This window comes from Geotrypetes seraphini, chromosome 1 (assembly GCF_902459505.1).
Source record: "Geotrypetes seraphini chromosome 1, aGeoSer1.1, whole genome shotgun sequence".
Taxonomy (NCBI): domain Eukaryota; kingdom Metazoa; phylum Chordata; class Amphibia; order Gymnophiona; family Dermophiidae; genus Geotrypetes; species Geotrypetes seraphini.
In genome coordinates this window covers 500,602,797-501,167,776 of record NC_047084.1, presented here as the reverse complement: position 1 = coordinate 501,167,776, position 564,980 = coordinate 500,602,797, and the positions used below count along the sequence as shown (strand labels likewise).

Sequence of the window (564,980 nt, the reverse complement as noted above, 5' to 3'; positions counted from 1 at the left end):
GCCCCAGTTCTGTTCCAGACTCTTCTCTCCTCATCGTCTGACCCCAGACGCATTCCTGCTCGACTGGACGGATCGGTTCCTCTATGCCTTTCCTTCTCTACCTCTGATGTTGCGGACGTTATCCAAACTCCGCAGGGACAGGGCCACCATGATTCTCATCGCCCCTCGGTGGCCTCGCCAACACTGGTTCTCCCTCCTGCTTCAGCTCAGCTCCAGGGAGCCAATTCCTCTTCCTGTGTTTCCTACTCTACTTACGCAGCAGCATCAGTCTCTACTACATCCCAATCTGTCTTCGTTCCACCTGACAGCTTGGTTTCTCTCAGGCTAACCTCTTCAGAGAATCTGTCTCAGCCCGTCCGTCGCATTTTGGATGCATCTAGGAAACCGGCCACCCTCCAATGTTACCATCAGAAGTGGACCAGGTTCTCCTCTTGGTGTCTACTGCGTCATCACGATCCCACCTCATTGGCGGTGGAAACTGTATTGGACTATTTGCTCTCTTTCTCCGACGCTGGCCTCAAGTCTACCTCAGAGTCCATCTCAGTGCCATCACTGCGTTTCATGAGCCTATCCTCGGAAAACCGCTTACGGCTCATCCTTGGTTTCCCGGTTCATGAGAGGCCTCTTCAATGTCAAACCACCTCTGAAGCCTCCTGTCGTCTGGGACCTGAATGTGGTTTTATCAGCTCTCATGAAACCTCCTTTTGAGCCTCTTGCCACAACTTCGCTCAAACTTCTAACATGGAAGGTGCTTTTCCTCATTGCCATCACCTCTGCCAGGAGGGTTAGTGAGATGCATGCACTGGTTGCCGACCCTCCTTTCACTGTTTTTCACCATGACAAGGTGGTTCTGCGTACCCATCCTAAATTCCTTCCCAAGGTGGTCTCGGACTTCCACCTCAACCAGTCCATTGTGTTGCCTGTCTTTTTCCTTAAGCCCCATTCTCATCCTGGGGAACAGGCGTTGCACACGCTGGACTGTAAGCGTGCCCTTGCATACTACCTTGACCGTACCAGGGCTCACCGCTCCTCACCTCAGCTCTTTCTGTCCTTCGACCCTAACCGTCTAGGTCGCCCTGTTTCTAAACGAACACTTTCCAACTGGCTTGCTGCCTGCATTGCGTTCTGTTATGCTCGGGCCGGTCTCTCACTGGAAGGTGTTGTCACGGCCCACAGGGTCAGAGCTATGGCTGCTTCTGTGGCTTTCCTCTGTTCCATGCCCATCGAGGAAATCTGCAAGGCTGCCACTTGGTCCTCAGTTCACACGTTCACTACTCACTACTGTCTGGATGCCTTCTCCAGACGGGATGGACACTTCGGCCAATCTGTGTTACAAAATTTATTTTCCTAATGGCCAACCATCCCTCCTCCCTCTCTGTTAGCTTGGAGGTCATCCATGCGTTAAGAATATGCTGCCTGCTTGTCCTGGGATAAAGCACAGTTACTTACCGTAACAGGTGTTATCCAGGGACAGCAGGCAGATATTCTTAGGACCTGCCCTCCTCCCCGGGTTGGCTTCTTAGCTGGCTTATCTTAACTGGGGACCACGCTCTCCTCCGTTGAGCGGGAAGGCACCAGCGCATGCGCGGTGCGGCCAACTAGAACTTTCTAGTTAAAAGTGTCCGTACCGGGGCTCCGTCGGTGACGTCACCCATGCGTTAAGAATATCTGCCTGCTGTCCCTGGATAACACCTGTTACGGTAAGTAACTGTGCTTTTTCTAGCTTCCTTGCATAAGACTTGCCAGTATACAGTTGGCACCAGTTTTTCAGGAATCCAAAAGGAACTGGGGTTCATGGCTACTGGAACTCGCCGTTGAGCAGTGGCCCAGAGCATGCAAGGTCTGAATGCAGGTATCAAACCAGACACATCCCAAGTTAACTGAGCCACTAGGCAGGTTCTACCATTATTTCCCCATCACCAATCAAAAAATGCCAGAATTTAAGCCAGAATTTCAGGTAAAGGTGCAGTAAGATATAGCTAAGTATTTTGACCAAAAACTGAAACTGGGTGACACAAACTGGTCTTGACAGTTTTTCTTATTGTCACAATTTACATGAGTCTTGGACATTGTCACGGGAGCTAGATGGCAGCTTGTCAGATTACCTACGACAATCTCCTTTCCTTGACCATCACCATATTGCTTGCTGTGGCCTTTCCATCCAACCTGTGAAGGTGAGGAGTTGCAGCTGAGGTTGGAGATGAATCAGCACCTCCACTGATAAGACTATTTCAGGTATGCCATCTGTTCTTGCAAGACCAGCTCTTGACAAACCTTGGGCCTCTGTTGTATGTTTCTTATTTCAACTGAGATAAGGTTAGTGAGGCTTGTTTTATCCCATGCTTATTGATTTGAGTGGTCATCCATAGAGCTTTGCTGCCATTACTTGTACATGTACTAGTTTTCTTAGTGAATTACAGATTTTTAGCCAGCATTTCTTTGGTAATGAGAGGGGATATGATTGAAACCTTCAAGATAATGAAGGGAATAGTAGATAAAAGACAAGTTGTTCACCCTCTCCAAGGTAGGATGAACGAGAGGGCACTTTCTAAAGTTAAAAGGGGATAGATTCCGTACAGACGTAGGGAAGTTCTTCACTCAAGAGTGGTGGAAAACGAACGCTCTTCCGGAGGCTGTTGTGGGGGAGAACACTCTCCAGGGATTCAAGACAAAGTTGGACAAGTTCCTGCAGAACCAGAACGTACACAGATAAGGCTAGTCTCAATTAGGGCACTGGTCTTTGACCTGGGGGATGGGGCTAGCCACACCTGGTGACTCGCCAGCTGCAGGGTGTGGAAGGACAACTAAGGGTACTCTGTAGGAATAGCCCCTTCTGCAGCCCATGATCATGTTCTGGTAGGATGAATCCTCAGGGTTTGTCCTGAGTTAGGCACTGATTTATGTATGAGACCAACCATTTCATGTTGCAATGAAAAGGCAAGTAAAACTTTTTGTGGACATTTTAAAATTTTATCTGTGACAAATTGTTAGAGATTGAAGTGAAGGACAGTAGTAAAAGGGATGGCTGAGAAAAAGCGGCTGATGCAGAAAATGGCAGAGAGGCAGCCGGCAGCAGTCTGTCCCCCAGCTCTGCTGCTCTGTCCACTTGATCCTAGCTCCTGTTTGGCTGACATTGTAGGAGCTGCACCGTCGTACCAGCTCGCTATTCCATCCCTGCCACCACCTGGGCATATGCACAAGAGCTTTGCTAACCACACAGCTCTTGTGCATGTGAACCAGGCAAATTCTGAAAAATAACTTCCCAATGCCCAATACCAATAGTGTATATATTTATTTATTTTGATATCTATCCTATTGTCCCCAAAGAGCTCAGGTTACAGGTTAAACATACATAGTACACAGTATAGTTAACAGGTTACAATTTACACTAGATTTGCCATAATTTTCAGCACAAGTTTCCGATACAAGTTTTTTTCCTAGCTAGACACATTTTGGGTCTAATACTAATACAGTATACATAATATATAGTTTACTGGTTATAATTTACCCTGGTTATTCTTATAGTTGAAGTTTTCCAGCACAAGTTTTATCCTAGTTGACACACAGTTTATAGGTTGGATTTGCCATAGTTATAATACCAGATTTTACCTTATAAGCTTTCCTTATGTGACACACAACGGGTTCTGGTGCCAATCTACATTTCTTTGTAGTCCATCAGTTAAGGGCAGGGGTTAGGTGAAGAGGTGTGTGTTATTGCTTTCCTAAAGTTGGGCCCTTCAAGGGATTGACATGTGGGGGCAATTGATTCCAGTGGCTCAGTATGTAGTGGGAGTAAGAACACCAAACAAATGCATTCAGGTACATGTCAATTTACGAAAAGCCAGCAAGTTGCTCACTGTTACTAATTAACAAGTGGCGAAAAGACCTTAGCGTCACATTGGATTAAACAGACAAATTCTCTGGACTCAGCAGCTTCAAATTAAAAAATTTAAAGGTGCAGACAGCCTCGGTCATAAAAACTCCACTGTTCTAGTCATTAACTGTTTGTGGTAAGGCGGTATATAAAAATAAAGTTATTATTTTGTTTGAGTTAAAAATCTAACATTGATGCAGAGCATATTATGACTCTCCACTCTTATAAATTATCTTCTTAGTCAGAAAAAACTCAAAAACAAAAAAATTGAAAACTTATCTGTTGCAAGGATCTTCAGTAAATGATGTGTTAGCAGAGTCTAAAGACAGTAAAAGGTCCGGATCAATCTCCTACGGACCCCTTTCAGCCAACTCCCGCTGGGGTCTTTTCTCCACTTGTTAATTAATAACAGTGACTAACTTGCTGGCTCTTCGTAAATTGATGTGTACCTGAATCCATGTGTTTGGAATAAGAACGTCATTTGGCAGTTTGCAATTGCGGTGCTCGATCAGGGGTCGTTTTTGAGGCGTGTTTCAGCCTGGGAGTGGAGAGACTAGTTTGGTATATACGGAGGAAGCTTAGCCATCACATAGCCTGGTGCCATGTCGTGCAAGGATTTGAATGCTAGTATTGGGCCCTTGGAGACACGTTTAGCTATGGGTAGCCAGTGCGCAGATGTTAGAGCTTGGAAGACAGGGATGCGAGGTGGGCCGGCCTAGCAAAGGCCCTGAGGCTGCCTGATGAAACCATGGCTAAACTAATGCTAGCGGCAGCTGTGTGGTGAAGTTAAAAGCATACCGAGCTGCAGCTGCTGGTCCGGGATGGGGAGAGAAGACGGGGAAGGCAGGAGGTTGGAAAAGAAAGACGAGGCTTTGTGGGGCTGGGGCAGAATGGGCAGGGCCATGTTTCCGGGTTTATCTGTGGAAAAATCTGGTAACCCTAGGTATACGAACATTCTGAAAGATGTGATTGCAACCCAGGATAGTAATATCTAAGAAAAAGGACCATTTAAACTAAATAATTTATGGAGCATGTATGGTTGGGCAGACTGGATGGACCACTTCGGGTCTTTATCTGCCATCATTTACTATGTTACTATGCCTGATTCCCTGTCTTTTAGCCTTCTAAGTAGTAGGTTCTGATAAACTAGATCAAACAGTAGAGAATGGTGCAGAAGTTCTGAGCATGGGCCTGTAAATCTCTTGGCTACCAGACCTGTTTGCAGTGATCCGGCCCTTTTGACCCTGATTGAATCAATTAGATGAGAACAGCAGGATAAAGATGCATCCCAGTTTCTTCTATGTGATCCTTTCATGTAAGGAATTTAAATTGGTTTCAAACTGAGCTATTTAACACATTTGTTGAAGCATACCAAAGCCTCTTTCAGAGCTGCTGATGAGAGAGAGGCCACATCTGGCAGGATCCAGTTTCAAAGATAACTCACTATGGGGTCCTTCTACTTCTTCCTGGTAGAGTGCAATCCAGTCTCTGCCCCCTGTCTCCCTCAAATTAAGATAATGTTTTGCAACAATGGGCTAGATTCACCAACCTGCCTGATCCAGGAAGGTCCGACAAATTCAGGAAAGAAAAATATGCAGATGGGGGCGATCGGAGGAATGCTCCATCTGCCTGTATGGATTGCTGTTGTGCGATCCGCGCGCATGCACAGACCATCTGTAGATGGTCTGCGCATGCCTGTCGGAGCCGCGATCTATTTTTTTTTTTTACACTTTTTACTGGACCTCTGGGCCAGCTTTTTTATTTTTCTTTTGCCCATGGTTTTAACCCGCTAGAAGCCCGCGGGTTAAAACCATGGACTAGCACTGCGGGGCAGGCAGATCAGGGCAGCGGGAAGCAGATTGGGACAACGGGAGGCAGATCGGGACAGCAGGACACATTTGGGGCAGCAAGAGATCGGGGCTGACAGGGCAGAAAGCAGGGCGGCAGAAGGCAGGGCAGCCGGAAAGGGCTTGAGTGACTGGTCCCCAGCAGTCGCTTCTTTTGTGATCAGCCAGCCCAGTCGGTGAGCCTGAAAAATGTTGGTGAATTGCTGCCTTGCTAGATTTGCATGCCATTTCCCTAATTTGCATGCGTGGATCGGATCAGGGCCGCAAATCGATCGGTACACAATCTAGCCCAATGTCTACCTCTGTGACAGGGGAAACAAGCTCTTTAGGGCTAGATTCACTAACCCTCCAATCCGTGTGCGATCCGTTTCCGTTTGCATGTAGGCTGACGAATTCACTAAAGGCCTGCATGCAAATGGAGACGATCGTTGGCACGCCCCCAGCCAACTGCATAGATCGCTAAAGCCCTGACAGTAATGACAGGCGAAACAGCCTCCTGTCACTGCTGTCAGGGCTTCTGCCAGCTTTTTAAAATTTTTTTTTTAATTGGGCAGATATTTTGCGTGTTTTACACATGCAAAATATCTGCCTGATTAAAAAAAAAAAATTAACCCCTCACTCTCAACAGGTGCCCCAAACCCCACAAAAAATTTGCCCCATAGCCTGCTCTCTGCTGCCCCGAAGTTGTGCCCCAAATCTGCCTGCCCCGACTCTCCCGCTCTCGCCCTGAATCTCTCCTGCCACCCTGCTCTCCTGCTCCCGCTCTCGCCCTGAATCTCTCCTGCCACCCCACTGTCTCCCCGAATCGCTCCTGCCCTTCCCACACTGGGATCCATGGTTTTAACCCGCGGGTTAAAGTAGGTTAAAATCATGGGCTCCCTGGCCTACAAAAAGTGTTTGGTTTTTTAAAAAATTTAATTTATTTCAACAAAATTTACAAGAATGCATCTTGCTATAATAAAAACAGGTAGGAAAACAATAAAAAATAATACAAATTCATACTTATAACAATAATCTTTTATCCCCTTCTTAGACCACTATAATAGGGAGATGGTCAAACAAAATCTATGAGAGAAAATTTAGGAGGAATTAATTAACAAAAAGGCTTAATGTATCTAAGCGCCGGCTTTATTCTATTTTCCTTCAGTCCTTAACGATCTTATTCACATCCAGGAATTCCTTCATGTGGTTTGGAGAAAAAAAGGTGTATTTAACTCCCAAATATCTAACTAAGCATTTGCAGGGGTAAGCTAAAAGAAACGTTGCTCCCAGGTTAATAGTATCTTGACACATTGAAAGAAACTCTTTTCTCCGTTCTTGAGTGGTCTTTGCGACGTCAGGATATATCCATATTTTCTGTTCCCCAAATAGTTTTTGTGAGTTTTTAAAGAATAATTTCATAATCATATTTACATCCTGCTCAAATACGAATGATACTAAGAGCGTAGCTCTATCAGTGTCAACTGTTATTGTTTGTTCAAGAAGAGCAGTCACATTGTCAAATTCTACTTCATTATTTTTCTTCCCTTTCACCTTTGGAATCTCTTTTTCTCCACCTTCACTTCCAGGTATCTTCTTATTAGGTAAATAATAAATTTTATTTATAGGAGGAATAGAATCTGAAGAAATCTTTAGGTTTTCAATCAAGTATCTTTTCAGTAAATCAAGAGGCAATATACCCGGCATTTGAGGAAAATTTAAAATACGGAGATTCAAATGTCGGTTATAATTTTCAAATTGCTCCAATTTCTTATGTATAAGGGAACTATCTTTAATTGAAGCCATCTTAAACTGTTGTAAAAGTACTATGTCTTCCTGCATCTGCTTAGCTTGAACTAGTGAATCCAATTTCATTGTTTCCACAGTTTTAGTTAAAGAGTCTAGGCTTTCCACAATTTTTGTTACCTCTTTAGACGATTTTTCCACTTTTGTTTCCATCCGTTGAAGCAAGAACCAGATGTTGTGTAAGGAAACCTCCGTCGAAGAGGACAAATTCTCCCCTCTCTTGATTACTTCCATCGGCTGGCCGACCACAGGTGCTGCGTCCTCGTCGGGAGACCCCACGGCTCCACTTCCGGGATCATGTGTCTCTCTCCTCAGCATCTCGGCGGTCGCTGGACACAGGGGTGTAAAGGGAACCGGAGGAGATAAGAGACATTTCAATGCCCGAAAGGGCAAGTGACTCCCTCATCTCGCCGCCCCACGCTGGACTCTCAACTCTGGAATGTGCAGGCGCCGGAAGAGCCGAGAAGAAGTGGTCCACAGTTTGCTGCCGCGGAGTAGACGCCAGGGCCATCGAGGAAGAAACCCTGACTGCCTCTTTCCTCTTCGTATGGGACTTTGGAAACAAGGTATAAGTAATTAGCAAGATCAAACTCGGAAAGATCTCAACGCGTCTCTCAGAGCTCCTCACATCGCCGCCATCATGGCCCGCCCCCTGCACAGCTGACAAAAAGTTTTTTTAAAAAGTTGCGATGCCCCACAAAAGGCAGGAGAGATGCCAACCCCCTCCTGGCCGGGCCCAGCCTGGCCCACCTCCCTCCCTATTTCAAAATCTAGTGCTCAACCCCTCCTGCTCCAATGCCTCCCATGACGACTCTGAGGTCTTAGGGCTCGCCCTGTTGCATCATGTGATGCATGGGGAGGAACCTAAAGCCCTGATTGGCTCAGGCTCCCACCTTGGGAGGGGCCTGCGGCGCCTGAGCCAATCAGGGACTTCATTAGGGCTGAGCCTAAGGAAATCACTGATTGGTCAAAGCAATAGCCAATCAGGGATCACATGATGTACCAGGGTGGGGCCTAAGGCCTCAGAGTCGTCGCGGGAGGCATTGGAGCAGGAGGGGTTGAGCATTCCTCCTGCTCCGTTAAAGGTACGGGGGGTGGAAAGGGGGCCTGGAATGGGTAGGGGGTGTGTGGGGGGTGGCAGGAGGGAGTTGGCATCCCTCCTGCAGTTTGTTTTTTGGTGGGTGGGCCGTGCCCGGCCAGCCAGCCGGACTAGATTTTGCAACAGGGAGGGAGGTTGGCCCGGCTAGGCCAGGAGGGGTTTAACATGGCAGGAGGAAGTTGGCATCCCTCCTGCCTTTTGTGGGGCATCACCACAGTGGGGGGGCATCACCCCAGGGGGGGGGCTTTGTGACTTTTTAAAAACTTTTTTGTTGGGCAGGGAGCTTATGGTTTTAACCCGCTTTAACCCATGGGTTAAAACCACGAGCTTGCAGTACGGGGAAGGGCAGGAGAGATTTGGGGCAACAGAGAGCAGGGCTTTTAATGGAGCTGGAGAGTCGAAAAGACGTTTTCAACTGGACCCCAGCAGTCGCTTTTTGGGTTGAACAGTCAGCCCAGTCGGATTGGGAAATTTGTTTAGTGAATTATGTCCCCACCTACTTTGCATTCAGTTCCCCTCATTTGCATGCACGGATTGGAAGCAGATTGCAGGAGAGGTTAGTGAATCGGGCTAACCAATTCACGACGGCTCCATATTCAAATGGGGGCGATCGGAGGAACACCCCCCCACCAATGACAAGAATCGTTGCAGAGTGATCCTGATGCATGCACAGACCATCTGCTTTGCCTGTAGATGGACTGCGCATGCTCTCCGCACTTGAAACTTTTTTTTTAACTCCCCTCTGTCTTCTGTATAAAAATGTGTTGCCGAAGCACGAGCTATACATTTCCTATGCTTGCAGGAAGCGGCTGGCCAAAGTTTAGGCTCCGGTGGGGGTGTTTGCAGTCAGAGGTGAAAGGGCTGTGGACTGCTTTTTAAAAACATAAGAAGTTGCCCCCGCTGAGTCAGACCAGAGGTCCATCCTGCCCAGCGGTCCGCTCCCGCGGCGGCCCATCAGGCCTAGTGCCTGAACAGTGATCCCTGATTAATTTACCTCTAATCCCATCCCTATAATATACCTCTACTCTTATCTGTACCCCTCAATCCCTTTGTCTTCCAAGTACCTATCTAAAGCTTCTTTGAACCCCTGTAGCGTGCTCCTGTTTATCACATCCTCCGGTAGCGCGTTCCATGTATCCACCACCCTCTGTGTGAAAAGGAACTTCCTAGCGTTTGTTCTAAACTTCTCCCCTTTCAATTTCTCTGAGTGCCCCCTTGTACTTGTTGATCCCCTTAATTTGAAAAATCTGTCCCTGTCTATTTTTTCTATGCCCTTCATGATCTTGAAGGTTTCTATCATGTCTCCTCTAAGTCTCCGCTTTTCCAGGGAGAAAAGCCCTAGCCTTTTCAGTCTGTCAGTATATGAGAGGTCCGCTTAGTTGCTCTTCTTTGAACTCTCTCAAGTACCTCCATGTCCTTCTTGAGGTACGGCGACCAGAATTGAACACAGTACTCCAGGTGCGGGCGCACCATAGCACGATACAGTGGCAGGATGACTTCCTTCTTTCTGGTCGTGATACCCTTCTTAATGATACCCAACATTTTGTTTGCTTTCCTTGAGGCTGTTGAACACTGTGCCGACGCCTTCAATGTTGTGTCTACCATCATTCCCAGGTCTCTTTCAAGGTCGCTCACCCCTAGCGCTGATCCCCCCATTTTGTAAGTGAACATCGGGTTTTTTTTCCCTATATGTACGACTTTGCACTTCCCTATGTTGAAACTCATTTGCCATTTTTTGGCCCATTCTTCCAGTGTTGTCAGATCTTTTTGGAGATCTTCGCAGTCCTCCATGTTATTTACCTTGCGATATAGTTTGGTGTCATCCGCAAATTTAATAACCTCACATTTTGTTCCTGCCTCCAGGTCGTTAATGAATATGTTGAAAAGTAACGGTCCCAGCACCGACCCCTGTGGAACTCCGCTCGTGACCCATTGCCAGTCTGAGTAATGGCCCTTTACTCCAACCCTCTGTTTCCTGTCCGCCTCTGTTTCCTGTCCGCCTCTGTTTTCAACCCTCTGTTTCACGAGCCTGTGGTTTTAACCCACGGATTTAAAGCGGATTAAAAACACGGGTTCGCACTGCAGGGAAGGGCGGAGAATCTGGGCAGAGAAGAGAGTCGGGCGGCCAGCAAGAGTCGGGGCAGCAAGCAGGAGAATTGCGGCAGGGAGCAGAGAATTTTTTTGTCAACAGAGCAGGAGAATCGCAGCAGGGAGCAGAGAGGTTTTTTATGTCAGAGCAGGAGAATCGCGGCAGAGAGCAGGAGATGCTTTACTTGAGGCAGAGAGCAGGGCTGGTAGAAGTTGGCTGGGAATTCAGGGCGGCAATGGAGTAGGAAAGTCGGTAGGGACATGTGTGACTGGTTCTCAGCAGTTGCTTGTTTTGGGATCGGCCAGCCTAGTTGATGTTCCTCTTTTTTTTAGTGAATCGCTGCCTGCCTACATTTGCATGCCGTTCCCCCTCATTTGCATGCGCAGATCGGGTGTGGGAAGAAGGTTAGTGAATCAGGTCGGGGTCGCAAAGTGGTCAGGACACAATCGATGTCTTTAGTGAATCTTATTGCTTTCTTTCTTTCTTACTTAATTATATTTAGCTCATTCTGATTGTAGGACATTGTGTAACAGAGGAATTACTGCTATCAATACTGTGCTGAGAACAGCAAGTGTTTCACAAAACATCATGATGTCTGAAAAAATCAAATTTTATCTACTCAGGGAGTTTGGTCATAAGACCTGCCTATTTCAAAATACTCCCTTGCCCTGATTTTTGTATTAGTAATGCAATGTTCAGGATGCAAAAAAAATGTATTCATTCATTCATTTATTAATTTATTTTGCACGGTAGTCACCTGGTCTAAACCATATGATTTTTGAAGCCCTGTTTGTGATGTACATGGATTTTGGATACAGTGAAAAACCTGATTTGAGAAAGCTACAATTCACACGTTTAAATACCATATATGGCAACAGAGCATGGTATAATAAGTAGTACAGGCTGACAGAATTTTGGGTTCAGCCTTCATTACTGTCTTCAAAACTGTCCCAAAATCCTTTTTCTGCCCGGTTTCAGTTTTGGCTGAGAGATTATTTTAATTTTCTGCCATGTTTTTGGTTTTAGCTGAAAATGATCATGCAGTTTTAGTGGAAGCCAAAAATGTATGCTTTGTTCCACCCCTCCCCCAAACAGGAGTTCTCTCCTTCCGGACCTCTCCCCTCTCCTTAAGTGTCTCCTCCCCACCCATAATCTTCCCCTGGATCTATAGTATATTACAATCCTTGGTGGTTTAGGAATGTAGTTGGGGGCAAGAGCAATCCCTAGTTACTCCTGCTAATTCCAGTTCTTCTCTCAAAATAGCTGCCATGATTGGGGGTATTGCTGCTGCAATGCTAGGCCACCAGAGTTGTAAATTAATCTTGGGGGGATAGTGTGTGTGTATGGTTATCATGACTTATTAGAGTGCCTTGTAAAAGTTTTCACATCTTTGCACATTTTTCATATTCTGATCTTTAAAAAACACAGCACTGGTCGCCATACATAAAGAAGGACACGGTACTACTCGAAAGGGTCTAGAGAAGAGCGACTAAGATGGTTAAGGGGTTAGAGAAGCTGCCGTACAGCAAAAGATTAGAGAAACTGGGCCTCGTCTCCCTCGAACAGAGATTGAGAGGGGACATGATCGAAACATTCAAGGTACTGAAGGGGATAGACTTAGTAGATAAGGACAGGTTATTCACCCCCTCCGAGGTAGGGAGAACGAGAGGGCACTCTTTAAAGTTGAAAGGGGATAGATTCCGTTCAAACGTAAGGAAGTTCTTCTTCACCCAGAGAGTGGTGGAAAACTGGAACGCTCTTCCAGAGGCTGTTATAGGGGAAAACACCCTCCAGGGATTCAAGACAAAGTTAGACAAGTTCCTGCTGAACAAGGACATGTGCTGGTAGGGCTAGTCTCAGTTAGGGCGCTGGGCTTTGACCAAAGGGCCGCCACATGAGTGGACTGCTGGGCATGATGGACCACTGGTCTGACCCAGGAGCGGCATTTCTTATGTTCTTAATGTATACTGCATATGCTACGCTTTCAACACGGTGAACCATTAAGAAACCATAAAGTCTTGATAGTATAAGTCTTGTAATGAGGAAGTCCCAGCAGCTCCCTCTGAAGAGCAGGTTCTAAGCTCTGAAGCCTCTAGGTGCAGGCCAGGAAGGCCCCAAACTCCTGGGATAAAGGGAAAATAATCATGGACTGCAGAAAGGAGGATGTTGTCTCCTACCCTTTTGCTGAGACCAGAGCAAGTTCGTGTGTACAGAGAGGACAACAAGGCATTCTTTTTGTATGTAAAAAGTATCTTTATAAGCACCTTTTGAATTTCAATGAGGCTTCCTATTTGCTATTGGCTACACCACACAAAGATAAATATTTGTAATAAGGCTCCTGAGGCAGGCCATATTGGCCAAAACGTGTGCGTGTCGAGTCACTGCACAGATTCACATGCTTGAAGAATAAACTTGCACACCAACATTACTAATTTCTCCACTGTGGTTTGTTTTGCTTTGGCTTGTATTATGGAGTTTTCTCCTGTTTTTCTGACAGTGGTTAGAGCTACAGCCTCCTGTAGTTGTGGGTTCAAATCCCACACTGCTCCTTCTGACCCTGAGCAAGTCACTTAATCCCCAGGTACATTAGATAAGAGTGTGAGCCCACTGGGACAGATAAAAATGCTTGAATACCTAAATGTAAACCACTTAGGTTATAAGTGGTATATAAATACTAAAATATATAAAGTAAAGATAAGGATGTTGACAAAACAGTACATCATGTCACCAAGGAAAGGCAAGGGAGTGGGCTCAAACAGACACTGCTAAGTCTATGGAGGGAGAGTAGAGGAAAGACTGATCTTCCAAGTGAACTTGAGAATATGGAATATCTTGAGGAAGGAAACCCAAGCCAAGAAACAGAAATCAAAATGAACTAATTTAGATTGGCAACTGTGGGAGGCTCATTGTTCTTGTTAGGTGCCAATGCCTTGTATTTGATTCCTAATGACTTAATGATATCAAGTTTTTGTGGCAGAATACAGAAGTAGATTGCTGGGGCCTTTATTCTGTGCAGTATAAATTTGATGTTGTCGCCGTTTGTTGCATCAAACGTGATCTTCTACTTCCAACACTGTCCATCTGCTGCTGACCCTCAGCTTTGCTTTGGACACCAATTACTGCTCTGTTCGCTCCTTACATTGACCTGTGTTGAATGCTCTATTCATGCGATAAGAGTACTAAGCCTTTGAGACTCTTGACAAAGGCTTAGACGCCGAAACACTGTCAGTGTCAAGTCTTCGAGTCCTCCCAGTGCTACAATCAATAAAGTGTATCTTGAATTTTACACCCGTGGCTGAATTATTGGCATCTTATCCTCACGACTCTGTTGTGCTGTGCCCAGATGGATGGTACATCGTTAGTCTGACATCTCTGCTGAAACCTGTCTGCTATGGGAGGCCCTGCTCGTAGTAAAACTTCTGATGGCATAGCTTTCGGCTTCACAGATGAGCCCAAGCCCCAGTGACATGACGAGCCCATGTACCTTGCCTGGAGAGAGAGGCTCATAGTGGTGGAGAAATTGTGAAGTGGGAGGTGAGCTGCAGGCCCCATATAAATGAATGGCGAGTCAGTTGAGATTAAAAAAAACAAACAAACAATGAAGAGAAGAGAAAGGATAAAAGTTGTTCTACTTGTAAACTGTCAATGAACAAAAAGTTTCTGAAGATTTGGGAGCCATTGACAAAATTTTGCAAAGAGTGATTGTTGATTTTGCCCTTTGGTCATGCACGTCCAGGGGAGGGTTGGAAAATATTTTTTAATTCTTTAATTTGAGTGCAATTTTTGAATATAAGTATGGGGGAGGTGATATATCTATTGTCATAGATTACAATTTGATTGATTTTAAGTGCTTTTATAGTGTAATATGATGGTATAATATGTTACACTTATGTATGGTTTAAAAATGAATAAAGATATTAAAAAAAAAATAAAAATGCTTGAACTAAAGTGAAGCCTTCAGATTGTGGTGAAGATGTGGGAGTACAGTTACAAGCTTTATAGACCCACTAAGCCTGCAAACATTTAGAAAATACAGGCCCTAATGCACAATGCTTTGACGCCACAGTAAAAATGACCTTGGCAGGAACTATTTTCCCCCAACGGCTGATGCTCAGTTTAAATAGCAAGCAAATTATATGCATGCTATTCGTCCGGAGAAGCCAGTAAAAGGGAGAGGAACTGCCTTGCGCCTGCTCAGAAGAGCAATTGCTAGGCACAGTTCTTCCATATCCCAAATGTCAAAGAAATTCCTAGTTTCTCCAAGGCAACTGACAAGCACAGTGGTAAGGGAATAACTAGGATTAATTGCAAGTACAGTCTACATACCAACTTTGGGGATTACAAATTTGGGGAGTTTTGAAGTATTTGTTTTTTGGAGCCAAACAAAAGAAAACCCCCAAAACAAAACCGGACAACCTGGCCTACCTCGGTTTAAGCAGTATGTAACATTTAGGCACTGCAGCAGTGCCTAAACTTCACCTATCCCTCTAGCACATGGCCATACAATTGGGACCAGGGCAGGCAGAGTTAATCTCATCACAGCCTTACCCTTCTAAACATGTCAGAGGTTTTCCTCTACCTCCTCTCTTGGCTCCTGCTCGTCTTGCTGCCATTCTCTGACAGCCTCCCGATCAGTGGCTGTGACACAGAGGGGCCAGCGCAGAGCTAATGTAATCACAACCTTGAGCCAGCAGTATCAACCGCCATGGCAGAAAGAGTCCATGATTCTCTGGGAAAAGGGCAGTGGGCGGGGCTGCCTCACTGTGCTCCTCTTGCCGCTGTAGTGTGTGTGCGCATGTGCACTGCAATCCTTCCTGATGTCATCATGAAAAGGTCAGAAGTGGCCAATGGCAGCTTTCTGCCAAGAAGAATGATCAAAATGTACAGTACACTGTCTTACTGTGCACAGTTGTAGGGGGTGGGATTTGATGTATTGCCTTTCTGTAGCTACAATCAAAGCAGTTTACGTATTATGCACAGGTACTAATTTTGTATCTGGGCAATAGTGGGTTAAGTGACTTGCCCAGAGTCACAAGGAGCTGCAGTGGGATTTGAACCCAGGCATTAACCATTAAGCAACTCTTCCATATATCTTAAATTACTTATGGCTGCTATTGCTAAAAAAGAGGCTTCCACCAGGAACTGAGTCAAGGGATGTGAAGACTTACGCCAGGGGTGTCAATCTCAGGCCTGCAGGCCAAATCTTGCCCGCAGTGTAATTAGATTTGTTCCATGAGAAAATACCCTTTCTGTTCCTTCCCACCCTCCAGCCCATTGTCCACCATCTCTTCCCCCCTTCTTGGTAGCGTCCTCCAGCTTCCCAGTCTCATCTTCAAAGATAATTATGGCAGCCTGCAGATGATATCTGATGCTGTAGTGATCCTAGCAGGCTGCCATCGTCCTACGAAGCACGTTCCCTCTGCCGCGGTCCGGTACGTCAGAGGAAGTGCAGGATTGCGGCAGAGGGAACGTGCTTTGTAGGACGATGGCAGCCTGCTAGGATCACTACAGTATCAGATATCATCTGCAGGCTGCCATAATTATCTTTGAAGATGAGACTGGGAAGCCGGAGGATGCTAGAAAGAAGGATTGAAACATGCAGGCCTTCGGGGAGGGCCCTGGTGTAGAAGTACATGGAGGAAGGGAGGTTGGCTCTAAAGAGATGTGCATATGCTGGACTGAGGTTGGGGACAAGGGGAAGAAATAATGGGTCTAAAAACAGAGGAGAGGGAGAGAGATGGTGGACAATGGGATGGAGGGATGGACGGAACAAAAGGAGAGAAGTTGGACACAAGGGATGGTGTGGAGGGGGAGGATAGAGATACTTGATAGGAGGGTAGTTGGGACAAGAAAGGGAGAGATGGTGAATCTGGGGACGGTGGGGTCCATCGCTGCAGCTGCGGAGTTGGAGATGAAAAAAAGGAAAGATACCAGACCTCCGGGGGAGGGAAAGGAAATGGAAAGGCAGGACAGAGATGGAAGATGGATAGTTAGCACTGAGAAAGAAGAAAATGACAAATGGGCAGGAAACCCTGGCAAGCGAGTTATCAGCAGACAAACAGAAACCAGAGCCTGGGACCAACATGATTTGAATAACGACCAGACAAACAAAAGGTAGAAAAAATAATTTTATTTTCTATTTTGTGATTACAATATGTCAGATTTGAAATGTGTACCCTGCCAGAGCTGGTGTTAGATAGCAAGTAGGAACTAGGACCTAAAAGAGAGGAAAAGTCTTTTTATTTATTTTGTTTACACCACAGAGCCAGCGTGGGGTTGGAGACCCTATACTTCTGCTTTAAAAATTTGGCCCATGACTTAGCCTGTGCTTTAGATTTTGGCCCCTTATGTGATTGAGTTTGAGACCCCTGACTTAGGCCATCAAGACTTTCTGATTTCTTAGTCCTAGGTAGCTGTTGAATATTTATGTAACTGTACTTTTTAGACAGCAAGATGTACAAGCGTGTGAAGACTTTTGCAAAACACTGTAGCTAATAATGTCCAGCAAAGCCCAGAATGACAAAACAGCAGCCAGTTCATAAAAATTTCTGTAGCCCTAAAATAACATTCATAGCTGACAAGTCTTTGGTGCTAAGAATATCTTAAAGGTCATAACTGTGCCATCGGTTCATAGAAACTGCAAGCATCGATGTTTCTTCTATGCAGAAAATAACCACAGAGCAAACATTTTCAGTAGCAGAACTGGTTTATTTGGTTTATTTGAGTTAAGCAACCACGTTGAGGAAAATATTTCTACAAGCAAAGAGCTCAGACTTCATCTAACCCACAAATCATTGCATCGTCACATCTATCAATCTCTGGCTGAACCACTTCCTTATCTATACCACAATTTATCTACTGTGTATTATTGTTTTGGATTATTGAACTGCACCTTGTATATGAAGATTTTCTGAATAAAATTTGCGTCAAGATCATCAGTTCCACCGTTGCTCCCTTTTGTACCTGCCTTTCTGCTTTTCCTGTGGAATCCTGTTGGGGTTTTTTTTTTAAAAATATTTGTTTGCTTTTTTAAATATCTTTAAATTTAACACAGAAATATAAACAGAGGTACATAGGAAAAGTCATCCTCAGTGAGGAAGTCAGACACCAACCATAAGTAAGGGATTAGTTTGGTATATTCCTACTTCATGCAAAAAAAAAAAAAAGAATGAATGAATAATTAATTAAATAGACAAATACCTGAATAATAACAGATGAAATCATAGGGGGTCTTTTACTAAGGCACGCTAGCTGATTTAGCGTGCCCATTATACTCTGTGGACGCATTAGCATTTAGCGCGCGCTAAATCGGCTAGTGCACCTTAGTAAAAGACCCCCATAGTTTGTAAATGAAAAATCTAACATTTTTCACAAGATGGATTACTAGAATTGCTGCCTCTAGTATGATTAATCATAAAACACCATAATTTATGTAGGTGATGGCTGCTTTCCCACACAATGAGCTACAAATGGAACTTCAATATATTTCTGTCTTAAACAACTCAGAAGAACAGCCATATTAGGTCAGACCAATGGTCCATCTAGCATAGTTTCTTGTTGCCACCAGTGACCAATCCAGATCACAGTAACTGGCAGCAACCCAAATAGTAGCAACATTTCATGTTATCAATCCAGGGCAAGCAGTGGCTTCCCCCAAGTCTGTCTTATGCTCTGTAAGTGAATGTTGTTTTGCCCCCGGCAGCTTCATGCTAGTTTATGACATAACTCTAAGATGTGTTTGATGTTATTCCCACTTTTCAGGACTGTAATGCTGCAGCCATTTCCTGCTACGATGTGTGAGCAAAGCATTGTGTGAAATGTAGTCTCATACATGCTGCGGCCACTCCTGCTTACCTGTATAAGCTTTGTTTCTAGTGGCCTTTCTCCTAAGGCCTCCTCCCTTTTTCTCTCATCTAAGCTCGAATCCTTTGTTTCATTGCAGCTATTTCCTGGTCACCCCTACAACGTTTGCTCTGATGGGTATGTAAAGGTATCACCTCTCTCTGCTACCTGTTGCCAAGCTCTGACACTATTGGTCTCTTCTCTCTCCTACCCTTATGAGTAATTCCTGAGAATCTTTTGTCTCAAGGTTAGTCCCACTTATGCATCCATCTCAAACACATGTAGCTCTAGCCCCCAAACAAAGACCAGCCTTTTTACCTGAAGCTATCTGACAACACATATCTGACAACACATAATTCAGCATTTCATCTCTGGAACTTGGAATACCTTACTTCTCTCACCTCTGCCACAAAGCTTCTGTTCTTCAAATCTTCATCTCCAGCTATAAAATTCAAAAATCTGCCAACTGTGAGTACATCTACTATATTTATTCAATAAAGTATATTTCATAAAATGATAAGGACTTCATGCAAGTGCATTGGCGTGCTAAGGTTTAGCTTTATGTAGAATATACCACATGTCTGCTGAGAGAGTTCTGGACTGAGGCATCAAGCTATATGTGAACAGAATAAATATATGTCAACCTATTAATTTTTCCCATATACAAAAAGAGAAGGCCTTATCACAATGCACATTACATACTGGTAAGCCAATTCACAAGTAGGAAAGTGTTTCAGTGTGTAAGTCTTAGGTCTCACTGAATGAGAAACAACTTTAATTTACAAATAAATAAAAGAACTGGGCATCTTCCACATTTGTAACACCTCGTAAGTGACTGAAGTTGCTGAGACCCATTAATATTATTTCTGGAAAAGGAAATCCTAATATTCTTGTAGACACTGATAGAGTCACTGCAGATCAGTGTCTTCTAATAATGTTACAGATATCTGAAGCACAAAGATCTGAGAACCCACATACAGGCAATGTTGTGCGATATTGAGTTACTAGTAATTAGTTACTATAGTTAATTACTTATTCACTAGCATAACATAAAAGACAGAAAACAGAGAGAACGGTTAAATCAGACATGGGCAACTCTGGTCCTCGAGGGCCGGAATCCAATCGGGTTTTCAGGATTTCCCCAATGAATATGCATTGAAAGTAGTGCATGCAAATAGACCTCATGCATGTTCATTGGGGAAATCCTGAAAACCCAATTGGATTCCGGCCCTCAAGGACCGGAGTTGCCCATGTCTGGGTTACATGATCAATGTTCTCAATGGAAAAGGATAGTTAATGAGGTTTCCCAGGGGTCTGTGCTGAGACCGCTGCTTTTATATATATATATATAAATGATCTAGAGATGGGAATAACTAGTACAAAGTGATGCATATGGGAAAGAGGAACACGACCTACAGCTACATAATGCAAGGTTCCACATTAGAAGTCACCAGGAAAAGATCTAGGGGTCATCCTTGAAACCTTCTGCTCAGTGCTGCAGTGGCAGCTGAGAAAGCAAATAGAATGTTAGGAATTATCCGGAAAGGAATGGAAAACAAAAATGAGAATATTATAATGCCCTTCTATTGCTCCATGGTGCGATCACACCTCAAATGCTATCTGCAGTTCAGATCACCGCATCCCAAAAAAGATATAGCGGAATTAGAAAAGGTACAGAGAAGGGCAATAAAAATTATAAAGGGGATGGGACAACTTCCTTATGATTACAGCCTAAAGCAGTTAGGGCTCTTCACCTTGGAGAAAAGAGGGAAGGGGTAAAACATGGACTTGATGGACCTCGCGGATCTAAAACCGCTTGTCCTTAAAAATCTGAGGTCATTGCCACTTGTAGTTAATTTCTGGCTCTGATAGACCTGGATGACAATTTAGCGCTGATGGATCCGTCTCAGCTTAGGGAGGGAAAAGTATTAGGATCCGTCAGCGCTAAAATGTCATCGAGGTCTGTCAGAGCCGCAGACCTCAGATTTTTAAATTTACTGGGGCTGCAGGAAACCGGTTTAAAGGATTCGTTTTAGAGCCACTCCAGCACTAGACTCGTGAGGTCCGCATTTTACCCTTCCCGAGAAAAGACTCCTTTAAGAAAATATGATAGGGGTCTATAAAATACTGAGTGGCATGGAATGGGTGAATGTGAATTGCTTGTTTACTCTTTTCAAAAATGCTAAGACTAGGGGACATGCAAAGAAGCTACTAAGTAGTAGATTTCAAACAAACAAGAGAAAATATTTCTTCACTCAACCTGTAATTAAACTCTGGAATTCGTTGCCAGAGAATGTGATGAAAGATATTGCTGCCTGACTCAGGGAAAAATGTTTGACTTGATTTGGCCTATTGAATTGATTTTTTGATTCAATTCACTTATCCTGCCAAATTGGGTAGTTTTTTATCAAACAGCCTAGCAAGATTATTTTGTAGCCTCTTCACCCACCTCACCCCCCTTTGCCCTCTCCAAACCCATACTGATGCTGTAGTGCAAAGAAAACGAAAAAGACTTTTCGTCTCTGTTAGGTCCTAGCTCATGCTCGCTGTCTAATACCAGCTCTGGCAGGATACACATTTCAAATCTGACATATTGTAATCACAAAATAGACAATACAATTATTTTTTCTACCTTTTGCTGTCTGGTCATTTTATTATTCAAATCATGTTGGTCCCAGGCTCTGGTTTCTGTTTGTCTTCTGTTAACTTGCTCACCAGGGTCTCCTGCCCATTTTATATTTTCTTCTTCCTCTATGCTCACCGTTCATCTTCCATCTCTGTACCTTCCCATATCCAACATTTCTGTTTCTTTCCCACGGTCTACCATCTCTCTCTCTCTCCATGCCTTATGATAAGCTTTCACCTGCCTCCTGAAGTAGAAGTAATTTTGAGTGTGGTTTAGCCCCTCTGTAAAGAGAGTTCCAGAGTTTGGGGGCTACTCTTAAGAACACTTACTACTGGGTTTCACATCATGCGTTGGGTTTCCAATGGTTATCTTCTACACCATAATAAAAAGTAAGTCTAGGGAAAGGGATTGGGACTTGTATACCACCTTTTTGTAATTTTATAACCACATCATAGAGAATGACACAGGGAAAGTTTGTCCCCATCCCTACAGGAACTCAATTTCCCCATCCCGTCCCCGTGAGTTTTGTCCCTGCCCCTGCCCCATTCTTGTAAGCTCTGCCTTAACAGCACATGCCTCAAACACTTATGATTTTAAAGTGTTTGAAGCTTCTGCAGATGAGGATGGAGCCAGCAGGAATGGGGCAGGGACAGGAAAATAACTTGCGGGGACGGGACAGGAAAATGAGTTCCCACACAAAGTGGTTTTACACGTGCGCTGGTAGGGCTAGTCTCAGTTAGGATGCTGGTCTTTGACCACAGGTCCGCCACATGAGCGGACTGCTGGGCTTGATGGTCTGACCCAGCAGTGGCAATTCTTATGTTCTTATGTACACACAGGTACTTCAGGCATTTTCCCTTTCTGTCCTGATGGGCTCATAATCTATTTGGGGCAGTGTAAAATCAAGTGACTTGCCCAGGGTCACAAGAAGCAGTGCAGTGTTTGAACCCACAACTTCGGGGTGCTGAGGCTGTAGCGCTAACCACTGCGCCACACTCTCAACCTTAGTTTACCTCCTCCTTTACAAAGCCGCACCAGCGTTTTTAGCACCGGCTGCCGCGGTAACAGCGTCGACGCTCATAGAATTCCTGTGAGCGTCTGAGCTGTTATTGCAGCGGCCGGCGCTAAAAACGCTAGCGCGGCTTTATAAAGGAGGGGGTTAGTGTCATACATTCTAGTGTTATGGTTTAACTTCTAGCATTCAAACATAGAGAGAACGGATCTTTCTAATCAAAATCCAACCCAAAATAAAATTAATTACAATCCCCCGATGAAGGTCAGTTGACTGAAATGCTCGAATAAAAGCGGAGCGTTGGGCAGTTTGAGTTCAGTGAACCAACGTTGGATTAGCCGTTTGCTGTGTAAGATAAGGGTTGCTGATCTGAAAGAACAAAGTCACACATTAAGAAAGTAAAAAAAAAAAAAAAAAAAGTTGATTTATGGGGCTGCTTGATGAAATTGAATACTATCGAAGCACAGACACACATTAATAAAAACATCATCAAAAAGATGAGGGATGGGATGGAGGTAATGGTATAAATTATTATTTGTTGAAAATTGGACAGAATGTGGACTTGGGATAATGTATGTTATGTGAGGTCCTATGCACTGAAAACTGTTCATCCCGTATGATATACCATCCTCTTAGTTTATTAATTGGGTTTGTGATAAAAAAAAGAAAAAAGGACAAGAAACATGATTAAATAAAAAGTTTGAAGGTATATTTATGCCAAAATATCATCTAGCATTGGCATATAGACAACTAAAAATGCCTGAATGCAATATGTACACCACTTTGTATCACAGAAGAGTAATAAAGCATATTTTTCTATTTCTGTTCACAACCTGCTAATTATGGGTTAGATGATTCAGGTGACCTGGAAACATATATTTAAAATCCACGTAAGCTAGCTCAGTCCTTACCACATCCTTTGAGCCATGAACTCCTGAGCAATGTTGACCTTCCTCCATGACCTAGTTTAAAAGCAATCCACATTCTCTTCGCTTTACTGGTACACAGTAAGTCAAGGCCAAAACTGGGGTCCTGAACCAAAAAGGTTTACTTAAAAAAGAGCATTTAAGCAAAAAGGACAAGAGTCGTGACAATAGCAAAAACTACAGACAGAGGCAAATAAAACTAACACCACTCACTTACAGTCCCTTATTTGGGGCTCTTAAATGCCTATAAGGCTCCTCTTTATGTCTTTTACGGAGTGGGTCCTTCCCAGATGGGAGCTCCTCTATCAGACCTAGATTCTCATACTGTTGTGTTAAAAACCGACGGGCCACTGTCGCAGCCATTATAGTAGTGATTTTTTTTAAAAAAGCGAGCCATTCTCCAAAAAACGTTCATGCAAATGAGGTTGGCGGACAGTAGCGAAGATTTGCTAAATTTGCATGTGCCCATCGCTGGTGATAATGATGGGCACATGTGCAGAATAAACACAAAAAAACCCCCAAACAAACCAAAAAACAACAACGAATTGAGAAGTAAAACCTGGATGTCTTAAGCTGCCCTCCTTTTTTTGGAGCCATATGGTAACCCTAGGTATGATGCACACTGTGAGAGACAGAAATATTTACGTAGCATGTATAAAAATGAGAAGAGAACTCAAAGGTTTAGAAATTGTGCTCCAAAATAAATGCATATTGGGCACCTCTAAGATCCAGAACCAGCAACTGCTGACCCAGCAACCCAAGGAAGATATGGGACTATTTGCAGAGACTCATTGTGCTGCCTCATTTGCATAAATATCTGTTTAACCACGGGCCTTGTGCCTGTGGACTAGATTTACTAAGGGCATGGATCGGATCCGATCTGTGAGGGATCCGATCCATGCCGGGGGGCTGATTCACGAATCACCCTAATGCAAATGAAGGCAATTGGAATCACACCCCCAATCGAGCACCCGGATCGCTCTATAGCACAGACCATCTGAGGTTGGGGGTTCAAATCCCATGCTGCTCCTTGTGACCCTGGGCAAGTAACTTAATCCCCCCATTGCCCCAGGTACAGTAGACAGATTGTGAGCCCACCAGGACAGACAGGGAAAAATGCTCAAGTATCTGAATAAATTATTGTAAACCATTCTGAGCTCTCCTGAGTGAACACCACAGAAAATTTAAAAAAAAAAATAAATTCAAGAGTTTGAAAAATTCCAGGTAGCATGGCTTTTCCCTTTGAACAGAGGTTATTTGCTGTAGCTGGCATGAGGGCAGTTCAATGTGGTGTTTACGTACAGGTTCCTTCCTTCCAATTCCCTTCCCCATATAGACATAGAGGCCGATGCAGAAAACTACCACAAGCCTTACCACAGAGTTACCACAGGTGTGCACACACAGTACTGGCTGAGCAGTGTGGGTGTTAAATTAAGTGGAAGACATCACCACACTGCATTAAAATGAAAGATAATGAGGCTATCACATTTTCCACAGCAATGCACAGAAGAAAAAAGTGGCTTTTGACACACGCGCAAGAAAATTTTCACCAGATCAAGGGCAGTGTAGAAGATTTGCGCAGGAGGGTTTCATACCCTTTTTGAAATTTAAATGTCTTAGTTGTCCTTTTTTTTTCCAGCAAAAAGAGCATCTACAACTTTAAATCACTGTTGCGTATGTTGGAATAAAAATGAACATGTCGCACACATCTGTGGATGTCATTCTGTGAAAAAATATCAGCCTTGCAAAAATGTTATCTGCAAGAAAGATTCAGGAGGCTAATTTTTATGTGCACAACTACAGCAGATGAGTGCTGGCACCTTTTGTTTTCTTCAGATGTGCGCACAAAAAGTTGCTCTTCCATTCAGTGCTTGTGTGCATATGTGCCCGGCAAGCTTCCCCCGATTAGCAAGTTCTCTGCGCATAACATATTGCATATAATTACCTTTCTACATGGCGCAGTTTTGAGACTGAGGAAGCAGTCACACGCACGCCGCTCAGCCATCCACATGTAGCTTTTCCATGTGGCTTTATGCATCCAACCTTGCAAAAAAGTGAATCAGGCTAGTAATTTGTGTGGTTTTCTGGAGGCTCCTGACTTCTCTTGCTTCAGGGTTATGTGCTTTGGCTGGGTTATAAAAACAATGGGCCCATTATTCTAAGTGATTTAGCCAGCCATCGACTGATTACATTGCTTGATCGAAGCTAGCCACTAATAATCAGCAGCACTTGAACAGACTCCTTGAATCACTATGTCAAGCTCCGTCCCTGGCTGTATTCAAATCCAGACTCAAGGCCCACTTCTTTGAGGTTGTTTTTAACTGCTAACCCCCACTCGCTGTAAGGCATTCATGCCTGATGAACTCCCCAATCCCTTACTTGTCTTGTTTGTCTGTTGAATAGATTGTAAGATCTTCTGAGTTTCAAGTTTCAATTTATTTGATATACCGCAAATTCAACCACAGTTATTCTAAGCGGTTTACAATAAGAATATATCATTAAAAGAAAATTAAAAGCAAAAATTAAAAAGATATATCAAGGGAGGCTATAAACAAAAACAAAAATTCAACCAACATACAACAAAAATGGGTACAAGTGGGGGGGAATAAAGAAAGAGGAGGTTACAATACAAACAAAAGGTTGAGGAAGGGAAATAGTGGAACAAAAGGGAAGGGAAGTCACAGTGAAATTCTGCCCAAACAATTAACAATATAAGCTATGAAGTCAATAGGAGAGGGCGATCCATTGCATGAGTAAAGTACGAAAAAGGTCATGAGCAGAAAGCCAAAGAAAAATAGTATGCCTTCAATTGCGCCTTAAAAGTCGCAAAAGATTTTTTTGATGGGGCGGTAGTAGGGTAAGGAATTCCAAAGGGTGGGAGCCATAACAGAGAAAGAGGAATTCCTATGAAAACCGAGAAATAATTGCCAAAATGAAGGGACAATCAGCTCCGCCCCTCTCTTCCTGCTTCTTTTCCCCTTCCCCCCTCTACTTCCACTTCCCCCTTTCTTTCCCTCTTTCCCCTACCCCCTTACTTGTATTGCTAACTGTCCCCACAATCCCACTTTGTAACTATCTAGTACTGTTTCCACTATTGTATACTGTCTAAAACCGAAAAGGTTCATTATCCACTTTGTACTTTGCCGCTGTATACCGTCTTGAACTGAAAAGGTATGACGGGATATAAATAAAGCTTTATTATTATTATTGACTGTTGCTGAGAGCAGGGACTGTGTCTTGAATGTTCTAATGCAGTGTTTCTCAACTCGGTCCTGAAGTGCCCCCTTGCCTGTCAGATTTTCAGGATATCCACAATGATTATTCACCCTCTCCAAGGTAGGGAGAACTAGAGGGCACTCTCTAGAGTTGAAAGGGGATAGATTCCGTACAAACGTAAGGAAGTTCTTCTTCACCCAGAGAGTGGTAGAAAACTGGAACGCTCTTCCGGAGGCTGTTATAGGGGAAAACACCCTCCAGGGATTCAAGACAAAGTTGGACAAGTTCCTGCTAAACTGGAACGTATGCAGGTGAGGCTGGACTCATTTAAAGCACTGGTCTTTGACCTGGGGGCCGCCGCGTGAGCGGACTGCTGGGCACTATAGACCACTGGTCTGATCCAGCAGCGGCAATTCTTATGTTCTTAATAAGCATGAAAGAAATTTGCATATAACAGAGACAGTGTATGTAAATCAAGTTCATGCATATTCATTGTGGATATCCTGAAAACTTGACTGGCAAGAGGGTACTCCAGGACCAAACTGAGAAACACTGTTCTAATATACAGCACTGTGTACATCTAGCAGCACTATAGAAATGATAAGTAATAGTAATACTTACCAAATGCATATATGACCCCAGGGTAACTAAGGGGACAATTGTATAAGTGGACACTGCCATTTAGGAGTCCTGATGCTATAATGTTGCCAGAGGATGTAGTAAGAGCGGATAGCGTAGCTGGTTTTAAGAAAGGTTTGGACAAGTTCCTGGAGGAAAAGTCCATAGTCTGTTATTGAGAACGACACGGGGGAAGCCATTGCTTGCCCTGGATCGGTAGCATGGAATATTGCTACTCCTTGGGTTTTGAATAGGTACTAGTGACCTGGATTGGCCACCGTGAGAATGAGCTACTGGGCTTGATGGACCTTTGGTCTGACCCAGTAAGGCTATTCTTATGTTATGTTAATGTCATCCAGGTGCCCAGATTCCTATAGAATACTAGCTTAACCTGGTATCAGAGTGCCCTACATTTTCATGTCTGCAGCTACACCAGGGTAAATGAGAGCTCTGTCCCTGTCCCACCCATACTTTACCTATGTGCATATCCCCCCTTGCATTTACATGCATAGCCACTTCCACGCACATCCTTACAGCACAGTATTCAGGCACCCTGCTGGCATTTACACGCATGTTAGTATTCTGTACATTAACATACACAAGGGGTACATGAATGTGGACACCCAGTTATAGAATGGTCCTACAAGTGTTCTAATGTTCAAGCAGTACTTAGTGAAGTTTCCTTTCTGAAACAGCTTGGGTGTGTTAATTTATTTGGCAGGTGCACCGCTGGCCTCAGTACTTGAATAACTGTATAACTGATTAAATTTTCTTCTGAGATAGAGAAAAATGTGATTATGAATTTGTATTTTGAAAAGAAAACTTTCCTTTTGTGGTCAAAAAGTTGTATGTCCCCTGATGTTGCCAGACAAACACAATCTCGTAGGAAACAGTTCCTATAGCGGGAGCCAGTCAAAGAAGCCACTGAGCGCCGAGCAGGCAGCACCAAAGCATGCTCCTGCTGGTTGCTGCTCAGCAGCAGAAGAAATCAGCTGCCACCGAACGGGAGGAAGTAGGAGGATGGGGCAGGATGCACTGCAGAGCCTGGGAGGGAGGGGTGCAGAGTCTGACAGGGGAGGGAGGGAAGGGGGCTGGGTGCAGAGTCTGACAGGAAAGGGAGGGAAGGAAGTATGGGGGCTGGGTGTAGAGCCTGATAGTCTGATAGCCTGATTGGGAGGGAAGAGGGCTGGGTGCAGCGCCTGACAGGGGAGGGAGGGAAGAGGACTGGGTGCAGAGCCTGGCAGGGAGAGGCTGGGTGCAGGGGATAAGGAGTTGGGAAGGCAGGGAGGACAGATGCTCAGGGGGTTGGGAAAGACAGATACTGCATGTACTGGGAGAGAGTTGGGAATGACAAATGCATGGGCAGAAGGGGGTATTAGGAAAGGAGGAAAAGAGAAATGCTGCACAGGTAGAGTACTGGGAAGGGAGAGAAATAAATGCTGCTGGTGGGGGAGGGAACAGGAACGGAGAATTGAACATAGGTGTATGGCATGAGAGGGAAAGAGAGATGAGGTATATAGGGAAAGGAAGAAAGAGGGAGAATTGTTGGACATGATAGTGGTAGAGAGGAAGGAGGAAGAAATGTTACACTGGGAGGAAGGAGAGATGACCCAAAGAAGGGAGAGATGTCAGACCACTGGATTGGGAAGGAGAGAGAAAGAGATGCCAAACCACAGAATGGAAGGGAAGGAGGGTTGAGAGAGATGCCAGACCGCAGAAAGGAGAGGAGAGAGATGTTAAACCTCGGGAAGAGGGAGGGAAGGAGAGAGAGATGTCAGACCATGGGAGAGGAAAGAGATTTCAGGCTATGGGAAGGAGAGGAGAAAGATGCCAGACCATATAAGGGAGGGGGGGAAGGGGGAAGAAAGAGATGTCTGACCATGGGAGAGGGATGAGGTGGTGCATAGGGATAGAGGGGAAGGGGAGACAGAGGGAGGAGATGGTGCACAGCGATGGGTGTGACAGGGAAGAGATAACAAGAAATGCTTCTTATAGATGGATGAGAGTAGGGGAGAAGAAAGAGGGAAGAGATGGTACACAGAGATAGATGGGAAGGAAAGGCATGGAAAAGTAGATTTTGAGAAGAAAGCAGAAAAATGGAAGAAAGTTGAATGTTAAAACTTAATGCTAAAGACGGATGTATTGCAGAAAGTGAAAGAGAGAAAAACAGCAAATGGATAAGGAGGCCCTGGATACACAGTTAAGAGCACAGACAGGACATGAAACCAAAGATTGGGAAAGATGGTTTGAAAACCAAAATCACCAGACAACAAGGGTAGGGGAAATGATTTTATTTTCAATTTAGTGATTGAATTGTGTCATAAGAACATAAGAACTGCCATCTCCGGATCAGACCCATGGTCCATCGAGTCCGGCGATCCGCACACGCGGAGGCCCAGTCAGGTATACACCTGATGTAGTTTGATGTAGTTTGATGTTGTCAGTTTTGAGAAATTACATCTGCTGTCTATATTTGCACTGTTCAGGAAGAAATGCATTTGTTTCTATTTCTCTGGGGGTTGTACTGCATGCAGAATCTTGCATCTTAGGGTTTTGTTTGTGTATATTAGTACTTTTAGTGTGTGGTCCTATATTTGCATAGGGGTTAGCTGTGTTCTGCATGTGTGACCAAGGCCAGGTGTTCTGGTAGGAATGAATGTTAAGAACATAAGAATAGCCTTATTGGGTCAGACCAATGGTCTATCAAGCCCAGTAGCCCATTCTCACGGTGGCCAATCCAGGTCACTAGTACCTGGCCAAAATCCAATGTGTAGCAATATTCCATGCTACCAATACAGTGTGCTTTGCGTAGTTAAATTTTGTGGTTAACCATTATGCATTGGTAATAAGATTATATTGTGTGTAATATGAAAAATGAATGGAAAAATGGTATTACAATTAGTACTATTATGGGGGCGGGGTCTGGGGTGGAGATTGGGCAGGGCCTGGGGCAGAGCTTGCGGGGCCCCCCCAAACAAAAAAGTGTTCCGCTGCCTATGGACCACGGTGAGGTATTTTGTAAGCACTGTGTACATATTTGTAGCAGTCCTACTTGTTCACGTTTCCTAATAAAGCGTGTTATAAGGACTGGTATAATATTTCCATGCTGCCTTTTCATAAACTTTGTGGTTGGTTGAAGGAGGCATAGCTATTGTGGGGGTGGATCCCTCAGTGGTCACCCCACCCCTTTAGGATGGTCCTGCATATTAGTATTGGCACTGGGTGCATGAAACATATGCATCTGCCTAAGAAGCCATATTCTGAAGGCACCAAATACTTGGGAGCCTGATCCCTTGCTTCAGGATTATGCTATGATCTCAGGTGGGAGGGGGGAAACTCCCTTCCCAACTGCTCTCCAGTTTTACCTATGGACACGGGTATTTTAAATCCAGTGATAGTTTTGCTGTCATTCTTCATCTGAAGCTCAGAATCTTGGAGCCCAGTCATGAGATACTCTGCGTACTAAAGGCAGGCTGTCCCATTATCAGCCAGAGGGGATTTTCATTCCATCTGTCTTGTGAGTGAGAACAATCTTCCAGAATGAAATAAACAACTTAATTTTTTATATCTTTTTCTCTATTTATTTTATTTTTATATACAGTATAGAGAAAGTAAGCAAGGATCTTGTCCTTTACCTAATGTAACTTTCATTTAGTCTAAATTCTACAACTTTTGCCACTAACAGAAGACACCCAGCAATTACAAAATAAAGCACTCTGCGTTGTAAACAGAATTACAAGGCAATCTCAATGGACACTAACCCCCTCTTCTATGAAACCACACTAGCGGTTTTTAGTGCAGAGAGAGCACAGAGAACCATGCTGAATGGCCCGCACTGCTCCCGACGCTCATTGAGTCCCTATGAGCGTTGGGAGCAGCGTGGGCCATTCAGCGCGGCTCCCCGCGCTAGAAACTGCTAGCGCAGTTTTGTAGAAGAGGGGGTAAGATCTGTTATTTGACCCTATTAATCTATGGGTGAATTCTATAAGAGTGCAATGAATCGTGTTTTGTTTGCTGTACTATGAAGTCATCAGTGTCTCTGAGGTGGGTCTTCTCTGGGATCATCCCGCAGCTGAGAAGAATAGATTGTTATTATTCTCTCTGACATCATTGAAGGCATAGTTGTTTCACCAGTATTTGTTAAGAAAGTAGTTATGCACTGGATTTTGTTTATTGTTACTTTTTCTATATTCTTTTCTTCTTGGGATTCTAACCCATTCTCTTTTTACTGTTATCGGCCCTGAGCCTCATCTTGCTTAGGCGGAATATAAATGTTCAGAATAGATAAGCTCATGTTCAACATTCAGCTCAGCAAACTGGAAATATTTTAATCCAAGTGAATGAAGTGTATCTATAAGAAAAGTACATTAAGAAAGTAAGCCAATATCCTTCTAACCGAAGAGGAAATGCACTCGGTTGTAAAGTTACCCCTAAAATACTTCCCCCTGGAGAGATGAGAAGGCAGAGAATCTAATGACCTTGTGCATTCCTATCTGTGAGGTCAAGGACCATGAATAGCAACCGTGTTACCCAGGAGCATCCAAGTGCCCTAATCTTTAATGGCTTGCCTTAGATAAATAGGGCAGCAGGACTTCTAAGAAGAAAACATCTCTCTCATAGGTCACAAGATAAACAGCATTGAATCACCTGGCAGGAACTCCACACCCTGAAGCACAACCTCTAACAAAGCACATGCTTGCACATGGTCTCTGGTATGTGCATGTTTGAGTGCTATCTTCAAAACAATCTCAAAGGAACTGTGGCACAGATGAAAATGGAGAGGAGAGATGCTTTTGGTTACAAAAATAACAGGAAGCTGCTGTTTTTCCATCTCTTCTCATGTATTAAAGATTCCTTTCACCTGTAGGCCACGTATATTGGTTACCAGAACACAAATATTCTTTAAAAATATTTAGAATTCCTTTTTGTAAGCTGCAGTAAGTGTTAGTGTACGTTTATCACAGTTTAAAAGGGGACCCGCTCAGGCATTCTGTAGTGAGTTCCATATTTGCACGTACTACTCACTTACTCAATAAATATATTTTTATTTTTTGGTTGAAGAGGTGTGTCTGAGGTGAAGAGTGGACGTTTCTGCGCTACCCAGTTAGCACATCTACATTCCCGCATACTAACTGATTAAACGCAGATTAACATGTGAGCCCTTAGGCCAGGGGTGTCAAAGTCCCTCCTTGAGGGCCACAATCCAGTTGGATTTTCAGGATTTCCCCAATGAATATGCATGAGATCTATTTACATGCACTGCTTTCATGGTATGCTAATAGATCTCATGCATATTCATTGTGGAAATCCTGAAAATCCGACTGGATTGCGGCCCTCAAGGAGGGACTTTGACACACCTGCCTTAGGCCCAGATTTTTTACACAGTGCCTACCGTTAGGTGCCTAGATCAGTATGCCTATCAATCTAGGCACCTAACTTCAATTTTTAATTAGTTCAGTTGGTGCTGTTAATTGAACAGCAAAATGCAAAACAAAGAAAAATCCAACAGGTCTGAAGTGAAAGAAGAACATCAAAACTGAAAAGAAACTGCAGAGAGGAATGAACAAGGTACGGGAACTTTTATTTTTGGAGTCAATAAAATGTTGTTTTCCGAGAGATGGCTCTCATTTACATGGAGAACGGACCCAACAAGGCCCATGTTTCAGAGAAACATTCCTTCTTCAGGGGTCCGAGTTGTGCTGTACTTCACAAGTGGAGAACCATATGGAATACAACATTGCTGTATAAAGTTCGTAGGTAACAGGCAATGTTGAAGTCGGACTGACGCACAGTGTGAATGCTGAATACGAACAGTCCCATTAAAGAACAAAAAAAATTAATTTTCAATTATGCGCCATGTAGGCATCTACACTGAGGCGCCTAGTGACCTCTACCCAAAAGGTAGGTGGAGTTATGGGTGGAGTTTGGGCATGGATAGAGTTAGGCGCCTACCTTAGGTGCCAGTTTTTTTTTTTAAAGAAAACCCTGGCCTAATATACCTGCACCTAAGTTGTAGATACCCACTAGAGCCAAACTTGACTGAGGCACCACTAGGTACGATTCTACAAACAGTGCTTAACTTTGAATGGCGTGCAGTAAGTGCTGTCCCTAATGGCGTCTACTGAGTTAGGCGGCATTTATAGAATCGGGCCCTTACTGCCTTCAAAATGGGTGGTGGTAATTGTTTTTAATGGCCACGTGTTAATGGCAACGTTAGCGCATGACCTTTAATACAAAAAAATAGAAAATCTGGCATTTTACTGCTGCAATGACAATGGACTTAGTTCATGGGAAAAACCCGCATAAGGCCACTTTCTAACGCAGCTTAGTAAAAGGACCCCTTAGTGTTATTTCTTTAGGGGCTGAAATCAAAGGGATTTTATATATGGCTTGTTAGAACAAGAAGAAAACCACAAAAATGTACTGTAACTCTTTCCTTCTCTTATCATATAGCAAGAAAACAAAAGAAGTGAGTTTATGTAGTATGGATGCATTATCGTGGCATTATTATACTCCTTAGGGGGTTGTGGATATTGTGAGCGATGTACATTTGCTCATACCTCAAAGTTTTGAAATGTCTGTGAGGGGACAGTAATATATGGGCTTACTGGTAGTAGCAGCTCATGAAATGACATAACATTATTATGAGATTTCACACAGGGTTATGGGTTGTCTGTGGCAAAAGAAAACAAGGAACAAGAAAGGAGATTTTCAGTTGGAATACAGTCCAGAACTAGTTATATGCCGGATGCTGAATGACTTAATCTGTGGGTTCCACATCAGAGCTGATCAATCAAGGGAAGTCCTTCCATGAATGCGATGCCTTCATATGTACATGGGCCTTCTTCTAAGTATGCAAAGTACGGATACAAATTAACTGCTCTTCTGATGTTTCTGCACACAGGCAATATATTCCTGCACGTCATCTGGAGAGCCGAGGATGAGAGGAACCCTCTGGTGAATGGACTCAGGTTTCACATCCAACACTCTCTGGGTTCCTGTGGTCGCCATCCCACCAGCCTGCTCAATGATGAAAGCCATTGGGTTGCACTCGTACAAGAGTCGGAGCTGTAGACATGAAATAAATAAATGCATTATAACAATCAGTAAAAGTGAGAAACCATGAAATATTGATCAGAGCCATCGCTGCTGGGCTTCATTCACTTGGGACTGGATTCACTAACCCCCGATTTCATGTCCGATCCATGCCCGATTGCATGCAGGCCGACAAATTCACAAAAGGCCTGCATGCAAATGGGGACGATCATTGACATGCCCCCCACCCACCGCACGGATCGCTGCAACTTTTTTTTTTTTTTTTAACTTTTACTTTTAAACAGCCCAGCGAGCCTGTGGTTTTAACCCGCTTTAAACCCACGGGTTAAAACCACGGGCTAGCAGTGCGAGGAAAGGCAGGAGATCAGGGCTGAGATAGGGCAGAGAGCAGATCGGGGCAGGCAGGAGATCAGAGCAGATCGGGACAGAGAAGCAGGACGGCAGAAGACAGGGCAGTTGGAAAGGACCTCAGCGACTGGTCCTCAGCAGTCGCTTACTTTGGATCGGCCAGCTCAGTCGTGTTGCTTTTTTGTTTTAGTGAATTGCTTCCTTCCTGCTTTGCATGCCAATTCTCCTCATTTGCATGCACGGATCGGGATGGGATCGCTACGCAGGTTAGTGAATCGGGTCGGAGGGAAATCGGGTCGCAAAGGGCTTGCACGATCGGTACACGATTGGTTTGCTTTGTGAATCTAACCCTTGGTCATTTAGAGGGCAAGATTCAAATTAATTTATTGAAATATAAAAACATAGAAAAATGAAGGCAGATGAAGATCCTATGGCCTATCTAGTCTGCCTAATCATGTCATCTCCTATCCCCTCCTCTCTCTTAGAGATCCAACATACTTGTCCCTAACTGTCTTGAATTCAGATACACTTTTTATTTCCACCATCTCCACTGGGAGGTCACTAAGAATTCACCACTCTTTCTGTGAAAAAATATTTTCTGAGGTTACTTCTGAATTTGTCCTCTTTCACCTTCATCCTATGCCCCTCAATCCACAGTTTAGAATGAATGAACTTAAAACCTAAAGGGGCAGATTCTATACGACACTGGTCTCAGCAACTGCCTAAGAAGCTAACAGGCAAATGCCTAACCCTGCTGAACTGCCCTGATTCTCTAGCCAGCGCCCATGTCACAGGCACCGGTTAGAGCAGGGGTAGGGAACTCTGGTCCTCGAGAGCCGTATTCCAGTCGGGTTTTCAGGATTTCCCCAATGAATATGCATTGAAAGCAGTGCATGCAAATAGATCTCATGCATATTCATTGGAGAAATCCTGAAAACCCAACTGGAATACGGCTCTCGAGGACCGGCGTTCCCTACCCCTGGGTTAGAGAATCGCACTTGATCCTTTGTTGGAAAAAGTGGGCAAGACTTGGGCAGCAAAGGCAAAGTGGACACTTTTTCTACCTGTGTTCTCACTGGCCCCCGATACTAAAATGTATAGGGCTGTGGGAAGTTGCCCTTTAAATATGAGGCACTATGTTCACCTTGCCCAAATACTATGATAAAACAACTACAGACCGTTCAGAACACAGCTATCAGACTCATCTACTCGCTCAGCAAATTCGACCACGTCACACCCGCCTATGTAGACTCTCACTGGCTTCCGATAAAAGCAAGAACTCAATTCAAACTCTACTGCTTACTTTTCAAAGTAACCCATGGTATGGCCCCCAATTACCTGAACAACCGTCTTTGCCGCTACCGACTACCCAGATCAAGAAGAACTCAGAATCTTTTCACCTTCCCCCCTCATAATGGTACCCGACGTAAGAAACTTTACGACAGCCTTCTAGCAACTCAGGCAGCAAAAATTGACCCCACCATCACCAAACTGATGATCAAAACAACAGACATCAAAGTGTTTCGGAAAGAAATCAAAACATTTCTTTTCAAAAAACACGTCCTTACTTAATATTCCCCTCCCCAATCACACATGCACTCTCCCCAGCAAATAACACACTAGTCATCCCCTTGAACCTCATTTACCAAAAATATCCAAACTCCTAAATAAGCATCTCCCTTAGGTATCCACTCAACTGATTCCTTCAAAGTTAGGTATCTTTCTTCAGTTGCCTATATTGTTTTCCCCACTAAACCTTGTAACTACTTGAACCCTGTCAAGCTATTCTATCGATAAATCCAGATATCTTATACTTGTATTTCTATACCACAACATGTAATTTACTTAAATCGTTGTAATGTAATTCTCTCGGTAATGTCCTGATCTCTTTTAACTGTAATCCGCTTAGAACCGCAAGGCACAGGCGGAATAGAAATCACAAATGTAATGTAATGTAATGTAATGTAATGTTTAAATACCGCCTCGAATAAGGGCTGCCTAGAAATTCACTCATTTCTCTTTTATTTAGTTATCTATTTATTAGTTTTAAATACTATCCCAGTGTATCGCACACCAGTGTGCCTTCTGAGATTTCAGGCGCGCCGCAACACACTGGCAAGGAGGAGAGTCATCCACGCTGCATCTCTCTTCCTCTCTCCATACCTCCCCTCCTCCCGGATCCCTCCACCGAAGCAGGTCGTAGTCAGATGGGCCTCCGCGCGGACGTCGACGTGATGACACATATGTGCATGATGTCATCGCATTGACAACCGCGCACTTCCAAGTGCTTTCCAGCCGGTGCACTGAGTTTAGGGTGCCACTGGCCGGAAAGTTTGCGAGATACTGTACTATCCCTTTAATAAACAGAACAGTTGGAAGAGCAACAGCCTTCAAAGTCGCTAGTCTTGAATACATTTGAAATATGCTCTTTAAATGACAAGTAACTAATGTTACACCAAAAACTCTAATGGGTTGCAGAGAGGCATAATTTTATAACTGCTGCTTCATGGACTTTGCTGGATTGTCAAAACTAAAGAAGCATGTACTTTCTCTATGCAGGGCTGGCTCAAAGTATTATCGTGCCCTGAGCCAACTTTGATGACAACGCCCAACCTCCAAAGCTTAAGCTTTCTTCCCCCTTCCACCCCCCAGTTCAACATTTCTCCTCTTCTCTCTCCAGCCCCTAGACCAGCATTGCTCACTCTTCTCTCTCCCTCCCTCCTCCGTGGGCCCTTTAAGCATGATCTCGTTTGCTGGTAGCTACAGCATGCACAGCAGGCTGCTTTTGGTCAGGCCTGGGTCTTGGCAGGTCCTACCTCTCTCTTCTCACCTTTGTAGCCTGACATCTCCCCGTTCCTTCCTCTTAGCCCCTCCCAATATCTTCCTGTCCAATTTCTCTTGTCTCCTGCCCCCTCCCTCCATAGTCTAGCACTTCTCCTTCTTTCCCCCTTGGTCCAATATCTCTTCCTTTCTTTTTCAGCTATCCTTCCCTCTCCCCAGCATCTGCCCCTTCCTCCTCACTCCCTCACATTGTCCAGCCACCCCTGGATCTAACAACTCTCTCTCTTTATTCCTTCTTGTCCAGCATCTCTCTATTCCTCCCCTCCACCCCCTGGATCCTACATATGTCCTTCTCTCTTTCCTCTCTCCATCTAGTTGTTCAGCGTGTTTCTTTTTCTCCCCTCCATTCTCAGGCTTGTCATCTCTCCCTCCACTCCACTTCTCCCTCCACCTGCAGTCTGGCATCACCCCCTCTCTTTCAACTTCTCTCCCTATCTGATTACTTTACAACATATCCTTTTCACAGGGGTCACCAGCAGCAGCAGCAGCAATGTGTCTAATATGTTGTCTATGGCCAGCCCTGGAGCTTTTTCTCTGCTGTGTACTACCCCAGTGGAAACAGGAAGCAGTGCCAGAGAGAGAGGGATGCAGGAGAGGAAAGGATCTGAGGCCAACTGTAAGAAGCATATCAAATCACTGTCACTGTCTGTGATCTCTGTAATAAATAAATTAAAAAAAAAGATATATTTTAAGGTACTCCAAGGAAGGGTAGGGAGAGAAATGTTAGACCGGGGAGGAGGGGAACAGTTGCTGGACCACCAGAGATTCCTATAGCTGTGGGGTCAGGACATTTGCCCTGTTTTTCCCTCTACCAACTATGGCCCTGATTGAAGCCCAAGCATGTTCAGGTTCAACAAGTTGTGGCAGAAACACAGAACTAGAGAATGACACAGTGACAAAATTCATCATCGTTCCCGTCCCCGTGGATAACCGCGGGAAATAATCCCATGTTATTTTCTAGTGTCTATTTCAACCTCGGTCCTTCTACACCAGCATTCTTCAAAGCAAAGCTTGCGGGTCAGTGGTTGTGCCCAATTATACTCTGATTCTTCCCTCTCTCCTTAAAGAATGACATGAAGATGGTTTCCCGCGGTTATCCGCGGGGACGGGAACGGTGATGAATTTTGTCACCGTGTCATTCTCTACACAGAACATCTCATTCCTCTTCCCCCACCCCTGGGGCTTTTCAAGAACACACTTTTCTAGACTACATGTAACTGTAAAACAAATGCCAAAAAATAGGGGCCTCTCATACCTTGGGTGGTAAACAAGAGGAAAAGCTGGTTCAGAAAACTCAAAATGTACAGCTGTGCGTACGCCTTTCAGCGCTTTATAAGTGATAAGTCGGAGGAGGAGGAGATAATACTACAAGATTGTCCTCAGCATGCCTTCTGTCTATGTATAAAGTGCTCAAAAGTCACTGCAAGAATCTATAAAAAGAACTTTATGCAAATGATTAACTGTCAAAATAGGGCCATAAAGAGATCTTTCAAACTGAAAAAATATAAAATGCAAGGGCAAACAGAACAGTAAAGTTATGAACAAATAGTTCAGCAGTTTAAAGGCTTTACTGGTTACTTATGACCTAGAATGGCCACTGTTGGAAACAGGATATGGAGACTAATGGGGAAAAAGAAAGGCACTGGGACTTGTATGCTACCTTTCTGTAGTTTTACAACCACACTCAAAGCAGTTTACATACAGGTACTTCTAGCATTTTCCCTATCTGTCCTGGTCACAATCTATTTAATATACCTGGGGCAGTGGAGGATTAAGTGACTTGCACAGGGTCACAAGGAACAGCATGGGATTTGAATCCACAACCTCAGGGTGCTGAGGCTGGAGTTCAGAATAGAGAGTTGCCCATCGCCGCCAGGATCCTCTCCGTCCCCACCCATCCCCGCAAGGAATTACCTCCATCCCCGCCCGTCCCCATAAAAAGCAGCAATTACTTCTGACAGGATCATCAATTCCACAGTTTCTTTTGTGTTTCCGCTGCTGTTTTCCTTGTGGAATCTCTTTGGTGGAACCCTTTTTTTTGTTTTCTGTTCAGGTAATTAACTTATAAACCCCCTCTTTTACTAAGGCTGATGTGTCCATTATATTATATGGATGAACCCTGCTTCCAAAGCCTTCCATCCCCATGGGAGTCCCATTGGCTAGGGGGGTCCCCGTGGGAGTCCTGTGGGCCAGAGGGGGGTCCCTGTGGGAGTCCCATGGGTTAGGGGGGATTCCTGCAGACCCGCGGGATTCCCGCAATCCCCGTTCCCGTGCAGACCTCTAGCTCAGAACCGCTATGATACTCTCTCCTCCATAGGCATTTGGTCTGACCAAATATAGCAGTTCTTATGTTTTAACATCCTAGCAACAACAGAGAAACCCAATGAGGGCAACTTTCTGAGGAATCTGCCTAGGAACCTCTGGATAAATTTCCTAGGCTGAAAATTGCCCTCTAGTCAGTGTCTAAAAACTTGTGCACTAGAAAGCAGCACATGTACTATTTGCTGTTGGAAAAAAGTGGGCAGACTTGGGCAGCAAAGGTAAAGCGGTCACTTTTTCTACCTGTGGTCTCATTGGCCCCAATACTAAAATGTATAGGGCTGTGGGAAGTTGCCCTTTGAAAATGAGGATACATGTCCACCTGGTTTAAATACTGCCTCGAATAAGGGCTGCCTGGAAACTCACTCATTTCTCTTTTGTTTAGTTATCTATTTATTAGTTTTACATACTATCCCTTCAATAAACAGAACAGTTGGAAGAGCAACAACCTTCAAAGTACTGTGAGGCTGCCATTAGAGATCACGGCAGCCATTTTAGAAAAGTAGCCACAATGGACAGTCATGAGTGGACATCACTCCTGTCCATTTCTCCACTGGATCATTAGGAAAGAGGGGCAGGTAAGCTGACGATCATAGGGGGAGAGGAGGTTGTTGTTCTGGGGGAAGAGGGGAATCCAGCAGGAGGATCTTGCTTTGCATCAGATGGGTAGGAGAAGGAATGGGCATTGGAAAAGGACACATCATCTTATGCGGGTCCCAGATATTCAATGCTAACGGGGTTAATTCTGCCTGTGGCAGTCAATGTCTAAAAAAACACTGACCATTGTGGACTGAATATTGATTCATTTATTTCTATATTTGGAAGGTCATTTTATAAAGGGGTCATCTAGGTTAAGAAGGAAAGTACCTACTTAATGCGCTAATTAATAAAGACACATGGGTGCTTATGTGTCTTAAACTACTAGCATAAGCAGCAGAAATGTGTAAACGAGCCTAGATTATTTCAAAATTCATGTAAATTAATATATTTTTATAAACCATGTGCATACCTGCAAACTCTGCCCTCACTCCAGCCAAACTCCAGCCCTGTACATGCTTGGTGGCAAGGCTTGCACCATATCAAGTTGGAATTTTATAAGGCTACACACAAACAGAAATGATTTCGTAAATTACTCTTTAAAGGCTCATTTTGTATAGGATGTTGAAGGAAGAATTGAGATGACCTAGTCAGAAGGTGCAGTTTCTCCAGTATTTTATAAAAGGCTCTGCCAAATGCAGATCATGTCCCACTTCCACCCCAATACATACCCTACTGGGGATTTCCCTAAGGGTCTAGTAGGTAACAGGAACAATCCCCAGTTGCAACTCTCTCCCTAGGGCCTGGATTTGAAATGATGCCTCTTGACTTCCAGTGGTAGTTTCATGGTCCTGCTGCTAGGGGGTCAATCCACCAAGACACACTAGAAGATGAAGGAGGCTGCAGGCAGCTGACACAGATCACTATAAAGAAGCCAGGGCTGAGGCAGATAAAAAGAAGAAAGCTGATAGAGACCCCCTAGTTGGCCTGGATGCTGACGAAAGCATACAAAGTTATGAGTTAGGACCAACTTATCAGCTGAAGTCCCACAGCAAGCAAGCACCAGATAATCCACTCTCACCATTCTTTCCAAAATGAAGGAAGACCACTCCAGGTACATGAACTTTACTCTTCTCAAAGAATCAAAAGAGGCACTCTCTTAAAACAGTGAAACATAAATGTTGCAAAACAAAGTCAAATTCCAAACTATCCCCTTAAGCTTTCAGTTGTGCAGTCCAGATCCTGAATAACACTAGAATGAGAATCCTCCTTGTTGGCTGGATTCTGATCAGATGGAGAGGATTTCCAAAAGGATCCAAACTTCCACATCAGATCTTGAACTGGTCAATTTGTAGGCTCTGGCCAAAAGACAAAACTGCTGCCCTTTTTCAGCCCTTAAATCTCTTCTGGAGGTAGGGCTGCTTCCAACTAGGATTACCAGACATCTGGGAAAAGCCAGACGTGTCCTCTTTTTAGAGGACTGTCCAGGGTCTTAGACAGACCTTCCAAAACCCAGCAGTTTGTCCGGGTTTTGGAAAGCCCCGACAAGCTCCAGCCGCATCTGGAGGGCATCATACACATCCACGCATGCTCCAGGCCCTATAGACGCAGCCAGAGCTTGTTGGGGAAAAAGACAGGAGGTTTGTGGGGGCAGGGCTGGAGGCTGAATTGGGAGGGGCTAGGGTGGAACAGGGCAAAGCCGAAGGAACTGGGCTGGACTGGGGCGGGGCCAGAGGCAGACAGGGTAGGGCTATTTGTCTGGATTTTTGCAGCCTGAAAAATGGTAACCCTACTTCCAACTAGCCCTACCCCTTCAGAGATTCAAGCATTGAGGCTGACTTCTCACTCACATGGCTTCCAGAAGTTGCTGGGACCCAAAGTGCTGGGTTCCAATGGTCTCCTGGAGCCCTCAAATCTAACCCCTTTCTATCAACTCCTGTTGACCTTCCTATCCCCATGGAAACTGCAGATAGGATTAGTTAACAGTCACACCTTCATTCAATAGCAGGCAGCCCTAATGTGTCGGGAGTCCGGGCAGCTTTTTAATTTTACAGATTCGTCTTCTCTTCACTGTGGCCTGCCCTCTTTGACAACTTCCTGTTACTGCAGGGGTGAGCCATAGTGGAGAGAAGATGCAGGGATCGGCAGCAGGGAATTGCTACCACCGCCTGGCAACTTTTACTGAAAACTAAAGGTAGATTCAGGGGAGGGGGGGGGGGGAAATAGGAAAATGCTGATTGGGGGAGAAGGGTGAAAGCATTAGATGTCTGGAAGTGGAATGTTATGCTAGGCCAGCATCAAGATGTCGCTTCTTCAACCAGCAGGTAAGCTGGCCAGCAACAAGATGCCACTCCCTCAACAATGCCACCTGAAGATAGATATTGGACTCGAGGGAGGGAGTGGGAAAAGAGAGAGATGTTGGACTCAAGTGAGGAAAGGGGGGAAAGATAGACTCAGGGATGGGTAAGGGAGGGAGAGATGTCACATTTGGGAGATGGATGGGAAGTTCAGAGGGGCTAGAGGGGGTACAGGAAGAGATGGCAGAGGGGGTAGAAAGGGGTTTGAGAGAGATGGACTTTGGGGAGGAAGGAGGGGGCAAGAGATGGAGAGATAGCAAAAGGGATGAAAGGGGGTCAGGGAGAAATGGTAGAGGGTATGAAAGGGGAAGAGGAAGAGATGGACTTGGTATGAGTGGGAATAGGGAAAGATGGACTTGGTAGAGGAGGGCAAAATGGGGAGAGGAAGAAATGGACTTGGAGGAGGGCAAAATAGGGAGAGATGGACTTGGTGGAGGGGCAAAATGAGGAGAGGGAGAGATGACCAACTCAGAGAGCAGAAGGGGAGAAGAGATAGACAGGGAAAGGTGGAAGGGATATGGACTCGGTGCCATAAGGGGGTGGGAGAGATGTCAGATGGGAGGAGGGATAGAAGGGCATAAAGGAGAGATGTTGGATTTATGGGAGGGAGAGAGAGAAAAAAAAGAGAGGAAGGAAATGCTGGGTTACAAGGGTAGAGTAAAAGACAAGGAAGGTGTTGCTAAAAACGGTGGATCCATATGGGAGAGTCGTGAAGGAAATGAGTGAGAGGAGAATAATGAGTACAGAGGGTAGAAATGTGGTAATGGGGAACAGATAAAAGGGAATAGGAAGATGGGAATGTGAAAGTTAGGGGGTAAGAAAATGGGATAGAAAGTAGATTAGATTAAAAGTGAAAAGGAATAAAGCGAGAGTCACATTTGAGTGGATAGAGGCAGGAAAGAGAAAAATGGAAGAGAGCAGTTTAAGAGAAAGATAAGAACATAAGAACAGCCATACTGAGTCAGACCAATATTTAAGCCACATAGACACTATGGGGCTCATAATCAAAACAAATATACATCCAAAAACTTGCCTAACTTGGTACTTGTACGACCTAAAATACAGGTTATCCAAGTGCCGATAATCAAAATCGGTTTTTGGATGTATTCATAGGCCTCTGAATCCCGCTGTGCCCAGAGCTCAAAGGGGCGGTTTTGGAGGAGTAGTTAGAGCAGGAAGTGGGCAGGATGTGGGCTGACCTAGACTTAGTCGTCCTGCAGCAATAATCGAACATTTTAAAAGGCTGCCTGGATGGAACTTATACGTTGTGGCTTAGACAAAGTCAAAACAGGTATAAGTGCTACATCGGGTTGCTGCTGAGCTAATCGCAACAAAGGATCTCCCTGCTGCGATCAGTTTAGCGGCCCAGACAAAATCCCCCTGCGAAGACTACCGGCAGAAGGGATACCCAATCCCTGCTGTTAGACACTCCCCCCACGAACTCCGAAAATATCACTGGCAGGATGGATACCCAGTCCCTCCTGCTGGATACCTCCTACCCACCCCCAAATGTTCGCCCGCAGGAGGGATGCCCAGTCCCTCCTGTCGGACACCCCTACCCCCCAAAAGGTAGGTGGCCACCAGACCCCCACCCCCCATAGCCCAGCCAGACCCCCCCAGCCCAGCCACATACCCCTATCTTTTTTAGTTGGCTGGCCAGCCGAATGCTTCCTCCGTCCGTCCGGCAGGCCCGCCTTCACTCAAATGGCAGGCCTTCCTCTTCCCAGTGCATCATGGGATGAACTGGGGAGGGCCCTAAGGGCCTGATTGGTCAGATCCCCTAGACTCCTCTTATGTGGGGTGGTCTAAGGGATCTGGCCAATTGGAATCTTAGGCTTATCTCCTAGTGCATTCTGGGACGTGCTGGGAGTGGCCTAAGATTCCGAATGGCCATATCCCTTAGGCTACCCCCCATAGGAGTCAAAAGGAGATGTAGTAAATGTTATAGGTAGCATCTTGGTCTCTTTCTGTGACATCATTCAGCACAAACAGTAAGCACATTAACCTTGGTTAAGTGTACATATTGCATTAATGTTTGGAACACAAGATACAACCTTGGTCGAGAGCCTCAATCTAGTCAGGTTTTCAGGATTTCTCCAATTAATATACATTAGATTATTTGCATGCATTGCCTCCATTGTATGCAAATAGATTTCATGCATATTCATTGTGGAAATCCTGAAAACCTGACGATGAGGGCCGAGGTGGGTCATCCCTGGTTTTGTTCATCTACTGAATACCCCTGCTATAAATGTCACCGAATGCCACTGCTACAGTCCCTCGAGTTAGCCCTGGGTGGCACTTTAAATGTTCTGGGTCATAATAAATTTTTTAAAACAACATAGGGTCCATTAAGGAATTTTGTTTACTCTCATTAGCTGTATAATGCCTTTATTTTCTATTCGATTTGCACACATATCCAGGGAGGGGGGAGGGAGGGGAAAATATATTTTGCATTATTTCTTGATTGGATATAGTGGAAGGGGGGGGAAATATATTTTGTATTTTCATTGATCGAATGTAAGTGCTGTTTATGATAATTCTTGTATGTAAATTCTAATGCACTTTTGTACTTGCCTTGAAAATTAATAAAGAATTACAAAAAATAAAAAGATGTTCTGGGTGGGGGAGGGGGAAGAGATGTATGAATTAAAGGCACTCTCCTTTAAAAACAGCAATCAGAAGAAAGATGGGGTGATAGGGTTTGAGCGCTTGCTGCCACATCTCAAAACGGATAATGCTGAGCTCTGAGAAACAATAACAGAAGCTGATGTGTTATTTAAACTGAGGTCACATATTAATAATACTTATTGATACTTTGGAGTCACTGTGGGCAGGGTGCAGGAACTCAAAGGCTGGATTAACATTCTTGTCATTCTTATAAGTTTCTAAACATGCCAGAAGATACAGGTGACAACATCTTCTGACTAAACTGCAGTATTGTACTCAAGTGACTTTCTTAAGGCAAGGATACATTTCACATTAGCAGGCAGGTCACTTCACATACTTTTTCAACACTCTTTGATTTATGGAAAATGTGGCATGTACAAACCACAGTTTACACCTAAAGTGATAGTGCTTCACCACACATATGTAATTGGGTTTTTATTATTATTAAGATGTATTTCTAGAACACAATCAAGAAAATAAGATTCCTGTACAGCAGGGGTGTCAAAGTCCCTCCTCGAGGGCCACAATCCAGTCGGGTTTTCAGGATTTCCCCAATGAATATGCATGAGATCTATTAGCATACAATGAAAGCAGTGCATGCAAATAGATCTCATGCATATTCATTGGGGAAATCCTGAAAACTCGACTGGATTGTGGCCCTCGAGGAGGGACTTTGACACCCCTGCTGTACAGAAATTAAAAATAAACACCAGCAAGAGTATAGCATCAAGAATATATATCAAATCAGAAAAATTTAAACCGTGTGCCTTTCTTCAATCAGTCTACTACGGTATATAAGCATTATGCCAAGAAATATAACAATAAAAAAACAACCATCCAAAGAGAAAAACAGGAAGAACCTGAGTTGGTATTATCTGAGCATTATCTAAAAAAGCAATTGCCAAACTGAGTTCCATGAACTCTCTTCAGGGGTTCGCAACCGATGATGGGTAGGAGCACTGTGGACCATTCCTGCCATGTTGGCTTCAGTTTAATAATGACTGTGTGAACCTCCAAAGGCAGGCTCACGGGACTGCCATAGGAATTCCCAGAAGCAATTTGTCAGTGGAGCTAATGTGAACAGGAGATTAGGGATTGTTCTAGTTCTCTCTAGACCACCAACAATACAATAGGCTTAGGGGGAGGAGCTACATGTGGTTCAGAGAGAGGGAGGCCCCTTGTGTCAGGGGAAGGAATAGGGTTCCTTGGTGTGTGAAAAATATTTTAGGGGTTCTACCACAGAAACAAATTTGGGAATCACCAATCTAAAAGCTAGGACAGCGAGGAAGGCTTTCTGGTCTAATGACTTATTTTTTGCTCAGAACAGCAGGAAGTTGAGGCAGGTCCTAAAATATTAAACAGATCTATATTTTATAATATTTTTTGCAGGAAATTCAACTAACACAGCCTACCCAAAGACGTAAACATAACTACAGTACATCTGGATATATTCTAATTTTGCAAGAAACAATAGAGCACAAATGTTTTAAGAGCTAACCAAAGCACCCAATATCTCTCTGGCTGCAAAACAAAGTTAGTAGAATAGCCAAGGATAGCTTTTCAAATTGGAAAATTCCATACATTCCAAAGAGGTATGTATTACCTCACCATCCTTTTTCTTAAAAGGACAGGGATAAAATATACTAGAAATTAAAAGAAAAGATGGTCTGGAAGCTTTAATACTTCACGCAAATATTTTTGATATAATTTTAAAAGAGGCGTAGTTCTCAATTTAGGAAAATTAATGAATGTTAAAGTGGGACTATATAAACCAATGCACATAAGTTTCTAATTTCTTTCACACAGTCCAGCTGCCTATAATTTTCTCCAGACTGAATACTGCATGTATCTCTGGTTGATTCATCTTAAAAATAATACAGAAGAACTGGAAAAAGTTCAGAAAAGGGTAACAAAATTTAAAAGGGATGAACATTTCCTTTATGAAGAAGGGCTAAAAAGGTTCCAGATCTTTAGCTTGGAGAAAACAGGCATGAAAGGGGATGTGATAGAAATTTATAAACTCATGGATGGAGTGGAATGGTTAAAAATAAAATAGTTGTTTAATCTTTCAAGCTACAAGCTACAAGAAGACATTCCATGAAACTAAGAACTAGCAGAATGAAAACAAATCATAAAATGCATTTTTTTTCATGTAGTGCATAATTCAACTGTGAAATTTGTTGCTAGAGGATGTAATGTAATGTAATGTAATTTATTTCTTATATACCGCTAAACTCCGTTAGGATTCTAAGCGGTTTACAGAAAATAGACAATAGGGTGCATTAAAATTATAAGTAAAATAGGTACTTAGAAATTCCCTTGCTGTCCCGAAGGCTCACAATCTAACTAAAGTACCTGGAAAAAAATGACAATTAGTAGAGTAATGAAGAAATAAAATAGAGATAGATGAGAAAAAATAAGAAAATAAACATTCTAATAAGACTACAATGGTCTAAAGGGGGGGTCGAGGCAATTAAGATAGTGGGATCCAAAAGAGATTTGGGGAAGTTCTTGGATAAAAAGGTAGACCTGGAAACGAGATATCGGATATAGATCTATCTTTTGTGATCTGTCAAGTACTTATGACTTGGACTGGGCTCAACTGACCTTGGTCTGCCTCAACATGGCTTTTCTTATGCTCTTTTGCATTTCTAAGCTAGCCAGTTTATCTGTAAAAGATTGCAACTGAGTGTTCAAACCACTCAGCTGGGAGGATACCACTTAAGCAAGTGTCACAAAGAGAACCTAAAGTTGCTATTTAAGTTGGTTCACTGACAAAAAAAGAGTCATCACTGATTTTGTCTTGTACTGTCATTCTTCAAAGAAGATGACCCATCAGCCTCCTGGGCTCCTGAGCCGCTAGGAAGACCCTCATTCAGGGCCAAAACAGTAATGCCGAAAGCTCACATACCTCAAAGAGAGAATTTGAAAAGAAGCTTGCCTTAGATGCAAAAACACACGATTTTATTTTAGGTATATAAGAAGCTAGTAAGAGAATCAGCTGGATTATTTGATGATTTAGGGGTACCAGAGGTACTCGGGGATAACAAGGCCAGAGTGGACAGACTAAATGAAGTCTTTGTTTCAGTCTTCACAGATGTAGGAGGAGATACCACACTGCTCCTCGTGACCCTGGGCAAGTCACTTAATCCCCCCATTGCTCCAGGTACATTAGATAGATTGTGAGCCCATTGGGAAAAAAAGGGAAAAATGCTAGAGTACCTGAATAAATTCATGTAAACCGTTCTGAGTTTCCTTGGGAGAACAGTGTAGAAAATTGAATAAATAAATGCCTATAACAAAAATGGTGACGTAAAAGTTTAAATTCAAAGTCACTTGAAGTTAAGTCATTCATCAAAGATTAGGGATCACCACACTGGGGAACCACAGAGCCAGGACCACCTAACCAAAGGCACCCACGGTTCTTATTCAAAGACCCCCCCTCCACACCTGAGCAACCTGAGTCCAAGATCCACGCCTTTCCCATTCACACTGCCGTCAGGGCAGGATTAATTCATCGAGGGCCCCTAGGCACACAAGTACACTGGGCCCCCTGCCCCGCCCCACCATGTGCCCAGGCGGAAACAGGAAGCTGCATCAGAGGGAAGCTTTGGGCAAGCAGCACCGCTTGCAAAATTACAGTTCCCTTTGCCTTTCTTACCCGCATTGCTTGCTTGTCTTACTTTCCATCGATGTAGGGGGGGCACATTGCTGGTCAGGGGGGGGCCCGCATTGTCGATCGGGGGGGGGGGGCACGCATTGCTGATCGATGCTGGAGGAGCCCATCGCCGTTTGGAAAAAACAATGTTGATGCCCTCCTTCATCAGGCCCCCCTGACCAATTTGGGCCCTAGGCACGTGCCTACTGGACCTATTGGTTAATCCTGCCCTGACTGCCATCAATCCCCAAAGATAGATGTGAATTGCTTGTTTACTCTTTCCATAAATACTAGTACTGGCAGGCATGCAATGAAACTACTAAGTAGTAAATTTAAAACAAACTGGAGAAAATGTTTCTTCATTCAACATGTAATTAATCTCTGGAGTTCATTATCAATAACCTAACCTTCATCCAAATACCAGCATACCTAGAGAAGGTAAGTAATGGGTTATTGGATGGATTGAGTTTTGGGTGGTTGGGTGAGTTGAGGTGGGTAGAATTTTGGGTAGATGAGTGGTGTAGTGAGTGGATGGAAATATGGGTGGATGGTTAGCTGGGTTGGTTGAAGGCAGATGAGAGGGTGAGTAGGATAGCTGGATTAGAACATAAGCATAAGAACATACTGCCATACTGAGACAGACCAATGGCCCATCAAGCCAAGTATCCTGTTTCTAGTACCTGGCAAGATCCCAAAAGAGTAAAACAGATATTATGTTGCTTATCCTAGAAATAAGCAATGGATTTCCCAAGTTCATCTTAATAATGGCTTATGGACTTTTCTTTTAGGAAATTATCCAAACCTTTTTTAAACCCTGTTAAATTAATTGCTTTTACCACATTCTCTGACAACTAAACTAAACTAAGCCTTAGGTTTATATATCACATCTTCTCCACTGAAGTGGAGCTCGATACGGTTTACAGAGTTTAAAAAATATGGGAAGAGAGAAGAGAAAGAGTTTACAAAGCATAAAAAGAGGGGATGTAATCAGGAGAAGAGATTATTATATGCTAGAGAAAAGCCAGGTTTTCAGTTGTTTTCGGAATAGTTGGAGGGAGTCCAGGTTCCGCAGCGGGGCAGTGAGGTCGTTCCAGAGGCCGGTGATTTTGGAGAGGAGGGATCTACCCAGTTTACCTGCGTAGAGGATACCGTGTAGAGAGGGGAAGGATAGTTTATGTCTGTGGACAGATCTGGTGGTAGTTGGTGTCGGGGCGAGGAAGGATAGAGGGATTAGGGGCGGAAGGATGCTGTGAATGATCTTGAAAGCCAGGCAGGAGCATTTGAAATGAATTCTGGAAAGTACTGGGAGCCAGTGAAGATTGGTAAGTAGAGGGGAGACGTGGTCATATTTGCGTTTAGCAAAAATCAGCTTAGCCGCAGTGTTCTAGATAAGCTGGAGTCTGCGAAGACTTTTTTTCGTTAGGCCTAAGTAGATGGCGTTACAATAATCGAGTTTGGATAGGATGATGGATTGTACAAGGACGGTGAAATGCTTTTGGTGAAAATAGGATCTAACTTTCCTCAGCATGTGGAGGCTGAAAAAACAAGATTTTGCCAGGGAATTCAGGTGATCATTGAGGGAAAGGGAGGAATCGATAGTGATGCCAAGGACCTTGCTTGAGAACTCAAGGTGTAGAGCAGGGCCTGTGGGTAGGGTGAAGAGGGCGGGCAGGTGGGCTAATTTTGGGCCGAGCCAGAGTAATTTTGTTTTTGATTCATTTAATTTCATCTGTACTGAACTACAGAGATTAATTACATGTTGAATGAAGACACATTTTCTCCGGTTTGTTTAAATAAACGATCTGGACATTGGTACGACAAGTGAGGTGATTAAATTTGCGGACGATATGAAGTTATACAGAGTAGTGAAGACACAGGGGATTGCGAAGATCTGCAATGTGACATAATCAAGCTCGAGAAATGGGCATCGACATGGCAAATGAGGTTCAATGTAGATAAGTGCAAAGTGATGCATGTCGGTAACAAAAATCTCATGCACAAATACAGGATGTCCGGGGCGGTACTAGGAGAGACCTCCCAGGAAAGGGACTTGGGAGTTCTGATCAACAAGTCCATGAAGCCATCTGCATAATGCGTTGTGGTGGCGAAAAGGGCAAACAAAATGCTAGGAATGATCAAGAAGGGGAACACGAACAGATCAGAGAAGGTTATCATGCCGCTGTACCGGACCTCACCTGTCCAGCACTGGCCGCCGTACATGAAGAAGGACACGGTACTACTCGAAAAGGTTCAGAGAAGAGTGACTAAAATGGTTAAGGGGATGGAGAAGTTGCCGTACAGTGAGAGATTGGAGAAACTGGGCCTCTTCTTCCTTGAAAAGAGGAGACTGCGAGGGGACATGATCGAAACATTCAAAATACTGAAGGGAATAGACTTAATAGAGAAAGACAGACTGTTCACCCTCTCCAAGGTAGGGAGAACGAGAGGAAACTCTCTAAAGTTGAAAGGGGATAGATTCCATACAAATGTAAGGAAATTCTTCTTCATCCAGAGAGTGGTAGAAAACTGGAATGCTCTTCCTGAGTCTGTTATAGGGGAAAACACCCTCCAGGATTTCAAGACAAAGTTGGACAAGTTCATGCTAAACTGGTGAGACTGGACTCATTTGGAGCACGGTCTTGACCTAGGGGCCGCCGCGTGAGCGGACTGCTGGGCAGGATGGACCATTGGGATGACCCAGCAGCGGCAATTCTTATGTTCTTATGGGTACCATGTTGGCACGCTGTTGCTAGTAGATCTTTCTCTCCCTGGAACCAACCTACTACTCTAACTAAATCCAAATCAATAAGAAAAACCTTATCCTAAATCTAGAAACCCCATAGATGCCTAAATACTTCCTTAGCTAAGAAAAAAAAACCCAGATAATTGACGTTTCCTATACTATTTCCCTCCCCAAAATTTCCTATATATAATCACAAAAAAATCATACTTTCACTAAACATTTCATGCATATAAATATTTACCCACAATCCCAAAAATCTTTACAGAAAATATTCCCAGAAAAATATTTCCAAGGCAGTTTCACAACTTTGCTTCACTAATAGTCTCTCACAACATTCCACAGAAATTGGTCACAGGACATCTCATTAACTTCTCCAGAAATCAGCACCACAGATTTTTTACTAAGAGAATCTCTCAAACATTTCCCAGAAGATTCTCACAGGATATCATACTGAAACTTTCTCTAGACTCTCAAACATTACTAGCATCAAACAGTTTCACAGATAAAACAATTCTTCACATAAGCCAGAAAGAAATGTTATCACCCTTGGATATATACCAGAATCTATAAATTTCAACCAAAACCTCCAATTCCTATTCAAAATTCAATAAAACCAGCTATAATTACCTTCTCACAAGGCACAGAAATAAAAATACCTCCACACAGATCCAAATTACTCTCCCAACTGTCAAATAGCACAGTTACTTACCATAACAGTTATTATCCAGGGACAGCAGGCAGATATTCTCAACATATGGGGTGACGTCATCCATGGAGCCCTGTAGCGGACAGCCTCGCAAGCAAACTTGCTTGTAGAACTTCAAAAAGTTTGTGAGTGCTGCATCACGCATGTGCGAGTGCCTTCCCGCCCAAGTTAGGGCACATGTCTCCTCAGTTCAGATAGCTAGCTAAGAAGCCAACCAGGGGAGGTGGGTGGGTTGTAAGAATATCTGCCTGCTGTCCCTGGATAATAACTGTTATGGTAAGTAACTGTGTTTTATCCCAGGACAAGCAGGCAGCATATTCTCAACCAGCATGGGATGGTGGGAGAGTTGGCAATTTAGGAGAATAAATGTTGCAAAACTGCCTGGCCAAAATAGCCATCCCATCTGGAGAAAGTATCCAGACAATAATGAGAGGTGAATGTATGAACCAGGGGCCAAGTGGCAGCCTTGCAGATTTCCTCAATAGGAGTTGATCTGAGGAAAGCTACAGACGCCGCCATCACTCTAACTTTATGGCCCGTGACTCGACTTTGCAGAGGAAGACCAGCCTGAGCATAGCAGAAAGAGATGCAAGCAGCCATCCAGTAGGAGATGGTTCGCTTGGAAACAGGATACCCCAACTTATTTGGATCGAAGGAGTTGAAAAATTGAGGAGCAGTTCTGTGAGACTGAGTGCGTTGCAAATAGAAATCCAAAGCACATTTACAGTCCAGAGTATGAAGCGCTATTTCTCCAGGATGAGAATGAGGCTTTGGAAAAAACACTAGAAGAACAATGGATTGATTGAGATGAAATTCTGAAACCACTTTAGGTAAGAATTTAGGATGAGTACAGAGGACCACCTTGTCATGATGGAATACTGTGAAAGGTGGATCTGCCACTAAAGCTTGTAGCTCACTGACATGTCTAGCAGAGGTGAGTGCAATGAGAAAAAACACTTTCCAAGTGAGATATTTCAAATGAGCTGAATCTATTGGTTCAAATGGAGGCTTCATCAATTGAGTAAGAACAAGATTGAGATCCCAAACCACAGGAGGTGGTTTGACATTGAAAAGTCCTTTCATAAATCTGAAAACCACAGGATGAGCCAAGAAGGGTTTCCCTTCAATAGGCTGATGAAAAGCAGCAATGGCACTTAGGTGGACTCTAATAGATGTAGATTTGAGGCCAGAGTGATATAAGTGCAGAAGATAATCTAAAACTGAAGACAAGGAGGTAGATTGCGGCTCCTTTTGATGAGTAGTACACAAAGTAGAAAATCTAGTCCATTTCTGGGTATAACACTGCCTAGTGGACGGCTTCCTGGAAGCCTCTAGAATGTCCTGTACAGATTGAGAGAACTGTAGAGTGGCAGTTAGGTTGAGAGGTACTAAGTTGTTAAGTGTAAAGACTGCAGGTTGGGATGGAGCAGAGACCATTGACTCTGTGTAAGCAGAGAGTGAAATACTGGTAGAAGTAGAGGCTCCCTGGTGCTGAGTTGAAGTAGAAGTGAGTACCAAGGTTGTCTGGGCCACCGAGGAGCTATCAGAATCACGGTGGCATACTCTTTCTTGAGTTTGACAAGAGTCTTGAGAATCAGAGGGAATGGAGGGAACGCATAGAGAAACTGAATTGTCCATTCCAGAAGGAAAGCATCTGTCTCGAGGCGATGAGGAGAGTATATCCTAGAGCAGAACTGAGGCAGTTTGCTGTTGTGGGGAGACGCAAAGAGGTCTATCTGAGGAGTTCCCCATTGAGCAAAAATGTGATGTAGAGGTGAGGAATTGAGTGTCCATTCGTGAGGTTGTAGTAGACAACTCAATTTGCCCGCCAGACAGTTTTGCTCTGAGGAAGATGTGAAGGATTGCCCAATTCCACAGCTTCAGAGCTTCTTGACAAAAAGGGAGAGATCCCGTTCCTCCCTGCTTGTTGACATAATACATGGCGACTTGGTTGTCTTTTCGAATGAGGACTACCCGGACGTGAAGAAGATGTTGAAAAGCTTTGAGAGCATTGAAGATCGCTCTGAGTTCCAACAGATTGATGTGACATTGACGATCCGTGCTGGACAAATGGCCTTGAGTACGGAGACCATCGAGATGAGCCCCACCAAGCGTAGGTTGAAGAATCTGTCATGAGGATCTTCTGATGAGGGGGCGTGTGGAATAGAAAACCTCTGGAAAGATTGGAAGAGAGCATCCAAAGGAGTTACTGTAATGTGTTGAGAGAGTGGATCATAAGCTTGCTGCCACTGAGATGCCAGGATCCACTGAGGATTTCAGAGGTGAAGTCTGGCAAAAGGAGTCACGTGAACTATAGAAGCCATATGACCGAGATTGACGTGAGGGAAGACACTTGTTGGCAAAGGTGTATGAGAGTGTCCTGGCGCGATTGAGGCAGGAATGCTCTGAGTTGAACAGTGTCCAGTATGACTCCAATAAACCGTAGAGTTTGGGAGGGATATAACTGAGACTTTGGAAAATTGATTTAGAACCCCAGACTTTCGAGAAATGTAATAGTCTGTTGGGTCGCTAAAATAACCTCCTGTTGAGACGGTGCTTTGATGAGCCAGTCGTCTAGGTATGGAAAGAGTTGAAGGCCCTGTGTCCGCAGGGCTGCAGCTACCACTACCAGGCACTTCGTGAAGACCCTGGGAGATGAGACAAGTCCGAAAGGAAGAACTCGGTATTGAAGATGGAGATTCCCCACCCGAAATCTCAGGAATCTGCGAGAGACTGGATGAATTGGGATATGAGTATAAGCCTCTTTGAGATCTAGAGAGCATAACCAATCCTCTTGATCCATCAGGGAGTAAAGTGTCAGAAGAGAAAGCATCCGAAACTTTTCTTTGACAAGAAATTTGTTGAGTGCTCTGAGGTCCAGTATAAGCCGCAAATCCCCTGTCTTCTTTGGGACTAGAAAATAAAGGGAATAAAACTCCATGTCCCGCTGGTTCAAGAGAACCTCCTCGACAGCTTGAAGGCAAAAAAGAGCCTGAGCCTCCTGAGGAAGAAGGAGAAGTTGCGACATGCTGGAACGAAACTCTCTTGGAGGGAGATCTGGTGGCACTTGAAAGATTTGAAGTGAGTAACCCTCCCAAATGATGGATAGAACCCAGAGGTCTGATGTAATCTGCTCCCAATGTTGGTAAAAATGATGGAGCCAACCTCCTATGGGTAGGAGAGAAGTCTGATGAATGCAGGTGGATGTTATGTTCAGACTTAGATTATCAAAAAGATGGTGCCGGCTTAGCTGCAGTAGGAGTCTGAGGTTTTTGTTGACATTGTTGCTGCTGTTGTCTTCTAGGCAGAGACTTGGAAAAAGCTGGAGTGGACTTTTGAGGGTAACGACGCGGAGGCGGCTTGTAAGGCTTAGCAGCTGGAGTTTTAGCCTTAGGCTGAGGCAAATGACCACTCATGTTCAGACAGAAGCATGGTAGCAGCCTCAATGGAATCATCAAAAAGCTCATTACCCTGGCAAGGTAAATTAGCTAGATGATCCTGTAAGTTGGGATCCATATCCACAATGCGCAGCCAAGCCAGATGTCGCATTGCCACAGCAAAGGCAATTACCCTAGAGGACATCTCAAAAGCATCATAAGTGGCTTGGAGCATGAAAAGACGAATTTGTGAAAGGGTCTGCTGAAGTTGTTGAAATGCAGGGAGCCGGTGCACAGCTAAGTCAGGAAAAAAGTATGACATGGTTGTAATGCAGTGCTTTAAGTAACAAGTAAAGATGAAGTTGTAATTCAGGATTCTATTCTCCATCATGGAATTTTGATAAAGACGGCATCCAAATTTATCCATGGTATGTCTCTTCCTGCCTGGGATTAGCTTTTTTAAGAGATGATTCCACCACCATGGATTGGTGAAACAATTGCGGCTTCTCAAAATCCTTGCAAGGAACTGTACGGTAACTAGATTTCATTTTAGAGGGAATAGTTGGGATTTAATAAGGAGTCTTGAGATTCCTGAGAAATGTTTGCTTCAACACAGGATTCATGGGAAGTCTCATGGTGTCCTTTGGCAGATGAGGCAATTCCATTTCGGCCAAGTATTCAGGAGTATACTTAGACTCAGACTGAAGATCAATCTGAAGAGCCTTACTCATGTCAAAAATGAATCTTAAAAACGATGTTGATTTTGAGGCAGAAGACTCCTCAGGAGGCAAAGTGGAGCGAGACCTGGGCACCGCTGAGTAAGATGGAGAGGCCTCCCTGGAGTATTGAGAAGGCATGTCTGCATCCAACGTAAGAGTCACAGAAGAAGCTCCACTATGACATAGGCAGAGTGAGAGAGTGCTTACGTTTCAGAAGCCTCGATGGAGAAGTCCCAGGAGTATGAGGAATTGAGAGCCTTGACTCGTGCCTCGTAGAGACAGGTGAAGGAGGATCCCTCGTGGATGGTCTCGAAGGAGGAGTCCAGGGCCTGGATGTGCCTCGAGGTGGAGAAGCATGAGGCGTTAGAAGCTTCGGGGTTCAAGACCTATGCCTGGGCTTGGAAGGTGTCTCGATAGGCCTCGACGATTGAGGCATAGGAGACTCTGAACTCTTCCAAGGAAATTCTTTAGTCTTCTTTGAAGCAAGGTGCCTCGAGGACGAGGAGTGCTTCGAGTGAGGCTCGGACCTGGAAGAACAAGGACCTGGACCTGGAAGAACAAGGCGAGGAGTCACTGGAGGACAATGGTCGAGACCGACGAGGTTTGTCTCGAGATGCCTCGATAGAATGCTCAGGCTGGCTCGCAGTAAGCAGGGACAAGGCAGGATCAAGCTGGGCCAATACCGAGGTAATCTGCATGGTCAATATGGCTTTCAGTATGCCGTCGAAGACAGGCACCGAGACCAATGGATCTGGTCTAGAAGGTGCAGCAGTGCGCTCCTTTGAGGGCAACCTCGAAGATGAGTATTCCCTATGTTTGGAGGCATGCTTAGAAGAAGGTCTCGTAGAGGCCGGCATGAGTGCACTCATTGCATGGATTGTCTGAGACTCAGCTGGAGTACTTGTGGAAGGAAGAGGATACTTGCCTGAGGACGGAACCTTAAGAGGCACATCAGACGAGGCCTTCGTGCTCAAGGGCAACTTGCTTGAGGTCGAGGTCTTGGAAGACAAGACTGCCACTGGGGTTGAGGCCTTCTTCGCAGACTGCTCCATAGGGCCAAAAAGCTCAAGAATTTTGGCACAACGTCTGCGAAGGGCTCTTTTCTGAAGGGTAGCACAGCGTGGGCAGGACTCAGGACAATGTTCAGGTCCCAAGCACTTTATACACCAATGAAGGGGGGGTTGGTTAAGAAAATGACCCGGCCACACTGGCTACACCTTTTAAAACCAGTAAGAGGCCAGGACATAGACGAAAAATACAGCCACAGTCGATTGAGGGCCGGTGGCAGGGCCCAAGTCCCATCGGACAAAGACCAACGGAAAAAAGGTTAAGTTTTTTTTTTTAAGAAGAGACGCGCCGCACAGCAACTTGTAAAGAAAATAAAATAAAAGAGAAAGAAAGCCGCGGTGCGAAAAGGCAACTTGAAAAATGGCAGAGCTGTAGAAACAGGGCTTCATGGCTCCGTGGAAAACTAAAAACTGAGGGGACGCTGAGGAGATGCACACCCTAACTCAGGCGGGAAGGCCCTCGCAAACATTTTGAAGTTCTATAAGCAAATCTGCTTGCAAGGCTGTCCGCTACGGGGCTCCATGGATGACGTCATCCCATATGTTGAGAATATGCTGCCTACTTGTCCTGGGATAACTGACAGTTAGAATGTTCAAGCAGCTGATGCTGATCTTTGCACTAGGACAGCAAACCTGTGCAGGAGATCAGCAACAGAATATCAAAACTGCACCAATATACAAAATACACAAACCAAACTTCTCAAAATAGGGAAAAACCCCACAGGTCTTACATTTCAGATTTCTTTGCTTTAAAAACCCTTAAAAAAAAAAAAATTTTAACCCTGTTTTTCTCACTCAGGTAACTTTTAAATTTTTAACCCTGGTTACACTAGGACTAGGGGACATGCAATGAAGCTACTACGTAGTAGTAGATTTAAAATAAACCAGAGAAAATATTTCTTCACACAACATGTAATTAAACTCTGGAATTCATTGCCGGAGAATGTGGTGAAATCATTTAGCTTAGTGGGGTTTAAAAAAGGCATGGATAATTTACTGAAAGAGAAGTCCATAGGCCATTATTGAGATGGCATGGGCAAAACCACTGCTTATTCCTAAGATAAGCAGCATAAAATCTATTTTACTATTTGGGATCTAGCTAGTTACCTGGGACCTAGGTTGGCCACTGTTGGAAACAGGACTCTGAGCTTGATGGACCTTGGTCTTTTCCAGTATGACAATTCTTATGTTAAAGAGCAAATCAGGGGCAGAAGTCAGGGATTAGCAGCTGCAGCCAGCATGGAACTTCTAGTTTGCTGCTTCAATCACTGTCTTAATGCTAGGAATCTTCCACATGGTAGCCCACACCATTGCCACTGAGCCACAAGGCAGGCCCTAGTTAGAGGTTTTAATCACTTATGATTTGTATGTTTTCAGAGCAAGATTGCCTGAGAACGATATTTTAGATGTCTAGAAAATTTGCTTCTTTAAATACTCATTAGCCTTAGAGAGCTATCATCCCTACTTAACAACTGTGCTGATTTTCTTTTTACTAATTTAATCTTGCAGACGAGTGTACTTTGCTGAAGAACTTATCTTTTGTTTTTAAGACATATGGTGAGACTAATTAATAAGACTGGGGTACAAAAGGCCTGATTGTTTGATGACTAGTCATAGACCCCAAATAAGAGAAATCCTTTAGAAAATCAAGGTCACTGTCCTATATACATTACATTAGAGATTTCTATTCCACCATTGCCTTGCGGTTCAAGGCGGATTACAAAAGAATTACAAAAAACGTATTACAAGAAGATATCTGGTAATTTCTAGAGGTGATAAAGAATAGGTGAGGTTGCTTTAGAGAAGTGGGAAGGAGCTAGTGGTATTAAGTCGTTTGCAGGAATTTCTTGAAAAGTAGAGTCTTTATTTCTTTTCTGAATGTTTTATTTCTTTTCTGAATGTAGTCTGGAGTCATAATTAGTAGATTGGAGATTTGGTTGTCGAGTTTTGCTGCTTGTGTGGCTAGGAGGCCATCATATAGTTTTTTTCCGTTTGACTTCTTTGATTGGAGGGTGCGTGAATGGAGTGTGAGTTTTCCTATGTCTAGTTGATGTAGTTTGGATGAGGCGGTTGTTCAGGTAGTTTTGGCACGACGGTAGTTTTGGCTGTCGCCGTTTATGTAAACATACAACAGTTAGTTAGAGGTAAAGTGGAGACATTAACATTTTACCTTTCCTTTGGGGCTTTTCTGGTTAGCTGGATACATGAAGATCCCACCATACACCATAGTGCGATGAACATCGGCCACCATGGAGCCTACGTATCTAGAACTGTAAGGAGCACTACCATCCTATAAACAGAAAAAAATATAGGCTGTTATGCACCGTTGGAATTACATGATAACGTAGCAAGAAAGAATCAGATAGAAGCAACAATGCAAGCTTATATTTAAAAAATTCCTTAAAGAAAAGAAAGGTTGGGGATCTCAAAAGTCCAATTTACAGATCTGACAGCTAGATATATGTTGGAGTAAGGAGTGAGTGAGTGTACATGTCATACGGTGTGCCTCTTGAGATTTCAGGTGTGCCGCAGCACACTGGGAAGGAGGAGAGGTGCCGGCTGACTGCTTATAGGATGTGCCTCTGTGTTTTTTTCTGAAAACAATTTATTCAAGAAACAAAGCAAAGAGCAATATAAACAGATATATAAGAACATAAGCAATGCCTCTGCTGGGTCAGACCTGAGGTCTATCGTGCCCAGCAGTCCGCTCACGCGGCGGCCCAACAGGTCCAGGACCTGTGCAGTAATCCTCTATCTATACCCCTCTATCCCCTTTTCCAGCAGGAAATTGTTCAATCCTTTCTTGAACCCCAGTACCGTACTCTGCCCTATTACGCTCTCTGGAAGCGCATTCCAGGTGTCCACCACATGTTGGATAAAGAAGAACTTCCTAGCATTCGTTTTGAATCTGTCCCCTTTCAACTTTTCTGAATGCCCTCTTGTTCTTTTATTAGTCAAAAGTTTAAAGAATCTGTCCCTCTCTACTCTCTCTATGCCCTTCATGATTTTGAAAGTATCTATCATATCCCCTCTAAGTATCCTCTTCTCCAGGGAAAAGAGACCCAATTTCTCCAATCTCTCAGCGTATGAAAGGTTTTCCATCCCCTTTATCAGACGCGTCGTTCTCCTCTGAACCCTCTCGAGTAACGCCATGTTCTTCTTAAGGTACGGCGACCAATATTGGACGCAGTACTCCAGATGCAGACGCACCATCGCCCGATACAATAGTAGGATAACTTCTTTCGTTCTGGTTATAATACCCTTCTTGATTATGCCTAGCATTCTGTTTGCCTTCTTAGCGGCCACTGCGCACTATGCCGTCGGCTTCATTGTCATGTCCACCATTACCCCCAAGTCCCTTTCTTGGGTACTCTCATTTAATAACATCCTTCCCATCGTATGTTATTAGAATACAGCAAAACCTAACAGATTCAAAAGAGGTTAAACAATCAGAGTCTTATAACCCTGACTTGGCCATATAAAACTACTCCACTTAAATTCCCACCCCCCTCCAACCTTTCCCAAACCCCTCCCCTAACCTCACAGGATGTGCCTCTTGCGGTAAAGAGGCACATCCTGTAGGCAGTCAGCTGGTGCCAGCGCCTCTCCTCTCTCCACAGATGTCTCAGGGCTCATCTGGAGGGCTTTTGTGCATGCGCGGACATCAATGTGATGATGTCGTGCATGTATGTGACATCATCATGGCGACATCTGCGCACTTCCGGATTCATGAAGCCGCAGCCACTATATTTAGTGTGTCACGGCTTGAGAAAGTTTGCAGGACACTGATGTAGTGAGAAGGAAAGAGAATGGGATATGGAAAAGGTGCATTTGTTAATAAACATCATGGTAATTATTAGATTTCTCTGTAATGTGGAAGAAGTAGATAGAGATTTAACAGTAGACATTTAGAATATCTCTAAAAAAAGGGAAGTCTTGCTAATAGGTGATTTTAACATGCCGGATGTTGATTGGGGTTTCCCTATTGCGGGGTCTTCTAGAAATAGGGAGATTCTGGATTCTCTAGAAGAACTGTTCCAGCAGTTGGTAATGGAACCCACACGGGATGGGGTCATACTGGACTTAGTGCTTACAAACGGGGAAAGTGTTTCTGATGTCACAGTGGGGTGATCATCTGGCATCCAGTGATTACTGCATGGTACGGTTTAATATTAAGATGGGTATAGAGAGGGCTCATTCAAAAGCAAAGGTTCTAGACTTTTAAAAAACTAACTTTGTTCAGATGGGGGTTTACGTCAAGAAATTGTTGTCTGGGTGGGAACGTCTGGAAGGAGTGGCAATGCGGTGGGCAAAACTGAAAGGAGCGATTGTAAGGGCGACAAACCTTTTAGTGAGGCAAGTAAGTAAAAGTAAGAGGAAAAGAAGATTGCTTTGGTTCTCAAAAGTAGTAGCTGAGAAGGTAAGGAATAAGAGGTTAGCTTTCATAAACTATAAAAGATCGCAGAAAGAGGAAGAAAGGCAAAAATATCTGGAAAAGTTAAGAGAGGCTGGTCGTGTAGTCAGGAAAGCAAAGGTGCAAATGGAAGAAAAAATAGCTGACATGGTAAAACGGTGAGACAAGAGATTTTTTTTTTTAAAGATATATTAGTGATAGGAAGAAGTACAAAAGTGGCATTGTGAGACTCAAATGTGTAAGGGAGAAATATGTAGAAGCTGATAAAGAAAAGGCCGAATTGCTTAACAAATTGTTCTGTGTTCATGGCTGAAGTGCCGGGAGCAGGACAGCAGAAGACAAACATGAATAAGGATGGAGGAGTAATAGACCCTGATCAATTTTCAGAGGGTTGTGTTCGTGAGGAGCTTGCTAAAATAAAGGTAGACACAGCGATGGGGCCGGATGGTATACATCCGAGGTTCGTGAAGGAACTTAGGGAAGTTCAGGTAGCTCCGCTGACTGACCTTTTCAACGAGTCTCTAGAGTCGAGAGTGGTACCGGAGGACTGGAGAAGGGCAAATGTGGTCCCTCTCCACATAAGTGGAAGTAAGGAAGAAGTAGGGAATTATAGGCAGGTAAGTCTAACTTCTGTGGTAAGCAAATTAATGGAAATGCTTTTAAAACAGAGAATGGTCAAGTTTCTGGAATCCTGTGGATTACAGGACTGGACGGAACATGGATTCACTAGAGGTAGGTCCCGTCAGACAAATCTGATCAATTTCTTTGACTCCTAACCCCACACTCACTTGTAAAGCAACCATGCCTGAGAAACTGCCTAACCCCCCTACTTGCCTGTTTGATAAGTTTGTACACTCGGGCTGTCTCTTGAATGTTTTAATGTACAGTGCCGTGTACATTAGAAAGTCAATAAAAGCCAATCTCTTTGACAAATTTCTCTGACCCCACTTCAACCTGATGTACTAAACTTAACATGCCAATGTAAATTCAAAAGTCTGTATACAGTCTCTTCCCTTGTAAACTGCTTAGAACTGTTTATGGTATGGTGGTATATAAAAATAAAGTTATTATTATTATTATTATCTAGCAGTGTTATAGAAATGATAAGTAATCTTAATATGAAGCAAACAATGATTACAGCCTAACTCTTCCTAACACATATTCCGAATCCTTCTCTCAACTTATCGTCAGCCTCCCTGCCCCACTCAAGCAACAGCACCTATCGACCAGTGCTGTCATGCCCTTACATGTAATAGTTCAACCTGTAGGACCATGAAGAGCTGCAGCACCCCACTCCCAGCTACTCTCTGATTATTTATTTATTTCATTTTCTGTCCCGTTCTCCCCAAAGAGCCCAGGACGTTTTTTTTACAGGTCAATATACAGTTAACAGGTTACAATTTGCCATAGTTATAGTGCAAGATTTTTCAATACAAGTTTTTATTCTAACGCAACACATACCGAGGATCTTGTATCAATATACATTTCTTTGTAATCTATCGATCGTGGGCAGAGGAGTTAGGTGAGCAGGTATGTTTTCATTGCTTTCCTAAAGTTGAGGAGTCCTTCAAAGGATCTAATCTGTGGGGGCAGTTGATTCCAGTGGCTCGGTATGAAGTAGGAGTAGGAACGTCATTTGATGATTTGGAAGCATGGCTTTTAAATTACAGTCAAGGGGCTATTTGATTATTGGGTTATTGGATTATTGAGTTGGAGAATTGGATAGAAGAAGTGCACTAGATGTGGTGTATTTAGATTTTAGCAAAGCCTTTGACAGTGATCCACACAGACGCCTAATAAATAAACTGAGTGCCCTTGGGATGGGTCCCAAAGTGATGGGCTGGGTCAGGAACTGGTTGAGTGGAAGGCAACAGAGGGTACTGATCAATGGAGATCGCTCTGAGGAAAGGGATTTTACCAGTGGTGTGCCTCAGGGTTCTGTTCTTGAGCCTGTTCTTTTTAACATTTTTATAAACGATATTGCTGCAGGACTGTCAAATAAGATTTGCCTCTTTGCAGATGATACCAAAATCTGCAATAGAGTAGACACCCAGGATGATGTGAATAAGATGAAGAAAGACCTGGCGAAGCTTGAAAAATGGTCTGTAATTTGGCAGTTAAAATTTAATGCTACGAAATGCAAGTTCATGCATTTGGGCTGCAAAAATCAGAGGGAACGATACAGTTTAGGGGTGAAAAACTTATGTGCATGACGGAAGAGCAGCATTTGGGTGTGATTGTATGTGATGATCTTAAGGTGAACTCCTGTCATAGGCTAACACACAACTCAAAAATGACTACAGCTCAATACATAGAGATGAAGACTAAAATTCTCCAGTGCCCAAGATTCACAACCAGAACTAATCTTGGTTGCTGAACCATTAGCTGAGCTATCATCGAGTAAGTCTTATTTTCTCTGAGAGCTTATTAAGTTTATATTGTAGATGAACATTCTCATATACTGCTACATTGTTTATAGACTGATTATGCTGCTGTGAAAGTGTGGTACTTAGCTGGACAAACGCCCGGCGAGAATCCCACGCCTAAACGATGGAAGATCTCCGTTTCGCTCTGTTACTCTAAATCAGAGCTTCTTCAGAACAACAGTGTATTGAAATTCTATGTATTGAGCTGTAGTCATTTTTGAGTTGTGTGTTGGCCTTTGACAGGAGTTTAACTTAGGTTATTATTTTGATTGAGTAATTATGATCTTAAGGTGGCCAATCAGGTTGAAAAGGTGACGGCGATAGCTAGAAGGATGCTAAGTTGCATAGGGAGAGGTATGGCCAGTAGGAAAAAGGATGTATTGATGACTCTGTATAAGACTGGTGAGACCTCATTTAGAATATTGTGTACAATTCTGGAGGCCACTCTTTCAAAAACATATAAAAAGGATGGAGTCAGTCCAGAGGAAGGTTACTAAAATGATGTGTGGTCTTCGTGATAAGGCGTATGGGGACAGACTTAAAGATCTCAATCTGTATACTCTGGAGGAAAGGCGGGAGAGAGGAGATATGATAGAGACGTTTAAATACCTACGTAATGTAAATGTGCATGAATCGAGTCTCTTTCATTTGAAAGAAAACTCTGCAATAAGAGGGCATAGGATGAAGTTAAGAGGTGATAGGTTCCGGAGTAATCTGAGGAAATACTTTTTTATGGAAAGGGTGGTAGATGCGTGGAACAGTCTCCCAGAAGAGGTGGTGGAGGCAGAGACTGTGTTTGAATTCAAGAGGGCCTGGTATAGGTACGTGGGATCACTCAGAGAGAGAGAGAAAGAGATAATGGTTACTGCAGATGGACAGACTAGATGGGCCATTTGGCCTTTATCTGCCATCATGTTTCTATGTTGTTTATTCAATTGGTATTTGAAATGTAGTGGATTTTCTGAATCTTGAGAATAAAAACATGTTTAAAATATATACACTATTACTGATACTATCTGATAACACTGTTTGGATCATCATGAGGTAAAACAACATTTAGCTCTCTCCTAAACCATTTTCAAAGATTTTCCAAGTTCTCCGATATTAATCCTTATTATATCTTACATACATAGTAACATAGTAACATAGTAGATGACGGCAGATAAAGACCCGAATGGTCCATCCAGTCTGCCCAACCTGATTCAATTTAAATTTAAATTTTTTTATTTTATTTTTTTTAATTTTTCTTCTTAGCTATTTCTGGGCAAGAATCCAAAGCTTTACCCGGTACTGTGCTTGGGTTCCAACTGCCAAAATCTCTGTTAAGACTTACTCCAGCCCATCTACACCCTCCCAGCCATTGAAGCCCTCCCCTGCCCATCCTCCTCCAAATGGCCATACACAGACACAGACTGTGCAAGTCTGCCCAATAACTGGCCTAGTTCAATCTTTAATATTATTTTCTGATTCTAAATCTTCTGTGTTCATCCCACGCTTCTTTGAACTCAGTCACAGTTTTACTCTCCACCACCTCTCTCGGGAGCGCATTCCAGGCATCCACTACCCTCTCCGTAAAGTAGAATTTCCTAACATTGCCCCTGAATCTACCACCCCTCAACCTCAAATTATGTCCTCTGGTTTTACCATTTTCCTTTCTCTGGAAAAGATTTTGTTACAACTATAATCCTTATTCTACTCTCTGGTCCAGTCACACAAGATGCAGTAGTTCAAGAAAAACAGAGCTTATTGGATACTTGATGAATGTGAATAAGTTGAAAGACAATTCATGTAACCTGTTAACTGTATATTGACCTGTAAACCGTCCTGGGCTCTTTGGGGAGAACGGGACAGAAAATGAAATAAATAAATAATCAGAGAGTAGCTGGGAGTGGGGTGCTGCAGCTCTTCATGGTCCTACAGGTTGAATTATTACATGTAAGGGCAAGACAGCACTGGTCGATAGGTGCTGTTGCTTGAGTGGGGCAGGGAGGCTGACGATAGTTTGAGAGAAGGATTCAGAATACGTGTTAGGAAGAGTTAGGCTGTAATCATTGTTTGCATCATATTAAGATTACTTATCATTTCTATAACACTGCTAGATGTAATAATAATAATAACTTTATTTTTATATACCACCATACCATAAACAGTTCTAAGCGGTTTACAAGAGACTGTATACAGACTTTTGAATTTACATTGGCATGTTAAGTTTAGTACATCAGGTTGAAGTGGGGTCAGAGAAATTTGTCAAAGAGATTGGCTTTTATTGACTTTCTAATGTACACGGCGCTATACATTAAAACATTCAAGAGACAGCCCGAGTGTACAATCTAATCAAACAGGACAAGTAGGGGGTTAGGCAGTTTCTCAGGCATGTTGCTTTACAAGCGAGTGTGGGGTTAGGAGTTAAATGCAAGCTACAAAAAAAAAAAAAAAAGCGGGCTTTTAGCCTGGATTTGAGTACTACCAGGGACAGAGCTTGAGGTACTGACTGACTCAGGCTTATGGTGCAGCAAGAGCAAGACTGTTGAACTTAGTGGAATATAAATAAACAGTGCGGCACACTAATTAAACCTGATATTACAGTACAGTAATTACTTAATGTGCTGAACTTGCTTTGTGGCAGTGCTATCAGAATAGAGCAGTGCTATTATTAGCTACACTGCCAAGCCGCTGGCAGACTGGCTGTTTTCCAGTGGTGAACGTTCTACTTGGCAGCCAGAGAGCAGCAGCACGTGTGAATAAGGTATTCCTTTTGAATACCAGTAGTTGGTTTCATTTTTTGATTTCTGGTGGCATGCTTTTGGCATCGCATTCTGTAGATTTCACTTTCACAGAGCTGGTGTCACAGAATGGGCAGGGCTGCTGGAAGGGGTTCCCGGGATTCCCTGTCTGACTCACTCAAGCAGCTGCCATTGAAATCTAACATTGCCTAAAACAGAAATGCAAACCAAGTTTTTGAATAAAAAAAAAGCATGCTTAATGTTATGTCACTTTCAACAACCCCCCCCCCAATAAAAAAAGAATGTCTAAAGTTATAACAATGCTATTCTTTCTGAAATTAGCTGAAAAACACCGATCTTCTACATCTACACTACAAAATAATTATACTAAACTCAATGTTCATAAAGTGTGGTGAAGAGAAGGTCCTCAGTAGTCACAACTCATACACAGGACTTTCCTGTTCTAAGAGTTGTGGGTCTATGTTACCCAAATGGGTGATCAATTGTGAAACGTCATTGGACCTCTCAATGTGCAATTAATCAAACATAAACCTGGATTTGTCCACTCCATGCATGTCAAAGAGTTAAAGCACATATCACATCAAATTTCAAGTTTATTTAAAAATTTATTATACTGCCTAATCAGGCTTCTAGGTGGTTTACATTAGCCAATAAAAACAGTCAAATTAACAAACATATTTGGGGGAACAATTAACTAAACAGACAGACTTGTACAAAAGGAAAAAAGGGGTCGAACTACAATCTTATAGGAAAGAAACACTGAAGGAAAGAACAAGAGGTAAGGGAAAGGCTAAAAGAAAGGAAGTCAAATTGTCCTTAGAAGGGCAATTGCTATTAAACAGCATCTTTAAAAGAGTAGATACTACTCGAAGGCGTCTTTAAATAAGAAGGTTTTAAATTTGGATTTAAACTGGTTTAAATTTGTTTCCTCTCTTATATAATTGGGTATGGAGTTCCAGAAGGAGGGTGCAGTGACCAGAAAGATGTTTAAGCGCATGGTATTAATATTTTTCAGAGAGGGGATATTAAGAAGATGTTGTATAGCAGAGCGGAGTGATCTGAGGGGGGCATAGGGTATAAGTCTGTTTATGAATTCCAGTTGGTTACAAGCTCTAGTTTTGATTGTATGTAGAAGAATTTTATAAGAGATTCTATGTTTGATGGGGAGCCAGTTTGCTTTAATTAGTAGAGGTGAAACATGGTCGAATTTCCTTGCCTGGAAGATAATTTTAACAGAAGTATTTTGGATAATCTGCAATCGTCAGATTTCTTTCTGTATGATCCCTTTGTGTCCAAGCTCCACTGGCTTCCGATAATCTCCAGAGTCCACTTCAAATGTGCCTGCCTTACCTTCAAGATCCTACACGGCATCCTCCCCCCCTTATTCCTCTTTCTTGGAATTCCTCTAACCCCAATTCCACCAGATCCACCCAAAAACTGAAACTCTCCTTTCCCTCTCTAAAAGGCGTCTCCCTTGTAGGAAAACTAGGTTCCTCCCTCCCTTTTAGAATCACTGAGCTCTGGAACAACCTTACCTCCCCCCTTAGGAATCTGAGCTCCCTCCAACTCTTCCGTAAACATCTGAAAACCTGGTTATTCTCAAAAATGTAACTCTTCCTCCCTCTCTGTTTACTCTAGTCCTCTAAATTTCCTCTTCATCCTTCCCTCCTCTGGAGTTTCTTTCTACCCTAACTCCTGTTAACAGTGTTGAGCTTTGCGAATGTAGAGATGATGCTGTATACAAACCTAAGGTTTAGTTTAGTTTAGTATAAGGCATTACAATAGTCAATACAGGAAATCATCAGAGAGTGAATTAAAATATTGACAGATGAGGGTTCGAGTACTTTAGATAGAGAGTGGATCAATCGTAGATGGTAGAAACATTTTTTAACTACTGCACTGATTTGGTCATATGTTGGCTATATGTTGACCTCCGTGCCTGGGTTTAGATGTAAATGTTGAATGAACCACTTGATCACGAATATTTCTCGATCTAATACAGTGTTCTTCAACCACCGGTCCATGGACCAGTGCCAGTCTACAGAAATTTCCTGCCGGTCCACAGGGCCAGGATGTGCATCAGGCCCAAAACAGTGTTCTTCAACCGCTGGTCCACGGTGCAATTGATGCGGCGTTATCTTCGAGCCAGCTCCCTCTTCCTCACTGATTCAGTGCACAAAGCCACGGGCAGTGGCTCCTATGGGTATCCTGCGCCTGAACTGGAAGCCTTCTCTCTGACGTTGCAACGTCAGAGGGAAGGCTTCCAGATGAGGCACAGGACATGCAAGGTGCAATTAGTACTATTATGGGGGCGGGGTCTGGGGTGGAGATTGGGTAGAGATGGGCGTGGTCTGACCCATGACTTAGCCCAATGTTCTTCAACCGCCGGTTCACGGACTGATGCATGTCCACAGAATAATTCTTTTATTTCTGCCGGTCCATAGGTGTAAAAAGGTTGAAAAACATGGAAGATCCCAAAAAGCTGGAGACAAATGTAAAATGTGCCAGTGACAATAGCTAATAGCATCAGACGTCACTGGCACATCTTACAATTGTCTCCAGATTTTTGGGACTTTCCATGCATGTTTTTCAGCTAATTTCAGAAAGAATATTATTGTTATAATGTTATGTCAGCCATAGTAAAAATATCCAACACAGAAACCAAATGACAAGTAACCAAACAGGACAAAAGGCATTAGGCCATACTAAAGACCATCATTTTATAATATTATCACACTGCACACAATGAGTGTAGCCTTTTGGCCTGGTGCTCTGCACTGGCAAACAGGAGACATGGGCTTGAACAAGCCTGTACAACACACAAAGAAAGGGACTTCTAAGTATGCAACAAACCAAATATCACCCAATAAAGAGTGTAGATGCGTGAAGAGCTGGGACATATATTTCTTTATTCCAGATGGAAAAAACCCGACACTGGTTCCTGGAGATTGATCCTGGTCCAGTATTCCCATCCTTGGACCTCAGCAGATGCAGCACTGGAGAATGGGTCTGTTTATCCAGAGGGTCTACTGCTTTCCTGCTTTATGCTGGAGTATTCTGCCTTCCACCATATTCAAAGAAGGTCTGAGAGTTTGTGTGCTGCATCTGCTGAGATCCAAGGATGGGAATACTGGACCAGGATCAAACTCCAGGAACAATTTCTCCTTCAGACCCCTGAGGCAGGCTAAGAGCCGAAACACTGACAGTGTTAGATCTTTTTCATCTTGAATAAAGAAATATATGCCCCAGCTCTTCAAGCTTGAACAAGCCTGTGGCAGGGCTTCTGTTCTCCAGCTTAGCTGGAGCTACTAGACATGCTGTGGAAGGAGTACTCAAACCCTCTAGGGTGGAGGGAGTCTCACTCATTGCACACTTGTGGCATCTAGTGGCCAGACTCAGAATTCCCGTTAGATGTGTTGTGGAGGGAGCTGTGGTTTGTGGTCATCTGGTCACAGACTATCCTGCAATAGCTAGTCTGAATTACAAAGGGATATAACAAATGAAGGGAAAGACCTTGGGTAATTGTAGATGAAGATGTAGCATAATCCACTAGAGGCCGATTCTGATTGCGCTTCAGGAAGAAACTGCATCTCAGAAAAAGAAGAAATTGCAGACTTCACAGAACTCTCTCTCAGATCAAACTATTCCCAATCTCAGGGCAGGATTTTCCAAAACCCTCATTAAAAAGCGACGGTCTGCTCACGCAGCCGTTTTGATAGCAAATCTAAAAAAGCGAGACATTTTCACAAAACCCCACATGCAAATAAGGTCGGCGGACAGCAGCGAAGATTTGCTAAATTTGCATATGCCCATCGCTGGTGACAGCAATGGGAACATGCGCAGAAAAATAACCAAACCCAAAACACAACCAACAAATGCATCCCAGCAGCGGGAGAGATGCCCACACTCTCCTGCTGCACTAAAATCCCCGCCGCGCGATCTGACCTAACCTCCCCCCCCTCGGTGGTAGAGATGCCCACTCTCCCCCGCTGGCAAGTAACTCCCGCCACCATCTGCGCCGCCCCCTCCCCCTTACCTCAAAGTTGAAGAGCCGGAGGGACTTGGACCCACTCCTCCCAACTGCCTGCGTCATCTAAATGTGAATTCCCCTCCGTGAGGCTCTGATTTAATCAAACATGCAGCTTATCATACACACATATTTGGCATATTAATGGAAAATATACAGTATTAGGGGTCATTTTATCAAGCCATGCTAGCGGGGTTAGCGCGTCGGACATATCATCACGCGCTAACCCCCGCGGCCGTCTAAAAAACTAACGTCTGCTCAATGCAGGCATTAGCGGCTAGCGCGGCAGGCGGTTTAACGTGCGGTATTAGGCGCATTAAACCCCTACCGCAGCCTGATAAAAGGACCTCATGGTCACTCTTTCTGATAGGGTGCTCCATTGCAAAACTTCCTACACAGCAGCTCAAGACTCATTACAGCCAAGCAAAATATTTTAACACAATATGTACCTGGAGTCTCAAGATAAGGTTGCTAACCTTTGAAAAATAGGCTTAAGGCTGAACCCACAAAGTTATAATAGAAAAAAGACTGTCACCCAGGTGATGACAAAATTCTGTTCTCTCACACTGACTTCCATGCACATTCCTATGCAGACAGTTATATTTTCATCAGACTGACATCTGATGTCAGTGTTATTTCAGAACCTGACTATGGTTAATTACGGGGTAGGATGGTTAAATTGACAGAATGCACTGAGGGAGATAAGTCAGAGAGTTATCTTTTACAGACAGCTTGTGCTTGCATTGCTGACTTCAGGAAGACTCCGTAGAAATTAGAATTAGCAACGCCCTCCCCTTCAAATTTGGAGACAATGAAGCAAAACATTACTTAGGGCTCCTTTTACAAAGGTGCGTTAGAGGTTTTAGCGCGCACGCTAGACGCTACCGCCTCCTTTTAAGCAGACGGTAGTGTTTTGGCTAGTGCGCGCTAATCGTGTGCATGCGCTAAAAACGCTAGCGCACCTTCATAAAAGGAGCCCTTAGTAAATGAATATTAAAGGCAGCTAACACTTATTTTTATTTATTTATTTATTTTATTATTTATATACCGCATATCCTAAGTGGTTTTACATTCAGGGACTTTGTCATATTTCCCTATCTGTCCTGGTGGGCTCAAACTCTATCTAGTGTACCTGTGGCAATGAAGGGATTAAGTGACTTGCCCTGGGTCACAAGGATTTCTATCCTATTGTCCCCAAGGAGCTCAGAATGGGTTACAGATTTAACATACATAATTTCTGTACAAGTTTTTATCCTAACTTACTACATACTAGGGTTTAATATTAATATGCATAATATATAGTTCACTGGTTAAAACTTGCTCTTGTTCTCCTTATGGTGTAAGGTTTTCATTACAAGTTATATCCTAATTTGACAAACAGAAAGTTACAGTGTATAATACAAGTTATCCTTATGTGACACATACTGGTTCTGGTACCAATATACATTTCTTTGTAGTCTATCAGTCAAGGGTAGGGGGTTTAGTTGAAGAGGTATGTTTTTATTGCTTTTCTAAAGTTGAGAAGTCCTTCAAGGGATCTGATCTGCGGGGGGGTGGGGGGGTGGGGGGGAGGGCGGTTGATTCCAGTGGTTCGGTATGAAGTGGGAGTAGGGCCATTGCTTTATGATTTGCAGTTGAAGGGCACGACCGGGGGGCATTTTGAGGTGTATTTCATCCTGGGAGCAGAGGGACCGATTCAGCACATATGGCGGAAACTTAGTCGTCACATAGGCTGGCGCCATGTCGTGCAAAGGTTTAAATGTTAGCATCAGGCCCTTGAAGATACGGGCAGCCAGTGAGCCGACGTTAGAGCCTGGGACACAGAGTCGTGGGCACGGAGGTTTTTCAGAAGCTTGATCGCCATGTTTTGAACATGCTGGAGACAATGTATATTCTTCACTGTGAGACCATTGAATAGTGCATTGCAGTAATCCATGCGGGAGAGTACTAAGGCATAGAGTAGTTAGGCAAAGTCAGACTCTGAAAAGTAGTTCCTTATTTTTTTGGTGTTGTCGCAGGTAGTAAAATGAGGAAGATACCACCTGAGAGATATGGTAAGAAAATGACAGGTTGCAATCAAGGAATATTCCTAAGCTGCGCACTTGGTCTTTCACAGTTATAGTAGTTGAGTCCCAGCACAACGAGGGATGGGCGCTGTCGCAGTGTTCTTTGCGGATTCAAAGGAGTTCCATCTTGGAGGCGTTCAGTTGTAATTTGATGGACATCCAGTATTTGATCTCCGAGAGGCAGGTTAGGAGTTTCGCAATCTGGGCGTCACGGGCTTCTCCTAGTGGTAGGTACAGTTGGATGTCATCCACGAAGGAATGAATCCGTATTTGATATTTGCGGGCTATCTCTAGGACAGGTTTAACATAGAGATTGAATAGTAGAGGGAATAGCCCCCTGTGGAACACTGTATTTGGTCAGTTTCAGTTTCAATAGCATGTCGTTGAGCAGGACGCTTTGGGATCTGTTATTTAGGAATGAGGAGAATCATCGTAGCGCAATGTTTTGGATTCCAATTTCAAAGAGCCGCTCAATGAGGAGAGGATGGTCAATAGTGTCGAAGGCCACGCTGAGATCCAGCAGCACCAGAAAGACATCATTACCCTTGTCCTTGAGTTTCCAGCAGTCATTGACGATGTTGAGGAGGACGGTTTTAGTACTGTGGAAGTTCCTGAATCCCAATTGAAAGGCGGATATGGCGCCTTGTTTGTTGATGAAGGAATGTAAATGGGATAACACAGTTTTTTTCCAGGATCTTAGAGATGTAAGTCTGTTGCATGTGCAACAGCAAATTCGTGCTTGTTAATACCCATTTATCAGCAATTTAATATCAATCAGTTAATTATATTATGCACAGAATTGGCCCTGTTCTATAACTGCATACCCAATTTGGTATCTAACTTTGGGTGCCATTTAAAGAATTTAGAGACTCTTAACAGCCAAGGACATTTGCTTAAAAGGACTGTCCATTCCTATCCCGCTCTTGTGTGTCACGAGATTTACACCGGATCTACAGTGCTGTTCTTTCTTGGGGGAGGAGAGGGACAGCGGTCAGCCCTTCACAGGGCTGCAGAGCAGCCCAGGGCTAAAGTCTGCCACTGCCCATAAACAAGCATAACAAAACAGAACCATTAGCATTTTCATTTGGCTCAATCTCTTTTTCTCTGATGGAGTATTTATTCTCACATTCTTTCACTCTTCCTGCCCTTCCTAAACCTTCAGCTGAGTTATCATTTGGAAGTACAAGTCCCACTCCACAAACCCCAAGATGTTTATTTCATTTTCAGATGCATGTCAGACATTTCCCCCACTCCCACCCCTGTTTTGTTTTTTTAAACTTCTCAAAACGTTTTTTCTATTCGTTCCACTCTTTTGATCTCCTTTGTCTCTAAGATAGATAAGGTTACAATATTTAAAAATTACTTTAGAAAAAAAGATTTCCTTTTTTGTGTGGAGGGAAAGTACAAATATTTCCAGATGTCAATAGCATGGAAAGTTGCTACTATTTGGGTTTTTGCCAGGTACTAGTAACCTGGATTGGCCATTGTGAAGACAGGCTATTGGGTTAGATTGGTCTAACCCAATAAGGCTATTCTTATTCTTATGTCTCTAGGATTATACAGATTCCAGGGAAGCAATTTCTACAGTTAAAAATCTAGAGCACTGACATTAGGAGCTAGGTTGTTTTTTTTTCTTTTCATTTCTCTCTAAATATCTAATTACCTTCTACACTTCTACCTTCAAACACTCTATTACTGAATGTGTGGATAGTCAATCCTTTCTCACAAGAATTATTGTGGGAAGCTTCATTAGCATTCGTGTGCTCTGCCTCCCATCCTTCTGGCCATCCTCCAATTCTCTACAAGCGAGATGTAAGACCTGTTTTTTTCTGCTCGTGTTTCTTTTTTAATTATATTTGGGGGGTTTATGGACCATTTGCAAGGCTTTTTGGTGCTGCAGAGGATCCCACTCTTGGGACAGTTCTCGCTGCGGGAGAGTGCAGACTCTCTGAGGTCGAAGGTCTACTTCCAAGGGGCAGACTGCTTTGCAATGCACCCACTTCAACATCCTGCACTACTGTTCAGTGGCTCAGGGACCATTCCCTTGGGAGCAAGGCTTTGCCCCAGGTTCTTCTGTAGTGGCTTTGTAGTGATTTTTTAGGATAAGGACCAACTGCTTTCCCACCCTCATTTGCGTGCGTGTGATCCAGTGGGGGTTGAGGTCTCTGGATGGTTCGTTGGACTAGAGAGGCAGTCAGAAGACACAAGCAGTCTGGATTCCAGGCTCATTGAGGCAGAGGTTCTCCCTGTAAGCTATTTGCAGCTTCCAAAGTTGCAGCTCCCAGCACAGTGAGTATAAAAGGCTGACAGCCTGTATAAGAAAATCGGAGGGGGGTGTGGGGTCTTTAAAAATTGATTTTTGGGTTCTAGGGTTAGAGTTAGGTTTACCCACCTCTAAAATCCTAAAATCGCTCATTTTTATTTTCTAGTGTAGCTCCCCCAGGCCATTTTTGGCGCTAAAATCGCTGCCACGATGGCCATCTTGGATTACCTGATTTGAAAATAAAAGCCTCTATCTGTCTCAAAACACCTTGATTTTGCTTAAAATCAGGTGTGATAGACTCCTCAGGCCAGGATACCTTGGATTCATGCCAGATTTGCAGTAGATGGCTGTCTGAAGATCATTCATGTTCCATGTGCCGAGCAGCATGTGAGGGGGGGTGGAGACAGAAGTTTCTGGATTAGCCTCTACAGGTCCCTTCAGGGGTATTAGTGCCCAGTTGGTCCGAGGGCCTGGCAAAAAGATTTAAACCAGGGAGCAGTACAAGTGCATCCCCGGCGAAGCGCAGTGGTGATGCAGCTGCAAAATTCCAGAAAGGATCTTGTGAGCATCCGCAGGGGACCATCTAGACGTGCTGGTCAGGGGGTTCCCCATGAATTCATCAATATGATGTTTAAGCTTACATGATTAACAAGGGCCGCATGGAACTCTTGAGGATCATGGACCTGCTGGCACCGGAGGTTCCACCCCCAAGAGTGTAGTTCTCCAACAACAGTGACATGCATAAGATGGGGAAGTTTAGTCTGTGGAATATGGGACGAAATGGGCTCTATATCAATGCCTTTACTCTTTCAGTCAGGGTCCTCTGTAGCAGCAGATGCTGATTCATCTCTGGGGTGGGTACAGATCCAGATCTGGTGGAGGCCCCTGATCTCAGGGAGGACTCGAATGTACACAGGCTATTTAAGCCTTAAGCATTTTTGGTGGTGATATTGGAATCTCTCCAGGAATTAAAGATAGAGACTCCACAGTCTCTGCCACACGGTGTTCACTTATGAGCAGCACTAAGGCACAGACATTTGATGTTTTCCCTTTCATCAAGACATTACCAAAAAGCTCATAGACCATTAGGAATCCCGGAGGGGTCCCTTTGGATAGCCAAAGCTATGGCAAAGCTCTATCCGATGGATGCAGAATTTAACCAGCTCTTTGTTCTTCCGAAAGTGGATTAACCGGTGTCACAGGCTGTGATAGTCCGGAGCATGTTACAGGGCTTCAAAGAAGGTTTGGATAGGTTCCTAGAGGATAAAGGGATTGAGGGGTACCGGTAGGAGTAGAGGTAGGTTATAGGGATAGTCAGGGACCACTGCTCAGGCAATAGGCCTGATGGGCCGCCGCGGGAGCGGACCGCTGGGTGAGATAGAACTCTGGTCTGCCTCAGTGGAGGCAACTTCTTATGTTCTTATGTTACAAAGCATACTTTCCCTTCCCAGTGAAGGCAGCGTGGTATTAAAGATGCCCAGGACCACAGGCTGTATTTTGTTCATAAGAAACTCTTTGGGGCCGTGGTCTCAGGTTTGAAAGCAGCTGTGGTGGCTTCTTGTTGCCTGGGCTTGCCAATCCAAGCTGCACCACAATCCAAAGTCTATTGTCAGGAGGGATTTCCAGTTTTAATGTCTGGAGTGGATTGTGTAGCTGATGCTTTGTATGACGTTTCAAAGTCATGAGCAAAATGTCTGCTTATTCCATTTCTGCCCACAGGATGCTATGTTGACCTTGAGTAAATTACCAATTAAGGGACATTTACTCTTTGGGAAAGGTCTAAATGATCTTATGACCTGCATGTGGGATTGCAAGTCAAAGTCTTTACTGGACAGCAGACCTCTAACCTCTAGAGGATCAGGTCATGGTGATTTTCGGGCCTCCAGATGATATCACAAGTTCTCAGGAGGGCTTTCGGGCCAGAGATCCTTTCAAAACTCCAGACAAAGATTTGGGGAGCCAGGTGCCCCCAGTCTTTAGGATCTCGCTCCACCACAACTCCCAAGAAGCAGTTATGACGCCAAGCCATCAGCCGAGCCTCCACACATTGGAGGGAGGTTATCGGCTAATTGGGAAGCGTTGGCAAAGATCACCCTAGATCGCTGGGTGCTGAATATTGTATAGGAAAAGTACAAGCTAGAGTTCTTTCATTACCTCCTGGACCTTTTTTTTAGGCTCTCTGGCTGGGAGGCTGGGAAAGAGTGGACAAAGTCAGAGCAACAGTGCAAAGGTTGCTGGATCTGGAAGCCATAGAGCCTGTACCAGAGGAAGACTTAGGCTCCAGCAGATACTCGATATATTTCATAGTGTCCGAGAGGCTCAGAAGACTGGAGGCTGATTCTAGACCTCATAGCAGTGCATGTGACCCTCAAGATATCACATTACCAAATAAAGACGGTGAGGTCAGTGATTGCATCAGTGGCGCCGGGTGAATTTCTTGCCTCTCTGGATTTGATGGAGGCCTATCTGCACATTCCCATTTTTCCAGAGCAGAGGAAGTTTTTGAGATTCCATGTGGAGCAATACTTCCAGTTCATGGCTGGCCACAGTGCCATGACCTTCACCAAGGTAACAGTAGTTGTTGCAGCACACCTGTGCAGAGCAGGCATGCAAGTCCATCCGAATAGGGATAATTGGCTAATAAGAGCCCAGTCTGAATCCAAAGGCAGACGAGCAGTTCACAGAGTGATTCAACTGTTGCAGAAGCTGACCTACATTTCAGATAGATGCGGCCGCTGAACTGACTGCAGCAAGGGAATCCTCGATCAATTGAGAAGGCAGGCCTCCCCAAAGCCTACAGTGTAGACAGCCTACCTCAGGTTTTTTTTAAAGTGTATCCTGATTGGCTGCCAGATGGCAATAGGATGCCTACTGCTGCCTAAAATCGGGATGCCCATTTATAGAATCTGCACCTTAGTGTTGAACAAGAAAAGATAAGGTTCTTACATTGATAATCTTCTTTCTGGGTTGTTCTGGGAATGGCCTAAGATTCTGATTGGCCAGAAACCTAAGGCCCCTCCCATGGCCCCTCCCAATTGGAGTCTTAGGCCTCCTATGGGAGGAACTTTAGGCATTTAATCAATCAGGGTCTTAGGCCCCTCCCTGATGCATCCCAGAATGCACCAGGAAGGGGAACGCCTGCCATTTTGGAGTGGAAGGCCTGCCGGCAGGAGAGAATATGCAACAAGACTTTCTTCTAAGAGGTATGGGGGTTGGGGGTGGAGGGGTATCATGGTTGACTTAGGGGTGTGGGGTGGGAGTCTGCAGGTTTGGGAGGTATTGGGGGTTCCAGGGGGGTTGGCAATAGGAGGGAGTGGGCATCCCTCCTGCTGGTCTTCAACGGGGGGGGGGGGGGATTCTGAGGGGTGGCAGCAGGAGGGTGTAGGCATCCCTCTTGCCAGGCTGCTTTGGGGGGGGGGTGAGTTGGTGGCAGAAGGGACTGGGCATCCCTCTTGCCGATTTTGCGGGACATGTTGGCAGAATCCCTTGCCGCAGCCACTCAAATGATCGTGGCAGGGGTATTTTCCCCCCCAATCAGTTGAAATGGCTTCAGGGAGGCTTACCAGCTCAGCTGATTGGGGATTCTCTTGCCGCGATCAGCTGATGGCAAGATTTCCCTCGATCAGGCAGGCGTGATTCTCTAAACGGTGCTGGTGACATGGGCACCAGTTAGAGAATCGGAGGGTTATGCGGGGATTAGGCATCTGTCAGTTAGGTCAGATGTGATTCTGTATAGGATGCCAGTGTGCGATTCTCAGCCGCTTCTTAGGCAGCTGCTAAGACTGGCATCTTATACTGAATCTGCCCCTAAATATGTATTCTTTGAGCCAGACCAGCTAGAAAAACTAATATTAGATAGGGAAGCTAACAAAGAACCATCAGGTATAGAATAATTTGCCATATAATTGTTAAATAGGCTGTGACTAGTTCTTCTGGATGTTTCCTTTTTCTAAAACAAATGTGTTCCTTTTCTCTTCCTTGTTGTAGTCTTTGTAAGAGTACTTATTATATTATACTTGTTCAAAAAGATAAATAAAAAAAGACATTGCCCCTCTTTTTTCTTATTCTTATGGCCTGAGAAATGCCTAATGGTTGATAAGCTCCAGCATAGTCTCATATCTGTGGTCAACGTTTGCCACAGACCCTGCTGACTAAACTCTAGAACGTCAACAAGACAGATTTGCTTCCTTCCAAAACATGCTGACTCATTGCTTCCATGCAGATGATACAGGGAAGGGCAGCCTTTCCTTTTCCTGCTAAACAACATTAGCTTTTGGCACAAGACCAGCTTTTGGTCATGAGACCAACTTAGTGATGAACTGTGTAAGTCGCAGGGCACCACCTACTGCTGGAATCCTATTATGTCATGTTTTGTTACACTTATTCTTATATTCCCTCTAGTCTAGGCCTATTCAGTTCAAGGACAGAAAACATAAGAAGCCAGACCAGTACATTTAGGAATTATAATTTTAAAAAACCAACACATCACAATCTTGTTGATCAATCAGTAGATGAACCAATATACTGAAACAAAAAAAGCTTTTAGATTTTTCCTAAATTTAAGATAGAAAGTACATGGTCTTGAACAAAATGGTAATCATTCCATAATTTAACTAGCTGATATTTCATAGAAAGAGAAAGTTGTCTAGCTGATTTAAGACCCTTAAGCACTGGAAATTTTAACAGTAAAAGACTACGAGTTTCATATAATAGAATCCCAGTTAACTGGTACTCAACCAACCAGCACTCTCAACTAACCGGCTTTTTTTTTTTTTTTTTAAATTGCCCTCCCTCCAGCTCCTGAAGTAGCAGCAGCAACCAGTCCAGACCTGACAACCCCTCCTTACCTCCCTCCTGCCCCTGAAAAAGGAGCGGCAGCAGTCCTGACCCAATAACCCCCCTCCCTCACTCCAGCCCCCGAAGCATTAGCATCTGGTCCTGACCCGACAACAGCAGCGGCAGCCGGTCAGCAGAGGCAGTACTGTAAACAGGCTGCTTGCAGCCAGCCCCAGCAGGACTAGTCCTCTGCTGTGTCACTTCTGATGTGGTAGAGGAAAGGCCCTGCCGGGGCTGGCCACAAGCAACCTGTTTCGTGCTGCCTCTGCTGACCAGCTGCTGCTGCTCCTTTAGGAGAGCCGCAGGTAAGAGATACCGGCTCTACCAAGGAGGGCAGACCCGGGTTGGGGGAGAGGTGGTCCAAAAATGTGTATGGGGAGGAAGGTACATTAATGAGATAGAGTGTGAGCCCACTGGGACAGATAAGGAAAAATGCTTGAGTAACTGAATAATTTGTAATCTGCATAGAATTGTAGGATATACAGAATATAAATAGAAGGGACATGGATGCTGGACCTAGAAGGTGAAGGGCAGAGGAGGGGAGATGGATGGATGCAGGACCCATAAGTAGATGGGGGGGGGGAGAAGGTGGGGAAAGTGACCCAGACCAGAAAGAAAGGTAGGAAGGGAGAAATAGATGCTGAACCTAAGAGTGGGGGTGGGGGAATGATAGAGAGAGTAAGAGAAAATGACTCAGATCAGAAAGGTATGGTTTGGGGTATCGTATTCGTTAGGCCTATTTTTAATAGTAACTCTAAAGTAGCCAGAAACTACATATATCTGGCATCTATTATTCTCCTCCCCTAGAATATTGGCAGTAAGGTTTGTGTCCTCCATTTTAATTCTTGTCTGATAAGCATGTCTTTTTGTTTGTTTTATTGTAACAATTGAATGGAGCTTCTTTACATTTTTATTTATGGTTTATGTGGCTGTATGTGTTTATGGTTTATGTGACTGTATTTATGCTTGTATTTTTATTAGAGGTTGATGCTGGACAAATTTAGGCAATTGATCTTTCATTTATGCTGTGAAGATCTATATATGGTAGGTTTTCCTTATTTTTTTTACTATACTGTGTTTAGGTTAATTTTTAGTGCTACTCTACATAAGCTCACTCCAGCTCAACTAAACCATCCCAGCCCATCTTCAACTGAATGGCCATATACGTGACACAGACCGTGCAATACTGGCCTTAGTTCTTCAATATATACCATTATTTTCTGATTAGAAATCCTCTGTATTCATCCCACACTTTTTTGAACGGTGACAGAGTTTTAAAAAAGCGTGGGATGAACACAGAGGATCTCTAATCAGAAAATAATGGCATATATTGAAGAACAAGTAAACACCAAAAAGTCCAACAGGACAGAGAATCCCATGGGTATAAAACAGTACACCGTGACCCCTGATGCAGGCGTTCCTCAGACGCCGAAACACAGTGCTGTGTCGGGTCCACAACTTCTGCTTGTGTCCTTTTATGAAATTAACAAGTTGGTTTTACATCAGTGTTCTTCAGTGGAATGTTCATTGTCCGTTCCCACTCCCATATTTTGAAGAACTAAGGCCAGGATTGCACGGTCTGTGTCACGTATATGGCCATTCAGTTGAGGATGGGCTGGGATAGTTTACATGAGCTGGAGTGAGCTTCGATAGAGACTCCAATAGATGCACAATACCTGGCAGAGCTCTGGGTTTCTGGCCCAGAAATATCGAAGAAAAAGAACAATTTAAATTAAATCATTAAATTATAGAGAGTGTATGTTTGGGCAGACTGGATGGACCATTCAGATCTTTATCTGCCGTCATTTACTATGTCACATTTTGAATTTTGTTAGTTGTCTTTTACATTATTAATATATTAATGATTTTTTTTTAATTTATACATTTAGTTTTTGCCTATTGGCCTCTTTAATGATTCATTTTGGTAATAATTGTTTTACTTTGTTTTTTATGATTGATTTCTGTAATGATTGTTCTATTTGTGCACTTTGTTTTTTATATCTCCTTTGTCCCGCAACAATGATAAAACAACTACAAACAGTACAAAACACAGCCCTGAGACTAATCTATTCACTAAGAAAACACGACCACATCACCGAGGCATACCTCGACTCACACTGGCTCCCAATTCAAGCAAGAATATTATTTAAATTCTACTGTCTATTATTTAAATCCATAAATGCTGACAGCCCAGCCTACTTGAACAACAAACTACCACAACCAGACACAGGAAAACCCAGACACCATTCATATACCCTCCAATCAGAGACATCAAACGGAAAAAACTGTACGATGGCCTTCTAGCCACACAGGCAGCAAAACTAGACTACCAACTCTCCAATCTACTAATCGCGACCCCAGACTACAAAACTTTCAGAAAAGAAATAAAAACCCTGCTATTCAAGAAATCCATGAAGACTAACTAACACCGTATGAAACATCTCAATCCTCTGAAGCAACCCGCTGTACTCTGTAACACTTCTGAACATGTTCAGAAATCCACTTCTGTAATCCGCCTTGAACCGCAAGGTAATGGCGGAATAAAAAAAATCACTAATGTAATGATGATTATTTTATATTATGTATGTTTTTCACATATATGTTTTTGACCCCTGAAGCAGGCTAATTTGATCCAAAACACGGACCGTGTAGAGTCTAATTGAGGTGCAACATTAAAGATTTGTTTGAAGATTCAAGCTACTTTGTCCAGAGTACAGTGCTGCATTCAGCAATTGGTCTGGGTTGTCTGTCACAGAATGCTTTCCACTATTTTGTTCTTGTGATTCATTCATGGGATTTTGGTTCAGTTTTTTGTTTGTTGAAACCAGGACTGTAACAAAATTTCATCATGCTTAGGACAGATATAGATGACTGTGGGAGGAACAACATTGGAGGCTGCAAATTGCATAGAGCCCATCCTTCAATCTTCTAAGAGCAGAGCCACGTAGAAAGAGATACTCTTTACCACTGTGGACTGGAGTAACTAGGCTGACTGAATTGGCCTACTTGTCTTTATCTGCTGTCATCTAGTATGTTACTATGTTGTCTTGCACACTCTTTCTATGAGGCTTTTTTATTGGGAAATTAATCTACATTAATGCTGCAGCAAAGGATTATGTTATAAAGGGTTCCATATAAAGATGATGGTCTTCTCATGATATCTGTTCCCAAGAAATATCAGATTGTTCTTCTAAATCAGCTGTTCTCTTTGCTAGTGTTCAAGAAAGCAAAGGATATTAGCATACTAGAGAAGCTAAAAGCAGAGCTGGAATATGACATCATACATCCGTTTTCATACCTCAGGAAATTTCTTGTTGTGTAAATATTCTGTGAGGGCAGGATCAAAATACTTGGCATATCCCTCATTGAGACTGTAGATCTTCCCTTTCTTCTTAATTTTCACATCCTTATCTACCAGAATGAACTCACCAAGAGCCTAGAGACAGAAGATCAATCTGAGATGAGGTATATGTAACAGTGATTATTGCATACCTTCAATATCTAGTTTAGAGTTTGACAATTGACAGTTTTACTTTTGCATAGCTGTTACAAAGGTCTCTTAAGTCTTCGGAAATACAAGAACCAAATCTCTCCTAAAAGAAAGATCACTAGTCACCCTGCCAGTCACACTTCCCTCTCTCAATAAGAATATAAGAACATAAGAATTTCCATACTGGGACAAGACCGAAGGTCCATCAAGCGCAATATCTTGTTTCCAACAGTGGCCAACCCAGGTCCCAAGTACAGATTTTATGCTGCATATCCTAGGAATAAGCAGTGGATTTCCCCAAGCCATCTTAATAATAGCCTCTGGACTTATGTTTTAGGAAATTATTCAAGCCTTTTTTAAACCCTGCTAAGCTAACTGATTTCACCACATTCTCCGGCAACAAATTCCAGAGTTTAATACACACTGTGTGAAGAAATATTTTCTCTGGTTTGTTTTATATCTACTACTTAGTAGCCTCATCTCATGTCCCCTAGTACTAGCATTTTTGGAAAGAGTGAACAAGCGATTCAAATCCTCCCTGACTCCCCTCCCCCCCCCCCCTTACCTTCTGTAGTTCAGCTGGCCAGAGGGATGCTTACTCCCTCTGGCTGGCAGGCCTGCCTCTTCACAATGGCAGGCCTTCCCCTTCCCAGTGCATCCTGGGGAGGGGCCTATGGCACTGATTGGCCCAGGCATCTAAGGCACGTTCAAGTAGTTTGGATAAGTAGGGGAGAAGGGAGATGGAGTGATAGCTGGAGGGCTGTCTGCTAGCTACAGAGAAAAAGCATAACCTATAAGAATGCTGTGCAATGACTATTGATATCTTGATTTCCAAAAATGAACGATGAAATTACTTAGTGATGTTTTAAAAAAATATTGTTTGTAATATAGAATGTCTATGAGTTAGCAATGTATAAATAAAAATATTTTGCTACAAAAATATACAAATAAAAATCTGTGAAATGCAAATAATTTTATACATACCGGGTCCAACATAAAGCAGTCCACTCCTTGTCCAGTGGAGAGTGCCACCAGTGTAGCACTACCATATAAAGCATAGCCAGCAGCTACAATATTGTGTCCCTCTACTAAGGCATCTTTTTCTGTGGGCTCATCATCCGTTGTCTGTGGAAAGATTTTGTCATGTTAGAAGCACTGCATAAGAATAATGAGCTTGATAACAGGGATAAGTCTAGTAAAATATACATAAAACATGTAGAAAAAGAACATGCATTAACATAGATGGATAATGGCTATATGCAAATTTATCTCATACATATTCATTGTGACGATTCTGAAAACCTGCCTAGCTAGGTTGTAGCTCCAAGAGAGGCTTAAGAAGCACTCTGATAGGATATAGGCTCACAGAGCCAAACAGTTTCATTCAGTTTCCCTTCTGAAGTAAACATTTGTTCATGTTGCTTTGATAAGTTGACCCTATAATCGCCCCCATCGACCCAACTGACTTCGTAAATCACTGGCGCATCCTAAGTGAAACAACCTTGAACGAGCTAGCCCCTGAAAAAACCAAACACAGAACCTGCAGATCCTCAGACAAGTGGTTCGACTCCGAACTCCTCCTACAAAAAAGGCACTGCAGACAACTTGAAAGATCTTGGAAAAAAAAGAAAAATGATCAAACCAAATCCGCATGGAGAACCCAAATCAAACTATACAACATCAAACTAAAAGAAAAGCGCAAAACATACTACTCTAAACTAATTGGCACAAACACTTCTGACACAAAAACACTCTTCAACTTAGTAAAAAAACTTACGGACACAAACCCATTCCTTGCCACTCAAGGCAATAAACCACCAACAGCTTCTCAACTAGCAGAACACTTCAAACACAAGATCACTACAATCAGAAATACCCTCAACAACTCAACCACCAAACTCTACGAGATAATAACCCCCACAACGGAAGAAACCATATCTGCAGACAGAACATGGACCACATTCCCAACTCTACAATGGTCTGATTTGAACCGACTATACAAAAAATACAGCCACGCCTCATGCGACTTGAACTACTGCCCATCGTATCTGCTAACAAATGCCTCCCTTAAATTCAAAACCAACCTCATGCAATGGATTCAAAGCACTCTCATAGAAGGTCAATTCCCGCAAGCTCTTGGAGAGATCATAATCACACCCCTACTGAAAGATCAAAAAGGCCCTATAGACGCTCCTACCAACTACAGACCTATCGCTTCGATCCCATTATATGTCAAACTGATTGAAGGACTTGTGACTCAATACCTCACCAACTACCTATTCGACCATAATATACTTCACTCCTCTCAATCAGGATTTAGATCTCACCACAGCACGGAAACACTACTAGCAACACTACTAGACATAGCACGACAACACCTCAGTAAAGGACACAGGATCCTAATTATCCAACTGGATCTATCCGCCGCCTTCGATCTAGTCGATCACACCATATTACTCCAGATACTTGATGCAATCGGGATCTCAGGGGTGGTTTACAATTGGTTCCAAGGATTCCTCAAAACAAGAACGTACAGAGTTAAGACAAACAACACGAAATCTAACTCATGGTCAAATCCATGCGGAGTCCCGCAGGGGTCACCACTATCGCCCATTCTATTCAATCTCTTCATCTCCTCCCTCGGCACCACTCTAGACAACCTAAATGTAACATCATTCAGCTACGCAGATGACATAACTATTATCCTCCCCTTTGAAATCCAAGATCACACCTCAACAGGACACCTGGAAATAATTCTGGATGAAGTAGAAAAATGGATGACAAACCACAAACTGAAACTAAACTCGGACAAAACCAAATTCCTAATGCTAGAAACGGACAAAAACCCATCCATAACAGACCTAGAAATTAAAGCAACCAAATACCCAATCCAGACCTCACTCAGAATCTTGGGAGTGCTGATAGACAGATGCTGCACTATGCAGAACCAGATCAACAAAACTACCCAAAAAGCATTCTTCACAATGCGCAACTTAAGAAAAATAAGGAAATTCTTTGACAAAGAACACTACAGGATAATTGTACAATCCCTGGTACTAGGTCTCGTGGACTACTGCAATATCCTTTATCTCCCATGCCCCACAAACATGATCAAAAAACTTCAAACCGTTCAGAACACAGCCCTTAGACTAATTTACTCACTCGGAAAATTTGACCACATCACCAATGCCTACCTAGACTCACACTGGCTACCGATTCGAGCCAGAATTCAATTCAAACTATACTGTCTACTCTTCAAAGTAATTAACGGTACTGCACCCACCTACCTAAATGACCGCCTAAACCGTAACCTTCCAACCAGAACAAGAAGAACACTGACATCATTCACATACCCACCACTCAAGGGTACTCACCGCAAAAAGCTTTATGATAGCCTCCTGGCAACACATGCTGCAAAACTCGAACCTTCCATCACCAAATTGTTAACCACAACATCAGACCTCAAGACATTCCGTAAAGAAATCAAAACACTGCTGTTCAAAAAATATATACAATCTACCTAACCTCCCTCACCCCTTCCCCCAAGAAACCAAAACACTGCCGTCCAAAACATCTTCCGATGTTATTAAGTCTTTACTATCATTCTGTCATTAAGTCTCAATCCTCAAACTGTATTCTCTATTGTCATGTACCATCCTGGAAATGTCCAGTTCTCTTCTTATGTAATCCGCTTTGAACCGCAAGGTACAAGCGGAATAAAAATCACTAATGTAATGATAATCTAATCTAATCTGTTATTTGTGCATCGTGCTATACCTATAGAGGCTTAAGGCGACTTACAGTGAGAAAAGAAGAATACATTTGATCATAAAAGAATCTAAGGAGGGTATTGCGAAGGAACTTTGTGGGGCATTGCAAAAAAACGATACATTAGACATCACATTTTGAAGTTTCTGAATTTTAAGAAGACGTTACAGTGTAGGGATGTGTTAGAAGTCAATTAAAACCAGAAGAAAGAAATTCCACAATAATCCCAAGGAAACACAACAGTGGAGGTGACAAGAAATCACTAGATACTTGAATATCTTTATTATAAGTCACTTGAATATCTTTATTATGGTTTAAAGGTTTCCTACAATCCGGAGCTTACAGGGTTAAAACAAACAAAGGAAAATCAGAACCATGGTCCAACCCCTATGGAGTAACCCAAGGATCACCTCTGTCTCCCACACTCTTCAACTTATACATTGCTTCCCTCAGCTCCTGCCTAGACAAACATGGCCTAACCTCCTACAGCTATGTAGATGACATCACCATTCTCTTCCCCTTCGACCATCCAGCGCCCACCATGATAGGCACAATACACAGAACACTTGAAACAGTAGTAACATGGATGACAGAACACAAACTAAAACTTAACTCTGACAAAACAGACTTCATCTTCCTAGAAAAGAGCAAAACCCATAACTTAACAAACCTAGTAATAAACTCGATTTCATACCCCATTCAACCCATGCTAAAACTTCTTGGAGTACTGATTGACAGAGGCTGTACCATGCAACCACAAATCAACAAAATAATAAAAACATCATTCGCAACTATGAGAAATCTAAGACAAATTCAAAAATTCTTCAACAGGAAACAATTCCAACGTCTGGTACAATCTCTAATCCTTGGTCTAATACAGTGTTCTTCAACCTTTTTACACCTATGGACCGGCAGAAATAAAATAATTATCTGGTGGACCGGCATTGGTCTGCACTCAAAGATAAGCACCCATTACAGAATGCCATTGAGAGCCAATTCAGCACCCCCCACCCTCCCGATTTAGCCTACTGAAAGCAGATGTAATCCCGGCACCCTATTTGGGTGCATATCCCCACTATTCTATAACACTGTGCACAGATTTTAGGAATGCCCCTACAGAATAGCATGTAGCAAGATACTGTCTCTTTAAAAGAGGCACTGTTGGCTCCTTTACAAAATTTGAAGCAAGAGACCTCTAGATACAGCATACATGTGCACCACTTTAAGTAAGACAGGTGTGGTAGCCGATTTCGCACGCGCTAAAAATCAGTGCACGCCATGTCCATAGGATATAATGGATGCATTAGCATGCATTAGTCTTTAGTGTGCACTAAAACGGCTAGTGCGCCTTAGTAAAAGGACCCCTGAGATAACTGGGGTATTAACCGAAAGGAGCACAACTAAACAGCAAGATAAGTCAGATAGAAAAATAAATGGAAACCTTTTATTTTATGAGACCAAATAAGGAAAGACCTTGGAATAACATAAGGACCAATTTCTGAACACAGAGTGGTTGACATGTGGATTAGCTTTCCAGTGCAACATGAAATCTAATCTAATCTAATTCTGAGTCTTATATCCCGAATCATCTCCTAATAATAGGAGCTCGATTCGGTTTACATAATTAGATCACAAAGAAAGATCCATTAACATTCATTGGAGCTATTGCCTAAAAAGCGATGAAACACAGTAGTTTTTAAGGTTTTGCGAAAGATCTGAAGAGATAAACAAAATCTAATTCGAGGAGGTAGTCCATTCCATATCGCGGGTAGTAAGTTTGCATGCGTACATCTGAATCTCAAATAAATTTCCTCTGGCAGCATATCCTTAGATCCCCTGACATGCAATGAAAACTTGATTGGAACAGACACTGATCACTGGATTCTCTATATGGCACCCAAAATTCGGTGCTGATCCAAGAAATGTGTCCAACTACATTGACTAATGAGCCAATTAGAGCCAATGCTTGCCACCAATTTGGATTTCGGCACACATACACCAGCCAATTTTGCCCTCTCCCATTGAGAACAAGAAATATTTGCTCTACTCCCTAGCTGCAGAGTTAAATGAACCTTTCAAAGTTTCAAAGAACTTACCTTTCTATATATGGCAAATATAGTTCCAATTGACGCGAGGCAGTCTATGTTAGATGAGCCATCCAGCGGATCAAAGCAGACCACGTATTTCCCCTAAATGTGAAGAAATCAAACCAGAATAATGTGCATCCTTAAAATTAGGTGACTCCAAGTCAGCCTTTTGCTTGTAAGCTATTGACTCTGAATTTGTGTTTAAAAGATTAATTTCTCCATACTCATATAAAGAAAAGAGTCTTTCTGCACAGAGGATCCAGTGTCATCTCCAAAAGCACTTTGAATGTATGATTATTACTAATATTTATACACCACATACATGCAAGGAATTGGGAGGAAACACAATATGTGTAAGATAAATTATATGTATAAATTAGTAATTAATGAAAGGATAAATGGAACAAAAGGATAAGAAGTATGCTCTTAGAGACTTATAGTCCTATTATGAACAGGACTTTTTTCATTCTGTCACAAAAATACAGAATGACAAAAATGGAAAACCACAGGACTGAGACTGCCTCAGCTTTGTTGATCAGAGTGAGGTCCGGGGACACACCGCAGCAGGGAGTGGCCAAGGGGCTCACAGATCAGCCCCCGCCCAGGGGTTAGTGAAGGCATTAACCTTAGGGCTGTGGGCTGGCGGGAAGGGCCATGACAACTAATGCCTCGGCCTGGCTGAATGGGAGGGCAGAGTAAGGGGCTGGAGTTGGGTGACAATGTTTTTGCATAGCTTCAATGGATTCCCTGTATATTTTTCCCTCCATATTTGTGGGGGTGGGAGGGTGGTGGGGTTAGGGGCAAGGACAGCCCATGAATACCAAAAAATCACGAATAACTTTTCGCTTTCAAATTCACAGGGTTTGGGGATATAGCCCTTGCAAGTACTGTAAATTTGCAAATAAAATCTCCCCTTCATATTTGGGAGCATTGATTGATTTAAAAGAAACAAGTTCTTGAATTGTACTGTACACTTTGCAGTACAATTCAAGTACTGTATTATAGAACTGACCTAGTATATACAAACATATATGTCCAAGACTGAGCTGCTCCTCTTTCCTCCTAAACCCTCTGCTGCTCCTCCTCCTCCTTTCTCCATCTCTGTAAATAATACTATCATTGTTCCCGTCTCCTCTGCTTGCAACCTTGGAGTCATCTTCGATTCTGACCTCTCATTTTCTACGTATATCCAATATACTGCTAAGACCTGTCGCTTCTATCTCTTCAGTATCACCAAAATTCTCCCCTTCCTCTCTGAGCACACTACCTGGACCCTTGTCCAAGCTCACGTAACCTCACGCTTAGATTACTGCAATCTACTCCTAACTGGTATCCCTCAGTGTCGCCTCTCCCCCTTGCAATCTATGCAAAACTCTACTGCGCGACTCATCTTCTACCAACCTTGCTACGCTCATGTCACCCCTCTCCTTAAGTCACTTCACAGTTCAAGATCTTATTGCTGACCTACAAGTGTATTCATTCTGCGGACCCTCAATATCTCTCCTCGCTTCTCTCTCCATATACACCTCCCAGAGAACTCAATTCCTCAGATAAACCGCTCTTAACTTTACCCTTCTCCTCCACTGCCAATTCCAGACTTTGTTCCTTTCATCTAGCTGCCCCCTATGTCTGTCAAGCCTCTTCCCTTCCCTTGTTTAAAAGCAGACTGAAAATCCACCTTTTTGATAAAGCCTTCAATCCTTAACCCTACTCCTCTGCCCTCCAACCCAGCCAGCTGATTAACCGTTCCCTTAACTGTATCCATGACATCATGTTTGTCTGTCTTGCCTGTTTAGATTGTAAGCTCTTTCGAGCAGGGACTGTTTTCTTACTCTTTGACTCTGTACAGTGCTGCGTGCGTCTGGTAGCGCTACAGAAATAATTAATAGTAGTAGTACTGTAATCCCATTACATTATGGTTCATATACAGTGCAGTATTCATATACAGTATTGAAATTCTTAAGACAATTCCTCTTCCCTGTTCTTCAAATTATCAAACAAAGACTGTCTTTCCTCTTATCCACACAGAGTCTACAGGAATTCTCTTCGTATAGCAATCCTGCACCCACATAAATGTTGCCATTTCCATACGAGAGAGATTGGTACCTCACACATGTAATGTCTTTGCAGATAATGCAGGAGGTAAGAACATAAGAACATAAGAAGTTGCCTCCACCGGGATCAGACCAGAGGTCCATCGCACCCAGCGGTCCGCACCCGCGGCGGCCCATCAGGTCCATGACCTGTCAAGTGTTCCCTGCCCTAAAAAAAACCTATCCTTACTTCTATCTGTATCCCTCAATCCCCTTTTCCTTCAAGAATTTATCCAAACCTTCTTTGAATCCCTGTAGTGTCTTCTGCCCCACCACAACCTCCGGGAGTGCGTTCCATGTGTCCACCACTCTCTGGGTGAAGAAGAACTTCCTGGCATTGGTTCTAAACCTATCCCCTTTCAGTTTCTCCGAGTGCCCCCTTGTACTTGTTGTTCCCCACAGTCTGAAGAATCTGTCCCTGTCTACCTTATCTATGCCTTTCAGGTGATGGGGAATGAAACTACATACACACTTTAAAATTTTCAAAATTATGCACTTATTTTTAAATATATCCATGCAAGTTAGCAGGTGTAAACGTGAGTGGGTACTGTTCCTGGGATAATTTCCTTTTGAAAATTTTCAAAACTCAGTGAAAAAAAGTGAATGCATGCTTTTCTCTGAGGTGAGTAGTTATAAACTCGCAGTTATAGACTCGTCCCCTGGCCTAAACATATAAATAGCAAAGAATGCTATATCACTGAAAAGATAACTGTGCCTCAAAAGAGAATGGGATATATATGACTTGACTCAAGAGAAAGGGACAGCAAAGCTGGGCACTGTGACATTTTCCTGTCCATGATCCACATGCATTGTGCATTCCATGTCAGTGAGTAGAGTAAGATGTTTCTCTGTCACACCTTACAGATCTAGAGCAGAAATAATGAACTGCAACATATAGTACGGAAGACTTTAGACTCCTATATCTGTGGGGTTGTAAGCTCAAAATTGAATGAAAAGTGACCCAGTTCAGTGACTCCTGATTCTGCAAGGCCTACCACAGTGTACTGCAAACTGTGCGCCATGGCACACTGGCGAGGAGGAGAGTCGGCCACGCTGGCTGGCTGCCTACAGGACATGCCTCTCACAGTGAGAGGCACATCCTGAAGGAAGTCAGCCGGCATGGACGACTCTCCTCCCGCACCTCCCGGATCCCTGTAACGGCGGGGGTCACAACAAGACGGGACTCCGCGCATGCGCTGTTGTTGGCACGATGACGTCACATCGACCTCTGGGTGCCTTCCAGCCGGGGCACTGCATTTAGTGTGCTGCTGGCCGGAAAATTTTGCGGGACACTGGCCAACCAGAAGACTTGTAGTCACTTCCTGTCACAGGCTCCTTCCCATGCCACTGGCTGGACACAAGAGGGATGCTTAAAGAGAGACATGGAGAACAGGAAAACAAGAACCTGAACATCTTTCAGATATGTCTAACCATTACTTAGAGGCCCTTTAACTAATCAGGTGCTAAAACACACCTAATGCAGCAAAAATGGCCTAATATGGGATGTGCTAAAATATTCTACATTAGTTTTTCCATCTGTGCTTACTAAGCACATGGTATTTATTATATATATTTTTTTTTTTTTGGGGTGGGGGGGAGATGGTGTGTCAGGGACAGAAAATGGATGAGGATATAGAAACATAGAAACATGATGGCAGATAAAGGCCAAATGGTCCATCCAGTCTGCCCATCTGCAGTAACCATTATCTCTTCCTCTCTCTAAGAGATCCCACGTGCCTATCCCAGGCTTTCTTGCAATCAGACACAGTCTCTGTCTCTACCACCTCTACCAGGAAATTGTTCTACCCTTTCTGTAAAAAAGTATTTCCTTAGATTACTCCTGAGCCTATCACCTCTTAACTTCATCCTATGCCCTCTCAGATAGCTCTCTGACATTATCAGCATATTAACTAGTTAGAGGTTTGCATATTATATATAGGTACTTATTTTTGTACCCAGGGCAATGGAGGGTTAAGTGACTTGCCTGGAGCTACAGTGGGAACTGAAATTGGTTCTCAAGTCACTGCACTAACTTTTAGCCAAGTCCTTCACTCCTCCAGTGATTTTCCAATTCCCATTTTACAGGCTGAAAAGTGTCTCTTTAAGATTATTTACAAGGGGAAAGCCACAGACTGGCCTTAGGAGGAGGCTTATTGAAAGGCTGAGGTGATATGACTGAAAGGGGATGGCTCTTGCTCATCTGAACACTGGAGGTCACTGTTTACCTAAACTGTTTAGGCAGAAGAATGTGTTTCATCTAAAATAGGGATGTAATTGGGCTTTGTAATATGAGTATTACTGCCACCTGCTGTTTAAATGTATAACTGCTGCTCTTTCACACTGACAGCCACTGACCCTCAACTCCTTTGGAATGATGATGGCATCTTTATTTTCCTCTGAGACCAAGACGCATGTGCTGTATGAGGACTTCAGCATATTAATCACCAGGTCATTGGACAGCACATCCAGTTTCTTCACCACATCTCCAGTCACGTTGATGTTACCTGCAATGCCATACCTGGAACCACAGAAAGAGAATGGAGCAGCCAGAAAAGATTGATTAATAAGGTGCACCACTATGAGAGTAATTCTATAGCACAGTGCTTATATATAGATCTCCCTGAGGGTGCTTAATTGGCACAGATTCTATAAAAGAATAGAGGCACTTACTTTGGTTTATAGAATAGTAGCATATTCACATGTACAGGTACATATGCTTAGTTCTAAACCCTTGCCTCAGAGAACCTAAGTGTCAGTCACATGCAAAACTATAGTATTCTATGTCAGTGTTTTCCAAGTCGGTATCGAGTACCCTCTTGCCAGCCAGGTTTTCAGGATATTCACAATGGATATGTATGAAAGAAAATTTGAATATAATGGAAGCAGTGTATGCAAAGAAGTTCATGCATATTCATTTTGGATATCCTGAATGCCTAACTATTTATTTATTTATTCAATTTTCTATACTGTTCTCCGAAGGGAGCTCCGAACGGTTTACATTAATTTATTCAGGTACTTAAGCATTTTTCCCTATCTGTCCCGGCAGGCTCACAATCTACCTAATGTACCTAATGGGGCAATGAGGGAATTAAGTGACTTGCCCAGGGTCACAAGAAGCAGTGTGGGTTTGAACCCACAACCCCAGAGTGCTGAGGCTGTAGCTTTAACCACTGCACCACACACTCCCCTGGCAAAGGGATACTCCAGGCCTGATTTGGGAAACACTGTCCTATGTAATGTGCATACGTGCGAGTTCTACCCAGTCTCCGCCCATGTATACGCCCATACCCACCTTTATATATATATATATACACAATAAGGGGTCCTTTTACTAAGGCACGCTAGCTGTTTTTGCATGCAAAATATTAGCACATGCTAAATGCTAAAATGTCCATTATACTCTATGGACGTGTTAGCATTTAGAATGAACTAATATAGAACGCATGCTAAAACGGCTAGCGCGCCTTAGTAAAATGAACCCCTAAGTAATTTATGTGTGTACATACTGTAAATAATAACAATCTATTGCAACAGTGTATACTCTTCCAGTCACCGTATGTTCAGTATAACAATCAAATATAATCGGGGCTGGATAAATTCCTCTTATGTCCGCAATGCTTCTTGATTTTATAGGAAGCCTCAGCCCCACCACTCCACCGCTGTATTATCTTATAACTGCAGGAAGAATTACGTGGTGCCTCATCATTGGCTGTCCCTTCAAGTGTTTATAAAGTGTAGTTGTGCCAATTCTAATCCATTAAGAAATAAATACAGAATAAATATCTTGTCTGTATATATATATAAATATAAAGTGCTTAAATACTTAGCTCCATATCAGCCAAAACCTGGGAGCCTGACCCGACATGTTTCGCTCACAAAGAGCTGTATCAAGGGTCTCCCGAGGTTGCTGCCGTCATCCGACTCCACTTATCTTCAGTTGTAAATAATAGCACTTAGGTGGAATTGTAGCATATACATGCCTATTTGTACACATTAAAAAAATTTACATGCATATATTCTACATACAGCCTCCAAAAATATGGCTGTATTACTGATTTGTTTTACCAGTCCCAAATGATGGCATAAACAGTATAATAACAAGCTGGACTAGTACAAACGATTTTACATATGCTTCATGAGTATGCCTCAGCCCCACCACTCCTCCGCTGTGCTATCTTGTGACTGCGGGGAGAATTATGTGGCACTTCATCACTGGCTGCTCATATTTTTAACTTATATGATAGTTTGTGCATTTTTATAAAAAGATGTTATCTCTAAAGTGAAAGTAGTGTAAATACTTAGCTTTATCAGCGACATGTTTCGCGCCTAGCGGCGCTGTATCAAGGGTCTCCCGAGAACGCGCTTGTCACCCGACTCATACTCTTAACAGTAATATGAGTCGGGTGACAAGCGCGTTCTCGGGAGACCCTTGATACAGCGCCGCTAGGCGCAAAACATGTCGCTGATAAAGCTAAGTATTTACACTACTTTCACTTTAGAGATAACATCTTTTTATAAAAATGCACGAACTATCATATAAGTTAAAAATATGAGCAGCCAGTGATGAAGTGCCACATAATTCACCCAGCAGTCACAAGATAGCACAGCGGAGGAGTGGTGGGGCTGAGGCATACTCATGAAGCATATGTAAAATCGTTTGTACTAGTCCAGCTTCTGTTATTATACTGTATATTCTACATACAGGCACTAAAAAATCAGCACCGATAAGGACAGCGCACAGCGTGATTCTATAAAAGTTATGCGCAGTTTATAGAATCGCGCTTAGCAGCTGTGCATATCATAACATTTAGACACACCCATTTAGACCAAGGAAAAATCAGGCCTAAATGCCTGTGCCTAAATTGTGCGTTGGTTAGGCATATTCTACAATAGTGCACCTAACTTTTAGGAATGCCTATGATCCACCCATGCTCCTCCCCTGATCACATCCACTTTTGATATTCATGCATTAGAAGTGATGTGCAGCACTTTAAAGAATGTGCTTAAAGTTTTACATGTAACTTCTAATTAGTGCCAATTAGGGTCAATTATTAGGTGTTAATTGCCAATTATCAGCACGGATTGGCTTATTAAAAAATTGAGTTGTGCACATAAATCAGCTATGCCCAGTTTAAGGCACCATGTACAGAATTTGGGCCTTGGTGCAAAAATGTTATGCTTCTGTTATAGAATTACCCTCTATTTAATACAGTACGTTGCACTATGGACTATAATGGGAAAAAAATTCTAGTCACAATTAGTGCTGCTCGATTCCCCAATTTGAATCGATTCACTAATTCATTTTGGTGAATCAATTTCGAATCGATTTGTTTTCCCCCCAAATCGGACATAACGATTCAGAGAACAACCCTCCCCCCCTGGTGAGGCCTGACATTCCTCCAGGGCCTCCTAAAGCAGCAGCAGCAGCGGTGGTGGATGACCAGCAGAAGCAGGCTCTGGAAAGGCAGCTCGTAGCCTGACCCACCGGGGTCTTCCCTCTGCCGGGTCACTGATGAGATCACTAATGATGCAGCAGAGGAAAGCCCTGGCAGACAGGCTGCGGACAGCCTGTTCAGAGCCTACCTCTGCTGGTCGTCCACTGCCACTGCTGCTGCTGCTTTAGGAGACCCAACGATATGTCAGATCTCACGGTGGGAGTGGGGGGTGGGGTCGATCGGGACATGCTGCACAGGGGGATAGATAGAAAGCTTCTGCACAGGAGGATGGGAGGGAGGGAAAGCTGTCACACAGGGGGAGGGATGGAAAGCTGATACACAAGGGGGAGAGAGGAAGAATTGTTGGGCATGGGGTGGAGGAGAGGAAGGGACTGCAGCAAAGAGGTATCAAGGCATGAGAGGAAGAAATCATGCATATGGTAGAGAGGAAGACATGCATGGATAAGAAGAGGAAGAAATGTTGGACATAGAATGGAGGGCAGGGAGAGATGGTGCATGGGGAGAAAGAAGGAAATGTTGCACATGATAATAGAGGGGAGAAAGGGAGAGATGCTGCATGGAGGGGAATAGAGAGGTTTGACCTAGGGCACAAGGCAGGGAGAGAGAGAAAAGAAATTGTAGACAGTGGGAAATAAATGTTAAATATGGAAGTGGAAGGGAAGGTAAAAAGATGGAAGATGGATGGAGAGCACAGAGAAAGAAGAAAATGTCAAATGGACAGGAGACCCTGGTGAGCAGGTTAACAGAAGACAAACAGAAACTAGAGTTTGGGACCAACATTGCTACTACTACTATTTATTATTTCTATAACGCTGAAAGGCGTACGCAGCGCTGTACATTTTAACATACAATAGATAGTCCCTGCTCAGAAGAGCTTACACTCTAATTTAGACAGGACATTTCAGGGTTGGGGAGATAATGGTAGAGAATGGTGGGTATAGGTATCTGACAGCAGTGAGTGGGAGTTAAGAGTTGAATAATAAAATGACAAGACAACAAAAGGTAGAAAAATAATTTTATTTTCTATTTTGTGATTCTGATATGTCAGATTTGGAGAGCTCTCCTAAGTAATAAATTAACTAGGAGGTTGAAGTATCATATCAGGGCAAAGCCTCAAAACATAAAACCTCTTATAACATTTATGTTATTTCAGGTCCTTTGATCATTTGCAGCAGGAACGCATTGTGAACTTGGAGTTCGCAACTGGTTATTATCCCCCGAGGAAGGCCTTTTCAGGCTGAAACGCTCTTGGTAAAGCAGAGCGTCGGGTTAAACACATCTAATTAAACACGGACCAACGTTGAATTTGGCAAGATGGCCACTTAGATATGTGTGGCTGTTTCTCTTTCTCTCAGACAGCTTTTTAGCTAATGTTGATTAGTAATTTAGAAAATAAAATTTAGCGACTCAGATTTAAGGGTGGGAAGGAGGTTCAACATATATGATTATATGGCATTTACCATTCAGGATAAGGACCTGAAATAACATAAATGTTATAAGAGGTTTTTTGTTCTGAGACTTTGCCCTGATATGACACTTCAACCTCCTAGTTAATTTATCACTTAGGAGAGCTCTCCAAGAATTGGGTTGCTGTACAAACAGCTTGAGCAGGATGTCATATATTTATGGAAAGACATGTATGTGAGTCATATACATTGTTTTGTTTTGAAGATTTCAAATGTTTGACATTTTGATTATCCAAAAAGATCCCTTTTTGGTTCAGTTATTGTACTGTGGGTTGGATATAGTTAGAAGTGATCCACTTTGGTCTTTTTCTGGTAACTGTGTTACCGCCAGGTCTGCCTGGTTGTTGTTTGTTGTTGGTTTTGCTTTTTTTGCAATGGCACAGATATTTTGCGTGTATTACACAAGCAAAATATCTGCCCAATAAAAAAAAAATTAAGAAAGTCTCCTGACAGCCCCAAAACTGTTAAACTTAGTCTAACAACCCAGCCCATGTGCCTAAGGCCCTGCCCACAGGAGGGGCCTAAGGCTACTGGGCCTATTCCGGTTGGCCCAGGCGCCTCAGGCCCCACCTGTGGGCGGGGTTTGAGCTACCTGGACTAATCAGGCCTTAAGGCCAGCCATTCCGGGGATGGCTGGCCTGTCGGATGGACGGGCTTGGTACCCGTCCATCCGACCAATGATTTTCAGGTACAGGGAGGGGGGGCTGATCAGAGGTTCAGGGGGGGCGGTCGTGGGAGGGTTGCATCAAGGGCAGGAGGGCCTGGGATCCCTCCTGCCCATATTTTAGTGGGGGGTGGGGGGTAGGGGGTTTCGGCAGGGCAGGAGGGCTTGGGCTTCCTTCTGCCCTGATCGTGTCTGGGGAATCGGGGGTGCCACGGGGCAGGAGGGCTTGAGCTCCCTCCTGCCCGGGTCGTTGTAGGGGAGGGGGGGGATTCTGTAACTGGTGTTGTTTTTGACAGACACCAGTTACAGAATCCAGCTTTTAGGCGAAGGACTGGCTCCTCCTTCGCCTAAAAGTTCTTGTTTTGGGCATTTGGGAGTTAGGCTTTTTTTAGGTTGATTATATGGTGTTAGTGTAGACGTAGTGGTGGTCTGGGCGTTTAAACAGCTGAACGTAGAGGCAGGCCATTATTAAAAAAACAACCTCCTTTTGGACATTTTTTTTTATAATGGACATTTTCCCTGCTTCTACTTTCAACGTTTAAGGCCTTAGGCCAAAAGGGGACTTAGACTTTTTTTTTTTATTATGCCCCTCCATCTGTATAGAGGTAACCAATAAATAAATATGTAATCTATCCATCAATTCTTTATAGAACTATATGGATAACACTGCTGAAATATTTTGTAACTGCTCCAGAACTACCTCTATAGTGGAGGAACAGAGCAAAGGCATTTTGCCCACCCATACATATAGAATTCAATAAATGCAGCGTACTCTTTATAGAATAGCGTTCGGTGTGAATCCCACACCTAATTTTTGGGCACTGTACTTAAGCCTGATAAAAGCAGGTAGAAACACTGGGGCCCAACCTAGGTGCTGTTTGGGTGAATTCTGTACAGCCGTGCGGAACATTTTGACACTCCCCCCCAACATGCTCTTCACCACAAGCCCTTTTCAGAAACGCCTGATTGAAGTTAGGAGCTATGCTTTATGGAATAGCTCACAGCGAGATGTATAGGCAAATTTTTAAGACTGCAAATTAACATCAATAATTAGTTTTTAGCACCCTAATATTGATATTTTTGAGGTCATTAGTACATTTTTTTGTGCATGCACAAAGTTGGGTACAGGATTTTGGGCATGATTTATAGAATCAGGGGATTGAGAATAATTTTATAACTGACCAGGGCTGGTCTTAGCAATTGCAGGGCCCTATGCAAAGCAGTCTGGAGGGGCTCCTGCCCCCTCTCCCCTCACACTTCAGCCTAGCTCACCCCCCCCCACACACACACACACACACATTGAAATATTTTTCAATTTTTTATTTATGAAATTTGGTGGGAGTGTGAATGCATGCATGGGGGATATGTATCTAGCAGGAGGTTTGGGGTAGGGGGACATAGATATATAGGAGCTGTGCGGAGAGGGGGGACGATATAAGTTTCTTTTATATGTAAAGCATTCACTGTGTTCCTCTAATCTTTAACATTCAACCTCTCCATTACAAATCCTTTCTTTGCTGCTGCTGATTTCCCACTTTACTCCCCATATTTATGATTTTCCATTAAACAATCCACTTTTTGCTCAACTACCCCCAAATTATGCATCCTTCCCTTCCCTTAATTTGGCACTCTAGCATATGTTGCATGCTTCTCTTACAGCACATTTTTCTCTCTCTCCTTTGTGTGAACATCTTACTTCTGTAAGACATCTGCAGTGATTTCCTCTCTTGGTAATATTGGGAGCCAAGACTGATGCACATATTCACAGCTGTTGCAGAGCTCTGCAGGACAGCTGAAATTTCCTGGTATATGAGTTCGCAGCTGTAGATAGATGCCATAGGACTCTGTAGGATAGAGGCAATTTCCTGATGCATACACTTACTGCTGTGCATGACTTATAGCAGGGGTGCACTTTTTGGGCTTGCGAGCTACTTTTAAAATGACTACGTCAAAATGATCGACCAACAATAAAATTTTAAAAAACACAAAGCATACTGTACGCAGAGAAAATGTTAATTATCATTTATATTCTGCGGGTTTTCAAAGAGGTCAAGAAGGCAGATGACTTTATGCAATGTCATCTCAGGAACAACTATACAAAAATAGACAAATATACCCCCTCCCTTTTTACTAAACCGCAATAGCGGTTTTTAGCACAGGGAGCTGCACTGAATGCCCTGCGCTGCTCTTGATGCTCATAGGCTCCCTGTGCTAAAAACCGCTATTGTGTTTTAGTAAAAATGGGGCCATAGTACAAAATATAGACAGCAGATATATATTCTCAAAATGGACACATTTTGATCACTAAATTGAAAATAAAATCATTTTTCCTACCTTTGTTGTCTGGTGATTTCATGAGTCTCTGGTTGCACTTTCTTCTTTTGACTGTGCATCAAATATTTCTTCCCTTCTTTCAGCCTGCTGTATGCTTTCAGACCTCATTCCCTCCCCCAACTTTTTCTTCCTCTCTCCCTGGCCCCCCTCCCCTTTCTTTCTTTCTTTCTGTCTCCCTGCCCCCCTTTCTTTCTGTCTTTCTCTCTCCATACCCCCTTTCTTTCTGTCTTCCTGTCCCCCTTTCTTTCTTTCTTTTTCCCTTCTTTCTTTCTGTCTCCCTGCTCCCAAGCCACTGCCGCTGCCATCGGGGAACAGGCCTCCAAACCACCACCGCCCCAAGCTCTCCCTGCTTTCCCACACAGAAGCGTTGGACCGACCAGATTTCCTTTCCAAGACATCATTTCTGAAGTCGGAGAGGAAGTTCCGGGCCAGCCAGGCAGCGTTGGCTGGCCCGGAACTTCCTCTCCGATGTCAGAATTGATGTCAGGTGGGGGAAGTTGGTCTGCTCGGCGCATCTGAATCGGGAAGCAAGTAGAACGCGAAGGCAATGCGATCGACTCACGTTGCTTTAGCGATCGACCTTTTGGGCACCCCTGACATATAGGAACTCACACAGCCACCATTTATTCTCCCTCCCTACATGAGAATACCGATTTCATAATGAATGAGATCAGCATCGCAGCCAGGCCTGTTTGCACCTTTTGAGCATGCTTACGTGCAAGCAAAGAGGGAAATAAATGATGGCTGCAGGAGTCCATGCATGCACCATGAAATTACCTCTGACCTGCAGGGCCTGGTGGCACAATACGCCTCTGTGAGATCAAGAGAGGCCAGAAACTCTCTTGGAGGCTACTGCTGTAATGACCAAACGCACAGTCTCCATTCGGAATTGGGGAAGCTTGAGAGTCGCATTCACATGCTGAAGATCCAGGATAGGCCTCCAATCCTCTGAGCCTTTCTTTGGCATGATAAAGTATGTAGAGTATCTGCCTGAGCTTGAGAGCTCGGGAGGCACCGGCTCTATAGCTTGAATATCCAGCAAGTGCTTAATGGTGGCTAGGACCCCTTAGAGCTTTGTCCAGGCGACCTGATGGAGAGGTCACAAACCAATCTGTCAGGGGCCAAGCAAATTCCAGCTTGAACCTGACTGAATGATGTCCAAGACCCACTGGTTGGATGTTATGCGCATCCATGCAGGGAGAAATGTGGAGTCTGCACCCTATGTGCCGCAGAGCATCCATTGGCCCAGCATCATTGTGCTTTTTTGGCTGCTGGCACAGACCGGGAGGAGGAAGACTGTCTGCAGCCAGTGTATCTGCGTTGGGAGCCTTGGGATAATCTCTGTGGCATGGCATTTGCATATGGTCTGGAATGCCGGGAGCTGCGAAAATTAGAACAACCAGAACTCCTGGAGGGTCTGGGTTGACTATGAGGTAGAGTCTTAGGGCAATGGTCCATCACAGAATCTATGAAGTCATCGAGACCTTTGCCAAACAATAATTGCCCCTTAAAAGGCAGTCTAGCCGGAAGTGGAATCACCAGCCCATTGGCGAACCCATAGCATCTGGTGGGTAGAGAGAGAGTACGCTGAAACCTTAGCTAGAACTCTCATGAGATCATACAAAACATCTGCCATATAATTTGTCCCACACAGACAGAAGTCAAAAAATCACTCAATAGGTGTAATAGTGAAATTAATACTTCTAGAACACACACTTAGAATTCAAAAATATGCTCAGAGACATGAAGGCAACAACATGGAGCCGCAGCCCAAGAGAAAATTGCCTCACCATCCAATCATTGCATATTGTAAACTCCAGTGGAAAACAAAATTCTTTGCTGCAAACTAGCATAGAAAAAGTTCTTATACTTTGAACAATCACAAGCAATCACTTAGCTTGATCAAAGGTTCCGACGGGGCCTGTTTCGATCCTGCATCAGGGAACCAAATGGAGCACTCAGCAAAGCTCTCAAAAAAATGGTGGTGTCTCAAAAATTCAAGTTTCATTCATATATACGATGAATGAAACTTGAATTTTTGATTGGCCTGTCAGCTACAAACTAGAGTCTGTGAATATTCAAGCAAGCAGAGCTTCAAAATCGCTCCAAGCACTGAACTACCCGAAAAGGGGCCAAAATTACATCAAATTAAAAATAAGAAAATGGGGAGAGCAGAACAGACACAACTGCAGCCATGTGTGCAAAAGGAAAAACTGTAGAGGGCCTAAACTGCACAGTGAAGTACTACAGAGGCAGAGTGGATAATCCGGAGTAGATTTCTTCTGTACCCTTGCGGCTAAAGGGAAATAACCCTACTGTCTAGAATGTCTCACCTATTGCAGTGGAATATGTGATAGCATAAGCATCACCCCCCCCCTGCCTATGTACCTCTTGAAATCTTGGTCACATTGAGCAGCACCTCCTTCCCAATACTCACGCCTGCCTCGTCTCTCTCTCTCTCTGATGTCACTTCCTGGTCCCGCAAACAGGAAATGACATAACATAAGAAAAGACTTACTGTGGCTGACTAATGGTCCATCTAGCCCAGTAGCCCATCTTCACAGTGGTCAATCCAGGTCACATGTACCTGGAAAAATCCCAAATAGTAGCAACATTTCATGCTACCGATCCAGGGCAAGCATGTCTGTCTCTAACAGACTATGAACTTTTCCTCAGGAACTTGTCCAAATCTTTTTTAAATCCACCTACGTTAACCGATCTTACCATATCCTCTGGCAATGCTTCCTGAGCTTAACTATTCTCTAAGTGAAAAAATATTTCCTCCTATTGGTTTTAAAAGTATTTCCCTATAATTCATCGAGTGTCTCCTAATCTTTGTATCAGGAGGAGCCGAGGCTGGCCGGAGAAGATTTCAAGAGGCAGATGGGTGGGCAGAGAGGATGAAAGGTGCTGGTGCTGGTGCCCCTACCCAAAAAATTATTGCTGGCACTGCTTTGAAATCCTAAAACAACAAGAAAAAAAACTTTCATGGAACTTCATTGAAAATTTTAATATCCAAGGTCCTGTGACCAGGAAGTGACTACAGAAGGAGAGCCGAGGCAGGTGCGAGTTAGGTGCTGCTCACAGCCAGAGAAGATTTCAAAAGGTGGGTGGGTGGGTGGGCGGAGAGGACAAGAGGTCCCAGTGCTAATGCCCCCACCTTCCCTTACTATGCCACTGAGCATGAATAAGCATAGGGAAAGAAGTCTTCACACATACAGCCAGACTACAGTTTAAAAGTGAACAAAACTCTTTAATTCTGTGGTTCAAAAGAAAAAACATGCTAAACCCTGTTCCCTCTCACAAGCTGTTAACTGAAAAAAATATATATAACTTAGCTTAGGGTTCATTAGCAAACAAAATAAGAAGTCTGGTTCCTATACGCCTAAGAAGAATTAGTGTGTGTGCAGAGTTTGTAAGGTTAAAGCTTTTCTTACTTCACAGCTTCCCCCCACCACCTTGATCTTTCAAACACATATTTTGTAGGATTCCTTTGGAGGGCTGCTTCTGGGCCTCTCTGTCTTTCCCCTAGTCCTGGATATCTATTTCCCCTGGTTGAACACACCCTCTTGGGTGAGCTTTCTAGGCCTGGGTTTCTTAATATGGCCCTGTAAAGGAATAGACTTATGGGGCACCAATAACTTCCTATATACTCTATCACAGGCATATAAAAGTAAGTGCTCAGAAAATATAGCACCTGTTTTTATTTGATATAGGCAGAGAATGGATGAAACTGGCATTTATGTATATACGTGTTTTACAAAACATTCCTACAAACACATACATACACAGAGTTACTCCTGCTTCAGAGCAGGTGTAACTTTGGGGAGGCTATTTGTAGAAGTACTTAAGTGCATATGTTACCTTTGTAAAACAGCTGCAGCATTCATGTGTGCCTTTCCTGGGACACTGTTATACAATTACTCCATTTATGGGTTCTGCCAAGTGGGTTTACAATATCTACAAGACACAGATCTAAAGGATACATTTCCACTGGCGCTATTCATACAGAACTGGGCTCATTTATCTAAGTCAGGGGTGTCCAATGTCGGTCCTCGAGGGCCGCAATCCAGTCGGGTTTTCAGGATTTCCCCAATGAATATGCATGAGATCTGTTAGCATACAATGAAAGCAGTGCATGCAAATAGATCTCATGCTTATTCATTGGGGAAATCCTGAAAACCCGACTGGATTGCGGCCCTCGAGGACTGACATTGGACACCCCTGATCTAAGTCATTTCACATCCCACAGATATCTGCTCTAGCCAATTAATTTACTTTCCCCTGCATGAACAGGTTTTAAACAACCCAAAAGTTCAGTGAGCACCCAACCTGCAAGACAGCAAACCAATAAATTAGCATGCACAACATCTCCGAAGACGTTATAAAAATTTTGGAAGCGACCAGAGATAAATGACCCTCATAAATACATTCTAAAGTCTAAACCATCAGATTCAACTATTTTAACTCCTCAATTGCAGAATCCCAATTAGCACCTCAGTACTTTGTGCTGTGTCTACCGAAACAAGGTCAAAGAGAGACTGATGGGACAGAATTTCCTCATTAGGCAGATTTTTCTTTGTTTTGTGCATAAATTCCAAAAAATGTTCAATATAAGTAGCTGTATGCAAGGGAAAAAAAATTTGCTGGCACTGCTTTAAAATCCTAAAACGAAAACAAAATAAAAAAATAAAACTTTCACAGAGTTTCATTTCAAATTTTGATATACAAGTTTTTAACAAATTTAGAAAGAGGATTTTATGCATCCTTTACATTTTTCCAGCAAGTTCCTGCCTGATTTGTATTCATTTATTTTGAGGCAGACTTTTAAATATTTGCTTGCATGCAAAGACTCACATGTGTGCAAGGCCAGCCTTCCTGACTGCAGACGAGATGGCTTTAATGGAAGTTAGTATAGAGTTCAGCAGCTGTGTCATCTCTCCTGTTCCTTTAGCTTTTCTCCCTTTCTCCATAACATAGCGGGTAAGGGTTTGCATATCTGTCTCAAAAGGGCTTCTGTCTGACATTTTTGCGCGCAAAACGTTGTAGTTTTTTTAGTTGGAAAAGTCTTGTTCTCAAAGTGCTCTTGCTTCTTAACAAGCGTTTATTTGAAGGAGATGTTCTAAAGTCCTGTGCCAGACATGATCACTTCAAATGCTACATGGACACACGTGACTAAAATGCCTGACATACCCAGGTCATGTTTCTTTGCAGTGGTTCCTGAAGAAGAGAATGGTTGTAATGTAAAACACAATCTGAAATTTTCTATTACAACCCCTTTAACAGCGCAAGTGGACTAGTGAAGAGACGAGAATTGCAGAATGGGAAAATAAATAACTACAGTAAAAACATGTTGAATGCAATACAAATCTACGCAGATATGGTGTAGCAAAGCCAATTGTCTTTATTTATCCAACGTCATTTTTGTCTCAAAATAGTGCCAGTGTTATTAAGGTGCATTAATAGAATAACGCACATTCGTTCTCTTTTACAAAGTTCTGTGAGTGACTGTCGCATGACAAATGCTCCGACACCCATTCAATCCCTAGTGCTTCCCATGGTGACTCCCATCCAAGCCTGCAGCAGTTCCAGAGTAGAGTAGAACAAGTGGATCAATTTTTTTTTTTTCACTCTGTCAAAAAGTTACAGGGAAATACTTTTAAAACTAATAGGAGGAATTTTTTTTTCACTCAGAATAGTTAAGCTCTGAAATGCATTGCCAGAGGATGTGGTAAGAGCAGATAGCATAGCTAGTTTTAAGAAAGGTTTGGATAAGTTCCTGGAGGAAAAGTCCATGGTCTCTTATTGAGAGAGACATGGGGAAGCCACTGCTTGCCCTATATTGGTAGCATGGAATATTTTTACTCCTTGGGTTTTGGCCAGGTACTAGTGATCTGGATTGGCCACCATGAGAACAGGCTACTGGGCTTGATGGACCATTGGTCTGACCCAGTAAGGCTATTATATTCTTAATAAAACCAGAAGTACACGGTGCCATCACTGGGCTGCCCTTCTGCCAGCCAAAACCTTCCAGAAATAATCTTGTACAGACAGTTCCTTTATCAACTCATAAATGTCATTTTTCAATAGCTTCTCAAAGGTATCGGAATATTTCAACTTATATTGGAATTCACAACAATCTTTATATCAAAAAATGTGTAAAACATTGTGATAATATCATTAAATATATGTAAATGTGCTCAGTCATATAACACCTATCCTACACTGGCAGCGATGTGATTATGTGATGTTAATTAGAACATCATAGCACTCTCCTACCTGCCAGTATCTAGAGCTAAGTGTCGGCTCATAATAACCACAAAAATCAAATCAGTATAAGAGCTGTAGCACTTATCTTTAGGATAATCAGTTGGTATGTTTCCAGGAAGGTGGTCATTTCAATGTGCTGTCCTAATTTTCTGCTGCCGGGAAGTTACCAAATCACATCACCAAATCACATATCCATAACTCAATCAACCAAAAATGTGATGCAAACGGTGAAAAACCAAAATGAAAAGTTTAACCATAAAAATTCATATTCAATCCACGATGTTCTCTTCCTCTAAACCGACCGTGTTTCACTGCTGACGCTTCATCAGGAGGAAGACTTGATATCTGAGGGTTAGAATGAAACCGGTCTTCCTAAATTGCAGGGCTGTAGCGGAAGGAGGAAGGCAGGCAAGTTCACGTTTTGACCTTTAAGCCTTGCAAACACCTTTCTTTACAAAGGTAAGTCTGACAACTGGAAGTCCCAGCTCCCCGACGTCTTCCTCTAAGAATAAGAATCAAGTCACGATTGACCTGAAGTAGAGAATGTCACCACAGTAAATCAACTGGTTTACCGCAGGAATGGGGACAAGACCTTTCACCGCCCCGCGGGAATGGGGACAAGACCTTTTACTGCCCCATGGGAGCGGTGAAGTCTTGCTCTTGTGGTAAAAAAAATTGCACTTGTGTCAGACTCGGCATCTCCTCCCCCAGCTCATCTTGTGCCTATTATCTACCTGAACTCCACGAAGAAAACTACCAGGAGACTAAAAATAATCCAAAACACCGCCGTTCGCCTCATCTATGGCCTAAAGAAATGGGAACACATCACCCCGTTCTACCACCAACTCCACTGGCTGCCATTCAAATCCAGAGTTCTTTTCAAGTTCGCATGCTTATGCTACAAAACGGTAAATGGCTTTTTGCCAAGATACGTCAATCCCCACTTTAACCTTTACTGCACCAACAAGAAATCCCGCAGAATTCAGCTGTTCGCCTTCCCTTCGCTAAAGCTTTGTCATCTCAAAAGATTCCTAGACAGAACCTTCGCCTTCCTAAACCCATGGCTAGCCCAAATGATACTCGAGGCCCCCACTTACCTCGGCTTCAGAAAATCACTCAAAACTTACCTATTCAGCAAACAAGACCCTTAACCGTCCCCCCTTCCGGCAATCGCCTGGCCCTTCGCTCGGCTCATCTCCTCCTTCACGATCGCTTCTTTCTCCCCTTTCTTCTCCCCTCCTCCTTCTTCATCTGCCAAGTTTGGCTAAATTTGTTGTAAATCTGATGAATTGTTGTAAATCTGCATGTCAATGCAGATCCTAATCTAATTTTTGTGAACCGCCTAGAACTCGTTGGGTATGACGGTATATAAGAATAAAATTATTTTTATTATTATTATTATTATTTTACCTTCAGAAGCCAGCCATGCCATGATGAAGATAGAAGGAACCCAACACCAAAGCCTGAGATCAATGTGATTTGAAGAATAAAATTACCAGACAACAAAAGGTAGAAAAAAAATAAATTTATTTTATATTTTGAGATTAGAATATTTGAGATTTGAAATATGTATCCTACTAGAGAATTAGACATAACTGGGGACCTCAAAGCCCAGGCTGTGCTTCTTTAGCTTCCAGCTGGCTTAGGGCTCATTCTCTCTGACCAGGGGGAAGTTGCCCTAGTTGCTCTCCCCTAACACTATTCCTGCCATGTGTGACTGAAGTAATCTGTTAGCTTGATTTTTCTATGTAACATTCTGTAGTAATTTGGTTTGTTCAGTTTTCACAATAGTGGAGGGGATATTTGTGAAAGGGAGGGGACACAGGGGTTTTGTTGATCCTTGCTCTATATTATTTGTGTTTATAAAATGGCAATTGTACAGAATATTGTCTCTTTTTATACTATTCAAGGCTTGTGCGGATGGGATCTGACAGTTTGCAGGGTGGGGACAGGGACCGAGCATGCGGGGTGGGGACTGAGCTTGCGGGGTGGGGCAAGGATGGGGACTGAGCTCGCGGGAACAGGGAAGAGAAGGGGACTGAGCTTGCGGGGACGGGGCGGAAAACGTGATACATTTTTCCCCATGTCATTCTCTAACCTGAAGCTCAGGTATTGTAACACCTTTACTGAAGCTTATGCAAACCGCTCAGAATTGACTCCCCAGTCATTAGTAGAGGTATAGAAGCGTCCAATAAACAATCAAAGCAAGCTAATGTATGTAAAACCTCTCATTATTATGCAAAAGAATAATGCAGCTGGTGTGAAACCTTATAAGCTGGTGTACGGTAGTTTGTTTGAAGCACTATTTGAGCACTTAAAGAGACAATATGATGTATCAGGCGAATTAATTTGGGCTCCAATAGCCTTCACGAATCAGTTAGCCCGGGGGATACTGCTATAGGGCACCTAATTTCATTGCAGTTCCCCGATATTGAAGTCTCTAAAGTTTAGTTCAGAGGTCTTATTTTTATAAGTTTTTTACACACTTTCTCATTAGTCTAACTTTCTTTTTTGTGTTTATACTCATTTTTCCCTCTTTCTTCATTATATGAGTGGAGGTGTCCTCCTCTCCTCATATCATTGCCGATTTTCTTTGAGTTTTGTTCATATGCGGCAGTTTGCTTGGTTTTTTTTTTTTCTTATACCTCATTCATGAGATGACGTTATTTTCCTCCCTAGGAACACTGAGCAACTAACAAGCAGCCTGATTTTCCCAGGAATAACTTATAGGGTCCATTGCTCTAAAAAGGTACCTCTCGACTTTCTCATCTGAAAGAACCCCTTCCCTGCACTCTTTCCCCATTACTCACCAGGGTCTCCTTGGGGAGTAGTAGGGGGACAGAAATGATCCCTGTAATCCTGACTCCTGACATTGCCACTATGAATAAAAATATATCAGGGCAACTGGAATCCATCAATGCTGGCTATTGTTGGACACTGCAACGATATGCACTGGACACAGAGTACAAGCAAAAATCAGTAGGAAAACACTTTTAGCCACGACGAACTATCACAAACTTTGTGCATTAAAACCAAGGCCGGGATTAGGGGAGAGCAAATAGGCAGCTGCCCTGGTCCCCACAGCTACACGGGCCCCCCAACTGCCTGCTGAGGTGATGTAAACTTCCCTCCCTTTGACTCCCTTGCTGCCCTCTCTCCTGTCGCTGTTGCCACAGCCTGTAAGCAAATATAACCCATGCCATGGGGCTATAACACTGTGCATGCCACTGCCAGCTTCCCTTCTCCTCTGAAACAGGAAGTTACGTCATGAGGGGTGGGAGGAGATGGGAAGCCAATGGCGGCACACACAGTGTTAGAGCCCCGCAGCATGGGTTAAATTTGCTTACAGGCTGCTGCGACAGCAAGGGAGTCGAAGGAAGAGAAGCTTACATCACCTCAGCAGGCAGTCGGGGGAAGGAAAGAATTTGTGAGGGGAAGAGAGAAGGGGGTTCCTTACCAGGGGCGGCTCACCGAGCACTCCTCAAGCTCTGGGATTGGCAGGCAGACATATTAGGAGCAGCCCATTCGCTCCCATAGCAACAGCTTCCGGCAGTGGCAACATTCACAATTCGCTGCTCTGCTGGCATTGGGCCTTTCTGTCAGGTCCTGCCTTCGTGGAAACAGGAAGTAGGTGGGAACTGGCAGTGAGGAAGGCCTGAAGCCAGCATGAGCAGCGAGTTGTGAAGGCTGCACTGCTAATTGGTGTGTGTGTGTGTGAGAGAGAGAGAGTCAGAGAGGGGGAGAGAAATGCTGCTGCACCCAATTGGGGAGAGAGAGGGAAGGAGGGAGAAGGAAGACCATGGAAGGGAGAGGATGAGAGATGCCAAGACCATAGGAGGGAGGAAAAGGAATGAAAGTAGATACTAGACTATGGAGGAGGAGAAAGAGATGCCAGGGCATGAGGGAAGGGAAGGAAACATCCTAGAACAGGGGAAAGGAAGGAGAGATGTCAGATAATGGAGGGGGAGGGATAGATGGAAGGGAAGGAGATTAGAAAGTGGGGGTGTGGGGGGAGGGAAGGGAAACTAAGGAGACAGATGCCAGACCAGAGGGTAAGGAAGGAGAGGAGATGCCAGAGCATGGAGAGGGGGGGAGGGAGAGATAGAAGAGAGAGGAGAGAGATGCCAGGGCATGGGGGAAGGGAAGGAAACAGAGATGCCAGACCATGGGATGGGGTAGGAAGGAAGGAAAGAAGAATAGGAGAAGAGAGAGATGTCCGAGTACAGGGGAGGAAGAGGAGACAGAAAAATGAAGAAGGGGTGAAGCTGAAATGAATCATGAACAAAGAAGAGAATGGGAACAGGCTAGATAGTTTATTGAAGGGACATAGAAAGAGGGAAGATGCCATATGGAAGAGAGAGAGGGCAGACACTGGATGAAAGGGGCTGAGAGAGAGGGCAGATGGTGCATGGAAGGGAGAGAGGACAGACTGTATAGAAAGAAGAGAGGGAAGAGAAGATGATTATAACAGAAACGACAAAAAGTAGAAAGATTTTTTCTGTTGCTTTACGTAGAATCAAGTAATATTGTAACTGTATTGAAAAAGTTTATAAATAGGAAATGGAAATAAGGCAATCTTTTTTATGGACTAAGCCCCTTCCATCAGGTAAGAACAGGATCCCATAACAGCAGTATACTGTACTGTCCTGAAGAAAGAAAATTTGGCCTCTGGAAGCTAATTGAAAAATGGATTAGTCCAATAAAATGGTATTTTCTTATTTCTCATTATTTGTTTTATGTCTATTTGTTAATTTGTACAGTGGTGATTGTTAACAGTTTTTTCAAATTTACATCTGCTATCTTTATACTTTGTACAGTATTGTTTCTCTGGTGTTGCATTGTATGCAGAATCTGGTTTCTTGGCAGATCATTTTAACTTTTGTCTACATAATACACCTTCACCCAATACAGATACACCCTCACCCAATTCCATATTGGGTGAGGGTGTATCTGCGTTCTGTGTGTATGAAAAGGACATGGTTTTCTGTTAGCATTGACTGTGCAGGATCTGGCTTGTTTAGTTTTACAATGGGTGTATTGATGTTCTAGTGCTCACTGCAGTATTTAAGATGCCTTTTCCTAGGAACACTCTTGTTGTGTGATTCATGGATTATTACTAAAAATAACTTTTTAATATAGAGGAGGGGGTTGTTAAAAATGATCAGCCCTAGCTGTCATATATACTAGTTGTGCCACTGGATTTAATGAATATGCATGAGATGTGAATCAGTCTCATGTATAAGCATTGAGATTACTCTAAATACCAGCCCATTTGGGTGGGCCCTGCAGGGGATGCCATATGCCAGGGTCATGATTGGGGAAAGGAAAATAGAGTGGAATATGAGTATTGGGAGAGAGACTGCTGATGCTAAATAAGGGGGAGGAGACAGACAGGGTAATGCTGGGGATGAAAGATAAAAGGGAATGGTAGATGGGGAAGAAATAGAGATGGATTGTGGGGGTGTAAGAGAAAGAGAGACTGAAGAGATCCTGGGTGGCTGCAGTGGAGAAAAAGGAGGAGGAGAGAGAGGAGATTCTGGATGGAAGGGGTATAGGGAGACATGGGATGGAAAAGGGACGACACTGAATAAAAAAGAAGAGAGACGGGGAGACACTGGTTGGTTGGGAGAGAGAGGAAGGAGATGATGGATGGAATAGGACAGAGAGGATGGAAGGAGGAGAGGACAGAGTTAGAGAAATTCTGAGAAACATGAGACTGAGGAAGAGGAAGGGGAGGTCCAGGGTGAAGGAAAGAGATGGAGACCTTTAGGTAGATGTAATAAAAAGAGGGAAATTGAAGACTGGGTAGTAGTAATGAAATCTAGACAGGCAGAAAAATAAATGGAAGAAACTGAAAGGAAAAGATCAGTTCTAGAGATGGATGTAATGGAGGAAGTGAAGAAGACAGCAGAAGAGAGAATGACAAAAGGACAGGAAACCCTGGCAAGACAGAGTTAAGAGAAGACAGAGGAAGGCAGAAACTGGAGACTGAAATCAGCATGAACAGAAAAATTAAATGACCAGACCACACAGGTAGAAAAAATAATTTTAATTTTCAGTTTAGGATAAAGTAGTGTTATAGTTGTGTTATTCCGCTCTAAAGGTTACTAGGTAAAAATACAACCTATGTAGACAAAAATTAAAAGGAACCCTTAAGCCAGACACTGCACACAATGCAACACCACAGGAAGAGAAACAGTGACTTGTGTCCTCCTGTACTGTGGAAAATATAAAAATAGGTGTAAATTTTATAAACTGACATATTATAAACAATACATCATGGGTTGCAGGCGAGACATTTTGGGCAAGCAGCATTATACATAGAATAGCACTTAGGCATATGCATGTGCCAATCAACTCCAAATAATGTCAATAACTAATTAGTTTGTGCACGCATCTGGGTCCTGCACCCAAATTTGGGCAACTTATAAAAGGAATGTATATTGTTTGTTTTATTATATATGTAATTAGAGTCGCTGTTCTATATCACTGTTCTATAGAAACTATATATTATAGAAGATTTCTGATTGCAGTTTGGGGTGAAGGCTACTAGCTTGAGCATTAGAATGTTGAAGTTTTCATTTCTATCTTGACATGGGTCCTATGGTTGCAGGTGAGTTAGTTTTCCTGCCTGGGCTTTTGTTTCATTGGCCAAATCAAACTTATCCTCTTCCACTAACATCAGCTGCACATATTGTAGAGACTTGCTTATTTGCTATCATAGCTGAGATTACACCGGTATGCTCCCTTCTAACTTCACCTGCAACTTTCTTTAAATTAGTCCTTATTTTCTAACTCCTGTTCCTCCATCTTATCTATTTATATGTTCCCCCATATTTGCATACAGTCTATGCTGCCTATTAATATGCTTTATTGCAGATTGTGTTGACAATTTAAGTAGTCGAGCTCCATTCTCATGGAGATGATGCGGTATATAAACTTAAGGTTTAGATTAGATTAGATTAGATTAGTAAATAATGCCATACTATATACTGTTATTGGATTATTTTTTATTGCTGCAATTGAATTTTGCCTATGTTCAACTTATTCTTGCTGTACAGTCCTTGGGTGAATTTTTTTCCAAAAAGGCAGTAAATAAATCCTAATAAATAAGGGGTCCTATTACTAAGGTGTGCTAGCTGATTTAGGGCATGCTAAATGCTAATGCGTCCGTTATATTCTATGAGCACGTTAGCGTTTACTGATCGGCTAGCGCGCCTTAGTAAAAGAGGAGGTTAACGGAATAAATAAATATTCAGATGTAAAAAGTAGACGATGAAGCCATTTTTTCCCAGGTGTGACTGTATGCATTTCCAAGTTCAAGTTCAATTTATTTAATATACCGCAAATATAAAACCAAAGGTAAATCTAAGCGGTTTACAATAAAAATTTAAAATAAACAATGTAAAAATTAAACAGGATAGGAAACAAAAAATTAAACAAAAACGTAAAATACAATTGAGAACATGAGGAAAGAGGGAATCAGCAGTTACAATAAAAATAAAAAAGGTTCGGGAAAGGGATGAACAATATGGTAAGTGCTGTGAACATTAAAAAGATTACCTAAGGCACTTTCCATACCACCAGACAGAATGAGATCTGGAGCAGATCAAAAAATATTTAGAGTACTATAAACTTCAACCCCCCCCCCCCCAATCGAGCAGAATTTCTAAGTACATTTGCTACCATATTTTCTAGTTGACATAAAATTTTCAGCAATATGTAGAATATAATTAAGCTTTGCTTTTTAATAGTAGATATTTTCACTGACATCTGATTAATAGTAGCTTTAAAGGCGACATACCGAGCTGAAATGTTAGTAGCATGGGTGACCTACTCTGCCTGTAACTGGAGCCAACAGGATGACCTTTCACCAAATGTCAAAATGTTTTGGAAACTTAGAGGCGAGCAGTTGCTGATATTTCCAGCTACAGTAAAAGATTCTCACTGTGGTAGAAAGCACCAAGTTATACAGTACTTCTATCACTTTTATTTTAATGCAAAGTTGTCCTCTCGTTTTTTTTAAATTTGTATGCAATAAATTCTTTAAAACACAATTGAAAAAACTAGCACATGAAAAATGTCAGAAGTACAATGCATAGTCCATTAGATACTGTAATAAAGGTTTAAGCCAATTACTGTAGATTCCATAATCGCCAAGCGTGTTAAATTCATATCCTTTGATGGGATGCAGGGCTGGAAAGCGAAATGCAACAGTTACTCACACCAGTAGCAAAGAAAGAGAAGCAGCGGCCAGAGACAGAAAGGGTAGGAAGACAAATGATCCTGGGATGGGGAGAACTGAGCTGGGAGTAGATGCAGTGTAGCAGAATTGCTCTTGGCAGATAGCTTTGGTTGTCATCTGTCTTGAGTCAGCACTCCTATTGAACCTATATTCAAATGTCATATAATGGGAATGAAAGCACATTCCGACTGGCTAAAGGTTCCGGCAGCCATTTTGACCATGGAGCAGTTGGGGGCAAGAGCAAGTAGGGTTCAGTTCTTCCCCCCTATCACCCCACTGGACCACCAGAGAGTTCTGGTAGGCTTGGGATTGGGGGGAGGGCTGAATCTAATGGAAGAGGGGAGTCTGGACCTTGCTAGAGGGTTGATTGGGAGGGAGGGGAGGACATTGGAAACATGTTAGCTAGTACTGCAAGTTATATACATGATGGCTGATATTCAGTGCAGGCAAACACATAGCTAACCTGGGCATATTTAGTTAGCTATGTGGATGCTGGCACTGAAAATTGCTGGTACCCACATAATTTTAGCCTCCTTAGCCTCCTTCTCAATTCTGCCCCCGTAATGTTCCTGTGCTCTTTGGCTCCAAAATGGCCAGTTAGTGCTGTAATTCTGCACTACCTAGTAAAAGACAGTTGAATATTGGCAGTTAGTTGGCTCCAAATGATTTAAGTGGACAGAAGCCTCTCCTGCCCGCTTAAATCATTTTGTATATTGGGTGGATACTGCTACCAATGAGAGGTGGTGCTTCAATATTCTGTTTTCAATTTTACAGGTTCCAGTCTCTCACTATTGAACATAGGTTACATAAACAGCACCCCCTACTGGCAAAACTGTAGTTGGAAGACTTCTGCTCAGCTTAGAGCAGGGGTGTCAAAGTCCCTCCTTGAGGGCCACAATCCAGTCGGGTTTTCAGGATTCCCTCAATGAATATGCATGAGGTCTATTAGCATACAATGAAAGCAGTGCAGGCAAATAGATCTCATGCATATTCATTGAGGAAATCCTGAAAACCTGACTGGACTGCTGCCCTCGAGGAGGGACTCTGACACCCCTGGCTTAGAGGGAACGATACCTGAAAGGTAAGAATATGGATTGAAACTGCACCTTTTTAGGTGGAACATATGACAGTTAAGGAGATGCAGGGTCCCAGTATGAGCCCCTAATGACAGGAGGGGTAAGGAAGCTGGGGCAAGTGAACTCATTTTTTATGTTTCTATATGATAACATATAGAAACATAAAAAATAATGGCAATAAAAGATCATTCAGCCACTGGCAGCCAGTCTTTTTTCTTTTTTTACGTACTGACTGCCCCAGCTACTTTAGACATGGATATTCAATGCCGGGCCAGGTCCAGGCACCAGTATTGAATATCTAGCATGTCCTGGCCACTGGCACATCTCTGGATCCTGACTGAATATTGGCTGGGACCCGTATAACAGGATCTGCCGGGTCCCCAGTCAACCAACTGCTCCAATTTCCCCACTTCTCCACAATCCCTTTGTTCTGATATCCCTCCTAAGCCTCAAGCTTTTCGACCCCCCCCAATCCACTAAGAGAAACTCAATCTTCCCCCTCCCTAATTCCTTGGAACCCAGAGACTCCTAACCAGTTCTGGGACATACCAAGGGCAATCCTTGGTAGTCGAGCATCTATTCTGTGTTCCTATCCCTCCCTGTGTCCAGCTTCTCTCCTCTTTTCCCTTGCTCCCACATACCTCCATCTCATGGCCAGCATCTCTCCCATGCTCCCCTCCCCATTCTGGTCTCTCTTGATTCTCTTCCTTCTGCTCCCCTCACTTAGGTCCAGCATCTCTCCCCTTTTCCCCCCCATCAGGTCCAGTCTCTATCACCCCCTCCCTCTCCATTTCCCCCTCCCACCCCAGGCCTGGCATTTCTCCCTCCCTCCCCCTGCTGTCCTTCAAGTTTGTGCTGAGTCACTAGCAGCAGGAGCGATTAAGATGAGCTACATTCAGCTGGCCCTGGGACCTTCCTGTTGCCACATCCCACCCATGCAGAAACAGAAATTTGCATTAGAGGAGATAGGACATAGCAGCAAGAAGGCCCCTGGGCCAGCTGGAGGCAGCATATTTTAATCACTGCCAATATCAGTAATTCAATACAAGGTTGGAGGGACCTCAGAGGAAGAAGTATGGTTGTCAACTGGTGGGTTTATGAATGTATAAGAAGCCAAACAAAAAGAACTATGTCTATATATAGTAAAGCCCCAACCACAAAAAACATATTTAAACGCTGTCTTCCTAAATCTTTTCCACTCTCTGGTGAGTTGATGCTGGGATTCTGACAATATATTTTATTTTTTTTTTTTAATATTCTTTATTCATTTTTAAAATTACATTAAGTGTTACATAGATTCAATCACATTAACAATACATATATCACTTACAGACTAAGAACATAAGAACATAAGCAGTGCCTCCGCCGGGTCAGACCATAGGTCCATCCCGCCCGGCAGTCCGCTCCCGCGGCGGCCCGAACAGGTCACGGCCTGTCTGAGTCACCAGAAGGGGCCCCCTTGCCACCTTGGTTTCCCATTGAGTTCTATCTTCCCATCGAAGTCCCAACCCTCCGGTCTTGCACATGCACGACCAGAGCACATTTGCACATTACTTAAAATCTTATCACTCCCCCTTCCCTCCCTCCCTACCATAAAATCCAGTATTATATAATATGTATTAATAAAATATCCCCTCCCTACCCAATTAATACTAATAAAATTAAGGGAAACAAATCTAACTACTCCGTGCAATATTTTGTTAATGGTTTCCATACATCCTGAAATTTCTTGAAATAACCCTTTTGTAATGCAATGAATCTTTCCATTTTATAGATATGGCATAGAGAGTTCCACCAAAAGTTGTAATTTAATCTTCTCCAATCCTTCCAATTATATGTGATTTGCTGAATGGCAACACCAGTCATTATAAGTAATAATTTATTATTATTCGCAGAAATCTGACTTTTTGCTCTCATTTTTGAAGATATAGCGCCTTGCTCTTGAAGTAGCATGACCACAAAACAGGGCCACTGTTGGACTTGGCTGCTTGGATTATTGTGATGAAAGTGATTATCTGCATATATAGTCTCCAATTTAACTCTTTACATGATCCAAGTCTGCAGCTAAGAAGATAAGTACATTGCTGCTCTGTTTTGTTATTTTTGACATTTGGAAATATGTGGAGTTTTTTTCTGAGACCAATGACTGTTATTAGACTCTGCTACATGTCTTTTCTGGACTTAATATAAGGGTTGCTGTTTTCTGAGGTCTCTTTTTCTCCACATTGTTTATAACTTGAATAAGGGCAGCTGTGCTTCTCAGGCTGTGGAATCTGTCTATATGTTTCTGTGGTTTTTGAATGGCCAGGCTGGCTGATGGCTGACCCTTAAAATCGGTCATACAACAGTTGTTTTTTTCCCCATGGCCCAGCCCAGCAGTCTAGATCAGTGTTTTTCAACCTTTTTGTACCTATGGACTGGCAGAAATGGAGGAATTGTTTTGCGGACCGGCGGTTGAAGAGTGCTGGTGTGGACTTGGGTGCTGCTACTGGACTGCCAAGGGAGATGGGACAGGAGGGGGGGGGAGTGACTTCGCCTATTAGGAGGCTTCTCCTCAGCCTACCTGGGGGCTCGGGAGGTCGCGCTCTGTCTTGCTGCTCCAGTTCTGTGTCACGTGTTGCAGCAGCAGGACCTTCATTCCTTTTGGCCGGGTCTGGGACCTTCCGCTCCTTCCGGGGAGGACCGAGAGGAGAGCGCAGACCGGGAAGGTGGTGGCTTTCTGTGCATGCACAGCAGATGCCTTTGGGCAGCACGGTTAGCGGACTCGCTGCTTGGCGCCCACTTCGCACACCTCCAGCTCTCTAGTGGCCTTTGACCCAGAGTTGCCCATCGGCCACTGCACCAGGTTCGTACAAGCTCCCCGTTGGAGGACAGCTGAACTGGTGTTTTTGCCTGGGTGGTCTACAGTGAGCCACCTTTTTAACTCGGTGCTTGAGGGGGCGCTGGTCCTTTGCAGACCAGCGGGAGATTTTTGTGGACTGGTACCGGTCCATGGAGCGGCAGTTGAAGAACGCTGGTCTAGATGACATCATAGCAGCCTGCCAGCATTGCTTATATGCAAATATAGTCAGACCCTCCCTCCCCCCTAAGTTGCACAGAGGAAGCAGAATACAGCTGAGGAAAGGTCCCGTAGCTGGCCTCAAGCAACCTATCTTAATTGGTGCTGGCCACCGCACTGACTAGACACTGTCATCAAACACAAGCTGTATGGATCTCGGGGTTAGGGAGAGTAAAGAAAATGTAAAATTAATTTTGAATACACTTCTCCCTCCGTATTCACGGTTTCAGCAATTGCAGTTTCGATTATTCACGGGTTTTAGTTTGCTGGCTCCTCCCCCCCCCCCAATTACATCAGCTTGCATAGAGAAATTGCTGATTCCAAGCATTTACAGAGAAAAATTGCCAATTCCCAGCACTTTCTTCACCATGTTTTACCTCTCCTTCAGGAACAGGCCAGGTCTCCCACCATGTTATTTGCGGTTTCACCATATTCTTGATGGTTTTTAATAGAAAACAGCAAATAACATATGAAAAAGTTGTTTGCTGTTTTTCTGTATTAACGGTTCTGTTAATCCCCTATTACAGCAAATACAGAGGGAGAAGTGTATTACATTGCCAGTGGGACTTGGAAGGAGAACTGCAAGTACCATCCCTACTGGGTGTTGAGGGCATGGGGCACAGAAGGAGAGAGGGATAAATGCTGCTGGACCCCACGGTAGGCAGACAAGGAGTGGAAGGGAGAGTGAGAGAAAGACTTTATTAGGGGAGGGGCAGTGCAGAACTGATGGACCCACAAAGAAAGGGAGAAGATGCCAGATCATGGAGAGGGCACGGGGAGCCCCTGGGGTGGGGGAAGAAGAGAAGAATAGGGGGAAGGAAAGATTTGCATAGAAGGGATGCTAGACAGGAAGAGAGTATAGGGATAGGCAATACTGGGAAAAGGAGGAGACAGGGACACAATGAGGCAATGCTGAGAAATGGAGAAATAGGGACATGGAGGAGCAGTGATGGTAATTAGGTAGGATAGGGATACAGAGGGAGGAGACACAGACCACATGCTGACCAAGGAAGGAGGATAGGGACACAGAGGGGAAAATGCTGGATAGAGATCCAGAGGGAAGAAGGATAGTGAATATGGAAAGAGAAGAAGTGTCAAATAGACAGGAGACCCTGCAAAGACAAGAAAAAACAGAGAAGAATAAAAAAAGGCACCGAGACCAGAGTGAATGGAAAAATAAAATGCTCAGTTAGAAAAAAACATTATATTTTGAATCTATTTATGTCAGTTTTTAGAAATGCACATCTCTGATATCTTCCATTATTTCTCTCTCTATAAAATTGCTGTATATGCAGAGTGATTTCTTGAGGTTTCCAGTTCAATGTCTTTAAATCAGGAGACAAAAATCACTCAATTGACAAGTAGTGCAGAGATGCCAAGGAAGGCCCATTCCAAAGCTGGAGATTTAACACCATTATGCTGTAGAATGCTGGAGGTTTTTCTCATGGGTCCCAGCTACATCTAACAACAGCTCTGGCAGAAATACAAGTACATTTCAAAAGCTGACATTCCAATCAATAAATAGAAAATAAAATTCATTTTTTGACGTGTTTTCTAGTCATTTTACTTTTCTAATCATGTTTGTCTCTGTCTCTGGTTTCTGTTTTCTCTTAACTCTCTTGTCAAGGTCTCTTTTTAACCATTTGGCATTTCTTCTATGTCCATGTCTACCATTCATCTTCCATGTGTGATGCTATCTGCCCTGAACAGTATTTCCCCTGTGTCCTGGCCCCTATGCTCTCATTCCCCTTCTCTGTATCCATATTCTTGTCATGTCCACCATCATTACTCTTCTATGCCCCTATCCCCATGTGTTTATCATCATCCTTCTGTGTCCCTATCCCACCCCCATATATCCGGTCTCACCCCTCTGTTTCTATATCCATCCCCCATGTTCAGCATCTCTCCCTCTTTTTTCCCCTCCCCCAGCAGTGGCAAAGCCATTTGGGGGGGGGGGCTCAAAAACTGTATCACCAAATGTGTGGCTGGTGAAGATGCTCAAACCCCACCAGCCTAAGAGATTTACCGCCAAAGCCCCTGCCCTTTCTGTCTCCTCCAGCCGCAGACACCAGCACTTTTGTGCATGCTTAGTTTGCGCAATTTAACTAATCATGCATGGAAGTGCTGGCATCAGAAGCTGCTTCCTTTCTTGCTCCTCAGGAAGCAGGACCACGGGCTCTCACAGAATATATCTTCAGCTGGCAGGGCTTGAGAATCCCCACCAGTGAAGGTATGATGAGGGGAATGGCGGCAGCAGCAGGGGAGACTGAGAGGAAATATCCCCCCCCAAAAAAATATTTGTTCTGGCAACACCTCTTTCCAACCTTCCCTCTCTGGGAATTCAGCAAATCTCTCTCCCCATCTCCTGTCCCCCTCCCATGGCTCCAGTATCTCTCCCTGTTCCTCTTCTCACCTGCAAACAGAAGAGATGTCTTCATTCAACATGTACTTAAACTTTGGAATTTGTAGTCAAAGACTGTGGTGAAAACAACTAGCGTTGCAGGGCTTAAATAAGTCCAGAAGCCATTATTAAGAAGAACTTAGGAAAATTATCTGCTTATTTCTAAGAAAAGCAATATAAAATATGTTTTACTCTTTTGGGATCATGCCAGGTACTTGTGATCTGAATGCCAAATGGACATTGTTGGAAACAGGACACTGGACTTGCTTGATGGTCCTTCGATGTGTCCCAGACAGTATGGCAATTCTTACGTCGATTTGCTCCGGTTTCCTCTCACCCCACCCCGTGGGGCTGGTGTCTCTCCCTCTTCTCCTGTAGGTCCGGGCATCTTAACTCTTCCCCCTCCCCAACCCCAACCCCAACCCCAAAGGGTGAGTGAGGGATGCCGTACTTCCTCGGGGAGATCCAAGGGAAGAGAGAGAGAGAGAGATGCCTTACCGTGAGGTCACGCAACAAGGAGCCAATCCAGTAGGGAAGGGCACTTTGGCGTGTGCGAAGGGGAGGGGGAGGGGCGGGGTTTCGAATCCGTGCGATCTGATACGTCTGAGTAGTGGAGGAGACTGCGTGGCATACGCGTGGGGGCGCTGTGCACGAACCTCCAGCGACGCGCACTGCCGGAAACACAGCCCCCGTCTCTACTCTCCCGCCGAGTCGGAAGGTTTGCGACGCTCCACCGTTGCCAGGTGACGGAGTGAAAACAAAAGAGAAGGCAGCAGCAGCAGCAGTGTCAGTACTAATAAAACCAGGAAAGGCTGTGAGGGTCGTCCCACCTGTATACGGGCGCTAATGCTTTTCTGTGTACATACCTCCAGGATGTATAGTGCCGTGGATCTATGTATGGAAGAGGTGCAGGAGTGAAAGCCGGTGCTGTGTGCACTTCAGGACGGCGCCTCGTGGTGGCTTTCCTCCTGTGAATGTCATTCCAGCGACAGGTGAGTTTTTTTCGCTTGCATACATCGTCTTTAAAAATGTTACGTAGTCGAGTGTTTGATAGTAGATTTGTTTCTAATAATAAAAGTACTTCTTTCCCACATTATGTCACTTTTTGTGGCAAGGTCCTTTCCCCAATTGCACGTAGCAGACTGTGGTGTGCAAAGAGTTTATGCGCCGTTACCAGGCGGCTCGTTTTTCGGTGGTTGTAGGGGGTTCAGGGTAACCTTTATTAAGCATGTTCTCTTCTGTAGCCTCCTTGTGACCCTGGGGCAGGTTGCTTGGAACTTCACTGCCCCAGGTACAAAAAAAAAATTGAAATTGTGAGCCCGCTAGGGACAGAGATAGTACCAGCGTATAATGTGTACAGCACTGCTTACTCCTAGTAGCTGTTATGTTAATCAGGTTTTCTGTTCCGCCTTTACCGATTCAGTTCAAGGTCGGATTCCATTACAAGAAGTTGGATCAGTTACCCAGGAAGTTTCAATGGACAGTTTGGCACAGACATTCAATAGGGTTGTTAGTACAGGTAGATCAGTACAACTATTAATACAGTTAGGTCATAGTTACAAATACATAGTTACAAGTACAGGTCATCATTGGCTGGTTATTATGTCTCAGGGGTTGCATTAGGCAGTTTAGAAATAGGCTTTTACAATTAACCATTTCAGTTACTCCCTGTCTTGGTACAGAAATGCATTTAAAAGCACAGGATCGTGGTGTTAAGTGGTAGTTGGTTCCAGCATTTTGCTAATTAATATTGGATGGATAAGGTGATTTGTCTGGTAGACTTTATATTATTGCATGCTGGGAATTTTAAGTGAAAAGATTTCTGGTGAAATATCTGTTGGAGGCACCATGGAGTAGGATGGCCAACTCTTTAGGTAGTCGGGGAGCATTCTCTCTCAGGATCTTAAAGGCAGTGATGCCTATTTTAAACTTTATCCTTGCGGTCATGGGCAGCCAATCTAGTTTCATAGACTGTGAGCCCAAGGGAACAGAGAGGAAAAAAATGCTTGAGTACCTGAATATAAAAATCACTTAGGCCAGTGTCTCTTAAACTTTTTTTTTAGCTCTGGCCCACTAAATGGGGCAAATGTTTTTTTAAAGCACATTATAACTGAAATTATAAAATTGCAAAACCAGCAAAAAAATTACCCCCCTCCCCCCCTTTTTATGATGCTGTGTTAGGCTTTTTTATCGCCAACCATAGCAGAAAAAGTTCAGATGCTCATAGAATTCATATGAACATTGGAGCTAATATCGCCGCGGCCAGTGATAAAAACCGCCAACTAATGTGGCTTCATAAAAGAGGGCCTAAATTTGCGTTATTTAAAGTTCTTTAAACTATCTTTGGGTAAATTGTAACAACAGTGAAACTAAAGTAGATAGAATAGAATTGCTAATCAATGCAATGGGTGTGCTTGTTTTTGAGTGCAAATTATCTCAAAACATTTCTTGATAGTCGACAGGCAAACATACATTTCGGAATCCACCATCTGCTGTCATTCTCTTCATTTAGATTTAATTTCTGTCGGAGCTGAAAATCCAACAGCCTCTTTTATAAAGCCGTGCTAGTGTCTGCCGCACGGCAACAGCCCCGAAGCCCTTTAAATCTCTATGGGCTTCGGGACCGTTAGCGCGGCTTTGTAAAAGAGGCCGCAAGTTCACAAATATAATAAAATTAAAACGGTAACAAAGCTTTAATTGCTTTGTTGCTCAAGTTAGGATAACTACTGTATAAAAAATTAAAATAATAAAAAATTACTTGCCTTTAATTTTCAAGGATCAATCGCGTCAAAGAATGATGCTTGTCTGGGCTGTCGTATCCTTTGCACACATACGCTCATAACATTGACAGTCTTGCATATGTGATGTACATGTCATCTATTCTAGTGTACACTTACGAAGACAATTTAAAAAAATAAAATTCTGGAATCTCTTGTGGCACACCCAAAATCTCTTTGGGGCACACAGTTTGAGAGATACTGACATGGAGGGGCATAATTGATAGTGTGCCTAAATCTGAGGTTGGACATTTTGTGCAAAATGTCCACTAACCTAGGAGGAAAAATGTTCATTTTCAAAGCTGCCAAACATCTATCTTTTATTTTTGAAAATGAGCTAGGCATAAGTTTTGGTCCTTAGGACGTCTATCATTTTTGCCAATTTTCAAAAATAAAAACGTCCCCAGCAAGTTTTATAGCCGTACCTACCAACTATCTTGTCTTATCGTGGCAGAGAAATCCCCATCAGCTGAGCCGGTTTTGGGAATTCCTGGCAGCTCAGCTGATGGGGATTCCTCCTGCCAGCTGAGCCACAGAGCCCTACACCCCTCCCTCTTGACATCCCGTTGACATCCCTGGACCTCCTCTGACATCCCAGAAATCCCTGACATCTCTGTGCCCCCCCCCACATCCACCAACATTTCTGGGCCCCCCTCCCACATCCACGGACCCCCTCCCCATACTTTTGGATGAGAAAACGGCAGGAGGGAAGCCCTCTCCCTCCTGCTTACAGGGCCACATGCTGCAAATGATGGGGCTTCCCCCTCCCAATGCATCTTGGGATGCAGTGGGAGGGGCCGAAGACCCTGATTGTCTTAAAATGGAATTCTGTTGTGCCTCTCTTCTTTTGCCAATGAGCTTTCCTTCCCTTGAAATTTATCTTCCCTCCATATCAAGAACCAAATAGACCTACACAATATCTTTTCAATAAAGCTTGGATAATGTCACTACACTGCGAGAGTATTTCCTTCATTCTAAGCTCAGTTGCCCCAGTACTCTCATTCCCCAAGATTGAAAAAATGGCTTTTTGATGCAAATGAGAACACTGTTGGAGTTCAGCTGTAGCACCAGTTTGATGACATAATGAGGTAACAGATTAAAGCAGTTTTGTGAAGACTGTTTTGATAGTTCTCATCTTTTGTTATTTTGATCATCTGGCAAAATATGAAATTTGGCCAAAACATGGCCTATGTTGGGTCATTTAATAAAGGAAATTCTACTGTCTCATTCTGCAAGGTCTTTGGTGCTTTCTCTATCTCACTCATTGTCTGTAGAGCTGAACATTGACACAAAGGGAAACCCCTGCTAAGAAAACCACAGATCTCCTTCAATGGTATAAATACAGCATCCACATTTTAGAAGTGAGCAAAAACTTTCTTGTTGTTGTCAATATCCTGGTATTTCTTGATAAGAACATAAGAATTGCCTTTCTGGGACAGACCGAAGGTCCATCAAACCCAGTATCTTGTTTCCAACAGTTTCCAAATACCTAGCAAGATCCCAAGTAGTAAAACAGATTTTATGCTGCTTATCCTAGGAATAAGCAGTGGATTTCCCCAAGCCATCTCAAAAATAGCCTATGGACTTCTCTTTTAGGAAATTTATCCAATCCTTTTTAAAACCCTACTAAGCTAACTGATTTCACCACGTTTTCCGGCAATAAATTCCAGAAATATTTTCTCTGATTTGTTTTAAATCTACTACTTAGTAGCTTCATTGCATGCCCCCTAGTCTTACGGCCTCTTTTACAAAGCCGCACTAGCGGCTCTGAAGCCCAAAGAGATTTAAAGGGCTTCGGGGCTGTTGCCGCACGGCAGCTGCTAGCATGGCTTTGTAAAAGAGGCCGTTAGTGTTTTTGGAAAGAGTAAACAATCAATTCACATCTACCCTTTCCACCCCACTCAGCATTTTATAGATTTTTATCATATCACCCCTGAGCTGTCTCTTCTCTAAGCTGAAAAGCCCTAGCTGCTTTAGCCTTTCCTTTTATCATTTTCATTGCCCTTCTCTGTATCTTTTCTAATTCCACTATTTCTTTTTTGTGATATGGTGACCAGAACTGCACACAGTATTTGAGGTGCAGCCATACTATAGAGTGATATGAAGGCATTATAACATCTTCGTTTTTCATTCCTTTCCTGATAATTCCTAAACTATCTGTCAGCTTTAATAATATGTTACACTCCTCCATGTTTATTACCTTTAGTTTCCCGGGCCTCGCACAGGCCCAGTGGGAGGTAACTAGAAATTGCACATATTTTTTCTCTGGTCCCAAGACTGTGGAATAATTTGCCCCTTGATCTGTGTTCTGAGTCTTACAAAAAGTTCAGAGTCAATCTGAAAACTCATTTATGTCAAATTGCTTTTGGTTGAATTTTTAACATTAGACTTGATTGCTCCACTCTCTCCCTTTTGAGACAACAATAAGTGGCATAAACTTGCTTCAATGTCCCTATATCATATTTCTGATTCCATATTCCAGATGCTTATTTTTATTTATGCTTTACTAAACAGTGGGATCCCTGCATGAGGATCAGCTGAGGGTGAGCACAGCAGCAAAATTCATAAACTTTAAATAGTAATAGTTTATCAGGGAGATGAAGCCAACAAGGAGAATCTTTAAAGATTTGGTTTTACTGCCAACTGAAATATCTAAATCATTTTAAGCAGTTGCTACAGTACTTGTTTAAATGTTGGCATTTCTATTTTAGCCTAGTGAGCATAATTAGTACAAATGTATTAATTCACAATAAGCAAACATCTATGTTTATTTTGGAGGTATTAAGTGAAACAGATTGTTGAAATAAAGCTTTTGAATAATGATTTATTTATTTTTTAGAATGAACATAACAATGAATGTAGAGAGAGAGTTTCTCAATGAAGCCAGTTGATACTATTCAGCAAAGAGGGAAAACTAAAGAAGCAGCTATGGAAGAAACTCCAGTGAAGGTGGCAGTGAGGGTGAGACCTCGGCTATCCAGAGAAATTCTCCATAATCACCAAGTTTGTGTGCGAGTAGTTCCCAACACCCAGCAAGTTGTCATTGGGAAGGATCGTGTCTTCACTTTCGATTTTGTTTTCGGTAATAAGTCCACTCAGGATGATGTTTACACAAACTGCATTAAGCCTCTTGTAGTTTCGCTGATTGAAGGATATAATGCTACCGTTTTTGCCTATGGACAGACTGGGTCAGGCAAAACTTATACCATAGGAGGCGGCCATATGGGTATGCTTTTTGTTTTAATTATATTTTTATTAACACAATAGTATTATTACATGTGTATATTACATGTGTAAATACCTGAAATCATCATAATACAACTATTGAGTAATATTTTATTTTAAAACAATGACCTCTGTACAGTTTCAATATTTGTCTAACTGATGCTTATCAAATAAATGTAACACAGTCTGAGAGCTTTGCCTAGGTAATATGGCACGATAGGAGACTCTATCCCTTAGTGCTATTGGTTTTTTTTAATACAGATACCACATCCCAGTCTACTTACATTCCACATCTAAACTCTGCTACCAAACGTGATGCACAGACATACACATACTCAAAGCTCATAACACAACACTCATACTCCATCCACACTAGTGCTGCCCGATTCAGGGAAAAATATTTTGATTCACCCTGTTGAATCGATGATTCGATTTGATTCACTTTCAATGACACAGCTTTTTGACGATTTGAATCGGAAATCGGGCAGCACTAGTGTCCACAGTGACAACTTCTCACCAGTACCAATTTATGCATTTAATTGGAAAAGAAACTCAGCAATTGTAACTAGCTTACAATATCACTGATAAACACAGGTTTTCTATAGCCAACTCCTCCCTCTCCCCAAAAAATGAATAAATCTAAACAACTGGGACTGAGATGTTCCCTCTCCCCAGCCCCCCCTCTCCAATTCTCAGCTTCCCCAGAGCATCCCCAAAGAAAAGGGCCTCAAATTCCCCCTCCCCGATTCTCAGCTTCCCCCCTTCCCCCCCCCCCCAATTCCTATATGGCCTCAGGAAAAGAAGAGAGCAGCACTGCAGCAGAGATCCTTTACTTACACTGAAAGTTAGATGCAGGGAGTGTAAGGATTAGCAACTGCCCAAAATGTAAGGTTTTGGAGGGGTAATGTTGAAGCAAACAAGTCCCAATGATATAATGTGGCGGCTTTACATGCCGTCTGGTCCTGGGTTAAATACCCTTGTAGAAGATTCCGTGGGAAGTGAAATTACTGACAATGAGAGCCAGAAGTGATTGTATAGAGAATATATTATATAGAAATAGGCTTAATATTACAGAAAGGCAATCTTTAGAAAGATACATAAGCTTCAGGTTTCAGAGAGAAGGGAGGGGGTGATGGTCCAGGCCTCAGGTTCCAGAGAGCGAGGGAGGGGGGTGATGCAGATAGGAGGCTTTTATAGGTTGGAGTCTTATTCTAAAAATAGAAAGTATTGTATGTCCCAGTATCTTTCTGTTTATAATTTGTAAACTGTTTGAAACAATGGTTAGTTTAATTGATAAGGAAGGTGTGACACTTGCAGGAATGGTAGATGAGATTAGTCTCTGGCTTCTTTGTCCCACTGAAGTAGTATATCTTGATAAACAATCCAGTCTGGCTGGATGCTTAATGTTTGTGAATTTTGTTCAGGAGCATTTAGGGTCTTTCTGCATCAACATTCCAGAGTCAGATGGATATAATGTCCCTTAGGCCTCTGCTGACATTGGTTAGGTGCTGCCTGCTAGTAATGTTAGGCTGACATTTCCCATACTTTTTCTTTTATTCTTTGAAATGAAGACAAGCTTGCGGTACCCTTCTATATGGCATGCACTTCTGCAGCTGTATTTATGCCTCTCTTACCTCCAACCTTATATCAGCATGTCCCCTTGTCCTGCCCTGTCTCCAAGCTATGAAGATAAACTGTTCTCATTATGAGTTTAGACCTCTGTCTTAGGTCATCTGGTCGGGGAAACCCAATATGCTACATCTTACCCATCTTTGAGCGAGTGAACAGTGCATAAGGAATGCAGGAAGCTTTCTCAGGAGGTTCAGGCTTAAAGATGCCATGAGTAGGGATATAAGGGTATGGGAAGAGATCATATGTTATGTCTGACCCTAGTATGCAATGCAATAGGCCATGCTAAATCAACCAAATAGAACCAAATTAGCAAGTGTCGGAGAAGATGCTGAAAAATCATGTATAACTGTCTTAAAAGGTAGGGGGAACTTTGTTGGATATGCGTTATAAAGAGATGTACATGTGTTTCATTTTACAGCAAAGGAAAATCATAATAATATATAGCAAAATTTGTACAATAATTAAGATAACAATAGTGTGAATTAAAACATTAAAGACATGATTTTCAGTAGGCGAACACCCAAATAAGAGTTCCCAAACTGAGACATGAGCATCTCGTAGCAAATTTTCAACAGTTTGTGCAATATGTCCATTTTCAAAAGTGATGGTATGATTTACTTCTTTAGAGGTTTTCTTAAATTGTTCAATGTAGGCATGGAGTTCTGTAAAATTCAGCAGCTTGTGAAATGTCGCATTCCCCATACCAAGAGGGAGTGGATGCACAGCATATGAAATAAATGACTACACCAGGGATTGTTCAGTAAATAGCTTGAACTGTACAGCAAAGCATTCTTAGGAAGGTGGCTGTCATGAATCCGGGGATCCAATGAACAGGAAACATTTTGTGGAAAGAACAGGTGAAAACAAAAGTGTCCAGCATGTGTGAGGAAGTAGAGGAGTAGGAGAGCTGTGCAGTCAGGGAGCAGGAAGATGAATTAGTCCAGTAGGAGCTGACAGTCTCTTTAAACTGGTGAGGTGCATACTTGGGATGAAATGATGTCTGCTCAGGAGCTGTCAGTCTACCTAGACAAATTTGATATCCTCCATGACCATCAGCCAGGATTTCCTGCTAGCTATAGCAATGAAACTGTTCTTGCATCATTAATGGATTATTTTCAAAGACAGTTCAGCTTAGATTTAAGCATTTTGATTCTTCAACTAGATCTAAGTAGTGCCTTAGATCTGGTAGATCATGAGCTTTTATTGTCCTGCCTAGATCTATTGGAATCACTGAGAATGTTTGGAAGTGGTTTAAAGGCTATCTGCAAAATAAGTCTTATCAGGTCTATTCAACTGGGAAATATTCATCTGTTTGGAGTAATTCTTCAGAAGTGCCACAGGAATCCCCATTATTGCCTACCCTCTTTAACATCTATTTGATCTCTCTGGCTAATTTATTGCAAGACTTGAAAGTAACATTTTTTATATATGCAGACGATATTACCATACTCTTGCCAATGTCAGCTTTCTCACAGGACATAAAAGACCAGATTGCTGTTCTCCTAGCGCATATAGAACATTAGATGTTCAGATTTAAACTCAAGCTTAATTCAGAAAAAACTAAATTTTTTCTTGCAAGTCCAAACGATAGCATTGCAGATAAAAAACTTCAGATCAACAATCAGAATTTTAATATTGGCACCTCAGTTAAGATCTTATGGGTGACTTTAGATTGCTATTTAACGTTAGAAGATCATACTGATCTTATGATTAAAAAAATGCTTTATGACCCTCTGGAAACTTTGAACTATTAAATATTTTGATTTTGTTTCTTTTAGATTAATAGTTCAATTCCTAATTCTATCGGCTCTTGACTGTTGTAATATTATCTACTTGGCATCTTATAAGAAAATTCTAAATTGTATTCGAGTAATACAAAGCACTGCAGTGCACTTGATTTTTGGGTTAAAAAAATACAACCATGTCAGTCCCTTTTATTGGCAACTACATTGGTTGCCTTTTGAAGCACAAATTCTCTTTTAATTTAGCTGCATTTGCTTTAAAGCTCTTTTTGGCCTAGCTCCAGGATACCTATCCTCCCAGTTTAAATTATACAAGTCGGATAAAAATACTCGCAATGTCTGTATGTTTATGTTTCCATCTTTAAAAGCTTGTTGTTTTAAAAGATTTTTAAATAAGACTTTTGCTTATCAGTTAGGGAAAATGAATTCCTGGTTAAGTTCTTTGATTCCTCAAATTCAATCATATCATGCCTTTAGAAAGTTATTGAAAACCTATCTGTTTGATAAGTTTGTATGATGATTGTTGTCTTAACTTGTTTACATGTAAGTTTCACTGATTGTACAGTTCTTCTTGATTGTTAACCGCCCGGAACTCATGGTTGGGTGATATACAAGAATAAAGTTATTATTATTTAAACTGGTAAAGTTCACCCTTGGGATGAAATGGTGTCTGCACATACAGGGAGGGATACACCGGCTTGAAAGGAATCCAGGTATCATGCAGCGGTTGTACTCCAGTGAGGTGATCCAAAGAAGAGATAGAAAAAGAGAGAGACCATGTTGCTTGTACTGAGTGTGGCAACATGTGATGCTATTAATGCATTTACTTGGTATAGGTATGGCAGAGAAAGACCCTGGGCAAGTCACTTAATCCTCCATAGCCCCAGGTACGTTAGATAGATTGTGAGCCCACCGGGACAGATAGGGAAAATGCTTGAGTACCTGATTGTAAAAACCGCTTAGATAACCTTGATAGGCGGTATATAAAATCCTAATAAAAAAAAAAAAGAATATTCAGGTACTTAATGTTCTTAATAGGACATTCCAAAAAGATGTTTTTGTGTGCTGCACACAACTATTATGGCACTTAAGAGAGACCATAATTATGTACTGATTGTATTGAACAAAAAAAATTATGTCAGAAATTGGTGCTGAATTGACTATATCTAGTGAGCACCATGGAATAAACACTGTATAAAACCTTTTCTTAATAATAGAACCCCTAACTAAGCTGCACTTAGGCTATGAAAACTATAAGTAAAAGGACATTGTGCAATTTTGCTAGTAAAAAGTAGGAAACGAACTCTAGAAATGGCCAATGTTATATTTTCAGGGGTACCCCATAAACTAAAACAAACAAAACAGAGACCACATGGCACAGACAAAACAGAAACACAAAGTTCTAGTAGACTTGAAACTGTTCTTCCATCTGTCAGGTCTGAACTTAAATCTGCAAATAAATACACTGTTATATAAAAAACAACAACCATGCACACAAATAATGCATAGCATTACCATCTCATAAACAGAAAAGGCATAAAACTAATGTCCCTTTGGTGCATCTTTATCTCTGCAGTGATAAAGAGGATCCTTGAAGTACATTAAAAATATCTCTGTGCCAATACTGGTCTGGGATAGCTATGTATGTATTCTAACAGGCTGCTAAGATAAAGAAGAAACATTTTAAATCAACAACATCCTCAGGGTCACTTAGAGCAAAATTTGTCCATGTTCCATTCAAGCTGACAGAGACCACATGAGGAGTAGGCACTGGTGTGGAGAGGTCAGGTGCAGGCTAGATGTGTCTTCTTTGGTCCGACCTTTTGTGTCCTGGAATTCAGAAGCAAGAGGCAGATTCCAAAAACCGTTAGACATGTCTAAGACAGAGAAAAATGCACATTTGGGGTTAAAATTCAGAGTAATTTCAGAGTAAGAAGCTGCCACTGGTACCACAGACTTTGAAACCTTATTTAGGGCCCGAGAGTCTTGAAACCTTAATTAGGGCCCGTGATCCTAACTGAGGCCCCTGAGTCTGACCCAGCTGGAGAGCCACATGCTGAAGAGATAGGTCCACTCAGACCCCTCTCCTCCATTTTAGGCACCAGTTCTGTTGTTAGAGGAAGTACTGGGTGCTGTGTTTGTGGTTGAGGATCCTCACCCTCTAACAAAATTTCAGTGAGTATTTTCCCACAATCTAGCTTTGCTTGTGCCCAAACTGAAACATTTGCAGCCTCTGAGTGAGTTCTACTAAGATTATGCTGCTGCGCTGGCATGCTACACCGCATGGCTTACTGCACAGGAATAACCTCATGAACCAATATTTTAGAAGCATTTGGAATTCCTGTGTCTTGCCACAATGCAAGGCCAGCCACAACCATTATTTCTGTCTCTGCATTCTCACTCGTGTTGGCAGTAGTTTCTACAATGTCTTTCATTTGCTCCTTTTCTACAAGGATAGACACACACTTTGAAGCTGTGTCATTTATACCCTGAATCTCATACATTTTCCACATTTTTCCTGATCTCCAGTAGGAGGTGCTCTATTTGTAAAACTGATTCCAGCCCCTGTATCAATCAAAGCTAATTTATCCTGACCCTCTATGGTATTATTAACATTGGGGCGGCCACAAGTGATCAAAATCAAAGGTGCCACATATCTCAAGCTGAATTCTGAGTCCGACTTCATTCCCTTATCCTGCGACTCTTGAAGTGAGTCCACAGGTAAGTCAAAGGAGTCCAGCAGGGCTGTGAAGGCTTGAGTCACCTTGGTATTTGGACAGGACAGCCCTATGCCTTAGTGCTGTTTTTCCTGGCTGTCAAATCACTCTTTACTTTGTCCAATTCTAACTACATTGTATATCTATCCTGCTCCCATTTAATTTTCTCTTTTTCTAATGCTTCTGTCTATGCTCTGAGCTCATTGAAAGGAATGTAAGTAGAGGAATGAGAAATGCTTCCGGGAACGAGCCAGCCAACAAATATAAAAATCAACGTGCTTGCTGCCGCCGCCGATCTGCACAGGCATACACAGAGGTCCACTCAGTGTTCCCTTTGCCAAAGTCCTTTCTTCTGATGTAACTTCTGGTTTTGCAAAACTGGAAGTTACATTAGATAAAGGACTCCAGAGGCAGAGGGAAAGCCCGAACAGGTCTCTACAAGGGGGCCGATGAATCGGTGAGTTTGGTTTTTTGTACAAACGAATTGATTCACCTGAAGTGAATCGGTGAATCGATTTGAATCAGAAATAACCAATTAGAATCAATTCACCGATTCATTCTCTGAAAAAATCGATTCATCAATTCAGTGACCAACACCTCCCCCTTTCCCCCCTCCCACCCACCCCCCAGGTGAGACCTGACATACCTCTGAGCCTCCTAAAGCAGCAGCAACAGTGGCAGGCTAGCAGAGGCAGCAATGTGAACAGGCTGCTTGTGGCCTTCCCAGTCCTTTTGCTGCATCACTGATGACACGGCAGAGGGAAGCCCTGGCAGGGCAGGCTACAAGCAGCCTGTTCACAGCACTGCCTCTGCTGGCCATCCATCACCACCACTGCTGCTGCTGCTTTGGGAAACCTGAAAGTATGTCAGATCTTATGGTGGGGGAGGAGGGGGGTTAGTCAGGAGGTGCTGCACAGGAGGATAGGAGGTGCTTTAAACAAGGGGCTAAATATAGGGAATATGAACACTACATACTATACAGTCACTAAAATAGAGATAATTTTATTGTTAAAGCACTCTATAAGAGGGTAATCTTACAACTATATAAAAAGAGTATATATTACCAAGATAAAAGCATCTTCCTTGCCATGGAACTGCAGGGAGAGTTCAATAATGTACTAGGACGTGCATCCACTCCTGATGAGATCTCACAAGTGCTACCCCTCCCTCCCCCCCCCCCCCCCCCGCACCAGAATTTCAAGACCTTTGTCCTCGTGGCATTTCTTACTGGCTTTAAGTGTAAGTTTCATGATGATCCAGGAAGCTGGCCAGGCACCCAGGACCAACAGAAAGGACACTTATGCCTGTAAGGTATAATTGTCCTAATGGACTAATGATTACATCAATACCCATGGAATGACATGTCCTCTTAATGGATTGACAATTAAATTATACAGTATATATTCTCTTAATAAATTTACAATTACATCATAGCATCCTGTTAATGGATTATCATACATCCTCTTTATCCCAGGACAAGCAAGCAGCATATTTTCACCAATGGGTGACGACACCGACGGAGCCCCGGTATGGACCACTTTAAAAGTGCATCGCTACTTTAAGCATTCAAAAAGTTTGTGATAGCCCGAACTGCGCATGCGCAAGTGCCTTCCTGCCCGATGAGGGAGCGCAGTTCTTCAATTTCTTAGTTTCCCCGGAGCTATGAAGTCACGTTTTGAAAAATTTTCTTTTCGCTACCTTTCTGCTCTTGCGGTTTTCTCACTTTTTAGTCAGTTTCTTCTTTTCTTTTCAATTTTAGTTTAAAAAAAAACAAATAAAAAATTAAAACATTTATAGTTTCTTTATCTTTTCTTTTAACCGTCGTCGGTTGGGCTTTGTGGGGCCTTAAGGGGTCGCCATACTATTTTCTCCCCACATTATGGCTGTTTTTCCATGCAGGTTTTTTCTGCTCCATTTTCATCAGCACGGTTGCTTTGTTGGGGAAGTTGTCTTCACCGACATCCTTCTGTGGTTCTAGCAATGTCGGGACCTCGGCCTTGCCATTTTCTTCTTCCCCTGTTCTTCTCCTCACCAGCGCATTTTCATGCGGGTTCTTCAGATATAGTTTCCCGTCGGCGCCTTCAGGAATCCAGTACCCGCCAATGTCAGTAGTCAACGCACCAGCACCGCTTTTCCAATCCGCACCGACATTGACATTGCTGCTCGGGCCCAATCCTTCCTAGGTAAGTTGGCTTGCAGGTTTTTCTTTTGGGCTTCAGGTCATTGTAGCAGTGAGTCTAATCCTGCTGACCTTGGTCATTGTAGCAGTGAGTCAAGTCCTGCCGACCTCAATCAGCCCCATCTTTGGCTCTGCTTCGATATCGATGAGTGCCTTGATATGGGCATACTCATTTTGGAAGAGGGAAGTGACACCGATTGGTATCAGTTCATGGGCCAAGGGTACCAGTGTTTTTTCTTTACTGCTGAAAACTTCTTTTCCTCCCCGCTCGTGATGTGTGCCTTGATACTGGCATTTTCATCTCTGGAGCATAGCACTGATGGTACCGGTGAGGCAGCCAGCGGTACCAGTGTTTTTTCTTTTTCAGCAGTTTTTCCCTTCATGTCTACAACTTTGGTCGACACCGACATGTTTAATTGTATGTTCCTGTCAACACTTATGTCGATGTCGATGTTGACACTGATATGTTCAGCTGTATTTTCAGTTGTTCGTGTCGATGACCGTGTCGACACCGCCTTTTCTGGTGCTAATCAAGGCTGAGATCTTGACACCGGTAGCACTTTCACAGAAGTCTCCTTTTGGTTTTTCCCCATATATGTTTTCTTTTCTATATTTAATGTAGTTCTCCCCACTATCCTTTTGTTTTACTACACTTATTTTGTATCTTGTTTGTCTTAGTATATTTCGTCTGTTTAATATTGTTGTTTTTAATTCTGTTTTTATCTCTGTTCTTATCCCTATTTTATTGCTGTAAGATGCTTAGTATTTTGATAAGCGTTTTATCAAATTTATAATAAACTTGGATTCTTACGACTCATATAATGCAGCGCCGGTCTTCTTCAAGTTGCTGGCGTTGGTGTCGATTCGGTATGGGAAGGCTTTGCAGTCATTAAGCTCTTTTCAGCCTTCGACATCGACTCCCTCACTGTGTGGTTTGGGATTGACTTTATGAGAGGGGGTGTGGTTTGCACAACACCCCATATCTCTCTGAAGCAGTGGGTTTTTTCACCACATGCTTCTCTTTCCACTTCAGTAAGGTTGTGAATTAATTTTTTCCAGATTCCTTAGGGGACTGTCTGTACCTTGTGTCATTCCCGTGGAAGTTGACTTTGCAAAGTCATTCCCTTGACAAAGGACTTTTCTATTCCTTGACTTATAGTTATCTACTCAAGGTTTGTTTGATTCACTTTCATGATATCTATAGGAATTTTTGATATGCCTTTAAAAACACTAAGAAGGTTTCAATGAATCCCTGCTGGTTGAGTCACTTCTACAGACTAGTGTGTAGGACTCTACCTTTCTGGACAGAGTGGAAAAGGCTAGGGACTGGTTAGTCAAATAGGCTTACTAGGTTCCTATGTTGCCTACATGGTTCTTTGTCTATTTTACTTGGCATACATTTGTTCACATGTTCTATGTTGCTACGTTTCACTTTCTCTGCTTACACATACAGTGTCTGTGTTTTCAGCACCTTTTTTCTATTCTTACAGATCTGGTCTGAATTCGAGTGTCTGTTCTTACTATCACCCACCAGGACAGGCTAGCACATACGCCTTGTATAGGAGATGATTTCTTTGGCGCTTCAATGGCCATGCTGGGACAAGCTTACTTAGCAGTTGTCTGTTCACGGGACCAGGTGATGCTTCCATGGCCACGCTGGGACATGCTTACTTAGCAGTTGTCTGTTCACAGGACCAGGTGATACTTTCTGGTCATGGCCAAGTAGCAGTCTTTACCTTCATCTCCATCTTCTTCTCAATGAAGATTTGCGGTTAACTTTTTTCCTGTCTTCCGCAATGTTAATGTGCTACATTTGGAGTCTGTTTTCAGTTCTTCAGGCATCGTTAAGAGCCTTAGCTCTCTGGGTTTTCTTCATAGGGCAGGCTTTCTATACTCAATGTTTTCACCCTGCTCTCAGACTTTTTTCCCAAGAGAGTCTGTTTTGCATCTTGCACAGTCCTCCTTTGTTCTTCTGCTGATTACCCTCGAAGGGTCCTCTTCAATTAGTGGAGTCAGGGATTCTAATCCCATTTCCAAGTACACCGGAGGACTGCGATTTTTCTGGATCTCAGAACTCTGGTTGAGAAGTAATTCGGGACTGGGTTCTCCTCATTCAGACCTCATGGCTCTGCTTCCTGGATCTCAAGGAAGCCGCCATATATTCTAATCAATAAGGCTTCCTGTATATACTTTTCACTTCAACTTAGCCGTTGCCATTACCAATATAGGGTCCTTCCTTTCGATCTGGCTTTTTCCTCCCAGAGTCTTCATGAAGTGTCTGATTGTGATGGCAGCATCTATTCATTCACACGGCCTTCAGGTCTTGTTTTTTTCTAAACATCTGGTTCTTCCAGGCTGTTTCTTCTTAGGAAGTGGTCCAAGCAACATCTCAGACCATCTCCTTTCTTCTGGTTCTAGGCTTTGAAATTCAATTCCCCGTATTCACGTCTTTACTCCCTTGGGGTACTCCTAGACATCTATCTCATGAGAGCGTTTCTTCTTCCAGATAGCCTTCAGACTCTCATCCATCTGTGCCCGCAGTTGTTTTCTTTTCAACTCTTCTCTGCCAGACACATGATGGTTCTTCTGAGCAACAGGGCTTCCTCTGTTCCTGTTATGCCACGGGTAGGACTACATTTTTGTACTCCTCAGTGGACTTTTGTTTTCCAGTGGTCTCAGGCAAAGGATCGTCTCTCAAAGCATGTATATCTCTGACATTGTCATATCTGCAGTTGCTTCAATTATGGCTGATCTCTTCTAGTCTATCTGGAGATCTCCTTTTTTTATTTGTTCCCTCCTTGCATGGTCATCATGACTGATGCATCTTTTTCTGCATGGGGGGTTCATATGGATGATCTGCAGCCTCAGGGTCTTTCGACCGCCAAGCAACGGAAATTTCACATTAATTTCCTAGACTTCAGAGTGCTGTTTTAGGCCCTCGTGGTTTTTTCATCATCTATTCTGCCTTCAAGTCCTCCTACTTTGCACAGACAATACAGTAGCTATGCAACTACATAAACAAGCAAGGAGGCTCGGGCTCTCTCCTGTTGTGTCAGGAGGCCCAGCACATTTGGACTTAGGCGATAGTGGGGAACATAATTCCATAGCAGACAACCTCAACAGATTTTTTTCAACGACTGAACTCTCAACTCTACAGCTATCCAGTCCATCCATTGGCACCCTACAAATGGACTTGTTTGCGCCTATTTGCAATCACCAGTTGCTCCAGTTTAGCTCCAGACTTTCCTTTCTTCTTCGTCTGATAGCGGCTGTTTTTTCTCCTGGATTGGAAGGGCATGTTTTCTGTATGCATTTCCTCCACTTCTCCCGTTGAGCATTTTATCCAAGCTCAAGAGAGAAGTAGCCACCATATGTTTCTTTTCTACATGGTGGCCCAGGCTACATGGGTTCTCACTTCTTCTTCAACTCAGCTTCAGGGAGCCTGTACCTCTTCTGATAGTCCATACTCGGTTCAATCTGATTCATTCTAATCTGCACTGATTTCCATTGTCAGTTGATTTTTCTCGGGCTGTGTCCTTCTCAGCCTGTTTATCTTATGGATGTCTACAGGAAACCAGACACTTTACAATATTTCAATTATTAGTGGTTTTGGGATTTCTTCTTGGTGTCTTCTTTATCTTCGTGATCTACATTCCTACATAGTGGAATTGCTCATGGATTTTTTGTTTCTTCTTTTGTCTGTTTTTAGTCTCGAGTTTTATCTCTCAGACTTCTTTCAAGTGCTATTGCATTTTTTCCCTTTGTCAGTCGAGGGTCAACCTCTTCCTGTTTTGTTATCTGGTTTCCAGGTTCATGACAAGGGTTTTTAATGTGTAATCACACCTCATGTTTTCCTCTGTCGTTTGGGTCCTATTGTAGCCTTTTTCACTTGGTTTCCAGGCTTAAAATAGGGTTTTTTCTCCTTTGAAACCACCTCTCTAGTCTCTTCATGTCATTTGGGACCTTACTGTAGTTCTTTTTAGTTCTTGCAGCCATTTTTTGGCGGTTCCTCTTTAGTTCTTGCCTGGCAAGTGTTTTCCTTCTTGCTTTCACCTCTACCCGGAGGGTCGGTGAGTTACATGTATTAGTACCAGATTTACCCTTCGCAGTTTTTCATCATGCCAAGGTGGTTCTGCGTACATGTCCAAAGTTTCTTCTACAAGTTGTCACTTTTCTTTTCTCTCAGTCACTTGTTCTGCCTGTATTTCTTTCTACACCTCATTCTCTTACTGGAAAACTGCTTTGTATACTTTGGACTGTAACTGGGCTTTGGTCTGCTACTTTGACCAATCAAAGTCTCAGCAAATTTTTCTCTAACTTTTCTTATGATCCACACAAGTTAAGGCATCTTGTATTTCAGAGAACAATTTACAATTTAGCTATCTACATCTCGTTCTGCTCTACACTCAGTTTGGCCTGACACGAGAAAGTCATGTCACAGCATTCAGAGTTAGAACTATGGCAGCTTTTGTTGTTTTCCTTAGATCTATACCATTTAGGACCTCTTACTAGCTGTCATCTAGTCCTCAGTTCATACCTTCACTTCTCACTACTGTCTGGATTTTTACTCCAGACAGGAGGGGCACTTCGGCCATTATGTATTTCAAATTATATTTCCTTTGGCCAACTCTTCCACCATCCCATCTCTGTTAGCTTGGAGGTCACCCATCAGTGAGAATATGCAGCCTGCTTGTCCTGGGATAAAGCACAGTTACTTACCATAACAGGTGTTATCCAGGGACAGCAGGAAGATATTCTCACAACATGCCCACCTACCCGGGTTGGCTTCTTAGGTGGCGTATCTTAACTGAAGGACCATGTGCCCTCATAGAGCGGGAAGGCACTCGCGCATTCACGGTTCGGGCTATCGCAAACTTTTTGAAATTTTAAAGTGGCAATGCACTTTTAAAATGGTCCGTACTGGGGCTCCGTCGGTGACATCACCCATCAGTGAGAATATCTGCCTGCTGTCCCTGGATAACAACTGTTACAGTAAGTAACTGTGTTTAATGGAAGAACCAATGGAAAGGATACATATACTGTACTTACGCCCTAGCATCCGTTAACTATGATTTGGATTATTCGTCCCAATGTGCATCATTTTGCATTTGTCCACATTAAATTTCATCTGTCATTTGGACGCCCAGTCTTCCAATTTCCTAAGCTCTTCCTGCAGTTTTTCACAGTCTGCATGCATTTTAACAACTTTGAACAGCTTAGTATCATCTGCAAATCTTACCATCTCACTTGTAGTTCCAATTTCCAGATCATTTATAAATAAGTTAAATAGCACTAGTCCTAGTGCAGATCCCTGCAGCACATCCCTATTTACCCTCCTCCATTGAGAAAAATGGCCATTTAACCCTGGTAATACCGCATAAAAGAATTTACGCTGCCACCCTAGCCTACATAGAATCCAAGCTAACCCTGTACACTCCCACCTGCCCCCTCTGCTCAGAAATGGAGAAACGCCTATGCATCTCCCCAGGAAGGTCTCTCCTGTCAGAAACCGCCCGCAAATGTTCCTACAGCCACTTCATCCCCCAACTCTGGAACCAACTCCCCCCTCAAATCATTTACAGAACTCATTGATGACCTTCTGGAAAGCGATAAAGACCACCCTCTTCAACTAAAATTATAACTGCAATCTACCCTCTCTTCTCCATTCTTAACCTGTACATAAATTGCTGTATAGTCCAGTGTTTTTCAACCTTTTTACACCTATGGACTGGCAGAAATAAAATAATTATTTTGTGGACTGGCATCGGTCCGTGGACTGGCGATTGAAAAACACTGGGCTAAGTCGTGGGCCAGACCCCGCCCATCTCTACCCAATCTCTACCCCAGACCCTGCCCCCATAATAGTACTAATTGTAACACAATTTTTTCCATTCATTTTTCACAGATACACAATATAATCTTATTATCAACACATAATGGTTAACCACAAAATTAAACTACACAAAGCACACTGACAGCAGATGTAAATTCTTAAAATTGGCATAATTCAGTCGCTAAATTCAAAAATAGGGGCGGGAAACTTCACGGTGACACTTGGAAGTTCTTCTTCACCGAAAGGGTGGTTGATCGCTGGAATAGTCTTCCACTTCAGGTTATTGAGGCCAGCAGCGTGCCAGATTTTAAGGCCAGATGGGACAGACATGTGGGATCTATCCGCAAAGATAGATTGGGAGGGTCATTGGAGTGGGCAGACTTGATGGGCCGTGGCCCTTATCTGCTGTCTATTTCTATGTTTCTATTCCCTTTACTTTTGTTGTCTCCCTCCCTCCTTGCTATGCCTTACCTTCTGGCCTGCTCCCGCCTGGCCATTTTATGCCGCCCCCGGTATTATTTTCAGGCCGGCTCCCTCTGCCTCACTGATGCAGTGCACAAAGCTGCGAGCAGCCGCTCCTTGCGCATCCCGTGCTTCATCTGGAAGCCTTCCCTCTGATGTTGCAACGTCAGAAAGAAGGCTTCCGGTTCAAGCGCAGGATGCGTGTAGGAGCCACTGCCCGTGGCTTTGTGCACTGAATCAGTGAGGAAGAGGGAGCTGACTTGAAGATAACGCCGCATCGATCACACCGTGGACCGGCGGTTGAAGAACACTGTTTTGGGCCTGATGCACGTGCTGGCCCTATGGACCGGCAAGAAATTTCTGTGGACCGGCACCAATCCACGGACCGGTGGTTGAAGAACTCTGGTATAGTCCATTCTTAACCGGTACTTAAATTGGTGTATAGTTCATTCTTAACCAGTACTTAAAATTACTGTATAGTCCTTGTACTTAAACTACTGTATTGTCTTTGTATTGTCCAAATGTACTCCACTGTGAATGTTTGCTTGTAGGCCGTTTTGAGCTACTGGATAAAAATTGAAATAAATCAGCCAACCAATTCTTAATCCACAATTGAACTTTGCCTCCTATCCCATAACTCTCTTTAATTTTCTCGGGAACCTCTCATGAGAAACTTTGTCAAAAGCTTTCTATAAATCTAGATACACTACATCAGGAATGCCCACACTTTTTGGGCTTGCTAGCTACTTTTAAAATAACCAAGTCAAAATCAACAATAAAATTTTAAAAAACACAAAGCACACTGTACGTAGAGAAAATGTTAATTATCATTTATATTCCTGGGTTTTTTCAAAAAGGTCAAAGCAGATGATTTTATGCAATGTCACCTCAGTAACAACTCTACAAAAATAGACAAATATACCCCCTCCTTTTTTACTAAACTGCGATAGTGGTTTTAAGCGCAGGGAGCTGTGCTGAATACCCTGCACTGATCTCGACGCTCATAGGCTCCCTGCGCTTAAACCACTATTGTGGTTTAGTAAAAGGGGGCCATAGTGCAAAATATAGACAGCAAATATAAATTCTCAAAAAGGATACATTTTGATTACTAAATTGAAAATAAAATCATTTTTCCTACCTTTGTTGTCTGGTGATTTCATGAGTCTCTGGTTGCACTTTCTTCTTCTGACTGTTCATCCAATATTTCTTCCCTTCTTTCAGCCTCCTGTATGCTTCCTCTCCTCCAGACCTAATTCCCTCCCCCAACTTTTTCTTCCTCTCTCCCTGCCTCCCTCTCCTTTCTTTCTTTCTTTCTTTCTCCCTGTCCCCCTTCTTTCTTTCTTTCTCCCTGACCCCCTTTCTTTCTTTGTCTCCATGCACCCTTTCTTTCTTTGTTTCCCTGCCCCCCCCAAGCCACAGCCGCTGCCTTCGGGGAACAGGCCCTCAAGCCATCACTGCCAAGTTCTGAGCTCTCCCTGCTTTCCAAAGCCGTTAACAGGATAGCAGAAGCGCTGGGCCCAGTAGCCTTCCCCCAATGTCAATTCCGACATCATAGAGGAAGTTCTAGGCTAGCCAGGCAGCGATTGGCTGGCCCGGAGCTTCCTCTCCGAAGCGTGCCCTTGGTAACGGGTTACCACATCCGCAGGAGTGGCCACGTAGGACAGAGTCTGGTAGCTGGGTGGGAGGTGGCGGGGTGGTGTTAGGTGGTTTCTGTACGCTTCGCTTATTTGCTTCGAAGGTGCGCGCAAAGGCACGTGCCTTTGCCGTGCACCTTCACCGGCACGCCAAACGGCAGCACGCCATTGGCTGCAGGATTTAAGGGCTCCCAGCAGGTACTGGGGGGGGGCGGAGCATGCTCATACGCCCAGTCCAGCAGGAAGGAGGCTGCCAGGGGCTTGGCTGGGAGGTGAAACAGTCGCTGGTCGTCGGTTTCGGTGGGAGCAAGGAACTGACCTTGCTCCCGTTGGCTGCAGGATTTAAGGGCTCCCGGCAGGTACTGGAGGGGCGGAGCATGCTCACATGCCTGGCCCAGCAGGAAGGAGGCCGCCAGGGGCTTGGCTGGGAGGTGAAACAGTCACTGGTCGTTGGTTTCGGTGGGAGCAGGGAACTGACCTTGCTCCCGTTGGCTGCAGGATTTAAGGGCTCCCGGCAGGTACTGGGGGAGCAGAGCACGCTCACACGCCCAGCCCAGCAGGTGTGTCCAGATGCACCTCCCTTCTCGAGGGACACAGACATGCAGTCAGGCGCTTTGGATCCTGGGGTACTTGGGTATCTTAATCAACATGGCTGCAGGCTGTGTCTATCTTTGAGAGGCATTCAGACAGAAGCTTTGCTCTCAGATACCATACCTCCTGACCAAGCCAGCTACATCAGCATGAGACTATCTTCAAGTCCTGGAGTCAATGGTGGCCACAATAAATGTGGTTTCTTGGGTGAGGACCCACATCAATCCTCTCCAGCATGCATTACTCATATGTTGGTCTCTGCAGATGGACTCGTTGCAGAAGACTTTGTTTTGGATGCCTGGGTCAGTGACTCATCCCTCAGTCCCTTAACAAGAGCATGCCTCTTTAGATAGCATATTGGGTGACTGATGCCAGCCTCTTTAGCTGGGGAGCTCATTGCAACCATCAACTGATTCAAGGGTGTTGGTCGCCTACCCAGAGAAAGTGGTCGATCAACAGGCTGGACTGCTGTGCTATTCGGCTAGCTCTGATGAAACTACAGAAGACTCTGGAATGCCAGGGGGTTAGGAGCTTCTCAGAGAATGCTACAGCAGTGGCCTATGTCAATCGCCAGGGGGGCACCAAGACTGCCCATCTGTGTCTGGAGGAGGCCCGCTTACTCTTCACTTGGGCAGAACATCATCTGCAGGCACTCTCAGCAGCTCATGTAGCGGAAGTGGACAATGTTCAAGCCGATTCTCTCAGCATACAGACCTTGGATCCAGGTGAGTGGGCACTGTCTGAGACAGCATTCCAAGCCATAGTTCACTGTTGGTTTCGGCCACGATTCAAACTTATGGCTATGGCAAAGAACATAAAGGTGTACAGGTTGTTCACTCGAAAATACTAGCCTGGAAGAGCGGGTCTGTATGCTCTGGTTCAGCCGTGGCCACGGAGCGTACTTTGTCTTTGGATCCTCAGTGCTACAAGCCGGCACAGTCATCCTACACACTGCACTAGAAACAGAGTCAAAATGGATGAGAGACCACAAATTAAAGCTGAATCAAGACAAAACCAATTTCTTACTTCTAGAAAAAAACAAAACCACAACCATAACAAATCTAGAAATAGACCCCATCACATACCCCATGCAATCCAATCTATAACTGCTGGGAATAATGATAGACAAAGGCTGCACCATGCAACTTCAAATCAGCAAAATGATCCAGAAGGCATTTGCAACCATGCGCAACCTAAGGCAAATCCGAAAATACTAAACTAAACTAAACCTTAAGTTTCTATACTGCATCATCTCCAGAGAAGTAGAGCTCGGCACAGTTTACAGTAATTGGTATAGAAAGAAACTACAATGAAAAGTAGAAGGGCTTAGAAAGAGAGGTTTAGAGGGAATTAGTAAATCGATGAGGGAGAGATCATTGCATTTTGGAGAAGAGCCAAGTTTTCAGATGTTTTCAGAAGAGTTGGAGGGAGGACAGGCACTGAAGCGGGGTGGTAAAACTGTTCCAGAGTTCGGTGATCCTGAAGGAGAGGGAAGTCCCTAGTTTTCCTGTATGGGATATGCCTTTTAAAGAGGGGAAGGATAGTTTGAATTTTTGAGTAGTTCTGGTGGTGTTGGGATTAGAGGAGTTCCAAGATAGTGGAAAAAGGGGAGGCAGGATACCGTGTAGAGACTTGAAGGTTAGGCAGGTGCATTTGTAGTGAACCCTAAGGATTACTGGGAGCCAATGAAGCTTAGACAGAAGCGGGGAGACGTGGTCAAATTTGCTTTTTGCGAAGATTAGTTTAGCCGCAGTGTTCTGGATCCACTGGAGTCTGTGAAGGCTTTTCTTTGTCAGGCTTAAGTAGATAGAGTTACAGTAATCCAGTCTGGAAAGAATGATGGATTGTACGAGGACAGCAAAGTGATGATGATGGAAGCAGGATCTCACTTTCCTTAGCATGTGAAGATTGTAAAAGCATTTTTTTACTAAGGAATTAAGGTGGTCATTGAAGGATAGTGTGGAATCGATGATGATGCCTAGTACTTTGCATGAGTGTTCAAGATGCAATGTGGTGCCGGAGGACAGAGGGATGAGGATGGGTAGCTTATCTAATTTTGGGCCGAGCCAAAGTAGTTTTGTTTTGGTCTCATTTAGTTTCATTTGTACGGTGAGGACCCAGGATTGGAGGTTCGATATACATGAGGAGATGTTCTCAGAGAGATTGGTGAGGTTAGAGTTGGTCTCGAGGAGGACAAGGATGTCATCGGCATAAGTGTAAAGTGTTTCCAAGGGGGACAATTGGAGGAGTTTCAGGGAGGACATATAAACATTGAAGAGAATCGGGGATAGAGGTGAACCCTGAGGAACTCCACAGATCAGTTTCCATGGGAGGGATGAGGAGCCATTCATGTTAACGAAGTAGGAGCGGGAACATAAGAATTTTGAGAACCAATCTAAGACTGTTAAGTTTAAGCCAATTTCAGAAAGTTGGAGAATTAGTATATCATGATGGACCATGTCGAATGCTACAGAGAGGTCAAATTGAAGAAGAACAGCGAACTTATTGCAAGAGTGAAGATGTTGGACCTTTGAAATTAATGAGGCCAATAGGTGCTGAAGTTGGGTCTGAAGCCATGTTGGTAGGGTAGGAGAATGGAGAATCTTTCAAGATAGGATGAAAGTTGGGCGGAAATGATGGACTCCAGCAACTTGATCAGGAGAGGGATATTTGTTATTGGGCAATAGTTGGATGGTATGGTAGGGTCTAGGTCAGCTTTTTTCAGTAGTAGGGATAGGGCAATGTGTCCCATTTCTGCAGAGAATAGAAACATAGAAACATAGAAGATGACAGCAGAAAAGGGCTACACAATAGAAAAGATATTAGCAAGGTAAGAACCTAATCTCTTTTTCCAACGCAATAAATGTGTCACTCTGGACAAGCAGTTTACAGAATTATATGGCACAGGACCTGCTTACATTGGAAAGTTGGTCCTCAACCTGGCAGCTAGGCTTCAATGCTAAGAAATGTAAGGTCATGCACCTCGGAAGCGGAAATCCATGCAGGACGTACTTCTTGAACGGAGAAGTACGTCCTGCATGGATTTCCGCTTCCGAGGTGCATGACCTTACATTTCTTAGCATTGAAGCCTAGCTGCCAGGTTGAGGACCAACTTTCCAATGTAAGCAGGTCCTGCGCCATATAATTCTGTAAACTGCATTCACTTACTATATTACGTAGTTTGGCGTCCTTGAGTCAGATCCCCTATGAATATGTTGAAAAGGAGTGGACCCAGGACCGAGCCCTGCGGCACTCCACTGGTCACCTCCGATGTTTTAGAGAGGGTACCATTAACCACCACCCTCTGAAGTCTGCCACTCAGCCAATCATTGACCCATGCAGTTAGTGTCTCTCCTAACCCCATCGATTCCATCTTGCTTAGCAGCCTGTGGTGTGGGACACTGTCAAAAGCTTTACTGAAGTCTAGGTACACGACGTCCAAAGACTCTCCCAAGTCCAACTTTCTTGTTACCCAGTCAAAGAAACTGATGAGATTGGATTGGCAGGACCTACCCTTGGTGAATCCATGCTGACTGGGATCCCAAAGATTCCCTTCATTCAAGATCGTGTCCAATTTGCTTTTAATTAGTGTTTCCATGAGTTTGCACACTATTGATGTGAGACTCATGAGATGGCTTGTGTGGGAATTTTCTCGTATAGGTAGGAGGGGAAAGGGTCCAAGGTACAGTTGCGGGATTTCAACTTGAGGCAGAGTTTAGCGACCTGGGAATCAGAAAAGGGCTACAGCCCATCAAGTCTGCCCACTCTGCTTACCCACCCCCTGTCCATGCCCTAATGACACAATTTTCTTATTTTGACCCTCGTAGGGATCCCACATGGGTATCCCATTTATTCTTAAAGTCTGGCACGCTGTCTGCCTTGATCACCTGCACTGGAAGCTTGTTCCAATGATCAACCACTCTCTCTATGAAGAAATACTTTCTGGTGTCGCCATGAAATTTTCTGCCCCTGAGTTTGAGCGGGTGCCCTCTTGTGGCCGAGGGTCCCTTGAGAAAGAAAATATCATCTTCCACTTCGACACGTCCCGTGAGGTACTTAAATGTTTCGATCATGTCTCCCCTCTCCCTACGTTCCTCGAGAGTGTAGAGCTGCAATTTGTTCAGTCTCTCTTCATACGAGAGACCCTTGAGCCCCGAGATCATCCTGGTGGCCGTCCGCTGAACCGATTCAATTCTGCGCACATCTTTACTGTAATGTGGCCTCCAGAATTGCACACAGTACTCCAGATGAGGTGTCACCATGGCCCTGTACAACGGCATTATGACTTCAGGCTTTCAGCTGACGAAACTTCTATTGATACAACCCAATATCTGCCTTGCCTTAGATGAAGCCTTCTCCACTTGATTGGCAGTTTTCATGTCTGCACTGATGATTACTCCTAAATCTCATTCTGCTGAAGTCCTAGTTAAAGTTTCTCCGTTCAAGAAGTACGTCCTGCATGGATTTCCGCTTCCGAGGTGCATGACCTTACATTTCTTAGCATTGAAGCCTAGCTGCCAGGTTGAGGACCAACTTTCCAATGTAAGCAGGTCCTGTACCATATAATTCTGTAAACTGCTTGTCCAGAGTGACACATTTATTGCGTTGGAAAAAGAGATTAGGTTCTTACCTTGCTAATATCTTTTCTATTGTGTCGTTCTGGACCCCTGCCCTGTCATTTATTTCCTGTGCTTGCTTACTGTTGCATTTCATTTCTAGACTGCAAAATTTCTCAGATTGATGCGGTTTACAAAGCCAAGAGACTGTACAACCCCAGTGACCTACAAGATAACCATTATTGCTCTTAATTTCCTAGAAACCTCCCAAATAAAGTTGATTTTAATAATTTTCTGAAATGTATATACGAACATGACAGCGCAAACTGTCTCATTATGAATGTTCTTCTCCAGGTCTGATACTTGGAGGCCATAAAGAGTAGTCAATTTCTAGTTTATTGTGGGGTACTATTTGAGTTCTTTTAATGTTTCTGCTGGCATGTTTGTTGCTCTGTTTGATTGATTGTTCATAGTTCATATGTTACTTGTTTTGAACAGAACTGACTTATTAGTTGGGACAGTTTTTCCCATTTCCCTACTTCACCTAATTTTGGTAGAGTTCTTGCTTGCTTGGGGATTAACTGTAGATGGCAGTAGAGCTTCCAGTGAAGCAAGAGAGTTACATAAAAAATCCAGAGTAGATTTTTTTCTGCACAGGCTCACAGCCATAGGGAGATAATCTGCTTGTCCAGATTAACACACCTATCTACTGGAAAAGATATTAGCAAGGTAAGAACCTAATCTATTTTAATGTAAAAGGAAATAAAATTGAAAACCATAATCTAAAGTTTTATGTTGCTTGACTTGTTTAATTTGAACAAGAGAAACATTTAGCAGATATTTAAACCTATAGTATATTAATCCATAATATATTGTCGCTTTGTGTATATTTTAGCTTGTGTTGCTGAGGAAGAAAAAGGCATCATTCCACGAGCCATCCAAGAACTGTTTCAGAGTATCTCTGAAAACTCTACTATTGACTTTAGTGTGAAAGTGTCCTACATAGAGGTTTACAAGGAAGAGTTGAAAGACCTACTGGAGCTGGATACATCAGTGAAAGATCTTCACATTAGAGAGGATGATAAAGGGAACACAGGTATATAGTATCCTACTTTCAACTTAGCTTCCAACTTGAGATACAGAATTCTCTTTCAGCTTGAAATCTGATCCCTATTTTCTTATGCAGTGTTGTGGAAATTAAACACAGCAAAGTATTTATACCTGCCCTGCGTAAATTAACCATATTTCTGCCAACTTGATTTTACATTTTTTCAACTGTTGCATGGAATTCCAAGGAATTCCCTTGGAGCAGACATATTTACAAATATCCTTTACTAATCAGATTTATTTGAAGATGTAACAAAGCATAATGATGTGAATAATGATGTGTTCATTGAATTTTATAAGGCATATAACTCTTTCTAGCCCCCCTCTTCTCCCCCCCCCTTATCCCCAGCCAGTACTGAAACATTTTTTGTTTTCTGTTTTGATCCAAGTGATTGTCGGTGCTAAGGAGTGTCAAGTGGAGAGTGCAGATGATTTGATAAGCCTTTTGGAAACTGGGAATGCAGCACGTCACACAAGTATCACACAGATGAATGAACATTCCAGTCGATCTCATGCTATTTTCACTATCAGTATTTGCCAACAACGAACAAAGGAACCTCAGAAGAATTCAGAAACTGATGTAGATAGATTGCTGAGATCCGTTCAAATGATCTCATCTAAGTTTCACTTTGTGGACTTGGCTGGGTCAGAGAGGGTGACCAAAACTGGAAATACTGGAGAACGATTCAAAGAGTCCATACAAATCAATAGTGGCTTGCTGGCTCTTGGGAACGTAATCAGTGCTCTTGGTGACCCAAAACGAAAAAGTGCACATATCCCATATAGAGATGCTAAGATTACTCGTATTCTCAAAGACTCTTTAGGGGGAAATGCCAAAACTGTCATGATTGCTTGTATTAGTCCATCTTCCTCTGATTTTGATGAGTCTTTAAACTCCCTCAAATATGCCAACAGAGCCAGAAATATTAAAAACAAACCAATTGTGAACTACAATCCTGACTGGGACCGGATGGATGAAATGGAACTTGAGATAAAGGCATTGCGTGAAGCTCTGCAGAATCAGCGAGCTAGTGTGATGGCTCAAGCAAGCCAGGTATCGCAAGATTGGACTCTGGATAAAACCAGGATCCGTTCACTTGAAGAACAACTTGCCCAGTTCCAGCTGGAGTGCTTTAACTATCGAACCCTTATTGAAGACGCCTTTACATTCCTGTTTGAACTGAAAGACATGGTTAGCATGAGAAGAAGTCTGCAGCTCAAGCTGCAAGAATGGCTCAACATGGCAGAGGGACTAAGATTGGAAATGGCCCCTTCACCTGGTATTGACAGTGGAATAGCGACTGGCAGGGAAGAACCGTATCATATTACAATACTTCAGCTGAAGAGAGATCTGAAGAAATGCCAGGTATGTGTGTATGTATTGTTGCTTAGCATACTTGTTGCTGTATTGGTAAAATTAGGATACTTTTGGAGTTTGGAGCTTTTAATTGGACAAACTAAAACAGAGAAAATGGAAGATCACAAGGCCCATCTAGTCTGTTCATCCTAATGCACTACTATGCATCTAATCCAATCTTAGGCTTTATACTTAGGATTCTTTGAATCTTTGTACTCTCTTTAAAGTATTTTATTGTTTTTGGTCTCCACCCTCTCTACTGTAAGATTGTTGATGTGTCCATCACACTTTTTTCATTACACTCTTGATAGCTCTCAAGTAGAGAGTTGTTGGAATCAAACCCGTCCCCACTAAGATCCATTCCATTTCTGCCTGTCCCTACAAGTAATCTCTTCCATCCTTGCCCATCCCATAAAGTTCAGAAGTAGTTATTTCATTTAATTATGCTACTGAAGTACATCAGAGGCTCTGGTAAGAGACCCATTTACAAATAAGCAAAGACACTGTATTAATTTGGAAATATTAATTGGGAAGAATACATACTTTGTAAATGGGTCTCTGCCAGAGCCTCTAATGTAAAGATAAAATATAAATACTCTAGCTGATGAGGATCCTCAAGCTCTGTCAGCTGAAGACTTCCTCCAAAGGTGGCCAAAACTCCCTTTTATCAAGCTTGGCAGGCAGCAGCAGTGTTCCTAAACCACAGATGCCGACACCTCAGTGGCTCAAGGATGCTGCCAGTGACTGTCACGCTTGGTAGAAGGGAGTTCTGGCAACTCCCACCAGTTACAGCAGGGGTCATGGCCAATGTTCCCTCTAATTTTTCATAGGCTGTGTGCGCAAAAAATTTCATCTGTGCGCATTTTCAAGAAAAACTAAATTTGTGGTTTGCGCTATAAAAATGATTGCCAGAGGGCCCGGAGTTCAGTTATGGGCATTTATGGGCAGGTCTTTGAGTTTAGTCTGAATTAACGAAAACACAATGTAATTTTAGTTACACTTTATGTTAGTTACACTTTATGTAACATAAACTCTCATTTCTATAAACATAAATTATGTTTCATTGAAATGTTTCATTGAGCGCTGCCTATAAATAAGGTATCATTGTACTTTATACTTAAAATTTAGAAAATAACAGCAATTTAGTTTTCAAAGTTTTTCCCTGTGATCTTTCATATTTATCCAGTCCGAATAAATTCTGTCAAGTTCTATTGAGCCTCCATCTTGAAGGTGACTCTTAACACGCATCAGCATTTCCAAATGCTCTAAATGTAAACGATTCCTTTGTTTAGTCTTCAAATTGTTCATTAGACTAAAACCACGCTCACAATCTGAACTAGATGCTAAGAATGTGGCACCAATGTCCATCAATTTTGCTAAATCTGCAAATTGATCATTCTGAAATGCAAATTTCATCATATCTGGAAAGCTGTTTATCAGATTGCTTTTGATTTTTTCTGCAACAAGGAATTTAAAGTCATTGTATTGCTGAATAATAACACTTTCCTCCGGAAGAAATTGTTTATACTTTAAACAAAGAGATCTGATATGTCCATTTCCAAAGTCAAAGTCGCATTGTGATATTGCTGTACAGTCAAAAGCAGACCATTCCTCAACTTCATTTTCAGGAAATCTTTCACCCAGATGCAAACATAGGATGTTGATGAAGGTTAATATGGAATTAATATCCACTGAAACTTTTTCTCCAGACCTCATCCTGTTGTCAAGAAGACTGTTGACTTTATCACTCCACTTAACCTTGTCGCCTAAGTATTGCATTCGAAGTTTGTTCAATTTACCCTGTGCAAGATGATAAGCTTCCAATGGTGTCAAATCACGTTTTTGAAATGCCATGGTTAAGGAAGCCAATTCTGATAAGACATCATTCAAAACTTCAAGTGTAATATGAAATTGTTCACTGTTCAGCTTCTTATAGCAGTACTTTGCAATAGGATCATTATCTTTGTCTTCTTCAAAATATTTTAACAGGGGATCATAATTTCAAATAATTGCTTTAAGTGCAAAGTGTCTAGATAACCAGCGCACTTCATTCAGAGGTCTAAAAGCAATTGATTCACATTCAGATGCATCTGCTATTTCTTGAAATTTGCATCGTTTAGTAGAAGACCGACAGAACACCATGTACACAGTTCTCATTACAGTTTCTACTTCTTTCATCAATTTTACTTCTTTCCATGAATCAGAAAGTCCCAAATCTTCCCGATGTGCAACACAATGTTGCTGCACTAAATGTGGAATATCTTTTCTCAGCTGTGCTGCAACACCATCTATTTTGCCCAACATAACAGAGGCACCATCAGAGGTGAACATAACCATTTTATTCAGGTCAAGTTCATGTTTCCTATAGCATTCCCTAATTGCTGTTACTATTGATGTAGCATCACATGCTTCCAAATGTAGCATCCCACCAAATGATGTCTTATACTCATTTGAATTGACTGGCTGACTGACTTAAAGTAGAGTATTAAGTACTTGTTGACAGAAATGTTTGTGCTTTCATCAACAGTTAACGTTTGATACGTTGCTAATTTAATGTCTGCCATATGATCATCTTGCACGATGCCATTGATAATTCCAAGAAATTCAAACGCATAGTTTTTGCTTCTCCAGCTATCAGGTCTACTAACATACTTCGCCATGTGCTCATTGATATCTTGAACAGAGAGCATTGAGATATTCATCTTAATGGTCAGCACAACACTGTCGACAAGAACCTTAATTTCATCAGGACTGGAACACTTCCGTTCATTACTAATTTGCCTGTTTTCTTTTTTGGTTGGGCTTTCAAGCAACATGTTAACCAGTCCCCCTCTTAAATTCGGATTTTTACTTCTGAGTTTCCTAATACTGTCGGTATGAGATTTACTTGATAGATGGCGTTTCAGAAAGTCCAGTTTCTAAACATCATCCCATATTTTCCCAGTAGAGAATTTTCCAGTTGATTTGTCATCTTGACAATAACAACACACAACTCCATCGTCTTCGTCATAGGTAAATATTTCGCACAGTCGAACATGCATTGCATTTTGAGATTCCGGTGTCTCCGTTTCAACAATTTCTTCAAGCCATTCAGACCTAAAAGCTGTTGCAGCTCTCTTGCGTTTTACACTTTTCACCATTCACGGTTTAGACATTTTAAGAATTATATCTGGTTGCAATTTAATAAACGAATACAATTATACAATCACAGTACCACGCTGCACACTACGATTCCACGAAATAAACAATATGCCGGAACTTCAGGAAGTCCAAGAATCGGAAGTGTTTCATATCCTATGGGCCATAGGCTATGGCCCTATGGGGCACGTGATCTGTCAAGTTCAACTGCCAAAGATAACGGAATCACGTGAATGACTTAAAATTTATATTATAGCGCTTCAATAAATGTGATAAATGGAAAATCGGAACAGCTGGTCTTCTGCAACATTTAATTTTAGCAGTGAAAATCATTTTAGGCAAAAATTTATTTTTTTGTGTGCGCTATTTTAATTTGTGTGCGCGGGTTCGGCAAGTTGTGTGCGCGTGCACAAGTGCACAGCTTAGAGGGAACATTGGTCATGGCCAGTGTTGGACATGCTGATGCCCAGGACAGAAAATTAAGTAGGAGCCCCCCAACCCCCTTTTCTCCAAGCTCCCCATCTGCCATTACTATCACACAGACAGACCCTTATCAAATACAGAATAAGGGTTCATTACATTTACATTATGTTACTTTACATTTATTGATATACAGTCTGCCAAAGCCCTTCAGTTCTAATCGGATCACAAAACAAGAAAAACTGGCCATTGCCAGGAATTACATTAATATAGATAGCATCATTATATTGAAACCATAATCTATAAGCATACAAACTTGTGAAATAAGTATGTCTTAATACTGCTCCAAATTGAACTCATCAATAATTCTAAAACCTTCATATCCAATCTGGCTGCTTGATAGGCTATTAGACCTTCTAACATTTTCAGTCTCTTTTTCTTTTCATTTTAATGAAAGATAAGAAGAGGGTCCCTTAGCCCTAGTAGGTCTAAAAGTCCTTCCCTATTCAGTTTGGGTGGCTAGATAAGATGCAGAAAATCCAAAACAAAATTTTGTACAAAAGACAAAATTTGAACAGTACTCTTATATGTTATATAAAAAGCTGAAATATAGTCATGCCTTTTTCAGAGAAAAAAAAAAAATCTAATAGCTGTGTTTTGCACAATTTGTAGATTTTTCATTGAGATAGAAGGAGTAGAAAGATATAGAATGTTAACAATAATCCAACATCCCCAATGGTATAATAATGGGCGATTTCAACTACAATATTTATAGGAGAATGGGTAAGTTCTCAATACCAATAACTCTTAACTTCTTACTCAAAACAAAAAATGCAGGAGTCCATTGCCTAGCATCATGAACTGCTATAAACCAAATAATAACCAATAATTCAAAGATTGAGAGAAAAAAAGGCCTCAGATGGGCTTCATAGGCCAAAAAAACCTCCCAAACTTCTGATTTTAATCACAAGCTCTTATACTAGTGACATTTTTTTCACTTCAAAAAAATCTTCAGCTCACATTAATAACCACAGCACAGTGCAGGCAATATATCCAAAAATCAACACAGCAATGAAGAAGGGAAACTGACAGGGTCGACGGTCAGTCTAGAAGAGGTATGCAGACAGATTGATAGTCTGAAAAGCGATAAATCCCCAGGACCAGACGGCATCCACCCGAGGGTAATCAAGGAACTGAAAGGGGTTATAGCTGAACTGCTACAACTAATAGCCCATCTGTCGCTCAAATCAGGAAAGATTCTGGAAGACTGGAAAGTGGCAAATGTTATGCTGATCTTCAAGAAAGATTCAAAGGAAGATCCGGGAAACTACAGACCAGTGAGTCTGACTTCGGTACCAGGAAAGATGGTAGAGGCGCTGATAAAAGACTGCATCATTGATCACCTAAACAAATAAAGTTTGATGAGGACCAGCACTGCTTCAGCAAAGGAAGATCTTGCTTGACAAATTTACTGCACTTCTTTGAGGGAGTAAATAGGCAGATAGACAAGGATGACCCGGTCAACATCGTATATTTAGATTTTCAGAAGGCGTTCGATAAGGATCCCCTTGAACGTCTACTTTGAAAAATTGCAAGCCATGGAATCGAGGGTGAAATCCTTGGATTAAAAACTGGTTGGCGGATAGGAAACAGAGAGTGGGGGTAAATAGACAATATTCGGTCTGGCAAAGCATCATGAGTGGAGTGCCGCAGGGTTCGGTGCTCGGGCCCGTGCTCTTCAACATATTTATAAGCGACCTAGAAATTGTTACGATGATTACATTTGCGGACGATACAAAGCTATTCAGAGTAGTGAGGACACAGAAGGATTGCGAAGACCTTCAACGAGACATAAACATCCTCGAGGAATGGGCTGCGAAATGACAAATGAGGTTCAACGTGAATAAGTACAAGGTGATGCATGTCAGGAACAAAAATCATATGCACAGAATGTCCGGTGCTGTACTCGGAGAGAGCCCCCAGGAAAGAAACTTGGGAGTACTTGTAGACAAGACAATGAAACTCTCTGTGCAATGTGCGGCGGCAGTGAAAAGAGCGATCAGAATGCTAGGAATTATTAAAAAGGGGATCACAAACAGATCAGAGAAAGTTATCATGCCACTGTGCAGGGCCATGGTGTGCCCTCTCCACCTGGAGTACTGCGTCCAACACTGGTTGCCGTACATTAAAAAGGATATAGTACTACTCGAAAGGGTCCAGAGAAGAGCGACAAAAATGGTTAAGGAACTAGAGGAGTTGCCGTACAATAAGAGGCTAAAGAAACTGGGCCTCTTCTCCCTTGAGAAGAGGAGTCTGAGAAGGGACACCCAATCAAAGGCATGCAAAGCAAAAAAAATATATGATGGTCTACTAGCCACCAGAGCAGCAAAAATAGACCACCACTTTTCAAATCTGCTGACCATGACACCCAACTACAAAACATTCAGAAAAGAACTGAAAACCATACTATTCAAGAAATTTGTCAAATGATCTAACCAAACCATATCAACCATTCCCAGATCCTGAGGCATACTATAGCTATCAACCTTGTAATCTCCATGGGGATGCCCAGGCTAATTTCTTGTTGTAAACTGCCTAGAACTGAAAGGTTTTGGCGGGATAGAAGACATCAATGTAATGTAATATTGAAGGGAATTGACTTGTAGAGAAAGAGAGATTGTTCACCCTTTCCAAGGTGGAGAGAATGAGAGGGCACTCTCTAAAGTTAAAAGGGGATAGACTCTGTACAAACGTAAGGAAGTTCTTCTTCACCCAGAGTGGTAGAAATCTGGAATGCTCTTCCAGAGGCTGTTATAGGGGAAAGCACCCTACAGGGATTCAAGAAAAGGTTAGATAAGTTCCTGCTGGACCAGAACATATGCAGATAAAACTAGACTTTAGTAGGGTATTGGTCTTTGACCTAAGGGTCGCAACATGAGTGGACTGCTGGGCACGATGGACCACTGGCCTAACCCAGCAGCAGCAAATCTTATGTTCTTATGAATTACTTAGCTTGCTCCGGTTTTCAGCCATGCTCTGTTGGATACTCATCAGCTGTTTCCAGTGGCGTGTTTTTTCAAAACCGTGAAACCAAATGCAAAGATCCTACAGGGTCATCCCTGTTTCACCAATCTGGCTTCCTCAGGAATCTTCGCTGTGAAGTCCACAATACAGCATGAGCAGCTCATACAGATTTCAACTACTGAATGACGCCTATCCACTGGCATCCCAGAGAAAATACTTCCTGCAATCTCTTTCTCCTCCCCTTCAGTAAAAAAAACAGCCAATCAATTCACTCCCTTGTGCTGACCTATCCAAACACCCCCAGGAGATGTAAAAAAAAAAAAAAATGTCCATTCAAAATCTGTCGGTTGCAATTGCATATATTTTTTTCAGGAACTCCCGATACATCAGACAGATCTGTGGTTTGAGAAAGATTGACTTGGATTCTGCCTGGACCCCTTGATTCTGTCCTCTCTTTAAAATGGCGGTCCTAGAAAAAGTGGAAGAACTGGAGCATTAAGCTGTGAAATATAGGCATAACCTAGATTTGGATGAGTGTGGGGCATTAGAGAGACTGAGGAAGGAGCAGTCAATAGTGATTAAGAGAGCTGATAAAGGATGTGTGGTCTTCCTCTGGGATAAGAACAAATATGACCAGGAAGCATACCATCAGCTGGCGGATGCAGGCACATATTTGTGTTTGATGGAAAACCCAACAGGAGAGATTTATGAGATGGTATGGGCAGTGATGGATCAAGGATTATAAACCAAGGTCCTTACCAACTATCAGTATAAATATATGACCTCTAAGGTCTGTATGAAACCAGTACTATATGTGCTGCCTAAGATACATAAAGGCAACCCACCGGGACGTCCTATTGTGTCTGCGTGAAGGTTCCTGCTAGAGCAGGTATGCAAATATGTGTATATGCATCTGAAACATGCAACTTATTTTTTTGCAGCTACTGCAAGCGTGGGAGGAGGATAGCCTGCAGGTACAGTATGTGATTACTATGGATGTATTTTCCCTGTATACCTCTATACCCCAGGAGGAGGCTTTAGCAGTTTTACAGACATCTCTGGAGCATAGAGTTAGATCCCACGTAGTTCCGATAGACTTTCTGGTGGCTTTGAGTAAGATTGCCATGACATAAAATTATTTCCTGTTTGATGGTACTTATTACAAACAATGTTCAGGTGTAGCGATTGGTGCGTCCTTTGTACAACAGTAGCAAACCTGTTTATCCCAGGACAAGCAGGCAGCATAGTCTCACATATGGGATGTTGTCATCCATGGAGCTCCGGTACGGACAGCTTTAAAAGTGCATTGCCACTTTAAGAACTTAAAGTTTTCAAACTGCCTGCACCGCGCATGTTAGAGTGTCTTCCTGCCTGACGCCGCTCACGGTTCTTTAGTTCTTAGTTTTCCACAGAGCTAAGAAGTCGTGTTTTTTGAACGTTGTTCAAATTTTTGCTTTTGCCTTCCCGCTCATGCTCAGACGGCTAATGTCATTCCACTCCACAAGAAAGGCTCCAAGATGGAGACAGCAAACTACAGACCGGTGAGTCTCACATCAATAGTGTGCAAACTAATGGAAACTCTAATCAAACGCCAGTTGGATACGATCCTGAACGAGGAGAATCTACGGGATCTCCGTCAACATGGATTTACTAAGGGGAGATCCTGCCAATCCAACCTGATCAGCTTCTTTGACTGGGTGACGAGGAAGCTGGATGTTGGGGAGTCCCTGGACATCGTATACCTGGACTTCAGTAAAGCATTCGATAGCGTACCACACACGCAGGTTGCTGAGCAAGATGAATTCTATAGGATTGGGCGACATATTGACGAAATGGGTTGGGAACTGGCTTGGAGGTAGGCTTCAGAGGGTAGTGGTGAACGGCACCCCCTCCGAAATGTCGGAAGTAATCAGTGGAGTGCCGCAGGGCTCGGTCCTGGGCCCGATCCTATTCAACATCTTTATAAGAGACTTGGCAGAAGGGCTGCGAAGTAAAATAACATTATTCGCCGATGACGCCAAACTAAGCAATGTAGTGGGCAAAAGCACAACAGACATAAATTCAATGTCCGACAACATGATGCACGACCTACTCCTACTGGAGTGCTGGTCTAGGTCCTGGCAACTCAGCTTCAATGCTAAAAAATGCAAAGTCATGTACCTGGGCAGCCAAAATCCATGCAAGACTTACACCCTTAATGGCGAGATCCTAACAAGAACTGAAGCAGAACGAGACTTAGGGGTGATCATCAGTGAGAACATGAAGACTGCCAATCAAGTGGAGCAAGCTTCATCCAAGGCAAGGCAAATCATAGGTTGCATACGCAGGAGTTTCGTCAGCCGTAAGCCTGAAGTCATTATGCCATTGTATAGATCCATGGTGAGGCCCCACCTGGAATACTGTGTGCAATTCTGGAGGCCGCATTACCGTAAGGATGTGCTGAGACTGGAGTCGGTCCAGAAAATGGCCACCCGGATGGTCTCGGGACTCAAGGATCTCCCGTACTAGGAACGGCTGGATAAGTTGAAGCTGTACTCGTTCGAGGAACGCAGAGAGAGGGGTGACATGATCGAGACATTCAAGTATCTCATGGGCCGCATCGAGGTGGAAGAAGATATCTTCTTTTTCAAGGGTCCCGCGGCAACAAGGGGGCATCCGTGGAAAATCAGGGGCGGGAAACTGCTTGGGGACACCAGGAAATTCTCACTGAAAAGGTGGTTGATCGCTGGAATAGTCTTCCACTTCAGGTTATTGAGGCCAGCAGCGTGCCTGATTTTAAGGCCAAATGGGATAGACATGTGGGATCTATTCACAGAGAAAGAAAGATAGGGGAGGGTCATTGGGGTGGGCAGACTAAATGGGCCGTGGCCCTTATCTGCCATCTATTTCTATGTTTCTAAGCAGAAAACCTGTGAGGGAATCTGTGGAACCATTGGATGACCAAGGAGCGAAAGGGGTGCTCAGGGAGGATAAGGCCATAGTGGTAAGACTGAATGAATTCTTTGCTTCGGTCTTTACGGAAGAAGATGTAAGACAGGGGTGCCCAAAAGGTCGATCGCGATCTACCGGTAGACCGCAAAGGCAACGTGAGTCGATCGCGTTGCCTTCGCGTTCTACTTGCTTCCGACTCAAGCACCGAGCTGACCAACTTTCCCCACATGATGTCAATTCTGATGTCGGAGAGGAAGTTCCGGGCCAGCCAATTGCTTCCTGGCTGGCCCGGAACTTCCTCTCCGACTTCAGAAATGACGTCGGGGAGAGGTTTGGAGGCATGTTCCCCGATGGCGGCAGCAGTGGCTTGGGAGCAGGCAGGGAGACAGAAAGAAAGAAGGGAAAAAGAAAGAAAGGGGGGACAGGAAGACAGAAAGAAAGGGGGCATGGAGAGAGACAGACAGAAAGAAAGGGGGGCAGGGAGACATAAAGAAAGACAGAAAGAAAGGGGAGGAGGGCAGGGAGAGAGGAAGAAAAAGTTGGGGGAGTGAATGAGGTCTGGAAGCATACAGCAGGCTGAAAGAAGGGAAGAAATATTGTATACACAGTCAGAAGAATAAAGTGCAACCAGAGACTCATGAAATCACTAGACAACAAAGGTAGGAAAAATGATTTTATTTTCAATTCAGTGATCAAAATGTGTCCATTTTGAGAATTTATATCTGCTGTGTATATTTTGCACTATGGCCCCCTTTTACTAAACCGCAATAGCGATTTTTAGTGCAGGGAGCCTATCAGCATCGAGAGCAGCGCAGGGCATTCAGCGCAGCTCCCTGTGCTAAATACTGCTATCTCGGTTTAGTAAAAAGGGAGGGGGTATATTTGTCTATTTTTGTATAGTTGTTACTGAGGTGACATTGCATAAAGTCATCTGCGTTGACCTCTTTGAAAACCCGTGGAATATAAATGATAATTAACATTTTCTCTGCGTACAGTGTGCTTTGTGTTTTTAAAATTGTATTGTTGGTAGATCATTTTGACTTGGTCATTTAAAAAGTAGCTCGCAAGCCCACCTCTGGTGTAGAGCAAAAAAAACCCCAAAAAACCAGCCTGCACAGAATTTTGTTCAGGAAATTCTGTGCAGTTACAGAGGTGGGGAATTCCACACAAATTTTGTGTTTGTACTGTAGCGCAGATTTCCCCCGGAATAAGGCAGAGATAGGGACTGAAAAGGGAAGAGAAGGAGAGGTGAGACTGAAAGAAATGATCAGGAGAGAGACCAGATGGAAAGAAGGAAACTAGGAAATACAAGATAGAAACTCAGCAGCATGAATTTAAAGGGGACAGAAGAGAGAGAGAGCAGGAAGGAAGTCTGCCCATTTGGAGTTCAGGTTGGATTTCAATTTGATCATTCACAATTCTTTGATAATTACAGTTGCAATCATTTGCAGGATCAGGTTATGCTGAGATTGTTATTTTTGTGTTATTGCATGGGCACTTTGTTTTTCCTCTCCGGGATTTTAAGTTTAACAAAAAGTGATACATAAAACCCTATATCATTTGTGAAGAAACTTATGGCTAAATTTTATGAAAGGGTTTGTTTTTGTATTTATTTTATTTTGCTAGTTCTACATTCCTCTTTGCCATTGCCTAGTACTGTCTGACTGCAGCTTCATGTATTGTTTCAAGGATGCTCTAGCTTCAGATGAAGAAGTATTCAGTCAAAAGGAGCTAGACCTGAAGAATTTACAGGAACAGATCCAGGGTCTGACCCAGGAAAACCAAGAGCATTTACTATCACTTAAAGAAGCAGAACAGATGCACACATTACAAGTATGCATTTATTTTTACCTTTGTTTGCCTACAATACAGTTTCAAAAAACTGAATTAAAAATGACAGGTGTTTCATGCATGTTAGAATATGCTTATAAGAGTAACAGAATAATATCTTTTTATTTATGTATTTATCGATATTTACTGTCTTTATGAAAATATTCAGTATACAGCATGACATATAAAAGGAGCCCATTTACCTAGCAGAGTGTTTTGCCCAGAGAATGGAAGATGCAGAAGAGAAAAGGATCTGTCCCCTAATCTATTGTACAACTTAGAATTTTGATGTATTATCTGCAAGACTTTTTTTTTTTAATTTAAAGGGGTTTTTCCCCAGTAATGATTTTATTTTTAGAATACCGTACAGTGTGCATCTGCTTGTGACAGGGTAGACTTGATTTAAATCACGGCTTAAATCACTAGTCTTCTACAAAAAGACTTAGGGGTCCTTTTATCAAGCTGTGGTAGGGGTTTAATGCGCATTAAACCATCTGCCGCGCTAGCCGCTAACGCCTGCATTGAGCAGGCATTAGTTTTTTTGCCGGCCGCAGGGGATAGCGTGTGATGAAATGTCAGATGCGCTAACCCCGCTAGCGCGGCTTGATAAAAGGACCTCTTAATCTTGCTGCTGTAGGTCCTCTTTTACTAAACCATGGTAGAGGTTTCTACCACAACCTGGAGCGCTAAATGCTCTGATGTTCTTGATGTACTGCTCAAAACAGTCCTCTACATAGTTCCATCTAACATCTTGTGGGAGTGATGGCTAAGCTTAACCCATTCTTTTCAGAGCTGCTGCTGAAAAATGATTGTTATAGAAGTATTTAGTAATTTTATCAACATTATTCTTTATTTCTGGGACCCTGAAGACTTTGGCTAGCATTGCAGCTATATGTTAGCTTGGTATTCTCTTCATGCTCTTCTACATTTCTTCTCATCTTGGATACATTTGCAGTATTGTCTGTGACTAAACTGCGTACTAGACATTTGAATTTTTGTTCATATTTTATTATAGCTTTTGCTGTTACTTTCTGTAAGTATTCTGCTGTATGTGCATTTCCTGAGGTATCAATTGTTTCTGCAAGAAAGACATTCCCTACTTCTTTTATTATACAAGCACATGCAATAGGATCATTGTGGACATTACTCCACACCAAACTCAACCAATGCCTAACAAACCCTTGGCAACATCTGTAACAGCACCATCTCTGCAGGAACAGCTTGGCATACTGTTGCAGAAAGAATTAGCTGGGCTACTGCAGATGCACTCTGTGTCAATTCTTGCTTCCACACTCCCAGCTTCAACTCAGACTGAGCAATGCCTAAAGACTCCATCGAGGCATCAAGCTTGGACACCATGATGTCGAGATCTATGTTATGGCCTACATCTTCTGTCGAGAGAGCATAGCTCATCATCACATTCTCAACTCTTCTCTTGATGTTCATCGAGACACTCACATTGATGATTGTCTCAGTGCTTACCTTGACACTCCTCATGACACTCTCCTCAACTCACCCCTCGATGTTCCCCTCGACGATCTCAGTCTCCAGGGCCAAACATTCAGCAGTATGACTGACTTTTCTCTCTATTCTTCTAGTGACTATCCAGAGCTCTTGCCGGATAAATCTTACGGTATACCTTCCAATCCATCTTCTCCACTGCCTTGTCGAAGGTCACCCCCAGAGAGAGTGCCTTTTATAAAGTTCATAAGACAGATGGGGCAAGCAGTCCCAATAAATATGGAGTTTGAAACGGAGTCTAGAGCAGAACTTATAGATGCACTCAACTACAAAGAGTGGCCTAAAGACTGTATAAAGGTGCCGCTCCACAATCATATGTTTTAAAGTTAACTGTAATCTGTTTAAAGCAGAGTTTCACTATAGCTGTTCTAGCTAAACAGTGGTTATTCAAGCTACAGAATTAATGTGTGTGATTTGAGCAATTCTCCTTTAGAACAGAAATGGGTAAATTATTACTTGCCATGGGGCTCTATTTATTATGGCCCCTGGGAGCTCCATATATTTTTCAGTTCATAGGCCCCCTTTTCCCATCTGTGATAAACTGTTCCTCTGAACATATTTGCTGCTTTTAATTGATGTTATTACTATAAACCCAGATAGTCAATCCATTCCCATGAGAATTCCTCATTGGCATTGAGGTAGAAACCCTCATTGGCATTGTTTTTGCTCTACCCCCTATCTTTCTGGGCTGTCTTCCAATTCCCCAGTTGCCTCTCTACAAGTGAGATGGTAGGGGACTGTTGTGTCTCTACTCGTTTTTATTTTTCATTTAAATTTGGTTTTTACTTATCGTTCGCAAGGCTTTTCTATGCGGCATAGGATCATTGTCATGGGACATTTCTGGCTGTTGGAGAGCACAGACTCTTAGGTCAGAGGTCTGCATTCAAGGAGCAGATTGCTTTGCAGAGCACCCACTTGGACAGCCTGCACTAACAGTCTGGGAGCTCATGGACTAGTCCCTCGGGAGCATAGCTTGCCCCAGGTTCTGTCTGCAGTGGGGACTGAGCACAAGCTGAGTGGTTCTGTGGTGGGTTTTCCAGGATCGGAGCTGGCTACTTCCCCTCCTCCTCCCCGATTGCATGTACGAGGTTCTGGTGGGGGTTGAGGTCTCCAAGTGGTCGTTGGGCCCAAGAGGCAGTTTTAAGAGACAAGCAGTCCAGATTCCAGGCTTGTTTCAGGCAGAGGTTATCCCCATAAGCTATCTGCAGCTTCACTACATAGAATAGTGAATAACTTTAATACAGAATTTGGGGGGTGTCTTTAAAAGTGGAATTTTTTGGATTCTGGGATTACAGCCAAGGTCTCCCATCTCTAAAATCCAAAAATGGCAGGTTTTTGGACCCTAGCTTAGCCATTTTTGACGCTAAAATCATTGTTGCAGTGGCCATCTTAGATTTCCTGATTTGAAAATAAAAGCCTCAATCTGCCTCAAAACACCTCAGTTTTACTCAAAAACAGTATAATGGACTCCACAGACCAAGTTGTTCCCTCTTTAAAAATAATAGGCACTCGAAGATTAGATATGTTCTCTGTAGTGGGCCTCCAATGGTGGAATTCATTGCCCCAATACATAAAAATTGAAAAAGACATTTCTTCCTTCAAGAAATCTCTGAAAACATTTCTTTTTAAACAGGCTTTTAATATCTAAAATTTACTTTATTTTATGAATTTCTGTTTTTAAGAACCCCCTTGCTCCTCAATGTTTTTCCCTTAAATGTGTTTCTCAATATAATAGATGTAACTTTAACCCCCTTCCCTTCCAATTGTTGTTGGTCTTGTCTGACTTCTAATGTTTATATATACTGTATGTATTTTAACTTAACTTATTTTATTATTATGTACATCGCTTTGTATAAAGATATAGCGATTCATCAAATATTTAATAAATCTTGAAACCTTGAAGATACCTTGGATTCATGCCAGATGTACGCTGGATGGCCGTCTGAGGATCAACTATGTCCCACGTGCCACGCAGAGCATGAGGGGAGGCAAGAGCCACTGGCTTAGCCTCCTCTAGTCCCTTGGGACGTGTTAGTACCCAGATGGTATGAGGGCTAGGAAAAAAGTCCAGCTTTGAGCCGGGGAGCTGCTCAAGTGCATCCCTGGCAAAGCACAGTCGTGCTGCTACGGCAAAACCCCAGAAAGGAGCTTGCGAGCATCTGCAGGAGCCATCTGGACATCCTGGACAGTGGTTCCCCCTTGAATTCATCAATATGATATGTGAAGTTTACATGATTAACAAGGTCCACTTGAAACCCTCTTGGATTATGGCCATGCTGGCACCGGGGGTTCCCTACACTAAGAGTGCAATTCCCCAGCAACAGTGCTAATGGCCAGGACAGGGAGGTTCAGTCAGTGGAGGACTGGGGCGATGAGGGCTCTATTTCAATGCCTTTACTTTCCCAATCTGGGTCTGCAGTAGCAAAAGATGCTGCTTCATCTCTAGGGGGGACTGGATCCAGATCTGTTGGAGACCCTGGATCTCGGAGAGGACCTGAAAGTGCACAGGCTGTTTAATCCTTCAGCGCTTTTGGAGGTAATCACAGAATCACTCCAGGAATTAAAGATAGAGACTCTGCAGTCCTCAGCCACACAGTGCTCACTTATGAGCAGCACAAAAGTGCATACTACATGTTTTTCCTCTCATCAAGACAATACAAAATGCTAATGGACCACTGGAAGGTCCCGAAGGGGCCCCTACAAGTGGCCAAAGCTATGGCAAAGCTCAATCCAATGGATGCTGCATTTAACCAGCTTTTTATTCCATTGAAAGTAGACTCCTTGGTGATGCAGGTTACCAAGCATTCCTCCCTTCCCAGTGAAGGCGGTGTAATATTAAACGATGCCCAACATCCCAGGCTGGACCTTGATCTTAAAATGCTATTTGAAACCACAGCCTCAGGTTTAAAAGCAGCTGCAGTAGTGTCTTTTGTCACCCATACTTGCCCTTCCAAGTTATGTCATGATCCGAAGGCATGGTCAGGAGGGATCGCTAGATTCTGATGTCTGGAGTGGATTAGGTAGCTAATGCTCTATATGACCTTTTCAGAGTCATGAACAAAATATTGGCTTATTCCATTTTCGCCTGCAGGATGCTATGGATCACACAGTGGGCAGGAGACTCCTTCTCCAAGGCGACCTTGAGTAAATTATCCTTTAAGGGCCAATTTTTGGAAAAGGCCTGGATGTCCTTATGGCCAGTGTGCAAGTTCGTAAGCTAAAGATAGCAGGCCTCGAACCCCTAGGGAATCAGGGCACAGTAATTTTTGGGCCTCAAGACAATATCACCAGTTCTCAGGAGGGCCTTCGGGCCAGAGATTATTTCAAAGCTCAAGACAGATATTTGGAGGGGCCAGGCACCTCCAATCCTCAGGATTCCACTCCATAACTGAAGCAGTTATGACACCAAGCCACCAACTGAGCCCACACACATCGGGGGAAGGTTATCAGCCCATTGGGAAGTGTGGGTGGAAATCACTACAGACCACTGAGTACTGGATATCATATAAGAGGGGTACAAGCTTGAGTTCTTTCATCCCTTCCCGGACTTCTTTGGACTCTCCAACGGGGAAGTCGGTGAAAGCGGTCAGTCTGAGCAACAATGCAAAAGCTGCTAGATCTGGAAGCCATAGAGCCCATACCAAAGGAAGACTCGGACTTCAGCAGATACTCAATATACTTCATAGTGCCCAAAAAAGGCTCGGAAGACTGGAGGCTGATTCTAGACCTCAGGGTACCACGCTTCTGGATGGAGACAATCAGATCGGTAATTGCTTCAGTGCTGCTGGGGTAATTTTTTGCCTCACTGGATTTAATGGAGGCCTATTAGCATATTCCCATTTTTCTGGAGCACAGGAAGTTCTTGCAATTCCATATGCTGGAGCAACACTTTCAGTTTGCAGCCTTACCCTTTGGGCTTGCCATGGCCCCCCATACCTTCACCAAAGTGATGGTGGTAGTTGTAGCACTCCTACACAGAGCAGGTATGCAAGTACATCCATATCTGGACGATTGACTGATAAAGCCCAGTCTGAATCCAAAGGCAAAACGGCTGTGCAAAAAGTGATTCAGCTACTTCAGAGGCTGGGTTGGGTGGCCAACTTTCGGAAAAGCCACCTGTAACTGATGCAGAACTTGGAGTATTTGGGAGTTTGATTTGACACAAGGGAGAACAAGGTATTTCTCCGGAAGCCGACAGAGAGAAGCTTCTGCATCAGATACCATAGTTTCAGAGCCAGAGAACTCAGATGGCTTGGTATTACTTGCGAATGCTGGGATCAATGATGTTGACCATAGATGTGTTCACCTTGGCAAGGGCACACTTGCTTCTGCTCCAGAATGCACTCCTTTCCTGTTGCTGCCAGCAGAGGGATACGTTGTAGCAGTACCTTGGACAGTGGAAGTATGCCGCAGTTTAGCCTGGTGATTGGAGCCAAAGTCTGTAGCCAGATGAGTTCTTCTTTGCATCTCCACATGAGTGATCCTGATGAAGGATGCCAGCATATACAGCTGAGATACACATTTCGAAGGATTCAGGGATGCTGGTCCCCTTTTTAGAGGAAGTGGTCAATCAACCGATTGGAACTTCAGCCATCCACTTGGTACTTCAGGCGTATGGAAGCATGCAGCAGAGCAACGCAGTATAAGTATTCTTGGACAACGCAATGGCAGTAGCCTATGTCAATTGCCAGGGGGGCACCAATAGTGCTCCTCTTCACTTGGAAGCCCAAATGCTATTTTGCTGGACATTCCCATCTTTTGGCATTCTCAGTGGCACATCTGGCAGCAGTGGACAATATGCAAATGGATTTCCTCAGCCAGAAGTCACTGGAGCCAGGGGAGTGGTCACTGTCTCAGGAAGCCTTCACCTGCATTGTGAGTTGATGGGGTGCTCGATTTTCGATTTGATGGCATCGACAAACAAGAAGGCAGTTCAATTCTTCACTAGATTGGCCAAGGCGACTATGGTATGTAGATATGGTCCATCTGCAACAGGACCAAAGTCTCAGACTTCCATGTCATCTGAGACATTGCTCTGGAGGATTTGGAAAGCTTTGGTCTTACAGCATGATTCTTAGGCATGCAGCATTAGCGCACAAAGACTATTTGGATGGAGTGGTGTCCACCAGTCTAAGATGTAGAAAGCAAATGACCCTAGTTACATATGCGAAAGCCTGGAAGTGTTTCCAAGCTTGGTGTGCTCAGAGGATTGAGGACCCGAACTCGGCATCTGATATCTGTAGTGCTCACCTTCCTGTAGGAAGAACTGGGAAAAGGCCTAGTAGTTGGCTCCCTGAAAGTTCAGATTGTGTGGCTCATGTGTTTTGGGCCTAAGGTTAATAAAAGTACCATAGCTGCACATCCAGATGTGACCCGGTATTTGAAAAGCGCTTTGTGCCTCTATCCTCCAATGTGACAGCCTTTTCCAGCGTGGAGTTTTAAGCTGATCCTACGGGCGCTATCAAGAGTGTTCTATGAACCTCTAGAGCAGGGTTGTCCAACATCAGTCCTCAAGGGCCACAATCCAATGGGACTTTCAGGATTTCCCCAATGAATTTGCATGAGATTTATTTATATGCATTGCTTCCATTGTATGCAAATAGATCTTGTGCATATTCATTTTGAAAATCCTGAGAACCCCAACCTGGACCAAGGTTGGACATCCCTGCTCTAGAGCAAGCTTCTCTGATAATTCTTACAGTCAAAATGGTGTTTTTGGTGGCAATTACTTCAGTCCGATGAATGTCAGAACTACAGGCGAGCACAGAATGGATGTGTGATCGCGACGCTCCTCTCCAAATGGGCAACTGACATTAAATAAAAATATCCCAATACTATTTATTTCAATTGAAAATAATCACAATTGAAGCAGAAACTATTGAAAATCTATATTTAACATCCTCTTGAAGAAACGAAGACAAGAACTGAGTAAGAGAAACCAAAGAGAGATTTGCCGGTTTTCTCTCCCTCATCGATGAGACGGCGAGACATTGAATTAAAGACAGAAGAAATTAAAGAGAGAAGAGTTGGCAGATTGGATATTGTCCTCCTCTGAAACTGAAAAAGTTTTTAGCGCTGAAGTGAAGACATCGGGGCACTAGAGCGGAGAGGCACTGGTGGCAGGAAGCTGACGGTTGTTTGAATAAAAACTTGAGCCTGCTGAGGGGGATAAATCCCGAAGTAAGAGAACAAGGGGAGTGATAAAATCGGCGAAAACTGTGACAACAGAAAATCAAATGCTGAAGATAATAACTTAAATATAAAAAACATTTCCTGTCAGAAAAAACGCAGAAAAGATCTGAAGCGAAGGAGAAAAGTAAGGCTACTAATTTTACCGGTCTTTCTGTGTGGTGATACGGCATGAAAGTGAGAAGAGCTGTAAAAAAAATTTTATTAACTGACTAATATTGAAAAAGGGACGGATCCTATTGTGAGACCGTTGTTAGCTAGATTCCTGAACTGTGGCGGTTTGAAGCGCTGAGTCGGAGCCTGAGAGACTAATTGATTGATACTTTTATTGTTTTTCCCTCGGCGCTAAATCGGCGCAGCATCAAGACAGATAACATATAAAAAGGGAAAAGAAATATCAGCGAAAACAATCTGATGATACTGAAGGTCATAAAAGTTAAAGAAAGTGTGATTATATCATTTGCCGATTTGAAGGCTAAGAAAATGAGAGAAGGCTCTTGAAGACTTAAATTGAAGAAGACTTGCAGCTTTCTCAGAACGGTAAATTATTCAAATTTAACTGAGAGGTGTCTGACAAGAAAGAGAGAGGGGATAAGGAAAGATAAATTACTGATTCTAACGGCTTGTCTCTGTACTGATGTGGAGTTGAACTCCTAAGTGTGGCAGTTTGAAGCAGCCATTTCCAGATTAAAGCTGAAACGGAGACCTGAGTGATTAACTGATCTTATAGCCTGAAGCCAATCTTCTTGTTTGCTCACTCTCAGCGTTGGATCGGCATTGAAGCAGATAACAGAAAAAAAAAAAAAAAAAAAAAGGATTTATTCATCAAAGGAGATATTTTGATAGAGAGATTGACATCAATTGAAGACTTGAAAGAAAAGAGACAAGCGGCGAAATATTGAAACTGATACAGAGAGACAGTGAAGGCAGGCTGAAAAAAAAAAAATTAAATTGACCAAAAGAGGAACTTTGACTGAAAGTGACTATTGTGTCTCCTAATAAATATAAAGAAAGAAGAACCAAGAAAAAGAAAACAACAACATGGCAAGTACCAGACAAAACAAAAATGAGGCTGGTACATCTGCAAAAAGACAGAAACAAGATCAAATAACACCAAGCAAGATACCACTTCCTATTGAAGAGTCAGACATATTAAGTAAAGCAGAAGTTATGGAAGAACTAAGACAAATCAAACAAATGCTTAAAGAAACTATAACTAATATGTCTGAAATGAAAGAAGAAATTTTAAACATTCATAGACAAATGGAAGTTAACAACAAAAGAACAACTGAATTAGAATCAAAAATGGAAATTATAGAAAGTGAATCAAAAAGATGTAAAAATGACAGCCTGGAAATAAATAAATTGAAAGATCAACTGGAGGACTATGAGAATAGAGGAAGAAGGAAAAACATTAAACTTTTTGGAATACAGGAAAATTTAGAAGGAAAGAATACTATCCTTTTCCTTGAAAATTTAATTCCAAAAATAATACAACTAGACTTAAAACAACCACTTGAGATAGAAAGAGCACATAGAATCCCAACCAAAAATTTAGAAAACAAAGGCAAGCCAAGACCGATAATTTTCAAAATGCTTAGATACCAACAAGCATTAGAAATATTAAATGCTGCAAAAAAAGATAAAAACCTAAATTATAAAGGATCTAGAATATGGTTTTTACCAGACTTCGCCAAAAATACAGCAAATAAAAGAAAGAGACTATTAGATATGAGACCTCAATTAAGAGAGAAAGGATTTAAATATGGTCTATATTATCCGGCGAAAATGAGAATATCATCAGGAGACAAATCCTTATATTTTGAGGATCCAGAAAAACTAAAAGATTTTCTTTCTAAACCAGAACCTATGATATATTAACATAAAATATTAAAATGGTTTTTGATGACTCTATGAAGAATTATAAAAATATGAAATATTGAAATATCTGAAGAAAATAAATTAAAAATTGTTCAAATGGATAATGATACATTAATGAAATGTTATGGAAAAATGATTAAAGATATTAAAGATTAATATTGATAGATAGAAGGGAAATTTGTTTGAATATTTAATAATGATTAAGGAAAAAATAAATAAGGGATTAGATACTTTAGGGGTAAATATGTGTGTCATGAAAGAAATTTTTTGGATTTTAAATATGAAAGAAGAGGGGAAGAAAAATATAATGAAAAGTATTAAAATATATAATGTCTTTTAAAATATATTCTATTAATGTCAATGGCCTGAACCATGTAATTAAAAGAAAAAAAGTATTAACATTTCTAAAAAAGCAAAATGCGGATATTTACTGTCTGCAAGAGACCCATCTTAATATGAAGGAATCACAGAAACTATCAGGTGGATGGATAAAGGAATGTTTTTATGCTCCAGCAGTGAATAAAAAAGCAGGGGTTGCAATTCTTATAAATAAAAAATGTATGGCCAAGACTAAGGTAAAAAGTTCAGATCCACATGGAAGATGGATACATATTGATATAGGTATGGGAAATGATACCCTGACGTTGTTCAATATATATGCCCCTAATTCGAATCAATCAGAATTTTTTAAAAAGATACAAAATATGTTATTACCACTGGCTGCCTCTAATTTAGTGGTGGCTGGAGATTTTAATGCTGTAATGGATCCATTATTAGATAAAAAACCAGGTAAAAGTATTAAATCTTTAGGTCTAGATAATTTGGTTCAATCATGTGACTTGAAAGATATATGGCATATTCTTCATTTTAATGATCAGGAATATTCATTTTGTTCACAGGTTCATAAATCATTTTCAAGAATAGATTATATTTTTGTTTCAACAAATAAAGTGCAACAGGTGATTAAAGCCTCCATAGATCCTATTATTATTTCGGATCATGCGGGAGTATGGATAGAATTACAATTAGATCAAATAGAAAATGGTAGACCTCTTTGGAGATTCGATAATGCATTGCTTGTGGATGACAAATTTTTGAAAAATTTTAAAACACAAATTAATGAATTCTTTCAAATAAATTTAGTGGAAGATACATCTATAGAAAATGTATGGGATGCATTTAAAGCAAATATGAGGGGAAATATTATATCATATTCAGCTTTTATTAAGAAACAAATTAAAAAACAATATATAGAATTAGAAAAAGAAATAAAAATATTAGAAGCTAAATTGGTAAATAAATGGGAATATGAAGTTTTGCAAGTTCTTTTGAAAACAAAAGGTAAATATAATGAATTAACTTCAAAAATGATAAGAAAAGATCTATTTTCCAAGCAGGCAATGTATTATGGAAGTTCTAATAAGGCGGGGAGATTATTGGCAAACTATCTTAAAGCAAAAAAAAAGGAGAACTAATATTAATGGAATAAAAGATGATAATGGTATAATAACAAATCAAACAAATATAATATTAAAACAATTTTTAAAATTTTATAAGAATCTGTATTCTTCTGAGCCTTGTTTGGTGAAACAAAAAGATGGAAAAAATTTTTTAGATTTAATTAATGGACTTAAAGTTCCTGATCATATAAAACGAAGTTTAGAAGAACCTATATCATTAAAAGAATTAGAAACAGCATTGAAGTCTCTTAGAGTTGGATCCGCTCCAGGTGGTGATGGTTACACAGTAGAATTTTATAAAACATTTCAAAATATCCTTTCCCCACATTTACTAAATTTATATCAGACACAACTTATAAAAGGTAATATTAAAGGTACTATGGCTGAATCAATAATAATTGTTTTGCCTAAGCCAAATAAAGATCCTACTTTGGTTTCGAACTACAGGCCTATATCTTTGATAAATGTTGATAATAAACTTTTGGCGAAAATTATGGCTTTGAGATTAGCCAAAGCTCTCCCATATATTATAGATATGCATCAAACGAGTTTCGTTGCTAAAAGACATTCCTCCAATAACTCTAGACTATTATTTCACATGCTAAACTTATCAAAAAAAATGGATGAACCGGCTTTTACAGTTTCATTAGATGCTGAAAAAGCATTTGATAGAGTAGAATGGAATTTTATGTATCAGGCTTTAGAATGGTTTGGTATAGGTTCTGGATTTATACAAATGGTAAAAACTTTGTATAGCTTCCCAATTGCAAGACTAAATATTAATAATAATATATCTGATGGTTTTCAATTGCAGAGGGGAGTTAGACAAGGATGTCCGTTATCTCCTTTGTTATTTGATGTTGTATTGGAACCCTTATTGTTAGCAATACAGCAAACGAGAGAGATACAAGGTATTCCATATTCAGATATGGAATATAAAATTTCGGCTTATGCTGATGATATTTTGCTTTATTTGAGAAATCCAGAGTCAACCTTATCTTCTTTATTGGAATTAATTGATAAGTTTGGTAAATTTTCAGGTTATAAAATTAATTGGAATAAATCAGAAATTATACCCTTGAATGTTCATTGTGTAAAAGGATTATTTGATAATTTTCCATTCATATGGAAAGAAGAAGGATTTAAATATCTTGGCATTCAAGTTAAAAATACAATTGAAGATACAGTAAAAGAGAATGAAAAATATGTATTAAAAAAAGTTACGGAGTTATGTGAACAATGGAACCCATTACATATTTCTTGGTGGGGAAGAGTTCAAACTATTAAAATGATGATGTTGCCTGTAGTTTGCTACCAAATGAGTATGATACCTATTTATTTTCAGGGGTCCTTTTATAAAAAACTTAATAGAATTTTAACAAAATTTCTTTGGCTTGGTAAAATACCTAGAATAGCTTTAGTAACTTTACAAAAATCAATTAAGGAGGGAGGGGTAAATTTTCCAAATTTCTATAGGTACCATCAAGCCTATATTCTACGTCAGGGTATGTATTGGATCCTCCCAGAACTTATAGATAATGCACCAGATTGGTTATATTTGGAATGGCGCCTTATGTTTCCCCTAAATTTAGTTCATCTGCCAAGTATTAATATACCCAGAAGATACAGAGAAAATAAAATAATAATGGATACTTGGAAAACGTTAAGATTTATAGATAAATTAACACCTATCCCAATATACAAATCAACTAATCAATCTATATGGATAAACTCCAAGATCAAGATAGGCGGAGCTCAAATCCTTTGGAAGAACTGGATTATTGCAGGCATTAGATCTCTAGACGATGTTATCTTAGAAGGTAAACTGCTGGATTTTTCACAATTGCAACATAGATTTGGTCTTAATAAAACACAAAGTTTTAAATGGTTGCAATTGAAGCAGGCCATTCAGGTTGGGTTCCCTGAATGGAAAACATTGAACAATCAATATAGTTTAAAGTTCTTATGCTTTAAAGCAGACTTCCTAGAACATCAAGCCGCATTGTGGTATAAATTAATATCTGGATATTTGAATAAAAAACCAAAAAATGGACTAAGAGACATTTGGAGCATTGAGATTGGACATCAGATTAATGCATCTCAATGGCCACTAATTTGGTCTTGGAGAATGGGATGTACAGTGTCAGCATCTATGAGACAAACATGGTTTTTTTTATTACATAGAGCTTTTTGGACCCCTACACGTTTGCAAAAATTAGACAGTTCTAAATCCAATAAATGCTGGCACTGTAATCTAAAACCAGGGACATTAGATCATTTATTTATTTTTTTTTTTATTTTATTTATTTATACTTTTACAAATTAACATATCAATCAGTGCTTGAAGGAAATATAACAATCCAATAAGAAAAACAATTATTAATTATAAAATAATACCACATAGTAACTATGAGTAAAGTCCACAATCTGAGAGGAGAAGGAATCAATCACTTCCAAGGGTAGTTGGTTTCAAGAAATAAACTAAATTAATACAATACAAATAACAGAGTGCAGTTGGAGTTATTTAACTAATGGCCTACTGGGTAGATTCCATGGAGGTATCTGGAATTCTTGTGGTTACTTTACCTTCAAGAAAAAACTGCAATTGATCGGGTTCATAAAAAATATATCTATTACTCTGATAAGTAATGCAACATTTACAGGGGAAACGTAATTGAAAAGTTGCCCCTAAACTCAAAACAGACTGACGACAAGCCAAAAACTTCTTACGTCTGGCTTGTGTCCACTTAGATACATCAGGAAATATAAAAATTTTGAATCCATGAAATTCCACCTTTTCAGTCCTATAGAATAGACGAAGAATTGATTCTTTATCTTGAAGAAAGACAAAAGTTACCAATAAAGTAGCTCTAGTCATTAAATCTTCTTGCGATGTCTCCAGCATACCAGTGAGATCCAATTCTCCCGGTATAGCGTTCCCTTTATCTTTATCCTCCTTTGGTAAATTTAAGTAATATATCTTTTGTAATGGTGGCATGTTATTTTCAGGAAATTTCAAAACAATATTCAAAAAAGAATGAAATAAATCCCTAGGAGATTGAAACTTGGAAACAGGAAAATTTAAAAGTCTCAAATTTAGGTTCCTATTAGCATTTTCCAAATTTTCAATTTTCCTAGCAAGTAAAGCTTTCTCCTTAAGTTGTAAATTAGTAGTAATCTTCCCATCTGCCACAGATTTCTCCAATTTATCCATTCTAAGAGACTGTTGCTGGAGTTTCTCTTCAAAAGTTTTAAATTTAGTATTAGTATTTTGTGTGGAAAGTACAATTTGGGAGCATACCTTATGTAAAGTCTCCATAGCGCTCCATAATGCCTCCATGTCAATCACCGCTGGTTTAATCAGGGGAGCAGGGGTAGCTATTCCGGGGGACTCCACCATAGGATCCATCTCCACCTTCCCCGCTTCCCGCTGACTTTCAGGTCCTCCGGTTTCCAATGCTGACTGTAAGGAAGTCAGCAAGCTGTGGTTTCCATCCGGGGTCAGGGGTGAGACCTGCAGCGCTGCCGGAGACATCAATTCCGGCGCTTCCTGTGCGTCTGAGGGCGTCCCCGACATCATCCCGGGACGCGGAGGAACTCCGGGCCCAAAGGGGCTAAGCGAAACGTCGCCTTCCAAGACCGAGGTCTGCCCTCCTCGGTCAGCGGATGCACCCTCTCCAACTGGGACGACATAAGTTGTTATTGCCGTTTGCCGAGTCAATGAAGTGGAAGAGGAGACAGGAAGCACACTCCTCTGCTTACCCCTGCGCTTAGGCATAGCAGGTAAATTTCTATAAGAAAGAGTTGAAAAATTGAAAAAAATGCCAAACGGAGCAGGAGCCACTTGGTAGCTCGACTCACTCCGACGCCATCTTGATTCCCTCTCATTAGATCATTTATTATATCATTGTCCCTATATAAAAATTTTTTGGAATTCAATTTGGCCACAAATTAATAAATTGATGGAAAATTATATTGCAATATCATATGATACAATTTTATTTGGAACAATGATGAGAAAAAAAAGTCAAATTTCACCAGAAAATAACAAGCTTTTATTAATTATGACAGGGGTTGCCATTCAACATATAACTAACAACTGGAAGAATTACAAAAACCTAAATTATACATTTTGGTGGAATACAACATGTCACATATTTAAAATGGAAAGAACAATAGCAATACAAAGGGGGACATATACTAAATTCACAAAAATATGGGGGCCATTGGCAAAATACTGTAATGAATAAATAATAGAATACTTCTTCTTCTTTTCTTCTTTTAAGGATTTTTTTTTTTTTATGACACACATAAAGGGGGGGTAAGGAAAATAATTTATACATAATATATTATAATACATTATATAAAATGTAATATATGAATGAAAACTAATAGAAGGGTGGGGGGAGAGAAAAGAGATAAAATTGATGTAGAACATATTGTATTAGATATTTAAAATGTTATTGAATATCCATCAATTATATTCTAATATGTTGTATAATTTTGATAAAATTCTGAAATATTATATTTAAGTAATAAAAGGGTGGGGGGAGGGTGAGGGGGAAAATCAAATTTAGATATATAATGTACTAGATATAAAAGTGATACTATGCAATTATCAATTGTATTTTAAATATTATGTACACTTTATGTAAAATTTGAAAATAAAAAAATAATGGAAAATAAAATCATTTTTCCTATCAAAAAAAAAAAAAAAAAAAAAGAACTACAGGCATTGTCATGCAGTGATCCCTTCCTCAATTTCAGATTCAGGTATGGTCTTGTGCACAATCGCATCTTTCTTACCAAAAGTGGTTTCCTGCTTTCATATCAATCAAGAAGTGTGATTGCCTGTCTTCATGGCCTCAGGACTGAGGAAGAGAGATAAAGCACTGAAATTATTGGATGTGCGCAGAGTGTTACTGCAGTATCTAGAGGTTATGAATGAATTTCGACTGTCAGATCACCTCTGTGTATGGTGGGTGCTGCCCATTAAGTCCAACCAGGATCGAAATCAACCTTTACAAGATGGATCCGTATGGCCATTTCTTCAGCCAGTATCAGAAGTGGAAAGCGACTGCTTATATCTGTAAAGGCATACTCCACTAGAAGTGTGGCTTCTTCATGGGCAGAATCTTCAGTGGTGTCCCCAAAAGAGATTTGTAGAGAGGCCACGTGGTCCTCTCTCCATATATTCATTAATTTTACAGGGTGGACATAGTAGCCAAAATGGGGTAATTTTGGATACAAACTTATCATATCATTCACAAATTTCAAGGGTAGTGAAAAATTCTTTCTTTAAGCTACGTCTGATTAGATCGATTTGCTCTTTGTTATTTTCAGAGACTTTGAATATTCTAGTACACTCTCTTGTTATCCAACAAATTGATTACTATAACTCTTTTTATGCTGGATTACACCAGAAAGACACCCAAAGATTGCATATAATACAGAATTCAACTATCAGAATAATTCACAACCTTCGTAAATTTGATCATATATCACCATTCATGAAAAACTCTCATTGGCTCCATGTAAAATATCATATTGTATACAAATTACCATATTTTTCGCTCCATAAGATGCACTTCTTTCCCCCAAAAAAGTAGGTGGAAATAAGGGTGCATCTTATGGAGCGAATACCCCCCTGGTACCATTTTTTTGCTTCCGTTGGTCCAGCACTATATCAGCAGGAGCTTTCCGCAAACCTGCCCCTCCCTCACTGGACGGCTGTCTCTTCTGGCAGAGCGGCGCACATAAGGCAGGTGCAAGATTTTTGCTCTCCTGCCTGGTCCCGCACCGCTCCCTGAATGACGCTAACGTTATGAGAAGAACAGAGATGTTTTCTCAGGGATTATCCCTGTTCCCCTCCCTATTCTGTTTCCTCTCTAGGGCTGATCACCTGCTTTGGTATGAACTGGGGAACTGGAGGACAGCTCAGAGAGATATGAGGTGGAGCAAAAAAAATGCTAATGAGGCTCTCTACAAGAATTCTCACAGGAATGAATTGACTACTCAAAGATTCAGGAATAATGTGTCTACTAGAAAGATTACCGAGGTATGAACCTAATCTTTCCTTATAGGATATACTGTATAAACAGATTCATAGTTTAACATACTACTTTGTTCTGTTTGCTTTTCAGAATGAGAAAATGATAGAACAGCAGCTTCTTATTGAGGAACTACAAGATAAACTAATGAAGCTGACAGCATCTCAGCAAACATCTGAAGATACACTGGTTCCTCTGTCCTTCCAAAGACCATATAGTGTGCCACTCACTCACAACTCCCAGCTACTCTCCAACAGTTTGATTAAATCCCTTCAGATGCCTGCCATGCCCAAGGCCAGAAAAGTACAAACAAAACTGATACTAATTTAATGCTGAATTTAGTTTTGTATCATGTTTCAAAATGGATTGAATTTCTATCAGGGTTTTTTCTAGTGTTTAGTGAACTAAAAAATTTGGATCATGCTCCAAAAACAAGTGAAGGGGCATTTTGGGTTGAGTAAAAGTTCATTTTCAAACCTGCAAGATGGCTTCTTTTTTTTTTTTTTTTTTAATGGCCCAGCTAGATGTTTTGTCCAGGTAGACATCATATTTGTGTTTTTCCATTATTGAAAAAAAAAGGTCCAAATTAAAATGCCCTAAACAAGTTATTTGCTTGTAGAAGGGGCCAGCATTTTTAATGGACTGGCCACATAGACATGCCAGCAGAGCAGTGGGGCACCTTAGGGAGCACTGCTGTGAACTTCACATTAAGTGTGCCAGGTGCACATCTCACCATAACCCTCGTACATTATATGGTGAGTCCTCCAAAACTCCCCCCAAACCTGCTATACCCATCTGTCTACTACCCCAATAACCCTTATGCCTGTAGGTGTCACTTACATGGCAGTACAGTAGATGTTGGTGGGCTTACACTTTCCACAAGTGTACTAGTTAGGGTGGAATATGGGCCTAGGTCCCCTTCTCTGCAGTCCACTGCACTGCTCATCATTCTACTCCAGAGACCTGCTTACAGCTCTACTAGTGCTGGCCATAGTATCTGCAGTTTTCAAAGACAAATATGTACTGCTTCATGCAGATATTTGGGGGATGGGAGGGAGTTTGTGATCACTGGGAAATTGTGTGGGGGCCATATTTGTATCTCTCTAGTGGTCATTTAGTCAGTTTGGGTACCTTTTTGGCCTTTATTCATTTTTAAAACAAGTCTAGCCTAAAACGTCCAAATTATACCCTAGATGTTTTGTAATATGTTTGATTATTGCTGTAAAATGTCCACATGCTAAGCCCACATATGATTTAGATGTACTGGAGAGAAAACTGTCAGAAAGACATCTAAAAAGTCAGTTTCAAAAATGCTCACTCATTTTGACTAGTAAGATGTCAAAGTGCCTGTTTATGACGTCTTTTGGGTGTCATATCTTTTTTGAAAATGAGCCAAATTATGTGCTTACTTCAGACCATTTGTGCACATAAGCGTACAAATTGTAGTTCATATGGTATATACAATAATAAAATTGTATTCTCTAACAAATATTAAGTGGACAGATTGCCAAATGGTATGTGCAATTGCTCAGATGCTTCAGCATTTACTTCCTTTTGAAAAACATTAGTTTATATAACTTAGGAACCCTGTTAGTAAAGTGTGCTAAACAGACCATGATTCTATATATGTCACCTAAAAATTCAGTGCCTACTAGTGCAGCATTAAGCACAATTCTATAAAAGTTAGGCACACTATAGAATTGCATTTAGCGCTGCTTAAGTGGCTTTAGGCAGCCTAACTTTTAGGTGCACTGTAAGCCAGGGGTTTCTTTGCCTAAATGCCTGCCCCTGTGTCAAAAAACAGGTGCCTAACTCAAAAACATGCCCACAATCCACTTCTAAACCACATCTATTTATAGGTAGATGCTTTGGACTAGGTGCCTACTTTTTATAGATTCATGTTTTTTGAGTTAGGTGCTTAACTTTCAGTTAAATCCAATTAATGGCAATTATGAGAATGAGTGAGAGAAGTTGGGCTGCGAATGGGGAGGCTGGGGAGAATGGAAGAAAGAGGAAGAGATGCCAGGCCCTGGGGAGGTGGAAGACAGAGAGAGTGAGAAAGGCAGAAAGACCTGAAGCAAAGGGGAGGCAGAAGAGAGGGGGTAGATGTTGGACTTGGGGGTGTCTAGAAGGAAGAGAGAGAAAGAGACTGCAGAGAGGTGGAAAGATTCTGGACCAAGGAGGGAGGTAGGGAGGAAGGAAGGAGAGAGAGAGAGAGGCAGTGCCTTTGACCTCTGGGGAGAATCTTCAAGCACCTTCTGCCCCGACTCATGCAAATTTGGCGTCAGGGGTCCTGAGGAATGTGCTCTTGGCATTTCAGTGAAATGCAAGCATAACTCCGATGATAAACCTCATAAATCTTCCAAGCATTCCAAATCTAAGGCACAGAAGTTGGCTCCCGCCACGAAGGATGGTTTTCCCCCGGAATTTGTGAATATTCTTTATCAGGCATACTTAGTTAAGAAGTCTCTGCCTGTTTCTCATCCACTGGCCTCTGTACCAGTCACAGGGACCCCTGCTTCGAGGGACCAGGGTCTTTCTTATTGCCTTCCTGTGGGAGTACTGGGGAGTACATCAGCTGTGCCCGCAGTTGTACAAGACAATCTTTCCATTTCTTTGCTTTCTCAGGATGGCACTGCGGTGGCCATGGATCTGGAAGATCTCCAGAATCTGGACTTTTGTGGAGCCTGTGATTTGGGGGAGGACCCCACTATGTGTAGATTCTTCAAACCCGCACACCTTGTGGATTTAATCTCTGAATCTCTGCAGGAACTGAAGCTTCAGATGGAACAACCAGTCACTGCGGAATGTTCCCTTATGAGTGACTAGAGGCCACAATCTGCCTTTTTTCCTGCTTATCCTGACATTGTGCAGTTTCTTACAGGTATCTGGGAGACTCCAGAGGGTCCCTTGAAATGTGCTCGAGCCATGGTGAAGTTTTATCCCATGGTGGATGGCTTTAACAAGCACTTTATTTCCCCGCAGGTGGATTCTTCGGTGATGCAGGTCACCAGGTGCACATAACTCCTCAGCGATGGGGGAAGGGGGGTTGTCCTGAAGGATGTCCAGGACCGACATGTGGATTTCATCATTAAGCGTCTGTTTGATTTGGTCGCGGTATGCTATTTCAAGATACGCCATGATCCTAACATGGTGGTGCTTTGTGATTTGGATTTGCTCATCTCTGGAGTGGATTACATGGCTGATGCCTTGTATGACATCTTGAAAGTTTGCGCTGAAAATGGGGGATGGAGCTTATCTAAGATGGTGGTTTGAAGCAGACACGGAGACGCTGTTGGCAGGAGAATTGTTTTCTTCAGCTTACTTGATGATAAAAAGGAAATCTAAACCTTGGGTTTTCTCGGAGGAATCACAACTGCCAGCCAGGCTGATGGACGCCTTCGTGGAGCACAGCTCCTGAACACAGTTGCCGGATGAATCCTCAGCAGGAAGAGGCACGTTGACTGAGGCGTGCAGTTACTCCACTGATGATACCACCCTATCTCTGGAGGAGCGGAACCCACCAGCATGTCCTGTGGCGACGGAAGTGGAGTCGAAGATTGGGAAGGCCCGAGACGTTCCCCTGATGCACCACCAAAGCAGGGAATCTGGATCTGAGTGGCGCCAGAAGTTACCAACATTGCCGGTGGGGGAAATGGATCCAACCCACGAGGAGGAGGCTATTAGGATTATGTTGGCAGCCGCAGCTCAAGGAACTGTAATTATGGGGAGCTCAGAATGGAAGTTGCTCCTCTGCAGAGACCCAAAGTCTTTAGTATGGAAACGATATGGGAGGTTATATCAAATCTTCAGTCCTCTTTGGGCAGTCAAATGCAGCAACTTTCTCATCGGTATACTTCAGTGCTATCTGAACACTTGGAATTAAAGAACAAAATCTCTTGCCTGTAAAACAAGTCGTTGGATTGTGATACCAGGCTGAAATCTTTGGAGGCACAAGCCCCTAGTCTGGGTTAAAGATAGCGGGAATTTGCATTTCAAGTATGAAATTTTGGAAAATGCAACTAGAAAGGTGTAACCTTAGGGTTATAAACTTTCCTAAAGTAGCATCTATTACTGCATTGGATATGTTTGAAAGGTATTTAAATGAGATTTTGAAAGTACCTGAGACATCATATCCATATCTCTCTAAAATTTATTACTTGCCTAGGAAGGTCAAATCTCTAGAGTCCTAATCAGCAGAATCTGCTGATAGTTTAGACTTGACTAATTTCCTGGAGAGGTCAGAGATGGATGCCCAGGTCACTGCAACATTATTAGTTTGCCTTACTATTGATTCAGATAGGGAATGGTTGCTCAAGCTGTTTTTTTAGGGATAGAGAGTTTCCTTTATGACATATAAAGTGAGGATGTACCCAGATATATCTAGGCCTACCCAGAAAAAGAGAAAACAGTTTTTGCTTCTGAGACCGCAGGTTTTGCAGTTAGGAGCAACTTTCATTCTGCGCTACCTCTGTAAATGTGTACTGGTAGATCAACAGAATAGATATGTATTTTATGAGTCACAGCAGCTATCTAAATTTATTGCTGCTAAAGGTCAATTAACTTCCTCACCATGAGGATTCAATCCAAATAGTTCTGCTCAATGATAAATGGTTCTGGGGTTATTAAGCCGAGTCTTTATTTTCTTTCTTATTATTGAGTTATCCTTATGATGTTTCTCAGTCTATTCTTTAGTTCCATTCTCTGTAATTGTGGACTAACTATACTTTGATAAGTTGTTTATTATCCTAAAAGTAGGGATCAAGAGTTTTTGATCCTTGATGATGAAAATTATTTCAGTTCATTGTATTTTTGCTTTATGACTGATATTATTGTCAAATTTTTGAAAAATATAAAGAAAGAATTAAAAAAAAAAAAAAAAAGTTTGCGCTAAGCTTGGTGCCTATTCTGTTTTGGCTCACAGAATGCTCTGGATCTGGCAATGGTCTGGTGATTTACCTTCTAAAGCTACATTGAGCTGGCTGCCCTTTAAGGGTGAGCTCCCACCTGGCCAGGAGGGCTTGGGCTCCTTCCTGGCCCGATGTCGACGAGGGTCGCGGTTCGATGGGGCAAGAGGGCTTGGACTCCCCTCTTGCCCCAATGCTTTTGGGGGGGTCGCAGTTTGACAGGGCAGGAGGGCTTGGGCTCCCTCCTGCCCGAATCGTTGTAGGGGGGGGGTGATGCATTGCGGCAGGAGAGATTGGGCATCTCTCCTGCCGCGGGTCGCAGCAGTTCGAGTAGAGGGATGATCACATCGCAGCAGGGGAGATGAGCCATCTCTCCTGCCGCGATGGTTGCGGTGGGGTGTCGGTAGGTTGTCAGCCCGCTGAGCTGATCACACCAGCCGCTATCAGCTCAGCGGGCCCTTTTTCGGCACTTATACCTGTTTTGACTTGGTCTAAGTCAAAATGTATAAGTGCCGACTAGGCAACCTGCCTAAACTTTTGGTTATACCTGCTGTACGTCTGGGTGTAGGTCAGCCCATCTCCTGCCCTTTCCCCTCCTCTAAAAACACCTCTTTTCGCTCTATGCGTTTAGAGGCAGGGGAAAGGCCTAAGCTGGTTTTAGATACGTCTAAAACCAGCTTTGATTATGGGTACTTGGACAATCAGGCTTTTTGATCGTCCAAGTACCCATTTAGGCCACTTTTTAGATGTTTTTTTGTTATGAGCCCCATGGCAAGTTTTTATTGATATTTGATGAATCGCTTATTCAATTTGCTAAGCGATGTACAACTTTCTAAAAAACATAGTTGTAAAAACCAACAAAATAATGTCAGACTTACAAGTAAAACAAGAATCTACTAAGAATTAGAGGACATTTTATTCAACCAAAAAATAGCAGAGTTAAATTTAAAAAAATAATAATTTTGCAGTTTGTAAACATCTGGGTTATGGAATTTGCTACTAGAGAATGGATTAATTCTGATAGCATAACCAAGTTTAAACAAGATCTGGGCAGCTTTCTAGAGGATAGAATCATAAAAAAAAAAAAATTATTAACCAGATAGACTTGGGTATCTTCACTTCATAGTTTTGTGAATGTACTTTCTTGTTAGAATCTGATAGGTTTATATGACTTACCTAAAATCACAAGGAGCCATACTGGAATTTGAACTGGGATTCCCTAGTTCTCAGCTCACTCTTCTAATGTTAGAATATACCTTCACTTCTAGCTCTTTTGATTTTCTTTTAACAACAAATGTTAAGTAGTAGATGGTGGTGAAAAAATTGTACATGCATTTTCTCATTTTTTCTTGTTATTTTGAGGTACATACAAGTCCTCCCATGTATTCCCTGGATCGGGTCGTGGCAGGATTCCGAACTCGCAGCCAGATGGTAATAGATCACCTAGAACAGCAAGATGAAGTTCTTCATTGTCAGTTCTCAGATCAGAGTGATGAAGATGATGATGACAATAATAAAGAAAACAGAAAGAAGTCTTCATTCAGGTAAATTGTATTTCCTTATGCATTCTAGTTTGAATTTGGCTTGCATTGCTCTGCTGCTGTTCTGTCTCAATTCAACCGATTATTTCTTGCTCGTGATTTTTAGAATATTGGAAAATATGTTTTAAAAATAAATTTAAAGGAATTCAAATATGGCCACCCTTCTTTTTTTTTTTATTTTATAATCTTTATTCATTTTCTTTTGTTACAACAAGTGTTTCAAATATACTTATTAGAAACTTAAACATATACACTTGATAAACACACTTATTATTATCAAGTTTAACATTTTTTAGAAAATTAATTTTATACAAAATTTATAATATTATGCAGTAGATCTAAATTTATATAATTTCTTTTGAATGTGTTAATCCCCCCTCCCTCCCTCCCATTCAATCAATAATATTTAAAAACAATTTTATTGTAAATTCATTCAATATTAATATAGTGTGTAAAAACCAAAAATAAAATCCCACCCCATTCCCTTCTAATCAAATTTCTATCTTGGGAAAAGTTAATCATTCATTACAAAAATCTGTTAATGGTCTCCATATCTTTTGAAATTTATTAATATATCCTTTTTGTGTTGCTATGGTAAGCTCCATTTTATATATGTGACAAACAGAATTCCACCAGAAAGTGTAATTTAACCTGTCATGTCTTTTCCAATTAAATGTGATTTGTTGTATTGCTATTCCAGTTAAAATAAACAAAAGTTTGTTATTACTTGATGATATTTGACTTTTTGTTCTCATTGTTGTTCCAAATAATATAGTATCATATGTCAAGGCTACTGGGTTTTCTAACATCCTATTAATTTGAGGCCAAATTGATTTCCAGAATGTTAAGATGAATGGACAGAAGAATAAAAGATGGTCTAATGTCCCAATTTCAACATGACAGTGCCAGCATCTATTAGATTTAGAGCTATCAATTCTATGTAAACGTGTAGGGGTCCATAAAGCTCTATGTAAAAGAAAAAACCAAGTTTGTCTCATAGATGCTGATACCGTACATTTTAACCTCCAAGACCAAAGTCGTGGCCATTGAGATGCACTAATTTGATGCTTTATCTCAATGCTCCAAATGTCTCTAAGACCATTTTTTGGTTTTTTATTTATATATCCGGATATTAATTTATACCACTGTGCAGCTTCATGTCCTATTGAGTTTATCTGGAAACACAAGAATTCCAAGCTGTGATATTTAGTAAGATTTTTCCATTCAGGGAACCCTACCTGAATGGATTGCTTCAATTGCAACCATCTAAAATATTGTGTTTTATTAAGATCAAATTTATGTTGCAATTGTGAAAATTCCAGCATTTTACCATTTTTTATTATGTCGTCTAAAATACGAATACCTGCTGTCATCCAGTTTTTCCAGATTATTTTGAAACCGCCTATTTTGATCTTGGGGTTTAACCAAATTGTTTGAGTTGTTGATTTACTAATTGGAATAGGAGTTAGATTACTTATGTATCTTAAAGTTTTCCATGTATCCATGAATATTTTATGTTCTTTGTATAGCCTTGGCATCGTGATACTAACTACATGACTAAGACGTAATGGAAACATAAGTCTCCATTCTAGCCAAAACCAATCTGGTATATTTATAGTGGGCTCTGGGAGGATCCAATACATACCATGACGTAAGATATAGGCTTGATGATACCTATAAAAGTTGGGAAAATTTACCCCTCCCTCCGCAATTGATCTTTGTAATGACACTAAAGCAATTCTGGGATTTTTCCCAAGCCAAATAAACTTTGTCAATATTTTATTTAATTTTTTATAAAAAGAATTTTGGAAGAAAACTGGTATCATTCCCATTTGGTAACAGACTACAGGTAATATCATCATTTTAACAGTTTGTATTCTTCCCCACCAAGATAAGTGTAAAGGGTTCCATTGCTCACACATCTCTGTTACTTTTTGTAATAAATTTTTTTCATTAATTTTCATTGTGTCATCTAAATTTTTTGTAATCCAAATTCCAAGATATTTAATTGCATCCTCTTTCCAAACAAAAGAGAATGATCTAAATAAACCTTTTGTACAATGTATATTTAATGGAAGTACTTCTGATTTGTTCCAGTTTATCTTATATCCTGAAAATTTTCCAAATTTTTCAATCAGTTCAAGTAAATGTGGAATGGTAGATTTTGGGTTCCTCAAATATAATAATAAATCATCAGCATAAGCTGATATTTTATATTCTTTATCTGAATGAGGTATACCTTGTATCTCCTTTACTTGTTGGATTGCTAATATTAAGGGTTCTAAAACAATATCAAACAATAAAGGAGACAAAGGACATCCTTGTCTAACTCCTCTTTGTAGATTAAATTTTTCTGAAAACGTATTATTAATGTATAATCTAGCAGAAGGGGAGTTATATAGTGTTTGTATCATTTGTGTGAATCCAGGACCTATTCCAAACCAATCCAATGTCTGATACATAAATGTCCATTCTATTCTATCAAAAGCCTTTTCTGCATCTAAAGAAACAGCAAAAGTTGGCTCGTTCATTTTCTTTGTTAAGTATAACATATGAAAAGCTAATCTAGTATTATGAGATGAATGTCTTTGAGCAACAAATCCTGTTTGAGACATACTTATAATATGGGGAAGAGCTTTAGCCAATCTTAACGCAAGTATTTTTGCTAATAATTTTCCATCTACATTTATTAAAGAAATTGGTCTGTAATTTGATACCAAAGTGGGATCTTTATTTGGCTTTGGTAAAACTATTGTTAATGATTCTGCCATAGTGCCTTTAGTACAACCTTGATTTAGTTGATATTGAAAAAGATTTAATAAATAGGGTAATAAAAAATTTTGAAATGTTTTATAAAATTCCACTGTATAACCATCACCACCTGGAGCGGATCCAACTCTAAGGGATTTCAAAGCTGTTCCTAATTCTTTTAGTGATATTTGTTCTTCTAAACTTCGCTTTATATGTTCAGGAATTTTTGGACCCTTTAATAGTTTCAAGAATTCTAAACCTTCTTTTTCTTTATTTAAATAAGTCTCGGAAGAATAAAGAGATTTATAAAATTTTAGGAATTGTTTTAAGATTGGTTCAATTTTTGTTAGTGTATCACCTTTTTCATCTTTTATAGCAATTATTTTTGTTTTCTTTTTTTTCACTTTTAGGTAATTTGCTAGTATTCTTCCCGACTTATTTGAGTTTCCATAATACAGTGCCTGCTGAGAAAATAAATCTTTTCTTATCATTTTTGATGATATTTCATTATATTTACCTTTAAGTTTTAACAGTTCTTGTTGTGTAGAATAATCCCATTTTTCTATAAGTTTTAATTCTAAATTTTTTATTTCTTTTTCTAAGTTAGTATATTGTTTTTTATTTTGTTTATTAAGATATGCCGAATAAGAAATAATTTGTCCTCTTATTGATGCTTTAAATGCATCCCATAATATTTCTCTAGAGATCTCATCTTTATCATTTATTTGAAAAAATTCTTTCATTTTTATTTGAAAATTTTCACAGAATATTGGATCAGCAAGCAATGCATTATCAAACTTCCATATTGGTCTATTTGTATTTTGATCTGTGATCTTAATTTCAATCCATACCCCACCATGATCAGATAAAATGATTGGATCAATGGCAGCTTTTGTTACTTGATGTGCTAGATGTTTTGATATAAATATATAATCTATTCTTGAAAAAGAATTGTGAACATGAGAACAGAATGAAAATTCCCGTCCATCAAAATGAAGTATACGCCAAATATCCATTAAATCACAAGTTTGTATTAAATTATCTAGGCCCATTGATTTCATATATCTACTTGGGTTTTTATCCAATATAGGATCCATAACAGCATTGAAATCCCCCGCTACTATTAGATTTGAAGTAGCCAGTGGTAAAATTAATTGTTGAAGAGTTTTAAAAAATTCATTTTGGTTCGAATTAGGGGCGTATATATTAATCAACGTCATGGTAGTATTTCCCATATTCATTTCCACAATTATCCATCTTCCATTAATATCTGCTGTCTTTAATTTGAATGTAGCAGTACATTTTTTATTTACCAGAATAGCAACACCTGCTTTTTTCTTTGTAGCTGGTGAGAAAAAACAATGTTTGACCCAACCTCCTTGTAGTTTACTAGATTCAATATTTGAGAGGTGGGTCTCTTGTATAAAGCATAAATCCGCATCTTGCCTTTTTAAAAATAATAGTGCTTTTTTCTTTTTTATCATATGATTTAGACCATTAACGTTTAAGGATATTATTTTAAGATCCATTTATGTATTTTTGATATATTTTCCTTAAAATTATATAAATTATTTTCCTTAAATTTTTTTTTTTTTTCCCAGTACTTAAAATATTTTAGAATATCTCCTTTTTCTTCTTTACCCCATTCTCCATTATTTTTCCCCCTTTCTTTCCCTCCCTTCCCTCCCTTCCCTCCCCTTTTTAATATGACCACTTGGATACGCATATTGAGGTTAGGTGTATATAACTCCTACAAGCTGTTACAATATATAACTATATTTACTACCATTATTATTTATTTTATCTTTTTAAATTTATTTCCCCTTTTAGAGATGTTTTAATTTATTTCATTCTATTATAAATTCCCAATGTATAATTTATTTTTTGAGTTTATTATTATGTTTTGGTTTGTATTGTATAATAAAGTAAATGTTTACTAACAGTGAATTCTAAGTGGTATCAAGAAATGTTTTCATTTTTAAATATTATGTATGAAATTATTTTTCTTTCCCTATTCTTTAGGGAGATTATTACATATGACAACATGTGACAAACTTTTTCCCAGTTTCGTTGTTTAGAATGTTCTTGCAGTTCAAATCATAGTTCCATGTTCTTCCCATTCTTTTCAGTTGGTGTTGAAAGTTCTGTTTCTGTATCGAACTCTACATTTGTATTCCATATTTAATCTTTATGTTTTATTAGTTTAAATATAAATATAAATATAAATACAAATATAGTATTCGATATTAAGTTCTTGTTTAAGAGGTCATTGGCTGTTCATATTGATCGAGGAAATCCTGAAGTTTTGTAGGATCTGAAAAGTTTTGAGTTTTGTTGGCTATGGTGATTTTCATTACTGCTGGATAAAGAAGGCCATATCTTGCCCCTAGAGCTCGTAGTTGGGGTCTCATGTCTAGGAATTGTTTTCTTCTTGATGCAGTTTCTTTTGCAAAGTCAGGGACAATGTGGATTCTTGCGTCCTGACATTTGAGGTTTTTGTTTTCTTTTGCGAGTTGGCAGATTTCTACTGCTTGTTGGTGTCTCAAAAGTTTAAATATTAAAGTTCTTGGTCTTGATTGAAGGTTTTTATTCTGTGTTGGTATTCTGTGTGCTCTTTCTATTTCTAATGCAGTTTTGAATTTTAAAGGTAGTATTTTAGGTAGAAATTGTTCCAGGAATGTTATAGGGTCATTTTTTTCTACCCCTTCCGGAATCCCGATGATCCTTAAATTATTTCTTCTTTCTCGATTTCGGCTGTCTTCCAAGTCTCTTTTAATTTCTTCAACTTCTTTCCATATTATTTTAGATTTTCTCATGTCTGTATTCAGTTGTTCTGTATTGTTTTCTAGGTCATTTATTCTATTTTCAACTATATCCACTCTTTTGGTGAGAATTGCAGCATCTTCAATTGCTTTTTTTAGTTTTTTATTGCTGTCTAATACTATTTCTTTAATTTGTCTCAACTCTTCCAAGACGTCGGGGCTTTCATCCGATGGCAATGGAACTTTTGATGGTGTGTTATTTGGCTCTGGTTTTGATCTTTTATTGCTGCTACCAATACCGGAACCACTTGCTTCTGAATCACATTTGTTTTGTTTTTTAGATGTCATCTTCTGTTATTCTTCTCTTCTCTTTATCTCAGCCTATCTTCACTGTCTCTTTGTATCAGTTTCAATATTTTGTCGCTTGTCTCTTTTCTTTTGAGTCTTCAATTTATGTTTTTACTATTTTGCTATTTCAATTTATAAAAAAAATTGATGAGTAATTTTCTTTCAGGATTTGTTTCTATCTTTTTAAAATAGAAAAAAATTTTTTTTTTTTTTTTCAGCCTTTTTTCCTTTTTTCTTCTTTTCTCTTTTCTTAATTATCTGTCCCAATCTTATATTTAGAACAGGCTCAAAACTTTTATTTCAGTATTCTTAGAGCAACTGTCAGTTATTTGTCTCAAGTTCTATTGCTGTGAGTAAAAAAAAAAAAAATGTCGGTAGTCCTTCTCTCTGTTTCTCCTCCTTCAAGCCTTATCTCAGCCTCTATGAAGGCAATAACACTCAAATTAGCAGCCTTTCTTTTCCTTATATTTTTAGATACTGCTGGTCAATCTTTTTACAGATTTATTTTACTAAATCCGTTAGTCACTTTTTTATTGTTGACACTTTGCATCAGCGCTGAAAAAATCGGTAATCCTTTTTTCTGGCTCTCCTCTTATAAGCCCAATCGCAGCCCTTACTGAGGAGAGCAGTATTCCGTCCAGTATATCCTTTTCTTTACTCTAGTTTTCTTGAAGTATATGTCCCATCAGTTTTCAGCGCCTCTCAACTACCTCGATATTACCTTTCTTCAGGTCAAAAAAAAAACCGTTAATCCTTTATTCTGTCATCTTTCTCACAGCCCAAGCGCTGAAGAGAAAGAAAAAACCAACAATCCTCTATATCAGAATCTTTTTCAATTTCAGCAGCAGAGGAGATTGATATTACATTATATCTATGTTTATATTAGTCATTCGCAATTCCTTTTGCGAAATTGGCAGCAAGGAAACAGTTTTAAAAAGAAAACCGTTGCCAAGTAGGTTTTACAGCATACCTCGCTTCATCACCGGCAGAGGAGAGCCATTTCAAAACAGCCTATCTCTATAGTATGACAGGCACCAACCTCCTCATATATTATTTATAAAGAAGAAAATTTTATCTTTGTCTCTAGGTAGCTCACCAGCAGTTTCAAATTCCGTTAATCTCCTGCTTTTCACACCTCCCCTCTCAGGATACAAAAAACGGCACTTTTACTTTTGATTTTCATCTTTCAAACGTCTCTCCGTCTCAGCTAAGGAGGTAGATTTTAATCTATCACACCATCAAGATAATGGGAAATCTTTTTTTGTAGCAAACTCTGCAAAATAAGCTTGTTTGTACGGAGCTTCTCCTTCACCCGACCGTCAGCATTCGCGTCCAAGCCACGCCCCTGGCCACCCTTCTTTGACAGTAAATTCTATTTCTGTTTCTTCTTATTGGTGTCACATCATTTTTTCCCTTGAGCTAAACCAGTGTAAAAAATTTACTCTGTCTAATTGTTCAGCCCTCTTAATTGTTTCTTCTTTCGCTGATTGTACCAATTTTCACTGTTTGTCCTGCCCTTTTTTTATTGTAAACCACCTCGAACTTCTACGGCTTTGGCGGTATATAAGAAATAAATTATTATTATTATTAATATTCAAAGAGAAAGAATTTGCAGGAGAGGTTTCTGTCCCGTTAAATCATTTCTCTCTCCTACTGCTGATAAGTCAGTACCACTTAATTGGTCAGTGCCACTAAATATCAACTCTAACCATCCTTTCACTATCCAGTTAGTGTCAGAGTGATCCATGGGTGGAGCTGGTACTTAACCTTTTAGTGATTTGGTATTTTAACCACCAACTGGTTAAGTAAGCAGATAAACTTTAGGACAGCAAAATGGCTATCTTAATTTTATTTACAGAGCTAATTGGACACCAGTTTGAACCAGTGACTGGTTAACTCCAAGTAAAGGCCTAGGGGATTTTGGGGTCCCCTCCTTCCTCTTCCCCATTGCATTCCCATACACTCCTTCCTCCAAAGCCAATAGCTGGAGATCAGTTTTTAAATTATTGCTTAATTTATTTAACGAACAAAGCGCAGCATTATGTACGATCTTTAGATATGAGACGCCTAGGCCTGGACCTAGGTACCAAATTTCAGACTTTTTGACAGGTTTATAGATGTGTCCTTCCTACATAAAGAATTGTACATTCTTTCTGTCAGGAAGTCTTGGGAGGTGCTCTGTGGCAAATGGGGACCGGAGCTTGGTATTATACCACAGGATTTAGATTTCCATTGTCTTATTGCACATATTCCTACTCTGTCGGCAAGTGCTGAATTGCAGGAATGCCAATTTTACCCGTGAACAATTGTTTAAATCTAGATTGACTGACTCATCTTACTGTTTGACGTGCAGGTTGGGTATGAATTCCTTTTTCCATGCTTTTTGGGGTTGTCTGGTAGGCAAGGCATTCTGGAAGCGTGTAGTTAGATATTTAGAAGTCCTGGTTGGACACAGTATTGTGTTTTCATTGGTGGGCTTTCTTCTGGATAAATGTGAGGCTTTCCGACTCGGTACCTGCTTTAACAAGCTTTTTGTGCGAAAGGCTGAACTATTGGCTAAAAAGGCGATATTGCGCGTTTAGACCACTGCCGACCCTTCATCGTATTGGGCTTGGCGAAATCATCTTCATTCCCTAATTTTACTAGAAAAGGATCAACTATGTACCTCCTTTAAGAAGAAACTTTTTCTGAAAATCTGGGGAGCTTACGTACACTCTTTGCCACATCAAGCTAGAAGCCTTATTCTTAACTCCTTTTGACTTCTCACAATGAGTAGTAGGGGGTCTGGTGGTCGTGTCCCCCTGGGGAGAGTATCCTTGTTGGTTATTCTTGACTATTTATACCGCTGTAAGATGGAAAACTTTTCCCCTTTTTTTTCCTCTTCTCTTTTTTTCTCTGGGAGGGGAAAGGGTGGGTACTCTTACCCCAGCCAGTGCATTCACAAAGGTGAAAGGTTTGTTCTTTGTGTCATGTTTCAGCTCTTCTCCCTTAGATTCACCAGGACTTTTTCTTTTGTTAATGGTTCATGGCTGCTGGGGGAGAGTATTGGTTTACTTCCTGTATAAAGTGATGATGTCATTTTTTATACTGTTTCATTGCTATGTTGTTACCTTGTATTGTCATCAATAAAAATTGTTGAAATATTATGAAATATTATTTAAAGAACAAAGTTTTATCCAAAGCCCATATCATCCATGTGAAAAAGTAACTGATTCCTGAACTTAATAACTAGTTGCAACACCTTTAGCAGCATATGTTTCTTATAATTTAATGTCAGTCTTTTACATTGGTATTGAAGAATCTTCATTCACTCTTCTAGTTCAGGCATATTCGTAGATTTTTATGCATGAACTGCTCCTGCCACAGCCTCTCTATTGGATTCAAGTCAGAACTTTGACTAGGACAGTCCAAAACTTTAATTTTGTTTCTTTTCATCCATTTAGATGTTGACTTTATTGTTTCTGATCATTCTCTTGCTCCATAAGCCAATTAAGTTTCTGTTCATAGACTGATGATCAGACATTCTCTGTGAGAATTTTCTGGTACAGTGCAGCATTCATGGTTTCTTCAATAACAGCAAGTTTTCCAGGTCCTGACAGAGCATCCATCACATCCATCACATTACCTTCATCATGTTTTGAGTGTTGACATGATGTTCTTATTGTGGAATGCTGTAGTTGCTTTTTATCAGACATAATTGGACCTGTGTTATCCAAAAAGTTCCACTTTTGACTCATCAGTCCATAGAACATTTTCCCAAAAGTCTGAAGTTCACAGAGGTGTGTTGTTTGCAAATGAGAGATGTTATTTTAGAATAGCAATGATTTCTGCCTTGCTACTCTCCATTTGGTTTGCTGGTTCAATCTTCCATCATAAGCATGCTTGACTATTGTAATATTATTTATTTTTTTATTTTTTTACGCTTCCGGTATTTCCAAACATTGAATCATTTTTTGTTTGTTTCCCTGACGTCATTCTACCTTTACCACTTCTCCAGCCAAAAAGAAAAATCTTTCAAGTGACTTTTTAATCTTTAAAACAGTCTGTCAGCACGGAGCTCATCCGCTACCCGACCGTTTTCATGTGCGACCAAGCCACGCCCCTCACATTTATAAGATGGAGAGAACAATTGCCATACAAAAAGGGAATTATAAAAAATTTAAAGAGATATGGGGGCCATTGACAAATTATTGTAATGAATAGATACCATTTTTTCCATTATAAGTACAATGTAAGTGAAGGGATGGGAGGGGGGGAATTTTGAATTTTATTAATGGTTTGGATCAGTAAATAAGAATATTTCATCGAATATTTCATATTTAATTGCATATATTATGGGAGGGTTGGGTGGGAAGGAGTTAAATTTTTATGTATTATTGTTAATATGACAGAAATTCAAGTGATGTATTTAATTTTAATTGTCAACTTATTGATACACTTGTTGTAAGATGTAAAAATGAATAAAGAATTTAAAAAAAAAAAAAATTATTTATTTGGGAACATTCAAAAAAACTCTTAAAATACTCAGAGTTATTCAAAATTCAGCAGTTCGTCTAATTTTTGGTTTGAAAAATAGGAACATATTAGTCCCTATTATCAAAAATTACACTGGCTGCCGATGGAAGCAAGAGTTTTGTTTAAATTTTCTTGTCTTTGCTTTAAACTAATATTTGGCTTGGCCCATGCGTATTTGGTCTCTCACTTTCTTTTGGATTGCTCTAACACATAGAATCCATATGTTTACTTACCCAACAATAAAGGCTTGTCATTATAAAAGATTCCTGGACAGAACTCTTGCTTTCTAGGCAGGTAAATTGAATGATTGGTTGGGTAATATTATCATGCACGCTCCATCCTATTTTAGATTTAGAAAATTAGTAAAAACGCAATTGTTTGATCGATTTGTAACCTAAGGATTCATTGTTTTATGTTATTTTTATCCTGTATGTATGTATGTATGTATTTCTGGTGATTTGTATTGTTTCTTCACTGATTGTCCAGCGCTTCTTACTGTAAACTGCCTTGAACTATTATGGCTTTGACGGTATATAAGAATAAAATTATTATTATTATTGTGGAGTCGGGAACACTGACCTTGGCTGAAGCTAGAACGGCCTGAAGTTTTTTGGATGTGCTTGGGAAGTTTTGTGACTTTCTGGATAAGTTGTTGCTGCACTTTTGGGATAATTTTTGGCTGGCCGGCCACTCCTGGGAAGATACACCACTATTTCAAGTCTCCATTAGGAGATAATGCCTCTCACTGTGTTTCTGTGATGTCCCAGAGCTTTAGAAATGGTTTTGTAACCCTTCTCAGACATATATTTCAAAAACTATTTTTTTCATCCCTTCTGGAATTTCCTTTGATTGAAGCATAGCATTTTGTTTTTTGGGTTTTTTTTTTGCATTACAAAATATTTTACAAACATCCCACCATGAGAACGGGCTACTGGGCTTGATGGACCATAGGTCTGACCCAGTAAGGCTATTCTTATGTTCTTATGACAACATATCAAATATAGTCAAAGGAAAAGAAAATAGTGCATTATCAGTCCACAAATATGGGAGAGATCCAAATAAAGGAAAACTACCCTTGAAGTAGTGAAAAGGTGTAATATGTTTGTTTAATGGCTTCTCTCATGCAATGTGGGGTTTGGGATTTTTTTTCTAATTTTCTTTGCAGAAAGAAAATTTCTTAACTGATCTGGGTCATAAAAGATAAATCTATGTGCTTTATAGTTCATATATCAAACAAACAAGGTGGGGAACAAACAAGGCATGCAAATGGGATGCAGTAGAACACGCTCTTTATTAGGCAGAAAGGGGACTCATCACTGGTAGTGTTTCAGCAAAAGCTTTCATCAGGAGTCCAAACACAATTAATAAATCCCTTTATAGGGTTCAAGACTGGAATTAAGAACTATATGTGAAAACTAAGTTCATTCAGAACAGCAGTCACACAAAGCTCTTTTTCCAATTTTGAACCCTGTAAGGTTATTTATTGATTGTGTTCAAATGGGGGATTATGTGAAGGAATTGTCTGGATGGGAACATCTGGAAGAAGTAGGAAAGCAGTGGGCAAAACTGAAGGGATCTATTATTGTAAGGGCAATAAACCATTTTGTAAGAAAAGTAAGTAAAAGTAAGAGGAAAAGGCTACTTTGGTTCTCAAAAGTAGTAGATGAAAAGGTAAGGGAAAAGAGATTACTTTTCATAAACTACAAAAGATCACAGAAAAAAGACAGGCAAAAGTATTTGGAAAAGTTAAGAGAGGCTGGTTGAGTAGTCAGGAAATCAAATATGCAAATGGAAGAAAAAATAGCAGACACAGTAAAATGGGGGAAGAAGACATTTTTCAGATATATTAGTGATAGAAGTATAAAAGTGGAATTGTGAGACTCAAATGTGAAGGGGAGGAATATGTAGAAGCTGATAAAGATAAGGCTGAATTGCTTCACAAATATTTCTGTTCTCTGTTCACAGTTGAAGTGCTGGGCATGAGACTACTGAAAACAAAAGCAAATAGGGCTGGAGGTGTGGTAGAACCTGATCAATTTTCAGAGGATTGTGTTCATGAGGAGCTCGCTAAATTAAAGGTGGATAAAGTGATGGGCCGGATGGTGTACATCCGAAGGTATTGAGGGAACTTAGGGAAGTTCTGTCAACTCATCTGTCTGCCCCTTTCAATGCTTCTCTAGAGTTGGGAATGGTATTGGAGAAATGGAGAAGGGCAGATGTGGTCCCTCTCCATAAAAGTGGAAGTAAGGAAGAGGTAGGGAAACTACAGGCTGGTAAGTCTTTATGTAGTAAGTAAATTTAATGGAAATGCTTTTAAAGCAGAGAATAGTGCAGTTTCTGGATTCCAGTGAATTACAGGACCCGAGGCAATATGGATTCACTAGAGATAGGTCTTGTCAGAGAAATCTGATCAATTTATTTGACTGGGTGATCAAAGAATTGGATAGAGGGAGAACGCTAGAAGTACAGTTGTAAGAGAAAATAGCTGGCACAGTAAAACAGGGAGAAAATACATTTTTTAGATATATTAGTGATAGTGCAAAAGTGGCATTGTGAGACTCAAAGGTGAAGGGGAGGAATATTTTGAAGCTGATCAAAGAAAAGGCTGAATTGCTTAACAAATATTTCTGTTCTGTTGTCACAGCTGAAGTGCAGGGAGTGGGACCACAGAAGTCAAATATGGATAGGGATGGAGAAGTGGTAGACCCTGATCGATTTTCAGAGGATTGTGTTCATGAGGAGCTAGTTAAAACAAAGGTAGACAAAGCGATGGGGCCAGATGGTGTACATCCGAGGGTGTTGAAGGAATGTAGGGAGGTTCTGGTGGCTTTGTTGACTGACCTTTTCAATAAGTCTCTAGAGTCGGGAGTGGTACCAAAGGACTGGAGAAGGTCGAATGTGGTCCCTCTCCACAAAAGTGGAAGTAAGGAAGAAGTAGGGAATTACATGCCGGTAAGTCTGACTTCTATGGTAAGCAAATTAATGGAAATGCTTTTAAAACAGAGAATGGTGAAATTTCTGGAATCCTGTGGATTACAGAACCAGAAGCAACATGGATTCTCTTGTCAGACAAATCTAATCAATTTCTTTGACTGGGTGACCAGAGAATTGGATAGAGGGAGTGCGCTAGATGTGGTGTATTTAGATTTTAGCAAAGCCTTTGACAGTGTTACACTTACAGTCATGTGAAAAAATAAGGACACCCCATGAAATATTCAGTTCTTTCTTAAGAAATATTCACATATCGATGTCAAATCTTTTTTAATTTATCTCTGGAAAAGGAAGTGATGTAATTGCAGGTAAACAATAACATTTTCCTTGATTTACTCATGAAACAAAAGATATCCACAAAAATGTGTATGAGAGTTGGATAACTTTGTTCTTTAAGTAAATGAAATACTAATTTACAAACTGTGTTGTTTTCCTATGTTGTCTTTGTCTAATGTTATATTTTGTTTTAAGTTCAGAAACTATTTAGTGTGGCATAAATGCAATACTAGGAGAAATCAGGAGGGAGGGGGACTTTTTCATATCATTGTTCCTTTTCAACCCTTGGTAAGCAAGAGAATCTAAATTATATACAGCTCTTGTGTGGTCAGATAAGTTAGAAAATTTAAGAGTAAAATACAGGATGATGGGGCAGGTTACACATTTCACATTATTTTAAATTCTGTTTATAATTTATTTTTTTTAAATGTAGGCGTTCTATAAATCGCACATGGACTCGAAAGCAGGCTCCTGTCACTCCTGCACAAGAACTGAGTACCTTGCAATGCCAAATACCTAAGCAGAATGAACCCATATCACCTGCTGAAACCACTAGAGGTATGCAGTGCCATTTTAGAAAAGTTTAGGAAGTCTGAATTAAAACATTTTTGCAAAATCATCAGAGCTAGTGACATATTTTACAAATGTAAAGATGAATGTATAAATATATTAAAATAGACATATTCCATTAAAAATGTATGGCATGTGAATGGCAATGTCTCAAAATGTTGCAATGTGAAACATAAATTGAGAAGTACAGTGGAATCTTGATTTACGAGCATAATTAGTTCCAGAAGCATGCTCATAAACCAAAATACTCATATATCAAAGCGAGTTTCCTCATAGGAAGTAAGGGAAACTCGCTTGATTGGTTCCACCTCCCCTCCCCCCAGCCACCGGCATTGCTCCACCACCCCCGAGGCCACTGGTGTGCTTCCACATCCCCCTCCCTGCCCACAAACACCGCCCCCCTCACGAATGCTCGCCCCCCCCCCACACGAACTGGCATCCCCCGCCCGCCCAAATTGAATGCTTACCCTCAATGTGGCACCGGCACGCAGCACCAACCCACAGGAGGTGCCGGTGCCCAAAGATCGTGCTTCTCCCCTGACTGGGCCTTGAGCATCTGGTTTGGAAGGAGGTTTTGAAGTAAATGATTACATTATATGCATTCAGGATGAAGACTTGAAATAACATCCATGTTATAGGAAGTCTCATTACTGAGAATAGCGCATTGCTTATGATACTTCAAATTCCCATTGTAGTTGTTTTGGGGTGAGTTTGCTATCAAAATGGGGTATCATTTGAATGATAAGAAGTAGTGGGTCAATAGAAGTGTTATATCAAATCATAAAATGGAAGGTGGACACTGATGTGTGCAAAAAATCTCTTCAAAGCAAGCATTATATGAATTATATAAAAACACATCTGTTCCTGAAATACTTAGGAAACCAACCTATACAATCTCAGTCCTCAACAAATGATCGTTAGAACTATCAATAACTAAGTCTGTACTTTGTTTATTCCATTTAATCTGTAACATTCCTAATCTGTAACATTTCTAATCATTGTAAACCGCATAGAACTTCACGGTCCTGCGGTATATAAACTGTTATTATTATTATTATCCTTAATACCCCCTTTGTTCTTGATCAATGATATTGGATTGTGGGTTGGATAACTTATAAGGTGATTCGTCTGTGTTTTCTGAATTTCAATAAATTTTCTTCAGCATCGTACAAATATAGTAGACGATCTCTTGCCCTGTTTACTTTTCTACCAGTACAGGGCTATAAAAGCAAGAAATTTCTTGACCACACTCTAGCATTTCAAGCAGCTTCCCACGCTAGAGAACTTCGATCGCTATTGCTTGGAGCTTGTTCTTATAAACATTTTAGAACTCAATTGAAAACTTATCTTTTTTCAAAATACTTGGTCAAGTAATTTTTTGCCATCATTAAATTGTCTATTGTTTATAATCTTTTGTAAACTTGAACTTATGGTTACGCGGTTGAGTAGGTCAGTACTCCCCTGATATTCGCGGGGATTCCGTTCCAGGAACCCCCGCAAATCTTGAAAAACCGTGAATATGTTTTTTCATCGGGGAGACTGAAGAGGGCAGCGTGAGAGCAGCCGGAGCGCCGCGAGTGTAGGAAATCACTCATGGTATGCTCCGACTGCCTCTTCCTGCATTAAGTCGGGCCTTATCCATTCTGGATATGCATGTCAGAGCAGCTCCTGATTGAATAAGGCCTGAGTTAATGCAGGAAGAGGTGGTTGTAGCATACTGCGAGTGATTTCCTGCACTTGCGACGCTCCAGCTGCTCTATCCTGCCTCTCCCGCTGCCCTCTCCTTGTCAGCAGTTTGCGGTCGGAAAATACCGCAATTGACCGGGACCATGAACCACCGACCGCAAACGACCGGGGGAACACTGTACAATGTTATGTGTTAGGTATGTTATATTTTCTTCCCAGGGCCTGCCTGCCTCCCCTGGGTCCAACATCTCTGCCATTCATTTCCCTTGACAGAGGGGTTGACAGCCCAGCCTCTCCCACCCCCAATTCTTGATTCAGGCTCCCCCAGTCCAAATGCATATACTGTTCAGCATTCCCCCCCCCACTCTACAAACTTTGCAGTCTAGTGTCTTTCTCTCTCTCATTACATTCCCTTCTCCCCCATGGTCCTGGTGTCTCTTTAACTTCCCCTTCCCTACATGCTGCTGCTTCAGTTCTCTAGCATTAGCTCTTTCAAGCCAACCTCATCTCTTAATGACCTAGAAGCTTTCTCTCTGCAGTGTTGTGCAAAATGAAAGGTTTCAGGTTAGCAAGAAGTGAGGTTGCCTTGAAAGAACTGATTCCAGAGAACTGCAGTGGCAGCGTGTGAAGTAAGGAATAGGGGAAAGAGACGTGGGAACAACACAGGGAAGAGGGAAAGGAGAAACACACCAGATCATAGAAAGTGGGTGAGGGAAAACAATGCATGGTCACCTGCAGAGAGGGAGTGAAGGAGAAGAAGAATGTGTTATTCCCCACACACAGTTTACCCCTGCCCCCAAACTGTACGGCTACCTAAGCCCCTGTAAAATCCCTCTTCCATCCCATTGCCCACCAATTCTCTCTTGTTTTTTCTTCCCCCTCATTTCATTATTTTTCTAATCCTGCTCCCCCCCCCCCCCGCCACCTCAGGTCTGCATTTCCTTTCCCTCCCTCCCTCCCCCACCTCACCTCCTGGGCTAACTTAAAATAGTTCCAGAGGGCCTCGTGGTCCGAACAACTCTTCCTCTTCTTGGTCTACCTCCCTCCCTTCCCCTCACTTACGTGGTCTTTTAGAATCAAACTTTTCCTTTCAGAGGGGCCCCGGTGCAGCAGCCATTTTCACAAGCTGCCAGTGGCTGCCCCAAAGCTTTCCCTCAGCCGTGATGCACCCAGGTGGAAACAGGAAGTTGCATCGGAGGGGGGGGGGTTGTGGATTGTGGCCGTTGGCAGCTTGTGAAAATGTCTGCCTTGTCAGGGCCCCTCTGAAAATGAAAAGTTTGATTCTAAAAGACTGCGTAGGTGAGGAGAAGAGAGGGAGGTAGACCGAGAAGGAGAAGAGATGTCCAGACCGTGGGGTCCCCTGGAGCTATGGAGCCCAGGGCAGCTGCTTTGTTTGCCCTCCCCTAACGCCAGCACTGGTCATGTCTAAATTCCTCCAGTGGTCATCTTGTCAGTTTTGACACCTTTTTGGTACTTTTTCAGTTTGATTATGGCAGAAAAACATCTAGGTCATAAGCCCTCCCTAGTCCTGCCCAAACCACGCCTCTGACATGCCCCCTTGAGATTTAGACAAACTGCAGATGAACAGCATTGAAATCCATCTAGAAAATAGGTTTCAAAAATAGCGAAATTGGAACAGTTTGGTGAGAAAAATGTCCATCTGCCTCTTTATGCCACTTTTTGGACATTTTTCTTTTTTGAAAATGAGCCTCTTAGTTACCTAGGTGCTTTGTTAAAATTACTCACAGAAATCATTGCTAAAAGAAGCTGTGGACATTTACATCTGCATGGGAGCAAACAAATATTTGTTGGTAAAGTATACATGTACTATATTTTATTAAATACATATATAAATTCTGATGCTACTTGTGCTCTACCTAAAATGTACCTTTGTACACACCCACACCCAGATTTCTTAATAGTATGCACATTTTTGTCTTTTCATGTACTTTGGGGTTAATTTTATAAGTGACATTTTATGAGTGTGTTATATACTTGTAAAAATGCTTATATACAATTACTTGTTGTGTATAAAACACGCTTTCAGCACATTGTTTCTTATCGCTAACTGTAGATGTGGAAGGACTCCAGCACAGCCAAATAGTAAATATGAAGAACTTGAGGCATTCAGAGCTAAGGCTCAATGAGGCCAAACAAAAAATGCGTGAAATTAGCATCAATATCAAGATGAAGGAGGAACTCATAAAAGAACTGATAAAAACAGGTAATGCATGTTAAAAATAAAATCATGCACCCAACTAAATATGCATGTACACAGCTATATAATCTATAATAAATCTTTAATGATAGAGTCACCATTTTGGAAGTCAGAAAGTAGGCAATGACAAATGATTTAGGATAGTCAAGTGACTATTTTAAATGCTATCTTTAGACTTGTGGCACCAAAAAAAGCATTTAATGAGCATGTAAGGCTCTTGGGTTCACTCAATTCTAAGCCGTTGCATGTATAGTCTCATCAGAATCAGATTGATTTTACAACAAGGTACCAATGTGATAAAGCAGAAGGGTGCCTGCTTTAAGCCTATTTTTTAATAAAAGCTAACACTCAAACATGTGTCTCAACCTGAAAAATTATACGAGGTCTGACAATTAAGTTCACGAACTTGCTTCCATGCACTTATGTTGGCAGCACTGTACAAACAACTCAGTAAAGTTTCATACCCTTGGTATATCAGTGTCCCACAGCTATGTTCATGTTGACGTGTGGCGGTGTCTTGCTGAGTAGTGTTCATTATTGTTGTTGCATGTTTTTGTGTGCCATCACAAGAATGTCGGAGCTTGAATTAGAGCAACAAACAAACATTAAATTTCTTGTTAAACTTGGCAAGAGTGGAAGTGAAATCAGGGATATGTTAGTCCAAGTTTATGGGGATAATGCTATGAAGAAAACGGCAGTGTACAAATGGATTAAACACTTTTCTGAGGGGAGAAAAAGTGTCACTGATGAAGAAAGGTCAGGGCAGCTAGTAACAAGCAGAACTGATGAAAACATTGCAAACATTTGTCGAATTGTGCGTCAAAATCATCAGCTGGTGGCGAGAAGACCAAATGTCCAGCTTGGGCATCACACTGGACGCTGGCCTGACCATCAACACAAATCTCCAAGTTACTATCCTCCTCCTTCTACTACGTATGGCAAATAAAACCCATCCGCCGTTACTTCACCGAAACTGATATCACCCAACTGTTATATGCCTTTGTGCTGTCCCGCCTGGACTATTGCCCTTTATTACGGTCTATCTGCCAAAGAGCAAAACCAACTGCAGAGAGTCGAGAACGCTGCAGTTTGACTCCTAAAGAACCTTGGCTTTTTTGACCACCTCTCCCCCCGCACTGAACCAAGCCCACTGGCTCCCAATACACCAGAGCAACATCTTCAGGCAACTAGTGGTGGTGTTTAAACGCTTCCACGACATGACACCTGACTATGTAACAAGGAAGTTCCCAATCTACCATCCACAGTGGCCCCTCCAATTGCAACTGGAACTCAGGCTGTCCAACCCTCCAGCAAATCGCCTCCACCTGGAGACAGCTTGAAAGTGATTGTATTCCTACAGCATACCCAAACTACGGAAGCAACTCCCTCCTGCCATCAGAGCAATTGACAACCTACTGCCCTTCTGGAAAGCAGTAAAGTCACTACTGTTCATGAACCAGAGCACTCCTGGTCTCAAACTTTAAAGAACCAAGTCTTAGCGCACCATAATTCAGAGCACCTGAGTCGTCAACCAATTCTTGTCCTATCCACTACAGCCATGTAGATAACTATTATAAGACTCTGTTTGTATTCTCTTAGATTCAGCAAAGCATGTGGGTTCTTAGTTTCTCCATAATATGCTTTAGTTCCCCATAGCATGCATGTCATCAAAACTGTCTCAATCCTCTGTAAGTTGTATGTTACTGATCCTGTAGCTTATGTGTCATTGACCCTGAAGATTCTGTGTATGTATTTTAGTAACCTGGGTGTTCTGCAGCATGAAAAAAAGGACACTTTGTGCACATTATTCTGATTAGGACAATTCCACTGTGTTTTTGCATAACTGGTGATGAAACATGGGTGTACCAATATGACCCTGAAACAAAGCTTCAAAGTGCACAATAGAAGTTGGCCAATTCTCCATGACCAAAAATGTTCCGCCAGTACAAATCAAGTCAAAATGATGTTGCTAATCTTTTATAATATTAGAGGGATTGTTCATTATGAAGTTGTACCAACTGGACAAACAGCTAACCAAGTTTACTATTTGGAAGTGCTGAAAAGGCTGTGTGAAATAGTTAGAGGAACACAACCTGAACTTTTTGCCAACAATTCATGGTTTTTGCATGACAACAATGCATCAGCTCACACGGCACTTTCTATAGAAACATGACGGCAGATAAAGGCCAAATGGCCCATCTAGTCTGCCCATTCACAGTGACCAATATCTCTTTCTCTCTCTGAGAGATCCCACATACTTATCCCAGGCCCATTTGAGTTCAGACAGTCTCTGTTTCCACCACCTCTTCCGGGAGACTGTTCCACGCATCTACCACCCTTTCCGTAAAAAAGTATTTCCTCAGATTACTCCAAAGCCTATCACCTCTTAACTTCATCCTATGCCTTCCCATTACAGAGTTTCCTTTCAAATGAAAGAGACTCGACTCAAGCACATTTATATTACGTAGGTATTTAAACGACTTTATCATATCTTCCCCTCTCCCGCCTTTCCTCCAAAGTATACAGATTGAGATCTTTAAGTCTGTCCCCATACGCCCTATCACGAAGACCACACACCATTTTAGTAGCCTTCCTCTGGCATGACTCCATCCTTTTTATATCTTTTTGAAGGTGTGGCCTCCAGAATTGTACACAATATTCTAAATGAGGTCTCACCAGAGTCTTACAGAAGTATCAATACCTCCTTTTTCCTACTGGCCATACCTCTCCCAATGCAACCTAGCATCCTCCTAGCTTTCACCGTCGCCTTTTCAACCTGTTTGGCTACCTTATGATCATCACATACAATCACACCCAAGTCCCGTTCTTCCGTAGTGCACATAAAGCAATGTTACTTACCGTAACAGTTGTTATCCCAGGACAAGCAGGCAGGTATTCTCACTAGTGGGTGATGTCATCCGACAGAGCCCCGATATGGACGTCTCACAAGCATGTCTTGCTTGAAGAAACTCAGAAGTTTCGAGATGCCCGCACCGCGCATACGCCAGTGCCTTCCCGCCCGATGGTCCGGGCGTGTCTCCTCAGTTCTTTTTCTTCCGCGGAGCTGAGAAGTTTACTTCAATTCTGCGCCCATTGAATCTGTTTTTTTGCCTTCTCTATTGCCGCGGGTTGGGTTCTTTTGGCTCTCCCGTGCGTTTATTTCTTTCTTTGATTTCTTTTTAAAAAAAAAAAAAAAAAATTTTTTTTCTTCCGACACCGGGTCGGCCGCGTGGCTGGGGCCCCGCGCCTTCGACCTTGCGGCGGAGCTTTTCCAGCCTATGTCCCGGCCGATCACCGATTTTAAAAAGTGCAGCAAGTGCCAGCGCGCAATTTCGCTTACGGACCCACATCGACGCTGCCTACAGTGTCTGGGTCCGGATCACTTTCCGAAATCGTGCCGGCCTTGCTCCACTCTGACGGCGCGAGCATTTAAGTGCCGCTGCCTGCTGTGGGAGTCCATGTTCAAGATGGAAGCTTCGTTGGATCCTTCAGCTTCGACATCAACTGGTGCTTCGACTCCGTCGGCGAAGCCCTCTGCCTCCCCGGCTGCTTCGAGCCTTCTGAAACCGGCCTCGTTCACACCGGTTTCGGTCTCAACCTCGGCGCCGGTGCCTTCCTCCATCTCCTCGGAACAGGTATCGACCCCTACAGTTCCACTGGTGGTGCTTAAAGTGCCGAAGGCTGGCAAGCAGAAGCACGTGGCACCGAAAGAGCGCGGAGACCGTGCGGAAGGGCCCCCTTTTGGTGCGGATCCCTCCATATCGGCTTCGTTGCGGTCCCTTCTGGAGGCTCAGTTTGTGGAACTCATGTCCACCATGGGACCCTGGCTGATTGCCTCGATCCAGGGTGACCTCCCAGTTCCGGCTCCGAGGGGCGGGCCGCCCCCTCCTCCACCGCCGCGCCGCTTGACCTAGTTGCTCGGCGAGGAGGAGCGACGGGCAGTGTCCGGTCCTCGAGGCGGCCCTCGGATGGCGCAGTGCCTCCCTTGGAACCGATTCCCTCGAGAAAGGCCTCCCTTAGTGATATGCCTCCTTTGGAGCCTATTCCCTCGAGGAAAGCTTCAATTAGCGACTTACCTCTCTTGGAGCCTATTACCCCGCCCCATGACACAGTGTGGCGTCCACCTTCGAGGCCTTCCAGTCCTGGGCATAGCAGGAAGCAGGACGAGTTCTTCCGAACCCCCTATCAAGCTTGGGTGGCTTCTGGGGAGGTGCCGTCTCTTCCGCCTCTCCGATCGACGGCCTCGAGTCCTATCTGCTCCTTGGAGGCTTCTGGGGATCAGTATTCTCACAGAAGGGCTCGATCCCCTTCCAGGCATCGAGAGGGGCATCGATCCAGACACTCTTCGAGGCATTCCTCTCGGCACTCGACCGTCTTGCCTCAGAAAAAATTGCCTCGGATGGGATATTCTGCTTCGGCTGGGTCTCCTCCTCCGGGCCCGGAGTTCGAGGACCCCGAGGTGTTTTACTTGCCCTGTTGCTCACAGGCTTCTGTGGAGCCCGAAGCCTCGACTTCTTCTAGTCCTTCTCGAAGACCGGCGCTGGCAGACCAACTGTCCTTTTCCTCGTTTCTCAGACAGATGGCGGATGATATGGACATTACCCTCGATGCTGGGTCTCGATACTCCAAGGAGTACCTCGATACCATGCACTTGCCTCGTCCTCCGGCCTAGTCCTTACGCCTATCTCTACACAAGCTCCTCGACCAGACCTTCATGAGGTGCTTTGAGTCTCCTTACTCTATCCCTGCGGGCCCTGGAAAATTAGATGCTCGGTACCGCACAGTGCATCATAAGGGCTTCGAGGGACCTCAGCTTTTTCATCAGTCCCTCCTAGTCAAATCCTCGCTCAAGCGGTCTCATCCTGGCCAGGTGTATGCTTCGGTGCCTCCAGGCCATGAGGGCAGGACCATGGATAAGTTTGGACGACGCATCTATCAGAATTCTATGATGGCGTCTTGAGTCCTGAATTATAATTTCCACTTTGCCACCTACTTGGAATTTTTTCTGCCTGTGCTTCGAAAATTCACACCCTACATCGAGTCCCAGGCTCGGTTTGAGTTTGAGGAGGTGGTTGCTTCGCTGTCCCAGCTTCATCTTCAGTTGATGCAATCTGCCTATGATGCTTTCGAGCTCTCGGCCCGAGCAGCAGCCTGCTCTGTGGCGATGCGCCATTTGGCCTGGTTACGGACCATTGACATGGACCCGAATCTTCAGGACTGCCTGGCAAACGTTCCATGTGCTGGGGCGGATCTTTTTGACGAATCCATCGAGACGGTCACGAAGAAATTGTCTGATCTTGAAAAGTCCTTCCAGTCCATTCTTAGGCCGAAGCCTAAGCCTCAGCAGTCTCGACCCTCTCGACCGCCATTGATCTATCAGCGGCGTTATCAGCCAAGGCAAGCCCCTCCTACGAGGCAACCTGCAAAGCGGCAGCCTCCTCAGAAGGCTCAGCAAAAGTCTCAGCCGTCTGCTGTCCCTAAGGCTCCTCAGCCTTTTTGACTGTCTCGTCGAGGGCATAACCAGCCTCGTTCTGCCTCCCCCTGTTTTTCCTATCGGAGGGCGTCTCCATCATTTTTATCATTGCTGGGAGGCCGTAACCACCGACCTCTGGGTCCTTACTATCATCAGGGAAGGATACTCTCTTCAATTCCATCGGGTCCCTCCGGACCACCCTCCAAGAGAGTATCCTTCCAACTTGACACAGACCGCCCTTCTTCTTCAGGAAGCCCAGACTTTGCTCCGGCTCCGGGCCGTCGAGCCGGTCCCTGTGGACCAACACAACCAGGGGTTTTACTCCCGGTACTTCCTTGTTCCGAAGAAATTGGGCGATCTGCGACCCATTTTGGACCTCAGGGTCCTCAACAAATTCCTAGTCAAGGAGAGGTTTCACATGCTGACCCTCGCTTCTCTCTACCCCCTCCTCGAGCAGAATGACTGGTTTTGCTATCTGGATCTCAAGGAGGCCTACACTCACTCTGTCGGATAACATCACCCACTAGTGAGAATAACTGCCTGCTGTCCCTGGATAACAACTGTTACGGTAAGTAACATTGCTTTATCCAGGGACAGCAGGCAGCTATTCTCACTAGTGGGTGATGTTATCCAACAGAGCCCCGATACGGACGTCTCACAAGCATATTTTGCTTGAAGAAACTCAGAAGTTTCGAGATGCCCGCACCGCGCATGCGCCAGTGCCTTCCCGCCCGATGGGCCGGGCGTGTCTCCTCAGTTCAGGTAGCTAGCAGAGAAGCCAACCCAGGGGAGGTGGGTGGGACGTGAGAATAGCTGCCTGCTGTCCCTGGATAACAACTGTTACGGTAAGTAACATTGCTTTATCCCAGGACAAGCAGGCAGGTATTCTCACTAGTGGGTGACCTCCAAGCTAACCTCAATGGGATGGTGGGAGAGTTGGCAACTTAGGAGAATAAATTTTGTAACACTGTTTGGCCAAACTGTCCATCCCTTCTGGAGAAAGTATCCAGACAATAATGAGAGGTGAAATTATGAACCGAGGACCAAGTGGCAGCCTTACAAATCTCCTCAATCGGTGTCGATCTGAGGAAGGCTACAGAGGCTGCCATTGCTCTGACCTTATGGGCTGTGACCTTACAGGGAAGGGGTAATCCAGCCTGGGCATAGCAGAAAGAGATACAAGCCGCCATCCAGTTGGAGATGGTGCGTTTCGATACAGGTCGTCCCAACTTGTTTGGATCATAGGAGACAAAAAGTTGAGGAACAGTTCTGTGTGGTTTGGTGCGATCCAAGTAGAAAGCCAAAGCACGTTTACAGTCCAGAGTGTGAAGAGCTGATTCTCCAGGATGAGAATGAGGCTTTGGAAAAAACACAGGAAGCACAATGGATTGGTTGAGATGAAATTCAGAGACCACTTTAGGCAGGAATTTCAGATGAGTGCGGAGGACAACCTTGTCATGATGGAACACTGTGAAAGGTGGATCCGCCACTAAGGCCTGAAGCTCACTGACCCTGCGAGCAGACGTGAGGGCCACCAGAAAAACCACTTTCCAAGTGAGAAACTTTAGTGGAGCCTTGTTGAGAGGCTCAAAAGGAGGTTTCATAAGTTGAGAAAGGACCACATTAAGATCCCAAACCACTGGAGGAGGTTTGAGAGGAGGATTGACATGGAAAAGTCCTTTCATAAATCTGGAAACCACAGGATGAGCAGAGAGAGGTTTCCCTTGTAGAGGCTGATGGAAAGCCGCAATAGCACTCAGGTGGACTCGTATAGATGTAGACTTGAGGCCAGACTGAGACAGGTGTAGAAGATAGTCCAATATAGAAGAGAGGGAGGCTCGCTGAGGCTCCTTAGAATTAGACACACACCAGGAAGAAAATCTAGTCCATTTTTGGGAGTAGCATTGTCGAGTAGCAGGCTTCCGGGAAGCCTCCAATACATCCCTCACCGCCTGGGAAAACTGGTGAGGAGTTACGTTGAGAGGAACCAAGCTGTCAGGTGGAGAGACTGCAGGTTGGGATGAAGTAGAGATCCTTGATGCTGAGTAAGCAGTGAAGGAAACACTGGAAGAAGGAATGGTTCCCTGCTGCTGAGTTGAAGTAGAAGGGAGTACCAAGGTTATCTGGGCCACCGGGGAGCTATTAGAATCATGGTGGCATGGTCGGACTTCAGCTTGACCAGAGTCTTTTGATTGAGAGGAAATGGAGGAAACGCATACAAAAAGCGAGTTCCCCAATCCAGCAGAAAGGCATCTGCCTCGAGACGATGAGGAGTGTAGATCCTGGAGCAAAACTGAGGCAGTTTGAAGTTGTGGGGAGCAGCAAAGAGGTCTATCTGAGGCGTCCCCCCCACTGTGCAAAGATCTGATGAAGGGGGCTGGAATGGAGTGACCATTCATGAGGCTGGAGGAGACGACTTAAGTTGTCTGCCAAGACATTGTCCTTCCCCTGAATGCTTTGAGGGAAGGCATTGTGGTGAACCGCCCAATCCCAGACTCTGAGAGCTTCCTGGCAGAGGGAGGCCGAGCCCGTGCCCCCCTGCTTGTTGACATAATACATGGCGACCTGATTGTCTGTGCGAATGAGGACCACCATGTCGTGAAGCAGATGTTGAAAAACTTGAAGAACATTGAAGATGGCTCTGAGCTCCAGAAGATTGATTTGATGGAGTCGGTCTGCACTGTTCCAGAATCCCTGAGTGCGAAGACCATCCAGATGAGCTCCCCACGCATAGGTCGATGAATCGGTTGTGAGCACCTTCTGGTGGGGAGGAGTGTGAAAGAGCAAACCTCTGGATAGATTCGAAGAGGTCATCCACCAAAGCAGAGACTGCCGAAGAGCAGGAGTGACGATGATGTGTCGAGTCAACGGATCCGACACCTGAGCCCACTGAGATGCCAGGGTCCACTGAGGAATTCTGAGATGGAGTCTGGCGAACGGCGTCACATGAACTGTAGAGGCCATGTGGCCCAGGAGAACCATCATGTGTCTCGCTGAGATGGACTGGTGAGAAGACACCGACTGGCAGAGATGAAGAAGAGCATCCATGCGTTGAGGAGGAAGGAATGCTCTGAATCGAATGGTATCCAGGACCGCCCCGATGAAGGGGAGAGACTGGGTAGGCTGTAGATGAGATTTGGGAAAGTTGATTTCGAAGCCCAAACTCTGTAGGAAGCAAATAGTGGTCAGGGTCACCGAGATGACCTCTGGAGCCGAGGGGGCCTTGATGAGCCAGTCGTCGAGGTAGGGAAATACCTGAAGACCCCTGATCCGGAGTGCAGCGGCCACTACCACCAGACACTTCGTGAAGACTCTGGGAGACGAGGACAGGCCGAACGGAAGCACTCGGTACTGCAGATGTAGATGTCCCACCCGAAATCTGAGGAACTTGCGAGAGGCCGGATGAATGGGAATGTGAGTATAGGCCTCCTTGAGATCCAGAGAGCATAACCAGTCGTTCTGCTCGTGGAGGGGGTAGAGAGAAGCAAGGGTCAGCATGCGAAATTTCTCCTTGATCAAGAACTTGTTGAGGACCCTGAGATCCAGAATAGGTCGCAGGTCGCCTGTCTTCTTGGGAACGAGGAAGTACCGGGAGTAAAATCCCTGGTTGTGTTGGTCCACCGGGACTGGCTCGACGGCCCGAAGCCGGAGCAAAGCCTGAGCTTCCTGAAGAAGAAGGGCGGTCTGGGTCAAGTTGGAAGGATACTCTCTTGGAGGGTGGTCCGGGGGGACCCGATGGAATTGAAGAGAGTACCCTTCCTTGATGATGGTAAGGACCCAGAGGTCGGAGGTGATAGCCGTCCATCGATGGAAAAAGTGATGGAGGCGATCCCCAATGGGGAAAACAGGGGATGGCAGAACGCGGTTGGTTATGCTCCCTAAGAGAGAGTCAAAAAGGCTGAGGAGCCTTGGAGACAGCAGAAGGCTGAGGCTTTTGTTGAGCCTTCTGTGGAGGCTGTCTCTTTGTTGGTTGTCTCGCAGCCGGAGCCTGCCTAGGTGTATAACACCGTTGATAAATCAAGGGCGGCCAAGAAGGACGAGACTGTTGCGGCTTAGGTTTGGGACGAAGAATGGACTGAAAGGATTTTTTATGGTCAGATAGCTTCTTCGTCACGGTCTCGATGGACTCATCAAATAAATCTGCTCCTGCACAAGGAACATTGGCAAGTCGGTCCTGGAGGTTCGGGTCCATGTCAATGGTTCGAAGCCATGCCAATTGACGCATAGCCATGGAACAGGCGGCAGCCCGTGCCGAAAGCTCGAAGGCATCGTAAGAGGATTGCATCAACTGGAGACGTAGCTGGGACAGCGAGGCAACTACTTCTTCGAATTCGAAGCGAGCCTGAGACTCAATGTAAGGTGTGAACTTCCGAAGCACAGGCAGGAAGAACTCCAAATAAGTTGCAAAATGAAAAGTATAATTGAGAACTCTGGAAGCCATCATCGAGTTCTGGTATATTCTCCTCCCAAACTTATCCATTGTTCTGCCTTCGCGACCCGGAGGCACCGAGGCGTACACCTGGGATGGATGAGACCGCTTGAGGGAGGATTCAACCAGCAGGGATTGGTGAGAGAGTTGAGAGCCCTCGAACCCCTTGTGATGAACCGTGCGGTACCGGGCATCCAACTTGCCAGGGACCGCAGGAATAGAGTATGGCGTTTCAAAACATCTCATGAACGTTTGGTCGAGAAGTTTGTGCAGAGGCAGGCGAAGAGACTCCGCAGGAGGATTAGGCAAATGCATGGTGTCGAGGTATTCCTTGGAGTACCGAGAACCGGAGTCCAAAGTAATGTCCAGGTCATCCGCCATCTGCCTGAGGAAAGAGGAAAAGGACAATTGATCTGCCAGCACAGGCCTACGAGAAGGACTGGACGAAGTCGAGGCCTCGGGATCCACAGAGACCTGGGATCGACAGGGTGAATAAGAGACACACGGCTCCTCGAACTCCGGCCCCTGCGGAGGAGACATGTCCGACGAAGAATACCCCATTCGCGGCAGCTTCTTCTGCGGTTATACTGTAGAGTGCCGCGAGGAGTGCCGTGAGGAATGTCTGGACCGATGCCCCTCTCGGTGTCTGGAGGGGGATCTAGAGTGACGATGCTTAGAATGGTCCCCAGACGCCTCTAACGAGTAGATGGGACTCGAGGCCGTAGAGCGCAGAGGCGGGAGATTCGCCGCCTCTCGAGATGCAGTCCAGGCTTGGTAAGGAGTGTGGAAGAACTCTTCCTGTGATTTGCGATGCCCAGGGCTTCGATTACCCGAAGAGGGATTCCACACCTCTTCGTCCGGAGGCGTTTTGGGCTCTAAAGGGGGCATGTTACTAAAGGAGGCCCGCCTCGAGGGACCGGCCGCCAATCGCCGCTCCTCCTCGCCAAGCAGCGAGAGCGACCGGCGAGGAGGAGGGGGCGGTCCGCCCCCCGGAATCGGAACCGGGAGGTCACCCTGGATCGTTGCAATCAACTTGGGTCCCATGGTTGTCATGAGCTCGACAAACTGAGCCTCCAAAAGGGACCGCAACGAAGCCGACAAGGAGGGATCCGCACCAAAAGGGGGGCCTCCTGCACGGTCTTCGCGCTCCTTCGTGGTCGAGTGCTTTTGCTTGGAAGCCTTCGGCACTTTGAGAACCACGGGTGGAATGGGAGGAGGCGGTACCAGCTCCGAGGAGACGGAGGAAGGCACCGGCGCCGAAGGCGGGGTCGAAACCGGGACAAACGAAGCCGGCTTCAGTAGACCCGGTGTAGCAGGAGTGGTGGAGGGCTTCGTAGATGCAGGCAAAGCGCCAGCCGAAGTCGAAGCTGAAGGTTCCTTCGCAGCTTCCATCTTGAACATCGACTCCCACAAAAAACAGCGACGCTTAAACGCCCGTGCTGTGAGAGTGGAACAAGGCCGGCACTATTTCGGGAAATGTTCCGGACCAAGACACTGCAGGCAGCGTCGATGCGGGTCCGTTAGCAAAATCGCACGCTGGCACTTGCTACACTTTTTAAAACCGGTAATTGGCCGGGACATATGCCGAAAAAGCTCCGCCGCAAGATTGAAGGAGCGAGGCCTGAGCCACGCGGCCGACCCGGTCGAATCGCCGGAAGAAATTTTTTTTTTTTGAAAAAAGAAACCAAAGAAATAAAACACACGATAAAGAGTAAAATAAACTCAAAACCGCGGCAATAGAAGGCAAAAGAACGGGAATTCAGTCAGCGCAGAATTGAATTAAATCTTCTCAGCTCCGCGGAAAGAAAAGAACTGAGGAGACACGCCCGGACCATTGGGCGGGAAGGCACTGGCGTATGCGCGGTGCAGGCATCTCAAAACTTCTGAGTTTCTTCAAGCAAAATATGCTTGTGAGACGTCCGTATCGGGGCTCTGTCGGATGACATCACCCACTAGTGAGAATACCTGCCTGCTTGTCCTGGGATAAGTTCTTCACCTCCTAAACTGTACCGTTCCTTCTGGTTTTTGCAGCCCAAATGCATGACCTTGCATTTCTTAGCATTCAATTTTACTTGCCAAATTTCAGACCATTCTTCAAGCTTCACCAGGTTTTTCTTCATGTTATTCACACCATCCAACATGTCTACTCTATTGCAGATTTTGGTATCATCCGCAAAGAGGCAAATCTTACCCGACAACCCTTCAGCAATATCATTTATAAAAATGTTAAAAAGAACAGGCCCAAGAACAGAACCTTGAGGCACATCACTGTTAACATCCCTTTCCTCAGAGCAATCTCTATTGATCACTACCCTCTGTCGCCATCCACTCAACCAGTTCCTGACCCAGCCTGTCACTTTGGGACCCATCCCAAGGGCACTCAATTTATTTATTAGACGTCTGTGTGGAATACTGTCAAAGGCTTTGCTAAAATCTAAATACACCACTTCAAGCGCATATCCTCTATCCAATTCTTTTGTCACCCAGTCAAAGAAATTGATCAGATTTGTCTGACAAGACCTACCTCTGGTGAATCCATGTTGCCTCCAGTCCTTTAAAGGATTTCAGAAACTTGACCATTCTCTGTTTTAAAAACGTTTCCCTTAATTTGCTTACCACAGAATTCCGACTTACCTGCCTATAATTCCCTACTTCCACTTTTGTGAAGAGGGAGCACATCCGCCCTTCTCCAGTCCTCCAGTACCACTCCCAACTCTAGAGACTAATTGAAAAGGTCAGTCAGTGGAGCTACCAGAGCTTCCCTAAGTTCCTTCACCAATCTCGGATGTACACCATCCGGCCCCATCGCTTTGTCTACCTTTATTTTAGCTAGCACCTCACGAACACAATCCTCTGAAAATCGATCAGGGTCTATTACTCCTCCATCCTTATTCACGTTTGTCTTCAGCAGTCCCGCTCCCGGCCCTTGAGCCGTGAACACAGAACAAAAATATTTGTTAAGCAATTCGGCCTTTTCTTTATCAGCTTCTATATATACCTCCCCTTCACCTTTGTGTCTTACAATGCCACTTTTGCACTTCTTCCTATCACTAACATAATCTAAAAAAATGTCTTGTCTCCCCGTTTTACAGTGTCTGCTATTTTTTCTTCCATTTGCATCTCTTAACTTTCTTCCATTTGCCTCTCTTAACTTTTTCAGATATTTTTGCCTGTCTTACTCTTTCTGCATTCTTTTGTAGTTTATGAAAGCTAACCTCTTATTCCTTACCTTCTCAGCTACTACTTTTGAGAACCAAGGCCTAGATTCACTAACCTCATTTTTTTGGGGCCATCTGAGTGCGATCCGTGGCCGAGTGTGGTTGGGCGACTGATCCTCAACAGTTCCTGCATTCAAATTATGTAGTCGGAAGCACGTCCACAACTACACACATGGATCGCTGTTGAGCAATTGCGACACATGCGCCTTCCTCTTCTAAGAACATAAAAACATAAGCAATGCCTCTGCTGGGTCAGACCTGAGGTCCATCTTGCCCAGCAGTCCGCTCACACAGCGGCCCAACAGGTCCAGGACCTGAGCAGTAATCCTCTATTTATACCCTTCTATTCCCTTTTCCAGCAGGAAAATGTCCAATCCTCTCTTAAATCCCAGTAATGTATTCTGCCCTATAACGTCCTCTAGAAGCGCATTCCAAGTGTCCACCACACGTTGGGTAAAGAAGAACTTCCTGGCATTTGTATTGAATCTGTCCCCTTTCAACTTTTCCGAATGCCCTCTTGTTCTTTTATTTTTTGAAAGTTTGAAGAATCTGTCCCTCTCTACTCTCTCTATGCCCCTCATGATCTTATAAGTCTCTATCATATCCCCTCTAAGTCTCCCCTCTTCTCCAGGGAAAAGAGACCCAGTTTCTCCAATCTCTCAGCGTATGAAAGGTTTTCCATCCCTTTTATCAGACGTGTCGCTCTTCTCTGAACTCTCTCGAGTAACGCCATATCCTTCTTAAGATATGGCGACCAAAACTGGACGCAGTATTCCAGGTGTGGGCGCACCATTGCCCGATACAGCGGCAGGATAACTTCTTTCGTCCTGGTTGTAATACCCTTCTTGATTATACCTAGCATTCTATTTGCTCTCTTAGCAGCCGCTGCGCACTGTGCCGTCGGCTTCATTGACCTGTCCACCATTACCCCCAAGTCCCTCTCTTGGGTACTCTCATTCAATAACATCCCTCCCATCGTATAGTTGTACCTCGAGTTTCTGCTTCCCACATGCAATACTTTACATTTCTCAACGTTGAACTTCATTTGCCATTTTGTCGCCCATTCCCCTAGTTTGTTCAAGTCTCTTTGCAATTCCTCACAGTCCTCTTTAGTCCGAGCTCCCCTAAATAGTTTGGTGTCATCTGCAAATTTTATTATCTCACACTTCGTCCCTGTTTCTAGATCATTTATGTATATATTAAATAACAGCGGCCCGAGCACCGAGCCCTGCGGAACACCACTCGTGACCCTCCTCCAGTCAGAGTAGTGGCCCTTCAACCCTACCCTTTGTTTCCTACCTGCCAACCAGTTTCTGATCCATCTATGTACGTCTCCGTCCACCCCATGGTTCTTCAGTTTCCGGAGTAATCGTTCATGAGGCACCTTGTCAAAGGCTTTTTGGAAATCAAGGTACAGTGGTGCCTCGCATAACGGACGCCTCGCACAGCGAACGCTGCGCACAACGAACTTTATGTCTTGATCCGTACAACGAACTTCGTTTCACACAACGAAGTCGCCCGAGCTGCATCCTTCCGCGCAGGCACTGCGCTTAACTGCCCTCTCTCCGCCTGGTTCCCTCTTGCCCCCCCCCGACTCCCCGACACGATCGGGGCAAGAGGGAGCTCAAGCCCTCTTGCCCCCCCCGACTCCCCGACACGATCGGGGCAAGAGGGAGCTCAAGCCCTCTTGCCCCCCCCGACTCCCCGACACGATCGGGGCAAGAGGGAGCTCAAGCCCTCTTGCCCCCCCGACTCCCCGACACGATCGGGGCAAGAGGGAGCTCAAGCCCTCTTGCCCCCCCGACTCCCCGACACGATCGGGGCAAAAGGGAGCTCAAGCCCTCTTGCCCCCCCGACTCCCCGACACGATCGGGGCAAAAGGGAGCCCAAGCCCTCTTGCCCCGCCGATTCCCCAACTCCCCGACAATATCGGGCCAGGAGGGAGCCCAAGTCCTCCTGGCCACGGCGACCCCCTAACCCCACCCTGCACTACATTACGGGCAGGAGGGATCCCAGGCCCTCCTGCCCTCGACGCAAACCCCCCCTCCCCCCAACGACCGCCCCCCCCCAAGAACCTCCGACCGCCCCCCCAGCCGACCCGCGACCCCCCTGGCCGACCCCCACGACACCCCCAACCCCCTTCCCCGTACCTTTCTGTAGTTGGCCGGACAGACGGGAGCCAAACCCGCCTGTCCGGCAGGCAGCCATCGACGGAATGAGGCCGGATTGGCCCATCCGTCCCAAAGCTCCGCCTACTGGTGGGGCCTAAGGCGCCTGGGCCAATCAGAATAGGCCCGGGAGCCTTAGGTCCCTCCTGGGGGCGGGGCCTGAGGCACATGGGCCCAACCCGACCATGTGCCTCAGGCCCTGCCCCCAGGAGGGACCTAAGGCTCCCGGGCCTATTCTGATTGGCCCAGGCGCCTTAGGCCCCACCAGTAGGCGGAGCTTTGGGACGGATGGGCCAATCCGGCCTCATTCCGTCGATGGCTGCCTGCCGGACAGGCGGGTTTGGCTCCCGTCTGTCCGGCCAACTACAGAAAGGTACGGGGAAGGGGGTTGGGGGTGTCGTGGGGGTCGGCCAGGGGGGTCGCGGGTCGGCTGGGGGGGCGGTCGGAGGTTCTTGGGGGGGGGCGGGCGGGGGGGGGAGGGGGGGTTTGCGTCGAGGGCAGGAGGGCCTGGGATCCCTCCTGCCCGTAATGTAGTGCAGGGTGGGGTTAGGGGGGTCGCCGTGGCCAGGAGGACTTGGGCTCCCTCCTGGCCCGATATTGTCGGGGAGTTGGGGAATCGGCGGGGCAAGAGGGCTTGGGCTCCCTTTTGCCCCGGTTGTGTCGGGGAGTCGGGGGGGCAAGAGGGCTTGAGCTCCCTTTTGCCCCGATCGTGTCGGGGAGTCAGGGGGGCAAGAGGGCTTGAGCTCCCTTTTGCCCCGATCGTGTCGGGGAGTCGGGGGGGCAAGAGGGCTTGAGCTCCCTCTTGCCCCGATCGTGTCGGGGAGTCGGGGGGGGCAAGAGGGCTTGAGCTCCCTCTTGCCCCGATCGTGTCGGGGAGTCGGGGGGGGCAAGAGGGCTTGAGCTCCCTCTTGCCCCGATCGTGTCGGGGAGTCGGGGGGGCAAGAGGGCTTGAGCTCCCTCTTGCCCCGATCGTGTCGGGGGTGCCAGGGACCACACGGAGTCACCCACCGTACCACCCGATTCGGGTAAGCGCAGGTATCGGTGGGTGGCTTATTTGCGGGGGGGGGGTGCCTTATTTTACATTTTTTTCTAAAAAGGGGGGGCTGTCTTATTTGATGGCCCTGCCTTATCATCGGGGAAACACGGTAGAAAAAAAAAAAAAATGAACAGTTAAGTCCCAGTTTTTGCCGCTGAGACTCTGCCCTCTCACTGTAAAATTAGACTCTACTTAGTCTGTCTTTAAATTTAAAAAATGTGTGTTGTTTTAAAAAACAATTATGTTTTTAGATGTATCTAAATAAAAATAATAACCAAAAATTTATCTTTTTTTATGTCATCTTAGCATATTTTATGCTACAGAACGAATTATTTTTTTAAACATGTATTGTTATGGGAAAACGCGTTTCACACAACGAACGTTTCACATAACAAACTTGCTCCTGGAACGGATTAAGTTCGTTGTGTGAGGCACCACTGTATATTTATTTATTTATTTAATTTTCTATACCGTTCTCCCAGGGGAGCTCAGAACGGTTTACATGAATTTATTCAGGTACTCAAGCATTTTTCCCTGTCTGTCCCGTTGGGCTCACAATCTAGCTAATGTACCTGGAGCAATGGGGGGATTAAGTGACTTGCCCAGGGTCACAAGGAGTAGCGTGGGTTTGAACCCACAACCTCAGGGTGCGGAGGCTATAGCTTTAACCACTGCGCCACACTCTATGGGGTCACCTCTGTCCATCTGTTTGTTAATTCCTTCGAAGAAGTGTAGTAAGTTGGTTAGGCATGATCTCCCCCTGCAGAAACCATGTTGGCTGGTTATCAGAAGTTTGTTTCTTTCCAAGTGATCATCGATGTTTTCTTTTATCAGTGCTTCCGCCATTTTTCCCGGAACCGAGGTCAGACTCACCGGTCTGTAGTTTCCCGGGTCACCTCTTGATCCCTTTTTAAAGATGGGCGTGATGTTGGCCGTCTTCCAATCCTCCGGGATCACGCCTGTTTTCAGGGATAGATTGCATATTTGCTGCAGTAGTTCTGCTATCTCCTCCTTTAGTTCCTTCAGAACCCTTGGATGGATTCCGTCCGGACCTGGAGATTTGTCAATTTTTAGTTTATCTATCTGCCTGCGCACATCTTCAAGGCTCACTTCCATGAATGTTAATTTTTCTGCTTGATTTCCATTGAAGAATTGCTCAGGTTCCGGTATGTTGGTTGTGTCTTCATTCGTAAATACAGACGAAAAGAACATGTTCAGTCTTTCCGTGACTTCTTTCTCCTCTTTCACTACTCCCTTCCTGACTCCATCATTCAGCGGTCCCACCTCCTCCCTAGCTGGCTGTTTCCCTTTAACATATCTGAAGAACGGTTTGAAATTTCGAGCTTCCCTGGCTAACCTCTCTTCATACTCTCTTTTGGCTTTTCGAACCACACGGTGACATTCTTTTTGATACTTCCTGTGCTCTATCCAGTTCCCTTCAGTTTTGTCCTTTTTCCATCTCCTGAATGAATTTTTCTTATTACTTATCGCTTCCTTCGCTATTTTAGTCATCCATATCGGGTCCTTTATTCGACTCTTTTTGCTCCCCTTTCTGAATCTGGGGATGTACAGATTTTGCGCCTCGCTCACTGTGTCCTTGAAAAAAGACCAGGCATGTTCTACCATCCTCCATTTTTTGGAAGTGTTCCTAAGTTTCTTCCTTACCATTTTCCTCATTGCTTCATAGTTTCCTTTTCTAAAGTTGAAAGTTGTCGCTATGGTTCTCTTTCCTTTTGGTATTCCTGCTTCAACCTTGAACTTGATCATGTTATGGTCACTGTTTCCCAAAGGTCCCACTACTTCCACTTCCTTTGCAGGTCCCATTAACCCATTTAGGATTAGATCCAAAGTGGCATTTCCTCTCGTCTGTTCTCTAACAAGCTGCTCCTGAAGCAATCTTGTGTAGCCTCCAGGAATTCTGTTTCCCTAGCGCATTTTGAGTTTCCAAGACTCCAGTCTATCCCGGGGTAGTTGAAGTCTCCCATAATAACTGTGCAACCGTTTTTGCATTCTTGTTTCATTTTGGCTTCCATTTCCGTATCGATATCTCCAGTTTGCCCGGGTGGACGATAGTATAGGCCCATTTTTATTTCATGTCCCTTTCTACCTGGTATTTTAACCCATAGCGATTCCAGCTTGTTGGTCGTCTCCGCTGTGTCTATTCTTGTCGATTGTATGGTTTCTTTTATGTATAGGGCTATTCCACCTCCTTTCTGTCCTGACCTGTCCTGGCGATAGAGCTTAAATCCCGGCAGTGCTGTATCCCATTTGCTTTCCTCATTCCACCATGTTTCAGAAATTCCAATGATGTCTATCTAGTCTTCTCCCCTCACCCTGCATGTCAGCCTGTCACTCCCGGAGCAGGGAACCTGCCTAAGCAGCCCTGCCCAGGCCTGGCCTTCTGCATCTTCACCTCTGCCTTCCCTCCCCTTCTTGCCTCTGGTGTTTTAACCCTTGGGAAAGTGGGGGTGCACTGGATGTGTTGAGGCGGCACTTTTGTCTCTCTTTGGTTCAGCTGTTGTAAGCAACAGATACAATGTGGCTGTGAATTTCAAATACTGCCCATTTTCCAAGTTGAGCAGAGTTTCTCCTCTCAGTATGAGAGAGCAGGAGAAAGCCCGAATGGCGTTTAAAAGTGTATTTTTCTCCTCCTCTTCCCTGTGCTGACCTCGGTGCTGCCTTTTTCTTTCTTTAGACATTTTTCAAGCTGCTAGTGGAAAGCTCAGTCCCAGTGAGGTGAAATGGCCAACGATGGCCAGGCTGGGAGCTTGTATTGCCTCGCCACCGCTTTTTTCTCTCTTTTTTTTCCCTCCTAACTGCATTTGCACACAAAAGCAGGAGGAGGAAGGGAGAAGCTGCATGATGGGAGAACGAGGCGAACGGAAAGGCAGGCTTGCCGCTTGAACACACAGGCAGGCAGGGTGGAAGAGAGCAGTTTTTTCAGGGCTGGGATTTCAGTGAGCGACTGGTCCTCAGCAGTCGCTTGGTTTTCGATCGGCCAGCCCAGTCGGTGTGCCTTAAATTGTTTAGTGAATCAAGGTCCTTCCTACTTTGCATGCCGTTTACCCTCATTTGCATGTGATAATCAGATTAGGAGCGGAGCGAATGGGGAGTGAGATTAGTGAATCGGGTCAGAGGGAAATTGGGTGTCAAAGGGCTCGCAAACCGATCGGTACACAATCGGTTTGCTTAGTGAATCTAGCCCTAAAGTGGCCTTCTTTTCCTTTTCCTTTTACTTACTTGCCTCACAAAAAGGTTTGTTGCCCTGACAATCGCTCCTTTCAGTTTCACACCTCATTTCCACTCCTTCCAGATGTTCTTACCCAGACAACAATTCCTTGACGTAAACCCCCTCCGAATAAAGTTAGTTTTTTTAAAGTCTAGAACCTTTGCTTTTGAATGAGCCTTCTCTATACCCATCTTAATATTAAACTGTACCATCACTGGATGCCAAATGATTACCCACTGTAACATAAGAAACACTTCCCCGTTTGTAAGCACTAAGTACAGTATGACCCTATCCTGCGTGGGTTCCTTTACCAACTGCTGGAACAGTTCTCCTTCTAGAGAATCCAGGATCTCCCTACTTATGTTTATGTTTGACTTCTAGAAGACCGCGCAATAGGGATACCCCAATCAACATCTGGCATGTTAAAATCACCTGTTAGCAAGACTTTCCCATTTGATATATTCTGAATGCCTACTGTTAAATCTCTATCTACTTCTTCCATCTGTGAAGGAAGCCTATATATCACACCTATATAAATATATTCACCATTCCCTCTTTCCAAATTGATCCACAGTGTCTCTTCCTTGCCCTTCAGATCCTGCAATTGTGTGGCTTTAATATGATATTTAACATATAACGCTACTCCCCCTCCTTTTCTTCCTAAAGATTCCTGGACAGAACTCTAGCTTTCCAGGCATATAAACTGAATGACTGTCTGGGTAATATTATGAACTCAAACAGTGTGCAATCCTCACTCATTCAAAACAGAACAGACCAACTTGTGACGTTCTTCAATTTTCTTTATTCAAAAACTTTTCTTTTTTCTTATCATTCTTGCTCCAATGCTCAAATTTAATTTATTATATTGTACAGTGCTCCTTGCTGGAACCCTTGATAAAGCCAGTTTGGCGAAACGGGTCCCGTCGGGGCATTGGAGCAAGAATGATAAGAAAAAAGAAAAGTTTTTGAATAAAGAAAATTGAAGAACGTCACAAGTTGGTCTGTTCTGTTTTGAATGGTTTATCCTGCTGAGTGAGGATTGCACACTGTTTGAGTTGTTCATTTTACCTCACTTCCTATCTTCAAGAACCTCTCCTGTAATATTATGAACTCCTCAACCTATTTTAGTTTTAGAAAATTAGTAAAAACGAAACTGTTTAACCGATTTGTTACCTAAGAATTTTTTGTTCATTATCTCTCCTATTCTGTATACATGTATTCGTTGATTTTTACATTGTAACTATGTTGCTGATTGTCCAGCTTTTCTTATTGTAAACCGCCTTGAACTACCATGGCTTTGGCGGTATATAAGAATAAAATTATTATTATTATTATTACCCTTTCTGTCCTGAACAGATTATATCCAGTATAACTATGAAGGAGTTTTTAGCCAGAAAAAAAAATAACTATATTGGAACACCCTCCCCTCTCACCTGATCTGGCTCCCAGTGACTTTTTTCTTTAACTGAATATAAAGGAAATATTGAAAGGAATACATTTTGATGACATTCAGGACATCAAGGGTAATACAACGACAGCTCTGATAAGCATACTAGAAAAAGAGTTCCAAAATTGCTTTGAAGGGTGGATTAGGCACTGGCATCCATGCATAACTTCCCAAGGGGAGTACTTCGAAGGTGACTGTAGTGATATTCAGCAAAGGTATGTAGCACTTTTTCTAGGATGAGTTCACAAACTTAATTGTCAGACCTTGTATATTATGTATTATAAGATAAAATAGAAAGATTGTCAAGTGATATGTTTAATTGTATTGTTTTAATGTTTGTACACTTGATGTAAGATTGAAAATGAATAAATAATTATAAAAAAAGACCTTGTATATAGGATCTATAGGACAATCATACATGGGCTATAAGGAAATCTTTAAATGGTAGCCTCTAAAACAGTGTTTCTCAACCTTTTCAAGCCAAGTACCCCCTAAGCCTAACAAATACCAACCGAGTACCCCTGCCCAAGCTCCACTCCAGACCTGCCCAAACTCTGCCCCAGACCCGCCCAAACTCTGCCCCTGAATCCACCCCATAATAGTATTAATTGTAGTGTAATTTCTTCCATCTATTTTTCATATGCACACACTATAATCTTATTAATACATAATGGTAACCACAAAATATAAAAACACAAAGCACACTGAATGCAGAGAAAATGTTAATTATCATTTATATTCAGGGGGGTTTTCAAAGAGGTCAAGGCAGATGACTTTAAAATATGCAATGTCACTTCAGTAACAGCTATAGAAAAATAGAAAAATATAGTGCAAATATAGACAGCAGATATAAATTCTCAAAACTGACACATTTTGATCACTAAATTGAAAATAAAATCATTTTTCCTACCTTGTTGTCTAGTGATTTCATGAGTCTCTGGTTGCACTTCCTTCTGACTGTGCAGCCAATGTTTCTTCCCTTCTTTCTGCCTCCTGCATGCTTCCTCTCCTCCAGATCTCATTCCATTCCCTAACCAATATATTTCTCTGTCCCTCCATAAATCCAACTTTTTCTTCCTCTCTCCCTGCCTGTTGGGGGTACGCGGGCTGGTCAACTCCTGGGCTCTATCCCTGCCTGTCCCCCTGCTGAAGCCACCGCTGCCGATTTCTCCCTGCCTTCCGCCCCAGCCCCTGCCACACAACACACTCCATTCCCCCCAACTTTTTCTTCCTCTTTCCCTTTCTGTCCCCCACTGAAACAACTGCCGCCACAGCTTTCTCCCTGCCGAAGCCGACCCTGCCACCCAACATGCTCCATTCTCACCCCCTGCTGCCGCCACAACAGGAATGGGCCAGGTGTGTGCAGCAACTGCACGCAGCCAACCCACAAGCCTTCCCCCCAATGTCAATTCTGACATCAGAGAGAAGGTTCTGGCCCAGGGTTGGCTGGGCCGGAACCTTCTCTCAAACGTCAGAATTGATCTCGGGGGAAGGCTTGTCGACTGGCTGCGTTCAGCTGCTGCACGTGCCTGGCCCATCCCTGTTGCAGCGATGGTAGGGGGGTGGGAATTGAGCATGTCGGGTGAGAGGCACATCCTGTAGGAAGTCGGCCAGCACAGATGACTCTTATCCTGGCCAGCATCTCTCCTTCTCTCCATGCAAGTCCCGGATCCCTCCACCAAAGCGGGTTGCGGCCAGATGGGCCTCCGCACACTTTTGGGTGCCTTCCAGCTGCCGGCTGGAAAGTTTGCGAGACACTGATGTAATCTATGATACCTTGTTATCATGAGTCTTATTACACCAACACATGAAATATAATTGGCCTTCACACACACACTCATTCACAACTTAGCAGCAATTACAACCTAGCAGCATTAGCCTACCAATGTTAATCAATAGTCTTGTTTCAGTCCTGAAGAGGGAACTTGTTCAATCACTCTTTGTTGTTCTTATATGTGATAATCGGGAGTGAAAAAGTCCACCTCCAACTCTATTCACTCAGTTTCACTGTTCCCTTCTTCCGTTTCTCAAATCCACAGCATTATGTTGCTCAATGAATACACAGCCCGCCAGCCACAGCTATTACATCGTAATTTAATTATACATGCAATGATCTTTCACAGCTGTGTATTCACTGTCCAATTTCCATTTTTTCTCACCCACTGTTCTGTTCCATTCTTTCTTCAGTCTAATCAGTGGCGTAGCAAGTGTGAGAGGCACCCGGAGCAGTGGCAATCCTCCCTGCCCCACACGCCACTTCCCTTCCCCCATACCTCTGTAATGTTCCTGGCGTAAACAGCAACCCCCAACCTGCTGTCACACCTGCGTGGGCTCTCCCTCTGACATCAGTTCCTAGGCATGGGTCCAATAAATGATGTCAGAAGAAGAGCCGACGCAGGCACTACAGTAGGTTAAGGGTTGCTGTTCACCACTAGGAACTTTACAGAGGTACGGGGAAGGGAAGCGACATGTGTGCATGGTAGTGCAGGGCAGGGAAGAAGCAGGGGGGGGCAGAGAGGAGCAAGGATGACGTGCCCTAATCAAGATGGCACTTGGGGTGGACTGCCGCCCCACCCCCTCCTCACTATGCCAGAGTCTACTCTCCATTACCATATTTCACCCATTATAATCACTATCCTCTGCTCATTCATTTCCTTATTAACCCCCTCCTCTCCCCCTGTAGATGAATTTAACAACTTCCTTACCTCTCTAGGTTTTCCCCCACCTGCCTCTTCTCCAACCCATGAAAAGGGGCACACACTAGACTTCACCAGTTTCCTTGATCTTACTGCTTTCAAAACTTCAACCGACGACACTCGTTGGGAACAAGTCTCTTGGTCTGACCACTTCTTAGGGGCTACCTGTCTCCCCATTTTCATGTCACACCTTGAGCCCCCATCCCGCTCCTCCCACTCCATAACCTTCCGCAAAAAAACTTCGAGCGATCTATTTTGGACCAAATTCCTCAATCAACTCTCCTCCAATCCTAAGCCTACAGATTCAAAATCCATTTGGCGCAACTGGATCTCCCTCTCCGAATCCATCTACCACTCCCTTGCTCCACTATCCACTAAAACCATCTCCTACCCCCAAAAGGCCCCCTGGTATCTCCCACTTCACAGAGAACTGAAACTGAAATGCGCCTTGGAACGCAAATGGAAAAAAATCTAAATCCCCTTCAGATAGACAGACCTGGAGGGTCAATATTAAGCTTTACAATTCAACACTAAAAAAAGCCAGGAAGAACTTCTTTGGTGATAAGATTTCCAGATCCAACAACCAGAACAGTGCGTTGTTTAACATTTGGCGCTCCTTAACTACAAAAAAGGACCCCACCTTGCTCCCCTCGTCTCCGTCAGCCGACGCTCTAGCAAAATTCTTCAATGAAAAGGTTACCACCCTAAGATGCTCCTTCCCGCCTACAGTCTCCTACAACTCCCTGGTTTCCACTGACTTCAACCCTACCCTACCTTTCTCCAATCCCATTCCAGCCGACAGATCCTGGACTATCTTTGAGCTTGTTTCCGAATCGCAAGTCTCCAAACTCTGCCTCAAACTAAAAACTTGCAAGTGTACCTTGGATCCTTTCCCCTCCTACCTATTTGAGAAAATCCCTGTACAGGCCATCGCTTCTCTTACCAAACTTATAAACTCTGCCCTAACATCGGGCCTTTTCTCCTCTGAAATGGGACACATTGCTCTAACCCCTCTACTGAAAAAGACCGACCTTGATCCCTCCATACCATCCAATTACCGTCCAATAGCAAACATCCCTCTCCTAACCAAGATGTTAGAATCTATCATATCCACTCAACTCTCATCCTATTTAGAAAGATTCTCTATTCTCCTATCCCACCAATTCAGCTTCAGACCCAACTTCACACTGAATCCCTATTGGCCTCACTAATCTCTAAGGTTCAACAACTCCATTCTTGCAACAAATTCGCTGTTCTTCTACAATTCGACCTCTCCGCAGCTTTTGACGTCATTCATCATGATATTCTAATTTTCCAACTCTCCGAAATAGGCATAAGCTTCCCTGTCCTAGATTGGTTGTTGAAATTCCTACGCTCCCGCTCTTACACCGTTAATATAAACGGTACCTCATCCTCCCCCTGGAAGCCGATATGTGGAGTCCCGCAAGGCTCACCCCTCTCTCCTATTCTTTTCAACATCTATATGTCCTCTCTGAAACTCCTCCATCTATCCCCCCTAGAAACTCTCTACACCTATGCCGATGACATCCTTATCCTCCTTGAGACCGACTCGAACCTAACTAACCTCGCTGAGAACATATCCGCATGTATAACGAACCTCCAATCCTGTGCCCACTCTGTACCAATGAAACTGAATGAGTCCAAAACAAAATTACTTTGGCTCGGCCCAATATTAGACCATTTACCCACCTCCATCCCATTGCCTTCCAGCCCCATTCTTCAGCTTGAATTTTCAAGCAAAGTCCTGGGCATCATCATAGATTCTTCTCTTTTCTTCAATGACCACCTCAACTCCTTGGTAAAAAAATGCTTTTTTAGCCTTCATATGCTGAGGAAAGTGAGATCCTGCTTTCATCAATCTCACTTTGCCGTCATCTTTCTATGTTTCTATGTTTCTATGTTTGTTCAATCCACCATCCTCTCCAGATTGGATTATTGCAATTCCATCTACTTAAGCCTAACTAAGAAAAACCTCCATAGACTTCAGCAGATTCAGAATGCCGCAACTAAGCTTATTTTTGCAAAAAGCAAATTCGACCATGTCTCACCACTCCTGTCCAAGCTTCACTGGCTTCCAGTACCCTCCAGGGTCATCTTTAAATGTGCCTACTTAGCCTTCAAGATCCTGCACGGCATTCTTCCTCCTGTTATTCCACTCTTTTGGAATTCCTCAAACCCTAATTCCACCAGATCCTCCCCAAAATTAAAACTATCATTCCCTTCTACAAAAGGTATATCCCGTGCAGGAAAACTAGGAACATCCCTCCCCTTTAGAACCACAGAACTCTGGAACAACCTTACATCCCCGCTCAGAAATTCAAGCTCCCTCCAACTTTTCCGCAAACACCTGGCTCTTTTCAAAAATGTAACACCTCCCCCCTCTCTGGTACCCTGGCCCCTCTATACCCTCTTAGTTCCTATCCTATAACCCTTCATTGGAGTTCCTTTCTATCCTAACTCTGTAAACTGTGCCGAGCTCTACGCTTGCGGAGATGGCGCGGTATACAAACCTAAGGTTTAGTTTAGTTTAGTCTACGCACCGCGTTTGAAACTTTTATAAGTCGGGAGGAACATTTTTTTTTTTACTTCATGAATCCGTGGTTTTAACACGCTTTAAACTCGCGGGTTAAAACAACGGGCTTGCACTGCAGGGAAGGGCAGGAGAGTCGGGGCAGACAGAGAAGCAGGAGATCAGGGCTGGCAGAGAAGCAGGATCGGGGCAGAAAGCAGGGCAGTCGGAAAGGACCTGAGCGACTGGTCCTCAGCAGTCGCTTATTTTTGGATCGGTCAGCCCAGTCAGTGTCCCTCATTTTTTTTAGTGAATCGCTACCTGCCTACATTTGAATGCCTTTCCCCCTCATTTGCATGCGTGGATCGGAGGATGATCGGGACAGAGGTTAGTGAATCAGGTCAGAGGGAAATCGGGTTGCAAAGGGGTCGCTAAGTGGTCAGAACTTGATTGGTGGGCTTAGTGAATCTAGCCCATAGTAAGACTGATCCCACAATAGCAGACATTTCCTGCTGCTGCTGTTGGAAGGGGAAGGCACTCAGCGAGAGATCCCAACTCCTGAGTAGGAGTGTGGAAGATGACCTGCAAAAGGGGACGACTTGGCAGGTCTGGGATGGGCTTGTATGTAAAAGAGAAAGCTAAAAGGAGGGTAAACTGGCATGAGTGTTTGTAGTTTGTGTGCAGGGAGGGGCAGAACATGACTATGGTTGAAAGTGGAAAGGAGAGAGAGTTCAGAGTTGAAATGGGAGAGAGTAGGGATAGGGAAAGCAGAAGTGAAGGGAGCAGGGCTAGACCCAGATAATGCACAACACTTTTCTTTGTAGATGTACCTTCCCGCTTCATCCCCACATGTCATTTTCTGATGTTTTTCTGCCTTTAAGGTAAAGATGCTCACTTCATAAACAAACGATATTCTTTGAAAATCTCCAAATTGGGACAAGAAGCAGAGCAAGCGAAAAAGGAACTAGCTGAAACCCAAAAGCAGCTGCAGGAATTAGAGAACTTAGAGCTTAGAGATTTTGCTCAGAGGACAAAGTTACAGAAAGACTTTCGGAAGAAGATGGATGTAGCAAAGCTAAAAGTACAGGTAATTGCCATACAACGGGGGTGCATTAAGAAATTTCAGGATATTTGGGAGCCATTAACAAAATACTGTAATGTTTGAATATCAACTTTTTCTCCTTAAATATGCACATCCAGGAAGGGGGGACGGGGTGGGGATTTCTTGGTTTTCTTTTGAGAGTAACAATGTGGGGAGGTTATTATATGTTTTTCTTGAATTGACGAATGTTATTGAATAGGGAAGGGGAGGGATATGGAATTTGAAACTGAGTTTTGTATAATATTAAGGGATGTATGTAAGACCAAATGGATGTTATATACTGTTTCACTTACTGTAAGTGTTAAAATGAATAAAGAATAAAAATAAAAGTACAGGTAATATATTTTAATGGTTATGGGCTAAATCTCCCAAAAATAACTTATATATCCAATACCCATGGACAGGTCTGTAAATGGATTTAATTTAGAGCCTGATTATTGTTGAAAGCATTGTCATCTTATCAGCCATCTTATTGGTGATCTAGTGTATCATTATGTTCTCAAAAATGTTACTTATGCTATGATTTCAGGATTCTGTTAGTATTTTTTTCACCATCCTTTGCTTGTTCCTCTCCTCAATTTCATATGATTCCAATTATTTCTGATTATTCCTTTTTGAAAATGGTCTGGTTTTTAAATAGTTTCACCACTGTTCCCAATGTTGTATGCAATTTGATTTTAAAATATTATAAGGCATAAATCATCCGCCAACTGTAGACAGTGTAGAATGTAATCTTTCTTGGGTTTCTGATAGCATTTCTAACCAATTATATAGTTTATTTTTGTTTAAATTTTTTTATTCATTTTTTCATATTACAAGTGTATCAGAAAAATACATATAATCTTATAAACACACACTTGATTTTCCTTCATGAATACTTTAAGTACAATATATCATATTTATATTCATATTTTTATAATGTTTTAGATAATTTGTAAATCATTTAATATGTATGACAAATATAAATAAAATTAAAAAGCCCCCCAAAGCCCTCCCTTCCTATTTCAGAAAATCTAACCTAATACTTCAAAATGCATTAATTAATTCATACATATTGTGAGGTAAATAAAATAATACCCACCCACATCCCCATTTAACAAATCTCTTATTATGGGAAAATGTTATTAATCATTACAAAAATCTGCTAATGGTCTCCAAATCTTCAGAAATTTACCAAAATAACCTTTCTGTGTTGCTATTGTGCGCTCCATTTTATATATATGGCATACCGAATTCCACCAAAAGTTATAACTTAATCTGTCATAATTTTTCCAGTTACATGTTATTTGTAGACCACCTCCCTAAGAGGCAGTGTAAAACATTAAGGGCTAGATTTACTAAAGTGAGCTATTGTGTTAGTGTGCACTACCATGTGTTTAACACATTATTTACCACAGATTACAATTTATACATTTGTCACTATTTATTATTTATGCACATTAATAATGATAGCATGCCAACATTGCAGTGCGCTTTAGTAAATCTAGCTCTAAAACATTTATGGGATTTACTAACTGTCTTTATGAACACATTCACCCAAGAGGTATACAGAATGTACTTCTTGATATAAAATTTTCATTTTTTATTAACAACAATAGTGAAAAGATCAATAAGGTGGGCATCTGAGTCTTTTAACAAGATGGTGACGAGAGCGGACGCCTGAGTAGGAGGCTCCCTCTCTGCAGTCGGCAGGCGTTTTGCTGAAGTGACCTAGCAACCCTCTTACCTCGATATGGGGAAGAGGAAAGGAGCCCTTCGCAGCAATCCTCCGGCTGCGATAGCGGCACCGCGTCTGGTGCAAACTACAATCGAGGGAGCGTTAGCCCGCTCGAGTGAATCTTCGGGGGCTACTTCAGGGGTAAGCCCGAATACATCGGGCGAACTCAGCCAGCACATTCGGGCGTTGTTGAGCCCGGAGCAGAGGCAGCCACCACCACAACCCGGAAGTAGTGCAGAGTCGGGAGTTCCTGAGGAAATCATGACCCCGGAAGGTACATTGATCCTCAGAGAAGGAGGACAGCCAGCTCCAATTCTATCGGGAGCTGAAGAAGATAGAGAACAGCAGCAGCTTTCCCACTCTGCAGAGGAGTTGAGAGGAGCTTCGGGAGGAAGTAACATCAACTTTGGGGTGTTGGAGAAGCCTAAGGTAATAAATATGGAGGCTTTATGGCAGGCCATATCAGTTATGGACGCTAACCTCAAACTATCTTTTTCCACTTTAAAAATTGATTATGGGACCATTCACTCTAAAGTGGAGCAACAGGGCTTGGTCCTTAAAGATATAAGTGAGAAATTAGAAAAACAGGAGTCAAGAATATCCGAAATGAAAACTTTGGATTTGGAATTGGTAAAAGAAAGATCATTTACTGCCAGGAAAATGGAAAGTTTTGAGAACCAACTAAGGAAAAATAATCTGAGACTCCTAAATTTTCCTAAATGTCCCTTAATTTCACCAATGGAGATGGTAAGAAAATACTTTAAGGAAATTTTGCTAATTCCCACAGAAAATTTGCCACCAATTGTTAGAGCTAATTATCTGCAACTAAAGAAACCTGTAGAAGTTTCCACTCCTAATGAGATTCAAGGGACAGATAATGACAACATGAATTTAACGACGTTTCTGGAGAACTCTTTAGAGGTTATAACGGAAAGGAAAACCCTGTTAATAACTCTTGCTTTAGAAAGTGATAGAGAATATATACTACGCTTGTTTTTTCGTCATATTAATGATCAATTTTTAGGCTCTAATGTTCGAATATTTCCTGATATGTCATTGAGATCTCAGAGGCGTAGGAAGGAATTCTTGGCATTACGGCCAAGAGTCCTAGCCTTGGGAGCAAATTTTATGTTGAAATTTCCTGTAAAATGTTTTGTTTCATATCAGAATAAGAATTACTTATTTTTTGAGCCTAAACAATTGATAGGATTTATAGAATCTAAAGAGCATGTAGGGCCTGTAACTGAAAATGAGTAACCTGCTATGAATGGCTGTAGCACCGCAGAAAAATGCCGCTTTCTATGTTGGATAAGATTCGTCTTATTTCTTATTTTTATTTTTTCTTAAGTCTCTCTCCAAAAGTTGTGGACTAAATAATTTGAACTATTATTGAGTAACCAAAACACTGTGTTAAGTGGAATTGGGGTTATAGTTTTGGTTTTTTTTTTTTTTTCTCTTATAATATTTTGTGTAATCTGTGTACAAGTATGTTTATTGCTTGTTTGTATTAATTAAATTGAATAAATAAATAATAATAAAAAAAAAAAGATCAATAAGGTAATCTTGAAAATGGCACGATCAACCCACTAGACTAGTCCAATCCAATAGGTTAAATCCTTCCACCAGCAAATGGAGGTAGAGATACTAGGCCTGATATTCAAAGCAATTTAAACAGTCATCACTGGTATAAGGGCTGGTGCAGCTTGGAATTCACCAGTATTTCTCAAAGTGGATCTGGTCTGGTACAGCAGGTCCCCTTGTGTAGGCCTGACTACATATGTTGCAGGATTCTAGGTTGAGTCTTTGGGCAGGTGTTAATCTTGGATATCAGAACACACTCTTTACCCACTTGAGCTTGGAGGACTTTCTCTCATTGCAACCCCACAGGCTTCAGCTTAATGAGGCTTGTTGGCAGCAGACAAAGCAGGGGGGACTGTGGCTTCACCCTTTTTTTTTTTTTTTTTTTAACTTAAGCTCCCCTGCAGTCAAAACTTTATTTATTTTTTTTTAATTCTTTATTCATTTTTAATCATTCAACAAGTGTACAATAAAAAGTGATACATAGGTTCAAAAACAACACTTTATAAATCCATCAAGATAATAACAATTGTATATATATATATAAACCCCTCCCCCACCCTCTCTTTCAATACTCTTTATCTTAATTCATTTACCTTTTTCTTATTACTTTTAAGCTTTTTTTTTTTTTCAATTATACAATCCCTCCCCCTTCCCCTCCCTTAATAACTTATGTTAAACAAATGGTGTTTATTCATTACAAAACAATGCTAATGGCTCCCATATTTTCTTAAACCTATTATAATTTCCATTTTGTATTTTATAATTTCCATTTTCCATTTATAAAGATGACATAGTGAATTCCACCAGAAATTAAAATTAAGTCTGCTGTGATCTTTCCAATTGTTAGTAATATGTTGCATGGCAACTCCTGTCATAATCAATAAACGTTTGTTATTACTTGCCGATATCTGACTCTTTTTTCTCATAGAAATGCCAAATATTACAGTATCATAAGTTAATGCTACAGGATTTTCTAATAAAGAATTTAAACTTTAAAAAAGGATCAACAACTCAGCTTTATTCTCCTGTTTTTGCAATGGGAAATAAACTTGTACCAAAGAAAAAAATATAAGGCTTCTCTAGAGTCAGAGGTGTTACTGGAGGACTGGAGAAGGGCAGATGTGGTCCTTCTCCACAAAAGTGGAAATAAGGAAAAATTAACTACATGCCCATAAGTCTGACTTCTGTGGTAAATAAATTAATGGAAATTCTTTTAAAACAGAGAATAATGAAATTTTTGGAATCCAAAATTTCTGGCCTCCATATTCAACTGTCTGTATAAATGTAGTTGTCTAAAACTAAGTTTAATCCAGAAAGAGGATACAGAGCATCTAATATAGACATCAGACATTTTTAAAAAAAATAGATTTCCCAATGCCTATCAATTCTAGGGACTTCCTGCTGATGTAACCCAAGTTAATTGTTACCATGTAAAGAAAGTACTGAGTAAACAGAGGTTTTATATCATCATATTTGGAAAGACTAACCAGAGTTTAGGATCTGTGTTGCTTTTTGAGCCTGTCTGACCTTGATATTGTGGTCTTCCTAGGGTTGGGGGTTTTTTCTTTTAAGATTGGTAAGATGAAAATACACTTTTATCATAGGTTTTACAGAAGAAGCAGCAAGACACAAAAAAGCTGGCATCCCTGTCTTCCCAAAATGAGAAACGAGTGGCAGAGCTGGAACAGAATGTGGACCACATGCGGCAACAGCAGACACAGTTGCAGAAAAAACTGCGTGAAGAGATGGAAAAAAAGAGAAAGCTGGAAGCTGAGATTCAGAGAGATCAACAACAGATTAAAGTAAGAAAGCTTCTTGTCTGTTTAGTCTGCAGTATGATTCTAATATGCTATCCTAAGAACAGAGTATCAGGATCACACTGCACTTTTTAGTCCTCAATCTTTCCTAGAAATTATGAATCGCATATAACACACACTTATAAAAGTGAAAAACTAGTGACTAGATGCACAAAACACGGTTGTTAAGACTGTGTGAACTGCTGTTGGCTGACTCTGGAACAGCGATTGATACACCAACAAACCTCCATGCAAATTATTTGCACGGAGGTTCATGGTAATCCCCATCAGATCAATTGCTCTGAGAGTGACTGACACATGCGCAGAGATGGTTTGGGGAAGCCTCTCAGTTGGAGCTTTTTTCTTTTTTAATAGCGCAGATGTTGTGCATGTGTTACACATGCACAATATCTGCCCTATTAAAAAAGAAAATGCAATGCCCCCCCTACAAACCAGCACTGGGAGAACCCCTCCATAGCAGCGAAAATTGGCAGGAGGGATGCCCACTCCCTCCTGCCAATGGCATAGGGTGAAGTGAGAGGTGATAGACTCAGGAGTAATCTTAAGAAATACTTCAAAATTGGCAAGAAAAAATTTGTTTTCCCAGCAAACTCTGTATTATGGAAACTCAAATAAGGCGGAAAGATTATTGGCGAATTACCTTAAAGTAAAGAAAAGAAGAACTAAAATTATTGCAATAAAAGATGAGAAAGGGAATACACATACACAAATTGGAAATATTTTAAATCAATTTCTAAAATTTTATAAAAGTTTATATTCTTCTGAGCCTTATGACAATAGGGAAAAAGATGGATTAGATTTTTTGAATTTAATTAATGGACCGAAAATTCCTGAGCATATAAAGAGGAGTTTAGAAGAGCCTATATCACTAAAAGAATTAGAAACAGTGTTGAAGTCTCTTAGAGTTGGATCTGCTCCAGGTGGTGATGGTTTTACGGTAGAATTTTATAAATTATTTCTTTTTTTTTCCCATGTCTTTATTCATTTTTCATCTTCCATCAAGTACACAATATTACATCAATTGAATCAAAATACTCTTTTACCTCATTTATTAAATTTATATCAGAATTTATATCATAATAGGAGTCACAGAAACGTGGTGGACTGACGACAACAAATGGGATGTGGCCATACCAGGGTACAAACTCTACAGGAGGGACAGGACACACAAGAAGGGTGGAGGAATAGCGCTTTATATAAAGGACTCCATACCTTCAACCAGGATAGAAACACCAGTAAGGGCGGACGACTTGGAATCACTATGGATTAAGCTACCTGGAGGAGCTGGAGCAGACATAAAATTGGGCCTGTACTATCGCCCACCTGGACAACCGGAAGCACTCGACCAGGACCTGGAGGCTGAGCTGAGGCAGATATGCAAAAGCGGAAGCGTGATGGTGATGGGAGACTTCAACTACCCTGGGATAGACTGGAGTATTGGACACTCAAACTGCACAAGGGAGACCAAATTCCTGGAAACCACGAGGGACTGTTTCATGGAACAGCTGGTCACGGAACCAACACGGGGTGATGCAACTCTCGACCTAATCCTCAATGGGCTAGGGGGACCTGCAAAGGAGGTGGTGGTGCTAGAACCCCTAGGAAACAGCGATCACAACATGATCCAGTGCAAGCTGGAAATTGGACCATCAAAGGTGAAAAGATCCACAGCGACAGCACTCAACTTCAAAAAAGGGAATTATGATGGCATGAGGAAATTGGTGGGAAAGAAACTCAACGGTAGCGCAAGGAAGATGGAGTCTGTAGAAAAAGCCTGGTCCCTACTCAAGGGCACGGTGCAAGAGGCACAGAACCTGTACATCCCCAGATTCAGGAAGGGGTGCAAAAAAAAACGAACAAAAAACCCAGCGTGGTTAACAACTGCAGTGAAAAAGGCGATAAGTGACAAGAAAGCATCGTTCAAAAAATGGAAAAAGGACCAAACAAAGGACAACCAAAAGGAGCACAAAGAACACCAAAGGGAGTGTCACCGTGTGGTTAGAAAAGCTAAAAGAGAATATGAGGAGAGACTGGCGGGGGAAGCAACAAACTTCAAATCGTTCTTCAGATATGTGAAGGGGAAGCAACCGGCAAGGGAAGAAGTGGGGCCATTGGATGATGGAGACAAAAAAGGAGTGGTAAAAGAGGAAAAAGAGATAGCAGACAGGTTAAATAAGTTTTTCACGTCAGTCTTCACGAGGGAGGATACATCCAATATTCCGGAACCGGAGGACATCGTAAATGGGGATCGGGATGAAAAGCTGGTCCAACTAGAGGTAAGCCAAGAGGATGTCCTCAGGCAGATAGACAGACTAAAGAGCGACAAATCGCCAGGTCCGGACGGCATTCACCCAAAGGTACTCAAGGAACTAAGGAACGTAATAGCAGAGCCACTTCGCCAAATATGTAACCTATCCTTAAAAACTGGAGAGATCCCGGAGGATTGGAAAATTGCAAATGTCACACCCATCTTCAAGAAGGGTTCAAGGGGGGACCCGGGGAACTACAGGCCGGTGAGCTTGACCTCGGTCCCGGGAAAAATGATGGAAGCACTGATTAAGGACAGTATCTGTGAACACATAGAAAACAATGGACAGCTAAAGTCGAGCCAGCACGGCTTCTGCAAGGGTAGGTCATGCCTCACAAACTTATTGTACTTCTTTGAGGGGGTAAACAGACAGGTGGATAAAGGGGAATCCATTGACATCATTTACATTGACTTTCAAAAAGCCTTTGACAAGGTACCGCACGAAAGACTGCTTAAAAAGCTGTGGAGACACGGGGTGCAAGGGGAGGTCCACCGATGGATCAAAAACTGGCTGGCAGACAGGAAACAGAGGGTTGGAGTGAAGGGCCATTACTCAGACTGGCATGGGGTCACGAGCGGAGTTCCGCAGGGGTCGGTGCTGGGACCGCTCCTGTTCAATATATTTATAAATGACCTGGAGGCGGGAACAAATTGCGAAGTTATTAAATTTGCGGATGACACCAAACTCTACCGCAGGGTTGAAACCATGGAAGACTGCGAAGATCTGCAAAGGGACCTAACGACGCTAGAAGAATGGGCCAAAAAATGGCAAATGAACTTTAACGTAGGGAAATGCAAGGTCATGCATATAGGGAAAAAGAACCCGATGTTCAGCTACAAAATGGGAGGATCACTGCTAGGAGTAAGTAACCTTGAAAGAGACCTGGGAGTGATGGTGGACACGTCTTTGAAGGCGTCGGCACAGTGCGCCACAGCCTCAAGAAAAGCAAACAAAATGTTGGGTATCATTAAGAAGGGTATCACGACCAGGACAAAGGAGGTCATCCTGCCACTGTATCGTGCAATGGTGCGACCGCATCTGGAGTACTGTGTCCAGTATTGGTCGCCGTACCTCAAAAAGGACATGGCGGTACTTGAGGGAGTCCAGAGAAGAGCAACTAAACTGATAAGAGGTATGGAAAACCTCTCATATACTGACAGACTGAAAAAGCTGGGGCTGTTCTCCCTGGAAAAGCGGAGACTTAGAGGAGACATGATAGAAACCTTCAAGATCCTGAAGGGTATAGAAAAAATAGACAGGGACAGATTTTTCAGATTATGGGGAACCACAAGTACAAGGGGGCACTCGGAAAAATTAAAAGGAGACAGGTTTAAAACAAATGCCAGAAAGTTCTTTTTCACCCAGAGGGTGGTGGACACATGGAACGCGCTTCCGGAGGCTGTGATAGGCCGGAGCATGTTACAAGGCTTCAAAGAAGGTTTGGATAGGTTCCTAGAGGATAAAGGAATTGAGGGGTACAGATAAGAGTAGCGGTAGGTTATAGGGATAGTCTGGGACCATTGCTCAGGCAATGGGCCTGATGGGCCGCCGCGGGAGCGGACCGCTGGGCGAGATGGACCTCTGGTCTGCCTCAGCGGAGGCAACTTCTTATGTTCTTAATCAACTAACTAACTAACTAACTAAGAGATGTATCATAGGTACTATTGCAGAATCTTCAACTATAGTTTTGCCGAAGCCAAATAAAGATCCTACTTTGGTTTCAAATTACAGGCCTATTTCACTAATTAATGTAGATGGAAAACTTTTAGCTAAACAAAGAAAAATGGGGAGACCCAATGATCCACAGTGAAAACAATCCACCGATGAAAACAAAAACTGTGGATACAGATGTTCTGGGGATAATTTATTAAACACTGACATATAAAACCATGAAAATTCAATTAAAAAAGTACAATGATAAAAAATACTGTGATAAAAATCCAAACGGACCCTACACGGTCCATGTTTTGGCGAACACGCCTTCCCCAGGGGTCCAATGGTTTGCAACCTCACATATAAAGAATTGGACTGAAAATAGTCTATTGTCTTTAAACATGTGAGCAAAGAACACCGCAGACAAGCTGAAGTAGCAAAAAAAAGGTGACTGCGGTGTTCTTTGCTCACATGTTTAAAGACAATAGACTATTTTCAGTCCAATTCTTTATATGTGAGGTTGCAAAACATTGGACCCCTGAGGAAGGTGTGTTCGCCAAAACACGGACCGTGTAGGGTCCGGTTAGATTTTTATCACAGTATTTTTTATCATTGTACTTTTTTTAATTGAATTTTCATGGTTTTATATGTCAGTGTTTAATAAATTATCTCCAGAACATCTGTTTCCAAACTTTTAGCTAAGACATTAGCTTTGCGTTTAGCTAAAGCTCTCCCTTTTATTATTGATATGCACCAAATTGGATTCGTTGCTAAAAGACATTCATCTAATAACACTAGATTGGCTTTTCACATGTTAAATTTAACAAAAGCCTTGAAAGATCAGGCTTTTTCTGTGTCTTTAGATGCAGAGAAAGCCTTTGATTGGGTGGAATGGACTTTCATGTACCAAGCTATGGAATGGTTTGGCATAGGCTCAGGATTTATACAAATGATTCAAACATTGTATAGCTCCCCTGCTGCAAGATTGTATATTAATAATAATTTTTCTGAACGCTTTAGTTTGCATAGGGGGGTTAGACAAGGCTGTTCCCTATCTCCTTTGCTTTTTGATATTGTTTTGGAACCCTTGTTATTAGCTAGTCAGCAAGTACAGGAGATACAGGGTATTCCTTATTCAGATCGGGAATACAAAGTCTTTGCATATGCAGATAACATACTGCTTCATTTGAGAAATCCAGAAACAACCATTCCATGCTTACTTGAATTGATTGAGAAATTTGGTAAATTTTCAGGATATAGAATAAATTGGAGTAAATCTGGAGTTCTTCCACTAAACGTGTTTTGTAAAAAAAGCTTGTTTGAGTCATTTTCTTTTGTATGGAAGGAAAGTGGATTAAAATATTTAGGAATTTGGATAAAAAATACACTAGAAGACACAATGAAAGAGAATGAAAAATCTTTATTACAAAAGGTAACAGAAATGTGTGAGCAATGGAATCCATTGCATCTGTCTTGGTGGGGGAGAGTACAAACTATTAAAATGATGATATTGCCTGTGGTTTGTTATCAAATGGGAATGTTATCAGTTTTTTTAAGGGGTCCTTTTATAAAAAGTTAAACAGTATTCTCACGAAATTTGTTTGGCTAGGTAAAACTCCTAGAATCGCTTTAGTATCTTTACAAAAACCAATTGCGGAGGGTGGGGTAAATTTTCCCAATTTCTATAGGTATCATCAAGCCTATATTTTGTGCCAGGGTATGTATTGGGTCCTCCCAGAGCTCATTGACAATACCCCAGACTGGTTGTGGTTGGAATGGCGACTCATGTTCCCTCTACGTTTATATACAACTCACACTACTAGGTCCCTTATGCAACTGGTAATAGATATATCACGAGGGAAAGACCTCAGAAGCCTGCACCATACACGGAATATTCAATTCTTGTGATGGTTTGACTCAGCAGGTTTAAATTTTCTATCATCGGTCATAATACCCTCCACACACCGATTCCCAAATTTACTTTCTGGTATATTTATCCATTCTTCTTTATAAAGCACTCGGTGTGTACAAAAGTAATGCACTTATCTGATTAAAGAATAAGGCCCTCTACGTTTATGTCATGTTCTTAGCATTAAAATGCCTAGATTATATAAAGAAAATAGAATAATAATGGATACATGGAAAACTCTGCGATATGTCAGTAATTTAACATTATTCCAATCTATAAATCGACAAATCAAACTATATGGTTAAACTCCAAGATTCAAATTGGCGGATTTAAGGTCATCTGGAAGCATTGGATGATAGCAGGCATACGGATTTTAGGTGATGTTATTTCAAATGGTAAACTGCTTGATTTTTCACAGCTGCAACATAAATATGGTCTTAATAACTCACAAAGCTTTAGATGGTTGCAGCTGAAGCAGGCCATTCAGGCAGGGTTCCCTGAGTGGAAAAAACATTTTTTTTTAAATTTCTTTATTTTTAAACTTACATCAAGTGTACAGTAAATATCAACCAAATATAATACAGCACTTGAAAAATTTTCAATATCATGCACCAAGAAGATTTAACCCCCTCCCCCCTCCCACATTCATATACAACTATTATATACCACATGAAAATAATATCTTACGACAATCATCTATATATTATTATTTTTTTTAATAATTCTTTATTCATTTTTAAAACTTTCATCAAGTACAACAATCATAATAAACACAATTAATCAGAGCACTTGCATATCTTATCATTATAATCTAAACATACAAATGTAACCCTCTCCCCACCCTCCCTCAAAGCCCTTCATTCATAATAAGAAACCTATATTTGTATCCCTCCCCCTCCCAATACTATATGGTGTATAACTAATAGAAAAATGGCATTTAATCATGACAAAAAGACGTTAATGGCTCCCAAATTTTAATAAAATTATTATAATTTCCATTTTGTATCGCTATTGATCTTTCCATTCTATATATGTGACATAATGAATTCCACCAAAAATTAAAATTCAGCCTACTATGATCTTTCCAATTATTAGTAATATGTTGGATGGCAACTCCAGTCATGATCATTAAAAGTTTATTATTACACGATGATATCTGACTCTTTTTTCTCATATACATTCCAAATATCACAGTATCATAAGATAACGCTACATGGTTTTCCAATAAACAATTTATTTGATCCCAGATTGAGTTCCAAAAGGCTAAGATATGGGGACAATAGAATAAAAGATGATCCAAAGTCCCTACCTCCAATTTACAATGCCAGCACCTATTGAACAAGGAACTATTTAATTTTGTAATCTAACTGGGGTCCAAAATGCTCTATGTAACAAAAAAAACCAAGTTTGTCTCATAGACGCTGACATTGTACATCTCATTCTCCAAGACCAAATTTGTGGCCATTGAGATGCTGAAATCTGATGCTTAATCAATGCTCCAAATATCCCTCAGACCATTTTTAGTTTTTTTTTTTAACCAAATCACTAATAGATTTATACCACTGTGCGGCCTGGTGACCCAGAAAGTCCGCCTGAAAAAATAAGAATTCCAAACTGGACTGAGTATTAAGATTTTTCCATTCAGGGAACCCCACCTGAATGGCCTGCTTCAATTGCAATCAGCAAAAACATTGTGATTTATGAAGCCCAAATTTATGTTGCAATTGTGTAAAATCCAGCAGTTTACCATTAGAGATGACATCATTTAAATTTCTAATTCCTGCAATTATCCAATGTTTCCAGACGATCTTGAAACCGCCAATTTGAATCTTGGAGTTTAGCCATATGGATTGATTAGTTGATTTACTAATAGGAATAGCTGTTAAGTTACTAACAAATCTTAAGGTTTTCCATGTATCCATTAAAATTCTGTTTTCTTTGTATAATCTATATACAGTGGTACCTTGGATTACGAGCATAATCCGTTCCAAGAGCATGCTCGTAATCCAAATGCTCGTTTATCAAAGCGAGTTTCCCCATAGGAAATAATGGAAACTCGCTTTGATGCGTTCCCCTCCCCCCGAGAACCGGCATTGCTCCCCTCGAAGGCCCCCCCCTGCGATCAGGCACCCCCCCTGCGATCCGGCACACCCCCTACCTCGAACCGGCACCCCCCCCGACATGATCCAAACCCCCCCCGACATGATTGGGCACCCCCCCCGCCACGATCCGACCCCCCGCCACGATGGGGCACCCCCCCGCCATGATCCGACATCCCCCCCGACACAATTGGGCACCCCCCGCCGCTTCTTACCCTCATCTGGGCACTCTTGAAAATCGGCCTCCTCGTCTGCTGGGCCTTGAGCATCTGAGCATGCTCAAGGCCTGCGAGTTCACGTTCTGAACGTGAATGTGAACTCGCAGGCCTTGAGCATGCTCAGATGCTCAAGGCCCAGCAGACGAGGAGGCTGATTTTCAAGAGTGCCCAGATGAGGGTAAGAAGTGGCGGGGGGGAGGGTTGCCCAATTGTGTCGGGGGGGGTGTCGGATCGTGGCAGGGGGGTGCCCAATCGTGTCGGGAGGGTCGGATCGTGGCAGGGGGGTGCCCAATCATGTCAGAGGGGGTCGGATCGTGGCGGGGGGGTGCCGGTTCGAGGCAGGGGGGGTGCCGGATCGCAGGGGGGGTGCCGGATTGCGGGGGGCGGGGGTGCTCGTAAATCGAGCCATGCTCGGTTTCCGACAATGCTACATGGTTCTCTAACAAGCAATTTATTTGATCCCAAATAGACTCCCAAAAAGCCTTAATGAATGGACAATAAAACAATAAATGATCTAAAGTTCCACGTAAGCGGGGCCTTAGGCATCCAGGCCAATCAGAGCCTTAGGACCCTTCACGATGCATCCGGGGAGAGGCCTGAGGCTCTGATTGGCCCAGGGTGTTTAAAGCCCCTCCCATAGGAGGGCCATAGGCGGGGCATTAACATTCTGGGCTAATCTTTCTGCTGCAGGGGGGGTCGCGGCTGGGATTTTAGGCAAGGGGGGTTATAGCAGTCTCTGACACTGACCAGCACCCCTGGACCACTCACTTTTTTTTGTAGCAAAAAGCTGATGCCACTTTTTTTTTTTTAATAATTCTTTATTCATTTTCATATTTTACATGAAGTGTACAAAATATTGAGTTACAACTAATGAATACACAATATCACTTTTATATCTATTACATAATATTCTGAACAAATTTTTTTTATCCCTTCTCCCACCCCCCACCCTTCAAGTACTTTCCAATCACCGTATACATATTGTATACCATATTATAACATGTTATGTAAAATTATTTTCACTACCCCCCCTCCATGTGTGCCATAAAGAAGACAAGAAAAAGAAGAAAAGAAGAAGATAAATCCTATTATTCATTCAGTACAATACTTTGTCAATGGCCCCCATATTTTTATAAATTTTGGATATGTCCCTCTTTGTATTGCTATTACTCTTTCCATTTTGAATTTATGACAAATTGTATTCCACCAAAATGTATAATTAAGGTTACTATGATTCTTCCAGTTATTGGTTATATGCTGAATGGCAACCCCTGTCATGACTAGTAAAAGCTTGTTATTTTCTGGTGAAATTTGACTTTTTTTTCTCATCATCATTCCAAATAACACTGTATCATATGATATTGCTACATGATTTTCCATCAATTTATTAATTTGTGGCCAAATTGCATTCCAAAAACTTTTAATGTAGGGACAGTGATATAGTAAATGATCCAACGTCCCAGGTTCCAGATTACAGTGCCAGCATTTATTGGACTTAGAACTATCTAATTTTTGCAAACGTGTAGGGGTCCAAAAAGCTCTATGTAATAAAAAGAACCAAGTTTGTCTCATAGATGCTGACACTGTACATCTCATTCTCCAAGACCAAATTAGTGGCCATTGAGATGCAGTAATTTGATGCTTAATCTCAATGCTCCAAATGTCTCAGACCATTTTTTGGTTTTTTATTCAAATATCCAGATATTAATTTATACCACAATGCGGCTTGATGCCCTAGGAAGTCTGCTTGGAAGCATAAGAACTCTAAACTATATTGATTATTCAATGTTTTCCATTCAGGGAACCCAACCTGAATGGCCTGCTTCAATTGCAACCATTTAAAACTTTGTGTTTTACTAAGACCAAATCTATGTTGCAATTGTGAAAATTCCAGCAGTTTACCTTCCGAAATAACATCATTCAGAGATCTAATGCCTGCAATAATCCATTCCTTCCAAAGGATTTGAGCTCCGCCAATTTTAATCTTGGAGTTTATCCATAAAGACTGATTAGTTGACTTGTTTATTGGGACAGGTGTTAATTTACTAATAAACCTCAACGTTTTCCAAGTATCCATTAATATCTTATTTTCTCTATATCTTCTAGGCATGTTGATACTTGGAAGATGAACTAAATTTAGGGGAAACATAAGGCGCCATTCCAAATATAACCAATCCGGTGCATTATCTATCAGTTCTGGGAGGATCCAATACATACCCTGACGTAAAATATAGGCTTGATGGTACCTATAAAAATTTGGAAAATTTATCCCTCCCTCCTTAATTGATTTTTGCAAAGATACCAAAGCTATTCTATGCGTTTTACCAAGCCAAAGAAATTTCGTTAAAATGCAATTAAGCTTTTTATAAAAGGACCCCTGAAAATAAATAGGTATCATACTCATTTGGTAGCAAACTACAGGCAAGATCATCATTTTAATAGTTTGAACTCTCCCCCACCAAGAAAGATGTAACGGATTCCATTGCTCACATAACTCTGTAACTCTTTTCAATACAAATTTTTCATTTTCTTTTACTGTATCTTCAATTGTATTTTTAACTTGAATGCCAAGATATTTAAATCCTTCTTCTTTCCATATGAATGGAAAAGCGTCAAATAATCCTTTTACACAATGAACATTTAAAGGTATAAGTTCAGACTTACTCCAATTAATTTTATAACCTGAAAATTTGCCAAACATATCAATTAATTCCAATAGACAAGATAAGGTAGACTCTGGATTCCTCAAATAAAGTAAAATATCATCCGCATAAGCCGAAATTTTATATTCCATATCAGAATATGGAATACCCTGTATCCCCCTTGCTTGCTGTATTTCTAACAATAAGGGTTCTAATACAACATCAAATAACAAAGGAGATAAAGGACAACCTTGTCTAACTCCCCTCTGCAATTGAAAACCATCAGATATCATATTATTAATATTTAATCTTGCAATCGGGAAGCTATACAATGTTTTTACCATTTGTATAAATCCAGAACCTATACCAAACCATTCTAAAGCCTGATACATAAAATTCCATTCTACCCTATCAAACGCTTTTTCTGCATCCAAGGAAACTGTAAAAGCCGGTTCATCCATTTTTTTTGATAAATTTAACATATGAAACAATAATCTAGAGTTATTAGAGGAATGTCTTTTAGCAACGAAACCCATCTGATGCGTGTCTATAATATGTGGGAGAGCTTTGGCTAATCTCAAAGCCAAAATTTTCACCAAAAGTTTATTATCCACATTTATTAAAGATATAGGCCTGTAGTCTGAAACCAAAGTAGGATCTTTATTTGGCTTAGGCAAAACAATTACTATTGATTCAGCCATAGTACCTTTAATATCACCTTTTATAAGTTGTGTCTGATATAAATTTAGTAAATATGGAGAAAGGACATTTTGAAATGTTTTATAAAATTCTACTGTATAACCATCACCACCTGGAGCGGATCCAACTCTAAGAGATCTCAACGCTGTTTCTAATTCTTTTAATGATATAGGTTCATCTAAACTCCGTTTTATATGATCAGGAACCTTATGTCCAATAATTAAATCTAAAAAATTTTTACCATATTTTTGCCTCTCCAAATAAGGCTCGGAAGAATACAGGTCCTTATAAAATTTTAGAAATTGCTTTAAAATTATATCCGTTTGATTGGTTATTATACCATTATCATCTTTTATCCCATTAATGTTAGTTCTTCTTTTTTTTGCTTTAAGATAATTTGCCAATAATCTTCCCGCCTTATTAGAATTTCCATAATACATTGTCTGTTTGGAAAACAAGTCTCTTATCATTTTTGAAGCTAATTTGTTATATTTACCTTTTGCTTACAAAAGAGCTTGTAATACATCATGTTCCCATTTGCTTACCAATTTAGTTTCTAGTATTTTAATTTCTTTTTCTAACTCTATATACTGTTTTTTAATCTGTTTCCTAACAAAAGCCGAATATGATATAATATGACCTCTCATTGTCGCTTTAAAAGTGTCCCATACATTTTCAATAGATGTATCTTCCACTAAATTAATTTGAAAGAAATCACTAATTTGTGTTTTAAAATTTTCCAAAAAGTTTTCATCCACAAGCAATGCATTATCAAATCTCCAAAGAGGTCTTCTATTTTCTAATTGATCTAATTGTAAATCTATCCATACTCCCGCATGATCCGAAATGATAATGGGATCAATGGAAGCCTTAATCACTTGCTGCACCTTATGTGATGAAATAAAAATATAATCTATTCTTGAAAATGATTTATGAACCTGTGAACAAAATGAAAATTCCTGGTCATTAAAATGAAGAATACGCCATATATCCTTCAAATCACATGATTGAACCAAATTATCTAAACCTAAAGATTTTATACTGTTACCTGGTTTTTTATCCATTAATGGATCCATTACAGCATTAAAATCTCCAGCCACCACTAAATTAGAAGCAGCCAGTGGTAACAACATACTCTGCAATTTTTTAAAGAATTCTGATTGATTCGAATTAGGGGCATATATATTGAACAACGTCAGGGCATTATTTCCCATACTTATATCAACATGTAGCCATCTTCCATGTGGGTCCGAATTTACTATCTTAAAATTGGCCATACACTTTTTATTTATAAGAACTGCTACTCCTGCTTTTTTACCCTCTGCTGGAGCAAAAAAACATTCTTTCACCCACCCACCCGTTAGTTTCTGTGATTCCTTTATATTAAGATGTGTCTCCTGCAGACAATAAACATCCGCGTTTTGCTTCTTTAACAATGATAATACCTTTTTCCTTTTGATTACATGATTCAGGCCATTGACATTAATAGAAAATATCTTAAAAGACATAATATATTTTATACTCCTTATCATAATCTTCCTCTTCCCTTCTTCCATAACTAAGATCTAAAAAACTTCTCCCCATGGCACACATTCTTACCTCCAAATTACCCAATCCCTTATTAATCTTTTCCTTAATCATCCTAGTAATATCTTTAATACCCACCTTCTTCCCACCCCTCCCTCCCCAATATAATGACTGCTTAAGGACACACATTGGACAGTAATCCCAACTTCCCCCCTCCCTCCCAGGCAACCAATATTTATTAATAACCCCTTTATCCTTTATTGAGACAAACTCACTACCTCTCCACAATATATCTAATTATATCTCTCTTCTAATCATAAAACCTTTTTTCTTTTTTTTTTTTTTCCATTTTAAAGTAATTAATTTCTCTATCTATTATTTAACCTTTAGTCACATAACCATATTTATTTCCTAACATTCCATTAATGCATTTTTATCATTTCACCAATCTCTAATTCATTCCCCCAACATTTTATTTCATTCAAGAAAATTCTATCATAGTCATATATTTAATAAAAAGTATCATTTTCCTATATCTTATATTATCTAATCCATCTTCTCCTATTCTCCTTTAAATATCCAACAACAAATATCCATCTCTTCATATATTTCTGTTAAAAAAAAACAAACTTGAATTTTATAAGTTTTTATCCTCTATTTGTATTTAAACATTTGTATTTCATTTTCAAAATCATTTTTCCCCCCCTTTTTATATTTCCTCTTCTCCAAATTAAATCCAATCTTTTTAAAACTATATTATCACAACATTAATCTTTACATTCCTTCAGCTACCAATAAATTCTTATGTATCTTTCTTTTATATTATTCATTTTCCTTTCCTTTACTTGCATTTAAATATCATATAACTTGTCCTTTCTATCATTAGTCCATTCTGCAATCTTTTCCTTATTGTCCTTTCATTCTTTACTTTCTCCTTTTCTGACTTATTAAATAAACTGAACTTTCATATTTATTTCTTATCTCCATCCATCCACTCTTAAAGACTTTTGACTGCCAATTGTCATTCATTTTTTTTTTTTAATAATATCCTTTTAGTCTATCAGTCCTGCTTTCTTCTTCTTCACATCTATTTATTTTCCTATTCAGTCTTCACTTTTCCTTTTGTGTTAATTTGTCCAGTCCTTTAATCCTTCTTGTTCATTCTTTACTCCAACCATCCATCTTTCAGTCTCCTAAAAGTTCAGTCTAATAACTTCACTTTAATGTCTTTCCAGTCTATCCTTCTTTCTACTTTCTTCTTTACATTCTTTTATTTTCTTTTTCACTTGTTCATTTTTATTTCCTGTTCTTTGTTGCATATTCTTCTTTTTCCAACAAACAAACGTCCCATAGTTCTTTATATTTAATTTTTTGTTCAATATCCACCAATCCAGTCTTAGTATTTATCCCTTCATTTCAACACCCATTGTGCTAAAATGACATAGGTTCTGATTTTGAAAGAAAGGTCTTTAGTTTTTCCGGATCAACAAAATACAAAGATTTATCCCCACAAGATACCCTCATTTTTGCTGGGTAATATAACCCATACTTATATCCTTTTTCCTTTAATTGAGATCTCAGATCAAGGAATTTCTTCCTAATATTTGCTGTATTTTTAGCAAAGTCTGGTAAAAACCATATTTTGGATCCTTTATAGTTTAAGTTTTTATCTTTTTTGGCAGCATTTAAAATTTCTATTGCTTGCTGGTATCTTAACATCTTGAATATTAATGGTCTTGGTCTCCCTTGATTTTCCAGACTCTTTATTGGAATCCTGTGTGCCCGTTCTATTTCCAAAGGCTGTTTGAAATCCAACTGCAATAATCTAGGAATTAAATTTTCTAAAAATTGCTGAGCCATTTTCCAAATATACATAGACAAATGGAAGTAGCTAATAAAAGAACAACAGAGTTAGAAGTTAAAATGGAGAGCTTAGAATGTGAAGGAAAAAGATGCAAAAATGACAGTTTGGAAATAATTCAATTGAAAAGTCAGCTGGAAGATTACGAAAACTGTGGAAGAAGAATGAATATAAAACTTTTTGGAATACAGGAAAATTTGGAAGGGAAAAATGCAATACAGTTTTTAGAAAATTTAATTCCTAGATTATTGCAGTTGGATTTCAAACAGCCTTTGGAAATAGAACGGGCACACAGGATTCCAATAAAGAGTCTGGAAAATCAAGGGAGACCAAGACCATTAATATTCAAGATGTTAAGATACCAGCAAGCAATAGAAATTTTAAATGCTGCCAAAAAAGATAAAAACTTAAACTATAAAGGATCCAAAATATGGTTTTTACCAGACTTTGCTAAAAATACAGCAAATATTAGGAAGAAATTCCTTGATCTGAGATCTCAATTAAAGGAAAAAGGATATAAGTATGGGTTATATTACCCAGCAAAAATGAGGGTATCTTGTGGGGATAAATCTTTGTATTTTGTTGATCCGGAAAAACTAAAGACCTTTCTTTCAAAATCAGAACCTATATCATTTTAGCACAATGGGTGTTGAAATGAAGGGATAAATACTAAGACTGGATTGGTGGATATTGAACAAAAAATTAAATATAAAGAACTATGGGACGTTTGTTTGTTGGAAAAAGAAGAATATGCAACAAAGAACAGGAAGTAAAAATGAACAAGTGAAAAAGAAAATAAAAGAATGTAAAGAAGAAAGTAGAAAGAAGGATAGACTGGAAAGACATTAAAGTGAAGTTATTAGACTGAACTTTTAGGAGACTGAAAGATGGATGGTTGGAGTAAAGAATGAACAAGAAGGATTAAAGGACTGGACAAATTAACACAAAAGGAAAAGTGAAGACTGAATAGGAAAATAAATAGATGTGAAGAAGAAGAAAGCAGGACTGATAGACTAAAAGGATATTATAAAAAAAAAAAAAAAGAATGACAATTGGCAGTCAAAAGTCTTTAAGAGTGGATGGATGGAGATAAGAAATAAATATGAAAGTTCAGTTTATTTAATAAGTCAGAAAAGGAGAAAGTAAAGAATGAAAGGACAATAAGGAAAAGATTGCAGAATGGACTAATGATAGAAAGGACAAGTTATATGATATTTAAATGCAAGTAAAGGAAAGGAAAATGAATAATATAAAAGAAAGATACATAAGAATTTATTGGTAGCTGAAGGAATGTAAAGATTAATGTTGTGATAATATAGTTTTAAAAAGATTGGATTTAATTTGGAGAAGAGGAAATATAAAAAGGGGGGGGGAAAATGATTTTGAAAATGAAATACAAATGTTTAAATACAAATAGGGGATAAAAACTTATAAAATTGAATTTTTTTTTTAACAGAAATATATGAAGAGATGGATATTTGTTGTTGGATATTTAAAGGAGGATAGGAGAAGATGGATTAGATAATATAAGATATAGGAAAATGATACTTTTTATTAAATATATGACTATGATAGAATTTTCTTGAATGAAATAAAATGTTGGGGGAATGAATTAGAGATTGGTGAAATGATAAAAATGCATTAATGGAATATTAGGAAATAAATATGGTTATGTGACTAAAGGTTAAATAATAGATAGAGAAATTAATTACTTTAAAATGGAAAAAAAAAAAAGAAAAAAGGTTTTATGATTAGAAGAGAGATATAATTAGATATATTGTGGAGAGGTAGTGAGTTTGTCTCAATAAAGGATAAAGGGGTTATTAATAAATATTGGTTGCCTGGGAGGGAGGGGGGAAGTTGGGATTACTGTCTAATGTGTGTCCTTAAGCAGTCATATTGGGGGGGGGAGGGGTGGGAAGATGGTGGGTATTAAAGATATTACTAGGATGATTAAGGAAAAGATTAATAAGGGATTGGGTAATTTGGAGGTAAGAATGTGTGCCATGGGGAGAAGTTTTTTAGATCTTAGTTATGGAAGAAGGGAAGAGGAAGATTATGATAAGGAGTATAAAATATATTATGTCTTTTAAGATATTTTCTATTAATATCAATGGCCTAAATCATGTAATCAAAAGGAAAAAGGTATTATCATTGTTAAAGAAGCAAAACGCGGATGTTTATTGTCTGCAGGAGACACATCTTAATATAAAGGAATCACAGAAACTAACGGGTGGGTGGGTGAAAGAATGTTTTTTTGCTCCAGCAGAGGGTAAAAAAGCAGGAGTAGCAGTTCTTATAAAGAAAAAGTGTATGGCCAATTTTAAGATAGTAAATTCGGACCCACATGGAAGATGGCTACATGTTGATATAAGTATGGGAAATAATGCCCTGACGTTGTTCAATATATATGCCCCTAATTCGAATCAATCAGAATTCTTTAAAAAATTGCAGAGTATGTTGTTACCACTGGCTGCTTCTAATTTAGTGGTGGCTGGAGATTTTAATGCTGTAATGGATCCATTAATGGATAAAAAACCAGGTAAAAGTATAAAATCTTTAGGTTTAGATAATTTGGTTCAATCATGTGATTTGAAGGATATATGGCGTATTCTTCATTTTAATGATCAGGAATTTTTATTTTGTTCACAGGTTCATAAATCATTTTCAAGAATAGATTAGATTTTTATTTCATCACATAAGGTGCAGCAAGTGATTAAGGCTTCCATTGATCCCATTATCATTTCGGATCATTCGGGAGTATGGATAGATTTACAATTAGATCAATTAGAAAATAGAAGACCTCTTTGGAGATTTGATAATGCATTGCTTGTGGATGAAAAATTTTTGGAAAATTTTAAAACACAAATTAGTGATTTCTTTCAAATTAATTTAGTGGAAGATACATCTATTGAAAATGTATGGGACGCTTTTAAAGCGACTATGAGAGGTCATATTATATCATATTCGGCTTTTGTTAGGAAACAGATTAAAAAACAGTATATAGAGTTAGAAAAAGAAATTAAAATACTAGAAACTAAATTGGTAAGCAAATGGGAACATGATGTATTACAAGCTCTTTTGAAAGCAAAAGGTAAATATAACAAATTAGCTTCAAAAATGATAAGAGACTTGTTTTCCAAACAGACAATGTATTATGGAAATTCTAATAAGGCGGGAAGATTATTGGCAAATTATCTTAAAGCAAAAAAAAGAAGAACTAACATTAATGGGATAAAAGATGATAATGGTATAATAACCAATCAAACGGATATAATTTTAAAGCAATTTCTAAAATTTTATAAGGACCTGTATTCTTCCGAGCCTTATTTGGAGAGGCAAAAAGATGGTAAAAATTTTTTAGATTTAATTATTGGACCTAAGGTTCCTGATCATATAAAATGGAGTTTAGATGAACCTATATCATTAAAAGAATTAGGAATAGCGTTGAGATCTCTTAGAGTTGGATCCGCTCCAGGTGGTGATGGTTATACAGTAGAATTTTATAAAACATTTCAAAATGTCCTTTCCCCATATTTACTAAATTTATATCAGACACAACTTATAAAAGGTGATATTAAAGGTACTAAGGCTGAATCAATAGTAATTGTTTTGCCTAAGCCAAATAAAGATCCTACTTTGGTTTCAAACTACAGGCCTATATCTTTAATAAATGTGGATAATAAACTTTTGGTGAAAATTTTGGCTTTGAGATTAGCCAAAGCTCTCCCACATATTATAGACACGCATCAGATGGGTTTCGTTGCTAAAAGACATTCCTCTAATAACTCTAGATTATTGTTTCATATGTTAAATTTATCAAAAAAAAATGGATGAACCGGCTTTTACAGTTTCCTTGGATGCAGAAAAAGCGTTTGATAGGGTAGAATGGAATTTTACGTATCAGGCTTTAGAATGGTTTGGTATAGGTTCTGGATTTATACAAATGGTAAAAACATTGTATAGCTTCCCGATTGCAAGATTAAATATTAATAATATGATATCTGATGGTTTTCAATTGCAGAGGGGAGTTAGACAAGGTTGTCCTTTATCTCCTTTGTTATTTGATGTTGTATTAGAACCCTTATTGTTAGCAATACAGCAAGCAAGGGGGATACAGGGTATTCCATATTCTGATATGGAATATAAAATTTCAGCTTATGCGGATGATATTTTACTTTATTTGAGGAATCCAGAGTCTACCTTATCTTGTCTATTGGAATTAATTGATATGTTTGGCAAATTTTCAGGTTATAAAATTAATTGGAGTAAGTCTGAACTTATACCTTTAAATGTTCATTGTGTAAAAGGATTATTTGACGCTTTTCCGTTCACATGGAAAGAAGAAGGATTTAAATATCTTGGCATTCAAGTTAAAAATACAATTGAAGATACAGTAAAAGAAAATGAAAAATTTGTATTGAAAAGAGTTACAGAGTTATGTGAGCAATGGAATCCGTTACACCTTTCTTGGTGGGGGAGAGTTCAAACTATTAAAATGATGATCTTGCCTGTAGTTTGCTACCAAATGAGTATGATACCTATTTATTTTCAGGTGTCCTTTTATAAAAAGCTTAATAGCATTTTAACGAAATTTCTTTGGCTTGGTAAAACGCATAGAATAGCTTTGGTATCTTTGCAAAAATCAATTAAGGAGGGAGGGGTAAATTTTCCAAATTTTTATAGGTACCATCAAGCCTATATTTTATGTCAGGGTATGTATTGGATCCTCCCAGAACTGATAGATAATGCACCGGATTGGTTATATTTGGAATGGCGCCTTATGTTTCCCCTAAATTTAGTTCATCTTCCAAGTATCAACATGCCTAGAAGATACAGAGAAAATAAGATATTAATGGATACTTGGAAAACGTTGAGGTTTATTAGTAAATTAACACCTGTCCCAATAAACAAGTCAACTAATCAGTCTTTATGGATAAACTCCAAGATTAAAATTGGCAGAGCTCAAATCCTTTGGAAGGAATGGATTATTGCAGGCATTAGATCTCTGAATGATGTTATTTCGGAAGGTAAACTGCTGGAATTTTCACAATTGCAACATAGATTTGGTCTTAGTAAAACACAAAGTTTTAAATGGTTGCAATTAAAGCAGGCCATTCAGGTTGGGTTCCCTGAATGGAAATCATTGAATAATCAATATAGTTTAGAGTTCTTATGCTTCCAAGCAGACTTCCTAGGGCATCAAGCCGCATTGTGGTATAAATTAATATCTGGATATTTGAATAAAAAACCAAAAAATGGTCTAAGAGACATTTGGAGCATTGAGATTAAGCATCAAATTACTGCATCTCAATGGCCACTAATTTGGTCTTGGAGAATGAGATGTACAGTGTCAGCATCTATGAGACAAACTTGGTTCTTTTTATTACATAGAGCTTTTTGGACCCCTACACGTTTGCAAAAATTAGATAGTTCTAAGTCCAATAAATGCTGGCACTGTAATCTGGAACCTGGGACGTTGGATCATTTACTGTATCATTGTCCCTACATTAAAAGTTTTTGGAATGCAATTTGGCCACAAATTAATAAATTGATGGAAATTCATGTAGCAATATCATATGATACAGTGTTATTTGGAATGATGATGAGAAAAAAAAGTCAAATTTCACCAGAAAATAACAAGCTTTTACTAGTCATGACAGGGGTTGCCATTCAGCATATAACCAATAACTGGAAGAATCATAGTAACCTTAATTATACATTTTGGTGGAATACAATTTGTCCTATATTCAAAATGGAAAGAGTAATAGCAATACAAAGAGGGACATATCCTAAATTTATAAAAATATGGGGGCCATTGACAAAGTATTGTACTGAATGAATAGTAGGATTTATCTTCTTCTTTTCTTCTTTTTCTTGTCTTCTTTATGGCACACATGGAGGGGGGGTAGTGAAAATAATTTTACATAACATGTTATAATATAGTATATAATATGTATAAGGTGATTGGAAAGTACTTGAAGGGTGGGGGGTGGGAGAGGGGATTAAAAAAATTTGTTCAGAATATTATGTAATAGATATAAAAGTGATATTGTATATTCATTAGTTGTAACTCAATATTTTGTACACTTCATGTAAAATATGAAAATGAATAAAGAATTATAAAAAAAAAAAACAAAGGTTGATAGATATTCAAGCTATTGAACCAGTTCCACCTGAAGACTCAGGCTCTGGCAGATACTCCATATACTTTGTCTTGCCCAAGAAAGGCTTAGAGGAGGCCCATCCTGGATCTCAAACACATCAACGCAGCCCTGAGAGTTTCTTAGTTCCAGATAGAAACCTTTTGGTCCGTCATCGCAACGATGGAGCCAGGACGGTTTTCTGGCTTCCCTAGATTCAACGGAAGCTTAACTTCACATCCCAATCTTTCTGGAAAACAGAAGGTTCCTGAGATTCCATGTGTTGGAGAATAGCTATCAATTCTGAGCGCTTACTTATGGGCTAGCAATAGCATCCTGATCTTTCACCAAAGTTATGGTGGTGATAGCCGCTTATCTCCGCAGAGCAGGTTGGTAAATACATTGGTACTTGGATGACTGGTTCATCAGAGCCCTGTCCTGAGCGGAAGGAGAAAAAGCGGTAGTGGCAGTTGTGGAGACGTTGCAGAGTCTGGGATGGATTGTGAACCTTCGAAAGCCACTTGGTTCCAACACAGTTCCAGGTATATCTGGGGGGTTTATTCAACACAGAAGAAGGCCGAGTCTTTCTTCCAAAAGTATGCAAACAGAAACTTTATAGTCAGATTACAGACCTGTTAACCAAGCCAGAGCCTACTGCGTGGCATTACCTTCAAATCCTTGGATCAATGGCAGCCACAATAGAGTTGGTGCCCTGGGTGAAGGCACACATGTGCGCCCTCCAGGACACCTTGTCTCATTGGTCACCTCAGAGAGACTCCCTGCAAGTTTCACTCCCCTAGATAGTGGCATCCAGAAGCAGCATGAGCTTTTGGCTCTTCCCACAGTCTCTAGTAAAGGGAATTCTGCTCCAGATCGATTCTTGGGTCATCCTAACAATGGATGCCATCTCGGTGGAAGTGGTCTTATCAACAGGCTGGAATACAAGCCATTCATCTGGCATTGCACTGACTTCAGTCCTTGCTGGAGGCAAAGCAATCGGAGTCTTCTCTGACAATGCCATTGCAAGTGAGGGAGGCACCAAGAGCTCTCCACTGTGGTAGGAGATAAAAGCATTGTTCTATTGGGCAGAAAAACACCAGCAGGTGATCTCTGCAGCGCATGTGGCTGGGGTACGCTATATTCAAGTGGTTTATCTCGGCAGACAGACATTAGACCTAGGAGAGTGGTCATTGTCTCTGAGAGCGTTCCAGGCAATTGTCTAACATTCAACCTCATGGCAATTGCAAAGAACAGAAAGGTGACTCGGTTCTTCAGCCACAGATTCAAACCCAAAAGTACAGGACTATATGCCGTGGTTCAACCATTGCCAGAGACTGGGCTACTGTACATGTTCCCCTCTTGGCCCATGATAGACCGGTGATCTGCTGAATAGCAAATCACCAGAGAACGGCCCAGGCACCTGTGGTATGTAGATCTTGTATGACTGCAAAAGGAGCAAAATCTCATACTCCAAGTACATCTAGACTAGCTCTCACAGAGGCCGATTGCCTAGAAAGATCCAAGATGCTTTGTTCTTATGGTATGGCTCTTGAACATGCAGCACTAGTTCAAAAAGAGTACTACTCGGAAGCAGTTATTGCTACTCTCCTTAGAGCCAAAAAATTAATGATGATTTCAGCATATGCTAAGGCATGGGAGACTTTTCAGTGATGATGCAGCAGAGAAAAGTTAGATCCGAGCAATTCTTCCATTTTGTTGGTACTAGTGTTCCTTCAAGAGGGCCTTGACAAGGGATTAGCAGTGGTGTCCCTTAAAGTTCAAATAGCAGGGCTTTCATGCTTTCAGTGAAGAGAGCTTTACTAGTGGCCCATCCGGACATAGGTTCATGAAGGGAGCTCTGAGACTATGGCTGCCAATTTGAGACCTGTTTCCATCCTGGAATCGTAATGTAGTCTTAGAAGGACTCGGTAGGGCTCCATATAAGCCCTTATAGGAAGCCTCCCTTATGGACCTCTCAGTCAAAGTAGTCATCGTGGTGGCAATTACATCTGCCAGGAGAGTTTCAGAAATGCAGGCACTGCTGTGCAGAGAGCTGTTCCTCAGGATCACGGAAGAGGGTGTGACCTTGCATAGAGTTCTCTCTTTCTTACCGAAAGTCATTTTGGCATTTCATGTCAACCAAGAGGTTAGGTTGCCAGCATTTAATCCCACAGGGTCTAAGAAGAAAGACAAGGCCTTAAAGGTTTTAGATATCAGGAGAGTCCTATTGCGTTACCTGGAGGTGACTAATGAGTTTCATCTCTCAGATCATCTTTTCATGTTAACCAGTCAGGCAAGACGAAGCAGACCTGCTTCCAAGGCCACCATCTCTAGATGGATTCATAGAGCTATATCATCTGCATATATCGGTGGTGGCAAACAGCCGCTTATCTCGTTGAAGGCTCATTCAACAAGAGGAGTAGCCTCTTCTTGAACGAAAGCACGGGCAATTCCTCCTGAAGAGATTTGTAGATCAACAACTTGGTCCTCCCTTAATATCTTCACCAAATTCTACAGGGTGGACATAGAAGCACAGGAGGATGCTTCTTCCGGTTCCTCAGTACTGTGAGCAAGCTCATCTATACCGCCCTAGATTTTGGGGACTGCTTAGGTACATTCCTATGGTTCAGCATACCATCCCTATTGCACTGAAAAAAGAGATTAGGTTCTTACCTTGATAATATATTTTCCAGTAGATAAAGATGGTAGGCTGAACCCTCCCCCCCCCACCCAGCAATTTATCTGATGTGCCTGCTCTCCATCTCAAGCTTGATGATCAGCTCCAAAGCTAAGATTTCACTGTCAGTTAGACTATTGGTTTGGAAAGAGTCTGAATATAGGATTACAAGGGAGGAACGGTTGAGCTCCATAAATGTTCAGGCTGTTTATGTTTCTGGTCTAACTTGCATTTTCTTACATTCTTTGTTCCCTTTTGAAATTTGTTAATATTTTAACTACATTCTTGTTCTTCGGTGATTGTTTTACATTCTTCTGAGCAGTCAGACACCTGCTATTGGAGAATTCCCTTGTTCACCTCCTTCTCCTGTCTTCTTCTGTAAGGCTTTGGTACAAATTAAGGGGGGGGGGCAGCAGAGATCGAGGAAGAGAAGGAGAAGTTGAAAAGCTGTGATTGACATCTTCTGCAATATGCTTGTGAGCATATATGGATAACCCTATGGTTCAGCATTCAATCCCTACCTGTTAGAAAAGATATTATCAAGGTAAGAACCTAATCTCTGTTTTCAATTAAATCTCTTTCTTCTCCTTCTGCTGTATATCACACCAACTCAGATAGATTTTCCAATCCCTTTTTACAGATTAACCCACAATACTACTTCTTTACCCTGTAAATTTTGCAGTTTTATTGCTTGAACATATACGGGAATGGGATCTGTTATACTGTCTATCTGTGATTACAATCAAAGTGGTTTTCATATTATATACAGGTACATATTTGTACCTAGGGCAATAGAAGATTAACTGACTTGCTCAGGGTCACAAGGAACTGCCAGTTTTCTATTTCCTTCTATCCTGTCCTTCCTGAATAGATTATAATCTGTGGGCAAAAGTATGCAAAGCTTGCTAGATATTACCCCTTTTCCCATTTCTATATTACAATTTGATATTTTATTTACCTGAGAGCTTTTAGTTGGGGGGCTTTGTTCACCCATCCCCCAATTATTCTCATTTAAAGCTCTTTTCAGGAGGTTAGCCACTTTGTCTGTTGTAGATGGACACCATCTCTGCTCAGTAACCCTTGGAAAATCATCCCATGGTGCAGGAAGATGAAATACTCTCAATAACATCATCTATACAGCCATGCATTTATCTCTAGGATGGGCTGACAGCATCACCCTTACAGCTATCTGCTTCATCCTCTCTCCCAGAGGCATGAAATCTCTTTTGTTATCTTTGGTGGGTACCTAGCAGTATAATTCATGCCAACAATACCAGTAGACTTGATGAGTTTCACAAAGAAGTACAGAGAGTTCTCCAGTACTCCTCCCAAAAAGATCCACAATTCTTTGATCATTTGGGCAAGATTTGTTCCAGGTGCATCATGCTATCTACTTGCATTGCAGTTAATCAATGTTATCCCCTCATTCTATAAACTGGCATAAAAATTTAAGTGTGTATGAAAGGAAAGCATTTACACAGGAAGAGCATAGAGGGCACCAACATTTACCTACAGAACTTAAAGAATACTGTATGTTGAGCGCACACATTTACACCTACTATTGACATGCCTAAAGGTAAACATATAGATGCTGACTTACAGTAGTATTCTATAGCCATAAACTGTTGCCCACTGTTAGAGCTGGGTTTTTTTTCAGAAGATACAACCTGCCTTATCTAAGGGGTCGGATTCAAACAGAGTTACATTAATTTATGAGCTGTAGCACTAAATGAGGAGCTGAGAAGACTGCAGAATATAGGAAGGACTATACTGTATATGCTCAGAACTTTCCACTAAGTTCTGAGCAATGGGGGAGCTGTTCCATGTGCTTGATCAGTCCTCCTGTCTATGGAAAACATCTGTTACATGTAAGCAACAATGCCTTTTGCAAATATTTTTGTATAAAGTATTTGTTGTAATTTTAAAATTGGTTTAACTGAACTACAAACTTCACAGTCAAAATAGTGAGTTACTTTTGACATATTTGTTAAACTGACAGCTGGAAAGTTCTATTTATTTTTATTTCCTAGGATCTGCAGCTAAAGATGGAGCAACAGCAGAAGATTTTGAAACTGAAAAATGAAGAAATTGCATCAATTAGAAAGCGGAAGACTACTGCTACCACACTGGACCAGCTGCAGGTATAAACAGTGTATACAAAAATTTTAGAGTACAGTATTTGATTGCATATAATACTATCCCTTTATGCTCATTGGTCAGGAACTGGTTGAGTAGAAGGCAACAGAGGGTAGTGGTCAATGAAGATCACTCTGAGGAAAGGATTGTTACCAGTGGTGTGCCTCAAAGTTCAGTTCCTCAGCTTGCTCTTTTTAACATTTTTGTAAGAGATATTGCTTAAGGGCTGCCTGGTAAGGTTTGCCTCTTTGTGGATGATATGAAAAACCTGTAATAGAATAGACACCCCTGATGGTGTGAATAACATGAAAGGACCTAGTAAAACTTGAGGACTGGTCCAAAATTTGGCAGCTAAGGTTTAATGCTAAGAAATGCAATGTCATGCATTTGGGCTGTAAAACCCGCAGGGAGCGATACAGTTTAGGGGGTAAAGAACTTTTGTGCACAAAAGAGGAGCATTACTTGGATGTGATAGTATGTGATGATCTTAAGGAAGCCAAACAGGTTGAAAAGGTGACGGCAAAAGTTAGAAGTATGCTTGGGTGCATAAAGAGAGGAATGGCCAGTAGGAAAAAGGAAGTATTGATGCCCCTGAATAAGACTGGTGAGACCTCATTTAGAATATTGTATACAATTCTGGAGACCACACCTTCAAAAAGATATAGACAGGATACAGTCAGTTCAGAGGAAGGTTGCTAAAATGATCGATGGCCTTCGGCATAAGGCATATGGAGACAGATTTAAAGATCTCAATACTTATACTTTGGAGGAAAGGCAAGAGAGGGGGAGATATGATAGCTGTTTAAATACCTACGTGGCATAAATGCTCATGAGGTGAGACTCTTTCATTTGAGAGGAAACTATGAAATTAGGGGGGCATAGGATGAAGATGAAAGGGGATAAATTCAGAAGTAACCTCAGAAAATACTTTTTCACGGAAAGAGTGGTGAATGCTTGGAATGGCCTCCCAATGGAGGTGGTGGAGACGAAGAGTGTATCTGAATTCAAGACAGCTTAGGACAAGTACGTTGGATCTCTAAGGGAGAGGAGGGGATAGTAGATGGCATGGTTGGCAGACTAGATAGGCCAAATGGTCTTTGCCTTCATTTTTTTCTGTTTTCTATGTTTCAAATATATTTTTTTTGGGAAAAATAACAAATTATAAACAAACTCAATGTATAACAATTTCAAAGAGCAGCAGTATAATGAATCTTTTATATATGAGCCATTCATAAAAGCTAACTCTATCTGCTTTTAAACAATCAAGGTTAATTTTATTTGCTATATTGCTCAAGAGCCTAAGCCATCCAAGTATTGTACAATATATAAGAAACATTAAAAAAGGTATGTTTGGATGTATGGGGGCCGTTGACAAATTTCTGTAAAGAATGAATATTGTTTTTTCCCTTTATTAATACACGTCCAGGGTGGGGAGGGGGGTGGGATATGTTAAGTTATGTTTTCTTAGGTTCAAAATACTACTGAGGGTATATGGGGAGGGGATATTTTATTTGTATTAATTTTTGATGGAATATTAAGTGATGTTTAAGTGTCAAGTGATTGTATTTTATATTGCACTTATTGAAAGATTTAAAAATGAATAAAGAATTTGAAAAAAAAAAAGTAAACCAAAAACAGAAATACAATTAGAAAGGACAGAAAGAGTACACCTATAAGACATGCTGCCCCTTCAGTCACAACACACCACACTCTTACCTCAGCAAGTTCCGGAAACTAATGGATGCTAAGTAGAATTCAACCACAATATGTTTCATGGAAGAGATGAGTCTTCATGTGCTCTCTATGACTCAGTAATAAACAGCCAGTAAATTAGACTGATCAAATTTGTATTTTCAATCTTTTTAAAAACCATAAACCACATCCTTAGCTTAATATGTAAGTCGATAGAAAATAATATTTTGCCACAAAGAAGCAGCGACATCCTTATTTCTGGTTTAATAGGAATGTCAGTCTTGAACCACTGGATTTATGCACCTTCACTTTTTTTTGGGGGGTGTAGAGAGCCTCATTTGCTTTTTTTCTGCTCTGCCTCCCTTCTCCCTGGGCTGCCCTGTATTCCTCAGTTATTTTCTCTACATGCAAAGTGGTAGGAGCCTGTCTGTTCTGTGTGTGTTTATTTCTTTATTTTTCAGGTTTTTTATTATCCAGTTGAGAGGCTTTTCAGTGCTGCAGAGGCTCCCAGTCTTGGGACATCTCTGGTTGCAGGAGAACACAGATTTTCAGGTCTGTAGTCAAAGGGCTATCTGAATTGCAGGATACCCGCTTGGCCAGCCTGTACTAATGGTTCAGTAGCTCTGGGACCGGTCCCTTGGGAATACAACTCATCCCAGGTTCTGTCCACAGTGGGCATGAGCACAGGCTGATCTGCTACTTGACAGATTTTCAGGATTGGGGCCAACTGCATTCTTCTCCCCAGCATGCATGCGAGTTTCAGTAGGGGGTTGAGGTCGCACTCCCGCTGAAGGGTATGAGAGGCAATCAGAAGAAGCAAGCAGTCTGGTTTTCCAACTTGCCTGAGGCAGAGGTTCTCCCCTTCAGCTGGCTGCAGTGCTAGTCTTTGCAACTCCCAGCACAAAGCATGTCATAGTGAGTACAGGGCTAACAGACCATAAAAGAAAATCGGGGGGGGGAAGGGGAGGGGGAAGGGGGGAGCTGTCTCCAAAAAGTGATTTTTGGGGGATTATGGGGTTAGAGCTAGGGTCCCCACCCCTAAAATTGCTGTGTTGTGACCCCACTATATTTCCCACATGCTGTTTTTTGCACCAAAATTGCTGTCGCAGTAGCCATCTGGTCACTCAACAGTCAGTCAGTCCGTCCATGGTGTCTCATTCTTCACTGAGTCCTCTCTAGACCTCATTGGACCTCTGAGTCTTCGGGCTGCTTCTGGTACCTTTGCTAGTCTCTCTGCTGGTCATCACTAGCCCGACTACTTCGGAAAATTGTGAGCCATGGAATCGAGGGTGAAATACTCAGTGGATTAAAAACTGGCTAGAGCATAGGAAACAGAGAGTGGGGGGTAAATGGACAATACTCGGACTGGAAGAGCGTCACCAGTGGGGTGCCATAGGGCTCGGTGCTTGGAACCATGCTCTTCAACATCTTTATAAATGATCTAGACATTGGTACGACGAGTGAGGTGATTAAATTTGCGGACAATACGAAGTTATTCAGAGTAGTGAAGACACAGGGGGATTGCGAAGATCTGTAACGTGACATAATCAGGCTCGAGAAATGGGCATCAACATGGCAGATGAAGTTCAACGTGAATAAGTGTAAAGTGATGCATGTAGGTAACAAAAATCTCATGCACGAATACAGGATGTACGGGGCGGTACTTGGAGAGACCTCCCAGGAAAGAGACTTAGGAGTTATGATCGACAAGTCGATGAAGCTGTCCACGCAATGTGCGGCGGTGGCGAAAAGGGTGAACAGAATGCTAGGAATGATAAAGAAGGGGATCACGAACAGATCGGAGAAGGTTATCATGCCATTGTACCGGGCCATGGTGTGCCTTCACCTGGAATACTGCATCCATCACTGGTCGCCGTACATGAAGAAGGGCACAGTACTACTCGAAAGAGTCCAGATAAGAGCGACTAAGATGGTAAAGGGGCTGGAGGAGTTGCCGTACAGTGAAAGATTAGATAAACTGGGCCTTTTCTCCCTTGAACAGAGGAGATTGAGAGGAGACATGATCAAAACATTCAAGGTACTGAAGGGAATAGACTTAGTAGATAAGGACAGGTTGTTCACCCCCTCCAAGGTAGGGAGAAAGAGAGGGCAGTCTCTAAAATTACGTACAAATGTAAGGAAGTTCTTTTTTACTCAGAGAGTGGTAGAAAACTGGAACGCTCTTCCAAAGTCTGTCGTAGGAGAAAACACCCTCCAGGGATTCAATACAAAGTTAGACAAGTTCCTGCTGAACCAGAACGTACGTAGGTAGGGCTAGTCTCAGTTAGGGTGCTGGTCTTTGACCAAAGGCCGCCGCATGAGTTGACTGCTGGGCATGATGGACCACTGGTCTGACCCAACAGCGGCAATTCTTATGTTCACTAGTCACTCGCCAGTCAACTTCAGCCAATGACTTCTGGTTCTACAGGCTGCTTCTTTCTGGGTCTTCTGACAGCTCCTAGTACCATTACCAGCTTCTTCTGGTCACCACCAGCCCTGCTGGCCCCTTGCCAGTCCCCATCTGCCTAGGATCTCGGTCATCTCTGGCTACTTCCCACCGGGTCTTCTGGCCACTTCCTCCTGTCCCTTTGCCGGTTGCTTACCAGTCCCCTTCAGCCAGGCTTCCACCAGTAAACTGGTCCCCCTTGGATCCTCCTGTCACCGGTCTCTCCCTAAGGACTTTCCTAGCCACTCATTCTCTTCTTCTGGACACCCTTCCTGAGGGCACTCCCCGTCGTTCAGTCTCTCTCTTCGAGGGCTCTCCCCGTTATTCAGTCTCTCTCCCCGAGGGCTCTCCCCTTCATTCAATCTCTCTCCCCAAGGGCTCTCCCCGTCACTCAGTCTCTCTTCCCGAGGGCTCTCCCAGTCACTCAGTCTCTCCCTCTGAGGGCTCTCCCAGTTACTCAATCTCTCTCCACCAGACACTCTGTTGGTCAAGCTTGACCCTCTCTGGTTACCCCAAGCTCTACCGGACAGGCCGGTCTAAGTCAGGCTTACTGAGAATTAGGCTGAAGCCAGCATTCTTCCCCTCGAGGGTTGCTCAAGCTCCCAAAAGAGCTCTTGTGTTCCCCAGCTCTCTGTGCTTGGAATTGTTCTTTTCAGCACCTTTTTCCACTCAGGGTAAGGGGATAGCTCCCAAGTGCCTTTGTAGGAACTTATATGTAAATGAGCTCCATTACCACTGCTGAGGCTTCCCTCTGCTGGCCAGTGACAGGATTTTCACCCTGTCATATTTCGTGTTCACCCTCTTAGAACACACAGACAAGAAAAGAGGAAAAAACTTGCTTGTCCAGCTCTAACTGTGTGCAGTTCCCTCTCTGTCTAAGGTGGAGCTAGTCTCGTTAGCCTTTCAAAAACCTAACCCCCCCCCTCCCCTTGTATTGAGAGTTCGTGTAGACTCCACTTCCCCTACAGCCACCCCCTGCCTCCTCACCTGGGGGCTGTCGGTTGCTCTCCCTGGATTTCTCTTCGGCAGTTTCAGAATCCCACCACTGCCACAAAATGTGATCGAGCCGAGTGGTCATCACCCATCATTCTATCACTTCCAGGCACTTCTGGTCTTCTTTCTCCCTCATACACTTCTAAAACCTGACCAAGCTCTGAGCTCTTCCCTGGTCACCACGGGGTTCTCACCAAACCCTCCCTGGACTGACAGTGATTGGTGAGTGACTGGCAGAGGGAGTTTTTTGGGATGAATTTGTGTTAACATGTTGTGATTTGAGCAGAACAGACTTGTTTCTCGGGTAGTGTCCCTGTACCCTTCTCTGTTATGTTTCCTCTCTAGGGCTGACCATCTGCTTTGATACGAACTGAGGATTTGCAGGACAGTCCAAAGTGAAGGGAGGCGGTGCACAAAAATGTTAACGAAGCTCTCTACACCAGATCTCACAATCGGAGGGTCAATACCCATCAGTTCCAGAATGTGTCTATCTACTAGAAAGAAGACTATCAAGGTAAGGACCTAATCTTCCGTTGTTGGTGACACTTGTCCACAGATACAGAGGAGTGGTGCCTACTTTTTGACACTGTGATAAATTAGAAATCAGTGAGTGAAAACTCCCATCACATTATTAACAAGGTAAGCATAACCACTAATTTCCTAGTTTTTTTATGCACCCAGTAAAGTGAATACTGTTGCTATTGCTGCCACTTCTAACACTCCTATGGCCATTCCTACTTCCCTGGACAAGATTGCACCTTATGTTGAGATACATATGAGGGGTGGTCAAAGGACTATCATTTTAATGATGAATTGCTTGATGAGCATGGACATTTGCAGAAAAAAAGAACATGAGTGGCGAAAGCATAGGCTGACTTGAGTGCGAGAGGAATATATGTGCATAATGTTGATTTACAGAAGTCATGTTGACATTGCAAGAAAAAAGTACTATCGGGAAAAGTTGTCAGGGGCATTAAATTGTCCGCTGACACTTTTTGCGGTGGCTAAACAGTTGACTAAGAACAATGCAGAGTTCCATCCTGAGATCCCTTATTCAGTTGATGAGTTTAATATCTTTTATGACTCAAAAGTGAATGTGAATATTGTGACATTACCTTCACCTAAGATGGCCCTTTGTAGTCAAGAGCTTTCCACTGGAGATTGGGATACTTTTGATGAAGTGCAGAATGAGGAAGTTAAGAAAATCTTATGTGAATGTAGGTCAACAGAGGCATTGGGGGATCCTTGTTCTCCCTGGGTACTCCAAGAGCTGAAGGAACAGATTTGTCCTGTAATGACACAGATGATCAATGTTATGCTGAAGGTATTCTACCAGAAAGGTTAAAAATATTGACAGTTAAACCCTTAGTGAAGGATAGAAGTGTGAGTTTTGGGAAGATTAAGAATTTTTGGCCTGTAGAGGTGTTGCTCGCAAAAATAGTGGAGAAAATGGTGTATGTACAGTTGGAACATCATATTACACAGAATGACATCTTGGATAGTCACCAATACGCATTTCAGAAGAATCATAGCACTGAGATGGTGTTGGTCTCATTGTTAGATGAACTCCGGAGGGGCTTTGACCATGGGAGTTCAAATATAATGGTCTATCTTGATATATCAGCTATGTTTGATACTTTGGATCATGAGATTCTTTTAACTAGGCTGAGTGTGTGTGGTTTGTCTGGAACTGTATTGTGGTGGTTTAGATCGATTTTACAAGACCAGACACAAAAAGTAATTGTTAATGGGACATGGTCATCGTTATGTAAAATAACAATGGGGTCCCACAAGGGTCGACTTTGGTGGCCATGCTATTTAATTTGGATCTTGGACCGCTGTTTACCCTGTTAGATGCTCTTAACGTGTCATATAGAGTTTATGCTGATGACATACAATTCTTTTTTCCTGTTGAAGACTCAATGTCTTCGGCGATCAAGTTTCTGAATGAAACCATGATGAGCATAAAGGGGTGGTTGGATGATAACAGGTTAAGACTGAATATTGATAAGACAACTATGATGTTCCTTTCTAGGAACCCTCAGCAGAACTTTTTATCTCCAGTCATGTTGCTGTATTCTGTGGTCGAAGTGTCATCCAAAATACGCTACTTAGCAGTGATTCTTGATTTGTAGCTATCATTTAGACAGCATGTATCTGCAGTTGTGAGGAAAACATATTTTAAATTGCAGGTGCTGCGTAATCTGTGTGCCTACCTTTCTTGGGGTGATTACAAACATGTCCTTCAGATGGTTGTGATATCTAGTCTCAACTATTGTAACATTGTTTTGCTTGGAGTATCTTCTACTGAACTGCATGGATTGCATGTGGTACAAAATTCCATCATTAGGACATTGTTTAGACTAACAAAAGGTGAACATGTATCTGACTACTACATCAAGCTATATTGGCTCAAGATGGATTTTCCAGTCAGGTATAAGTTGTTGTTGGTAGTCTATCAAAGTCTGCATGGGTTGGCCCCCAAAAACCTAATTGATTGTCTTTCGTATATTGCGCTTCCCAAGTTGTGTTCCTTTGATCAATGGGATTTGAGGATACCATCTATTTTTTTTTTTTTTAATTAATTTTTCATTCTTACAGCAGTTGAGTCGTAATTAATATAATTAATTATTACATAACATTTGTGACTACAATCAATACATCATGTCATAGATGATAAATCCCTCCCCCATTTCTCAATTCTTATTTCCAAAAATTATATATATCCCACCCCATTCCTATATAATTATTACCAATGTGCTAAGAAATCTGATCATTTGAATAGTTAGTCAATGGTTGCCAAATTTTCTTAAAATTGTGAAGATTCCCTTGTTGTAATGCTATTACTTTTTCCATTTTGTATATATGACAGACAGAGTTCCACCAGAATGTATAATTTAATTTGGTATAGTCCTTCCAATTTTGCATAATTTGTTGCATGGCAACCCCTGTCAATATTAATAGCAACTTGTTATTATTTGCTGAGATCGGACTCTGAGTTCTCATTGCAGTGCCAAATAGTATGGTATCATATGAGAGTCCTACATGATTTTCTAGTAATTTGTTAATTTGGGGCCAAATTAAATTCCAAAATGCATTTACACAGGGACAGAAAAAAATTAAATGATCTAACGTCCCTACTTCAATTTTACAATGCCAGCATCTATTGGATCTAGTACTATCTATCTTTTGCAGGCGCGTAGGGGTCCATAACACTCTATGTAACAAAAACATCCATGTTTGATGCATAGATGCTGACCTTGTAGACCTTAATCTCCAGGACCAAAATCGTGGCCATTGAGAAGCAGAAATTGTCTGTCCAATCTCAATACTCCAAATATCCCTAAGTCCAGTTTTCTTTTTTTTATTTAAGAATCCATATAACAGTTTATATCATTTTGTGGCTTGGTGACCCAAAAAATCCGCCTGGAAACATAAAACCTGCAGACTATATTGATTATTAAGATCTTTCCATTCAGAGAACCCTGCTTGAATGGCCTGCTTCAATTGCATCCATTTAAAGTACTGTGTTTTATTTAAGCCAAATTTATTTTGCAATTGTGAAAAACTAAGCAGTGATCCTTCTGAAATGACATCATTCAATGTCCGTATACCTGCAATTATCCATTGTTTCCAGAAGATCTTAAATCCGCCAATTTTGATCCTGGAGTTTACCCATATAGATTGATTTAGTGATTTAGCAATTGGTTCTGGTGATAGATTACTTATATATCTTAATGCTTTCCAATTATCTAATAAAATTTTATTATCTTTATATCTTCTAGGCATTGTTATACTAAGTAAATGTTCTAAGTGTAATGGAAACAGGAGCCGCCATTCTAAATATAACAAATCTGGTACATTCTCCATGAGATCTGGGAGGATCCAATACATACCCTGTCTTAGAATATAGGCTTGATGATACCTATAAAAATTTGGAAAATTTACCCCTCCCTCCACAATTGGTCTTTGTAATGATACTAAAGCAATTCTAGGTCTTTTCCCACACCAAACAAATTTTGTAAGAAGATTGTTTAATTTTTTATAAAATGACCCCTGAAAGAATATTGGTATCATACTCATTTGGTAGCAAACCACAGGCAATATCATCATTTTAATTGTTTGAATTCTTCCCCACCAAGAAAGATGTAAAGGATTCCATTGCTCGCACATTTCTGTTATTTTTCTTAATAAAAGTTTTTCATTTTCTTTAACAGTATCTTCAATTGTATTTTTGATAATAATTCCTAAGTATTTTAAACCATCATCTTTCCAGATGAATGAATATGAGTCAAATAGTCCCTTGGTACAATGAACATTAATTGGAAGAACTTCAGATTTACTCCAATTAATTTTATATCCAGAAAATTTACCGAATTTCTCTAGAAGATTAAGCAAACATGGAATAGTACTCCCCGGTTCTCTCAAATATAATAAAATATCATCTGCATAAGCAGAAAGTTTAAATTCCCAGTAAGAGAATGGGATTCCCTTTATCTCCTTAGTTTGATTAATTGCAATTAATAAGGGTTCCAGAACAACATCAAAAAGTAAGGGGGACAAAGGACATCCTTGTCTAACTCCCCTACGCAAGTTAAATCTATCTGATAAATTGTTATTAATATATAATCTTGCACCAGGAGAGCTATACAATGTTTGAATCATTTTAATAAAACCAGGGCCTATTACAAACCATTCCAGAGCTTGATACATAAAACTCCACTCCACTCTATCAAATGCTTTTTCTGCATCTAAAGATACCATAAAAGCTGGATCATTAATATTTTTTGCTAAATTTAAAGAGTGAAATGCTAGTCTAGTATTATTTGATGAGTGTCTTTTAGCAATAAATCCTGTTTGGTGTACATTAATAATAAAAGGAAGAGCTTTTGCCAATCTTATTACTAATGCTTTAGCAATCAATTTACGATCTACATTTAATAAAGAAATAGGCCTGTAATTTGAAACCAAGGTAGAATCCCTGTTTGGTTTTGGTAAGACAATAATCACTGAATCAGCCATAGTACCTGATATATTCCCATTATTCATCTGATACTGATACAAATTTAATAGATATGGTAAAATAATATTTTGAAATGATTTATAAAATTCAACAGTATAACCATCACCACCCGGAGCGGATCCAACTCTAAGAGACTTCAATGCTAATTCTATTTCTTTTAAAGATATAGGCTCTTCTAAACTTCTTTTTATATGATCCGGAACATTTGGTCCAATAAATGAATTTAAGAAATTTAATCCATCTTGTTCTTTATTTTCATAAGATTCAGAAGAATATAAATCTTTGTAAAAATCAAGAAACTGTGTTAAAATATCTTTAGTGTTAGTGTGTGTATTACCTTGTGTATCTTTAATTGCAATAATCTTAGATTTTCTTTTTTTTGCTTTTAGAAAATTTGCTAATAATCTTCCAGCTTTATTTGAATTACCATAGAATTGAACTTGTCTATAAAATATATCTTTCCTCACAAATTGAGAAGAAATCTCATTATATTTAACTTTTACTTTTAATAACTCTTGTAGTGTATTGTTTTCCCATTTCTCAATTAATTTATTTTCTAATATTTTAATTTGTTTTTCCAAATCAACAAATTGTTTTTTAAGTTGTTTTTTAATAAATGCTGAATATGAAATAATATTTCCTCTCATTGTTGCTTTAAAAGCGTCCCACAAAATCTCAGCATTAATGTTGTCCGAATTATTAATTTGAAAAAATTCTTACATCTTCAATTTAATGTCTTCCAGAAAGTTCGAATCCGTTAGTAAAGCATTATTAAATCTCCAGATTGAATTAAAGTGTTCAGTATCGTAATTCTGAAGGTCAATCCACACACCAGCATGATCTGAAATTACAATAGGATCAATAATTGCTTTTAACACACGCTGCGCTATGTTATTAGACACGAATATATAATCAATTCGTGAAAAAGATTTGTGGACCTGAGAACAAAAAGAAAATTCCTGATCATTAAAATGAAGAATATGCCATATATCAACTAAATCACAAGATTGAATCAAATTATCTAAACTTAATGATTTCATAATTCTACTTGGTCTCTTATCAAAATCGGATCCATTACAGCATTGAAATCCCCTGCAACTATTAAATTAGAAGCAGCCAGTGGTAGCAGTAATTGTTGAACTTGTTTGAAAAACTCCATTTGATTCGAATTAGGAGCATATAAATTGAATAAATCCAGGGTTGTATTTCCCAGAACCATTTTGATATGCACCCATCTTCCTAAAGGATCATAATTTATTAATTTAAAATCTGCATTACACTTCCTATTTATCAGAACAGCCACCCCAGCTTTTTTCCCTATAGCCGGTGCAAATAAACATTTAAAAATCCAACCTCCAGATAACTTTTTAGATTCAATTTCAGAAAGATGCGTCTCTTGAATGAAATAGATGTCCGCATTTTGATTCTTAAGGAACGATAATACTTTCTTCTTCTTAATAGGATGATTTAAACCATTGACATTAATAGAATAAATTTTTATATTCATCTATTTTATAATCCAATTTTAACCAATATTCTATCTAATATAATAAAATGCTAGGCCGCGCATGCGCACTAAAAAAAACGTGTTCCCTGAGCTGTCCCGTTTTTTTTAGTGCGCATGCGCGCGTTTTACGTCATCACCTACTCTCCACCTTGCGCCACCAATCACTGTCATCACCTGCTCTCTACCTCGCGCCACCGATCACTCCTCCTGCACTATGCCACGCCAGGCATGTCCGCAACCGGCCTCGAGCTCCTGGGGGCCGGCGGCGTGAGCCCTACACGGCGCCGCCAGATCCGGCCCTACACTGAGATCCGCGATCGGGTTGCCATGGAAACCCCGCCGCAGCCTCACGGCTAGGTAGGGGGACAACAATCGCGCTTATGTTCAAGCCGCCGCCACGACTCCTCTCTCGAACCGCACCAGGATCGAGAGAGGAGCTGCGGCGGGGGCTTGAGCATAAGCGCCATTGTTGTCCCCCTACCTAGCAGGCGGCCTTCCTCACCCGGCCCCACCGTTCCTTCCCTTCAGTTCAACTCCGCCTATGTTAAAAGGAGCTGCTTTGAAATTGGAGCCCTGCCGCCACCGTAACACGTTCCCTTTGCCGCGGTCCCATATGTCAGAGAAGGAGCGGGACCAAGGCAGAGGGGAATGTGCTACGGCAGTGGCAGGCCTCCGATTTCGACGCGGCTCCTTTTAACATTGGTGGAGCTGCACTGCACTTGATGGAGGGAGGGAAGGAAAGGTAGTTGTGCGCTGTTGAGCCCCTCTTTGCCCTCAGACCCTCTCCTAACTGCTCACTCCTGTCTCAGACCACTGGGGGGAGGTGCCTGTCTTCAGCTGCCGGGATGGAGGGAGGGAAGAAGAAAGAAGGGGCCCTGGCAAGCGAGTTATCAAAAGCCAACCATAGCCTGGGACCCCTACATGATATGAATAATGACCAGACAACAAAAGGTAAGAAAAATAATTTTATTTTCTGTTTTGTGATTACAATATGTCAGATTTGAAATGTGTCTTGAGGGAGGCTTCTGCCACGGCTTTGGACAGAGGGGTACCATTTTCGTGGGAGCCGGTCTTCGGAGAGGCTTGGGACGTGGGGACGGATGCGGGAGGGGCTGCCGCTGCAAAGGGCTTTGGTGGGGGAGCCAGCCAGACCGCAAGTGTGGGGACGTTGTAAGCGCGGATTGGTCAAGGAGCCGCCGCTGCTGAGGCTTTGAAATTGCTCTCCCACCGTCACTCCCTCCCGCCCCGGCTCTGCCTCTGCCCCTGCCCAAGTTCAAAAGCAGGAGACATCTAGCACCCGTTAATTTAACGGGCTTAAACACTAGTGATAATATATTTGACCAGATCTCAGCACATTTATTAGATATATTTCCTTTTCCCATTCCCCCAACCCATCTCCCCCCAAAAAATACAATTATCAAATTTTGATAATTGTATTTTTTGGGGGGAGATGGGTTGAGGATACCATCTAGAAAGGAGCTAAGATTGCAAACATCAAGGAGGGGAGTGTTTTTCTGCATTGGTCCAGAGGAACGGAACAGGCTTCCACAATATATACGGCAGCAGGGGAATCTGATGACATTCAAAAGACTGCTGAAACACCATCTCTGTTGTAAAATGAAATATGGCTGAAGGATGGGTGACTGTGTTGTGGTTGTAGGAAGGATTGCTGTGAATACTGACGATGACTGTTGTAAAATGTCTTATGTTTTTAGGGTGGGTTTTTAGATTGTATTCTATATGGTTTCATGTTTGTAATGATATTTATGTAATGTAATGTAATGTAATTTATTTATTATATACCGCTACATCCGTTAGGTTCTAAGCGGTTTACAGAAAATATACATTAAGATTAGAAATAAGAAAGGTACTTGAAAAATTCCCTTACTGTCCCGAAGGCTCACAATCTAACTAAAGTACCTGGAGGGTAATAGAGAAGTGAAAAGTAGAGTTAGAGGAAAAATAAAAATAAAATAAACATTTTAACAAGACAGCATTGATCTAAATGCTTTGGAAGGTAGAAGAGAGGAGAGAAAGGAATAGAAGCAGAAGGGGGAGTCGTTGAACAGTAGAATTCTGGAGAAATTTAAATGATAGAAATAGAACAAAACAAAGACAAAAGGCAAAACAATAGATAAGATTAAAGATAAATCATAAGCTGGAAAGAAAAATAAAATAAAATTTTGTCTTCAATCCACGGTTTCAGCATCAGTGATGAAGTGGAGCAAGTAAGTTTAGGAGGAGCGATTGACGTTTCCAGAAAGGGCTTCTTCAGGGAAGAGACTTGGCAGACAGTCCCAGGATGCCTATGTCTCCTCCCCTGCGATGTTCTCCCATCCATGCATTCCCTCCCAGACACACTGCCCGTGCCCCAGCCGCTCCAAGGAGGCTGCCCCAGATGAGGCCCACGGTGAATGCAGGATTCTCTCCTCTGCGGGAAAGCCGCCCGGAGCCAACAGTCGATCTTCTTAGCGGATTGCATGGGGGGAAGAGTTCACACTCTTGGTAGGATCGGGTCTGTGTGCTCTCTGTGGTTGTGGCTGGTCTCGTTGCTGCTTAGGTGTAAAAGCAGTTGATCTCCACTGCTGCTGATATTTAAAAGCAGGCAGATTGATCTCTCCAATGGACTGCAGGGGGAGGAGTTCACACTCCTGGCAGAATCGGGTCTGTGGGCTCTTGGTGGTTGTGGTAGGTCTCGCTGCTGCTTGTATGTAAAAGCAGTTGTTTTTCTACTGCTGCTGATATTTAAAGCAGGTAGATTGATCTCTTAAACGGGATATAGGGGGAGGAGCTCACATGCCTGGTTGGATCGGGGCAAGGGCTCCTATTATAGGCAGCTGGTCTTGCTGCTACTTAGGTGTTAAAGCAGTTGATCTTCCTAGCGGACTGCAGGAGGTGTGGAGCTCACACTCCTGTCATGATCTGGTCTATGGGCTCTTGGTAGTTGCGGTTGGTCCCAATGCTGCTTAGGTGTAAAAGCAGTTGTTCTCCCACTGCTGCTGATATTTAAAAGCAGGTAGATTGATCTATCCAATGGAATGCTGGGGGAAGATCTTATATGTCTGGCTGGATCGTGGCAAAGGGTTCCCGGTAGTGGCGGCTGGTCCTATTGCTGCTTAGGTGTAAAAACAGTTGATCTTCTTATCGAATTGTAGGGGGGGCGGATCTCACATTCCTGGCAGGTTCGGGTCTGTGGGTTCTTGGTGGTTGCGGATGGACCCGCTGCTGCTTAGGTGTAAAAGCAGTTGTTTTCCCAATGCTGCTGATATTTAAAAGCAGGCAGATTGATCTTTCCAACAAATTGTATGGTGAAGAGCATACACGTCTGGCTGGATTGGGACAAAAGCTCTCGATAGTGGCGACTGGTCTTGGTGCTGCTTAGGTGTAAAAGCAGTTGATCTCCTACTTCTGATAATATTTAAAAGCAAGCATATTGATTTTTCCAACGGAATGCTGGGGGAAGAGCTTACTTGTCTGGCTGGATCAGGGCAAAGGGCTCTCGGTAGTGGTGGCTGGTCCTGTTGCTGCTTAGGTGTAAAAAACAGTTGATCTTCCTAGTGGACTGCAGGGGGAGGTGGAGCTCACACTCTTGGTTGGATCGGGTCTGTGTGCTCTTGGTAGTTGCGGATAGTTCCGCTGCTGCTGAGGTGTAAAAGCAGTTGATTTCCCACTGTTGCTGATATTTAAAAGCAGGTAGATTGATCTCTCCAATGGACTGCAGAGGGAGGAGCTCACATGCCTGGCTGGATCGGGGCAAAGGGCTCTTGGTAGTGGTGGCTGGTCCTGCTGCTGCTTAGGTGTAAAAGCAGTTGATTTTCCTAGCGAACTGCAGGGAGGGTGGAGCTCATATTTTTGCAGGACCGGGACTGTGGGTTTTTGGTGGGTTGGTCCCGTTGCTGCTTAGGTGTAAAAGCAATTGATCTCCCACTGCTGCTGATATTTAAAAGCAGGCAGATTGTCCAGGGAGAGGAGCTCTGCACTCAAACTGCCATCCTCCTCACCTCCAAGTTCCGGAATTTATGTGTGTTTACTTGTACTTCGCTTTGTATAAAGCAAATAATAAATAAACACAATACAATAAGCCAATAAATGAGATCCAGGAAATGTAGTCAGATACCACAGTGATTCTTAGTAGAAAAAGTTTGGGAACTATGACTTTAAACCAGCTAAGTCCTCTGGGCCATTCTGAGATGATTTCTAACACATGTATTTTGTCTTTTAACTCAGAAGTTGGAAGAACAAAAGAAATGGCTGGATGAAGAAGTAGAAAAAGTTCTCCATCAGCGTCAAGTGTTGAATGAGCTGGAGGGAGAACTAAAGAAAAGAGAAACAGCCATGGCCAAGAGAGAAGCTTTGCTACAGGAAAAAAGTCATCTTGAAATCAAGAAACTTCGGTCAAGCCAGGTACTGCATGCTGTCAATTAGCAGTAACCTTTACTTTTTTGGCCACAGCATGAATATAATAATAAAAAAAAAAAATACAAACTGCTCTTATCTAAGGGGAGTCAGATTTTTGTGATCTGAAACTAATTTGGAAGAGGTACATGGGGTAACCCTGGATCATAAGGATAGATTTGTTGGCTGTGGTTTTGTTGCAATTTGATACAACAAAGCTTTTTTCTTGCACTCCAACCCATCTCCACTACACTTTCCCCTCTCAATTCGTGGTTTTGGACTCGCAATTTTGATTCGTGATTTCCTAAAACCAGAATCACCCCACCTCCCTCCAGCAGGCAACAAAGATAATTTCTTCTTTTCACTTCTTGCAAAAGATGGTTCAGGCTTTGTGACATCATAGAGGCCTAACCCCAGGTGTGAGAAGAAGGAACAACTCCTACAGGACCTCCCTGGACCTTACCTGGTGGTCTAACGGTCTTCCGGAACAGGAGCGATCATCCTACGCTCCTGCCCAATGCAGATCACTCATCCAAAATGGCTGTCATGAGTTCCTGTCATAGTCTCGAGAGTCTATGGGAATTCACGGCAGCCATTTTAGATGAGTGATCTGCACGAGGCAGGAGCGTAGGAAGATTGCTCCTGCCCTGAAAGACCGCTAGACACCAGGTAAGGTCCAGGATGCCGGGGGGGGGGGGGAAGGCGGGAGGGAGGCAGGGGTGGGTCAGAGTCGACCCAAAAGTTATTTTCAGTATTCATGGGCCGGCTCTGCCCCTAACCCCCACGAATATAGAGGGAGGAGTGTACTATTTTAGAATAGCTGTCAGCAGCAGTCTGTGCTGGAAGGGAGTGGAGATAGGAGAGAAAATTAGAAGAAAGAAGGGATACAAATATAACATAACATAAAAATGTATTTATGAATCACAGTATCTTTCCGTTCAAAGCGATGTACAAAAATTAAAAAACTGACCATTATCAGCGAAATTACGTACCGTATTTTTCGCTCCATAAGATGCACTCCCCCCCCCAAAAAAAAAGTGGGTGGAAATAAGGGAACGTCTTATGGAGTGAATACCACAAACCCACCCCTCCCCTTTTTGTACTCCTGGTCTAGCACTGGCAAGGGAGACTTTGCAACCCTGAGGAGCTCACTCAGACTGCAGCCACCAACCAGGATACGCTGCAGTTCCCAAAGGAAAGCGCTTCCATTACGTGAACACCTGTCACAAGAAGCCGCCTCCCCCATCACCAACCTGCCAAGCCTCCAGCCTTACCCTCGCTGGCTCACTCTGCAGCGTCGGCACCTCTAATTGGCTCCGTCTATGTCGCCTCTCCTGTCAGCTAATAGCAGAGCGCTGCGTGCTCGAATCAAAGATGGCTGCCCCAAATCACGAGAGCGGGCGTTCTGAGTGGCTGTGGCAGCAGCTTTCCTGACCCTGGGGTCCGGGGAGGTGCGTTGGGCCCGCCCGGACACTCAATCTCCAATGTGGATCACAGCAAGCAGTTTTATTAGAGGAGTGCCAAGCTTCCAGGGAGGTGAGCGAGGAGCTGGCTCCGAGGGCGAGTGGATGAACTGCTGTCGGGCCTGGGGATGAGGCAGGGATCACCTGCCTCCCAGATCTGCTCAGGTCACCATTGAGCTTTAACGGACATTGTCAGGTATCGTGGGACCTTTTGGGTTCTGTTTTTAGGGTGGGTTGATTTGTGCTTTCTACTGGAGGGGAGGAGGAATAGGAACATATGGGGAGGGTGAGACTCTGACTTCTGTAGAGACTATAATAAAGGACATGGCAGCAGCAGGTCGTCATCAGAGGTCCATGTGAGCAGGGCCAGTGCAAGGCCTTAACTATCTTAGGAGAATCTTCAGCCTTCCTCCTCCCCCTTCCTGTTAACTTCAGAGCCTCTAGGCAGCTCCCTGACATGTTGATAAACTCAGAATCATGATCACTTCAGTGTCTCACCTCCCAGAACAATCTTTGTAAAAATGCATAAATGGACATCATACCATTTAATATTAGACTAAGAGGCAGCTCACTTATCTAGAATTCCACGCACAATGAGGGTTGCCACCTTCCCCCAGGTCAACCGAACAGAGCGATCCACACCAGGTTTTGTCCCGTTGCATGTATGGAGTCATAGTTCTTATATTGCTAATGGACTTTCAGAATGTCAGCTACATATCTCTGCATGTCATGGCGCAAAACCAAATTTGCCTACCTGCCTTGTGCCCTGCCTGCCTGCCTTGTGCCCTGCCTGCCAGCCACTAGGCCTACCTGCCCTTTGCCCTGTCCCAGCCTGTCCTGTCCCAGTCTATCACTAGGCCACCAGAGGGGGGGACAGGGTACACAGCCTGGCAGGGAGAGAGGACAGGGTGCAGAGCTTAGCAAAGAGTGTAGAGTTGGGTGCAGAGCCTGGCAGGGAGAATTTGGTTCAGAATGTTTTTTTTCTTGTTTTCCTCCTCTAAATCTAGGGTGCGTCTTATGGTCAGTTGTGTCTTATGGAGCGAAAAATACGGTAATATTCAAATTATAAAAACAATTCAATCAATAACATATTTAACAAATAGCAAAAAAATAATGAGAGAAAATACAATGGGGTAAAACCAAAGTTTTAGATAAAAGAAAGAAGAGAGGCCAAAGGGGAAGAGATTTATTCTAGATAAATAGCCTCATATTATCACAGTGTGGCTACACTGGGAGTGATCCAATTTCTGTCCCAGACAGACTGACTTTTTATTTTTTCCTGTTGGAAATCATTAGGATCCTTCTGGTATTGTATGTACAGCAGCAGAAGAGAAGACAGCTACAGTAGTAAGTGTGTACTAGTAGTTCCATTTAGCCTACATAGAGTTATGCCAGGCAGTGCCTTACCTAAAAGTTTCCAAGGCCCTGAGAATGACTGAATCCTATTCTTTTTTCTTTTGTGAATATTGTAACCATAAATATAATGTTGGGCACTGTATGTGTAACATCAAAAGACAGCTACTATATTTAGTATATGTTGGCTTATCAAAACACAAAAAACGTGAAGGGAACAATATGCAGAAATCTTTCAGACACCTTTTAAACCCGTGTGGTGCTCAGAATCCAGTAATGGATAGGAAAAAAGCTTAACATGGGGACGAACCCCTAAAGCATTTTCACAGAGTCTATCATTGCACCACCGATTTTTGGTAGAAAGGTGAGTAAAAAATCTCTAAGACTTGGTATAATAATGGTTATATGTCCATAAAGTGAAAAAACTTCAATGTGTGAATACTTTGAAAAGCTACTAAATATTAGTTAGACTTAGCTTAAAGGTCCATGCAGCGAAGATCTTAGCAGGTTCTGACGCGTTTCGCCGGAATAGGCTTAAAAGGCTTCTTCAGAGAACCTGTAACGCTGAGTGAAAGATTCAGTTTGTAAATCCTTCCTAGGCAAAAAACATAAGGTGAAATTTGTAGTGAAATTCAAAGGAACAAAAATAATACAGTGTCTCGACGCGGTAGGCTGGATACCTGGTACAAAGGAAACAACTTTCAGTTCCTATGACGTCAGTGCTCAGCTGAGCACCCTGTATTTATAATGTGCAACACTGTCCATCATCAGTGAAGGAACGCCCACCATTCAACTTCTCGATTCAATCCAGTAGGGATCACTGTCCTCCAATGATAGATCCACCTTTGCTCGTGTTTCCACAGCCAGGCTTTAACGTTACCACCTCTCTTGAGGTGAGCTACTTCCAAAACTAGAAATAGTAAATCATTAAGCTGATGTGAAAATGAGTGCCAATGCTGCACTAAGGGGGCTGCCATGTCGCCCCTCCTGATCTTACTTAAATGCTCAGTGATGCGTACCTTGATACTGCGAGTAGTGTGTCCTATGTATAATAGTTTACATGGGCACATGATCATGTAAACTACACCCCGGGTGTTGCAATCAGTATAGTGCTGAAGAATATGAAATTTCGATGAATGGGGGTGGTCAATGCGCATAGTCTCCAGAGCATACGGGCATATAGTGCAGCTGCCACATTTGTGGTGGCCTTTGGACTGAGCTGAAATGTTGGCTTGAGCACTGACAAATTGAGAGGACGTGATGTAGTCGCGTAAGTTTCTGCCTCGCGAAAACGCGAACAGAGGAAGTTGAGAAAGCTCTGGGTGTATTTGCAATATATGCCAATGTGTTTTAATGATCTTTTTAATGGCAAAGGCTCTATATGAATGAGGTAAGGTGCACACCATACGTGCTTCATCCCTGACAGGGGAGTGCTGTAAAAGATATTGACGATGAGCGTATAAAGCCCTTTTAAAAGCCTTTTTAATGATGCCACTCGGATAGCCCCTGTCGGTGAATCTTTGTCTCATTTCTACAGAACGTGCTTTATATTCCTCTGTGTCACTGCATAAACGTCTGAGCCGCAAAAATTGGCCCATAGGTAGATTGTCCCTCAAGTGACGTGGATGGTAACTGTCATAGTGGAGTAGATTGTTCCTATCTGTCTGCTTCCGGTATATAGTAGTGTCAAAATGTCCCTGTCGAAGTGTAATACAAATATCAAGAAAGAATATTTGAGTCGTGGAAATGGTAGATGTGAACTGCAGATGTAAATTGCAAGCATTCAACCACAACAAAAAACTGTGAAAAGACTCCTCCGTATTGGTCCATATCAAAAAAACATCATCTATGTACCGCTTCCATACATAAATGTCAGTACAGTAAGCAGATGTGTAAATGTAAGACTCCTCAAAATCTGTAACATATAAACATGCCAGGGTAGGGGCCATAGTTGCCCCCATAGCAGTGCCTTGAATCTGCAAAAAATATTCTGTGTCAAACAAAAAATAATTCTTTTGCAAGGCAATGCTGGCAATGGTTACTAGAAATTCCACTCTGTCTGCTGGTAAGCTGAGTGTCTCAAGATGTCTACGAACTACCTCAATGGCACTATTCTGCGGGATGTTCGTATAAAGGGCCGTAATGTCCAAAGTAACTAAGAAGGACCCCTGAGGAACAGAGTGAGTATCTTGAAGCCACGTGAGCATAGATGTGGTGTCTTTGATATAGGACTTAGCTAAAGTGACCTGCTGTTTAAGATGAAAATCAACAAAGTCTGACAAAGGCTCCAAGATGGAACCTATACCGGAGACAATCGGGCGCCCAGGAGGAGATGAAAGACTTTTGTGGATTTTGGGGACAAAGTAAATTACCGGAATGACTGGGTATGGTTGATGTAAAAATCGGTATTCTTTGTCTGTAATGGTCCCCTTTTCCAGAGCCTGCAACAGGACATGTTGGATAAGATCGGCAATCTCTATCGTAGGGTCCATAGGTAACACTTGATAGTACTGCGAGTCACTGAGTTGTCTCCGGGCTTCTTCAATGTAAGCTGTAGTATCTTGAAGTACTATGCCGCCTCCTTTATCGGCGGGGCGTATGACAATACTAGTGTCTTTAGATAAAGTGCATATAGATTGCATCATATCCCTGGAGATATTGCGTCTGGTATGAGATTGCTGACTTTCCAACATGGCTATATCTCTCTCTACTAAGTTATAAAAAACTTGTAAATGGGGGTCCAAATTGCCTGGGGGGTTCCAAGTGGAGGGTCTATGTAGTCCCGAAGGGTCATAATCTGATACCTTGTCTTTGAAAAAAAGTGTGAGGTTACATTTTCTGATCAATTTGTATACACTAATTCTGGTGTCTAAAGGATTATAGTTGGTGAATGGGACAAAAGATAAGCCTTTAGAAAGGACAGATAGTTCATTGGAAGATAAGTGTTTACTGGATAAGTTGAACACGTTGTTATTAATGGTTAGGGCCTGGGGGGCCGTCTGCCTTTGGTGGTCCGAGTGCTCCCAGCCTTGTGGGAGGCCGGCCCTCCCTCAACTTGGAACCCCTCCAACTTGGACCCTCCACTTGGAACCCCCCAGGCAATTTGGACCCCCATTTACAAGTTTTTTATAACTTAGTAGAGAGAGATATAGCCATGTTGGAAAGTCAGCAATCTCATACCAGACGCAATATCTCCAGGGATATGATGCAATCTATATGCACTTTATCTAAAGACACTAGTATTGTCATACGCCCCGCCGATAAAGGAGGCGGCATAGTACTTCAAGATACTACAGCTTACATTGAAGAAGCCCGGAGACAACTCAGTGACTCGCAGTACTATCAAGTGTTACCTATGGACCCTACGATAGAGATTGCCGATCTTATCCAACATGTCCTGTTGCAGGCTCTGGAAAAGGGGACCATTACAGACAAAGAATACCGATTTTTACATCAACCATACCCAGTCATTCCGGTAATTTACTTTGTCCCCAAAATCCACAAAAGTCTTTCATCTCCTCCTGGGCGCCCGATTGTCTCCGGTATAGGTTCCATCTTGGAGCCTTTGTCAGACTTTGTTGATTTTCATCTTAAACAGCAGGTCACTTTAGCTAAGTCCTATATCAAAGACACCACATCTATGCTCACGTGGCTTCAAGATACTCACTCTGTTCCTCAGGGGTCCTTCTTAGTTACTTTGGACATTACGGCCCTTTATACGAACATCCCGCAGAATAGTGCCATTGAGGTAGTTCGTAGACATCTTGAGACACTCAGCTTACCAGCAGACAGAGTGGAATTTCTAGTAACCATTGCCAGCATTGCCTTGCAAAAGAATTATTTTTTGTTTGACACAGAATATTTTTTGCAGATTCAAGGCACTGCTATGGGGGCAACTATGGCCCCTACCCTGGCATGTTTATATGTTACAGATTTTGAGGAGTCTTACATTTACACATCTGCTTACTGTACTGACATTTATGTATGGAAGCGGTACATAGATGATGTTTTTTTGATATGGACCAATACGGAGGAGTCTTTTCACAGTTTTTTGTTGTGGTTGAATGCTTGCAATTTACATCTGCAGTTCACATCTACCATTTCCACGACTCAAATATTCTTTCTTGATATTTGTATTACACTTCGACAGGGACATTTTGACACTACTATATACCGGAAGCAGACAGATAGGAACAATCTACTCCACTATGACAGTTACCATCCACGTCACTTGAGGGACAATCTACCTATGGGCCAATTTTTGCGGCTCAGATGTTTATGCAGTGACACAGAGGAATATAAAGCACGTTCTGTAGAAATGAGACAAAGATTCACCGACAGGGGCTATCCGAGTGGCATCATTAAAAAGGCTTTTAAAAGGGCTTTATACGCTCATCGTCAATATCTTTTACAGCACTCCCCTGTCAGGGATGAAGCACGTATGGTGTGCACCTTACCTCATTCATATAGAGCCTTTGCCATTAAAAAGATCATTAAAACACATTGGCATATATTGCAAATACACCCAGAGCTTTCTCAACTTCCTCTGTTCGCGTTTTCGCGAGGCAGAAACTTACGCGACTACATCACGTCCTCTCAATTTGTCAGTGCTCAAGCCAACATTTCAGCTCAGTCCAAAGGCCACCACAAATGTGGCAGCTGCACTATATGCCCGTATGCTCTGGAGACTATGCGCATTGACCACCCCCATTCATCGAAATTTCATATTCTTCAGCACTATACTGATTGCAACACCCGGGGTGTAGTTTACATGATCATGTGCCCATGTAAACTATTATACATAGGACACACTACTCGCAGTATCAAGGTACGCATCACTGAGCATTTAAGTAAGATCAGGAGGGGCGACATGGCAGCCCCCTTAGTGCAGCATTGGCACTCATTTTCACATCAGCTTAATGATTTACTATTTCTAGTTTTGGAAGTAGCTCACCTCAAGAGAGGTGGTAACGTTAAAGCCTGGCTGTGGAAACACGAGCAAAGGTGGATCTATCATTGGAGGACAGTGATCCCTACTGGATTGAATCGAGAAGTTGAATGGTGGGCGTTCCTTCACTGATGATGGACAGTGTTGCACATTATAAATACAGGGTGCTCAGCTGAGCACTGACGTCATAGGAACTGAAAGTTGTTTCCTTTGTACCAGGTATCCAGCCTACCGCGTCGAGACACTGTATTATTTTTGTTCCTTTGAATTTCACTACAAATTTCACCTTATGTTTTTTGCCTAGGAAGGATTTACAAACTGAATCTTTCACTCAGCGTTACAGGTTCTCTGAAGAAGCCTTTTAAGCCTATTCCGGCGAAACGCGTCAGAACCTGCTAAGATCTTCGCTGCATGGACCTTTAAGCTAAGTCTAACTAATATTTAGTAGCTTTTCAAAGTATTCACACATTGAAGTTTTTTCACTTTATGGACATATAACCATTATTATACCAAGTCTTAGAGATTTTTTACTCACCTTTCTACCAAAAATCGGTGGTGCAATGATAGACTCTGTGAAAATGCTTTAGGGGTTCGTCCCCATGTTAAGCTTTTTTCCTATCCATTACTGGATTCTGAGCACCACACGGGTTTAAAAGGTGTCTGAAAGATTTCTGCATATTGTTCCCTTCACGTTTTTTGTGATTTCTCCCTTTGGAACAATTTTTGTTCACTATATACCCAGTTGTTGTACTTTGGGCTTATCAAAACAGACACATCTAATGCATTTGGAATGAGAGTGATCAGGATCCATAGAAGGCAGTTTTCAGAGCCTTTTCCCAGGATATTGCCCTGTCTGCTAGACTAAAAGTACACCTTCATAGCATACATACTTTTAGTTTGGGTTAAGAAGAGGCAATCCCTGGGTGTATTTAGTTCAAGGGGAGGGGGCAAACAATCCATAAATACAGGTTTTCCAAAAGTACTTGTGATATTTTACCTTCCCTCTATCCCCATTTCCAGGACATTTGCACAAAGTGCACAGGAACGGGTAGTTTCTCTTTGAAAAATAACTGCGAGTGCACACACTAAAAGAACATGAGATACACCATGTTGAATAAGACAAAAGGCCCATTAAGTTCAGTATCCTGATTCTGATGGTCGCCAATTCAGGTACAAATATTGGATAAGATCCCTTTCTGTGATGCCCCAGAAGCATGAGGACGCCAAAATAAGTGCTCCCTGTTGGAACCCTTGAGAAAGCCTGTTTGGGCGAAACGGGTCCCGTCGGGCATTAATTATTGGGGCAAGTAACTTCACTACAATATAGGATGAGTAATTAAAGTTGCACCTGGTCGTTGGTCAGTTTTTGAATTTGATGAAGAATTTCCCAACAGACTGATCAAGAATTACTATGATTGATGACTTAACCCTATGAGTGAGGGTTTTTCTGCTTTGTGGAATTATCCTATTACCTCAGGAACTTTTTAAAACACATTTTGAACCAAACTTTGACAAATAGCTTGACCAGTATGGAAAAAAAGGCTTTCTTTAAATTGCTTTAAGTCTATTACCTGCTAATTTCATGAAGTGTCCACCATTGCATTTATAACATACCTTATGAAGCCAACAGATGGCAGATGAAGTTCAATGTTGAGAAATGTAAAGTATTACATGTGAGAAACAGAAACCCGAAACTATACGATGGGAGGGATGTTATTAAATGAGAGTACCCAAGAAAGGGACTTGGGGGTAATGGTGGACATGATAATGAAGCCGATGGCACAGTGCGCAGTGGCCACTAAGAAGGCAAACAGAATGCTAGGCATAATCAAGAAGGGTATTACAACCAGAATGAAAGAAGTTATCCTGCCATTGTATCGGGCGATGGTGCGTCCGCATCTGGAGTACTGCATCCAATATTGGTCGCCTTACCTTAAGAAGGACATGGCGTTACTCGAGAGGATTCAGAGGAGAGCGACACATCTGATAAAGGGGATGGAAAACCTTTCATACACTGAGAGATTGGAGAAACTGGATCTCTTTTCCCTGGAGAAGAGGAGACTTAGAGGGGATATGATAGAGACTTACAAGATCATGAAGGGCACAGAGAGAGTAGAGAGGGACAGATTCTTCAAACTTTCAAATAATAAAAGAACAAGAGGGCATTCAGAAAAGTTGAAAGGGGACAGATTCAAAACGAATGCTAGGAAGTTCTTCTTTACTCATCGTGTGGTGGACACCTGGAATGCGCTTCCAGAGAGCGTAATAGGGCAGAGTACGGTACTGGGGTTCAAGAAAGGATTGGACAATTTCCTGCTGGAAAAGGGGATAGAGGGGTATAGATAGAGGATTACTTCACAGGTCCTGGACCTGTTGGGCCGCCGTGTGAGCGGACTGCTGGGTACGATGGACCTCAGGTCTGACCCAGCAGAGGCATTGCTTATTATGTTATGTTCTTATGTAGTTTACAACAAAATTTAAAAAATATATTTCATGCAACGCTGTACATAATGAGCAGCACTTTATACATGGGAACATATACATGGGAATTCAAATATCCAAGTCAGGATATGTGGAGATCCCATATTATTTTACAAGATGCTCTGCCAAGGCTCCCCCTTATCCCCCACCCTGTTCAATATCTACCTCGCCTCCCTCAGTAACCTCCTTCACAAACTTAAGCTCAAATTCTTCATCTATGCAGATGACATCACAATTGTCATCCCTCTAACCAGTCTATCCCAGGATCTTCTCAACTACTTAACTAGCATACTCACCCAGATAGAACTCTGGATGCTCTCCTTCAAACTAAAGCTCAACCCAGACAAAACAAAATTCTTTCTAGCCACCCCCAAAGACAAAATCAAAGACACCACAATCCAGGTGAAAGGATTGGTTTTCCCACTCGAACAAACATTAAAAATACTAGGAGTCACGCTTGACAAACATCTATCCCTAGAAAATCACACCGACCTCATTGTCAAGAAAGGCCTTTCAGCACTCTGGAAACTCCGTACCATAAAGAAATACTTCGATGACACTGCATTTCGACTATTAGTTCAATCCTCTATCCTCAGCATACTGGATTATTGCAATATCATTTACCTAAGCTCCACAAAGAAAATCACCAGAAGACTAAAACTGATTCAAAACACAGCTGTCCGCCTCATTTTCGGCCTGAACAAATGGGAACACATCACCCCCTTCTACCACCAACTGCACTGGCTACCCTTCGAATCCCGAGTCCTCTTCAAGTTCGCCTGCATCTGTTACAAGACAGTATTTGGTCTCTCACCAAAATACCTCTCCCCACATTTCAATATGTATTGCACCAACAAGAAATCCCGCAGAATCCAGTTGTTTACCTTCCCCTCCATAAAATCATGCCAGCTCAAAAGATTCATCGACAAAACCTTCGCCTTCCAGGCGGCCAAGCTGAACCCTTGGCTAGCCCAAATGATGCTAGAGGCCCCGACCTACCTAGACTTCAGAAAACTTCTCAAAACACACCTCTTCCGCGAACAAGACCCTTAGTCCTTACTCCCCGCATACACTCCAACCCCCCCCCCCCCCCCCCCCTCCCTCTCCCCCCCCTCTTCTGGTTTCCCACTCCCTCCATTTTATCTTCTAACCCAACTATGATAAACCTGTGCTAAAACTACTTTGCCTCCTTCCGCGCTACCTGCAATTCCGACAAAATTTTTGTAAATCCGGGTTCAGACCGGATCCTAATGTAACGGATGTAAACCGCCTAGAACTCTTTGGGTATGGCGGGATATAAGAACCTAATAATAATAATAAATGTAAAGCCTCTTAAAATTTAGGAACAGGGCTATACATTAAAGCCCTTCCATCTCCAGAGGGAGCAGCAATTATCCCAGGATAAGGAGGCAGCATATTCTCAACATATGGGTGACGTCATCCATGGAGCCCCGATGCAGACAGCTTTACAAACAGACTTGCTTGAAGAACTTTTAGAAAGTTTGCGACTGCTGCACATGCACGAGTGCCTTCCCGCCCAACATAGGGTGCGCGTCGCCTCAGTTCTAAGTTTTCTGCAGAGCTAAGAAACACTCGTTTCAAGGCTCTGCGCAAGAATTAGTTCTACTCGTGCCTTCTCTCACCACGGCTCATGTATTTTCTTTACAGGGTCGCTGTGTTATCTGCACGTTTGATTTTAAAAAAAAAAGAGTTTTGTTTGTTTTTTCGATCGTGTCATGGTGGGGCCTACTCCACAGCCTCAGCCTCTGGGCTTCGATTTCACGGGCATGTTTCATTCCATGTCCCGGCCGGTCACAGGGTTCAAGAAGTGTAGCCAGTGTCAACACGTGATCTCTATCACTGATCCACAAAAGTGGTATGTACAGTGTTTAGGACTTGATCATCATCAGGAGTCGTGCGCCCGCTGTGCCACACTTCAAAATCGAGCCCTTAAACATCATCAAATTCAGATTGAGAAAATCTTCGGGGGAATGGATCTCTCTTCAACTACAATCTCGACCCGATTCTGGCCCCTACCTCAACCTCGACTCCATAAAAGTCTTCTATGGGGCCAAAATCTTCAACCTCGACCTCGCTCAAACCTTCCTCCTTGGGAAAGTCTTCATCTTCGTGAAAATCAGCTAAATCTTCCCCCGAGTCACCGTTATCCTCAGTGTCTCGATCAGGTAAGATAGCTAAACTAACCCCTCTGGACATGCCACCCTTAGAACCAGTGGGTCCGAGGCTACCCAGGAAATGTGTCTCAAAATCGAGGCAACACTCTTCCTCAAGGTCGTCTTCCTACAGTGCCTCATACCTCCACTAAGGTGATAGTGGTCATGTCGGCTCACTTGAGGAAGATGGGGCTGCAGGTATACCTGTATTTGGATGTTTGGCTGATCAGAGCCCCCTTGCTGGCTGAAGGTTGGCGCACAATGGATCAGTTTGTCCAGGAAAAGCACTTTGGCCCCAATGCAGTCCCTGGAATATCTAGGGGTCTTGCTTGACACGGCATGGCCAAGTTTATCTTCCAGAGGCATGCAGACATAGCTAAGTTTATCTTCCAGAGGCATGCAGACAGAAGCTGTGCTCACATATTTTTGCCTTCTGGGCAAAGCAGGTCCATCTGCGTGGGACTATCTCCAGGTCCTGGGGTCCACCGTGGCCTCCATAGATGAAGCCTCTTGGGCAAGGGCGCATAAATTGGTGGCTTCTTCTACAGACCATCTCCAGGGGTATGCTGCTGCGGATTGCATCTTGGGTGTTTGTGACGATAGATGCTATGGTAATCATCATCCCATTCAGAGGCGTTAGACGCTCTCTCAAAGGAAATGGTCAATCAACCACTTAGAACTGCATGCCATTCACTTGGCCCTGGTGAACTTGCAATCGACTCTGGAAGGCCCAGAGGTCCGAATCTTCTACAATAATGTGACAGCGGTGGTACTTGTCACTTACCAGGAATGATGCAAGAGTGCTTTTATGACTCAGGAAACCTGTCTGCTCTTTCTCTGGGTTGATCACCATCTTCAGGCCCTTTCAGCAGCACATGTGGTGGGAGTTGACAACGTTCAAGCAGTCTTCCTCAACAGACAAATCTTGGATCCAGACGAATGGGTGCTGTTCTCGGCAGCATTTCAAGCCATTCTGAAGCACTGGGGTCAGTTTCACTTCAACCTAATAATAGCGGCAAAGCACTTGAAAGTTGTCTCATTCTTCAGTGAAAAATCCGAGACTAGAAGTGAGGACCTAGACGGTCTGGTACAGCTATGGCGTTCTACTGTATGTTTTTCTTCCCTGGCCCATGATAGGTCGGGTGCTTCATTGAATTGTGACTCTTCAGGGAAGAGTCATTCTGGTGGCTTCAGATGTGCCTTACAGATCATGGTACACAGATCTGATTTATCTTTGCATAGGTCGAGGCCTTGAGCTGCAGGCTATACCAGACCTTCTTTCTCAGGGTCTAGTCTGTATGGATGATTCCGATCACTTTGCTCTTATGGCATGACTATTAAACATGAAGTTTTAGAGTGCAAAGGATATTCGGAAGGAGTCATCTCTATTCTTCCGAAATCTAGGAAGTCTACTGCTGTGTCTGCTACGCTAAGGTGTGGAAGACTTTCCAACATTGATGCAACCAGGAAAGTGTGGAACCATATTCCAATCCTGTTTCAGTAGTGCTAGCATTCTCCAAGCAGGGCCTCATCGTGGATTCTCTTTAGGTCCAACTTGCTGGGCTCTTTTGTTTCAAAGCTGGAGACTGTAGTCCCACTCTGACATGACCAGATTTCTGAAAGGTGCTCTTCATATTAGACCACCAATCAAACCGTATTTCCCTTCATGGGACCTTAACTTAGTTTGGTCTGGCCTCCCCACAACTCCATTTGAGCCCCTGTCAGTCACTTCTCTCTTGGACCTGATGCTACAAGCAATTTTTCTGATCGTCCTTACTTCAGCGAGACATGTCTTGGAACTCTAGACTCTGTCTTGTAGAGAGCCTTTCCTGTGGATCTCAGAGACAGAATCTCTCTCCGCACAGTTCCTTCGTTCCTGCCAAAGGTGGTGTCAGCATTTCATGTTATTCAGGAAGTATGTTTGCCTGTTTGCAGCCTCCTGGTTCTAAGAAACAGGGCCACATTTTGTAGCAATTGGATGTCCGCAGAGTTCTTCTGTGCTATCTAGAGGTCACAAATGAGTTTCGCCTCTCTGTCCATCTGTTTGTGCTGACTCGTTCTTCTAAGTGGGACGCCCCCACTTTCAAGACTACCTTTTCCAAATGGATCCATAAGGCCATTTCGTCAACCTACATTTTTTGCGGTAAATAGTTTCCTGTTTCTGTTAAGGCTCATTCTACCTTCTATGAGAAGTATAGCCTCTTTGTGGGCTGAGACTGGGGTGATCTTCCCTGAGGAGATTTGTAGGGCAGCTACTTGGCCCACTCTGCACACATTTGTCAAATTTCACAGAGTGGATATGGTGGCAACCTTGAGACCCAATGACCCGGCTTTGACAGTATAAATGAAAACTGGAAATCAAAATGTACCGCTGTCAATCCTAACGCTTGATTCAAATATTTGGAGACAGTACATTGACCTGACACATGATTGCACCATTATACACTTAGACTGTACTCGTTGAGCATAGTACGTTATGCTGTTAACGTATCAAGATTATGTCACTATATCCCGCACCAAATTCCCTAGTATAATGTGAATATACTCTGTCCTATGCTAATATAATGTAAATGTACCCTTGTTTGTATGCATAATCTGGTGTAAAAATAATGTGTATGTTCCCTAAATTATCTGTCTTGAGAACATTGTGAATGTATCGTTGTAACCCATTCTGGGCTCCAGGGGAGGACGGGCTAGAAATCTAAATAAATAAATAAATAAGACAGGACTCTGCTTTTGGGTCCTGGTCATGACTATCCTATAGACTATTCCATCAAAATCATAGGAGTGACATTAGATCGTCACTTAACTTTGGAGAAACATATCGACTTATTAGTTTAAAAATGTTTTATGGTATTATGGAAACTTCGAACTATGAAGAAATATCTTGATGCAGCATCCTTCCGATTGCTAGTCCAGTCCTCTATACTAAGCATCCTTGATTACTGTAATATAATTTACCTGGGTTCTTACAAGAAAATCTTTAAAAGACTATGGGGCTCATAATCATGTGCCTAAGGCCCCGCCCACAGGAGGGGGCCTAATACAACTGGACCGATCCCAGTTGGCCCAGGCGCCTCAAGCCCCACCTGTGAGTGGGGTTTGAACCACCTGGGCCAATCAGGCCCTAAGGCCAGCCATTCCCGAGATGGCTGGCCTGTTGGACGGACGGACTTGACACCCGTCCGTATGATCAACAATTTTAAGGTATGGGGAAGGGGGGTCGTAGGGTCGGCGGAGGGGTCGCGGGTCGGCGGGGGGGACGATCGGGGTTTTGGGGAGCAGTCGTGGTGGGGGTTGCGTCAAGGGCAGGAGGGCCTTGGATCCCTCCTGCCCGTATTTTAGTGGGGGGGTGGGGGTTAGAGTGTGTCGCCGGGCCAGGAGGACTTGGGCTCCCTCCTGGCCGAATCGTGTGGGGGGGAGGGGGATTGGAGATCGTCGGGCCAGGAGGGCTTGGGCTCCCTCTTGCCCCGATGTCAGCGGGGGGGGGGTCGCGGTTCGCCAGGGCAGGAGGGCTTGGGCTCCCTCTTGCCCTGATCGTGTCGCGGGGTTCGGGGGTGCCACGGGGCAGGAGGGCTTGGGCTCCCTCCTGCTCGGATCATTGTAGGGGGGGGATTCTGTAACCGGTGTTGTTTTTGACAGACACTGGTTACAGAATCCAGCTTTTATGCGAAGGACTGGCTCCTCCGCCTAAAAGCCCTTGTTTTGGACATTTGGGGCTTAGGCTTTTTTTAGGTTGATTATATGGTGTAAGTTTAGACGTAGTGGTGGTCTGGGCGTTTAAACAGCTGAACCTAGAGGCAGGCCATTTTCAAAAAAAACCTCCTTTTGGACGTTTTTTTTGATAATGGACATTTTCCCTGCTTCTACTTTCAACGTTTAAGGCCTTAGGCCAAAAGGGGACTTAGACTTTTTTTTTGATTATGCCCCTCTAAGGGTCATACAGCTGTTTGTTTGATTTTTGGTCTAAGAAAATAGGAGCACATTAGTCCCTACCATCAAAAATTGCATTGGTTGCCGATAGAGGCAAGAGTTTTGTTTAAATTCGCCTGCATCTGTTTTAAATCAATATTCAGTATGTCTCCAGTTTACTTTACCTCTCATTTTCTCCTGGATTGTACCAATAAGTCTACACACAGAATTAATTTATTTGCCTATCCAGCTGTAAAATCTTGTCGATTTAAGAGATTTTTTGATAGAACACTCGCCTTTCAGGCAGACAAAATGAATAATTGGCTCGGCAAAATTATTCCATAAGCCTCATCCTATTATTCCTTTAGAAAACTGTTAAAGACTCAACTTTTTGATAGATTTGTAATTTGAGATTCAGTTGTTTCTATTATTTTCAATTCTGTATTTCTAATATTTTAATGTATATTCACTGATTGTCCAGTTTCTCTTACTGTGAACTGCCTAGAACTGTTATGGTAGGGCGGTATATAAGAATAAAGTTATTATTATTATTATTATTATTATTATTTGTAGCTGGGGAATTGAAGTGTTAAGTGACTTGCCAGAGTCACAAAGAGGTGAGGTGGGAATTGAACTCACAACTTCAGAGTGCTGAGGCAGCTGCTCTAACCAGTAGGCCACTCCTCCACTTCCAAACAACCAGGGGTAATTCCCAAATACACCCATTTTTCATAGGGTTGCCAGAATTTATATGCAAAAAAAAAAAAAGGATGTGTGGCCTCCACCCAGGGCCCCAACCTGTTCCTCTCCCCAATCCTGGCCTCACATAAACCTCACCTCTTTGGGGACGTGTCTGGAGGGTCACTGCGCATGTGCAGAGGTGACACGATGATGTCACATGTATGCGCCATCATCATGTTGCATGTTGTCACCTGCCAGAGCCGCAAGAAGACTGCAGGGGACCGCCGACTGGTGACTCCCAATGAGGGAGACCCTACAAACCCAAGGAGGGAGACCCTACAAAGCCAATACAGAGTTCTTTGAGAAAAAAAGCCAACTCAAAAATGTTTCAGACCATTGCAATTCCTTTTAATCCACAGTTCAGGCATAAACAAACATCAACAGGCTTTCTGCACTGACTGCTACTCAGTTTCTATAGTTCCTCAAGAAAAAAAACCAAAACTATTTCACTGGCTTTTACTCCAATAAGCAACAGTTTATAATAGCCAGTTTGTATTCCCAAAAATTCAAGCACTTCTCCCAGGTAAGTAACACAAAGTTCAGGACATAGCTTTTTACTGTCCCAAACAAGGAAAAGAAAAAAAACAAAAACAGTTCCACCATTTCTTTATAGAGACCTGGGCTTTGGATAACTCAGTCCTTCATCAGGCTCTTGCAGTTTCAATACTATTGCCTCACTAGGCCATGGCAACTCTCCAGTTCCTGGGAACTGAGACAGAATTGTTGGGTTCACTAACAAAAAAGCTTTAAACAAGCACCCACAAAATCCCTACCCAAGATATTCGGTGAACCCTGCCCCACAATTCTGGAACTCACTTTGTTGCCATAATCCACCTCAGTTCCAAGGCAACAAACAAAAAGAACACATCAGCTTTCTCTCTCACTGCACAGTCCCAGCTGGTACACAGCAAATCAATCAGGGCTGTGCACCAAAAAAGAAACTTCTTCAATACAGTTCTTGGTAGCTACTTAATTTAGCAAACTGTCCCAACAAAAATAGCCAAAAAGGGCAAAATAAATCACTGGCAAGAAAATGCCAAACTCATATCCATTGGTTCTGGGACAGTTCCAGGCATTTCAAACACTGCTATTTCCATGCTTTCTTCTAGGGCTTTCAGCTTTGGAGTTCTTTGAAATTCAGGGCCTTCCCACTCCATTGGCTCCTGCTTGGTGCTTTACCCTTGCCTGGCCAGAAGAGTCTTATCTGCAGGTCTTCCTGAGCTGCGTGCTTCACTCTTTGAGAGCTGTTTTAAACTGTTAAAGCCACTCCCTAGTTTATATGGCTGGGGCACAGGTTTGTATGCTCTCTGGCTCCCTCTCAGTTAACTGGGCATATTACAGTTTGGGAACTGACTGCACTTTCTATAGGAACTTGCTCTCCTGACAAGTTCTGGATCAAGGATGGGTTCTGGGTCAGAGTCAAGCTCATTTCCTTCAGGATAGGCAGTCCTGACTTCTGCAGCCTCTGAGGCTCTATATTCAGCTGGTTTCCTGCCTCTGGGAACTGGTTTAGTACCGGACTTAACTATGACAGGTTCATCACTAGGGATGGAAATGTCACAATGTGCAGATGCCCTCCAGACATGGCACCGAGCTCAGTGTTTTTCTTTTTTTAATTCTTTATTCATTTTTAAAAACTTACAATAAGTGTATCAGCATATAAAAACATTTTAAACTCAGATACCACACTTAATATTTTATAAAAATCCAGTTCAGAATTTATCTCCCCCCCCTCCCCTCTAATCAATAACAATCTTTAAACACAGAAAACATATAATAATCCCCATCCCCACATTCCTTACATTTATACAAAGACCAAAATCTACCCCCCCTGCCTTGGACATGCATAGTTAAGGGGAAAAATAATATTCATTCATTACAATAATTTGTTAATGGCTCCCAAATATCCTGAAATTTTCTAAAATTCCCCTGCTGTATGGCTATTACCCTTTCCATTTTATATATGTGACATAAAGAGTTCCACTAGAAACTATAATTCAGTCTACCCCATTTTTTTCAAATTATTCGTAATATGTTGTATGGCAACCCCTGTCATAATAAGTAGAAGCTTATGCTCAATGCGTTTCAAAACCATGACAAACTTATTTTGTAAAGCTGTCCAGACACTTGAACAGTCCACACATGTCTAGGTAAATGCGGACCTCTGGTAACCATATTTTTTTTGCAACCAGAGCAGTTCCAAACTAAAATCTCTTTTAGCCACCAGCCCAAGGTTTTTCCTTCCTAGGCTATAAAATACACGCTTCCCAGGCTTTTTACTTTTGTCCTTTTTCCCTTGCCTGCTCACCCTGGCTTTTACCTACCGCTGGCAGCTGGTAGCTCCTTTTTATATTGCTAGTTTACCTTGCTGGAATGTTTTCAGCCACACCCTTTCCCTGGAGCTGCCAGTGTGATTAGGATTGTAGCATTTCCAATTGGGAAGAAACAGGTTCCTACACTACCTTTCCCATAAGGTTCAGCTTCCTTTCTAGGCTTCCTAATGAGCTTCTCCTCACATCCTGTTTCCTGCTACCCTTCCCCTATCTTGTCTGGCTTCAGAGATTTTTGTAGGAAGTGGATGGAACATCTCTCTAGTAATAAAGTTACCAGGTGTTCCTGAGTTTGGCCAATTTTTAATACTGTGGACAGAGGTGCCATATTCAAGTTAGCTATTCATATGGTCCTTTTTGCCACCATAATCCTCCCCTCAAACCTTCCTTCTCGGCTTCTAGTTCCTTCCCTCCAGTGTCAGGATTGTACAGAACAGCCGCATGATACACAGCCTCTCCGGAAATATACTGCACATCTCTACCACATCACTTCCTTTTGCAATGGTAGCAGACTTGGCAAAGATGCACAGCATGCTTCAGAAGAGGCTGTGTATTGTGCCATTGTGCTTGTAGAACCCTGACATTGGAGGGAAGGAACTACAAGCAATGAGCCATAAGCCACAAACAAGGAAGTTTGAAGGACCAGAGGTAGGGGGAGAGAATTTTATGCTGGACCTGGGGGTAGGGAAAAAAATTAAATACTGGATAGGGGTGAGGGAGAAAGCTAAATGCCAGATGGTGGGAGAGGGAGAGAATTAGATGCTGAACCCAGAGGTGGGGAAGGACTAGATGCTGGATCTGGGGCTGGAGGAGAGAATTAAATGCTGGTCTCAGGGGTTGAGGAGAACTAGATTTTGAATCTGGAGGTAGGGTAAAAATATAGATAGGAAGTGGGGAAAGAGGTAGAATACTAGCTTTACTGAAAGTGTGGTGGAAGGAGAGAGAGAGAGGTGAAGATGGTTGCGATTATTGGAAAGGCAGAGGAGAGAGAGATTGGTACAGAATGACTGAACTAGAAGAGAGAGGAGAAAATGAAGCGTTGATGGCTGATCTGGAAGGGCAGAGGAGAAAGAAGGGTGGCAATATGGGACTGGAGGGGAAGGAGGGAGGAAAAAGATGGTGATGCTGGACCAGAAGGAGAATGGACAGAAAAGAGAGGTGAAGATGCTGGGGCACAGAGAGGGCCATTAGAGGGCAGAAAATGAGAGTGTATCAAGAGGGAGAGAGAGAGTGAAAACTAATGAATACCCATAGAAGGAATGGAGAAAAGTGGGAATAAAATGTTGGAGAAAGAAAATCAAAAGTGGAAGAGAGAGAAAAGGAATGGGAATAAGAGCAGGAAGGATAGAAAAAGGAGAAAGCATCAAAGGAAAAGGATAGAAACACAAAGCGAAGGACAATTATTCAAATATCTACTGGTGAAAAAAAAGGCAGAGATGAAACTGAAAAGGAGATGGAGGAAGACACTAAAAAAACCCAAAAGGACGTATAGATGAGAGAGAGAAATATGCTGAACAATAAAATCAAGCCAAAGAATCAAAGGCCATCTAGTGTCCGATAGATAATCATCATATGATCCTAAGACCCAATTCAAAGAACTCAAACATATGTCCCACATAAAGTTACATGTTAAACAGCTGGGTTTTGTCAGCTGATTTGGCTTTTTTATTGCATACTTATTTCTCTTTGAAGTGGGACATATCACCCAGCATAAGACTTTGGTTATGGACTCTATGGGGCTCATATTAATCAAAACTTTAAAACGTCTATAAACCCGCCCAAGTCAGCACTTTTACATCTTGGTGTCATCAAGAAGGCTTCAGGTACATAGGAGGATGGGGAAATACATGGAAGGACAAGAAGCTATATTGCACTGATGGGCTACATATTACTACAGCAGGAAAAAGAAACCTTGCAGAGAAATTTAGACAATATTATTCGAGGCATTTAAACTAGAAGGTGGGGGTGGTGCATGTACGAAGGACAATTATAGAGACCACCCCCGGCAAAAGAAAAGATGTGATAGTAGTAAAGGCTGCATCATTAGCAATATCAGCAACTCATTTCTTAGTATTGCAACGGAAAGTGAAACGACACAAAAATCCATACGAAAAAGGAGATTATCGCTGAAAAATAGCTGGAAAGCGATGACCACAAATGCTCGCAGTCTAAGCAACAAAGTTCATGATCTGCAAGCCCTGATATTAGAGGCAGATCTAGATATTGTTGCTATCACAGAGACATGGTTCAGTGAATCACATGGATGGGATGCAAACATACCAGGATATAATCTTTTTAGGAAGGACAGAGATGGTCATAAAGGTGGAGGAGTAGCTCTCTATGTAAAGATCAATATCCAAGCGACCGAAATGCAAGGGACCTGGGGAGAGGAAGAAGCAATATGGATTGCTCTGAAAAGAGAAGATGGAACTTCTATCTATGTGGGTGTAGTCTACAGACCTCCGACTCAATCGCAGCAAATTGATAAGGATCTGATAGTGGATATCCAAAAGTTTGGAAGGAAAGAGGAGGTTCTGCTGTTGGGAGATTTCAACCTGCCGGATGCGGACTGGAATGTTCCGTCTGCGGAATCGGAAAGAAGTAGGGAGATTGTGGATGCCTTTCAAGAGGCTCTGCTCAGACAAATGGTGACGGAACCCACAAGGGAAAAAGCGATATTGGATCTGGTCCTCACAAATGGAGAGAGTATCTCTAATGTTCGAGTGGGTGCTCACCTGGGTAGTAGCGATCATCAAACGGTTTGGTTTGATATAACGGCTAAAGTGGAGAGCGGCCGCAAGATACTTAAAGTCCTAGATTTCAAACGTATGGACTTTAATGCAAAGGGAAAGTACCTGAAGAAAGAGCTGTTAGGATGGGAGGACATAAGAGAAGTGGAAAGACAGTGGTCTAAGCTGAAAGGAGCGATAAAAATGGCTACGGACCTTTATGTGAAGAAAATCAATAAAAACAAGAGAAAAAGGAAGCCGATATGGTTCTCCAACCTAGTGGCTAAGAAAATAAAGGCGAAAGAGTTGGTGTTAATGAAATATAAAAAAACCCAAGAAGAGGAGAGCAGAAAGGACTACAGGGTGAAACTGAAAGAAGCCAAGAGAGAGATACGTTTGGCGAAGGCACAGGTGGAAGAACAAATGGCTAAAAATGTAAAAAAGGGAGATAAAAATTTTTTCAGATATATTAGTGAAAGGAGGAAGATAAAAAATGGAATTGCTAGGCTAAAAGATGCTGGGAACAAATATGTGGAGAGTGATGAGGAGAAAGCAAATGTGCTAAACAAATACTTCTGTTCTGTGTTCACAGAAGAAATCCTGGAGAAGGACCGAGATTGTCTGGCAAAGTTACACGAGAAAATGGAGTAGATTCTGCGCCATTCACGGAGGAGGGTGTTTATGAGCAACTTGAAAAACTGAAGGTGGACAAAGCGATGGGACCAGACGGGATCCATCCCAGGATACTAAGGGAGCTCAGAGAAGTTCTGGCGAGTCCTATTAAAGACTTGTTCAACAAATCTCTGGAGACAGGAGTGATTCCTGGGGATTGGAGGAGAGCGGATGTGGTCCCTATTCATAAAAGTGGTCACAGGGATGAAGCAGGAAACTACAGGCTGGTGAGCCTCACTTCAGTTGTTGGAAAAATAATGGAAGTGTTGCTGAAAGAAAGGATAGTGTACTTCCTTGAATATAATGGGTTACAGGATCCGAGGCAACATGGCTTTACAAAAGGTAAATTGTGCCAAACGAACCTGATTGAATTTTTTGATTGGGTGACCAGAGAGCTGGATCGAGGACATATGCTAGATGTAATTTACTTGGATTTCAGCAAAGCCTTTGATACAGTTCCTCATAGAAGGCTGTTGAACAAACTTGAAGGGCTGAAGTTAGGACCCAAAGTGGTGAACTGGGTCAGAAACTGGCTGTCAGACTGGCTGGTTAATGGAAGTCGCTCGAAGGAAGGAAAGGTGACTAGTGGAGTCCCTCAGGGTTCGGTGCTGGGGCCAATCCTGTTCAATATGTATGTGAGTGACATTGCTGAAGGGTTAGAAGGAAAAGTGTGCCTTTTTGCAGATGATACCAAGATTTGTAACAGAGTAGACACCGAAGAGGGAGTGGAAAATATGAAAAAGGATCTGCAAAAGTTAGAGGAATGGTCTAATGCCTGGCAACTAAAATTCAATGCAAAGAAATGCAGAGTAATGCATTTGGGGATTAATAATCGGAAGGAACTGTATATGCTGGGAGGAGAGAAGCTGATATACACGGACGGGGAGAGGGACCTTGGGGTGATAGTGTCCGAAGATCTAAAGGCGAAAAAACAGTGTGACAAGGCAGTGGCGGCTGCCAGAAGGATGCTGGGCTGTATAAAGAGAGGCGTAGTCAGTAGAAGGAAGAAGGTGTTGATGCCCCTGTACAGGTCATTGGTGAAGCCCCACTTGGAGTATTGTGTTCAGTTTTGGAGATTGTATCTGGCGAAAGAAGTAAGAAGACTTGAGGCGGTCCAGAGGAGGGCGACGAAAATGATAGGAGGCTTGCGCCAGAAGACGTATGAGGAGAGACTGGAAGCCCTGAATATGTATACCCTAGAGGAAAGGAGAGACGGGGAGATATGATTCAGACGTTCAAATACTTGAAGGGTATTAACGTAGAACAAAATCCTTTCCAGAGAAAGGAAAATGGTAAAACCAGAGGACATAATTTGAGGTTGAGGGGTGGTAGATTCAGGGGCAATGTTAGGAAATTCTACTTTACGGAGAGGGTAGTGGATGCCTGGAATGCGCTCCCGAGAGAGGTGGTGGAGAGTAAAACTGTGACTGAGTTCAAAGAAGCGTGGTATGAAGACAGAAGATTTAGAATCAGAAAATAATATTAAATATTGAACTAGGCCAGTTACTGGGCAGATTTGCACGGTCTGTGTTTGTGTATGGCCGTTTGGTGGAGGATGGGCAGGAGAGGGCTTCAATGGCTGGGAGGGTGTAGATAGGCTGGAGTAAGTCTTAACAGAGATTTTGGCAGTTGGAACCCAAGCACAGTACCGGGTAAAGCTTTGGATTCTTGCCCAGAAATAGCTAAGAAGAAAAATTACAAAAAAAAAAATAATTAAATTGAATCAGGTTGGGCAGACTGGATGGACCATTCGGGTCTTTATCTGCCGTCATCTACTATGTTACTATGTTGCTATCTTAATAGAAAGGATGTTCAAGTGCCAATAACCAAACTGACTTTCTGACATTTAGCGGGACTTCTTATGGCTCTGAATGCCACTGTGCACCCAGAGCTGAAAGGAGCGTATCTGGAGGAGTGGTCAAGGCAGTATTTGGGTGGGATGTGGGCCAACTTAGACATCTTGCAGAGATCAAATGTTTGACTAGACATCCTGGATAAAACTTAGACGTTGTGAGTTAGATGATGCGAAAACTGATATAAATGTCAAAAAGGTATCCAAAGTGACCAGATAACCATTGCAGAAACAAAGTAAAGACCCACACACATTCCCCAGTGTTCACTGACCCCCTCACACCCCCAAAAGGATCAGAATAAAAAAGTACCTACCTGTCTCCAGAACATCAGCACCTGGTATAGGAAAGCTGCACATGGATGTCTTAAAAAGCCTGGGGGGTGGGCTAGTGGACCATAGAGAGAAGACCCAAGCCACTCTAACCACTACATTTATGGTGGAACATGTGCACTAGAGGTCTGCACGGGAACGGGAATCCTGGGGGTCCTGCGGGAATCCCCCCTTAACCCTTGGGACTCCCACGGGGACCCCACTCTGGCCTACGGGACTCCCAAGGGGACCCCCTCTAGCCAACGGGACTTCCACGGGGATGGAAGGCTGTTATTCGTCCCATTATTAAAGATCGTAAGATCAGTTCGGAAAAAATTTCTAACTATAGGCCAATAGCAAATCTTCCATTCATGGCAAAATTGACAAAAAAGATTGTTTTCAATCAAATCTCTGAATTTATTGAAAAACCAACGTCCTCCATCCGAACCAAACAGGATTCCGACAGCATCATAGTACTGAGCATTCATTGATAGGAATGACTTTTTCAATACATTACTTTTTGGACCATCACCAATCGGTTTTACTAATTTCTATCGACCTTTCTGCTGCCTTTGACATCATAGATCACCATCTTCTATTAGACAGACTTCATTCAATCGGCATTACTGACCAAGTATTATCTTGATTCGAATCTTACTTTACTGATCGTACATCCACTGTTGCATTTAATAATTCAAATTCTAAAAGCTCATTAACATCTCATGGTATTCCTCAAGGATCTATTCTTTCTCCTTTACTTTTCAATATCTTTCTTGCACCCTTGATGATTGTCTGCCAATCTATAGGTTTTCATGTATTCGCATACGCTGATGATATTCAACTTTTGCACCCTTTGGATCCCAACAACTCTTTGGATATCATAGCAATTAACAAAAAACTTGAACAAATCCATCAATGGTTAGATATAAATAGGTTGGCCCTTAATATTGAAAAAACAAAAACGATGCTTTTCCCATGGAAAGAAACTCCTAAACTTATTGCGCCTATCACTATAAAAAATATTCCCTTGCAACTAGTTAATACCATTAAAATCGTAGGAGTTATATTTGACAGTAAATTAACTTTTCATGAACATATTGGTAGTATCGTTAAATCATCATTCTATAGACTCCGTCAAATTCGCTCCCTTTCACAATATCTTTGTTCTAAATCACTAAATATCCTTATCCACTCCTTAGTAATCTCTAAAATCGATTACTGCAATGCCCTTTTTAAAGGAATTGCACAAAATGAAATAAGACGGCTTCAAATCATACAAAATACTTCCATTAAACTTATAACAAAGACAAAAAAATTTGATCATGTAACACCACTTCTCAAGAACGCTCATTGGCTTCCGGTATCGCATAGAATAACATATAAAATATGCCTACTCACCTTTAAAGCAATGCTTTTTAAAACACCTGCATTCATTTTTAGATCACTGATCCCTTACTCCACAAATAGAATATTGCGATCAAATGAACAGCATTTATTGACAATTCCATTTCTTAAGATCATTAATACCAGAAGACAATTTATCTTCACTGTTACTGCTCCACAAATTTGGAACTCCCTGCCAATTTATTTAAGAGAAGAACATAATATTGATAAATTCAAGACCAATTTAAAAACATTCCTTTTCAAAGACGCTTTTGATCAATAAGTCTTACTCTTGAATTCATTAATGCTGTATTTGATTATTCTTTTTAATCCCCAACCTTGTGTTTTTGCCTGACCTCCTTTTCTATAAAATTTTGTATTTCAATTCCCCTTTTCCTCTTCACTCTTGTTTTGTTAAGTTTGTATATAGTCTAGTTTATTTTAATGGTTATGTTTAAATTAATGTTTTATTTTTTAATATTGTAATTTTAATTGTTTCTTTTTATGTATGTTCATCGCTTTGAAGTAAGATTAAGCGATTAATCAAAAATTTTAATAAACTTGAAACTTGAAACTTGAATATAATGGACACGTCAGCCTTAGTAAAAGAGGGGGTTTATAAGTTAATTACCTGAACAGAAAACAAAAAAAGAGATCCACCAAAGAGATTTCACAAGGAAAACAGCAGCACAAACACAAAAGAAACTGTGGAATTGATGATCCTGTCAGAAGTAATTGCTGCTTTTTATGGGGGACGGGCGGGGTTGAAGGTAATTCCTTGCGGGGCGGGTGGGGATGGAGAGGATCCTGACAGGGACGGGTGGGGACAGAGAGGATCCTGGCGGGGATGGGTGGGGACGGAGAGGATCCTGGTGGGGACGGGCGGGGATGGGTGGGATTTCTGTCCCTGTGCAACTCTCTAATGTGCACCCACCAAACCCCCCAAAACTCTCCTCTACTTCCATATATGTACCACATGCAGCCATAAATGCTATTGGGGTTGTAGACAGGTGGGTACAGTGGGTCTCACCATAACCGATAAGGGAGTTCTGGTGAGATATTTATATGGCATGGCACCCTTTATGTAAAGTTCACAACAGTGCCCTGTAAGGTGCCCCACTGCTCTGTTGCTAGGTGGCCAGTACATTACAAGATTGGCCCCTCCCATGTCCAAATGGTCTTGTTCTGGGCATTTGGGACTTGGATGAAATTTTGGTCAAAAGTGTGGTATAAAGATAGAGGTCCTGGTAGTCTGGGTGACCCAATGTCCTGGACGTCCAGATAGACAATTTTTTTAAAAAAAATTTTAGACGTGGGGGGGGGGCGTGGTTTGTTACCAAATGGGTATGATACCAGTTCGAACAAAATTTATTTGGCTGGGTAAAATTGCTAGAATGCTTTAGTTTCTTTACAAAAGCCAATTATGGAGAGAGGGGTAAATTTTCCCAATTTTTATAGGTATCATCAAGCCTATATTATGCGCCAAGGTGTGTATTGGGTCCTCCCAGAGCCCATTAAAAATATCCTGGTTTGGATATGGTTGGAATGGCGACTCATGTTTCCTCTGAGACTTTGCTATGTTCTTAGTATCAAAATGCCTAGGTTATATAAAGAAAACAAAATATTAGTTGATACATGGAAAATTTTAAGATATGTAAATAATCTAACACCTATTCCAATATATAAATCAACAAATCAAACTATTTGGCTAAACTCCAAGATTCAAATTGGCGGTTTTAAAATCATCTGGAAGCATTGGATGATGGCAAATATACATACATTGTAAAATGTATTATCTAATGGTAAGCTGCTTGAGTTTTCACAGTTGCAACATAAATTTGGTCTTAGTAAATCACAAAGTTTTAGATGGTTGCAATTGAAGCAAGCCATTCAGGTGGGGTTCCCTGAATGGAGAAATCTCAATAATCAATATAGTTTGGAATTCTTATGCTTTCAGGTAGATTTCCTGGAACACCAGGCCGCACAGTGGTATAAATTAATATCTGGATTTGTAAATAAAAAAACAAAAACTGGTCTTCGGGACATTTGGAGCATTGAGATCAAGCATCAAATTACTACGTCTCAATGGACACGAATTTGGTCTTGGAGGATGAGATGTATAGTGTCTGCATCTATGAAACAAACTTGTTTTTTTCTTTTTTTTTTTTTCAAATTCTTTATTCGTTTTTCATCTTACAACAAGTACACAATATTACATCATTTAAAACTTTTACACATCACTTGAATTTCCTTCTATTGTCATCGTAAATACATAAATTTATTCCCTCCGCACCCACCCTTCCCTCAAATATTTCAATCAAAAATATCATATAAATATTGTATTCTTATTTATTGATTAACCTTTAAATAGAACTTTATACCATCCCCCCTCCCCTCTATGTATAAATATACTGTCAGTGGAAAATGATGTCTATTCATTACAATAATTTGCCAATGGCCCCCAGATCTTTTTAAAATTATTATAATTCCCTTTCTGCAAAGCAATTATTCTTTCCATTTTGTAAATGTGGCACAACAAATTCCACCATAATGTATAACTAAGATTATTGTAATTTTTCCAATTACTGGTGATATGTTGCATGGCGACTCCTGTCATAATCAATAGAAGTTTGTTATTTCTTGATGAAATTTTGTTCGGTATGTCAATGAGAACAAAAAGTTAAATTTCATCAAGAAATAACAAACTTCTATTGATTATGACAGGAGTCGCCATGCAACATATCACCAGTAATTGGAAAAATTACAATAATCTTAGTTATACATTATGGTGGAATTTGTTGTGCCACATTTTGTAATGAGATGTACAGTGTCCGCATCTATGAGACAAACATGGTTTTTTTTGTTACATAGAGCATTTTGGACCCCAGTTCGATTACAAAAGTTAGATAGCTCTAAGTCTAATAGATGCTGGTATTGCAATCTGGAAGCAGGGACCCTAGATCATTTAATATTTTATTATCCCTATATCATGGCCTTTTGGAAATCAAGTTGGTCTCAAATAAATTGTTTAGTAGAAAACCATTTAGCTTTATCATATTGGACAATTTCCTGCTGGAAAAGGGGATAGAAGGGTATAGATAGAGGATTACTTCACAGGTCCTGGACCTGTTGGGCCGCCGCGTGAGCGGACTGCTGGGCACGATGGACCTCAGGTCTGACCCAGCGGAGGCATTGCTTATGTTCTTATGCTCTGTGAAAAATCAAGCAGTTTACCATTTGAAATAACATAATCTAAAGTCCGTATACCTGCAATAATCCAATGCTTCCATACGATTTTAAATCTGCTAATTTGAATCTTGGAGTTTATCCATAAAGGCTGATTTGTTGATTTATTTATTGGGTTAGGTGTTAAATTACTGACATATCGCAATGTTTTCCATATATCCATCAATATTCTGTTCTCTTTATATTTTCTAGGCATATTGATACTGAGAACATGAGATAAATTTAGAGGAAACAAGAGTCGCCATTCTAAATACAACCAATCCGGGGTATTTTCCATGAGTTCTGGGAGGACCCAATAACTACCCTGGCGTAAAATATAGGCTTGATGATACCTATAAAAGTTTGGAAAATTTACCCCACCCTCCACAATTGGCTTTTGTAAAGATACTAAAGCAATTCTAGGCATTTTACCCAGCCAAACAAATTTTGTAAGAATACCATTTAGCTTTTTATAAAAGGACCCTTGAAAAAAAACTGGTATCATACTCATTTGATAACAAACCACAGGCAATATCATCATTTTAATAGTTTGGACTCTCCCCCATCAAGAAATATGTAAAAGATTCCATTGCTCACACATTTATGTTACTTTTTTTAATAAAAAATTTTTATTCTCTTTCATTGTGTCTTCCAGTGTATTTTTTATCCTAATACCTAAATATTTTAATCCATCTTCCTTCCATACGAATGAGAAAGAATCAAATAATCCTTTAGTACAATGCACATTAAGTGGAAGAATTTCTGACTTACTCCAATTTATTTTATAACCTGAAAATTTTCCAAATGTATCTATCAACTCTAGCAAGCATGGAATGGTAGTTTCTGGATTTCTCAAATAAAGCAGTATATCTTTTTATTCTCGCTTATGTAATCTTGGATCCCTTTTTGTGGACTTGAGTTGGGATAGTTGAGAGAATTTTCTTAAGTTTATGTGATTTAATTTCAGATACAATTGTATTTCACTAACCAACTTTCTGTATTAGAGAAGTGTTTACTTTGTATTTTATATTGAGTGGATGTAGTATTCCAGAGTGGTGTATTTGTGGTGTTTATATTGTTTCTGTTTTCATTATAAACTTCTAATAAAAATTGAATAATCAAAAAAAAAAAATAAAGCAGTATATCATCTGCATACGCTGAAACTTTATATTCCCAATCTGTAAGGGGAATACCCTGTATCCCCTTTGCTTGTTGAATGGCTAATAACAAGGGTTCTAATACAATATCAAAAAGCAAAGGAGATAATGGACAGCCTTGTCTAACCCCCCTCTGCAAATTAAAACGCTTTGATAAATTATTATTAATATACAATCTTGCAGCAGGGGAGCTATACAACGTCTGAATCATTTGTATAAATCCCGAACCTATACCAAACCAATCTAATGCTTGATACATAAAAGTCCACTCAACCCGATCAAAGGCTTTTTCCACGTCCAAAGATACAGAGAAAGCCGGATCTTTCATGTATTTTGTTAAATTTAACATATGAAAAGCCAATCTGGTATTATTAGAGGAATGTCTCTTAGCAACAAATCCTGTTTGGTGCATATCAATAATAAAAGGGAGAGCCTTAGCTAAGCGTAAAGCCAATATCTTAGCCAAAAGTTTTCCATCAACATTTATTAACGAGTTTGAAACAAAAGTGGGATCTTTGTTTGGCTTTGGCAAAACGATTGTTAATGATTCTGCCATAGTACCTGTAATGCAACCCTTAGTTAGTTGGGATTGATATAAATTTAATAAATGAGGTAATAGGGTAATTTGAAATGATTTATAAAACTCTACCGTGAAACCATCACATTCACTGGACTGAAAGATGTCACTGGCTAAATGCACTACAGAAAGTACAAAATAAACCATAAGACCACCCTCCTGATTACAATAGACATGTCAGCAGCATTTGACTTACTGTTAATTATTTTTTTGCCTATCACTATTTTCTAGGCAAATTACAACCCAGCTGTTCACTTGCTGTTATTATCAAACACTGAACCAAGAGTAGATGAAAATTGCTCTTGTATGGCTTAACTTTTTGTGACCATACCTTCTCTTTACTTTGGAGCAGGCTCTGTTCTGTGGCCTTCCACCTCATCCACGCGGCCCCTTTTGGTTGTCAATCCTTTTTGAAGGTATCCTATGGGCTCTTTCTATTTCTAAGGGATACTTCGTTTTAATTGGCAGGATTTTAGGGAGGCAGTTCTCTAAAAAGGAAGTCATATTGTTTTTCTCTGCCCCTTCCGGAAGCCCTAATAATCTCAAGTTACTCCTTCTCTCCCTATTACAGCAATCTTCCAGCATCTGTGTAAGTATCTCAATCTTCTTATGATCAGGCTTCATTTGAATTACTTCTGTTTCAACTGTCTCCATTCTTTTCTCCAGGTTCTCCATTTTGTTTTCAGCTAACTCCATTTTTTTGTTAAGAATAAAAATCTCTTCCTTCACCTCTTGAATTTTCTTTGAATTATCCGATACAATTTCTCTAATTGCATGCAGCTCAAAAAGGATCTCGTTATTATCCAAGTTGTCTTTCGATGTTAGATTTTTCGAGGGGGTCGCTGGCTCGGGTTTCGCTCTTTTAGCACTTCCCGTTGCTGTGAAAGCTGAATCGGCCTTTATTTGCTTTCCGGACGCCATAGGTTAATAAATCCTCCTTTTTGAGCCGGATAAAAACAAATTTTGTAACCTATTTATCTTTTAAAAGATCTATCGGGGCGGAGCTCACCATTTACCCAACCGTGCTCATACACTTCCGAGCCACGCCCCAACTTGTTTTTTTCTTTTACATAGAGCTTTCTGGACCCGTGTTCGTTTACAAAAATTAGATAGCTCTAAGTCTAATAGATGTTGGCATTGTCATCTTGAAGCTGGGACATTAGATCATTTATTATTCTGTTGTCCATGTATTTTGACTTTTTGGAAATCAATTTGGGGCCAAATAAATAGGTTGTTAGAAAATCTGGTAGCTTTGACATATGATGCTATTTTATTTGGCATGTCAATGAGAGCGAAAAGTCAGATTTCTTCAAAAAACAATAAGCTTTTACTTATTATGACTGGAGTTGCCATTCAACAGATTACATTCAATTGGAAAAATCAGAGTAGATTAAATTACAGTTTTTGGTGGAGTTCTGTATGTCATATTTATAAAATGGAAAGAACATTAGCCACACAGAGAGGATATTTTGGTAAATTTTGAGATGTTTGGGGACCATTAACAGACTTTTGTAATGAGTAGTAAACATTTTCCCTTCATAAGATAATTGAAATGAGGGGATAGGGATGGGTGGGAGGGATGATTTTTTGATATATTAATAGATTGTATATTGTATAATATAATATAAAGTAGTATTTTAACCCGTTACATTAACGGGTGCTAGAAGTCTGTCCGGCTCCCTTAGTCCCTTGCCCCCCCCCCCCGTTCCCTCCCCGCGGTCCCAACAAACCTGCCGACTCTAGTAGCGTCTGCAGCACTCTACACACGCTGCTTTGTGGCCTTCTACTGTCCTGATTTACTCTGGCATGTCCCTGATGACATCATCAGAAACGCGGCAGAGCAAATCAGGGCAGTAGAAGGCCCCGAAGCAGCGTGTGTAGAGTGCTGCAGACAGGTTTGGAGTCTGGACCGCGGGAAGGGAAGGGGGGGCCGGTCAGACGTCAGGAAGGAATGGGAGGGTCAGACCGTGAAAAACTTACTGTTTTTTTGCCGCAAGAGAGCAGGGAGTCCAGCGCTGGCGGCCAGTCCTGCCGCGAGTGTAGTTAGGTGCTATAAGACTGGGGACTCGTGCATGCGCATTCCTGCCGCCACAGACTTACATCTCACGGATCAGAGAAAACGGAATACGCAGGTAGGAGTGCGCATGCGCGGCTAGGGTTTTATTATATAGGATGAATATTTTTGATGTGATAGGGATGGGAGGGGAGGTTAACTTTCATGAATGTCAGTTGATGATAATAATAGTAATACAAGTGATGTTTTTTCAATTCAAATGTTATTTCTTGATACACTTGATGTAAGTTGTAAAATGAATAAAAATTATAAACAGAAAAAAAATTCTAGACGTATGGTGATTAGCCTTTCGAAAATGGGCATTTTCCAACTGCCAACTTTGGGCGTCTAGCGCCATACATCCAAATTGGACTTAGACGTATGTTTTGATTATGCCCCTCTATATGTTTTTGTAAAGCAACTTAAAAAGTACTTTTAAAATATAAAAGTGATATATTTTGTAATTTTTAGTAGATTATAATTTTTATAGTGCAAAATTGCCATGGGAAGTCATTGCCCTACCCTACCTGACCCTCCCAGGTGTCTCAGATTTACAAACCAAAAATCTGGTAAACTTATCTGGTAAGGATCTATTTTAGTCTTTTTTTCTGCTTTTCTCTTTGATCTTTGGGTGTTAACTGGGTTCAGCAACTAGTTAATTCTTCATTTCCCCTAGTGTCTTGATCCAGCTAGTGGGTCACAAAGCATAAATCCTTTTGAATGTCAGACCCACAGCATACAATAGAAAATCTATATCCACCTTAGCACAGTTCAGCCAGGTGCCAATCCTGAGCAGGTCATCTATGGCTCTCCCTAAGAATATTATATTACTTGTTGGTGTACTGTGCTTGATTTCTTCTGTGCACATTAACTACATGCACTAAGATGAATTGGTTCACTTGTGACAATTCATTAAGCATGCATATTTTCACACAAAAATGTAGGTTTTGGCAACTGATATGGTAAGTGTTGGAAGAAAAGAATACAAAATATGAATGAAGTGTGCTAGGGTTCATCTGAACATTGCCCATTTCAAGAAGCATGTTTGGGTGCAACAATCAATTACATCTGCCTTTTAGGAGGTGGAGGAGAGGCCTAGTGGTTAGACCTGCTGCCTCAGCATCCAGAGGTTGAAGGTTCAATCCCAGCACTTCTCCTTGTGACCCTGGGCAAGTCACTTAATCCTTCATTGCCCCAGTTACCACAGTTAGATTGTAAGCTTGCCAGGACAGATAGGGAAAAATAGTGACTAACTGGGTTTTTGGCATTTATGTATGTATGTGCCAATATTCTCATCATTTATGCACATATTTGATGCATAAATAATATTAGCATCTTCTTTCAAAAAAATTATCCCCAAAGAGAATGGGCTTTGAAATGGCAGATGAAATTTAATGTGGACGATTACACAAAGTGAAAAATAATCCTAACTTCAAGTATAAATTACTCTATTCTGAGTTAAGAGTAACCCCTAAAAGAAAGATTTTGTAGTTATATTGGGGTAATATATTATTATTTTCAGCCCAGTGTGCCTCAGCTATTGAAAAAGCAATAAGTATGCTAGGAATTATCTGAAAAGGAATGGGGAACAAAACTGAGGCAACATTATGCTTCTGTATAGGTCCGTAGTACATGCACATCTTCTGTAATGCATGCAGTTCTGGCCACCCCAACTAGAAAATTCAGAGAAGGGCAACAAAAATGCTAAAGAAGATGAAACACCTCCCTTAAGAAGAGAATCTAAACAGCTTAGTGCTCTTTAGCTTGGAGAAAAGATTTTATGTATTTATTTAAAAATTTATATACCGCATATATCACAAAGTTTCAAGTTTCAAGTTTATTAGAATTTTATATACCACCTATCAAGATTATCTAAGCGGTTTTTACAATCAGGTACTCAAGCATTTTCCCTATCTGTCCTGGTGGGCTCACAATCTATCTAACGTACCTGGGGCTATGGAGGATTAAGTGACTTGCCCAGGGTCACAAGGAGCAGCGTGGGGTTTGAACCCACAACCCCAGGGTGCTGAGGCTGTAGATCCAACCACTGCGCCACACACTCCGCCAAACACAACACTTATATCCTCCAGTTCAAACGCTGAAGCTAAAGCTCAAGGCTTAACTATTTTATACTTAAAGCATACAGTTGAAGCACATATGCAGGGGAATTTACCTCAGAAGTAGAGAATGACACGGTGGCGGGATACCCGCGGCTAGCCACGGGTAGCCCGCTGAAACGGGGAAGAAATAATAGTGGCCTCTGCGGGACGGGGACAAGGCCATTCACCGCCCCGTGGAGCGGTGAATGGACTTGTCCCCGCAGTGAGGCAATCAAGGATCGCGCGGTCCCCGCCATCTCCCTCCCTCCTCCTTACCACGGGTTGAATTTCTGCCAGTCCGCACGAAAAAAAAAAAAAAAAGCCTCCTTCCTTTTCCCCTGCTCTTATCGCCATGCTCATGCTACAGCTACTAAAGCCGACGGGAAGTCTTTCTGACGTCAATTCTGACGTCGGAGAGGACGTTCTGGGCCAGCCAATTGCTGCCTGGCTGACCCAGAACATCCTCTCTGACTTCTGAATTAAGTCGGAAAGTCTTTCTGTCGGCTTTTGTAGCTGCAGCATGAGCACGGCGGTAAGAGCAGGGGAAAAGGAAGGAGGCTTTATTTGTATTTATTTTTTTTGAGTGGCAGGGAGGCAGCAGGCTGGCTTTAGCTAGGGAGGGAGAAAGGTAGGCAGGCAGGATTTGGGGGTGGGGGTGGGGGTGGGACAAAGTGTAGAAGGCAGTGAGAGGGACATAGGAAGGAGGCACTAGGGGCACTAAAGACATGGGAAGGAGGCACTGGGGGCACTAAAGACAGGAAGGGGCACTAAGGACATGGGAAGGAGGCACTGGGGGCACTAAAGACAGGAAGGGGCACTAAGGACATGGGAAGGAGGCACTGGGGCACTAAAGACATGGGGAGGAGGCACTGGGGGCACTAAAGACAGAAAGGGGCACTAAGGACATGGGAAGGAGGCACTGGGGCACTAAAGACATGGGGAGGAGGCACTGGGGGCACTAAAGACAGGAAGGGGCACTAAGGACATGGGAAGGAGGCACTGGGGCACTAAAGACATGGGGAGGAGGCACTGGGGGCACTAAAGACAGAAAGGGGCACTAAGGACATGGGAAGGAGGCACTGGGGGCACTAAAGACATGGGAAGGAGGCACCGGGGGCACTAAGGACATAGGAAGGAAAGAGGGAGGGAATAGAAAGGGACAATTCTTGGGCCTGAGTGCAGAAAGAAAGAAATGAAAGAAAGGATACACAGACAGAAGGAAACGCAACCAGAGACTCATGAAATCAATCACCAGACAGCAAAGGTAGGAAAAATGATTTTATTTTCAATTTAATGATCAAAATGTGTCAGTTTTGAGAAGTTATATCTGCTGTCTATATTTTGCACTATATTTGTCTATTTTTCTATAGTTACTGAGGTGACCGAGCTTGCGGAGATGGGGCGGAAACAGGGTTTTAAAATTTTAGTCCTAGTAGTTTGCCGGTCCACAAAATAATTCTTTTATTTCTGCCGGTTCACAGGTGTAAAAAGGTTGAAAAACACTGATGTAGAGTATGCCGGCTTTCTTTTTCACCCAGCCGCACGTGTTCAAAAAGCCGCGCTTGCGCGGCTGCTTGAGTTGATCAATCTTCTCCTCTCTTACAACTTCCTGTTTCCGGTTGCATCAGAGGAGAATATTGAACAAATGAGCTGGGCGAAAAAGAAAGCCAGCATACTCTACATCTAAGGTGAGATGGAAGGAGGGAGATGGCGGAACACTGCAATCGGTCGGGTGTCTGCTGTTTTTGTATCACTGCCTGCCTGTGCTCACGTTCCAGATCAACCTGCATTTTTAGTGTGCACAATTGACCTGATTCGAGCTATAGGTGAACATGGGAGACACGTCATTGCAAGGGAGGACAAGTCAATTGATTTATTTTATGTTCTGTTTTTACTACAGGGCAGAGGCACTGAAACAGATTCTCAGTGCAGTAGTAGAAGTAGTAGTGGTGGCAGGATTCTCTTCTGTCTTCATGGTGTTTCGCAGTACTGAGGCTTATATGGATGCTGCGGGGACGGTGACGGGGCGGTGAATGGGATGGCAGTGGAGATGACGGGGCGGTGAAAGGGATGGCGGTGACGGAGACGTGGCGGTGAAGGGAACGGCGGTGACGGGGCGGTGCAGAGGATGGTGGGCCGGGGACGGTGCAGTGACGGGGACAGATTTTTTTCCCCGTGTCATTCTCTACTCAGAAGCTACCAGGCAGTCATTGCTCCAGAGCTAAGAAGGAGAACCCGAATTCCTCCTTGGTTAGCCTTCAATATTCTATCATAGGCAATCCCACTGTGCCAACTATAATGGTAAGGTGATTAAATATTAATCTAACAAAGTGCAAGCCACATTTATCTGTTGCTTCATGGCAGACAGGCTTGATAATGTGGTACAGGCACTAGTGAAAACTTTTTCAATTTCTCCGAGTGACCCCTAGTGCTTGTGGCTCCCCTCAGTTTGAAGAATCTGTCCTTATTTACTCTCTCTATGCCCTTAAGGATTTTGAAGGTTTCTATCATGTCCCCTCTAAGTCTCCTCTTCTCCAGGGAGACAGCCCCAGCATTTTTAACCTGTCAGCGTATGAAAAATTTTCCATACCATTTATTAGTTTAGTCGCCCTCCTCTGCACTCCCTCGAGTACCGCCATGTCCTTCTTGAGGTACGGTGACCAGTATTGAACACAGTACTCCAGGTGCGGGCGCACCATTGCGCGATACAGCGGCATGATGACTTCCTTCGTCCTGGTTGTAATACCTTTTTTGATGATGCCCAGCATTCTGTTTGCTTTCTTTGAGGCTGTCGCACATTGCGCCGATGGTTTCAGTGATGTGTCGACCATCACCCCCAGGTCCCTTTCAAGGTTACTCACCCCTAGCAGTGTTCCCCCCATTTTGTAGCTGAACATCGGCTCTCCAAACAGCCGACGAAGGCCTACGTTTCATGATTGCAAAATCATTTCTTCAGGGCTCTTAAGGAAACACAAAAACAGAATCATAAGAACACAAAATTAAAAAACAATATCCTATTTAGTCATCAGAATTAAAGCTTCCCGAACCTGCAGTTTACTAATGCTGAGAGTCTCATATAGTGAAAAAAATGGTGCTGCAGCGTCATTAAAAAGGCTCAGTTGGTCACATGAAAACTGTCATGTGACCAGCATACCTGGAACAAATTTAAAGGAACAGTGGCAGTGCATCTAAAAGATAAAAATAGCCAGGTATAAGTTAGTAAAAATGAATCCAATCAATTGAAGCATTTAAACCATGAGGTTGTATTGATTTTAGTTGAAAAATTCAACATTGTTCCCGCCTCAGAAGGCCTAGCTTTCTGTTCCCTCCACGTTGATTCGCTGTTATATGATCCAACACAAAACATTTCAGATCTTTGAATTCATGATTGTACTGTATACAATGCTGCACTATTGGGGAATTTAGTGCACCCCTCATAATGGCGCTCCTATGTTCATTCACTCTTAAGTGAAATTGTCTTGATGTTTGTTCAATGTATAGTTTACCACAAGATCGAGCGCAAATTCAGTCAATTCAGAAATACAAGCAAGATTTAAATCATACATTGCTGTCAAAAAAATTCTAAAAGGCGACAAGAGAGATGTGATAGAAGTTTATAAACTTATGTGTGGGTTGGAACAGTTAAATAGGAAACCATTGTTTAACCTGTCAAGCAACAAAAAAACAAGACGATACACCACAAAACTAATTACTAGTAAACTAAAAACAAAATAAAGAGGGTTTTTTTTCACACAACATGTAATTAAGTTGTAGAATCTGTTGCCAGATACTGAGAAGGTGATCAACATACTGAGATTCAAAAGAGGATTGGACAGGTTCTTAGAGGAAATGTCCTTAAAAATTATTAGCCAAGTAGGTTTGGAAAAGACATTGTTCATCCCTTGAAATTAAGTATGGAAAATAGATGTACTTTTACTTGCAACCTGGACTTGACTAGGTCAGAGGCAGGATGCTGGGCTCAGTGGCTTTCTGTCTCAAGTCAACATGGCTTTTCTTATGGTAATTGCAAAACCATAGCACAAATTACAAAATAGGCCCAATTTCTTTTCCACTCCAAGTATATCAGCTTAAGTCTCTGGATCAATCAACATTTTTATCCCAGGACAAGCAGGCAGCCTATTCTCACATGTGGGTGACATCATCCATGGAGCCCAGAAGTGGACAGCCTCGCAAGCAGACTTGTTTGAAGAAAACTGAAAAGTTTCAAGTCTGCCGCACCGCGCATACGCAAGTGCATACCCGCCCAGCATAGGGCACGTCTCCTCAGTTCTCAGTTTTCTGTGGAGCCAAGAAGTCCGTTTTTGACGCACTGTGCTGAACTTAGTTCGCTTCATGCCTTCTCTCACCACGGCTCGTGTTTTATTTCTTTATTACCGTGTCACTGTGCTTCTTTTATTTCATTTTTTGGGGGGGAAAAAAAAGTAGAATTCTTCATTGTTTTTTCGTCGAGTTATGGCAAGCCTTGCCGCACGCTTTCAGCCTGCGGGCTTTACTTTTGCAGCGGCTATTTTTCTTTCTATGTCCTGGCCGATCACGGGCTTTAAGAAGTGTAGCCAGTGCCAGTGTGCAATCTCCCTCACTGACCCACACCGCTGGTGCCTTCAGTGTTTGGGGCCTAACCATTGCCGGAGTCGTGCGTTCGCTGTGCTACCCTTCAACCTCGAGCCTTAAACGTCGTCAAGTGCAAGTGGAGAAGATTTTCATTATGGAAACCCATTACAGCCTCGAACTTGACCTCCAACTCGGTCAAGCCTGCCACGGGGTATCCTCCTGCTTCCATGTCCTCGACCTCAAGTAAATCTGCCAAGTCTTCTCCTGAGCTTCCCTCAGGTCAGATACCTCAGCAGACGCTTCCAGCGGTAGTTCTCAAACTGCCCAAGAAGCATTCCTCCAAGCTAAAGCATTCTTCCTCTTCGTCCTCGGAGCCTTTAGCCTCAGCAAGTGGTCCAGTTTTAGACTCGGATCCACAATTGTAGGCTACCATCTAGACCATTTTGAAACAGGAGTTTGTTCAGTTACTGAGCAAATATAGTTCTGCCTCGACTCTGCTTACTGCAGTCCAGCCTGGGCACTCAGCAGTCTCACAAGTGGTTGAGTCCTTACCTGTGCCTCAAGCTGAATCTACACACTATGCAAGGAGTCCAGTCTTTGCAAGTGTCTGGTCTGGAATCTTCACACTCCATACAAGGAGCCGAGTCTTTGGGAGTGCTTCGGGATACCTTGATCCAAACAACTGAGTCTATGGGGTCTCATCTTCGATCTATAGCTTCCAGCCCTTTAGCCTCACATAAGGCATTGCCTGTTTCGAGGCACAGGGCGATCTCCTCGACCTTGAACATGACCTGCTTCCAAGCAGCACACTCATCGCTGGTTGAGGCACTCAGAGGCGCAGGTCCTCTTCAAAGGAAAAGCCTTCTTCATCCAGGCGTTCCAGCTCTTCGAGACCTCCAACCGCTCAATCGAGGACACCGATAGCAGAACTTGAGAGTTTTGCTTTCCCAGTGACTCGTCCAAGTCTGCTTATTCGCTGGGATATCAATACTCCAGAGAGGCCTCGCCTTTGTTTTCTACTCAAGGTACCTCGAGATTATTGAGTCCCTCTCGAGGCCATCCTCTTTCGGATCAATTGTCCTTTTCCTCCTTCCTCTGTCAAATAGCTGAGGACCTGGAACTTAAATTGGACTCTGGTTCTAAGAACTCTAAGGAGCAACTAAACTAGTGAAGGGTATGGAGAAACTGGAATATGAGGATCGACTTAAAACACTGGGATTGTTCTCCCTTGAGAAAAGGAGACTGCGTGGGGATATGATCGAGACCTTCAAAATACTGAAAGGAATCGACAAAATAGAGCAGAGAAGATTATTTACATTGTCCAATTTGACACAGACAAGAGGATATGAAATGAAGCTAAGGGGGGACAAGTTCAGGACTAATATCAGGAAGTTCTGCTTCACACAGAGAGTGGTTGACATCTGGAATACTCTCCCAGGGGAGATTATTGCGGAATCGACAGTCCTAGGCTTCAAAAGCAAACTAGATGCATATCTCCTTGAGAGAGGCATATAAAGATATGGTTGGCTATAAAATAAGCCAGGTGTATACCTGGCAGGGCCTCCGCGTGTGCGGATCGCCGGACTTGATGGACCAAAGGTCTGATCCGGAGATGGCGCTTCTTATGTTCTTATGTTCTTATGAGTGTTTAGAGGAAATGGGTTTGCCTCGGCCTCCTGCGGGAGTCTCTCAAACTCCCTTTTAACAGGCTTCTTTCCCAGACTTTCAAACAAAACCTGGAGACTCCTTATTCCATTCCTGCTGTTCCAGGCAATTTGGAATCGAGGTATTGAACTGTACATTGCAAGGGCTTTGAGAACTCTCAACTATCTCATCAGTCCTTTCTTGTGTAATCTTCCTTGAAAAGGAATCATCCTTCCAGGGTCTATTCTACCGTACCTCCTGGCAGAGAGGGCAGGACCATGGACAAGTTTGGCTGTCGTCTTTATCAAAATTTGATGATGGCCTCCAGAGTTTTGAATTACAATTTCATCTTTACTACTTATTTCAAATATTTTATTGAAATACTCCCTGGTTTTACTAAAGACCTTTCTCAGCTCAGGCTTTTAGAGTTCCAGCAAGTCATTGCTACACTAGCACAACTTATATTACACCTTCTCCAGTCATCTTATGATGCCTTTGAGCTTTCCTTGAGGGTCACTGCTTTCTCAGCAGCGATGTGCCGCCTTGTCTGGCTTCGCACTATTGATATGGACCCCAATATTCAGGATCATCTGGCCAATATTCCTTGTGAGGGCAATGACCTCTTTGGTGAATCTATAGAGGCTGCCACCAAGAAGTTATCTGAGCATGAGAAATCTTTTGCTTCCTTAGTCGGACCCAAGCCTAAGCCAGCTCCGACCAAATCTTCTCGAACTCTTCCATCCAGTGGCGTACCTAGGGTATGTGGCACCCGGGGCCCATCATTTTTTGACACCCCCCCCTCATGTAAAATTTTTTTTTTTTTTTTGCAATAACCATGAAATGGAATAAATGGTCAGAATAGAAACAGGCAGTGAAAATTTTCTTTTATTGAACCTCATATATGTAACCATTATTCCAAACATAACATAACATAAATTATGTCTGAATTGTCATGACTTCAGAAGTACATATGGAGTAGTTGCAGGTGATGCTTGGGACAGTTCTGATTGTGTTAGTTCGGTTTTATGTGTTTTTTGAATAGAAGGGTTTTTATTTCTTTTTTTAAGGTTTTGTAGTTTGTGGTCGAGGTCAATAGGTTGTAGAGTTGGGGGTCAAGTGTTGCAGCTCGAATGGCTAGGAGGTTGTCGAACAGTTTTTTTCTTTTGACGTTTTTGGTTGGAGGGTGTGTGAATGGTGCGTGAGTTCTCCTATGTCTGTTTGAAGTGGATTGAATTATTTAGCTGAAGAAATTAGTTACCCCCCCATTCCACACACATTAATTCTCTTCCATTTTTGTTCCCATTATAAAAAAAAACACTGATAAGTTCCCAGGAAAAAAATACATTAAAATAAGAAGTGAAAACAAAGGCCCCTACAGATGAGAACATAACATAAGAATAGCCTAACTGGGTCACACCAATGGTCCATCATGCCCAGTAGCCCATTCTCATGGTAGCCAATAGTGCTGCCCGATTCAGAGAAAAATATTTCATTCGATTCGATTCACCCTGTTGAATCGATTTTTCGATTAGATTCACTGTTAATGACACCGCTTTTTAAGTTTAAACAAAGTATAACAATAAATTTCACAACAACAATAAATTTCACAAAGTACTTAAAAAAAAAAAAATCACATTTTTCCATTAAAGCAGTTCTGGAGACATTTGCTTGAACAGTCTTTTTTCCCAGTCCATAAGCAAGCAATATGAAAAAGATTTCCTTAATTATCTACTCAAACATTTTTGCTATTTACTTTCATTGTACCTAGACTATTATTCAGTAGAAAAAATTTAGTTTGTTCAATCAAGCAGAACATTCACTCATAGAAGTCCAATGTCCACACAGGATTTGATTGAACAAACCAAATTTTTTCTACTGAATAATAGTTTAGGTATACTGAATAGCAAAAATGTTAAAGCCACACAGAAAAGCAGTAAAAGTCAATAGGTTCTCCAAGTGGGAACAACCTGATGTCTCAGCACTTGAGGAAAAGACCACGTAATAATGTTTATAAGATAAATCATATAAATGATTATACTGAAGCAGGGTGTCCTCAGCGTGAGAGGTAAGCGAGAGGAGAGAATTCTCCAGTGCTTTACACAATAAGGCTCCTCTGCCTGCAGTGCACACCATCATAGGACACCTCAGGTGTGCTCAAATTAATCAATGTGATAAACAGTGATAAACAATTGGTTAATCACAAGAGTGCAAGATCAAACAGGTTGTTCCCACTCAGAGAACCTATTGACTTTACTGCTTTTCTGTGTGAGTAGATAATTAAGCAAATTTCTGATAGCCTACAGAACTGATTCTCACCTTCCATCCCCAGCCCCCAAGACTTACCAGACCCCCCCTGCCGATGCATTTACTTACTGCCTGAACTGGATATTAAATCGTGGGGAAGAGAGGAGAAATGCGGGGAAAGAGCCAGCCAAAACTAGTATTTGTTGCTGCTGAGTGCACCAATCCAGGGCAAGCAGACGCTTCCCCCATGTCTTAATAACAGACAATGGACTTTTCCTCCAGGAATTTGTCCAAACCTTTCTTAAAACCAGCTACGCTATCTACTTTTAACATAACTTCTGGCCACTTCATTTTTAAGCTTAGATCTTTCCTTCCAAACAGAGACCTTGCTAGATGTCAAATACAGCACAAGGTAACTTCACATGGACTTAACTGTGCAGGAAATGAATCTCCTCATACACCCACCATATAGTGCAAAAATGTGCAAAGGTCTGTTTTTTTCTTTCGATCACTACATAGCCTAATGCCACACAAGCAGCGCTGTTACAAACATATTCTGAAGGTCAATGCTAAGGTTGACAAAGTTTCCTTCCTTGGACCAGAAGGAGATACTGACAAACCACTGGAAGAGATTATAAAACAACTACCCAGAAATAACACCCAAAGACCCACTCAGTGTGTGAACCAGTTGAGTGGAGTGGACTAACTGGGGGTGGAAATGGGCCCAGAGTTTGCTCAGCAGAATTTCCCAGACTACCTCTTCCTCTCAACACACTGACATGCTACCACCACCACCAACACTAGGAACACCTCACCGAGTATGCCAGCAATGCTTATAAACTTTATAAAACACATTATTATATTTTCTTATAAAGCATATATTTTAACTGAACTCAGCCTTGCCATTCACAAAAATAGAAAAGTTCCCATTTCAAGCTGTCTCATGTACACTTTTCAAATCTAACATATTGTAATCACAAAACAGAAAATAAAATTATTTTTTTCTACCTTTTGTTCTCTGATCAATATTCAAATCTTGTTGGTCCCAAGCTCTTGTTGTCTTGCTTGCCAGGGTCTCCTTTCTCCGTGCTAACCATCCGTCTGCCATCTCTGTTCTCCCCTTCCGTTTCCCTTCCCTCTCCCGGAGATCTGGCATCTTTCCTTTTTTTTGTCTCCATCCACAGATTCACCTTTTCTCAACTCCCCACCACCCCAGGATCCACCATCTCTCCCTTTCTGTTCCCAACTATCCTCCTATCCAGTATCTCTATCCCCCCTCCACACCATCTCCTGTTTCCAAGTTCTCTCCCTTTCTGTTCTTTCCCTCCCTAAATCCCATTATGCACCATCTCTCTCCCACTCCTCTGTTTTTAGACCCATTATTTCTAACTCCCAAAGTCTGGCATATGCACGTATCTTTGAACCCCCCCTTCCCTCTCTCCCTCTGTGTACTTTTACACCAGGACCCCCCCTCCCCCGAAGGTCTGTCCCCCCTCCGAAGGGCTACACCCCACCCCTGAAGACCTGCACCCCCCCGAAGGACTTTACCTCCCACCCGAAGGTCTGTCCCCCTCTGAAGGCCTAAACCCCACCCCTGAAGGCCTGCACCCTCCCCGAAGGATTGTACCCCCCACCCGAAGGTCTGTCCCCCCCTGAAGGCCTGCACCCATCCCGAAGGCCTGCACCCACCCCGAATGCCTGCACCCACCCCGAAGGCCTGCACCCACCCCGAAGGCCTGCACCCCCGAAGGCCTGTCCCCCCCCTTGAAGGCCTGACCCCCCCTTGAAGGCCTGCCTGCTTGTCCCCCCTTGAAGGCCTATCCCCCCTTAAAGGTCTGCCTGTCCCACCCCCTTGTAGGCCTGTCCCCCCTTAAAGGTCTGCCTGTCCCACCCCCTTGTAGGCCTGTCCCCCCCTTGAAGGCCTGACCCCCCCTTGAAGGCCTGCCTGCTTGTCCCCTCTTGAAGGCCTGTCCCCCCTTAAAGGTCTGCCTGTCCCACCCCCTTGTAGGCCTGTCCCCCCTTAAAGGTCTGCCTGTCCCACCCCCTTGTAGGCCTGTCCCCCCCTTGAAGGCCTGACCCCCCCTTGAAGGCCTGTCCCCCCCCTTGAAGGTTGGCACCCCCCCAAAGGCCTGCACCCCCTTGAAGGCCTGTCCCACCCCCTTGTAGGCCTGTCCCCCCCTTGAAGGCCTGCCTGCTTGTCCCCCCTTGAAGGCCTGTCCCCCCCCTTGAAGGCCTGCCCCCCCCCTTGAAGGTTGGCCCCCCCCCCAAAGGCCTGCACCCCCTTGAAGGCCTGTCCCACCCCCTTGTAGGCCTGTCCCCCCCCCTTGAAGGCCTGCCTGCCTGTCCCCCCCTTGAAGGCCTGTCCCCTCCCTTGAAGGCCTGCACCCCCTTGAAGGTCTGCACCCCCCCCGAAGGCCTGCACCCCCCCGAAGGCCTGTCCCCCCACTTGAAGGCCTGCCTGCCTGTCCCCCCCTTAAAGGCCTGCACCCCCTTGAAGGTTGGCACCCCCCCTGAAGGCATGCACCCCCCCTGAAGGCCTGTCCCCCCTTGAAGGCCTGTCCCCCCCTTGTAGGCCTGCACCCCCTTGTAGGCCTGTCCCCCCCCCTTGTAGGCCTGTCCCCCCCTTGAAGGCCTGCCTGCCTGTCCCCCCCTTGAAGGCCTGCACCCCCTTGAAGGTCTGCACCCCTCCCCCCGAAGACCTGCACCCCCCCTTGAAGGCCTGCCTGCCTGCCTGTCACCCCCCTCCCCCTTGAAAGTCTGCCTGCCCGCCCGCCCACCCCACCCTGAAGGCCTGATGCCCCGACCCACCCCGAAGGACCATTCGCCCCCCTGGCCTCCCCGCACTACCTATGAAGCAGCCGCAGCCGCAGCAGGATCGCGACGTCAGCTATCTTTGCGCTGCTTAGGAGCTGCTTCCTGCGCCGCGGTCCCGCCCCCTCCTCTGACGTCAGAGGAGGGACGGGACCGCGGCGCAGGAAGCAGCGCCCAAGCAGCTGAGGGATTGCTGACGTCGCGATCCTGCTGCGGGCTGCTTCATAGGTGTGCTGGAAGGTCAGTGGGGCGAGCGGTCCTTCGGGCGTGGGGGGGGACTGAGCGGCAAGGCCGGGAACACCCCCTCAGGGCTGGTACCCGGGGCGGCCCCCCCCCCCCCGCCCCCCCTAGGTACGCCACTGCTTCCATCCTATCAGAGGTGTTATCTTCCCAGAGCAACTCCTTACACTCGAGCACCTCCTAAGAAACCACAACAACAGCAGCAGAAGCAACAGAAACCTCAGCCTTCTGCTGCACCCAAGTTTTCTCAGCCTTGTTGACTGTCTCAAACAGAGCATAACCTCCATCGTTCTGCCTCTGTCCTCTCCTCTTCCCATAGGAGGTTGTCTCCATCATTTTTACCATCGATGGGAGACCATTACATCCGACCTCTGGGTGCTGTCCATCATCAGGGAAGGATACTTTCTTCATTTCACTCAGATTCCACCGGAGCTTCCTCCAAGAGAGTATCCTTCCAATCCTTCCCAGACCGCCCTTCTTCTTCAGGAAGCTCAAGCTCTGCTTCATCTCCGTGCCTTCAAGGAAGTTCCCTTGGAACAGCAGAGCAGAGGGTTTTACTCCCGTTACTTCCTAGTTCCGAAGAAGACGGGCGATCTGTGGCCTATATTAGATCTCAGAGCTCTCAACAAATTTTTAGTCAAAGAAAAATTTTGCATGTTGTCCCTGGCATCCCTATATCACCTTCTAGATCAGAACGATTGGTTATGTTCTCTAGATCTCAAGGAGGCTTACACTCACATTCCCATTTATCCAGCCTCCCATCTGTACCTCAGATTTCGGGTGGGGAATCTGCATTTTCAGTACAGAGTGCTACCCTTTGGCCTGGCATCATCTCCAAGAGTATTCACCAAGTGCCTAGTGGTGGTTGCAGCAGCTCTGCGGAACTATGGTCTTCAGGTGTTCCCGTACCTGGATGACTAGCTCATCAAAGATTCAACATCTCAGAGGGTTATTATAGCAACCCAACGGACTACCTGGTTACTACAAAGTTTGGGGTTCGAAATCAACTTTCCCAAATCCCACCTCCAGCTCTCTCAGAACATACAGTTCATCGGAGCTGTTCTGGACACTGTACAACTCAGAGCATTCCTTCCTCAGCAACGTCTGGATGCTCTCTCCTTCAGCTTTGCCGCAAGGTGTCTTCCCTTCTTTCACTCTCAGCGAGACACATGATGGTACTACTCGGTCACATGGCTTCTACAGTTCATGTGACTCCTTTTGCCAGACTTCACCTCAGAATTCCTCAGTGGACCCTGGCATTTCAGTGGGTGCAGGCTTGCGACCCACTTTCCCACCACATCAGAGTGACTCCTTTGAGGCAGTCTCTCCACTGGTGGATGCTCTCTTCCAATCTCTCCAGAGACTTGCTGTTCCAAACGCCTCCTCATCATAAGGTTCTCACGACAGATTCCTCAACCTACACTTGGAGGGCACATCTAGACGGTCTCTGTACTCAAAGCCCTTAGTCCAACACGGATCATCAATGTCACATCAATCTGTTGGAACTCAGAGCAATCTTCAATGCTCTAAAAGCTTTTCAACATCTTCTTCACGACAAAGTAGTCCTCATTCGAACAGACAATCAAGTCGCTATGTATTATGTCAACAAAAAGGCAGGCACAGGTTCTCTCCCTCTTTGCCAAGAAGCTCTGCAGCTTTGGACTTGGCCTGTCTCTCACATCATCTTCCTGAAAGCTGTCTACATTCAAGGGAAGAACAATTGTCTGGCAGACAAATTGAGTCGCCTTCTACAACCTCAAGAATGGACTCTCAATTCTTCGCCTCTTCATCACATCTTCTCTCTGTGGGGAACCCCTTAGATAGACCTCTTCGCATCTCCCCACAACAACAAATTGCCTCAATTCTGCTCAAGGATATATTCTCCTCACCGCATGGAGGCAGATGCTTTTCTTCTGGAAAGGACGAACAAGTTTCTGTATGCGTTCCCTCTATTCCCTCTGATTCTCAAGACTCTTGTCAAGCTCAAGAACGATCATGCCACCGTGATTCTAATAGCTCCTCGGTGGCCCAGGCAACCCTGGTTCTCCCTTCTTCTTCAACTCAGCAGCAGGAAGCCATACCTTCTACCAGTTTTTCCATCTCTGCTTACACATAGTCAAAGATCTCTACTTCATCCCAACCTGCAGTCTCTACACTTGACAGCTTGGTACCTCTCAACATAACTCCTCTTCAGTTTTCTCAACCTGTTCGGCACATTTTAGAGGCTTCCAGAAAACCTGCCACTAGACAATGCTACCACTAAAAATGGACTAGATTTTCTACGTCGTGCATCTCTCACAACAAAGAGCCTCAAGCTACATCCTTGTTTTCCATCTTGGATTATCTTCTGCACTTATCTACATCTGGCTTCAAGCCTACATCTGTTCGAGTCCATCTTAGTGCAATTGCTGCTTTCCTTCAGCCTATCGAAGGGAAACCCCTTTCTGCTCATCCTGTGGTTTCCAGATTTATGAAAGGTCTTTTCAATGTCAAACCACCTATCAAACCTCCAGTGGTTTGGGATCTCAATGTTGTTCTTGCTCAATTGATGAAGCCTCCTTTTGAACCAATGGCTACGGCTCATCTCAAATACCTCACTTGGAAAGTGTTTCTCATTGCTCTCCCATCTGCTCGAAGAGTCAGTGAGCTACAAACTTTAGTTGCTGATCCACCTTTCTCAGTTTTCCATCATGACAAGGTGGTCCTCCGTAGTGGTTTCAGAATTTCATCTCAATCAATCCTTTGTACTTCCAGTATTTTTTCCAAGACTTCATTCTCATCCTGGAGAATCAGCTCTTCATACCTTGGACTATAAATGTGCTTTGGCCTTCTACTTAGAACGCACCAAACCACATAGATCTACTCAACTTTTTGTCTCCGATCCAAACAAGTTGGGACTTCCGATTTCTAAGCGAACCATCTCCAACTGGATGGCTGCTTGTATCTCTTTCTGCTATGCTCAGGCTGGACTGCATCTACAGAGTTGAATCACAGCCCACAAAGTCAGAGCCATGGAGGCTTCAGTAGCTTTCCTCAGATCTACTTCTATTGAGGAAATATGCAAAGCTTCCACCTGGTCCTTGGTTCATACTTTCACCTCTCATTATTGTCTGGATGCTTTCTCCAGACGGGATGGCCATTTTGGCCAGGCAGTATTACAAAATTTATTCTCCTGAATTGACAACACTCCCACCATCCCATTCTGGTTAGCTTGGAGGTCACCCACATGTGAGAATAGGCTGCCTGCTTGACCTGGGATAAAGCACAGTTACATACCGTAACAGGTGTTATCCAGGGACAGCAGGCAGCTATTCTTACAACTCACCCATCTCCCCTGGTTGGCTTCTCTGCTAGCTATCTGAACTGAGGAGACGTGCCCTGTTCTGGGTGGGAGGGGACTCATGCATACGCGGTGCAGCAGACTCGAAACTTCTGAGTTTCTTCAAGAAAGTCTGCATGCGAGGCTGTCCGCATCCAGGCTCCATGGATGATGTCACCCACATGTGAGAATAGCTGCCTGCTGTCCCTAGATAACATCTAAAAACATAAGAAGTTGCCCCCGCTGAGTCAGACCAGAGGTCCATCCTGCCCAGCAATCCGCTCCCGCGGCAGCCCATCAGGCCTAGTGCCTGAACAGTGGTCCCTGATTAATTTTGTAATTTACCTCTAATCCCATCCCTATAATCTACCTCTACTCTTATCTGTACCCCTCAATCCCTTTGTCTTCCAAGTACCTATCCAAAGCTTCTTTGAACCCCTGTAGCATGCTCCTGTTTATCACATCCTCCGGTAGCACGTTCCATGTATCCACCACCCTCTGTGTGAAAAAGAACTTCCTGGCGTTAGTTCTAAACCTCTCCCCTTTCAATTTCTCTGAGTGCCCCCTTGTACTTATTGATCCCCTTAATTTGAAAAATCTGTCCCTGTCTACTTTTTCTATGCCCTTCATGATCTTGAAGGTTTTTATCATGTCTCCTCTAAGTCTCCGCTTTTCCAGGGAGAAAAGCCCTAGCTTTTTCAGTCTGTCAGTATATGAGAGGTCCTCCATGCCCTTTATTAGCTTAGTTGCTCTTCTTTGGACTCTCTCAAGTACCTCCATGTCCTTCTTGAGGTACGGCGACTAGAACTGAACACAGTACTCCAGGTGCGGGCGCACCATAGCACGATGACTTCCTTTGTCCTGGTCGTGATACCCTTCTTAATGATACCCAACATTTTGTTTGCTTTCCTTGAGGCTGTGGCGCACTGCGCCGACGCCTTCAATGTTGTGTCTACCATCACTCCCAGGTCTCTTTCAAGGTCGCTCATCCCTAGCGCTGATCCCCCCATTTTGTAAGTGAACATCGGGTTTTTTTTCCCTATATGCATGACCTTGCATTTCCCTATGTTGAAACTCATTTGCCACTTTTCGGCCCATTTTTCCAGTGTTGTCAGATCTTTTTGGAGATCTTCGCAGTCCTCCATGTTATTGACCTTGCGATATAGTTCGGTGTCATCTGCAAATTTAATAACTTCACATTTTGTTCCTGCCTCCAGGTCGTTAATGAATATATTGAATAGGAGCGGTCCCAGCACCGACCCCTGTGGAACTCCGCTCGTGACCCATTGCCAGTCTGAGTAATGTCCCTTTACTCCAACCCTCTGTTTCCTGTCCGCCAGCCAGTTTTTGATCCATCGGTGGACCTCCCCTTGCACCCCATGGTTCCATAGCTTCCTTAGTAGTCTTTCGTGTGGCACCTTGTCGAAGGCTTTTTGGAAGTCAAGGTAAATGATATCTATGGATTCCCCTTTATCCACCTGGCTGGCTACCCCCTCAAAGAAGTATAATAAGTTCGTGAGGCATGACCTGCCCTTGCAGAAGCCATGCTGGCTCGACTTTAGCTGCCCATAGTTGTCGATGTGTTCCCAGATGCAGTCTTTAATCAGTGCTTCCATCATCTTTCCCGGGATCGAGGTCAAGCTCACCGGCCTGTAGTTTCCTGGGTCTCCCCTGGAGCCTTTCTTGAAGATGTGCGTGACATTTGCTATTTTCCAGTCTTCCAGAATCTCTCCAGTTTTTAGGGATAGGTTGCATATTTGTCGAAGTGGCTCAGCTATTTCGTTCCTTAGTTCCTTGAGTACCCTTGGGTGAATGCCATCCGGACCTGGCGATTTGTAACTGTGCTTTCTCTACTGTCCAACTACATGATTATAGCCAAACAATTTTTATTCTTCTAAAACTTTTCTGGTTTTGTGACATTATTTTTTTGCTGTAGCCTTGACTTCCTCCATTGGGAAAATGTTTTATAATTTCACCACTTTTCATGTAGATGGTGAAATCTATTTCCCTTTAGCCTCTTGTTTAAATATTACCTTTAAGATCCATATAAGCCCCATCCCTTCTTGTAAACACATCATGCTCCTTTTATTAGAGTTGTGTTCTTCAGTACTTTTTTCTAACATTTGGATGTTCTTTGGGAGGAGGCCTGGATCTCCTATTAGGCATTTTGTTGAAGCGAGGACCGCCTGAACAGAGGTACCCTTTGATCACAGTAGAGATAGAACATGTATCCTCAGAGGGGACCAAGTTTCTACTTCATGCCCCCCACCTTCACCCTTGATCTTTGGAAGTTTTTGGCATGTGCAAAGGCACGGAAGATCCTTTGCCTATGCATGAGATGTAAATCTGGCCCTAGTGCACATATCTGAACCCCATGCTTCAGCTATTTCCTGATAGGTTTTATATAGGGTAAGAATGACATATTTGTCTTTTCTTCCATCATCCCTACTTTTACAGTATGTGAAATGTACACCAACATATTTCCATTTTTACCTGGTGCTGCTTTGTTTTCTGTGTTTATCCCCACCAGTTTATTACCTCCTGATCTTTTTAGTATTAGTTAGTATTGGTAAATATTACCCCAGTTATTGCATTACCCTATATTTGTCTGCAGGATAGGGATAATTTTATAATTGTCCACATTATTCAAAAGTATGGATATACATTTCACTATGCAGATTCTGCTGGATTTTTAAAGCAAAAGAACCACATACACTTTCATTTTGAAAATTGCCCCAGCAAAACTATGTGCATGCATTTATGGCTGCTGTTTGGCGTGCAAAATTGTCCTGAGGTAAAATTGTGTTTATAAATGAAAACCCCTACCTCAAACCTTCCCCCAGGGACACTGTCTCAAACAGCAGAAAAACATATTATACTAGCAATTTTGAAAAAGCCCGTTTTCTTAGGTAACACAATGAAATTGGCTTTAAAACTTACCTTTTTTTTCCAATCTTTATTCATTTTCAAATCAAACAACAAGTGCACAAAAATATATCATACAAGTAATTCCAATATAGCACTATACTATCTAACACATAAGATCTAATAGTGTAAAAAAACCAAAAAAAAGCCCACCCACTCACCCACCCACCCTTCATCACATTTTCAACTAAAATAGAGTGTACTATATTATATAACATATGATAACATATCTTATTAACTTACACTCCATATCCACCCTCCCCCTTAAGTGTGCTAAATAGATCTAAAAAAGAAAAGAATTGTTAGGTTTGTTTGTTTTTTTAAAAATCTTTATTAAAGTTTTCAAAGCTAATTTTAAGTGTAAAACAATAAGGGGCTCATAATCAAAAGAGAAAAATGTCCAAAGACCGGCCTAAGTCAGCACTTGGACGAACATTGTCCAAATACGTCCAAATGCCAATAATAGAAAACGGGTTTTGGACGTATTTCTAAACGACCTAGGCCTTCATAGTGCTGCTGAACGACCAAAGCTAAATGGGGCGTTTCAGGAGGAGTGTCATGGTCTAAGTCACAAAAACCCACCTAAAGTGACCAGATAAGTGCTGCAAACACATAAAACAGACCCCCACACACTACCCCAGTGATCACCGACCCCCCATCCTCATAAAAATCGTAATCACACCTTTAAAATTCAGCCTCCAGACCATCATCACCTGGCAGCCTGGCATAGGAAAGCCTAGTCGTCCAGCACAGAGGCAGCTTAAGCCATCTTGGGGGGTGGGTTAGGGACTCATGGAGAGGAAGACCCATGCCCATAAGCCCATGTAATCACTGCATTGATACTTAAACATGTGCACTCCCCTATATATCCTCCAAACCCTTTTTTACTGGCATATAAGTGGCTCCTGCAGCCATAAGGGCTAATAGGTAGTGCTGCCCGATTCGAATCGATTATCCGATTCACTTTGGGTGAATCGATTCGAATCAGTTTGTTATTGCATAAAATCGGACTTACCGATTCGTTGGCCCCCTTGCTACCACCGCAGACCCGTTCAGGATTTCCTTCTGCCACTGGAGTCCTTGCTTCGATGTAACTTCCGGTTTTGCAAAAACCGGAAGTTACATCGAAGTAAGGACTCCGGCAGAAGGAAATCCCGAATGGGTCTCTGCGTACAGATTGGGGCAGCAAGGCTCTCTCCTCTCCTCCCTGGCCAGGCAAAAGCGGCAGTAGCGAATGTGACTCGCTACCCTGCCGCTACTCCGGGCGTCTTCTCTCCATTCGGTCGCCCAAGTGGAAACAGGAAGTTTTCACTGAGGGCAGGCCGCAGTGGAGAGAAGATTAGCGCTGTAGTTAAAAACTGTTTTTACAAACTACGTCTTATTAGATCCTTAGCCAAAGTCTTAGAACCAAAAGCTCTTAATGTTCTGATTCATTACTTGGTTATTTCCAGGCTGGATTACTGCAAAACATTATACCATGGCATAACTCAGAAAGAAATAAGAAGGTTACAAATTATACAAAATACTGTAATAAAAATTATTACTAATTCCAAAAAATACGATCATGTCACTCCCCTGTTACAAAAAGCACACTGGCTACCAATTTCACACAGAATAATCTATAAAATTGCACTATTAACCTTCAAAATTCAACAAACCAACACACCAATATTTTTACATCGTTATTTGATACCATATTCTCCAGCCAGATCTCTAAGATCAACAGATCAGCATTTGCTGACCATCCGGTCTCTGAAAATTATAGGCACCAGAAGAGCTACAACTTTTTCAATCATAGCACCCCAGCTATGGAACAAGTTACCAATTTATTTGCGCGGTGAAACTTCTTTAGAAAAATTTAAAAGCACATTAAAAAGCCACCTATACAAAGATGCATTCGAGTCATAAATAGGATAACTCTTTTATCAACAATTTCAGGTTCAAATATTTATATCTAACCAGATCTATATATAGTTCACAACTTCTCACTTTCATTTTTAGATCTTGTTTTATTTGTAAAACATTTTTAATTACCCTCCTGATGTTGTTTTTCCTTAAATGTTCTCTTACTTTCTTTAATAATTGTAGTTCAATCCTTTTTCCTTATGTATCACTTATTGATTGTGTACATTGATGGTATGTTTGCCTGTTTAAATTGTTTTATGTTGTCCTCCCTCCAAAAATGTTTTTTATTGTTATACGAATTGAAAATATTTGATATTGTGTTTAGATCAAAATTTTAATAAACTTGAAGACGCGAGGAGTGCTGGCAGGAGTGGATCGCTATCGCCAGGGCAGACCTCTTACCAGATGCGTCCCTCCTGCCGGACTCTCTTTGGGAAAGGTGTGGAGGTGTGGTGGGGGGGGGGGCTTAGGAGTGCCATAAAAAAATTAAAAAGGCAGATAGAGGGATAGGGAACTGGAGGAGAGATGGGTAGAAGATAGATGGGAGAAATGAACTTGGTGGAGGGGGGAGATGGATTTGGGGGAGATCATGGAGAGGGGAGATGAGGGGAAGGATAGAAGAAATAAAGATCTAAAAACAGGAGAGGGAGAGAGATGGTGGACAATGGGATTTAGGGAGGGAAGGAACAGAAAGGAAGAGAAGTTGGACACAAGGGATGGTGTGGAGGGGAGGGATAGATATACTGGATAGGAGGGTAGTTGGGAAGAGAAAGGGAGACATGGTGGGGGGTGGGGGGGTGGGGAAGGAGAGAGAGATGAAGGATGAAAGGGTAATTCAGAAAAGGTGGATGGAGACGAAAAAAAGGAAAGATACCAGACCTCCAGGGGAGGGAAGGGAAATGGAAGGGGAGGACAGAGACAGAAGATAGATGGTTAGCACGGAGAAAGAAGAAAGAAGGAGACCCTGGCAAGCAAGTTATCAGAAGACAACTGGAGCCGGGGACCGATAAGAGCTGAATAATGATCAGACAACAAAAGGTAGAAAAAATAATTTTATTTTCCATTTTGTGGTGTTAGACCATGAATGTGAGCTAGGATTTAAGAGAGAGAGGAAAAATATTTTTTGTTTGTTTATTTTGTTTACACCACAGCGCAAGTGTGGATAGGAGAGGGCAAAGTGGGTGAAGAGGCCATAAAAGGGGTGAATAATAATAATAATTTTATTTTTGTATACCGCAATACCATAGCAGTTCAGAGCGGTTAACAGAGTAAGAGACTGTACATAGACAGCGATGTTACAAACAAGACAATCAGCTTAACTTAGCAAATCGGGAGTAGTCAGGATATCCGGAGGCATATCGGAGATACAAGGCAGGGTTACAAGGCAGGGAGGGAGTCAAGAGAAATTTATCAAAGAGATAGGTTTTGATTGATTTTCTGAAAGTTTGGTAGGAGGGTGAGTTAGAAATGAGAGTGGTTAGACATGTATTCCATTTGCCTGCTTGGAATGCTAGCGATCTATCAAGAAATCTCTTGTAGACACAGCCCTTTAGGGACGGGAAGGCAAACAGGTAGGCATTACGTGTGCGGGTGGGGCCTGAACGTTCGAAGTGATCCGACAGGTAGATTGGAGATGAGCCTGTTAAGGTTTTGAAGCAGAGGCAAGCAAATTTGAAGATTATCCTTGCCTCCATCGGCAGCCAGTGCAGTTTTTTGTAATAAGGGCTTACATGATTTGATTTTTTGAGATCATAAATGAGGCGAACAGCAGCATTCTGAACTATTCTTAGGCATTTGGTTTTTTTAAAGGATCCCAGGTATATAATATTGCAGTAATCTAGGATGCTTAAGATTAGTGAAAATTAGTAAAAATTAGTATATGTGTATACCTTTTTTATTTTATCATGTAAATCGCTTAGTAAATTAAATAAGCAATTCAATAAGTTAAAAATAAACTTGAAACTTGAACTTGAAACTTGATTGGACCAGCAGTCGGAAGGAGAGGAAGTCGAAATAGTGTTTGATTGTATGAAGTTTCCAGAGGGTACCAAAACATTTTTTAACCTGAGCATTAGTATGGACTTCGAAAGTCAGGCATCGGTCCAGGATGACTCCAAGGATTTTGATAGTGGGGTTAATTGGGTAGTCTAACCCGTTTAATTTCAAGGAGGTATTTGTTAGCTTGTTGGTGGGAATAGCCAGGAAAATTTTATTTTTTTCTGGGTTCAGTTTTAATTTGAATAATGTGGTCCATTGTTCTATCTTGGTGAGGACGGAAGAGGTGAATTGTTCAGTCTCTTGTGTAAGAGAGGTTATGGGAATAATAATAGTGATGTCATCTGTGTATATATATGATTTCAGTTTTAGGTCAGATAAGATATGACCCAACAAAGCCGTGTAGACGAATAGAGAGGGGGCTAGAGGGGAGCCCTGAAGAACTCCGTAGGGATTGTGCCATGATTGGGAGAAGGTTCCGTTACAGTGAACCTGGTAAGTGCGTTTTTTTAAGAAGCCTGTGAACCAGCTTAGTACCTGTCCGGTGATGCCTATGGAGTCGAGGCATCTGAGTAAAATGTCATGGTCAACCAGGTCAAAGGCACTGCTCAGGTCGAACTGGAGTATCAGAGCGCTTTTTCCCAGTGAAAATAAGTGGAAGAGGTAATTAGTCAGAGAAGCTAAGACGGTTTCTGTGCTATGATTTGTGCAGAAGCCAGACTGGGAATCATGAAGAATGTTTAACTTCTCTAGGTAATTCATGAGGTCATGATTAACTAGACCTTCCATAATTTTTTGGAAGAGTAGTATATTGGCAATGGGTCTGTAGTTGGTAGCCAAAGAGGTTGGTTCCTTGGGGTTTTTAATAATAGGAGATACAAGGATATGGCCGAGTTCTGTCGGAAAGTGGCCGGTGGCAAGCATAGGGAAACCCAGTTGAAGAGTTCAGCTTTAAATGGGGGGGGTGGCGGATTTCATGATAGAGGGAGGACAGCTGTCTAGTAGGCAGTTGGATTTTGCATATTTAGCGTAGAGCTTGAGGAATAGGTTCCAGTCTGGGCTGTCGAACTTTCTTTTCCTACGGCAGGTTGGTTGATTGTTGGTTCTGTGCTGGAAACTATGAGAGACAATTTCAGATTGTGAATTTTACTGGCAAAATAGTTGGCTAGGATTGTGGTGGAGGGTGGGAGGTCAAAGTTGGAGCGTTTGAGTACATCAATATCAAACAGAGAGTTAACTATTCTGAAAAGTTCTTTACTGTTCAGCGAGGGAGAATTGATTATTTGGGAATTATGTTTACAGCGCTTTTCTTTAATTATTCTTTTATATTCTTTGACTTTTAGTCGCCAGTTGAGTCTGTCGTTGTCTGTCTCTGATTTACGCCTTGTTCTTTCCAATTTACGACTTCTCGTTTTAAAATTAAAAGATCAGCATCAAACCAGGATATTTGAAAAAAAAAACATCCACTTGGGCAGGAAAATCGAATCGAATCGAAAAATCGATTCAATAGGCTGAATCGAATCAAATTTTTTTTTCCTGAATTGGGCAGCACTACTACTAAGGGTGGTAGATAGGTGGGTCTAGGGGATTCTGGAGGTGGTATGGTTGGGCTCACCATGACCTATAAGGGAGCTGTAGTGAAGAGAAGACATGGCACCCTTTTTGTGAAGTTCACAGCAGTGCCCTGTAAGGTACCCCACTATTTAGGTGCCATGTCTGGGTGTTCAGTCCATCACTTTGCAGACCCCTCCCACGTCCAACAGGGCTTGTTCTAGGCGTTTTTGACTTGGACGAAAAGTTGGACGAAAATGTGGTATAAAGATGGACGATTTAGCGACTTGGACGATCAGATCAGCAGGACGTATAGTTAGACGATTTTCGAAACAAAAAAATTTTTGGACCTATTTTTTGAAATGTGTCCTAGACTGTTTTTTTACTTTGGACGACTTGCGACTTAGACGAAAACGGACTTAGACGATCCTTTCGATTATGCCCCTCCACACATACATATATTAATAATCATAATAAACACTTATAATTAATCAGTAACAATACAGAAAGAATAAAAGCCCCTCTCCCTTACAGTGTTTTCAATCAGGGAATAAAACCAAACAAAAGAAATATCCCCCCTCCCACCCTCCCCTGGATGTGTGTGCTAAAACAATAGAAAATAAAGATAAAAGACAACTATAACGAAGCCACAAAACTTACCTACTATATCTTCCTTTTTTCTTAAATGTCCATCTCCCTCTTTAAAGTAAGCATATTGTTTATATTTGCAATGGTGCACAAATTGGCGTCTTGGTGAAAAACAACAGTTATTGCAGTTCTTAATTTCTGATTTTTTGTAAACCTATCTCTAACAATGTATTATTATATTTTAAGGCACTAAGCAAAGACCTCTTGAAATTGTCTTCTCGTCTGAGTGTGCTAGACCAGGAGCTGTCTGATAAGAGTCTTGAGCTGCAGAGCAGTGGCCAAGAGGAGAAAAGGAAAATAGCAGAAGAAGTGCAAGTGCTACAGAAGGAAATGGATTTGCTCCTCAGAAGAAGAGGGAGTCTAGATGAGAAGCTGAAAAATGGAAGAGTGTTATCACCTGAAGTAAGTAAAGACCTAGCACTCATAAACTTAACTCAAAACTCTTTCTAGTACTGGACTCCATGCATTTACTTCACTTAGAGGAGTTAATTTTAAAAGGCATATTTGCATGTGCAACAGCATTTTGGAGGTAATTTTATAAATCTTTTACGCATGTAGAATGCCGATTTATATGAGAAAAAAACAACAACAACCTCTTATAAAACTAGGTCATGCCTAAAGGTACATGTGGTGCAAACAGGCATTTTAGTTGAAGAATAGATGTGCTCAAGGGAGGAGTCAGGGCAGAGTTATGGCTTACAGCCAGGGGTGTCCAATGTCGGTCCTCGAGGGCCGCAATCCAGTCGGGTTTTCAGGATTTCCCCAATGAATATGCATGAGATCTATGTGCATGCACTGCTTCAATGCATATTCATTGGGGAAATCCTGAAAACCCGACTGGACTGCGGCCCTCGAGGACCGACATTGGACACCCCTGGTTACACCTCTATTTGATAAAATATGCATGTGCTAATATTGGTTCATAGACAACAACGCGGAAGACAAAGGCGCGCGCCGACAACTGAGCGCAAGACGGAGGTACGCACCGAAGAAAATTACTGTTTTTAGGGGCTCCGACGGGGGGTTTTGTTGGGGAGTACCCCCAGTTTACTTAATACAAATCGCGCCAGCGTTGTGGGGGGCTTGGGGGGTTGTAACCCCCCACATTTTACTGTAAACTTAACTTTTTCCCTAAAAACAGGGAAAAAGTGAAGTTTTCAGTAAAATGTGGAGGGTTACAACCCCCCACAACACGGCGCGATCTGTATTAAGTAAAGTGGGGGGTTCCCCCCCACGCCCCCCCCATCGGAGCCCTAAAAACAGTCATTTTCTTTGGCGCGCACCTCTGCGCTGCGCTCAATTGCCTGCTCGCGCCTTTGTCCCGGTGCGCTTTTGACCTGACACCGCTAATATTTAGGCCCATTCACAAGCAGGCGCAAATATCAGCAACCACAAACTAGGCAGTATGCTGCAGAATTCGTACTGTTTCTTTGTAAAGACGCATTTGGGCTCATAATCAAAACTTAAACATGTCTAAAACCCCACCCAAGTCACCCTAAAAGACAGGTCATCCAAGTGCCGATAATCAAACAGACTTTCTGGATGTGTCGAGGGACTTTTTATGACTCTGAATGCTGCTGTGTGCCCAGAGTTGAAAGGGGCGTATCTGGAGGAGTGGTTAGGGTGGGATGTGGGCTGACCTAGACTTAGTCATCCTGCAGGGATAATCAAATGTTTTACCAGACAACCTGAACGAAACTTAAATGTTGTGAGTTAGATGATGTAAAAACAGGTTTAAGTGCCAAAAAGTTATCCAAAGTGACCAGATAACCACTTCAGAGACAAAGTAAAGACCCACACACGCTTCCCCAGTGTTCACTGACCCCCTCATACCCTCACAAAGATCAGAATAAAAAAAATGACATACCTGTCTGCAGTGACAGGACGCTGGTGAGATTGAGTAAGCAAGTAATCCAGTGAGTACCGTGGTTTAATTTATTTGTGAAACATTACTTTATTGGAGCAGATACAAAAGGTACTTTTATATACTTGTTTTCACAGAACTGTGTGAGAAAGTGAAAATCGCTAAGCCCTGAAGAAACGGTTTTACACCGTGAAACGTTGGCTATTGTTTAAGACATCACTCGTAATTTTTACAACACAGCAGGCAGCTTTACATCTCAGTCCTACACTAAGATTAATAGTGGCAACAGCACATTCTCCTCGGAAGTTTTTGCCAATGATGTGGGTGGAGGAGGTCTGAGCATTTATGCTCTACCAAAAGAAACCTGAGGCTTTAATTCCCCCAAGATAGTGCTCTCAATTTAAAAAGTGGAGCATCTACATTTATAATTAATTATTTATTTACCCATTTTAGATTAATTAATACCTGTCTCTAATTTTTTTTCCAGGGGTCATTTTACAAAAAGTTAAATGGTATTCTTACTAAATTTGTTTGGTTAGGTAAAAGACCTAGAATTGCTTTAGTATCTCTCCAGAAGACAATTGTGGAAGGAGGGGTAAATTTTCCAAATTTTTATAGGTACCATCAAGCCTATATTTTTTAAGACAGGGTATGTATTGGATCCTCCCAGATCTTATGGAAAATGTCCCAGATTGGTTATATTTAGAATGGCGGCTCCTATTTCCTTTACATTTGTCTCATCTTATTAGTATAAAATTGCCCAGGAAATATAAAGAAAATAGAATTTTGCTTGATACCTGGAACACTTTACGGTATGTTAGTAATTTATCACCAAATCCAATTTCTAAATTATTAAATCATTCCATTTGGCTAAACTCCAAGATTAAAATTGGCGGATTTAAAATCGTTTGGAAGCATTGGATTATTGCAGGTATACGGACGTTAAATGATGTTGTTTTAAATGGATCACTGCTTAGTTTTTCACAATTGCAACATAAATATGGTTTAAACAAATCACAATATTTTAAATGGTTGCAATTGAAGCAGGCTATTCAGGAGGGGTTCCCTGTATAGAAAATTCTTAATTCTCAGCATAGTTTGTAATTTCTATGCTTTCAGGCGGATTTCTTGGGTCACCAAGCCGCACAGTGGTATAAATTGTTGTATGGATATTTGAATAAAAAACACAAAACTGGTCTCGGGGATATTTGGAGCATTGAGGTTGGGCACCAAATTTCTGCCTCTCAATGGCCATGATTTTGGTCTTGGAGAATAAGAACTACAAGGTCAGCATCTATGAGACAGACTTGGTTCTTTTTGTTGCATAGAGCTTTATGGACCCCAGTTCGTTTACAGAAGTTGGATAGCTCTAGGTCTAATAGATGCTGGCATTGTAATTTAGAAGCTGGGACTTTAGATCATTTAATTTTTTTCTGTCCCTATATAAATGCCTTTTGGAAGTTAATTTGGTCCCAAATTAATTCATTGTTAGAAAATCATGTTGCCCTTTCATATGATACTATTTTATTTGGTACATCTATGAGATTTAATAGTCCAATTTCTGCAAATAACAATAAACTTTTACTAATATTGACGGGGGTTGCCATTCAACATATTACTGGAAATTGGAAGGATTATACAAAGCTTAATTATACCTTTTGGTGGAATTCAGTCTGTCATATTTATAAAATGGAGAGAGTGCTTGCTATACAGCAAGGAAATTATAATAATTTTAAAAAGATTTGGGGGCCATTGATTACATATTCTAATGATCAGACACCTTAACCACCCCTTTTTTTTTATTACATATGGTTGTAAGTAGGATGGGATTGAGATATATGATATTTGTTTTAACTGGTTTATTATTAATGGATGGGATTGGTGGGGAGGGATTCTTTTATGCTTTGATGATTATAAGTAAGAATGTCAAGTGATTTGTAAAATTTATTTTTGATTGAATATTACACACTTGTTGTAAGATATGAAAACGAATAAAGATTAAAAAAAAAAATACCTGTCTCTAGAGCATCAGCACCTGGTATAAGAAAGCCTACTAGAGCTGCACACAGGTGTCTTAAATAGCCTGAGGGTTGTGTTAGTGGACCATAGGGAGGAGGACCCTGGCCCATAAGCCACTCTAAACACTATGTTTAGATAGTTGGGTATAGCTCACCATAAACTATAAGGGAGTTCTGGTGAAATGTTTATGTGGCACCCTTTTTGTGAAATTCACAGCAGTGCCCTGTAAGGTGCCCCACTGCTCTGTTGCCATGTCTGGGTGGCCAGTCCATTTCAAGATTCCCCCCCCCCATCCAAATGGTCTTGTTCTGGGCATTTGGGACTTGGATGAACATAAGAATAGTCTTACTGGGTCAGACCAATGGTACATCAAGCCCAGTAGCCCGTTCTCATGGTGACCAATCCAGGTCACTAGTACCTGGCCAAAACCCAAAGAGTAGCAACATTCCATGCTACCGATCCAGGGCAAGCAGAGGCTTCCCCCATATCTTAATAACAGACTATGGACTTTTCCTCCAGGAATTTGTCCAAACCTTTCTTAAAACCAGCTATGCTATCCACTTTTACCACAACCTCTGGCAATGCATTCCAGAGCTTAACTACTGGTTTTAAAAGCATTTCCCTGGAATTTCATTGAGTGTCCCCTAGTCTTTGTAATTTTTGACAGAGTGAAAAATCGATCCACTTGTATCTGTTCTACTCCATTCAGGATTTTGTAGACTTCAATCATATCTCCCCTCAGCCTTCTCTTTTCCAAGCTGACAAACCCTAACCTTTTTAGTCTTTCCTCATACGAGAGGAGTTCCATCCCGTTTATCATCTTATTCACTCTTCTTTGAACCTTTTCTAGTGCTGCTATATCTTTCTTGAGATAAGGAGACCAGAATTGAATGCAATACTCCAGGTGGAGCGATATAGAGGCATTATAATATCTTTAGTCTTGTTAACCATCATTTTTAAAATAATTCCTAGCATCTTGTTTGCTTTTTTGGCCGCCGCCACACATTGGGCGGAAGGTTTCATCGTATTGTCTTCAATGACACCAAGATCCCTTTCATGGGCACTAATCCCCAAGGTGGACCCTAGCATCCGGTAACTGTGATATGGGTTATTCTTCCCAATATGCATCACTTTGCATTTGTCCACATTAAATTTCATCTGCCACTTGGACGCCCGGTCTCCCAATTTCCTAAGGTCTGCCTACAATGTTTCACAATCTGCATGTGGTTTAACAACTTTGAACAGTTTAGTGTCATCTGCAAATGTAATCACCTCACTTGTCATTCCAATTTTGGTCAGAAATGTGGTATAAAGAGAGATGTCCTGGCGGTCTGGATGAACAATAGCCTGGACATCCAGATAGATGATTTTTGAAAAAAAAATTCTAGGCATATTTTTCAAAAATGGGCATTTTCTCACTGTTGGCTTTGGGCATCTAGCACCAATCACCTAAATCGGACTTAGACATATGTTTTGATTATGCCCCTTATTGCCTTTCAAAAATAAGCACCTTCTTGCCCTGTTAACCGAGGTGCCCTATTATAAAATTACCCTCCATGAGTGCACATGGTCAATGCATGTAAATTTGTGTTCATACATCCTGTGTGTAACATAGTAACATAGTAGATGACGGCAGATAACGACCCAAATGGTCCATCCAGTCTGCCCAACCTGTTTCAATTTAAATTTTTTAAATTTTTTCTTCTTAGCTATTTCTGAGCAAGAATCCAAAGCTTTACCCGGTACTGTGCTTGGGTTCCTACTGCCGAAATCTCCATTAAAACCTACTCCAGCCCATCTATACCCTCTCACCCATTGAAGCCCTCCCCAGCCCTTCCTCCACCAAATGGCCATATACAGACCGTGCAAGTCTGCCCAGTACTGGCCTTAGTTCAATTTTTAATATTATTTTCTGATTCTAGATCCTCTGTGTTCATCCCACGCTTCTTTGAACTCAGTCACAGTTTTACTCTCCACCAACTCTCTCGGGAGCGCATTCCAGGCATCCACCACCCTCTCCGTAAAGTAGAATTTCCTAACATTGCCTTTGAATCTACCACCCCTCAATCTCAAATTATGTCCTCTGGTTTTACCATTTTCCTTTCTCTGGAAAAGATTATGTTCTACGTTAATACCCTTCAAGTATTTGAACGTCTGAATCATATCTTCCCTGTCTCTCCTTTCCTCTAGTGTATACATATTCAGGGCATCCAGTCTCTCCTCATACGTCTTCTGGCGCAAGCCTCCTATCATTTTCGTCGCCCTCCTCTGGACCGCTTCAAGTCTTCTTACGTCCTTCACCAGATACAATCTCCAAAACTGAACACAATACTCCAAGTGGGGCCTTACCAATGACCTGTACAGGGGCATCAACACCTTCTTCCTTCTACTGGCTAAGCCTCTCTTTATACAGCCCAGCATCCTTCTGGCAGCAGCCACTGCCTTGTCACACTGTTTTTTCGCCTTTAGATCTTCGGACACTATCACCCCAAGGTCCATCTCCCTGTCCGTGCATATCAGCTTCTCTCCTTCCAGCATATACGGTTCCTTCCGATTATTAATCCCCAAATGCATTACTCTGCATTTCTTTGCATTGAATTTTAGTTGCCAGGCATTAGACCATTCCTGTAACTTTTGCAGATCCTTTTTCATATTTTCCACTCCCTCTTTGGTGTCTACTCTGTTACAAATCTTGGTATCATCCGTAAAAAGGCACACTTTCCCTTCTAACCCTTCAGCAATGTCACTCACAAACATATTGAACAGGATTGGCCCTAGCACCGAACCCTGAGGGACTCCAATACTCACCTTTCCTTCCTCCGAGCGACTTCCATTAACCACCACCCTCTGGTGCCTGTCCGACAGCCAGTTTCTAACCCAGTTCACCACTTTGGGTCCTAATCAGAGGTATCAGTGGACTGCAAACTGCACCCAAGGAGTCACAAGGAGAAGATCATATATCAAAAGGTGCAAAATATTTATTGAGCACAGGAGATCTCAACAGTAAAATGCCTTACAGGGACCTTGTTTCACCCAAGCAAAGTGCTATGTTGGAGGTAACTGTAGGAATAAAATATTAAGCAAAATCAACTCGGATATGTGAAAATTCAGTAATACTCAAATCTACACTTTCACAGTAGCAAAAAAAATAATAAATCATGTGTCAGTGGACAGTGCTGCCTCAGTTCCAGTGAAGAGGAGTTTCAAAAAATGGAGGAAAAAGCCTCAGACTGGAGCCCTCCCACCACCACAATGGTGGTCCAAGGTGGTTAGACAATAACCTCACTGGCAAAAAACCTCCATTTTCACTCCCCATACATAAAAACTTTAGGCAGGACTGTTTGTGCATACAAAGAAGATAGTAGAGATTGTCAACTTATCTTCGAATGATCGGTACACCGACGGTGGCCAGCGTTTCACAAATCTGCTGCCTCAGGGTGTAAAACGGTCCGATCAAACTAAACTTTGTGTCAATAAAATGGATTTGTGCACAACTTCAAAAGATAGTGTGGAAGCCACTTTAAATGGGACGCCAAAATGCATCTCCTAGTCAAAATTGCTAGCTCTTGACCTTTCTGCTGCCTTTTCCTTCTTGCTGTCTTGCTATTCAGCCTTTCTGTTTCCTGCCTATCTTTGGTAACTGTGTTGACTAGCCTTACTTTTATTCCAAATCATTCAATTTTATATTGTCTCTGACCCACCCAGTAGAAGAAGATAGTTTGGAAGTTTGCCTCAATAAGACAAGGAAACCCAACACTGCCATACCAATGTCATGGGTAATGTCACTTACCCCTATCTGATTTTTCCTCAGGAAGAACACAACCTTTTCCAATTGGAAGAAGGGATTGAAGCCTTGGAAGCTGCAATTGATTTCAGGAATGAGAGTATTCAGAGCTGCCAGCACTCCCTAAAATCAACATCACAAATACTTTCACAGAGTGAAGCTAACGTCATGGGGAGGTTCAGCTCCCTTTCTCCCTCTGAGATCAAGTCCATTCTCATCAGATACTTCAACAAGGTTTGTTTCATGTCCTGTTAGAAATGTATCATATAGACAGATGTAGATGGCAGTATTATCGTATTTCCCTGAAAATAAGACAGTGTCATAGTAATTTGGGGTCCAAAAAATGCATTAGGGCTTATTGGGGGATGTCTTATTTTTTTTTCATGTACAACAATCATCTCTCCCTTCTTCTCCTCCACCTCAATTCTTCCTCTTTCCTTTCTCCCCCCCCATGTGCAGTATGTTACCTCCCCTCTCACCCATCCCCTTGTGCAACATCTTTTTATCCCTCCCTCCCATCCCCCTGGGCAGCAGAGCCCCAACAACCCTCTAACCCATCCCCTTGTGCAGCATCTTTCTATCTATCCCTCCCATCCCCCTCTGCAGCAGAACCCCATCGACCCTCTCAGCGTGAGACCGACATACCTCCACTCCGAAGCCTTCAAAAACAGCAGCAGCGCTCTGAATGGGCTTCTTCACGGCCTTCCATCTGTCACATCACTGATGATATCATCAGTGATGCGGCAGAGGGAAGGCCCCAAAGGGGAAGGCTGCGAAGCAGCCCGTTCAGAGTGCTGTCGCCACTGCTGCTGTTTTTGGAGGCCTGGAGCGAAAGTATGTCAGGTCTCACTGGGGTGGGGGGTTGCTGAATTGACGAGTCCAATTTTTTTGGCGAATCGGGCAACACTAGTGTCAGAAACTGAGTCGGGGACTTCGGGGGTCGATCTTAACAAGGGCTTATTTTTGGGATAGGGCTTATATTAGGAGCAACTTTAAAAATCATGTTAGGTCTTATTTTTGGGGAAACAATGGTATTAAAGACTCACTTTTGCGTAGAATGTTGACCTAAGAACTGAGATATCCAGGTTGTAATTTTCATAAATCCCTGGTATTTTACAAAAAGCTCTGCCAAACTTGGAAACAGTTGTAAAATACTATAATGATGTGTAGGACTGCATATGTATCAGCTGGTATTTCTAGGAAGAGCAGCAATTAAAAACAGAAAAAAAGCTCACGTGGAGAAAAAGAACATCCTATTTGCCTTATTTCCATATCTGCTTTTTAAAAGCTGATGGTCGCTAAAGCAAAATTATCCTCTGATCCCCCCTGACAAATAAGACCCCCCACACACACACACAATCAGTAACCCTCTACCTTTGAAAATGTTATCTGTAATATCACTGTTTTCTGAAATCTTTGTTAAGGATGTAATCAGATTCTTATCATTTATTGTATTTATATAAGTTCTATGTAAAATATATGCTATTTGTAATGCGCCTAGAAATTCGCCTTGCGAGGATTTAGTGGGATATATGCCTCAGCATAACATAAAATAACATGATCTTCCCTGTATCCCCAACAAAGACGTCAACTTTGTCGAGAGAAGTAGGGGCTCAAGTTTTTATTGGGGGATGTGGGGATGGGAAGCTCATGTCTTTGCATTCATCCTCACTACATTACTCGTATATTCAGTTTATAGCCCTATTCCCTCTCCTGTGCTGTGTGCAAGTTCCCTTTCCTCAGCAATGCAGTTATATTAGACTTATGCTTGTATAATAATGTAGTAAATCAAAAATAAACACTTTCTTGGTTATTGGATGTCTGTCAGCCATTTAGGCAACAAAAGGATTCTCTCCACATCTGTAAGAAATAAATACCTATGCTTAGCAAAATAAAATGCACAGCTACATTATTCTGTCAATTTAGAAGTTAATGAGTCTCAGTTTTAAAAACCAAAAGACCATCTGTTAATGATGTCTTGAATGGAAAAAAAATTGTAATTTGCTGAGGATTGTTCATGCCTCACGCTACTTATGATTACAGCCTAAGTAAAGGGTCATTCAATTGGTTTAGATATTTATTACTAGCTAAGCACAGGTAAAACTACTTCAGCAACTAGGAGGTTCTAAATTAGCAAGAAGTACCGTATTTTCACGTAGATAACGCGCACCCGTGTAAAACGCGCACACGGGTATAGTGCACGGGAAACCGAAATATATGTAAAAAATTTTTGTATACCGCGCACACCCGTATACCGCGCATGCTGCCCCGACTCTCCCGTTGCCGCCCGACTCTCCTTTCGCCCGCCCCGACTCTCCTCTGGCCACCCCGACTCTCCTTTCGCCCGCCCCGACTCTCCTCTCCCCCTTGAAGTCCTGTCCCCACCCTGAAAGCCTGATGCCCCCCCCGACGTCCAATTCACCCCCCCGCAGGACTGCTCGCACCCCCACCCCGAAGGACCGCTCGCACGCACCCGCACCCCCACCCCGAAGGACCGCTCGCACGCACTCCCACCCGCACCCCCACCCCAAAGGACCGCTCGCATGCACTCCCACCCGCACCCCCACCCTGAAGGACCGCTCGCACCCCCACAGCCTCCCGACCCCCCCCATCATGTAGAAGCTCCTACCGGTGTCCTGCTGCTTCCTCTTGGCGGTCCCGGCCCTTCTGTGAGCCCTGCGCTTGCGCTGCTTCCTCTTCCGGCGGTCCCGCCCTTTCTCTGACATCAGAGAAAGGGCGGGACCGCCGGAAGAGGAAGCAGCGCAAGCGCAGGGCTCACAGAAGGGCCGAGACCGCCAAGAGGAAGCAGCAGGACACCGGTAGGAGCTTCTACATGATGGGGGGGGGGGTCGGGAGGCTGTGGGGGTGCGAGCGGTCCTTCAGGGTGGGGGTGCGGGTGGGAGTGCGTGCGAGTGGTCCTTTGGGGTGGGGGTGCGGGTGCGTGCGAGCGGTCCTGCGGGGGGGGGGGGTGAATCGGACGTCGGGGGGAACTATGTAAAAAAAAATTTCTACAACGCACTCACGCGTATAACGTGCAAGGTTATGCACGGTTTGTAAAATCGTGTATAACGCGCGCGTTATATGCGTGAAAATACGGTAGTTCTTTTAAAAAATATTCTTTAAATAGATACGTAACAAGAAAAGGTTGAACCAGGAGTTTATTTATATATTATCCCCTATATGCCTGCAAGAGCCATCATTTATCAATGTAGATGGAGGTAGGTTTGAGAAGAGCTTTTCTGGTCAATAGGTTGTTGGTCTTCGTGAAGCAGAACGTAAACTACAGCTGCAGTTAGAAGAGATGGAAATGAAGAATGTGGAGCAGGAGAATATTATGCATGAGCTGCAGTCTGCAGTGGAACATCTCACCCTGCAGAATGACAGGCGACTGACCCTACTACAAAAGGAACAAGAGCAAAAGATGCAGGTGCTATTACAGCACTTCGCAGGTAAGCATGTGTACATACATAAATAGATATCTATATATATTACATTACATTACATTACTGATTTCTATTCCGCCTCAACCTTGCAGTTCTGGGCGGATTACAAAAGAGACAACTGGACATTTCCAGGATAATTACAGAGAGAATTCTGGTCATTTCCAGGAGAAGTTACAAGAATAATGGAGCTGTATATTTCAAGAGTTACAAGATGCTGTACAAATAGGAAATAGTGCAGATCCAGTATATATACCGTTAGGGAAGCAGTTGACATGCTTGATGCCAAAGAGAAGGGAACTGGTGAAGGGGGGAGGAGAGGGGAGTTGCGTTGAGGGGGGTCCGGTTGGGGTTAAGCCATCTGTATAAATTTTTTGAATAGGTGGGTTTTGATTTCTTTGCGAAAATATTTGTAGTCGTTTGTTGTTATCAGCAGGTTGGAGATAGTGTGGTCCAGTTTTGCTGCATGCGTCGCCAGCAGACTGTCAAATATCTTCTTGCGCTGGGTGCCTTTGAGTGGGGGGTAAGTAAAAGGGGTCTTAGTTCTTCTTTGCCTAGTGGTGGCATTTTGGTATAGGCGGTTGTTTAGGTAATTGGGGGCTGTGCCATTTATTGCTTTGAATAATAGACAGTATAGTTTGAATTGAATTTGTGCTTGTATTGGTAACCAGTGTGAGTCCATGTAGGCCGCGGTGACGTGGTCAAATTTTCTCAGTGAGTAGATTAATCTGAGTGCAGTGTTTTGAATTGTCTGTAGTTGTTTTATCATTGTTGCAGGGCAAGGCAGATAGAGTATGTTGCAGTAGTCCAATAGACCTAGTACTAGGGATTGGACTACTAGCCTATATTGCTCTTTATCGAAGAATTTTCTGATTTTTCTTAAATTGCGCATGGTTAGAAATGCTTTCTGGGTGGTCTTGTTGATTTGGGCCTGCATTGTGCAGCATCTGTCTATTGTTACTCCTAGGAGTTTAAAGGTAGGTTGTATAGGGTATTTGGAGGCGTTTATTTCTAGTTCTGTGATGGAGGGATTCTTATCCTTTTCAAGCAGTAGAAATTTTGTTTTGTCAGTGTTCAGCTTCAATTTGTGATCTGCCATCCATTTTTCCACTGCTTGAAGGTTTTTTTTCCAATTTTTCTGTAGAAGGGTTAGGAGCATCAAAGGGTAGGAGTATGGTGATGTCGTCAGCGTAGCTAAATGAAGTTACATTCAGATTGTCTAGGGTAGACCCAAGGGAGGATAAGAAGAGGTTGAAGAGAGTAGGTGAGAGTGGTGATCCTTGAGGAACTCCACAGGGGTTGGACCATGGTTTTGATTTAAGATTGTTTGACTTTACGCTATAAGATCTGTATTTAAGGAATCCTTCGAACCAATTGTATACCCTGCCTGAGATCCCTATGGCTTCTAATGTCTGTAGTAGGATGGTGTGGTCGACCAGATCGAATGCTGCAGATAGATCGAGTTGAATTATCAGCATCCTTCTGCCTTTGCTGAGGTGCTGTCGGGCTGTATCTAGTAGGGTTACTAGTAAAGTCTCTGTGCTGTGGTTGGATCTGAATCCCGATTGATATAACATGGGTATGCTAATATCAGAAGCTGTCTCTGCAGGTAAATGAATATTGGTTTGTTAGGAAAGTAAAAACATAATACTAGGTCAGCCCAAAGGTCCATTAAGCTCAGTATTTTGTTTGGTCAATCCAGGTTACAGGTACATGGAAAGATTACAAAAAGTAGCAGTTTTCCTACAAGAATTCATCCAAACCCCTTTTTTTTCAACCCAGCTATGGTAACTACTTTTACTACATCCTCTGGCAATGAATTGTAGAGTTCCATTATGTGTTGTATGAAAAAATATTTTCTCCTATTTATTTAAAAAATGCACTACTTAGTAACTTCATGATTTGTCCCCCTGGTCTTAGTCTTTTTTGAAAGAGTAAATAATCTATTTACATTTAAAAGCTTTGCCATCGTATCTCACCCAAGCTATCTCTTCTCCAAGCTGAAGGGCCTTAACCTTGTTAGACTTACTCTTACTCATATGGGAGTCATTCCATTCCCTTTTATCATTATGATTATCCTGTACTTTTCTAATTCCATTCATGGCAGGAATAAACCTTTGGTGTATTCTAGGCAAACAAGTGGGCTCCCTATTGTAATATAAATAAAGTTAAAAACTCTCACAAATGTGGCCTCACACGGTACTGACTGCAGAGCAAACTGTCAGAGGCAGAAGTAGCAGGAAAGAAGTTCTTGAAATCAGTGCCAGGGGGGAGGGGGGTGGTAGATGAGGGAAGGAAGATAGATCTCTGCCTAAGGTGGCTCTAATCCAGGGCTTTCCAGACTGTGGCCATGACTCCAAATGGAGTTGTGCACTCTGCATTTGGGGTCACAACCGAGCCTCATGCACCTCAGCGAGTTCACTGTCATTGCTGTAGAAAAGCTTGGTAAACACTGCTTTTTATTTTCAATCCCATGTTTCTTTCTTCCAACTGCTAACTTAACAAGGTGAAAATCTGCCTTGGAAATCATTCAGTTAGCATATCTGAGGGTCCATCTTTAATATTTAATCTTTAGGCATGTGCCTAATTTGCTTATGCCTTAATCCAGCCCTGATTCTACTGTATCTTTATGAGATACAACAACCTGAATTGCACATAATTCTCAAGGCGTGGTTACACTGTAAAGTGATGCAGAAGCATTATTGTATTTTCTAGTATATTTTCCATTCCATTCCTCATAACTCCTAACATTCTTTTTGCTTAATTGACTGCCACTACTCACTGAGCAAAGAATTTCAACATACTGTCCATGATGATGCCTAGATTATTTTTTTTTTGGGTGGTGATTCCTAATGTGGAACTTAGTATCACATAGAAGTCAGGATTATTCTTTCCTTAGTGCAAGGGTTCTCAACCCAGTCCTCCAGAATTTACCTAACCAGTCAGGTTTTCAGGATATCCACAATGAATATGCATGAAATAAATTTGCATTCACAACCTCCATTGTATGCAAATCTTTCTTATACATGTTCAATGTAGGTATCCTGAAAACCAGTCTGGCTTGGTGTGTGTCAAGAACTGGGTTGAGAACCTCTGCCTTTGTGTATCACTTTGCACTTGTCCACATTAAAACGTATCTGTTACTTTGATGCCCAGTGTCCTCCTGCAATTTTCTCACAGCCATTTTGTGATTTAACAACTATGGATAATTTTGGATCTGCAAATCTGATCACCTTGCTTGGTCCCATTTCCAGGTCATTTATAAATAATGTTAATAAGCAATGGTCCCAATGCAGATCCCTGGGTCGCTCCACTGTTCATCTTTCTCCACTGAGAATGTTTCTCTGTTTTAATCGGTTCTCAATCCACAATAGGACATTGCCTCTCATCCCATGACTTTTTCATTTTCTCAGGAGTTTCTTATGAGGGACTTTGTCAAATACATTCTGAAAAATCCAGTTTACAATGGGGTTAAAGTTAAAAGGTTTTCTAGTGCAGTAGGCACATCATTCTGTAACAGGTGGATTGTGAACCTCTGATCACGAGATCCTGTGTAGAGAACCTCATTTACATTTTTCTGCTCCGCCTCCCATCACTCAGTTTTACTCTCTACACACAAGATGGTAGAAGTTTGTCTATTCTGCTCTTGTTTGTTTTGCATGTAATTTCAAGTTTTTAAATTTATTTTTAGGTATTTATATACCACCTATCAAAGTTATCTAAGCAGTTTACAATCGGGTACTCAAGCATTTCCTTATCTGTCCCCATAGGCTAACAATCTATCTAATGTATCATTTATTTAAAACATTTTTATACCGTTTAGAAAGAAAACTAAACTTTACATCAATTAAAACATACATAAGATAAAACCAAACCATATCATAAAATCTACATAATTAAACAATTTCTTCTCTTCAAATGTCAACTCATAAATCACAAGATTAAAATAGCAAATATAATGCTGACTAATAAATCACAAAAATACAGTATTAAACAGCTGAGTTTGTAACTGTTTCTTAAATTGAACCTGGGACAATGGAGGATTGAGTGACTTGCCCAGGATCGTGAGACTTTTCGGAGCTGCAGAGGCTCACAATTGTTTAGACATCCTTGGCTGCAGAGAACACAGACTCTGAGGGCAATAATCTGTAGCTAAAGGGCAGCCTGCCTAGCAGGGTATCTGCTTGGCCAACCTACATTAACAGCCGGGAGCTCAGGGACAGTTCTCTTGGGAGCAATTCTCATCAAAGAAAGATCGGGTCCAAGATGAAACAGGATAGCTTCTGTATCAAAAAACCATGCTCTTTCAAATTATATTAAAAAAACAACAACTACACATTAGAGATATTTGAATCTGAAAAACAGTGAAAATTTGCATAAATGCATAAAGCCATATTTTTTGAATGGTCATATCTTCAGCTTCACTTGACTAAAAGCTCATATTGCAAATCTTGGAAGTACCTCATGGTACATGTCTGCTGGTAAAGTTGTACCGTCAGCTGACTTACCTACCAGCAGCAGTATGGAGCCAAACTTTGCCAAAAATTTTCATTCATCACTTTTTTTTGCCTACTTTGCTGACCTGTAGAAATAGAAGCATGTTCACAAAAGATTTCAAACTTGGCACAGAAACTTGCCCCAAGGTGTTGTACCAAACTGCAAAATTTCAGACTCCTAGGTAGTTTCCTTCTGCCGCAGTGCTTGAGCAAAGTTGGCATTTTAGGTCACACGAGACATGGGAGTGGATTGATTGCTTTTCTTCAACCACCCCTAGCTCCTGACCAAATTGAGATAGATCAAAAAATTTTTGCAGAGTTTCATTTGAGATCCTAGACAACACCTCTGTAAAATTTGGTTGGATTTCAAGGGAGTTGAGCATGGGCGGTTTTCAGTATTGGTCCACTTGACATGGAATGACCCTTTGGCAATGCATCTTGAATGGCTTTAAACACTATCGCTAGGATCTTGAACTGAATTCTCCAAGATACTGGAAGCCAGTGTACCTTAGCCAATAATGAAGTTACATGCTCATATGCTTATGTTTGATATGAGCTGAACAGACTTATTTTGGGGGGAGAATTCACATACCCCTTCCTGTTATGCTTTCTTCTCTAGGGCTAACCATCTGCTTTGTTATGGACTGAGGAATTAGAGCAGTGTTCTTCAACCTTTTTACACCTGTGGACCGGCGGAAATAAAATAATTATTTCGTGGACCGGCAAACTACTAAGACTGAAATTTTTTTAAAAACCATCGCCGCCCCATCCCTGCGAGCTCAGTCCCACAAACCATCTGATCCCATCTGCACAAGCCTCAAATAGTTATGATTTTATATTGAACATATTTTATTAAAGTATAAAAAGAAACAATATTCTATACAATTGTCATTTTATAAATACAAATAATACAGGGCAAAGATCAACAAAAACCCTGTCTCCCCTCCCCTTCACATATATCCCCTCTACTATCAAGAAAACTGAATAAGCCAAATTATTACAGAATGCTACACAAATATCAAGTAACAGAATACCACAGTCACACATGACAGGAATGGTTTTAGGGAGTAGAACTAGGGCAACTGCCCCCTGGTCAGAGAGAGCCCTAAGCCAGCTGGAAGCTAAAGAAGTAGTAGTGCCTGGGCTTTGCACTCCCCAGTTATGTCTAGCAAGATACATACTTCAAATCTGATATATTTGAATCACAAGATAGAAATAAAATTATTTTTTCTACCTTTTGTCGTCTCTAGTTTCTGCTTTCATTGCCTTTTCACTCTCTTCCATCCAGCGTCTGCCCTAAGAACATAAGAACATAAGAATTGCCACTGCTGGGTCAGACCAGTGGTCCATCATGCCCAGCAGTCTGCTCACGCGGCGGCCCTCTGGTCTAAGACCAGCACCCTAACTGAGACTAGCCCTACCAGCGCACGTTCTTGTTCAGCAGGAACTTATCTAACTTTGTCTTGAATCCTTGGAGGGTGTTTTCCCCTATAACAGCCTCTGGAAGAGCGTTCCAGCTTTCTACCACTCTCTGGGTGAAGAAGAACTTCCTTACGTTTGTACAGAATCTACCCCCTTTCAACTTTAGAGAGTGCCCTCTCGTTCTCCCTACCTTGGAGAGGGTGAATAGTGTTTTTATCTACTAAGTCTATTCCCTTCAGTATCTTGAATGTTTCGATCATGTCCCGTCTTAATCTCCTCTGTTCGAGGGAGAAGAGGCCCAGTTTCTCTAATCTTTCGCTGTACGGCAGCTCCTCCAACCCCTTAACCATCTTAGTCGCTCTTCTCTGGACCCTTTCGAGTAGTACCGTGTCCTTTTTCATGTACGGTGACCAGTGCTGGACACAGTACTCCAGATGAGGGCGTACCATGGCCCGGTACAGCGGCATGATAACCTTCTCTGTCTCTTCAGTCCAGCATCTGCCCCTTCCATCTATCCTCCTGCCCCCCCCCCCCAATTTGGTCTGGCATCCATCATCTTCCTTCTGTTCCCCTCATGGTCTGGCATCTCTGTCCTTCCCTCCCCCCTGTGTTTTTAGCATCTCTCTTCTCATTTCCTCCACTCAGATCTGATATTGTTCTCTGCTCTCTCTTCCCTTTTCTTCTCTGGTCTTCCTTCTCTATTTTCTGCCTCCATCTAAATTAAATTCTTTCTTACTATTTAGTCCTGTTTCCCTCTTTTCACTGTGTCTACCCACAGCTTGTCACCCCTTTCCCTCACCCCTCCATTATCTTACTATTTTCTTCCCCCTTTATTTATCTCCTTCCATCCAGTATGTGTTCTTTCCCCACTTCCATTCAGCATCTGCTCTCCCCTCTCAACTGACATCCATCTGCCTTCTGCTCTCTCTCCCTTCTTCTCACTTCCATCATCTGTCCCCTTCTCTCTCTCATCTCCTCCATTCCATCATCTGCTCCTTCTCTCTCCCCCCCCCCTCCAACTTCCATTATCTGCCCCCTTCCCCTCATCTTTGCGGGTCACTTTCTTTCCCCTGAGGTGGCTCATGTCAGAGGGGAAGCTTTGGCCGAGCAGAACCGCTTGCAAGGAACAGTGGAACTTACTTGATTGATGTCGATGCTGGGGCCCGTTGCCGTTTGAAGAAGAAAAAAAAAAAAGGTGGAAAAAAGGGACCTGCAAAGGCGAGAGGAAGGGAAACCTTCAGGACAGCTGCTCTTTGCCCTCCTTCAGTGGCCCAAGAATCCAGACCAGCAGCGGCAGCTCTGTATATTTTTAACTTCGGCACAGAGCCGCCCCTAATCAATAGTTTAGCGCGGTTTCATGAGGCAGCTTCGGGGCCTTTGCTAGGCCGGCCCACATCGCATCATCGAAGCGGGCCGGCCTAGCAAAGGCCCCGAAGCTGCCTCATGAAACCGCGCTAAACTATTGATTAGGGGCGGCTCTGTGCCGAAGTTAAAAATATACAGAGCTGCCGCTGCTGGTCTGGAGGTGCGGAGACAAGGCAGGAGGCAAACGCGGTGGAAGGCAGGAGTCCCGGCACCGCGACTGCAACAGGAAGTTGCAAGTCAGCTGACGCCGGCCTTTCGTTGCGGCGGGGACCGAATCCTTCGCGGACCGGCAAGATTTTTTTGCGGACCGGCACCGGTCCGCGGACCGGCGGTTGAAGAACTGTGAATTAGAGCATAGCCCAGAGTGATGGGAGCAGAAAAATGTAAATGAGGCTTTCTACACAGGATCTCACAATCAGAGGTTCACAACACACCTGTTCGAGAATTATGTGCTTATTTATTAGAAAGATTATTATCAAGGTAAGTACCTAATTTTTCCTTGTCATGCATATATGCAACTACCTGTGTAAAATTCTGCTTATAAAATTACCCTCTCCATCTCCCCCCCTGAGAAAAGTACATCAGTGATAAGAACATATATACTTCGAATTCTAGAACTTTGCAGCGCACGAAGATGGCTGGGTAGAGGATTAGCTCTGTTGTGACAGGCAAATTTTATTAAGATTTTGGCAGTTAAAATTAAAGAAAAGTGAAGGAAAAGAGAGAATTGAAGTAAGAAATGGCTTCGGGTAAAACTAGTAAAACTAATCCGGTGAATTCAGGAGCAGGAAGTAAAAAAAGAACAAAAATTGATTCGGTATCCCCGACAGCGGTCCCGTTGCCTCAGGAAGAAATTGATAACAGTGATTTGATGAATGAACTTCAGAAAATTAAAGAAATAGTAAGTGATAACGCTAAAAATATAAAAGATGTGAAGAAGGAAATAGAGAGTCTGACAAATAGAATGCAGGCAGTTGACTTCAAAATTGAGCAGTTAGAAAAGCATGCTGAGAAATCTGAGGCAGAGATGCTGGTGTGTAAAAAAGATCACAGAGAAATAGAGGCGTTTGAAAAAGGATTTTGAAGACTTATCAAATCGTGAAAGAAGGAATAATTTGCGTCTGATTGGGATACCTGAGGGGATTGAGCAGAATGATCCTATTCAATTTGTGACTAATTTTATCCCAAAGATCTTGCCATTTAAAAGTTCTTTTCCTTTGGAGATAGAAAGAGCACATCGGATACCGATGAAAAGATCAAATAGTCAGAAGGGTCCCCGTCCAATAATCTTTAAGCTGCTAAGACATCAGCAGGTGGTAGAGATTATAAAGCTGGCTAAAACAAACAAGGATCTTAAATGCCAGGATTCTAAGATCTTTATAGTACCTGACTTTGCAAAAGCTACTGCCTACAGAAGAAAACAGCTTTTGGATTTAAGACCTAAACTGAGAGCAATGGGAGCAAGATATGGATTGATATACCCTGCTATTATGAGGGTAACTTATGAGAATAAAACTTATAATTTTGAAGAAGCAGGCAAATTACAGGAATTTCTAGATCAATATAATTTGCCTATGGTTTCATGAAAGTATTTAGAAAATGTAATAAATAATATACTTAGATTATTTTTGGTTTATATTTTTGAGTGAAAATTGAAAGATATTTTATAAAGAAGGAAAAAGTGGAAAAAAAAAATAGAAAAGGAGAAAAATATTTTCTAGAAAATTGTTGAGGTTAGATTAAAGGGGGATCAACATTTCAAACAAGATTTAAAGAATAGAAATGAAAATTTTAAAGAGACAATAAGAAAAGAAGATTTTGACAAGGTAAGAAGAGGGATGGAGCATATAGGAAGTGAAAAAAATATGAGGAACAATTATAAGATTTGGATGGTTTCTTAATGTGAGTTTATAATGTGACTGAGATAATAATATGAGGACACATAAATGCTGCATTGGAGAAATGTGGGAACTTAGAATATAATAAGATGAAAAATACAAAAGACTATTGATGTAAAGAGAAGAAGATGTGAAGATAGACTGATGGAAATGACTTGAGCATTATTTAGATTTACAATTTGCATCTGAAATTGACTGAGATATAAGGATGATGTTGCAAAAATACTTTATTGGAGAAAGATGAAATAGCAATCTGCAAGAAGATGGAATAAGTGACTGAAACAGCAGGATGAAGATGTACAAGTGTTACAGTTGTGCAGAAAGGAGAATAGACTGTAATAGATTGAAGATGCAATGAAAATTAATGAGAGTTTTAAAAAAATATGAGGTCTGCTTGGTTGAAATGTTTGATCCTTCTTTTGATGTAAGGATAAAAAAAAATGAATATTATAGGATGGAGTGATGTATGTTCCATTGAAGTTGTGAGAAACTTAGGTTATACAAAAAAATAAAATAAAATAATAATATTAATCTTGGGGGGGGTATATATTGTAAGAAATGGTTTCCGAAATATTGGGTATATACTTTTATAAATATATTAGAGGTATAGGGTGGAAGAATGTTTGGAAATTTGAATGAGAGGGGAAGTATATAATAAAGAATTATAGTAAATATGGGTATTTAGGGTATTGAAGAATGGATTGACTGCAGGAGAATTTAGTGTTGGTTGTTTGAAAGATTAGAGAAAGAAAAATGAGTATGTTATTGCCTGTGGGGAGTTTATTTTTGCTCAGTAATATGTGCGTTTTGAAGTTTGCATTTGTGTTAGGGGAGGGGAGGGTGGGGGATGGGAATAGGGGGGATGGGGAAAGAGGGGAGGGGGGAGACTCATATATTGGTTTAAGGAAAAAGAAAAAATGTATATTTTATGTTTGAGTGGATTATATGTGTATTTTATATTTTATTTGTAAAATGGGTTTTAAAATTTTTTCTTTGAATGTAAATGGCCTTAATCACCCTATAAAAAGGAAAAAGGTATTGGAATATATTAAACAACAAAATATAGATATATGTTTCTTGCAAGAGACACATTTGTCTGGAACAGAGTCTATGAAGCTGACAGATAAGTGGATAAAACAATGTTTATTTGCACCAGCGGTAAAAAAGAAGGCAGGAGTTGCAATATTGATTAATAAAAAATGTCCAGCAACATTTAATATGGTTAAGGCAGATCCTCAAGGAAGGTGGTTACTTGTTGACATGAGCATGGGCAGTAATACAATGGCGTTACTAAATATATATGCACCTAATTCGAATCAAAGTGAATTCTTTAAATCTCTACAACAATTAGTTTTACCACTGGCTACTACTAATTTAGTGGTGGCTGGGGATTTCAATGCTGTTATAGATCCAATAATGGATAAAAAGCCTAGTAGAATAATGAAATCAATGGGATTAGATAATTTGGTACAAGTATGTAATTTAAAAGATATATGGCGTATTCTTCATTTTAATGATCGGGAATTTACATTTTGTTCACATGTTCATCAATCGTTCTCAAGAATTGATTATATTTTTGTTTCAGATCAGATGATACAGCAAGTTATAAAAGCTGACATAGAACCAATAGTAATATCTGATCATGGTGGTATATGGATAGAAGTTAATTTAGTAGATCCAGATAATTCCAAACCTGTATGGAGGTTTGATAATACATTGCTTGCTGATTCTAAATTTTGCACAGAATTTCAAAATAATGAATATTTTAGACTTAATGATTTAGAGGAAATTTCGATTGGAATTTTATGGGATGCTTTCAAAGCAACTATGAGAGGACAAATTATATCATATTCTGCATATAAAAAGAAACTGTTAAGAAAACAATATGTGAATTTGGAAAAAGAAATTAAGAATTTGGAATTAAAATTGGTTAATAAATGGGAACAGGAGACATTTCAAATATTGTTAAAAAAAAATGTGAATATAATGAAATTTCCTCTGGGTTAATAAGGAAAGATATTTTTGCTCAGCAGGTGGTGTATTATGGTAGTGCAAATAAGGCTGGAAGATTATTGGCAAATTATTTAAAAGCAAAAAAAAAGGAAGGAGAAAATAAGCATAATTAAAGATGAGTTAGGAAATTCTCATTCTCAAATTGGAAATATATTAAAACAATTTTTAAAATATTATAAGTCATTGTATTCTTTGGAGTCTTATTTAAATAAAGAGAAAGATGGGATGGATTTTTTGAGTTTAGTTGAAGGTCCTAAGGTTCCTGATCATATAAAAAGAAGTTTAGATAAACCTATATCATTAAAAGAGTTACAAATGGCATTGAAATCCCTTAGAGTTGGGACCGCTCCAGGTGGAGATGGATTTACAGTAGAGTTTTATAAAGAATTTCAAATTTCCCTATTACCGTATTTATTAAAATTATATCAGGATCAATTGAATAAAGGTTGTATATCAGGCACTATGGCAGAATCTTTAACTATTGTTTTGCCAAAGCCAAATAAAGATCCAACATTGGTTTCAAACTACAGGCCTATATCTTTAATAAATGTAGATGGTAAATTATTAGCTAAGATTTTAGCATTAAGATTGGCTAAAGCTCTTCCGCATATAATAGGAATGAATCAAACTGGATTTATTGCTCAAAGACACTCTTCTAATAATACTAGACTGGCATTTCAGATGTATTATTTAACAAAACAAATTAATGATCCGGCTTTTTCGGTTTCACTAGATGCTGAGAAGGCTTTTGATCGTGTAGAATGGAGTTTCATGTATCAAGCTATGGAATGGTTTGGTATTGGATCCGGATTTATACAAATGATACAAGCATTGTACAGCTCCCCAACTGCTCGCTTATATATAAATAATAATTTTTCGGATGCTTTTAAGTTGCAGAGGGGAGTTAGACAAGGTTGTCCATTATCTCCTTTGCTCTTTGATATAGTTCTTGAACCCTTATTATTAGCTATTCGACAGGCAAAGGACATACAGGGTATTCCATGTGCTGGAGTGGAATATAAAGTATCTGCTTATGCAGATGACATCTTGCTTCATTTGAGGAATCCGGAAACAACAATCCCATGTCTACTGAAGGTCATAGATACATTTGGAAAATTCTCAGGATACAAAATAAATTGGACTAAATCAGAGATTTTACCTTTAAATGTGCATTGTACAAAAGGTATACTTGATACTTTCCCTTTTATATGGAAAGAGGATGGAATAAAATACTTAGGTATTTGGCTGAATAAAACACTTGAAGAGACAATAAGAATAAATTAAAAAATTTTATTACAAAAAGTTACAGAATTGTGTGAGCAATGGAATCCTTTACATTTGTCCTGGTGGGGAAGAGTACAAACTGTTAAAATGATGATTTTGCCTGTGGTTTGCTATCAATTGGGAATGATACCAGTGTTTTTTCAGGGGTCTTTCTATAAAAAATTAAATAGTATTCTGGTTAAATTTATTTGGCTGGGTAAAATTGCAAGAGTGGCTTTAGTGTCTTTGCAAAGACCAATTAAGGAGGGTGGGGTAAATTTTCCCAATTTTTATAGGTATCATCAGGCCTATATCATGCGCCAAGGTATGTATTGGGTCCTCCCAGAGTTTTTGGAACAATTACCAGAGTGGTTAAGGGTGGAGAGATCACTTATCTTTCCACTTAGGCTTGATCTTTTGCTTGGTATAAAGGTGCCTAGAATACGTAAGGACAATAGAGTATTAATGGATACTTGGAAAACATTAAGGTTTGTAGACAAATTAACTACTGATTCTATTTTAAAATCGAAACAACAGACTATTTGGGTAAACTCCAAGATACAAATAGGCGGGTTTAAGGTTGTCTGGAAAGATTGGATTAAAGCAGGTATAAGATCATTAACGGAAGTAATTGATAATGATAAGATGCTTGAATTTTCACAATTGCAACATAAATATGGTCTGAATAAAAAACAAAGTTATAAGTGGTTGCAATTGAAGCAGGCTATTCAGGTGGGGTTCCCTGAATGGAAATCTTTAAATGATCATTACAGCTTAGAATTTTTATGTTTCCAGGCAGATTTTCTGGGTCACCAGGCCACAAAGTGGTATAAAATTATATCTAATTATTTGAATAAGAAGCCTAAAAATGGATTAAGAGATATTTGGAGCATTGAGATTAAGCATCAGATTAATGCATCTCAATGGCCACGTATTTGGTCTTGGAGAATTAAAGGTACGATGTCAGCATCTATTAGGCAAACATGGTTCTTTTTGTTGCATAGAGCATTCTGGACCCCTACTAGATTACAAAAATTAGATTGCTCTAAGTCTAATAGATGCTGGCATTGTAAAATTGAAGTTGGAACTCTAGACCATCTTTTATTTTATTGTCCATGTATTCAGGCATTTTGGATATCAATATGGGATCAAGTTAATATGTTGATGGAGAGTCATGTGGCTTTATCCTATGACACAGTGATTTTTGGAATGTGTATGAGGGCCAAATGCCAAATATCTGCAGCAAACAATAAATTATTGTTGATTCTTACGGGAGTGGGAATTCAACAGATAACAACTAATTGGAAAGACTGTTCTAGATTGAATTGTAATTTTTGGTGGAACTCAGTTTGTCATATGTATAAGATGGAAAGATTTTTTGCGATACAGAGGGGGTATTTTAAAAGATTTCAAGAGGTGTGGAGGCCATTAATTGAATATTATAACGAGTAAAGTTTATTCTTTTTCCTTAGGGGATAATATATAGAAATGGGATGGGATGGGAGGGATAGGGAGGGAAAAATATTGGAAAGATGTTGTTATGAAAAATAAGGAGATATATGTAATAGGATGGGATATTTATTGTTGTGCATTACTGGGTATAATAAAATGTTTAAAGTGTTTGAGGAAGAAGGATGGGGGGAGGGACAGATTTCATGTCAGATTAATTGTATTATCAAAAAGGGATGTATAATTATATATAAATTTGGAAGGAATATTTTATTGATATGGAAAAGGGTGGGAGGTGGGGGGAGAATAAAAACATGTATAATAATATTGTTTAAGAATGCCAAGTGTGTTATGTAAATTAATTGTAATAATACTGTACACTTGTTGAAAGAAATAAAAGGAATAAAGATTAAAAAAAAAAAAAAAAAAAGAACATATATACTTCTTTGTGACTTAGGTATAGTCAAGTTTGAAGATAGATTTGGGCAGAGTGCAGGCAAACTCAACAGGTTTACATGCATACTTTATGAAATGTATGCTAACCATTGTAAACCTTTTTAGGAAACCTGAAAACAAATAATACAAATGTCTATATTAGTTTCCAAATAGCCACTATAATATCTACATACCTCAGCATGCCACTCACTGGTAAATCAATGAGGATCATGCACCTATGTTGTCATTGGTCTCATAGATCAACTATTTTTGACATTTTTAAAGTTTTATATATAAATATAATTTACTTTCGCTAGCTTTTATGAAACCGCGGTAGAGGGTTTACTACAGGCTGGCAAGGTAAATGCTCTGACGCTCATTCAGTTCCTATGAGCATCAGAGCATTTACCTCACCGGCCCTCAGTAAAACCTTCTGCTGTGGTTTCATAAAAAAAATTTTTAAAAATAAAATTGCCGTGGTTTCATAAAAGGAGCCCTGTATCTATATAGCTTGTTCCAACTTACAATGACACTTCTTTTTCATTGAAATGTGAAACTTCACTCATCTTTTAGATTTTTGTTTATCATTCAGTTCGGGGATTATCTATCCAACATAGTCTATGTTTCGCCAAGAGCTGCCTCAAGGCGTATCTTCGTAAACTGCCAGCTCCAACATCTACAGTCAGTCTATTTCACTGATCTGAAAATGGACTGACTAGAGATGTCAGAGTTGTCTGAAAGCTTAAGCCGCTCTGTGCCAGAAGTTCAGATTGGACTCAATGTTTCAAGTCTTTAAGTTTATCTCTAACCCGAACTTAAAGCACCATATAACTCAAGCTTGCAGGGAGCTGAGTCTCGATGCTGGATGTTCAGGCTGGTCTAGTGGATTCAAGTCTCATGAGATTTGAAATAGCAAGACCAACATGAACTTCTGGCCCCACACAACTCAAGCTTATAGGGAGCTGAGTCATGGTGGGGGGAAGCAGGAATCCTGCTGTTTCTTTTTTTGCTGAAGCCAAGTGGGAAAAATTGGGTGAAAGCCATGGGGGGAAGAGAGAAAGAGAAACTGGGTGAAAGCTGTTGGGGGAATAATGGGAGAATACTACGACTACTACTATTTATTATTTTTATAGTGCTGAAAGGCATATGCAGCGCTGTACATTTTAACATACAATAGACAGTCCCTGCTCAGAAGAGCTTTCAATCTAATTTAGACAGGACCTTTCAGGGTTGGGAAGGTTGTAGTGGGTATAGGTATTTGACAGCAGAGAGGGAGAGTTAAGAGTTGAAAGCAATTTAAAAAAAGTGGGCCTTTAGCTTGGATTTGTACACTGCCAGGGATGGAGCACGACATATTGATTCAGGCAACCTGTTCCAGGCATACGGCGCCGCAAGAAAGAAAGGATGGAGTCTGGAGTTGGCAGTGGAAGAGAAGGCTACAGATAAGAGGGGCTTGCCCGATGAGCGGAGATCACAGGGGGTGGGAGAGCATAGGGGGAGATGAGTGAGGAGAGATATCGGGGGCTTCAGAGCGAATGCACTTGTAGGTCAGCAAGAGGAGTTTAAACTGTATTCGGAAATGGATGGGGAGCCAATGAAGCGACTTGACAGAGAAAGGCTGTGTATATGTGTGGGGTGGATGGGGAGTAACATGAGAGAAACCGTGAGTGTGCATCTTAACCCTCTGAATGTTATAAAATATAAAATGTGGCCCCCAGATTAAAAAAAAGGTTGACTATGCCTCACCTAGGTCTGCCTTGGGTTTTAAAAGTTTGGAAACATTGGATTAGAGGACTAATTAATTGATCATATTGTCCCATGTCTCCATATGTAAAGTGAGGTTTTTCATTGTAGCTGAGTGTGTGGCTTACTGTTTTTAGAACATGATGGTGATGGTGTTGCAGAAAGCATCAAAACGTATGAAGCTAAAGTGCAGCAGCTGGAAAAAGATCTTTTCTTCTACAAGAATTCTAGTCGAGAACTGAAGAAAAAGTTAAAGGAGTTAGTGGGAGACATGCGTCCTCAACAGTTGCCATCTGTTAAACGTATGTATGCTATCCAACATAGAAATTTTTATCTCTTACAAATTAATGCCATTTCCAGTGCAATAGGTGAGACATTCTAGACCAGGGCTGCCCAATTCCTATTCTCGAGATCTATTGGCAGGCCAGGTTTTCAGGATATCCACAATGAATATGCATGAGAGAGATTTGCCTGTACTGCCTTCTTGGAAATCTCTCTCATGCATATTCATTGTGGATATCTTGAAAACCTGGCCTGCCAGTAGATCTCGAGGACCGGAATTAGGCAGCCCTGTTCTAGACAGTAGGGTTATTTCTCCATACTCACATGCTCTGCAGAAGGAATCCACTCTAGATTTTTTACTCTGCCTCTGTAATATTGCACGCATGTCTGCAACTGTGTATGTTCTGCTCTCCCCATTTTATTGTTTTAAATTTGATGTAGTTTCATCCCCTTTGCAGGTATTTTCACATTTGAAGCAAATTTGGGGCTCTTCCTGCTTGAGAATTCACAGACTTCAGTCTGTAGCTGACAAGCCGAACCTTTTTGGGTACCTATTAGCCTGTCTGCAGTTTTCCTTGGAGCTCAAGGCTGTCCCTGACGTAGTCTCACCTTCTGTTTAGCAGGGGTCGAGTGCAGACTGTTAGGAATGCTTAGGGGGCTCAGTGATGTTCCGCAGCCTGCCAGCTGCATTTTTGTGCCTCCGCCCGTTATGATGTACATCTGATGGTCTGCTGGGGTGGACGCATAGTCAGACAGTCGAGTCTGACCAGCAGCCCGAAGATCAGCTTTGTGAGACCATTCCCAGTATTGTGGTAATGAATTCTTATATAGCTGAGTATTAGCTGTGAACAGGTGGATTCCAGTGTATCAGATCACAGTAAGTACAAGGAACTGACAACTTGTGAGAGATGTTTGAGAAAGTTAAAAAGGTGGGTTTTTCTGAGCTTCTGAATGTTCCCCCCTCCTAAAAAATCCTAAAATTGCCATTTTTGGACTTTGGTGTTGGTGGCCATCTTGGATTTTTAGCAATCTTTTTTTTTCTTCTCCCTACTTCTTCAAAACTGCAGTTTTTGCCTGGAAAACTGCTGGGATGGAGTCCTTGGGGTCTCCTTGTGTGAATTCATGCCAGGATTGCGCAAATTTAGCACTTTTTGAGCATCCTTATGCAGTGGCGTACTAAGGGGGGGCGGGAGGGGCGGTCCGCCCCGGGTGCCAACCATGAGGGGGTGTTCCCGGCCTTGCCGTTCATTCCCCATCCACCACCCCCGAAGGACCGCTCGCCCCACTGACCTTCCTGCACCACCTGTGAAGCAGCCCGCAGCAGGATCGCGACTTCAGCGATACCTGAGCTGCTTGGGCGCTGCTTCCTGCGCCGCGGTCCCGCTCCTCCTCTGATGTCAGAGGAGGGGCGGGAACGCGGCGCAGGAAGCAGCGCCTAAGCAGCGCAGAGATCGCTGACGTCGGGATCCTGCTGCGGCTGCTTCATAGGTGGTGCGGGAAGGTCAGTGGGGCGAGCGGTCCTTCGGGGGTGGTGGGGGGGGACTGAACGGCAAGGCCGGGAGCATAGATAGTGCTGCTTCATAGTGGTGCGGGGAGGCCAGGGGCGAGTGGTCCTTCGGGGTGGGGCGGGCGGGCAGGCAGGCAGGCTTTCAAGGAGGAGGGGGGTGACAGACAGGCAGAAAGGCCTTCAAGGGGGGACAGGCCTTCAAGGGGGGGACAGGAAGGCCTTCAAGGGGGGGGACAGGCCTTTGGGGGTGTGTGCAGACCTTCAAGGGGGAGGGACAGGCCTTCAAGGGGGGGCAGGCAGGCCTTCAAGGGGGGGACAGGTCTACAAGGGGGTGGGACAGGCCTACAAGGGGGTGGGACAGGCCTTCAAGGGGGGAACAGGCCTTGGGGGGGTGCAGGCCTTCGGGGGGGTGCAGGCCTTTAAGGGGGGGACAGGCCTTCAAGGGGGGGACAGGCCTACAAGGGGGACAGGCCTACAAGGGGGTGGGGCAGGCCTTCAGGGGGGTTCAGGCCTTCAAGGGGGTGCAGACCTTCAAGGGGGTGCAGGCCTTCAAGGGGGGACAGGCCTTCAGGGGGGTGCAGGCCTTCGGGGGGGTGCAGACCTTCAAGGGGGGGACAGGCCTTCAAGGGGGGGACAGGAAGACAGGCCTACAAGGGGGGGACAGGCCTACAAGGGGGGGAGGACAGGCCTTGGGGGGGGTGCAGACCTTCAAGGGGGGGACAGGCCTTCAAGGGGGGACAGGCAGGCAGGCCTTCAAGGGGGGACAGGCCTACAAGGGGGGGACAGGCCTTCAAGGAGGTGGGACAGGCCTTCAAGGGGGGTGCAGGCCTTCAAGGGGGGACAGGCAGACCTTTAAGGGGGGACAGGCCTTTGGGGGGGGACCCTGGTTTAGAAGTACACGGAGGGAAGGGGGTGTTCAAAGAGACGTGCATATGCCAAACTTTGGGGGGGAGGAAGAAATAATTGGTCTGAAAATAGAGGAGAGGAAGAGAGATGATGGACCATGGGATTTAGGGAGGGAAGGAACAGAAAGGGAGAGAAATTGGACACAAGGGATGGTGTGGAGGAGGGATAGAGATACTGGATAGGAGGGTAATTGGGAAAAGAAAGGGAGAGATGGTGGACTCGGGTGGTGGGGAAGGAGGGAGAGATGCCGGATGAAAGGGTAGTTAAGAAAAGGTGGATCTGTGGAGGGAGATGAAAAAAAGGAAAGATACCAGACTTCCTGGGGAGGGAAGGGAAATGGAAAGGGAGGACAGAGTTGGCAGATGGATGGTTAGCATGCAGAAAGAAGAAAGAAGGAGACCCCAAGTTATCAGAAGAAAACCAGAGCCTTGGACCAACAAGATTTGAAATATAACCAGACAACAAAAGGTAGAAAAATTAATTTTATTTTCTGTTTTGTGATTATAATATGTCAGATTTGAAATGTGTATCCTGCCAGAGCTGGTGTTGGACTGCAAACGTGAGCTAGGATTTAACAGAGAGAGGAAAAGTCCTTTTTGTTTCTTTATTTTATTTACACCACAGCGCCAGTGTGATTAGGAGAAACCAAAGGGGGTGAAAAAGCTATAAAACCCACCAGGAGTTTTGAAAAAAATCACCCAACTGGGCAGGAAAATCGAATTGAATAACCAATTCAATAGGCTGAATCGAATCAAAATTTTTTTTCCTGAATCTGGCAGCATTAGTTTGCGCTACTGTCTTAGACTTTAGGACCTGGGATTGGGGAGAGATGGCATCCTCAGTACTTTATAATGCAAGTGAAACGAGGATTTGGTCAGATTTTTGAAGGGTCTGCAGAAAAAAAATATTGTATAGGCCGGGGACATGAGACAGCAGGAAATGGGAACTTTTCTTCCTTCTATTTTTGTGAATGGAAAGGCTGAGGATGTCAGAGAGTTCAGTTAAAATATGTGCTTTATAAGAAAATATAATAATGTGTTTTATAAAGTTTATAGCATAGCTGGCCTACCCAGTGAGGTGTTCCTAGTGGTGGTGGTGGCAGCGTGTCAATGTGTTGAGAGGAAGAGGTGGTCTGGGAAATTCTGCTGAGCAAACTCCGGGCCCATTTCCACCCCCCAGTTAGTCCACTCCACTCAACTGGTTCACACACTGAGTGGGTCTTTGGGTGTTGTTTTGGGATCTCTTCCAGTGGTTTATCAGTATCTCCTTCTGGTCCAAGGAAGGAAACTTTGTTATCCTTAGCATTGACCTACAGAATATGTTTGTAACAGCGCTGCTTGTGTGGCATTAGGCTATGTAGTGATCGAAAGAAAAAAACAGACCTTTGCACATTTTTGCACTATATGGTGGGTGTATGAGGAGATTCACATTTCCTGCACAGCTAAGTCCATGTATTATGTCAACAAGCAAGGGGGCACGGGCTCGGCCTCCCTCTGCCAGGAAGCTCTCAGAGTCTGGGATTGGGCGGTTCGACACAACACCTTCCTCAAAGCTGTCTACATTCAGGGGAGGGACAATGTCTTGGCGGACAAACTGAGTCGTCTTCTCCAGCCTCACGAATGGACACTCCACTCCAAGCCCCTTCATCAGATCTTTGCTCAGTGGGGAACGCCTCAGATAGACCTCTTTGCGGCTCCCCACAATTTCAAGCTGCCTTAGTTTTGCTCCAGGATCTACGCTCCTCATCGCCTCGAGGCAGATGCTTTTCTGCTGGATTGGGGGAATTGCTTTCTGTATGCGTTTCCGCCATTCCCTCTCATTCAAAAGTCTCTAGTCAAACTGAAGTCCGAACATGCCACCATGATTCTGATAGCTCCTCGGTGGCCCAGGCAACCTTGGTTCTCCCTTCTTCTTCAACTCAGCAGCAGGAAACCGTACCTACTTCCAGTGTTTCCTTCACTGCTTACTCAGCATCAGGGGTCTCTGCTTCATCCCAACCTGCAGTCTCTCCACCTGACAGCTTGGTTCCTCTCAACGTAACCCCGCACCAGTTTTCCCAGGCAGTGAGGGATGTCTTGGAGGCTTCTAGGAAGCCTGCTACTCGTCAATGCTACTCCCAAAAATGGACTAGATTTTCTTCATGGTGTATTTCCAATTCTAAGGAGCCTCAGCGAGCCTCCCTATCCTCTGTTTTGGACTATCTTTTACATCTGTCTCAGTCTGGTCTCAAGTCGACATCTATACGAGTCCACCTGAGTGCTATTGCGGCTTTCCATCAGCCTCTACAAGGGAAACCTCTCTCTTCTCATCCTGTGGTTTCCCGATTTATGAAAGGACTTTTTCATGTCAATCCTCCTCTCAAACTGCCTCCAGTGGTTTGGGATCTAAATGTTGTCCTTTCTCAGCTTATGAAACCTCCTTTTGAGCCTCTGAGCAAGGCTCCACTAAAGTTTCTCACTTGGAAAGTGGTTTTTCTGGTGGCCCTCACATCTGCTCGCAGGGTCAGTGAGCTTCAGGCCTTGGTGGCGGACCCACCTTTCACTGTTTTCCATCATGACAAGGTGGTCCTCCGCACTCATCCGAAATTCCTACCTAAGGTGGTCTCTGAATTTCATCTCAACCAATCCATCGTGCTTCCAGTGTTTTTTCCAAAGCCTCATTCTCATCCTGGAGAATCAGCTCTGCACACTCTGGACTGTAAACATGCTTTGACTTTCTACTTGGATCGCACCAAACCACACAGAACTGCTCCTCAACTTTTCGTCTCCTTTGATCCAAACAAGTTGGGACGACCTGTATCGAAGCGCACCATCTCCAACTGGATGGCGGCTTGTATCTCTTTCTGCTATGCCCAGGCTGGATTACCCCTTCCCTGTAAGGTCACAGCCCATAAGGTCAGAGCAATGGCAGCCTCTGTAGCCTTCCTCAGATCGACACCGATTGAGGAGATTTGTAAGGCTGCCACTTGGTCCTCGGTTCATACATTCACCTCTCATTATTGTCTGGATACTTTCTCCAGAAGGGATGGACAGTTTGGCCAAACAGTGTTACAAAATTTATTCTCCTAAGTTGCCAACTCTCCCACCATCCCATTGAGGTTAGCTTGGAGGTCACCCACTAGTGAGAATACCTGCCTGCTTGTCCTGGGATAAAGCAATGTTACTTACCGTAACAGTTGTTATCCAGGGACAGCAGGCAGCTATTCTCACGTCCCACCCACCTCCCCTGGGTTGGCTTCTCTGCTAGCTACCTGAACTGAGGAGACACGCCCAGAGCATCGGGCGGGAAGGCACTGGCGCATGCGCGGTGCGGGCATCTCGAAACTTCTGAGTTTCTTCAAGCAAGACATGCTTGCAAGATGTCCGTATCGGGGCTCTGTCGGATGACATCACCCACTAGTGAGAATAACTGCCTGCTGTCCCTGGATAACAACTGTTACGGTAAGTAACATTGCTTTTTCTACCTTTTGTTGTCTGGTTATTTTGCTTTTAGTCCCAGTATCTCTTTCTGATTTTTGTCTATCTTCTAATTTTCTTTCCAGTGTCTGCTGTCCATTTTTTTTCTCCTCTTCTCTCTTGCTTCAGTCCATGTCTCCAACATATTGATTTTTCCCAGTTCAAACTATTAAAATGATGATCTTGCCTGTGGTTTGTTACCAGATGGGTATGATACCAGTTTTTTTTAGGGGTCTTTTTATAAAAAGTTAAATAGTATTCTTACAAATTTTATTTGGCTAGGTAAAATTGCTAGAATTGTTTTAGTGTCTCTACAAAAATCAATTAGAGGGAGGGGTAAATTTTTCCAAATTTTAAAGGTATCATCAATCCTATATTATGCGTCAGGGTATGTATTGGATCCTCCCAGAGCTCATCGAAAATATCCCAGATTGGTTGTGGTTGGAATGGCGACTCATGTTTCCTCTACGATTATGCCATGTTCTTAGTGTTAAAATGCCTAGGTTATATAAAGAAACCAGAATATTAGTAGATACATGGAAAACCTTAAGATATGTGAATAATTTAACACCTATTCCAATACATAAATCAACAAATCAAACTATATGGCTCAACTCCAAGATTCAAATTGACAGATTTAAGATCATCTGGAAGTATTGGATGATGGCAGGTATACGTATTCTAGAAGGTGTTATATCTAATGGTAAGCTGCTTGATTTTACACAGTTGCAACATAAATTTAGTCTTGATAAATCACAAAGTTTTAGATGGTTGCAACTGAAGCAGGCCATTCAGGCGGGGTTCCCTGAATGGAAAAATCTTACTAATCAATATAGTTTAGAGTTCTTATGCTTTCAGGTGGACTTCTTGGGACACCAGGCCACACAGTGGTATAAATTGATATCTAGATTTATAAATAAAAAAACAAAAACTGGTCTTCGGGACATTTGGAGCATTGAGATTAAGCATCAAATTACTGCGTCTCAATGGCCACAAATTTGGTCTTGGAGGATGGAGATGTACAGTATCTGCATCTATGAGACAAACTTGGTTTTTTCTGTTACATAGAGCATTTTGGACCCCTGTTCATTTACAAAAATTAGATAGCTCTAAGTCTAATAGATGTTGACATTGTCATCTCGAAGCTGGGGCTTTAGATCATCTTTTATTCTATTGTCCATTTATTTTGGCTTTCTGGAAATCAATATGGGGCCAAATAAATAGTTTATTAGAAAATCCGGTGGCTTTAACATATGATACTATTTTATTTGGCATGTCAATGAGGGCGAAGAGTCAGATTTCTTCAAAAAATAATAAGCTTTTACTTATGACAGGAGTTGCCATACAACAAATTACATTTAATTGGAAAAATTGCAGCAGATTAAACTACAGTTTCTGGTGGAATTCTTTGTGTCATATATATAAAATGGAAAGAACATTAGCCACACAGAAAGGACATGTTAGTAAATTTTGGGATGTTTGGGGGCCATTAACAGAATATTGTAATGAGTAGATAACATTTTTCCCTTAATAATACAATTGCAAATGAGGGAGTAGGGGTGGGGAGGTTTCTGATCTTTTATTAAATGTTTGGATTAATAGAAAAGATTATATTGTATAATATATGTGAATGCATATGATATGGTAGGGATGGGAAGGAGGGGATAAATTTCATTAATTTAAGATGATTATATTAGAAAATCAAGTGATGTTTTTAAGTTCAAATGTTATTTCCTGATACACTTGTTATAAGTTGTAAAATTAATAAAGATTTTTTTTTAAAAAGATTTTTTTCCTTTCAACTTTTCTGCCTCTGTCCACTCAAATCCCCCCCCCTCTTTCTCATCCTTCTCCTTTTTAAATTTTCAGCTACCTATCAATTTTCCATCTTCTCTTATTCTGTAGCTCTCCCATTTCCCAGCTTCCTCTTTCCTTCTATCTCTCCTCATCTCTCCTTTTGGTCCAACATTTTGCTTCCTCTCTCTTCTTCGCTCCCCCCTTGATGCTGAACAATGAGATGGAAGGAAAAAAAAAAGAGATGCTGCATCTCTCTCTCCCTTCCACCCCCAGGCCTAATATTTCTCCCTCCCTTGCAACTCCAGATCTCACTTTTCTCCCTTTCTCTTCCCTGCCCCCATCCCATATCTCCCCCTGTCTGCCTGCCTCCCTCCCTCCCCCCAGGTCCACCATTTCTCTTCCCTTCAAGTATCTTTTTCCCTCTTCCTCCACACTACCCAAATCCAACCTCACAGCCCAGCTTGCCTTTTCCTCCAGCGCTAGTCTCTCTTTCCACACAGCCCGACGTGTCTTTCCCTCCAGCGCCAGTCCGATGTCGCCACCAAGCCGAGTAGCCTGCCTGCCTCAGTGATTCAGCAGTGTTGTATATGGCTCCCCCTCCTGCTTTTCGCCTGCTGCGGTCTGTCTCAAATGATGCACAACTTCCTGTTTCTGCCCGGGTGGACCGCGGCGGACGGAAGGCAGGAGGGGGAGCCACGGACAACACTGCCAAAGCCGGCAGACTTTCCGGCGTGATGGCGATGTCAAACCGGCGCAGGAGGGAGGACACACTGGGTTACATCCGTGCATGCTCAAACACCCTCTAGACGCGGCTCTGAACTCTGGTAAGAGCCAGGATACTGCAAAATCTGGACAAAGTGCCAGGTTTGTAAAATCCATCTAGACAACCAGACAGTCCTCTAAAAAGAGGACATGCCAAGGTAAATCCAGACATCTGGTAACCCTAAATATTCTTACCAATGAAAGCGACAACATTTTAGGAGGTGCATGCAATATATATATATATATATATATATATATATATTTTTTTTTTTTTTTTTACTTTATTTAGTTTTTAATGCCAACAAAAAGTGCAATACAATTTATATGCAAATAATGATAATCAACCAAGCATATATAATCAATCAGTATCTATATCATCTATATCAATCAGTATCTATCTTCATGTTGTCTCATATAATCTTGCAAAATTATGGTGTCTTGACCTGGGATGCTTAAGAGAATATTGCATTTCAATTAGTTTTTGCTTTGTTTTCAGATAATGGTACTGGTGATGGAATACAGGTCCAAGAAGAAACAGGAACTCTAACAGAAGCATTGAGATGGCTATCCAAACTTGATAAAACTAATGGAAAATTAAAAGAGATAGATACTGGGGCAACTGGTTTGAGAATACATCAGCACCATCACAGAAACTGGGGAGATATATCTGATACACCACAATCCCCAGCAATGGTAGAACTTAGTAAGAGGCATTTGAGTAGTGAAGACCAGGTGGAAACAGAGGAAGTACAATCTTCAAAACCTCCCACCCATGTACTTTCCCATTCCCAAACAATAGAGAACATTACCCTTCTTCAAGGGAAGACGCCAGTAAAAGTTTCCCGACGAGAATTACGGCAAATTTCTGCCTCAGAACTGTCCATGAGGCGATCCAGCTTGGGAACCAGTGGTTCCATTGCTGCAGATTCTATTGAAATATCGAGAAAGTCCACTGATTTCAAGACTTAAACTTTACTGAACTGGCAACTTGACTAGCATACATTCCATATTACTACATATTATGTATGTATAATATGAATATTCCCTTGCTATGCTTCTTGGATTCCTCAGCTTTTCAAGGAACCTGATATGAGCAATCACTTGCCTTGAATTATAATTTTCAGCATTACAGAGGCTCCTTCAGATATTGGATGCGTGCTAGCTGAAAATAAAGTTAAAAAAACAACAACCAAACAAACAAGAAAGAAAAGTCAAGTTCCAAAAGGTTTTGTGGGTGGTTGTTTTTTGGGTTTTTTTGCAAGGCAGGTCACTAAAGGGATCTTCAGTGTAAGCCCATAACAACTGGCTTACCTAAAGATATCCTGCTATTGCAACAGTATCCATTATATTAAGATATGAATGAAATTAGTTTGGAATTATATGAAAAGTTGGAGGTATCTGACCTTCATCTCACCTTATCTGGACTTTAATAAAAATTGTGTATAAACTTTTGCAGACCGGTAATTATATCCCTCACTGATCACTCAAGTATGGTGCTTAGTTTCTCTAGCCTGCAGACTAAGTATTTAAGGGACCATTTGAAGGACTGTAATTCAAATCTTCTAGATCTAATTACAAATTATTTAATATTGAGGAAAAGGTATTTTTTAATCTGTCAAAAAAATATAGCTTTCTACCAAAAGTCATCTTTGTTGACATCTTTTGTCCCTGGAAAACCTAGCAAACTTTCAAGCATCATATACTTTGTGAACAGAAAAAAAGAACACTAATCTTGTGGGGAGGGGTAAATTCTTGATTCTTTGCTCTCGCCTATGAGTTGAATGAGGGGGAAAAGCCAAGCAGCTGTGTACTGGAGATAGCAAAAGGAGTTCTTGCAAGAAAGAAGAATTTACATAAAAATAAGCTTTGATCCAAGGTATGTATGTTAAGTACTCTATATATGTATATCTTTAGCATTTTGTACCTGACCAAAATATTGTGTGTGTCAATGAGATATTATAATACTTATCAGTGGTTAATCTCAGTGTGGAAAATAAAACACACATTTTCTTGCATGGGAGTGTTCTATCCAGTAAACACACACTATGGCCATACATTTTTCTGTTCAATAATTTGTAATTGCAGATCTATTCAGGTCTCAATTGGCAGTTATTATAAGCTATAACAGTAGACTCATATTTCCATTAGTTTAGTTTAGTTCTCTCTTCTTTGTTAATGAAACTGGCATAGATACATATAATTTAATTGGTCATGGGATGCTCTATAACTCAAGTTTACTCAAAATGTTTCATCAGTGAAAGTGGTTTTCTACTTTACTTATCTTTGATCCTTTGTTAAAGAAAATGCAAAGAAAAATTCAGAGGGTGAGAATGGGGCGAGGCACTTAGTCAGTCACCTTTTTCACATTACAAAAATGGAACTACTATAATAGCAAAGAGGTGCCAGTATGCTCTCTACACAGTTATGCAAGGATAGCTTTTTGCAAGATGTGACTTCAAAGCTAACCACTTATGAAATTCTTTGTATTATTAGCAATAAAAATAACATTTTGTTATTAGCTATTTTGGCTGCAGTGTCTCGGAAAGAGAGAGAGAAAAAAAACAAAGCACGCCAAAGTTACTAAAACCTCCAGCACTCTTTTAAGATTATACCTAGTTTTGTATCCATTTGCTGATTTTTTTTTTTTTCTACAGTTTTCTTGGGGTTTTGTATGATTGCATATATACAATTTTTACATTATAAATAATTCAAAATTAAATGAGTTTCAGTATTCTGTGACTAGCCTGTAAGCGTCACTGCTTGTACTGTGTGATTGCTTTCATTTATTTAGGAGTTCACATACTTTTAGACAGTAACAGAGAATTGATCTTTAAATAAATCTACATCAGTGACAGAACAGATATCTTCCAGACAAGCAGCAATCTAGGACTTCTTCAAGCTCTTTTTTAATTTAGGAGAACAAGATTCATAATTTTACTGATCTCTGAGAATAAATACGCTGATGTTAATCCATGTTTTGCACTTAAGAATATAACTTGGAGAATTAATATTTCTATAGTGCTGGCCTGCTTCTACGACTCAATGCCATGCCAAGTTTAACTTTAAAAAATATGGATTTCATTTTCCACAGATACCATCCTTTAATGATGGGGCTGTTAGTCAGGGCTGTCTTTAAACCTGGAGCAGCTAGGCCTACAAATAGACTAGTTTCTTCAATTTTAAGAGAGGGTAGATGGTAACCACCAGTTCCCTCCTCCTGCCACCAGCCGACACCATAGAGTTGTCTTTAGGTCTGTGCAGTGTGACTATCACAGGGCCCAGTGCAGCTACCAAATGGAATTTAAAACATATATTGTTTCCCATCTTGCAAAAGTTGACTGGTGAAAATACAGGAGCTAGGTTTATAATGAAAATAAAACTGCAATACCATTCATAATTAGAATACTGTATATTCCTCCCATTGGTAAGCTTTATGCTTATTATTGTTTCTTTCTTAGTGCATTACATTTTCAACCCATGGACAACTATGCTTAGAAGAACATTAAAGTGGAAAGGCTTGAAATGTGGCATAGTCCTGTGCTCAAGTGATTTTCTAATCATGAGTTAAAGAAGGATGTGAATTAAAATGTTATATGTAAGGGCTGAAGCTGTAGGTTTGAATTAATAAGAGGTTTTCCTTTTAAAAAATAAAGTGTATTGGTAATTTACTTCATCCCTATGTACAACTCTTCTATGGCTATTTATCATTGTCAAGAATGCACAAAATAATGGGCCCCTTTTACAAAGCAGCAGTAGCAGCAATTCCACGCAGAAATGCAATGCAGCTCATTCAGTTCTTATGGACTGCATCGCATTTGCCACACTGGGACTTGCTTCTGCGGCTTTGTACAAGGGGCTCAATGTGCAATATACAGTACATTTCAAAAATTACATTTTCCTGCAACTTATACCATCATAAAAGTAATGGCTGACTATGAAACTTGGAATATCAGCTGTTGTAGGAAATACTGTTCCATGTTCAGCCCACATGCTTATATTTAATAAATTAAATTGTTTAATATAAATTTGCTGAATTTTGTCTTTTCTTGTTAAAATCATAAAAACAGAGAAAAATAAAGGCAGATAAAAGCCATATAGCCTATCCACTCCCTTAGAGATCCTATGCACTTGTTCCAAGCTTTCTTAAATTCATATACAATTTTGACCTCTACCAGGAGGCTGTTCCACAAGCAGTGGCGTACCAAGGGGGGGGGGGGGGCGGGGGAGGCGGTCCGCCCCAGGTGCAAGGCCCGAGGGGGTGTTCAGCTGGCCGGGGAATAGGCTGCCACTGGGGAAAGAAAGAAGCCGGCGCCGAATTCTCCCTCCCTGCTGCTTCTCTTCCCCGAGCCGAGCAACTCTAGCCGTCCGACGTCAATTTTGACCGTCGGAGAGGATGTTCTGGGCCAGCCAATCGCTGCCTGGCTGGTCCGGAATGTCCTCTCCGACGTTAGAATTGACGTCGGGCAGCCAGAGTTGGTCGGCCCGCAGGAAAAGAAGGAGGGCGAATTCGGCGCCGGCCTGTTTCTGATGGCCAGTGGCAGCCTTTCCCCGGTGGTGGTAGAGGCGGTGGCATGGGGGAGGGAAGGGAGAAAGAAAGAAAGGGGGGGAGCCAGGGAGCCAGAAAGAAAGCAAGGGGGGGACAGGGAGCCAGAAAGAAAGGGGGCAGGGTGAAAGAAAGAAAAAAATGGGGCATGGGGAAAGAGAGAGAAAGACAGACATAGAGAAAGAAAGGGGGCATGGAGAGAGAAAGAAAGAAGGGGGCAGGGTGAAAGAAAGAAATGGGGCATGGAGAGAGAGAGAAAGACAGACATACAGAAAGAAAGGGGGCATGGAGAGAGAAAGAAAGAAGGGGACAGGATGAAAAAAAGAAAAAGTTAGTGGAGAGAATGAAGTCTGGAGGAGAGGAAGCATACAGGAGGCTGAAAGAAGGGAAGAAATATTGGATGCACAGTCAGAAGAATAAAGTGCAACCAGAGACTGATGAAATTACCAAACAAAGATAGAAAAAATGATTTTATTTTCAATTTAGTGATCAAAATGTGTCCGTTTTGAGAATTTATATATGCTGTCTATATTATGCACTATGGGCCCCTTTTACTAAACTGCAATAGCAGTTTTTAGTGCAAGGAGCGTCGAGAGCAGCGTGGGGCATTCAGCGCAGCTCCCTGCGCTAAAAAAACACTATCGCGGTTTAATAAAAAGGGAGGGGGTATATTTGTCTATTTTTGTATAATTGTTACTGAGGTGACATTGCATAAAGTCATCTGCCTTGACCTCTTTGAAAACCCGCGGAATATAAATGATAATTAACATTTTCTCTGCGTACAATGTGCTTTGTGTTTTTAAAATTTTATTGTTGGTAGATCATTTTGACTTGGCCACGAAGGTAACGGGGAGGGAGGGGAGCTGCTGAAAGACATCTAGTAATCCTTGCAGGCTTGACTGCAGGGAATTATTTTTGTAAAATCATGTTTTGTTATGTGACTAGCATTATTTAGACTTTAATTTCTATGAATGAATAGAATGAAAATGATATAAAATTACTTGCTTGTTTTTATGTATGTGCGCTGAAGGAAAGTGGAGAGAGAGTGGGCTGAGGACGCTGAAGGGAAATGGGGAACAGAGAGTGGGGAAAAGACGCTGATTTATAAATTGACAATTGTTTCTTTTTATACTTTAATATAATAAGTTCAATATAAAACAATTCAAGGCTTGTGTGGATGGAATCAGGTGGTTTGTGAGGATGAGGACTGAGCTTACGGGGATTAGTCCAATAAAATGGTATTTTCATATTTCTCATTATTTGTTTTATTTTTATTTGTTAATTTGTAAAGTGGTGATTGTTATGTATCAGTTTTTCAAATTTACATCTACTGTCTTTATATTTTGCACAGTATTAGAGGACATGTATTACTGTTTTTGTGGTGTTGTGGTGTTGCATTGTATGCAGAGTCTGGTTTCTTGGCAGTTCAGTTTAACTTTTGTCTACATATTTCTATTTTTAGTTTGTGATTATTCCATATTGGGCAAAGGTGTATCTGTCTGTGTGTATGAAAGGGACATGGCTTTCTGATAGCATCGACTGTACTGGATCAATTGACTGTGCAGGATCTGGTTTGTTTAGTTTTACAATGTATGTGTTGGTGTTCTAGTGCTCACTGCAGTGTTTAAGATGCTGCCTTTTCCTAGGTACATTCTTGTTGTGCGATATGTAGATTGTTACTAAAAATCATATTTTTCATATAGATGGGGGGGTGTCAAAAAAATGATGGGCCCCGGGTGTCACATATGCTAGGTACGCCACTGTCCACAAGTTCCTTTCCGTGTAGAAGTATTTCCTCAGGTTACTTCTGAGTCTTTCTTCTTTCAACTTCCTCCTATAGCCCCTCATTCCAGAGCTTCCTTTCAGTTAAAAGAGACTAGCCTCCAGTGCATTTATGCCATGTAGGTATTTAAATGTCTCTCAAGTAATAAATAAGCAATAGATTATATATCTTAAACAACATTAATGTTGCTAGCCAGCGGTAGGTTTATCCGCAGGAAAGAGACATTTATTACCAATGCGGAGGAAAAGCCTCAAGCACTTTATCAGAAACAGAAATCAACATTGATTTCCACTGATAATGTCCTTTTCCTTGGCCCCCTCCACTCATCCAGTTCCTAATCCAGTCATTCTCTTTAAGACCCATACTGAGGGCACTCAGTTTATTTGTAGTCTATGCAGAATCTTGTCAAAGGCTTTGGTAAAATCTAAATACACCATATCTAGTGCTCTCCAACCCAACTCTCTGGTCACCTACTGAAATAAATTATTAAGATTTCTCTGAGAGGTCACGTGATGTCATGAGTGCGTGAGGACGTCTCCATGCTCACTCCGGGGCTGCCCTGCAGAGTTTTTGACAATTATTGACATTTCCCCACTTTTTTAGTGGGCTCGCCGTCTGTTGGGACTTTCCTTGTGCATGGACAGATATATCACCCGGTCCCGGGATCACATGCAGGCGAAATTGGCACGTAAAGAGCGGGAGCGGGTACGGCCTGGCGATCTCAAGATGGCGACGAGTCCCGCGGCGGCGGTCTCACATTTGACGGAGACCGCGCTGAGCGATATAAAGGAAGCACTCGCTCAGGTACTGGGACCTAAACTGGAACCGTTAACGGCACAAATTTCCAATATTGAGACTTTGTTAGCGGCGGCGGTGGCGCGCACAACCGAATTAGAACAGCGGGTCTCCACATTGGAGGATGCCGGCACGACTCGGGGTGCTGATATTATTGCATTACAAGCGCAGGTTCGAGCTCAAGCTGACAAGCTGGATGATTTGTAAAATCGCTCTCGTCGCTCGAACCTGCGCTTGATGGGCGTCCCAGAAACGATAACGGACCGTTTATTGCTGGAGGTGTTAGAGCGTTGGCTACGGGAGGAATTGCCGCTCCCTTCTTCTATGGGGCCCCTGTGCATAGAACGGGCACACCGTTTGGGCCGTTGCCCAGGCCTGGAAACCCGCCCACGAGTGGTCATCTTAAAGCTCTTGAATTTCAGGCATAAAGTGGAGATCCTGCAACAATATCGAGTTAAGAGGGATGCCTTGAAATATAACGGATCATCGGTTCGTATTAGCCAGGATTTTTCTATGGCACTACAAGAGAAGAGGAGGCCTTTCTACCCTCTTTGCGCGCAACTATCAGAGCTTAAGCAGAGATTCCAGTTCAACTACCCAGCTCTGCTGCAGATCCAACGCAATGGAGTCTGGAAATCTTTTCAGTCTCCTGAAGCGGCGGCTGACTTTATCAAACTTCTTGGTGAACCTAATTCGGGAGAGGACTGATTAAGTGGACTTTATCTATTTTGTGAGGCTTGTTCATGTTCACTGCATGTTGGAGTTCTATGTTTATAGGGGAATAATGTCTTATGGGCTCTTAGGAGCTTTATATCTCAGTGGGTCAGGGGTGGCCCTGGACGAGGCGTCTTTTGTGACCTGCTTGCTCCCACAATGTGGGGTTTTTTTGGGAATGTTGGGGGGAATTGGGGGGATGGGGGTACCTGGGCAGCAGCAGCGACATTATTAGGGCATTTTGTGTTTTTCTCTAGGGGTTGTCTGGGGTTTCTTTTTCTGAGGTTGTTTGCACTGTTTGTATGGAGTGTGTATGTGGAGTCTTGGGGTGAGGCTGGGCGCCCTGGGACATTGTTTACTGGAGGGTTCACTTGCTATGGTGTGATTGGTGGGGGGCCCTATGGGTGACCGGACGTTACGTATACTCTCCTGGAAAGTATCGAGAATTACATCCCCTGCTAAACGCACAAAAATCTTGTCTCAATTGAAACATCATTCGGCTGACATAGCTTGCTTACAGGAGACTAGACTTACGGATTTAGAACACCAGAAACTTCACCGAGGTTGGGTTGGGGACTTACATTTTGCTTCTTCGCCGGGGAAGAGGGCAGGGGTGGCTATATTAATCCGGAAGGGCTTGCAGTGTACGGTCCAGGTTCTGAGGCGTGACCCACAGGGCCGCTACCTTTTGGTGAAGGTGGTTGGACCTGGGGGGCCCTTCAGGCTATTGGTGGGCTATGGCCCTAATGGATATCAGCATTCATTCTTTCAAAATTTGGTTAATATCTGCTTGCAGGATTCTGACTGTCCTCTGATTTTAGTGGGTGACTTGAATCAAGTATTGGATTTGGGCATGGATCGTTCTGGGGGATTGGGGGTGGCATCTGTAAAACAAACTAAGGGCATTCCTTATCTTTGTCGAGCCTTGGGGCTGGTGGACCCTTGGAGGTTACTTCACCCCACTGAAAGAGACTATACACACCAGTCTAGAGCTCATGGCTCTTTCTCTAGAATAGATTACAGGCTGCTTTCTGAGACGTTGTTTGCTCGGGTCTCTGAGGCGACGATAGGCCCTCTTGAGGTGTCGGACCATCATATGGTTTGGCTGGATGTTGCAATAGGGGGTCCCGTAGGCCCGGGGTCAGGATGGAGATTTCCCACGTACCTGCATGACGATGTACACTTTCAGGAATTTTTATTAAACAAATGGGAGGCTTATTGTTCTTTTAACGCTCAACATACAGACCAACCTATATTATTTTGGGACACGGCAAAAGTGGTGTTACGTGGGGATATTATTGCTTATGTTGCCTCTAGAACCAGACGCATAGCGCATCGTATAGTACAGCTTGAACGCCAATCAACACAGTTAAAACGTGATTTGTTGAACTCCCCTTCAGTGGCTGCTAATGATGTGTATAAAACGGTCTTGGCCGAGTTAAATTCCCTCATACATGAGTGTACAAAAAAATTGTTATTATTTCGGAAGTTTCAATTTTATAAATATGGTAATAAAGCGGGGAAATTGTTAGCGTCCATAACTAAGAGTTGGACGAGATCTAGATATATCCCTATGGTACGAGAGCACTCGGGAAAGATGTTGACCTCTGCGGTTGATATTGCGGAGTGTTTTAAAAATTATTTTGAGGCTTCCTATGCTTCACCGGGTCCCTATACGGGTCCCAATGTGTGTGATTATTTGGAAGACGCGGGGATGCCCAGATTATCGGCAGCCCAGGTATCCCGATTAGATAGGCCTTTGCACTTACAAGAGGTATTACAGGCGATACAGAACTTGAAGTCCTGTACAGCCCCGGGACCGGATGGTTACTCCCCGGAGTTTTTTAAGATCTTATCATCCGCCATAGGGGGGTCCCTCTTGATTATTACATGGCGGTTCAGGCCCACGGTACATTCCCACGCTATGCGAATGATGCCCTGATTACCTTGATTCCGAAACCGTCTAAGTCGCCCACTGACATCAAATCTTATCGGCCGATATCACTATTGAATGTTGATATAAAAATTTTGGCTCGTGTGTTGGCGGATAGGCTAGCGCCCTTGTTGCCCACTATTATTGTGCCCGAGCAGGTGGGCTTTGTTCGGACACGGCATTCTGTACTTAATGTTCGCAGAGTGTTAATGGCAATTTCCCGAGCACAGCAAACTCATTATCCTGGTTTACTAGTTGGATTGGATGCGGCCAAAGCTTTTGACAAGGTTCATTGGCATTATTTGTTTCAGGTATTACAGCACATAGGGCTTCCCGATAGCTATTTGGCGTTGATCCGTACACTTTACTCAGGACCCACTGCCTCGGTATTGGTTAATGGGGTGAGATCTCACGCTTTTCCTGTGGGTAAGGGGACGCGACAGGGATGTCCACTGTCTCCCCTCCTTTTTCTTTTGTATTTGGACCCTTTGGTATGCACCCTTCAGAGAGATGATGAGATTGTGGGATTGCCGGAAGGTTCTTCCCAGTTGCAGGGTACTGGCATTTGCGGACGATCTTTTACTTTGGGTAACCCTCATCGTTCACTGTCCCGAGCTTTGGACCTCCTGGATGAGTTTCACCTTTACTCAGGTTTAGTTCTTAATATGCAGAAGTCCTTGGCATTACCAACTTCATATGAGGTACGTCAGAATTGGCAGGGAGAGTTTCCTTTACAGTGGGCCTCTTCCCAATTGATTTATTTAGGGGTGGTTATTCCTCAGAGTTTGGACAGGCTCTACTCTGCTAATATTTTACCTTTACTTCGCCGTACATCGGTGGCCCTTTCTAATTGGCGGAAGTTTCCCCTGTCTCTTTCTGGCCGCATTGCTCTATATAATATGATGATACTACCTCAATGGCTTTATATATTGCAAATGCTTCCTATTATGTTAACTCCCACTCATTTATCTCAACATAACTCACATCTTTCTGCATACCTTTGGCAGGGGAAACGGGCTAGGATCTCATTATCTAAGTTGATGTTACCACGTACTCAAGGGGGGTTGGGTCTTTTGAGCGTTTCTAGATTTAACCTTGCATGTCAGTTACGACATATCCATGATTGGTTTTGTGATACTAACCATTTTTCCTTCCCTGAGATTGAATGTTTTCATTTTCGACCATACCATTTTAGCTATCTATTACATGCTCTCCACTTACCAGACTTGCCTCTGCTACAATCACATCCCTTCTTACCTGCCATGCGTAGGGCTTGGAAACTGCTGTGTAAGTTGTTGAAGATCTCACCCCATGCAACGCCATATCTCCCTATTGCTGGTAATGGAGAATTCTTGCCTGGCTTGGACTCTGTGCTCTTTCGACGTTGGATTCCTATGGGGCTTCAATACCTATCACAAGTGGTACTTCACACGGGTCTTCCTGTTCCCTTTGCTGAACTACAGACACAGTTTCATCTTTCCGCTGCGGACTGGTTTGCGTACTGGCAACTTCAGCATTACTTGCGGACCTTGACCCCAGTGGTGTTGAGAGAGGATGTTCACACTAGACTGCAAGAAGTTCTTGGTCTTACAGCACAAGAACCCATACCGTTGAAAATCTATCATGGGTTCTTACAGGACCTCTCGGGAGAACTGGACTTTTCCACTTTGGCCCAGAAATGGTCGGCCGATCTACAGGTGCCTATCTCCGAAGATATGATCCGTAAAGGCATTCGCCTGGGGAATGCTTTGCGCTTCTCCTCGGTGGAGAAGGAACGCAATTACAAGTTTCTCCTGCGAGCCTTTTATCCACCCAAGAGAGCCCATGTGATGGGGATTAGTACGGACCATGGCTGTGGCAAATGTACGCAGCCTATGGCATCTTTTGGACACATGTTCTGGACTTGCCCACTGGTGTCTGCCTTTTGGTTACAATTGGTGTCTGCTGTGGTTCGGCTTTGGGGTTGCTCCTGGAGGTTGCATCCAAGTTTTCTCATCACTTTGCAGATTCGTTTTCACCCACCTCGACCAGGCTGTGCGGCCTTCCTTAAGAGAACTATATTACTGGGCAGGAAATGTGTTCTATTGCAGTGGCTTTCGCCTCAGCCTCCTTCTATCCAACAGTGGAGAGCATTAATGTTGCAGCAAATGTTACTGGAACGTAAAGACATTGTGGACATGTCTGCTAAAGCAGGTCGGTTATTTCGTTAATGTTGGTATTCTTTTAGTTTGACCTTTACTCCTTTTGTTCATAGACAGCTCTGGGATACTTGATTTATTTATTGTTTATATATTGTCTGTGTTATTTTTTGGGAATGTGCTACCGCTGCTGTCGCCCGGGAGGGATGGGTGGGGGGGTTGGGGGGGGCTAGGGGTTTGAAGTTGTATTGTGAAAAAATTTATGCCTTACTGTATGTTGTGTGTTTTCTTACTGGTTTAATAAACACGATTTACACATAAGATTTCTCTGATATGACTTGCTTCTATTGAAACCATTGCCTCAGGTTCTGTAAACCAGTATTCTTCAACTGCCAGTCTGCGAACTGGTGCCGGTCCGCAAAAATTTCCTGCCAGTCCGTCACGGCCCAAGGAGATCAGAGGGCCTGATGAGTTGGGGACCTGTGTGTCTCCCTCCCTCCTGTGCAGCAGCTGACGTTTTGCTTTCCTCTCCTCCCCCCCCAACCCCGGAATAGCAGTGGCTCTCTTCCCAGCCTCCAGACTAACAGTGGCTTCCTCCTCTCCCCTCCCAGCAGCTCTCAGTATTCTAACTTGCCTGTAGCAGTGCCAGTACCGTCAGAGCAGCAATTCACTTAGGCAGCCTTGGGGCTTATGCTGAGTTGTGGCCCGTTTCTGATGATACAACTTCCTCTTTCCTCAGAGGCAGGTGCGACTCATCAAAGGACTACCTAAGTGAATCGTTGTGCTGACGCTACTGACACTGCTGCAGGCAAGTTAAAACATTGAGCTGCTGCTAGTCCGGGTAAGGGAGGTGGTTGGAGGTGGAAAGGGGAGCTGTTGCTGGTAGGGTGAAAGGGGGAAGGAGAGCTAGTGGTGGTTGGAAAGGGGGCACTGCTTCTGTTGGTCAGGGGAGTTGCCACACTGGACTGGAAATGGAGGATAGTGAAGGGAGAGCTGCTGCTGGACCTGGAAGGAGAAGGAGAGATGCTGCTGAACTGTGGGGAGGGCAGTGGAGAAGGGGGCAGAGAGAGTGAATTGATGGACAGTGGACTCAGAGAGGGAAAGATGCTAAAAGGGGGAGAGTAAGGAAGGGCATACAAGCCATAGGGTGGGGTCCTGGGCTCTGGGCAGAAAAGAATAGAGATGATGATGCCCAGAGAAGAGATGTTGTGCATAGAGAATAGGGTCAGACATAGAGGGGAAATGCTGGATGAGAAGGGATGGGGACACAGAAGGGCAATTCTGACCACATAGGTACAAAGGGACAAGGATGCAGAGGGTAGATGCTAGACAGGTTAGATAGAGATGCAGAGGGAAGATATACATTGGAATGATGTGTAGGAAATTTAAATAATGTCAATTACTATAACTTTAAATTGTTATTTAATTAATAAATAAAAATACTATCTACATTGGTTTTTATTTCAGTCTTAGTAGCTTGCCGGTCCACAAAATAATTATTTTATTTCCACCAGTCCATAGGTGTAAAAAGATTGAAGAACACTGCTTAAACTATTGGATTCCAAAAATGTTATTCTCTGTTTTAAAAGTATTTCCATTAATTTAGGTTCACAACCTTTCTTACTTCTGCTTTTGTTGAGAAGAACCACACTTTCCCTTTTCCAGTCCTCTGGGACCACTCCTGACTGTTCAGAATCATTGAAAATGTCAGCCAGCAGAGCTACCAGAACTTCTCATCCAGCCCGAAATATTTGTCCACCTTTAGTTTAGCCAGCTGCTCATGAATATCATTCAGGAAATACCACACCTCCATTCCTAGTTGTGTTTGTCTTCTGTGGTCCTGCTCCTGGCCATTCAGTTGAGAACACAGAACAAAAATATATAAGCAATTCCACCTATTCATCTTTGACCAAAAAGTTTTCCATTCAGAATGTGATAAAGAAACATTGCAAAGCCGCACCAGGGCTTTAATGCGCTAGCCGCTACTGCCTCCTTTTGAGCAGAACGTACACAGGTAAAGCTAGTCTCTGGACATTGGTCTTTGACCTAAGGGCCGCCACATGAGCGGACTGCTGGGCACGTTGGACCACTGGCCAAGAAAACAGCCACAGTTCCAGCAGCCGACTCTCCAGCCCGCACAACAATCTCAAGGGAGCATTGCTGCAGCTCCATTCCAGCAAGAACGAGAGGTAAGGGTCCTCCTCACACAAACGCCACCTACATAAACACAATGGCAACCCCCACATCCAGGCTCATACATGTCCTACTACTGCTCTCCCTGCTTCTTACAAACTGGAAAACAGCAGGATATCACATAGCCCCAATCCCAATTGTGACAGCAACCTACAGACAAATCTAACCATCCAGGAAACTTCTCACTCCCAGAAATTTGATATCCTGCCCATTGACTACCAATGAAAGCATCCCCCCTATCTGGGGAAAAAGGCCACCTCCAAAGACCAAGATGACAACTTAAAAAACTTGGACATTACCAAGAAACCTTCTCCACCCAAAGATTATCTCCACTCCTCACACAAAATACACATCAATAGCCTGTGCGTACATGAACATAAGATCAATTAGCCCAAAGGCAGACCTAATAAAGGACTGGTTAGTCAAAGAACAACTAGGATGCCTCTTCCTAGCCAAAACCTGGCTAACCTCCAACTCAGATAACCGAATTCTGTCCCAGAGGATATAAACTAGAGCTAATCTGTCGACAAAACAAGCGAGGGGGAGGACTAGCTATTCTAGTAAAAAACAACCTCAACCTAATAGTCCTAGATAAACACTCCTCCCCCCCATATGGACCTACTAGCCTGCCAACTATCCGATGACACTCTCACAGGTACCATGACATGCCTTCTTTGCTACATTACACCAGGAAAATGGAACGCCTCAAAACACGAACTCGAAGACTTCATCCTCCAAAACTCTCTAACCTCAACACATAACTTGCTCCTCGGAGACATTAATCTACACCTTGAAGCCCACACCTCTATACAAGTCGATGGTATATTCTCATACCTCAACACTCTATCCTACCAAATTCTCAACCCACGCACGAAAAAGGCCACCAACTTGATATTGCTGCATACATGACCCAATATTCCCACACACTAGACATCCACAACTCCAATGGTACCTGGCACCCGGCACCCCTCCCTCTGGTCAGACCATTACAAATATACCTTCAACATCAACTGGGCACAAAACAACAATAAACCTGAACCCCACAAAACCTCCTTCAAAACTCGCCAAAAAATCGAGCCCTCCAAATTCTGGGACAAAGTAGACCCCGAAATCGGTTCTACAGACCCTAAAGAATTCATATGCCACTGGCGTAACTTAAGCGAAACAACACTGAATGAGCTAGCTCCAGTAAAATAAAAAAACAGAATCTGTAGGCCATCCGACAAATGGTTCAACACCGAACTTCTACAACTAAAAAGGCACTGCAGACATCTCGAAAGAGCCTGGAATAAACAGAACCAAGAACAAACCAAAGTAGCATGGAGAAACCTAATCAAACAATACAAGCTCAAACTCAAGGAAAAACGAAAAACCTACTACTCCAAACTAGTTGGCACCGAAGCCCCTGACACTAAAATACTCTTCAAACTAGTAAAGAACCTCACTAACACCAAACCACTCCTAGCCACTCAAGGAAACCACCCACCAACAGCCTCCCAACTAGCAGACCACTATAAAGGCAAGATCACCACAACCAGATCCACCTTCAATAACTCACTAACCCATCTCGAAGAGATAATAAAAAACCCTACAATAGAAGAAACCACAGCAGCCGACAGGGCCTGGACCAACTTCCCACCAGTTCAATGGACTGACATGGACCGACTCTACAAAAATACAGCAAACCATCATGCGATCTGAATAACTGTCCCTCATATCTCCTAGCAAACGCTACCCCTAAATTTAGAGCTAGCCTCATGCAATGGATACAAACTACACTCACGGAAGGTCAATTCCCACCAGAACTAGGTGAGATTATAATCACCCCACTATTGAAAGATCTCAAAGGCCCAATAGACAACCCCTCCAACTATAGACCCATCGCCTCAATCCCATTATACGTTAAACTAATAGAAGGTCTAATTGCACAATACCTCACCAACTACTTTGAAGACCATAACATACTCCACCCCTCTCAATCAGGATTCAGAACCAACCATAGCACAGAGACACTACTAGCAACTCTACTAGACACAGCCCGACAGCATCTTAGTAAAAGAAGAAGGATATTGATAATCCAACTCGATCTCTCTGCTGCATTCGACCTAGTAGATCACACCATACTACTTCAGATACTAGACGCCATGGGGATCTCAGGTGGGGTACACAACTGGTTCCAAGGATTCCTTAAAACAAGATCATACAGAGTAAAATCAAATGATCTTAAATCAGACCCCTGGTCTAACCCCTGTGGAGTACCACAAGGCTCACCATTGTAGCCCATGCTCTTCAACCTCTTCATATCCTCCCTCGGTACCACTCTAGATACTCTAAATGTAACATCCTTACATCCATGGAGCAGATGACATAACTATACTCCTCCCCTTCGACACCCAAGACCCCACCTCAACAGGCAACCTGAAAAAAACACTGGAAGCAGTGGAAAAATGGATGTTAGACCACAAACTAAAGCTAAACTTGGACAAAACAAGATTACTACTACTTGAAAAGGACAAAACCCCATCCATAACAGAATTAGAAATAAATGTCACCAACTACCCCATACAGTCTTCTTTAAAAATCCTGAGAGTGTCAATAGATAGATGCTGCACAATGCAGGTCCAAATCAACAAAACTATTCAAAAAGCATTTTTCACCATGCGCAACCTACGGAAAATAAGAAAATTCTTCGACAAAGGATCATAGTCCAATCCCTTGTCCTAGGACTATTGGACTACTGCAATATCCTCTACCTACCATGCCCCACAAACTTGATAAAACAACTACAGACCATTCAAAATACAACCCTCAGACTGATCTACTCACTGACCATATCACTAATGCCTACCTAGACTCACACTGGCTACCGATATGAGCTCGAATTCAATTTAAATTTTACTATTATTCAAAGCAATAAACGGAATTGCACCTACCTACCTACATAACAGCCTAAATCGAAACTTCACATCCAGACTAAGGAGAACCCAGACCCCATTCTCCTACCCACCACTCAAGGGTACTCAGCGCAAGAAGATGTATGACGGCCTCCTAGCAACACAGCGAAATTGGACCCATCTATTTCCAACCTGCTGACAGCAATAAGTGACTTTAAATCATTTCGAAAAGAACTCAAAACTCTGCTATTCAAAAAATCTATAGAGTTCTCTTAACACTCTTAATCTATAGAGTTCTCCTCCCCTTCCCTGCAATCTCCCCGTTGTCTTCCTACCACTCTTGTAATTTCTCCTCAATAACTCAATCATGTAACCAGCCCCTAAACTGCAACTTCCCTAAATTCAATCCTCTTATTTCTATCTATCCTCAATTGCTCCTCAAAGCCTCTACTAAGTAAATAACCCTAAATTGTAACTTCCTGGAAATGTCCAGCCATCTTCTAATGTAATCCGCTTAGAACTGCAAGGTACAGGCGGAATAGAAGTCACTAATGTAATGTAATGGTCTGACCTAGCAGTGGCAATTCTTATATTCTTATCTTCAAAATATCCCCTCCACTCAATCCTCCCACCAAACACCACCACCAAACCAGAACCCCCCCCTTAAAAATCAAATTCCCATACAGCACTGCCCCCAGTAGATTAGCCACCCTAACTTCACCCACACGCCCATATACATCCCAGCAGTTTAACAGTACTAAAGAAACCAATGCAAAAGTCCAAGTAACAATTTGAAAATGGGCATAAGTACCCAGATATGAAAAGCCTGACCAAGGCTGGTTAGTAAGGCATACCGTCAGTGTCAGTTATGTGTTAAGGCATCAAGTCCCTGCCAGTAGAAGAGAGGGTGAGAAGGCACCACAGTGAAATCCCATGAAGAGCCTGGATGGCAATCAAGCAGTAGGCAAGTTTTTAACATAGTCATGCAAGGTACCCAAAGAATCAAAGATTTTTGCGCCCTCCGGGGCAAAGACTCACACCCTGGCAGGAAACTGTACTGTAAACTTGAGGTCCCTGTTCTTTAATTCTGCACAGTAGGGAGCCAAAGCTTTTCGGCTTGCTGCCACTGTGGATGAGTAGTCATTGAACAGTAACAATTTCTTGCCATCATGTAGCAGTTTCCCCATCTTATGTTACAAAAACATGATGTTATCGTTCTCCACATAGTTGAGAATCCAGGCTATGATTGCTCTTGGCCTACCTGCCTCCGCAGCCCTTGGCCCTACTCAGTGCACACATTCCACCTTGACCATGGAGCCTCTGGGATCCACGACTCCACCAGAATCCAAAATGCTGCCTCCAACACCATTTTGGGAACATCAATAATGCGCAAATTACTATCTGTTCTGGCGACTTTGATTTTCTTGATCTTCCAGCCTAGTGTAAAGTTGCTTGCATTGATGTTCTAAGTCCCGGATTTGAGCTGCCATAGCTCCCATGGTATCTTCCTGTGATGAGACATGCTGCTCCACACGGCTGATCCGCTGGTTTTGCTGTTCTATGCTATCGCATATATCATCCATAGATGTTTGGATCATTTTACCTACTGGTGATCCGCTGCAGGCTGATGTAATTAGCTTTATGTTCAAATGTTTTTTATTGTTTCAACAGTAAACACTCAACACAATCAGCAGTATAGTTCAATAAACAATGATGCAACTATCCCCCCCCCTCCCATCCCTCCCCATCCCCGGAGTCCAGTGCCAGATCAAAAAACCTGAGAGTCCGAGTCAGACTTAAATATTCAAAAGTCTACTACGTGCATGTGGGGTGAGATCCTGCCAGAAACATTCCCAGGTCTGACGAAATTTACGACCAGGACCACGATCCAAGTCTCCTACTATTCTCCGCTCTAGCGTTGCGTGGATTATCATCAAGGATCTCCAGTGGGCATAGGTCGGGGGAGTACTAGACAGCCAGTTGGTGAGAATGGCTTTCTTCCCCATCAAGAGTGCTCTGGTAAGGAAAGCGGACATACCCTTGGGTTTAGGTGTGGCTATATTGTAATACCCAAATAATGCTCTCGGTTGCGGTAGCCAACGCCTCCCCCAAAGCAGCGTAATATATTGTCCCAGGTGACTCCAAAACTGTAAAATTTTAGGGCAGGCCCAAAGCATATGTCGCAAAGAGGCATGAGCATGGTCACATTTCGGGCATGAGTGAGACGGCGTGATCCCCATCCGGGCTGCACGTTCCGGCGGAATATAGAGTCTCAAAACAATTTTCAGTTGCATTTCCCAGTGGGTGATATTAGGAGATAACTTTTGAATATGTTTCAAGACCTGTTGCAACTGGTGGGCCGTGAGTGTACATTGCAAGTCCTCTGCCCATGTTGTCGCTAAAATGTCCAAGTTAAGGCCAGGTTGACAATCCCATACCCCCACAACGTGAAAACGAAGAGGAATCCTCTGTTGCGCAGAAAGGCTGTAGAGTTCCGAGAGGGCCTCTCTTTTATCCTCAGTAAGGTGGGCCTCCGGTAGAGATTGTACATAATGTCGGATCTGGTAATAGGCAAACAAGTCATTAGGCTGTAAATCAAAAGTCCGACGTAATTCCGCAAAAGGTGCTATTCTTCCCTCCTCCAAAAACAGGTGGAAAAGATATTGAAGTCCCTGCATGCTCCACCTCTGAAAGGAGGTATTTTGTAATCCAGGCTGAAAGGCTCCATTGCCCTGAATGGGTAAGTACAAGGAGACCCCAGAAGACAGCTTAGCAGTTTTACACACCCATTTCCAGGTTCGCTGTGCCGGCGTAAATATCGGATAGTATGACACCAAAGGACGTATCTTCAGGTCCGCCACATGCAAAAAATAACTTACATGGTACGGAGCCAACAAAGATAGCTCCAGTGGCGTGGCAGAAAAATCAGATGTCCCCCTAAACCAGTCATCAATGTGTCTCATCTGACAGGCCATAGCATACCATCGTACATTTAACAATCCATATCCCCCCCTGTCCCTGGGCAAACACATCCTAAGAAATTGCATGCGGGGTCGTTTGCCCCCCATAGAAAACTTTGGAGACCCTTGATTAGACGTGCAATGTGAGTATAAGATAAGAGCAGCGGTAGGACTTGAAAACGATACAGCCATCTGGGAAAGAGCACCATATTAAAGAGGGCCACCCGGCCCACTACGGAAAGGGGGAAGGTGGACCAGTTTTGTAAGTGGTGCAGAGTGTCATGTAGCAGCGGGGAGATATTACTATCATAAAGAGTCTTAAGGTCTCGAGGAATCCAAACACCCAGGTAACGAATTGAGGTTGCCGCCCAAGTAAAAGGAAAGTGACCACTCCAAGTCTGTTGTAGTGTCACCGGGCTAGCTAAAGCAACAGATTTCTGATAGTTCAAAGTAAAGCCTGAATAAAATCTAAATTCATTTAGCGCCTGCAGTAGATGTTCAATCGAGTGAGCAGGGTTGGTGAGCATAAATAATAGATCATCCGCAAAAGCTAACACCTTTAGCGAATGAGCTCCAAAATCCACTCCCATAATATCAGGGTCTAGGGACACTGTACGCAGAAAGGGTTCCAAGTATAACAAGAATAAGAGAGGGGACAAGGGACATCCCTGTCGGGTACCACGTTCAATGAAAATTGGATCCGTAATAATGTCATTAACCAGGATTCTCGCCTGTGGTGTCGAATATAACGTGTGTAACGCTGTGGCGAACCAACCCGATATTCCCATGAAGTTCAGCACCTCAAATAGATATATCCAATTAACTTGGTCAAAAGCTTGCGCCGCGTCCAAACTTAGGAGCAGCATTGGGGTTTGATGATGTTGAGTGTGCGCTAAGGATAATAATGCCTTGCGAACATTATGCACCGCCTGCCTTCCCTTTACAAAGCCCACCTGTGTCGGGGCAATGATATTCGGGAGTAGAATTGCTAATCTATCAGCCAATATTTTAGAAAGAATTTTAATATCCACACTTAAAAGAGAGATTGGACGATAGGACTTGGGAGCAGTGCTTTCTTTTCCAGGTTTCAATATCAAAGTAATTAAAGCCTCGTTCGCTTCTATGGGAAAGTGTTCATCTTGTATTGCTTGAGAGTAATAGTCCCGTAAGACGGGGCCAAGCTGTACCGCTAAAAGCTTATAAAACTCAGCCGTAAAGCCATCCGGCCCTGGGGCAGAGAAATTTCTTTGTTGCTGGATTGCTTTTTGTAATTCCTTTGGGGTGATGACTGCATTAAGAAACTCTACATCTGGTTCAGAGAGCGGCAATAGACCAGAATCTGTTATGTAGTCCCTAATAAGGGGTTCATCTCCCGAGTCCTGGCGACCATAAATCTTCTGAAAGTGAGATTGAAAAATCTGTGCTATTTGTGCAGTAGAATGTTGCTAACGTCCCAAATCATCCCTCAAACCCATGACATAACGATGACCCCTAGCCTGAGTTGTCAACCGTGCTAATAACTGCCCCGCGCGGTTGCCATAGCGATGATAGCGGTATTTTTGATATAACAACATTTTGACCGTGCGCTCGTGTATATAAGAATTAAGGGTTGTCTCCACTGATATCAAGTGTTCCCTGGAAGTTCGGGTCGGGTGTTGTGTATAGTGACGTTTGGCAGTTGCTAATTCCTTTTCCAGCCGGAGAATGCCCTGTGACAGACGGCGATTGCGCACTATAACATAAGCTATACAATCTCCTCTGAGTACTACCTTAGCTGTGCTCCAAAACAACGTAGGGTTCGTACAATGCTGACCATTGAAGTCCAGGAAGTCTTCCCACTTAGATGTTAAATAAGTTCTGAAATGGTCATCAGAGAATAGGTAACTAGGGAAGCGCCAGCGTACAGGGCCCCGTATGCCAAATCCTACATTCACATCAATCCAAATCATCGCATGGTCAGAAATTACCGCCGGTCCTATGACCGCTGCATCCACATTCAGGAACGCCCTACTCGTGGTAAGAATGTAATCTATTCTAGATTGTGTGTTGTGGGCTCTGGAGCGATGTGTATAATCTCGTTCTGTGGTATGTAATAGTCTCCAGGGATCGACTAAATCTAGAGTCGCACAAAGATAGGGTAGGCCTCTATTTTGGGACTGACTGGAATTGCTTCCTGGCAGAGAGCGATCACAACTCGGGTCCATGACTTGATTAAAATCTCCCGCCACGAAGACTGGATCTGTGACTCGCTCCAGAAGCAATTTTGTAATGCCCTCAAAGAAAGAATGATCATAAATATTAGGTGCATAGACTTTCATAAGGTAAAAGGAATATGTTCCTATTGTCACCTGTATCAGAATATATCTGCCCTGAGGGTCAATGTCAACCACTTGTACTGTGTGTGGTAAGTTCTTACGGATTAAGATCGCTACCCCCGCTCGCTTTTGTGTGGAGGAGGCTGCATAAACTGCAGCTACCCATGACCTCCTCAATTTCTGATGTTCTGTATCCGTCAGGTGGGTTTCCTGCAGACATGCTATATCAACATTTTGACGCTTCAGCTGTGTTAAAATTTTCGTTCTCTTAATGGGGGAAGTGATGCCAGACACGTTCCATGATACTATCTTCAGATTATTAGCTATAGTGTATGAGAGGAAAAAATAAATGCAGAAAATGTACCATGTATAACAATAAACCGCCCCGGGTGCCCAGCCCCACCCAGGACAGACATGTGGCACTCAGGACCTGCCCGAGTGTCCGCCATGCAATAAACAGAACGGCTGGCAGGAATCTCATCGCAACAGCCAGACCCGCTCTCTCTAACATCCTAAACATACATACATCCACAATAGCAAAGGACTCCATCCCATCCAACCCCAGCCCTCCCCACCCTCCCATCCCTGCCTTTCCCCCTTTCGCATGGTTTGTGGTCACAACTAAAGGTCCGCCCCGAGGCAGTCCCAAAGGTGTGAAAGATCACAAATTAATGCCACTCCAGGCCCCGAGCCCCCCAAAAGGAAAATTATCTTATACCATAGAACATACCGAAAACAACGAGAACAGATAGGATATAGCCCATCCACAGTCTACTAGCACATAAACAGTAAAACTGAACAGGTAAATTTATATCAACTCAAACCATAGTCCCAAATATGAAGTATGCTGGTGAAAGTTTCATTTCCCCCAACTCGGGGGATCAAAGAGGTGCCAGTACTTCAGATTCACAAGTCCGCAGTCATAAAGAGGCATGTGAATTCCTGAACCCCTCTCTCAGTCAGGTAAGGTCCGACTGGGGGAGCACCCGGGTGTTCACAAAGAGGGCTGCCTCCGCAGCTACATCAAAAACATGCCACTGCCCCTGATGTTGTATTCGCAAAATGGCTGGATATAGAAAAAGGAAGCGTATTTTCTTTTCTGCCAGTGAAGAACAAATCGAGTAAAATTCCTTCCTGCGTTCGGTCAGGGCTGCGGAATAATCCTGAAAGATGTGGACCTCCGACTCTTCAAATTTTAAGGTCATAGAAACATAGAAATAGACGGCAAATAAGGGCCACGGCCCATCTAGTCTGCCCACCCTAATGACCCTCCCCTACCTTTCTCTGTGAATAGATCCCACGTGTCTATCCCATTTGGCCTTAAAATCAGGCACGCTGCTGGCCTCAATCACCTGTAGTGGAAGACTGTTCCAGCGATCAACCACTCTTTCAGTGAAAAAGAATTTCCTGGTGTCACCTCTCAGTTTCCCGCCCCTGATTTTCCACGGATGCCCTCTTGTTGTCGTGGGACCCTTGAAAAAGAAGATATCTTCCTCCGCCTCGATGCGGCCCGTAAGATACTTGAACGTCTCGATCATGTCTCCCCTCTCTCTGCGCTCCTCGAGCGAGTATAGCTGTAATTTGTCAAGCCGTTCTTCATATGGAAGATCCTTGAGTCCCGAGACCATCCGGGTGGCCATTCTCTGCACCGACTCCAGTCTCAGCACATCCTTGCGATAATGTGGCCTCCAAAATTGCACACAGTATTCCAGGTGGGGCCTCACCATGGATCTATACAATGGCATAATGACTTCCTCCTTACGGCTAATGAAACCCCTTCGTATGCAACCCATTATTTGTCTTGCCTTGGATGAAGCCTGCTCCACTTGATTGGCAGACTTCATGTCCTCACTGACGATTACCCCCAAGTCTCGTTCTGCTACCGTTTTTGCTAGGATCTCGCCATTAAGGGTATAAGACTTGCATGGATTTTGGCTGCCCAGGTGCATAATTTTGCATTTTTTGGCATTGAAGTTGAGTTGCCATGTCCTAGACCAGCGCTCCAGCAGGAGTAGGTCGTGCATCATGTTGTCGGGCATTGAATCTTCGTCTGTTGTGCATTTGCCCACTACATTACTTAGTTTGGCGTCATCGGCGAATAATGTTATTTTACCTCGAAGCCCTTCTGCCAAGTCCCTTATAAAGATGTTGAATAGGATCGGGCCCAAGACTGAGCCCTGTGGCACTCCACTGATCACCTCCGTCATTTCGGAGGGGGTGCCATTCACCACCACTCTTTGAAGCCTACCTCCAAGCCAGTTCCCAACCCATTGCGTCAATGTGTCACCTAATCCTATAGAACTCATCTTGCCCAGCAACCTGCGGTGTGGTACGCTATCGAATGCTTTGCTAAAGTCCAGGTACACGATGTCTAGGGACTCCCCAATATCCAGCTTCTCCGTCACCCAATCAAAGAAGCTGATCAGGTTGGATTGGCATGATCTCCCCTTAGTAAATCCATGTTGTCGGGGATCCCGTAGATTCTTTTCATCCAGGATTTTATCCAATTGGTGTTTGATTAGAGTTTCCATTAGTTTGCTCACTATCGATGTTAGACTCACTGGTCTGTAGTTTTCTGTCTCCATCTTTGAGCCTTTCTTGTGGAGTGGAATGACGTTAGCCGTCCTCCAGTCCAACGGGACGCTGCCTGTACTAAGGGAGAGGTTGAAAAGCGCGGACAGTGGCTCCGCCAAGACATCACTCAGTTCCCTAAGCACCCTGGGGTGCAGGTTGTCTGGCCCCATTGCTTTGTTAACCTTGAGCTTTGACAGCTCACCGTAGACACTGCTGGGCGTAAACTCAAAGTTACTAAAAGGGTCAACTGAGTCAACCCTTGTCTGTAGCTGAGGGCCAAGCCCCGGCGCTTCTCGGGTAAAGACTGAGCAGAAGTATTCATTTAATAGTTGGGCTTTTTCCGAATCCTTATCCACATAGTCTCCGTCTGGATTCCTAAGACTTACAATCTCGCCTGAGTTTTTTCTTCTGTCACTGATATACCTGAAGAAGGATTTATCTCCCTTCTGGATGTTCTTTGCCAGAGACTCTTCCATGTGGAATTTAGCCTCTCTGACTGCTGTTTTGACGGCTTTTGATTTGGTCAGGTAGTCTGCTCTTGAGTCCTGCTTCCCTGATTTTTTGTAAGAGATGAATGCTTTTTTCTTCTCCTTGATGAGGTCTGAGATCTCCGCAGTAAACCACTGTGGCTTATTGTTCCTTCGCCATTTACTTACTGATTTAACATAGCGGTTTGTTGCTTCTTGTATGGTGGCTTTCAAAGTCGACCACATTTCTTCCACATTATCAGTTTCTGCTTGGCTTTGTAGCGCCTGGTGAACGAAGTATCCCATTTCTTTGAAATTTGTGTCCTTGAATTTAAGGACCTTGGTCAGTGTGGTAGATCTCGTGGTAGATTACCGGTTTTAAAAAGTGTAGCAAGTGCCAGCGCGCGATTTCGCTGACGGACCCGCATCGACGCTGCCTGCAGAACATTTCCTGAAATCGTGCCGGCCTTGTTCCACTCTTACAGCGCAGGCGTGTAGAGCATCGCTGTTTTTTGTGGGAGTCGATGTTCAAAATGGAAGCTGCGAAGGAACCTTCAGCTTCGACTTCGGCTGCCACTTCGCCTGCCCATGTGAAGCCTGCCACCACTCGTGTGCTCCGGGTCTCGTGTGGTAGATTTAGTGAAACCTTTCCTGAGATTGAACCATACCATGTTGTGGTCACTGGAGGCCAATGTGTCGCCCACCGAGACCTCTGTGACACTTTCTCCATTGGTAAGTATCAGGTCCAGTATTGCCTGATCCCTTGTTGGTTCCAACACCAGTTGCCTGAGTCTTGCTCCCTTCATAGTGTTTAATAGCCTCCTGCTGCTGCCGGAAGCAGAGGTAAGTGTAACCCAATCCACATCAGGCATGTTGAAGTCACCTAGCAATACTGTGTCCCCACGCAAGGTGATATTTTCTATATCTCCGATTATTTCCATATCCAGGTCATCCTGTTGTCTTGGGGGTCTGTAAATTATGCCAAGATACAAGCATTTGTCTTTCCCTCTGGCCAAATTAACCCAAAGGGAGTTTTTTTATATTTACGCAGAATTTCCGCTTTGTGATTATAATTTAAGAGCTTGGCTATGACCATTCTAGGTCTCGCCTCCCGGGCCTGTTCCCTGCCCATGCGGTGCGCCCGTTCTAGGCGGATAGGTCCCAAGCTCTCTTGCAATGAAAAGGTATTTGTCAGCCATACTTCTAGGGTTTGTAGCAGCTTCGGACCCGCCACCGTTTCTGGAATACCCAAAAAGCGTAAATTGGACCTACGTGATCTATTTTCCAGGTCCTCCAGTCTCTCCGCCTGCTTTTGGGTCAGGGTCTGTAGGTCCTGTAGTGTAGTGGCCTGGGTTCTCTGTATATCATCTATGCCTGAAACTCTGGTCTCCAAAGCAGTAGTTCTGCTAGTTGTCTCTGTGAGCAGGTTTTCCAGTTTTAAAAGTTGTTCTGAAAGTTTGTCAGTGCTAGGCTGCATAGCCGCGGTTACCGCCTGGGTGAGTGCAGCTAGCGCCTCCGGCGCTATTTGTTGTATTGCCGGGGTGAGGGAGCTCGGCGCCATTTTGTCTCCGCCGTTCTGTGCTTGATCCCGGTCCTTTTTTTGCAGGTGGGTGGACATCTGCGGCGCGGGCGAGGACAGAAATCTGTCCATACAGCGGTACTCTGTGCGTTTCAAAGCGCTGACCTCCGGCGTTTCTTTGGCGGCTGGCAACAGTGCGATTCGGGACTCGGGACCCCAGGCAGCGCGTGTCTGCCTCCGCTCAGTGCTTCACGTGATCCTTGATGTAATTAGCTTTAAAGGTGAGACACGGACCAGTTAACCTCACGGATTCCAAAATATGGAGCATCTGAATAGTGTCCTTGATAAACGAATGAACTTGGGGAATAAGAGGCTACAAAAATTGATCAATAAACATGCAACTTCTTTCTAACAATGAATCTCTGGCTGAAACAATTGGGTATCCACGAGGTTTAAGAAGCTGTTTATGAACTTTTGGCAATGTATAAAATACAGGAACCTTAAATTTGCTATAACATAAATATTGATATTAAGCTCGGTTAAAAATCCCAATTTTCCCCACATTAGCTAAGGACAAGATTTCTTGAAAAATATCATCAAAAGGATCATACTCCGAGAAAACATAAACAGAGGTGTCAGCCAACCGATTATTAATCTCTTCTTCATAATCAGCCACATTTTGAAGAACCACTGTTCCTCCCTTGTCCGCTCTTCTAATAACTATGGAAGGGTCAGTTCTCAAAGATTTTATGGCAGTGTATTTGTGTGCCTAGGGACCCTCGACAAATTAATCCTGCCCTGCAAAAGGGAGCAGGAGAGTATCATGGAAGAGTAAACTAACCTATGCACCTGTAATAAGTAATCTATTTTTAAGTAGTCATGTGATCCCTTTATGTTTAAGATGCCAAAATCCCCTCTATAAGGGGTAGGCCTTTGCCCAGAAATTAGAACATATCTTGTCTACATTTTGGACTTGTATGTCCTCATATATTGATATACAGTAAAACCTTGGTTTGTGAGCATAATTCATTGCAAACCATGCTTGTAATCCAAAACACTCGTATATAAAAGTGAATTTCCCCATAAGAAATAATGGAAAATCAGACGGTTCGTTCAACAACCCAAAAACTAATACAAAATATTGTAAGACCTTGCTTGTTTAGAATAGTCACTACACTGCTGCGTGTCAGAGAAAAGAACCATCGGCTCAGTTGTGATGATATGATGTGTGTTTACTATATGTACTTGTATTGCAAGAAATTGCTTGTTTATCAAGTTAAAATTTAATAAAATGTTTTGCTTGTCTTGCAAAACACTTGCATACCAAGTTACTTGCAATCCAAGGTTTTACTGTAATAAACAATTGTTAAATTAAGCACAAGCTAGTGTTTATTTCCACAGTCCTAGCTTAAAAGTTAATGACGACGACTACTCTAAGCAGTCCTCCACATCAGCGGCTAGTACCAGCTGGCTGCTGCATTCAGATAAAAGTATTATTTCCGTCCATTTTTTCGCAAACGCACTCCCAGCAAGTTCTACCCTCCCCGGCGCCCGTAGCACAGCACGCGCGCTTTCCCCCTGCAAAAGACGCAAACTAACTTCCCCTCAGTCGAGGTTTGGGAAGTGCGCGCGCATTGAAGGCGGAGCGTAGTCTCAACCCTCGTCTCCGCCCTCCTCTGTACAGTTGAAGAAAGCCCGTCGCCGACGCTGCCGGTGAGTAGCGGGACTCCGGTCTCAGCTGGGGCAAAAGGTTGCGCAGCTGCCGCGCGCGCGCACTTGTATTTACGTGCGGCTCTGGGCTCGGTACAGTGAGGGGGCACTTTCTCTCTGACACTACGCTCCTTCCTGTTAGCTTTGGAGTCTCTGAGACGCAGCTGTTTAAACGGTCAAGTTATCTCTCTTGTGGGCCAGTTCGGCCTAGGAAAGAGCGAGAGCCCCTTAGCCTTCTCTGACACATACCCTCCCGTCCCCATTCCGTTGATGCTTAACCATTTTCCGGACCTGACTCACCCCCACTCCACTCTCCTATAACAGAAATAAAACAGCCTGGTATGGTACAAAAAAAAAAAAGGGGAGGGGGGTTGTTCCTTAAAAAAAAATATAAAAAGAAGTATCTTCAGGTTGTATTGTGACCTGTTGCTCTTACCGTTGAGCTGTACAGAGTGATCAGCCTGGTCTCGTCTGCGGTGGTGAGTGACATTGCAGCAGGTTGCTGAAGTTTCAAACTTAGCTTTAAAACGTGTGCTAAAAAGAGTTATAAAATTACTGAAAAGAAAAGAATGATGGTTAAGTTTTCTAAGGTAGTTTCAAATTCGTTTAGTTTTGCTATCTCCAAAATCCCCTAAATCTTTTAGTATATCGGTGTAACATCGCTAAACTTTTTTCTTGTTGTTTTGCTGTTACCTTTTTCTTCAGGGCATTTGCTGTTTCATAAACGTTGGAAAATCATATTAGTGAATAAGTATGAAGACTTCAGTTCCTATAGGAAAAGCGCGATACATTTGTCCGTGTATATATCACAGTTATTTAAAGATTTTTCCTCCTAGCCAGAGAGCTTGAAAGTGCTGCTTCTAGTCGGGTTAATGATCTACTCTCATGTCTAGATTACAAGTAGATTACGGTATCTGACGTTTCAAGATTGTCTCTACTAACTGTACAATTCTGCTGTATTTATGACAGTTTTGAAGAAAGAGCAAAGTTGACTTTGCAGGAGAAGTTGAAACGACACCTGTTTTTTTGATCATGGAACACACACTGCCTGAGTTACATACTTAATGCACATTTAATTTGTGTGGTTCTAGCTGATTTCCAGCTATAGCTCATTTGTTCTACTTATGATTCACTGATGTTCTTGTGTTATGACAACTGTCCCTACTGTGAAATCCAGTGATTTTTTTTTAAGTAAATTGAGGAATGCTTAATCCTGGTCCTTATGGTACTGTATTGTGTTGTGTTTTATATTCTGCCTTTTTAGTGCAGTAGGAATAACGGATTTAAACCTATGGACTGAGAACCTCATTTACATTTTTCTGCTATGCCTCCTCTCACTCTGGACTGTCCTGTAATTTCCCATTTTTTTCTCTACATGTGAGATGGTAGGTGCTTGTCTGTTCTGCTCATGTTTTTTTTCCCTTTAATTTCAGGTTTTTATCTGATTGTGAGGCTTTTTGGTGCTGCAGAGGAATCCTGGTCACGGGACATCTCTGACTCTGAGAGGACACAGACTCTGAAGGTGGAAAGCTGTAGCCAAGAGAGGCAGCCTGCTTTGCAGGGCACCTCTTTGGCTAGCCAGCACTAACAGTCTAGGAGCTCAGGGACTATTACCTTGAGAGCAAGGCTCGCATCTGGTTTTGTCCACAGAGAGCTTGAGCGTATCTGAGTGGCCCATGGCGGGTTTTCAACGGGATCGGGTGCTGACTGCATTTCTCCATCCCCTCTTATTTATTTAAAAAATGTATATTCTGCTTAAAAACCTTCTGCCTTTCTGCACTGTATGCTTGTAACAAGCTGCCTGAGTCCCTACAGCAGCTCCATCTCTGGCAGCGTTCAAGGCCCAGTTAAAAGACCACCTCTTTGAGAGTGCTTTCGACTCCTAACTCCTCTCACCTTGGGTTCTGCATCCCCAACCCTATATGTCATGTCTGTCTGACCAAGTTAGATTGTAAGCTCTTCCGATCTTAGGCAATTTTTTTAATATATGCCAATTAACACTTAGGAAATTTTCTTTATAAATGTCAAAATGTACAGCGCTATATAAATAAGTAGTAGTAGTAGATTGCAATGATAACATACATAATGTCAATACAATAATATAGTATCACAACTGTCACAATCTACAGACCTGTAAGAGTATTTGTCAGTGCTATAAATTACTGATAGTAAATGCTTATGTCTAGGGGGTACACTGCAACAAATGTTAGGTCCCAGGGAAACTTTTTGGTTTATCTGTTCGCTTGTAAACACTGATAACACCGCCAATAGAAAGCAATTGTCTTTATTATGTGTTTATCCCAACGGAAAATAATTGTTCAGGAATACAGGGACGTGCACAGCTTAGTTACATGCATGCATATTTAAATATTCATAGGTGAACACCATAACACTGAACAAATATGTACAAATAAGAATTCAGATGAGACAGACTATGCATGAGAAACTAGGTTACTAAGAAAAAGGAATACACAGCTAGGATTTATTACACTTCTCCCTCTGTATTCACTATGATAGGGGATTAACAGAACCGCACATACAGAAAAACTGCAAATAACTTTTTCATGTTAGTCACTGTTTTCTATTAAAACCATCATGACTATGGTGAAACCACGAATAACGTGGTGGGAGACCTGGCCTGTTCCTGAAGGAGAGGCAAAACATGGTGAAGAAAATGCTGGAAATCAGCGATTTTCTCTGTAAACGCTTGGAATCAGCGATTTCTCTATGCAAGCTGATGTAATTTGGGGGGAAGAGCCAGCAAGCTAAAAACCGTGAATAATTGAAACCGCGATTGCTGAAACCTTGAATATGGCGGGAGAAGTGTACTGAATATCACCAAGTCTCATAGAATTACCCACGGCGGGAATATTGCTAAATATCTCGCTAACCCAGTGAACTATAGAAGGAAAGCCTGCTCACCAAGTATAAGGAGAGGCTTCTACAATATGGTGCTTCCTCTCCTGGGCTGGGAGCCAGTGCCTTCTCATTTCTGAAAGGGTCATATTGATTGTAGCATACTACAGGGACCAGTTCTTGGAAAGATGAAGCCATCACAAACAGATGTTAGTGCAACTATATCTCTGGTTATCAAAGAACTATCAGGATGGGTACAGTCTCACTCTAGTACAGGAAGACTCTAAAGAGACTGTTCCCCCTGTAACCGGGTTTCACAGCAGCATAGGAAGGCACATGAGTCTCACATAGACTCTTATCCCGACTGTCTTAGTCTCTTCACTACAACTCCAAACTTCTGACTGTTAGTACCATTTGCACACATGTAGGTGGCTTGTTTGCTCCACCATGTTATATGTTATAAATGGTTTATGATTATTTTGTGTTAAATGTTGTGATATGAGCAAGCCCCTTCCCAGAGACTTGGACAGAGCAGGTAACAAAAATTACGGAGAAAAGACTCAGTGTTTCCAGAGAACAAACTCCAGAAACTACTATGACAAATATAAATTAGTCATAGGTAACACATCCTCGGTCAGAGAAAAACTCCGTTTAAATTCAATATTCATAAACTTCAAAATTTTCAAAGTCTTCAAAATAGTTTAAATAGAATCAAAAACCCGCACTTATCTTAAGTATCCCCTGGTGTAGGCAAGATCACCGCAGCGCACTGAAAGAGCTCCTGGTGCTAATTTCTTTCAATATAGCTTTACACTGGGAGTAATCTTAGTATTCCTGACAGGCCCTGTTTCGTGGTCAAGCTGCATCAGGGGAATTTCTAAGAACAAAAAAATTCACAGTCAGTTCCTTATTTGGAACATCAAAATTATTCAAACCTGAAAAACAGTAGTTCAAAAACATTCACCTTTACATAACGAGCTCCTGCTTCAAAGATCTTCATCAAGAAAATGGCCACTCGGCTTTAAAAAGGGGTGGCTTGACTTATTGACAAGCCAATCACAGCACATGGAAGGGAGCTTAGCCAATCGGCAACCACATTTCCCAAGTTGAAAAAAATGACTTTAATACCCAACCAAGATAATGCTTAGACGAGAAACAATATTCCAATATTAGAAAAAAGTTCTCCATTCTACTCTGGCATTCAAGCCAGTCGGGGTACAAGAGTGCAATTTAAAAATCTATTTTTGTTCATGTTCTGCGTGGTTCCCGTGTGTATCATTTTGGTGTAGGTACATCGATGACATTTTTCTACTATGGGAAAGTTCAATGTCTAATTTACAATCTTTTGTATCCTTTTTGAACAATTGTTTACCCACTGTACATTTTGAAATGATATCTAATACCCATCAAATTTCATTCTTAGATGTGTTAATTGCTATCCAAGGAGAAGATTTTTTGACTTCTGTCTTTTGGAAAGATACAGATAGGAACACATTTTTAGATTTTTCAAGTTCCCATCCACAGCATTTAAAAGATAGTTTATCTAATTCTCAATTTCTTCGGTACCGCCGACTCTGTTCCACGAAGAATGATTTTAAAATTCAAGCAAACATCTTAGCTGACAAGCTATTTGAAAGAGGATATCCAGAGTCATGTATTAAGAAAGCATATACAAGAGCACTACATAACCAAAGGGATCTATTATTGCAATATAGAGAACCCGAACCAGCGTTGGAGAAAATAGTGTGTGTATTGAGGTATTTACAGCGAGCACGTTTCTTTGAGAAAATTTTGAAAAAGTACTGGAATTGTTTGTCAATACATCCTTGTTTTAGAGATGTGCAGATGACTATAGCATACTCGAGGAGAAAGAATTTACAAGAACTTATTTGCCCTACAAGTAGAGGCGCTGTGATAGCTGAAGTTGGGTGGAATACACAGAATGAGGTGGTGGGACATTTAGAGTATGGACATTGTTCAATCTGTTCTGTTACTAGAGAATGTACTTCATTTATAAATCCAGTAGATGACAAAGAATATATGTTAAGATCTTTTTCCTTCTGTGAGACCAGTGGAGTGATCTATGCGGTGCAATGTCCCTGTAATTTATTATATGTAGGACAGACATCACGATCGTTTAAAACCAGATTGATAGAACATCGATCATGCTTGACATGTACGTAATAGAGTAGAAGCACCTATGGTACAACACTGTGTAGATTTTCACCATTCATTTGAAGAACTGCATTGTTGGATTATCAAGAGATTTTTTCCATCTAGTAAAGGAGGGGACTTTAAGCTAATGTTAATACAACTTGAACAAAAATGGATTTTTAAATTGCACTCTTGTACCCCGACTGGTTTGATTGCCAGAGTAGAATGGAGAACTTTTTTCTAGTATTGGAATATTGTTTCCCGTCTAAGCATTGTCTTGGTTGGGTATTAAAGTCATTTTTTTCAACTTGGGAAATGTGGTTACTAATTGGCTAAGCTCCCTTCCATGTGCTGTGATTGGCTTGTCAATAAGTCAAGCCACTCCTTTTTAAAGCCGAAACGGATGCCGAGTGGCCATTTTCTTGATGAAGATCTTTGAAGAAGGAGATCGTTATGTAAAGGTAAATGTTTTTGAACTACTGTTTTTCAGGTTTGAATAATTTTGATGTTCTAAATAAGGAACTGTCCGTGAATTTTTTTGTTCTTAGAAATTCCCCTGATGCAGCTTGACCGCGTAACAGGGCCTGTCGGGAATACTAAGATTACTCCCAGTGTAAAGCTATATTGAAAGAAATTAGCACCGGGAGCTCTTTCACTGCGCTGCGGTGATCTTGCCTACACCAGAGGATACTTAAGATAATTGCGGGTTTTTGATTTTATTTAAACTATTTTGAAGACTTTGAAAATTTTTAAGTTTATGAATATTGAATTTAAACGGAGGTTTCTCTGACTGAGGATTTGTTACCTATGACTGATTTGTATTTGTCATAGTAGTTTCCGGAGTTTGTTCTCTGGAAACACTGAGATCTTTTCTCTGTAATTTTTGTTACCTGCTCTGTCCAAGTCTCTGGGAAGGGGCTATAATTCTATAATATCTGTTGGTGGCTATACTTTATTTTTTGATATTCTGCTTGTATTTGAGTGTGATATTTTGCTTGTATTTGAGTGTTTGTTTGTGATATGAGCAAAACAGACTTGTTTTCTTGGGGAGAGTCCCTGTACCCCTCTCTGTTATGTTTCTTCTCTAGGGCTGACCATTTGCTTCGATACGAACTGAGGAATTACAGGACAACCCAGAGTGAAGGAAGGTGGAGCAGATATATGTAAATGAGGCTGTCTACAAAGGATCTCGCGGTCAGAGCTTCACAACTCACAGGTTCAAGACTGATGATCCTATTTCTTTATTATTGAATGATGTGTTTTATTATTTTTTCAGGAAATATTTTGACTGTTAAAGACACAACTTCAAAATAAGAATTTTATAATGGCCTCTGCTGTAATCAGTTCAGTGCCTACAACTGCTTCCCGGTTTGCTCTGCTGCAAATGGATAGCGATAGTGACTGTGATTCTGAACATGGGAAGGACAGACCAGGTCATGGCCCTGGGAAATCTCGGGTTGCTGGAGCTGCTGGAGGAAAACCCAATACAAATGAGAAAAAGAAAGAAAAGAGAAGAAAAAAGAAGGAACAGCAACAAAGTGAAGCTAATGAGGTACATTTTGCCTTGTCAGTTTAATTTGCTACTTTTATAGAATGAGTTTATGGCTTTTGAAGTCTGATTTCCTCATATTTCTGAAATGTCAGATATTTTATTATTTTTGTGTCAGTGTTTTCTTGCCTTCATCGTTAGGGGTCCTTTTTACAAAGCTGTGGTAAGCACTAATGCATGTTTACCACAGATTAAAATCCAATACTGTGGGGTGTGCTCAAGCGTCCTGCAGTAGTATTCCCACACACGTAAGAAATAATTTAGGTGGGTTTATTTTCCAATTTAGTTTTTTAGCGCTGGAGATGGAGAGTAGGAATTCCCAGCACTAGTCGGTTAAATGTAGCTACATCACATGCTAACCGATTAGCAAGTAGTTAGCACCCAACCCCTAATTGCCTACAAAATTAGTGTAGTTGAAGGCTTATGTGCTAATGGGAAGATTTATGCAATAATGGCCATGCACTAATGGAAATTATAGCCTTTTTTTTTTTTTTTGCAAAACTTCATTCGAGAAAAAGGAGTGATACACAACAAGCAAAACCATTATTACAACATAAAATTAAAATGATATCAATAGGCTAACAGTAGCCAGCAAAAGCTGATAAATTATGAACGGAACCCTCTTATTTCTTATGACCTCAGTTCAGATAAGCAAAATGAAACCCTCCTGAAACCTCACTCCCTCCCATCAACCCTTCAGGCCACCTGCGGGTAACAAAGGTGAAGTTGGCTTCTACAGTTTATTCAGAATCTGACTATGGAGAAAAATTGCATAGATATGGAGACCAGACGGAGATAAAGTTTTTGCTTAGTTTCTGAGAGTATTATGCCAACAAGGCTTCCTATAGCAGGGGAGGTGGCCTAATGGATCTGGCCAATTGGAATCTTAGGCCACTCCCAGTGCATCACAGAATGCACTGCGAATTGGGCCTAAGATTCTGGTTGGCCCAAGTGCCTAAGGCCCATCCCATGATGCACTGGGAAGGGGCAGGCCCGTCATTCTTGATAAGGTGGGCCAGCCGCTGGAGGCAGGAAGGATGCCTCCAGCCGGCCAATGATCTAAGGTAGGGGGGGATGCCCACTATGTTCGGTAGGAGTGGGAGAGTTCTGGCAGGAGGGACTGAGTATCTCTCATGCCGCGTGATTTTTGGGGGTGGGGGAATAGGCAGCCGCTAAACTTACCGTGGCAGGGAGATCCCTGGCCACATCTGCTTACAATGTAGGCCAGCATTTTGCTGGCCTACATTGTATGCGTCTACTGCGGGCCTACGGAGACGCGTATGGTCGCCTAGGTCTGCCTAAGGCTACTTACGGACTGTGCCCACACCTAACCTTAGGTGGGCTTGCATGTCTCCCTAGGCTCCCTGAGGCACCTCCAATGTAGGTAGCCTGTCTCGGGAGTTTATTTCTTAGAAAACGAGCGTCCCAATTGGCTGGTTAGTCAGCAGATGGCCGCCTACAATAGGGATTCTATTTATAAAATCCGGGCTTGGGTGTCCAAATGTCAGATGAAATTTAATGTGGACAAATGCAAAGTGATGTACATTGGGAAGAATAACCCAAATCATAGTTACCAGATGCTAGGGCCCACTTTGGGGGGGTTAACGCCCAAGAAAAAGATCTGTGTGTCATTGTGAACAATATGATGAAACCTGCTGCCCAACGTGCGGTGATGGCCAAATAAGCAAACTATGCTATGAATTATTAAAAAAGAGAGAGTTAACAAGACTAAGAATGTTAGGTAACTCCAGCTGCAGTTGGGAGACCAAGTTCCTGGATGCTCTAGGCCAGGGGTGTCAAAGTCGATCCTCGAGGGCCGCAATCCAGTCGGGTTTTCAAGATTTCCCCAATGAATATGCATGAGATCTATGTGCATGCACTGCTTTCAATGCATATTCATTGGGGAAATTCTGAAAACCCGACTGGATTGCGGCCCTCGAGGACCGACTTCGACACCTGTGCTCTAGGCCAATGTTTTTCAACCTTTTTACACCTATGGACCGGCAGAAATAAAAGAATTATTCTGTGGACCGGCATCAGTCCGTGGACCAGCAGTTGAAGAACACTGGGCTAAGTTGTGGGCCAGACCCCGCCCATCTCTACCCAATCTCCACCCCAGACACTGCTCCCATAATAGTACTAATTGCATATACCACCTTTTGGGAGCAACACTATAAGTTGGTCTTCTGTTTGTACATTTCTCCTAAGAGGACTTATCTATCTGGACTTCGTGAGACCGCTGCCTGTCTTTGATGCCAAGCTCCAGAAGCGGGCTTGGGACATATGTTCTGGACTTGCCCTAATGTTCAAGATTTTTGGAATGCCATTTTTGTTTTTGTGGAGCGCGTTTGGAACATTACAATTCAACGCTCCCCTTTGTTCTTATTTGGAGCTGTTCCCCATTATTACCCTCGTACAAGGGGGGCTTTCCTTAAGTGGACTGTCCTCGTTGCCCTGAAATGTATCTTGTTGAAATGGCTTGAGGATGACACTCCGGATTACTCCCTTTGGCGCTGTCGGATGATTACTCTCTTGATGTGGGAAAGGAGAGATGTGACATACTTTTCATCTCTCCCAGGCCGCAACTTTCAATGCACTTGGGAACCATTTTGGACTACCATGACTCCTTTGGCTCGCAGCTGTTTGCTTAACTGTTGAATCTCTGTTTTCTGTCCCATTATATTGCAATTGGTATGCCTGTTTCCTTTTGTGTTTTCTCTTCGCTAATGTTGAACTTGGAAGGAGGACCCGGGGGGTGCTTTGGGGGGGTTTGTTTGAGGGTGGGGTGGGGTTGCTCGAGGGGGAGGAGATGTGAGGGGACTGGGTTCTGTAATCCAAAAAGTTGAGCTTGTCTGTACTTAGTTTTGTTTCTCTGTTTGGTGTTTTTGCTGAGCTCAATAAAATATATTTGATCATAGTACTAATTGCACCTTGCATGTCCCGTGCCTCATCTGGAAGACTTCCCTCTGACGTTGCAATGTCAGAGAGAAGGCTTTCGGTTCAAGCGCAGGATGCCCGTAGGAGCCACTGCCTGTGGCTTTGAGCACTGAATCAGTTAGGAAGAGGGAGCAGGCTCAAAGAAACGCCGCATCGATCGCACCATGGACCAACGGGTGAAGAACACTGTTTTGGGCCTGATGCACATGCTGGCCCTGTGGATCGGTAGGAAATTTCTGTGGACCGGCCCTGATCCATGGACCGGTGGTTGAAGAACACTGCTCTTGGCGATTGCTTCCTGGAACAACTTGTCAAGGAAAATATGAGAGGAAATGCAATTCTGGACTTAATTCTAAATGGACTACGAGGACCGGCACAGGGTATAGAAGTAGAAGGGATGCTGGGAAACAGTGATCACAATATGATCCACTTCAACCTGGACACAGGAACAAAAAATCGATCCAGAACGACTTCCATGGCACTGAATGTCCGAAAAGGGAACCATGAAGAGATGAGAGTCATGGTGAGGAAGAAGATTTGGAAGAGGATAAGCACTGTAAATACGCTAAAGCAAGCATGGTCCCTTTTTAAGGACACAGTCACCGAGATGCAAAAGAACAAGGAACCGGCGTGCCTCATTGTAGCAGTGAAGGAAGCGATCAGAGACAAGAAGACTTCGTTTAAGGAATGGAAAAGGACAAAAACGGAAGAAAGCTGGAAAAAGCACAAACGACATCAAAAAAGTGCCATAAGGTGGTAAGAGGGGCCAAAAGAGACTGAGGAAAAAATAGCCAAGGAGGGAAAAATTTTTTAGCCGTTCTTTCGATATATTAAGGGGAAACGACCCGCGAAGGAAGCAGTGGGATCGTTAGATGACCATGGAATAAAGGGAGTACTAAAGGAGGACAAAGCCATTGCCGACAAACAACACAGTTTTTGCGTCTGTATTTACCGAAGAATATTCCAGAAGCCAACAGGCTATACACAGGAAATGAAGACAGGAAACTGACAGGGTCGAAGGTCAGCCTAGAAGAGGTATGCAGGCAGATTGATAGGCTTAAAAACGATAAATCCCCGGGCCCAGACAGCATCCACCCAAGGGTAATCGAGGAACTGAAAGGGATTATAGCTGAACTGCTTCAACTAATAGCCAATCTGCCGATCAAATTGGGAAAGATTTCGGAAGACTGGAAAGTGGCGAATGTTACTAGGGGAGACCCAGGAATCTGACTTCGGTGGCCGCATCATTGATCACCTTGACGGACACAATCTGATGAGGACCAGCCAGCACGGCTTCATCAAAGGAAAATCTTGCTTGACAAACTTACTGCACTTCTTCGAGGGAGTAAACAGGTAGATAGACAAGGGTGACCTGGTCGACATCATATCTAGATTTTCAGAAGGCATTCAACAAGGTCCCGCATGAACGTCTACTTCGAAAAATTGCAAGCCGTGGCATCGAGGGTGATATACTCGCATGGATTAAAAACTGGTTGGCTGATAGGAAACAGAGGGGGGTAAATGGACAATACTCGGACTGGAAAAGCGTCATGAGTGGAGTGCCGCAGGGTTTGGTGCTTGGGCTCGTGCTCTTCAACATATTTATAAACGACATGGAAATTGGTACGATGAATGAGGTGATTAAATCTGCGGATGATACAAAGTTATTCAGAGTAGTGAGGACACAGAAAGATTGCGAAGACCTACAACAAGACATAAACACACTTGAGGAATGGGCCATGAAATGGCAAATGAGGTTCAACGTGGATAAGTGCAAGGTGATGCATGTTGGTAACAAAAATCATATGCACGAGTACAGGATGTCCAGTGCTGAAGAAGTTTCTGGAAGGCTTCAGAGACTTACCTGGGTTCTTGCACCACTTTCTTCCAACAGTGGCCAGTCAGTCACAAGTACTTGGCAGATCCCTAAAGATTTTAAGCTGCTTATCCTAGAAATAAGCAGTGGATTTTCCCAAGTCCATCTTAATAATGGTTTCTCTTAATCCCTTGTGTAAAAGCACTGGCTGAAACGATGTATACCTAAAATGGAATTTTTTCCCCCCCCATGCAGATGTATTAAATTTTATCTCTACTAAACCATGCCCACTAAAGTATCTATGTTGTATGGGTCTTCACATGTAAATAGGAGGGGGAATCAAAAATTAGACAATTGTTAAATTACACGATAACCAGATCAGAGCTAATGAAATGCAGCATATGTACTCATATGTTGTCTGTTGGTTAGTTTGTCCATGCACAGTGTAGCGCTTGGCCTTTAGTGGTGTGGTAGTCATGAAGTCAGAAACATGGATGCTCTATTGCAAGATTGTACCATCAAAGAACAACATGCAGTAGTGTGCTTTCTTTGGGAAGAGAGAATAAAACCTGTGGAAATTCACAAGCAAACTATATGGAACCAATTCCTGGACTTCCAAGAGTTAAAATGGTGTGGTTTATTTATATAAAATATAAATACAAAAGCAATAATAACAAATAAATACCCATGTCTTGTCACCATTGACAATTCTCTCCAGAATACTCAGATCTTCACCATCAATCAGTATGGACATAGCACCATGAATCAATGAAAGGTTTATGAGTGGGTAAAAAGGTTTAAAGCAGGAAGAAAATGTGTAGCTGACAAAGGTTGTACTGGTCGCCCATTGGCATGTGCACACAGAGCACATTAACAGGGAGAATGCCTTGATTAGAGAAGATCGACAGATAATGGTGTCTCATTTGGCTGGAAATTTGGATATTGGCTATGGATCTGCATTTGCCATAATACATGATTGACTTGGGATACAGGAATATCTGTACATGATTGGTTCCCAAACAACTTACCGATCTGCAAAAGCAACAGTGTGTGGAGGTTGCAACCCAGTTCTTGAGAAAATATGAAGAAGATTTGAGTATTGTGGAGAGAATTGTCACTGGTGACGAGACATGGGTGCATCATTGTGACCTGTTGGGCAAAAGCCAAAGCATGATGGAAGTAAAGGAAGAGGTGCTCATCTGTCTTTGGGAGCAGCCAAAAAACTTCTCTGCGGAAATGCAGAAGCTAGTTGAATGATATATACAACAAATACGTCATCTTGCATGGAAACTATGTGGAAAAGAGATATGTTCAAGTTCTCACATGTATTTTGCCTTTACTTTTTGATTTACTCTCATAGTAGTTTTTTGGAATTGGTATTTGGATATGTATGCAATATAAATGTGTAAATGCTGCTGTTGTGGATAGGTTCCTAAATAATGTCCTTAATCATCCAGTGCTCCATTCTTCTTCCCACATATTAAGAATATATTCTGAAAAAAATAAGCTCTATTAAGTATCCCATGAGGAACAGAATGGCCTACTTTAAGAGAGAGTAAATAATCATGAGCCATTAAAATTCTGGTATTACTGTTGCATTCTTTGGAAAGGCAGTTAGGCTCAACCATTGCAAAAGCATCTCTAACAAAATATCCAAGTGTGCACAACCTCTGACATTATAGCTGAGATACCCAAGTTATTGCTATATTGCCCTTTTTGTGCTCTTCCATTGCAGCTCAGAAATCTTGCTTTTAAAAAGATTCCTCAGAAATCAGCCCAAGGAAGTGGAGTTCAACAGGAACAAACTTTACATAAAACAGTGCCCAAAGATTCTCAGGAAGAAAACTGGCAAGAGTGGCAACAAAAAGATGAACAGGTAAAACCTACAAATAAAACAGACACACAGATGTAGCTCTTGTGACAGATTTGTTTTATTGATGAAATACAGAGGGCAAACATCCTCTATGGGTAGGTGGACATTGATTTATTGGAAAATTGTGACGTAAAGCTTGGGAAGAAAGAGGAGTGTGTGGCGCAGTGGTTGAGAGGAGTGTGTGGCGCAGTGGTTGGATCTACAGCCTCAGCACCCTGGGGTTGTGGGTTCAAACCCCGCGCTGCTCCTTGTGACCCTGGGCAAGTCACTCAGTCCTCCATAGCCCCAGGTACGTTAGATAGATTGTGAGCCCACCGGGACAGATAGGGAAAATGCTTGAGTACCTGATTGTAAAAACCGCTTAGATAATCTTGATAAGCGGTATATCAAATCCTAATAAACTTAATAATAGAGAGTTTATATTTATTGATAAATTCAGTTTTTTTAACATCCTTAAAAGCCAAAAGATTACTTATTACTTTGTTTAAAGTGCTTTGAGAGAGAGTCATTGGTGCCTTGTGTCCACCTTTAATTTATAGTCTTATTTCAAGAAGACAAAATTCACAACAGTTAATTTGGGAAGTAAGGAAATAAATGTGATTTAATACACTAAATAAATGTTTTATTTTATGTTTTGTCAATGACTTGCAAGGGGACTACATTTAAATATATTTTCCCCTTACAATTCAATATTATGAGAATGCAGACAGCAGTCGAACAACATCCAATATTTTGCCCGAGTACAACACGTGGTTATACTACCAGTTGGTGAGAGGTCATGCATGTATATTTTGTGCAAAGAGGTGTTGGTTCTCTGAGAACAAGTCTCATCTCTAGAGGCAACATGCAGACCTGAAGGGGCTGAAGTAGAGATTTATAGAACAGACCTTTCCTTAGCAACAGCAGCAGATGAATCCAGAGACCAATGGGGATAGCCCACATCTACCAGCAGACAGAGATAGAGAAACTGATTAACAGGTGGTCCTATTGGCTGGGACTCCTCCTGCATCTCCAGTATTCTCTATCTCCCAGCAGGTTATGGTTGCTATTCATCTAGCTCCTGGATTCTGGCTCTGGCTGTAACATTATTTTCTCCTGTTGAGGCTTTCTCTTCAGTGAGCTGCCAATTCTAATTCTCCTGTTGAGATTTTCTCTTCAGTGAGACAGGGGTGTCCGGCTGAACGGTGCCGGCTTTAGGGGTTACACCTGGGCCCCCCCAGGACCCTGCCTCACCCTCCCTCCAGTGATAGAGGGGTTAACTGGGTCTCTATTTTTTTTCTTCTTTCCCTTAAAAAAAAGGAGACCATTTGCTATTTGTGATTATGCCTTCTCAGGGGTTCTCAACCGGTGTCTACCGGCGTCTGCCAGCCCTGTCAGCCAGGTTGTGAGTATTCCTTTTTGCATTGCATCTGCGGGTTACATTATTTTGCGGTTATCTTAGACCTATAGGTTTTGTTGTTGGTCTTATGCTTGTTCTGGAGTACCTGCAGCTGTGCGGTCGTGTGCCTTTCCGAATAGCTAACTTATTCCTCAACATCTAAGCCTTGTTGGGCAGTGAAAACTGTGCAGTATGGGGAGTTTTTAATTAGAAATGTGTGGATGTTTAAGTAAAGACCTCCTGTTTGGTATCTTGGGCACGGTTGTTCAAAACGGTGCTTTCCCGCGCGCTTGTTATGGTGCGTGGGCGGGAGAGTCCTAGCTTTTGTGGCCTGTTAGCTGGGGCTGTCCTGTGCACAGCGGGTGCCGCGGCTGTGTTCAAGCCGCCAAGATGGACGCGGTCGTGGAGCCAGTGCCTTTTAGCGAGCGGGTGGCTCGCGCTTGTGCTCCGACGCTGGCGGTGACGCCATGGCATTCTTAGCGCCTGTTTCAGCTGCGGCCTTATCTCTGTGCCTCCCCGGTCTCCCGGTTCTAGTCCTGGCTACGTCGGTGGGTTGCAGTGGCAGTTGCGGTTCACGTGGCGGTTGGACTCTCTCCCGAGGTGATTCTTTGGGGTATGGGAGCTATCCTGCCTTGCCTGAGGGCGCGGGAGAGGGAGACTATTATGCAATTGGCTCCTCGGTTGCAGCTTGTTCCGGCACTGGGTCAGCAGGAGGTGCTTTGCCGCTGGGACGGTCAGCAGCGGGGGAGGGATACTCGGGTCTTGATTCGGATCTCTCCTCCTACCTCCCGGGGTCCCGGTATGGTGGGAATTATGACTTTTGTCTGTTTCCTCTTATTTGCGCCTTGGGGCCGCGCTGCTGGTATCCAGTGGCGCTATTGAAGTATTTCCTTGTGATATGTATGTATATTATATTGCTGAAAAGTTTAAGTGATATTCTACGCTTATTGTAAGATAATAAAATGGGTAAAGAATTGGAAAAACAAAACAACAACAAACAAAAAAAATAAATAAATTTTTCCTTGTACTTAAGTGCTAGGTTTCCTGTTGAGGCTGCACTCTCCTGGTAGTGTGGGGTTGCCTGGTGGCACCTTGACTTTCCAAGCAGGCTGGACTAAGTTTTGTTGGTGTCTGGACCAATGCAGGGTCCTATGTTTTTCGGGATGCTCAACAGCCTTGTGCGGCTCTCGTCTTCTCCTGACGTATGTTAAGCAGCTCCCCTATTTTTCCCTCTTTGCCTTGTTAGGCGCGGGTTCATTCCCTTGTAGCCATGTACTGGGTGGCTCTCTGAGGGGGGAGACAGGGCTGTTTGTCAGTTTGCATCATCTCTTTCTGCCTGCCAGGTACATGGACTTTGCTAAGGGACACTAGACTCAGTTTCTGCTTTTCACTTAGGGTGTCTTTATTGTTGGAGCCATTGATGTTGGAGAGAAGCTTATGTGGTGGTGTGTCCACTGCTAGCCGTCACGACTCTGTTTTCGGAATTCCATTCGATAGGGTCCGGGTTAGCCGTTTGCTTCTGCTCCTATTCTTTCTTGTACCGCTGTACTGGAGTTTTCTCAGGACAGTTACTTTCTTTCCTCCAGGATTTTCAACTCTCACCCAGCCAGTTCCCCAGCCTGCCAGGTGTAGTTCGCAAGGGGTCTGATATCTCATTAGGTTTTCTGGCAGAGGAGGGTGGACGAGAGGGTGTCTGTTCAACTTTGATTCCTCTTCTCCCTTTCCTGATTCTTTCTCAGACTCGCTGTATTTTGAACTTGCTGTATATTGAGCTGCCGACGGTGATGTGGGTGCGAGGTTCCCTTCAGGGCTTCCTGGACCCGAGAGGCAGTAGTTCCAGTTCCTTCGGAACATGGGTGCAAAGGAAGTTCTTCAGTTTTCTTCATGGGGGGATCGGTCAATCAAGGGCTGAATCTCCTCTGGGTCAATTAGTAACTTTTCTGAATATTTCAAAAAATAAAATAAAATAAAACTTTTGAGATCGATCGTTGCCGCGGAGCATCGGTGATAGTTTTTGTCAGCACTCGGTCTCCTACATGTCTGCTTACCTTTCCCATATGTCCATCCCGTCACTGGGGTATTTGCTGTGCCACCCTTGGCACGGCCAGATCAACTGGTCGGTCTCAAAAGGGTGATTTCTGTTATTTGAACTTCTTTTCGTCGATTCTTTGGATGTGCTTCTTCAGATTTCTCTTGGGCTCTCTTCTCCTATGCTAACTTTTGGGATATCAGGGGCTGTTGCTCCCGTAGGAGGGGACTGTGTTTCTTCCCAGAGCCCGGGTCACAGGTTGCGGTCTCAGTTTTGCCTTCTTCGGTCACCAGGAACGAGAATATGGGATTCTATGTAGGTTCTGACATCTATGCTGGTGACTCAACTGGGCTCTTCGGCTCGCTTTCACATGAGAACGCTAAAGCAGTTGTTTTTTGTTCCAGTTGTTCCCTGTATCTCGAGGCTCCACTTGTGGTATCTAGTAGTATCTAGTCGGATCCTCATGCATTGCTCCCTATACTTTGGTGACTCAGTGAGGTTGCTCTGTCAGAGGCATGTCTCGGTCTTTGCCGGACTGGCTTGCAGTCGTCAAATACCACAGGCTGTTGGGTTCTCAGCGCAAGGGGTCGGTATTCGTTCTTTCTTCTGGACTGCAGCACTGTCCGGCTACTGTTTCAGGGGTTTCAGACCGTCCTTCCGGAATGACGTTGCAGGTCTTTTAGGTCGGTGTTCTATCAGTGGTATTGCTCTAACCCCAGGGTAGTACGTGTTGTAATCAGTTGGCGAGAACCGTCATGTTCTGCTAAAATGGGTGGAATCTCCTCTTTCTCTTCTGTCCGGCATATTTTTACAGGACGGGAAGTGGGTTTCGATAAACTTTCTCACCTCCATATCTGAGCATGGACCGTCTCGAGTTGGTTGACCGATGCTGTGCTGGGTGCGCCTTTCGGCGCTTTCGCAAACATACATAGTGGTGGTAGTACCATCTTCTCCATCCTGGACGATTTGCTCGGGCGTTCAACTCTTTATATACAGGGGCGATCTCCTGGACCTAGACCTCCTGGCCTCATCTCGGAATGCAAGGCTTCCGAGCTTCCTCAACAGGCGGGGACTGGCGGTCAGAGGGGGTAGCAGCGTTGCTTCTTTCTCGTCTCTGGTTTCTCTTTTCTGGTATTTTCTCCTGGCTAATAATTGGATGGATTTGCCATCTCAAACTCGCTTTCAGGGCTCCGTATTTGGAGTGGCTCTGGCTTGGCTGCGCCATCCTTGCTATGCGGATCTGTTGAGTCTTTTGGCGGCCGACTTTTTGAGATTCCTGGTATCTCTGGATTTATTCTCCTCGGGTTCGACCACATGGATATTCGTCCTCCTTTGATGTTCCAACCTGGCTTTTGCATAGCTGCCTTGTATGGGTTATGCGAAGCAGGATTTTTCTTCTCTTCTCCAGGCGATCCTGATGTATTCTTCTGTGGCTTCTGCTTCCTTTTGGAGGCTTTTCCTTTCATGGCTTCTTATCAAGGTTTGCACCCTTCCTGAGTTCTATGTTTTATATTCTTTCTTTTTTGGCGCAAGCGTATTGCCAGGGGCTTGGCGTTCATTTCCCGTCATGTTCAAGTGACAATCTTCGAGTTTTCCATGGGCTGGATATCTCGCTCTTCGCTTCCTTTTCAGCTTCGTGTACTTCTGTTCCTCCACGGAGTACTGGCTCTTCGTGCACCTCTTCAGCAACCCTGTCCGGGGTCCGGTATTAGAGTACTTCTTTGCGGTTGCTTACGGAGTCGTTTCGACCTTGTCTTTTGAGACTCTTAAGAGCTGTGCCATTCTACACGATGTTCCTTGTGGTCATGGCTTCAGCTCAACGGTTTTCCGAGTTGCTGGCCTTGTAAGGCGGGGATTCTTATTTCTGATTTGCAAATTCTGAGGTTTCGGTTCGGGCGGTACCTCGATTTCTTTCTAAGGTGCTGTCATCCTTTCTTTGATGCCACTCTCGCTTTTCCTTCCTTGTTACTGGGAGGATGACTGGGGAGGCGAGTTTTCTTCGCTGCGTTTTTTTTTAATGTGTGTAGCATTCTCCGCACTCTGTAGGCTTCTCACGTCTTTTGGGTCATTTGGTTCACCTCTTTGTATTCTTCAGGGGATGCAACATACGTAGGGTAGAATCCCCAGCCTCCCTTACTCACTGGGGGGGGGGGACCTTCTTTCCGCTTCCTTGATGACAGGGAAGCGGGTGGTGGATGAACTTCATGTCCCTTCAGCCAGAGCAATGGTGGCTACTTGGACTCCGTCCAGAGGTTTTTTCCTTGGAGGTGGTTTGTCCTGTGGCTTCTTGGTCTTCCGAGAGTGCTTTATTTCTGCATTGCTGGCTGTACGAGGGGGCACCTGCGGAGGTTGCGTTTATTACTTTGGTTGTTGCGGAGGCGGCATTTGCTTCCCACCCAGATTGAGGATTGCTTTGCTACATCCCATTGGTCTCTGGATTCATCTGCTGCTGTTGCTAAGGAAGGAAAAATTATGTTCTTACCTGTTAATTTTCTTTCCTTTAGACGCAGCAGATGAATCCAGAGCCCCACCCTTTCTGGATTTTGACTATTTTTTTTCTTTTGCAACTTTCACGGTTTGTTCTTATCGGTTGTTTTGTGTATTATTACCTTTTTCAATTTGTTATGGGAAAGAAGTTTTTTACGTGCTATACCTGTTGATGGTTACAAATGCTTGGGCAAGGAGCTATACCGGAAATGCAGGAGGAGTCCTAGCCAATAGGACCACCTGTTAATCAGTTTCTCTATCTCCGCCTGCTGGTAGATGTGGGCTATCCCCATTGGTCTCTGGATTCATCTGCTGCGTCTAAAGGAAAGAAAATTAACAGGTAAGAACATAATTTTTCCATAGAGATGTGAAGGGCTATTTTTGATAGGATATCTTAAGTCCGACTTTGGACGTCTCCTGCAGGACATCCAAAAGTCGGGATAGGGAAACATCCATTTTCAAAACCACAAGATGTCCAACTTTTTTTTTTTCTTTTCATAAATGACCCTTTAGACATAAGAACATAAGAATTGCCGCTGCTGGGTCAGACCAGTGGTCCATCCTGCCCAGCAGTCCGCTCCCTCAGCGGCCCCCAGGTTAAAGACCAGTGCTCTAAATGAGTCCAGCCTTACCTGCGTACGTCCCAGTTTAGCAGAAACTTGTCCAGCTTAGTCTTGAAACCTTGGAGGGTGTTTTCCCCTATAACAGACTCTGGAAGAATGTTCCAGCTGTCCATCACCCTCTGAGTGAAGAAGAACTTCCTTATGTTTGTATGGAATCTATCCCCTTTCAACTTTAGCGAGTGCCCTCTCATTCTCCCTACCTTGGAGAATGTGAACAGTCTGTCTTTATGTACTAGGTCTATTCCCTTCAGTATTTTGAATGTTTCGATCATGTCCCCTCTGTCTCCTCTTTTCAAGGGAGAAGAGGCCCAGTTTCTCCAATCTCTCACTTTATGCCAACTCCTCCAGCCCCTTAACCATTTTAGTCACTCTTCTCTGGACCCTTTCGAGTAGTACCGTGTCCTTTTTCATGTATGGCAACCAGTGCTGGATGCAGTACTCCAGGTGAGGGCGCACCATGGCCTGGTACAGTGGCATGATAACCTTCTCCGATCTGTTTGTGATCCCCCTTCTTTATCATTCCTAGCATTCTGTTTGCCCTTTTTGCCGCCGCAGCACATTGTGCAGATGGCTTCATCGACTTGTCGATCAGAACTCCCAAGTCTCTTTCCTGGGAGGTCTCTCCAAGTACCACCCCGGACATCCTGGCCCTTAAGACGTTTATCTTTTATGGCCATTTTCAAAAATCAAAACAAGCCTATTTCTGTTATATCCCTGTAGAAGTCTATACTCTAGGTGTTTAATCCCTTTACGCAATCTGGGAGTTGCAAATTCAAACACTTTTCTGAACATGTGCTCCTCCTACCTTAGAGAGAGAGTTAGTTCTCTGCAGTTTCAGTTTCTGTAAGCAATCCATGCAGTAATCTTCTGATCTGCTCGGCTTCTTTTTCTTATTTTGATCACGACTCTCCATTTTACCAGGAGTGGACTTGAAAATTCTCTGATTAATGGGTATTGGACATTATACGGGAGGCGCACCAGATAGATTCCTTTTGCCTCCCTCTGGATCTCCTTCTGGACTTTCCGGCAGGTCAGCTGGTGAAGGAGCCAAAAGTTTGCGCTACCCCTCAGAGGTAGAGCCTGATCTCACGGAGGCTTACCTCCATATTCCAGTCTACCCGGAGCATCGCAAGTTTCTATGTTTCCGTGTTCTGCAATAGCATTTCCAGTTTGCATCTGTGCCCTTTGGGCTCGTGACAGCACCCTGCACATTCACCAAGGTGTTGGTAGTTGTAGCAACCTTTCTCCGCAAATAGGGTGTTCAAGTCCATCCTTACCTGAATGACTGGTTGATCCGGGCTCTGTCTTGACAGGAGTAAGAGCAAGCAGTAGGACAGTGGTGTGTCTGCTACAAAGCTTGGATTGGATTGTCAGCTTCAAGAAGAGCCAATTGATGCTGTAGCAGACCTTGGAGTATCTGAGCCTTCTCTCTGACACCTTGCAAAGACGTGCGTTTCTTCTTGAGCCACACAAATCGGAGATCTCCTGGATCCTCCTAGATCTTCCGTGGTAGTCTCCCTGGAGGCTGTCCCCTGAGCCAGAGCGCACATGCCCTCTATAGGAGTCCCTCCTCTTTCGATGGTATCCATAGCCTCATCCCCTTCAGATACCGCTCCCCTGGATGGAACCAGTTTGCAGCAATCTGTGCTGGTGGCTTCAAGGGGAGGCTCTCCACCAGGCAAGCCTCTTCATATGGAGGCGATAACTCTTATGATGGATGCCAGCCTGTCAGGTTGGAATGCTTACTGCGAGAACCGCTCCATTCAGGAGCAGTGGACTTCATTTCATAAGCGTTGGTTAATTGATCAATCGTCTGGAGCTTTGGGCTATTCAGCTGGCATTACTCTTCTGCCCACTCTGGAAGGGAAAGAGGGTGTAAGTGTTCTCAGACAATGCCACATTAGTGGCATATGTGAATTGTCAAGGGGGCACAGGAAGCACTCCCTTAGGCCAGGAAGCTTGTATGCTGTTTCGCTGGGCGGTTTACATCTGTCTCTCTCTGTAGTGCATGTGGCTGGAGTCAACGTACAAGCAGATGTCCTCATTTGACAAGTCCTGGACCTGGGGGAATGGTCCCTCTCTCAAAGAATGTTCCATCTTATTGTGCAGCACTGGGGCCATTCACAGATGGACTTGATGGCTTCAGCCAGGAACTTGAAGGTCAGGCACTTCTTCAGTTGACGAACAGAGTGCGGAAGTTTAGGTCTGGATGCCTTGGTTCAGCCCTGCTCAGCTCATGAACTCCTTTGTGGTCCCTCTTTGGCCTCTGGTTGGTTGGGTCATACATCGGATAGCATCGCATCCTGGTCTAGCAATCCTAGTTGCTCCAGACTGGCCTTGTCCATGGTATGTGGATCTCGTATTTCTTCAGTGGGACCGGAAGCTCAAGCTCCCTCTTCATTGCGACCTTCTGATTCAGGGTCTGGTGCCCATAGAGAACCAACCGGCATGGCTCTTGAACGCTGAACCATGGTTAGTCTAATGTGGTCCTTTCGATGCTTTTGCAGTTCAAGAACCCCTCTACTATGGCTTCATATGCCAAAGCCTGGAAGGCTTTCCAACAATCGTGTGCCAAGGACCAGGTACAGCCTAAGCGGGCTCCCATTTCGGTGGTTCTGGCTTTCCGTAAGGTAGGCTTAGATAAGGGTTTAGCTGTGGCTTAGCTTCTGAGCACATAGGAGTTCCAGTTCGCTTACTACTTATCCTGATGTGACCAGGTTTCTGAGAGAGGCGCTTCGTTTATGACCTCCCTTGCATCATCCTTTCCCTATGTAGAATCTTACCATTGTTCTGCAGGGCCTTGTAGAAGCCCCATTCGAGCCACTGAAGGATGCTTCTCTTCAAATCTGAAGAGTAAGACTGTCTTTCGGTTGCCATTGTCTTGGCATGGCGTATTTTGGAGCTTCAGGCTCTTTCAGGTGAGGATCCCTTTCTATGGATTATGGCAGCGGGAGTCGTTCTCCATGCAGTACATTCTTTTCTGCTGAATGAGTTCCAATTTCCATGTCAACCAGGAGGTTCATTTGCCTACGTTTCACTCCATGGGATCGGAGCAAAACGATCAGTTCTTACGCAAGTTGGACGTCAGGAATCTTGTTCCACTGTTTAGAGTAGACTAATGACTTTTTGCTATCTGATCATCTCTTTGTTCTGACTACTGTTTATATTTTGGTCAGTGTTGGCCACCCCTCCCAAACGTGTTGCAGGCCTCTGCCAGGCCTACCATACGACCTGGCGGTCCAGCAGTGGTCCAGGACAGGAGGGGGATCCCTCCCGTCTCCTGCCCTGGCCAACTTTAAACAACTTTTGTCTCCCTCCTTCCCCCCTTCAGTGGTCTAGCGTTGGGCTAGGATGGGAGGGATCTCTCCCACCCCTGTCTTGGAGGACTCTAAGAAGTTTCATCTCCCTCCTCCGTGTACCTATTGAATCTCTGGTAGTCCAGTGGTGAACCAGGCAGGAGCGACTTCCTTCACTCCTGCCCATTCAGAGCCACTAGCTGATAGGCTGCTGCAAGTTCTCGCCGATATGGGCTCCTGTATGATGGGATCGAGACGTGGATGGACACTGTAGAAGTAACAGCAGGTGCCCAGAGGAGTTTGGAGGATGTTCAAGCAGAGCTTTTGGAACTAACTGATAAGCTGGAGGAAAACTGCACCCGTAGGAATAATCTGCAGGTGTGTGGTGCACCTGAAACTCCTGACTGTACCAACTCCGGGGAAGCAGTTACTAGATTTGGCCCGCTGGATACTTTAGGGGGATGATCTTGAGCCCCAAATAGAGTGGGCTCATTGAGCACTGGGCCCTAAGATTCAGGATAGGCCATATTACATTATTGTATGCTTCCAACATGCCCGGTAATTAAGGATGCTGCAATATAATGGAATCCAGGTAGAGCTGTTTCAAGACCTGGCCAGGGCCAACTTGCAGAAACAGAGATCATTTAAGGAGATTATCACTTTGTCGACAAAGGCTAATGTGTGGTATTGATGGAAATAAGGTACTCCGGTGTTAGGGTAGTGTTATATAATGTCAGAGGCCTTAAATCTCCTGATAAAAGAAGTTAAGTTTAGGGAATTGTATAGGTTACAGGCTTTGCTATGTTTTTATACAAGAAACACATCTTCTCAGGACCCATGAGCATTATGTTAAAGATGCTAGGTTTCTGATGGCAGGTTGAGCCTCCACCGTAGGCACTTCTAAGAAACAGGGTGTGGACATATTATTTGGAAAGGGGGTTGTTGCTGACATCAAGAGAGTGAAACGGGATGCCCGGGGTCACTTCCTTCTGATAGTGGGATCTACCTAATGATTTTCAGGGGGGCTTCTTGAAATAAAACTAGGAGACACTCTGTGAAGTTACAAAGTAATACTTTTAAAACTAATAGGAGGAAATATTTATTCACTCAGCGAATAGTTAAGCTGTGGAATGCATTTCCAGAAGATGTGGTAAGAGCAGTTAATGTAGCTGGCTTTAAAAAAGGTTTGGACGAATTCCTGGAGGAAAAGTCCATTGTCTGCTGTTGAGACAGACATGGGACGGTAACATGGAATGCTGCTACTATTTGAGTTTTTGCCAGGTACTTGTGACTTGGATTGGCCTCCATGAAGACAGGATACTGGGCTAGATGGACCATTGGTCTGATCCAGTAAGGCTATTCTTAAGTTCTTATGCAGCCCTCTGGGATGTTTGCAGAGTTGGTCCTCTGTAGACTTGATTTTGAGTGGCTCTTGGGTCCTGTAGTGCAGAAGGAGACTTTCTCAGATTTATAAGTGCTATCTACAATTGGGGTATATGGAGCCTAGGAGAAAGATCTGGGGAGGCCATTGAGAAAGGAGGCTTGGAAGGGTATTTGGCAGCGAATTTGCTCCTTGGGAATGTTCACTATTATTATAGAGAATTGATATAAAGTGTTACGTTAGTACTTTATACCAGTACGACTGGAGCAAAGGGCTGGGGAAAAGGTGTCAGCTGTTGGCGAGGATGTGGGGAGCAGGGTATATTCTTTCATATGTGGTGGGATTGTGGAATAGTCCAGAGATTTGGAGATAAAATATTTCAGGTGATGTCAGAAATTCGAGGGGTCCATTTGGTCCCCTGTGTAAGGATGGCACTACTTAATCAGCCAGTGGTAGATTTGGATGATGGAGCGGCTTGCTTATACCGGTTGGGCTTTACAGCAGCCAATATTGTGGCAACTGGCTTCTGGAAGCAACATTCTGTCCCTGTCTGGAGATTAGTGGTGATAAAAATGAACAGTTGGTATGAAATGTATATGATTATCGCTGTTCTTCAACACCATCGTAAGGGGCTTTTTGACCGAAGATGGTGACCTTCCAACAGTGTGATACTGTAATCCTTGATTCTGGACTATGTGATTATTATGTATCTGGTTGGGGTGGAGGGAGGTCTTGGTGGGAGGGTGGGGGGTTAGGGTAATGTAGTTTTCCAGTGCAATAGGTGAGACATTCTAGACAGTAGGGTTATTTCCTTTTAGCCGCATGCTGCAGAAGGAATCACATTCCAGATTTTTCACTTTGCCTTTGTTATACTTCACTGAGCTCTGTAGCTCCACCTTTAGTTCTTTCCTTCTCCATACGTTACTGCAGGTATGTTTGTTCTGCTCTCCCCATTTTATTATTTTTACTTTGATGTAATTTCGTCCCCTTTTTGGGTATTTTAGTGCTTGGAGTGATTTTGAAGCTCTGCCTGTTTGAAAATTCACAGGCTTCAGTTTATAGCTGACAGACCGATCCCACTGGGTACCTATTAGCCAGCCTGCATAGTTTTCTCTGGAGCTCAGGGCTGTCCCTGAGGTGGTCTCGCTTTCTGTTAATCAGGGGTTAAGTGCAAGCTGTTAGGTGCCCTTAGGAGGTTCGGCAGACTCTCACAAGGGTGCTGGCTGTGTCATCACGCCTCCGCCTGTCCTGGTACATATCCATTGGTCCGCAGAGGTGGAGGTGTAGTCAGACATAGGCGTCTGACTGGCAGCCAAAGATTAGCTTTGCAGAAGCATTCCCAGCATTGTGGCAGTGAATTTTCTTATCCAGCTAATGTGAGAGAACTGTAAGCAGGTTCCAGCACTGATCTTGTCTGGTCACAGTGAGTATACTTTTAAAACTATTCTGACTGAAAAAAAATTTCCTCCTATTAGTTTTAAAAGTATTTCCCTGTAACTTCATCGAGTGTCCCCTAGTCTTTATAATTTTTGACAAGAGTGAAAAATCGATCCACTTGCACTCGTTCTACTCCACTCAGGATTTTGTAGACTTCAATCATATCTCCCCTCAGCTGTATCTTTTCCAAGCTGAAGAGCCCTAACGTTTTAATCTTTCCTCATATGAGAGGAGTTCCATCCCCTTTACCATCTTGGTCGCTCTTTTTTGAACCTTTTCTAGCACCACTGTATCTCTCTTGAGATAAGAAGACCAGAATTGAACGCAATACTCCAGATGAGGTTGCACCATGAAGCGATACAGGGGCATTATAACATTCTTAGTCTTGTTAACCATCCCTTTTTTAATAATTCCTAGCATCCTGTTTGCTTTTTTGGCCGCCGCTTCACAATGGGCGGAAGGCTTCATCGTATTGTTTACGATGCTACCCAGATCCTTTTCATGCGCGCTAATTCCCAAGGTGGACCCTAGTATCTGGTAACTGTGATTCAGGTTATTCTTCCCAATGTGCATCACTTTGCATTTGTCCACATTAAATTTCATCTGCCATTTGGACGCCCAGTCTTCCAATTTCCTAAGATCCACCTGCAATTTTTCACAATCCGCAAGTGTTTTAATAACTTTGAACAGTTTAGTGTCATCTGCAAATTTAATCTCCTCATTCGTCGCTCCAATTTCCAGATCATTTATAAATAAGTTAAATAGCACCAGTCCCAGTACAGACTCCTGCAGCACTCCACTGTTTACTCTCCTCCATTGAGAAAAATGAGCATTTAAACCTACCCTCTATTTTCTATCCAATAACCAATTCCTAATCCACAAGTGAACTTTATCACCTATCCCGTGACACTTTAATTTTCTCAGGAGCCTCTTGTGAGGAACTTTATCAAAAGCTTTCTGAAAATCTAGATACACTATATCAACCGTCTCACCTTTATCCACATGTTTATTCACACCTTCAAAGAAGTCAAGCAAATTGGTGAGGCAAGATCTCCCTTGGCTGAACCCATGCTGACTCAGTCTCATTAAATCATGTTTGTCTACGTGTTCCACCATTTTATTTTTTAGAATTGTTTCTACCATTTTGCCCGGCACTGAAGGTGAGGCTTCCCGGTCTGTAATTTCCCGGATCTCCACTGGAGCCCTTTTTAAGAATCAGTGTTAACATTGGCTACCCTCCAATCTTCAGGTACTACAGACGATTTTAGCGACAGGTTACAGATCACTAACAGCAGGTCAGAAATTTCATTTTGAGTTCTTTTAATACCCTAGGTTGTATACCATCCGGTGCTGGCAATTTATCACTTTTTAACTTGTCAATTTGTCTTAGTACATCTTCCAGATTCACCAAGATTTCTTTCGGTTCCTCCGCATCATCACCCTTGAAAACCATTTCTGGTTCAGATAGATCTCTACATCTTCTTACAAAAAGACCGAAGCAAAGAATTCATTCAGTCTTTCCGTTATGGCCTTATCCTCCCTGAGCACCCCTTTTGCTCCTTGATCATCCAACGGTCCCATAGATTCCCTCACAGGTTTTCTGCTTCTGATGTACCTAAAAAAGTTGCTATGAGTTTTTGCCTCTTTTGCAAGTTTCTCTTCATTTTCTTTCTTGGCTGTCTTTATCAATGTTTTGCTTCTAACTTGCCAGTGTTTGTGTTTCTTCTTATTTTCTTCATTCGGATCCTTTTTCTATTCTTTAAAGTATTTTTTTTTTAGCCCTAATAGCCTCTTTCACTTCACCTTTTAACCGTGCCAGCTCTCGATTCCTCTTTTCCTGATACATGGAATACATCTGATCTGGGCTTCCACGATGGTATTTTAAAATAACGTCCACGCCTGGTTTACAGTCCTAACCTATGCAACTGATCTTTTTAGCTTCTTTTTAATCATTTTCCTCATTTTATCATAGTTGCCCTTTCGAAAATTAAACACCCCTAGAGTAGATTTCTTTTGCGACGTTATTCCTGGTATCAACTTAAATTTGATGTCGTTATGATCACTATTTCCCAGCGGACCCAACACAGTTAACTCCTGTACTATGTCTTGCATTCAACTAAGGACCAAATCTCTTGTCAGTTGCCGGACCGGTTGCTCCAAGAAGCAGTCATTTATGACATCTAGGATTTGTACCTCCTTAGCACTCCCCGATGTAACATTTAACCAGTCAATGAATACAAATTCCTGACAAATCAATATTACAAGGTTCCAGTGTTTTACCTTTTACCAGAGATTCATAAAAATTAGATACAGCCACCTGGACACCCTATAGCCTCAACAAGAGATTCTATGCTTGAGAAAGTCTGCAAATATATAGATTATCCCCTCCAGGCTTGTCTGGGATCTGTTACATCCCTATTGAGAGATACTTCACATTTTCTACAAATGTTGTGAGATTGGAATGGACGTACACCTCTATTGCCCAAAAGGAAGCCCTAGATATTTTGCCAAAGATTCTAGATCAGAGTCCATGTAGTTCCTACTGAATTTCTAGTGGACTTAAGTGAAATAGCAATGACACTGAACTATTTCTTATTTGAGAGGGCTTTTTTTCAACAATGCTCTGGGGTGGCAATAGAGGCATCATTTGCCCCTTCAGTGGCAAATTTATTTATGGGTAATTACGAATGTCAGTGGGTCTATGAGTCTACTTTTCAGCGATATATACCTCTATGGGTTCAGTTAATCGATTACATTTTCTCTTTATGGACAGGCTCGTTGACCATTCTAGAGGACTTTGAAAGATATCTGAATGGGTGTCATCGTCAGGTTAAATTGGAAATGAAATATGACACTCAGAAGGCGGTGTTTTTGGATGTGGAAGTAATAAAAATGTCGACTCATTTTGATATCTCAGTACACATTAAAGCCACCAACCGTAATTCTATCCTGAGATTTAACAGTATGCACCCATACCCTATGAAAAGTAACATACTGTATGCACAATTTTAAAGGTATAGACAAATTTGTAATACCAAAGAGAAATTTATAGAACAATCTATTCTTTTTGAGGAGAAACTGATTGCCCGTGGTTACCCTGTAGCTATGGTTAGGAAAGCAAAGAAAAGAGCCCTCTATAATCATAGAGACACTTTGTTACAATATCGTGAGAAAACACAGGATAAAGATCTGCTTCCTTTTGTGATGAAATATTCTGCCTCATCTGTTCAGCTGCAAAGGGCAATTTGCCATTTCTCTATGTTGCGACTCCTTTCATGTTTTAATTCTTCTACCTTCCTTTTTGCATTCCAAAGGAACAGTAATCTAGGAGACAACTTGAGTCCGAATAGTCTACCAATGAATAGTCTACCAACGTCTTTAGTAACCCGAGGGGACATTTTAAATGTGTCAACTGCTCCATGTGGAAGAGAATATCTTTAAACATCCCAAAACACACATGAAATATGAATTGAAATTTGACTCGACATGTAGAACCAGTGGAGTCATTTATTGCATACAGTGCCCTTGTTCGTTGCTATACATTGGACAGACATCTAGGCCCTGATTCTGTATAGGACGCCCAGGAGAGGTGTCCTATACAGAATCGGACCTACACTAACCCAGATTCTGTAACCGGCGTCCATGTTACAGATGCCAATTAGAGAATCGAGCCTGGGCCAATCACATCTTAGGGTTAATGGGGATGGGCGGACCCGCTATGCCTAAGGCCTGATTGATCTAGGCTTCTAGAGCCTGGGCCAATCAGGCCTTAGACTTAGCGGGGATGGGCCTGGAAGGGGCAGGCCTATCTCATTTCGATGAGGCGGGCCTGTCGGCTGGACAGCAGCAAGACCCGTCCAGCCGACCAACATTTAAAGGTTAGTTGGGGGGGAGGTTAGGGGAGTCATGGGGGGGAAGTCATTAGCATGGGGGTCCAGAGGGGGTCTGGCTTTCCGGCAGGAAGGGTTGGGTACCCTCCTGCCGGAAATTGTGAGTTTGGGGGGCGGCATTCCGGCAGGAGGGGTTCAGCATCCTCCTGCCAGTGATCGGGCAGGCGGCCGCGGCCGCTTTACTTATTGCGGCAGGGAGATCCCTTGCCGCGATAAGTATAGCGGCCACGTCTACTTACAATGTAGGCCAGCATTTTGCTGGCCTACATTTTAAGCGTCTCTTCCTCTACTAGGGAGACGTGTAGGGCCGCCTAGGTTCGCTTAAGGCCCTTAGGCGAGCTTAGGCGTCTTGCGGGCCTCCCTAGGCTCCCGGAGGTGCCTTCAATATAGGCAGCATGCCTGGGGAGCATTTTTTTAAAAAACGTGCATCCCAATTGGTTGATTAGACAGCTGTAGGACGCCCACAGCTGCCTAAAATCGGGACGGCACTTTTCAGAATCAGGGCCCTAGAGTCCTGAAGACCAGATTGCAAGAACATAAATCATGTATACAAACTGACAGGCTTGAGGAGCCTTTGGTAATTCATTGCAAACAAGCTAGACATGATTTTAGCATGCTAAAATGTACTGTTTTGGAAAATGTATACCTTCCGTAAGAGGAGGTAACAGGAGGAGATTCCTGCGCCAGCGTGAACAGCGCTGGATATATAATTTAAACACCATCATCCCAGAAGTATTAAATAATAGGGTTGAATGATCAGCTTTTTTCTAAGTTCTAGCTCTATATTTGTTTTATGTTTTTTCCAGCTATGCGTTTGACATACCTTATCATGATGTTTTCTTCCGATATGAGTTGTGATTGGTCATACTACTATAAGGGGGAGGCAATTTTTTTTTAGAAAAGAGAATATTTGTGAAGAACCAATCGTCTCCTTATGCCATCATTTCTCTGAAAGTTGATTGGGAGTACTCACAATGAGGGAGGAGTTCATTGCCTCAATTTGAGGATCTGCCTGAGGGTTTGTCTGTGCCAGCACCATCTTTCCTGAAACCCATGTGGATTAACCCAAGTTTGTTGCAGCGTGTGAGAGTGCTGTAACTGGCGCATGGTCATTTATCCCCTGACGCAGCCTTGACCGGTGAAACAGGGATTCCCTGTCAGGGTATTGGTGTTCGAAACAAGCAGAAGTGGTATGACTGGAAGAGATCACAGATAATTTTTTTGTGCTTAGTTTCGATAGTGCTTGGTGTTGCTATACAACAGTGTTTGCTTTTGGATTTGATACTGACTGATCCTGTGGACTAAACAATACAAGGACAAAGTGATAGATTTGCAGAATATATCCTTGTGGAGTGTTTTTTTGAGCCCATGAAGCATTAGCTGATGCTTTTTTCTCCGCAAACATTTATGCTTTGTTTAGCTGAGGGCTTTATACTGCAATTTTCCTATATTCTGTATTGTAGCACAAAGAGATTAGTGGAGTGATCATATCTGTGTCAAGCGTAATTTTTTTTTTGTTTTTTCTTTGGTAATTGAAATCACCCATTATTATAGTGTTGCCCATTTCTCCAGCTTTCCTCATCTCTGAAAACATTTCTTCACCTGTCTGCTCATTTTGCTCCCTTTATATTCCTTCCCTTCACACATGGAATTTCTATCCGTAAGGATTCCATACTGCTATCTATGTCATGCAGAATGTTTATTTTATTTGATTCAATTCCCTCTTTAACATATAGCGCAACCCCACCCCCCTCCAATTTGATCTACTCTTATCCTTGCGATATAATTTGTACCCAGGTAACAGTGTCCCATTGATTGTCCTCCTTCCACCAGGTCTCCTAGGTGCCTATTATATCTATCTCATCATTCAGTGCTATATACTCTTCTCTCCTATTTTATTTTTTAGGCTTCTAGCATTTGAATACAGACACTTCAAATTGTGTTTTTTCTTGCAACTACAGTCTGCTGAGAAGACAGGGAAAATTTGAGTCTTACTCTGCCTTCCTTTTAAACCCTCCTGGCTTTCTTTCACCATTATTGGAACCTCTCTACCGGGACTCCCTAAATATCCTGTTTCAATAGTATCTTCCAAGGATACCTCACACTGAACCATCCGCTCCCAGGCGACTGTCGGCTTTCCCCCACATCTCAGTTTAGAAACTCTTTCTCCTGTACAGAGAGGCGTGACCAGAGGAAGAAAAAAGATGTTGATGTCTCTGTAGAGGTGCCGGTGCTCCCACCAAGACGGCAGCCAGGGCAGTCTGCCCCTCCCCCCCCACACACACACTTACTACACCACTGGTGGTGAGACTTCTCAGGAGGAGATCCATATCTCCCTCTATCTGCGATCCTCGGGGATGCCTGTTCTTTCGCAAGAGGCTCTTGATTTCCTTATGGCCTAAGATGTTTAACTTGCTATAAGGATTCTTAAATTATATTCATCACTTGGGCCTGATAATAAGCCAAATATGTTGGTCTACCTGGATATAAAAGGGTATTTGGAACATTAGTCACATGATTTCAAATAACTGTTTGATATATTTCTCTCAATTACAGAACCAATATAATCTCTCTAAAGATTTTTATAAGTGGTTACAGTTAAAACATTGCTTAGACTAGCTTAAATTGGCCTCTTCAGCCTAATACTACCTTATTATCTAAATTCATAGAACTTTATCATATTGATTTTATAATGGGTCATACTACTTCTCTGTTTTATTGATTATTTATTTATTTATTTATTTTTTTACTCCTCTTTAACCCTATTATAGCATAGTAAACTACTCTGGTCTTCCGAATCTAATTGGATAGGTTCTGATGACCAATGGTTATACTTTTTCAGATATTCTCTACGTCCCACCATGTCCACTAGTCTCAAGCAGTCCTTACATTTTCTTTTTTTGCAAAGCTTACTGGACCCCAAGTAAACTACATAGGGCCCATTTATCTGACTCCAATAAATGTTGGCATTGTAATAGCCAGTTAGGTGACCTTAAACAAAAGATCTACAATTGTCTTATTATTCAAATGTTTTGGATCTCAGTTTGGAAAACCATATTCAATATTCTACCAATTTCAACTCCATTATCATTTGATATAATCCTTTTTAGATCACTCACTCTGCCTGGTGCCCTAGATGTTTGGCAGTCCAAGTTACTAGATGCTCTTATAACTATCTCCTTGCAGATGATCTTATCACATTGGAAATCTGCTCACTTGTTATATGTATAATTCTCATGGATCTCTCATGAACATGCCAGCTTATTCTTATGGCTTCATATATTTGTTTTCATTTACTCATTTTACATGAGTGCTTGTTGCTTCCTAGTTGTATCTGTTTCTGCTTGTACCATTTTCACAGTATAATTAATATACATCTCTTTGTAATTATAAAAATCTCAATAAAAGATTTAAAAGTGTAATTTTAGATTGTTTTGTGTATTTCCCACAGTTAACATCTGAAATGTTTGAAGCAGATCTTGAGAAAGCTTTGTTACTAAGCAAAATGGAATATGAAGAGCATAAAAAGGTATGATTGTTAAAAAATTAGGAAATGCTTTAAAACAAGTTGTGCTAATAGAATACTAACAAATCAACTCTTTTTATACAATCCCCTTTTTTTCTGGGACCAGTGGGTTTTATGCATCCCTAGCCTCCAGGCACTGTAGAAAGCTTCAGATAATTGATGTCTTAACTCCTCTCTGTGCTACTATATCCTGGAGCATGCCCCTTGGACACCAGTCTTGCTTTCTACATGCCAAGCCTGTAGGAGTTTCTCTCTTTTGCTAGTTTTCAGTAATTTTTTTGTGTATTTCCTTCGCGGATTTGCCCTTGTTCTGTGGAGGTTCCCTGTGGGGACATCCTTGCGGCGGGAGATCACAGACGGTTGGAAAATGTCTGCTTCTGGGGGTTCCCTGTGAGGCAGTAAGCCCCCTGGATAGCCCTCAGGACAGATTGGGGCTCTGGGATCAGGAGCTAGCTCACCTCAGGTTCATCTGCTAGTGGGTATAGCGCAGGTTGAGTGGTTCCGTGGAGGTACGACCGGGATCGGAGCCGGACTGCGTGCCTCCACCAGGTGGTTGTGTGACACAGCCGAGGGTGGTGGAGGTCACCGGCTATGGTGGGCAGGCCATTGGGGCAGTCAGAAGACTTGAAATCCAGCTTTACAGTTTCCTGAGGCTTTAGATCTCCCTACGTGCTGTTCCAGCATTGCCTGTAATCTCTCCCATTCAGCACAACAGAATAGTGAATAACAGTGTGACAGCCTATTTTGGGGAGTCTTAAAAAGGGTGGTTTTCCTGTATGCCCTACCCTATACACCTCTAAAATTCAAAAATCGCCATTTTCTGGGGATTCCTGTTCCTTTCCTGGGCGATTTTATGGCAAAATCGGCACCCGCGGTGGCCATCTTGGATTTTTCCCGATTTGAATAAAACTATTTTTTATAGTTAGGAGCTTCGTTTTTGCTCCAGACTTCACAGATGGCCTTCCCAGGTTGGGTTGGAATACCTAACATACGAACTCCTGAGTAGATGTAACAGAATGAAAGATTAGGTTTTTACCTGGATACTCTATTTTTCTGTTAATCTATTCAGGAGTCTGTACGGCCCACCCTCAGTATATCCTATTTTGCCTGCTTTCGGCCTTGAATATTTCTAGATTCCAGGCCTGGAGTTCTTCTCCTGTCAGCCAGATGACTAAGCGTAAAGAAATCCTGTTTAAGTAAGTAAATTTTTCTGCCTCTGGCTTCTTTGATGTTGGTGCTTGTTGCACACAGCTGGTTGATTCACTATTGCTGCTATGTTATAAATTCCTGTTGATAATTTATTCTTTTTCTAAATTAAAGAGCAGAACAGAATTGTATAATGTCTGTGGGGAAGTTTCTTGTACTCCTTTGTATTCTATTCCAGTGAAGATCAATTGCTTTGGAATGAACTGAAGGTGGGCACTCCACTCCACTGGCAATGTGGGAAGTGCTAAAATCTGTGAGTGACACACTTCTGCAAAACCCAGCCATTTCCTATTGTGATCTACACGGGGCAGGAGCGTAGGAAGATCACTCCTGCCCCAAAAGCCCGCTAGACCACCAGGTAAGGCTGGATCGCCGGGGGGAAGGCTAAACTATGGGTTTTTTTTCTTTTTTTTCCCCCTCCCCCCAAAAATCGTGAATATGTGAAATCGCAATTGCCGAAACTGCGAATGGGGAGGGGGAAGTGTATAGAAAATTGAATAAATAAATGTGTGTTTGATTTTCTTCATTTCTATTTGTCCTAAAATAACTTACTATCTTTTTTTCCCCCCAAATATTTTATTAAGTTCTGTCCAGTAGAAATAAGGAGAAGTAATAGTAGTAGTGCAGTTATATATGCTTTTCCTTACTAGCAACATTATATGAGCATGAGAGTGTAGGCATTAACAGGCAGCATGTGGGGTATGAATATCTATGCTTTGGCACATGTTAGGCACATAACCTCTTCTACATCTTTCTAGCCTCTGGTGGGACTTTTCATTACTTCTCTAGCATCTTTTGGGCATGAGTCCTTTCTGTGCCCATGCTACCTGTTGGTAGAAGCTAGAGTGCCGCAGAATAATTTTTTTAAACATAAATCTGTTTGGAGCTTAAGTTTGGAAACTAGTGCTTACAGCATCAGGCTGAAAACCAGAATTCAGATCGCATCAGCACTTCCTTGTGCCTTTGAGCAAATCACTTTACTCTCCATTGCCTCATATATAGGGTTACGATGATGGTTACAGAAAGAGGATGGATTTAGACATATAAGTTTTACGACAATTGCTTTCAGGGGAAATACCCAAATGTTTCTATCTGTCCTTACTTCCATTGCTTTCACTGGAAATAAAACCCAGATGTCGCAATCCATCCTCCTTTTTCTGGAGTCATATGGTAACCCTCCTCATGTGCAGATATAGATTATAAGCCCTCTGGGTCAGGAAAAATAATAATGATACCTCTGTTTGTAATTCACTTTAAGCTGTGATTTTAATCCCATTCCAAGAGCAGCTTCTGGTTAATATTTATGCAGCTAATAAGTTATTTGTAGTTCGTCGGCAGTGGGAGGAAAAATGAATTCTATGTGCTTTTTATTCTTTTTTTAAGGAATATGAAAATATAGAAAATGCTTCACCACAATCAAAAAATGTGAACAGAAGAGAGAAAAGGAAAACCCAGCAGCATCAGCAAGGCAAAGATAAGCCTCTCACTTTGTCGCTGAAAGACTTTCAGGCTGATGATGCTAACTTAGGTACAGTGCTGGAATGTACTTTATGCATGACTCATGTTTTTACAGTTTCGTAGATTCTGTAATAATTAGTTTATAGTTTACCCTTTAAGAAGGCAGATTACACCTTTACATACATAATCAGATTACTAAACATAAAACACAGCATCATACCATCAACAATCTTCCACAATGAAAACATCAATAATCGTATTTCATTTTACAAAATAAAAGATGCTTCAATATTTTTTTAAAATTACGTAAATCATTCTGTTGCCTGATATAAACTGGAAGTTTATTCCATTCTGTGGGACATGCACAGGAGAATACACTAGCTCTCACAGCTTCCAAGTTCAATTTCTTTCTTGTTGGGATAACCAGCTCTGAGTGCTCCAAAGAGCATAATGCACGAGAGGGTACAGAAGGTAAAAAACGTACAGTCTTGCAGATATTTCACTGCTAGCTGATGCATACTCAAATAGACTAACAACAACAAATTATACTGTTCTCTGTACCAGTATTTATCCCAGGACAAGCAGGCAGCATATTCTTGACTGATGGGTGACGGCACCGACGGAGCCCCGGTACGGACAATTTTAGAGTGATTGCACTCTAAGAACTTGGAAAGTTCTAGTAGGCCGCACCGCGCACGCGCGAGTGCCTTCCTGCCTGACAGGCGCGCGGTCCCCAGTTTCTTAGTTTCCGCGGAGCTAAGAAGACGCACTTTTCAACGGCTGTTGAAAACTTTTTTCCTCATTCGCCTTCCCGCTCGCGTAAACCTCTATGGAAATTGTATTTCCTTTTTTCTTTTATTATTTTCTTATTTAAAAAAAAAGAGAATTTCTTTTTTCTTTCTTTTTTCGGTTTTGCCCTGGCGGGGCCTGCTGCCACCATCGAGGCCTCGGCCTTCGATTTGGCAGAAGCCGTTTTTACGTTCATGCCCCCCCAACCCGGGTTTAAGAAGTGCCAGCGGTGCGCACGGCCCATCTCTCTCACCAACCCGCATAACTGGTGCTTACAGTGCCTGGGTCCTGACCATCGGGCGTCCACCTGCACCCGCTGTGCCACTTTAAAAAAGAGAACCTTAAAAAACCGCCAGATCCAGCAGCGGTTATTGTTTGGTACCGACATGTCGGATTCTGCGGCACCGGCCCCGACATCGGCCCCGTCTCAGTCAGCACCTACCTCGTCGACATCGCATCCTCCAGGTAAGCCGGCTAAGAAGCCTTCCCCGCTGGAGCGTCTTCCGGTCTCAGTAGCAGCGAGCCAAGTCCTGCCGACCTCGAGGCGCCCGCAGAAGCGCTCCGCACCGATTGAGGTAAGCCCCTCGACATCGGGTTCCTCCTCTTCGGAGTGTCGAGCGGCACCGAAGGTACCGCAGAAGAAAAAACCGGTACCGGTGCCTTCGCTGGACGAGCGAATTGCCGCCGTCCTGCAAGTGCAGCTCAAGGAGCAATTGCAGCAGCTCCTTCCTGCTCTTTTGAAACCGAGCCTTCCAGTCCCGGTCCGGTCTGAGCCACCGGTACCGACAGTGGTGCAGCCTCTTTTATCTGCATCCACTCTGTCGGTACCGGTACATTCTGCTTCATCGGTATCCATGCCGGTCTTAGCGCCGGAACCGAGGGCCTTACATCAGGCTGTGCAAACTTCGGCACCGACACAGCCCTTAACATCTCCCGGTACCGCTTCTCTAAGGTCGGGTAAGTCGACACGTAAGACTCGACACCTGGACCCTTCCACACCGGATCGCAGCTTCCAGGTGAGGGACCCTGATCTGTGGGGTGACTCCGAAGAGCCTCTTCTCTCTGAGGGGGAATGTTCATCGGCTGACGAGGATCCTTCTATTTTAGATCCGTCCTCTAAGCCTGATGCAACCTCTTTCACCGCATTTCTGAAAGAGATGTGTGACTCTCTCTCTATTTCCTTGGAGGCTGAGTCCAAAAAATCCAAGGCGATTCTTGATGCACTGGATTTTGACCAGCCTCCAAGGGAATTTCTAAAATTGCCTCTCCATGATATATTAAGAGAGACTTTTTACAAAAATCTGGAGACGCCTTTAACCATCCCAGGAGCCCCTCGCAAACTGGACTCCTTATACAAGGTCATCCCCATTCCTGGCTTTGACAAACCACAACTCCCTCATGAGTCTCTCTTGGTGGAATCCACTTTAAAGAAATCCACGGGAGCTAGTGTGTATGCCTCGGTCCCTCCTGGCAGAGAAGGTAAGGCCATGGATAAGTTTGGCAAAAGGTTGTATCAGAATGCGATGCTAGCTAATAGATCAGGGAATTATGCTTTTCATTTCTCATTCTATCTCAAGCATCTCATTCAAATTCTGACTGCTTTTGAGAAATACCTCCCTGACCGCAAAAGATCTGCCTTTCGCCAAACTTCTTCATCCCTTTTACAACTACGAAAATTCATGGTCAGATCGATCTATGACACATTTGAGCTAACCTCTCGAGCCACGGCCATGTCGGTGGCCATGCGTCGTCTGGCATGGCTCAGGGTTTCAGAACTTGATGTCAACCATCAAGACCGACTGGCTAATGCGCCTTGCCTGGGTGATGAGCTCTTTGGAGAATCCATGGACTCCACTACCCAAAAGCTCTCAGCTCATGAGACTAGGTGGGATACTCTCCTCAAAACAAAAAAGAAGACCCCACCTACCAGGCCTTTTCGACAGCAATCGGCCTACCAACGCTGCTATGTGGCTCGTCCTTTGCCACCGGCCCCTCAGCAACCTAGGCGCCAACGACAACAACAGAGGCAAAACCCTAGACCAGCGCAACAACAACAACAGGTGAAGCCTCCTCCTCCACAAAAATAGTCCCAACCCTTTTGACTTGGTTCTCCAGGACATAGCCAGTATTGTTCCATCTGCCCATCTTCCACAACCCATAGGAGGACGCCTTGCTCATTACATAAGCCGTTGGGAAATCATCACCTCGGATCAATGGGTCCTCAACATCATCCGCCACGGCTATTCTCTCAACTTTCAGACTCTTCCTACCCAAAGTCTGCCAAAAGAGTCTGCTTTGAACACTCCGCAGTCTTTACTCCTTCTTCAGGAGGTTCAATCCCTCCTCATGAACGCCATAGAGGAAGTTCCTCTAGATCAGCAGGGACAGGGATTCTACTCCCATTATTTTCTAGTCCCCAAAAAAACAGGAGATCTCAGACCCATCCTAGATCTCCGCGATCTCAACAAATGCTTGGTCAAAGAAAAATTCAGGATGCTTTCTCTGGCCACTCTTTACCCTCTTCTCAATCAAGACAACTGGCTATGTTCCCTCGATCTCAAAGAGGCATATACTCACATCCCGATCAATCTGGCCTCCAGACAGTACCTCCGCTTCATGATCAATCATTGTCATTACCAATACAAGGTGCTGCCCTTCGGTCTTGCCTCCTCTCCAAGAGTGTTCACCAAATGTCTGATTGTGGTGGCTGCCTACCTACGCTCTCACCACCTTCAAGTCTTTCCTTACCTGGACGATTGGTTAATCAAGACCAATTCATCTCAGTCAGTACTTTTGGACACCAACCAAACCATCCTGTTTCTACAGCTCCTGGGATTCGAGATCAATCTACCCAAATCTCATGTCATCCCTACTCAGAGACTTCAATTCATTGGAGCGGTGCTGGACACAGTCCTCATGAGAGCGTTCCTACCGTCCAACCGTCTTCAAACTTTTCAATCTCTATGTCAGCAGGTGCTTCCTCAACGTTCTATCTCGGCCAAGCAAATGATGATACTCTTGGGTCACATGGCCTCCACAGTTCATGTCACACCCTTTGCACGTCTTCACCTGTGCACTCCTCAGTGGACCCTAGCTACCCAGTGGTCCCAAGCGACGGATCCTTGCTCTCGACACATATCTGTGACATCATCTCTTCGTCGATCTCTACAATGGTGGTTGATATCCTCAAATCTCTCCAGAGGTCTTCTATTCCATCTACCTCCTCATCAACTTGTCATCACCACCGACGCCTCCCCTTATGCCTGGGGAGCTCATTTGAACGAATTCCAAACTCAGGGTCTTTGGACAGCCCAGGAAATGAAGCATCACATCAATTTCCTGGAACTCAGAGCGATGTTTTATGCCCTCAAGGCCTTCCAACATCTTCTCTTCCCTCAAGTCCTCCTGCTCTGCACAGACAATCAAGTAGCGATGTACTACATCAACAAGCAGGGTGAGACAGGCTCTCGCCTCTTGTGCCAGGAAGCCCAGAAGATTTGGGCTTGGGCCACAAATCAGCAACTATTCCTGAAAGCAATCTACATTCAGGGAGAACAGAATTCCTTAGCAGACAAACTCAGCAGAATTCTTCAGCCTCACGAGTGGACTCTCGATCCTGTCACCCTACAGTCCATCTTCGCTCAGTGGGGCACTCCTCAGATAGACCTCTTTGCAGCTCCTCACAATCACCAGCTGCCCCTCTTCTGCTCCAGGCTCTACACCCCTCACCGTCTAGCAGCAGATGAATTTCTCCTGGACTGGTCGAATCTGTTCCTGTATGCTTTCCCTCCACTTCCTCTCATGTTGCGAACATTGTTCAAGCTCAAGAGGGAACAGGCCACCATGATTCTCATCGCTCCACGATGGCCCAGGCAACATTGGTTCTCCCTTCTACTTCAACTCAGTTCCAGGGAGCCTATTCTTCTTCTATTGTTTCCTTCTCTGCTTACTCAGCATCAGGAGACCCTTCTGCATCCCAACCTCCAGTCTCTGCACCTGACAGCTTGGTATCTCTCGGGCTGACTTCGAATGATATTCTTTTGTCCCAGCCCGTTCGTTCCATTCTGGATGCCTCCAGGAAACCTGCCACTCTTCAACGTTATCACCAGAAGTGGACACGGTTTTCTTCCTGGTGTCTTCTTCATCATCATGATCCTACATCCCTTGCAGTGGAGACCTTGTTGGATTACCTTCTTTCTTTGTCTGACTCTGGACTCAAGTCTACTTCCATCAGAGTCTACCTCAGTGCTATTGCTGCTTTTCATGAGCCGGTTCATGGCAAACTCCTTTCAACTCATCCTTTGGTTTCCAGATTCATGCGGGGTCTTTTCAATGTGAAACCACCTCTTAAGGCTCCACCTGTAGTCTGGGATCTTAATGTGGTTCTCTCCGCCTTGATGAAGCCCCCGTTTGAACCTTTGGCTACGGCTCCTTTCAAGTTTCTTACTTGGAAAGTGGTCTTCCTTATTGCTCTTACCTCTGCCAGGAGGGTCAGTGAGCTCCATGCACTAGTGGCGGATCCACCTTTTACAGTCTTTCATCATGACAAGGTGGTTCTGCGTACACATCCAAAGTTTCTCCCTAAGGTTGTCTCTGAATTCCATCTCAACCAATCCATTGTTCTGCCTGTCTTCTTTCTGAAACCTCACTCTCATTCTGGAGAACAGGCTCTACATACTTTGGACTGTAAGTGGGCTTTAGCTTACTATTTAGAGCGTACTAAACCCCACAGATCATTCCCTCAACTCTTTCTGTCCTTTGATCCGAATAAATTGGGACGTCCTGTTACGAAACGTACGTTGTCTAATTGGCTTGCAGCGTGCATTTCATTCTGTTATGCTCAGTCCGGACTGACACTGGAAGGTTCTGTCACGGCCCATAGAGTTCGAGCTATGGCAGCATCTGTAGCTTTCCTCCGTTCCACTCCTATTGAGGAAATCTGCAAGGCTGCTACTTGGTCCTCAGTTCATACTTTTACATCTCACTATTGTCTGGATGCATTCTCCAGATGGGATGGACACTTCGGCCAATCTGTTTTGCAAAATTTGTTTTCCTAATGGCCAACCTTCCCTCCATCCCTCTTTTTTGTTAGCTTGGAGGTCACCCATCAGTCAAGAATATGCTGCCTGCTTGTCCTGGGATAAAGCACAGTTACTTACTGTAACAGGTGTTATCCAGGGACAGCAGGCAGATATTCTTGCATCCCACCCACCTCCCCGGGTTGGCTTCTTAGCTGGCTTATCCTAACTGGAGACCGCGTGCCTCTGTCGGGCGGGAAGGCACTCGCGCGTGTGCGGTGCGGCCTACTAGAACTTTCCAAGTTCTTAGAGTGCAATCACTCTAAAATTGTCCGTACCGGGGCTCCATCGGTGCCGTCACCCATCAGTCAAGAATATCTGCCTGCTGTCCCTGGATAACACCTGTTACGGTAAGTAACTGTGCTTTCTCAATCTTCAAGTCAAGTACCCCCTAAGCCTAACAAATACCAACCGAGTACCCCCGCCCAAACTCTGCCCCATAATAATAGTACTAATTGTAATGCAATTTCTTCCATTTTTCATATACACACAATATAATCTTATTAATACATAATGGTAACCACAAAATTAAAAAAACACAAAGCACCCTGTGCGCAGAGAAAATGTCATCATTTATATTCAGGTTTTTTTTCAAAGAGGTCAAGGCAGATGACTTTAAAATATGCAATCAGTAACAACTATAGAAAAATAGACAAATATAAATTCTGAAAACTGACACATTTTGATCACTAAATTGAAAATAAAATCATTTTTCCTACCTTTGTTGTCTGGTGATTTCATGAGTTTCTGGTTGCACTTCCTTCTGAAGTGGCAGATAGACTAAACATGTTCTTTTCGTCAGTATTTACAAGAGAGGACACATCCAACGTGCCGGAATCTGAAAAAATCTTCAAAGGAGATGAAGCAGAAAAATTAACATCATAGAGGTAAGCCTTGAAGACGTACTCAAGCAGATAGATTAAAAACTGACAAATCTCTGGGCCCAGACGGAATCCATCCTAGGGTTTTGAAAGAACTAAAAGAAGAAATAGCGGAATCACTACAGCAGGTTTGCAATCTATCCCTGAAAACAGTGGTGATCCCAGAGGATTGGAAGATAGCAAATGTTACAAGCAAATTTTAAAAAGGATCGAGACGTGACCCAGGGAACTACAGACTGGTAAGTCTGACATCGGTCCCGGGGAAGATGGTGGAAGTGCTGATAAAAGACAGCATCGAAGAGCATCTAGAAAGAAATAAACTGATAAAAACAAGCCATCATGGCTTCTGCAGGGGAAGATCGTGCCTAATGAACCTATTGCACTTCTTTGAAGGAATTAACAAACAAATGGATGAAGGGGCCCCCATAGACATCGTATACTTGGATTTCCAAAAAGCCCTCGACAAGGTATCCCATGAACTCCTACTACGGAAACTGAAGAACCATGGGGTGGAAGGAGATGTACATAGATGGATCAAAAATTGGCTGGCGGGTAGGAAGCAAAGGGTAGGAGTAAAGGGCCATTACTAAGACTGGAGAAGGGTCACGAGTGGTGTTCCGCAGGTGTCGGTACTTTGACCACTGCTGTTCAATGTATTTATTAATGACCTAGAAACGGGGACAAAGTGCGAGGTTATAAAATTCGCAAATGACAAAAAACTTTTTAGTGGGGTTAGGACTAAAGAGGACTGTGAAGATTTACAAGGACCTGAACAAACTGGAAGAGTGGGCGAATAAATGGCAGATGAACTTTAATGTAGAGAAATGTAAAGTTTTGCATATAAGAAACAGAAACCCGATGTACAGCTATACAATGGGAGGGCTGGTAATGGGTGAAAGTAGCCTAGAAAAGGACTTAGGGGTACTGGTGGATAAGACGATGAAGCCATAGGCACCGTGCACAGCGGCCTCAAAGAAGGCGAACAGAATGCTAGGTATTATCAAGAAAGGTATTACAACCAGAACGAAGGATGTTATTCTGCCGTTATATCGGGTGATGGTGCGCCCGCATCTGGAGTACTGCATCCAGTATTGGTCACCGTACCTTAAGAAGGATATGTCAATACTCGAGAGGGTTCAGAAAAGAGCGATGTGATAAAAGGTATGGAAAACCTTTCATACGCTGAAAGATTAGAGAAACTGGGGCTCTCTTCCTTGGAGAAGCGGAGGCTTAGATGGGGACATGATAGAGACGTACAAGTTCATGAAGGGCATAGAGAAAGTGGATAGGGACAAATTCTTCAACTCTCGAAAACTACAAGAACGAGAGGGGACAGATTCCGAACCAATGCTAGGAAGTTCTTCTTCACCCAAAGGGTGATGGACCCCTGGAATGCGCTTCCAGAAGGTGTGATAGGACAAAGTACGCTGTTGGGTTTCAAGAAGGGATTAGATGATTTCCTGAAGGAAAAGGGGATTGAAGGGTATAGATAGAGAATTACTGTACAGGTCCTGGACCTGATGGGCCACCGCTTGAGCGGACAGCAGGGCGCGATGGACCTCTGGTCTGACCCAGCAGAGGCATTTCTTTTGTTCTTATGTGCATCCAATATTTCTTTCTGCCTCCTGCATGCTTCCTCTCCTCCAGACCTCATTCCATTGCTCAACCAACATCTCTCTCTCCCTCCATTAGTCCAACTTTTTCTTCCTCTCTTCCTGCCTGCCCCCCCCCCCCCCACTGAAGCCACCATTGCCGATTTCTCCCTGCCTCCCCGACCCCACCCCCGAAGCCGACTCTGCCACTCGACACACTCCATTACCCCCCAACTTTTCTTTCTTTCTGCCTGCCCCCCGCTGAAGCAACTGTCGCCGATTTCTCCCTGCCTCCCCGCCCCACCCTGAAGCCAACCCTGCCACATGACACACTCCATTCCCACCCCCACCTCACTCCCCGGTGCTGCCGTGCAGCAACAATGACAGGCCAGGCGCATGCAGCGACTGCACGCAGCCAGCCCATAAGCCCTCCCCACAAAACGTCAATTCTGATGTCGGAGAGAAGGTTCCGGGCCAGCCAGGCAGCGATTGGCTGGCCCGAAACCTCTCCGGCGTCAGAATTGATGGGGAGAAGGCTTGTGAGATGGCCGCGTTAAGTCGCTGCATACGCTTGTCCCGTCCCTGTTGTTGCGGCAGAGTGTGTGTGTGTGTGTGGGAATGGAGCTTGTCTTGTGTAGGATCGGCTTTGGGGTGGGGCAGGGAGGAATTGGCAGCGATGGCTTCAGCTGGAGGGCAGGCAGGGAGAGATCCCAGGCAGCGGCCAGCCCACGTACCACAGGTTGAGAAACACTACTCTATAATCCATCTTCAGCCACTATAAAGTAACATAATACGAAGAAATGTGCTCTTGTCTTTTCTTACCAAACAACGCATGAATGATTGAATTTTGAGTGACTTTGTAATGCATGCGTAGAGGAGGAAGGCATTCCCAAAAATACAATATTGCAAAGGTCCAAAATAGATAACACCACAGTTTGGAGGACTTGCTTAAAATCACTGCCAGGAAGATAATTCTTTAAGCAAATTAAAGTAAATCTTTTATATCATAGGATTTATTCTTAGCGAAAAATTGATTTATTTCTATTTTTTCCTCTTTCAGATCAGATTGATAAAAAGCAGGAGGTAAGTATGTTGTCATGTTGACTATTTATGTTGTCATGTTGATTATTTGCAGCTGTTTGAGGCATAATGGTGTATTTCTAGTATTTTTTTTCCTGCTAGTAAACAGTAGAGGATTTTTATGAGCATACCTATAAGGACCATATTATTCTCAACGGATCACATTTGACAGTTGGAGAGAATTAATTTGCATTGAATAACAGGAAAAAAGGTTGGAATCACTTGGGTTTTCAGGCCTGGAGGTGTGCTTGACCTGTTGGTCAAAAAAAAAAAAAAAGAGAAATTTTGATACACCGGTTTACAGTAGTTCCTTACAGATAGGTATTATACCTCACTGCTATCAGCAGGGGGAGACTGAGATCAAATTTGTATATCAGTACAGCTTCCCCTCTACTAATCCATTCTTCCTCAGTCTCAGGTAGCAAGTGGTTCCCCTCTTAGCACTGTTGGAACTTTGTTTTTGGACTCCTGGTTTTCCTTTTGTGCCAGATAGAGCTTGGACGGGTCCTGTTTGGGGATCCATCCGACCTCGGGGGTGTTAAACCCAGCGAGTCTCGTGCTGGGTCCCTCCCCCAAGCTTCCTCTACCTCCCCAGATTTTTGTAGAGGTGCCTCAGCCGTGGAGTATATTCTGTTAAAAAAAAAACAAAAAACAACCCAAAAACAACCAAATCCTGAGGTGTGCCGGTCTAAAGGGCTAAATTCCCTTTATAACTACCTTTTTTTCACAACTAACTGGCACTTTTCTTGCAGCTAGGGCGGTTTTCAGCACAATGAGCACTTTTAAAGGGGGAAAGTATTCATTTTGCTCCAGATGTGAGGTACTTGTGGCCAGCCTGTGCAAGCGTTGTGCAGGCTGGAGCAGTGGGGAAGCCTTGTCAGCAGCGGATGCCGGCGGCCAGGGCACCCCACTGCAAGTACCTCATGAGTTGAGTTCAGATCGTGGGGACGCCCATGCAGAAGGTTCCCCAGCCGCCAACGGTTAGGGATTCCCTTGCCACCGGAACGGCTGGGGATTCCCTTTTCACGTCGGTCGGTTCCTTGGCCTCAGCGTTGGGGAAAGTCCCTGGCTTTTCAGATGAAGCAGGCCGCAGGAGCTCCAATTTGGGCGGTTTCAGGTCCAATTTCAGCGGGAACCTCCTCCTTCATTTTAGTTACCTCAGGTGACCTTTCCCCTGTTCCGGAAATACAGGGGCAAGGTATGGCAGGGTCCCCTGCTGGAGCAGGGAGTCCCTTGGGACCGCCAGGGGTTTTTCCCCCTGAATTTTTGTTAGCACTTTGTAAATCTTATGTGCTGGCGGTAGGAGGTTCCATGTCCACTCCGGGGGTCTCGGGGTTTTTTTCTCTCTCAACATCTTCCCCGGTGCGGCCTCACACAGCGGCGGTTTTGCACTCCTCTACTCCTCTCTCATCCAAACGCCTGAGGGTCTCTTGAGATGAGGATTTTTTTCCCCCGAGGAGCAAGATGAAATTGATGAGGACCTGGACTCTTGGGGAGAATTCCAGGATCCTCTTTGGGGGCTGGATTCCGCCAGCGAGGGGTTCAAGCACCCTTTAGCTTGCGAAGATGCATCTGTGGTGCGCATTTTTCAGCGGGAAGAGCTTCATGAGTTAATTCTGCAGGTTTCGGTTTTTCACTTTTGAGGATACCGTGTCGGAGCCCCTGCTTACGGTGGACTCCTTGCTTAAAGGGATACGCTTTGCTTCCGATTCTTTTCCTATGCATCAGGATATTCGGAATATGCTCGCACAGTGGCAGGTGCCGGAAGCCCCTTTTCGTTTTACGCGCTGTATGACCCGCCTGCATCCCATTCCTGAAGGGGATAGGGATACTTTGAAGTCACACGTAGTGGATGTGGTGGTCTCGGCCATTTCTAAGAGGCATACTGTGCCTCTTGAGGGTGGTGTGGCCTTGAAGGACCTGGAAGAGCGTAAGTTGGAGTCCCTCCTTAAACAGAGTTTTGATATGATGGCTTGTGGCTCGGGTGTGTTTTTGTTGGGCCCAGCATGTGCTTGACAGTGAATCTGAGAATTGGAACTTGCATAAGCAGGAAGTTGCCAAAATTGAATTGGGTGCTTCTTATCTCTCGGATGCCATGTATGACCTCTTGCGAGCTTCTGCCAAGTCTTTGGCCTTGTGGCTTCGCACTTGGTCGGTGGATTCGGCGTCCAAAGCTAAGTTGACGAAGTTCCCTTTTAAAGGATCTTTCTTGTTTGGTGGACAGGTTGGTTCAGACTCTCACTGATTCCAAAGTCCCTGTTTGCCTGAGGATAGGCCTCGGCCGTTGGCTCGCGGTGGTGTTGCTCGTGGGCGTGATTTCTGCCGTTTCTGCTCTGGTAGAGGGGCTGCCTCCGTTCCATCTTCTGGGCTCTCTAAGGCAGATTTTTCCAGCGCATGCAGTCCTTTCGTGGGGCCCGCCAGGGTGCAGGTAGCGCCCCCGCCGAGTCACCTGCTGCCCTTCCTGCCCAATGACTCCTTGATGGCGCCCATCTTGGTTCCGGTGGGCGCCTGGCTGAGGGATTTTTATCCAAAGTGGGCAGACATCACGTTTGATCAATGGGTTCTAGAGGTGATTCGGGACAGTTATGCTTTGGAGTTTGCCCGTACCTTGCCAGATTGTTTTCTCGCTTCTCTCTCACAGCTGGCATGGAAGCAGCCTTTCGTCAGACCCTTCAAAGATTGTTAGATCTCCACGCGGTGGTTCCAGTTCTCCCCCAGGCTGCCGTGGTATGCGGATCTGATGAGTCATCTGGTGGTGGATCCTCTTCCTCTGCCTCTCTTGGATGACCTTCTGACTCAATGTTCATTCTGGGTCCCTTCTGTCTTACGGCTTGGCTCTTAAAAAGGGTCGCCTAGGTAAGAAGGGGTATTCAGATAAAGTAATCTCAATTCTCTTGGGGTCCCGGAGGCTTTCCATCTCTTGAGCTTATGTGAAGGTTTGGCGTCTGGTGTAATGCGTGTGGAGTGGTCTGTTTTTGCGCTTCCCTACCTAACATCTTAGAGTTCTTGCAGGATGGCTTGGATAGGGAACTGACTTGGTCTTCTCTCCGGGTTCATCTTGCGGCCTTGTCAGCCTTTCGTGGGTTGTTGAAAGGTCAGCGTTTGACTGCCATTCTTGATGTGATTCGCTTTTTGTGGGCGACCCTCTGTTCCTTCTTGGGATCTTAATCTGGTTCTGTCCATTCTAGTGTGCCCTCCTTTTGAACCGTTGGGCGACTGCTCTTTGAAGGACCTTACTCTTAAGGCGGTCTTCTTGGTGGCCATTACTTAAATTAGACGAGTTTCTGAGCTGCAGGCTTTCTCTTGTAGGGCTTCCTTCTTGGAATTTTCTAGGGAGCGGGTTGTCTTGAGGCCTGTTCCTTCTTTTCTGCCAAAAGTAGTTTCTCCTTTTCATTTCAATCAATCTGTAGTCCTCCCGGTGTTTGGTAGTTGGGAGGGCTCTTCTGAGCAAAGACAGTTGCGCAAGTTGGATGTTAGTTGGGTCCTTCACTCTTATGTGCAGAAGACCTAGGAGATCAGGAAATCAGATCATCTCTTTGACCTTCTAGTAGGTCCTCATAAGGGGGATGGTGCTTCTAAGGCTACTATTGTGCGCTGGATCAAGGAGACTAACGCTTATCTTCTGAAGAAGAATCCTGTTCCATAATTTCTTAAGGCTCATTCCACTAGGGGTCAGGCAGCTTCTTGGGTTGAATCTTCTCTAGTGCCTCCAGTGGATATTTGCAAGGCTGCAGTTTGGTCTTCTCTGCATTCCTTTGTCAGACGCGGTATTTGGTGAATGTGTTCTGGTGTTCGCCCTTCGGGGGTCCCACCCTTGATGGGTACTGCTTTGGTACGTCCCATCCGCAAGGAACTATACCGGTCTATCAAGCGATAACAGAAGGAGAAATTAGGCCTGGAGAACTGTTGTATTGCTTTATAAAGCAAAGATATCAAAATCTACTCCTCCGGGAACTTTTCAGAAAACTCTAAAATGACTGTCTTCAAGGAGAATTCCCTCTGTCCATCGAAGAAAAAAATGCTCCAGTTGCCTATATGCAAAAGAGCTCTAGACTCTGCTACCTCTTGTCGCTGCAATTCCACCGGGGTGCCAGTCTACCCCCAAGTCCTAAAACTTGTTATAACATATTCACCCCACGATCTGCCCACTGACGAAAACTAATATTATTTATACTAGGAGGGAATTTTAAATTATCCTTTAAAGCACTGTTCTTCAACCGCTGGTCTGCGGATCGATGCCGGTCCACAGAAAATTCCTGCTGGTCCGCACAGGGCCGGCGAGATCGATGCCATTAAATTTCCTGCCCTGGTGGTGTTGGCGGAAATCTGCTGTTTCTCCCAGCCTTGGGCGATCAAGACAGGCTGCCGACGTCAGGCATTCCCTCTGAGTCTCGCCTATGCGGAAACAGGAAGTTGAAACAGGCGGGACTCACAGAGGGAATGCCCAAAGTCGGCAGCCTGTCTTGATCTCTGCCCCTGCCGAGTAGCCGAAGTGGGCCGCAGGGAAGGTGCAGGTAGAAGGGAGATGGTCAGCGTGCGTGGGGGGGTCAGCGTGTGGATTGGGACCATCAGCAGCATTTGTGCTGAGAGTCTGCCCATGTGCAGGATGTGGCGGGTAGGGACCTCCGGCTCGTCTTGGGCGGCAGGGCCTGCGGTGCAACGCTGTTTTTGCCGGCTTTGGGGGGGGGGGGGCGCAAATGTGCAGGGCACGCAAATGTGCAGGGCACGCAGGAGCAAGATCATGGGGAGCCTTCGACAGTGGCTGTCTCCCCTCCCAGCAGCTTTCGTACTTACCAGGGCAGTGATTCACTTCGGCATCTTCCCCTTTCCTCAGAGGCAGCAACGGACCTAAGGCTGCCTAAGGAAATCACTGCTGCAGGCAGGAGGCTGGGAAGCTGCTGGATAAAGGGAGAGCTACTACTGGACCTGGAGGGAGGTAGAAGGAGAGATGCTACTGGGTGGGGAGGAAGGAAAGGGATGGGAAGAGAGTTAATGTTGGATAGGGGGGAGGAGGGAAAGGAGAAGGAAAAAAGGACGGAAACAGCTGGCAGGGAGATTACAGGAGGGGAAGAGGGTCAGGGGTCAGGGTGGAATGGAGAGATCAGATGAGGTAAAGGGGAGAGAAAGAGGAATGAGAAAGTAAAGAGAGATTGATGCTGGAAAGGGGGGTGAGCAGAGAAATGAGAGAGGGATAAAGATGCTAGATCTGGTGTAGGAGAGATAAAAATGAAGAAAGCAGTGAAGCTGGAATGAATGATGTAAAAAGGAGAGAGGAGGCACAGGCTGGATGGAAAGGGGAGAGGAGCATAGAAAGAAGTCAGATACATATGGAAGGGGTAGAGGGCAAACAGTGGATAGAACGGGCAGATGCTGGATTGAAGAGACAGGGCAGACGCTGGAAAGAAAAGAGTGAAAAGAAGATGAAAGCAGAGACCACAAAAGGTAGAAAAAAATAATTTTATTTCTATTTTGTCATTAGAATATATCAGATCCTGCTAGAGACATAACTGGGGACTGCAAAGCCCAGGCAGTGCTTCTTTAGCTTCCAGCTGGCTTAGGGCTCTCTCTGACTTTCTCATTCCTAACACTATACCTGTCATCTGTAACTGTAGTATTCTGTTAGCATGATATTTCTGTGTAGCATTCTGTAATAATTTGGCTTGTTCAGTTTTCTTGATAGTAGAGGGGATGTATGTGAAGGGGAGGGGAAACAGGGGTTTTGTTGGTCCTTGCTCTGTATATTTATATTTATAAAATGGCAATTGTACAGAATATTTTTTTTATACTTTAATAAAATACGTTCAATATAAAATCATAACTGAGGCTTGTGCGGATGGGATCAGATGGTTTGTGGGAACCAAGCTTGCGGAGATGGGGCGGGAATGTGTTTTTTTATTTCGGTCTTAGTAGTTTGCCGGTCCACAAAATAATTATTTTATTTCTGCCAGTTCACGGGTGTAAAAAGGTTGAAAAACATTGCTTTAGAGGGAGTAAATCTGGAACACACAAAAGAAGGGACAGAAACCCCACATAAAGTCAAATGCCAAAAGAACAAGTAGGGAGTGGGATAGACTACATCAACCTGAGTTAGACAATCTTTATTTATTCAAATTAACTTTCAAATATAATGCATAAAATAACATATATATAAAATCACATGAAAAGTCCAAGTATAAAAGTCCTTTGAGCAATGAACCAAAAGGTCCTGTATCCAAAGACCCTTCACGTTCCGTGTTGCGGCCTCCAAAAGGAGGCCTGCCTCAGGAGTATAATATGTTGGTCTAAAAGAAATTCATTGAACATATGAACAGTAAAAAGAAGGTTAAGTTTTAAAAAACATGCATAAAGATACATCTAAAAGTACATTTAAAAGTGTTAACCAAACCTAGAGCCTATAAATAAATTACATACAAAAAGACACTTAAAGATGTGAATTAATATATAAAATTATGAATATATACCGTATTTTTCGTTCCATAAGACGCACTTTTTTTCCACCCAAAAGTGGGTGAAAATCTCCCTGCGTCTTATGGAGCGAAGGTACAAATTTTTTTAACCCCCCCCCCCCCACTTCCGTATCATTTAAACTAAACCTTAAGTTTATATACTACATCCTCTCCATAAAGATAGAACTCAGCGCGGTTTACAGGAACTTTAATATAAGGAAGGAAAAACATGCCTTTGACCCCCCCCCGGTACGCCTGCCGCCACACCTTTTTAAAACACCCCCCCCTGCACACACTCGCCGCCGTCGTACCTTGTTAAAAACATCCTGGTGATCCAGCGTGATTCCTCCTTTGCTAGCTGCCTCCTATTTCCTGGCCAGTGGCGCACAGGTCAGGAGCGTGGAGGTCAGGGGCGAGCTTTACGCACTCTCGCCTGGCCCCACACTGCTTTCTGAATGGCTGCCTTCAGTTCTCGCGAGTCCCGTGAAAACTGACAGCAACCAATCAGCAAGCGGCACGAGCCCAAACGGGAACACAGAAAGCTTTGCTCCTGACCTCCGTTCTCCTGACCTGTGCGCCACTGGCTGGGAAATAGGAGGAGACAGTGAGGGAGGGATCACGCTGAACCACCAGGATGTTTTTAACAAGGTATGACGGCGGCATGCAGTGTGGTGTGTGTATTAGAAAGGTACCGGGGGGATCATAAAAATACCGTTGGGGGGGGTGGGATTTAATACCATCTAGGGAGGGAGGGAGGGAGGGATTTAAAAAGATACGGGGATGGCTACCACACAATGAGGGGAGGGATGGGAGGGCAGTAGGGGTTTGTGATTTCCTCTTTATCCTTTTTGTGGATCATGGGGGCTGCTTTCATCTGTTTTGCTAGAGGGGTTGCACACAGGGGATGGGTACTTTAGATTTTGCCATAACAAAAATTTTGTATTGGGTGTATCTTGAGTTCTGATACGGTACATTATGCTTGATCTTTACTTCATTTTGTTATTGTTATTCTACATTTGGTTGTATTCAGCACTGGTTTTGCCAGAGTGCTATTGATGTACTTGTATGCATTATGGTTTTGCCTAATAAAGATATTTACAAAAAAAAAAAAAAAAAAAGATACCGAGGGGGAGGGCTGGCTGTCTTGCCACTAGATGTGTACTGTACCCTGTCCCGGCCTATCACTAGACCACCAGAGGGGGGGGGGGACAGGGTGCAAGGCACACCATTTGGTTCAGAATTTTGTTTTTTCTTGGTTTTTCCTCCTCTACAGGTGGGTGCGTCTTATGGTCAGGTGCATCTTATAGAGTGAAAAATACGGTAAAAAGCCAATATATAAAAAGGACAAGAGACATATTAAAAGACATTCTAAATAGAGGGTTAATGAGCTAATCAGGGGGACACGTATGTACAGTTAAGAACCATGTGCATAAAGGTTTAAACACAGCATAGACATATCTGGAACAGATGCGTGCAATATTGGATTAAAAACAACTAAAACATGCATGGGTAATAAATAAAGAATGATAAAAAGAAGTGCCATAGACCAATAAGTGCCATGGGACAAACATAGAAATACAAATACAGCATAAAAATACATGAGTGTCCAGGCAGTACAAAGAAATCAAGAAGGCCATTAAAATGGAAAATGAAAACATCCAAAAAGCAATGTACATATGCCTAACCTGTCCACTAGATGTTACTGCGAATGCTGGAAATACACTGAAAAAAATGCAAAATAACTGTAAACCAAGCAAGGAAAAAGAAAAGGAAACAAGACCAAAAATAAGCTGAACGCCACTCATACCTGTGAGCTTGGGGCATTTGCATAACTCGGGACAATCAATAAAAGTGAAAATAAGCACAACTATAAAAGTAAGAGACCAAATTGGAAAAACAGAAAGGCAAATTGAGACTTAAAAACGCCAAAACATGTGCAGAAACATATCAAAAAGCCCTTACCTTGGAGAAGTAACAAAAACAAGTGTGCGAGAGTCCTCTGTTAGAGACGCCAACATGCAATCGTGCTAAGTTTAAAGACAGGGAAGCTGGAAAGGGACATACCGGTACGTATGCTGACATCACGCAAAGGGGGAGTGTCAGCCTCGAAAGCGCAAAAGAAACCACAAAAGTAAAAATTAAAATTAAAAAGACAAAGTGGCAAACACAATGTAAAACTAAAAAGTATAGGTACAATGTGATAAAGTGCAAAGAAGTAACCTAATAAAAAGGATACTCGGGGCAAAAGAAAGGGAAGGATGTGAAGTGCAAATTGCACTGATGTCATGAAAAGGGGGTAGACTAAAAATATAAAATGATAGAAAATGCAGAGAAAAAGATGAAAACTATTAAAAAACAAAACAGGTGTCTTGTGGACTGTTGGTATAAAAAGTAGGACAATATAAAAATAAGTAAAATAAAAGTGTGGTGTCAGCGTGTATAGTGTCAACTATAAGTGTGCAGAACTTTAACAAATGACAGTCCACAAGACACCTGTTTTGGTTTTTAATAGTTGTTTTCATCTTTTTCCCTGGTTTGTTTTTTTTTCTATCATTTTATATTTTTAGTCCACCTCGGGTTTCTATTTTGAAATACAGTTTTCAAGTTCCTTCCATGATTTTAGTGCTGACACACCCCCTTTTCATGACATCTTTTTGGATATTATCCCTGTATGTTACAGAATTTATATTTTTTCCAAAAGATATTGGTAAATTTTCTTGAATCTGGGTGTGAGTGTGCATCAAGGAATGGCAGCTTGCATTGTGACTGAGATGTGAGTATGCATCAGAGCAGCTTGCATTGTGACTGACCTTATTCTACTGTTCATTTGGATTTTATTACATTACATTAGTGATTTTTATTCTGCCATTACCTTGCGGTTCAAGGCGGATTACAGAAGAGGATTTCTGGACATGTCCAGAGGTGTTACAGAGTAGAGCGGGTTGCTTCAGAGGATTGAAATGTTTCATATGGTGTTAGTTAGTCTTCATGGATTTCTTGAATAGCAGGGTTTTTATTTCTTTCCTGAAAGTTTTGTAGTCTGGGGTCACGATTAGTATATGGAAGAAAAACAGAATAGTTGCTGAATTTCACTGTGGTAACTTGGAGCAGTAGTGTTTGACTTGGTGCACAACAGATCAGAGGAGCAATAAGAATTCCATGGTCTGCCAATCATCAGGGTCTTGAATCCTACCTCCTTTTTTTACATTTTCTAATTTCTTATGCAGTATTATTTCAAGAGTACCTGGTTACTTGGATCAAACAGAAAAATAGTGCTTTAATTTTCTTTTCTTCATTGAATTATTTAAGTTACCCAAGTCAAAATATTTCCGTTCTCTGCGTGTGTGTTGGGAGGGGGGGGTTTAATCACTAATAAAAATTGTTTCAGCTTTTAATCTTTCTTTAATTTTTGGAATTGTTTTTAAAGGGACTGTACTGACATTTTTTGGCATTTTTACAAAGCTGCTTCTCACATAATTCTGTTTTATAGTAAATAAGATGACCTGGTGCATTAAGCTTTATTGTTTTTTTAATCTAGTTTTATTGGCCATAAAGAACTTTTACTTGTAAGTTTCAGTGGGATGTTTAGTCATTTTGGCCCTGATTCTGCAAAGTGCGTCCCAATTTTAGGCAGCTGTAGGCTGTAGCTGTCTAATCAGCCAATCGAGATGCACGTTTAAAAAAAAAAAAATGTTCCCCAGGCAGGCTGCCTATTTTGAAGGCGCCTCCAGGAGCCTAGGAAGGCCTGCAAGATGCCTAAGCTCTCCCTGCCGCAATAAGTATAGCGACTGCGGCCGCCTGTCCGATCACCGGCAGGAGGGAGCTCAACCCCTCCTGCCGGAAGGCCCCCCACTGAAACTCCCAATCGCCGGCAGGAGGGTGCCCAACCCCTCCTGCCGGAATGCCGCCCCCCCCTGTAACTTGATCGCCAGCAGGAGGGTGCCTAACGCCGCCCCCCCAAAACTCTTGATCGCGGCAGGAGAGTGCCCAACCCTTCTTGCCAGAAAGCTGGACCCCCTCTGGATCCCCATGCTAACGACCCAATGACCCCCCTACCCCCCCAACTAACCTCTAAATTGTTGACTGGACGGACGGGTCTTGCTGCCGTTCAGCCGGCAGGCTCGCCTCGTCGAAATGAGGTGGGCCCGCCCCTTCCCGGCCCATCCCCGCTAAGTCTAAGGCCTGATTAGCCCAGGCACTAGAAGCCTGGACCAATCAGGCCTTAGACATAGCAGGTCCGCCCATCCCCACTAACCCTAAGGTTTGATTGGCCCAGGCTCTAGGCGCCTGGGCCAATCAGGCCTTAGGGTTAGTGGGATGGGTGGGCGGCGTTCTGGCAGGAGGGGTTGGGCACCCTCCTGCCGGCGATCGGACAGGCGGCCGTTATACTTATCCCTTGCCACGATAAGTGTAGCGGCCGCGTCTACTCTAACCCGATTCTCTAACCGGAGTCTGTAACATGGACGCCGGTTACAAAATCGGGGTTAGTGTAGGCCCGATTCTGTATAGGACACCTCTCACGGGCGTCCTATACAGAATCAGGGCCTTTGTGCCCAATTTCACACTAAGGGTCTCTTTTATCAAACTGCGCTAGCAGTTTGTAGTGCGGTGAGCTGCACTGAATGGCCAACGCTGCTCCCAAAGCTCATAGAGTTCCTATGAGCGTCGGGAGTAGCGCGGGCCATTCAGCACAGCGCTCTGCACTAAAAACTGCTAGTGCAGTTTGATAGGAGAGGCCCTAAGTGGTAGAAACGTGAATGGAATTAGAGTCTGGGTTTATAGATCTTTACTTTGAAACAGTAGGCTGTGTGGCTTTCTGTGCTCGGCATTCCCAGTTATTTATATTGAGCACTTAGCAAAGGGCATTCTCATAATCTTGCTATAGATTCTGCTTTAGGTGTCTGGTCTACTACTGTTTCATAGGGTGAGAGAGAATTCTTGGATAGCTGACACATAATAGTACACAATGTTTTTTTCTACCAGCAACTGTAATCAAAAAAAACCTCTGAAAAAGTGTGGAGTCCTTCACCTGCTTGTCCTTAATTCAAGAGTTTTTTTCCTGTTTCTTAGTACTTGTCCTTTTTGTTATCTCTTTACCTGTTACTTGTTAATTCTTAAGATAGCAAAGGCCTTACTGGTAAATGGAAATTTTGGGAATATATTTGCTTTATTTTCAACTTCTGAGGCTTGCTTTACAGATGTCCTTTTCATTTTATCGTTGCAAGTTGAATTTAATTGGATTATTTGTAGTGCAGTTGTGTGTTCGGTGATCAACACTTTATCCCTTAATATTATTGCTAATGTGTTTAACTGCTGAAGACAAAAAAGTGATACAAAATATTTTCTTTAATTTTTGGGTTGCCTGTGTGCACATTCTAACAGTGTTGCCATGGTTTTATTTCTCTTTGTTCAGCTGTGTTATCAAGTAAAGTTGCTTCCTTTTTTCTGTCAGAAAGAACTATGAGTTCTAAGGAAAGAGTTTATTCAATGAGAACCTTCTAGATTGCCACAGGTTTGGAAGTTACTTATGTCTGAGCTTTATCTTCCATCGATTTTTTTTTTTTTTCCCCCCCTATCAGGCCCAGTTCTTTGTGTTTCGGCAGTCACTTGACCTCTGAGGCATCATGACTCCAAGTGCACTTGTGAAGACTTAAAGTTGCTAGATAGTTCTTTTCCTATTAGAGTGCCTTCCAATCTTTTTTATTCAGGATTTTTATATACTCTTACACTTGATGGCTCAGCAGGGCCATTTTTGTCATATGTACACATTTTCTTTCTTTTTTTAGAAACTTTGTCCACTGAGATGTTTATCGTCTTTGGCAGCAGACTGTTTACATGATTTTCTTGTTCCTGTTAAATCTGATCATGGCAGATACTCAAAAGCAAAGATCCTGATGAAAAGTAGAAAAGTGTTTCAGGACTAAAGGAAGACTATATGCAGATCGCTTAAGGCAAGTATTGCTGAATCCTTCTGTTTCAAATGTGAAGCACAGAAATTACTTTATAAAAATGTGATTCTGATAAATCTGACTTCACGATTCTCCAGGACTTTTTCCTTCCAACACTTGGCATGATGCTATCATGTCTGTTGACGTGATTGGATGGGTGAACTTGACCACCAAAGCAGAGAGTACTTCAACATGGCTATTCTACATTATTTTATTATATGCAACAACCTAATGACTTGGACATCTATGATATTTTTATCTTCCACATAAGCGAACATTTTAGTGTATAAGATAATTGTTAATTGAACAAGGAACTGGAAAACAAAACAAAAAAAAAAAAAAACCCTGACTGAATTCCTTGGAGTCGAGATTGAGTTTTCAAGAACATTAAACATAAGTTCCATTTGCACTCTTCTTTGAAAGACATTATTCTTCAGAAAGCCCATATATGAAGAGCAGACATCCTCAAATTTAAATTCAAGAAGGATGAAAGCTGTTCTTTTTCTCTTATAGAAATTGACTTGCTGTGAAATAGATGGAGAAAAAAATAGATACAGTACTAAAAATGTTCTTCACATGACTTGTACATCCTTGAACATATTGGTAATCCTTTAAAACATATAGTGGGAGTTATAATAATTGTATAGAGCTGCAGGTGTGTGATTTGAAATATTTTAATACTTGGCATTAGGTTGATAATATGCACTTGGGATCTCTTGGAAAGAGGAAGAGATAATGGTTACTGCGGATGGGCAGACTTGAAGGGCCATTTGTCCGTTATCTGCCATCATGTTTCTGTGTTTCATACCAAAAACATAACTACCTTATTTTCTGCCTTTAGGAGTATATGACTGAAAGGTGTTGCAAGACCAGGATTTGAGTCAAATTTCAATTGAGAATAGTCCAATTCTTTTTGAAACAAAATGTTTCATTCCTTTTTACAAATTAAGAACTAGTGTATCTTCAGGACCGTGGATAAAAATAGAACCAGAATATTATCGAAAACAACTATCCATTTTCTCTTTTTGTTTCTATACTACAGACTCTTTTTGTTTCTATACTACAGACTCTTTTTAATCTCCAACTTTAATTTCATGAATAGTTTTGCTTCCACCACTGTGGATTATTTCATGTATTCACCATTCTCCTTATGAAGAAATAACTACCTTATAACTGCTCTTTAGCCTTATACCATGATCTCTTCTACAACTGTCCTTCCACTGAAGAATACTTGTGTCTGGCCTTATGTATTTATATATTTGGGGGCAGGGGTTTCAGAAAGAACACCATGCAAAATATGTGAATTTGAATGTGCCTATTTTATATTTCCCTCTCTCTCTTTTTTCCATGGTGCATGTATTTAGGTCCTTCTCGCACTGTTTGTAGAACTGACTCTGAATCTTTTAGGTAGCCCTCATGTACAAAATATTGTCTCTACTTCCATTTGTCCTTTTGGAGATGCAGTCTCCAGATTTGGGCACAGTTCACTGGATAAGGTCTGACTCCACCTCACAACTTGGATTTTTTTCTCTGACCTACCATATTTTAACGGTCAGAAATACACGATAAGAAAAAAATGTTATTCCAGTGTCAAAACCAGGATGGCATAACTTTATAAGAATGTTTCTGTAGCACTTAGAAATCTTGGAGATAAGCAGTTTCTTATAGTTGCCAGAACTTATGCTACCAGAACAATGTCTGCTTTCTGGACAGGAAGATATTCATCTATGGGCAATGCAGAGCTACTACGTAGGTTTCTCATTATTTCTCCATTGGCAGGCAGGATGCGTCAGCCATGCAGGTGGGTAATGTCATCTGGCAGTGCAGTTTTCTCAGAGCAAAGAATTACTATAAAATGTTTTATGTATGTGGCTTTTCTCGTGTGCAGGTCCCCTGCACTGGTACTTCAGGTTAATCTTTTTGCTTGCTGACCAAATGTACAGATTAACACACCAACTCCTACTGTGGTGTACAACTTCTTATATATCCATTTTTATACCATTTAAAAAAAAATCTCCTTTGACTTTTTGATTTTTTTCAAAAAATACATTGAATTTGACACCTCTTTAGTTTTCAAGATATTCACAGACTAACCAGACTTCCAATGTACCCTGCAACATAAAAATGGATTTATCCAGTAGACACAAGATTTGTGCCTTCTGTTTTGTCTCACATTCAGGAACAGCTATGATAGATGTTCAGGTCATACAAGATTCAAACAACATCAGCGGGATGTCCACTCCTAAGAAATCAGCATTAAAAAGATGGTATACAATGGCTTCCAAAGCCCATATGCAATAACATGGTAACATAGTAAATGACGGCAGATAAAGACCTGAACAGTCCATCCAGTCTGCCCATTAGTTATTCTCATTTAAAATATATGATTAAATTAACTTGTCTGTTCTTTGATATTTCTGGGCCATACACTAAAGTCATCATTTAATGATTTGGGAATCCCAGAGCATTAAGTGGACATTAAAGAGACAAAGAGCTTTTCTTTTGGTTTAGAATGGATAGTTCTCTGTGTTGAACACAAACAAAAAATCCAACAGAACTGCAGTGATATATCAAACAAGAAACAAAGGAAAAAACTGCAGGAATGGTGTACAAGACGCCAGGCCTTTAATAAACGCACATTAAAAATGAACATGAAACAGTTTGTATCCAAGAAGGTTAGAGAACCCGGACCCGACACGGTTTGTGTTTCGAAGAAATACTCCTTCCTCAGGGGTCCTCCTTTGCAGGAGCTCACCCAGCTTGCTTAGTTGTTCAAGACATCGCTGTCTCCAGTTGTTATCCATAAGGTTCCCCAGTACATGAAACTCACCAAAAATTGGAGAGAAAAACTATCTTCTGTGATACCAAAGGTTTTAAAATTACAACTGTGATTATTGTTTTCATATAGCCCCAGTACATGACACACTTTTTTGGACCCCTGAGGGAAGGAGTGTTTCTTCGAAACACGGACCATGTCGGGCCCGGGTTCTCTAACCTCCTTAGATACAAACTGTTTCATGTTCATTTTTAATGTGCGTTTATTAAAGACTTGGTGTCTTGTACATCATTCCTGCAGTTTTTTTCCTTTGTTTCTACCTCTCTGTGTTATCACTGAGGGCACATAGCTTTAGAAATTAATTCAGAAACTTCACAAAATCAGGGAGTCAATAGGTGGGAAAGCTTGGGATGAGGGGTGGTTTTTCCTTTTTTTTTCTTTAGGCCTTACTTATACCAGTACCAATGGCAGAGAAGTTTGTGCATGTGTGTGTGTGTGTGTGGGGGGGATAACGGGAGGTGGGGCAGAGGGTTGAAATTGTTAAATGTTGAGCCAGTTGACTACTGTGGAGCATATATGTTGGTTCTGTTCAGTATAAATTTCTGAATTGCTGAACTTATGGGTGGGTTTAGCTGGGTGAGGTGAAAGTGATTAGCCAGGAGGAGGTTGGATAATGGCAGTTTCCATTGCAGTAGGAATGGTATGCTGAACCTTAGGGTACTCTGTCCATTGTCGTGAGCACACTGCAGAAAGATATCAATCACAGCTTTTGAAACCTCCTCCTCCTCTCAGGAATCTGCTGCCCCCTCCCCTTCCGTTTCTCTTTCTGTAGGTGAGCATGAAAGGTGACTTCTGATCTGCTTGGTTTATTTCTTTTTTATTTTGCAATAGTTTTGTGTGTGTGTGTTGGGGGGGTTCTTCCAGTCGTGATCTTTTTTGTGGAATTGGAGATCCCTGCCTGTATGGAGAAGAACAGATTTCAAATCTGCAGCTGGCAGGTGTATCCTTAGGGATCTATTTCAGCCAGCCTGCTGAAGATTAGTGGAGCTCAGGATCTGTTTCCTTGGTGTTTGCTTATCTCATTGACTTGGTCAGAGGCTGGATTGCAGGCTGTTTAGGCTCTAATAGTGTTCCTTCTGGGTGATCATGGGGCCGGCTGCATTTTGTCCCGTTCCCTCCTCCCAACACACACACTTTTCATGAGAGATTTCTCCTAGAACAGCTACACCTGAGGAGCTGAAGCAGGCATCATTTTCCCAGCACATAGTCTATGAGTAAGGCTGTGACAGCCTGTGGGAAAAAAAAGGGGGTGGGGGGCTTTCAAAAGCTGTTTTTAATTTTGGGTGTTGAATCGGCAAGTGTTTTATCTCTATTTTTGCCAAAACGTGTTTTGGCAGTAGGGTATGAGTCAGGAGTTATCTAGTTGTTTGAATGTGGGGAGATAACTGTATGTATATGGGTTGGTTGAGTATAATTTCTCTTGTTGTTCTTTGTTTTTGGGAACTTTAAAACTTTCACTGTTCTTTGCTGTGTATTGTGGTACTAGTATGCCAATTGTTGCTGGACTGTTACTTGGTTTCCTTTGCTGGAGCTTTTTCAAATGCTGTGAGTTTGCATGTGACTGTTTGATTTGCGTTCTGTTGGACTGCTTGATTGTGTGGTGGCCGGGATGTGTGTGTGAGTATGTGTGCAATTGGGGGGGGGTTTCATTGTCTGAATAGGTGTGGGGGCGAGTGTTGGTTTTTACCTTGAGTGGTTGGGGCCTGAGGACAGGTTGCATTAAGATGTGATTCCAACTTTTGGGTTCCTACTTGTTAGGGATCAGAAAGGATTAGTTGGTTGTTGGATTTGGGGGATTTTGGGATGGGTGGAAAAGGGAAGGAAGTGGATTTGAGGAAGGGACTGTTTAATTCTGCCTTTTGCTCAGGGAATTTTTGGGGTTTTCTAGCTTTTTTGGTACTACTTGCTGTGAGTTCAGCTGTTTGGGGATTTGGACATGTCTCTGTACTTTTATTGCTTTTTTGTTTCTTTCTTTTCTTATTGGGGCTACGAATTGTGGTTGTTTTGGTGGGGTGCACTACTGTGGTACGATTCTTTGGCATGGCTACTGGGCTAATTGACACCTGTAGTGAGGGCTGGGCACCTTGGTGTTATTTATATGCTGTTTTGATACTCACTTCTTTCTGTATTTGGGATGACGGGCTAAATCTCCCTTGCTGCTGCGAGTAGCAACTTGGAATGTGTCAGGAGTGAACTCTTCTATTAAAAGGGCTAAATTGTTATCTTATTTGCATCGTCAAGACATGGACATTGCTTGTTTACAAGAAGCCAAATTGTTTGATGTAGAGCATATGAAACTAAAAACTGGATGGGTGGGAGAGGTTTACTGTTCTTCTACCACTTGTACGAAAGATGGGGTTGCAGTACTTTTAAGTAAGTATCTCATGTCCCAAACTAAATTACTTGCAAAAGATAATTATGGCTACTTTGTGCTTCTTCAGGTGACTCTCGGTGCATTTAGTTTCAATTTGCTGGTAGTCTATGCTCCAACTACATGCCTTCTTTCAATCCCTGGTTAGGACTGCTTTGGGTCTAGAAGCGAGCCCTCTGATCTTGGCAGGAGATTTGATTTAGGTGCTTGCTCCTTCTTTAGACAGGTATTTTGCAGGTCAGCAGCTTTCAAATCCTTCTAAGGGGGTCCCGTACTTATATTCTACTCTGGATTTAGTTGATCCTTGGCGATTGTTACATCCCACAGACAGAGATTATACGCATCTCTCCCATTCCCATTCTACTTGGTCTCGGATTGATTATGTTCTCGTATTGCAGTCATTATTCTCACAAGTTCTCTCCTCTGTAATTGGTCCACAGACAATTTCTGACTATGCTCTTGTGTTTGTGGATTTGGAAGTGGGCAGTTGCAGAGATATGTATGAGATGGATTTGCATGCCCTGCCTCCTTGAGATGCAAATCTATCTCATGCATATTTATTGTGGATACCCTGAAAACCTGACCTGCCTGTGGCTCTCGAGGACCGGAATTGCCTACCCCTGCTCTAGGGGCAACAAATGCCCTTATTACTCTTATTCTGAAATCTTGAAAAAATCCTTTGCATGTTGAGTCCTATCGCCCTATCTCTCTACTTAACGTAGACCTTAAGATTTTTGTGAGTGTTGGCTGATAGATTGGCACCCTTTCTGTCAAAGCTTAAAGGGGAGGGGCAAGTTGGATTTGTCCGTGGCCGCCAATCAGTAATTAATGTGTAATTTGATTGCCCTGGTGACAGGCAAGGCAGTGGCAATTCCCGAATTGTTGGCCAGTCTGGACGCAGAAAAGGCCTTTGACCGGGTGGAATGGTCACTTCTCTTCCCTGCCATGTCTTCTATGGGAATATCTGGCTGGTTTTTGGAGTGTTTGCAAGCTTTATATGCTAACTAGTCTTTAAGCCCGTTACATTAACGGGTGCTAGAAAGCAGTCCCCTTTCCCTCTCCCCCTCCAGTTCCTCCCTGTCTCTCCGTAGCCCCCCTTCTGTCTTCCCCCCCTAAGCAAAATGATCTGCCTCCCAGCACACCCCTCCCCCCCAAAGCAGCTCCCTTTCCCTCTATCCCTCCAATTCCTCCCTGACAGTGTCTCCGTGGTCTCCCTTCTGTCTCCCCTTCCAAGCAAAGCTGTCTGCCTCCCAGCACACCCCTCCCCCCCCAAAGCAGACCCCTTTCCCTCTACCCCTCCAATTCCTCCCTGACTGTCTTTCCGTGGCCCCCCATTTTTTCTCCCCCCCCAAGCAAAGCTATCTACCTCCCAGCACACCCCTCCCCCAAAGCAGACCCCTTTCCCTCTGGCCCTCCAGTTCTTCCCTGACTGTGTCTCCGTGGCCCCCCCTTCTGTCTCCCCCCCAAGCAAAGCTGTCTGCCTCCAAGCACACCCCTCCCCCAAAGCAGGCCCCTTTCCCGCTCCAGTTCCTCCCTGTCTCTCTGTGGTCCCCCTTCTGTCTCCCCCCCCAAGCAAAGCTGTCTGCCTCCAAGCACAGCCCTTCCCCAAAGCAGGCCCCTTTCCCTCTCCAGCTCCAGTTCCTCCCTGTCTCTCCGTGGCCCCCCTTCTGTCTCCCCCCCAAGCAAAGCTGTGTGCCTCTAAGCACACCCTTACCCCAAAGCAGGCCCCTTTCCCTCTTCCTTCTTCCCAGTTCCTCCCTGTCTCTTCGTGGCCCACGCGATTTTCTCTTCTCGCGGTCTGGCCAGCTCCCCTAGTCTCTTGCCGCCGCCGCTGCCGCCGCCACCCCCTTCCCTTCCTGCGGTCGACAAACCTCTTGCCTCCAGCAGCCGCCGCAGCACTGTAAACACGCTGCTTCGCGGCCTCTATTGCCCCGATTTGCTCTTCCGTGTCCCTGATGACGTCATCAGAGAAACGGAAGAGCAAATGAAGGCAGTAGAGGCCGTGAAGCAGCGTGTTTACAGTGCTGCGGCGGCTGCTGGAGGCAAGAGTTTTGTCGACCGCGGGAAGGGGGTGGCGGCGGCGGCAAAGAACTAAGGTAGCCTGCCAGACCGCAAGAAGGGTGGGCTGAGAGGAACCCGGGACCGTGGCAGAGGCTCGTTGCACAGTGTAAATACAGTTGCTCAGTCTGAGGCTTCCTTCGCTCTTCCGAGTCTGCATTCCGACTCCTCAACGCGCCAGCCTGAGCCGGCATAGGCGGTTGAGGGTGGAAGGTTGTGGTCGGAGTTGCTAGGCTGCAGCGGATGTGTAAGTTGCGAGTGTGGGGCCTGCAGCGGCGCGAGGTGGAGACGGAGAGCAGGCTGTGGTGACGTTGTAGGCGCACATGCGCACTCGTATTTTCACGACGGACCAGGGAACACGTTTTTTTTTAGTGCGCATGCGCGGCCTATCATTTTATTATATTAGATCCTCGAGTATCTATATTTGTTAACGGGACTCATTCCTCCTCTTTTACTATCTTGTGGGGGATCCAACAGGGTTACCCCCTTTACCCGTTACTCTTTCTTTTATATCTAGAGCCTTTGTTGAGAACTTTGAAGTGGGATGCCCACATCACTGGTCTTTGTATTACTGGCCAAGAATTGAAAGTCTTGGCATTTGCTGAGGATTTAATGCTTATCTTGACTCATCTCTAGTGTTCTTTGTCTCATCTGCTTGATGCCTTGGCCGAATATGGTTTCCACTTTGGCTTTTTGTTGAATATCAGAAATCAGTGGCCTTACCGTTCCATTCCATGTTGCCAGCAAAATGGAATGGTCCCTTTCCCTTAGCTTGGGCACCTGAGAAGGTGGTGCATTTAGGCTTTACGATTCCACAGGATATTAAACACCTACATGATTTAAACATACAGCCTTTGCTAACTTGGTGGTACTTTCCCATTTCTTTGATGGGACGCGCAGCTCTTTATAATATGATGGTACTTCTGCAATGGCTGTATGTTTACCAAATGCTGTCTTTGATTTTTTTTTTTTTTTCTCGGACTATGAAGCAACAATTGGATAGCCTGCTGTGAGGGTTTCTTTGGTTGGGGGACCACCCACGTTTTCCTTTACACCTGGTGGCTTTGCCAATTGCTAATGGTGGCCTCAGTTTGTTGCCTTTGCAGAGATTTGTTGAACCTTGTCATATGCAGCACATCCATGATTGGTTTCAATCTAAGTCATATTTCTCTTTGACTTTAGTTGAGACGCAGTTTTGGAAACCCTATCATTTAAATTATCTTCTGCATACTCCTCGAGTTGTAGCTGCTGTCCTGGGGAATCCCTATTATTTCTTTCTTGTTTCCTTGAGATCCACCTGGTGTCAAGTATGTATTTAGTTTGAAATTAGATTTTCAGGTCACACCTCTATTGCCCATTAATGGAAATGGCTCTTTTCTACCAGGGATGACAACTGCTGGGTTTTTGGCAGATAGGAGGGGAAGTCTATCCTATTTGTATCAATTCCTTACTGATGAGGGCACTCTACCAACACTTTGCCAGTTGCGCCTTGCATATAATTGATGTAGATTGGATGTATTTTCTTACCTTCAACTTAGGCATTATGTGACTTCTTTGCCTGCCTCTGCGCTGCTGGCCTTGGCTTATGAAACCCTAACTGAAGTCTGTTGGGTAGATGCACAGCTTACAGTTCTCCCTTAAATATTTTCACCATTTCCTGTTGGATTTTTCTCCCTCCTTGGATTATGCTAAGGTGGCCCAGGCCTGGAACACTGAATTGATGATTCAGTTGCAAGGTCATCATATTGAATGTTTCCTACAATTGCTTCATGGTCTATTGCCTGATATTTCTTATTTTGAAATGAGATATAAATTTCTTTGTAGGTTATACATAGTGCCTTAGTGGGCATTTAGAGCCACACTTATCTCTGCGGGCTCTTGCTTGAAGTGTGGTTACCCTAAGGCCACCATGTCACATATGTTTTGGGAATGCCTCAAGGTGCGCACTTTCTGGTCTGCTATCTTTTCAAGAGTTGGCTGTATGTGGCAAACCAGATGGCACTGTAATAGTTATAGTTTGGTTTGGCTTCTTGACCTTCCATGTCCATTTTCTTACCTTCAACTTAGGCATTATGTGACTTCTTTGCCTGCCTCTGCGCTGCTGGCCTTGGCTTATGAAACCCTAACTGAAGTCTGTTGGGTAGATGCACAGCTTACGGTTCTCCCTTAAATATTTTCACCATTTCCTGTTGGATTTTTCTCCCTCCTTGGATTATGCTAAGGTGGCCCAGGCCTGGAACACTGAATTGATGATTCAGTTGCAAGGTCATCATATTGAATGTTTCCTACAATTGCTTCATGGTCTATTGCCTGATATTTCTTATTTTGAAATGAGATATAAATTTCTTTGTAGGTTATACATAGTGCCTTAGTGGGCATTTAGAGCCACACTTATCTCTGCGGGCTCTTGCTTGAAGTGTGGTTACCCTAAGGCCACCATGTCACATATGTTTTGGGAATGCCCCAAGGTGCGCACTTTCTGGTCTGCTATCTTTTCAAGAGTTGGCTGTATGTGGCAAACCAGATGGCACTGTAATAGTTATAGTTTGGTTTGGCTTCTTGACCTTCCATGTCCTATCCCTCGTGGTATTAAAGGTTTCCTTCAAAGGGCCATCCTCTCGGGTTTGAAGGTTATTCTTTTTCACTGGGTGGGTCCCATATGCCCTACTTACAGCCATTGGCGCTTGTGTGTGTTGCATCTCCTGACTGTGGAATCTATGCATATGTCTGAATGGGACACTAAACAGGGAAGACTGTTGCTCACTATTTGGCAGCCCTTTTTTGGATACCCTGACTCCACATGCCCACAGCTGTGTCTTTATTAGTTTCCCTGATTTGCTTTTCCTAGCTATTTTTTTTTTTAGGGGGGGTATGGGGGAGGGATAAAAAGTACACTTGTTGATATTTGTAACACTATTTACCTTATATGTCGCTCCATAAGACACACCTCACCATAAGACTCACCCGAGATTTAGAGAAGGAAAACAAGAAAAAGCCCCATTCTGAACCAAATTGTATACTAATATATACCCGACAGCTTAAAATTCTGTTCCAACCCCCGGCACCTTTAAATTCTGTCCCAGCCCCCCCCCCCCTCCAATCAATCATCACTTTTACATACCCCCTAACACCTTTAAATTCCATCCCAGCACCCCGGCACCTTTAAATTCTGTCCCAGCCCCCCCCCAATCAATCATCACTTTTACATACCCCCCAGCACCTTTAAATTCTGTCCCATCCCCCCCAATCAATCATCACTTTTACATACCCCCAGCACCTTTAAATTCTGTCCCAGCCCCCCCAATCAATCATCACTTTTACATACCCCCAGCACCTTTAAATTCTGTCCCAGCCCCCCCCAATCAATCATCACTTTTACATACCCCTAGTACCTTTAAATTCTGTCCCAGCCCCCCCATCAATCATCACTTTTACATACCCCTAGTACCTTTAAATTCTGTCCCAGCCCCCCCCCCAATCAATCATCACTTTTACATACCCCTAGTACCTTTAAATTCCGTCCCAGCCCCCCCCAATCAATCATCACTTTTACATACCCCTAGTACCTTTAAATTCCGTCCCAGCCCCCCCAATCAATCATCACTTTTACATACCCCTAGTACCTTTAAATTCTGTCCCAGCCCCCTCAATCAATCAACACTTTTACATACCCCAGTACCTTTAAATTCCATTCTAGCCCCCCCAATCAATCAACACTTTTACATATCCCCAGCACATTTAAATTCTGTCCCAGCCCTCCGACGGTACCTTTAAATGTTGGAGGTCGGTGGACAGCTGCCTGCTGCTTGTCAGGGCCCGCGGCGCACAAGCGCGCTAATGCTTAGGCCCACGACACTTCTTAATTGTGTAGGTCGCTGGTGCTTCGCAGGACAGCTGCCTACTGATTACCGGCACGTCAGGGCCAGCGGCACACAAGCGCGCTGCAGCGTGGGCATGCCCCACTTCTGAATGGCTGCCTCAGTTCTCGTGAGCCGAGAACTAAGGTACAAGAATTGGGTATAAGTGGATCGATTTTTCACTCAATCAAAAATTACAAAGACAAGGGGATACTCAATGAAGTTACAGGGAAATACTTTTAAAAGCAATAGGAGGAATTGTTATTTTCACTCGGAGAATAGTTAAGCTCTGGAATGCATTGCCAGAGGTTGTGGTAAGAACAGATAGCGTGCCTGGTTTTAAGAAAGGTTTGGACAATTTCCTGGAGGAAAAGTCTATAGTCTGTTGTTGAGAAAGACATGGCGGAAGCCATTGCTTGCCCTGGATATTAGGGACCTGGATTGGCCACCGTGAGAACGGGCTACTGGTCTTGATGAATCATTGGTCTGACCCAGTAAGGCTATTCTTAAGTTCTTATGTTTCTGGTTGCCATCACTTCTGTGAGGCGCATCTCCTAACTGCAAGCCTTCTCATGAAGGGACCTTAACTGTGTATCACAGAGGCTAGGGTTTCCTTGAGGACCATTCCCTCTTTGTTGACAAAGATGGTCTCAGCATTTCACATCAACCAGTAAGTTTGCCTTCCAGTTTTCCAGCCTTCTGGTTCTAAGAAGGACAAAGTCCTGAAGGTGCTGGATGTCCGGAGGGCTATCTTGCATTATCTGGAGGTTATGAATGACTTTTGTCTGTCGGACCATCTCTTCGTGTTGATGAATCCAGCAAAGGAGAGGCTGGCATCCAAGGCTGCTGTTTCCAGATGGTTCAGGTCAGCTATTTTGTCCTGCTACATTGCCTGCGGTATGCAGCCTCCATTTATGCTTTGAGCGCATTCAATGAGAGGGATTGCCTCTTCCTGGGCTGAAGCCAGGACCATTTATTCGGATGGATTTGCCATACGGTGACTTGGTCGTCCCTTCACACTTTCACCAAATTTTATAGGGTGAATGTAGCAACTCTAGACTAGAGAGTTGCACGGGGACAGAAATCCCACACATCCCCGCCCGTCCCCGCCAGGATCCTCTCCATCCCCACCCGTCCCTGTCAGGATCCTCTCTGTCCCCACCCATCCCCACAAGGAATTACTTCCATCCCCACCCGTCCCCATAAAAAGCAGCATTTACTTCTGACAGGATCATCAATTCCAGTTTCTTTTGTGTTTGCGCTGCTGTTTTCCTTGTGGAATCTCTTTGGTGGAACCCTTTTTTTGTTTTCTGTTTAGATAATTAACTTATAAACCCTCTCTTTTACTAAGGCAGATGTGTCCATTATATTATATGTACAAACTCTGCTTCCAAATCCTTCCATCCCCACGGGAGTCCCGTGGGCCATGGGGGGATTCCCGCGATCCCCGTTCCCTTGCAGATCTCTATTCAAGACTCCTCCTTTGGAGCCTCAGTTTTGAAGGCAGACTTATCTCTTCCACCTGGGGTTTCTGGGATTTCTTAAATTCATCCCTTGGTTTGGCATACCATCCCTATTGCACTGGAAAAAGAGATTAGGTTCTTACCTTGATAATATCTTTTCCAGTAGATAGGGATGGTATGCTGAAACTCCCCACCCATCATTGTCAATGCTCCTGCCTAGACAACCTGCTGCTTGAATTCTGCGTCTCTGACCTTTCTGCCAGCTGTTGTAAATTGAAAGACATTGTATATTGTGTGTATAGTTATTTGGGGTTTCCTCAGAGTTCCACAGTTCATATGGCATTTTGCTAATAAAGATTATTTGTTCCTGTCCTCTCCATGGTGTGTTGGAGCTATGTGTTTATATTTATGAGCAGATCAAAGACTTGGGGGGAGGGAGTCTCCCTGTTCTTCTCTCCTGTTCTCTCCTGTAGGGCTGTCGCCAGCTTTGTAACTAAATGACTAGGGGCAGCAGGGAGGAGGTACTGAAAGCAGTGATCAGTATTTCCTGCAATGGATTCAAAGGAGCGGTTGCAGGACCCTTAGTTCAGCATACCATCCCTATCTACTGGAAACGATATTATCAAGATAAGAACCTAATCTCTATATCTTTTGTTTTCCATTCCTTTCTTGATAACATTCCTTTTGCTTTCTTAGCTGCCGCCACACATTGAGCTGAAGGTTTCAACATATCCTCAACAGTGAATCCTAGATACTTTTCCTGGGCAGTGACTCTTCACATAAAACCTAGCATCACATAGCTATAGTTCATGTTCCTCTTTCCCACATGCATTACTTGCACTTGCTCAAGTTATACGTGATCTGCCATTTTGATGCCCAGCTCACAAGGTCCTCTTATAATTTTTCACAATCCTCTTGCGATTTAACAACTTTGAACAACTTTGTGTCATCAGCAATTTAATTATCTCACTAGTTATTCTTATCTCAAGTCCTTCATATTTTTCAGCACCCCATTGTTTTGGTAGCCATACTGAATTGTGGGAAATACCTACTCCCAATTTTACATGTAGTTTGCTCCTTCAGGTTAGCTGTGCTTTTCATATCTCAACTCCTTAGGTTATAACCTGTCTTATCTGTTTATATGATCAACCTCAGATGCCTTAATGACACTGTACAATGTAATGGTTTTACTGTGGTTTAATTTGTTTTAAAATTTCATCTTTCTATTCTAATAGTGTGTTCTACTGATATTTGAGTGTTTTCTTATGGTCATAATGCCACTATTATAGCATCATTGCAAATAACATTGACATGCTTTATCTGATACATAGCCCATTTTATTCCTTTGCGTGCTATGGTAGATAGCACATCCTAACCATTAATAAATTAATCTCTAACTGAGGTGCTAGTGCAGGAGTGTCTACGTGCTTATACTTCCTAGTTAGTTCTGAGCTCTGAAAAAGGTTTTGATTCTCAGTGCTATCAGATGAAGACACCTACTTGTGTGTGTATATAGATAGATAGATAGATTCTGCTATCTGTTGAGACCCTCCTATTACAGGTAAGTAGCTTGTAGCTTTCTTATTTCATTAGAGATTGTAGACTTGATCACTTCTCTTCCTTAGAGGCCACCTTTTCATGGATGATGTTTCATGCAGCACTGAAACCCTGACATTTCTGACTCCCTAGTCTTCTACCAGTTGATATAATAGCACTGCTGTTGGCAGCCCAAAATATGGCCAATTATGCATGGAATGTCCAAGAAGTGAAATTACTGTATATTAATTGGAATTCTTGGAATTCCATAATACTAGTCCACACACACTCTTGAAAACTAAGGCAATTCCACATTATTCATATAAGTCTGTATGTATGTTCTGAGTGGTAGTGATCATTATTAGATAGCACTTTGTTAAACTTCAATGTGTTTTGAGATCCATCATTCCTTCTCTCAGATTAATCCTTAACTCTCAGGAGTTTAACATCAGGATTTATGTTCTTGGCTCTAGAACAATTTACTTAGTTATGAGGATCACATAATCAGTGTTTTTTTTTTTTTTCTTTCTCCACTTGCTGGCAGGGAGGAAGATTAACTAAAGCCTGCATTTTTGTGGTGGATCTCTAATAAGGTTCACATTTAGGGGGCATAAAAGAACAATGCTGCTTCTAAGTCACATCTAAAGCAGTGTTACTCCATTGACCTGGTATCATCAAGCAGTACCTTGGTACAGTAGACATAAACTAACCAAAAATAAACCTAAAGGTCCCCTCTAGATCCCAACACCCCACCTGCAATTGTCTGCTCTCTTACCCTCCCCTCTTAAGCCTAACTTACTGAGCATCCCTGATTTCTAGTGGAATAGGCAGGAGTCTAGTAATACTACTAGGGATACTATTTCTTTATAAGATGTCCTTATATGGAAACATGGCCCCTTAGTGGTAGTACCACAAGACTACAGTTAGGGATTGCTGTTGCCATTTTGAAACAAGGCACCAGAGAGGGTGGGAGTGACTAGGGCTTACTCTCGCCTGTCGTACTAGAAACCAGGGTTTCCAGTAATGTTTCAAGTCAAGTTTCAAGTTTAATATGTTTTTGATTAATCGCTTCATCTAAATTCGAAGCGATGTACAATATGATAAAATTACAATGTAAAAACAGAATCATAGAAGATAATACTAACAAGGTTAAAAAACAAATTTGACGAAATTGGAGACAAGAGGAAAATATGGGGAAGAAGTTACATTTTAAATAAAAAAGAATATACATAAAGGGAAAGCACATGAGGGAGGGATAATGATAATAATTTTAAAAAGATAAAATTTAGTAGGAGAGTAAAATTGGAAATGAGACTTGAAAGAAAACTTTATGAGATTCTCATGATTATTTAAAAAGACACTTAGAAGCATAGTTAGTTTATGAATGCGTCATTAAACAGGAATGTTTTTAGTTTACATTTAAATTTTCCTAAATTAGATTCTTCCCTTATAAAGCTTGGTAGAGAATTCCAAGTCTGGGGTGCAGTGACTGAAAAAATAAACTGTCGACGCGTATTTATTATTTTTAGTGATGGAATCGTTAGAAGATGCTGTGCGGCAGATCTTAAAGTTCTATTAGCTGTATAAGGGATAAGGAGTTTGTGAATGAAAGCCGGAGTTTTAAAGAGAAGTGATTTAAAGGTGAGCAAGCAGAGTTTATATATTATTCGATGACCCACCGGAAGCCAATGGGCTTCCTTAAGGAGCGGCGTTACGTGATCAAATTTTTTTGCTGTATAGATAAGTTTAATGGATGTATTTTGTATTATCTGTAAGCGTTTTATTTCCTTTTGTGCTATACCTTTGAACAGGGCATTACAGTAATCTATCTTTGAAATGACAAGTGAATGAATGAGGATATTTAGAGAATTGGCATTAAGGAACTGTGATACAGAGCGGATTTGTCGAAGCCTGAAGAATGAGGACTTTATAACATTACTAATATGGTCATGGAAGGAGAGAGAGTGATCGAAAGTAACTCCGAGTATTTTAATATTGTTTACCTCTTGTAAAGGATGACCCTTAATAGAAATTGGGAGGCTTAGTTTGGGGTTATCCTTCCAGGGAAAAAGTAGTACATTAGATTTAGAAATGTTCAATGCAAGTTTATTATTGTTTAACCAATTATGTATTTGTTCTAATTTTGTATTGATTACTGATATGTCAGAAGGATTATTGGTATCAATGGGGTGCAGGAGTTGGATATCGTCGGCATAAGCGAAGACATTAAAGCCGATAGATTGACATAAAGTTAACAAAGGTGCAAGAAATATATTAAATAGAAGAGGAGAAAGTATAGAACCTTGTGGGACACCGTTTGAAGAGGGGAAAGTATTGGAAGTTGAATTATTGAAAAAAACAGATGAAGAACGATCAGAAAAGTAAGAGTGAAACCAAGATAGAACTTGGTCTGTGATACCAATTGACTGGAGCCTAGTTAGTAATAGCTCATGATCAATTGTGTCGAAAGCCGCCGAAAGATCCAAAGAAACTAAGAGAACTGATTGATGATGGTCTAGAAAGTAGTGAATAATGGTAGTCATGCCTATTAGTGAATGTTCTGTAGAATGATGTTGCCTAAAGCCAGTCTGATTGGGGTGAAGAATATTAGTTTTTTCGATAAAATCTGAAATCTGGTTAAACACCACCTTCTCAGTTAGTTTAGATAAAAATGGGATATTGGCTATCGGTCTGTAGTTCGACATATCTTCAGGACTAATTTTGTGATTTTTAATGATCGGATGAATAATTGAGTGTTTCCAAACCGTAGGAATGATACCTTTTTTTAGACTGTTACTAACCAGGGTAAGAATTGCTGGTCCGAAAATCTTAAAGAATCGCTTAAGGAGGAAGGGAGGAATAGAATCAGTTTGGGAACCTTTTAAATTAATAGTTTTTAAAGTAGCTTCAATCTCTGCTAAAGTAGGAATATTAAATAAAGAACATTTTGAAGAAAATGAGCTAAGCTCCGTTAGTACTTGATCAGATTTAACTAATGAGTTTATAGTGAATGTGGATCTAATATTGTCAATTTTTTCAATGAAATAAGTAGCGAGTACGTATGTAGGTACGGATTGGGAGACACGGAGTTACTTCATGGTGGATGTTGGGGGAGGGGACAATTGCGAAAGGTCACTACAGGAGCCTTAAGTTTGGGTGAACTGCTTAGGGTGTCAAAAGGTAAAAGGCTTGACTTGGGGTGAGTCCAAGTGAAGCTTTCTGTATGGGGAAGGCACTTAGACCACACTTTGAACCATTGGTGCTGGCTGCTTTAACAAACAACCTGGAAGCATTGGGCTGTAGCTTGGCAGCCTGATGCTCCTGAGCATTAAATCATTAGAGCCCTTGAGCATAAAATGGGTTAGTGCACTAATGCAGCTTGATAAGTTATCTAAGTGAGCTATCATTAAGACATGTAATTTTTCTTGTTTTCCTTCCTTCCACTCTTGATCTAATATAACTACTGTAGGTCTCATTGAATAAAATGGGACCTGTGCTGCTATATCACAAGTTTGTGCCTCTTAACAATAACCCATGTTGATTAAGCCCCCCCTTAATGCTTTTCCTCTTAGTATGTTTGCATTAAGTGTACTCATACCCCACAAAGTACATCTTACCTTTCCATTTCTCATTTTGATAAACTCATGTGCTACATTTTCTTTGCTTCTCGTATCCTCCTTCATTATACATGCAAAAGCTATACTCTCCAAGGACAAGCAGACATTATATTCTCACTTCTGGGTGACATCCACAGAACTCGGCACAGACAGTCAAAAAGTGTACTGTCACTTTAAATTTTTTTAAACCGCCAATACTGTATGCATGCTGGTGCCTTCCCACCCAACGTTGGCTCACAGGACCTGCAGTTCTTAGTTTTCCATGAATCTAAGAAGCTGTGTTTGAGAATTCCCTCAAAGCATGCAGTGTTCTCCCCAGAAATTTTTTCCAGCCGGGAGGCATGAAAATGTAGCCGGGCGGGGCGGGATGGGGAAATTTGGTGGTGGGGAAAATGAAAAGGTACTTTTACTAAGGCTTGCTAGCCATTTTAACACACGCTAAACGCTAACGTGTCCATTATAGTTTATGGATGCGTTAGCTTTAGTGTACGCTGAAATAGCTAGCACGCCTTAGTAAAAAGATCACTAAATGTGCACTATTTTTATTAGTTAATTGTTATTAATTATTTTCCAATGCTCAATATGACTTTCTTTTTTAAGGTTTGACACTTAGGCAGTGTTCCAGTAGCATTTAAGCCACCCTTGAAAAAAAGTAATGCAGATCCTCTTATTCCGAATAACTAATGACCAGTATCAAACCTTCCATTTCTTTCAAAACTACCGTACTTCAAACTCAAGTTGAATCAGTTAATGCTTTGCATCCCCAGCAATCTGTGTTTTAAGACACAGCATAGAGACAGTAGTTCCTGCCTTAGGGCTCCTTCTACAAAGCTGCGATAGCAATTCTGCCACAGCAAACGCACTGAAGCCCATAGGAATTGAATGGACTTTGGTGCATTTGCCATGGGAGAATTGCTACTGTGGCTTTGTAAAAGGGACCCTTACTTAGTGAACTCCATACTAGTCACCTAGAGACCAATGTTTCTCAACTTCTTCAATCCAAGTACCCCCCTAAGTCTAACAAATACCAACTGAGTACCTTAGTCCAAGCTCCGTCCCTGACCCCACTCCCATTATAATAGTACTAATTGTAATGCAATTTCTTCCATTCATTTTTCATGTACACACAACCCTACTGTACAACCATTAAAATACTCCTCCCCAATGTCAAAATTATAAAAATCCTATTAATACAAAAATAATAATAATGCAAAATACATTTATAAGTCCAACTTTAAAAGCAAGGATAAGCCTCCCCCCCAATATACCCCCAAACAATAAGATGTATAATCTAGAAAAGTGTTTCTCTACAGCACAGCAACTGCATCAATAACCCCAAGACTACCATACATTCTTCAAGCATCCAGTCCCTACTCTATTAAATAACACCAGTTACGACCCTCCCACTGCAGAATCATTTTTTTTTGGGGGGAAGGGGCAAGGTCGCAACGGTTCATAGTCATTCGTGCGCGGAACTTCAGCGCACCGACATTTCAGCGCAGACAAATCAGCACAAGACTCCAGCAGGCTGCCTAAAAAGTTACTTTTAAAGAGCTCCAACGTGGGGTGTGAGTGGGGAACCCCCCCCCAGTTTACTTCATACTGTTCGCGCTGCCATTGGGGGGGAGTTGTGGGGTTGGAACCCTCCATTATAGAGTAAACTTAACTTTTTCCTGATTTTTTTTTTTTAGGAAAAAGTTCAGTTTTCTCTGACACCCCCCCAACGGCAGCGCAAAAAATATGAAGTGGGGAGGTTCCCCCCACACATCCTCTTTAAAAGTAACTTTTTAGGCGGCACGCTGGGGTCTTGCGCCGATTTGTCTGTGCTGAAATGTGGACGCGCCGAAGTCTCGCACGCTTTTGTCCTATCACCGGTCGGAAGTAGCTTTCACTATGTTTTATGTTCCCAAATACCTGTAAACATAAATAAATAAATGTGCTTAAACTTCCAGACTTGTGTATTTAAAGTCAAGGGTTGAATGGAAAGAGTTAATCCTAAATACCGGAAAGTCACAGGCAAATAATGAATTAGTTTAGTGACAGTGGCACTCGGTGTCTCACCTCCTGGGGCTCCGGCTGTAAACGGCCTTGGGATAGTTGTGTCTGGTTAGCAGTTCGGGGCTTGTGGGCGCTGCCAGAACCAAGCTGCAGTGGGCAACAGGAGCCAGGCAACCAGAGCCATGGCCGCCGTGGTTCCAGCCCCAATGCCGGGCATCTTCCACCTCCTCTTCCTCTGGTAGCCACTTGACTTGACTTGCTCCAAACCGATGCTGAGCAGGAGCTGCCGAAAGCCTTGCACCGTCAGCGAGCTGTTGTCGTCATAGCGTGTGAAAAGCACGTGCAACTGCCGCCACTGAGCCAGCAACGCCCGCTCCCGGTCCATGGCCAGCTCTAGCTCTACACTGTTTCCGCTACCGGCCGCACAACGAGAACAAAGGTGGAGAGATGAGCATCGACAGCATCAGCCCTGCCCAGCCGCCCCTTCCCTCCCAACTCACATATCCGTCGGCAAAGTTGCTAGGCAAATCGTAAGCTTCCCTCCATAGGTCAGTGACGGAGGGAAACTTATAATTTGCTTTGGGCCTTCCTCGTTGCCGGGTCCTGCCTTCGCGGAAACAGAAAGTAGGCAGGACCCGGCAGCGAGTTGTAAGCTTCCATCTGTCATTGACCAGTCTCCTGCCTTAGCCCACAGTGAACTCATGCTTCGGGGCTCTAAGGTGTGTGTGCTGGCTTCCCTTCTCTTCTCCACCCCCCCCCCCCCTCCCGGATGTAACTTCCGGTTTCGGAGGGAAGAGAAGGGAAGTCGGCACACACACCTTAGAGCCCCGAAGCATGAGTTCGCATCTCCAAGCCGGTGAGAGGTGGTTTTGGGGGGGGATTTTTTTTACATTGAGCGGCAGCAGCTGCAGGATTCCCGATAGATGACAGTTGGGCAGTCATCTAAATTAGGCGGGCGGAGCGCCCGGCTAAAAGGCCCTGGGGAGAACACTGGCATGTCAGACTTTAATCTTTTTTGTGCATTTCTGATCCTTTTTTCATTGTTATCATAATATTTTGTTTTCTTTTGGGTCTTCATAAACTTTTATTTTTTTTTTCAAACTGGGTTTTTGGGCCTTTGGGCTCATTTCAGCCCGTTCCCATGCCAGAAGTGTTGACTCTCTTTTTAGGTTTGACATTTACTCGAACTCCCTGGGCCATTGAGCTTTTGACTTCACATCAGCGGTTTTTATATCGATGTTCAAGGCACTTAGTGGCTTCAAGCAGTGTACTCAATGTCAACAGATCTTTTCAGGTATAGAGCCACATAACTGGTGTGTGCAGTGCCTAGGTCCAGACCATTGATATATTTTGTGCAGAAGAGGTCACTTAAGCCAGAAAGTTGCAGTTTGAAATATTCTTCAGTACAACTTCAACGACATCAAGTATGGCTGGAGACTCCACCCCTGACATTTAACCATTGACTCCAGCATCTACATCAGCACCAAACATGTCTGTAACATCATCTTCAGTGCTACCAGTTTCAGGGGAGTCTTGTAAGCAAGCTAAGAAGCACAAATGTGTCATCTCTTCAAAGCATGCATTGGCATGCTTTGACAAACTTCGCATCGATACCTTGAGGCCCAAATGCCATCTCTGCAGTTGGTGTCTCCTCAGAGATGGTCCTCATCATCAAAATCTCCAACACCTTGACACCAACTCAACAAGCGCCTAATATACCTTTGGTAATATCGGTGCCAGCACCATTGTTGCAAAAACATTTTTGAATACATTTGCATCCAGTACAACCTCCTGCATCATCTCTCCCAGCTTCAACCCAGTCCGAGCATCACCCATATAGTACATTGAGGCATCTATCTTGGACACCTCAACATTGAGTTTCTATATCGAAGAGCACACAACACATGCATTATTTTATAGGGGTCGGAACTCACCAACTTCGTCCCATTCTTGACGCTCCCCTCGACACTTTCCTTGACGTTCCACTACAAGAAGAGCTGACATCAAACACTCTTGATTCCAGTTTGTCATCCTTTCTTCTGATCACTACCCAGACTTCTCTGCTGATGAGTCTTAGGGATACCATTAGATCCTTCACCACCACCTCCTCAACACAGATTCTCACCTGAAAGTCTTTTCTTTACCAATTTCATCAGACAGATGGGCCAAGCACTCCCTATCAATGTGGAGTCAGAAGAAGAGCCTAGGACAGAGCTTATGAAGACCTTGGACTACAAGCAGTGGCCCAGAAATTGCATTGAGGTACCACTTATGAAGAAAGCCCTATTTAAAAATTGGGGAACTCCATTATTTGTACCAATGGCTCCAAGAAAATTGGACACATTATATAGAATCCAGTCTTGTCCCAAGATTTGATACACCAGTTAGCTATAAAATGAGCAAACAGTTCTTGTACATATGCCAGTTCTCCATCAGGCAGAGAGGGCAAAGCTTTGGACAAATTTGGTAGAAGAATATTCCAAGCAACGATGTTCACTAACAGAATACCCAACTACAACTTTTATATGACTTTATTTAAAATCTAAACAGCTACCAGATTATGAGCAGCTTCTTCCATCAGACCAGCTCAGATCTTTTCAACATCTGACTAATGATTTGTTGGAAACCAGAAAATATGTGTTCAGATCTACATTTGATGTCTTTGACATCACCTCCTGTGCTTCAGCGGTATTTATCACAATATGCAGACAGGCCTGACTCCGCATTTCAGATTTGGATGTTAATATATAAGACCGCCTCATCAACATCCCATGCTTAGGAAATGATCTATTTAGGGATTGCATTGAGGAGGCTACACAAAAGATCAAGACATACAATGATAGCCTTGTCAAGCACAAAACCTTCTCAATCACAATTGTCCCGTTCAGCCGGACACCCCTGTCTCACTGAAGAGAAACCTCAACAGGAGAATAAATTTGCCATCTCACTGAAGAGAAACCTCAACAGGAGAAAATAACTATCCAGTCACAGCCATAATTCAGGAGCTAGTTGAATAGCGACTATCACCTGCTGGGAGATAGAGCAAACTGAAGATACAGGAGGAGTGCCAGCCAATAGGACCACCTGTTAATAAGTTTCTCTATCTCCGCCTGCTGGTAAATGTGTGCTATCCCATTGGTCTCTGGATTCATCTGCTGCATCTAAAGGAAAGAAAATTAACAGGTAAGAACATAATTTTTCCTTCACATTAATCTCCTGGAACTCCGGGCAATTTGCAACACCCTTTGCACCTTCCAGGATTGCCTCCAGAATCAAGTAGTCCTCATTCACACAGATAATCAAATTTCCATGTTCTACTTGAATAAACAAGGAGGCACAAGGTCTCATACACTTGCTTCACAGTCTGGTAAAATCTCCATGTGCTAGATCCAATCACTTGTCCCCTACTATCAGTTCTAGATTATCTCCTTCAATTCTGGTCTCAAGGCTACTTAAGTACATGTTCATCTCAGTGCTATTAGTGTCTTTCATTCACCATTAGACAAAAAACCACTAACCCTTGGTTTCCAGATTCATGAAGGGCTTCTACCATACCCAGCCTTCTCTCAAACCTCCTCTCATTTTGCTATCCACTCTGATGATGTCTTCTTTTGAACCTCTTGCAACTTCTTCCCTCAAACTTGGAAAGTGGTCTTCTTCATAGACCTCATGTCTGCATGCCAGGTCAGTGAACTTCAAACACTAGTATAAGATCCACCCTATACAGCCTATACAGAAAGGGTGGTTCTTAGCACACATCCAAATTTCTTCCCAAAAGTCATCTCCGAATTTCATCTTAACCAGTCCATCGTTCTATCTGTAGTCTTCCTGAGACCAGATTCTCATGACTGGTAGATTGTATCTCCTTTGCATATTCTCAGGCTGATCTGACACTTGCAGGCCATCTCATGGCTCATAAAGTTTGAGCAATGACAACTTCAGTAGCCCTCTTCGCTGTACACTTATTGAGGGCATCTGTAAGGCAATCACTTGGTCCTCAATTCATACCTTCACTTTCCATTACTGTTTGGATAATCATTCCAGACGGGATAGTCAGTTTTGCCAAGCAGTTCTGTAAAACTTATTCTCTAGCTAAATGCCAACTTACCCCTCCAACCCTTTCGGTTTCACCATGTTCATGGTAGTTAACAGTAACCCTCTTCCTAGAAGCATGACCCTGACAGCTTGGAAGTCCCAGATGTGAGAATATAATGCCTGCTTGTCCTTGAAGAAAGCAGAGTTACTCCCCTGTAGCAGGTTTTCTCTGAGAATAGCAGGTTTATATTCTAACAACCTCCCCACCTCCCCTAGTTGGCTTCTTAGCTATCTTACTGAACTGCAGGTCCCATGATCTGATGTCGAGCAATAAGGCAATAGCACATACACAGTATGGGCTGTACTAAAAGATTTAAAGCAGTGGTCTCAAACTCGCGGCCCGGGGCCACATGTGGCCCGCCAGGTACTATTTTGAGACCCTCAGTATGTTTATCATAATCACAAAAGTAAAATAAAACAGTTTCTTGCTCGTATCTCTTTTTAGCTATAATTTGCAATATTATTATTAAGACTTAGCCAAAAGGAAAGATTTATAAACTATAAAGAATTTTACCTCATGTAAAATTGTCATTTCTTTAATAAGACATCAACTATTTTTTTTCTGAGGCCCTCCAAGTACCTACAAAGCCAAAATGTGGCCCTGCAAAGGGTTTGAGTTTGAGACCACTGATTTAAAGTGACAATACATTTTTTGACCGTCCATGCCAGGTTCCATGGATGACATTACCCAGATGTTAGCATATATGCCTGCTATCCTCGGAGAATGCGTGCTACAGGCAGATAACTCATAAAATTGTTGTACATTTTGTTTTCTTCTGAAATTTAATTTTTTGAGTTCTTGTGTCTGCTTATTATAGGACCTGGTTTTGAAAGATGGAAAATCAGAACAATTAAAACTGGAAATTGAAAAGAAAGGTGAAGAGATCCAGCAGTTGAAAAAAGTAATCACTCAATGGGAGGTATGTGTTAGTTTATTCTGTTGCAGTCAAGTGTATTTCTTTGTTTTTATAATGGTTGATTTTAAATATTTTCTTGCCATGTAGCAACATACAAAAAGGACTGGAGAAATAATATACAATTCAATAATAACAAAACATTGCAGTAATGTAACTGTATACAAAAGTCACCAGTGTTCCCGCTAAGCTGCGCTGGCGTGCGCTGGCGCACAAAATATTACATAGCAGCGCACAAGTTTCTCGTCACAGCGCACACACGTGCTTGCAGGCAGGCGAGCTGGCAGTCCATGTAACGCGTCGCAAAGGTAAGGGGAGGCTGGGGGAGGAATCGTACGTCGGGGTGGGGGTGCGAGCAGGGAGGGGGGCGATCGGAAGAGGCGTACGGCAGATGGCAGGGCGGCGAGAGGAGAGTCGGGTGGGGGGGGGGGAGGGGAGTAGTAACACCGGAAGAGAGCGGCAAATCCGGGCAAGGCAAGACTTGCAGAGGCGTACCTAGGGGGTGCGGGGGGTCGATCCCGACGGTCCGCTCAGCTCGCCAACAAGGAGAGGCAGCCGGACTCGCGTACGCTCCGACCGCCTCTTCTTGGGGATGATGATGAAGATATTGATGATATCTAACTTGAGTGAAGAATTGATTCCATTCCAGTTTCACAACAATTATTCTACAACATATTGAGTGAACTCTTCTCACTGAAGGCAAACTTTGTGCCCAATAAAATGGTTTTCAATATTTTGTTTTAATGTATTTATACTTTTGTGTAGAAGCTGGAATTGATAGATTGTCTAGAAATTGAAAGCATCAAACGTATTGTCTTCTGGACTGTTTTTAATTTACAGTTTACACATATGGATGTAACAGACATAACTACATTTGTTGTAAAACATTTATTAAGATATCATTTCATCCCTACAATTTCTGTAGACTGTTTTAAAATAAATTTGAGTTTTTCTGGTTAAAAAAAAAAAAAAAATAAAGAATTTTGTACTTTCAAGAATTAATGCGTTGTTTTGTGTTCTTAAAAATATTATTTAACGTTATTTAATTTAGCGTGTAGGCCTAAAATTCCTTTGAATACCTCGTCCTCATGTATCAGCAACTTTGACAACATATTTATTTGGCTCATAACTTGCTGGCGCCCGATATTTTTAGCTCACAGTGAAAAAAGTTTGCTCACAACACCCGCCCGCTTAGAGGGAATACTGAAAGTCACCCTATCAATATGAAGGAAAAAGCCTTAAATGGCTCAAGGAAAAAATCCTTGAACCCAATGAAGTAAGCTAAACATAAGCGGTACTTCAATAACCATCTATCATAAGCATAAAAAAAAACCTTAGGCAATTAAATCTTAGAAACTTCTGCAGCAGTGTGAAAATTGAAGCAAATTTTTAAGGTTGCTTATCTGGACACTTATCAGGGATCTTGGTGGCCTCCAGAGAAGCAATTTGTTAAATTTGCTTAAGTTTTCCCACTGCTGCAGAATTTTCTAAGATTTATTTATTTAAAACATAATGGATGGTTATTGAAGTACAGCTTATCCCAGGACAAGCAGGCAGCATATTCTTGACTGATGGGTGACGGCACCGACGGAGCCCCGGTACGGACACTTTTAGAGTGATTGCACTCTAAGAACTTGGAAAGTTCTAGAGACCGCACTGCGCATGCGCGAGTGCCTTCCCGCCCGACCCCGACGCGCGGTCCCTCAGTTTCTTAGTTTCCGCGGAGCTAAGAAGTCGCATTTTCAACGGCTGTTGAAAGTATTTTTCATTCGCCTTCCCGCTCGCGTAAACTTTTTCGGGTTTTTTCTGCCCTTACTTTTTTCTTTCTTTTGTAAAAAAAAAAAAAAAAAATCTTATTTTTTTGTCGAGTTTTCTTGATTTGCCCCGGCGGGGCCTACTGCCATCATCGAGGCCTCGGCCTTCGATTTGGCAGAAGCCGTTTTTCCGTTCATGCCCCCCCCAGCCCGGGTTCAAGAAGTGCCAGCGGTGTGCACGGCCTATTTCACTTACAGACCCACACAACTGGTGCCTTCAGTGTCTGGGTCCGGAACATCAGGCCGCCACCTGCACCCGCTGTGCCACTTTGAAAAAGCGGACTCTCAAAAATCGAGAAATCCAACAGAGACTGCTTTTCGGCACCGACATGTCCGACCCCGTGTCTTCGGCACCGGTTTCGGTACCTGTTTCGTCGGCACCCACCTCATCGACGCCACGCGATACCGCGTCGGCGTCGCAACATCCAGGTAAGCCGGCTAAGAAGCCTTCCCCGCTGGAACGTCCTCCGGTCTCCAGTGCAGAGAGTCCAGTCCTGCCGACCGTGAGACGCCAGCGGAAGCGCTCCGCCCCTATTGAGGTGAGTCCCTCGACATCGGGCTCCTCATCTCCGGGGCGTAGAGCGGCACCGCAGGTACCGCAGAAGAAAAAAGCGGTACCGGTGCCCTCCCTCGATGATCGCATTGCGGCCATCTTGCAGGTGCAGCTGAGGGAACAGCTTAAACAACTCCTTCCAGCTCTCCTGACACCGAGCCCTCCGGTGTCGGTCTCCACTGGGCAACCGGTACCGATTGTGGAACAGTCTATATTGTCCCCATCCACTCCTTCGGTACCGGTACACTCGGCCTCATCGGTATCGATGCCTGTCCTCGCACCGGAGCCCAAGTCTCTTCACCAATCGGTACAGACTTCGGCTCCGGTGCAACCGATAACATCTCCCGGTACCGCGTCGATGAGGTCGGGTAAGTCGGTACACAAGTCCCGACACCTGGACCCGTCCACTCCGGAGTCTCGGAGCCGTGGTCCCCATATTCAAGACCCTGATCTGTGGGGCGATTCTGAAGAACCTTTTCTGTCAGAAGGAGAATGTTTGTCAGAGGAAGACGAGCCTGTACTTCAGGACACTTCCTCCAAGCCTGATTCCACCTCTTTCTCTTCTTTTTTAAGAGATATGTGTGAATCTCTTTCCATTCCTTTGGAGGCTGAGTCTAAAAAGTCCAAAGCTTTTCTGGACGCTCTTGATTTTGACCAGCCTCCAAAGGAATTTTTGAAACTCCCTTTACATGACATCCTGAGGGAGACCTTTTACAAGAATCTGGAGACTCCTCTTACTGTCCCGGGAGCTCCTCGCAAATTGGATTCCCTTTATAAAGTAATCCCTATTCCTGGTTTCGATAAACCACAACTCTCTCATGAGTCTCTTCTTGTAGAATCCACCCTCAAGAAGTCCTTGGGAGCTAGTGTCTATGCCTCTGTCCCTCCTGGCAGAGAGGGTAAAGCCATGGACAAATTCGGTAAGCGACTTTACCAGAATGCGATGCTTGCTAATCGTTCTGGTAACTATGCTTTTCATTTTTCGTTTTATTTAAAGCATCTCCTTACCACCATGGCTTCCTTTGAGCAGTACCTTCCTGTGGGGAATCGTGAGGCTTTCCATCAGTGCTCTTCAGCTCTTTTCCAGCTCAGAAAATTCATGGTAAGGTCTATATATGACACTTTTGAGCTTACCTCTAGAGCAACAGCCATGTCTGTGGCCATGCGCCGTTTGGCTTGGCTCAGAGTCTCTGAGCTTGATGTTAATCATCAAGACCGGTTGGCTAATGCCCCATGTTTAGGGGATGAGCTGTTCGGAGATTCTATGGACTCAACGACCCAGAAGCTCTCGGCTCATGAAACCCGCTGGGATACCCTTCTTAAGACTAAGAAGAAACCTCCACCTTCACGGCCATTCAGACAGCAAACGGCCTATCAGCGGCGTTTTGTGGCTCGCCCCTTGCAGCCTTCCACTCAGCAACCTAGGAGGCAGCGTCAACAGCAGCGGCAAACACCTAGGCCTCAGCAGCAACAACCAGCTAAGCAGCCTCCTCCACAAAAATCGACTCAGCCCTTTTGACTTGATACTCGAGGGCATAGCCAGCGTTCAACCATCTCCTCTCCTCCCTCAACCGATAGGAGGACGACTGTCTTTCTTTCTCAGCCGGTGGGAAGTTATCACTTCGGACCAGTGGGTCCTCAACATCATCCGCCACGGCTACTCTCTCAACTTTCACACCCTTCCGGGCCAAAGTCTACCAAAAGAGTCTGCTTTGCACACTCCTCAATCTGCCCTCCTTTGTCAGGAGGTTCAGTCCCTCCTGCTTCTGAACGCCATAGAGGAAGTTCCTCTGGACCAAAGAGGGCAAGGATTCTACTCCCGGTATTTTCTAGTCCCCAAGAAAACAGGAGACCTCAGACCTATTCTAGATCTGCGAGATCTCAACAAATGTTTGGTCAAAGAAAAATTCAAGATGCTATCTCTAGCTACGCTTTATCCTCTCCTCGATCACAACGACTGGCTATGCTCTCTCGATCTCAAAGAGGCCTACACTCACATTCCAATTCATCCGGCCTCCAGACAGTACCTTCGCTTCATGATCAATCACTGTCATTACCAATACAGAGTGCTCCCCTTCGGTCTTGCCTCCTCTCCAAGAGTGTTCACAAAATGTCTGGTAGTGGTGGCAGCGTTTCTACGCTCCCATCACCTTCAGGTTTTTCCCTACCTGGACGATTGGTTAATCAAGGCCATTTCATCTCAGACTGTTCTTCTGGCCACCAACCAGACCATCTTTTTTCTACAACTACTGGGGTTCGAAATCAATATACCCAAGTCTCACCTTCTGCCTACGCGGAGACTTCAATTCATTGGAGCGGTACTGGACACGGTCCAGATGAGAGCCTTCTTGCCGGACAACCGTCTTCACAACCTCCAATCGCTCTGTCAGCAGGTGCTGTCCCAGCACTCCATTTCTGCAAAGCAGATGATGATTCTCTTGGGTCACATGGCCTCCACAGTTCATGTCACACCCCTGGCACGGCTTCACCTGCGCACTCCTCAATGGACCCTGGCTCTCCAGTGGTCTCAAGCGACAGACTCTTGCTCACGACACATATCTGTGACATCGTCTCTTCGTCAGTCTCTGCAATGGTGGTTGATATCCTCAAATCTCTCCAGGGGCCTTCTGTTCCATCTGCCTCCTCATCATCTGGTCATCACCACCGACGCCTCCCCTTATGCATGGGGAGCTCATCTGAACGAGTTCCAAACTCAGGGCCTTTGGACTCCTCAGGAAAAGAAGCATCACATCAATTTCCTGGAACTCAGGGCAATGTTCTATGCCCTCAAGGCCTTCCAACACCTTCTATTTCCTCAAGTCCTTCTAATTTGCACAGACAACCAGGTGGCTATGTACTACATCAACAAGCAAGAGGGAACGGGCTCTCGCCTCTTATGCCAGGAAGCCCAGAGAATCTGGTCTTGGGCGTCCTCGCGCCGCTTATTCCTGAAAGCGATTTATATTCAGGGAGAACAGAACTTCTTAGCGGACAAGCTCAGCAGAGTTCTCCAACCCCACGAATGGACTCTCGACCCATCGACTCTACAGTCCATCTTTGCACAATGGGGCACTCCTCAGGTGGACCTTTTTGCAGCTCCTCACAATCATCAGTTGCCCCAATTCTGCTCCAGACTTTACTCTCCTCACCGTCTGGCAGCGGATGCGTTTCTTCTGGATTGGTCCAATCTATTCCTTTATGCTTTCCCTCCTCTGCCTCTCATGCTTCGGACCTTGTTCAAACTAAAGAGGGAACGAGCCACCATGATCCTGATTGCTCCACGGTGGCCCAGACAGCATTGGTTCTCCCTTCTACTTCAACTCAGTTCCAGGGATCCATTTCTACTTCCACTGTTTCCATCTCTGCTTACACAGGATCAGGAAACCCTCCTTCATCCCAACCTGCAGTCTCTACACCTGACAGCTTGGTATCTCTCGGGCTGACTTCAACTGATCTTTTGTTATCTCAGCCTGTTCGCTCCATCCTGGACGCCTCCAGGAAACCAGCCACTCTACAATGTTACCATCAAAAGTGGACGAGGTTTTCTTCTTGGTGCCTCCTACATCATCATGACCCCAAGTCTCTTGCAGTGGAACCTCTATTGGATTATCTGCTTTCTCTGTCTACTTCTGGTCTCAAGTCTACTTCCATCAGAGTTCATCTCAGTGCCATTACGGCCTTTCATGAGCCGGTCCAGGGGAAACTCCTTTCAGCTCATCCCCTGGTCTCCAGATTCATGCGAGGTCTGAAACCACCTCTCAAAGCACCTCCGGTGATCTGGGATCTGAACGTGGTTCTTTCCGCCTTGATGAAGCCTCCATTTGAACCCTTGGCTACTGCCTCTTTCAAGTTTCTCACTTGGAAGGTACTTTTTCTTATTGCTCTCACCTCTGCCAGGAGGGTCAGTGAGCTCCATGCACTAGTTTCTGATCCACCTTTCACTGTCTTTCATCACCACAAGGTGGTTCTACGTACACATCCAAAGTTTCTCCCTAAGGTTGTTTCTGAGTTCCATCTCAACCAATCTATTGTACTACCTGTTTTTTTCCCTAAACCTCACTCCCATTCCGGGGAACAGGCTCTTCATACTTTGGACTGTAAGCGGGCTTTAGCTTACTATTTAGACCGTACTAAGCCCCACAGATCATCTCCCCAACTTTTTCTGTCCTTTGATCCTAATAAATTGGGACGTCCTGTTTCTAAGCGTACGCTATCTAATTGGCTTGCTGCGTGCATTTCATTCTGCTATGCTCAGTCCGGACTGACACTGGAAGGTTCTGTCACGGCACATAGAATTAGAGCTATGGCAGCATCTGTAGCTTTCCTCCGTTCCACGCCCATTGAGGAAATCTGCAAAGCTGCTACGTGGTCCTCAGTCCATACTTTTACATCTCATTATTGTCTGGATGCTTTCTCCAGACGGGATGGACATTTCGGCCAATCTGTTTTGCAAAATTTGTTTTCCTAATGGCCAACCTTCCCTCCATCCCTCTTTTTGTTAGCTTAGAGGTCACCCATCAGTCAAGAATATGCTGCCTGCTTGTCCTGGGATAAAGCACAGTTACTTACCGTAACAGGTGTTATCCAGGGACAGCAGGCAGATATTCTTGCGTCCCACCCACCTCCCCGGGATGTCTTCTTAGCTGGCTTATCTTAACTGAGGGACCGCGCGTCGGGGTCGGGCGGGAAGGCACTCGCGCATGCGCGGTGCGGTCTCTAGAACTTTCCAAGTTCTTAGAGTGCAATCACTCTAAAAGTGTCCGTACCGGGGCTCCGTCGGTGCCGTCACCCATCAGTCAAGAATATCTGCCTGCTGTCCCTGGATAACACCTGTTACGGTAAGTAACTGTGCTTTATGTTTAGCTTACTTCATTGGGTTAAAGGATTTTTTCCTCGCGTCATCAGGCTTTTTTCCTTCATATTGATAGCGTGACTTGTATACAATTATATTACTGTTATTGAATTGTATTTGTCTATCATACAACTTAATTATAATTGAATGTTTTACATTCAGATTTTAATTTTCAGTTTGATTGTGCCCCCTTTTTTAAAAGAATTTATTCATTTCATTGCTAAAGCAAAAAAAAAAAAAGTTTTATTGAAAAATGAAGCTGATTTTCTGCTTCAATAGTTGTAGCAAGTTAGTCTGTTATACAGAACTTTCATACCATTATAAATATTTGCTTGTGGTGATCTGTTTTAATGTTTGCTTTTGTAATTCCCCTTCTCCTTTCTGCTTATCAGTTAAAATTAGGGCTGCATTTTGCTTTAAATTTTTGATCTCAAATAATCACACTTTTAGATTGATATAAAAAGCAAGCAGAGATATGCAGTTCAACATATCTCCCTCTCTCTTCTGCCCTCCCTCCCCCTTGATCTGATAGTGCACTCACACTCTCACTCTCTCTGTTCCTCCCCCCCCCCCAGGTTCAACATAGTGCTCTTATCTCTGCTCCTCTGTCACCCCCAGATCCAACATTGCACTCACTCTACTCCCTCACCCTCCTCCATACCTTTCAAGTTGCTTAGGGAGCAGCAGTGCAACAATGTCTATAAAATACCTGCTCTGGAGGCTCCCTCCACCACAATTTTCTATTTCTTCAGGGACAGGACAGATCAGATGGAACCTCTTCAACAGGCTCTCAACAAATACTTGGTGAAAAAGAGGTTTTGCATGGTTTCACTGGGAACCTTGTTATCCCAGGACAAGCAGGCAACATATTCTTAACGCATGGGTGACGTCACCGACGGAGCCCCGGTACGGACCTTTTTAACTAGAAAGTTCTAGTTGGCCGCACCGCGCATGCGCGAGTGCCTTCCCGCCCGACGGAGGAGAGCGTGGTCCCCAGTTTCTTCGTTTCCGCGGAGCGAAGAAGACGCATGTGTTTTCAACGGCCGTTGAAAAACTAATTTTTGCCTTCCCGCTCGCATATTTTTTCACTTTTTTTCCTTTTTTCTTATCGGATTCCCTTTATTTTTGTTTTAAAAAAAAAACTCATCGAGTTTTCCTTATTTTTTCAGGCCGGCCCCGGCGGGGCCTGTTGCCACCATACAGGCATCCAGGTTCGATTTTGCGGAGGCCGTGTTTCCATTCATGCCCCCTCAACCGGGTTTTAAGAAGTGCCAGCGGTGTGCACGCCCGATCTCCCTCCAGACCCACACAATTGGTGCCTCCAGTGCTTGGGTCCAGAGCATCGGGCTGACACCTGCACCCGCTGTGCTACGCTTAAAAAGCGTACTTTGAAAAATCGGCAGATCCAGCAAAATATTTTGTTTGGTACCGGATCTGCCATGGAACCGGCTGCGACGTCGACGGCACCACAAAAGTCGGCACCGATGACATCAACATCACCGGACCCTTCCTCGGGGTCGTTGGGCCCAGGTAAGCCGGCTAAGAAGCCTCCCACTTCCCTTGAGCGCCGTCCTGCCACGGTTGCGACACCGGCCCTCCCGGCACAGCACCGGCCCCGCAAACGCTCCGCTCCGATCTCGGTGAGTGCCTCATCATTGGCCTCCTCATCGCCGGAGCGTAGAGTGGCACCTATGGTACCGAAGAAGAAAAAAGCAGTACCGGTGCCTCCCCTGGACGACCGCATCGCAGCCATACTCCAAACACAGTTACAGGAGCAGCTGCAACAACAGCTCCAACAACTGTTGCCGGCGTTGCTGGCACCGCACCGAGCCTCACACTGTCCCATCGGTGTCGACCCCCCTCGGTACCGATTAATACTTCCATGCCGGTGCTCTTGGCAGAAACACCTACAGTACATACCCGTGATGCTGCCGACCCTGTCCGGTCCCAGGAACGACATCGGTCTTCCTCACCCGGTACCGCCTCGGTGCGCTCAGGCAAATCTCTTTCAAAGACCCGCCATGCCGAGCCCTCCACACCGATGTCCAAACGTACGCACCCCGACGTTGGGGACCCAGATTTGTGGGAAGACTCCCCTCACGGTACCGAGGAGGACGCTTCGTCAACCGACTAAGAACCCTCCATGACCGAAACCGTCTCCAAACCAGAGCAATCATCTTTCTCCAAATTCCTTAGGGAGATGTCAGCAGCTCTTTCCATTCCCTTAGAGTCCGACTCTAAAAAGTCTCAGGCTTTCCTCGATGCCCTAGACTTTGAGCAACCTCCCAAAGAATTTCTGAAGTTGCCCGTCCACGACATCTTACAGGAAACTTTCTATAAAAACTGGGAAGCTCCCCTCACGGTTCCTGGAGCCCCTCGTAAATTGGATAGCTTGTACTGGGTTATTCCAATCCCAGGGTTTGATAAACCTCAATTGCCCCACGAGTCTCTCCTGGTGGAATCTACTTTGAAAAAATCTCAGGGTTCCAGTGTATATGCCTCCACCCCTCCTGGCAGAGAGGGAAAAACCATGGATAAATTTGGTAAGCGCCTTTTCCAAAATGCCATGTTAGCCAATAGAGCCAACAACTACATCTTCCACTTCTCCTTCTACATGAAGCATCTGGTGCAACAGCTCTCCTCCTTACAGAAATACCTTCCTGAACGTAAGGTCCCTCTTTTCCAGCAACATATTTCCAGCCTCCTCCAACTCAGGAAATTCATGGTTCGCTCCATCTACGACTCATTTGAGCTGACCTCTTGCGCATCTGCCATGGCGGTGGCCATGCGACGTTTGGCATGGCTGAGAGTCTCTGACCTGGACATTAACCACCAGGACCGCCTGGCTAACGCACCTTGTCTGGGTGATGAACTCTTCGGAGAGTCCCTGGACTCAACAACCCAGAAACTCTCAGCACATGAGACCAGGTGGGACACTCTGATTAAACCTAAAAAGAAGACTCCACCTGCTCGCACCTACAGACAGCAGTCTTCCTACCAGCGCAGGTTCTCGGCCAGACCTCTCAACCCGCCTCAACAGCAGCCTCGCCGACCTCGTCAACAGCATCAATCTCAGGCTCGCTCACAGTCTCACCAACCTGCCAAGCCTCTCCCTCCGTCAAAACCATCTCAGTCCTTTTGACTTTTTCCTCCAGGGCATAGCCAGTCTCCCATCATCATTGCCTCTTCCTCAGCCTATTGGAGGTCGCCTCCAAATCTTCCTCAGCCGTTGGGAGGTCATCACATCAGACCAATGGGTCCTCAACATCATTCGCCACGGCTACTCTCTCAACTTCCAGACTCTTCCACCAGACAATCCTCCCGTAGAGTCTGCTTCTCACTCCTCCCAAACCCCCCTCCTCCTGAGGGAGGTCCAATCCCTCCTTCTTCTCAATGCCATCGAAGAGGTGCCTCCGTACCAAAGGGGTCAGGGATTCTACTCCCGCTACTTCCTGGTTCCCAAGAAGACAGGAGACCTTCGTCCCATCCTCGATCTCAGGGACCTCAACAAGTGTCTGGTCAAGGAGAAGTTCAGAATGCTCTCCCTTGCCACGCTTTACCCTCTTCTCTCTCAACACGACTGGCTATGTTCCCTGGACCTCAAAGAGGCCTACACTCACATCCCAATCAATCCGACTTCACGTCGCTACCTACGGTTTCAGATACAGCACCGTCACTATCAGTACAAAGTGCTACCTTTTGGCCTCGCTTCATCGCCCAGGGTGTTCACCAAGTGCCTTATTGTGGTGGCGGCCTTCCTCAGGTCTCACAACCTCCAGGTGTTCCCCTACTTGGACGATTGGTTGGTGAAAGCACCTACGTCTCCACTTGTGCTACAAGCCACTCATCACACCATCTCTTTCCTCCATCTCCTGGGGTTCGAGATCAACTACCCCAAGTCGCATCTGCTTCCCACACAGCGACTTCAGTTCATTGGAGCAGTTCTCGACACCACACTAATGAGGGCGTTTCTCCCCTCCGACCGTTAACGGATCCTGCTCCACCTCTGTCGTCAGGTGCTCCTTCATCACTCCATTCCTGCCCGACAGATGATGGTCCTCCTGGGCCACCTGGCCTCGACGGTCCATGTGCTTCCTCTGGCGCGACTCCACCTCAGGACACCTCAATGGACTCTTGCGAACCAATGGTCACAGACCACGGATCTTCTTTCTCATCCCATCTCTGTGACATTGTCTCTTCAGCAATCTCTTCAATGGTGGTTGAACTCCTCAAATCTTTCCAGGGGTCTATTCTTTCATCTACCCCCTCACTCCATGATCATAACCACGGATGCCTCCCCCTATGCATGGGGAGCTCACCTGGGAGATCTATGCACCCAGGGACTCTGGACCCCTCAGGAGCGTCAACATCACATCAATTTCCTGGAACTCAGAGCCATGTTCTATGCTCTCAAGGCCTTCCAGCACCTTCTCTGCCCTCAGGTTCTTCTCCTGTGCACAGACAATCAAGTCGCCATGTACTACATAAACAAGCAAGGCGGCACCGGATCTCGCCTCCTTTGTCAGGAGGCTCTCAGCATCTGGACCTGGGCCACAATCTCTTCCTCAAGGCCGTCTATATCCAGGGCGAACAGAACTCCCTGGCCGACAATCTCAGCCGCATCCTTCAACCTCATGAGTGGACTCTGGACCCTTCAACACTCCACTCCATCTTTGCTCGCTGGGGCACTCCGCAGGTGGACCTCTTTGCAGCGCCTCACAACCATCAGCTGCCCCAGTTCTGTTCCAGACTCTTCTCTCCTCATCGTCTGACCCCAGATGCATTCCTGCTCGACTGGACGGATCGGTTCCTCTATGCCTTTCCTCCACTACCTCTGATGTTGCGGACGTTATCCAAACTCCGCAGGGACAGGGCCACCATGATTCTCATCGCTCCTCGGTGGCCTCGCCAACGCTGGTTCTCCCTCCTGCTTCAGTTCAGCTCCAGGGAGCCCATTCCTCTTCCTCTGTTTCCTACTCTACTTACGCAGCAACGTCAGTCTCTACTGCATCCCAATCTGTCTTCGCTCCACCTGACAGCTTGGTTTCTCTCGGGCTGACCTCTCCAGAGAATCTGTCTCAGCCTGTCCGTCGCATTTTGGATGCCTCCAGGAAACCGGCCACCCTCCAATGTTACCATCAGAAGTGGACCAGGTTCTCCTCTTGGTGTCTACTGCATCATCACGATCCCACCTCATTAGCGGTGGAAACTGTACCGGACTATTTGCTCTCTCTGTCTGACGCTGGCCTCAAGTCTACCTCAATCAGAGTCCACCTCAGTGCCATCACTGCGTTTCATGAGCCTATCCTCGGAAAACCTCTCACGGCTCATCCACTGGTTTCCCGGTTCATGAGAGGCCTCTTCAATGTCAAACCACCTCTGAAGCCTCCTCCTGTCGTCTGGGACCTGAATGTGGTTTTATCAGCCCTCATGAAACCCCCTTTTGAGCCTCTTGCCACAACTTCGCTCAAACTTCTAACATGGAAGGTGCTTTTCCTCATTGCCATCACCTCTGCCAGGAGGGTTAGTGAGATGCATGCACTGGTCGCCGATCCACCGTTCACTGTTTTTCACCATGACAAGGTGGTTCTGCGTACCCATCCTAAATTCCTCCCCAAGGTGGTCTCGGCTTTTCACCTCAACCAGTTCATTGTGTTGCCTGTCTTTTTCCCTAAACCCCATTCTCATCCTGGGGAACAGGCGTTGCACACGCTGGATTGTAAGCGTGCCCTTGCTTACTACCTTGACCGTACCAGGGCTCACCGCTCGTCCCCTCAGCTCTTTCTGACCTTCGATCCTAACCATCTAGGTCGTCCTGTCTCTAAACGGACGCTTTCCAACTGGCTTGCTGCCTGTATTGCGTTCTGTTATGCTCGGGCCGGTCTCTCACTGGAAGGTGCTGTCACGGCCCACAGGGTCAGAGCTATGGCTGCTTCTGTGGCTTTCCTCCGTTCCACGCCCATCGAGGAAATCTGCAAGGCTGCCACTTGGTCCTCAGTTCACACGTTCACTACTCACTACTGTGTGGATGCCTTCTCCAGACGGGATGGACACTTCGGCCAATCTGTGTTACAAAATTTATTTTCCTAATGACCAACCATCCCTCCTCCCTCTCTGTTAGCTTGGAGGTCACCCATGCGTTAAGAATATGCTGCCTGCTTGTCCTGGGATAAAGCACAGTTACTTACCGTAACAGGTGTTATCCAGGGACAGCAGGCAGATATTCTTACGTCCCACCCTCCTCCCTGGGTTGGCTTCTTAGCTGGCTTATCTTAACTGGGGACCACGCTCTCCTCCGTCGGGCGGGAAGGCACTCGCGCATGCGCGGTGCGGCCAACTAGAACTTTCTAGTTAAAAAGGTCCGTACCGGGGCTCCGGCGGTGACGTCACCCATGCGTTAAGAATATCTGCCTGCTGTCCCTGGATAACACCTGTTACGGTAAGTAACTGTGCTTTACCGCTATTTGAGAAGCATGACTAGTTCTGCTCTCTACCATACCATTTGTTATGTCCCACAAAATTTCAGCAAGGATTAATTGCGGTTTACAATAAGATTTCAAGATCAGTCATTCAAGTTGAGAAGGAGCCTTAGGACATAGACGGGTAGAGGTCATGAGGGTTTAAAAGAAGAAGAGATATGCCTTTAAATATTTTTGAATTTGAGGTAAAAAGGGAGTTGATGCAGACATAGAGGCGGTTTATTCCAAACTTTGGGTGCCTGGAATTTGAAAGAAGACTTGAATAGTTTCTTCCGTCGGACTTGTTGAGGTGGTGGAAAGTTTAGCTTAAGGCGTTGTGTTATTCTTGAGTTATAGAAGGAGCACGGAACCCTAATGTCTGATACTAGTCCATTAGAGTTTTCTCCATATATTACCTTATAGACCATACATGAGATCTTCAATTGAATTTTTTTTTTCCCTCATTGGGAGCAAGTGTAAACCTTTCAATAATGGACTACCCTTTTCAAATTTGCTTACTTGTAAGACTAATCCTACCACTGTATTTTGGAGTAGTTGCAGTCTCCTGTGTTTTTTCTCAGTGATACCATAAAAGAGAGAGTTACAATAGTCCAGATCCGGGAGTAACACGGTCTGTACAATTGTTTTAAAGCTAGCTTGGCTTAAAACAGGTCTTATTGATCTTAGTTGTCTTAAATGGAAAAAAGAATTGTATTTATTTATTTTTACTAGTGTATCAATCTGGCCTCCAAAGGTTAGATAAGAATCCAGGGTTATGCCTAGTATTTTTGAAGATCTGTCTTGAGTTTCTCTCCTGTAGCCAACTTCAGATTTGTGGATGATAATGAATTGTAGTCTGTTTCCACATACCCAAGTATTCAGTAATCCCTGCTAAATATTGTAAAGTAAAACTAACTCCACTATGCAAAAAGCTGCACACGATACTAAATAGGAACCACAAACAGCAGCAAAAAAAGGTCTGATGGACCTTCCAAGTAACTAACTTCTGTCTCGAGCACTGGACTACCAATCATATGTCATATAAATAATATAATTGAAAAAAGGAGGGAGTCTCAGTGTGAAGGACCAGCGAAAGGAGAAGAACATCTCCAGCTAAGTTTTCCTTTTTGATTCTGGGAGTCAGCTGGGGGGACCTTCAAAGTATTTTTCTCTGTTTCACTATTGAATTTCACTTTATTTCACCCTATTTTTGATTTGGTTGGTGGGTGCACACAGGAGGGATTCGATGATGGTGTGCAAGTGGAGGTTATTAGACCTTCACCTTAGCATGTGAGTGCTGGAGATGTTTTTCTCCTTTCGCTGTTCAATCATCTTTTGGAAAAAAAAAGCCTATCTTTAACCAGTGTTCCTGTTAAATTTTGAACTGAAGCAATTTCTTTATTAATTTGGTCAAATTTTGCAGTAGTCTCAGTTTGAATATTGTGTATAGAAGCAGAGAGGTCATCCAATTTACTTACAATTGTAGAGAGATCACCAGCAGATTTTGTAGCAGCCACTTCTAATTCTGGAGCACCTGCCAAATGCCATCCAATGTCATCTTTGATGATTGGCTGTCCTCCGCTCCTAAACTTGATGAATACTCGGCGCTCGGAGTGGCATCAGGCTCCCCATTGCGTGTGAGCGCTGGATTCGCAAGGACTGCGGCACTCACGCACTCTACGTCCTCTGGCACTGGTTTAGGTGGCAAACGGGTAGCCGGAGGGGAGAGCGAGATTTCAAGTCCCAATGCTCCCTTCAACAGAGTCATCGCTGGGTTCCTACCCCCTTCGATACTGGCCAGAGAGCTAGTAAGAAAGCGATCCAGCGACGCTTGACCTGGCGTGGGGGGTCCACCTGGAGAAAGCCCTTTGCGTTTGGTATGGGGCATTGTCGGAGAAAAAAATCCCCCTTCAAACTTGAAGTATTTCTTATTGAAGTTGCAAGGCGCGACGGAGCTCAACTTACTAGCTGCTATCACACCGCCACCATTTTGTTTCTATCTCGGTTGTCCATCCCATCATTTGTTATGTTAATGTTCTTTGATTTAAAAAAAATAAGAGAGAGTGAACAAGTCACAAACAAAATCTGGTTATCAACCATTACAATGTGGAAAAAATCTTGAACTTTGACACCATTTCCAGGGGCCTCATTGGTCTGGGTTCTGGATACAATCAAGATGAATGATGTACTGTGGAAAAATGTGTTCACAAGCCCAAAAAGAGCACCGTGGCTGCCTCTATAATCATTTTGAGGTTGAAAAAAAAAATCATTTTTGCAGTAGGAGAACCAGAAATTCTCATCTGCACAGAAATTGGCTAACTTTGATAGAATCATCTCTCTGCTTATCTCTATTCCCTTGCACAGAATTCAAAGGTCCAGTCATTAAGAGGGAGCACCATGGGTCCTCCAGTTCAGCCCAAATCTCAGCTGAATCTTCTTCTCCTGCACAGGTCTGAACATAAGGCCGCTTCTAAAGTAGGAAAACAAACTTCTTAGTGCAGGGATATCCAGAGCATATTGTTAAAGCACAAGCAGATCTACACTTCTTCTGCCCCAGCTAACTGTCCTTAAAAGCACAGCAGTGACATTCACCAATCACCTTTAGCATAGTCAGTTTGACTATCCTTCAGAGCCATCCAGCATAGACAGTTGGAATGCCAACACTTAATCTTTACACTGAGTTAAGCAACACAGAGCAAGTGTAATCATCAAGACTGCAATATTGCTTTCTCTAGCAGAGCACTTTTAATCTGAAGAGGTGATGCAATTGATATGACTCATGTGTTACCATATTTCCCCACATATAGGCTGCCGGAAATGCCGATTTAGGTTTTTAAAACTCTTAGATAAGCCGCCCCATGTTACTAGCTGCAGCTTATCTAAGAGTTTTTAAAACCTAAATCGGCCTATATAATGCCTATTTGTGTCACCAGCTTTAACTATTTTCTGGCCAGCTTCCTTCTCCATCGTCATTCCCATACCCTGCAAGCCCTCCTACAATTCGACGATGTCCACTTTGCCATCCTGGTTCTTGCCAGGTAATTGAAGAGGTCGGCATACTTGGAGTCCTGGGCGGGGGCATTCCCTGCGTGCAGTAGGCCTGGCTCAGCAGCACAATGCCACTGGGCAAAAACTGGGGCAGCCTCAGCAGCAGGTCATCCCTAGGTGGCAGAGAAACGTGACAGGTGCAGGTGCGTGAGCGGCCTGCACACTCTCGGAGCCGAGGTATCATCCCCCCATCTTAAATACCTCCTCCATGCTGGCTGCCTCCTCCAAACACGTTGTACAGGGCAGGAGCGATGTTTGCGATCTCAAGCCTCGCCCCACGCCCTTCTTTGATTGGCTACCGTCAGTTCTCACAACGGCAGCCAATCGGGAAGGTCACGGGGTGAGGTTTGAAATCGCACATCACTCCTGCTTTGCACAGCGTGTTTGAAGGAGGCAGGTGCTGCCGTCCAGAAGGTCATTTCCAGTGAGGTATCTATTTAAGAGGGGGATGCTGCATTGCTCCATGTATAGACCGCCCCATTTAAGCAAGCCGCACCCGCTAGGCTGGTTTGTAAAATCTATGTATAGGTCACGGCCTATTTATGGGGAAATATGGTAGTCACAGTGGCTGATGAGTCTTCTTCAGTGTTGCTGCCTTTGCTGGAGCAGTCTTGCAGAAGATACTTGGTGACTTTATCAAAGGCCATGACAAGGATCTTCAGGTATGAAATCTTTGCATAAAGTCATAATGAATCTCAATCCAAAGGAGTTAACCCTGTACAGAGAGACCTATTTTTTCAAAGACCTAATAAACTCTATCATAATTATCTTTGGAGCCTGAGCCACAAGGAGGTTTATTAATTGCAGTCTGCTTTACCAAGGTTTGGGATCTCCCCAAATGATTTTTAATACAACAAAGGGTATTTGACTATATTTTTGGTTCTTGAAATACATAGATCCTTAAAGGTCACAGTGGCAGTCCTAGAACACGATCTCTTCACATATGGCAAGTTTCTGTCACTATTCTGCCTGTCTCCAAAAGTTGGATTTTAAAGTACAAAATATAATCAACTCCTAGATTTATTGAATTACAGGTTTCTCATTTTTCAGTTGTAGTGGAGTCAACTATGAAAAAAAAGCATAAGAGTATAGAGTTCTCTGTAGAGTAGGGTAAGGAAAATGCCAAAAAAAGGAACTGTGAATAGAAGATTTACTTGGACAGGATGGGTAAGAAACTAACTGGAGCCTTAAGGGCATGTAGTAAGGCTCCAGGGTAAGTGGCATAGCGTATAAGAGCAGATCATGGGCAGGCAATAGGAGATAGTTACACACACAACAATCAGGAGCTGCTTTGACGCTATGCCACTTACCCTGGAGCCTTACTACATGCCCTTAAGGCTCCAGTTAGTTTCTTACCCATCAGTAAATCTTCTATTCACAGTTCCTTTTTTTGGCATTTTCCTTACCCAATCAGCACTGAAATACCAAAACATTTGGCAGTCATTTCAGCAGAGAGACTGGTGTTACAGAATTCCACTGCTTCCCTTCCAAGCCAGAAGTTTTATTGTATTTTCAACTATTTCTGAGCTCTGAGAAAGCTGTTTTGTGCTGTGTGAAATGGCATCACCCACTTGTGTGCCTGATCAGTTGTTTTGAGTTATTTTGAGAGGAGTCTGTGTTCCTTATTGTAAATTATTTTTGATGGCCAATTAAGTATAAGTTTCATTGGCAGCTACAAGTCTTCAAATTTCTTGATTTTTTTTTTTTTTAAAGGGTTCACCACTTTCACCTACACTATTCAACATTTACATATCATCCCTAGGGTACTTACTGCAAAAACTAAACCTGAACTACTACATATATGCAGATGACATTTCCATTTTAATCCCAGTGAACAACATAACAAATGAAACCTCAAAATACATTTCTCATATTATGACTGAAATAGAACATGGACAATCAACTTCAAACTGAAACTTAACACAGAAAAAACTAAAATCTTCCTTGCAAGCCCAACGGATAAAATTACCAATACAACGTTATATATAAAAGACCACGATTACCCGATTACCAACACAATAAACATATTGTGAGTCACATGGGACACACACCAGACAATGGTTGAAAACGCAAATATAGTGGCAAAAAAATGTTTCCTGATATTATGGAAATTAAAGACCATCAAAAAATACTTTGACCCATTATCATTCTGATTACTAGTGCAATCACTAGTGCTTTCTACTCTGGACTATTGCAATATTGTTTATATGGGTATACCCAGAAAAACAGTGAGGAAACTTAGAATTATTCAGAACACAGCGGTCTGCTTGATATATGGATTAAAAAAGAATGACCATGTCACCCCCTACTACAAACTACTGCACTGGCTGCCAGTCGAGGCACGAATAATATTCAAGTTCTCCTGCATATGTTTCAAGCTAGTTTGGGGATTAGCTCCTATGTACTTGCTATCACACTTCGTATTCTAGAGCCCTATAAGACAAACCAGAAACAGCTATCTTTTTGCATACCCAAGCATTACCAATTGTAAATACAAAACCTTTCTGGCAGAACTTTCATGTACCAAGCAAACAAACAATAACATTGGCTAGACAACTACATTAATAAAGCTGAACTGACCTACAATGCTTTTAGAAAACTCATAAAAACTACCTTATTCGACAGATATATCACCTAAACAGAATCTCACCGAACACTCTGTTCATTTCACTTTCCCAATATGCCCTCTGAAATCCTAATCGAACAGTATTTGTAATTTCGGGACCTTTCTTCTAATATGTCCCCTCTGAAATTCTAAACAAACTGTATATTGTAATTTTCACTGTTTTTGAAATTCACAACCTTTCTTTAACAGGTCCTCTCAGAAATTCTTAGCAAACAGTATATTTTGAAATTTTGCTTTCTTAAAGTCTCTGTACTCTGTACTTCCAACTGCCTATCTGCATATTGTAAATCGCTGAATGTCCAGCTCTCTTGAATGTAAACCGCCTAGAAGTCGCAAGATTGTGGCGGTATAGAAGAATAAAGTTGTTATTATTATTATTATTATATTATAATTCTGAAGTTTAAAAAACATAAATTGACACTTATCTTTTTTAAATGGTAGACAAAATATAAGGATGTAAAGGCAAGAAATGCACAGTTATTGAAGATGCTACAGGAAGGTGAAAGTAAGTACTTTAGTTACTATATCTATGCCTTAAAAGAGAGTGCTTCATACTTAAGAAAAATTAAAATTTGGAGTGGAAGCTGAAAAGCATTTCTGTTTTTATAAAAGTGGCTCTACAGGGCAGGAGATCTTGACTGTTTTTATAAATGGTTAGCTTGCAACTAAATTATGGAGCCTCTCTCTCCATGTTTTTCTATTTTTGTCATCTTCACACCAAATAGGTTCCTCTCTGGAAACTATTTGGAGCCTGAGTTGACTATGTGAGAGACATAAAGATGTCTTTCTCTGCCTTTATAAAATAAGTATCCAGAAAAGGCCCCAACCGTTCACAGAAACTAATACACACATTTGCACCTTCTTTAACATTGGTGTAAATGCATATGTACTAATGTATTTATTCGCATGTATATTGCAATGCTGCTCCTGCTCCACCCAGGAATGCCTACACTTAGCATGCTTATACGTATCCCATCTTGTTGCTATATAGTTTTATAAAATCTTTTTTTTTGTGATTAAAGCAAAGTTACTCACCTGTAGCACCTGCTCTTTGAGGACCGTAGGACTAGTATTCTCACAGATGGGTGACGTCCTTCAACGGAGCCCTGGTATGGATGCTACCAGTGGTCTCCAGGGCTGCATTCTGCTGACAAAGTTGTACATTGTGGCCCTCAAACAGTTGGCTAAAATCCTGTAAATGCATTAATTTCAATTTTGCCCACTTGATATAGTAACTGCAGACAATGTCTTGCTTGGGTGTGTGGTGTTGTCTCATTTATAGAATTTGCTACTCTTGATCATCCAAAATAAAAATGAGTTTTTAAAATATGTCCTTAATGTGTTGTAGAATCAACATTAGTATTACGTTTAATACCCAATCTGAACAAGCAGGTCAAAGCAGTTTACAAAATTAGTAGTGTTTGTAAGCTTGAAATATTTTGGTAGCTCTTGAAGCTTTCTTGTATTCACACTGTGGCCATTTACATTAAAATGGTTTGAGACCACTCCTATATCTTTAAAAAGCTTTTGATAGGCTTGCACCAGGCATGTGTGAGTTCCTTCTTACCAGCCCATGTCATGTAGGACCTGCAGGCTGATCAAAAGGCATTCAAAAAGAATGAAACTCCTAGAGGGTGTGGCAGGGTACGTGAGAATACTGTCTTGTTTGTCCTCAGAGAATACCTGCTACTAGTGCTGCCCAATTTCTGATTCGAATTGATTCACCGATTCACTTCGGGTGAATCGATGCGAATCGATTTGTATTTTTAAAAAATCAGCCTCGCCAATTCAGGGCCCATCCCTCCTCCCCATCAGTCGGGAAGTCCTGCAGTATCATTTTATAATTAATTATCAAGTATAAACTTGTACAGAAAGTAAAATTTAAGTTTAAGGATACATAACCATGTACATCATATTTAAGTCCAAAATACTAAGAAGCAAGTGAGTAATACGTATCCATGTTTTCAAAAAAAGAAAAAAGCAAGAACTCCATTATATTACTTAAATTTTAAACTCAAGTCCACTTTGAGGATCTAGATGTACAAAGGACAGTTTAAAATAAGAAAGAAAACAAATAATGCTAAGATTGATCTAAGCTGGGCTCAAAGTCCCCCCCCCAAAAAAAACATCCAATCTAGGGCTAGATCTTATCATCCTTTTCTTTTTCCAAGCGAGACAATGACAGGAAGGTCACCAGCTGGGAAGGATCAAAGAAAACAAATTTCTGAGTAGAATATTATACTATGCATTTACATGGGTGACGTAAATAAAAAGTTGCCCCTAAGGCCAACACCCCTGGCTTTAATAATAGAAATTCTTTACGATGCCTCTGGGTTTCTCTGGCGAGATCAGGATACATTTGTATCTGCATTCCTAAGAATATTTTCAGTTTATTTTTAAAGAAGAGTCTCAGTAACCAGTTTTTGTCCGGGGCCAATGCCACTGTTAATAATAGGGTTGCTGGGACTGCCTTTTCAATATTCGAGGATTCCAGTAAAGTGGTCACATCCAAATTTTCCTGCTCAACCTCTTGTTGTTGTTACCGTTGATTAATAGGAAGGTAGTAAACTTGTGTAAATGGTGGTATCATATTTTCAGACAAACCCAAAATTTCCATCATATATCTTTTCAGCATCTCCCGAGGAGTAATCATTAAGACCTTAGGAAAATTTACCAATCTTAGATTATTTCCACGGGAAAAGTTTTCCAAGGACTCTAACTTTCTCCTAAGATTGGTATTATCTTTAATGTTTCATAAATTTTTTTGGACTTAGATGACTCCTGGTTAATGCTGACAAACTCTTTTCTAAGCTCTGTTGTTTCCTTCTTCACATCTTGAATAACTTTATCATGATGTTTTATTTTTTCTTCTATTTGATTTAATTGATGTTTTAACAAATTAGGAATTTTAGCAACCAGGTCCCAGATAGCTTCTAGTGTTACCTCACGGGGTCTCTGGAGATGGAAAGAATAGACTGCAGACGCTTCTCCCACTGGTGAAACTGCCTTTTGAGCACTCTCCTGGATCTGCCCATTCTCCTCTGTTGTCGACTCCTCAGTTTCTTCATACAGACTCTCTTGAAAATGTAGAGAGTCTGGATCCCTGCTCCCTCCATGATTCACAATGGCCTCCAGGGCAGGACAATACTCCCTCTTTGGAGAGTTCCCCCGCCCGCGGGGAGCTGGTAACCTGAGGGCGTGGGGGCGGGGTCCTTGTGTCGGGGCTTAGCGTGGTCTCAAGTCCCCGGGAGATCGCCTCCGTTCTGCCCATTCGGGGCGTCTCTAGCGGGACTGCCTCCGACTGTAGGGAATTTTGCTTGCAACGGATCAGCTCCTCAATATTACCCAGCCCGGGTCCGCCGGAGCTCCGCGAGGCCCCAGCCCTGCTCCGACCTCTCCGTTTGGGCATCTTGTAGAAAATTTTCCCGGCGATCCGAAAGCAAGTGAAGAGCTCACCAACGCATGATGCTCAGCTTAGACAATCAGCGGCCATCTTGATCTCCTCGCTCAGCTTAGACAATCAGCGGCCATCTTGATCCCCCTCCGGCACCCAGTTTAATCAAAGCCTGAAGCTTTTGGAAGGGAAGAACGTCGGCATTTCCAAATGCATGTCTGAATGCCAGGCTTGGATTGGCTAGTTTCAAGGGGTCTCATCATTGGATTGGCTAGTTTCAAGAGGTCTGTTGGGTGGGCCTCATGCCCCACCCAACAGGCTTCAGATTGACAAGTTTGAAGGAGGCTGTGACCTTTCTGGAAGTGTGCCCCGCCCTACTAGGATTGGATTGGTCGGTTTGGGCCGGCATGTTTTGGGCGCATGGATTCTAATGGTACCTGCAAATGCTTGGGGGAAAAAATGGTCCGATGAGAGGCAGCTACACAGTTGCTTAAAAATCTGCAGCTATGGACATTGCGGGAGTATCTGAGCGATGGTACGTGTGTTTCCATTGTTCTTAGAAAAATCTTCCCATTTGATTGGGATTTTGGGTCCTGCTAATAAGGACAAAATGAAAGGAGCTGCAGTAGTAGATTGGATCCCAAGGCTCCATTTTATTAAACCACGATAGCGGTTTTTAGCGCCGGAAGCCGCGCTGAATGCCTCGCGCTGCTCCCAAAGCTCATAGGAACTCTGAGCGTTGGGAGCAGCGCGGCTTCTGGTGCTAAAAACCGCTATCAAGATTTAGATTGTGAACAATTTTTATTGACAGAAAACAGGCGGAACCAAAGGAAAACAGTTGCATACAAAAGACAGCAAACAAAGGTGGGATATCCACTAGAACAACTTAGAATGGTACAAAATCATGTGTCATTTATACCCACCCATAAACCCCAGAAATCTCTTCCAAATCACCCCCCCCCCCATTTACCCTACAAGCAGGGAGAGGGATGCAGTCCCAAAAAGGGAACAAAAGATCACACATGATTTCCCCAGGGTCTGGACTCTGATGACCCCAGGGCAGTTAGTGGGGCTAAACACCCACTCCCCCCCAAAAAACCCCCCACAACCCAGATCCCCCTTCCCACGCCTGCTCCCCACCCCCAGAGCAGAGGGACGTGAAGAACCAGAACCGACATGGGTACACCCAACAATTAAGGTAGGGAATTAAGTAAGAGGTTGCATCCCCTAGGAGACATAGAGCGCAAATATGGGTCCCAAAGAAGCAGAACACAACGCCGATGTTTAAGAGAGATCCCCACCTCCCGCACCTCCCAAAGAACTAACGTATGGAGGTGGGTTCTCCACTGCCAAAATGTCAGGGGTTTTGGAGAAGTCCAATGTTGCAGAATACACTGGCGAGCCAGGAGACACACCTTACAACAGAGCCAACGAGCCTCTCTGGGCAAGGTCCCAAAAGCACCCGGGATGTCCAGCACCACCTGATCAACAGTACCAGCCACAGCACGACCCAAGATGGACCGCTGTCACGGTTTAATAAAAGGGGGCTTGTATTATAATCAGTTTTTACTTAACCCCACTTTTGCTACTTTTTTAAAATGGTGAAGAAAGTTGAATCTTGCTCCTGTGTTCTTAATCTCGCTTGAAATATGTCTCGGCGGTATTTGAATTAAATATTTAGGAGGTATATAATGTATATTATCCCAGGACAAGCAGGCAGCATATTCTTTACGCATGGGTGACGTCACCGACGGAGCCCACGGTACGGACCTTTTTACTAGAAAGTTCTAGTTGGCCGCACCGCGCGTGCGCCTTCCCGCCCGACGGAGGAGAGCGTGGTCCCCAGTTTCTTCGTTTCCGTGGAGCGAAGAAGACGTGCGTTTTTCAACTCCGATTGAAATCCTCTTTTTGCCTTCCCGCTCGCGTTCTTTTTTCGTTTTATTTACCTTCGGGTTCTTTTTTCTTTCATTTCCGAAAAAAAAAAAAAAAAAAAATATTTTCTTTTTGTTTCGTTTTTTGTCTTTGCCCCGGCGGGGCCTGTTGTCACGATCCAGGCCTCGGGGTTTGATTTTGCGGAGGCCGTGTTTCCATTCATGCCCCCGCAGCCCGGTTTTAAGAAGTGCCAGCGGTGTGCACGCCCGATCTCCCTCACTGACCCACACAATTGGTGTTTACAGTGTTTGGGACCGGAGCATCGGGCGGACTCGTGCACCCGCTGTGCCACTCTTAAAAAACGTACTTTGAAGAATCGCCAAATTCAGCAAAGTCTGCTGTTCGGCACCGGCCCGACTATGGACTCGACTTCTTCAACTGCGGCACCATCGAAGTCGGCACCGACCACCTCGACACCGCCTGACATTACATCGGCGCCACCGGCGCCAGGTAAGCCGGCTAAGAAGCCTTCCACCCTTGAGCGCCCTCCCACCTCGGTGGCGACACCGGCTCTTTCGGCTCCACGCCGAACTAAAAAGCGCTCCGCTCCGATATCGGTGAGTGCCTCGTCATCGGCCTCCTCATCGCCGGAGCGTAGAGCGGCACCCATGGAACCAAAGCAGAAAAAAGTGGTTCCGGTGCCACCCTTGGATGACCGCATTGCGGCCATCCTCCAGGATAAGTTGCAGGAACAACTCCAACAGCAACTTAAACAGCTCTTGCCCTCTATCCTGGCACCGCTGCTTTCGGTACCAGACCGGCCCGAGCCCCACACCGTCCAACCGGTATCCACGCCATCGGTACCTATGGACCCCTCCATGCCCATTCTCTCGGCACCGCATATCCATGCCCATGCCGAAGCCGTCGCTCTGACGACATCCGATCCTCCTCGGGACCGAGCGGAACACCGGTCTTCCCGCGAACCTGACCGGCACCGTTCTTCCCGGGACCGAGACAGACACAGGTCTTCATCCCCCGGTACCGTCTCGGTACGCTCAGGCAAGTCTCGGTCTAAAGCTCATCATACCGAGCCTTCCACTCCAGTCTCTCGGCACGCACACACCGATGTCAGAGACCCGGACCTCTGGGAAGAATCTCCCCTCGGTACCGAGGAGGATGCATCGTCGTCGGACGAAGAGCCCTCGGCCCCCGATACCACATCTAAACCTGAGCAATCTTCTTTTTCAAAATTCCTCAGGGAGTTATCGGGGGCCTTATCTTTGCCTCTGGAATCTGACTCCAAGAAATCACAAGCTTTCCTGGAGGCATTAGATTTCGATCAACCTCCTAAGGAGTTCCTGAAGTTACCCGTGCATGACATCCTACGGGAAACTTTTTATAAAAATTGGGAAAACCCATTAACTGTCCCTGGGGCACCCCGTAAACTGGATAGCCTTTACAGGGTTATTCCAATCCCGGGATTTGATAAACCCCAGCTGCCCCATGAATCTCTCCTGGTTGAGTCCACTTTAAAAAAGACTCAAGGCTCCAGTGTATATGCCTCTACCCCTCCTGGCAGGGAGGGCAAAACTATGGACAAGTTTGGCAAGCGGCTCTACCAGAATGCCATGCTTGCCAACAGGGCAAACAATTACTCTTTCCACTTTTCATTCTACCTGAAACATCTGGTAATGCAACTCTCCGCCATGCAAAAGTACATGCCGGAGCACAAGGTTCCACTATTCCAGCAGCACATCTCCAGCCTGCTTCAACTTAGAAAATTTATGGTGCGCTCCATCTATGACTCCTTTGAGCTCACCTCTCGTGCATCTGCCATCGCTGTGGCCATGCGCCGCCTGGCCTGGCTCAGGGTCTCTGATCTGGATGTCAACCATCAGGACCGCCTAGCCAACGCCCCATGTATGGGAGACGAATTGTTCGGAGAGTCTCTGGATACCACCACACAAAAACTCTCCGCCCATGAGACCAGATGGGATACTCTCATTAAACCAAAGAAGAAGGCCCCTCCTGCTCGGCCTTACAAACCACAGTCTTCATACCAGCGCAGGTTCTCCGCTAGGCCGCTTAACCCACCTTCACAGCAACCTAGGCGGGCTCGCCAACCACACAACCAGGCTCGTGCACAGTCTAATCAACCTGCCAAGCCTCTTCCTCCTGCCAAACCTTCTCAGCCCTTTTGACTCCTCTCTCCAGGGCTTAGCCAGTCTTCCACCCTCATTGCCTCTCCCTCAACCAATCGGAGGCAGGCTCCGCATTTTTCTCAGCCGTTGGGAGGTCATCACATCAGACCAGTGGGTCCTCAACATCATCCGCCACGGCTACTCTCTCAACTTCCAGACTCTTCCACCAGACAATCCTCCCGTAGAGTCTGCTTCTCTTTCAACTCAAACCCCCCTCCTCCTGAGGGAGGTCCAATCCCTCCTTCTCCTCAATGCCATCGAAGAAGTACCTCTGGAACAAAGGGGCCGGGGATTCTACTCCCGTTACTTTCTGGTTCCAAAAAAGACAGAAGACCTACGTCCCATTCTCGATCTCAGGGACCTCAACAAATGTCTTGTCAAGGAGAAGTTCAGAATGCTCTCCCTTGCCACGCTTTACCCTCATCTCTCTCAGAACGACTGGCTATGTTCCCTGGACCTCAAAGAGGCCTACACTCACATACCAATCAATCCAGCTTCACGTCGCTACCTAAGATTCCAGGTGCACCATCGCCATTATCAGTACAAAGTACTACCTTTTGGCCTCGCTTCATCACCCAGGGTGTTCACCAAATGCCTCATTGTAGCGGCGGCCTTCCTCAGGTCTCACAACCTCCAGGTGTTTCCCTACTTGGACGATTGGTTGGTGAAAGCACCTACGTCTCCACTTGTGCTACGAGCCACTCATCATACCATCTCTCTCCTCCACCTCCTGGGGTTCGAGATCAACTACCCCAAGTCGCATCTGCTTCCCACGCAGCGCCTTCAGTTCATTGGAGCAGTTCTCGACACCACACTCATGAGGGCGTTTCTCCCCTCCGACCGTCAGCGGAACCTGCTCCGCCTGTGTCGTCAGGTGCTCCTTCATCACTCCATTTCTGCCAGACAGATGATGGTCCTCCTGGGCCACATGGCCTCGACGGTACATGTGCTTCCCCTGGCACGACTCCACCTCAGGACACCTCAATGGACTCTGGCCAACCAATGGTCGCAGACCTCGAATCTTCTTTCTCATCCCATCTCTGTGACATCGTCTCTTCAGCAATCTCTACAATGGTGGTTGAACTCCTCAAATCTTTCCAGGGGCCTTCTTTTTCATCTGCCCCCACATTCCATGACCATCACCACGGATGCCTCCCCTTATGCATGGGGAGCTCACCTGGGAGACCTACGCACCCAAGGTCTTTGGACCCCGCAGGAGCGTCTTCATCACATCAATTTCCTGGAACTACGAGCCATGTTCTATGCTCTCAAGGCCTTCCAGCACCTTCTTTACCCTCAGGTTCTGCTCCTGTGCACGGACAACCAAGTTGCCATGTACTACATCAACAAGCAGGGCGGCACCGGATCTCGCCTCCTTTGTCAGGAGGCTCTTCGCATTTGGACCTGGGCCACGGCCCGCAGTCTCTTCCTCAAGGCTGTCTACATCCAGGGCGAACAGAACTCCCTGGCCGACAATCTCAGCCGCATCCTTCAACCTCATGAGTGGACTTTGGATCCTCCCACGCTCCACTCCATCTTTGCTCGCTGGGGCACTTCGCAGGTGGACCTATTCGCAGCTCCTCACAACCATCAGCTGCCCCAGTTCTGCTCCAGACTCTTCTCTCCTCATCGTCTGGCCCCGGATGCATTTCTTCTCGACTGGACGGATCGGTTCCTCTATGCCTTTCCTCCTCTACCTCTGATGTTGCGGACTTTATCCAAACTCCGCAGGGACGGAGCCACCATGATCCTCATAGCTCCCCGGTGGCCTCGTCAACACTGGTTCTCCCTCCTGCTTCAGCTCAGCTCCAGGGATCCCATTCCTCTACCTGTGTTTCCTACTCTTCTTACACAGCAACATCAGTCTCTACTACATCCCAATCTGTCTTCGCTCCACCTGACAGCTTGGTTTCTCTCGGGCTGACCTCTTCAGGAAATCTGTCTCAGCCTGTCCGTCTCATTTTGGACGCCTCCAGGAAACCGGCCACCCTCCAATGTTACCATCAAAAGTGGACCAGGTTCTCCTCTTGGTGCCTCCGTCATCATCACAATCCCACCTCTTTAGCGGTGGAAACTGTTCTGGACTACTTGCTCTCCCTGTCCAACGCAGGCCTCAAGTCTACCTCTATCAGAGTCCATCTCAGTGCCATCACGGCATTTCATGAACCTGTCTTAGGAAAACCTCTCACGGCTCACCCTCTGGTTTCCCGATTCATGAGGGGCCTCTTCAACATCAAACCACCTCTGAAGCCTCCTCCGGTCGTCTGGGACCTGAATGTGGTTTTATCTGCCCTCATGAAACCTCCCTTTGAGCCGCTTGCCACAACTTCGCTCAAATTTCTGACATGGAAGGTTCTTTTCCTCATTGCCATCACCTCTGCCAGGAGGGTTAGTGAGCTTCATGCACTGGTTGCCGATCCACCGTTCACTATTTTTCACCATGACAAGGTGGTTCTGCGCACCCATCCAAAGTTCCTTCCAAAGGTGGTCTCAGCTTTTCACCTCAACCAGTCCATTGTATTGCCTGTTTTCTTCCCGAAACCTCATTCACATCCCGGAGAACAGGCATTGCACAGCCTTGACTGCAAGCGTGCCCTGGCTTACTATCTTGATCGTACAAGGGCTCACCGCTTGTCCCCTCAGCTCTTCCTGACCTTCGACCCGAATCGTTTGGGTCGACCGGTCTCTAAACGGACGCTATCCAACTGGCTTGCAGCTTGCATCGCGTTCTGTTACGCTCGGGCCGGTCTGTCACTAGACGGTGCTGTCACGGCCCACAGGGTAAGAGCTATGGCCGCTTCTGTTGCTTTCCTCCGTTCCACACCCATTGAGGAAATCTGCAAGGCGGCCACCTGGTCCTCAGTTCACACATTCACTACTCACTACTGTCTGGATGCTTTCTCCAGACGGGATGGGCACTTCGGCCAATCTGTACTTCAGAATTTATTTTCCTAATGGCCAACCATCCCTCCTCCCTCTTTGTTAGCTTGGAGGTCACCCATGCGTAAAGAATATGCTGCCTGCTTGTCCTGGGATAAAGCACAGTTACTTACCGTAACAGGTGTTATCCAGGGACAGCAGGCAGATATTCTTACGTCCCACCCTCCTCCCCGGGTTGGCTTCTTAGCTGGCTTATACTAACTGGGGACCACGCTCTCCTCCGTCGGGCGGGAAGGCACTCGCGCACGCGCGGTGCGGCCAACTAGAACTTTCTAGTAAAAAGGTCCGTACCGTGGGCTCCGTCGGTGACGTCACCCATGCGTAAAGAATATCTGCCTGCTGTCCCTGGATAACACCTGTTACGGTAAGTAACTGTGCTTTCTAATCTTTTAATCAAAACCCCAAAATAACACCTCTCCAAAAATATGTGCTCTTTGAGAAGAAAAAACACACAGGCAAAATGAAGAATTTACATAGAACAACCATACCATAATCTTTGAATATTGTCCTTAGTGTCTACTCAAGATAACTCGAGGGTTTGGTCCCTCCTCACAGAGCAGCATGAACTTCAAGGATATTTGCTAGGATATAATTTCTTCCCGACAGCTCACACAACCAAAATAGAATAAACTGTTCCTTCTTCCCCTTGTTGTTTCTGTAGGGTCTTTTTAATTCTTTCCAAAACACATACAGGGAATGCTGATCATCTATTACATCACTTTATCACATTCGCAAGTTAAGAGCAGAGACTTCTAAATTTCTTCTTATTAAAGAATGAAGGATAGAAATTTTAAGAAATGGCCTATAGTTATCCTAAATCATAAACTGCATTTCCTGGTATCTTATGGAAAATATTTGGACGTACATAAATACGGTAGTTAAGCAACTTATTGTATTTTATCACCTTCGTGAAGAGATTTACTATCACCTTCATGAAGAGATTTACTGAAGTCAGTGTAAAACAGATATAGTTTGACATAAACAGCTTACATTGTGACCAAAAGTAAGTAATACATGAATATTCTTTGTATTCCATTGATCTGTTTCTGTTTTATGCATGTTCTACTGTGCTGAATATTTCTGACTGTATCACATTGGTATTACTGGGATTTAATTTGCTTATAGGGCAAGATGGCCGCGGTGCAGACGCTCTGAGATTGACGCTTCTGACCGCTCCACTCGTTTCTTTTTTTGTTGCTAATCAGCTTGCTGTTTACTTACTTCGGATGCCAAAGAGAAGGGGCAGGAGCGCAGCTGGTGCCTCGCGGCGCTCCGAGGTGCCCTCCTTCGGCAGAGTCGACGAGATGTTGCGGCGGTTGCAGGAGGCAGTCCTTCCTGAGTCGGGAGCAAGCCCGTTGAGAGCACCAGAAGGGGGCGGGACCAGGGTTGTCTCTCCAGGGCTAGAGACTATCTTAAGCCCCGACTCGAGAGCTCCACCTCCGTGTCCCTGGTCAACCAATTCTCCAGGGGTGGAGGAAACCCCGGAGATGGGGGAAGTACTTCCCCATGAGGCAGCAGGGTCATCATGGGAGACTGAGGAGGCAGTACTCTCTGACCAGGGAGTAGCTGCAGAAGAAGCCAGGGTAGGACAAGCAACCGGAGGTGAAGGATTCCAGCCAGAACCTAACCAGGGGAACTTTTCTTCTTCTGACGGTGAGCATTTTTACACCCAGCAAAGTTTTCCAATTTTGGAAAAACCAGTGCAAGTGACTTTAGATTCACTATGGGATTTGATTGCAAATTTCACTAGGACTATTAGTCCCAATTTCCAATACATTGAGGGGAAATTGATCCAACACTCCAGAGAGCTGAAAGATTTGTCTGCGGAAGTGACTGTTTCAAAGGCTGCAATTCAAAAGATTGATCAATAAATTTCTATGACCAAACAAGTACAGGAGTCCCTAATTAAAGACAATATTAACTTAAGGAAGAAATTGGAGACACTTGAAAATAACTCCCGGAATAATAATTTGAGATTAATTAATTTCCCTAGATTGACTTCGGTTACTCCTAGGGAAATGCTTAGGAGATACTTGATAGAAACTTTGCAAGTTTCAGAAGAAACCTTACCACCATTTGTTCAAGTGTATTACTTGCCAACTAAAGAAGGGGCCCAAACACAAGTTAAAGTATCGAATCAAGCATTATTGAATGTTTCTGAATTGTTAGAAACTTCAGACAGAGAAACAGTTGTACCTTCTACAGTGATTTTGACCGTAGCTCTCGCCATAGATAAAACATGGTTTTTGAGACTTTTCTTTAAAAATAGACAGAAAGAGTTCCTTGGTTGCAAAATACAAATGTTTCCTGACCTCTCCAGAGAAACTCAAAAGCGACGTAGATAATTTTTGTTGTTGAAATCTGGAGTCACTTCACTGGGAGCAACGTTTTACTTGAGACATCCTTGCAAGTGTATTTGCTACCGTTCACTCAAATATGTTTTCTTTGAACCACAACAGTTAACAGCTTTTCTGGCTATGTCTCGACTGGATAAAGAGAAATCAACAGCTCCATAATCATATATCTGCCCATTTCTCAGTTTTGTCTGTATTTTATCTTCTAATAATAATTTATTTTGCTCGCTTTAATGTAATCTTGGATCCACATTTTGAGGAGTTGAGTTGGTTGAAATAATTTTTCTGTATTTTTTTTATTTGGATTGAATATGATTTATATTGGATATAGGTCATATCTATACTAACTTACTTTCTGTACAAGTGATTACTTGGTATGTCATTTGAAAAATTAATAAAATAATTAAGAATTGGGGGGCGCTAGAGAGCTCCACAGGGTATGGCTGCGTTTTAGTGGAGCTCCGCTAACCAGCTTAAATTAAGACTTAGTTATCAGTGCCTTTCTAGATATAAAGTGCTTTATCTTGAAATCGATCGGCGCCTTATAACGATGGCCTCCAGCAAATCAGGAAAACGTAAGAGTACTGACCCTATATCGCCGCTGAAAGCCTCACCAGCTAAAGCTGATGGCGATCACGAGGCCCTGCAAACCGTCATGGATGAGCTTCGTTCCATGCGTGAACTGATACAAACTACAGTTCAAAATACCGAAGACCTTAAAACTGATCTCCAGTCGCTTACTACTGAGATGGCTGTCTTTCGTTCCAGAATGGATATCACGGAACAACGTGCTGAGACGAATGCCTTAAATATTACTAACCTGCAACGCCAGATGAAAAAAATGGCGATTTTGGAGCGGGAACTGGAAGACTCGCAAAATCGATCGCGGCGGAACAACTTCCGGATACTAGGGATCCCTGAAGCGAGGGAAGGTAGAACGATGATCCCCTTTATACAATCTCTGCTCCCTAAACTTCTAGATATAACTTTCCAACATGATCTGGAGGTGGACAGAGCTCACCGCGTGCCATCACATGCTCCTGATCCTGGCGCAAAGTTCCCGCGTCCCATTGTCATCCGTCTCCTCCGCTTTGCCCAAGTGATGGAAATAATGCAGCAAGCTAAGCTGAAGAGACCATTGAAATATGAGGGGCATAATATTTTAATTGTGCCGGACCTGGCCAAACAGACCGCCAAACGCCGGAAGCTGCTCATGGAATATCGCCCACGTCTCAAAACCATCGGCGCCAAGTTTGGCATGTTCTACCCGGCCACTCTGCGTGTTACCCACAATAATATCACCAAGAACTTTGAGAATCCCATGGAGCTCGCAGACTTCCTCGAACGACTGGCACCTAGCACCATTGATAACACTTGAATCTTCTATGATGGGGTCCGGCGGCTGAGACCTTGATTTCTTTCTCTGCAAGTCATATGTATGCTTAATATGTATTTGCACATGCTACTGGCACTGGTTGTGCTGTGTTTTGCTTTGCTGTTTTGTGCTATGCACCTTTAACTTTGTTTTGCTTTTATTTCTTATTACAGGCTATTTTTAGGTGTGACTGTTTACAATTTTCATTGCTCTTGGTTCTGAGTTAATGTCATGCCTATATATATCTATTGTAAATCCTTCCTGGGATCTTGACTGTTATGGATTATTTCTTGTTTATCTAATATTCTTGAGTGCTGCTGGTTAGCTTTCCACTATTGCAGCCCTTGTGCTCTCTCTGACCCGACAGTTCTTATTGAGGTCACCTATGTCACCGCTATTTCCTTTTCTTTTATTGCAAAGTTATTATACCTTTTTCTCACTTTCTGCAAATGTGATTGATTTTAATATGCACCATTCTGTATATGTTTTGCTCTATACTGTACATGCCACAGGTATAATTTTTTGGGCTATTTATTGCTGCACAGTGATTTTTCATTATCTCAGTAATGTTATAGAATTGCTGCTGTATACTCCATGTCTTTGACATTTTGCTCCCTAAATGTTAAAGGCCTCAATAACCCCACCAAAAAACAAAAAATTTGGAACTATATTCAAAATTTACAGCCGGACATTTTGTTCTTACAGGAGACTCACTTGTCTGCTACTGACTCTTCTAAACTTACTTTCCCATGGGCATTTCCTGGTCTTTTCTCCCCTGCTATGGACAAACACAATGGAGTTCTCACTATAATTAGAAATAGACCTGATATATGGATTATATCACACACGACCGACTTACAGGGCAGATGGATTTGCACCTCTGTAGATCTTAATGGGACAATTATTGACTGCCTCAACATTTATGGGCCTAATATTGATGACCCTTCATTTTATGATGCTATTTCAGAACAATTGGCGTCCGCTTTAGATCATCATATCATCATAGGCGGTGATTTAATCTCATCATGGAGCCAACTAGAGATAGGAAATCTCGCTCTGTTTATAAAAAATCCAGAAGCTGGCATAAACTTCAAGATTTACTACTCCAATTTGACTTGATGGATCCTTGGAGACTACAACACCTGGATGCATCTGAATATACTTTATTTTCCGCACCACATTCCAGTTACACCCGAATTGATTTCTTCTTGATGAGTGGCTCTCTGGCCACCTTTCTCCATTCTTCATCTATAAAGGAGATTGTGGTTTCCGATCATGCAGCGATACTGCTACAATTGCATGGTATTATGGCTTCGCGTCCTCAGCGGATATGGAGGCTCAACACCTCCTTGCTTACTGAACCGGAATTTGTGTCTCACATTGAAAAAGAAATTACTGACTTTTTTCATACAAATAAACTGGAAGATACTAATTGGGTTACTTTATGGGATACCTTCAAAGCCTTTATTAGGGGCTCTATCATCTCCTTTTCGGCCCATATGAAATCTCAGCGGCTCTCAGAACTACAATCGTTAGAGGCTAATATTAAACGCCTGGAACAAGAGCACATACACTCTACTGCTGATTTTTCCATCTTGACGGAGCTTCGATCATTGAGACTGAAACATAATCTACTCACCAGTCAAGTTGCCAACAATCAAATATTGATGAAAAATGCTTCCTATTATATGGAAAACAATTAATGCGGACACCTTCTTGCTCAATATTTGAAAGGTAGATCTACTAAAAAATACATACCTGCCATTAAAGATGATTCTGGCTTAATACTTACTGATGCATCACGAATTGTAGCTACTTTCCAAAGGTTTTACAAATCCCTTTACACCACTGAATCTGTGAATTCCCTGACAGCCATGGAATTCCTGGCAGATTTGTCTTCTACTCCACTGACGTCCTCGCTATCTGAACATTTAGATATGGAGATATGTCCAGATGAGATTGCAAAAGCTATACGATCTCTAGCTAAAAAGAAGGCCCCGGGCCCTGACGGCCTCCCGTCAGAATTTTACCAAGTTTTCCTGCCTCATATTTTGCCGCATTTATATGATTTTTTTCAAGCCCTTATTGCTGAAGGATGTGGGAGGGGAACTTTCACAGAGGCGAATATCATCATCCTTCCTAAGGATGGTAAAGATCTCACTGACGTTGCAAATTACCGCCCTCTCTCTTTAATTAACACGGACACTAAAATATTTGCCAAAGTTCTCGCGAACAGATTGCAACCAACATTAGACACTCTCATTCATCCGGAACAAACAGGCTTTATGCCGGGAAGATATTCCTGTGATAATTCCAGATTATTTGCACATATCATTCAACACTCTACGCAACTTACCTCTCCACTACTAGCGATTGCACTAGACGCTGAGAAGGCCTTTGATTGTATAGAGTGGGATTATATCTTTCAAGTCCTTCAGTGGTATGGATTTCCTGTATATTTTATAACCCTTATACGAATACTATATACCTACCCGACTGCGAGACTATACATTAATAACATCTACTCCTCTCCATTCCATCTGACAAGAGGAACTCGGCAGGGATGCCCGTTGTCCCCCCTCTTGTTTAATCTGGCTCTGGAGCCGTTGCTGGTGGCTATACGCTTACATAAGAATATCTCTGGGTTTAAATTAGGAGACTTTGAGGTCAACCTGTCAGCATACGCCGACGATGTCCTTATATATGCTTCTCCCTCATCTCTTCCCTACATTACTGATCTAATTCACCGCTATTCACTAATCTCTGGATACAAATTAAACTTTTCCAAATCTGAAATTATGCCTATCAACTGCCCTGAATATTGTGATGTTGTTAAAAAACTAGGATTCCATTGGACTTCTGACAAGATTAAATATTTGGGAGTTTTTTTCGGCCCGACCATAGAGGACACGATGGAATATAATATGGAATACATATTGAACAAAGTGAACGCTCTCTTGCCCTTTGGTCACCACTCAAATTGTCTTGGTGGGGCCGTCTAGATACCATCAAGATGATGATAGTCCCTGTAGTGAACTATGTATTGTCCATGCTTCCAGTTCTACTTCATCGGTCCTTCTACAAGAAAGTGGAATCTTTACTGGTTGAATTCTTATGGGTACGTAAAGTTCCACGGATCAGTCTTCTAAAATTTAAGAGTTCCAGGCAGAATGGTGGAGTCTCCTTCCCCAGCTTTTTTGATTACCATGTCTCCTTTCTACTTAGACAGAACTCCAAATGGTACTCTACATCAGACATGATTAATATACCTCCTTGGCAACTTCCGGAATCGCATCTCACAGATATATCGATGAAGGTAGCGCCGGTTATGTCCTTACCTTCTGATCTACTGAATAACCCTATTCTGCGTTCTGCTCTTCACTCTTTTAAAGAGATTGAACTTTTTTCTGAAAATAAATGGAATAACACTCTGATGACCTCTTTATGGTTAAATCCTCATATAAAGATTCAGAACAATCCAGTCTCCTGGAAGTCTTGGCAACAGATTGGAATATGGACAGTAAATCAGCTCTATGACGGGACAAACTGGATTACTTTTGCATCCATATGCAGAACATATGGATTGCCTCCGTCGCAATTTTTTCGATGGCTACAGCTGACACACGCCATTAAAAAGGACTTCCTACCTCTACACCCTTCTGCGGATCGTCCCTCCTTTCTCTCTCATTGCACCTCAATTGCTCACCAAGGCAAAGAAGCGTCACGCTGGTACAAATTGCTTCAATCCTTCAAATATCCTCTTGACTGTAAGCTGGTTCAATCCTGGCATGACATATTGGACTTATCCTTAGAAGAACAAATCTGGAGGGATTCATGTCTATTGAATGGAAGAGCTCTACACTCGTCTTCCATGAGACAGACTGCCTATTTTTTACTCCATAGAGCTTTTTGGACCCCCCACCGGCTGGCTAAGTTTAGCCCCCAAGTATCCAGATTCTGTTGGTCTTGCCTTGATACCGAGGGTACACTTCGACACATGCTTCTTGATTGCTCACGGTTGAAGGACTTCTGGACATCTGTATGGAAGACTATATCGACAGCACTGGGTATTAACCAGCCTCTGACCTATGCAATACTCATAATTGGGGGTGATGGTTTGTCCTTAACTATTTCTGATGCTAATTGTCTTCTCCTTAGGGCTTTGCTTCTCATTGCGATAAAAGAAATTTTATCTAACTGGAAAGATTTATCATCTGCTTCATATATTTCATGGTGGGCTCATGTTACTGTTATTGTGAAATATGAACGTATATATGCTGAAAAATTTGGTTCCTTGAGTAAATTCCATGACATTTGGGACCCTATTTTGGATATGTAATACTCATTTCTACATTGAAGATATATATCGTTGACGTACTGAGTTATGCTATACCTTCTAATACTATGATGCCTTTTTCTGTTGACCTTCTGGCATTACCCTGTATTCTACTGTATGGTGCATATTATATTTTCTGTGAGGATTGCTTGCTCTTTCATAAACATGCACGACATGACATGGGTGACTATTGCTATATTTCTCATGTTATTACTGTATGATTTTTGTATCTGTTTTGTTGCTGTTCAGTTATATTAAAATCAATCAATAAAAATATTGAACTCAAAAAATAATTAAGAATTAATTTGCTTATAGGTTTACTCAGAATAGTTAAGCTCTGTAATGCATTGCCAGAGGATGTGGTAACAGCGGATGGCGTACCTGGTTTTAAGAAGGGTTTGGATAAATTCCTGGAGGACACCATAATGCCAGTGTGGATAGGAGAGAGCAAAGGGGGTGAAGAGGCTATAAAATAAACCCACCTGGATGTTTGAAAAAAAACATTCAATTGGGCAGGAAAATTGAATCGAAAAATCAAATCTAATTTTTTTTTTCCTGAATCGGGCAGTACTACCTGCTACAGGTGAGTAACTTCACTTTCTCTGAGGACAAGCAGAACTTAGATTCTCACAGATGGGAATCTCTAGGTACCAGGGTCACCAGTAACAACAAACCACAGTCGATAGGGACTTGCAACAGCAAGACCAACCAGAACCATTACCACTAACAAAATTAGCAGGCCTGTTGTGAAGGTGCAGCCTTGAACAGTAAAGATGGAGTTAGATTATAGATCAAAAACTAAATCTGCAGAACTGTCTGAAAAACTGGCTGCCATATCCAATATATTGCTCAAGGCAGAAGGGAGATGTGAATGTGTAGATTGAAAAACACGTTGTAGCTCTTCAAATCTTCTCAATTATCTCAAGTGAGCCACCAACAAGCTGCTGAAGGCAGAGGAGCGAGTGCAGCTCAAACAAGGAGCGCGGTGGGGCACAAGTCTGTGACAACAGCTGGAAGGCAGGGAAGGGGCATGAACTTGACTCAGAAGGAAGGGAGGTGGCATGAACATGGGACACAGAAGGGAGGGAGGAAGGGGGCATTAACTTGGGACATAGGAGATAGGGAATACAAAGGGAGAATTGTTTGGCATGAGTGTGTGAGTGAGAGGGAAAAATGGCACATGGGGAAAGGAAGAAAGGAAAATTGGGCATAGAGAGATGAGTGAGGTAGATATGCATGGGGAATAAAAGGATGAGAGAGAGAAATATTGGATATGGTGGTGGAGAGGGACAGATAGAATGGGATGCAAGAAGGCGGATTGTTGGACATAGTGATAGAGGGAGAGATATGACATTGTGCTGGCTAGGGGTGATAGAAGGAGAAATGGGCATGGGGCTGGTGGGCAATGGTGAAAAATGCTGCACATGATCCTGGGGAATGAGAGAGGGAGAAATGTTGGATATGGCAATAGAGGGGGTGGGAGAGATGCCTGATCTCTCAAAACAGATGGACAGTGAGAGAGAGAGGGAGACTTGTTACCAATAGGGATGGAGGAGAGAGGAAAAAAAAGTTGGACTCATGGAAGGACAGAGAGAGATGTTGGTCTGGAGAAGAAGTGTGCAGGAGGCAGGCATAAAAAAATATTGTATGCACAGTCAGAAGGAAGTGCAACCAGAGACTCATGAAATCACCAGCCAACAAAGATAGGAAAAATGATTTTATTTTCAATTTAGTGATGGAAATGTCTGTTTTGAGAATTTATATCTGCTGTCTATATTTTGCATTATTTTTTTGTTTTTTCTATAGTTGTTATTGAGATGACATTGCATATTTTAAAGTCATCTGCCTTGACGACTTTGAAAAATAACCTGAATATAAATGAAAATTAACATTTTCTCTGCATACAGTGTACTTTGTTTCTTTTTTTAATTTTGTGGTTACCATTATGTATTAATAAGTTTATATTGTATGTATATGAAAAATGAATGGAAGAAATTGCATTACAATTAGCACTATTATTATTGGGTGAGTTCAAGGACAGAGCTTGGGTGAGGGTACTTGGTTGATATTTGTTAGACTTAGGGGTACTTGGCTTGAAGAAGTTGAGAAACACTGACTTAGGTGATCTAAGCACAGGTCTAAGTGCCCAAAAGGTATCCAAAGTGACCAGATAACCACTATAAGGACAAAGTACAGACCCCCAAACATTCCCTCATGTTCGCTGACCCCTTCAAACCGCCATAAAAATTGGAATAAAAACATACTTACCTGCCTCTGGAACATCAGCACCTGGCATATGAAAGCCTAGTAGATCTGTACAGAAGTGGCTTAGGTAGACTGGGGGGTGGGCTACTGGACCATAGAAAGGAGGACCCAGGCCCATAAGTCACTCTAACCACTACATTAATGGTACAAAATGTAAGGCCACTGACCCCAACCCCCCAAATAAAACCCTACTGTACTGCTATATAGGTGGCACCTGTAGCCATAAGGGCTATTGGGGTTGTAGACAGGTGGGTCTAGTAGGTTTTGGGGGTGTTTTGGAGGGCTCACTATAAATTATTTATGGTGAGATATACATGTGGCACCCTTTTTGTGAAGTTCACAGCAGTGCTCTCTTGTTATGTCTGGGTAGCCAGTCTAACACTTTGCTGGCCTCTCCCACGTCTAAAAGGTCTTGTTTTGGACGTTTCTGACTGGAACGTATTTTTGATTGAGAATAAGGTATAAAGATAGACATAGTGGCAGTCTGGACGATCAAACACCTAGGATGTACAGATAGACGATTTTTGAAAAAACGTATACTTTAGACATATTTTTCAAGAATGGGCATTTATGCCCTGCTTATTTTGAGCAACTAGTGCCCTACGTCCAAATCGGACTTAGACGTTTCTTTCGATTATGCCCCTCCACATGTTTTAAATGGTTGAGATGACTGCAGGTGAGCAGAGTGATTACCAACATGTTTTCTTTCACCTCTCTTATACATTAGTATTTCATGTTCTTTCTATTTTAAGTTACATTCTTGGCTCTTTTTAGTCCATCGGTTCAGTATTCTACCATTTTTATTTATTTATTTTGATGTTTTAACGCATGCACCAATTTTTCCCTTTGTATTTATTTCTTTCATTGTTTTGACGTTTTTACATATGTGCAAATTTTAACTTTTAAATTGGATCATATAGTGCAGGCACAATTTTTTTTGGTGCCAGGTTTTCACCAAAGGCGCCTACACGGTAAGATCTTTGGCAATTTTGCAGTTTTTTATACTCTTCTTTCTTATTTTAGGGCTATCTCCAGTCTTAAACATTATAGGACTTATAATCAAAATGGAAATATGTCTAAGGACCCACCTAAATTGGCACTTGGACAATCAGTAAGACAAGTCTTCCGAGTGCCGATAATCGAACTGGGTTTTAGACATATCTAAAAACGAATATGTTCTTAATTATGTTTTCTATTTTTATTAATACCATGAATACAAATTTATTAATACATTTTGATGTTTGTACATATGTTTTCCAAAATACTTTTAATCATATTATGTCTGTATTCAAGTTACATTCTGATTATTTGATGCTTCATATAATTGTTTTATTCTACTTTCACATGGTCCCCTAGACTCTTGAAAAAGGCACAGATGCCGAAACACTGCCAGTTTCAAGTCTTTCTAGCCCATACGTCATATTCATCAATAAAGTGATTTTTGAACAATACACTCTTGGCTGATCTATTGACATCCTGCCCACACGACTCTCCTGTTGTGTGACAGTTATATTGTAACCATTATAATTGACGAGATCCCCCAGTTAGTCCCAGGAATGTGGCCAATAGTTTCTGCTGGTTTTTAAGATGTATGTAATTGATTACCTATAATTGTTCTCTGATAAGACCAAAGTAGCTAGTTAACAGGCTTTTTTTTTTTTTTTTTAAGGAATTTTTTTTTACTGTGCCTTTACTGATTTGTCAGCCTTGGTGATATGGCTCATGTATATTTTGACAGAAGTGTTTCCATTATCTCTATCCCCCACTCCCCCCTTATAACTCTTCCATCTTTGACTCCCTACTCCTACACCTTTTCCCTAGATAGCACGTCAGGAGATCCTCTTCAACCAGAGGGCTGTTTGGTTGATTTGCAGGAACTGCCATAGTACCATTTACCTTTTTTCTTTCAACAGACCTTAGTGTATCACTTTCATGGTATGTATGCCCAGGCCCTACCTTAGTCATCTGAGAAATGTTTTGCTTGAGAAATGATGTATAGTATGCAAAATTCTTAGATTAATGTTTTGTTTTATTTCTAATTAGTGAAAGATAAAGCAGACATACTTCTGCAAGTTGATGAGCTTCTGACTATCAAGAATGAACTTACCCTGCAGGTATGGAAAATTATGAAATATTTAACAAAAAAGACTAATAAGGAAAAGGTTCCTCGACATGCAAGTAATATATGTAGCAAATAACTACCCCTTTACATACTATGTATTATCCCAGGACAAGCAGGCAGCATATTCTCACATGTGGGTGACGTCATCCATGGAGCCCCGGCGCGGACAGCTTCTCAAGCAAACTTGATTGAAGATTCAAGTTTGCTATGCTGCACCACGCATGTGCATGCCTTCCCACTCCACTAGAGGGCGCATCCCTACCTTGTGGTCCTCAGTTCTAAAGTTTCCGCGGAGCCAGAAGCCCTGTTCTTGTGTTTCTCCGTGTGAAGTGCCTTCTAGCACCGCGGCTTTGTTATTTTCTTCGGAGTTGCTGTGCAGTTGTTGGTTTGTTTTGTTCCTGCTTTTCGGGGAAAAAAAAAAAAATTTTGATCGTTTGGCATCTGGGGGCTCCCGGGTTGCCGTGGCTTCGTTGGGCCACGGCCTTCTTTTTCATGTCCCGGCCCTTGTTCTGTTTCAAAAAGTGCACCCGGTGTGATCGGCTGCTGTCTAGCACCGATCCTCATCGGTGGTGCATTTTGTGCTTGGGGGCTGATCACCCTACGGATTCGTGCCCCCGGTGCGTGACTTTTCAATCCCGGGCTCTCTGTCGCCGTCGGGCTCGCATGGCGGACCTGTTTGTGGTTGAGCAGACCTCGGTCCCGGCCTTGATGTCGGCCCTGGCCTTGACCTCACCTTGGCTGTCCTCGACCTCGAGGGCTTCAGCTCCGGGTAAGTCCCCGCTTCCCTCCTCAGGTTCGACGCTAGCAAAGAAGCCATCCTCGGGGACTCCAGCTGTACATGGGGGAGGGGGATGCACCGCCCTTGGACTCCTCTTAGTCCTCTAAACCCTCTGTGCGTGCTTCCACCCTGCGGGAATACTCGGTGTCGAGGTCGCCCTCGGTGGAATGCACTGTGTCCTCGGAGCTGCCGTCCATGATGGCCGTGTCTGTGTTCCAGGACATGCTCCGTGCCTTGATCTCCTCGGAGCTTTCTTCGGCATTGGCCCACCTGCAGCCTGCCTCGACCTCACAGGAGCCGTATCAGCCTGAGCGGGGTGTTGGGGCCCCTCGGGGTAAGGTGCGCCGCTCACGGCGTCTCTCTTCTTCAGACTCCTCGCCCCGAGCGTCGGGTCGTTCCTCGCCCTCGGGCCACCTGAGGTCGAAGCGCTGGTCGAAGTGTCCTTCGACCTCGCCTCGGCGATTGTCGAAACATGTCCGGGATTCCCCCCTGAGGCGGGGTCGTTCCCCGGCTGTCCACGCTGTCGGGGCCTTTCGGGTTTCTGAGCTGTCTCTCTCTAACCCTCAGTTGCTCTTATCACCTCCTTGGTTGGGGGCCCGGGCCCAGGCCTCCCGTGCTTTCGAAGGGTTCCCCGGGCGAGTCCCAGGTCACGTCTCCGAGGCGTCAGAGAGCTTCGGTGCCTCCCACCCCTCGGTCTTCCCGCGGGGGTCCTCGGGGCACCGTTGGTCCTCGACCCCGGCGCATTCTCTTGGCGCTGCCTCTTGGGGCTCAGAGCAGGAGGCTGGGCGTGAGCCTCGTTACTCTCGAGAGGTGTCGCCCTCCTTTTTGGCTGCCCATGGGTCTCGTTCGGCTACCCCTCTGGACGACCGGGCCGGGGCTCGCCCTTCTTCATTCTCGAGGTTCGTTCAGGATATGGGACGGGCGCTCCATTTAGTCCTCCAATCTGACTCCAAATACTTGAAGGAGTTTTTGGAAAAAATGGACTTGCCTTCTCCGCCCCGGGAGTCCCTTCGGCTCCCCTTGAACCCGGCGCTCCGTCAGGCTTTTCTTAGGAACTTGGAGACCCCGTATGCGGTGATGGCTGTCCCGTCTAAAATGGAATCCAAGTACCGGACAGTGCCGTGTCCGGGGTTTGAACGAGCTCAGTTGTCTCACCAGTCGCTTCTGGTGAAGTCCTCGCTTAAAAAATCTCATCCCTCCCGGGTTTCTGCGGCAGTCCCGCCGGGATAAGTTTGGGAGGCGGCTGTACCAGAATTCAATGATGGCCAATCGAGTCTTGAATTATGCCTTTACTTTTACCTCATATCTCAAGTTCTTGGTCAAATCCCTGCCTGCTTTCCAGGGTGCTTTGCCGGTTTCTCGTCAGACAGAGTTTGGGCAGCTGGTTGAGTCTCTCTCTCAGCTTCGCCTGTACCTCTTTCATGCAGTTTTTGACGCCTTTGAGCTCACCTCACGGATATCAACCTTCGCTGTCGCCATGCGCCAGCTGGCGTGGCTCAGGATCGTGGATATGGATCCTAAATGGTATGGCGTTTAAACAGATGGAGGGATTATAAGTGAATTCCTTCTTTGAATGGAAATAACATTGTAGAGGATTTTGCAATGTTAAGTGCCAGCATATTTTCCATTTTAAGATTGATGCTTTTTATTTTGGTTGAGTCATTGGTATCTAGGGGATGAAGGAGCTGGATGTCATTGGCATATGCAAATGGAGTAAAACCTATTGATTGACAAAGTGTGAGAAGCGGTGCCAGAAAAATATTGAACAGTTCAGGAGATAGGATAGAACCTTGAGAAATTCCATAGTTATTAGTGCAACATTCGGACATGATATTTTTGCTGTTGACTCTGAATGCACGATCTGTGAAATAGGATCTGAACCACTTGCGCACTTAGTTGGTAACTCCTATGGATTGTAATCTTTGAAGCAGTAGGGTGTGATCGATCATATTGAAAGTGGCCGAAAGATCTAGGGAAATGAGTAATACAGATTTGTGGTGATCAATGTAGTAGAAGATTTGGGTTGTTAGCCTTATTAAGGAGTATTCCATACAGTGGTGTTGTCTGAAACCGGTCTGGTTTGGATGTAGAGCCTTTGTTTTTTCAACAAAATCTGAGAGTTGGTTAAAAACTATTTCTAGTGATAACACACGACTTTTTTTGCACATGTCCTTCTACAAGCTCAACAGCATAAGGAACCTATGATAGCAGTGGCCTTAGATGCTGAAAAGGCCTTTGACCTTGTGGAATGGAACTTTTTCGAGTAATATCTTGGTTTGGTTTCATTGTGCAGTTCATCAAAATGATACATGTTCTATATTCCAATCCTACTAAAATTCGTATCAATGATGTCTTCTCTGAGGCTTTTCACCCGTCAAGAGGCACGAGGCAAGGCTGTCCTCTTTCGCCACTCTTATTTAACATTGCTCTGGAACCCCTACTAATAGCCATAAGATCTTCATCAAATATAGTGGGATTACACATTGAGGACTTGGAAATTAAATTATCAGCATATGCGGATGATGTCATGATTTATGCCACCTTACTCTCTGTTCCGCATATACTACAAGTTATTGAAAGGTATGCACTAATTTCGGGATATAAACTCAATGCATCAAAGACTGAAGTTATGCAGTTGTCTGGCACCCCTTGTGGGGACCTCATCTCCAAACTTGGCCTTAAGTACTCATTGTCCCGTCTAAAGTATCTGGGCGTATTATTTGCACCATCTTTGGAAGAAACAAAAATTTATAATGAAGACTACATTCTTGAGATAGTCAAGGTTAACATGAGGTCATGGTCGCCTTTGAAGCTCTCTTGGTGGGGCAGATTGGATTCAATCAAAATGGTACTAGCCCCCCAAATTACATATGTGCTTTCCATGTTACCTTTTTTACTACATACTAAAACTTATAATAAGATAGAAGCGCTCTTGTCGGATTTCTTGTGGAATCATAAAATGCCCCTTATAGCCCTGAAGAAACTAAAATGTGATAAATCTCATGGAGGTGTGAACTTCCCTAGTATGTACGATTACCACATTGCCTTCTTAGGAAGACAAGGATCTCAATGGCTTATAGATGTAACTCCTCATACCACTCCAACTTGGTTAAAATTGGAACGTCAGCTATATCATAAGGCCTTTTTGAAATTCTCACCTTTCATAAATGCCATTTCCAGCACACGTGACAATCTGATTCTGAAATCTACCATAGTCGCACTACAAGAACTGGACTCACTAGCACCTATTAAATGGAATTCTACTACTCTTACCTCCATATGGTTCAATCCACAAGTAAAAATCCAGGGTCAACATGTTAAATGGAAATCTTGGATTAAGGCTGGTATCTGGTCCATTTAACAAGTCCTGGTGGATGAGAAACTGACCACTTTTGCGATATTATCCTCTATCGTCTACCGTCAACTCAATTCTATCAATGGTTCCAACTGCATCATAATATTCAATCCTTTTTAAGCCATGTTTCGTTAACGCATGATATGCCTACCATTGTTGACTGGGGAAGAAAGGGGAAGCATCGAAATGGTACAAATTACTGAAAACAACTAAGTTCCGCTGCCCTAATGCGTTGTATGAAATTTGGGCTCAAAACACTTCATTATCCCTATCACCTGCTAAGTGGGGATTGTTATGGCTCACTTCCTTTGGGGCACTACAAGCGGCTGCCATTAAACAAATGGTACTACTTATACCATCGAGCATATTGGACACCATATAGATTGTCGAAAGTCTCTTCCAATGTCTCCAATTTATGCTGGCCTTGTTCCACACATATAGGTACTTTGAATCATATGCTATTTTCTTGTAGATTATTACAACCTTATTGATCCCAAATATGGTCCACCATATGCGACATATTACCTATAGTGGACGTTCTTGACTACACCATTGTTGTTATGGGTGAGGCAGCTCTAACTTCACCCCTTGATAAGGGTGGTGTTAAACTTCTGCATTGTCTGTTACTAATTGCTATAAAAACTATATTATCTCATTGGAAGGACTTTTCCTCTCTTAACTACCATGAATGGTGGAATACTGTTTGTCTCTATGCCAAATATGAAAAATTGCTTGCAGAAAAAGACAGATCAGCTCATTCTTCCTTTCAATAAATGTGGTCTCATGTATTATCATATGCTGCAAGGTTTTGACAATGTAGTCTATTATATGTAGCAAGCACTAGATATTGGACTTTCTCCATCTGTTACTGATGTATTAATAAGTGTAATTTACCTGCTTACCTACTATCTGCTTATTGTACGCTTGTAACTGAAAACGTGACAGTTCTTGTTCTTCTGTTTTTCCCTTTTGTATTCCTTTTCTTATAAAATCTTAATAAAACTTATTGAACATAAAAAAACCCAAAACTATTTTTGCACTATTTTAGTGAGGAATGGGATGTTTGCAATAGGTCGGTAATTTGAAGGATCATCCATATTAGCTTTATGATAGGATGTATTTGGCTACTGTCCAGGCTCAAGTCTCTCTCTGGCTATTCACCGGCACGAGCAGCAACTCCAACCAGCTGTCCACGCCAGCCTTGGTTCTCCTTCTGATGTTACTTCTTGGTCCCTTGCTATACCACTACCCACATAACTTCTTAAATAGTTCTTCATGGACGTACGTATACCTGCAAGATATTGTGCACAGTGTGATAGAATTTACTGGTATTCTCCCCCGAGAAAAGATTGATGAATTCAGTTTGCTAGTGAGCAAAGGGAAGAAGTGTATAAAATACATAGCCCAAGCAACCTATTATATTTTCAGTATGGTATGGGAACTTTTGCAGTAGACATTTGTGTCTGGAGATTCACAGTGCTTTGGACTTTAGACCTAATGTACTGTACAATGTTCAGGAAAAGCTAGCTGACCTTCTGTGCCATGAAGTGAGTGTCTTTAGAAAATAAGGTGCAGGAGGCTGCTACCTTGATAAAGCAGCACAAGTGACTCTCTCTTAAAACCTAGGCCCACTTCCAACCTAACCACTTCTTCCAAGAAATATCAAAATGGAAGGCAAAGGGCTCTTGCTTAAGACAACAGAGAGCCCAAAGGCTCCAACCAGCTCCACAGCCAAAGCTAAGAATTGCCTCCACTGAGACAAGCAAGCAGCCATTGCTTGTCACTGTAGCAAGGAAAGAGTAAGGACAGTAATATATATATTGTGGCGGGGCCAGGGATAAGCCTAGCGCTGGCAACCCGGCTCCCGCCCCAGGCGCAGGACGGAGCACTCCCTGGAGGACTCCCGCTGGATAATCCCAGTAGAAAGTACAATACACTGCTCACTTTGTAAAGTTCAGATTTTTCTTTTTATTATCCCCAGTTCAGGGCACTGGGTCTCAAATAGTCCCTCTTGGCTGAGTGGACTTGAAACAAATAATACATCAGCAATGCTTCTCCTTTATAAGAGAGTCCAGACTGCTGTTCAGGTAGATAAACCAAAAATAAACAACGTTTTTTTCTTCAGTTTTACCAATTGTGCCTGTGGATACTTCAGGAAGCTTTTCCCACCTGACCCACCTGAAGTACAATGCCCCCACTACCCTTATGCTCCTGGGGTACGGGCTGGGGAACCATCCACCCTTTTCTGACTGGTTTAAGTCCCCACCCAAAAGCTCCCCTATTCAGGGCTATGTAATGACTTTTCTCGGAGGTTAATTAGGGTTCCCACCTCCTTCACGCTTTCTGCAAGGCCTATCTCTCGGGCTCTAATTGACACATTCACACTTCCTTACAGTCCTGCCTAAGGGAGAAAGAATGCTGCATGGAAAGACTTAACTTTCATTCCCCTCCCCCATTCATTACCTTATTGACTGTAGTTAGATAGGAGATCTCAGGCTGCCAGACTGCACTCCATTTCACTTCCTTCAGAGACCTCTATCTCTATCTCCATTAGGGAATCCCCGCTCTCTGAGGCTGGATAGGAATTCCCCTCAGAGGCAGCTACCGGCCAGCCCTGCCCTGGAAGCCTTTCTCCTCCCTTGGGCTTCTGCCTGGGAGCCAGAAGTTTGTTAATTTGTGAGGGCTGTAGGACAGCCCGTTCCTTAGCCCTGGGCTGTGAAAGAAAACTCCTAACTGTTTCCTTCCTGCTCTGCACGGCACGTCTCTCCCTTGCAGTTCCTGAGTTCCCCCAAGTGTTCCCAGGTGTGTTGGTTTTATGCTGCAGGCTCGTTCCCACTCTCCCTCTGGGTTCGTCTTGCCTGTCAGCTCCGCCCCTTTCCTTAACCCTTCCTGGGCTAGTTTTCTTTACCAGAGGCTTTACTGGAGAACTGCCCAAGGAATTATAAAAAAGATTATAGTGCCCTAAATCAGGTATTGTGGTTTCTGCCCTCCTCTCTCTGTCTTGCCCTGCCTGTTGGCTCTTTACAGTACGAACAGAGTTAATGGGCAGCTTCCTGGGCTTAGGAATAGGAACAGCCCTTTGCATGGCAGGGTTTAAAACCGGGTTTAAACTGGTGACAGGAGCTTCCCTGTCACGATATATATTTTTAAATCTTTTATGAGTGAATAGAGATTTATTCTGGGTGAACTACAGGACTCATAGCACAAGGAAAAGAGGAGCGGAGGAAGCCTGAGGTAAGGGGCTGAGCAGTCAGCACTACTTTCAGCTGATTGTGATTATCCTTAATACAAACTCAGTGTTCTCCCCAGGGCTTTTTAACCGGGCGGTCCTCCCAGCTAATTTAGATTACCGCCCAGCTGTCATCTATCAGGAATCCTGCTGTTGCAGCCGCTCAACATAAAAAAATTCCCCCAAAATACCATCTCTCACCGGCTTGGAGATGCAAACTCATGCTTTGGGGCTCTAAGGTATGCGTGCTGGATTCCCTCCTCTTCCCTCTGAAACAGGAAGTTACGTCCCGGGGCGGGGGGGGGGGGAGAAGAGAAGGGAAACCGGCACGCACACCTTAGAACCCCGAAGCATGAGTTTGCTACGGGCAGGAAACTGGTTAACGACGGATGGAAACTTACAACTTGCTTTGGGCCTTTCTCGCTGCCGGGTCCTGCCTACTTTCCGTTTCCGCAAAGGCAGGACCCGGCAATGAGGAAGGCTCGAAGCAAGTTGTAAGTTCATCCGTCGCTGACCTATGCCTAATGACGCAAAAAAAGTCACGGCGCAAGGGAAGCCTCCCCTTCTCTCACTTGGAAACTTCACCGCAGCGCAGGATGCCTATGGTGCAGGACAGGACACTGAACAAATCAGACCTCGCACTCTCTACCACACTGTCCCACACCTACGTTGTAGCGAACAAGGAATCTCTGGGAGCTCGAGTAGGTGACGTCATTGTGCGAGGGGGTTGCCGGTAGTAGAAGTCAGGTGAACTGGTCTGGCCTTGTACTTATAGGGGTGTGAGTGACATCTTACTCCATGATTGATATGACTGATTACTGTATTTTCACGCATATAACGCACGCGTTATACACGGTTTTTACAAACCGTGCATAACCTTGCACGTTAAACACGTGAGCGCGTTGTACAAATTTTTTTTTTACATAGTTCCCCCCGACATCTGATTCACCCCCCCCCCCCCCCCCCCCCGCAGGACCGCTCGCATCCCCACCCTGAAGGACCGCTCGCACGCACCCACACCCCGAAGGACCGCTCGCACGCACTCCAACCCGCACCCCCACCCTGAAGGACCGCTCGCACCCCCACAGCCTCCTGACCCCCCCCCCCAATCATGTAGAAGCTCCTACCGGTGTCCTGCTGCTTCCTCTTGGCGGTCCCGGCCCTTCTGTGAGCCCTGCGCCTGCGCTTCTTCCTCTTCCGGCGGTCCCGCCCTTTCTCTGACATCAAGCCCTCATGCCCCGCCGACTCCCCGACACAATCGGGGCAAGAGGGCTTGAGACATCAGAGACATTGGAGACATCGGAGGTGACCAGCGGAGTGCCACAGGGCTCTGTCCTGGGTCCACTCCTTTTTAACATATTCATAAGAGACTTGACCCAAGGGCTTCAGGGTAAAGTAACTCTATTCGCTGATGACGCCAAACTATGTAATATAGTAAGTGAAAGCAATCTGCAGGATAGTATGACGCAGGATCTGCTTACGTTGGAAAACTGGTCCCCGACATGGCAGCTGGGCTTCAACGCTAAGAAATGTAAGGTTATGCATCTCGGTAGCAGAAATCCATGCAAACCTTACACCTTAAATGGAGAAACACTAGCTAGGACTTCAGAAGAAAGAGACTTGGGAGTAATCATCAGTGCAGACATGAAGGCCGCCAAACAAGTAGAGAAGGCCTCATCCAAAGCAAGGCAACTTATGGGATGTATCAATAGAAGCTTCGTTAGCCGCAAATCTGAAGTCATAATGCCACTGTACAGAACCATGGTGAGACCTCATCTGGAGTACTGTGTGCAATTCTGGAGGCCACATTACCGTAAAGACGTGCTTAGAGTTGAGTCGGTTCAGCGGATGGCCACTAGGATGATCTCGGGGCTCAAGGGTCTCTCGTACGAAGAAAGACTAAACAAATTGCAGCTCTACACTCTAGAGGAGCGCAGGGAGAGGGGGGACATGATTGAGACATTTAAATACATCACGGGACGTGTCGAGGTGGAAGAAGACATCTTCTTTCTCAGGGGACCCTCGGTCACAAGGGGGCATCCATTCAAACTCAGAGGAGGGAAATTCGATAGTGACATAAGGAAGTATTTCTTCACAGAAAGGGTTGTAGATCACTGGAACAAGCTTCCAGAGCAGGTGATCAAGGCCACCAGCGTTATTGACTTTAAGAATAAATGGGATGCCCTAGTAGGATCCTTACGAGGGTCGAGTTAAGGAACTAGGTCATTAGTACTCAGACTTAATGGGGTGAGTCAGTAGAGTGGGCAGACTTGATGGGCTATAGCCCTTTTCTGCCGTCATCTTTCTATGTTTCTATGTTTCTAAGAGGGAGCTCAAGCCCTCTTGCCTCCCCAAATCCCCGACAATATCGGGCCAGGAGGGAGCCCAAGCCGATCTGGCTCTGGCGACACCCCCCCCCCCCCCCCCGCTAGTTGTTCGGGCCAGGAGGAAGCCCAAGTCCTCCTGGCCCTGGCGACTCCCCCACCCGTTAGTTGTTTGGGCCAGGAGGGGGCCCAAACCCTCCTGGCCACGGCGACCCCCTACCCCCACCCCACACTACATTACGGGCAGGAGGGATTCCAGGCCCTCCTGCCCTCGACGCAAACCCCCCTCCCCCCAACGACCGCCCCCCCCAAGAACCTCCGACCGCCCCCCCAGCCGACCTGCGACCCCCCCTGGCCGACACCTACGACACCCCCACCCCCTTCCCCATACCTTTGTGTAGTTGGCCGGACAGACGGGAGCCAAACCCGCCTGTCCGGCAGGCAGCCAATGACGGAATGAGGCCGGATTGGCCCATCCGTCCCAAAGCTCCGCTTACTGGTGGGGCCTAAGCCGCCTGGGCCAATCAGAATAGGCCTAGGAGCCTTAGGTCCCTCCTGGGGGCGGGGCCTTGGGCACATGGTTGGGTTGGGCCAACAGGGTGGGGGTGCGGGGGGGGTGAATCGGACGTCGGGGGGGGGCATCAGGCTTTCAGGGTGGGGACAGGACTTCAAGGGGGAGAGGAGAGTCGGGGCGGGCGAAAGGAGAGTCGGGGTGGCCAGAGGAGAGTCAGGGCGGGCGAAAGGAGAGCCGGGCGGCGACGGGAGAGTCGGGCAGCATGCGCGGTATACGGGTGTGCGCGGTATACAAAATTTTAAAAAAATATATTTTGGTTTCCCGCGCGCTATACCCGTGAGCGCGTTTTACACGGGTGCGCGTTATCTACGTGAAAATACGGTACTAGGTTTCAAAGGGCCAAAATTCATTTGTGGATATGTTTTGATATTATTTTATATTTAGTAATTTGTTACTGGAAAAAATGTGCAGGTACAGTAGTACTGTGGTATCTTTTTCCCCCCAAGATTTGAAGTTACTGTAAGCAAGGCGGCTTCATCTAAAGCAAGGGGCTTCATCTAAAGCAAGGCAGATGATAGGTTGTATCAAGAGAAGCTTCGTCAACAGGAAGCCTGAAGTCATGATGCCATTGTACAGAGCCATGGTGAGACCTCATCTGGAATACTGTGTGCAATTTTGGAGGCCACATTACCGTAAAGATGTGCTCAGAATTGAATCGGTTCAGCAGATGGCCACCAGGATGGTCTCGGGGCTAAAGAGTCTCTCATGCGAAGAAAGACCGAACAAATTGCAGCTCTACACTCTCGAAGAGCATAGGGAGAGGGGAGACATGATTGAGACATTTAAGTACATCACGGGACGGGTCGAGGTGGAAGATGATATCTTTCTTCTGAAGGGACCCTCGACCACAAGAGGACCTCAAACTCAGGGGAGGGAAGTTTCGTGGAGACGCCAGGAAGTACTTCTTCACGGAGAGAGTGATTGAGCATTGGAACAAGCTTCAAGTGCAGGTGATCGAGGCACGCAGCATCTCAGACTTCAAGAATAAATGGGATACCTATGTGGGATCCCTAAGAGGGTCATGCCAAGGGATAGGGTCACTAGGGTATAGACTTGAAAGAGCGGGTCAGTAGAGTGGCAGTATAATTACAATTATACTTAAGGGGGTCATTAGACTTAATAGGGAGGGTCAATAGTGTGGGCAGACTTGATGGGCTGTAGCCCTTATCTGCCGTCATGTTTCTATGAGTTTGTTTAGCTCTTGTTAGCATAGTAATTGTGAATCATTTCTAACCAAAATTTGTATGTCTACTCAGTAAACAGGGATGTTCAAGATGCTGAGTGGACAAAAAAAAAAAAGAGGGAGAGAAAACTTTAAAAATGGTGAACTTGTGTCATGAATATAAAGGAATGAAAAAGCTAATATAAGGGGCCTGTATGCAAAAACTTAAATAGCTATGTGTATAAAATAGCTCGGTTTGCATCTTGGAGATAAGGATTTTTAAAATTGAAAATGCAAAATTATGCCAAAATTTCTGGGATGCGGTCATTCGTCCCCCTTCCTCCCAGCAGGTCTACCATCTCTCCTCCCACCTAGGTCCAGTCAGTGGAATGCTTTTTTGTTTGGGGGGCCCAAAAGCACTGCCCAGGCTCCACCCCAGACCCAGCCGCCATACTAATAATAGTACTAATTGTAAATGCCATTTCTTCCCTTCATTTTTCACATACACACAATATAATCTTATTAATAATACATAATGGTAACCACAAAATTAAACTACACAAAGCACACTCTTTTACCCGTCCCCACCTTGCACAGCATTTCTTCCTCTCTCCTCCACCCCCATGTGCTATGTCCACCATTTCTCTCTCATTCCTTCCCTTGCTGTAAAGGAAGTGAGGAAAGAAAGATAGAGGGATCCAGGATATATCGCCCAAACTCCTTCTACTGCCACATCCAACATTTCTCCCTCTCTCATCCCCCCCGGACTGTGTGCAGCATCTTTTACCCCTGTCCACCAGCCCCATGCCCAACATTTCTCCTTCTATTACCCCTCTCCAGAACCATGCGACATCTCTTCCTCCATTCCCTCCACCACCAGGTCCAACATTCTTCCCACTGTTCCCTCTCCAACACCACATCCAACATTTCTCCCTCTCATCTTTCTCTACCTTACTCCTCTCCCACCAACATGTCCAACAATTCTCTTCCTATGCCCAACATTCTCCTCTTTCTTCCTTTCCCCATGTACACTATTTCTTTCCCTCGTACCCATGCTCAACAATTTTCCCTTTCTATTCCCTCCTCCACCTCAGCATCTCTTTCCTTCTATCCTTCCCTGCTACGTCCCAAGTTCATGCCCCTTCCCTCCCTTCCTTCTGTATCCCTCCCTTCCTTCTGTATCCCAAGTTTGTGCCCCATCCCTCCTTCCTTGCTGACATTTTCTCTGCGTACAGTGTGCTTTGTGTTTTTTAAAATTTTATTGTTGGTAGATTATTTTGACTTAGTCATTTTAAAAGTAGCTTGCAAGCCAAAAAAGTGTGGGCACCCCTGCTGTAGAGCCATTTCTTATATGACTGGATGAACTATATTTATCTTTTTTTGTTAGTTGTTTAAATTCATGCAGAAATAAATGGCTAGATTGAACCTAATGACTTCATTAACGTCTTTCCCTTTTTTAAACCTCTATACCATTTGAAAGAGGGCAAATATCTAATTATTCCCTTCTAGAATTGGATACTTCTTAAATTTAGTAAAAATATTCTGGCACAAGTGTCAAACCTTAAAAAAGGAAATCATATTGAGCATTGGAAAATAATAATAAACTAATAAAAAATAGTACACATTTAAGGCTCCTTTTACTAAGTTGTGATAGTGGTTTTAGCGTGCGCTTAGTGCACGCAGAATTACCACATGCACTAGATGCTAACGCCAGCATTGAGCTGGCTTTCGTTTTCCCGCTTAGAGCAGGGGTTTGCGTGCGCTAAAAATGCTAGCGCACCTTAGTAAAAGAGGGGGTTAATTTTCCCCATCCCACCCCACCCAGCTACTTTTTCATGCCACCCGGCTGGAAAACATTTCTGGGGAGAACACTGAAACTGCTAAGGAAAAGGTTAAAACCCTGTAGCTGATTTGGCAGAGAAAGAAAGGAAAAAGTCTCAAGGAGAAATCTGATAATGAGGTCAAGATCTCTCAAAGCTGAGAACCCAACCCTCAAAGAAAACCTATAGAAGACAAGCAGGCTGAGAAATAGAAAGTAGTAATATTAAATAAAGACTATTAATAGTTATCAATAACTGTCAACATATGCCACTAGGAAAAAGTAAAATGTGGCAACAGTGATGTACAGCCTTCTATAGGTACTTGTAATCTGATAGATCTGCATAAAAATGAAGATGGTTCTGATGGACAGAATGAAAAGGAGTGCAGTGCATCTGTTCTTTTAATTAATATAGTGTAACTATGATCTTCAAAATAGGTAATGTCATACTCGGTTTCTTATCGTATATCATGTCTGATGATGATATTAACTGGACATTGTGAAAGCTTTTCTTGCATTTATTTTAGGTAACTGCACTGCATGTTGCATTAGAGCAAGAAAAATCTAAAGTGAAGATTTTACAAGCAGAGACACCAAAATACCAGGTAAATTCAAACCTAAACTAATTTGCAAATAGTGAGAGCATTAATATTTTTCCTAAGCTATTTGTTAATTTTAAGGTAGATGTCTAACTCTGTGTAAATGGTGATATACTTAATTTCTATTTTCAACTGATTTTGTATTTTGAATGTTTCTACTGTGGCACATCACTTTTTAACACCCCTCCATATAAAAAGGATTGGAGGAGCACCCTTTGAGAAATGCACCTGGGGTAGACAGTGCCCCTCACCCCCTTGATACTCTACTGCCTGAGTAAGGAGATTCTGGTCTCCAAAAGTCAGTAAAAAAAAAAAAAAGTGTTAAAATTAATCCAATAAAAAGAGTCTTGCTTCTATTTTCTATTTATAAATGTTTGTTGATACAGCTACAATACTACTTTATTTTAAAGCAACAAAATAAGTCTTTTCTCTACCTTTTGTCATCTCTGGTTTCTGCTTTTCTCATCTTCTCTTCACTCTCCATTCCATCCAGCGTCTGCCCTTTTTCTCTATACCTTCCATTTTTCTCATTTTGTTTCTACTCCCTCCCCCATACTCTTGAATATCTCTCTTCTCTTCTCCTTTCCTTCCCACCTAACTCACCCCATGCTTGGCATCTGCTTCCCTTCCCCCATGCCCTGGGATCTCTCTCCTCTCTTCTGCTTCCATGTTCTGGCATCACCTTTTCTTCCTTTCCCTGCCTCCCTCCCTTCCCAGTGGTCTTGCATCTCCTTACCTTCCCTCCCCCCATGCCCTGGCATCTCTCCTCTCCTTCCCTTCTATCTCCCCCTCCATGCTCTGGCATCTCTCCTCTCTTTCCTTCCCTTCCTGATGGTCTGGCATCTTTCTCCTTCCCTTTCCTCCCCCATGCCTTGGCATCTCTCTCCTCTTTTTCCCTTCCATTTATCCCCCTCCACACCCATGTTATAGTATTCCTTCTCTTTTCTTTTCCTCACTCCATTCCCCATGGTCTGGCATCCCTCTCTCCTCTCCTTGCCCCCCTCCAATTGGATGGTTTTCCTTACCCCTCCCTCCCTCCAATCGGGTGCCTGGTGCAGCATATCTGTACCCACCCCCGATGGGCACCTCTCTTTCTCTCATTGTCAGCAGCCATCACAACTCACAGCTCTGCCAGCGTCAGGCCTTCCTTTCGGCCAGGTCTCGCCTACTTCCTGCTTCCACGAAGGCGGGACCCAGCAGAAAGGAAGGTTTGACACCGGCAGAGCAGTCAGTTGTAAAGGCTGAGGCTGCTGCTGCTGCTGCCAGCACTGATCCCTGGAGCATCGCCTTATGGGCTGCACCTGGGATGGACCATGCCCCCCCCCCCAGTACACCACTGTATTAGACTAATGCACTTTTCAATTTGCTTTCAGAAGCCAAAACCTCCTTCTCGTCAATACAGTATACTTCTGTTGTATGCTGTTCTGACCTGAGGAAGAGAGTTTTGGTCTCTTAAAGTTCGCAAAAAAATAGTCCAATAAAAAGATTACCTTATTTCCATTTTCTGTTTATAAACATTTATCAGTACGGCTACAATACTACTTTATTCTAAAGCAAAAAAAATATATATATATTTTTTCTACTTTTTTGTCATTTCTGCTTTAATCATCATCTTCACTGTCGTGTTCATCCACATCTGTCTCCTCTCTTTCCCTTCCATGCAGCATCTGCCCCTCTCTTACTGCCCCTTCCATCTGATGTCTGCCCTCTCCCCCTTCCATATGGCATCTTCCCTCTTATGTCCCTTCCACAAACTGTCTACCCTGTGGCCCTTCTCTGCTTTGTTCATGAAACATTTCAGTTTTAACACCCTCTATTTTTTCTCTCTCTATCTCCACCTCTTTCCCTATGCTCTGGCATCTCTCTCTTCTCCTTTTCTTTCTTCCCACCCCCACACCCCACAGTCTGGTATCTCTGTCCCCTTTCCTTCCCTACCCTTTGCCCTGGCATCTCTCTTCCCTCTTTTCCTTCTATCTCTCCCTCCCCCTGCTTGCTCTGGAATCTCCTCTTTCCTTTCCCTCCCTCCCACCTTTCTCCCTGTTCTGGCATTTGTCTCCTTTCCCTCATGCCCTGGCATCTCTTCCTCTCCTTCCATGATCTGCCATCTCCTTTCCTTTCTTCCTTCCTTTCCTTACCAATGGTCTGGCAAGGATGCACCATTGCAAGATTTTACCATCGAAGAACAACATGCAGTAGTGTGCTTTCTTTGGGCACAGGGAGTGAAACCTATAGGAATTCACCAGCGGATATTGACTTAGTAAGGACATATCATGAATCAATGAAAGGTTTATATGTGGGTAAAAAGTTTTAAAATGAGAAGAATAGGTGTGACCGACGAAGGCAGTTCTGGTCACCCATCAACACTGCACATTGACAAGGTACATTTCTTGATTAGAGAAGACCGACAAATAACGGTATCTCAGTTGGCTGCAAATTTGGATATCAGCTATGGATCTGCATTTGCCATAATGCATGACGACTTGGGATACAGGAAAATATTCACACGATGGGTTCCCAGACAGTTTACTGATATGCACATGCAACAGCGTGTGGAGGTTGTGACCCAGTTCCTGAAACGGTATGAAGAAGATCTGAGTAATCTAGAGAGAACTGTCACTGGCGATGAGACATGGATGCATCACTGCGACCTGGAGAGCAAAAGACAAAGCATGATGAAGTAAAGGATGTAGAGCTCACCAGGTTTTGGGAGCAGCCAAAATAACGTGTCTGCAGGAATGCAAAAGCTAGTTGAATGATAGTTCCCATGCAAGATGACGCATTTATTGTATGTGGAAAAGTGATGTGTTCATTACTTCTATTAAAGCCGCTAAATGTATTTTGCCTTTACTTTTTGATTTATCCTCATAAGTAGGTTCTGGTCATGACCAGGTTGGCATGAGTTTTGAGGTACATGAGACCAAGTTTCTTTCAGAAAGACATTTTTAAAAAAAAATCTGAAATAGTAGCCAATTTTGACTATGCTGGGAACCCAGAAATTATGATTTTCTGCTGCTACTAAAGAACGTCACTTGATCCCATTGTAGGTAGAACATGATTTGTAAGGAAACACTGAATAACCAATCAAAAAGAGGGCTGCTATGTCTATGCAGTTGTAGTTTGCTTTAGTCGTTTAGAAATTTGATAAGCAATTAAATCAAATTTTAAATAAACTTGAAACTTGAAAAAAAAACCTTCTTTTTCTCTATAGCTGGATTTAGCAAAAGACTGATGCTAGGTTTAGTGGTTTGGAGGAAGATAACAAAACCTCTCTTTCTGTAGTAGAAATGTCTTCAATACTGGAATGTGCTTGTTCATCTAGAGCAGAGATAGGCAATTTCGGTCCTCGAGAGCTATAGACAGGTCAGGTTTTCAGGATATCCACAGTGAATATGTATGAGATAGATTTGCATGCACTGCCTCCTTGAAATGCAGATCTATCTCATACATATTTATTGTGGATATCCTGAAAACCTGACCTGCCTGTGGCTCTCGAGGACTGGAATTGCCTACCCCTGATCTAGAGGATAATTTAAGTATTGGATCTATTGCAGAGTAGATCAGGAAATCTTAAGTGGAGTACAGTATGTATATGTATATGTATATGTGTATATATATATATATATATATATATATATATATATATATATATATATATATATATAGTCTTTCTAACCTTGTCACCAAATAAGGAATCTGTGTTATGGTGCATCTGCTAATCTTGTAATCTGGCAGATGCCAAAATCCTTGAAGAATATCGGGTATGTTATGTTAATCAGATTTTCTATTCTGCCTTTACCTATTCAGTTCAAGATTGGATTACATCTACCCAGTGAAACCATGAAACACCCCCAACATAAGAAAATTTACAATGATTAAGTCAGCCTAGGGCAGGGATCTCAAAGTCCCTCCTTGAGGGCCGCAATCCAGTCGGGTTTTCAGGATTTCCCCAATGAATTTGCATTGAAAGCAGTGCATGCACATAGATCTCATGCATATTCATTGGTGAAATCTTGAAAACCCGACTGGACTGCGGCCCTCAAGGAGGGACTTTGAGACCCCTGGCCTAGGGGATTTCTCATCAGGCTAAAGGATCTCTCAGGCCTTTCCAGCCTAGTAAGAACATTAAATCCTAATCCCAAATTCATTGACGAAGCCGCTATGGCCTGGCAAACTAAAGTAAAAACCCTCTACGAAGGCTTAGCCTCAGTCAAAGAAATCAAATACCATCCCTGCAATCTCTCCTTCCCCTGGTTTACTAACAACCTAAGAACCAAGAAAAGAGAACTAAGAAGAGCGGAAAGGGAATGTTAATAATCCAGCTGGAAGAAATTACTCAAAGAATACAAACAAGTTACTGTTGACGCCAAAAAGGTCTATTACTCCCAACAACTACTAAAGACCTCCATCAGATAAAAAACCTTTTTACACTAACTAAAAAGATATTCACAGCAATCCAAGCAGACAATCAGATCCTAAACACCGATGTTGACTGAGAAACCCTTTCTGACTTCTTTGCTGACAAGATAGACATAATACGATCTCACTTTGAAACTGTCTCACAATAAACACCTACCCGAACAGAACGCTCGAACATACAACTGGACCACTAACCCATGTAAAACACTGACCTTTTGGCTCCTTCTTAGATCCCTGCCCACCACACCTCCTTTATCTTCCATCATGTTTCTGTGAAAGACGCTTTTGTATGCTCAATCTTTCCACTTATCGGTGCTTCTATAAACAGATTAAGTACCTATAAACTGGAAATCAGCAATCAGACCATTTTTTTTAAACCACACTTGATTCAGGTATGCCCAGCAACTTTAGGCTTGTCTCCAACCTACCATTTATTTCCAAGATCCTGGATAAAACTGTACTCAATGACAACAAGAAAGTCCTATCTACTTTCCAATCAGGATTCAGGAAATTTCATAGTACTGAAACTGTCCTTCTTGACATCATCGATGACTGCTGGAAACTCATGGAGAAGCGAAACGATGTCCTATTGGTGCTATTAGATTCAGATTGGACTGTCTTCCTCCTACTGTAGTTCTGGTATCTGGGTCCTCCTTACCAATTGGGTTCTCTGCTAAGATATTGGGAGTCCTTTTTGATTCCTCTCTTTCCTTTAAGGACCAAATAAATTCCTTGGTCAAGAAATGCTTCTTTAGTTTGCGAATGCTGAGGAAGGTTAGACATCTTTTTCATCACCATCATTTTTCTATCTTAGTTCAATCAATTATATTATCATGTCTTGATTACTGTAACGCTATCTACCTTGGCATTACAAAAATTTGTCTTTATAGATTACAATTAATTCAGAATACTGCTGCGAAGCTGATCTATGGAAAACATAAATTTGACCATGTGACCCCTTTGCTTCAGAGTCTTCATTGGCTCTCGGTTTATTTTAGAATTCAATTTAAATACACTTGTATTTCTTTTAAAATTCTACATGGTATCTTTAATGCTCTTATTCCTTTATTTTGGAATGTTTACTGATTCTCCTTTGCAAGAGGTATCCAACAATTTAAACTCTCCCTTCCTTCTAAATAAAGGATTAAAGGAGTTAAGATCTTAAGTCAATCTTTGGTTTTTAAATTCTCTCAACTCTGGAATGATCTCCCCTTTTTTTTAAGGAGTTCCAGTTCGTTTCAATTTTTCCGTAAATCAAAAACTACTCTGCCATACATTTTGAAAATTAATTATTTTGAAATTTTGCTATTATCTTCTATTTATCATTTGTAAATTATTCCCTGTTTATTTAGTTGTGGAAACAGAGTCGAGCCTTCTCAGAATGATAACTCGGTATACAAAGTTAAGCTTTAGTTTAGATCTTAGCACAGACTTCGACACCATTGACCATCCTCTCATCACACAGCTCATGGAGCTTGGCATCCAAGATGCTGCACCACATCCTTCCTAAGCAATAGATCCCAAAACGTACTACTTGACACTAGTGCTGCCCGATTCACTGATTCAAATAAATTCATTTTCGTAAAAAATTGGGCTTTCTGATTCAACCAACCCTCCTCCCTGCATACCTTTGGGCTTCCTAAAGCAGGAACAGCAGCACTCTGGCAGCGAAAAGCCTGGCCTAAGCACTGCCTCTTGCCGGCCGTCCACTGTCGCTGCTGCTCCTGCTTTAGGAGGCCCGATGCCAGAGTTCACGGTAGGGCGAGGAGAAATGTCGCATAGACGTTAGCACTGTGGGTACCCTCAGCTCTGTGGCTTTAGGGGGTTCCCCAAAGGCCAATATGTTTTCCCCTTCTCCCCACCATCATCTGGCATCCCCCAGGCCTCCTGGTCTTACTTTCAAAATTAATTACGCCCGGCAGATGAGCCCTGGTGATGTAGTTATTCTAGCAAGCTATCATCAGCCTCCGCTGCACGTCCCCTCTGCCATGGTCCATCCCAGTCCAAAACAGGATGTGATGTCTGAAGAAGGGTGGGACCGCAGTAGAGGGAACATGCAGCGAAGGCTGTAATTGCAAGCCTCTGCAAGCCGTAATTAGTTTTGAAAGTGAGACTGGGAGGCCAGGGGGAAGCCAGATGATGATGGAGAGAAGGGGGAAACATGCCGGCCTTCAGTGGGCCCAAAGAGAGGGGCATAAACCGGACTGAGGGTGGGGGAAGGGGAAGAAATAATGGGTCTTAAAACAGAGGAGAGGGAGAGCGATGGTGGACAATGGAATGGAGGGAGGGAGGGAAAAGAAAGAGAGAGAAGTTATACCCAAGGAATGGTATGGAGGGAGGGGGGATAGAAATACTGGATGGGGGTAGTGGTCATTAGAGAAATGTTGAACTGTGGGGGATGGAGACAAAATAAAAGGAGTCCTCTAGGGGAGGGAAGGGAAACGGAAGAGGAGTACAGAGATGGAAGATAGATGGTGAGCACGGAGAAAGAAGAAAATATCAAATGGGCAGGAAACTCTGGCAAATGAGTTAACAGAAGACAAACAGAAACCAGAGTCTAGGACCAACACGATTTCAATAATGACCAAACAACAAAAGGTAAAAAAAATAATTTTATTTTCTGTTTTCTGATTACAACATGTCAGATTTGAAATGTATATCCTGCCAGAGCTGATGTTAGACAGCGAATATGAGCTAGGACCTAACAGAGAGAGGAAAAGTCTAATCTCTATATATTTATTTAATTTTTTTTATTTCTCACATTTAAAACCTGTCCTAGATGTAGCCTGTAAACACCAAATCCAGATTCACTTCTTCACCAATGAGATCCAACTATATCTTCCACTAGGAGAGAACGGCAGCATCCAGATTACAAAACTTCATAACTGTCTCTCAGAAAACAAAAATTGGATATCCACTAACAAACTGCAACTAAATGCCTCCAAAACAGAACTTATTTGGATCTACAAAGAGCACTGCACATACACCCATCCTTCTCTTCTCTGGGAATTATCTACCATAATTGCAAAAAATCAAGCATGCAGCTTAGGGATATTTCTTTACTCTAACCTATCACTTTCTAACCGCAAACAGGTATCTCCACTATACCTGATCAAAAGCCTTTTCAGCATCAGAACTAATGAGCAAGGAGGGAGGTCTCATTTGTCTGCTCATTTTTCAAAGCCAATAATATCCTGTGAATGTTTTTAGATACCGGTTGGGCTCTCACAAAGCCCACCTGCTGCTCCGATATCAAGGATCCAACAACAAAAAACCTCCCAAACCCCAAGAATAGAAACTAGACAAGGGAGAGAGACAAAAGCAGAGACGGCTCAACTACATTCACCAACCTATCAATGATGTTTAAGATGTAAGTAGATTAAACGGGAGAGCCCGTTTAATCTACTTACATCTTAAACATCATTGATAGGTTGGTGAATGTAGTTGAGCCGTCTCTGCTTTTGTCTCTCTCCCTTGTCTAGTTTCTATTCTTGGGGTTTGGGAGGTTTTTTGTTGTTGGATTTGTCTATTCACCTTCCAATTTTTTCGGGTTTTTCTGATTTCTTCCGATATCAAGGATGGCAGGATGCTTGCCAACTGGTTAGCCAGAACTTTTGCCAGAAGTTTAGCCTCAAAATTAAGCAAAGATATCGGCAGGTAGGACTCTGGTAACATCTGATCTTTACCGGGTTTCGGTAGCACCATAATCTGTGCCATATTAAGATGTCACGGCAGAAAGCCCTTCGCCACCTCCAGGTTAAAGATCTTCACAAGCAATGGGGCAATCTCCTCCACCAGCAATTTGTAAAACTGCACACGCAGTCCATAAGGACCAGATGCCTTCTCTAACGGGCCACTCAGGATACCACATTCAACCTTTTCAGCAGAGATAGGGAGCTCTAAGGAACTATGTTCTTGGTCATTCAACCTCGGCAAGTCCAAACTGTCCAAGTGGCACCATCCAGGCTATCGGAATCCGGAGCAGCATACAGGGCCCCCAGAAATTGACCCTTAATTGCACAAATATTTTTCAGCTTATGATGTAAGACCCCCCTGAAAATCCCTTAACATGGTAATACCCATCCACTCTGTCCTGGGGGGGTAGCCTGCCAGGCCAGGAGGCGATTGCTTTTATTGGCAAACCGGTATAATTGAAATTCATAGCTGCATCTTTAAAGGCTTAATACTACTGTACAAGTCTTTATACAACATGGCGCCCTCGTACATATCAATAAAACTTCCACCTTACGTCCCAAACAGACCGCTCTTTTCCCAGGAGGAAACATGTCTACAATTACCCCCCGGTCATGGTCTCAGACTCCAAAGTGCCAGATGACGATCCTACTCCCATTTCTTACCAAGCTACTGAATCAACTGCCTCTTCATATCAGATCCCTCAAAGAGCTCTAAAGCTTTAGGAAAGCAATAAAAACTTACCTCTTCCTCTAATTCCCTTAGCCTAGTATCCTTATGATAAAGTATCTAGACCAGGGGTGGGCATAGAGGGCTGCAATCCAGTCGGGTTTTCAGGATTTCCCCAATGAATATACATGAGATCTATTTGCATGCACTGCCTCCCATTGTATGCAAATGGATTTCATGCATATTCATTGGGGAAATCCTAAAAACCCGACTGGATTGCAGTCCTCGTTGTCCACCCCTGATCTAGACACCCTGCACTCAATATTATTAAATAGACTAACAGAGCATCTAACCCACCAATCTTCCTCCTTCAGTTTAAATGACCATCCAGTCTGTAATTCCCAAGCAAATGTATACCACATGTATTTTGAACTAATTTCTCTCTGTGAATGTTAATTTAGGATGAACAAACTATATTATATGAATGTCACTTTGACTAATTATTATATATGTTAACCTTGTAATCCATACTGAGCTTTCTGGGGAGGACAGGCTATAAAACAAATTAAATAAATAAAGTATGTATACTCTAGAGGAGAGGCGATTTGATACAGACATTTAAATACTTGAAAGGTATTAATATAGAACTCAATCTTTTCTAGAGAAGAGAAAATGGTAAAACTAGAGGGCATAAATTGAGGTTGTGGGGTGGTAGACTTAGGAGAGGGTGTTTGATGTCTGGAGTGCTCTCCCGAGAGAAGTAGTGGAGATGAAAACAGTGACGGAATTCAAAACAGCATGGGATGAACACAGAGGATCTCTAATAAAATGAATAGTATAAATTGAAAAACCAAGGCCAGTACTGAGCAGACTTGTATGGCAATTCAGTTTAGGATGGGCTGGATAGGACTTTGACAGGAACTCCAGTAATTTGGAACATGAGGATAGTGCTGGGCAGACCTTTACAGTCTGCAAATGATGAGATGGTTCAGATAAACTGGAGTGAGCTTTGACAGCAACTCCAATAGTTGGAACCTAAGGATAGTACTGGGTGGACTTCTGTAGCTCAGAAAACAATCATGAATTTATAATGTGTGTAGCTATTGGGCAGACTAAATGGATTGTTCAGGTCTTTATCTTCTATCATTTACTATGTTACTTACTATGTTTTATAGCAAATATTAGGAACAAGGTATGAGAAAGTAGGAGCAAAGAGGTTTCATAAAGATTTTTCTTGTTATACATGTCTACAGGGTGGAAAAAAAGGAAGAAAAAACTCGGAATTGGACCATGGTAGGTGATCAACTGTTTCGCTACAAGCAAAAAACAATTCTAGTTCTTCAGCATTTTGCAAAAATGTATATACTCAATGCTGCATTGGCACTGAACTATGCAGATTTTCTTACAGTTTGAAATATTACTAGTTTAAATAAATAAATTCTTAACTTTTGTTGGTGCTAAAAATAGTTTAAGGTGACAAGTAGAGATCTAATGTTTCTACAGAAATCAAAGCATGATGTTTGATAAAAATCACATACTTTGTTAGTTTTTTTCATCATTCAATAAAAGTTATTCTTTGCATATGTTTTTACCCTTTTATAAACTTTATAAGTAAGATATTAATATAATTTACATCCCATCAGAAGAATACAATACTGTCATTCTGATCTTTTAATTTTAACATTTTTTTTTATTGAACATAATAAAATATAGTAGAGAGAGCAAATGTAATGCAGTTCAGCATTTTTCCATATTCATTTCCATACCTAATCCTTTAACCCCCTTCTTCCATTCAGAAGGCCATCTGAGATCAGAGGGCCTATGTTTTTATAGCCCCTTTCAAGCACCCTTTTAAGAGTAGAAAAAAATGAACCCACCCCTGCAGAACCCCTTTCCAACATTCCTTATTGCCTTGGTAATCCACCCAAAACATTTAAAATTTGGCTTCTACTACATGGAGACAAGGATTGAACATAATCCTCCCAAAGCAGTAAAAAACTGTCTTCTATATTTGTGCAAACCCTTCACCCCTTGAAGCTCCATAATGCAGAGAAAATGGAGTCTCTTCCTCCATTACCAGAAAGAGGGTGGGGTTTCCTGTGTCCATTGCCAAAGAATATAGTTCAAAGCCACCACTCTAGATTTTTGGACCCATAATTTAGAACCTTTCCCTGTAATACTCAAACTGTTCTCCCACTCCAGCACCAAAACCCCAAGGTTGATAAGCAATTGACTGGCCTGCAATATTGTTAAGAAAACTAATTATTAAGCCCCACCATCAGCATATCTATGGACATCCCCACAGCATATGTTCCAAGTTCCCCTGAGCGCTTGGAGCAAAGAGGAAAATGTATACATCCTGTTTTAAATGCTCTGTCTGGGGTAGGCAATTCCGGTTCTCGAGAGCCACAAGCAGGTCAGGTTTCAGGATATCCTCAATGAACATGTATGAGATGGATTTGCATGCACTACCTCCTTGATATGCAAATCTATCTCATGGCATATTTGTTGTGGATATCCTGAAAACCTGACCTGCCTGTGGCTCTCGAGGACTGGAATTGCCTACCCCTGCTCTATGTAGTGAAACTATGCTCTGTGTAAAATACAATGCCAGAATTCCCTATATTTTGAACTGTAGAGCAGTTGGGGAATTTTCTTTATTATACCAAGAAAATCTAATCTCTTCTTGAGTTATTCCATTCCTCTCCCCATTTGGTGCTCAAAAAAGTATAATGCATTAGGGGTCCTTCTCTGGTCAGTGCTTTATACTGATAAGGAAAGAGAGCTAGGTCCCCGAGGCTTCAAACAGCCCACTAGCTTGCTAGCAAAGGTGGTCTGAAGTGAGGAAGATGGTATCAAGCTAACATAATATTTCAGCTGCAGTGTCCAAAAACCATGGGTTCACACCCTGATTTTCCTGCATATATTTTTCTAAGAATACAACCTTACAGTACCTGCTCTCCATTTATTAAAAACTGAACTCTCCATACCAGGATGAAAGGTGGTGTTCCCAACCAAGGAAAGCAAGGATGAAGTTAAAGAGTAATCAGAAAGGATGGTAGATGTGTGGAACAGTTTCCCAGAAGAGGTGGTGGAAACAGAGACTGTGTCTGAATTAGAGAGTTGCGCAGGGACAGAAATCCCGCCCGTCCCCGCCAGGATCCTCTCCGTCCCCTCCCGTCCCTGTCAGGATCCTCTCCGTCCCCACAAGGAATTACCTCCATCCCCGCCTGTCCCCATAAAAAGCAGCCATAACTTCTGACAGGATTATCAATTCCACAGTTTCTTTAGTGTTTGTGCTGCTGTTTTCCTTGTGGAATCTCTTTGGTGGAACCCTTTTTTTGTTTTCTGTTTAGGTAATTATCTTATAAACCCCCTCTTTTTACTAAGGCTGATGTGTCCATTATATTATATGGATGAACCCTGCTTCCAAAGTCTTCTATCCCCATGGGAGTCCTGTTGGCCAGAGTGGTGCCCTGTGGGAGTCCCATGGGCCAGAGGGGGGTCCCCGTTGGTTAGGGGGGGATTCCCGCGGGACCCGCGATCCCCATTCCCATGCAGACCTCTAGTCTGAATTCAAGAGGGCCTGGGATAGGCACATGGGATCTCTCGGAGAGAGAAAGAGATAATGGTTACTGTGGATGGGAAGACTAGATGGGCCATTTGGCCTTTATCTGCCATTGTGTTTCTATGTTTCTAAGAGTGAATTATAGGGTCTTGAATCCATAACATTGCCATGCTTTCCACACAGATCTGAGAGGAATCAAAAACACACTATGTTTGAAGACATCTGTGAGATCCCTTGACATAGCATGCAGTAAATCATATGCCAAATATAAAAAAGGATTTCTTCAAGTAACCAGTCTCCCAGATGTCTTAGCAAGCATGCCCAATTATAGTTTAAAGTCAGGAAGACCCAACTCACCAATCCTACAGTTCCCCTATCAAAAATTACCCAGTTCCTTTTGGAAAGCCAAAATATCTTTATGCAAGAGCCACAGTTGCTTAGTACACATAACATACAGCTAGTTAGAAAACACATTCACACCAGTGCTACTGTCCCCAGCAAAGACAAGGGAAAAGTCTTCAACACTCTCAATTGAGTTTTAATATGTTGTAACAACTAGAGGATGTTGCGCTTACACAGGTGCCATGTGTTTGTGGTTAGTTTGACCCCCAAATAAGTAAAAGTATTCTCCGCCCATCACAACGAGAATTTCCTTGACCATTCCTTTCTCAAACTATCCTGCCAAAGACAGAGCTTTCAACTTCTCAAGATTTAATGTAAATCTTGATAAGTTACCGTATTCTTGAAAACTATCCATTAGCACTTGTAAGGAAGTAACTGGCAAAATCAAATGAACCAATTCTTGTCATCTGCAAATGTGGCTATTTTAAACATATGGGACCCAATAGCAATCCCTCAATGTCCGGGTTCCCTGAATCTCCCTCACTAAGGGATCCAAAGTGAGGAGAAATAGGGGTTACTGAGGACAGCCTTGATGTGTACCTTGATAGATGTCAAATGAGTTAGAGATTATTCCATTTATCCATACTCTAGCTTTTGGGATGTTATATGATATTTTTATAGCTCCTATGAAGAAGTCTTCCAGGCCACATCATTTCAAAACAGCAAACACAAAGCTCCAATAAACTATTGAATGCTTTTTCAACATCAAAACATATTAGAAGCAAGGGAATCTTCTCCCTTTCAACCAGTTCTAGAGAAACCAAGATCTTCTGAAGATTGTTGACCATGTGTCTATTTCCCTCACAAACCCCACCCAATGATTTGCTTTCATCTGGGGTAAAACTGGTGCAAATCAGTTTGCCAAGATCTTTGCTAGAAACTTCACCTCAAAATTAAGCAAAGAAACCAGCCGATAGGATTCAGGCAAAGAATGATCCTTACCAGGTTTGGAAGAACTTTGATTTGTGCTAAATTTAGTCTGGTGAGCATCCTGTTGTCACTACCTCTTGAAATATAGTTGTCAGAGGAATGAGGATATAATCCTGGAGCAATTTGTAAAATTCAGTATATAGACCATCTGGACCTGGAGCTTTGAGTAGTGCTACTATGTATAACCCATTGGATATCCTCCTCCGATATATGTTTCTCCAGCACCCCTCTGGATGCATTCCCCAGAGAGGGAAGGTCTAACCTGGCCAAGTAGGTTTCACTAGCCAAACCTATTTCATCCAGAGGCCGATAAAGAGCAGCAAAGAAATGTTTAAAGATAATATTAATATCCTTATTTGTTGTTAAGTTACCCATCTATCATTCTAATCTTTTAAAATAAATTTCTGTAATGACATGACATATATAGAAAATCTAGAAATAGTCTTAAGCTGAACATAAACTTTTAAATGCTAAAGGAGACCTTGAAGGATTTTTTTCTTCTCCTGATATTTTCTATTTACCTTTCAAGACTAGAAATCCAGCTTTGAATTCTGAAGTTAAAATCTAACAACACAGAATAATTAATGTACTTTAAGGTTTATATCCTACACCATATCCAGAAACAAGATAGATGAGTAACAAAAACTAAAAATAGGCACTTCTCAATATCTGCTTGTGTCCTTTTATGAAACTAAACAAGTTGGTTTTACATCAGTGTTCTTCAGTGGAGTGCTCATTGTCCGTTCCCACTTCCTTTTGTACTACAAACCTATTTTTAAATACTGTAATGTCACCACAAATATCAGCAAAATACTAGAGAGAAAAATACATGGCTAACCTTCCAAGACAGCATAAGAATTGCCATATTGGGACAAACCGAAGATCCATCAAGCTTAGTATCTTGTTTCCAACAGTGGCCAACCCAGGTCCCAAGTACCTAGCTAGATCCCAAGTAGCAAAACCGATTTTATGCTGCTTACCCTATTTTGATGGGCAGATGGGAAATATGGGAGGAATATAAGGATAGGGACACAATGAAGATTCTGGAACAGAGGTGATATAGGGACATTGGTGAGATGGACACACAGAAGGGTGATGCTGGAAAATAGGTGGAATGGTGACTGATAGACACAGAAGGAAAATGCTTGATAAAGGAGAGATGGGGGGGCTCAAGCTAAATGGAATGGGGAGAAAGAGGGCCAAGTCATATGGAAGGGGCACAGAAAGAGAACAGACATTGGAAAGAATGAGAAAGTGAAGAGATTATGAAGAAAGCAGAAAATCAGACAACCAAAGTAGATAAAAGTTTGGGTGTTTTTTTTATTTATTTTTTTGGGAGGGGGGTTGGGGGGATTGCTTGAGGATAAAGTAGTAGTATAGATTATAGATGTGTTAATAAATGTTTATAATTTGAGAATGGAAATAAGGGGACCTGGGAGTGACTTACTGCATGCACAGTGTAGGTGCACCAGTGTTCTGCTGCCTCAGCCTGAAGTTGGGACAAAATAGCATAATGCTCTCTGTCCTAAGATTAGGGGCAACTGAAAGGAGGATGTACCAGGAAGTTCCTCCCAATTGCCTGTTCCCTGGGAAAAACAAAAAGGAAAGTCTATGGATTGGCCACCAGGTCCTCAAGAAATAAACTTCAATGGAATGGATGCTATGGATTTCAGATAAGTAGAGGAATTTTTTTTTGGAGGGGGATTGACAATCTGTAACTTGTGCTCTGCATGTATTGCTGAGACCTCTGTGGCTGTTTGCTATATGTGACCATTTGCTAAATGTTTTTAATATGTTACCGTTATTTTATTTGATATACCGCAATTTTTAACAGGAAAAAGTAAGTTGGGAGGGAGAGGTACTGAACCTGACTATGATCAGGAAAAAGAGCTAGTTTCCCTGGCTAGGCTTAGAACTAAAGCCCACAGAGTCTGCTACTTTGGTGTTTGGTTGGTGTTTGCAGTTGCACCTGATGCTTCAGATCTTTTACAGCTGGAGGACTGTTTAATGTTGTTTCCACATGGTTATCAACTCAAGGGTCTGATATATCATGGGCGTATCACAAGAAAGGATGGGGTGCCATGGAGGGCAAGTAGCACAGAGTGCAATTATAGTTTGCTACAACCCTGATTACACACAGCAGGCAACCACCTAGGTGAGGGGTGGGGCCATGCGTCCTCTTTTTTTGCTTCACAAATATGGTAACCCTAATTACAGTGTCCTGCCCTAAGGAAGAGGGTTTTGTGTCTGAAAGTTAATTTTAAAAATGTATTAATATTAGTCCAATAAAAGGATCACTTTATTTCCATTTTCTATTTACAAATGTTTATCGATACAGCTACAATATTACTTTATCCTAAAGCAAATAAATATATAATAGACTTTGTTTTTCCTTCCTTTGTCATCTCTCATTTCTGCTTTCCTTTTCTTCTTGTCACTCCCATCCACTGTCTACCCTCTCTTTTCCCGTTCCACAAAGCATCTTCCTTCTTTCAATGCCCCTTCCAAAAACTCTGCTTCCCCCATTCATCTCTCCCTCCCACCCACCCCCATTGGTCTGGCATCCATCTTATTTCCTCCCCTCAGATCTGGTATCTCTGTCTTCTTCCCCCTCATGCTCTGGCATCTATCTCTCTTCCCTTTTCTTCACTGGTCTTCATTCTCAATTTATTTTCTGCCCTTGTCTAGATTAAATTATTTCTTATTATCCAGTCCTCAATTTCTCTCTTTTCATTATTTCAGTTTGCTACCTCTTTCCCTCACCCTTTTCAGTATCTCAGTAACTCTGTCCTCTTCTCCACGTGCAACATGTGCCCTTTTTTTCTTTATTCCCTCCTCCTATCTAGTATGTGCCCTCTTTTTTTCTACCCATCTTCCTCCTTTTTCTCCTCTCCACTTCCATCCAGCATATGTTTCCCCACTCTCTCTCTCTTCCACCCAGCATCTGTCCCCTCTCTCTATATTTCCACCCAGCATCTGCAGAGTCATTGGCTGTTCCTTGAATGGCTGCCGCACCATAAGAACTGATGGCAGCCATTCAGGAAGCGGCGTGGGGCTAGGCAGGAGAGCAAAAATCTTGCGCCTGCTTTGTGCACAGCTCTGCTACAAGAGATGAGGAGGCAGCCATCCAGCAAGGGAGAGGCAAGAGCGTGGAAAGCTCTTGCCGATACAGTGCTGGACCGCCAGAATTTTAAAAAGGTACCGGGGGGGGGGGGGGGAGGAAGACCCTGCCTGCCTGCCCTGTCCCAGCCTACCACTAGACCACCAGAGAGGGGACAAGGTACATCATTTGGTTCAAAACTTTTTTTCTTGGTTTATTCTCCTCTACATGTAAGTGTGTCTTATGGAGCAAAAAATACAGTAGTTACATTTGGACAATCTTAACTACTACATGGTATCAGTAGTGTAAAATTTTTGAGGGACCCAAGATTAGCATGGGTGGATACTAGGTAGCACACTTAACCCTCCTTGTATACCACATGTATGTTGAACTAATTTCTCTCTGTGAATGTTAATTTAGGATGAACAAACTGTATTTTGACTAGAAAATCCTGCATTTCGGTAGGAGGCCCAATATTATGGAATGGAATTTCTGGTGTGATATGTTTATATAAAAATGTTTTACATTTTCAGAAGTTGCTCAAAACATACTTTCTTGTTCTAGCATTTGATTGATACTATAATTACTATTTAGATGGAAGACTGTTGAACCATTTTTGGAGAAGAGTTTTATATGGGTAGATGTGGGGTTTCTGCCTTTTCTAATGTTGTTATAAGTCCATTCTTTTATGTATGTTTTATTGTGAGCTGCTTAGGCATTAAGCGGATTATAAATATTTTAAATAAATAAAAATATTATATGAATGTCACTGTAACCTGTTTTGACTAATTATTATGTATGTTACCTTTGTAACCCATTTGAGCTTTCTGGGGAGGAAAGGATATAAAACTAAATAAGTAAATAAAATTGCAGCTGTGAGCTCACTAAGGACAAAGTACCTGCATGTGATTTGTAAAGCGCTGCATACTTATGGTAGTGCTACAGAAATGATTAGTGGTGGTAGTAGATATTGACACCACCTTCAGTTCTCCTTTCATTGACTTGTGATGATGTCACTGAATGGGTGGTCCAGACTCCAAAGTGGGTGGGGTCATGACACTTTCTGTCCACCCGTGGCCCCTGTTCCCTCTTAAGACAGTGGTTCCCAAACCTGTCCTGGGGGACCCCCAGCCAGTCAGGTTTTCAAGATATCCCTAATGAATATGCATGAGAGAGATTTGCATACCTGTCACTTCCATTATATGCAAATCTCTCTCATGCATATTCAATAGAGAAATCTTGAAAACCTGACTGGCTGGGGGAACCACTGCTCTAAGAGGAGGATGGTGCTTCAATACTGTTTTCAATTTCAATCTCTAAGAACAGGAAGGTTCCCTGGAGTGCTGCAGAACTTGCCAATTCCTCACTGTTGAAAATGTAATAGTAAAATAGCACCCTCCACTGGCAGGTTTGTAGATGGAGGATGCCTGATCAACTTAGAGCAGTGTACCACAAACATTTTGAAGCTGTGGCATATTAAACACAGGACTGCAGCTGGAGGGCATCCAGAAGTGCATAGACATCGACGTGTCATCATGTTGACATCCATGCAAGTGTGGATGTCCTCCAGCTGCGGCCCTAAGTCTCCTATTAACATCAATTGGGGGGGGGGGGGGGTGCTGGAGAGGTGCAGATTTACCACCTATAGTACGTGCCTCTCGCTGTGAGAGGCACATCCTGTAAGCAGTCAGCTGGTGCCAGGGCGTCTTGCAGCACACCTGGAATCTGCCATGGCACACAGTTTGCGATACACTTACTTAGAGAGAACAGTGCCCATGGCTAAGCCCCAGCATGAAACAAAACCTGACTTCAAGCTGGCAACCAAGACTTGCTCAAAGGAGCAATCTGTGCAGAGCTAAGAGGCTGCTCACCCCAATCTAAGCTCCTTTTCATGAACAGGTCTGGGAATGCACAGAATTGAAGGTTGTGGGATGTCATCAGAACTTTTTAAAAATACCAGTGCTCCTTTCAGATTGTGCATTTTATGCCTAGTATAGTACAGCTCGGTCATACTGGGCCTTAAAAAAGGGGTGAAAGTGTAAAAACACTGTATGCTGGCGAGAGGAGGTAAGAGCTAACCTGCTAATCCTTAAAATGCAGCTCTTTGCCACAGCTAATAAGCTGGGAGTAAAAAGAATGATGAACTGAGAAGAAAATGTTTCTGTTGGCAAATCAGACAGAAAATAGAATTAACTGATAGATGAAAAGTTAATGCTTGATGGTATTATCTAGAGAAACCTTTCAGACCTGGGTTTGGTAGAGAATAGCTTTTATTTTTCCAGAGTAAAATCAAAAGATCTTATTGACATATGAGAAGGTCAGTTTCTATACTATTGAGCAACAAGCATTTATCCTGTGATGAGACATGGTAATAATGCTGTAAAGTGATTTGTTCATGGTTATGGGATTTCAGTTCTGCTGGCAGCAGTAGACTAGCTCAAGGTAATTAGAGATGATCTGGAAGCTTTGCTTGGCTTTGTGTGGCTGAAGTGCTCAGGAAAAGAGCTAAGCTGCTTGAAACTGCTCTAGAAAAGTCAGCCAAAGAGCAAAGTCATCAGGTGCTGAGTAGAGAGAATGCCGCTGAACTGGATCAGAATACCAAACATGCACCAGTATTTTGTATGGTCCCTTGTACTGGCCAACTGCCAACCGAGTCTCTTCTGGTCCCTGATCATAGGTGCCAGTCCTATGGCTGCTTGAGTACGCCTAATATTCTTTCCTGTACTACTATAAATTTGAGACCCGAGAGCTCCATGGGATAGGGGAAGGTAGGAAAGAAGTGCTTCTATCTTAGACCAATGGTTCTTAAACCTGTTCTGGGGGGATCCCCAGCCAATCAGGTTTTCAATATATCCCTAATGAATATACATATATTTTTTATAACTCAAAAAATGAATTATAAACAATGTAATTTTAATTTATTCTAACTAACATTATATAAAATCATATCACAGTTTTATAACCTCAGACTTAAATCTTACAAAAGTTTAGACATGAATGGAAAACCCCCAACCCCTACCACTCAAAATATCAGCATGCAACCCTTTCACATAATCATTCACTTTGTTTTCTTTATCATATAAGTCACTTATAATCACCACTCAAGTATATTGATGAAATCCTTATTTATGTAACCAAGTGTCCATTCTTGTTCATGACTGTCCAAACATTCAGATTAAAATCCAGCCCGACACAGATATGCATCTTCAGGAGTTGTGACGGGTCCAAACTTCTCAATCTGTCTCAATACAACCATGTAATTTATATCTTACAAACAGAACAGTAAGTGAGAGCACCAAACCAGGTTATCTCTACCCTGCTTTAATAATAATAATAACAACTTATATACCGCAATACCGTGAAGTTCTATGCGGTTTACAAAGATTAAGCAAAGGTACAAATTGATTGACTTTAAGAGAGGAGGAAGAAAGAGGGTTAATAGGACAGGAAATCCATTTTTGAGGAGAGAGTGATCAATAGAACAAGTTAATCGCTATAGAGGGGAGAGAGAAGAGAGGATCAGTTGTCTAGATACTTTAGGAACAGGTGTGTTTTCAGACGTTTCCTAAATTCCTCATAAGTAGTGGGTGAAAGCAATTGTTCTAGGTCTTTACCCCATGATGCTGCTTGGTGCGAGCGAAGATGTTCATGGTGTTTTTTCAACCTCTTTACAACCTCTCACTGGGGGGGGGAAACGAATTTGGAATGTGAGCTTCTCTTGTGTCTGTTGGCTGAGAAGACGAAAAGGTCAGTTATATATTTAGGGGTAAGTCCGTGTAGTGCTTTGAAGCAGAAGCAGGCAAATTTAAACTTTACGCGCGCCTCCATTGGCAGCCAATGCAGCTGCCGGTAGTAGGGTGTCACGTGGTCAAACTTTCTCAGCCCAAAGATCAGTTTGACCGCTGCATTTTACATCAATTGTAAACGCTGCATGCTCTTTTAGGAAATTGCTAAATAGGCAATGTTACAGTAGTCAAGTAGACTCAGTACGAGGGATTGGACTAGGGTTCTGAATGCTGCTGTATCGAAATAAGCTTTAATGGATCTGAGTTTCCAGAGAGTGAAAAATCCCTTTCTGATCAAGGAGTCCACCTGGTCTCTCATGGTTAGGAACTGATCCAAAGTTACACCTAGTATCTTTATGGTAGGTTGGATAGGGTAATTAAGATTATTGATACATAGTGGTGATTTGGTGTCAAGCGGATGTGGTGAAGCAACGAATAAAGTTGTCTTTTCTGAATTAAGTTTGAGCCTAAAGATTGTCATCCAGTGCTCCATCACGTTTATGGCTTCTGAAGTTTTAGGAATAGTTTCAGAGATAGAATTAACGAATGGGATGATGATCGTAAAATCATCTGCATAACTAAATAGTTTTATCCCTAGTGAGGACATGTAGACGTTGAAGAGCAATGGAGATAGCGGAGACCCTTGTGGCACACCGGATGGATTGCTCCAGGTATCTGAAAGTTCATAATTGAAACGTACTTGATAAGTGCGGGACGTAAGGAAGCCACGGAACCAATTCAGCACCTTGTCCCTAATACCAATGGCGTCTAGGCATTGCAGCAGTTTCCCGTGGTCTACTAGATCAAAGGCAGAACTCATATCGAATTGCATAACCAGGGCATTAAGGCCCTTACTAAACAGTAGGCGCAGATTGTCTAAAATAGCCGCAATTACTGTCTCAGTACTGAATAACGGTCTAAAACCAGATTGAGTTTCATGTAGGAGAGAGAACTGATCCAGATAATCCATCAGTTGGGTGTGTACCAATCCCTCCATAATTTTTACAATAAACAGAATGGATGCTACTGGTCTGTAGTTGGATATTATAGCTGAAGATTCTTTTCGATTTTTTAGAATTGGGGTTATTATTATGTGACCATTATTAGAGAGGAACTTCCTAGTTTTTAGGTTATGAGCCAAATATTGCATCAACGATAGTTTAAATACTAAAGGTGCCGCTTTCATGATTTCTGGGGGGCATGAGTCCAGAACGCAATAGGATTTAGAGTATTTGTTATATAGTCTGTTGTAATTGTTCCACTCTAAATCTTGAAAGGAGCTCCAGATCATGTCTACTGGTGTATCATTTCCTTGGGTGATAGGTATCGGATGATCACTAGGGTCGTTTGTTGAACAATTAATTCTAAGGTTTTTAATTTTCGAATCAAAGTGTAGTGCTAAGTCATTTGCAGAGGGTAACTTAGAGTTGTGTGTGGGTGTGGTGTAGCGAGCGGTGTCAAATAAATTTGTGATCAGGTTGAATAGCTCTTTTGTATTGATTCCTTGTGAACCATTACAAGATGAATTGATTTTAATTGAGTAGAATGCTTTACGTTTGTCTTTTATCATTTGTTTGTAGATTTTTATGTTAGCTCTCCATTTGTTACGGTCTGTTAGTTCTCCTGTTTTTTTCCAAGTTCTTTCTAGTCGTCTAGCTAGTTGTTTCAGTTTTAGAAGTTCGGTGTCAAACCATTTGTTATATTTATTTGCATTGCTTTTGCTATTGCGTATAGGGGCAATTTTATCTAAAATGGATGTGCTGGTTGTCATCCAGTGATCCCAGAAACCGATTCCTTCTTCTATCTCTGATTACAATTCATATTGTGACCAGAAATCTATTGGATTAATATAGCCTCTGGTGTGATGTTCTCTTTTTATTATTGGGTGTGTTTTAGATTTAGAATAAGACCAGATTAGCTTGAAATAATAAGTAAAATGATCAGACCAGATATCATGACACCAGGTGCCTTTACCGTATGGCAAAAACAAAATGGTGATATAGCTCACTAAGTCAAAGTGAATTTAGTAAAACTGAGCTATATGGCAACTTTTTGAACCCTGAACATAACGTGTTGGATCATTAATGAATATATATGAGAGAAATGTGCATGCCTACTATCTACTTTATAGGCAAATCTCGCTTATGCATATTCATTAGGGATATCTTGAAAACCTGACTGGCTGGGGGTCCCCCAGGGCGGGTTTAAGAACCAGAGGGGAGGCTGCAATGGGCCCCATGCTCCTAGGGATCCTGTACTTAACTGAGTCAACTTTGCAAATGGCAGTTACCCAAGAGTTAAAGCTTCTATTTCTGTTCCCTTTTAAAATTTTGCTTCCTCTCCTTCACCCACCTCCCTTGGTAATCATGCTTCCTAGCACCAATGCTCTATACTCCTCCCACCACACTGCCAGCCAGTCCTTACATCCCCTGGCCCTTACTCATTTCCCTCAC

At 42.9% G+C, this 564,980-nt stretch overlaps 3 protein-coding genes across 9 annotated transcripts; 2 read left to right on the top strand and 1 right to left on the bottom strand.

Annotated features, from left to right (window-relative positions):
* Positions 1-32,496: 32,496 nt before the first annotated feature.
* On the bottom strand, positions 32,497-106,612 carry LOC117351804 (fructose-1,6-bisphosphatase isozyme 2). The gene is made up of 7 exons (XM_033927646.1): positions 106,324-106,612; positions 93,902-94,064; positions 89,463-89,555; positions 84,583-84,723; positions 83,407-83,544; positions 59,503-59,622; positions 32,497-34,002 (listed from the first exon to the last, which is right to left on the bottom strand). The coding sequence occupies exons 1-7, from the start codon at positions 106,491-106,493 to the stop codon at positions 33,808-33,810; spliced, it is 1,020 nt and encodes a 339-aa protein (XP_033783537.1). The 5' UTR covers positions 106,494-106,612; the 3' UTR covers positions 32,497-33,807.
* A 16,566-nt stretch (positions 106,613-123,178) lies between these two features.
* Positions 123,179-376,370, top strand: KIF27 (kinesin family member 27). 3 transcript variants are annotated; one of them, XM_033927611.1, is made up of 19 exons: positions 123,179-123,508; positions 128,133-128,519; positions 150,760-150,960; positions 151,361-152,337; positions 163,531-163,674; positions 180,866-181,075; positions 187,042-187,223; positions 201,297-201,421; positions 205,194-205,343; positions 232,445-232,650; positions 237,568-237,765; positions 263,548-263,658; positions 279,542-279,718; positions 282,469-282,519; positions 339,208-339,423; positions 346,716-346,922; positions 349,939-350,137; positions 366,350-366,514; positions 375,418-376,370. In XM_033927611.1, the coding sequence occupies exons 2-19, from the start codon at positions 128,171-128,173 to the stop codon at positions 375,888-375,890; spliced, it is 4,341 nt and encodes a 1,446-aa protein (XP_033783502.1). In that variant the 5' UTR covers positions 123,179-123,508; positions 128,133-128,170; the 3' UTR covers positions 375,891-376,370. The 3 variants fall into 3 exon arrangements, with proteins under 3 accessions (XP_033783502.1, XP_033783521.1, XP_033783511.1); XM_033927630.1 differs by lacking the exon at positions 128,133-128,519; XM_033927620.1 differs by lacking the exon at positions 282,469-282,519 and having other exon boundaries at positions 123,180-123,508.
* A 26,955-nt stretch (positions 376,371-403,325) lies between these two features.
* Positions 403,326-552,323, top strand: GKAP1 (G kinase anchoring protein 1). Of its 5 annotated transcripts, none has more exons than XM_033927576.1 (11): positions 403,326-403,462; positions 409,746-410,021; positions 416,507-416,647; positions 436,617-436,694; positions 439,281-439,425; positions 448,756-448,778; positions 485,819-485,920; positions 505,707-505,770; positions 528,046-528,116; positions 541,893-541,970; positions 551,996-552,323. In XM_033927576.1, exons 2-11 carry the CDS (start codon positions 409,794-409,796, stop codon positions 552,041-552,043), a joined length of 978 nt encoding a protein of 325 aa, XP_033783467.1. In that variant the 5' UTR covers positions 403,326-403,462; positions 409,746-409,793; the 3' UTR covers positions 552,044-552,323. The 5 variants fall into 5 exon arrangements, with proteins under 5 accessions (XP_033783467.1, XP_033783492.1, XP_033783483.1 ...); XM_033927592.1 differs by lacking the exon at positions 403,326-403,462 and adding an exon at positions 403,475-403,798; XM_033927586.1 differs by lacking the exon at positions 403,326-403,462 and adding an exon at positions 403,808-403,938.
* Positions 552,324-564,980: the final 12,657 nt, after the last annotated feature.

Coding starts and splice junctions, on each gene's coding strand:
- LOC117351804 (XM_033927646.1), bottom strand. CDS start 106,493: ATGTCAGACAGAAGCCCTTTTGAGACAGATATGCAAACCCTTACCCGC. Junction 94,065..106,323: donor AAGGCTGGCCTTGCACACAT/GTGAGTCTTTGC, acceptor CTGTGGTTCCAG/GTATGGCATTGCAGGTAACA. Junction 84,724..89,462: donor TATTTGCCATATATAGAAAG/GTAAGTTCTTTG, acceptor ATCTTTCCACAG/ACAACGGATGATGAGCCCAC.
- KIF27 (XM_033927611.1), top strand. CDS start 128,171: ATGAAGCCAGTTGATACTATTCAGCAAAGAGGGAAAACTAAAGAAGCA. Junction 128,520..150,759: donor CATAGGAGGCGGCCATATGG/GTATGCTTTTTG, acceptor TGTATATTTTAG/CTTGTGTTGCTGAGGAAGAA. Junction 366,515..375,417: donor ACAGTTGCCATCTGTTAAAC/GTATGTATGCTA, acceptor CTTTGTTTTCAG/ATAATGGTACTGGTGATGGA.
- GKAP1 (XM_033927576.1), top strand. CDS start 409,794: ATGGCCTCTGCTGTAATCAGTTCAGTGCCTACAACTGCTTCCCGGTTT. Junction 410,022..416,506: donor AACAAAGTGAAGCTAATGAG/GTACATTTTGCC, acceptor CTTCCATTGCAG/CTCAGAAATCTTGCTTTTAA. Junction 485,921..505,706: donor AAGTAATCACTCAATGGGAG/GTATGTGTTAGT, acceptor TTTAAATGGTAG/ACAAAATATAAGGATGTAAA.